General features: G+C 45.6%; 7 protein-coding genes, 2 long non-coding RNA genes and 1 other non-coding gene across 18 annotated transcripts; 3 read left to right on the top strand and 7 right to left on the bottom strand.

Moving 5' to 3' along the window:
• Positions 1-14,468: 14,468 nt before the first annotated feature.
• Positions 14,469-14,785, bottom strand: LOC136388753 (uncharacterized). Its single transcript, XR_010748215.1, has 2 exons — positions 14,748-14,785; positions 14,469-14,633 (listed from the first exon to the last, which is right to left on the bottom strand). It is a non-coding gene; the product is annotated as an uncharacterized lncRNA (long non-coding RNA).
• A 14,044-nt stretch (positions 14,786-28,829) lies between these two features.
• Positions 28,830-30,925, bottom strand: LOC136388752 (uncharacterized). 2 transcript variants are annotated; one of them, XR_010748213.1, is made up of 4 exons: positions 30,844-30,925; positions 30,684-30,746; positions 29,376-29,506; positions 28,830-28,924 (listed from the first exon to the last, which is right to left on the bottom strand). It is a non-coding gene; the product is annotated as an uncharacterized lncRNA (long non-coding RNA). The 2 variants fall into 2 exon arrangements; XR_010748214.1 differs by lacking the exon at positions 28,830-28,924 and adding an exon at positions 29,058-29,153.
• Positions 30,926-61,433: 30,508 nt separating this feature from the next.
• Positions 61,434-64,023, top strand: MYOD1 (myogenic differentiation 1). Its single transcript, XM_066360558.1, has 3 exons — positions 61,434-62,265; positions 62,736-62,814; positions 63,129-64,023. Exons 1-3 carry the CDS (start codon positions 61,636-61,638, stop codon positions 63,377-63,379), a joined length of 960 nt encoding a protein of 319 aa, XP_066216655.1. The 5' UTR covers positions 61,434-61,635; the 3' UTR covers positions 63,380-64,023.
• Positions 64,024-76,106: 12,083 nt separating this feature from the next.
• On the top strand, positions 76,107-120,967 carry KCNC1 (potassium voltage-gated channel subfamily C member 1). Its single transcript, XM_066365062.1, has 4 exons — positions 76,107-77,828; positions 109,888-110,821; positions 117,877-118,065; positions 120,069-120,967. The coding sequence occupies exons 1-4, from the start codon at positions 77,259-77,261 to the stop codon at positions 120,131-120,133; spliced, it is 1,758 nt and encodes a 585-aa protein (XP_066221159.1). The 5' UTR covers positions 76,107-77,258; the 3' UTR covers positions 120,134-120,967.
• A 5,563-nt stretch (positions 120,968-126,530) lies between these two features.
• SERGEF (secretion regulating guanine nucleotide exchange factor) lies at positions 126,531-350,561 on the bottom strand. 7 transcript variants are annotated; one of them, XR_010748958.1, is made up of 12 exons: positions 350,455-350,561; positions 346,031-346,166; positions 344,344-344,499; positions 342,254-342,348; positions 338,302-338,362; positions 332,983-333,096; positions 329,927-329,989; positions 324,218-324,376; positions 295,225-295,391; positions 207,663-207,699; positions 184,582-184,795; positions 180,762-183,323 (listed from the first exon to the last, which is right to left on the bottom strand). XR_010748958.1 is itself a non-coding variant. In XM_066364999.1 (11 exons), the coding sequence occupies exons 1-11, from the start codon at positions 350,512-350,514 to the stop codon at positions 126,557-126,559; spliced, it is 1,335 nt and encodes a 444-aa protein (XP_066221096.1). In that variant the 5' UTR covers positions 350,515-350,561; the 3' UTR covers positions 126,531-126,556. The 7 variants fall into 7 exon arrangements, 5 of the variants coding, with proteins under 5 accessions (XP_066221096.1, XP_066221105.1, XP_066221114.1 ...); XR_010748959.1 differs by lacking the exon at positions 180,762-183,323 and adding an exon at positions 183,412-183,503; XM_066364999.1 differs by lacking the exons at positions 180,762-183,323; positions 184,582-184,795 and adding an exon at positions 126,531-126,843.
• LOC136390342 (small nucleolar RNA SNORA73 family) lies at positions 330,653-330,857 on the top strand. The gene has a single exon (XR_010748745.1). It is a non-coding gene; the product is annotated as a small nucleolar RNA SNORA73 family (small nucleolar RNA).
• Positions 350,562-361,180: 10,619 nt separating the features above from the next.
• TPH1 (tryptophan hydroxylase 1) lies at positions 361,181-377,522 on the bottom strand. Its single transcript, XM_066360557.1, has 10 exons — positions 377,391-377,522; positions 374,861-375,044; positions 372,259-372,359; positions 371,032-371,099; positions 370,311-370,507; positions 367,802-367,937; positions 366,881-367,007; positions 365,152-365,247; positions 364,313-364,446; positions 361,181-362,512 (listed from the first exon to the last, which is right to left on the bottom strand). Exons 1-10 carry the CDS (start codon positions 377,505-377,507, stop codon positions 362,338-362,340), a joined length of 1,335 nt encoding a protein of 444 aa, XP_066216654.1. The 5' UTR covers positions 377,508-377,522; the 3' UTR covers positions 361,181-362,337.
• Positions 377,523-413,900: 36,378 nt separating this feature from the next.
• On the bottom strand, positions 413,901-443,079 carry SAAL1 (serum amyloid A like 1). 2 transcript variants are annotated; one of them, XM_066364976.1, is made up of 12 exons: positions 442,903-443,079; positions 441,887-442,000; positions 438,993-439,076; positions 434,487-434,566; positions 432,868-432,927; positions 432,618-432,733; positions 431,995-432,175; positions 429,564-429,646; positions 429,288-429,476; positions 420,367-420,560; positions 417,305-417,397; positions 413,901-416,255 (listed from the first exon to the last, which is right to left on the bottom strand). In XM_066364976.1, the coding sequence occupies exons 1-12, from the start codon at positions 443,047-443,049 to the stop codon at positions 416,163-416,165; spliced, it is 1,434 nt and encodes a 477-aa protein (XP_066221073.1). In that variant the 5' UTR covers positions 443,050-443,079; the 3' UTR covers positions 413,901-416,162. The 2 variants fall into 2 exon arrangements, with proteins under 2 accessions (XP_066221073.1, XP_066221083.1); XM_066364986.1 differs by having other exon boundaries at positions 429,288-429,471; positions 429,564-429,600.
• A 1,494-nt stretch (positions 443,080-444,573) lies between these two features.
• On the bottom strand, positions 444,574-450,324 carry LOC136392624 (serum amyloid A-2 protein-like). The gene is made up of 4 exons (XM_066364963.1): positions 450,281-450,324; positions 449,603-449,697; positions 445,169-445,307; positions 444,574-444,861 (listed from the first exon to the last, which is right to left on the bottom strand). The coding sequence occupies exons 2-4, from the start codon at positions 449,691-449,693 to the stop codon at positions 444,699-444,701; spliced, it is 393 nt and encodes a 130-aa protein (XP_066221060.1). The 5' UTR covers positions 449,694-449,697; positions 450,281-450,324; the 3' UTR covers positions 444,574-444,698.
• Positions 450,325-474,979: 24,655 nt separating this feature from the next.
• Positions 474,980-477,155, bottom strand: LOC136392619 (serum amyloid A-2 protein-like). The gene is made up of 4 exons (XM_066364950.1): positions 477,032-477,155; positions 476,635-476,729; positions 475,730-475,868; positions 474,980-475,283 (listed from the first exon to the last, which is right to left on the bottom strand). The coding sequence occupies exons 2-4, from the start codon at positions 476,723-476,725 to the stop codon at positions 475,118-475,120; spliced, it is 396 nt and encodes a 131-aa protein (XP_066221047.1). The 5' UTR covers positions 476,726-476,729; positions 477,032-477,155; the 3' UTR covers positions 474,980-475,117.
• Between the last annotated feature and the right edge of the window lie 8,712 nt (positions 477,156-485,867).

Raw genomic sequence — 485,867 nt, 5'->3', positions numbered from 1 at the left:
GTGCAGGGTCAGGAGGTGGGGGCCCATTCCCTTTCCTGGCTCTTTTGACCGTGAGAACCACAGGCACAGTAAAAAGTGGGGCTTTACTTCCAACACAGAGGCCTGCATATAGCTGCCCAGAAGGAATTCCCCAAAGCAAAAAGGGTGGCATCCTGGGCCCAGTCTCACCAGCATCTGTGAGGTCAGGCCCAGAGACTGAGGGGTGGGCTCAAAGACATTCAAGACCCCTGAACCCCAAGAGGGAGGGATGCCCTGGTATTCTGTTATGACATTGTGATTTTGGAAAGATTTGGAAGAGGATGCCCGTGCTTTCTCCTTACAGCCCCCACCCCTGTCCCCCAAAGCGGGCCCTCCGGGCAGGTGGGCTGGCTCCTGTGGGCGGTGAAGGGAGAGAATGACTTCCCTAGTGAGGGTCTGGCACAGCTCCTCTCACAGCGGGCGGACAGCCCACCCCTTCAGGGGCCTTAGGTGGTTTAATGGGTACCGTCAGCCTGCAAGGGCAGTTCCTGGCTTTGCAATGGCTATTTCTCCACGGGCATAGCAGACCTGCTGTCTGGAGGGGTTTCGGTATGGGTTTTGTGGTTCAGTCAATTCTTAGCTCACTGCTTCCTGGGTTCCTTTCGCAGGAGGGTATCAGTCTGTGGAAAATGAGGGCCCGGTGTGTGAGCAGCCTGAGTCTCTGAGCATCTGTCAGAGCCTTGTCTCTGAACCAGAGTATCACCCCTAAAACTAGGGCCAGGCCTGGCCCCACACTCTACTCTGCAGCCACACACACACATGCTGCCATGCCGCTTTGTGCTGCTGGGTCCAAAGAGCATGAACATGAGATTGTTCAGGCCCAGCACTGTCCTGCATATCTGCACGTGTGGTTGCCCTATGCCCCAAATGTTGGAGTTAAGGTTCTGTGCCAAGATGGTCCTCAGCTGTTCCTGTACCTGTATTCTGTTTATATATCCAATAAACCATGGGAAGACATCGGACCTTTGAGCATCTCTGAGCGTGTCAAGTTTGCTTTCAATCTGCAGGAGTTTCAACAGTAAAGATAAGATCCTATTTTGTGGTCCTGGAGGTCACCCTGACTTCTGTCCTATCCATACCTAACACCGTGCCCCACTCAGAACAGGCCCTTACTGGTACCTGCTGGTTGAGACTGAACTGATAGAGGACTGGCTCCTAGGGGACAGAGGATGGGGACATTGGGAGCTGGAGAGCTTGCACCCAGGGGATGGGCCTGAGGAATGGTCCCAGCTCTGTGGGGGCCAAGGGCAGATGCTTCTTACACAGGATGTGAAAGGGGCAGGCCCTGAGCATAGGTTTCATGTTGGCCTCTCAACGTTTCTGTATTTATTTCCCCATTGTCTTCGCATAGAGCTCAGCAAGTTTCGGCAGTCACTGTTGACTGTGCAAGGGTTAGAGAGATTCCAGGGACTGGGTTCATAGTGGCCTTTCAACTTTAAGAAACATTGGCACATCTAAGGGGCAAGTGGGAGAATGCTTTACAGCAGTTGTCTCTAACCCCCGGGGCCACGGACCGGTACCAGTCCGTGGGCCATTTGGTACCGGCCTGAAGAAAAAGAATAAATAACTTACATTATTTTTGTTTTATTTATATTTAAGTCTGAACGATGTTTTATTTTTAAAAAATGACCAGATTCCCTCTGTTACATCAGTCTAAGACTCACTCTTAACTCTTGTCCCAGTCACGTGATACATTTATCTGTCCCACCCTAAAGGCCGATCCATGAAAATATTTTCTGACATGGCCCAAAAAATGTTGGGGACCACTGTTTTATGGGGTTGTCCATGTGGGGAAAGGTAGGAGAGGGGAGGTCTGAGGAAGCACTGACCAATAAGAGGGGGACACTCCTAGGGCCAGAGTCAGTGCTTAGGGTGCAAGAGCTTCACCCTGACTGGAGGGGTGGAGCATCCCCTTTGAAGCTAATATTTGGAAGCCTTGGACTCCCTTCATGGTACATCTATCTGCTAACATGCACCCTGGGACTTTTCTTAATGAAAGAAGAGCTTTTCAGCTTCTTAAAATGCATATGTCTAAGTAAGCAATGGATCAAACAAGAAATTAGAGTGGAAACTAGACAATATTTTGATCTGTGTAATTATGAAATTAAGACACATTAAACTTGTGAGATGCAGTGAAAGCAGTACTTAGAAGGACATTTAGAGCCTTAAATGCATACTTCACACTTTATCTTTTCCCATCATTATGGCCAAAGATGGGGAGGGACAGGGCTTCCATGATTCTTCATCACATGATGATCAAAGGCTTGTAATCAGGCATCTTCTTGGCACACCTCAGTCACGTAAGTTATATTGCTATAGCTTTCAGGGAGAGTTTCAAACCCTGAGCTCAACAGAACATGACTTTAAACATACCTTTAAATAGAACAGATTTTTAAAATACTGATTCTATTATATATAGCAAGGTGTTCAGATTAAAACATAAGGTGATTTCTATAGACATTTCTGGAATGCCAGGGTTCCTGTGTATTCACCCCTTAACTCACAGCCCCTCTCATCTGTTTACATCTGGGGACAAGCAGACAGGGCTGCTCCTAGTCAGCCATTGTATAAACGGACAGAGGGCGTCAAATTGAGACAGCCTTGGACTCAGTGGTGGGATTCAGCCAGTTTGCTCTGGTTCGGCAGAACTGATACCTAATTTTTTGTTGGGTTTGACGAACCGGTTGATAAAATGGCACTTGTAATCAGTGTTCTCTCTAAGGTGGGCGACTGGGCAGCTGCCCAATGTGGGAATCACAAATTACATTCCTTACTCTTTTTTAATGTTTATCTGTGCAACAGTGTATTCTAAGCGCCCATTGTAATGTTCATTTCACCCATAGGTGAAAAAATTGCAAGTGAGGATGCCAATCAAGAAGCAATATGGAAATACCTTAACAGTTTTATTGTTTTTTGTCAGGTATTATTTAATATTTTTTCATTAATATTTAAAACTCTTATAATCTAGTTTTGTATATCTCTTTTACTGTTCTTATTTAAGTATTAAATGCATAAAATAATAAACTACCTTCAGTATATTGGGGTTTTTTTTATACTTAAAACGGTCATTAGGGCAGAGAATCAGTTGTTAAATTATTTGAATCCCACCACTGCTTGGCCTGAACATCTTTCTGCAGTCCCAGTTTGGAAAGGTGGCCTCAGGCTTTCAGATGCCTGTTCTTTGTATCCTATCTGCTGTCAATGACCCAACTTTGCTGACTTGGCCCTCCTTGGTTCCAGTTGGTACCAGTTTTCAGGCCACCTGCTCTACCCCCACCCTCTACTAACAGGTGGCTCTTGCTTTGATGGTCACACGCCAAAGGTGGAATCATGGAATCATGGTGTTCCTGGCCCACATCATCTTCACTCTAACCCAGGCACCCCCTCCTGCCTGCTTCTCCTGTAACCCAACCTCCCACCCCGACCCTTCGGCTTAAACTCTCAGTCCTGCTCCTCCATGTCCCTCTTGGGAAACCAATTCTTTTAGGCTAACACAGGAGAGGGTACAGATTTTGAACCTCAATCAACGGTACCCAACTGCCCTCAAAAAGCTAGAACCAATAATGCTGATATGAGTGTTTATGGATACAATTTGGAGATGTTGATTTACATTAAAAATACATATACTCTTGGCCCTGGCTGGTTGGCTCAGTGGTAGAGCATCGGCCTGGCGTGTCGAAGTCCTGGGTTCTATTCCCGGCCAGGGCACACAGGAGAGGCGCCCATCTGCTTCTCCACCCCCCTCCCCCTCTCCTTCCTCTCTGTCTCTCTCTTCCCCTCCCGCAGCCGAGGCTCCATTGGAGCAAAAGATGGCCCGGGCGCTGGGGATGGCTCCTTGGCCTCTGCCCCAGGTGCTAGAATGGCTCTGATTGCGGCAGAGCAACACCCTGGATGGGCAGAGCATTGCCCCCTGGTGGGCGTGCCGGGTGGATCCCGGTCGGGCGCATGCAGGAGTCTGTCTGACTGCCTCCCTGTTTCCAGCTTCAGAAAAATACAAAAAAAAAAAAAATACATATACTCTTTGACTAAGTCATCTTATTTCTAAGCAGATGGCATAGGCCAAACACTGGTCCACAAATATGTCCTCTAATATGTTAGTGTCAGGAACCTCTGAATATGTCACCTGACACGGTTAAAGTGACTTTGTGGATGTGAACAAGTTAAGGATCCTGGATTACCCAGAAGTGTCCAATGTAATCACAAGGGTCCTTGTGGGAGAGAGGCAGAAGGATCAGCGTCAGAGACAGGAGATGCGATAACAGAAGCTGAGGTTGGAGTGATACACTTTGAAGATGGAGGAAGGGACCAGTGGCCAGGGACTGGGTAGCCTCTAAAATCTAGAAAACGCAAGGAACCTGATTTTCCCTGGACCCTCTAGAAGGGCCACAGACCTGCAGGCACCCTGTTTTAACCTAATGAAACTGATTTAAGATTTCTGACCTCCGGAACTGTAAGAGAATAATTTTTTTGTTGTTTTAAAATACTAAGTTAGTGGTAATTTGTTACAGCAGCAATAGGAAACTAACACAGCATCTAAAGAAACAATTTATATATGTGCCAGCCAGGTTGTTTACTGCAGCATTGTTGTAATTTTTTTTAAAAAAAACTGAGAACAACATTAATTGTCTGTTAATAGGGAATGATTAAATAACCTGGGACAGCCATACCATAAACTATTATATAGCCCTTTTGTATATGGACATAGCAAATTCTCCTGGATATGTGACATGAAGAAAGGAAATTGTGGGTCAGTTCCCACAGAATGAACCACCTCTGCACCTGTGCGGGGCCACACACACACACACACACACACACACACACACACACACACCTATGTATGTCTCTTTCCCTTGAAGGGTTTTCAGGGCCATGGAGGGCCCTTCCTGGACGTTCGGGCTAGCTGGCTCAATGGCAGCACTGCTCCTGGAACAGTCTGTTTGGTCCCAAGGTTGTCACTGTGAACAGGGGGATGAAGTGACCTTCAGAATCACCTCAAGGCTCAAGGGGTACCTAGAGCACCTCCCCTAGCCCACTCTGTGTATGATTCCAGAGACCACACACTGGACAAGAAGACAGGTAAGAAATAGAAGCCCATGGTGGGGGGGTGAAGAGGGTGAAGGGGTCAAATACACAGATATACAGCGACAGAAGGAGACTAGACTTTGGGCGGTGAGCACACAATGCAACACACCCATGATGTATTAGAGAATTGTACACTTGTAACTTATATAATGTTATTAACCAATGTCACCCTAATAAATTTAATTTTTTTTAAAAGAAAAAACAGAAGCCCAAGGCCCAGCCACTCAGAGAGCTGGTATTGAGTTGGGCGGCTGCCCAGCCTGCAGCCCCCTGTGACGTATTTGCAAACACGAGGGGTTTTGAGCCCCAGAACCATCCCATTTTCCTTGCTTCAGGCTCAAGTTCCAGCCCCGATTTTCTGGGCTTAATCCTCTTCCTGTGGAAATCAATAAGGACATTGTGATGGGATGATTCACGTTCAAGGTCAGGCCGGAGCAAATTGGAGGCGACATGCTGATTTTACTACCCTTACTGAGCTAAGAGCCAATCCTGCTCGCGGACCCCTTAACCCTTTCCTCGCCACTCCTGTCAGCTTTGTCAGCACCTGCCCTGCTTCAGCCTCCTCCCCAAGCCCTAGGTTCCCATGGCCTGTTCACCCATGTGTGGACCTGCCTTTCACATCTCCTCAAAGAGTCTCATACTTGTCATGGTGGTTTGGAGAAGTCAGATGGCAATCACAGACAGAATCAAACAGAAACAACTTCAAGTGGAAGGTCAAATGCTACTTGTGTAGGTTCATTGGCCACATCTTGGCCCAGAGAAATCTCTCTCACAGAAGCAGAAAATTTTCCCCTTCCAACTCTCTTTTCAGAGTTCCAGGCCCCTCTTCCCTGATTTCCTGGGTCGTCTCATTTGGGGAAATGGAGGAAAAACGGGACCAAATCCCTTGTTTTGTTTTGTTTTTATGTATAGTCCAGTCAGATCTTTTCTGTGGTTCAAATATGATAGTTTATTTCTCCCTCTAGCAAAAGAAAGAAAGAAGAAAGAAAGGGAAGGAAAGAAGGAAGGAAGGAAGGAAGGAAGGAAGGAAGGAAGGAAGGAAGGAAGGAAGGAAGGAAGGAAAGAGGGAGGGAGGGAGGGAAGAAAGAAAGGAAAGAAGGAAGAAAGGAAGGAAAGAAGGAAGGAAGGGGGAGGGAGGGAGGGAGGGAGGAAAGAAGGAAAAAAGGAAGGAGAGAGAGAGAGAGAGAAGAAAAAAAAAAGGAAAGAAAAGAAAGACCAAAGTAAGTGTTCTTGAGTAGCTAAAACTTTGCATCTAAAATGATTCAGAAACCTTGACTCCTCTGTCTTGAGAGTCGCCATCATCAGCAAGAGCCTTCTGAGTCCACCATGCTCATCTGCATCAAGCTAGCCCTGGAAGGAGGGCAAGAAACATGCTTGGAGGTTTGGGGGTGCATGGCTGAAAGTGGCTTACTTTCTTCCACTCACTTTGTCCAGAACTCATGCACATGGCCACACCTAACTGCAAGAGAGGCTGGGAAATGTAGTCCAGCTGTGTGCCCAGGAAGAAGAAGAGATGGGTCTGGTGGACACAGTGTCTTCAATGGGGAAGTGGAGATAGTGCAGATAACTCTGAGGAGTTTAGTTGAAAAGGACAGAAGAAAGATAAGGCATGAGTCAAGGAAAGGTTTATTTGTTTGCTGGTTTGAGTAAGATAGTGACTTGACCATATATCCTGGAAGGAGCTAGTGGAGAGAGAAGAAAGGTTTTGCCGGGAGAGAGAGCCTGGGGATGGCACGAGGAAGGCCAGTGATGGATAAAGGCCCTGCTGGCTGGGCAGTCCCTGCCTTAGATCTTTATTCATCCCTATGTCCTCCATGTCTAACACAGGACACTGAAAAATGAGTAAGAACATACCTTTAAATATGAAAGTGAGGAGCCTGGGCAGCAAGAAGTTAAAGGGCATAGGGGTGGACAGTGCCAGGGAGCCAGGTGCCCTCCCACATACTGTGGTGGTGCCAGTTAATCCCCTGCAGCAGGCAGGAGGCCTGCACAGCTGTCTCTCTCACCCAGCCTTCTGCCCAGAGGTCCTGGCAGCCCAGGGAATTGGTGGGGTGGGGGTGGGGGAATAAGATGGGTAACAGCATGGGTAACTGGTTCAACCCCTGCACCCTTGGAGAGAGCTGAGCCATCCTCTGGGCTTGCCACTCAGCCCCCACCTCCCTGTGGGCCAGTGTCCCCCAGCCAGCTGGCCCCAAAGTCCATCCCTGCTCCTCCCACACAGTGTCTGTTTCTGCTTCTGCACCTTTGCCTCATCTGGAATGCCCTTTGCCTCCGTTTCCCTAGGCAGTCGCTGCCTAACCTTCACACCAGCCTTGATACCCACCTCACCACAAAACCTCAGTCCACAGGGCTCTTCTCTTCAGCCTCTAGCCACCCATGCCCCTAAATTCTGCTCGTCTGGGCATCACTTGCTGGCCTGTGCCTATGCTCTGCTCAGACAAGAGGGTGTAGGCCTGGCTCTCGCATTCATTCGCTCTTCACCCACGTCATTCACAGATGAGGAAGCTAAGGCCCCGAGAGGTTAAGTGGCTGTACAGCTGCAGAACGGAGGAGTCAGGACATGAGCCCCTGCATGTTTAACTCCGGAGCCCACACTCATACTTTCCTTGTCAACCAGGAGAGAGTATGAAGAGGATTAGTGGGGGCTCATTCTCCAAGACCCTCCTGGAAGTCAGAGGGGGCAGTGAAAAGGGGGTTCTGGTTTCTCTTCAGCCAAGATCCAGTTGGAGGACAGTGACAAATTCCAAGGTTCAGTCTTCTGTTGTGAAGAGGAGTGACAGGTTCTGCATCTCAGAGTTGGCATGAGGGTCAAGTGAGATCATGGATGGCAATGGGCTGGACAACTGCAGAGGCTGTGGCCATGTGTGAGGCTGCCCGGTTAAGCCAGGAGATCCCAGCCCAGCTGTGCCCAGGGCAGGAGAAAAGCAGGAGCAAAGACCCAACCCAGTCCTAGCCCACCCTTCTTCCAGGAGCCCTGGGCCTCACTGCTAAGCCTTTGCCTCTGCTGTGTCCCAGCCAACTGTGTATCCTGCTTCTGTTCTACCTGAACCGAATCAACATTTACAGATCGTTGGAGCTGAAGAAGAAGCAGGTTGCAGTGAAGAAGCCTGGATTACCAGGACAGCCTCTGTCTCTGAACAGCTGTATGATTTATCTTCTCCAAAGCTGTTTCCTTACCACTAAAATAGGAATGAGAAGCTGGCAAAGTGATCTTGACACTGTTTATAGATTAAGCTCCTAGCCTGTGGTAGGCATTTAATGAATGGAGCTATTATTACCACTATGGATAGAATCTTAAAGATCATCTTCTTTGAACTCCACATTTTCAGGAGTTCAAACTGATCCTAGAGAGAGAGTGACTCACCCAAGGTCTCCCTGCAAAATGAGCAATGGTGAGGGCAGCACCAGGCTCCAAACTGTGTTCCTTTCATTGTCTCCGCCAGGGAGGAGGAGGCTCAATCCAAGCGGAGCCCCTCCTGCTCTGACCTCACAGCCTCCACTGTCTGTAACACCCGCCCGCCCGCCCTTCCAAGACCTTTGTCTCCTTCTCAGACAGGATGCTCACCAGGTAGGACCCAAGCCTCTTGCTCTTGTGCTAGTTTCCCCAACAGTAACTATCTCAAGGCCGGATCCTCTGCAAGGTGTTCAGACCCCTCCAGGGACTGAATTCCTGGCACTTGGCTAAACTGGGTGACATTAACTCCCAGGATGGAGGGGAGAGAGAAGTAAGAGAAGGAAGGGTTAAAGGCTCGGCAGCTGGGAAGGGCAGACTGCAGATGGCCCAGCCCAGAACTGGGAGGCCTGGGCCATTCCATTCCTTTGCAGATCAGTTACACCCAGCTGTCTCCCTCCCCACCTCAGTGCCCCTCGGATTAGGCGGGAAAGGATCCCCGGCCTGCAGCCTGCACACGGCCCGTGGGGAACAGCGCCTGCAGCCCACGCCTCCACGACAGCTGCTGAGTGTCAGGCAGGAACATAGATCAGCAGGATCCTGGCAGAGGTGCCCCTAACCCAGGCCCTGCCCCCAACATGTGCAGGAGGGGCCCCCTGAGGAGAAAGGGGGTCTTTAAGGAATTTGGGAGGTACAGGGAAGGGACTTCTCCCAAAAATATCTCCTCTGCCCATATGTCACTATGCCTCACATTCCACCATTAGACATCTTAGAAACTTTCGGTCTTCCAAAGACGCCAATTAAAAATACACTCGCTGGTGTAGCTGGCATTCTTATACACTGCTTGATGGGAATGTCTTGGTAAAATTTATGAACTTTTTTTTTTGCAAAGTATATATGAAGTCCCTCAAAAATGTCTATTCCTTTGTCCAATAGTTTCACTGAGGACTTTAACTCAGAGAAGAGTTAACTTAAATAGTTTATAATATGGTGGTGGGTGGGGGTGGGGGGGATGCTGTGAGCTGTAGCTCCATGATCAAAAAGCTAATGTCATGAATATTCTTAAAATACTCAAAAAACTACATGAAATATATGGGAAAATATAACACTAGAATATATCTGTACCTATAATGAAAAGCATGGTACAGTTTCCTCAACAGGCCAGATTCATAAGATTCCTGGAAGCTACCCAGCCAATGGGAGGCTGCGTAGTGTACAGGTTAGACAGGCTGCCTGGTTCTAATCCTGGCTGCTTCACTCACTAGTCCAGTGGTTCTCAAACTTTTTGAAGTTGGGGGCGCATTTAAAATCCTACAAATAATTGTAGATGCACTATATACAAATTTCTGAGAAATATGTTATAATATATAAGTCAAATATTAAAGAAAAAATATAAAGTCCAAGCATGCTTTTATGGTAATTAAATGAAATAAATGCAACAAAATTAAATTTATTCTGACATAAAAAAACATTTTTATGTACATTTTTTGAGTTATGCTTTTTAGAATTCATAAAAAAGAGAGGTTAAAAAATAAAAAAAAAAACGACAAAAAAGTTATCTTTTTATATATATAGATACATTCTTAGTAAGATTTCATAAATTTGGCAGGTCCCGACACAAATATGTTAAGTTTTTTTATTCTTGTGTTTATGAGAAACATGAGCTTGATGTATCCTGGTGATTTCTTCAATGTTTGGGCATATATTTAAAAGGCAAACTCTCATTTGCTCATCAATACATTAAAGAATTCCTCTCTTTTTACTCTTAATTGTGTTGAGTGCAGAAAACCCCCACCATACATATCATCTTAACTTTACACCAAACAAAGGATAGAAGAAACTTGCCTCCAGTCTTTCCAGGGAACATGGGCAGTGGCATAACCGTAAACAATCTAGCACCACAGCTTACCAGCCTTTTGCAACCTAATCAGGCAAGTGAGGTGGGGGGTTGGGCAGACTGTCAGATTACAGCCAATTCCCCACACCTTTGTTCCCCAAAAATCTAAACTCCAAAAACCCTGTTGGTTTCTTGGTCCCCAACAGGCACATATTTCTCTGGAATACCATAGGGCGCACCTGGAAATCTTCTAGAGCACACCAGTGCACCCTGGCACACACTTTGAGAACCACTGCACTAGTGTGTGACCTTGGCAGGTACTGAACATCTCCAAACTTCAGTTTCCTCAACTGTAAAATTGGAACAGTAATCATAATACTTGTGAGAATTATACGAAGATTGGAAGAGACTAGGTGTAAGAAATGTCCTTGGGACCCCATCAGCAAAAGAACCAGTATCATCTCAGGAGTGAATGGTGATGGTACATCTCCCAGCCAACGGCTTATACAACGGCTGATGACCCCATACAGCACCAACCTGATTAAGGCTTTCATTATAATTAGTACCGGTCAATTAAAACTCACTCACTATTTGAAAATAATAACAGACAAACCCAAATGGTGTCTAAGCTGAGATGGCAGTGAAAATTTCCCTCAATGAAATACCATCAATTTAAGAAACAGGAAATACATGAGCAGCATTCTAATTAACATTCCCAGAATGATTCATGAAGATATTTAAGTATTCATAAAATAAGAGAATTATATGTAAAAGCACAAACAAAAACAAACAAAAAAAAGAGTTTTTAGGAGTTGAAAACACACATGACCTCACAACAGAGCACCCGGCAATCCCTATAATTGCAGACCTACCCAACAATTGTAAACAATTAGAAAGTTGAACAAAATACATAAAATATGTGTTTTTAGACATTGGCAGTGCAAAGCTGGGACCTCCAAGAGAAGGGAAACAAATGAAATGAGTCTTACTGGAAAACGTCTACTTTCTATCTGGAAGCACTTTCTGGAACAAGGCACAGAGAGGAAGGAGTCCCGGCAGAGCATGGGGGTCTCACTGAGCTGAAGAGACAGAGATCGAATTCAAGAGGTCTGACACAACTGGAATTTGTGGGCAGAGTACCAGAGTAGAAGGGGCTGTGTAGCGAAAGAGCTCTAGAAATCTGCATAGATGAAGTCTGTTGCTGAATATTGAAAAACACATGTGTAGGGTAGACATCCTGGGCAAAGAACTATTGGGTCATTGTGAACTGAGAATCTCCTGGAATTACACAGGTTCAAATTCTTACCAGCCAAAGTGAAGAGATGTCTTCACTTTGAACATCCAAGGCACTTAATTAATCCCCTAGAAAGGGTCACACCTTAAAAAATAGGACTAAACTAGACCTAGAGTAAATCTTACCCTAAACTTGGCCTAATTAAGCTTTGAAACAAGATCCCAACTGATCATGCTGATACACAAGTAACTGTAAGGTATAACAAAGTCGAAATAGTCTTTAGAAGAAAAAAATTCACTCAACAACATAATAATGTCCAAATTTCAATTAAAAAATTACTAGACATGCAAAGAAGCTGGAAAATATGATTCATAACAAGGAGAAAACTCAGTCAACAGAAAAAGAGAAATTATAAAGATGATGATATTAGCAGTCAAGACCTTTAAAATTCTCCCTGCTTCTATTCAATGTTGTACTGGAAGTTCTCCCCAGAGAAGTAAGGCAAGAAAAAAATAAAAGTATACATGTTGGAAAGGAAAATATAAAACAGTTTCTAGCCTGACCTGTGGTGGCGCAGTGGATAAAGCATTGACCTGGAATGCTGAGGTCGCCGGTTCAAAACCCTGGGCTTGCCTGGTCAAGGCACATAAAGGAGTTGATGCTTCCTGCTCCTCCCCCTGTTCTCTCTCTCTCTCCCTCTCTCTCTCTCTCTCTCTCTCCTCTCTCTCTAATAAAAATGAATAATAAAAAAAAAAAAACCAGTTTCTATTTGCCGATGACATAATTATCTCTGTGAAAAATCCCAAAGTATCAGCAAAGAAGTGATAGAACTAATAAGTGAGTTTATTTAGCAAGGTCATAGGATACAAGGTCAATATATTGCCAACAAAGAATTTGAAATTACAATTTAAAATAAGTTACAGTCTCAGCTAGGGCTATCAACAAAAATACAATAAATAACAGAAATTTATTTTCTCATAGTTTTAGATGTTAGGAAATCCAAGATCAAGGTGCAGGACAATTTGATTCTTAATTCTCCTGCATTGTCTATAATATTTTGTCATGGGCAACCAGTGAAGGTTGATGGAGAAGAGCCTGCAAGTTAGTATGAACCACACTCTTGCTTGCAGCAATTTGTTTTAAAAATTTACCTCATGCCTGACCTGTGGTGGTGCAGTGGGCCAAGTGTTGACCTGGAACGCTGAGGTTGCTGGTTTAAAACCCTGGGCTTTCCCGGTCAAGGCACATATGAGAGTTGATACTTCCTGCTCCTCCCCCTTCTCTCTCTCTCTCTCTCTCTCTCTTCTCTAAAATGAATAAACAAATAAGAAAAATAATTTTTAAAAAAGCCAAAAAAATTTACCTCATGAAATAAGTCAGGCAGAAAAGGACAATGTATAATTTACAAGCTCATATATCCAAAGAATGGACTGGTGATTTTGCCAGGGTTGTAAGGTGGGAATGAGTGAAGGGGGTCAAAAGATGCAAACTTTCAGTTATAAAATAAATAAATCATGGGTATGTCATGTACAGCATAGTAACTAGTGTTAATAATAGTGTTGCATATTTGAAAGTGGTTGAGAGTGTGGATCTTAAAAGTTCTCATCACAAAAAAAGCATTGTAACTGTTTGGTGAAGGATGTTAACTAGATGTGTTGTGGTGATTGTTTTACAGTATGTAAAAATATTGAGTCATTATATTGTACACCTGAAACTAATATAATGTTATGTGTCAGTTATATCTCAATTAAGAATAATAAAATCATTTTCTGTGTAAAAATTTTTTTTATTACCTCTATTCTTTTTATCTCTTTCTATGGCACCTAGATCTCTTCTCAGACTCTGCCACAGGTAAGCAAGTGCTCACATGTCTCTGCCTGAAGGCCCTGTCTTCCTTCAGATTCCAAACTGCTTGGTTCTCCTGAAACCTCCCCTCTCTGGTGACTTATTATTACCTACTGCTATATAATAAATTACCTCCCAGACAAAGCAGCTTAAAGCAATACATAATTGTTATCTCACAGTTTCCTTGCCTCAGGAATATGGAAGTGGCTTAATGGGTGGTTCTGGTTCAGGGTCCCTTATGAGGCTGCAGTCAAGCTGTCAGCCAGCCTATAGACATCTCAGGACTTGAATGGGGCTGAAGAATTTTATCAAAGCCCATACCTATTGTCAGCAGGCCCCAGTTCATGTTTGGTTGTTGGCCAGAGATGTCAGTTCCTTGCTAGATGAGCCTTTCCATAGGGCTGCTCACAACATGGCAGCTAGCTCTCTCCAGAGAAAGTGATGAGATGATAAGAGAGACAGAGAGAGAGAGAGAGAAAGATGAAAAAGCAGGAGGTGAAGGAGGAGGAAAACCAAGACAGAAAAGCATATTCTTTTATAACCTCATCTTGGACGTGATTATATATATCTCATCACTTTTGCTATATTCTATGTCTTACACAGACTGACCCTGGTACAATATGGGGCAGGGGCAATTACACACGGGTGTAAACACCAGGAAGCGGGGATCACTGGGGGCCATTGTGGAAGCTGGCTACCAGATGGGTTCAAGAAATACTAGGGCTTTGTAGTTTATACAGGATTTTTTGGTTGTTAGTGTGGGAACAATGAGCAGTGCTCTGTCCAGCGTCCTGTCAGAAGCCTTGAGTTTACCTGTATTTAAACAGACATCTTACGCTTTTCACCTCTTTGTCTTATTGCACTTTACGCTCTTTCTGGCACTGTTTTTCAGTTCACCGATTCTGTCTTCAGTGTTCCCTTCAGGTCTTCAATTATCTACCCCCCTTAATTAGGGTTTTATTTCCAAGAAAACATGACAGTTTTTTAAAAAAAATCTATTTGAATGTATTATATAAGATTATTTATGCATGCTCTTGAAACAAACCGTTCCCAAATCACAATGACTTATCACAATCAAGGTTTTATTTCTCATTTGTCCAACAATCTGAGCAGTCTGGTGCATGTTGGGTAACTCTCCTCAGAGTTTCTCTTCCAAGTGGTGAAACAAAGATCCAGGCTCCTGTCACCTTATGATGCCACCATCTTCATGTCTGGCTGCCAGGTCACTATGAAAGGAGAAGAGAAAGCATGAAAAACCACACATGAAGTTTTTCTCGGCCAGCCCTAGAAGTTGGCAAAACTTCTTTTTGCCAACTTCTCAGTGACCAGAACCCACTTACATGACTCCAACTGGACTGCCATAGAGGCTGGAGATGTATTATAGTTTTCTGGTGAGGACAGAAAGGGCATTGGTGAGCGTGTTTCACTCAGCCTCTGCCGTGTATTATTTTATGGATATGATACCCTCTCAAATTTCCCTGAATGTAGTAATCCAAATCACACATTCTTTTCTATTGCCATCATGAACTATGTTTTTCTGGAGCTGTCATTGCTCAGTGTAATGACTCTGTTTCAAGCTGTTGTATCAATCCAATCTAAATTGTTTTACACCCTCCAGAATATTCTTAGGATTTGTAGGTGATTGCTATCCCTTTTTCTGGCTGTCCAGGGCTACTGTGGTTTTGTTCTTAGTTTTTACATTTCCTCTGTTATTGCAATAATATTTTGGCAATAGGATGAACAAGAGGGAGTAACTTTTACAACACCCTAATGGTCTATAAGTAATCGCACGTGTTTGAGGTGCTTCAGAAACTTGTAATGATGCTTCCTTGCAATGAATCCAAGACTTCCTCAATCATGGGAGGTCGTGATAGATCTTAGATATTGGCTTAGATATTGATTTATTTTCTTAAATTTCAGCTCAGATCTCTAGCTCAGTGGTCATAAAACACATACTAGAAAGTGTGAACAATAAAGCTTTATCAGAATGGTCATAGAGCTTAGTTTAAACCTGGTATTTAGGTAAGAATTTCTCTGTTAAGCTGGGAGTAGAGAGGGAGTTAGGGGCTAGGCTGGGACCAGGTAAGGCTTGACTAGAGATCTTTGCCCAGTAGAGATTAGTTTAACCAAACCAATTAAAGCATTTCTCTTATAATTTGCATACAAAAACAAAAAAAATCTGTTAGTTTGGTGGTAAGAACAGAAAGTGGAAGGAAAAAAAATTGGTATGCAGTAGAGGCAACAGTAAGCAGTGCCATGAGTCAGCAGGTCATGAGTGAGTAGAACCATGAGTCAGCAGAAGCCAGGAGTCACCCGGCATGCTAGTCAACAGATTGTATGAATAATTGACATATGACAAAAGACATACAAACTGGGTATGTCTGTATGTGGCAGTGGTGGCTTGGAAAAAGCAATAAATTTGTGGTGCTGAAAAGAGGTCACTAGATAGTGAATACTTTAGGCTTTGAGGTAGTATGAAAGTTATTACATGGGTGTTTCTATAACCACTAAAATGTAACTATTTAATAATTTAAAAACCATGCTTAGCTTGTGGTCTATAAATAAACAAGTGGTTAACTGGGTTTGCCCCATGAGCTGTGGTTTAGTAACTACCATTGTTGGTCCAGGGATGGTCTTGCAACCCAAGGTTACCCAATTAGTCTCAAGAGAAAGACTTAATTCCACAGTTGGGGAGAGATTATTTTCACCTTTCCCATTAAACTGAATACAGGTGGGATCCCCTTTCTTCTGGCAACTATCTTATAACTAGGAAGCAACCGTCTTATGACAAGGAGTAGGGAAAGCTGAGAAACAGAAAGAACCTGAATCCTCAATGGTGTGGCTGAACTGCTGGATCAACCAGGCCTGAGCCCACTTTATCCAGACCCTCTTGTTATGTGAGTTAATACATGCTCTTATTGTCCGATTCTTTTTTGAGCTGGATTTTCTGTTACCTATCACCAAGCCCATCCTGCACCCATATAAGCAGTCTTCCATTAGTGAATGAATCTCTACTTCATGAAAACAGAAACAGACTCACATAGACAAGAACCTAGTAAGAGTGGGTTACTATTAACTTGCCTGTTAGCCTTAGCCACTTATCCTCCCTTCATTCTCCAGTGTTCTTACAAACTGGTTCTTGACTTGGACTCTGACCCACTCCTCATTTCTAATCTGTGGAACCCAGATCTGTCAGGACAACTCCGGTCCCCCTTGACTGTGAATCCAACTAGCCCCTAACTTATGACCAGTAAAATTTTTTGTCTATTGTGGGACCCCACACTAGGCAGACCCATAAGTAAGAGCCTCACTGCCAGGTTCTCGTGCCAACCCTGTGTGGTCGGTCACTCCCCTCTCTCGGGGCCTCTATGTACCATAATGGGTCTGAACTATAGGGCTCATGGTCTCTCCTAGCTCTGACATTTCATGATTCTTGGTCTCTGAAATACATCAAACTCTACCTATCTTGGTTAGCCCAATACCCATTTTACATTTGGAACACAGCATTCAGCATGGGTCTCCTGCTCTGTATGACACATGCGAAGGGAGGAAGATAGAAGACCAAGTTCCCAAGGCCCCTGGCTCATGACCCTGGAAGCTCCTGCTTTCAGGGAGCCAATAACAGGGAAGCCTTTGCTGGGACTCTCTTCCTGGCATCTGTCTCTCTGTCCCTCATCTCTAGAGACAGCCAGGGAAGGAGTAGAAGCACCAGGAAGTGGTTTTAAGGGATGTGGGACAAGGAGTGGAAGGACTGGGGTGATGGATGGACACTTGGTCTGAGATGGGAAGGAAAGAGTGCAGATTCTGAGGGGCCAGAACTGGTCACCCAAGAGATTTCTGTTGTCTTCCCCTTCCTTGGAAATTCTGTTGGCTATTTCCTTCTGCAGCCCCTTTCCACAAGCTACATCGACTCTCCCGGCCCCTCCTACTACACCTTGCTCTAATTTCCAAGCTTTCTCCAGCCCCAGCTGGGTTGGAAACCAAGGAAGGAAGAAGGCATATTTTTTTTGCCCTGTTTTGGAAAGGGGTGTAAAGAAAGGGTCGGTGGAAGAGAGAAAATAAGTGGAGGCTTTTGAAATGAAAGCTGGGCCAAGCTCATCAGAGATTAATGGAGGAAAAGCCCAGCTTGTCGGATAGGGTCCAGATGGCGGGCAGACTTGCGGAGGCCGCTGACAGATCCTGATGGTCCACAGCCTGCCTCCCACTTCTCATCCTCATCTTGGAGAAAAAGATGCAGGCCCACACCCCCTTGAGAAGCTTGGGGCTGCCCCAGGGCTGTCACAGACCAGGTGGGGTGTGCTAGCCCCTTACTAGCCACCTAGTGGCTCTTCATTACTACTGCCTGTAAACACTGGTGTGCACATGCCCACAGACACGCTCACACATAGAAAGGGGAAGAGAACAGACATTCAACCCAGGCCCTTTCTTCCAGGGGAAGCCTGACCCAGAGGAGAAAGGCCTCAAAGCACATTCTGATCTTGTTCACTAGCTAGAAATCTTGTTCACTAGCTAGAGTGTTGTGACCACCACCACAGCTCCAAACCCTCCCTCAGCTTCCCTGCATGCCCAGTCAAGGTTCTTTCTTTTTCCTTCTCTTTCTAGCCAACCTTCTCAAAAAGGTTGTCTCCACTTGCTGCCCTCTACTTCCTCACTCCTCAACTCCTTGCTGTGGAAACCATTCTGTCCCGATCACTGTTGCTAAATTTAATGGACACATCTTAGTCCTTAGCTGTCCAGACTTCTCAGTATTAGAAGATATATTCATAGCTGCTGCCTCTTGAGCCTCTCTCTCCTTCCCTCCTGAACACTGCACTCTCTGTCTCTTCCTACTGCTCCTCCTCTGCCTCCTTCACTGGTTTTCTTCTTTTGCCTCTCTATTGCCTTTCTTTCCTTAAAGGTAGAGGCTCCTCTCTGCACTGCCCTCAGTTCCCTTCTCTCAATAGACTCTCCCAGACATGTTTTGATCTTCTAAAGTCTTTACACACCAACTCTAGGCTGATGAGGTGCAAAGCAACATCACCAGCCCCAGTTTCTTGCTGAATCCCTGATTTATCCACCTATCTGCCTCCTACTAAACTCAACGTGGCCCAGACCACCATCCTTGTCTTCCCCAAACTTCTCCTCCGGGGTGTCCCAACTCAAGATAGGATACCATCATCCATGTCATTGCCATAGTCAGAAACCTGAAACTCATCACAACTTCCATTTCCTCTCGGCACATAGTTGGTTCTACCTCCTAAATAGCGCTGGGACTCTGCCTCTATCTTCAGGGACCTTAGGCTTCTAGGCCTTTTTCTCTCTCTCCTGAAAAGTTGAAAGCAGTTCCCATCTAATCATCCCACCTCCATTCTTGTCCTTCTCCAATCCATCTCTCAAAAATATCACCTGATAAACATTCCATTATTATCCTAGACACCGCTTACTCCACCCCCATTCATGGGATACAGCCAATATTGCTTACCCTGGCATTCAAGGTCTTTCATATTTGACCCTGGTCTTCTGTTCTGATTGATATCCTACCTCCCCTGCAGGTTGCCTTTTATGCCACTCCCATGCACCCTACAATTCAGCTACAAAGATGTATTGCCTCCCCTATTCTTTTGCTCACACTGCCTGAAATTGTTTTCCAGCTTATCATCTGGAAAACCCAGATATCATCTCCTCCAGCAAGTCTTCCCTTATTCCCCCAAGAAAAATGACTCTCTCTTATCTGGGCTCTCATGGTACCTTTCACATGACCCTAATGTAGCATTTACATTGGCTTTACTTCACCCCTTAGATTTCTGCTTCCTTGGATAAACTGTGAGTTCCTTGAAGGTAGAAAGAGTGTCTGAGTCATCTTCATATAGTCATTTCTGAGCCCAGGGCATAATAGGTGATCAAAATATTTGCTGTTTGGTTAAATGATTCTATATCAAGTGTTGTGGCTGTCTTCTTGAAACCAAGTCAACACTAGATTTCTCTGTGCTGAACCTAGGATCTTGAGGACCAATCTGGCTACCCCTAGATAGAGTGTATTTCCAAACTGGGTGTTTAAACTGTGGTGAGTGAGCATCTTTGTACATAGAGCTATTTATGTATTCTGGATTCTTACCCAGGGACAAATAAGAAAGAGGAGCAATGAGACTACTTGGTTCTTACCTGGAAAAGAATAGTTTCCAAGAGGAGGTTAAGCCTCCTCTTAGCTCCTCTGGGAATCTACCCTGGAACTTACCATAAATTAGGGCTTACAGGTGTCACATTTAATTCAGAAGTTACAAAATGTGAATGCTGAGGAGATTTGGGGACAAGATGGAATGATTCCACTCTACAGTGGCTGAGAATCTAAGTAAAGCTCAGGGAAGGGGAGCAGCTCATCTGAGATTGTCCAAGCATATAAACTACTGAGCCAAGCCTGAGAATCAAGGTTTTCTGACTGACACATCCTTGCTCTTGCTTCTGTATCCCATGCCTGCTTTGTACTTACAGATTCCCCAGGGGAAGGCTAGAGATGGTCTCTGGGAAAAAAAGAGGCTCTAGGAGAACAGAGCTTTAGATATAGGAAGCAATTGTCTCCCACTTGTAGGCAGACCTTTAGAACTTTTTCCATTCCTTTGTCTTACAAGGACATTAGTTTAGGAGCTTCTTCAGGAATATAGGAATGAGGGTGGGGGATTAAAGATGTAATGGAATCACCCTATTCTACTCATCATCATTCTTAAGTAACAGATAGTAATAACCACTATAAAATATACATTTAATTGTCTAAGTCTCTCAAGTACCATGTAACAATGGTAGTCTTATCTTCATTCTACACATATAAAAACAGGCTACACCAACTTGTTCAAAGTCAGTCAGCAAAGACTAAAATACAGATCTGTCACACTACAAAGCCTATAGAATTAACTCCAAAGACAGAAATTTCCCAACTCTCAGCCAGTCTCAGGCCAGTTCTCTGGTGAGCAGCTCTGGAAGGCAGGAGTCCTGAGTGCTGACCCTGGAGAATTGTTAGAGTTCAACTCTTACAATGAGTTGTTATGAAGAATAAAATATATATACATGTGAACATTCATAAATATGGACACCTAATTTATGACAAAGATGACATTGCAATGAGAAAATGGTTATATTTTCAATCAATGGTGCTAGGCCAATAGGATATCCAGAGAGAGAGAGAGAGAGAGAGAGAGAGAAGAAAGAAAAGGATGTTGACCCCTACCTCATACCATACACAGAAATAAATCCCATTTGGATTACAAATCTGAATGTGAAAGGAAAAACACAAAAGTTTTTCGAGTAAAATATAAAACATTTTTCTGGCTTTTGGGATAGAACATAAAAAGCACTAACCAAAAAGGAAAGATTTAAAAGTAAATTAGACCATATTAAGATTAAGAATGTCTTTTATCAAAAGATGCCATTAAGAAAGTAAAAAAGCAACATATCAAGAGAATGAGAAGACAAGTCCGAGACTGGGAGAAAATATTCACATAAGACTCATTTGATTAAAAAAGAAGAAAAAATTCCCCCAAATATACAAAGGACTCTTAAATCTCACAAAACAAGAAAACAAACAATTCAACTTAAAAATAGGCAAAGGATCTGAAAAGACACCTCACCAAAGAAGATATATGCATAGCAAATAAGCATATGAAAAAAGCCTTGACATAATATGCCATTAGGGAACAGCCAGGTAAAATAATAAGATACCACTACACACCTATTAGAATGCCCCAAATACAAAAGACAAACAATGCCAAATGCTGTTCAGGATGTGGAGCAACAAGAACTCATTCATTGCTGGTTAGAATGCAAAATGAAATGGCCACTTTGGTAGACAGTTTGGCAGTTTCTAACAAAACTAAACACATTCTTACCATACAATCCAGCAATTGCATTTCTTGGTATTTACCCAAAAGAGTTGAAAATGTATTAATATGTCCACACCAAAAAATTATACATGAACCTTTTAGGAACTTTATTCATTTGCCAAAACTTGGAAGCAACCAAGATGTTCATCAATAGGTGAATAGCTAAATAATTGTGATACATATAGACAATGGAATATTATTCAGTGCTAAAAAGAAATGAGCTATCAAGTCATGAAAAGACATGAAAGAAACTAAAAATGCATGTGACTAAGTGAAAGAGGCCAACCTGAAAAGGCCATATACATACTGTATGATATCTGAAAAAAGAATATATGAAGACATAAAAATATTAGTTGTTGTCAGGATAATGGGAAAGAGATGAATAAACAGAACACAGAGGAATTTTAGGACACTAAAATATTTCTAGGCCCTGGCCGGTTGGCTCAGCGGTAGAGCGTCGGCCTGGCGTGCGGGGGACCCGGGTTCAATTCCTGGCCAGGGCACATAAGGGAAGCACCCATTTGCTTCTCCACCCCCACCTCCTCCTTCCTCTCTGTCTCTCTCTTCCCCTCCCGCAGCCAAGGCTTCATTGGAGCAAGAATGGCCCGGGCGCTGGGGATGGCTCCTTGGCCTCTGCCCCAGACGCTAGAGTGGCTCTGGTCGCAACAGAGCGACGCCCCGGAGGGGCAGAGCATCGCCCCCTGGTGGGCAGAGCATCGCCCCTGGTGGGCGTGCTGGGTGGATCCCGGTCGGGCGCATGCGGGAGTCTGTCTGACTGTCTCTCCCCGTTTCCAGCTTCAGAAAAATACACACACACACACACACACACAAATATATATATTTCTATATGAAACCAAACTGATGGCTACATGTCATTTTACATTTGTCCAAACCCATAGAATGTAAAACACCAAGAGTGAGCCCTAGTATAAACTATGGGCTTTAGATGATAATTATGTGTCAATGTAAATTCATCAGTTGTGACAAATGCACACTTTGGTTCAGGATGCTGACAGCAGGGAGGCTGTGAATGTGTAGGAGTAGGTGTATGTAAGACTTCTTTGTATTTTTCACTCAATTTTGCACTGAACCCAATACTTCTTTTAAAAAAATAAAGTTGTTTTGTTTTAAAGGCAACACAGAATGGGAGACGATATTGCAATACATGCATCTGATAAAGCATTCAGACCTAAAGCCATAAGGTGGGGGAGAGGCAATGCAATAAAACAGAGGTCAAAAGACCCAAACAGGCACTTATCAAAAAACAACACCCAATTACCTAATAAATGTATGAAAAGGTGCTCTCAACCTCACTATTCTCCAGGGGAATGCAAACGAAGCCCACCACATGTATACCATTACATGGCTAAAATGAAAAAAACAGAAAATACCAAGAGTTGGTAAGGATGTGGACGCCAGGACTCTGTGAACTGCTCATGGAATATAAATTGTTAGAACCACTTTGGAAAATAGATTTTCACCATGTCTCAAAGATAAAAATATGCACACCCTAAAACCCAGCAATCCCACTCCTCAGCATAGACTCAACAAAAATGCTTACATATATTTACCCAAATATACTGCTCACAAAAATTAGGAGATATTTCAAAAATGAATATGAAGCGATAAAATATCCCCTAATTTTTGTGAGTGGTATATATACCAGAATGTCCATAACATATAAAAATTGAAACTACCTAAAGGTCTACCAGCAGTATAACAGGTAAATAAGGTATGAGATAGGCACACAATGGAATACAACAATGAGATAAACAAATTGCAACAGAAATAAAACTTATAAACATAACATTCAGTGAAAGAAGTCAGAAAAAACGTACATCGTATGGTACCATTTAGATAAAGTTCAAAATTAGGCAAAGCTTTTTGTGGTGATAGAACATTTCTGCATCCTGATTGTGGTGATGATTACATGAATCTATGTATGTGATAAAATTTCATGGAAATATACAGCAAGAAAAAGTACATATCTGGCGTGCAGAAATCCTGGGTTCGATTCCCGGCCAGGGCACACAGGAGAAGTGCCCATCTGCTTCTCCACCCCTCCCCCTCTCCTTCCTTTCTGTCTCTCTCTTCCCCTCCCGCAGCTGAGGCTCCATTGGAGCAAAGATGGCCCGGGCGCTGGGGATGGCTCCTTGGCCTCTGCCCCAGGCGCTGGAGTGGCTCTGGTCGCAACAGAGCGACGCCCCGGAGGGGTAGAGCATCGCCCCCTGGTGGGCAGAGCGTCGCCCCCTGGTGGGCGTGCCGGGTAGATCCCGGTCGGGCGCATGCGGGAATCTGTCTGTCTCTCCGCGTTTCCAGCTTCAGAAAAATACAAAAAAAAAAAAAAAAGAAAAAGAAAAAAGAAAAAGTACATGTAACAACTGATGAAAGCTGTATAAAACCTGTAAGCTAAGTTATTATGATTGTCCTGATGTCAATTTCCTGCTTTTGATAATGTACTATGGTAATATATCTCTGGGAAAAGCTGGGTAAAGGGTATGCAGAAATGGCGGTATTTTTGCAACTTTTTATGAGTCTCAAAATATTTTTTATTTTTTTATTTTATTCAATGAGAGGAGGGGAGGCAGAGAGACAGACTACTGCATGTGTCTTGATCCACCACCACCACCCCTTGTGCCCCAGCAAGCCCACTAGGAGGCAATGTCCTGCCCATCTGGGGCGTTGCTCCATTGCTTAGCAACTGAGCTTATCTTAGTGTCTGAGGCAGAAGCCATGGAGCCATCCTCAGTGTCTGGGACCAACTTGTTCCAACTGGGCCACGGCTGTGGGAGGAGAAGAGAGAAAGAAAGAGAGAAGCAAGAGGGGGAGGGGTAGAGAAGCAGATGGGTGCCTCTCCTGTGTGCCCTAACTGGGAATTGAACCTGAGACATCCACACACCGGGCCGACACTCTATCACTGAGCCAACCAGCCAGGGCCTTTTTATTTATTTATTTTTATTTTATTTTATTTGAGTCTCAAATTATTTAAAAATAAAATGTTTTTTTTAAAAAAAAACAGACAAAATTCATCTATGATGCTAGACATCAGGAGAGTAATTAACCTTGGGAGAGTCAGATGTGACTGGGAGGGGATACTAGGGGGCTTCCAGGATGCTGTGGTGGTTTGTTTCTCAATCTCGGGGTTGACCACACACATGTGTTCATTTTATGAAAATTTACCTAGCTATAAACTTATGTGCATTTTCTCTATGTACATCATTCCTTAAAAAAAAAAAAAGCAAGCAATGATATGCTGCTAGGAACCTGGCCGAGTGCCCAGCAAACTGTAAGCGCCCAGGAAGAGCGCTTCTCCACGTCTGGGGCTGTCTCCTCCCTTACTCGCCTGTCAGTTCTCTATTGTGTTGTCCCTACCACCCAGGTGAACACATTTCATAAAGCAGATGTCTTAGCCCATATGACTACAGGGTGGCGGTTCCAGGCAGATATTTGGTGAATATTAAGACCACTTGGCAGAAAATATAGACTCCAGTGTGAAGTTTGATGTGTCTCCTTGCCATCACTGAACACAATAAAAAGGTCTTATTGTCATTACTGGCACATAACTTTACTAATAGCCAATAATTTCATTAGTTTATTGGTTAAAACAAAAAATCCTGAAAAAAACCCTAAAAATGTTAAATAATCCTTGACAATATAACAATCAAACAATATCCTGTTGCTATGAAAAGCTGTATACAAATTACAAAGAGTCTATCTGATTTTGCAACACCTGAGGGTGCAGGGGTCCAGCTATTTGAGCCTTTTTAATAAGCCCTGCTACCCTCATGAGTGGTGCTGTCTCCTACATTTCCTAAAGGGTCTTGAATTGTTTTTAATTTGAAGAGAAAACATTTTGTCCAAGTCAAAATGATAGGACATATGCTACAGAAAAGCAGATAGTCGAGTTGTAATATTTCATAGTAACCATTCCAGCATATTCAGTCTCAATTTTTTGCCAGTTTGGCATTCAATGATTTTACATAAAGCAGCACTGATAATGCTTTTGAAGGGTCACATAAGAACTGCTTTTTCACCTTTGGTGTGTCTGCCACATAGAATTTTCCACCCATTTTTAATTTGAGTGTGTAAGCCATGCAAACAAAGCTAGTAGCTGTACTTCACCTCTGAAATCTTAGTCTTGATAGGCAGTTAGTGTATCAATTATAGGATGAAAAATGGAATTATAATCCTTTCCCCTAAAGAGTCTGCAGATCAGAGAACCATCAGATGCTCTGGAGCATATAACATAAATATGTTTTAAGTATTATCCTTTCAAACTAGAAAGTTTTAGTGAATGGGAAAGGTGGTTGAAAACAGTTGGTTTTAGCATAGCGTTTAGGACAATGCCACTGGCCACTGTATACTTTGGTAACTGGACTACAATTTATGCATTTACAATTCAGACATGCAGGAAAATACACTTTTTTGTTCTCTAGATATTTTTTATCCTGTTTTAAAGTCTAAATGAAACATAGGTTGGGGGAAAATTATACTCCAACTGTTCTAGTTAAAATGGCCTCTGAGTAAAGCCACTCTGTGGTACTACTCAGTTCTAAGAGAAGCTCTCTGCTCACCCCTTCCTCTCTGCTCGCTGAGCGCGAAGGAGCACCAGGAGGAAAACGGGCCTCTGGTCTGAGCCATATGGCTTCTGCTCATCTAGGGGAAAGGGGAGCTCAACCCACCTGATCTCTGGACACGAGCCTCTGTCCTCCCTCCTCCATGGTTGGGGAATCTGTTTCTATCTCGCAGTCAGCGTTGGCAGCACAATCACTTGGTGTTAGTTTGCTGGGGGATGGCCTTGTTAGTAGACTCCTGCTCCAGCACCTGACGCTCTGAGACTCAGCCAGAGCACTCACCCGAGCCCCCAGCTGTGGGCTACCTACCTGCAGCCTATTGTTATGGGAGTCCTTGTACCTCCACGTGATAAGGGGGTGGCAGGGGGCGGGGTGTCCCTGGTCCCCCACGCAGTGGCAATCTTTGGGAAGGCCTACTGATTGATTGTTAATTCTCAGCTGCCTTCTCCATTTGCCATAGTCATGTACATGCTTCTAGACTCTTCCATAGCACAAAAAGACTACTTCAGGATACCTGTCTAGACACATCTCACAGCATGAGGGCAGGGCTGAGAGAAAATGCAGCACAGCATGAATGCTTGCAGCATTTTGCTGAACCTGTTGGGGGCTGCGTTCCTATTGGGGCATCTCTTGTCTTCCCTCTCCAGTATCCCTGAGCTAAGGCAGCCACAGAACCCTGACCTTATTCCATCCTTTGCTTGCACCTGGAAAGCTCTCTGCTTCCCCATCCTTCTCTTCACATCACTTCCTCACCTGTCCCGCTCTGCCCACAATCTGAAGGCTGATGGGAGAAATGCTGTGAGGCACACACCCAAACCATTTAGAATAGAAAAATATATCAGGAGGTATTAAAATATACATGTCACCCCTGGCATATGATTTCTATATACTTTCAGCTAACAAACAGACAAGTCTCAAAGGTCCAGCAACTACTCATAGAAGTTTATCCATGCCAATGCTCACACAAACTTCCAGATTTTTCTAATAAAGGACAGGCAGTGACCAGTTTACATAGGGCCTCTCAATATATTGACCAAATATATGCAAATTATTTTTGTATACAAAAATTATCCAGGCACTGTATAGTCTAATCCTAAAATTTTAAGATAATAAATGCAGTGAAATATCCTTTGACAAAATAACGTCTGAATTTCAAAGCTGAATTTGAATATAGTAATTTCTTTTGCCTTTTTAAAAAATCCACTGATATGTTTATTTTTACGAGCACAATGTATTTTGCTCTTATAAATGCTTAACCAGTCAAAGACAAAGAGAACGGTTATTAAGTGTTATTGGGAAACTGGCAGAAAATTATATTAATAGAAGATGCACTTTAATATGCCTTAGCTCTTACCTCCTCTGTTGTCATAAGTGTGGTGCATCATGATACTGTAGTTGTGTGTTTGAATCCAGATCCTTTATCGTATATTTGAATCTTACTAAGTATGCATTCTTTTCTTTGCTAGTGTGTTTATGCTCATTTAAAAATGCTGTAGCATATTGCCACCTCTGACCCACATGGTGTCTCAGAGACACTGGTCTAACAGCAGCATTCTTCTAGCTCTTCCTGGACCTCTGACTCACACCGGAAGCCTCTGCCTGCACCTCATGAGGGACAAGTCCAGGCAGGACAAGACACTGAGGCTGTCCTCACGCAGGAAGTTAAGAGCTGCATCCATAAGATCACTGACCATCACCCGGGTCTGCACACTAGCTGATCTTGGACTGAATTCTTAGCCACTTGAGCAGAAGGCTGGGGCTTTCTTGTTCTGCAAGTTTCCTTCCTTCTAAACACACAATAGCAATAACTAGCATTTATTTAGAATTTATGATGTACCAAATACTTTACATTCATTATCTCATTTAATTCTTATAATGTCTTTGAGGTATACACTACTGATCTCTCTATTTTATAGCTGAGGAAAGTAAGGCTCAGAGAAGTTAAGTAGTCCATTGGAAATCACACAGCCAGCAAACAATAAAGCGGTAATTTGTACCCGTTTAACTCTAGGGCTCTTAGCTATTAAAATTGGGGCATACAAAAGTTAAAGAGCTTGTTCACAGTTATAAAGCTAATAAGTGGCTGGGGTGGGATTAAAATCCGGATCTCATTCAACTCCAAATCTTTGTTCTTCACCCTACTGGACAGAGAAGAAACATAAAGCAGAAGGTAGGTCGATGAGAGCAGCATAAATTTAGACGGCCATAGCAAGAATTAGCCTTTAAATAGAAATTGGTGAGAAGTGTGTGAGAGCCAAGCAGAGATTCATTTCAGCTGACTGGCTCCTGAGACTTACCAACCAGAGAACAAGATCTTTGGACATGGTGGACTTGACCAATGAGAGCTGCATATTGTGAGGGGGGAATAGCCAATAAGAAACAGCAAAAAAAGGGATTAGTTAGTAAAACTGGCCAACCAAGGCCTCCTCACAGTGAGGCTTACATCTCTGAGTTGGGAACTTGCTCCTTGGAGAGGTAATCTGACTTCCTAATGGCGAAAGGCCACTGTGGGCTCCGGCTGGCGCCAGGGTTCCAGGAAACAGGTCTGAGGCTGTTCCCGCACCCGTAGTCACTGCCAGCGCTCCTTTGCTCATAGATTAGCCATGAGGTCAACCATTTTAGTGACTCACCTCATGAAAATGAGATGGCAGTGTCAGGCCTTACTGTTTCTCTGTAAGCATTTAAATTGATTTTTTCAGCTGGATAAATTCCCCTTTGTTTTTATACAGAGGCTTAGGCTGTGGCTGGATATCAGCTCCAAAGATATACCAGGTAAAGGAGTCCCCTACACCACCCATGCAAGACCCATCCTCTGTGACTAATGAAACTGGCATTGAAACTGTGGCCGAGAGCCACTGCCTGAGACAGCCCCACTAGTGACAGCCTGGGGAAGCCAGCACCAAGGGCTGAGGGACATCAGTAACTAGAGACAGGGAAAGACCCATCCTAAAACACCCCCCACTGAGTGATGACCACTCCCATTGCCACATACGTCAAGAGATCACAGGTCTCTGCCAGCTCCCATAAACCACGTGATGCCTTTCTTTTCATCAGAAACTTCAGGAGCTCCAGGAATTTAAATGTGGAGAATGTCTAGGGAAGGAAAGGAGGTCCTGGTTGCTGCAGCATGGGGAGTTTGACTTTCTATCCTACTCTGTCCCCAGGGTCCCCGCCTGCACACCCATCATGCTGCTTCCAATTCACAGACCTCCAGGCACAGGCATACCATCTGGGTTTGGGTCCCTCTGAAAGCAGAGCCTGATGGAGGTGGTCTGCTCAGAAAGTGAACCCAAGAAGCAGAAGGGTGGACTCGAAAGAGCAACTCAAAGAAATAGGAAAAGCCAAAACGAGGGCGTGTTTTCTTGATGCATCGGTAGACATGGGGGGATCAAGTCTGCTGGGACCTCTGAGGGGTGCGCAGAAGGCCTCCCTGAAATATCCACATGACAGATGATAGCTGGAGCCTCTCCTCCGTCTCCCTCCCTCACTAATTGAACAGTGTTCCTGGGGCAGCTAACTCCCTGTGCTTCTAGGAAGCACTTACTGGCTGTGAGCAAGCTCCTGGGTTGGGGGCGAAACCCCGAATCAGAATTTGTAAAGATTCTGGTTTCCAGCTTAAAGTAGGACATTGAGAAGGAGTCTGAGCCCATGTAGAACCATCCACTGTGGCTGTGGCTGAAATGAGAAGAGGCTCCAGGAGCTTATGTTGTAGACACCACAGGCTACACACACTGACCGGAACCTTCCTGAACCACTTTATGAAGTCTCACCGAGAGCAACAGGGAAATAAATGCAAAAGGAACAAGAAACGTGAATGAGTTGACCTCACACCAACGGAAGTAGGTAGTACTCCACATTTCTCCCCAGAAAGCACTGGAGAAAAATGTACTGACTTCTGAATCCTACAAATTTGGGTTCAAATCCTGGCTCTGTCCCATAGAAAGTTAGTAGCTGTAGGCATGCCACCTGACTGCTCTAAGTCTCGGTTTCCTCAAGTGCATAACAGGGATAAAAATACGTACCTTATAAAATAGTTTTGCGCAAAGCCCTCAGGACACGGTAAGCCCTTTCTCAACAAAGGGCAGCTCTTACCAAAGGGCTGGCACACTCTCCACAGCCCCAGTCACCTCTGAGCTCCAGGCTGTCTCCGAGGGAAGGTGGCTATTTCACCTTGTCTAGATTAGAGCCGCCTGGCCCCCTGACACTTCGAAGGCCAACCCAGATAGCCTTATGGCCTCTGCTGTCCTCGCCCTCAGAACCTTAAAAGAATAACTTTTTTTTTTCTGCTAGAGATTTTGTTCACACCATTTTGGAGCCACGAAGGAAGCAGGTTTGAGTGAGATATGTGAAGTTCAGGTGGTAAAGAAAAATTGAACTATGTGGGAAAGATCAGTCTTTTGAGAGCTTTCCTGGCCTTTCCCTCAACCACTGAACACAAAAATACAGGATTTCTTTTATGAGTTGTACTGCTACATTGTCTGCATTTCCATACCTTTGGGCGAACATTGCAATAAGCAAACTCAGAGTCCAGAGGTAAGTGTCCCTATGTGTCAAGTCCAATCATCTGTGTTCCTCAGTTAGGCTAAAAGTGGTGCTATGTCTATAAAAGACATTTTAAAAAAAATTATTGCCCTTATTTCAATTATTCCCATATTTTCATCCCTGGGACTCCTCAAATTTTCAGCTTTAAATGACCTAAAATTTGACTTCTTTAATCTGGGTTAAAAGAATCATGTGCTTTAATTCAAAAACTTTCTTCCCCTGATCTGCTTGGCCTGGGGGGTCTGGGGTTGGACCTTGAGCCCCATTTCAGGTCCTACTTACCAGACAATAGGTCTGCAGAAGAACTTACCTAGGAAGAGCCAAGGAAAGAGCCCGGGCTGGGGGTGAAGAGATCAGAGTTCTAGAGCCATTTCTGCTGTGAACGGGCTGTGTGACCTTGGGCAGGTGCCCCACTCTCTGGGCCCCCATTTTCTGTTCTTTATGGTGAGGAGCTTGGGCAGGCTCCTTACCTTAAAGAATCAGTAGATGTGATCCTTGGGGGCTTAGGCAGAGGTCCCCGGATAGCTGGGATTTTCTGAGCCCCGCCATGGCGTCCCTGGCCTGGCTAGGGGCTCCCGCAGGGCGGGATCACATTGCCTCAGATTCCAGGACTCGCTGCGGCACAGACCCGGGATCGGGTGACAGAGCCATCCAGCCTGGACTAGCTCAACCTCTCGGCTACAGCCGCAACCATGGGGGCTGGAAAACCAGAGCTAATGCAAGCCAGCTGGAGGCTAGGACAAGATTGATGAAGGACAGGGAGAGGATTTGGCCAGGGGGTTGGTGGGGCTAGAGCATAATTAGTCCTGCCTGCTTCCCAGAGGCCCCCAAGCTGAGTAAACCTCATTAATTGGGAGCCCCCAAATGGGAATTCCTGTTCATGACCCAGAAAAGGAAGGGCTTGTTAGGAGTTAATTAGTAGTGAAAGTGCCAATCGGGAAAAGTGTTTAAACTATTAACCGGCTGAGCACCTGTTTACCTACAAATAACTGATATGTCAATTATCTAGCATCAAAGCTGTTCCTCTAAGATAGTGATTACTAACCTCAGGGGTCCTAAAGATCACCTAGGAACCTTGTTAAGCATCAGTCTCCAAAGCAGTGATCCTGATTGGTCAACCAAGGGTGAGAACTATTGCCCCAGTGCTATTCACTAGCCCAGGATTTCTTGGTCCAACTTCAGTGGCTACATATATCAACAAAGAAGAAGTGACACAGAACAAATATTACCGTTACTGCTCTTTCTATCATTTATTTAGCATTTACTATGCACCAAGAATAATACTTGGCTTTAGAATACATTGTCTCTTTTAACCCACATAATAGCCATTTGTATACAGAAGGTAAGTTAAGTCAATGAATTCAAAGAGGGGGAAAAACTAACTATAAATAATAGTAAGTGACAAAGATTATATTTGGTCCCAGATATTTTGACTCCAGAGCACAAATATTAACTTTTTTAATGATTCCCAAAGCCTTTCCTATCTTTTGGCTGGATAAGACTCTGTTAGGCTTTTAAGGATAGCCATAGTGCAATTAAAGATATCATCCATTACACAGATAGGAAAACCAAGTCCTCAAAATGAGACATTCATTGATTCAAAGAGACCAGATTTATGGCTTTCCATCTCCCATTAGACAGGGCTATCACCTGGAATTATGGACTACGAGGAAGGAGAGAGGCCAGTCTCCAATGCTAAATGTCAGCATGTGAACCCTTACATTCAAGATACAGAGTGACTCTGTTAGGGGTATTGGGTTGTTATCACAGTCACACCACTGACCCCAGTGTGACCTGGGACAAGGCACTACACTTCTTAAAGTCTCAGTTTCCCCATCTGTCAATTGGAAATGCTGCTATCTGGTTTGCCTCCTGCTTTGTAAGGAACAAATGAGGGGAGATGAATAGGAGTCAAGAGAATGTTGTAATGACATAAGGATTGCTCCAAATGATACGGGGCAACTTTGACTTCAGGGAGCCTCTCACACAATTGTGTGGCAACTTAGGGCTTGATAAGATAGCCCTTTAGGCCTTGGTCCCCAGAGCCAGTATACCCCTCGCTGGGCTTGCAGGGAGCTAAAGAAAACACTTCCTAATTTTCTTCAGAAAACTGGCAAGATGGTTGACCAGATGGCCCCCTTGGCCTCCATGTGTGGCTCCTCAATTTGACTTTATTGGTCAGGTAAACTTCGTAGCCCTATTCTTCAGACTACGGGCAGATTCTTCCAAAGCCAACGTCACCTAGGGGCCCCATCCTGATGCCCGCCTAGTTCCTTTCCAACCCTGGTGAAGGCATGAGCCTCCCCCGCCTCCTGCTTACTCCTCGGCCGCCAGCCCAGCAGCTGTTGCCTCAGATCAGTGTGGACCATCTAATCCCCTCTCCAGAGCCCTGGCCCCCTCCTCAGGCAGTAAATTAAGGAGGATGTAAGAACAGAGGGCACCAGCGTCAGCAGAGCGGCATCCCAAACATCCTCCCCCACCCCGTGCCTGAGTCATAGGGCCCAGAATCGGCCCCCTCTCTGCCTGGGGTGAGGGAGAAGGAGGCAGGGAGAGTCAGGCCTGTGAGACGAGGGAAGTGAGAACCCAGAGGAGGGAAACGGCAGGAGGCTTATAGAGAGGAACCAGGCCAGGCTCCTTGGGGTGTTTAACTCACTCACCTTCCCTGTCACTCTGTGTGAGACCCCAAATTCATATACCATAGTGATGAGGACATGGAGTCCAGACACCAGCTTCCAAGGCCCTAATCTCATCTCTTTCACGTGCCACATTCACCCCAACTGTCGTGTCTCCACCCCTGAAATGGACAGGGAACGGTCAGCTGACAAGAGTAGGAAACACCTCTCACTGCAGGACCCACCCGGATCCCTGTGTTGAGGGGCTGTGGTAGAAGTGGCATCCTTGACAGCTGTCTTCATCTCCTGCCCCTGAGAGCATAACCAACAGGACTGATCTTAAAATTCTATATGCTATGACTTAAAAACACCATCTAAGATTCCCCATGCATATAGTGTATTGAAGATCACACCAAGAGCTTCCTGATCTGCAACCACTCTACCAACAAACTGAAGATGGAGGAGGAGAGAGAAAGATGGCATCTATTGGTAAGACCTAGAAAGAAGAACAATGTAGGGATGCTACCCAGCTTTTCAGAGATGCCACCCGGGAGCGAGGGCTGGTGAATAATGCAGTGACTTCCAATGCAGAGCTCAGAGTACAGTGGCAAACCCCATGCACTTGTGATTTTAAGTCAGCAAAATCCATACCACCTTTTAAATTTCATAGAGACATAGTAAGATGCAACTCATCCTTCAGAAACAGTATGGAAATGTTTTTCATGTGCACAAAGAAAATGGGTCTGTTCAGAGGACAGGACAAAGAATCCTGTATGCCAAAAACATCAATGTTTTGCGTTTAAGTCTTGCGGAACACACCATTTGTAGGCTGATGACTATCAAATTTCTATCTTCAGCCCAGATCTCTCAGATAAACTCCAAATCCATATATCTCTCAGTCTGTGTGACGTCCAATAGACCTTTCAAACTTAGCCTATCCAAAAGTGAACTCCTGATATTCTCTCTCAGGTTTGCGTTACACACACCTTTCCCATCTTAGCTTATGGCAACTCCATCATTCACACGGCTCAGGCAAAAACCTGGTCACTATCTTTGATTCTTCTCTTTGTCTCGCCTCTCTACTCCCACATCCAATCTGGCATGAGATTCTATTGGCTCTACTTTCAAATACTATTTCAGAAAGCTAACTACCTCTTACTCCCTCCACTATTATCACTGTGAACCAAGCTACGACCATTTCTGACTTGGATGACTGCAACAGCCTTTGTACAGTCCTCCTATGTGTACCTTAGCCCCTGTCCCCTGCCCCAGCTACTCTCAGCAAAGAAGCTAGAAGGATCCTTTTAAAATGCAAGTTAGGTCTCATAACCCTTCTGCTCAAAACCCCTCAGTGAAGACTCCCTGTTTCCTCAAACTAAAAGCCAATGTCCTGGCAATGCCCACAAGGCTCAACATAATACTTGGTGCACATCTCCTGCCACTCTTCCTCCTCTGTCTCAGGCACACTGACCTCCTTGCTGTTTCTCAAGCCTGACAGGCATGCTCCTGCCTTAGAACTTCTGTTGTAAATTTTGCCTCTGCTTAGAATAGTCTTCCGCCAGATATTTACCTTCCTCATTCTTTTTTTTATTTTATTTTTTTTTAATTTTATTCATTTTAGAGAGGAGAGAGAAAGGGAGAGAGAGAGACAGAGAGGGAGAGAGAGAGGAGAGAGAGACAGAGAGAGAAGGTGGGGAGGAGCTAGAAGCATCAACTCCCATATGTGCCTTGACCAGGCAAGCCCAGGGTTTCGAACCGGCGACCTCAGCATTTCCAGGTCGACGCTTTATCCACTGCGCCACCACAAGTCAGGCTCACCATCCTCATTCTTCACCAACTTCAAGTCTTTGCTCAAATCTGTTTTTTAATAAGATCTTCCCAGATCATCCTTTAACTGAAATTGAAGTCTCTCCTCTAGCATCCTGATCTCCCTTACCCTGATCAACATTTCCTTTTTGTTTATACAACACTTACACCCTTAGAGTATGTAATTCAGTTATTCCCTATCTTTATGCTTATTGACTATCTCTCCCCACTAAACGGTAAGCCCCACAAAGTCTGTATTTTGTTCACTATTGTATCCTAATTGTCTAGAACTGAACTTAGCTCATTGATGAGTGAATGGATGAATCAGGGTGGTAAACAGGAAAGGAATATCCCCCCAAACTCTCCAGTTAGATACAGAAATTGAAGATGACATGTTTAGCTATGTTCTGCGACCGACCCAGAGATCTAATTAAGCAGTAATAAGTCTCCATCCACCTAGGTGTACTGCTACAAGGAAATTGTGGCTGAAAGTCAAATATGTTGTGGACTTTGAGGTGCCTTTAAGACAGCTGTACTTATGGCTGACCCAATAGAAACAGGCAAAACTGGAAGCAAATTTCTCCTGATGTTCATCAAGTTCACTCCATGCCTGTGATGATATTTGTGCCTTTATAATTGGGTACCTATCCTGGTCCTTGGTTTAGTACAGCCCTTTAACTTTAGATGTTTATCCTCCCACCCATGACAGTCCAGACCCACCTTATAAGCATATACCATTTATTGATTTCTTTGGCCTTTCAACTCAAATGGCTTATTTGATTACCAACTTTTGCCTCGTTTCCATTTTTGCCACTTGAGTGTGAGAAAGCGCCTGGATCAGTTTTCTATAGCTGTGTAACAAATTACCCCAAACTTAGCATCTTAAAACAATACCTACTCTACAGCAATTGTCATTAGGGAAATGCAGATTAAAAACACAATAAGATACCACTTTATACACACTAGGATGGCTTTAATTTCTAAAAGACATACACATAGAACAATTGTTGACATGGATGTGGAGAAATTAGAACCCTCATACATTGCTGGTGGAATGCAAATTGGCACAATCACTTCAGGAAACAGTCTGGTAGGTCTTCAAAAAGTTAGACATAGTTATCATCTGACCTAGCAACTATGTTCCTGGGTATAGACCCAAGAGAATTGAAAACTTAAGTCCACACAAAAACCTGTTTACATGTGTTCATAGCAGCTTCATTCATAATAGCCAAAAAACAGAAACTCAAATGTCTATCAATTGATAAATGGATAAATATAATGTGGTATATCCATACAATGGAATATTATTTAGCTATAAAAAGAAATGAAGTACAGATATATGCTACAACTTGGGTGAACCTTGAAAATATTACGCTAAGTAAAAGAAGCCCAGACACAAAAGGCCATGTATTGTATGATCCCATTTATATGGAATGTCCAGAATAGGTAAATCCATACATATAAAAAGTAGGTTCGTGGTTGTGAGGGGCTAGAGGAAGTGGGCAATGGGGAATGACTACTTAATAAATACAGGATTTGTTGGGAGTGAAGGGGGTGATGAAAATGTCCTAGAATTAGATAGTGATGATGGCTGCATAACTCTGTGAGCACATAACACAGTCATTGCCATAGATTTATCTGAAACCTATGCACTCTTATTGATCAATGACACCATTAGATTTAGTTTTCTAAATAAGGTTTTAAATGAGAGGAGGGGAGATAGTGAGACAGTCTCCCGCATGTGCTCTAACGAGGACCCACCATGCAACCCTTGTCTGGGACCCATGCTCAAATCAACTGAGTTATATTTAGCACCTGAGGCTGATGCACTTGAACCAACCAAGCTATCATCAGTGCGTGGGCTGATGCTTGAATCAGTCAAGCCACTGGTTGTGGGAGGGGAAGAGAGAGAAAAAGGGAAGAGGGAGGGGAAGAGAAGCAGATGGTTGCTTCTCATGTGTGCTCTGACTGGGAATCGAACCTGGGACGTCCATATGTCAAGCCGACGTTCTATCCACTGAGTCAACCGGCCAGGGCTTAAATAAAAATTTAAAAAATATTAAGAGACATTACATTGTACATTTTAAAAAGGCCCATTAATAAATTCATGATTCTGTAAACCAGAAGTCTGACTGGGCTTAGCTGGGTTCTAATCTCAAGGTCTCACAAACATGAAATCAAGGTGTCAGTAGGAAGGTGGCATGAGACTTATTCCAAGGACCTGCTTCCAAACTCATTCGATTTGTTGGCAGAATGCAGTCATTGTAATTATAGCTGGCTGTCTCTCAGCACCTTAAGGTCACCGGCCTTCCTTCTGGTATGGCCCCCCTAGATCTTCAAATTAGCAAATCAAATCAGTGCATTGAGTCCTTCTTAAGCTTCAGATTTCTCTGACTTCCTTTTCTGCCACCAACCTGCGAGAGTGTTTTGCTGTTAATAACTCATTGGATTTGATTAGACCCCCTCAGGTAATCGCCCCCTTTTACAGTAACTGTACCAAGTGTTTTTCAACTGCTAATCTGTGGACTGGCAATTGAAAAACACTGCTTATAACATACATAATACAATGAGGGGAGTCTTATCATATTCACATATTCCAGGGATTAAAGCATGGACTCTTGGGAGCCAGTCCTAGAAATTCTGCCACCACAGCACTTGCAGTGTCTTCTGATGATTGTTTTTCTTCTTTCAACAAATATCTACTGAGGGCACTGTACTAGGTGGAGTAGTACAGGGAGAAACCCAACGGCAAATGAGGTACGCAGCCTCTAAGATGACTCCCAATGATCTCTGCCTCCAGGTGTAATGTAATCTCTTCCCTCTGTGTGGGAATATCAGCAGAAGTAATGGGATGCCACTTCCAAAATTAGGTTATAAAAAGATGCAACTTTGTTTGGGGTACATTCTCTCTTGCTCTCTCTAGGTTCACTCACTCTGAGAGAAGCCAGCTGCCATGTTGTTGGCTGCCTCATGGAGAGACCCACATGGCAGGGAACTGAAGTCTCCAGCCAAGAGCCAGTGAAGACGTGAGGCCTGCCAACAGCCACATGAGTGAGCTGGACAAGGATCCTCCCTTAGTCACACTTCAAGATGACTGTAGCCCCAGCCAACACCTTGATTCCCGCCTATGAGAGATCCTGAGCTAAAGTCACCGCTAAGCTGCTCCTGGATTCTTGATCCACATAAACAATGGGATAATAAGGTTGTTGTTTTAAGCTGCTAAGTTTGGGGGAGATTTGTTATGCAGCAGTGAATAATTACAAGAGGAGGTTTATAATAGAGGTTGTAATACTTTATAATATATTTATAATAAGGAATATAAATAAAGAACATGCCCCCACATCGGAGGCAGGACACGTACCTACCTGAGGATGAACCAAAGCAAAGGCTTGGGAGAAGGGAGTCAGGAAGGAGAAGACCCATGTAGAATGAGACTTGGGAGAGTGCTAAAGGCAGAAAACAGGGTTTGTTCAGTTTTGTTCAGGGCAGGAAGCAGAACAAAGAAGGCTTCCTGTTGATACAGAGGATGGCAGAGAAGCAGGGAACTCCTCAGTTTTATCCTACAACTATTGTCTCCAGAGGTGGGCAGTGTGTCTCAGGCTACTTCATTCATTTCTCAGATGTTGCCCAGGACAGAATTAGGTCTGAATGGAGCAGAAGACAGAGACCCTGACAAGACTGTCCTAGAGCTCAGAGCTAAGCTAAGTACATACATTCTCTTCAGATCCCAAGAAATCCCACTCTGAGGGCCCTAGAGCATGTGAAGTAAGATTATTGAAGTGCTGTTGGTGGCCTTAGGAGATCTGGGGGATGGGAGGGGTCACAGTGTTAGAGGGGATAGGCACCGTCTTCCTTTTCAGAAAGAAGGAGGTGGACACTGAGACACACAGATCAGTGATCCTGACCTGGGAGAGAGTCCACAGCAGATTCTGAAGAGATGATATATGAACTCCAGGCCCAGCTTATGGTTAACTAAACAAGTCAGGTCTAACCTTGCTTACCTTTTTGGTTTTTTAAATGGCAAAGAATGCGCAATCAAAGCCTGGATTCAGGTAAAGTTGTGGAAAGGGCATATCCTGATTTCACCTGCCAATTGACAGCCTCTTATGGAAAATGGAATAGTAGTACTATGAGGGTAATTTATAACTATTTCAACAGTTATGGCCAGAAATGACTGATTAAAGGAAAATTCTCAACTAGGGTCTCCCCAGGAGCCTCTCAGCCCCCACTGGATAATAACATTAACAGTTAACATGTATTGTGGACTTATATTGTACATAGGAACTATTCTTTTTTTTTTTTTTTTTTTAATTTTTTATTATTCTTTCTTTTTTTATTTCCTTTTTTTATATTTTATTTTTTTTATTTATTCATTTTTAGAGAGGAGAGAGAGAGAGAGACAAAGAGGGAGAGAGAGAAGAGAGAGACAGAGAGAGAGAAAGGAGGAGGAGCTGGAAGCATCAACTCCCATATGTGCCTTGACCAGGCAAGCCCAGGATTTCAAACCAGCGACCTCAGCATTTCCAGGTCGATGCTTTATCCACTGCGCCACCACAGGTCAGGCATAGGAACTATTCTAAGAAATTTGGGTGGATTGTTTTATTTGATTCTCAAAACAATGAGAGAGATTTATTATAATCAGCTCCATTTAACCGATGAGGAACCTGAGGTACAAGGAAGTTGACAAGGTCACACAGTTAGGACATCAAAGAGTCAGGATTGGTCCTGTTGCCCAGACTATGCCTTTGTCTTCATTCTGTGGCCCTATTGTCCATAATCTCCCGCCTGGGAAGAAGCAACTTGGCTCAGTTTGCATGAGTATGAAGCAGGCTTTGATGTGCAGCACACATGCACGCAGCCCTGTATTATTAGTGCATGTGTCTGTGTATGTAGCGTGAACCTGCACATGTGTGATATTTGTGTTCCTGTGTGCTCTGAGCCAGCAAGTTGCTGGGAAAAGCTAAAGGAGAGGGGGCAGGGCACTGCAGCCCTCATCACGCAGTGCTCTGGGTGCTGGGAAGCAGCAGGAAGTTGGTCAGTGGGTCAGGCAGCTGGTCACCCGAGCAGGAGGGTGACAGGTGGGCAGGGGTGACCAGCCAGCTCCCACCTGCCGAGGCTGTCCATCAGCACCAATGCTGGTAGTGCCTGAGGCCAAGACCCCCAGCAGGAGAGTTCCAGAGGCATGCCATTCCAGGGAACACCCCAAGGCGGCAGAGATGCCCCCACCCTACTGCCTCACCCACACACAGAGTCAGCCCCAAGCCCTGGCCCAGATCTAAGCACCCAGATCCCACCCTGTCCTCCCTTACTCACCCCTTACACTAGAGGCTCAAATATGCCTTGGCTCGCTCAGATTCTGAAGACTAGGTGATGGAATGAGATGCAGTGGGGACACGTGGCCCAGTGGGAGCCCTCCCACACTCATCTGTCTTAAACATTCAGATGACTTGAAGTACATGACCTTGCTAATTTTGTGGGATAGGAAAAGGTAAAAGGGTCCTCAGAAGTCATCTATATCACACCTCTTGATTTTTCAGACAAGTGAAACTGAGATTCAGAGGCTCCAGGATTCCCACAATGGCCCTGGAATCCTTGGGGTCTAGCAAGTCAGAGGATTAGAACCCAAGTTTGGCTGCCCAGGGGGAAGGTGAGTTCTGCCCATAATATCATAAGCACGTAGCGGCTGTAAACATGTGTGACAGGGGAAGAGGGAACCCCTCTCTAAACTCGACAAATCCAGATAGGGGATGGGGTAGGTGAGGTCTGGCCTGCTGAGAAAGGCAGAGCCGGTAAATGAGGAGGCAGAAGCCCAAGTGATGATCCGGTAGAGGGGGTGAGCACACAACTGTCAGGTGGGTGGCTCTGGGGCAGGGCTGAGTACCGCAGGCCCTGTGGTGGCCTGGCTGGATGGGGGCGCAGCGCCAGCCTGCCTGAGGGCCCCGCGGAGGCTGGGAGTACAGGAGGCCCTGGGGGCGGGGCAGTAGGGTGCAGAGGGATACGGAGAAGTGGGAGCACAGGGCCGGTGGGTGGAGGAGGGCGGGGCCGGTTGTGCAGGTCTGGGGGAGGTGGGAGTGGGCGGAGTGTGGGGAGGGGCCCCGCGGTGGGCGCGTGGCAGGGGAGGGCGGTGGGCTGGGGCTGCGGTGCTGGGCGGCGCGTGGCCTGCAGCCCCCAGCTGTGGCGTCGCTCAGGCCCGGCTTAGCGGGCCAGGGCCGGGGATTAGGGGCAGTGGCCGCACCTGGTGGGACGGCCGCAGGGCTAATGCTGTGTGACCGCGCGGCCCCGCCCGACAACTGGCTCCCTCCCGCCTAGGAGGGCTGTGGGCTCGTTAGCCCTCGCTGGCGTGTGCACGGGTGTGTGCGGCCTCAGGCGGCGGGCGCACGTGTGCCACCGGGGCCCTGCGGCTGTCGCTGATCGCCCACGGCTGCGGCTGCGCAGGCCTGAGACGATTCCTGGAGTGAGGCTGCTGAGAGGCGGCAGCTTTAAGGTGCCTCACCCTGCATCGGGGCTTTGAGGGTCAAGCGTTGGCCACTTTATTGTGTGCCACTGTGAGCAGTTGTCACCTTGGGCTCTGGGTCTGCATATCTGGAGTTCTGACTGGGGGTGACTCTCTGAAATGGCAGCCCCTATTATCACCCTATTGTTGACTGTGTGTCGCTATCCAGGATCTTAACTCATGTGTGAGACCGAGTGTCTGGACACGACTATATGGGATGCCTCCATACTTCCAGTATGTGTTTAGGGAGTATCTGGAAGAACTCCCACCTTCTTTGGGGCTTGCTGCCTAGTTCCTTCTGCAGATAGAGCCTTTGGGGCACAAGCCCCTCTCTCTTCCCCAACAAACTGTCTACTTCCCAGCGAAAGTATCTCAGCCCTATACCCCACAGGGTCTCAACTCTCTGGTGCTGAGTGGAGACCACATTAAGGGAGTTCTGGTTCCTGCATTTTGCCTTTCCTAAACTCAGGCCTGACCCCTCAAGCTCATCCCCAACCTAGGCCTAACTCAGGGACCCCAGACTTGCGTTAAGGGACCCATTTTCTACCAAAATAATCAGATCTGGACAAAGCTTGTGTTAGAATTGGGAGATCTTATCTAATGCCATAGATAAGCCTCTGGGCCTTTGCACCTGCTGTTCACTCTGCCCAGGAGGAGGCCTCTTCTTTTTCTAGAGCTCAGGAGCCACCTCCACCAGGAAGCCTTCCCTGTAGTACCCCCACCCCACCCCACTCTTCCTTCTCCTTGCAGAATCTTGGCTCACACCAGGTGCTTCCTAAGAACAGAGGCAGGTCTGGACACATGATAAGTAGCAGGAGATGACCCGAGGTACTGGGCAGGTAGAGCCACGGATCCTTCCCCTGCCCACCAACAACTAGGAAAGTCTATTAGAGGCTTTGTTTCTGAGAGGCAATAGGGCCAGTCAAGCTCTGCCTTCACTCTCTCTTCCACGTAGACACATGTCCCATGGAGGCACCAAGTTGCCAGAAGCAGCCCTGCCCCCACACCAGGCTCCCCAGCAGTGAGGAACTGGGCTGAGCTGTCCTCACCCGCCCTCCTGGCCTCACCCTGGCCCTTCCCTGGCCCTGCCTGGGGATGCCAGGACGCACAGCAGGTGCCTGGACAGACTTGAGGCTGGAGAGAAGGGCTGGGTGCAGCAGACCAGCCTCTGGCCAAAATCAGAACTCACAGAGAGACAAGTTCCAAAATCTTCCCCTTCCTCATTCTCCCCGCCCCCTCCTTAGCACTGTTAATAACAACAGCTACCATTTACTGGGTGTTTACTGTCTGCCTTACACAGTGATGATGTACGTGCATTATCTACTTAATCCTAAATCAATCCTGAACAGTGGGTATTATTATCCCCATCTTTCTGATGAAGCAGTAGAAATTCAGAGAGGTTATATGCTCTGTTCAAGGTCACCTCGCTGGTCAGAGGTAGAGCCAGGTTCACACACAGATCTTTCCTTGCCCTGTGCCCCCCCACACACTCGTGCTGACCCCAGGTGCTGCTCTTCTCAACCTGAGTGGTGGTGACCAGTGTTACAATCTGCCTCCCATGTGAGAGTGGAAAATGTGAGATAGCAACAATGATCCTGTTCTCTTGATTGCCTCAATAATGGTATTGAGGAATGCCAGTGAAATGATGTTAATTTGACTGTTAGCATAGCAAGGGCTGGGGTTCAAATCCAAGATTTATTGTACTTCCTTTATGAGCTTGTATGCTACTCTGTCTCAGTTTCCTCATCTATAAAATGGGAAGGATGATCATACAGTGGTGTTAGGAGGTTGAGTTGACTTAGGGAAAGTTCCTGTGTATAGTGGATACCATATAAGTGTTAGATATTACTCTTATCAATTTCCCAATGGACTAGAACGGGCCCTGGCCTACTCTTTGTGTCATTCCCAGTACTTCACACAGGCCTCGCCTGTAGTGGATCATATTTTTTTTTTTTTTCATTTTTCTGAAGCTGGAAACAGGGAGAGACAGTCAGACAGACTCCCACATGCGCCCGACAGGGATCCACCCGGCACGCCCACCAGGGGGCGATGCTCTGCCCACCAGAGGGCGATGCTCTGCCCATCCTGGGCGTCGCCATGTTGTGACGAGAGCCACTCCAGCGCCTGAGGCAGAGCCCACAGAGCCATCCCCAGCGCCCGGGCCATCTTTGCTCCAATGGAGCCTTGGCTGCGGGAGGGGAAGAGAGAGACAGAGAGGAAAACGCTGTGGAGGGGTGGAGAAGCAAATGGGCGCTTCTCCTGTGTGCCCTGGCCGGGAATCGAACCCGGGTCCTCCACACGCTAGGCCGACGCTCTACTGCTGAGCCAACCGGCCAGGGCTGGATCATATTTTTTTCATCTATAAAAAGGTAGCTAAAAATATCCAATTTCTAAGATTAAAGGATGTCTTTAAAATGCCTGGTACAGGGCAGAGGCTGCCAGGGGTAGTGGCACTAGTGGGGTTGTAGATAGGATAATGGGGGCCAGGGTCAGCTTGGGCTCTTCTAGACACTCCATCTTTGGATCCAGGACAGAGGCTGTGACCAGTACCAACTTCCTCCCTACATCCCCTTCAGACCCCAATAGAGAGGGGATACAGAGTTCACTCAGACTGTGCCCTCCAACATCTGGAGAAACTCCCACATCAATGGCCAGCCTGGAGATAAGATGCCTCCTTCTCACCCCTCACCGGGCCTTCCCTAAGGAACTAGCAGCCCAGGGCTTTGGAGACAGAGACAGGTAAACAGGAAGGCACCCAGCAGGCCATTCCAGATCAGACTTCTTTAAGAGAAGAATCCTATCTTCAGTTAGATTCTTATATGAGACACTGATACAAAAAGCATACCATTTTGTTGTAAATTAATTGTGTTAGTTCAAATGTATAAACTCTTATTTCAAATAAAGAACACCACTGCTCTCCACCAGCTACAACAGAGCCTGGCATGTAGCAGGCACTCAATAAGTAACTTTTGAATGAATGGAGAATTAATTGGTAGGCAGAAAATGAGGTTATTTTGGTGAAACAAATATGTGAAATGACAGGAGAGGTTCTGTATGATAGTTAGAGAACCCTACTGGCCTGAAATTCTAATCCAGCCCTCGTGGAATCCCTGTAGCACTTCTGAATGGCCCAGGACTCCACAGAGCACTGTTTGAAAACAGTCTATTAAAGTCCTCTTTTTGGTGAATGAGGACACTAAGGCCAGAGGGTCAGTGGCAGAGTCGACTAGAGCCCAGGCTTCCTGACTGCCCATCTCAGGGCTCCTTCTTAGCTCCTGGACGTGATGCACTCTAGAGCCCTAGAGTGGGGTCTTTCCTGTCCATTTTACCATGCCTGGGACAGCCTGGGTGCCGGCGGCCCACCATCCTGCTCTATGCATTTCCCACCAACCTCTGCCCCAGGCTTGAGCCAGGCCAGAGCCAGGCCCTTCCCACTGACTCCAGTCTGGGCTCTGTTCCTAATGTGTGTCATCCGGGGAAGGAAGGCTCATTGCCCAAGACCCCTCTTGGAACCACTGGGCATTCCCAATAGGTGGCAGATTGGCAGAACCTGCCGAGTAGGTGAGGAGTAGGGAAGTAAGTATAGCCAGTGAGGGCCTGGGCAGGGGTAGCACTTAGGAGAACCCCAGATCAGGGGCCCCACAGCAGTTGGGGGGCATTTATGGGCCTTCCTATAAACTTCTGAGAGGGTAACTTTATCCTGCTTCTTTCGGCCAAGTATCCTCCTCCAGCAGCTGGTCACAAAGCTGGTTAATCTCCCAGAGTGCTCAGCTTAAAACCCGTGACTCACAGCACAGCCAGTGTGGGGGGAAGGGGCAGCCGCCTCCAAAACGTGGCGCCCACAGTCAGCTGTTCCGGGGGCCTTCTCAGGTTTCTCTAACTCAGGCCTGAGGGTTGGGGCCTTGTCTTCCCTCCTGTAGTCCTGCTCCTCATTGACCCCTAGATACAAGCTATGAGAGGTCAGGGCTCTGGGAGCAAGGCCAGTTTCAGGCCTTGGCTTTGGCCAAGACCTCACAGGCTGTGCCTAGGAATGACCAGCAGGTATTGGCCTTCAAAGGAAGGGAGAGATTTCAAGTGTAAATTTGGGAAGGGAGAGAGGACAGCCCTACCTATTGGAGGTTCCTCACCTGTGCAGACCTGGAAAAATTTCCTTCCAATCCTGACCCCCTCAACTGCAGGTCTGCTATTCCTTGTCAGCGTGTGACATGAGGAACAGGAGAATGACTAAAGCGGGCTTTCATAAAGTAACACAGTGTCCAATGGCCTCTGACTTGAAATGAGCAGAGTGAACAGTTTTTCCCTAAGGGAGAAAAACTGCTCACAAAAATGAGGGGATATTTCAAAACGAATATGAAGCAATAAAATATCCCCTCATTTTTATGAGCAGTATAGTTAAGAGTATTGGCCTTGGAGTTGGAGATACTTGAGTTCAAGTCCCAGATCTGCCACTTGCTAGCTGAATGGTTTTTCTCAGCCTCAGTTCCCTTGTCTGTGAAATGGAGAGCATAATGATACTAACTGTGGTGAGATGATGTGAGAATCAGATGAGATCCTGTTCTACCTACTGAGTAAGTAAGTGGGAGCTATGAATATTATTATTGTCATCATCATCAGCAGCAGCATCGTCATTATTGCTCAAAAGGCAGGAGAATCCATTTTCATTTGCCTGGGTCTGTCTGTGTAGTAGGAGGGAAGTTAATGGTTTGGAAGGCTTTCAGTGACTCCTCCCATTGGGAAGGATCTATTCAGATGAATACCACTCTGTGAATGATGGGCGAGTGTCTGCCAACCAGTGGCATCGCGCTTGTCAAGACCGAAGACCAAACCTGAGAAACAGCTATTCCCGCTGGCAGCTCCGCTAAGCAAAGCATAAATCATGTATTAACTTCTGCTGCTGTGGCTCTAGAAACTCTTGTTATCTACTCTATCCAAAAAGTCCCAGACACAGCCTCAGGTTTCTGGGGTTAAAAAGAACTAACCACTTTATAAGTTTCCATTATGGGCCAGGCCTATGTTAAACACGTACATCTGACCACATCTAACCTTCGCAGCAGTCCTCTGGGGTAAGCATACTATCACCCCAATGGGACAGACTAGTTATATGAATGGGCACTATACTTTATTCCTCCTAGTATCCATGTCCTTTGCCACGTGACTCTGTAGCTCTTCACATCAAGAGGTGTATTTCTCCACCCCTCAATTCTGAGTTTGATCATGTACCTTGGTGTGGCCCAAGGATAGCATACACGATTCAAGCAGAGGTTTGAAAAAGCACATGTGTGCTTCTGCCTGCACTTTTTCTCCATTGGCCTCCCCATGAAAACATGTGTAGGTTGGACTTCTTGATGATGAGAGACCTGTAGAAAAGAGCTGGTTGCCCTGGTCACCCCAGTCAAGCTGAGCCTGAAGCAGCCAGCAGCCCATCGGCCACCACGTGAGCCAGCTAAGGCCAGCATAGCTTCCCTGGTGAGTCCAGGAGAACGGCCCAATCCAGATGGCCAACTTGCAGACTCATAAACTAAATAATGCTTATTGTTTGAAGACACTGAGTTTTGGGGTGGATGATTACATAACAGTATCATGGTAATAGATAACAGATACACACCTTTTTTTTCAAAAAGTAGACTTTATTTTTAAGAGCAGTTTTAGATTCATAACAAAATTGAGCAAAATATACAGAGATTTCTCATATATCGCACACACACACAATCTCCCCCCACTATCAACATCCTGCACCAGATTGGTACTTTTGTCACAACCAATAAACCTACATTCACATCATCATTACGCAAAGCCTATAGTTCACCTTTGGTGTCACTCTTATTGTTGTACAATCTATCTATATGGACAAATGTATAATGACATGTATCCACCATTGTAGTATCATACAGAATACATAGTTTCACTGCCCTAAAAACCCTGTCCTCTGCCAGTTCATCTCTCCCTCCCCTGCACCCCTGGCTAACACTGGCCGTCTCACTGTCTCCAGAATGTCATAGAGTTGCAGCCTTTTCAGATTGGCTTCTTTCACTTGGCAATAAGCATTTAGGTTTCCTCCATGTCTTTTCATGGTTTGATGGCTCATTTCTTTTTAGCACTAAATAGTATTTCATTGCCTGGATAGACCACAGTTTATCCATTCACCCACTGAAGAACACCTTGATTGCTCTCAAGTTTTGGTATACCAGTTTTTAGATGAGGAAATTGAAGTGCAAAGTGGTTAAATAGTCTGTCCAAAAACACCCAGCCATAACTGGCAAGTCTGAGATTCAAATTTAGGTCTTTGTTCAGAAGTCATGAACTTTATATTCTTTTGTTGGGCTGTTCCTATGAGATTTATGCCCTTTTAGAACTCTCTGCTTTGCCTAGCCTCATCCTAGTTAGCACTAATTTCGTTCTGCCTTCTGGGATCTAGAAATATTTCCCCACTTGCCCTTCTATTTCGAACATTAGAGACTTAAAAGAAAAGACCAAGACATATTTAATTTTACACTTTTCAGAGCTGGACACCAAGTAAAAACACATGGTTTGTTGAAAGAATGCATGAGCGAGCTAAGCCAATGGGAAGCATTTGTAACAATAAAACTGCCGGTTCTATTCTGGCCCCTCCTCCTGAGAGCCATGAGAGGTGAGAGTTGCGAGAGCTGCCCTTGGGAAATATTTTAAGAGAATTATACCTGGAACCTACATATTTGCTGACAATTGCTTCCCATTAAGCCGCGTGTGTGTCTTCCATCCTCGAGTAGGATAAAAGAGAAGGCGATGGAAGAAGGAAGCAGGCAGGACAGACCCTTTCACTTTTCCACCCTTCTGTGGTCAGGGGTTATTAAATGCCAACGATAACTATTCTAGGAGTCTGTGTGTGTAAATTAATATCTCCATTTTTTTAGATGTGGAAACTGAGGCTCAGAGATTTAAGGGACTTGCCAAGATAACACAGTTGGTGGCAGATTCAGGAGTACAATCTAGGCAGTGTAACTCCCAGACCCCACAGGCTCACCCACACCACTTATACCTGCTTTCCTTCCTGTGGCTCTTACTTCTCATCTTCCCTAAAGGTGACTTCAGAACCTCTACTTCTGTCTCAGGAACACACCATCTGTTGGCCCGGAGAAGGGTCACTAACCTCTTGATTCTAGCTGCAAAATGAAGAAAGCAATTCTCACTTACCTAGCAGCAGTCAGCATAGTCCAACAATTTCTTGCCTCCTTTGTTTATGTTCACATAATTTCTTGGGCATATCTCAGCCACCACACTTACCAGGTGCATTATACATTTTTATTTCCCAGGCCCAGTTGCATAGTAGGTATTCATTAGGAGACAGGTTAGGCTGCTGTAACAACAAAGACACCTAGAACTTCAGTTTATTCATTTCTTACATAAAATTCCAGGGCTGTGGTCAAAGACTTGGTTGCCAGCCTAACAATACTGGGAAGCCAGGTTCTTTCTATCTTGTTGCTCTGCGATCTTCAATAAGAAACTTCAATTGCATAATCTAAGATGGTATATTAGTTTTTTGTTGCTACTGAAATATTACCATAAACATAGTGGTTTAAAACAATACATACTTATTATCTTACAATTTTATACTTATAGTAGACAGAAATGTGAAATGGGTCTTTCAAGGCTAAGATTAAGGTTTTAACAGAACAGTATTCCTTCTGAAGGCTTTAGAGAAGAATTCTTTTTTTAAGTTTTTTAGTTCTAGAAATTACCTACATTCCTTGGCTTGTGGACACATCACTTTGACCTCTGTTTCTGTTGTCATATTTTCTTTTCTGACTCTGACTTTACCTGCCTCCCTCTTTTCCTTTAAGGACTCATGAGATTACATTGGGCTCACCTAGATAATCCAGAATAATCTCTTCATCACAACCCTTAACTTAAATGCATCTGCAAAGTCCTTTATGCCATGTAAGGTAATAGATTCTGGAGATTAGGATGTGGATATCTTTGGTGGCCCATTATTCCATCATAGATGGATTCTTTAGCTCCTATCATTCACCCACATTCCATACAATAGAGGGGAAAAAGAAAGGAGACAAGAAGCCATAACGGCCTGACCATTATGGTGGTACAGTGGATAGAGTGTTGGACTGGGATGCAGAGAATCGAAGTTCGAAACCCTGAGGTCGCCAGCTTGAGTGCGGGCTCATCTGGTACCAGCTTGAGCCCAAGGTCACTGACTTAAGCAAGGAGTCATTCGGTCTGCTGTAGCCCCCCAATCAAAGCACATACGAGAAAGCAATTGATGAGCAACTAGGGTGCTGCAACGAAGAAAGGAGAATTATACCTTAAGAGAATTATTCCTGGAACCTACATATTTGCTGACAGTTGCTTCCCATTAAACCATGTGCGTGTCTTTCATCCTCGTGTAGTGATGGAAGAAAGAAGCAGGAAGAGGATGCTTCTTATCTCTCTCCCTTCCTGTCTGTCTGTCTGTCTCTCTCTCTCTCTGTCATACACAAAACAAGAAGCCATAATGAAGAAGTTGCATGCAAATCACTTTTATGCAGACCTCATTGCCCAGACCTTGCTCACATGGCCACAGATAGCTGTAAGAGAATCTGAAAAATGTAGTCTTCTATTAGGTGTCCATGTGTCAGGCTAAAAGTTATATCCATATGTAAAAATACATATTTTTTAAAAAATAAACCCCATGCCTGACCAGGCGGTGGCACAGTGGATAGAGTGTTGGACTGGGATGCGGAGGGCCCAGGTTCAAGACCCCGAGGTCGCCAGCTTGAGCACGGGCTCATCTGGCTTGAGCAAAAAAAGCTCACCAGCTTGGACCCAAGGTCCCTGGCTCAAGCAAGGTGTTACTCGGTCTGTTGAAGGCCCGCGGTCAAGGCACATATGAGAAAGCAATCAATGTACAACTAAGGTGTCGCAATGAAAAACTAATGATTGATGCTTCTCATCTCTCTCCATTCCTGTCTGTCTATCCCTCTCTCTGACTCTCTCTTTGTCTCTATAAAAAAAACCCCACAAAAAAAAACAAAACCCATGCATGCAATAAAAAATAAGCATGCAATAAAAAAACAGACAATATGAAACTCCACAGGACAAACATTCTAGCTTTTTAAAAAATAAATTGCAGAGAATACAAAAAGATATGGAGGAGGAACTTGTAGACTTAAAGAGACTGAGAAGACAGATTAACCATGACCGTGTATAAGTCCTATTTGGATCCCAATTTAGACAAACAAAGAAAAACATTGATGAGATCATTGAAAATTTGATTACAAATTGGATATTTGATGGTATAAGGAATTATTATTGATTTTTAAAAATATTTCAGCCACTAATGGTATTGTGCTAATGTAAAAAATAGTTTTTATCTCTTATAGATACATAAATATATATAAGTGAAATGATGTGACATCTGAAATTTGTTTCAAAATAATACCGGAGGGGAGGAAGTGGGCAGGATGTTAGCAGGTCAGGTTAGGACATGGGTGAATCGTTGCCAGAGCTGGTAACGGGGCTCATTGTGTAGTGTGTCTCTTCCAATGTTTGAAATTCTTCATAATGAAGAGTGACAAAGGGAGTTGGGCTGGAAAGGAACAAAGAGGCAGGGGAAGGACTGAACGGACTGGATGCAAATTTAATGGACCCAGGAAGTCCCCAAGACCAGGTATCTGTTCCTCTTCATCTCCCCTGCCTTTCCTTAGTTTTTGGGACAAGCACACTCTGAGCCCTCATCCTAAAATCGCTAAGGAGGGACAGTGAGACCCAAAACCCCTGCGCCACATGACGCAGAGGTCAAATGTCAGGGCAGAGGTAGACTTTCTTGACCACAGAGAAATCAATTCAGTGCCAGCCCCTGGGGACCCTGCATTTGCCTTGACTACCACACATGGGGGTGTCCCTGCTTCAAGGGCGTGAAGTGGGGACAAGTTTATCCTCATTTATTTGGAGAATTCTGGGCATAAAGGGGCCTTAAGAAGCTATCAGCTCCATTCTATCTCCAAGGTCTGGGCTTCATAGAGTTTGCTGGGTATGCAAAGCCAAGAAACCTATGTCTCTGTCCCAGAGCTAAGCATATGTGAGTCCTGGGCAAGTTGCTACAGATTCCTATACTGTACAATGGGAATAAATGTTGTCACTGGTGTTAAGATGGGGTGGACACTGGCCACTGAGATGTGGACTCTGCTGGGCCTGGCCTTCTCTGGGGAGCCTTGCACAGAACTGCCTCCTCGGGCCTCTTCCAGCCCCCTCCTGGCCCTGCCTGCACCAGACTCTCTGCGTCTGTCATCAGCCCGTGCTGTTCCCCCAGGGCCAGGCTTTGTTTGGGGGCGACTGGCAGGCTGCCCGTGTTCACAGCAGAGCCAGTGACGCCCGCTGCTGCAGACAATACTTCACAGGCTGCATGGTTACCTACACTCCCAGCCACCCCACACCCAACCATGGCCCCCAGTTCCAAGAAGTCCAGAGCCCAGAATAGCCAGACCAGGCCCCCTGTGACCCATCCCCACCCACCCACTGCTTACTCATAGCTTCCATCCACAGGGGTAGCAAGCAAGGCAAGAATAACCCCCAAGCTTGTACTGTACACCATGAGCCACACTCCATACAAGACACATGCCTTGGTATATTGAACCCTTACAGATCCAAGAGATAGGTGCTGGGACTAGTCACATTTATAGCTGCAAAGGGTGAGACTCAGAAAGGGGAAGTGACTTACCCAAGGTAAGTAAGGGGCAGAGCTAGCTTTGGGATCTGGATTGACCGGACCCCTCAGCCCAGAGGAGACACATGAGAACACAGCTCCAGGCACTGGTCTCTGTGTCAGGCAAGAGCAGTACCACATTCCTGGAAGCCAAGCTCACACAGGGCCTCAGAAAAGTTGTGCTGTATTTTCAAGAGAAGGCAAAGACTATGACATTCATGGTCCCTGCTGCCCACTGGGGTGGGGATCTCCAATGCCTTCCCAGAGCGACAGACAGGTTTCTGCACCTCATGCTCAGCCCCAGCCTCACTCGGGCTTCCGCTTCGCCCACCCCCAGCCTTGTGCTGGGCCCCGTGGATGGAATCAATGAACAGGACTCTGCCCTCCATATCAAGAAAGGAGGCCCAAGAGGGAGGCTAGGAGGCCAGGGAGAAGCAGGGACCCTGGCAAGACCTCTTCCTGAGTGTGAGTGGAGCCAGGAGTGCTATGCCCCCATCCTACGTGTGGAGGAAGTGAGACTCGGGGAGGGGCAAGGAAGTGCTCAGAGCATCGGACAGCAGCACCCAGCCAGCACAGTGGACGCCCTGGCCTTGGCTCCAGTCCGGGCTTTCCCCACTGTACTAATTTGCTGTCCTCCCCTGCAATCCCTCTTCATTCTACCTTCTGCCCTTGACTTGACTTGTCTTAATTAGTGGGCTTTCCCTCAGAAAGAACCCACTTACACCTCTGGGAGTCTGAGGGACCGCAGTGACCAAGGGAATGCCGGAGCAGTGTCAGCCACAGGGGGGTGTTCTGTGTGGCATGCAGTCATGCCTCTGGCCTTTGTTCCTGCTGTTCTCTAAGCCTGGAATGCCTTTTCCTGCAGTTCTCCCATTGACCACTCCTACCCATCCTTCTGGGCCCAAGAAGAAGGGGACCACTAGGTCCTCGTTGGGGAAGTCTTCTTGGAGATTCATAGGAGGATTGTTATTCCACTCCGGGCGCTCCCACGGGGTGTTCTGATGACTCATTTGTGGGTCTCCCTCTCCCCACTAGATGGAGCTCCCAGAGGCCAGAGACCCTGTCTGAAACATCCTCAGATCCTGCCGCAGCGCCTAGCTTGAGACCTGGGAACAGAGTGGGTGCTTATGAAATGTTCGAGGAATAGGATAGTAGGCCTGTTGGGGCACGTGGGCTGTAAATCGCTTTCCAAAACCAAGGGGAAAGTAGCAATCCAGGAGTGCTTTATGGAGGTGGCAGGACAGGATATGGAACGGAGTCAGAGGACAGGTGGCTCAGGCAGCCTGGATACTACGCATGAGGCCCTGTCCTTTGTCTCTCTGCCAGGAAGCCCCTGCCTTGGTGCCACTGGCCAGGGGAGCACAGGTTTAGGGGAGAGAATTAGGCCTCCCCAAGGCACACAACCTCCCCTTGGAAGAGTATGGCTGGGGCAGCTGCTGGGGGCAACAGCTGGTGTCTGTCCCTGGATCCCAACGGCTGTGTGTGCCTTAATCCCAGCTCCTTGGAGCCCCCCAGGCTGGCAGGTGGGCCGACTGGGCAGCATGGAGGCAGCGGTAGAGGGGTGGGGAGCCAAGGTCCCTCCCCGGGCCCCCACAGCTGCCCACGGGATCTTGCTACATGTGCTGTCCTCAGAGCCAGGCCCCCCATCTCAGCTCTCCCCTCAGCCCAGAGCTGCTCCTCCTTCAGTACTGACAAGGAGGCCTGACCTTCTCTAGGCAGGAAGATTCAGCTTAAAAAGTTTGAACTAGAAACCACAAAGAGAAGGATGCCATGGCCAATACGACCCCTTGGTGTTCTTTCAGGATGGAGTGGGGACAACCAGACACATAGGTGAAAGCAAGTGTTCACACTGAGACCAAGGGGTGGATGTCCCCGACCCAGGATATGAGCAGTGAGTGTGAGACACACGTGTGTTGTGGACAGGGGGTGTGAGGTTTGTTCCGTAGGTGAGGTGTACACAGCAGGTACCAGGTGGTTCTTACATTGGGCCTCAGCTTTCCCGGCCTCCGTCAAGCAGTCTGGCTCCTGCTAACTTCTGCACTGGCTTCCCAGTCCGGAGGCACCTGGAGGTAAGAGGCAAGTGAGGTGCACATGGCACGCGGGGCAGTCGGGGTGAGAAGCTGTGCGGGTTACGGGGGTTCCTCCGACGATGCCACGCTGACCTCAGGCGCCCCTCCCTGTGCACACAATGCAGCGTACACACGTTTCATGCGTAAGAAGCATCCCATCCTCACCTGACCATGTGGTCACAAGTCAGCCACGGGAGCCATCCGCAGCCCGCATCTCATGCCAGCCCCACCCCCTCACCCAGCCCAGGCAGCACCATTCAGGCCACACATTCCCAGGAGACCAGAGCCGTGCCTCTTTTGTTCCCCATAGGATCCCCTGCGCCTGGCAGAGGTGACTGTCCCATAGAAGGTGCTCAATATGTTCTTTCTGCCTGGAATACTCTTCCCCAGATGGGCACATGGCTCACCCCAAATCTCCTTTACTTCTGTGCTCAAATGCCACTTTGTCACCCTGACCACTCTAATTCTGCAGCCATCCCACCATAGCACCCTAATCCCACTCAGCCTGCTCTGCTTTTACTGTTTTCGCCATATCACATCTCATCTTCTGACGTATTTCACAATTTCCTCATCAGTGCACAACTTGTTTACTGTTGTGCTTTCGGTTGGAATGTCAGCTCCACAGGGCAGGCAGCTCTGCTTTGCTGTATTCCCAGCACCTGGCACAGAACATGAGCTGCACAAGTATTTGCTGAGTGAGTGAACCAATTAGAGTGGGTGACTGGAAGTGGGCGTGGGCCCCACAGCGCCCACAGGGCCACACTGCCCACACATCCGCCCCTGCTCACCAGGGCAGGAAGGAAGCATACCTGCTGGTGTTGTCTCCCTGTGCCCTCCCCCTCTGTGTGGGCCCCTCTTCTCCAACTCCCAGTTCATCCGCTAAACTCCCAGGCCCTGCTGATGTGTGGACGGCTGGAGAGGACCCCAAACTGGGAAGTATGGCCATCTAGGGAGACTCTCTGGGACCCTGGCCCTGAATCTGGGACCATGTCTGACTAACCCAGACTGGACCCCATGCAGGATCTATACCCATGTGGCAGGCAGTTTCGGGCTTCCCCAGGGATCCAAGTTGGCAGGGGACAGAGGGTTGTGCTCAGGGTGAATCCAGGAACAAGAAGGGAAAGCCTTGGGTCATGAGGGGGGCTGGGCTGTCCCATCCTTGGGTCAGTGAGGGGGGCTGGGCTGTCCCATCCTTGGGTCATGAGGGGGGCTGGGCTGTCCCATCTGGCCCACTCAGGTTTTCACCCTCCGGACCTGTGGCACCCCCATCTGGGGCCAGATACGCATCCTGTGCCAGGCCAAGGGGAGAGGCCACACATCCAGCCTGGCAGGGGCAGGGTGCCTGAAGACCAGGACAGGTGCGGGGTGGATTGGGTTTCCAGAGGCTATATATATGTATATAAAGGCTGCCCGGAGCTGGGGCTGGCCGCTCCCTGAGGGTGCAACACTGTGGGGCACAGCCAGGAACGCTCCGCATTCCTGTCCGGAGGCTGGCTCTCCATTTATAGCCCCAGGCAGGCAGGCCAAGGGAGCTGAGGAGGGGGACAGAACACTGGAGGAAGAAGAGGCCAGGGAGCCCTCCCTCCCCACCTGCCGCCAAAGGGGCTCTTCACTGTGGAGACCGGAAAACAAGGCCCAGGGTGAGGCGTGCACTTGCCCCAAATCACGTAGCCCACCAGTCTGCTCAGCCTTGAACTGGAGGAAGAGGGGCTGGGGGATGGCCCCTCCACAGGACCCTCAAGCTCTCCCAGAACAAGCCCAGCACCTGTGTCCCTGAGGGACACCCTTGACTAGACTCTGTGGTATAAAGGTTTGAACTCTTTCAACTTCCAAACTTGATGTTCTTTTCCCCCATGCCCCAACACAGCACTAGGACTAAAAGGCACCAGGTCCCAGGGCAGAAACACTTCTCTCTGCTCTTTCAGAGAGAACGGGATTGAGATGAGGCTGTTGGCAAACCTCTCCCCAAAGATGTGGTGGCACAACCAGAAGAGTGATGTAGGGCAGGCCCGGGTTCCCGTGCTGGAGAGGTCTGTAAGGGCATCAGGTCTAGAGATTCCCAACTCTTCAAGCAGCATAATAAGCCCTGTAGCAAACAAAATCCCCTGTGGTAGTCGCATATAAAAGTGGCATATACCACGAGGGTGTGTGTGCATTTTTTAAGAGTGCCTCCAATTACTGAAGAAGATATAACTACAAATCAAGTTTAAAACTATTAAAGCAGTTTAGATTTCTAAGCCACAACTGATAAAATATTAAATGTGTTTGGTAAGTTGGAACATTGCATTTATTTATTGCAAAGGCACCTTGATGACAGCCCTGAGGTGGTTTTTATGAATGCAAAACACAAAAAGCAAAGTTGTAGTCATTTAAGTCTCAGCATCCAATTTATTTCTGTGTTTTCTTTGCTTGAGAAAAGTCTAGATTTGTATGAATATGTAGTTTGAAGAGCTCACCCAGAAATCTCAGGGTACTCTTCAACTAAATAGTTTGATTCAGTCATTCATTTATCCAACAAATATCTATTGAGTGCCTACTACGTGTCAGGCATTTTGCTGAGGTCTAAGCAAGTAGGAAGAAATATTTTTATTCACATTCCTTATTGTGAGTGTTAGTCAAGTAAAAAGACTCAAGCTTTATAATAAGCATCAAATATCTCTTTGATACACTGTTATGATTTTACAGCAAGCCATGTATGATAGCTCAACCTCAAGAACCATACCCTGGGGCTGGGCCAATAGGCCTGAGTTTTGCCTGGAAACAAGTGTGACTAGACATGTATGTCTACCTGTGCATGCAACTGTCCAGTTTAGGAAAAAATACCACCATCCTAATAAATGATACATTTCAAGAAGTTAAATATACACATAGAGATTCAAAGGATCACCCATTTATTCATTTACTCAACATTGATCAAGTTCCTACTATGCGACAGCCCCTGTGTTGGTTTCTGGAAATGCCATAATGAACAAAATGTCCCTGCCTTCATGGAGCTACATCCATCAATCAATGAACTAATAAAGAAAATAATTAAGGAGTGGCTGTGTTAGGAAGGAAATGAGCAGGCTGATGTGACCCAGCTACCCTAGGTGGCAATGTCTGAGCTGAGACCTGATACAGGAAAAGCAGCCAATCCTGGGAAGGGCCCAAGGGAGGGTACAATAATGAGCAAGCACAAGGCTCTGAGGCAGGACCACGCTCAGAGTGTTGGAAAACTAGAAACGTGGTCAGGCCAGAACGGAGTGATCAAAGGGAACAGTGTCTCAGGTAGAACTGCAGAGATGGACTGAGGGCCACTCCTGCAGGGCCTTCTAGGCCAGGGTGAGAAGATGAGGTTTTATTCTAAGTGTAATGAAAAGCTGTTAGGGAGTTTGAAGCAGAAGAGGGATATAATCCCATTTATGGTTTTAAGGGGTTACTCAGGCTGCTGTGTAGTGAGCGGATACACTGGGGCAAGAGCGGAAGTAAGAAGAGCAGCAAGGAGGCTGTTGGGGTCGTCCACGCCAGCAGTGTGGCAGCTTAGTCCAGGACGGGGACACTGGAGATGGAGAGACTTGAGAGATGTCTCAGAGGTCAAGTGCAGAGGTCTTCCACATGCACAGATCTCTCCTCGGGAACTCCAGCCTCATAAACCCCTCTGACTACTTGACATCTCCACCTGGACATTGAATATGCATTTCAAATTTTGCTCAAACTTGGACTCTTAATCAGACACCCACAGACTTGCTCTTCCCCAGCTTCACTCTTCCAGGAGTCATCCTTAGCTCCTCTCCTCTCACTGCCCACATCCAATTCTGAATAAATTTTGCTGGCTCCATCTTCAAAATATATCTGGGACTCAGCCACTTGCACCATCAGCATAGCTGCCACCCACACCTCAGCCACCATTACTACTCACTTTGAACATCACGATGGTCTCCAGTTGGTCTCCCTGCTTCTGCCCTTGCTCTCTATAACCGACGTGCTCCTGTTAAAATCTAAGTCAGACCATAACATTCTTCTCTTCTGCTCAAGGCCTCCAGTGGCTTTCCAGAATACAAGTCCTTTGCTCCTTCTCTGGCCCCAGCTCCTACCACTCTCCCACTTGCTCACCCTTCTCTAGACATACCAACCTCCTTTCTGTACTTTAAATCTGCCAAACACAATCCTGCTCCAGGACCTTTGCACATGCTTTCCCCCCTCTGTCTGGCTCCAGATGTCTGCTTCTGCCCTCCTCCTCCACTTCATTCAGCTCTCTGCTCAAATGTAATCATCCCAGAGAGGCCTTGCCTGACCATTCCATATAATAAAATAATCTTCATTGCTTTGTTCCTTTGACTTATTTTATATTTCTTTATAGAATTTATAACCTCCTGACATCATATACTTCCTTGTTTAATAGTTTATTGTCTAAAGTACATAGAAGAAGACATAGGTACTAAACTCATGGACCTAGGTTTTAAAGAACATTTTATGAACTTGACTCCAATGGCAAGAGAAGTGAAGGCAAAGATAAATGAATGGCACTATATCAGAATAAAAAGTTTTTGCTCAGCAAGAGAAACTGATATCAAAATAAACAGACAGCCAACTAAATGGGAAATGTTATTTTCAAACAACAGCTCAGATAAGGGCCTAATATCCAAAATTTACAAAGAACTCATAAAACTCAACAACAAACAAACAAACAATCCAATAAAAAAATGGGAAGAGGACATGAACAGACACTTCTCCCAGGAAGAAATACAAATGGCCAACAGATATATGAAAAGATGTTCAGCTTCATTAGTTATTAGAGAAATGCAAATCAAAAGTACAATGAGATACCACCTCACCCCTGTTAGATTAGCTATTATCAACAAGACGGGTAACAGCAAATGTTGGAGAGGCTGCGGAGAAAAGGGAACTCTCATCCACTGTTGGTGGGACTGTAAAGTAGTACAACCATTATGGAGGAAAGTATGGTGGTTCCTCAAAAAACTGCAAATAGAACTACCTTATGACCCAGCAATCCCTCTACTGGGTATATACCCCAAAACCTCAGAAACATTGATACGTAAAGACACATGTAGCCCCATGTTCATTGCAGCACTGTTCACAGTGGCCAAGACATGGAAACAACCAAAAAGCCCTTCAATAGAAGATTGGATAAAGAAGATGTGGCACATATACACTATGGAATACTACTCAGCCATAAGAAATGATGACATCAGATCATTTACAGCAAAATAGTGGGATCTTGATAACATTATACGGAGTGAAATAAGTAAATCAGAAAAAAACAAGAACTACATGATTCCATACATTGGTGGAACATAAAAACGAGACTAAGAGACATGGACAAGAGTGTGGTGGTTACCAGGGGTGGGGGGAGGGAGGACGCAGGAAGGAGGGAGGGAGAGAGTTAGGGGGAGGGGGAGGGGCACAGAGAAAACTAGATAGAGGGTGACAGAGGACAATCTGACTATGGGCGAGGGGTATGCAACATAATTTAATGAAGAGATAACCTAGACATGTTTTCTTTGAATATATGTACCCTGATTTATTAATGTCATCCCATTAACATTAATAAAAATTTATTTTAAAAAAATAATAATTTATTGTCACCCTACTCTAAAATGTAATCACCATGAAAGTGGGGTCTTGATTTTGTTCATTGTTTTATCCCCATCACCCGGATGGACTAGTAGCCGGCACATATAGATGCTCCACAGTATGTTGAGTGAATAAATGAAGATGGTGTATGGGGTGAAGGGAGGCGAGCACTTCATAAAGGGGACCTTCATCACAGCTATAAGTGAAGTAGGCAAGGCTCTAAAAGAGCCCTCTAGGTTTGGTGGGCAGAGAGGGCTTCCCAGAGTCCAGAGAGCCAGTTAGGAAGTTAACTTCCAGAAGTTAGTGGGAAAGGCACAAAAATCACTCTTGTTTATATCTCTGGGCTCCAGGAGAAGAGACCCAAGGGAGTGTCTGATGGAAGGGAGAGCTCTAGCCAGAGTGCTGAGAGGAAGGTGTGGCTGCAGATTCAGGAAAAGGCTGAGAAGCCCTAGGGGGGTACGGGTAAAGGGCTTGTGAGGTAGCCAGAGAATCCGTGGTGGTTGGCTTCTCCTCCACCCAGCCTCTGCAGCGGACCTGCTGGAAAGAAATGCAGCTGTGGCCTCTGTGGGGGCTGAGTGCCAAGACTACATGGGTCCCTGTCAGGGCTCAGTGTCCCAGCCAACAGCTAGGAAGCCCACAGGGGGCACACAGTCCACTGGGTGCCAGCAACAGAAGCAAGCCCTCGAACTGAGGGCTTCCACATATTTTTGTCTCTAGATTTCACCACCATTGCCCCAATCTCTCCAAGAGATCGCTGTTATTATCCCCAAATTTACAAAGTGGGGAAACAGGCTCGGAAGGTGAGTGACTTCCACAAAATCAAACAGGAAACTGCGGGGTCTGGAATAGAACTCAGGTCATAGGTCCGCAAACTCCACTCTCAGAGACTCCACTCTGAAATGGGGTGCTCGAGCCTGAGTGTTCGAGGCCTTGACGCAATGGACTCTTCCGGCACTTTGCGCAAGGGGGAGGCACGACGTGAGCTGGTGGAGTTTTCTCTCCAGCCGAAGGGATACCTCTCCCTATAGCCGCTCTGGATACCCGGCTGCCAAAACGCGCGGGTTGAGATAAGTCTGCTTCCCTACCTCCAAGTAGGGGCAGGTCTGAGTTTGAAGAGATTGACTTGAAGCTTTAGCAGCAATCCTGGACTCCTGTATAGATGCAGCTGGGTTTCTAAACGTCCGGGGAAGATGAATAGGAACTAGTTTAGGGACAAGGCCGCCACGTCCAATGTGTCTCAGGTTGGCCCACTTAGACTCTCGGAGGCTTTCTCTCCTTGCGTGTTTCTCTGCCTCTGACTCTGGAGCTTTCTGCTCTCTGAATGTCTCTCAGCCTCTGGGTGTATCTCTCACACCTCTCTATCTCAGCTCTAGTGTCTCTCCCCATTCCTATGTGTTTCTCTTCAAATCTCTCCCGATCTGATTTCTAAGCCTCCCTGCTTCTGGCGCCCCCCTCCCTCAATCAGAGGACAGAGGGTCCCAAAATCAGCTGGGAGGTGAGTGCCCGCTGCCACCGTTTCCCGTGGACACAGGAAGAGTCTCGTGCTGGAGAGGTTTAGAAAGAGTGTGCCCGGGAGCCAAGTGCAGTTGCATTGAGTTGCCAGCTTCTGCCTCCCTTCCTGCCTAGGGAGGAGACGGAGCGCGCGCGCGCGGAGTGTGGAGAGGTAGGGGTGGCTCCCGTGGCCACCCTGGGGATCACAAGCTCCTCCCTGCCCCGTTCCTATTGGCCTCGGGCTCCCCCGCCTCCAGCAGCCCGCTCCCGCCCGGGGGGCCTGTAGGCTACTACGGATAAATAGCCCTCGGCGCCTGGCTTTAAGATAGGGGTGGAGAAGCCCCAAAGCCCTGCCGTCACTTTCCAGGGGGCCCGTCAGGCCCGACAGGACGGGACAGAGCAGGGTGGGGGAGCGTTTGGGCATACATTCAGACCCCCGGCATTTTGCTATCATACGGCTGGAGCTCCAGAGCGGCAGAAAGTTTCGGGCAACTCCTGCCGCTGGGGTTGGGCAAAGCCAGGACTGCGCCGCCCCCGGCCGGGATATGGAGCTGCTGTCGCCGCCGCTGCGCGACGTAGACTTGACGGGCCCCGACGGCTCTCTGTGCAACTTTGCCACAGCGGACGACTTCTACGATGATCCATGTTTCGACTCGCCAGACCTGCGCTTCTTCGAGGACCTAGACCCTCGCCTCGTGCACGTGGGTGCGCTCCTGAAGCCGGAGGAACACTCGCACTTCCCTGCGGCTGTGCACCCAGCCCCGGGCGCGCGCGAGGACGAGCATGTGCGTGCGCCTAGCGGACACCACCAGGCGGGCCGCTGTCTGCTGTGGGCTTGCAAGGCGTGCAAGCGCAAGACCACTAACGCCGACCGCCGCAAGGCCGCCACCATGCGCGAGCGGCGCCGCCTGAGCAAAGTCAACGAGGCCTTTGAGACGCTCAAGCGCTGTACGTCTAGTAATCCTAACCAGCGGCTGCCCAAGGTGGAGATCCTGCGCAACGCTATCCGCTATATCGAGGGTCTACAAGCGCTGCTACGCGACCAGGACGCCGCGCCGCCCGGAGCAGCTGCCGCCTTCTACGCGCCGGGCCCACTGTCCGCCAGCCGAGGCGGCGAGCACTACAGCGGCGACTCGGATGCGTCTAGCCCGCGCTCCAACTGCTCCGACGGCATGGTAAGGCTGGAACCCCGGGCTAGAGGAAACGTGAGACAACACTCGGGGGTATCTGGGAAGCATTTCCGAGGGCGGGGGACTTGCCCTCTGGGCCGCGGGTTGGACGGGGAACCTTCCCGGGAGTGGACCCCCCTGTACTGGGCAGCTGTCACTGGGGTGGCCGAGGGTTTCGGGAACTCACGGAATAGATACGATCCAACCGACGGGGAGCGCTATTAGAACACTGCTGCACCGTGATCTGCTTTTTCTCCACTTACCCCTACTTCCAAAGTTAAGATTTGTGCTCTTAGGTGGCAGTCCGTCCTCTATTTGGCATGACATGCTGCAGACAGCTCCTGTTCACCCTTACCCCACCCCCCACCATCAAGTAAGGCAGGAAACTCGTGGCTGAGACTTGGGGAGGTGGGGAGGGGACACAGAATGATGCTGCGGTCCCGCGGGCCTGAAGTAGTCGCCCTTGCCGTTTGCAGATGGACTACAGCGGCCCCCCGAGCGGTGCCAGGCGGCGGAATTGCTACGATGGCACCTACTTCAGCGAGGCGCCCAGCGGTGCGTATGCGCGCCTCCTTCCCGCGTTCCCCTTTGAGCTGTCCCGGCTTCCCTCAATCTAGGACCGCCCCCCGCACTCCCCGCCCCTCCCCCGCGCCCAGCACACACGTGCACATACACGCGTCCTGGAAGATGGTACAAGGAACGAAATGATAAGCGTGTAGCTCCCTCTCTTTTCGCCCCTCGCTCTCGCTGGATCGCACCGGACATGGGCATGTCCTCACTTTCCCGTCTGTCCCAAAGCACTGGGACCAGAAATAGGAGAGTTGTCCGAGACTCAACCTCTGCGTACTAACCTATCCCTCCCCGCGCAGAACCCAGGCCTGGGAAGAGTGCTGCAGTGTCGAGCCTCGACTGCCTGTCCAGCATCGTGGAGCGCATCTCCACGGAGAGCCCCGCCGCGCCCGCGCTTCTGCTGGCGGACGCGCCGCCGGAGTCGTCTCCGGGCTCGCACGAGGCTGCTGCCCCGAATGAGGGCGACCGCGGCACCCCCACTCCTATCCCCGATGCAGCCCCGCAGTGCCCAGTGGGCGCGAACCCCAACCCGATCTACCAGGTGCTCTGAGCGTGTGGGCGGCCATGTCAGAGGACACCGTTGTCCACCCGCCCAAGGGATGGTGCCCTAGGGTCCCCTCACGCCCAGAAAATTGAACTTAAGTGCCAATCTCTGCCCCCAAACGCGCTTTAAAAGCGACCCCTTACTAGGGAGGAGAAGCAAGAGAACTGGTGTGTTTTTGCCTCCCGGAACCACAAGGACACAGTCCTTTTTTCCACGCAGTACCCTTCCCTGAGACCCGCTGCGATGGCTGTTGGTGTTCCTCCACGGGCCAGAGCTGATCCTGGAGGGGCCTGGCCCTTTCTCTGTCTCATCCCTTTCCCCCATGGGAGGTGGGACCCGCACAGACCTAACCCAATCCCCAGTCCGGGTCTCCTTTCGCGAGTCCTGGAGACGTCCGCTTTTTCCCACCGCCAGCGCGCTGCGCTCTCGTCCTAAGTTCAACGAGTGTAACGGTAACCACCCCCACCTCCTGTTCAGGACCACTTTTTGTAATACTTTTGTAATCTATTCCTGTAAATAAGAGTTTGCTGGAGCAGGAGCCCCTAGGGCTATATTTATCTCTGAGGCATGGCGTGCGGTGCGCAAGGGACTTTGTACGTTTATACCAAACGAGGGCGAGCCGAGGGCGCTCGCTCGGGTGTTCGAAATAAAAAACGCTAATTTATACCGCTGTGGCTCTGGCTTTCCCTAGGGAGAGGAGAAGCATATTGACCCGAAGGAAAATCTGCAAGCTGGGTCAGCTGTTCAGGAACTGGCCCTGTAGGTGGCAAGGTGGAAGCCTGGGACCCGGAGAAGGGAGGGAGGGATACATGAATCTCCAATATGTGGGGACGTTCCTACGACCATGACGAATATCATCACACACAGATCAGTGGTTTTCATGTCAGATGCATGTTAGGATTATCTGAGTAGTTTATAAAGAGATCCATGCCCCCCCCCCCCCCAGAGATTCTGCTTTATCTATCTGCCCCCAGACACCCAGGGCCAGGTTTTGGTATTTTTCAAGAGCTCCCCAGCTGATTCCAAGTGCATTCAGGATTGAAAATCACACTTCTCCATACACAGAGTGAAGCCAGAAGGATCACTGGGAAATTGTGGTCCCAGGTGCCACTCAGATCATCATGGGTACAGAGGATGTGATAGGGTGCTCACAGCATCATGAGGAGTGTAAAGGGACGTGGTACTTATTGGCTCTTAGTGATAGGTTTATCCATAAGGTGACATCATTGAAGGCCAGGCAGGTACAGAGGCCTCTACTCAGCCAGTAAACTAGAACCTAGAGCATCTTGGCACTCTCAGATCCCATAAGACCCAGACCCTGCAAGGGAAGGGGCACATGCAAGCCTGCATCACCACCTGTGGCATGCATCACCACCTGTGGCATAGATGCTCTCATTAAGGTATAAACACTCGGAGGGCAGAGGAGGCACCACTGATTTAGCCAAGGTGGTGAGGAAGACTTCTTGGAAGAGGTGCCACATGAGCTGTGTCTTGAGAAACAAGACAAAACACTATAGTGCTCATAGATCCACACACAACCACAGGGGAGATCTCTCTCTCTCTCTCTCTCTCTCTATCTCTCTCTCTCTCTCTCTCTCTCTCACACACACACACACACACACACACACACACACACACACACACACACACACACACTGTGGCACTTCTGTCCTCTTATCCTCCTCTAGCAAAAGTCCTTCCCCCTGTACATGCCATTCCACTGTACCCTGACACACATACACTTGCCACCAAGACCTCAATGTTTCCTATCCTAATTCCACCCTCACAGACCCTCATTGCAAGACGCACCGCCAGCAGGAAGGGCCTGGTTATGTATTTTGGGATCTGATCTCTGCTTGAAGGAGAGCCTCTGCTCTCCCAACACAGGGTTGCTGAGGAGCCACCAGAGCTGCTCTGTTACTGACAATTCTTAGCGTTTCTTCTGGCTGCTTCCCAGATGTGCCATAGGCTTTCTTTCTTTATTTTTAATTTATTTTAGAGAGGAGAGAGAGACACAGAAGGGGGGGAGGAGCTGGAAGCATCAACTCCCATATGCATCTTGACCAGGCAAGCCCAGGGTTTCGAACCAGCGACCTCAGCATTTCAGGTTGATACTTTATTCACTGTGCCACCAGAGGTCAGGCACCATAGGGTTTCTTATACTCCTTTGAGACCACTTGGGACTCATTCATGAATTCATTCTTTTGGGAGATGGCAAGTCTTATGCTGGATGAAAATAGAGACCAATTGGCACAGTTCCTGCCCTCGGGAAACACCTAGACTCTTGGGAAAATTGTATCTTCTGGTAGCTGGTTACATTACCAAGAATTAAGTCCTATAATGGGTTTATATGTGGCAGAGGCCCACGGTAGGAACAGAGAGTATAGACAAGCAGGTCACTCCTAATAAGAATCTCAAAGGAGTTTGTCAAGAAAGACAAGTCAAGTGAGGCTTTTCCAAGCTGAGGAAACAATAAGTGCAAAGACCTGGAGATGACAGAAAGCAAACTGTGCCTTCATGGAACCAAACTCACAGCGAGGGACCAGAGGTGAGATGGGGGGAAAGCAGTCAGGGCCACGATGAACCTCATTTGGGCCTTATCCTGAAGGTAATGGGGAGCCATAGAAGAATAGAAACAGGGGAAGGATCCAAATAAATTTATATTTTAGAAAGGCCAGTCTGGTCTGGCAGAATGGATAGGATGGGAGACATGTCAGAAGGCCACCAGAGGACACATAACATTGTGTTAGAGGACACATAACATGGCCTGAACTGGGGCAGTGACTGGCGATTGGCGAGAAGGCACAGGAGTGGAGAGGGTTGTGCCAGATTAAGTGCAAGTGTTGAGGGTACAGTGGAGAACCTTGAAGGCACAGTCACAAAGCTAAAAACCCACCAGGGGAATAGCCATTATACCAAGAACCAGGTAGATAGATGCTATATTACAAATGCTGAGATGGGCTACAAGGAAAAGTAAAGGGTGTAATGAGAGAGAGTAATGGGGTGTGAGAAGGTAACCAGGTGAAAAGCAAAGAAGGCAGAGTTTCTGTACTGAGGGAGTCAATTACAAAAACAAAGAGGGCCCTCGTAGCCCATAGGGAGCCAGTGTGCAATTAGAAAAAGTGTCCCTCTTTCCCGAGGACACTGCTGTGCACAAGGGTTCGCGGCTCGGTGAGCCATGATGGAACTTCAGCCTTCACTCACCTGTGCACTCTGTTCCTACCGTGGGCCTCTGCCACATGTACATCCATTATAGCACTTAATTCTTGGTAATGTAACCAGCTGCTAACAGATATAATCTTCCCAAGTGTCTGGGTGCTTCCCTAGGACAGGACTACATCCACTGGTCCCTCTTTTCACCCAGCCAGGTGCACTTGTGCAGTGAACGACCTGCCTAACTGTTCACGTTGCTTTGTGCATGGAGGTCCTGAAGCAGTGAAGAAATAGGAACCAGGGTTGAGGCTCTGGTTCGCTTCTGAGTGGGCGGTCGTGCATGCAGGGACGGAGACCTCAGGAGTTGCAGCAGCAGATATAAGGACAGATTTAGTCCAGCATACTTCCAGATATAAGTGACAGAAACCCAAATTCAACCCAGCTTACACCCCACAGGGGTGTTGGAAGGACATGGGGAAGAGCACTATGTGCATCACAGCTTCCATGGCCTGCAGAGCGGGCACTGGGGCTCCTCCTGCTTGTCGGTCCACGCCCCTTCCTGCCTCTGCTTGGCTTTATTCTCGCCTACTTCATGTTGGTGTTCTCCAGCAACTCATGGGTTACCTGAGATCTTACCATTAAACTCCAGTTAGAATTCTAATTGAATCAGCTTAGGTCATGAGGCAGGAATCGAACCCAGGTAGAGGGGCTCCAGAGACCACACTTTTGGTTGTCTTGCTCTGTGGCATCTACAGGGGAAATTAGGAAAGTCAGGAGGAAGGAAAACAGCTGGAGATTGGATCACTGCATAAATGATGGGATTTGAGGTCCACCCTTGGTATATGTCCTTCACTTCCATCCCTGGTTGTGGTGGGGTACATCTAGCTGAACTCAACCCATTTGCAGTATAGTTAAAATGCCCCTTGTTCTTGGGGCCATTTTCACCTGGGCTGGATCTGAGAATAAACTGGGCCATGCTTTCCACAGAGATACATATGTATGTCTCTGCATGTGTGTGCTCATACAATAGCACACGTGTACTCAGAGCACAGCCCCAGAGGCAGATGTACCATGAAGTTTAAGCTTTAGGTCCTCTCCCTTGCATGACCCTTTTAAGGCCCTGGGAAAAGCCCTAGAAATATGTTTACATGGTCTTGCTGTTTTTTTAATTTAACAAGATAAATTATTTTAGCCAATTGGTTATGACCATTGTCTGTACTCTGATTTTTCCCCTTGTGTTGGGTGGCATGTATGGGCATGTTGCTGTCCTATACAAAGGTATACATTTCGTCTGGGTTTAGTGGAATATATCTTAAATGGTATATAAAAACAGAAGCAATAACAATGAACAATGAAATAAATGATTCTGACATTGACAAGACAATAGTACCTCAAAAATATATTTGAGTCATACCAAAAATCAATTTATTAAAAGAAAGAGATAACTTTTTAATAGAATTATTAAAAAGACTTGAATGTTTGATAATCAATCAATGAAGAAAAGTGAATTGTATGAACATATTGGAGAATGTGTTAAGTTTTTGCTGGTCTACCACAAAATTCTAACATCAAGAAAGACAACAAAAACATAATATGCCAGTATAACAAGACCTCAACATCAACACACATTTTAATGAACATTGTCAATTTTAAATCTTTTTAAAAATAATCAACACACACACACACACACACACACACACACACACACACACACACACAACCCTCAAAATACCTTGAACTCTTACAGATGAAAGAAACTCGATGGGAGTTTTCCCCAAATTTGACACCAGTCCTAAAATTGTACGTGCCATTCGCAATAGGGCGGTGAGTCTGAAATAAGCTTCCCTAAATTATCAAGGATACAAAACAAATTTCAATCAACCATGTTGAGGGAAAGACTGAATTATCTGAATTGTCTCTCAGTGCTCTGTATAGAAAATGATGTTATAAAACCATTGTCACATGAAGAGGCAATAAAGAGTATGCAGCCGACCAGGCACAGTGGAAGGGAGTGGGCAAGACTGGCAAGAAGAAAGCACAGGAGAGGACGGCAGAAGGATGCGGAGAGGATGAGGAAGATAAAGACACAAATGATGATGGTGCTGATGATGAAAAGTTGGTTCTAGCCTAGTTTTTTCTCATCAATAAAATACTTAGATCCTCTGCACACAACACATTACCATTAAAGAAAAGAAATTAAAATGTGAGGCTGTGTGATATTTGTTTTTATACCATACAGGGTTATTTTTGTATAGTTTTTTTTTTCAGACAACATTTAACACAGGTTTTAATTCACATAGAACTTTCCCGGTATCAGGGGAAAGTGAGTCCCAGATGATGTCAACGGCTACATAATTGCCGGGATCTAAGCCTGGCTGTGCGGTTGACCAGCTCTGAGAGCTGGGGAAAGTGGTTAACCCATCTGGATTGGGCTTTCTCTCTGTGGAATGGATTAGTGAGTTTAAAAGATATGTTCTGAAATTCTTTAGTAATTTACTCGAAGCATTTCAGAGAAATAAAAACATAATGAAGTAGATCTTTTACTGATAAGGGAATTGGAAGCATGACAAACTGAGGTTTTTCTCAGCATAAGCAAATAATTCATAACCTCCTGCTTTACTGATCCTTCTTTTACTTTTCTCGGTCTTTTATTGAGATATAATTCTTATACTATAAAACTAATCCTTTTAAAGTGTTCAATTCAGTGGTTTGTACTATATTCCCAACCTTGCGCAACCATCACTACCATCATTCCTGAACATTTCTATCACTCCCGTAAAACCCCTACCGATTAGCAGTCACTCTCCACCCTCCTCTTTGCCCCTGGCCCTTGGGAACCACTAATTTGTTTTCGTCTCTAAAGATGTGCTTATTCTGGCTTCTTTCACTTAATATAATGTGTTCAAGGTTCATCCATGTTGTGGTGTTTATCAGCACTTCATTCCTTTATACAGCTGACTAATATTCCATTGTATAGATATATCACTTTGTTTATCTAGTCACCAGTTGATAGATATTTAGGTTATTTCCATTTTTTTTTTTTAGCTGTTATAAATAATGCTGCTATGAACATTGACCTACAAGTTTTTGTGTAGACATAGGCTTTAAATTCTTTTGGGTATATACCTAAAAGTGAAATTGCTGGGTATTATTATAATTCTCTGTTTAAGTTTTTGAGGACCTGCCAAAGTTTTCCCCAAAGCAGCTGTACCATTTTACATTCCCATTAGCAATGTATGAGAATTCCAATTTCTGCATACCTTTGACAACACTGTTACTGTCTTTTTATTCTCGCTATCCTAGTGGGTGTGGAGTGGTATCTCATGTCATTTTGATTTGCATTTCCCTAATGATTAATGATGTTGAGCATTTTTTCCTGTGCTTATTGGCCATCTGTATACCTTCTTTGGAGAAATGGGTTTTTTTGTAATCCTTTTTCAATTTTGAAATTAGGATTTGTTTATTTATTGTTGAATTATAAGAGTTCCTTATATATTCTAGATACTATATCCTTACCAGATATATGATTAGCAAATATTTTTTCCCATTCTATGGGATGTCTTTTCACTGTTTTGATCATGTCCTTTGAAGAATTAAAGTTTGTTTTATGTATTATGGCAGTGGTCCCCAACCCCCGGGCTGCGGACCGGTACCGGTCCATGGGCCATTTGGTACTGGTCCGCAAAGAAAGAATAAATAACTTACATTATTTCCATTTTATTTATATTTAAGTCTGAATGATGTTTTATTTTTAAAAAAATGACCAGATTCCCTCTGTTACATCCGTCTAAGACTCACTCTTGACGCTTGTCTCGGTCACGTGATACATTTATCCTTCCCACCCTAAAGGCCAGTCCATGAAAATACTTTCTGACATTAAACCGATCCATGGCCCAAAAAAGGTTGGGGACCACTGTATTATGGTGAAGTGTAATATGTTCGTATTTTTCTTTTCTGACCTTGTGTTTTGGGCATCATATCTAAGAAACCATTACCTAATCCAAGTCCTTCTAAGAGTTTCATAGTTTTAGCTCTTACATTTAGATATTTGATCCATTTTTAGTTCATTTTTGTATATGGTATGACAAAGCTGTCCAACTTCATTCATTTGTACGGGGATACTCCCCACACTATTTATATTGAAAAACATTATTTCTCCCCATTGAATTGTGTTGACACCCTTGTCAAAAATTAACTAGCCATAAATATATTGGTTTATTTGTGGACTTTCAATTTTTATTCCATTGATCTCTGTGTCCATCCTTATGCCAAACACATAGTCTTGATGACTGTAGCTTTGTAGAAAGTTTTGAAATCAGGAAGTGTAGGTCCTTCAACTTTTTTTTCTTCAAGGCTGTTTTAGCTCTTCTGGATCCCCTGCATTTCACGACTGTATCTTTAAGTAGCCTGTCCTGGTAGTATTTTCAAGAACCACACACCTTGCCTGTCACAACATGGAGCTGTAAATTGGCATGGAGATTTAAAGCAGGTCCTTTTTGGTGCATAGAAAACCATAGTTATACGTGGGTATGATTTTTTTTTTTTTCATTTTCAGTCATTCTGATGCAGCCTTTATATAATAAATGTCGTTTTGTTCACTGAACATCATTCTGTAATTGCAAAAAAAAAAAGTTGCGACTGTTTTTGTTAGCATTATGAATGCTTCTGAGCAACTATAACTTATTTAAAAACATTATGTAGGTGTGTCAGGCAGTTATTAAAAATATTAAGCTAGTTTTCCTAGATTTTTCATGTTCATAATATTTGTCAGCTTTTTGAAATTTGTATCTGGCCCCTTTTCTAATTCTAAATAAAAATATTCACTTTTGTACACAACTTTCCATTCTTTTTCTTTTCTTTTTTTTTTTTAAAGACTGACTTCCAAATGTATAATCTTCAGGTCTCACAAACCTGGACCTGCCCCCGCACAGGACTGACCATATTTACCTGCAGACTGACTCACCGGTGCCCGCCAGGAGCACACACAGGAGAACCCACAAGACTCCTATCAAAGGAGTCAAAGAGGAAGGAAAACCCTTGAGATAGCCTCACATCTGCAGCTGCTTCTGGGAGAACTCAGTGGCCCTTACCCGATCCTCTGGGGACACCCTCGCAGAAATGCCCACGCCCATCTGCCCTCTCTACACAGCCGCACCCTTGACATCTTCATGTATCCTTCACCACAGTCATCATTATTTCCCATTCCTCCCCTCACTCCCACAGTCGGCAGCAAGAGGCACTGAGGCCCCATCTTCCCCCAAACCGAACAGGCAGGGCTGACGCTCTGCCGCCTGGGCCACGCTGACACTTTGAGGGCTGGATGTTGCTGAGAAATGGCAGGAGCCCATGGGGGTAAGAGCTGGTCACAAAGGGTTTGGAGGGATGGGCAATCCAACGGAAGGGGACCAGAGGAAGGAGAGGAAGTTCAGTGAGAGCCACTGTCTCATTTAATTCTCACAAAATATTATTTCCTTTATGCAGATGAGGAAACAGGAGCCTAGATATGAAAAGTGACTAGTTTACACAGCTAGTAAGCAACAAAATGATATTTGTAACCAAATATGTCTAGATCAGTGGTTCTCTCAACTGGAGGACATTTTAACCCCTAGAGGACGGTTGGCAGTGTCTGTAGAGCGCAACTGTTAGGACTGGGGAAGGGGTGCTACTGCCATCTAGTGGATAGAGGCCAGGAATGCTGCTAAACATCCTACAATGCACAGCACAGCCTCCATAACAAAGATCTGGCCCAAAATGCCACTAATGCAGTGATTGAGAAACCTTGGTCCAGCACTTCCCCAGAGTATTCTTCACCTTGGCCCCTTTCTTGACTCCCCTGATTTAAAAGACCTGGAATCCTGTTGCCTGGGGCTTCAGGAAGAAATCGCTCTACACCTACCCGTTCCCAGATTAGGTACCAGGGTCAGTGCTCAAGTCACAGATTCAGCTGCCAGTCATCAATTTCCCACTATGGCACCTTTAGGTTCATTCTCACCTGTCCATTAAAGGAAAGAGTTCCTATCTGGGAAGAAAATCCCTGTCAGTCCCACTGCTTACTACCACCCCAAAGCCTATTCTGTGTGCAGTTTAGGTTAGGTTCCATATGTGGCCACAAGATGGCACCCCAACCCATCAGGAATGCTAAAGCTGGGCCTGGGAGAGCAGCAAACAGGATGTGCCAATCTAGTCAAAGTCTTGGGGGCCAGCCTTGGGCCAGTTCCAGAGCCTAGCAGGACTAGATCCAAGGCCTGCAAGTGCCAGGTGTGAGACTATAGGCCAACCATGACTTCAGGACTTCTTCATCTTTTTCTAGTCCAGCCCCAGTTTGTCCTCTAAGCCAGTCCCACCACCGATCTTACTGGAGCCCAGCAACTCCTCCCCTCTAGTCTGAACATGAGAAATTCCAGAGCTGAGTGTTAAGGATATAGGGCTTATCATTATTCACATACAACAAAAAAGAAATCGAGGCACAGAGAGATTGAGCAATTTGCCCAAGGTCATAGGTAGTCGATGATGGAGCTGGGATTTGAACCCAGGCAATCTGGTTCTATGCTCCTAGCCACTGAACACCACCACCTCATTGGTAGTTCACTGCCCCCTGTCCCGCCTACTGATCCCAAAGACCTTGGCATTGGGACCACAAGCTTGCCTCTTGTAAGGGGGGCACTGCTCAAAAATGAAAAGGGGTGAGGTTCTCAGCTGGGCTGAGGGTCTGGTTCGCAGTTGTGAGAGAGAAGCTAAACTTCCATCAGCAATTCCTCCTCCCACCCCCACTTCTCTGGGGCCCTTTTCCTTCTTCTCCTGTGATGCCCTCTTGAATTTTCTGGGCTTTCTGCAAATGCCAGCCTTCTTATAGTGTGAAGAGGGAGTGAGAAAAGAGACTCTCATGTCCCTACTTAGGATAGAGAAGGTGGGGGCACTCTTTGAGGCCTGGGCTGGGAGGTGTCATCAAGGATGAAGGTGAGACTCCTAAAGTGGGACATGTGGGGTCCCCTCCCCCACCTGGGAGCTGTTGTCTCTGAGCCCTCTCTGCTTGCCTCACAGGGGATCTTAGGGTGTGATTGATACCCTTTGACACTCCCCTTCCCTCCAACCCTGGCCTGCCTCTTTTTCTAGCACATCCTCCAGGACCGGGCCTGCCCAGAGCTCCTAATCTGTCAACATTCCCATTACTGTCTCTCCTCCCTCTTCTCTCCACCATTTGGGACACAGTCAGCTCCCCCACTGTGACACACCAAGAGGTAGTAGCCAGAGGGGGCTTCACACTGACTCCCTGAGAGACCCGGGGTAAGTCCCTCCCCCTGACTTGCCCTCAGTTAGGGCTCCAGACGCCTAGGGCCTCTGATCTGACACTGGGATTCTAGGATCCCAGCCCCTCTCCTGGTCTTTCTCAATTCATCAAGCCTTTAATGAGGAGTTCCTGTGCTCTGGGCATGGTGGAAGGAAGCAAACAAGAAGCTTCCCTTGGGGAGCTGATAGTCACTTTTTGGAAATGAGATGAGCTACAGTAAAGGTTGGGGAGTCATACTTTGACCTCACATGGCCCTGCAGGAGAGGAAAGGGATGGATCCCTGGGCCCCTGTGGCTTGCAGAATCACAGAAGCCTTCCAGAGGGTGGAGAAGGGTGACATGTGGCTGGAAGGAAGGGAAGATTTAGGAAAACCTCATTCTTGTCTCTCCCCATTTGATTTCTCCCAGCCAGGTGTATGTCTGTGTCTCCATCTCTCTGTATCTATCTTTTCTTTTTCTTTCTGTGTGTCTGGAGTGTCCATTTCTCTACTTTCTCACCTCCTTAAACTAGGGCAGAGCTTTCTGAGAGCCTGGTCCAGGGTATCAGAATTTGGGCTGGGCTGAGCCACTCCGGATCAGGCCTCCTCTTGGTGAAAGGGAAGCTCAAAAGCACTCTCACCTTTGCATTATCCTGAGATTAGGGGGAAATATCTCCCAGTTAGGGGAATAACACAGATCAATCTCTGGAGGGAGACCTGGCCCCTCCAGCCTGGCCTCAGACTCCAGACCTCTCTTTAACTCTGCCAATCTCCACCCCTGTTTCTGCCCTAACTCTACCTCTCTCTATCTCCCCTCTTGTCCTTCTTTTCTGTCCCTCATCTCTTGCCCTGCCCCTGGCTTCTCTCCAACAGTCTCCACTCCTCTAAACCTTTTCCCCACCACACACAGGTTTCCCCTCAGGCTGGGCTGGGATTCCCCGGGCCAAGCGAAGAGAGATGCCTGAATTCAGCGGCACAACTTTGTCCTCAGGCCCACAACAGTGTCTGTGGGTCAGTGTCAAGGGACAGCTGTCTGCACAGTTAGCAAGTGCCAACAGGTAAATAAGAGCTTCGTGTCTTCTTAATTAAATCGCCCTTTGCCCAGGCAGCCTTGTGTTCGATTGAGCTGTGCTAAGATCAATAAGCCTCTTTCCCGGCAGAGCCACCTCTGGAGCTAAGCCTGCCCTTCCCAGCCCTGTCCAGGCACACCTGCCCACTTCCCCACCAGCCTGGGAGTCCCTTGAGGGCAGGGTCTCCTGTGCTCCTGTGCTCCTGTGCGGGGACAGTCTGGAAAAAGTAAAGAGTGATTGCAGAACTGAGTAAACTGAGGCACTGGCAGTAAACACAGTCCAGGAAGGCTTGGAGGCCCGTAATGCAACTCCCACCCCCAGGATCATTTCTGAAGCCGTAGGAATCATCACAGGCAGCTGCTCCCATCCAGCCCCAGACGCAGGATCAGCTTACCAACCAGGGCAGCTGAAGTCCTGCGGAGGGAGGAGGGGTTGTCCATGTTCGGGACCACCTTCTGACCTCTAAGGACAGAATACACTATTCATAAGGGGTTCCCACTTAAGGATTCAGGCTAGTGTGGAAGGATCGGTGAGCAGAATCAATAGGATAGAATGTGTGGCACTCATGGGAGACTAGGGTCAGCCTGGAGTTATGAAGGGCTCGGTGTCAATAAAGTGTCGAAAGGGGTTAATAAGCATCCAGAATTATTAAATTGTTAGTAGAGAGCTGAAAGGACAGCAAGTGTGTTATGTGTATGGGGTGGGGGTGGGGGAGACGTTATTTTGGGGTCTGTGCGAGAGGGTACCTTTGGAAGGATCGTGTGGGTTCCAGATTCCGTGGCAAGGGTCAGCATTAAAGGGTTGTTTGGAGCGGCCGATAGATACTGGTCCGGGTCAAGGTGTCTCTCACAGCGGTCGGGGCGTCTCGGTTCACTAAGACAGTCCCTATTTGGAAAGAGAGGGGCGGGTGCAGACGCCCTTCTCACTTCAGTCTGACCCAGGGACGCTGACCTAGAAGTCTCCCAGAGCCCTCGCCCATTGAGTGGCGCTCCCCGAGAGCGGAGCGTCGGCGGGTCTCCCAGGAGCTACAGGAGTCGTGTGGGGCGGGCGCCCCCAACGCTGAGGTTAAGGGAAGCCCGGCTGCACGCGGGGCTGGGAGGGGGGCGCGGAATCAGGGTTTTTTAGGACCCAGCGCGGCGCCTCCCTCCGGGGGCGAGTGCGGCTGCGCGCGCCGTGTGCCCGTGTCCGGAGAGCGGCGGGCTGGACGCGGACCGCGCGAGCGAGCAAGCGAGCAAGAGAGCCAAGCAGCAGCTCGGGCGGCAGTAGCGTCGCGGCGGCGGCCGCTCTGCGCCTCGCCTCCCCGGCCTCGCCTCGTCGCTTCTGGATCCGCCACCCCCGCCTCCCGGCCCGACCACCGCAGATCCTTTGCTTTGGCTGGCAGCGCGAACAGCCTGCCTGAAGCGGGGCGTTGAGCGCGGGGCGCAGAGGCAACGGAGCCAGTGCCCGTCGACCCCGCGGACCAAATCCAACCGGGAGAACCCCTGCCGGGCCCCACACAGCTCCACCACAGTCCAGGAGCTGTCCCTTCAGCACCGCAGCCGGAGCCGGAGTCTGAGTCCGAGCGCAGCCCAGCGGAACCCTAGCTTGAGCCGGAGCGCACGGAGCGCAGCGCTCCACCGCAGCAGCACCGAGCAGCGTTCCCGGTGCCCCTGCCCAGGGGCCCGCCATCTCCTCCAAGAGGCGGGGAGAAGGAGCGAGGAGGGCGGCGGGCGGGCAGGCGCGCCCGCCGCCGGGGAGAGCAGGCAGCCAGGCAAGGAAAGAGGAAGGGGGCTGGAGCCCGCCCTGCGCCCCGAGCTGCAGCCCGGCCACGCAGGGAGGAGGAAGGCAGCAGGCATCCATCTCCCCCACGCCGAGAGCGTGCTGCAGCGACCACTGCACAACAGAGCGCGAATTTCCCGGCCCCGTCTTCTCCCCTCCCCCTTCCGGGGGCTGGTCTCTGTGTCCGGCCCTTGGGAGCAGCTGACCTTACCTCCAAAAGCTTTGTGTCGATTTCTACATTTTCCCACTGGAATGGGGACGGGAGCCCGGCACCCCCACCCCCTTTTCCCTCCTCCCGGTGCTCGCCGCTGAGCGCCGTCCCCCCCACCCCTTCCTCCTTCCCTCTCTCCCGCCCTTCTTTCCTCCTCTGCCTCCTCCGCAGCCGGACTCGCTCCCTCCTACATCTGGCGCCTAGAGACCCTTGGGATCCCGCACACAGTCCCCTGGACCAGCACCCGACAGAAAGCGCCCTGAGAGACTGGGGTCTCTCTTGGGATTGCCAGAGCCACGGCCCTCTGTCCCCTCGACGGCTGGGGGAGGGGGGAGGAGGCTGCGCGCCCCCCTCCCCGTCGCCAACTCCCCCTGGCGGCAGCTCCCATGGGTGTCGCTGGGCCGCGCCATGTCTAAGGGGGCGCCGCGATGGGCCAAGGGGACGAGAGCGAGCGTATCGTGATCAACGTGGGCGGCACGCGCCACCAGACGTACCGCTCGACGCTGCGCACGCTGCCCGGCACGCGGCTCGCCTGGCTGGCGGAGCCCGACGCCCACAGCCATTTCGACTATGACCCGCGTGCCGACGAGTTCTTTTTCGACCGCCACCCGGGTGTCTTCGCGCACATTCTGAACTACTACCGCACGGGCAAGCTGCACTGCCCGGCCGACGTGTGCGGGCCGCTGTACGAAGAGGAACTGGCCTTCTGGGGCATCGACGAGACCGACGTGGAGCCCTGCTGCTGGATGACGTACCGCCAGCACCGGGACGCTGAGGAGGCGCTCGACAGCTTTGGGGGTGCACCCCTGGACAACAGCGCTGACGACGCGGACGCCGACGGTCCTGGAGACTCAGGCGACGGCGAGGACGAGCTGGAGATGACCAAGCGCCTGGCACTCAGCGACTCCCCAGACGGCCGGCCTGGAGGCTTCTGGCGCCGCTGGCAGCCGCGCATCTGGGCGCTTTTTGAGGACCCCTACTCATCCCGCTACGCTAGGGTAAGTGACAACTTCCCCATCAGAAGATGGGGCGGGGTGGACTCGAGAACCGGCACCTAGAGAATCAGAACGGTAAGGGGTGGTGTGTGTGTGTGTGTGTGTGTGTGTGTGTGTGTGTGTGTGTGTGTAAGAGGGCGGGGATTTTTTCGAGGGTGACTAGCTTTGTATATGTGTAAGGTCTGTGTTTGTATTTCCGGATTTAATATGTATGAGCGAGTATAAATGGGTGTGTTTGTGTGTATGAGTACATTGTGTGCATATTTATGTAAGTGTGGTGGTGTATATTTGGGTGAGTAAAGAATATAGTGAGAATGGGTGAACATGTTATATGTTTGAGTGTGCAGGAGTGTCTGTGCGTGCATGTTTGTATCTTTGCAGATGTACACTGTGCAGGGCTAACTCGCCCTTAGGATTTTGCCGTGGGGGAGGAAGCTGGGCACCCTTCCTCCCAGGTAAGGGCATCTGGAGCCAGCCAGGACCCACAGGCAAGGGCTTTAGGCCAGCTCTGCTGCTGGATGCAGACCTCCCTCCCCAGGGAGCAGCCTCAGGCCATTCTGAGGAGGTGGTCAAGGGGGAATCTTTATGGCTAATTGCTAGCTTGGTAGTTGGTGTAGGGTTGGCTGCGGTGGGGGAGGATATGATCCCTCTGAAACCTGCCCCTGGGAACAGAGCCTGTCCCTCCTTGTCAAAAGGGTAGGGTATTGGAGGGGGGCACTGGGCTTATGGCCCCCACCTGTCAACAGCAGAGAAGAAGATCTAAAGGGGAAACCTACAAGAAGGAGGTCTGTGAGAGGTGGGCGTGTCTTCATCCGGCACTCCCCTTTCCTGACAGCAGCTTGTTACATGGGAGGAAGGGCATCTTGCTGCTGACCTTGGCCCCTGCGGTGGCCTCTCTAGATCAGTTTCTTCATCTCTAAAATAGGAGAGGGAGGTCTGGTGAATTCTAAGGGGTTTTGCTACTTAATTAAGCCCCAAAGGGAGACACTGGTAGCAGCCAACTATCTTGGAAGAGATACCTCTTGTCTTTATTGGACTCTGTCCTCAGAGGCCTGAATGGAGCCTAAGACATGAAGGGGAGGGTCAGAGTTAGGAATTTAAAGCAGAGTCCCTCCTGCATCCACAGCCACCCCGAGCCCTTTACTGGGCAAACCTCTGCCCACTGTCCTTTATTGCGCCACATGCCTTGCCTCCTGCCCACCAGAACCAAGAGGGAAGGATGGGGCAGGAGAGAGGGCAGGAGTGTCTGCTCAGCTGCTGAGGATCAGGGTGAGAAGAGGACTTGTGGGCACTGAGGTGTCCACAGGCAGAAAGAAAAAAAAAAGCTGTGTTTAGGCACAGCCCTGGTAGGTTTGTTACTGAGATAAAACACTCAGCGTTTTTAGCATCTTCTAAGAGGGGGCAGTGGTTCAGAGTGTTGTACATTAAATATTAGAATAGATGTTTACGGATGGGGGTGCTTAACAGGGAGAGAGCCGAACTCTTTGTTTTGCCACTGAGGACCCTGTCCAAGGTCACCCAGGGAGCGAGAGGCTCAGCAGGACTAGAACCAGGTCTCCTGGGACCTCGTCCTCCTCAGAGTTGGCCACCTTGGGCCCAGGTTTAGGGCTCTGACCTGTGTCCCTGAGTTTCAGAATAGGCAGGGGTCATGTAGGGCATGTTCCAGCCTCCTCCCCTGGACGTTCCTAGGCTGTGGTGTGGCCTTCACCCAGTGCAGACAAATGGGCTGGCTAGTGTGGTTTGCAGTCTTGTTGGTGTACACAGCCTTACAGAAAAGTCCTGACTCTATCCAGTGCCATGGGAGAGCAGACTCGGAGGGAAAAGCGGGGCAGTAGAGGGGGTGGAGGTAAGTTAGAAGGTGTCCCCCCAGCCTGTCAGTGCTCCTTTCTTTTCCCATTAGCCTCACAGAGTTGTTCCAACTTCCTTGGGTGACAGATAAGGACACTGAGGCCACAGGAGGGAGGGACCTGCCCAAGGGCATACACAAGAACTGAGGGCAGAGCCTGGATTAGAACCCAGGCTCCCCGCCGCCCTCCAGCAGGCCTAGCTGCATTGCGCTGCCTCTCTGCAGCTCATCTGCGCAGAGACCAGCGGTCTGCCCGCCCTCCCCCCTCCCCCCTCCCCTCTTCCCCTCCGTCTTTGCTGCTGCTCCTGTCACCTTTGTTTACCCCTCCCCCTCAGGGGCCCCAAGCCTCCTCCAATTGGTGGATCAGGATTTACATTTTTATTTGCAGATTCTAGACCAGAATCCTGTATGTGTGTGACATTGTATACATGTGTGAAAGAATAACAGTATGTGTGGGAGAATCTGTGTCAGAGATATTCTGTGTGGCCGTGAGAGACTCTTCGTGTTATGAGAATAAATATACCGGTGAGACTCTGTGCTGGGGTGTGTGTGTGTGTGTGTGCACGCGTGTGGTGAGACTGACGGTGAGATTCTGTCTCTATCAGATTCTGTGTGAGTGTGAGAGACAGACCGTGTGTGTTTTGAGTGATGGACTTCATGTGTGAGGAGGAAACTGCAGGGAGGGGAGGGTGTATATAAGAGAAAGAGACTGTGTGTTAGAGAGATACTGTGTGTGTGCGTGTATGTGAGAGATTGAGGTGAGTGTGAATGCATTGATGTGTGTCAAATGTGTAACTGTATGTGAGACTGTATGGGGGAGCCCTGTGTGTGATACAGGCTATGTGTGAGAAACTGTGTGTTGGTGTGTGCTTGTGTGTGAGATGTGAGAGAGACCTGGTGTTGCCTGTTGAGGAAGATGAAACTCCGGACCAGCTTCCTGCCTGCTGCCTGGGTCTCCTGGGACTTCTGAGCTGCCTTAGTGAGCAGTTTTGCTCCTCATTTGCCATCCTCAATAGCAGGACTCTGTTGCTCCGGCCAGCTGTAGATGCGTGGATGAGGTGGTGAGGCCACCTCACCCAGGCCTCAGCCCTGGCTTTGGGAGATTGGGGCTACTTAGCTGGGGTAAGAGGTCCCACCTGGGCTCTTCGGGGCTGACAGTGCTGGTTGGAGCCCCTCTCTCCTGTGGTTTCCTGGGCACTCAGGCTGAGTGGGTGAGGGGTGGGAGCTGAGATGTGACAGGATGAGCCTGGATTGTATTCTGGGGTGACACACACAAGCCGAGGATGGGGATGACACTGTGTGTAAGGGCTGTGAAGGGGCTTCCTGGGGCCATGAGAGTAAGCACTATCTCAGAGGAGGTCATGCTGGGGCAGGCTTTGAGGAGCAAGTAGGAACTAGCCAGGCAGATGGCAAGGAACAGCAGTCCTGGCATGCTGCAGGAGTGTGGGAGCAGGCAGGACTGTGTTGGGTGGCCTGGGGTAAGCCCCGCCTTGAAGCCTCCTCTCCTCTCTTCCTTGGGGGCCAGTGCAGGTCTGGGGCCCTTGGCTTTTAGCTATGATTTGCATGTTGTCATGAGGAACATTGTTCTGTGTCAGGTCAGGGAACACTGGTGGTCCCTGGGCTAGAGAGCATTTTGTTTGTGTGTGTGTGTGTGTATTTTGACATCTGTCCCCCAGAGTCACTTGACTTTCTGAAACAAAGAAGTCCCAATTGTAGCCCTTCCTCCATCCACCCCACTGCCCACCTCTCCTCCAACTTTAGGTCTTTGTCGCCCTGCCTTATCCCCACCTCTCTGGGACCTGATGTGGTCCAGTGCCTCAGCTCCCTGGGAAGGAAGTTCACCTGCTAGTTGGGATAAAGAGCCCAGCCAGAGACTTCCGTTTTTCCCTTGGGTCCTAGCTGACACAGGCTTCTTGGGGCCTGAGCTTGACATGAGAGGAATTGGAGACAGAGCTGCTACCAGGGCCTTCCTAGGCAGCTTGCCCGCCTCACATTGGAACCCACATCTCCAGGCTAGGGCCCCAGTTTGACTCACGGTGACGTGGAGGAGGCCCGTGAGCACTGGCAGAGTGGCTGGGTATGTTTCTCTCCCAGCTGCCCCAAGTGCCCCCTCCGCTCAGTGTTCTTCTCTTTCCCATGATGCTTTGCAGGTGCCCTTGTGTCTTTGAATGTACCTCGACCCCCCCCCCCAGCTCCCCTTTTAGTAAAGATTGGCGCAAGCCCAGCATCTCCTAGTCAGAGTCTCAACCTCTTCACCTCCAAAATAAGCATAATAACAACCCCAGAGTGTTGATGGAAAGGTTAACTGAGGTAATATGTGGAGAGCCCCAAGTCACAGGGCCTGGCATGCAGTAAATGCTCAGTAAATGTCGGCTGCTGTTATTACTCCTATGGGTTGTATTAGCATTTTACTTCATGACTCTCTAGACTCCATCCTTTGCCCTCCGTTTCCACGTCCACCCTCCTGCTTCCAGCCAAGCCACCACTGCTTCGCTCAGGCCAACCTCCCCAACAGTTTCCTGGCTGCTCCCCCTCTCCTGTCCCTGTATCTCCAGTTCATTCTCCACTTGGCAACCACAGCAGTTTCTTCAACTCCCAAATCTGTCTGCTCCCCTCTTTGCCTGCTTAAAACCCTTCCGTGCTTCTCCAGTCCACACCTGTCTGCCCCTCCATATGGCTTGGCTCTCTCCATCACTCACTGAGCTCCAGCCACCCACCCTGGCCTCATTTCAGTGTCTTGCATGTGTCAGGTCTGTCTGCCTCAGGGCCTTTGCATATGCTGTTCCTCCTGGAGCACTCTTTCCTCCTGGTTTGCCCCTTTTCCTCCTTCACACCCTGCCTCAAACATCAGTTTCCTGGTGGTGCTTCCCCAGACTCCACAGGCTGGTCCAGGATTCAGAACCAGAGTCCTTCCCTTCAGAGGCACTCTCTGGTTTGTAATAAAATGTTCATTAGCAGCCTTGCTTGATTCAGGTTTGTCTCCCCCTCCAGACTCTCTCAGCTGCTTACATATGCAATATAATAGGCCCAGAGAGGAGTGCTTTGCCCAGGTCACATGTGAGCAGGTTATTTCGGGGGGCTGGTTCAGAAATCCTGGTCTCTAAGTCCCTGTCCAGTAGCCTGGGAACCCCCATCTACCTTAAGACACCTCAGGGAATGTTTAGAGTCTGGTGCTCTGGGGGGCAGGAGCTGGTACTCCCTAACTCTGGGCAGGAAGTCTGGCATCTGCCAGAAACTTTGTACGAGATTACCTCGAGCCTCCCAAAACAGGGAGGCAGGTTGTCTCAGTGGTGAGGGAGGGAGTCTGGTAGGGCTCATTTTAGGGCCTGTGGCCTGGCCAGGGATCTCAGGAACTTCCAAGACAGCTGAATATAGTGCTACAGCTATTCTGAGCAGTCCCATGACCAGTGTATTTGGTCTAGACCAAAAGGTCAGGGCCTCAAGCTGCTGCCTCCTGTTAGTCCCCAAGCCAGCCTGGCCACCACCCTGGCCTTAACTTCCCTCCCCTGGGTGCAGGCTCGGAGGAAAAGGGGCATCTAAGAAGTTCCAAGAACTGACGGCTGCCCAGTCCTTATTCCACAGGGGAACCAGTTGGGTGGGAGGTACCACCTTCCACATATACAGGACTATTGGAGGAGATGGTGCTTCCAGGCCACCTCTAGCCACTGTCCTCATCTAGTGGAGGAGAAACAGGCTCAGAGAGGGAAAGACACTTGCCCAAGACCACACAGGGAATCAGTGAGACTCAAACTCACACCCCAAGCGTCTTGGCCAGGGTCTAGCCGTTTGCATTTCTGTTGGCTCCCAGTTTCCAAAGAACACCAAATCCCACCAGTGCTCCTCTCTTACTACCCTCTTTATTTTCTGCCCTGAGGGAGGGTGAATAAACAGTTTCCTGCCCTCCCTCCTCTCTTCCCCGTTCCACCCTCCAGGCCCAGGACAGCTGGTGGAGATCACAGGTCAGTCCACCCAGACTGGCCCAAATCCTATTCTCGTCATCTCCCAAACAGGATTTTCCAGAACCCTCTTTCTTTCTTAAATCAAAATACTAACGGCAACTGTGTACTAAAGTACTTACTTTGTGTCAGAAGTCTTAAGGATTTGATTTACCTATTCTCAGTGAATTCTCACAAAACTCCCATGGAACTCTATCATTATTAGCATGCCAGTGTCACAGATGAGGCTGCTGAGACGCAGAGAACTTCGTGCCTTATCCAAGGTCACTTAGCTGACCGGTGGTAGAGCTGGCATTCAGACCTGTCTGCCTGACACTGGGCTCTGTTACTGCTCAGTACTGCCTCCTGGCGCTTCCAGGGAGGGTGGGGTCTGTGGCTTGCTGTGGCCCAGGCTTAGGTGTTCACCCGGTTCCCTTCCTCCCCCAACAAAGACTCTTTCCCAACAACTTATCTGGGGATCCTGCTCAGCCCCTGCTGGCCCCTGAACAATAAATGGCAAGTGAGGGATTGGCCTGGAGGGGCTCGGAGAATGCTCTGGCAGCCCCCGGAAGACGGTTTTCAGAAGGTGCCTCAATTGCCCCAGCTGCAGGCTCCATCTGGCCTGCAGGGAAATGGGAGGATCGCAAGCTATCCTGCATGAGGCGATGCATGGTAGGAATGCTGGCTCCTCTTCAGCTCGGCATTCGAGGCCGTCTGCTCGGGAGCCTGCCGTGTCTCCTGCCGTGTCTCCTGCTGCTCCCTTCTGCCAGGCTCCTCCCCGGCCTCCTTGTCTTCAGCCTCCGCTCCAGCCTCCAGGGCTTTGCTCATCTCTTCCCCTCCAGAGTACTCTCTACTTTTTGCTGAACACGAAAAACCACCCTTCAAGGTCCCTAATGCTTAGCCTGGCTGCTCCAGTCCTTGATGACATTTTTTTAAGAGCGAGGGGTCTGGGTTGGGCACAGAATCACCAGGCTTGCATGATTCTAGCTGGGTGTCCATGGATGGGCTGTGGAGACTTGTGGCTGGGGACAGGCAGGTCCTCAGGTTAGGGACTTGCCCCGATAAGTGGGGACCTGCCGGGTACAGAGACAAGGCTCCGGTTGCAGGTCACGCGACTGGGCCAGAGTACGATCTGTAGTCAGCCAATAAATTAACCGGGCTCCCTCAGGCAAGTTCCATTATCCCTTTAGCCTGCAGTTTCTCCACCTGTAAAATACAGAAGTCATTCTAAATGACCATCAAGTTTCTTCCCAGGTTCAACATCTCAGGAGTCAAGGGATTCTGGGCTTCGGCTTCCCAGAGGCATGATGGGAGCAAAGTTCATCCTGTCCTAGCTCTCCCTCCTCATCCTCGGCCCGGCTCTTCATTAGGGCACGTGTGAGCTCTTCTGGCAAGGGCGCTGATACCAAGTGGTAGCAGCCCCGGGCAGGGGGGGTCTGAAACCCTCCTACGTTCATTCAGGCTCTCTCAGCCTGCTCTTACACATTCAGTCAAGGCATAGTAATCACGCTCTGCTTGGGGTCTGTCCTGGCGCTGGGCCCTGTGTGCCGGCAGTGGCGTGGTAGATCTGCCCTGCGCCGGGCCCTGTGTGCCGGCAGTGGCGTGGTAGATCTGCCCTGCGCCGGGCCCTGTGTGCCGGCAGTGGCGTGGTAGATCTGCCCAGCCCTTCCACAGGCACAGACCTGGGGGTACGACCGCTTCAGGGTGTGCTTGCTCAGGCCCAGCGGTGGTACCTGTTGCCCTCTCTCCCAGGCCCTGCTCTTGGCTGCCTGCCCTCTGCGAGTTGCAGAAAGGTGCAGTCAGAGAGGAGATGCCGGGCCAGGCTGTAGGGGCTGGGTCAGGGAGGGCTGGCTCTGGGGGTGTAGGGGCGCGGTGAGGAGGGGAGCAGGGAGCGGCTGCTGTGCTGGGCGAGGCGGGGGTAGGAGGGTTTGCAATGGCTGCTGCAGGGGCGGTGGCTGGAGGACTCCCACCCATGGCTGACTCCCAGGTTACCTGGGAGGGTCAGGCTCCTGGGCTCTGTCTTTCAAGGATGTGATTCTTAGATCTTAGGGTCAGGTCAGGATGTTTCCACTCCCAGGGGATGCTAATGCTCAGAGAGGGAGGGTCTGCAGTGGGGGGAATGGGGGCTCTTGCTACTCAGTGTGGTCCTCTGACCAAAGGATCAACATCACCCTGGCAGTTGTTAGGAGAGTTTAGCCCTGCCCGCCCCCCACACCAACCTACTGATTCGGAATCTGCATTTTAACAAGAGTCCTAGATGAATCATACACACATTACATTCTGAGAAGTGCTGATGCAGGCAACAATTCTCAGTCGAGGGAAAGTGTCAGGATGCAGAGTGGCCGGGATGGGTGCGTTCAGGGTGGCAGTTTCACAGGTGATTCTGACCTTTCCTGGTGCTTAAGGCATTGGCATCAGGGTGATGGGCTTGGGGGTGAGGCCCCAGCTCAGTAACGCAGCTGTGTTCAGTTGCTCAGACCAAAACCTTTGCCATCATCCTGGACTCCTCCCTTTCTCTCACACCTCAGCAACCCTGTTGTCGTCACATTGAAAACCTACCCGGAACCCAACCAACCATGTCTCATCACCTTTACCGATACCTTCCTGGTAGAAGCCACATCTCTGTCCCCTGGATGGCTGCAGACTGTCCTCCCTGCTTCTGCCCTTGCCAGCACCTTCTCCACACTGCAGTCAGGGCCACCCTGGTAAAGTGCTAGTCAGACTGGGCCACCCTGCCCTGTCTCAGGGGAAGAGCCCGGGTCCTTACGAGGGTTAAAAGGAGCCCCTTATGGCTTCCACATGCACTCCTGCCCCTCCTGTCCCTCTGCCCCCGTCCACATGTGCTCCTGCCCCTCCTGTCCCTCTGCCCCCCGTCCACATGCGCTCCTGCCCCTCCTGTCCCTCTGCCCCCTCCGTCCACATGCACTCCTGCCCCTCCTGTCCCTCTGCCCCCCCCGTCCACATGCACTCCTGCCCCTCCTGTCCCTCTGTCCCATGTCCACATGCACTCCTGCCCCTCCTGTCCCTCTGCCCCCTGCCTCTCTCCTCTGTGCTCACTCTGGCCTCCTTGGTCTCCACCAGCACACTGCTTGTGCTCCTGCCCCTCCTGTCCCTCTGCCCCCGTCCACATGTGCTCCTGCCCCTCCTGTCCCTCTGCCCCCCCCGTCCACATGCGCTCCTGCCCCTCCTGTCCCTCTGCCCCCCATCCACATGCGCTCCTGCCCCTCCTGTCCCTCTGCCCCCCGTCCACATGCGCTCCTGCCCCTCCTGTCCCTCTGCCCCCCGTCCACATGCACTCCTGCCCCTCCTGTCCCTCTGCCCCCCGTCCACATGCACTCCTGCCCCTCCTGTCCCTCTGCCCCCTGTCCTCATGTGCTCCTGCCCCTCCTGTCCCTCTGCCCCCTGTCCACATGTGCTCCTGCCCCTCCTGTCCCTCTGCCCCCTGCCTCTCTCCTCTGTGCTCACTCTGGCCTCCTTGGTCTCCACCAGCACACTGCTTGTGCTTCTGCCCCGGGACCTGCGCTCCTGCGGGTCCTTCCACCGTGGACAGAGCACTTCCCCTCAGATTCCCCCTCCTCCTTCAGGTCAGCGCTCAGATGTCATTGTCTCCTCCTCTCCCACCCTGGCTTTCTTTCCTGTTTCCTCTTTGGCATTTGCTGCCGCCTAATCATATTGTACTTACTTGCCTCGTTCCTTGTCTGTTTCCCCCTCTAGAATGGAAGTTCCACGATGGCAGGGATTTTTGTCTCTTTTACCCATTGTTCTATGCTTAGAAACCTAGAACAGGGTCTGGCACATAGTGGGTGCCAAGCAAACACTGACTGAAAGAATGAGTAAAGAGACCACAGCGGAAGACGTAGGTCAGACATTGGCACAACACCTGTGAGCCTGTTACTAGTGGGCCCCCTCCTTCCTTGCCTCACCTGGAAACACAATTCCTCCATCCACAAGCCTGTAGCCACGAAGGAAGGCAGAGGCTGAGGCAGTCCTGGGAGTCCTGGGGTGCCCGAGTCAGGCATCTGTCACTGCACTGCCACTGCCCAGTGCCAGATGAGCCTTCAGTGCCGGCCCCTCCATCTCTCCAAACACCTCCTTCACGTGGCATCAGCCCAACCGCTACCAACAACAGCAGCTCAAGGCTAACAAACCATTGACTAAAACCAGGATGCACCAGCTCTGAGGATGGTGACACTGCAAGGACACTGAATCCCTAGGTCCACTTGGTCCAGCCTAACACCCAAGTCCAGTCCCTTAGGACTCTGTTTTTCCTGCTGACCAGCCAGGTCTTTCTCTACTCCCTTTCTCCTTCCCTGTCCACTTTCCTCCCCTCTCTTTCCCTCTCATTGACTCCTTTCCTGTATCAGCTGTGCTGGTGTAAAGTTCTAGGCACTAGTTATGGGCTTTCAACACAGATTCTATCCCTCGAAGGCCTAGCATACTTTTTGTCCCAAATCCCCATGCTTGGAGCCTTGGTTATGTCTTCAGTAGAAAATGAAAGTGCTTCTCGGCCAACCCCCACTTCCTGGCTACCTGACCTTGGCAAGATGACCTGGAGCCTTGTTCTCTCCCGAAAGCATGGCCTCTTTTTTTTTTTTTTTTCTGAAGCTGGAAACGGGGAGAGACAGTCAGACAGACTCCCGCATGCGCCCGACCTGGATCCACCCGGCACGCCCACCAGGGGCGATGCTCTGCCCCTCCAGGGCATCGCTCTGCTGCGACCAGAGCCACTCTAGCACCTGGGGCAGAGGCCAAGGAGCCATCCCCAGCGCCCGGGCCATCTTTGCTCCAATGGAGCCTTGGCTGCAGGAGGGGAAGAGAGAGACAGAGAGGAAGGAGGGGGTGGGGGTGGAGAAGCAAACGGCCGCTTCTCCTATGTGCCCTGGCCGGGAATCAAACCCGGGTCCCCCGCACGCCAGGCCGACGCTCTACCTCTGAGCCAACCGGCCAGGGCACCGAAAGCATGGCCTCTTGAGACAGGAAGCCGCTGAGCCAACCGGCCAGGGCACCAAAAGCATGGCCTCTTGAGACAGGAAGCCTGTGTTCGAATCCTAGCTTGATCACTTCCCAGCTGTGTGACCTTGGACAAGTTCCCTAACCTGTCTGTGCCTCGAGAGGGATATTAATAGTACCTGACTCATATAGAAGTCGTGAGGACCAAATGTCTTAAGCGCTTAACCTAGAACCCTGAACTTAGTAAGTAATTAATTACCATGGATTTTGTTATTGTCTTTTTATCAGCGCTTAGCTCTAAAAGATCCAAACAAACCCTCAGTTATTCCCTGTCTGCTTCCTTCTTTCGGCACTGACTCGCCCTTCAAATGCCTCTATAGGGGTCGCCTCACCTACGTTGGCCCTGAGGGCTCTTCCTTCCAGAGTGCCTGCCAGGGGGCTAGGTTTCAGCGGCGTCACCCTGGGAGGCAAGCCTGGATTCTGTCTTGGTTCTTTCCTAAACCTGCTGTGTGTCATGAGCAGGACATGGCCCTTCTGAACCTCAGTCTCCCCATCTGTTGTAATGGGCTACTCCTCTGTGCTCTGCTTCCCTGACCAGCTGTATTGGGAATAGAGAGATGAATGACGGAACTCCCACCTGTGGTGGAGAGAGAGGGAGGGCCGTTGTCATCAGGCTGAGGCCGGGAGCCAAGCACGGGGTCCTGCGATGCTGACGAGTGTGCCGGTGTAGTGAGGCCGGCAGACAGAGGCACGCACCACAACTCAGGGTTAAAATGCCTCCTCTTTACAGGGGACACCCAGGCACAGGGAGCAGTGGCAGCAGAGGCCAGACAGACCCGAGGAGCTGCTGGAGGCCAGGGGCTAGGGCCGGGGCCCCTCCTGGTGCCAGTGGGTGGTGCCCACCCTGGGGCTGGGCTGCCCTGCCACACTGACGCCAGGTTGGATGGGGACTAATATTAGCTGGGGCAGCCCCAGACAGCTGCACTCGGGGGATTGCAAGGCGCCAGCCTCATGGGGCCCAGGCTCAGATGCTGCGTTGGCTCTGGCCGTGGCAGCCAAAGGAAGCTTTTTCAAGCTTGTGCGGGGCGTTGGATGCCCCTTCCACCCTGGCATGACCCGGACCCTGCTGGCCTGGCAGCCTGGGCCTGGCAGCCTGGATCCTGCTTCACCCTGGCTCTGGCTCCAGCCCGGGAGCCCTTGGCCTATTGCCCGTGATGCTCCCTCACACTTTACCTTTTTCCTTCCTCGTCCCCGTCCACAGTGCAGGAAGGGACTATCCCCCCACCCCCGCTCTGCGCATAAAGACAGTCTGCGTAGGCACTGCTGCAGCCACTGCTCTAGAAGCTGGAAATCGAGCAAGGAACAGAATAGTCAAAACTACCTGCCCTCAACAAGCTTATATTCTGGTGCCAGGAGAATAAAAAGAAATAAATGGATACATGGAATATACAAGGTCTCAGAGGGAAAGGAGTGCTAGAGATGCATACGGAGGGAAGGGCCCAGGAAATACTGGAGGTGGCGCTTTACCTAGGCAGGGAGGGTGTCCCGGAGCAGGTGTTTCAGCAAAGACTTGAAGGAAATGAGGGAAGGAGATGTGACTTCTGGAGAACAGAGGGAAATGCGACATGCCCTGAGCAGACATGTGCCTGGCATTCAAGACACAGCAAGAAGCCAGTGTCAAGGTCAGGCTTCGAGAGCCAGGGGACAGGGGCAGGTCAGAGCAGAGCAGAGCTCCCCACACCCCCGGGGCTCCCCGCAGTGGGTCTGCCTCTGTGGGGCCTGCCCTTGGGCTCTGTGGGAGTGCGGGCACCGTGCTGTCCCTCCGCGCCCAGGGCCACAGGGGCCGCACAGTCCAGACCTCCAGGAAGCTGGGCCTCCCCGAGAGGGCCGGTGCCTCAGGGGACCTCTGTCATTTCCCTGAGGGCACCGTGCTGTCCCTCCCCTCCCAGGGCCACAGGGGTCGCACAGTCCAGACCTCCAGGAAGCTGGGCCTCCCCGAGAGGGCCCATGCTTCAGGGGACCTCTGTCATTTCCCTGAGGGCCAGCTGTGCCCAGGAGGAGATGGTGGGGCCACACATGGCTGCCGCCACACTAAGGGGAGAGCTGTTCCCTGAGGGTGACATAGAACTGGAGAGAAGTTGGTGAGGAAGCCGGAGGTGAGGGGCCCTTGCAGAGACAGCCCTGCCACAGTTTCCATTCACATAGCCCTCGGTGGCTGCCCACCTGGCTCTCAGCCCAGGTGTGCTGACAGAAGATGGGTAGCATCGTGGTGATAGGTCAGACTGGAGCCAAGCTGCCAAGTCCGAACCTGGCTCCACCGAGTATGAGCTGCGTGAGCCCCGCCAGCCCCAGCCGCCTCAGCTGTGCGGGGCGGTAACAGGAGGCTCCCCTTAGAGCGGGCGCTCTGAGGCCGAGGAACTAAGCCACAGGAAGCCCGTCAGCACGGTCCGTGACACAGCACAGGTGACCCAGGTGGGCACTGCTGTCACTCTCCCCATCTGGCACATGAGGCCCCTTTCTGTGATGCTCTGCAGACATTGGCCTCAGCCCCGGGAGATTCTGAACAGAAACCCAATGTCTACAAGAGGGTTGCTGTGACCGGGGAGACTTCAATGGTTCCCCGTAGAGTTTCCTTACCCCTGCAGGTGGTAGAGGGGGAGGTGTGACTCCCTTGGGTCTTGTCACCAGGGCAAGACTGTGAACATACTTTAGACCATAGTCTCCCACCAGGACCGGCATCTTACTGCTTAGAGATTAATGTTTTATGCTCAACCTCAGGGGTTCTCTGAGCAGCTGTGAGGAACACAGTCACTGCTGGGCCACCAGGAACCAGCCAGAGCCCTGGGCCAAGGGCCAGAGCCTGGGCTCTTAGATGCCCACATGGCTGTCATCTGTTAGCGGCTGGCCCCGGGCAGTGTGCTTTTCCCTGGGTTACCATGGTGCTCCTGACTTGTCCCCTGACCAGTTCACACACCTGGAGCATGGCCCTTCTCTTCCTGAGCCTTGATTTCTTCATCTATAAAGTATGCATAATAATGCCCCCTACCTCTAAGCAATGTGGGGAGGATCCACGAAGACCAGAGGCAGGAAGATAATTGTGAGGGAGAAAATATGGCTGGGCGCAGGAGGAGACCACCAGCTCAAGGGCAGGGGGAGTGTCGGGAGGGGACAGGTGGAGGTGAGAGCTGAGGCCTTGGACCCGGCTGGGCCTGGGTCTGCCCTCAGCCTCGGTGTGAACTGGGGCAAGTGTCGTCTGAGCCTGTCCCCTCGTGTGGGAAAGGGGGGTGAGTCTGAGCACGGTGCTCAGCACACAGGAGGCACTTCCTAAGGGTTAGCACTGGCCTCCTGAAGCACCGCTGTCACCCTGTCCTGGGCTCAGGCCCCCCGGGGAGCTGATACAGTGAGGCCCTGGCTGCGCCACCGAGATGGGGCGGCTGCTTCGGAGGCCTTGTCCAATGGCCCCACAGCCTCGGGGGCATGAACCACTGTCACCAATGATATATTTAGTGGCACAAAGGTCAGAGATGCCAGGAGCTGGCTTCCTCCTAGGCAGCAGGAATCTTGTCTCCTGAGGCCTGGCTGTCACCAAGCAGATATTTTTTCTCCCGTCTAGCAGTCAGGGATCTGAGTGAAAGCCCCGGAGTGAGGAATCACAGAGGTTTGCAGTGGTTGCTGAGACTTCCCATGTCTGTGGCCCTTCTCAAACCCTGTTGTGCTACCCCTGGAAATTCCACCAGCCCTGTCTTTCCAGATCCCCCGCCCTTGGCCTCCAGGCACCTCGGGCCAGGCCCCAGGATGCTCCAGCTCCCCTGCCTCTGGCCCCTGCTATTCTCCTCCCTCCCCTAAGAGTGCCCTTTCTCCCACCTCCGCGTACCTGAAACGGACCCACCAGCTCTGTTAGCCTTTTCTGGCTGGAGCCTTTCTTGATCCCACTCCTGAAGGGGCTGCTGTACCAGAGAACCCTTCCTGCCCTGATCCAGCTGACCTGTTGAGGTTACGTCTCCCTGACTCAGCTGCAGCCTCTTAGAGGACAAGGACCAACTTATGCAATGATAGTGCATGCCTGTTACATAACCAGCCAGTCTTTGCTGAAGCCCTAGGAGGTAGAAGGATTCGATAGTATCCCCATTTTATTGATGAAGGAAACAATTTCCCAGAGAGAGTAAATATATTTATACAAGAAAGCCTAGTTACTAACAGGTGGAAGAAGGATTACACCCCAGGTATTCTTTGGGAAATTAGGAAGGTCAGTACCAGTTTTCATTCCTGCTGTGGTTCCCTGGTCAAGAATGAGATAGATAAATGATGGACAGGTGGATGACAAAATGGATACAAAGATGGGTACGTGGATGAATGTGGATGAATGGATGGAGGGGAGGATGCATGAGTGGACACCCAGATGGGTGGGTAGCTTAGTGGATGGGTCAATAAATGGATGAAAGTAAGGATGGATGGGTAAACTTCTAGTTTCTTGACTTCAAGGCAGGGAAGGAAGTCCCACTTCTCATTAAATGAAAACATCCTAGAGAATGGGACTTGGCAGCTAAGGGCTCCAGGGCAGAGCGACCCAGCCCGTGTGTGGAGAAAGTGGGTTTGCCAGATGCAGGAGGGGGCGGTTGTGGACTGAGGGGTCTGGGAGCGGGGCAGGGACTGGGGCATTCCCAAAGGTTAAGAGCTCTGGTGGAGCACAACCAGGACAGGCTGGAAAGAAATTGTAGGCAGTGCCATGTGACAAGGGAGGCCTAGGGCTCAGGGTTTCCCAGGTTCCCTGAAGCCATTGGAGAGCAGATAGTGTGTGGGAGATTGGCCTCTGAACCCCAGGATGTGCTGAGCATATCTGAGGAGTGTGCCTTCCTGAGGCCCGGGGTGATCTGGCCCAGGTATACCAAGATCCACCATCTTCCACTGCTTTTTGCCGTCAGTCCCCAGGCTCTAGGTCTGAGCTCCAAAGCTTTCATTCTAATTGCCTAGCAAGGGCCAGTAAAGGGACTATGAATATAAGTGGCCAGTAGTTGAGCTTGGCAGGGCCTGGTGGCCTAGATGCTGCTAGCCTAGAGTAGATCCTTCCAGCTAGAGCTAAGGATCTCCATTTGCACAAGGCACAGTGCTGTGAGTGTCTGTGCTCAGACACAAAGCCCTGCGGTAGCGTCTCCAGCTCCAGGCTGCACCCTCCACTCACATACACTGGCCCCAGCAATCTCCCTGGGAAACCAGGTCCCAATGAGAGTGCCTGGTGTGCTGTTAACTGCTCATTACAGTCATGGCTGCAGCTAAGTATAGCTCCAGCACACACAAGACCAAGACAACCAGGGAAAGTCTTTCCATAAAAAAGGCCATATGCAAGCACACAAACATTCGCACACATGTGCGCCCCCTACTTGTGCACTCCAATGGCCTAGGACACTCATGGACCCATTCTTGCACCAACACAAAGTTTCATTCATTCACTCAGGCATCCATTCCATAAATGTGTGTTGAGGGACTAGGAGAGTGGTTCATAGCATTTGTTTTGGAGTCAGACAAAGCTGGGGTTCAAATTCTAAATCTGTCACCTCCCAGGTGTACGATCATGGGCAGCGTAACCTCTCCAAGCCTCAGTTTCCTTCTTTGTGAAATTGGGATGGTAACCACAGTATGAACTTCAGAGCTGGTCTGTGGGTAATGAGGTGGGTTATGTCTTAAGAGTGTTTAGGAATGAGTCCAGGTCAATATAATGTCAGAACAGTAGGTGTCTTTATCCTCATGGTTTTTCATCAATTCTTCGTGCGGCTCCTTAGTTGTTCATTGATTGCTTTCTCTTATGTGCCTTGACGAGGGGTTGGGGTGGGGGCTACAGCAGAGCAAGTGACCCCTTGCTCGAGCCAGCTACCTTGGGTTCAAGCTGACGAGCCTTGCTCAAACCAGATGAGCCCGCACTCAAGCCGGTGACCTCGGAGTTTTAAACCTGGGTCCTCTGCATCCCAGTCCGATGCTCTACTATCCACTGTGCCACTCACTGCCTGGTCAGGCCTTATCCTCATGATTGACACCTACTATGTACCTAGCTCTGTGCTGGGAGTTTTATTTAAAGTTGTTACTTCTGGAGGTGGTTTTGAAAAGTGGTACCTGGTGTGTAATAGGCACTCAGTAAAACACTTGGTGATTGAATCAGCAAATAATTGAGTGAAAGCTGCATCAATGGATGGCCGGTTGTCCTTGGAGCTCTCTTGTTTTGGGAGGACTCCACCTGCACTTGTCTCTTGTCCAGGCTGCCTCTGGTAGGATCTAGATGCTCTTGTGGGTAACACAGGGTCTTAGAAATAGGGTTGGAGCTCAAGGGTATTGGGGCGACCCCTCATTATGCAGCCCAGTGGGAGCAGGGAGTTTGGGGCTAGCACTAAGCAGGACTCTGTCTGCTGAGGAAGGGGCTGGGATTCACTCCAGTCTGGGTAGGAAATGAGCTTCAGGATTTGAAGGTGCTGTCACTGTGCCCAACCTTTGAATAGGCCGGCAGCTAAACTGTCTGGGCCATCTCCTCCCATTGCACCTCCTCAAAAAGAAAATGACATTTCCTGGTGCTTTTTTAAGCCCAGGCTGGCTGGGCCAGGCCTGGGTGTGGGGTGGGAGGGGGCAGGTGGTGCTGAAAGTCACACAGCCCAAGTCTCTCCTCACCTTGAGTGATCTCAAGACTCTGGGAATAGACATGGTCTCATCTCCTCGCCATGTGTCCCAGATTCCAGTTTTGATGCCCAGATTTGAGATTGCACACTCCAGTGCTGCTTGCAGGTTTTGAATTCCACGTTCTCATGCCAGCTTCTGCCCCCGAGGCAGTACTCAGGGTGTTGAACTTCATAACCATCACCTTTAGCTGGCAGCCTGCTGGGAGGGGAGGATACGTCTGTCCCTCTCTGAATAAGAGCCTTCGTGCCTGAGGCCACTGTCCTCAGTCATTCACGTCCATGGTGGTGGGGACTTGGGTCTTTGCTTATTGAGCGTGCCCATTGTCAGAGAGGAACACGACTCCGCCCACTGCCCATGTATGCATGAGTCTGCTGTCAGTGAGTGTACCCACTGCCAGTGTGGACATGGGCCTGCTCTCCATCTCTGTGCCCATTGCCAGTGTAACAAACAGTCTCTGTGGATACTGAGTTGATGAGACTGTAGCTGAATGACTCGGGAGTGCATCCGGGGCCAGGGTAGTCACTGACTCACGGGTAGAGGTTGTTATTTGCCAGTGTAGATGAAGACCTGAGGTGAGCCTGGTCAGTGCTGGTGTAAACGCAAGTCCCACGTCAGTGATTGTCACACTGCCCTATGTGGACAAGGGAGTGGGCACCAGGGGAGAGGTTCACTTCCTAATACAGATGAAGGGAGTAAACTTGGTATGTCCATTGCATAGATAGGACTGAGGCCAGCGGACACGGGACATGTGTCCATGACCTTCCCACAGGCAGGAAGCTGTGCTCTTGCTTAGCTGTGCTCATGGTCCCCAAGGAAGAGAGACTTCCCCCTACTAGTGTGCAGCGTGTGGCTAGGCCTGGCAGCCCTATTCCACAGGTCTAGCCACTCATGGACAGTAAATACAAAAATTTAGGCCCTGGCCAGTTGGCTCAGTGGTAGAGCGTCGACCTGGCGTGCAGGAGTCCTGGGTTCGATTCCCAGCCAGGGCACACAGGAGAAGTGCCCATCTGCTTCTCCACCCCTCCCCCTCTCCTTCCTCTCTGTCTCTCTCTTCCCCTCCCGCAGCCAAGGTTACACTGGAGCAAAGTTTGCCCGGGTGCTGAGGATGGCTCCTTGGCCTCTGCCTCAGGCGCTAGAATGGCTCTGGTTACAGCAGAGCGACGCCCCAGATGGGCAGAGCATCGCCCCCTGGTGGGCATGCCGGTGGATCCCGGTCGGGCCCCTGCGGGAGTCTGTCTCTCTGCCTCCCCGTTCCCAGCTTCAGAAAAATACAAAAAAAATAAATAAATAAAAAGAAAATTTAGTAAACTAGATGGTATAAAGATCCAACACTCATCCAACTGGGCACTAGAACGGGTAAATGTTGCTGTGTGTGTATTATACGTCAGTAAAGCTGGGTGAGGCTTGTGTTCAAAGACGGTATGTGTAATGGGGGGTGTAAGGGAAGGAAAACCAGATCGGTGGGTTGCTGGTTGAGATTTTAAATGGAGTGGTCAGAGTAGGCCAGGACTTTGATGAGCCGGTAAGGGAAACATGTTCTGGGCAGAGGGAACAGCCAGTGCAAGGACCCTGCGGCAGGCATGTGTCTGGCATATTTACGGAACGTGTTTGAGGAGGCAGGTGTGGTGGGAACAAACCAAGGGGACAGCGGCAGGAGAGGGGCTTGGAGGGGGGACGGAAGCCAGTTCACATGAGGACCTACAGGGCCTTGTGAGGACCTTGGGTTTTCCTCAGAGAGAAATGGTGAGCCTGTGCAGGTTTCGGGCAGAGAGTGACACAACCAGATTTACATTTTAAAAGGATTATCTGGCTGCTGTGTTGAAACTTGGCCTAAAGCATCGGGAGTATTGGAAGCCAAGAGACCGGTTAAGAGGCTCTTCCCATCATCTGTGGCAGGGGTTGGGAACCTTTTTGGCTGAGAGAGCCATGAACGCCACATATTTTAAAATGTAATTTTGTGAGAGCCATACAACGACCCGTGTATGTTACACATTATCCAATAAAAATTTGGTGTCGTCCCGGAGGACAGCTGTGATTGGCTCCAGCCACCCGCAACCATGAACATGAGCGGTAGGAAATGAATGGATTGTAATACATGAGAATGTTTTATATTTTTAACGTTATTATTATTTTTATTAAAGATTTGACTGTGAGCCAGATGCAGCCATCAAAAGAGCCGCATCTGGCTCGCGAGCCATAGGTTCCTGACCCCTGTTCTATAGGAAATGATGATGGCTGAGACTCGGTGGTAGCAGTGCTGGTGGAAAGTGCTCCGATTCTGGATTCATGTCCAGCTGAACCAACGAGACTTCTTTAGAGATTAAACATGCGGTATGACAGAAAGAGAACTGTCATGGATGACTCCATGGTGTTTGTTAAGGATGGAGTTTCTATCTCACGAGGTGAAGAAGGCTACCAGCGGTGGGGGTGGTGCAGGAGTTCCGTTGACATGTCAAATTGGTGAGAGAGCAATTAGACCTCCACCTGGAAACGCTAAGGACCGGGGTGCTGAAGCCCTGAGTTCAGGAGAAGGGCTCGGCTGCAGACAAACATTGGGAAATGTGTGATTAGTGGGATTGGAGTGGGTGATGGTGTTCAAGCCTTGGAACTGGGTGAACCGCTACAGTGACTGAGTGCAGGCAGAGAGAGGGCCGAGGACTGTGCTCGAGAGCACCCCAACAGAGGCTGGGGGGAGAGGTTGGCAAAGGACATCGAGAAGGAACAACCAGCAAGGTGGGAGGAAACGCAAAAGACTGTAGGGCCCTGGGAAGCGTGACAAAAAGAAGGGAGTGACCAGCTGTCTCAGCTGCTGCTGGTGACAAGGGACATGAGAACTGAGACTTGTTCCAGTTCTTTCTGCCTAGAATGCTCTTCCTTGTAGCCTTTTCCCTCGTTGATTCTTACCCGTCCTTCCGACCTCTGCACTTGTCGCTTCCTCCCGGGCTACTCGAACCCCAAGACTTGGTGTTAAAGACCCGTCAGATGCCTTGTGCATCCTCGAAGCCCCACGACCTCATGCAGGTACATATTTGCTTTAATAGTTTGATGAGTATCAGCCCCCTCTGCCAGGGGGCTGTTTTGCTCTCTCTGTATTCAGTGCCCTGCACAGGCCTAGGAGAAGGCATACATGTTTGTTGGGTAGAGAGCAGGTGGGCAGTCAACTAGGATCCTACCTGAGCTGTGCCCACTGCCCACCTTGAGCTGCCTCTCTTGGGGTCATCTTTTTATTCCCTTTCCCCCCAACCTACACACACATATATGTATCCACATGCATGCCCTGTTGGGAGTCAACCCCTGATGCAATGCTAAACACAAGAGGGCACTGGGGGAAATTCCCCAGTGGATTCCTAGTGGTGACACCATGAAGCTTGGAGTCTCATTTTCCTCATCTGCCAAATGGAGACAATTAGACAGTCCTGCTGATGGCCAAGTTTGTGTGTATGTGTGTGTGTGTTATTCATATAGGATTCAAAATGTGAAGATGTGCTATAAACTGCAGGCAGCTGTACCCAGTGTCATCATAAGGGGAAGTCTTCCTCCAGGGCTGCCTGGATGGATGGATGGATGGATGGATAGATGTGAAAGAGATTTTCAAACGGAAGCCCTGGAGCATAGTGATTTGGGAGTCAGAGCAACCTGGTTTGAAGTTCTGCCTATCACTTCTGAGCTATGTGGATGTTCTGTTTTTGCACTTCTTAATCACTCTGAACCTCAATTTTCTTTTTTTTTAAAAAAATATTTTATTCAGTTTAGAGAGAAGAGAGCAGAAAGAGAGAGAGAAGGGGGGAGGAGCAGGAAGCATCAACTCCCATATGTGCCTTGACCAGGCAAGCCCAGGGTCTTGAACCAGCAACCTCAGCACTCTAGGTCGACACCTTATTCACTGCGCCACCACAGGTCAGGCTAAACCTCAATTTTCTTGTCTGCAAAATGGAGGTAATGACACCTTAGAAAGGTTTTCAAAGATAAATGAGATCATATTTTTAACGGTGGCCACTATTTTTTGATAGCAGAGGACAGTGAAGCTCAATAAAGCCCCCAGTCCATCTAGCCATGCATAATGAGTGCTCAAAAGTAGGCTCTGCCCTGGCCGTGTAGCTCAGTTGGTTAGAAACACCAAGGTTGCAGGTTCAATTCATGGTCAGGGCACATACAAGAATCATACAACGAATGCCCAAATAAGTGGAACAACAAGTCAATTTCTCTCTCTCTCTCTTAAACAAACAAACAAATAAATTGGAAAAAAAAGAAAGGAAGAAAAGCAGGCTCTGAATCAGGACAGGGAGTGTGATGGAAGCCAGACGAGGCCTAGCCTGCAGGAGGGATGGCTCAGGGATGGGTCCTGGGGCCCACCTGTCACAGGGAAGAAGAGAAGCAGGTGTGTGTTCTGTTGACTCCAGAGGGCAGAACTGGGGTCACCAGGAGAAGGGGGCAGGGAGGTTGACTTAAACAGAAAATAAAAACATGTCTCCAGAGCTGTCCAAGGACAGAGTGAGAGGCCTTTAGGCGGTCCCCCTCGCTGGCGGTCACCAACAGAGACATCTGTCTCAGGGTTACCACAGAGGCCATTATTGAGCTGCCCGGGGGAGGCCTGTACATCCTGTATGGGATGCCTTCCTGTTCACTTGATGACCTGGGGATCTCAGTCATGTGTTTGTTATTCCAATCTGTGGCACAGAAAGGTTTGAGGCAGAAATAGAGAAGAAATAGCAATACCCAAGCCCAGCTATAAGATTAGTCCAGAGATGAGCACCAAATTTAGCTGAGCTCCCTGGCAGCCAAAGCAAAAGAGGAAATATGAAGGGGCCCATCACTCATCAGAGAAGTGCACCAGGAGCCACACAGAAGTCCAAGGCCTGAATGAGAAGAGCAATTTCCTGTGTGGAGTTTAAAACGGGAGAGGGTGGACTCCAAGGAGGGAGTGAGTATTGGCTCTTGACAAGACCTCTGGAGCCCTGACACCGGCCTCCCTGGCCTGGGGGACTGTCAGGACCCTCTGGGACAGCACAGCTCCGTTCTCCGGCACCCTGGGCCCACTTCCTCCCTGTGGCTAACGTTGAAACCAAGCTGGAGCTGCCAGGTCCAGTTCACAGGGCACAGCCAGGCACAGCGGTGCTCTGCTTGTTCTGCCCTGCTGCTTAGAGGGCCCCATGGGAGGCCTGGAGTGCAGGGTTTCTGAGAACCCCTGAGACCCTGGGCAAGATTCTTCACCTCTCTAAACCTCAGATTCCCAGTCTGAAAAGCAGTGATAACAATAGCACTTCCCTCACTGGCCTGGCGTGAGGTTTAAGTGAGACGGCACGTAGACAGCACGGGATGCCGGGCCTGCTCAAGCCCGGGAAGCTGCTGGTGTTAATCCTCCATCTTGTTACCGGAGTTAGGCTGCAAAGCCGGGAGCTCTGGCTCGCACCACACTCACTCTCTGTGTGACCTTGGGTGTCCTTTCCCACCCAGCCTGGTTTCCTCCCAGCCCCACGGCAGGGGCTCACAGGGGAAACCCTGTGGACGCAGAAATGTGAAGTCACCATTACCCTGCAGAGTGCGGCCCTCATGGCTGGGGGCCGCAGTGCTGGGTCTTAGACACGGCCTGGCCTTGGGCTGTGGCACCAGGAAACAGGCTCTGAGGGCCATGTCCTCCGCTCTCACAAGGCTGTCACTTTGCTCCTCGTCTGTTGTTAGCAAGTGGTAGCAGGAGCAGAATAAATTAGAGGAAAAAAACCTGAAATTAAACACATTTCTCCCTTTAGCTGTTGCTACTGGTCCTTGTGCTCCCAACGCCATAATTTGGGGGGGGAAACAAAAACGCTGTGTTTGGGTTTTTGTAGAGGGAAGCTTTGGCCCAACTCCTGGAGAACCAGTGTTCCAGGGAGCTGGCAGTGTTGGGGTTTCTCCTTGCCCCAGAACTCTGCCCTGGGTCTGGAGAAGCCCCAGACACTCCACCTGGTCCTCCAGGCCCCTCAGTAATATCTTCCTTCTTGGAGTTTGTTATTACTGTTGTCCCCATTTTAAGAAGAAAGGGACCGAGTCTCTGAGATGTTACTTGCCAGCAGTCATAAGCCAGTGGCAGACCTGGGATTTGAACTCGAGTCTCCGAGGGCAAGTCCAGGACTCTTCCCCCTCCACTATGCTGCCTGCTCCCCAGCCCCTAATGTTGTCTCAGTCTGATGAGGTTCGTTGTGCATCAGAGCCGCCGGGCCCTGGGTCTCATCTGGCCCCCTGCACCCCAAATACCAGGGTGGGCTGGCAGCATCAGAGCCACTGAGAATGTGAATTAAAGGTAACTTTCTGGTCCCACCCACCACCGCTGAGCTCCAGTCTTTGGGTGAGCCCCAGGAATCTGCATTTGTATCTCTACTACCGTCCTCTCCATCACAAAGGCCTCTGCCCCCCGCCTCCTCAGGTTCCACCGCACTCCTCCGGGGAGGGCTTGTCACTCCCCGCTTTCCCTTCCGCCCTCCCCGGGAGACAGCCCTCCCCTTGTCCTCCAGGACCAGGGCTGGCCCCATTGGGCAGTACGGTCCCCGCGCTCAGCCAGGCCTGTGCAGGAGCGCACTGGACTCAGGCGCACTCGGACCACATGGACTGCGCAGGGACGGGAGGTGCCGTCTGAAGGACAGTCGTGCTGTTCTGTGATGGGGGCACGTATGCCCCCCAGCCCCAGGTGCCTCCCAGCTCTGTGGTTCCCGCTCCTCCGTCTGCGCCCCTCGGATCCTAAGCGCTCCATTCTGGTGGGAAAAGACCCAGGTGGGAGAGCCCACTGAGCGTCAGAGTGGGAGGTTCATGCGGGGACTGAAACAATGTGTTGGAATACTTACTTTGTATGTATTGTTACATTTGGTCATCACAACTACCCAGGGGGCACGGAATCTTATCCCACCGCCTCCCTATTGAGGAATGAAGGCTCAGAAAGGGGCAGTGACTCGTCCGAGGTCACCAGTCAAGCCAGGCCCCAGACCCAGGTTGATCTGACCTCAAGGTCCTGCCATTCCTGCTCCAGCTGCTGCCGCCTCGGACACGAGGGATTCAATCTGGGATCTAGAAGGCAGGTGGGGCCTAGAGAGCGAAGAGGCCTGGGGGCGGGGGGCATTTTAAGCAAAGACGAAAGCCCCATGCTAGAGCCCCATACTGATGTTTCAGGAGAACCCGCTTCTCATCTCTGCTCCACTTGGGAGCCCAGCGACCTTGAGAGCCCAGCGACCTTGGGAGCCCAGCGACCTTGAGAGCCCAGCGACCTTGAGAGCCCAGCGACCTTGGAAGCCCAGCGACCTTGGGAGCCCAGCGACCTTGGGTGGACGCACCCCTCCTTTTTCCCTCTTCTACCGCAAGGGGCGGCTTTTGGATCAAAAACCTCTGAGGGCCTTCTCTCTCTCTCAGTGTTCTGAGTTTCCAGTGGCCAGGTGTTCTCAAGTCCAAGGTGCCACCAATTTAAGGCATGCTGTGAGTTTAACAGCATGTTGGGAAAACAGGAGAAATACTATTTTAAGAATGTGTTCATTTTATGAAATATTTTCATTTCCAAAATGTGCATCTTGGAATGAAAGCAATGTAGGAACCACTGCCACCTCAGAAGTGGCCAGCTGTTGGAGCAGCCCTTTCTGGACGCAGCCTAGGTCCAGGGTCATGAGAAGGAATTCATGAACTCAGTGAAGTGGGTTCTTACCTCTGGGGGCGTCTGGGCTGCCTGAGCCCGGGGCACTGCCTTCTCTGCCTTGGCTCCCTACTGCCTGCACTGGTCCGAGGACTGGGAGTGTTCGTGCGTGGGACGAGGGGATTCTGATCTGCGCACAGCGCTGCCTGCCTATGGCTTTCCCCTGGGCTGGCTCAGCGACCTTTTCCCCATTCCCACCCTGTTTGTCCTCTTTCTGTCAGTCAAGCACAGTCCCAGGGAAGGAGGCGCAACCCTCGGCTACCGTGTGAGTGGTCATCTCTCGCATAGAAAGGGGTCAAGGCCCTGGGCTGGGTCTCAACTCAGAGAACACATGTCTAGAGTACCAAACCAGACCCTGATTCCACTAGGAGATGGTGCATACATGTGCGCACACACAACACACCATACATGTCCTTACACACATCATACATGTCCTTATACCCACATCACACCGTACATGTCCTTACACACACATCACACCCATTCATGTCCTTATAAACACACACACACACACACATTTCTGCCACCTGCATGAAATATACACATTGCAATCTGTGACCATTTACACAAGCCAAGTGCACGTCTGGGGTCAGGTCACATAAGCAGGTGACATAGCTTCACCATGTGCACATCTACCCCACATTGACACACTGCCTGCCCCTTCCCACCCGCACTCTCCCCAGCACAGACTTCCCCAGACCGGTGCCCGCACGCCACGTTCCCCGCACACACTCCCACCCTCCCTGGAGCACCATGGGGAGCTCCCGCCACCCGCTGCTCCCTGCGCTGGGTGCCAAGGAGGGAGGGTGTGAGAGAAGCAAGGGGGCCAGAACCTGGACATGCGGATGGAGTGCTCAGGACCCAGCCCGGCTTCTGGGAGTTGATGGTAGAGGCGTTTACTGATGGACCAGAAGAAGGACTGGACCCCGAAGGGCTCCTTTCCCCCTCCTCCCTTCCTTGCAGCCTATAGCCAGCCTTGCACGCTGAGGGCACAGCCAGCCCAAGGAAGTGCGGACGAGTCTAATTCAGTTTCCAAACTCAACTCAACTGACAATTTATTTAGGCCAATTGGCCATCCTGCCTGCTCTGCATCACTGACTCCACATGGATTGACTCAAACACTATACACCCCCACTGGGCAGATTTAATTAGACAGAAAAACTGACCTGAAGCCTCCGGGGGCCCGGAGCCTGGACACCGGCCAAGGCTCCCCTGATTAGCTCCACTGCCTGAAACCTTGCCAAGTCTCAAACTCCTCAGAAAGGCCCAAGGCCAGCCCTCACTTCACCAGTGTTGACACCGAGGCCCAGAGAGGGGACGGAACTTGCCAAAGTCACACAGCGAGTGTGCGGCCAGACCGGAATGTTGGTCCCTGAGCCACATCACAACTGTCGCCTTGTTCCTGGAACACCAAAGTGCAAGAACACAGATCCCCACGGTGAACCCCTGAATAGTTCAGAAAAGCAGGTACAATTTTCTAAAGATGACTGTGGTATAAATAATTTATAAATGAAAGTCATAGCACATACTGGTCATTTTAATAGATAGTAAATTGCCTTTCTGATTTATGGTTTCATGGGTGGGGTTATAATAAAAATAACTTGGTGATTTATAAAACATTTTCTTAAGTCAACAGATCGTTAGTATGTTTGTCTGACTTTACAGCCAACAGCCTCATCGCCCTGGTTACTATAGAAATGGGATGCCTTGCTCTGTTGCCATGGCTACCACTTTCTAGAACACAATTGGTGGGTCTCTCATGGTTTGTGATTTGGTTCTGAAAAAAAAAAAAAGGCCAGAAACTACCAGCTTGGGTTTATGTTGCATTATCAGGAGATCTTGTCTATTGTCTTGAAATTTCACAGGGTGGTCACTGATGTGACCAGGCTGGGTGGTAGTTACCCCGGGGCTGCCAGGCAAGCTCCCTCTGTGCCCAGCCACCAGCTAGCCGCCCCACAGGGACCAGCCTCACAGCTGGCCCGGATCCTGGCTGTGGGGGCACAGATGCTGCAGGGGTGGGTTGGGGAAAGGAGAGACAGGGTCTGGTGGGTGGCAGGAAGTCAGGAGACCTGTTGATGATGGGCAGGCCCTAGGGACGGGGAGTCCGGGAGCTGGCACCATCTGAGCGGGGAGGCAGGCTGAGGGCACGGAGGAAAACTGAGGAGGCAGAGGCGGCAAGGTGAGCTGGAGAGACAGACACTGAGTCAGTCGTACCCCGCGGGGGTGAAGCGGGCAGAGCAGGGGCCAGCTGCGCACCAATGCCTGGGGTCTGTGGTGCTCGCAGTGGGTGCGCCGTGTGGTGACCACTTCTGCATCATCCGTGTGCTCTGCGCACACATGCGTGAGTGCTGTGTGGGGGCTGCAGGGTGTGTGCCGCGGTGCAGCACCTGGGTGTGGAGGGCCAGTGTGCGGAGTATGTTTCAGTATGCTCCGTGGGCCCCTGTGGTCTCTGAGTACAGTAGTGGGACACTGTGCTGTCGGTGTGGCCATGTGCACAGTGTATGTGCTTAAGTAATGGGTGAGGTGTGTGCTCTGGGTAGTTGTGGTCTCTGAGTGACTGTTCTGTGTCCTCCGGGTGACTGGTGATTGGGAGGCAGACAGCTCACACAGGGTGCAGCCCCTGCCCTTGCCTGAACCCGTACAGGGAGTGACAGCCAGGCAGAGGTGCTCTCCCTGCCGGGCTCAGCTAACCCCAGACGCTCCCGTCCCCGTACACTGCCCCCTCCCTCTGGCTGAGTTTCCTGAGTAAGCTGAGGTCATTGCTCAAGTCAAGGAAGTGGGCCAGGTGGAGATGCATCCAAAGCTGTTGTGGCCATTGATTCCCTGAGCAAGGTGTGGCCACACCCCTGCTCCTGGGGCTGCTGCAGCTCCAGGCACTACCAAGTCCTGGGCAAAGAGGCCCAAGAACTATGCAGGCATGGCTGGGCTCCAGCCAGTGGATCCAGACATCCCAGCTCTTTCCCCCACTGGGGCTGGGCATAGCCTCTGGTAGTCTGGGTTGTGAGTGCCAAGCTCTGAGGTGAATCATTCAGATATGATCAGGCTCAGCTCCCCAGCACACAAGGCTGTGTTTCCAGCCCCAGGAGCGGGGGCCACTCCAGTGGTGAAAGAGCTTAGGCTCTGAAGCTAGATAGATTTGGGCACAGGTCTGCTTCATCACTAGCTTTCAGCCCTTGGTTTAGTCCTTGAACCTCTCTGCACCTGGGTTTCCTTTTCAGCTCAAGGGGTACAGCCACCTCTCTGACTAGGTGGTACGAGGATTAAAGGGACAGACTAGGTCCTTAGCTCGGGTAGCTTCCTCCTTTCTCCTTCCGGTGCTCAGCTTCCGGGGGCGGGACAGAGGGAGCCGGGGACTCAGCTGGACGGGCACTCTTGCTTGGTTGTGCACTCTTGCCCACCTGCTAGTCTCTAGGCTTAGGAGAATGGGGCGGCCTGAGCAAGCTGGGGGCTCCTACCTCCACAGCCCTCCTAATGGCCACTTGGACCGAATGTTGCTGGGGCTCTCCCGGTGACAGAGGACCAGGCTGCTGACAGCAGAGACCAGAGGAAGGCACCAGGGAGCCTAGGCAGGGCAGGAGGTCTGGCTTCCACCTCTCCGGCTTCCCCGGGGAAGAAGTCCTAGTGCCTGGCTCGAGGCCTGGCCGCTGCTATCCACCCTGCCCCACTCCGCCCCCACCCTTCTGGCTCTGGGGCCGAGAGGAAAGAATCTAAACAAGATCTCCATCGATGGCTGAGAACCAAGGGTTATTTTCTATCCTAATTTTCATAAGACCTGACCTCATTTTGCCCATTAAGACCTGTCCTGTGAGAGGAACAAGTGGGATGAAGGCTCCAGGGGCCTGTGGGGACACTGCGAGTGAGAACGCTCTGGGACCTCAGTGCCAAGTCTGGGCTGTTCCCACGAGCCTCCCCGAGCGCTAATGAGCCAGAGCTGCAGATAAGCTTGCTGTCTCCCAGGGGGTGAACTTAAAGGCTCCTTGGGGGGGGGGGGGGGTCCTTCATTTGCTGCCTCGTAAGAGCCTCGGCTGCCAAGAGGAACCTGGAGAAGGGGTCCAGGAGAAGGGCTACTTAGTGGGGTGCGGGAGCATGTTGGGTTTTCCCAGAGAAAGACTGGCAGAAACACTCTGATGGAAGGAACAACAGGTATGAAGAATGAAGATGCAGAGAGGTGGAGGCACAGAGGTGGGGTCAGAAATGGCAGTGTTACATGAAGCGAGACAGCGAGGCCAGGGCACAGAGAGTCTCATGCCCCAGGCTGAGAAGTTAGGGTTTCTCTCTGTGGGCTTCATGGTCCGTCCAGGGACCTGCAGAGCTGCGATTCCAGCTGATTGCTCCCTCTGGTTTGAAGACTAGGCTGGTGGCCATGACTGAAGCTTAAAATCTGTCAGCTTTGATGGTGGTAGCCGTGTTGAGAGAGAGTCACATGTAAGCAGAGGGGACAGAGGAGGGCAGATGTGGGACACATTAGGAGGGTGACACCACGGTTGATGGGGCAGCAAGGACAGGTGCCTCCTACCTTCTGCCATTGCTCAGGATCTGGAGCCCAGAAGTGCAGTGGGCCCTGCCTCTTGACATCCCTCTGTCCCCAAGGCTAGGGGTGGGGAATGGCTGGGGACATGACCTATCCATGGGGAGTGTGGGTTCTGAATGCCAAACTCCAAGATTGGGCCTTCCAGATAGAATCTGGGGCCAAATACCCAGTGGACAGGGATGTTTTGGCTTTAAGAGCTTTGGTGACTCCGGTGATGGAAAGTGCTAGATGCGCTCGGGTCAGCAGTGGCAGTCTCTTTCAGTTTGCTTTCCTGGTCTACCTCTGTGGCGACCCAGGTGGGCACTATCTGGACCCTTGTAGAGCTGTTTCTGGAGTTGGAAGACCTGGTTTAAGTTCCTACCCTGCCCCCCCCCCCTTGTCCAAAGCTCACCCACTTCACAGAGCTCTGGGGGCTCACTTTCTTAGTCCACTACATTGTACTCACCTCTGTGTGTCCCGTTCCCTCAGCTGGGCAGGGAGCTCCCTGAGGGCTGAGGCCTTATTCCCCTCTGCTAGGCATCACCTGGTGCTTGATGAGGAAGGACAGGAAGAAGAGATGGATGGATGGATGGATGGATGGATGGATGGAAGGAAGGAAGGGAGGGAGGGAGAGAAAAGGATGAAAGGATGCATGAATGAAAGGGAAGGAGAGAGAGGATAGAGGAAGGAAGGATGACGGGATGGAAGGGAGGGGAGAAGGAAGGAAAGGTGGATGATAGATGGATGATGAATGGATGAAAGAAAGGAGGGCTAGGTGGCTGGAAGGAAGGATGCAGAGGGATCAGTACTGATAGTAGTCTAGGATAAAGTTTATAAAATTGCTCAGTGCTCTAAAGCCTACAGGACTATCAGTGCACCACAGTGCTTGCCTTGGGCAGATCTCTTCCTGTTTCCGGGCCTCAGGCTCCCCCATCTGCAGCGTGTAGTGTCTTGGACCAGAAAATCCCTAAAGGCCGTTCTTAGGTTGACATTCTGAAATTGCTGACTTTGTCCTTCCCCCAGCCCAGAATGTGGCTTAGAAGGTCCACATAGTTCTTGGTTTCTAGATCCCTTCCAAGATGGGTGCCAGGTCCCAAAGGGGGCTGCTCTGGGAGTCCAGTGCTACCCACCACCCCCAACCAAGTCAGCGGGCACCAGTGCAAACTAAAGAAATAGCTAGAAGCAGCATGGCTGCCCTTTGCTGAAGGTACAGGGTGAGACATGGCACTCCTACAGTTATCTGAGGGCAGGTCTGTAGACCAACGGGGCCACTATTCCAGACTGGAGCCCAGAGCTGCCTCCAGGAAGATGGCCCTGTTCCAGCCACGGTCTGTCTTGGCCAAGTTGAGAGAAGGAAGGTCCAGAGGGAAGGGCAGCAGCTGGAACGTGCAGGCCGGAATGACACGCGTGGCCCCTGGAGGAGAGCTGACGGGCCAGGGCTCCATCCACCTGCAATGCCAAAGGAGGCCGTGGTGTGTCCGAGTTCCGGGGGCACCTGACAAGAGGCTGTAAGAAGAGACCTTGTCTGGAATTCAGTCTGAGCGGGAGGGTCTGAAGCTCAGACAGCTGCTTGACTCGCTTTCCTTGGGTTCCCATGTCTGCTGGGGGCGCGGGAAGTCCGAGGTCACAGGGGGTCACCAAACCAAAGCAGAGGGTCTCCTGTACCTTTTACTAGGGGGCTGAGGGCCAGAGCAGGTGGTCATTCTGGCCATTCCCCTATGGGGTCTGAGAGAAGCAGGTTCCCACATAGGATTGGAAAGCGCCAGCACCCCAACAGCTTCGTCCTCCCTCCTACCCACACCCAGAGCAGGAAGGAAGGAAGGAAGTTGGGAGAAGCGACCCGATTCCACCGGAGCTGCCCTCTCATTGGGCGCTTTGCCAACTTCAGTTGACTTGGCAAGCTAGGTTACTTTTATTTGTAGTCAGGTTGGCTAAATGCTTTAATCAGGACCCGCCAAACCACAGTGGCTTAACACAATAGAAGTGTATTTCCCACCCAAGCAATAGTTCAATGAGAGTATTTAGTGGTCTTTCTTTGCAGGGACCCAGGCTCCTTCCTTCCGGTAGCCCTGCTGACCTCCAGGGCTTCAGCATTTGCCTGGCAGTGCGGAGAAGAAAGAGCATGAAGACTGAGCAGGGAGGTTTTAGGAGCCAGAGCTGACATAACGCACACCCCTTCCGTACACGGTCCACGGGCCTGAACCCAGCCCGTGACCTCACCTAGCCCAAGGGAGGCTGGGGAATGAAGTCTAGCTGCCCATCCAGGAGGAGCAGAAACATGTGTGTGTGAACACCAAGCAATCTCTGCCACAGCCCCTTAACTCCTGAGCTCCCTGACCCTGTGCTCTGAGGAGGGGAAGGTGGCCTGTCAGCGTGGCCCATGTCGGGAGGGTCACTGTGCAGGTGTCTTCCCCTGGCCTGGCTTCAGACTGGACCCAACCCAGAGGCCCCCGAGGCTTCTCCGCTCGGGGTGGGAGGGCCTCCCCTCTGACACTCTGTGTTTCTCCCCACAGTATGTGGCCTTCGCCTCCCTCTTCTTCATCCTGGTCTCCATCACCACCTTCTGCCTGGAGACCCACGAGCGCTTCAACCCCATCGTGAACAAGACAGAGATCGAGAACATCCGGAACGGCACGCAGGTGCGCTACTACCGGGAGGCGGAGACGGAGGCCTTCCTCACCTACATCGAGGGCGTCTGCGTGGTCTGGTTCACCTTCGAGTTCCTCATGCGGGTCATCTTCTGCCCCAACAAGGTCGAATTCATCAAGAACTCTCTCAACATCATTGACTTCGTGGCCATCCTCCCCTTCTACCTGGAGGTGGGTCTCAGCGGCCTGTCCTCCAAGGCCGCCAAGGACGTGCTGGGCTTCCTGCGCGTCGTCCGCTTCGTGCGCATCCTGCGCATCTTCAAGCTGACCCGCCATTTCGTGGGCCTGCGGGTCCTGGGCCACACTCTCCGCGCCAGCACCAACGAGTTCTTACTGCTGATCATCTTCCTGGCCCTGGGCGTCCTGATCTTCGCCACCATGATCTACTATGCGGAGAGGATAGGGGCCCAGCCCAATGACCCCAGCGCCAGCGAGCACACCCACTTTAAGAACATACCCATTGGCTTCTGGTGGGCTGTGGTCACCATGACGACGCTGGGCTACGGAGACATGTACCCGCAGACGTGGTCCGGGATGTTGGTGGGAGCACTGTGTGCGCTGGCCGGCGTGCTGACCATCGCCATGCCTGTGCCCGTCATCGTGAACAATTTCGGGATGTATTACTCCTTAGCTATGGCTAAGCAGAAACTACCAAAGAAAAAAAAGAAGCATATTCCACGGCCACCACAGCTGGGATCTCCCAATTATTGTAAATCTGTCGTAAACTCTCCACACCACAGTACTCAGAGTGACACATGCCCGCTGGCCCAGGAAGAGATTTTAGAAATTAACAGAGCAGGTAGGAAACCTCTTAGAGGCATGTCGATCTGACCTTTCACCTCTGCCCCCCTGTAGCGATGATTCCAGATTCAGTCAGACTGCTTCCTTAGTTCCGTGGGCGACCCGGGACACCCCGCACTCAATCTCGAGGTGTCAAGCCCGGGGGCCCAGGGAGATGCTGGGCGGCAGCCACGTTCGCGAGGCGAGAGCCAGCTAGAGGAACCTCACTGGCGGCCCTGGGGCAGGAGGTTGACGTGCTGGTCTCATGAGGTTCTGAAGAGACGACACGGCCCTCGAGGTTGCTGAGGACTCTCTCTTAGCAGGAGCCCGGGAAGCTGCCGCTTGGTGGGCAGGAGTCCAGCGTGAGTCTCTGACTCAGGCCACTGACCCGGTGTCCGGGCAGGGCAGGGGCGGGTGTGATTTGGAAACGGCAGACAGCTTCATGATTCGGTCTTGACGCGGCCCCTTCGGCTGTGCAGGCGGCACAAAGGGTGCATGGGATCTGGCAGGAGGGTCCCTGCAAAGGCAGTGGCAAGGATTCTCACCCCCAACAGAGCCTGTCTCCATAGCTGAGTAGAATTTGTGCTCTGATCCCGGCTGCCTAGCTCCAGGCGTGTCCTCGGAGCTGCCTCTAGCCCTCCATAACAAGCTTACTCCCCATAGCATGCCGAACCAACTCATCTTCTACCACCACTCTAGAGTTTAGCGTTTATCTTTAGAACCTGTTGGAGTGACTCTAGCTTTCACGTTGTCTGTTTGGGTTGATGGTTGAGTGGGATTTTCCAATGACCTTCTGATGGAAGTGGCTGGTGAGCGAAGGATTAGAGGGGGCCACCACCCCGGGCAGCTTAGACGGAAGCGCTCCAGACCAGCAACCACCTCCCACCGAGGGTTCTCTCCACTTCCGGCGGTAGGGACTGCAGCAGCAATACACGACACCCCAACCAGTGTACAACCACTTCCCCATGAATTCGGTGGGGGGAGGGGCGGGGGAGGGGGACATGAAACAATACTAGTCACCGTGGGATATATTCTAATATTCCATGGCTAGTGGTTCGTTATGGGACTATCTCAGTTTTATGAGAATCTGCACATAGCACATAAAGTTGATCACGGGGCTCTGGTCCGAAGATATAAAGCCCATAGTCTACCTCTACCCATGGAATACCATCGACTTATTCTGTGGACACAGGAATTTCAAGAGAATGGATGACCCAGAGAAGAATGCAGCACTGCACTAGGAAGGAGCATGGGGTGAGGGAGGCTGAGTGAGTGGTAGCGTTTAGTCTGTGGACATCTAGGGTCCAAGTCTGGCAGGGGCTGCAGGCTTGCTCAGCCCTAGGCGAGCGAGTTTCCCCAGACGGGGTGGCCTCCCCCAGCGTAGGATGGATTGTGTCTCCCTGCTGATGCGCTCTCTGCCCACCCCCACCCCGCTCCAGATCTGGCTTCATCCCACAGCCATGCTGTCCAGAACAGTACCCCCAAGGCCCACTTCTCTGCCTGTGGGGGTTCTCCAGCCCCTTCTCCTGGCCCCATGCCCTCCCCCATCCTGGGATTCCTATAAACACCTGAGAGGAACTTGATTAATGTCCTGGGCTGGGCCAGAGGGGGGCAAGGGTCTCAGAAACTGGAATAGGGAGCTTGAGGTGGGGCTGGGCTCCCCTGGCCAAGGCATGGCTGCTGCTGAGGTCAGGCCTCGGCTGGTGGTAGCTCCTGCCCCACCTCTCTGCTCTGGGTTGGCTAGCTGTTTGACCTCAGGAGCCACCATCACAGCAAGGACAGTTCCTGGGGCTCAGGGGAGGTCTGGGTTGGCCTAACCCCAGCTCTGCTCAAAGCCCCGCAGGACGAGCTGAGCCTGAGTGGCATCACCATGGTGCTTGGCCCTGCCCTTACATCCTCCCCATCATTGTGTCTTTCAGGTTTAGTGCCCCAAGCATGGGTGCCCCAGGCCAGCCTGTCTAGGATCCCCAGTTCACTCTGGTCAAACACAGATTGCCTGCACCCTAGACAATGCCAGTGTTTTCCATGTGCTAAGAGCGTGCACACACATGCGTGCACACACGCAGAGTGCAGATGCATGTGTTCTGACATGCACACCAGCTAGTCCCAGAGACATAAGCCCTCTTCCCATGCTGCAGCAGACCTATAGAGCCCATGCGCTCCTACTGGATCCCCTGGGTCCCACGGCCACGGCAGCCCTGCTTGTGGGAGCCCCCTGACCCTGGACCCAGGTCTCAAGAACCCAGAGCTCTGGCACAAAGTCTCTGATGGCTGAGAAGGTATTCTGGGCCCGGCTCAGCTCTCCTCTGAAGCCCAGATACCAGGTTCCTTGTCCTGCCTTTCCCCCTCCCGTCTCCACCGTCAGCCTCCACTCCCCTCTCAAGAACTCACTGCCCTGCTGGTGCTGCTTTAATGTCCAGACCTGTCCACCTTGGCTCCGAGGTCCCCTTTGAGCTTCGTCCCTCACCAGAACACACCTTCTTCCAAAAACTGGTGTGTGAGGCCCTCCTTAACTGTCACTAAGAGTGGTGTGGTCCTTAGGGTGTATCCCCCCACATCTCTGCCTCCCCAAGTCCCTTCCCATTTGCCTCCTCTTCTGCTTATAGCTTTGTACCTAGATGGGCCTGGGGCCGGGGATGCACTTGTGAGTGAGTTGGGGAAGGCCAGAGGGAGGAAAGAGGAATGTGGGTGGAGACCTAGCCTTGCAGGAATGGAAGGAGGTGAGATCCAGCCTCTCTCCACCCCCGAGGGCAGGCAGCAGCCTCAGTGGAACCCGGGGCTCTCCGGTTCCTCTTTAGAACCTGGTTGGGCCCAGTACATGACACCCCAGCATGGTAGGCTTCGAAGGCCCCTCGCCACCAGAGTGGGACACAGCCAGTCCTCCGTGGGGGCCTGCACCACCCTTCTCTCCCCTCTACTCTGGTCTCTCCCGAAGCCTCGGTCCGTGTGTCTGTGAGGAATGATCTGGTCTTTTCCTCTGTACTGTGGCTGGCATGGCCTCAGTGTTCGGGGGGTTTATCATAGGGGGTGTTGTAGGACCTCTAGGTCGATGTGAGGAGGGTACCCTGCATCACTGGAGCTGCCTCTCCCAGAAAGGGGTTCCCTCCCTACTCTGTCCACTTGGTCTGGAGAGCTTGGAGTGCTCCCTTTGTTCTGCCATGTCCATTCATGTGTGTCTTGTCCATTTCTGCTCCTGTGATGTGGGTCAGTCCTCTGTGGTGCCACGTCCAGGGCTATGGGGTCCCACATGGATGAGCAGGGGGCTGGCATGGGGCAAGGGGTGGGAAGGATGGTGGCCAGACCCCTTTTCCTGCCCTCAGACATGCAGAGCAGCAGTGAGGCCCCAGAGAAGGCCCTGCCTGGGCCCCCTGGGTCAGCTGGGGTGGGGTGAGAGGTTCTTCCCTGAGCAGCCAGTCCAAGGTGCCCCTCCTCCTGGCCCCGCCTTTCCCTGCTTGGCTGCAGAGAGGGCCCGAGGGTGCTAGCCCCGGGGGGGGGGGGCGGGGAGAGTGACGACCTGGGGCAGAGGTGACCAGGCGGGGTGTGGGCGGGGCCCCTCCACACGAGCCGACCAAATTCCTGCCCAGACACAGGGCCAGGGTGGGCAGCGGGGGTTGTGGGGGGTCTGTGTGGCCCCCAGGCAGGCTGAGGGGGGAGGAAGTATCAGAGCAACCATACGGCTCTGAGGGCCAAGCCTGCTGTTCTTTTCTGTGTTGTTCATATTCTCTCTTTTTCTCTCTCTCCACTAATCATGTTTCTCTCTCTTTCTCTCCTCGTTTTGTTGCATGACTTGTGCTGGTTCTCGTGACTGTACTCTGCTCGTGTCTCTCACAGACTGTCCCGTTAGCCTGGGACTTTTTCCTTGAGCCCCCGGCTGGGCAGACCCCTGGGAGCTAAACCCAAGGCAATGCCCAGCACCCCCACCCCGCCCCAGCCCCGTGTGCGCCCCCGGCGCCCGCTGCTGGTCTGAACAGTAAGTACATTGGTGGTGCCTGGAGACCAGGGCGGAAAGGCCGGCCGCGCAGGCCGAGGGCCCTGACAGCGGGTTCTCCTTGCTCCAAAGTTTAAAAAAAATGACCCCCTCGCCGATGCTCATCTCTCTCAGCCCATTTCAAAGCCTGGAAACCATCTCCGTGAGCCGCTGCCCATGCTGCCATTTCATCATCGCCAGCCCGCAGGTCGAGTGGGGCCGAGAGGCCCTGGGCCGGGGAGGCAGGGCGCCCGCCTCCTGGGGAGCAGTGGGGCCCAGGCTCCTGGGGGCCATCGCCTCCACAGGAGGGGGAGGGCAGAAGGGTAGACAGTCTTGGGTGAGCTAACCCCGTGGCCTTTCTCATAGGGGGTTCCCCAGGTTTAGAGAGTGGGCCCCTCCTTCATTTCTCTCTCCTTCGGCCACGCCTCCCTCTGCAGTTGGAGAGGGAGCATGCTCCCAGTTTCTGACAGCACCCCAAACTGCAGAGTAACCAGCAGCCCAGGGAGGCTGGCTCCTTCACAGAGCACAACCAAACCTCTCCCGATTAGCCCCTCCTCAGAGCCACGGATAAGAGAAGCAGGAGGCCCAGCTGTGTCCTGGGGGTCCCCTCAGGGAAGGAAGGGTGCACAGCTCACATCCACCCAGAGATCCCCAATGGTCCCCGCCCCCCGCTCCCTTCCCCTGCAGTGACAACCAGCCCAACTCTGGACCCTTTAGAGGCTGTGGGAGGCGGGTGCTCCAGGGGCATGGCACTAGGGACAGATCCATTGGCCGAGGACTCAGCACTCAGAGCCAGAGGAGGGGTCCCAGGCCCCACCATCCGTCTGTGACCCACCCTGGGCAAGAACGCTAGGCTGTAGATATCTCCACTGACAGACGATGGCCAACAGAGAGACAGCAGGCCCTGGCGCCCCTCCCAGATGGAGACGCTGCCCAGTAGGACTTATGTATTCCCCTTGAAAATTTATGCAGGGTGCTGTGGGCTCTGACTCCTTCCACACCCTCACCCACATCCTCCTCCCTGACACTTCCCTCCCCTCTCTCTAGCCACCCTCCTTCCTCAGCCCAGAGACCACTGGGAGGGAAGCCAGGGGCCAGCCAGAGTGGGAGGCGGCCTGGGCTTGTCTGTGCGCACAGGTGTGTGCCCACAGACACGCCCCAAGTGCTAGGCAGCTCCCAGACCCTGAGAGGCCCCAGCCCCAGTTTTGTGGTGTCAGAGTTACCTTGGTAACTGGCCTTTCTGGCTCAGAGTAAATTGGGGAGTGAAGCCCCTGGGATTTGTCAAGAAACGCACTGTACGTGAAATGCTTTGCCATCTTGTATGACAGATTTTTTTTTTTAAGTTCCAAAATTATGATGGGATTTTTTTTGGATTTGCTTTATGAATAAACCTGATTGGTCCATTTCTCTTTTGACTGACTGCCTCTTTGTAGTGACATGATGTGCACACTGGCTGGGATCCCGCCTGCGGGCACGCTGAGCCTGTGCCCGCGGAGAAGGATCACCTCTGTGAACAAGGTCACGGAGGAGGGTCAGATCGGGAGGAGACTGTCTCCAGCCTTTTTCCCCTTTAGTCTCTGGGAGAGCCTCCCCTCCTGCGGCCCCACTGTGTTGGTGTCCTTCCCTGGGCACTCTCACCCTAGCTGAAGTCTCTGAGAAGGCCAAGGTGCCCACGGTGGGGACTGAGTTGGCTCCACCATGGGCAGGATGGTTCTGCTGAGAGCAGCGAATGTGGGGCAGGCTCAGTCCCCAAGAGCGCTGGGTAGAGGCAGAGGCCAGACAGCGCGCCCTCTGCCAGCTCCAGGGGCCTCTATGGCACTGCTCCTGGACTTGGGAGGGGTGAGCAACCTGCTCTGGCCCCACGTTGCCCCCCCACCCCCGCCAGGTGCTCCCAGACCTCCTCCCAGGTTCCTTCTCAGGCTTCCACAGAGGCCAAGACTTGTCTTCCCCACCTGACTCCATCAGCCGCTGTTGTCGTTACATCCATTCGCTCTGCTTTTCTGGGGATGCTGCTGAGAGGAGACACGAATGGCCCCTCCCGAGTCATGGCCGGCTGCCTCATGCAAACATCCCTGCTGTGCCTGTGCAAGCTGACAGGCCTGCTTGGTGCAGAGCGGGGTGGGAGTCACTGGCTTGATCTGTGTGCGGGTCAGAGTGGACTGAATGACCAGCATAAGTTTGTGTGGAGGATGGAGTAAACTGCGTGGTCAGATTGGGTCTGCATGGGGGACAGAGGAGCTCTGTGGCCATGCCTAGTCTGTATGGAGACTGGGCCCACGGATCATAGAGGGTCTGCATGGGGGACAGAGGAGGCTCTGTGGCCATGCCTAGTCTGTATGGAGACTGGGCCCACGGATCATAGAGGGTCTGCATGGGGGACAGAGGAGACTATGTGGCCATGCCTAGTCTGTATGGAGACTGGGCCCACGGATCATAGAGGGTCTGCATGGGGGACAGAGGAGACTGTGTGACTGGGCCAGGTCTGCATGGGGAGGGGGCAGGGCATACAGAGTGACCAGACTAGCCAGGTATGGGGGGGGGCGGGCAGGCTGTGTGACCAGGTCGGGTGTGTGTGGTGGACAGCGTGAAGTGAGGGATCAGGTGGGACTGGATCCCCCCACTTGGAATGGGGAGAGGGGCAGATTGGCGGATGGGGTCTGCATGGGGCTAGGGAAGCCTGCGCTGGATAGGATGGGAGGCGGCGGGCTCTGGTCAGCAGGATGGGGGTCAGAAAAGGCTGTCTCTGGACTGGAGTGTTCCTGCGTGTTTGTCTGTCTTTCCCCTGAGCTCTGTGTCCACATCCACACCATCCTGTCTCATCGGCCCAGCCCTGGGTGCTGGGCCAGCCCGCAGCACCGCGCTTGCTGGGCCCGCCAGCTCATCTTTTTGCAAACTTTGAGCAAACCCAGGAGCCCCTCCTCCGAGCGCTGTGGGCAGCACGCTGGCTGCCTGAACGATCCGGACCCCCAGCCTCGTGTCTCCCTCCACGGCCCCTCTCTTTTCCATCCTCAGGGACGGGCTGCCCTTTGCCAATGCCCCACCTCCGGCCTGTCCCCCCCACTAAACAGTTTTCAGTGTCTCAATAGCTTCTGCTTATATGTTTGAAGATTCCAAACTGAATGGGGAGGTGGCGAAGGCCGCGCTGGCGAACGAAGACTGCCCCCACATAGACCAGGCCCTCACTCCCGATGAGGGCCTGCCCTTTACGCGCTCGGGCACCCGCGAGAGATACGGACCCTGCTTCCTCTTATCAACCGGGGAGTACGCGTGCGCGCCTGGTGGAGGAGTGAGAAAGGGTATGTAGAGGAGGCGGGGCACTGCGTTGGCCGGGCGCCTCACGCTCCTGCAGAGGGGTGGGCGGGGCGGCGGGCGAGGGGCGCTGAGGGGCAGGCAGGCATACCGATGGGGGGCAGGGAGCAGAAGGAACCCCCTGGGTCGGCCCCTCGAGATCTGAGTCCCCCTCTCCTCAGTGGAATGTCAGGCGGGCAGAGAGAACCTGAGGTCCAGGCAGCTGTGGGTTGGTAGTAAGAGTTAGTACCTAAGGGCCCAGGGACAAGCTGGCTGACTTAACTGTGACCCTAACCACAGAGCCATCCCCAGGGGTGCAGGATGAGCCTCGACTTCTCCCGGCTGCTCTGGCAGAAGCCAGGTCAGACCCAGCAGGCAAAGTGATCTTTCCATCCAGTTGTTGAGGAGGGCAATGGGGCGGGCCAGGCATGCCAGGGCCCTGTGGGCTTAGCCACTCAAGGTCCGTGTTCTGGAAGAGGCGTCCTTTGAAGAGAATCCATAGACCCTGGGAAAGGGAAGAGCCGTGAAGAGAGAGGTGCTTTGGGCTGTGGGGATGAGGCCAGTGTCCCTGCAGAAGTAAGGTGTGTGCCACTCAGAATATCGCTAGTGACAGAGAGTTTGCCAAGAGAAGGTTAAGCAGGACTCTGCAGCCCCTTCCACCCCCAGTGCCCGTTAGCCAGGTTCCAGGTGTGGTCAGTGCCCCCTTGTGGTTGGTGAAAGCTGAGCCCTGTGGTGGCCTCTGCTCGAGGACTCCTTCTACCAGACCTTAGCCAGACACCATTGGGGAAGAGGCTTCCACTAGAGCTTGACTGAGCATGAGCAGGGTTGAGGCTTGAGGCAGCAGCCCAGAGCACCCTAGCTCCAGGCTCCGGGTATTGGCCCAGGGCTCAGAAGGTGAAGCCAGCTATCCTCAGCACAGCAGACTGGCCGGGCAGCTCGTGCATGTCACATGCTCACAGGGGATGCATGCTGACCGGAGTGAGCAGGTTGGGCTATAGCAATAGTTGGCTTTTTAGAGCAACAGCTGGTGTACCCTGTGGCCATTCACAACTGCTCCAGTATTTGAAGTGGTTCAATAACACACAAGAGAAGGCAGAGTTCCAAATGAAGGGCAGACCTAGAAGCGGAGAAGCAGCTTGCGCTGGGACGGGAGATGTCCTTTGGGCACTGGTGCTCGGTGTGCCCCCCGACCCGGGCTGGTCCCTGCTTCCTTGCCCTACCTGGAGGTCCCTGGGACCCCAGCACGGCATAGCACTCCCTGCATGGTGCTGCATGGCAGAGGGCTGCCGGCCTCGGTGAGGGCGGGGGTGGGCGTGCAGGCCTCCTCCTGGGCACCCTCCGTGGATAGGCCTAATGCAACGGGCTTTTCCCCCCAGAGGCTCTGGAATGCCAGGCACAGGGGCAGTCCAGGGGAGTAAGGGGGAAGCAGGCAGACCGTTCCCTGTGGCTGTGCTCTGTCTGGTAAGGTCTTGGAGGGTGCCTGCCTCTTTCATCTTGGGTGTTGGCCTAGAAGAACAGAAAGGAAAGGAGAGTCTCTTTACTGTGCTTCCAGAAGCCCAGGGAGCATGGGACAGAGGAAACCCTCTCCCTGTAGCTGCCCTGTGGCAGCCCCTGTCCACAGGTGGTACCCACTCCCCAGCCCCACAGAGGCAGGGGTGCCAGAGTCTTTGGGGGGCACCAGGGTGACGTGCCCCCACCCACCTCCACCCGGCCTCGCTCTTGCAGAGTCATGACAGCCCCCGAGGACTTGCTTTTCTCAGGAGAATTCCAGGCCATAAGCCATGTGCAGAGTAGGAGAGGAGTTAGGGACTCCCCCGGTTCCCCCAGGTGGGAGAGAGAGGCGTGCTGGGCCGGCTCACTGCATGGGAAAGAAGCCAGCTGGGGCAGAACCTGCCTGCCTCTGCATGCGGCTGTTCTGTCTCTCCTCCTCCTTCCTTAAAAACTAAGTACCAAGCGGGATGGGGAAGCCGAGGAGAGACGCTCAAGTGTTAATTGTATTCTTTACATACAGATCTTTGCAAAGAAAGCCCTGTCATTGCTAAGTATATGCCGACAGAGGCTGTGAGAGTGACTTGACCAGGCGGCTTGGCCCAGGACACTGGTGGCTATTAAGCATCTGGGTGGACCTGCAGCCCCTCCTCACCCTCGGACAGAGTAAATTCACGCCATGCAGGTTTGCCGGACGAGTCCGAGGGGCCCAGGCATTGTACTAGGACGGACGTAGCTTTTTCTACGGCCAAATGGTAACCGACCGTAGAGGATTTCTTTTCCTTCTTTTCATTTTTTAAAATATTTTCTTTTATTTGGGGAGGGGGGTGGAGGGGTTCCTTAGCATGACTTGCATGAAGTTAAACAGAAAACCCAGCAAACCAAACCCACCCCCCCCCCCTGCAACTGTATGATGACCCCAAACAACCACAACAACGAAAAGGAAAAAGCAGAAGTCCTCTACTTTCTTTCAAAGCTCTTTACTTTTACACACGTGGGAGCCAGACTGGAAGGCATTCGGTTAAAGCCTGTACATTTCCGGGGGAGGAGCCGGCATGGGGATGGGGCGGGGACAGGAACGGACTGCTTCCCGTTTTTGTACACGAGATCGAGAGGAAAGGTTCCCGAAAGGGCAGTTGGTCAGTCATCGGTCATATTGACCTCACCTTCATAATTCATCCCTCACATGGAAACCAAGAACTTTGCTCCAAACAGAATTGCGGAAACTCCCACTGCCGCCTTCTTCCCTCTCTGTTTGGCATGCTTGTGACCCAGCGGACGTCGCCCCAAGACCCCTGACAGCGGCTAGTCTAGGTTGAGTCTATCATCTTTTTTTTGGTGTGTAGAGCCAGCGTGACCAACTTTCACGACAAATTGTTCATAGCCAATAATCGACTCCGTATGGATTTTCCATGTGTTTCTTTAGAGCACCAAAAGATCAGGACCACGGGAGGGGTGGCCCTCCCCCACCTTTACTAAAGGCACAACCTGGCATTGTATGCAATTTAGTACTTCAGAGTAAAAACTGCATGCCCAATGTTATGCAAAGCGATTCTAGCATGAAATAAATTTTGTACCATGGTTTCTGTATAGTCTAAAGCAGATTTGTTTTCCTGAAGCAATCGGAGGTTTGCAGAGACACACGTCTGCATCTCGAATAAATATAGTATTTTTCCAAAAGAAACAGAGGACAGTAGCTTGGCTTTGGTCTGATTCTAAAATTAGTGGCAGGGGGTAGCGGGTGGGGAAGGATGATATATTTGAAAAACACATGCTTGAGTTGAAAAAAAAAAATGCAACATCTCGAGCGTTCCCTGCAGCTCGCAACATTTCCTGGAAAGAGAGCAATGCTGCTTTAGCTCAACACCCTCCCCGCCCTGGGCCCCGGCCCTCAATAATAAAAAAACTGACTTTTGAGATGAAACACGGATCTGCTTTTTTATTGCCTCAGTCACTGTTGCAGTTTGGTTCTGGGCCTCTGGTCAGGCCCTAAGGAAGAAGCTGTTCTCCAGCCAGCACCCAGTAGATCCCGTCAGCTGGAGGGAGGCAGCTCTCAGGGAGGACCGGGCATGCAAGGGCCTGCCTAAGACAAGCACACCCTCTAGGGCAGAGGTAGTCGACCTTTTTATACCTACCGCCCACTTCTGTATCTCTGTTAGTAGTAAAATTTTCTAACCGCCCACTGGTTCCACAGTAATGGTGATTTATAAAGTAGAGAAGTAACTTTACTTTATAAAATGTATAAAGCAGAGTTACAGCAAGGTAAGCATATAATAATAATTACTTACCAAGTACTTTATGTCGGATTTTTGCTAAGTTTGACAGAATAAATCTTTCTAAAACAACTTACTATAGTTAAATCTATCTTTTTATTTATACTTTGGTTGCTCCACTACCGCCCACCATGAAAGCTGGAACACCCACTAGTGGGCGGGAGGGGCCAGGTTGACTACCACTGCTCTAGGGGTTCACCAACACGGCAACTTCTCTATTGAGTCATGGTCATATTCATGACTCCCTGGATCTGGCCCTGTCAGAGCTCCGCCCCTCCCTTCCCAGGCACACCATGGTCACCTCCCTCCTAGGGCCATTCTTGAGTCTGATGGAGCCAGAGGCAGGAGTCTAACTGACAGTTCTGGGTGCCTAGCCAACTGCACTCTTGCTGGGCCCGGTCTGGAGAACCTTATCGCATACCCCTCCCTCAGCCTGGAGGTATCATGGAAGGGGCCAAGCCCTCTCCTAGGGATCTTGATTTGCATGAATGATTCATTCAGTTTTGGATGGGGGTAGAGTGAGGGATTGGGGTTCCAATTCTTTTTCTAGCCATTAGAGAATTCAGGAACGTTCTGATGGAAAAGTTCCTAACTGTCGTGGTAGTCAACATCTGAGTATTTTACAGAAAAGAAACAGAGGCCCACAGAAGGGAGTGATCTGCCCAGGGCCACAAACAAGGAGGTATCAGTCTCCCCTTGATTTCAGTTCCCTTGACGCTGCCCAGGCTGGCCTGGGCCAATGATCAGAAGCGGGAGCCCTCTTTTCATCTAACAGTTTTGCATCCCTTTTAAGCAGTTGCCTCAACTTGGTGTCCTGTGAGGCCTGGGAACCAAGGGGTGGGGGGCAGCAGGTTAGTGAGTATGGTAAGGCCTCTTCCCAGGGCCCCGACAGCCAGAGGGCTGCCAGATCTATGTGACCGCCATCCGTGAGCATCAGGATGTAGAAGCCAAGCAGCTTGGGCTGCTGCGGGGCAAGTAACGCGCCCTCTACCTGGGCTCCGCTCTGGAGGACGCGCCCCTGGTGGATTGAAGTGGGACTCAACACAGCCATTTGGAATATGGGTTTTCTGGGACATAGGAGCTCACAGGGGAAGGAGGTTAACATACACTGAGCATCTGCTATGTGTGGGGCATCTTAGAAAAGTGGCCTAATGAGAGTCCACAATAACCCAACATACCCGTTGTAGAGGCAAGAGAAAAAGGCCCCAAAGTAACTGACCCACAGCCACATAGCCAGTGAATGATGAAGCCAAGATTTTAAACCCAGGTGGCTGGCCTGACTCCAGAGCTTGGGTTAGCTGTCCCAGGGCCTTCCTGGAGCGGGAGGTGGAACTGCTGGGAACACTAGAGTCGCTAGTTCCCGAATCCCGGGACCCTCAGGACCTGGCCCCCGCCCCTCTTCATGAAATGCCATGGGCGTGACTCAGGGGCCACTTCACATGCTGCCCTGAGCTTCCGTGCACACATCTGACCACTCCACTCTCCTGCTTAAACACCCTGTTGCCCTACGACTGGTGTTAAATCTGAAATTGGCTACCAAAGCCTCTCCTCTCCCAGCTCTCATTCCCTCTGTGCTCCAGCCACTCGGAAAGTCCGAACCTGTAGCAGGGACACAGGTACCCTAGGACCTGGGACTCCCTCCCTCTGCCCTCTTCCCCCATCATTTCCCAACTAACGTGCCAACAACTCCCAGTTTCGATGTGTCCCTCAGTGACTTCCCTCGGAAGTGGTGGGTGTCCGAGGCCTTGTGGAAGGCTTTACCCTGAGCTCCAGGCCTGGACCCACCGTTCCCAAGCACAGCCTCCTGTAGTTCTGTTCTGATGGGCTAGTGGGACCAAACGTGGTAGGTGTGTCAAGATGGGTACCTGCCATCAGGAGGGACAGCGTGTGTGGCAGCTTAGGCGTTGAACATCCCACTAACAGTCGGCACGTGGTGGACCATCAACCATCCCTCTGGGACGAGGCCCAAGACCTGTGAGCGCACAGCGGGTCCCACAGGAGGAGGGTGAGGGCCAAGTGACTCCGTCTATCAGAAAAAGAGTACTTTTTAAAAATGATGGGCTATTTTCTCAAGTTGGCGTTCGGGGTTCCTTAGCCAAGCAGTCAGTGGCTGTCCGATGGTTACGCTCTCCACAGCACAGTCATCAAATCTTCGTAAGAGATCAAAGGAGAGGAGGGGTGGGGGAGAGAGGCTCAGAGAGCCCACTATCTGAACCTCCCCACTCCATGGGGACCTGAAGGTGCCGTGACAAGTTCACTCACTGACATTCACTGGGCACGTCCTGTGTAGCAGGACCCTTCCTTGGAGAAAGGGCTCCAGAATCGACCCAGACCCGGTCCTTGCTCTCGAAGAGCCCAGGGTCTGTTAGGAACGATGAGCTTGGACATCGACAATCTGGGAGACACCGTCAAGAGCCTCCCCCACCCCCAGCTGTCAATCATTCATCAGGTCCAGCCCATGAACTACCTTAAACTAGGGAGCCTGTCTGCTGTTGTCGGGAAGGGCAAAATGGAAGAACTCGAGGGGATGAGACAGTCTGGGGTGACTTCTACTGCCAAGAGCCATTCATTCTTCCATGTGTGGGTTACCTGTGGCCTGCATGCCCCCAAGGAGGGTCTGACTCAGCTTCTGAGCAAGGGGCTGAGGCTTAGGTCGGAAGCACTACCTGACCCTGTTTCAGGCTGGACAGGAGCCTTGGGACACTTCTCCCTTGTGGCCACAAGGCCTCGGAAGAGGCGTTCGGGCTCAGCCTCAGAGGACTTGGGACTGGGCTTCTCCCAGCAGGTGCTGAAAGAGGCAGGAGGGGACTCGGCACCGCCGTGCAGCAAGAGAGTGTGGTGGCCCCTTGCCCATGGAGCCCCGTCTAGGAGGGACAGGCCTGAGCACTGTCCCAGGTGGGCTGCTCTCTGGCCTGTATGTCTGACACAGGCCACCCAGCCTGTGGGTGATGGCCATTAATGGTGGGCCTGCCCCAGTATGGGTCATCTCTGGGCCACTGATCACTTCATTTGTGAGGGCTCAGTCACCCTGGCAAGACCAGCTCAGAGTGCACAGAGATGTCCTCCCTCCCATCCCAGAAGTGCCCGGGGCTGCACTGGCCTCACTGGCTCTAAGAAGTGGGGGACCAAGGACTTTGCCAGCCAGGGCAGAATTGTTCCAGGGTACCGTATTGGCAGCAGGACTCCATTCAAGGCCAGCCGATGGCTGTGGGTAGTCTCTAGGCGAATCCTCACTTTCCTGAGCTCCTCCTTGCCTGCCCTCTTGCCTGGGCTCTGGATGGGTCACCTCCCAATCAGGACCGGGGTCAGGAATAAAGCGTCTGGTCTTGAGATGGTGCCTTTCCCCTTTTAGGCTTCCGTTCTCCCACATGAACAAGGAAAATACTGGATGAAATCAGTGGTTTTGAACATTTCTCAAGGATACCTTGTCACGTGAAATCTTACATGAAGTCTAATATATATAATACAGATTAAAAAAAGCTGCTGTGAATCAGGTGGAGGGTGGGGACCAGGCTCTGTCCGCATGGCCTTGCTTTGCCCGCAGCCCACCGGGTGTCACTGAGCTATCAGGAGACTTCTAGGGCTCTAATGAATGCAGTTTGAGGTCATGAGGCTAGAAGGTCAGTACAGGTCCTCCTGCTTTGATGTTCAGGGGTTTGTAACTTCCTAAAGCCGTTGGAGCCTAGCCCGCACAGAGCCGAACCCTCCCCTGAGCCACAAAGGGAAGGTAGTATGGGATGGGCGCAGACCTGGCTGGCCAGCTAGGTCCACTGCCACTTAACTGCTCCAGGGAAAACGGCTTTCTGAAACCCTCTGGCCAAAGGCCTGCTTCCAGTCACACCGGAGAGAACGGAACTGGGTGCCCAGAGTCATAGCTGCCACCAGGAAGCCCGAGGCCCAGGGTCTGGCCTGCTCCCCGTTTGGCTTGAGGGCCCTCTTTCTGCAGAGGCGAGGGCCTGGGGGCAGCTGGGAGGGGAGGCGGGTCTTGTCTGCTATCCTGCAGACTCCCCTTCCCAGGCTGTGGCCTGTCCCTCACCTGAAACTACACCGCTTGGCAATTATAGTCACTCAGACCAGCTCCAGAGCCTGCCTGGCTCAGACAAAGATGTCAATCTTCTGAGAGGTTCAGGATGGTGAGTTCTAGATTAAAGACCCCTTTGAACCAGGGGTCTCCTCTGCTGGGTCTTCCCAGAAGCTTTGTCTCTTCCTCCACCTACTCATCTCTACTTCCAGCCACCTCCACTCCAGAGCTTCCTCCTCTGGTCCTCGTAACCAGGACAAGAACTCCTTCCTGTCCAGGGATCCAGCTCCTTGATCAGGGGACCATGAACCAAAAAGCTACATGCTCTGGGCCCCAAGAACAAAACCCAGGAGAGGCAGGCACATGGCTGCTCTAAGCATGACCTACGAGTTCTTGTTCTTGCTGAATCAAATGCTGCTGGACCAGAATGACCACTGGTGATAGCCCGGGGCTCCTGTCCCCACCAGGCAGGGACAGCCTAGAGCTTTCCTGCTGCTTCCCATTCCCTTTGGGGAGGCCCGAACCCTCATTCGCACCTGCTGGCTGGAAAGCTGTCCATCTCCTCCAGCCCAGACTCCAGGCAGGCCTCCCCCTCCCACAGCACTCCGGCTGGGGGTTGGCCCAGCCTCAGTGCCTCCTGGCGAACCCCACAGCCCGACCAAACAATTCTCCAGGAACACGTCGAGTGAGAAAAGCCACTTTATTAAAGGGTCTCTATCAAAGCCCCCCATTTCTGCACCTGTCAGCTTGGCTTTGGGTTGACGTCATCTTTCCTTCCAGTCTCTCTCTGTCCACGGCTTCCTGAGACTTGGCGTCCCCGTGGGCATCTGGGGAGGGGCAGGCTGGCAGCTGGCAGAGGGCCAGGGAGTGGCCCGCCCCACAGCCCACAAGGAGTCCCGAGGACGACTGCAGAGCCTGCACCGGCTTCGGGGCCCAGACGGTGGCTTCGCTGCCATCCCCGCACATGCCGTGCTCGTTCCAGCCCCACGAGTAGCAGGCCCCACCTGTGACGAGAGAGAAGACTGCTGTGGGAACGGTCAGGGTTTGAATAAGGGCGCTGAGACACTCACCCTGGGGGCACAGGCTCATCATAAACCCTAATGGACTTATGAAGAAACCAAAGCTCAGCGACCCCTGGTGAAGTGCTCACTGGCCCTGCTTCTGCCCCTGCCCACCCGTGTCTGCTCTTGGTCCAGTGTTTCCCACTCCCACCAGCCCACGCCTGCTTTCCCCCGTGGCCCTTCCTCAGTGTCACCCCCCCAACATCTGAGCTAAGACCTGAAACCCCATCTCCAAAAATATCTCAGATCCTTCCACGTCTGCCCATCTCCACCGCCATTAAATCGCTCTTGACGCCATTTTCTCTAACTGGGGCTGCTCAGCATCCACCTGGCTCTTCAGAGAGCATCAAGGGGACCTCTGAGACTGCAGATCTCATCATGTCACTAGCTGAACCCTTCGAGGACTTCCCACAACACGTAGAGACCTTCGCGTGGCCTGTGACTACCCTGCTGGTCGTCCCTTGCACGACTCGACCCCCATCCTCTGCATTCCAGAGCTCGCCTTCTTCCAGGTCCTTTCAGATGCCCTGCAGGGCCTTCCTTTCTCTCGAAGTCCCTGCGTTAGTGGCCTCCAGACCTCCTCCTCATCCTCTGGCTTCCGGCTGAAACGTTGCTCAGAAGCCAGGTTCCCCAGCCGCCAATCCCACTCTGATTCCTGTTGCCCTTGAACTTGGCCAGCACAGGCAGAGGAGAGACGACCGAGCTGCTGTGTTTGTTCACTATTCCTTCCTCACTAGACCACAGCTTGACAGTGAAGGCAGGAACGGCTATGTTCTTGTTACCTCCGTGCCTCTAGTGGTGCCTGGTACACAGCTGGTGCTCAGTAAGGGTTTGCTGAGTAAAAAAGACTGAATGAACTCAGGGCCAAGCCGCAAGAAGCATCAAAGCCAGCATCCAACAGCAGGTCTGACAGACATCCTGTCACGTCCCCCCATCACCCCCTCTGGCCACTGCGCCCCGTCCTGCAACTGCGCCTCTTTCTAGGTTTTGGACTCCTTCCGAGGGTCTATATGCATTCACATTTTTCTGTAGCTGTTTAAATTTTTTCTAGATATAAAAGTAATACATCTTTATGGCAAAAAGGAAAAATAATGGGAGATACGGATGAATGTGAAGCAGACGTCCTGAATTTTGCCCACTACTACACATATTTTAGATATCTCCTTCAAACTTTAATTTTTTTAATTTGTAAATATTTGTGTATATTTTATCCTGTTTTTACCCCTTAACATTATAACACGAACATTTCTTCATGCAATTGCAAATTATTTGAAAAGTAAATTAAAAATAATTTGAGATTTTGTAATAGCTCAATAGGCACAAAGGTACGAAAAATAATTTAAAAGAAAGACACACTATCCCCATCCAGATTTAGAATATTAGTTCACATTGTGCCCTATTTGCTTCAACCCTTCCTTAGAAAAATCAATCAAGCCGGCATATAATATTTGCATGCTTATTTAATATTTTCTACATATATATCCTTAAATACTATGTAATATTTTTAGTTTGTTTTAAAGATGTACATAAATAGTATCATTCAAATATGTAACATTTTTACTACTTGCTCTTTACTCAGCATTCTTTTTAAATTTATCTGAGCTGACAGTTACTGATCTAGTTCATTTATTTTCATTGTGTATAGTATCCAATTATGTATAAATCACATTTAACTTATCCTTATCCCTTTCCTTATCCATTTCCAGTTCTTTAATAATAATTGTGCTATTTTATCAGACAATAGAATATATAATACAAAATATCATAGTCCAACAATACTACTAATAGCAATTATGTATAAATAGCACTGCAATGAACATCCTTAAACACGTCTCCTTGTACAAACTGGTGTTTGTGCAGGGTCGATTCTACAAATGAGTGTAGTGGAATTACATGTGAATTTACTAGGTATGACCAAATAGCTTCCCACAGAGACTGCAGTCATGCATAGTCCCACTGGCAATGCATACAAATTTGTTTCCCTCTATCTCTGCCTTTAGAGTCTTGCTATTCTGGTAAGTATATTTAATTCATGTGTGTTTCCCTGACTACTAGTGAGATGAGCATCACTTTACGCTCATTAGCCCGATGTCGACTCTTCTACAAATGATCTATATCCATTTTTTGCCTGGTTTGCTCTTTGGTTGTTTGCCTTTTTCTGGTTGATTTGCAAGTTTTCTTTGTGTATCTTTTGTTTATACAATTCTTTGTTATTAAATGTATTGCAAGTGTCTTCTCTCAGAAGTCTGTAGTATGTCTGCTCACTTTGTTTATGGTGTCTTTTGTTGTACAGATTTAAAATGACTGCCTAACTGTCCATTATGGAGATTAAACAATTTCATTAACCTGTATCCTACTGTGAGATAAGTAGGTGGTTTTTTCCATTATTTTTGTACAACATTCTCATGAACATCTTTATGCATGAATCTTTGTCTATCTCGCTAATTATTTTCTCAAATTAGATTCTTAGAATAGGAATTCCTGGCCCAAGGATATGAACATTTTCAGGATTCCTGAGTACTGTTTTGAATACTGCCAGAACACTCTTCAGAAAGGCCACTTGCTATACCCAGAGCCATCTGTGAGAGTCTGTTTCACTCCAGCAGGGCTGCATTTATTAGTTATTACAGTGTTTAAGAATCTTTTCTAATTTGAAAACAAAAATGATATCTCATTCTTTTGATTTGTATTTTTTTTAATTTAATTTTATTTATTCATTTTAGAGAGGAGAGAGAGAGGGAGAGAGAGAGAGAGAGAGAGAGAGGAGAGAGAGACAGGGGGGAGGAGCTGGAAGCATCAACTCCCATATGTGCCTTGACCAGGCAAGCCCAGGGTTTCGAACCGGTGACCTCAGCATTTCCAGGTCGACACTTTATCCACTGTGCCACCACAGGTCAGGCTGATTTGTATTTTTTGATGACCACTGAAATTGAAAATTCTTACATTTCTCAGATATAAATATTTGTATTTTCTCTTCTGTGTGTTGTCTGCCTTTTATCCTTTTTCTATGTAGTATAGAATAGTTTAAGTGTGCAGACCCAAGAGCCAGATGGCTTGGGTTCAAATCCCAGCTCCTCCATTTATTAGCTGAGTAAACTTGGGCAAGATACTTAGCCTCTCTGTGCCTCAGTTTCCTAATCTTTTAAATGGGGATAATAATAGTACTTTTATCATAAAATAGCTTACGAGGATTAAATGAGTATGTATAAAATACTTAGAATGGTGCCTGGCACATGGTCCTACAGAAATATTTGCTATTGTTGTTGTCATTGATCAACAGCCTTGTTTTAAATATTTTTAAGAATATTAATTCTGTCACTGTCATATCTGGCATAAATATTTTTTCTCAGTATGAGTTAAAATTTTGTTTTGGGTCTTTGATATAAAACATAAGCTTTATGGTTCTAAGTATTAAAATTTATTGTTCTTTTATAATTTCTTCCATTGCTTGTAAGAATTGAATGCCTATCCCAAACTAGATCAGAAAATATCCTTTTTGAGGTGTCAATGACTTAGATATTTTACTCTTTACCTTTCACATCTTATCCCTGTTCAACTGAGGGAGGCCAGCAGGCCCAGGATTCCCCTTCCCTGGCTTTTCCTGAAGGGGAAGGCAATGCTTGGCCACAAGCTTGGGTTTGGGGGAGCACAGATGTCTGCCTGGTGGGCCCTGAGTGAGGAAATGCACTCAGAGAGGATGCATCTCCTACAGAGAAGCAGGAGTCTCAGCCAGACTGATCCGAGGCACGAGGTGAGCGAGTGCAGGAGGTCTGCTGCCCTCAGACCTAGCCCGGCACCTGGTGCGGGCTCTGTGCCCAGCCCTGGTGAGCGGCACCAGCTGACAGTCAGCAGGAAGGGGGGCGGGAGGAAGGCAGCACTGACCTACCAGCAGGACTCGGCACAGTGGCAGCTGGCAGGTCCCTCTCCTCCTGCCAAAGGAAACAGGCTCCGAGGGGGCCGCGCTCTGGGCCGGGGGAGTCGCGGCCTTGCGCCAGCGTCGAGAGGCCTGGCAGCGCCCCAGAAATATTTTCCTCCAATTCTTCCACGGAAGCTCACTATCTCATTTAATTCTAACAGCCCTGTAAGGCACTGCACTTCACAGATTATTCTCATTTTACAGATGATGAAACTGAGGCCTAGAACCGAGGCAGTAAGGCTGCAGAACCCGTCTGAACTTCACACGTTACGTATCAGGGCTTGCTAAAACGAACCGATAAAGGTTTTAGTCTTGAGGGCCACATCTGGTTTCTGTCACATGTGCATCTTTATTAAAACCCTTTAAAAATCATAAGCTCACAAGGCCATTTGAAACAGGCCACAGGTCAGATGTGGCCAGTGGGTCATACCTTGCCGGGCCCTAGTATGTATATAAAACTATTTACTATGGGCTGCGCTATGCTGTTCCATATCAACACAGTGCTGTGTGATAATGGTACCAAGGTCCCCGCTCAATTCAGAGGGTTGCCGGGAGGACTGCATGAGCATAAACATAGAGCTATAGAGATATCAACTGTCCCAGCACAGCACCTGACACATAGTGACAGCCCACGCCCACCTGAGGCAGACCGTGGGGAGAGGAGGGACAGGCAAGGAGGGGCGAATGGCGGAGAGGAGAGGAGGGGCGCCAGCAGATGGGAAAGCGCAGGGAGCAAGGACAAGGCATCTGAGGGTCCTGAACACTTCAAAGGAAGCTGGAGAGTGAGAGCCTGGCTACTCCCTGACCAGAAGGGCTCGCAGCAGGACATCTTCTAAATGCTGAGCTCCCCCAGCATCTAAGCATAGGCTCCCCCTCCAGCCTCACTTAGGGCCACCTTTTCAGGGCACAGTGAACATGCTACCATGGACTCGGCAACATGCCACCCTGTGGGCTGTTCTTGCATAGAAGGGAGAGGAAGGTAAGCTTCTCCCTAAGCTAACTGGAAGGCAGACACCCGGTTTTCAAAGCAGACACCTGGCGTTACAGCGGGCTCTGCACTGCGCTGGCACGTGCTGGGCTCTCGAAGCACTGAGATCCCATCAGATGAATCCAGTCTGCTTTCCTGGCCCCAGAGCACACAGCTGAGCCTTGGGTGGAGAGTCTGGAGGTACAGAGGGATTTCCTAGCCTCATGAGCTCGGGCCCCTGCTCACAGATTTGCCTGGCCAGGATGTGACGAGGGGTGGAGCTCACGGCCCACCGCACTTGCGTCAGCCTAAGAGCCCTGCAGGCAGCGGAACCTAGGCCCTGGCAGGGCCCTGGCACAGGCCAGGCGATACTCAAATCTGTTCAGGCCTGTGGCACCTGCCCGAGCTTCTTGGCAACCTGGGTCCGCACAGGGCCTTATGGTGCTAGGACTACAGCCCAACATTAGGGAAAGAGCATTTCTGCCGAAGGGCCTTGCCAAGGAGGGGCAAACACCTGAGCATGTGCAGCAGCGCCTCCTGATTGTCCCTGAACCACGGAAGGAAGACTTTCCAACCTCTGCGATGCAAGCTGGCAGGTTCTGCAGTAGCTCCTGGTACCCTGCCTTCACACACAGATGGCATGTACCCTTTGTCCCTCCCTTCCTCTTGTCACTGGGAATGTGGATGTGATCGCTGGAGCTCTGGCTGCCACCTCATACCATGGGGATGGCGCTGCAACCTAGGGATGGCGCTTCTCAGGCCCATATAAGTGTAACCTTAACTCCTACAACAACCCTCTGAGGTGCTATTATCTCCATTTTACAGATGAGGTAACTAGGCTCAAGGAAGTGAAATAACTTGTCCATGGCCGCCTGCCGTTCTAGTCAGGACTAGAACTCAGGACTCCCAAGTCTCGGGTTCCTTCACTAGTTCCAAACCATGTGAAAACAGTAATGCAATCACTGAACACCTAGTGTGTGCCAGCCCCTGTGATAAGTACTTTGAGTATTAATTCACTGAATCCCCGAAACAAGCCTACGAGGTACAGTCTAACATTCCCGCCATTTTCCAGAGAGGTGGTGAGAACTGCACAAGGCAACACGGCCAGGAAGACGCAGAGCTGGTCCTAAACCCAGGCAGTCTGGCTCCAGGACCTCTTCTGTTAATACACTGTCCTCTGTAGAAAAACCCTGCTTCCCGAGTAACTAAGAAAAGGTAACAGCCCACCTGTGTGGGAACCAGATCAGTGATGGAAGGCCCATAGCTGGTGACAGATGCACTCTGCAGAGGAGCAGAAACCTACCGAGCCCTGTGAGCATCAGACTGCAGTCGGGAAGCTGCAGAGGGCCCCGCCCCTCCAGCATCGGTGAGGGTGGGGAGAAGAGGCCCGGGGCCTGTGGGGTGGAAGAGTCAGGCAGCTAATGGTTCACCCTGTCCCCTGCCATGGAACTCACAAAGACCTAGAACTCTTTTGTGGAGAGAGAGGAGGGGTGAGGTTTGAGCACCTCACGGAGAGGAAGGCTCTGGATTCAGGAAGCTGGTAAATGTCATTGTGGACACAGCTGACCTTGGAGCCTGGCAAATTGAGGGAAAATTCTAAGTGTCCAGCCACCTAAGCTCATGGGGAACCCACCCTTTTGGCAGTAGTTGGTAGGATGGTCCCTAGGATTCTGCTGTGAGCAAGGAATAGTGAGTAAGAACCCAGAATTCAGGCTCCTGAAGTGTTCTGGGTCTGGGTGGCAGACAGAGAGGTTCAGGCCCTCACCCTTACTTGCCTGGACAACAGACCAGACCCCACCACTTAGGGTGAGGCAGCTGGCCTGGATGAGGGAAATCAGGCTGCAGCAGTGTGGTCCAGGTCCTCCCATGGGCGATTTCCTGTCTCCCCACCATTGATGAGCCCAGAGCACAGCTGAATCTGGCCACGTCTCTCCCCCACATCGCCTCACGCTGGAACACCTACAGAGGGCTTTCCATCTGGTCTCTCTCTGCTGCCTCCATTGCCCCCATGGTCTATATTCCACACGGAGCCTGAGTGATCCTGTTAAAACCTAAGTCAGACATGACTCTGCTCTGCTCAGAATCCTTTTACTCCCATAACCCACAGCTGGTCGGTCTCCTGCTTCCTCCCTGACCTCATGTCCTAGCACATTCCACTTTGCTGTCATCACCAAAGCTACACTGACTTCCTGTTCCTCAAACAATACTCACCTCAGGACCTTTGCACTCACTGTTCCTGCTATCTGAAATGCACTTGCCCTTAAAATCCACAGGGTCACTCCCTCAGGCCATTCAGATGTCATCCTATCTGAGAGGCCTTCCCTGACAATGCCATATGAAATAGGGATCTACACACCTCCCCATCTCTATCTCCTCACCTGTTTTAGTTCTTCATATTTTTTACTGTTTGTTTATTAGCTATCTCTCCTGACCAGAACACCAGTTTTTTGAGAGCAGGGACTCTGTTTTACTTGCTATTGTATCCTAGCACCTGAAATAGTGCTGGACATATGTTAATACTCAATAAATACCTGTCGTGCAAATGAACAAATGAATGAAGGAATGAATGAGTGGCGAGTGAGAGAATGAAGCTGCCTTATTCTCTCCAAAACAGCCAAAAGACTGTTTGAGGATGTGGGTGTGGACGCCACAGGGCGGGCAATTCCGCTCCCGGTCAGGAGCAATGCTGCAATGCTGGAAGGAGGCCCGGAGAGCAGCAGCCGCCCCGCCCCTGGAGGTTCTGCGCCCCCTGCTGGCGAAAGCCGGCCTACAGTGGGTGGAGCCTGGGGCCTTGATCCTGGGAACTTGTGTGGTGGTCCGGGTGGGTGTGAACGGGCGTGTGAGAGAGAAGGAAAGTAGAGGCCAAGAGCTGAGGAGGACAGACACCCACGTCCTCAGGTGGCTCCCGCAGACCCCACAGAGGAATGGCCTTAGTTCGGGTGGTAAATAAAAATGTGCTGCATTTCTGGGTTTGCCCTCACAGGTCTTATTCTGAGGCTGCAAGGCAGGGACTGTTCTAGAACCTCTTTTAAAACCACATCACTCAAAAAGTTGTTCAGGTCTTTTCATCAATCTCTATCTGTTTACATAAGAGGACACTGAGGCCCAGCGTGGGCAATGTTGTGCCCAAGGTCCCCATCTGTACACCTTCCCACTCCTCTCCATCTCCCCCCGCACCAAGGCAGGCCGCATTTTCTATGAGTAGTGCAGCCCAGTGAGGGCAGTGTTTGGATCCACACTGTATAGATGAGAAAACTGAGCCGGGGAGAGGTTCAGACACAGCCACGCCCACGCTGGGAGAGGCACAGGCCAGCCCTCCCCACCCAGACAGGAGGTGCAGGGGCTGCTGGGGCTGCGTCTCCTCAGCCACCTGCAGAGAGCGCGTGCTACGGCACCTCGGCTCCACTGGGTGACTATTCTTAGACCTGGAGCTAAGGATGATGGATTTAGAACTTACGAGGTGGAAACATGTTGGCCTGTTTTATAAACAACTGAAATCCTCCCCACAGACTGTCTTTCTGAAATCTGTGTTCCCCGTGAGAACTGCTGGATTTTGGGGCTTCTTGGCCACATTAGGAGAGGGAGAAGAAAGGCAACTAACCCTCTCAAGGGCCTATTATTACCATGTATGGTGCTAAGGACTGTTGCATGACCCTTCCCATTTAGCCGAGCAGCCCTGGTTAGAAAGTATTGATCACACTGAGAGAATGAAGAAACAGAGGCTGGGAGAGAGCCAGAAATGAGCACAGCCGATGCGAGCTTCCCGAACGAGGCTGCGACGAGCCGGCCGCGTGGGGGTCTGGGGCCGCCAGCAGAGGTCTGGCCGCCGGCCGCGTGGGGGTCTGGGGCCGCCAGCAGAGGTCTGGCCGCCGGCCGCGTGGGGGTCTGGGGCCGCCAGCAGAGGTCTGGCCCCTGGGACGGAGCAGCAAGGCCACAGCATGGCCCCTGGGAGTGTGTTCCCTTTCAGTGTTTACAGACAGCGCTCCTACCCTCTAATATTTCTTCACTGCAGGTGACATTATCCTCCCTCTGTATGACCTGGTGCCCTGTCCCCCATGGGCAGCCGGGGTTTACCCTCTCAGTAGGTTGCAGGTAGTCACCATCTCTCTGTAAGTGTCCTCAGAGCTCCCGAGCCCATGCAGAGGCACACCTTGCCCCAGAAGCTGCCTCTATCTGTTTAGACCAGGGGCCCCCAAACTGCGGCCCCCTGAGGCCATTTACCCGGCCCCCGCTGCACTTCCAGAAGGGGCACCTCTTTCACTGGTGGTCAGTGAGAGGAGCACAGGATGCGGGCGCACACTGGAGTACTGTATGTGGCAGTGCCACAAAGTGCAGCGTCGCTCACGTACAGTACTACTTCCCGTGACGTGGGACGCACGCCTCATGGCTCTGGAAACGCGTCATATCACTTGTTACGGCTAGCAATGACAAATATGAAACCAGGCATTGACCATCTCATTAGCCAAAAGCAGGCTCATAGTTCCCATTGAAATCCTGGTCAGTTTGTTGATTTAAATTTACTTGTTCTTTATTTTAAATATTGTATTTGTTCCCATTTTGGTTTTTTACTTTAAAATAAGGTATGTGCAGCATGCATAGGGATTTGTTCATAGTTTTTTTTATAGTCCAGCCCTCCAACGGTCTGAGGGACAGTGAACTGGCCCCCTGTGTAAACAGTCTGGGGACCCCTGGCTTAGACGGAGGTCACATGAACTGCAGTGAAGTCCGAGTCTGAGCGCACAGGCATGTCTCTCCGCAACTGTTTCTGTGCGAGCTGCTACACTCTGTCTCCCCTGGCCTGGCCTGCACGCTGGTGTTTGGACCTGGCTGGAACTTTCCATGGTCTCCATTAAATATCATCTTATTAAACACACACAGAAATCTCAGAGGGCACCAGCAGAGGGGCAGGGGCACAGAAGTGGCTCTGGGGCCAGGAGCATCTGGCCTGCTGCCATTCCTAGAGTCTGGTCACCAACACTGTCCTCCCCAGGCCTGCTGGGGAGTCCTCAGGGTGGGCGGGAGCTAGAGTCAGAGCAATAGTGGGCACAGGGGTAGGAAGGTCTGTTCTGGAGCCCAGCGGTGGGACCACAAGAATCCACATGCAGATCAGAAGAGCAGGGTTCTAGAGTTTCCTTGGAAGCCACTGATGACACAAACCTGAGAAGGAATCTCCCCAGGGTTTCCAAACACTTAAATCTCTAGAGTGTCTACTCTGTTGAGGCACTCAGTTCAGTTCAGTCCACTTGGTGTCCTCCCCTCTAGTCACACTGACCACTCTGCTGTTCCTCCACTGGTCAGTCACGCTTCTGGCTTTGGCCTTTGTGCTGGCTGTTCCCTTGGCTTGGAGCTCTCCCCCAGGAATCCACACGGCTCTCTCTCTTTCATCCGGGTCTTAGTTTAGTACCCGGCTCTCAGAGAGCGTTCCCTGTTCACTGAACCCCAGCCTCCCACCCCCCACACTGCTGTATCTTCCTCCCGAGCATGGAACCCCTCATCACATACTTACTCGTCTGACCATCTCCCCACTAGAATGAAAAACTCCATGAGAACAATTTCATTTTGTTCAACTGCTATATCCCCTACACTTAGAACAAGTTTAGGAACAAAAAGGGGTGCTCAATAAATGTCTGTTTTAAGAATGAATACGTGTCACTTGTCCCAGGAGGCGCTTATTCCCTTGAGAGGATGCCAAGTCAAAGGGCAGGGCCAGCGTCCACAGCGGTCAGCAACCCAAGGAGCCGTGTGGAGGGACATCCGGGCAGCCTGCGCTGAAGGCATCTGCAATTTGGAGGGAGCCCGCAGCCTCAGTCCGCGACAGCAGACAGGAGAGCCAGAGGCTGGGCTGACGCCACTTCAGTTCTAGGCCGACCCTGCTTGGCAGCCTGGTCAGAGGAAAGTGGGGGGCCACAACTCAGCATGTGGTCTCCGGCAAGTCACCGCCCTCCCAGGGCCTCCATTTCTGCACCCATAGCCAAAGGCACCAGCTTTGCTGATCTCCAAGGGCAATTCCAGGACTGATGGTTAATGTTTCAGGACAATGGAGTCCTCTCCTACATACTGGGCTGTCTGCCATTCCACAGCACGTCCGACCCCGCTGGGGCTGCAGCCTTGCTGAGCCCGAGGTGGCTCGAGGAGACGCCGTTTGCTGACAGCAACGCCCCGTCCCTGTCCCCAGTCCCTGCCCTGAAGTGTCAGACTTTCCAGAGCTCCATTACAAACCTGAGGCAGGAAGATCAGGGAGCAAGCACATCTGGAGAGAGGGGGCTCACTTAAGAGCTGTGCGCTGGTAGGTGATGGTTTGTGACCGAAATCAAGGCACTCTGACTCAAAGCCCTGTGCTCCTTAGCTCACTGGGCTCGGATCTTAGGGAGAACTACAGCCCTAAAGTGCCGCTTCTTCAGTGGAAAGACCATCAGAGTTGGAGTCAGGAGAGGGGCCCGGGCTCCCGGGCAGCACCCAGCACTGAGTCTCAGTGTCCCCCTCCACAGTGTGGGGCTGTCACTCCTGACAGTCCCAGGGCTACAGCGAGGCTCACGTGAGAGTGAATGGAAACCTTTTGTACATTAGAAAGCTCTACATTAATTAGCAGTAATACCACACATACTGCCCAAAGTTCAGAAGAAATCTACTCCATCCACCTTTCAAGAAACCCACAGCCCTGGGAAGTACAAGTCCTGGGCCATAAGGCAGCTGGGTCCGAGACCTGAATGGGCAGGTCACTCTCCTGTGCAGGCTGAACTCCACAGGACAGACACTGGGCCTGGCCTGGCTCCAGCCCTATGGAGACCAAATGGCACCAAAGCTGAAACGTTCGACAGGCGTGCAGAACCCATCAATGCGAACAGTTCTTTATTCCAACCATTCGCACATTCATCCCACTACAAGCGTCCTTTTAATACCAACTCCAGATAAAGTACTACTTGAGTGCCTCATGTGTACAAGGAAAGAGGATGACGGAGGGGCAAGGATGAGTAAGATGATCCCCATTTTTAAGGAATTACCAATTTCTTAAGAGCTAACATTTCCTAAGCTCTTACCACACACCAGGAGCTGTCCTGCTTTACACCCGTACCTCATCTCACACCCGAACCCCCACTGGGGTGGGAATGTCCAGGATCCCTACTGCACCCGTGAAGAAGCCAGGGCTCAGGCTCACCTGAAAACAGGTGGAGCTAGACCGTGAACCAAGGTCAGTCTGTCTCCAGATCCTAAGTTCTTAACGGCTATGTTCTATGTATGGCCTCTGTGTTGTGTGGCCTTAGGCCAGGACCTTCCTCTCTGGGTCTCTATTTCCCTACGAAACGTGGAGATTCAGTGATTCCAACAGGTACAAACAACCATGAGCTGAAACAGAAAGCGAGAAATGCCCGCCTGAAGCGGGTGCTGAGTGGGAGGCGTGGTGATCAGTTCCCCTCCCTCTGGTGGGGAGGGCTTAGGACAGCACTGAGGCAGCACAAGGCCAAGGCCAGGCTTTTGCCATGCATGGCTCCACGCAGCACATTTCACAGAAACACAGCCACCTGACCTGTGGCGGCGCAGTGGAAAGTGCATCGACCTGGAATGCTGAGGTTGCCGGTTTGAAATCCTGGGCTTGCCTGGTCAAGGCACATACAGGAAGCAACTGTAAGTTGATGCTTCCTGTTTCTCCCCATTCTTTCTCTCTCTCTCTAAAAATCAATAAATAAAATCTTTAAAAATAAAAAAGAAGAAGAAACATGGCCGACACCTGTGCAGCTCTGCCAATGTCTTTTCTCCCACCAAACAAACTGCCCCCATCCACACAGCACCCCCCAGGTGGGCCTGTGCTCCTCCCGCTCCCCTGCTCTTCCTCAGCTCCTCTCACTGGTCTCCAGGAAGTCTGTTCTGATCCTGTAGTTCTCTCCAGCCAACTGTAACGGAACAGCTCTAACAGCCACTTAAATACCATCGCATCAAGGTGCCCTCTTGTCAGTGGGGCGGCACTTCCCTTTGATGTCCTGGCGCTAGGTGCATAGCTCCCTGTCTTCACAATTCGCTCTGTCCCTAATGGAGAGGGCGCAGTGGCCCTTCCCCAGCTGAATTTCTCACAGCAGCAGATGCCAGTAAGGTTGCCTGGAGAGTCTGGAATTGCCACATTGCCATGGTAACGGCAGACCAAGGTTCGGGTGTTTTATCCCTGATGAGCTGGCCTGGCAGTGCCATGCCAGGCTGCTGGTGGAATTGTCCCCGATAAACCAAAAAAAAACAAAATCCATTAATGGACAAGACACTGCTCCATGGTGCAGAGGTTCAGCTCCTGCAAACACACTCGCAGCCACTCGCTCAGCCCTCTGGCCAAGGAGGCCAGGCCCTGGCCCTCGGCACTGTGGCTCGCTCGGGGGTAATAGGGTTTGTAACTGGCTCAGCCAACAAAGCAGGCCCTCCCCCACTCCAGCCCCCAAACTACCACTTCTCTTGTTTGATGCCACCAACCAGGGCTCTGCCGACGTGGACCCTGGCAATTAGCACAGCACCCGTGTTTGTTGGGGAATTAAGAGCCACTGATTAGCCTAATTCCACACCATTTATAGGCAGTGAGTGTCAGCCTGAGATTGGCTTTTCCAAACAGTGGCCCAGAGGGTGGCGTGATCATGGCTTGAATTTGAAATGGAAGCAAGGGCCTGGTGAGGCAGACTGAGCCGGAGGGGTGGCAGGACTCGCCCTGGTCCTGGCGTCTGGCAGCCTTTGCCTCCCCTAGTCCTGCCCACTTCAGGGAACTGAAGGCCAGAAGAAGGTGTGTCCACATTGAGAACATGCCTATTTCCAAGTCAACAGCGACCAGAGAGGGAGCCCCTTCCCTCTGACAGCCTCCCACAGCACCCGTGGGAGTGCCTAGCTAGTGCGCCATAAACTGGGACCTTTGGGGCTGGGGGCCTCAGTCAGTCTCTAGCTGGCTGGGCAAGACCCTGACACTCTGCCTAGACTCTCTTGCTATCCCTCCACTTACGGGCCTAAGCCTTCTATCTGTCCCCCAAGTTGATGTCTGGCTGGAGCCCCTTAAGGTTTAAATGCCCCATAATAATTGCATTATGATTCCTTCTGTCAGACCCCTCACCCTCCTGCTAAAGGATCCCAAATGGGCCCTCCAAGATATTAGCATTCCCAGGATCATTCGGGCCCCTATTCCTTGGATCACTGACCCTCATTTGGACCCAGCGGGAGTCAACTCCACGGCTAGAATGGTCCTCCTGGGTTTCTACCCTCTCCTGCCAGTTTGCTTGGATGCAGCAAACATGACCACGTGGAGTTAGCTAACTTATCATGTGCCCACAGATGCTAGGGAACTTCCAGATAGCTCCAGGGACATCCTCAGACATGGAGGCCTGGCTGGAAGGCCTTAATGACTAAGCTGGCTTGAAAAGGAGCTGAACCTGGTCTTTCTAGCCACTCACAAAACAGTTATCGAGTTTTACTTGGTAGCTGACATCAGGGATACAGAGTGAGCCATTCATCGCATCTGACATCAAGAAATATATAATCTAGGTGATGAGTAGAGACTTCCCAGTGAAGAAAAAACTGTGGAAGAGGCGAGGAAGGGCACTCCAAGGAGGAAGAAGAGTGTGAACAAAGGCCTTGCCAGGGAGGAGATGGGGCCTGTAGAGCTCATGGTGGTCATTCACTCTGGCAGAAGAGGAAGTGCAAAAGGCAGAAGGAAATAAATCTGAGATGATAGATACAGGCCATATCACTGCAGACGGCTCAGGAAATATAATCCTCAAAATGCCTAACTAAAGATTTTGGACTTTACTCAGCAGCACTGGAAGACACGCAGGCTTTCGGGGAAGGAAGCAGCGTCAGAGCTGTGCTTCAGAAGCAAAATCTGGACAGTGACAATTATCCTCACTGTCGTGTTGTCATCACGATAACCTTCATGGGGCTCCTAGACTATGCTGGGCACTTTTCTAAACTTCAGACTGAACCCGAGGAGGGACTACAGGAAGATCTGCCTGGACGCAGAGGCAGAGGCCAGGAGAAAGAGGACGAGCCAAGCCTGCGCTGTCTCACAGGTGACGGATGCAGCAGAGAGACGTCTGGAGAGAACGCGAGGAGGCGGGACCAAGACGACTTGGCATGGGTGAAGCTGTGGGTACAACGGGGTGGAGGAGCCAGGCGGCCTTGCCCAGAAGACTGGCAGGATGGAGGTCACGTATAGGTCTAGGACGAGCAATGGTTTGATGCATAAGCCTGGTAGATGAATCTAGAATCCAATCCTAAGGACACAGTCAAATATTCCTCTTGCTGCCCTGAGTTGGGAAAAACATTTGGGGAGGAACAGGCAATAGAAAAAGGCAGCTCTCCCAGGAAGACTTCCTCTTCCGCACTCTGCACTGACTTACTGACAAAGAACCTGCTGGCCGGGGTGAGAAGGAGAAGACCTGGAGGGGGGTGGCCTCTGCCAGCTCTGACATTTGTGCCTTGTTGGAGGTCTTTCTGCCATGATATGCATCATACTGGGACCCCAGAAAGGAAAAAAAAACCCCTGGGTTTAATCTGCCTCATTCCTGCAGGTACCACTGGTCCGTCACCCCTGGGGATAAGGGCCATCAGATGGAAGGCAAGAACTGCCTCCTCTGAGACGGTCTCATCCCTCGTGAGCCACATGAACCCTCTGCTCTAGTCAGAAGGGCTTCCCACCCTGCTCCACCCCCACCCGTGCCCCACGGCCTCTGCCTATGCCCACGCACCCTGCCCCCAGCCAGGCCCTGCTCCACCCCCACCCATGCCCCACGGCCTCTGCCTATGCCCACGCACCCTGCCCCCAGCCAGGCCCTGCTCCACCCCCACCCGTGCCCCACGGCCTCTGCCTATGCCCACGCACCCTGCCCCCAGCCAGGCCCTGCTCCACCCCCACCCGTGCCCCACGGCCTCTGCCTATGCCCACGCACCCTGCCCCCAGCCAGGCCCTGCTCCACCCTCACCCGTGCCCCACGGCCTCTGCCTATGCCCACGCACCCTGCCCCCAGCCAGGCCCTGCTCCACCCTCACCCGTGCCCCACGGCCTCTGCCTATGCCCACGCACCCTGCCCCCAGCCAGGCCCTGCTCCACCCTCACCCGTGCCCCACGGCCTCTGCCTATGCCCACGCACCCTGCCCCCAGCCAGGCCCTGCTCCACCCTCACCCGTGCCCCACGGCCTCTGCCTATGCCCACGCACCCTGCCCCCAGCCAGGCCCTGCTCCACCCTCACCCGTGCCCCACGGCCTCTGCCTATGCCCACCCACCCTGCCCCCAGCCAGGCCCTGCTCCACCCCCACCCGTGCCCCACGGCCTCTGCCTATGCCCACGCACCCTGCCCCCAGCCAGGCCCTGCTCCACCCCCACCCGTGCCCCACGGCCTCTGCCTATGCCCACCCACCCTGCCCCCAGCCAGGCCCTGCTCCACCCTCACCCGTGCCCCACGGCCTCTGCCTATGCCCACGCACCCTGCCCCCAGCCAGGCCCTGCTCCACCCCCACCCGTGCCCCACGGCCTCTGCCTATGCCCACGCACCCTGCCCCCAGCCAGGCCCTGCTCCACCCCCACCCGTGCCCCACGGCCTCTGCCTATGCCCACGCACCCTGCCCCCAGCCAGGCCCTGCTCCACCCCCACCCGTGCCCCACGGCCTCTGCCTATGCCCACCCACCCTGCCCCCAGCCAGGAAGGCCGTCAGCCATCTCTCTTGGGCCAGTCCAGATCCTTTAAGGCTCAGCTCCAGTCCTCAGGCTGAGTTCTTTCTTCTTCAGGAAACCTCAAACTTTGTCCTAAGGCCTTCCACTGGTTGAATGAGCCCACCAAAAATGATTGTACATGTTAATCCCATCTAAAAAATACCTTTGTGGCAACATTTTCACTTGTGTTTGATCAAATAACCGGTAACCATAGGAGCTAGCCAAGGTGACGTGAAGTTAACCATCACACCATGAAAGGTTTAGGGTTCTCAGCAAAGTCATCTCCTTCCCTCTCTCCTGCCCTCCCTCCTTTTCCAGGTCATTGCTGTGGGCAGAGAAGCTTCACTCAGTGACATTTCTGCTGTTAGGATCTGAGCGGTGGTGCCTGTGTATCCCTCTGAAAACTCTACAACAATAACTCCTTCACTGAACAGCAATTTCAGAGCAGGAAAGGCAGGAAAGATCATTCATTGGGCCGACCCTCTCAAGTCTACATAAGAAGAAACTGGGGCCCAGAGAAGGGAAGAACTTGCCCAAGACAGAAGAATGACTGTGACTGGAACCCACGTCCGTAGATTCCCTGGGCAACTCCCGTGACCTTATAGCTCGGCTTTGCTCTGCCTGCCCGTGCCATGGACTGAGACTGCCCACGGGGACCGCGCCTCCTGTGTCTCTATACCCTGTGCCTAGCGCAGAGCCCCGGACTGCAGGTAGCTCAAGGAATAGACTCCTCGGTAGCCAACGGCTCGGGAAGACAACAGGTCCTGAGGAAAAGCAGGACACAGGTGCAGCAAGGCAAGAAAAACCGCTCCTTCCAGCAATTCTCTGTTCTGGGGCGTAAGCCAAGCCCAGCCACTGGAGTGGGGGTGGGGAAAGAGGATGCTCTCAAAGGGACTTTACATCCAAAGGAGATTCCCACACTCAACGCCAATGTCCTGTCCCAGAGCTTCCTGGGACAGCAACTTGGAGAGACTGGCAGGAGGGGGTCATGCTGAGGTCAGCCTCCAGCAGAGGGACATTGCTGATGGTGGCAGCAGCAGCTGAGGGAAGAGTTTTCTTTTTAAGTTAAAGCTTCAGATTTTTAGAGCAAAAGGAACCCTTCACAATCACCTAATCTCCTGAATTTTTCAAAAAGGGAAACTGAGATCTTGAGTAACTAAAGAGACTTGATCAGGTCAGACAGCACATCGGGGTCACAGCTAGGACACAGTTCTGGGTCTCTAGAGACCCCACCCAGAGCTCTCTGCGGGAACCTTTCTCAAATTGGGTCCTATCTGGGTGTGGAGGGCAGGCCCCTCTGGGTCGCATAGCCACCAAGTTCTACACTGTTTCTTCAAGTGTCAAAATGCAGTGACTGACAGGCTGGTGATGCAGCTTTAAAGAAAAGCACTGGGTCTGACTAAGGCCTCAGTGAAGAAGTCGCTTGCTGAGATGACACAGCTAGAAACAGGTGGAGCCAAAACTCAAGCACAGATTTATCTGGTTCCAAAGTCCTTCATTTTTGCATTGGCTCAGGTGGCCATGCAGTTGCCTCTATGCTCGGTACGGAGGAAGAAAAGCAGCCAGACAGACATCCTGACCATCAGGGAAAGGCTTTATCAGACAGAGGAGTCCTGGGTGAGCCCTTGCTGTGCCCCAGGCCCCGAGCCGGGTGCCGGAGAAACAAAGAGGAGATGAGATCCAGGAGCGCAGATTCCAAATGAGCAGTTAGTTGCAAAGGCAGGTGGAGAAACAGACTCAGCCCTTTAAGTCCCGCAGTGAGAATGAGCGTGAGGAACACACAAGACAGGGGCAGTGCGATGTGATACCTTGCAGGGTCCTGCCTGCGGACGGTGTGTCCCAGCCATGGCGTCTTTGGACTCACAGAGCACAGTACAATGCCTGACACATGAAGGCACTTGCTGTAGAGTTGCTGAGTCAAAGCAGGAAAAAGGAAACTTCTGTCCCAAAGGGAATCGAGACGCAGCGCTAGTGCCTGCAGGGGAAGGGTCTGTCCTCCAAGCGGAGCCCTGTGCCCCCTCCGTCTGGACAAGGAGCAGGAGGCAGCTGTGGGTCCAGAAATGCTGACACAGAGAGGGACAGAGCTTCCAGCCCCATCGACTTCTCCATGGCAACAAGCTGACAGAAAACTGCAGAGGAGACTGAGAACCCCGTTTTTAAATAAAGATGCAAAACACTCTCAGTCTTAAAATCACATGCAAAGCAAGAGCTCCTGCCCCTGAGCCCCTTAGGAGAGGAGACACAATCCCTAGAAAGGCACCTCCTTCTGCGCTGCCATTCCCCTGCCGAGAGCCTGTGTGCCCCTCCTACTGTCTGCTCTTCTGAGAGCTGCCAGGCAGACTCCCTCTTGCTTTGCAGTATGCACTTCAGGGCATCGCATCAAGCCTGACAAGCGAGGGAAAGGCCCCACCGGGGCTGGGACCAGCCAGGTCCTACAGCAAACAGGCTGTGGCGCGGGCTCCCTGTCGCACCATGGCAGAGGCCGCCTCCTCCTCCGTGTCCTGGTGGTCAGATCCCACTGCATCCTCCAGGCTCAGCTGTGTTTGCCTTCCTCTCCCTGGGATGACTTAATCGCACACACCTTCCACCATCAAACCAAAGCCCTCTGTTTACAGTTCAAATACAGAACCTCTCATTATATGTCTGCTTACAGAGGTAGATGGTCTACTTTGCATTATACTCTTGCTTACTTATTCTGCCCCCCAATAGGGAACCTGTGATAAAGCCTCAACAAATGTTTTCGGGCCTGAGTCAATAGCACGAGAAAACATTTTAATTTGAGTAGCTGGAGACCAACCCGCCTTCAGCATACACCGACTCTGTTCCCTCCCGGCCTTGGGCAGTGTCACCCGTCTCCTACGCTGCCGCCCTTCCCACTGGACCACGCACTCGCTGTCCGCCAGCTCCCAGCTGTGCTCTCTCACAGTTTTCCAGAGATCACCACATTCAAAAGAGCACCCCAAGTGAGGCTCCGGCTTCCATCCTGGCTTCGTCACCTCCTGTTTCTGCGAGCTTAGGTTAGTCATTTACTCTCTTTGAACCTTGTCTGCAAAATGGGGACAGTCCACTCCCATTCCTACATCCCGGCCACCTCACGAGGCCAGTGCAAGGAACAGAGAGCAGGAACCATGACGATGCTCTGAAAGCCGGAAGGTGGTGCCTGCGCAAGGGTGAGGTGAGTTCTGTTTCCGGGATCCTTTGAGATCATAGACGTAGCTGGGACCTTAATTCATGAGTGACTCGCCCATGATCACATGGGGAGAGCGTGGCTGAGGGTCAGGTCTTATAATTTCTTGGCCAAAGCTCTTTTCCCAGCCTTGCTACCTTAGCAATCCCATCTAGACATTCTTCAACTTTGGCAAAAGCAACTCCATAATCCATTAAAATGAGAGGTGCTTTGCATCACCTTTGTAGTATAAATCTCTCAAACGGGATGGAGTCCAGCTCTCTGCTTCCAGGCAGAATGCCACCTGAAACATTCCAGGCAGGAAGTTAATTCTTCCTCCCCCATCAAGCCTTTCCTTCCAGCGCTCAGTCACTGCTAATTCACCTGTGCCAGAAAGGTCACACTGGCGTGTCTTCTCATCTAACCTCAGAAACAAAAATAATAAACACGACACTGTGAATATTAGTGGAGGAATCAGGAATGACCTGGACAGGACACAGAGGGAAATGAGAATGGCTTGGAGTGCCGACTTTAACGGGAAGCCACTCTGGGTCCTCTATCTAGGGCTTGCCTTAGGCAATAGGGACACCGATTCCCTGGGGTGCAAAGTCAGCAGAAATAGACCTCAATGATAGCAGGGATACACAGGCACCACCGGTCAGATCCTAACAGCAGAAATGTCACTGAGTGAAGCTTCTCTGCCCACAGCAATGACCTGGAAAAGGAGGGAGGGCAGGAGAGAGGGAAGGAAAGGACTTTGTTGAGAACCCTAAACCTTTCATGGTGTGATGGTTCATTTCACGTCACCTTGGCTAGCTCCTATGGTTACCGGTTATTTGATCAAACACAAGTGTAGATGTTGCCACAAAGGTATTTTTTAAATGGGATTAACATGTACAATCATTTTTGGTGGGCCTCATTCAACCAGTGGAAGGCCTTAGGACAAAGTTTGAGGTTTCCTGAAGAAGAAAGAACTCAGCCTGCAGGCCGCAACACAGAAGCGCCACCTGAGTTTTCAGCTTTGGAGTTCAGGACTGCAGCTTGATCAACGCAACTCTTCGCCGAACCTCCAGCCTGCTCGACTGCTCAAGGGATTTTGGACTTTCCAGGCCCTATACTCATGGGAGACAGTTCTTAAAGATTACTCTCTATAGACAGAGAGATAAACAGATCCTATCGGCTGTTTCTCTGCAGAATTCTGACTGATATGTGTGGGGCTCAGTGTTTTCACCTAACTTACCCCATACATTCCTCCAAAGGACCCTGAGAGGCAGGTTTTGCTATTCTGACGTCTGTTTACAGACGAGGAGGCCAGAGAAGCTTGGAGAGTCAAGTCAGGGTACAAGGGAGACCTAAGGGCCCACACTTGGCCAGTTTCAGCACCGTGTATAAGGAAGCAGACCAGGGACTGAAGAACGCTGGGACTAGAATTCCTGGCCAGAGCAGCGAGTTGCTGATTCCTCTAAGCTCTCCTTCTCATGGGGATGCAGTTAATGCCAACAGGAACCAGAGTCTGAACAAATTTGCCCATTCAAGCATCACGACCTGCTTTTGTCCAACACCCTCTTTAGGCTCTCCGGTCTTCCCTGGGATCGGGATCTGCACGGAGGATTTGGGTCTGCACCAATACTTCAGGGTCTCCTCATGTCTAAACCCGAGCCTCCGTGTCAGCAGAGGACGAGGGTCTGTCAGTCCCTGAGTGGTCTTGCTCCTGAAGGCGAATCCAGGCTGGAGACCGCTTGCACTTGGCTCCCACCAGGAAGTGGGAAGATGAGGCTCTCTGCTCCAATAAGGGGCACTGAAGGGGCTGCTTCCTCTGGGGCGGGGGACTGAGCAGGCTGCCCTCACTCTGCCCTTTCACACCCCCAAGGTTTCTTACCACCAGCCTCTCCTGGGGAAGGGAGCACTCTTGCCCTGAAGAGCAGATGAAGCCTCCTTCCTCAGTTCCCATTAGCGCAGCTGAGACGGGGCGGGATTTGTAGGAGGAAGTTTACTAAATGCGAGGGGGCACCGGCAAGGAAATAATCACAGCAATCCAAACACATCCGCAGGCGGCAGGGGCTGCCAACATGAGGTTTCTGACTCTTTAATAACTCCCCTCTCTCGCTCCACAGGGCTGGGATGTACATCTGCAGCAGCCTTTGCTCAACTTCCTGTCATGTGAATGTCTAGCAGTTTCCACTGGGTCGCTGCCTTGCGTACAGCCACGCTAAGGCATGGCCTCCCAGAGCAGCACTGCCCAACATGTGGAGGCACACATGAAAAATGATCATGTGTGACACATTGGGTAAACAGAGAGTGAACGGGCCGTCCAAGGACCGAAGCCGGTGAGCCCAAAGCAGCTTGGAAAGATAAAGCACTTTGTCCGAGGTCACACGGTGAAAGACAGACTGGGAGCTGGCTCTTCATCTTTTTCTCTTCTGCCTCCAGGGCAAGCACCACAAGGTGTTCACCTCTGCATTTCCGGTGCCTCACTAACGGCAGTGCTCAGAAATGTCAGAGGGATAAATGACGAATCCTGGAGAACCTTTCCCTACACATGCCCGGGTCCTCCAGCTTGCAGGAGAGTCTGGCCCGAGACCTCCCCAACTGCAAGCAAGCAGAGAGCCCACCCACACATCAGAGAAGGTGCTGGCAAAACTCAGATTGCAAAGCATGGTCCACTTCTCCTTTAAGTGCTATTTCTCTTACTTAGCAGGTATCCCTGCACTGACCTGGGCTCCAAGCCCCTCTCTCCTCATCACCAGCCCTCCATCTCAAACTTCCTGTCCACCTCTCAGCCTGGTTCCCCAGGAACATACAATAATACCTGGTAAAGCTAGGCATGGTCTTCCCCTGGCCATCTGTGTTTTAAACCAAAGGTGAGACACCTTGAAAACTTTGGTTGGTCCGGAGGTCAAAGGAGGAGAAGAATCCATTCCAAGTCAGACAACTCCAGGTTTCCAGTCCTGGTTCTGCTATTCCTTTTTGAATGACCTTGGGTAAATCAATTATTTTTCTGACCTTAGTGTCCTTAGTGGGAAAAGATAATAAAACCTGCCTCATAGGGTATAAGACCTTTCTATAAAGGTCTTACAATTTTGCATTATGTGATGGGTTGAATGGTCACCTCCAAAAGATATGTCACAAGAAGACTGTCCTGGGTTATCTGTGTAGGCCCTAAGTGCCATCACAAATGTCATTTTAAGAGAAAGGTAGGGGGCACTTGGCACACAGGAGGAGGTATTGTGACCCACGGAGGCAGAGACTGAAGTGATGTGGTCACAAGTCAAGGAACGCCAACAGCCACAGGAGCTGGAAGAAGCAAAGGGTGAATTGTCCACTAGAGCCTTTGCCCTGACATGAGCTCGTCCTGGACCATCCAGGTGAGCCCTGGACCAAATCATCAGTGTCCCGTAGGAGACAGACAGGAAGAAGCAGAGACACGAGGAGAAAGCAATGCTGAGACAGAGGCAGAGATGATGTTTTGCTGCCTCAAGGCAAGGAATACCTGGAACCCCCAGAAGACAGAGGAGGCTAGGAAAGACTGTCCCCTGAGCGTGGCCCTGTTGACACCTTGATTTCAGACGTCTGCTGTAAGCCACTCAGACTGTGGGACTTCATCACTGAAGCCCTAGGACACTTACACGCCCTGTCTCCCTAATTTATTACATATCGCCCCTCATCTCCTGCTTTATGCTCGAGCCATACAAACCACATGAACAAGAATGTAAGCTTACTAGGTCACTATCATAACCCTAATGATTAGCATGGTATCAGATCTGTGGCAGATGGTCAATACATTTTTTTTTTTTAAATAAATGAATGAATTGTGGTTCTCAGAGGGCAGCAGGCGCCTGTGACTTACCTCTACATCCTCAGCACCCAAAGTCCAGGGCACGGGGCTCTATATCCGCGGAACTTCCTCCTCCTCCCACCTATCCCAGCACTGAGGGGCAACTCTCTGAAGAAAAGCAGCAAATCTTCTCATCTTAGAGCCCAGAGATAAGCTTCCAGGGTCCAAACAGTCCAGGAGCCATGTTTGCAAACTCTCTCTAAACAGAGCCTTAGAGAGAACCTGTGACTGCACAGTCGTGAGGATGGCCTTGTTTAATTAAACAGAGACTCAAGTCACCAGCGTCTGGCTCAGGCGGGGCCTCTGGGGCCTGAGCAGGCAGCACTTCATCGTTAGGAGAAAAGGAGATGACAAACTCTTTCCTGAAAGAACCCAGCCGGCAGTCAGAATCACTGAATGTGGATAAATAAAACTATTATTTCCAAATACATATCCCAGGCAGCACTGCCTGCATCCCTGGTATCACAGGCAATACTAAATTTAGAACTGGCAGTTTGAGTCATATGCTGATTCCTGAAGAGAAAAATGAAATTCAAGGGGGAAAAAAATCAGGTGACATATAAAAATAAAAATGCAACCTTGGTCCCTGGGAGCAAGCTGTCAAGAGAGATGAGGAAGAAATCCCCTGCACAGAACTGTGCCTGTGAAGGGACTGACAAGGGGTGGGGGCAGGGCCTGCTGTACCACAGCCCCCTCGGGGGGGACCTCTGGAGCACATCCCCGTGTGGGGCTGCAGAGCAGGGGGCAGGGCCTGCTGTACCACAGCCCCCCGGAGGGGGGACCCCTGGAGCGCCTCCCCGTGTGGGGCTGCAGAGCAGGGGGCGGGGCCTGCTGTACCACAGCCCCCCGGAGGGGGGACCCCTGGAGCGCCTTCCCGTGTGGGGCTGCAGAGCAGGGGGCGGGGCCTGCTGTACCACAGCCCCCCGGAGGGGGGACCCCTGGAGTGCCTCCCCGTGTGGGGCTGCAGAGCAGGGGGCGGGGCCTGCTGTACCACAGCCCCCCGGAGGGGGGACCCCTGGAGTGCCTCCCCGTGTGGGGCTGCAGAGCAGGGGGCGGGGCCTGCTGTACCACAGCCCCCCGGAGGGGGGACCTCTGGAGCGCCTCCCCATGTGGTGCTGCAGAGCAGGGGGCGGGGCCTGCTGTACCACAGCCCCCCGGAGGGGGGACCCCTGGAGCGCCTCCCCGTGTGGGGCTGCAGAGCAGGGGGCGGGGCCTGCTGTACCACAGCCCCCCGGAGGGGGGACCTCTGGAGCGCCTCCCCATGTGGTGCTGCAGAGCAGGGGGCAGCTGCATGCTGTGTAGTCATGTGGGCGCACTGTTTCCACAGGGCTGTCATACACAGTCCCCATCCCACCTGTGAGGAACAGAGCTTAGACAAGTGAAGTGACCTAGCCAAGTCACACAGTCAGTGAGCAGGAGAGCAAGAATTTATTTTAATAAACTTTAAAAAAAGGGGAGATGACGTCAGAGTAATGGCAGGGTAGGAAGCGATACCGATAAATCTCCCCCAAAACTCAACAAGATCTTCAACCAGAAACAGAAAAACCTATCCTTGGAGCCTCCAGATGTTTCGCAATACACCCGAAGGTATGATCGAGCGAAAAATTGGCTAAATATATAACCAAACCCCAAAGGAAATAGGGAGTAAGAAATGCTCCGCCTTCCTCACTAACCTAAACAGGGCGGCTTTCACTGGAAACTGAGAATACAGAAACTAAGGCGGGCAAAGGGGGTGAATAGATCCAGGCCGCAGCACAAACGGCCAAACCAGGCTGTGGCACGGAGATCCAAGCTGAGGAAAAACTGTTCCTGTGGCAACCCGGGCAATACAGCTAACACTTGCGCCAAACCCAAAGAAAGACAAGCAGGGCAGCCATTTTACCCGATCTCCTGGTCGGCGCGCGCAGATAGTGGGCGAGAGATTCCTTCCAAAGCCCCGGGAGTGTGCGCCCGTGTTGTCCCACAGAGAGGCAGAGTCAGAGGCATTTGTGTGGGCTAAAAGTGGAATCTCCGGGCTGCCCCAGCGCCCTGGGGGAGCTGCGCACGGGGAGGGAGCGAGAACTAATTCCAACACTGGAACTTTTCTGTGTGGGAGGGGGTTTCACTCAGAGGGTAAGGCCGCTGGTCTGATATCCTGGTCTGCGCGTGCAGATAGTGAGCGAGAGATTCCTCCGAGTGCCTCGGCAGTGCCCGCCCGTGTTATCCCACAGAGGGGCAGAGTCAGGGGCCTTTGTGTGGGCCAAAAGCGGAATCTCGGGCCGCCCCAGCGCCCTGAAGGAGCCGCGCACGGGAAGGGAGCGAGAACTAATTCCAACACTGGAACTTTTCTGTGCGGGAGGGGGTTCCACTCAGAGGGTGAGGCGGCTGGACTGATATCCTGGTCGGCGCGCAAGGAGAGTGGGCAAGAGACTCCTCCCAGCACCTCAGGAGTGGGAGCCTGTGTTATCCCACAGAGGGGCAGAGTCAGGGGCCTTTGTGTGGGCCGAAAGCGGAATCTCAGGCCGCCCCAGTGCCTTGAAAAAGCCGCACACGGGGACGGGACGGAGCGAGAGCCAATTCCAACACTGGAACTTTTCAGCGCGGGCGGGGGGTTTCACTCAGAGGGTGAGACTTCTGGCCTGACATCCTGGTCTGCGCACGCAGATAGTGAGCGAGAGTTTCCTCCAAGCACCCCGGGAGTGGGTGCCCGCCCGTGTTACCGGACAGAGTGGCAGAGCCAGAGGTCTTTGAGTGGGTGGAAGCCCCGCCTGATTATGCTAGCAGCTCTGACTGAGCCTTACCCAGAGCCCTGTGCTGAGTGGGAATAGAGTGGGGAGTTGCCAGCTCTTTGAGCTTCTTACTATCCAGGCAGAGGCAGCAGCAACCCCATAGCTGGATTATCAGAATACTAATTGAGGAAGGAAAGACTAGGAGAGAGGCTCCAGGAACACGGACTCTCTCACTGTCGGAGCCTATAAATGCTAATGAGCCTCGACTGCCTACGTGACTAAAGCACAATACATGACATCGCCATAGAGACTTATCAACTGCAAACCTCTACCTGAGCATGCCAAAGGGGCCGAACCCGGGGTACAGAGTCACCGACCAGGAAGAGGGAGAGAAAAGAAAAAGCAAGAACATAACCTCTCAAAATCAAGAATAATCTGCAGACTTTATAACCTATCCCATTTTATTATATTTGTTTGTTTGTTTCTCTTATCTTCATCCTTGATTTTTTTTTTCCTCCTCCAATTTGGTCGTTTAACTCTCTGCCGGTCTTACTCTCTCCTCTCCTTGAACTACACTACCCATAAGTGTTACATCTCCCATTATCTTTTCTTTCCTCTTCCTTTATCTCTATGAAGGTTGCACTCCAAAACCCTTAACTCTCTCTCTCTCTCTCTCCTCTTTTTTCTTTTTTCTTCTTTTAGTGGTTCCCTCTTTTTTCTCTCTCTCTCTCTCTTTCTTTTCTCCCTCTATATTAGTTTCTTCCTTTCTCCTTTACATCTCCTCTCATTCAAACCTCAATAGCGAACAAATTATCTTATCTGGGACTCAAACTTATGTTTGTGGCATTTTGGGGGGATTTTACTTCATCTTTTTAACTCACTAGCAGTGCTCCCATCCCTGGCTCTCCATTTTATCAAGCTCTTGTTCCACTAAATACAATAGTAATTTTTTAATTTGTCCCCCCATTTTCCTGTTTCCCTCTTATTCCTCTCATCATAACTCTTAGTCAACCAACACCTAAACGCAAATCATTTTATTCTTGATCCAAATTTTTTCCTTATTTGCTTTTTGTGGGTCCATATCCCCCCCCTTTTTATTTATTTATTTTTTGCCCCTTTATTACTTTTCCCCAATTCAGGCCCTCCATTACAGGCATTGTTTGTTCTATTTAATACAATATAATTCACAGTTCACCACAAGATTTTCTCAAGAAAGAGGGGAGAGGAGAAGAGAGGAAAAAAGGAGGGGGGGAATAATTTCCTTTTTCTTTAAATTTTTATTTTATTTTATTTTTCTTTATTTCATTATTAATTTAAAAAAACACAACTTTTTTGGATTTTTTATTTTTTTTAACTTTTTATTCTTTATTAAATCTCATTAATACTATCAACAAAACCACCCTCAGATGCCATTAAGGAAGAGAAAATCGAATATCATGGATACAAAAGAAAGAGAGGTAACACAGATAGATGAGGAAAAATCTATGGAGAAAAAATTTAATATATTGGAAACCTTGGAGCTAAATGACAGCGAATTCAAGATAGAAATCCTAAAAATACTCAGAGATATACAAGAAAACACAGAAAGGCAATTTAGGGAGCTCAGAAAACAACTCAATGAACACAAAGAATATATTTCCAAGGAAATTGAAACTATAAAAACAAATCAAAAAGAGATGAAAAACTCAATTCACAAGCTGAAAAATGAGGTAACAAGCTTAGCTAATAGAACAGGCCAGATAGAAGAGAAGATTAGTGAAATAGAAGACAAGCAACTTGAGGCACAATAGAGAGAAGAAAGAGACTCAAAAATTTTAAAAAATGAGATAGCCCTATAAGAATTATCTGACTCCATCAAAAAGAATAACATAAGAATAATAGGTATATCAGAGGGAGAAGAGAGAGAAAATGGAATGGAGAACATACTCAAACAAATAATAGATGAGAACTTCCCAAGCCTGTGGAAAGAACTAAAGCCTCAAATTCATGAAGCAAACAGAACTCCGAGTTTTCTTAACCCCAACAAACCTACTCCAAGGCACATCATAATGAAATTGGCACAAACCAACGGCAAAGAAAAAATTCTCAAGGCAGCCAGGGAAAAGAAGAATACAACATATAAAGGAAGGCCCATTAGATTATCATCAGATTTCTCAGCAGAAACTCTACAAGCTAGAAGAGAGTGGACCCTAATATTTAAAGTCCTGAAAGAGAGGAACTTTCAGCCACAAATACTATACCCATCAAAGCTATCCTTCAAATATGAAGGAGAAATAAAAACATTCACAGATACAGAAAAGATGAGAGAATTTATCATCAGAAAACCCCCACTCCAGGAATTATTAAAGGGGGTTCTCCAATCAGATACAAAGAACAACAACAAAAAAAAATAATAAAGCCACAAGTAAAAGCTCCAAGAAGAACACAGTAATACCAAATTTAAACTGTGACAACAACAAAAAGAAAGGGGGGGAGAGGATGGAGATTAACAGTAGCAAAGGATGATGGAGTGCAAAAGTACTCACAAAATAGTGCGCTACAATGAACAGGGTAGGAACCCTTTTCATTACTTAAATGTAACCACCATTGAAAAAACCACCACAGAAGCACATGAGATAAAAAAGATAGCAACAGAGGAAAGATGTATGAAATACAACCAAATAAAAACAAAAGATAGAAAAACGAAAGAGAAGGATCAAACAAGACACAAAGCTGACAGAAAGCAATCTATAAAATGGCAATAGGGAATTCACAAGTGTCAATAATTACACTAAATGTAAACGGATTAAACTCACCAATAAAAAGACACAGAGTAGCAGAATGGATTAAAAAAGAAAATCCAACTGTATGCTGCCTACAGGAAACTCATCTAAGTAACAAGGATAAAAACAAATTCAAAGTGAAAGGCTGGAAAACAATACTCCAAGCAAATAACATCCAAAAAAAAGCAGGCGTAGCAATACTCATATCTGATAATGCTGACTACAAGACAACAAAAGTACTCAGAGACAAAAATGGCCATTTCATAATGGCTAAGGGGACACTGAATCAAGAAGACATAACAATTCTTAATATATATGCACCAAACCAAGGAGCACCAAAATATATAAGACAGCTACTTATTGACCTTAAAACAAAAACTGACAAAAATACAATCATACTTGGAGACCTCAATACACTGCTGATGGCTCTAGATCGGTCATCCAAACAGAGAATCAACAAAGATATAGTTGCCTTAAACTAAACACTAGAGCACCTGGATATGATAGACATCTACAGGACATTTCATCCCAAAGTGACTGAGTATATATTTTTCTCCAGTGTACATGGATCATTCTCAAGAACTGACCATATGTTGGGCCACAAAAACAACATCAGCAAATTCAGAAAAATCAAAGTTGTACCAAGCATATTTTCTGACCATAAAGCCTTGAAACTAGAATTCAACTGCAAAAAAGAGGAAAAAAATCCCACAAAAATGTGGAAACTAAACAACATACTTTTAAAAAATGAATGGGTCAAAGAAGAAATAAGTGCAGAGATCAAAAGATATATACAGACTAATGAAAATGACAATACGACATATCAGAATCTATGGGATGCAGCAAAAGCAGTGATAAGAGGGAAGTTCATATCACTTCAGGCATATATGAACAAACAAGAGAGAGCCCAAGTGAACCACTTAACTTCACACCTTAAGGAACTAGAAAAAGAAGAACAAAGACAACCCAAAACCAGCCGAAGAAAGGAGATAATAAAAATCAGAGCAGAAATAAATGAAATAGAGAACAGAAAAACAATAGAAAAAATTAATAGAACAAGGAGCTGGTTCTTTGAAAAGATCAACAAAATTGACAAACCTTTGGCAAGACTTGCCAAGGAAAAAAGAGAAAGAACTCATATAAACAAAATCCAAAATGAAAGAGAAGAAATCACCACGGACACCGTAGATATACAAAGAATTATTGTAGAATACTATGAAAAACTTTATGCCACTAAATTCAACAACCTAGAAGAAATGGATAAATTCCTAAAATACAACCTTCCTAGACTGAGTCAAGAAGAAGCAGAAAACCTAAACAGACCTATTAGTAGAGAAGAAATAGAAAAAACCATGCAAAACCTCCCCAAAAATAAAAGTCCAGGCCCTGATGGCTATACCAGCAAATTTTATCAAACATTCAAAGAAGACTTAGTTCCTATTCTACTGAAAGTCTTCCAAAAAATTGAAGAAGAAGCAATACTACCAAACACATTTTATGAGGCCAACATAACCCTCATACCAAAACCTGGCAAGGATGGCACAAAAAAAGAAAACTACAGACCAATAGCTCTAATGAATACAGATGCTAAAATACTAAACAAAATACTGGCAAATCAAATACAACAACATATTAAAAAAATAATACATCATGATCAAGTGGGATTCATCCCAGAATCTCAAGGATGGTTCAACATACGTAAAACGGTTAACGTAATACACCATATCAACAAAACAAAGAACAAAAACCACATGATCTTATCAATAGATGCAGAAAAGGCTTTCGATAAAATACAACACAATTTTATGTTTAAGACTCTCAACAAAATGGGTATAGAAGGAAAATATCTCAACATGATAAAGGCCATATATGATAAACCATCAGCTAACATCATATTAAGTGGCACTAAACTGAAGGCTTTCCCCCTTAAATCAGGAACAAGACAGGGTTGTCCACTCTCTCCACTCTTATTTAATGTGGTACTAGAGGTTCTAGCCAGAGCAATCAGACAAGACAAAGAAATAAAAGGCATACATATCGGAAAAGAAGAAGTAAAGGTATCACTTTTTGCAGATGATATGATCCTATACATTGAAAACCCCAAAGAATCCACAAAAAGACTACTAGAAACAATAAGCCAATACAGTAAGGTCGCACAATACAAAATTAACATACAGAAGTCAATAGCCTTTCTATATGCCAACAATGAAACAACTGAGAACGAACTCAAAAGAATAATCCCCTTCACAATTGCAACAAAAAAAATAAAATACTTAGGAATAAATATAACAAAGAATGTAAAGGACTTATATAATGAAAACTATAAACCATTGTTAAGAGAAATCGAAAAAGATATAATGAGATGGAAGAATATTCCTTGTTCTTGGTTAGAAAGAATAAATATAATCAAGATGGCCATATTACCCAAAGCAATATACAAATTTAATGCAATTCCCATCAAAATTCCAATGACATTTTTTAAAGAAATAGAGCAAAAAATCATCAAATTTATATGGAACTATAAAAAACCCCGAATAGCCAAAGCAATCCTAAAGAAAAAGAATGAAGCTGGGGGCATTACAATACCTGACTTCAAACTATATTATAGGGCCACGACAATCAAAACAGCATGGTATTGGCAGAAAAATAGACACTCAGACCAATGGAACAGAATAGAAAGTCCAGAAATAAAACCACATATATATAGTCAAATAATTTTTGATAAAGGGGCCAACAACACACAATGGAGAAAAGAAAGCCTCTTCAATAAATGGTGCTGGGAAAACTGGAAAGCCACATGCAAAAGAATGAAACTGGACTACAGTTTGTCCCCCTGTACTAAAATTAACTCAAAATGGATCAAAGATCTAAACATAAGACCTGAAACAATAAAGTACATAGAAGAAGACATAGGTACTAAACTCATGGACCTGGGTTTTAAAGAGCATTTTATGAATTTGACTCCAATGGCAAGAGAAGTGAAGGCAAAAATTAATGAATGGGACTACATCAGACTAAGAAGTTTTTGCTCAGCAAGAGAAACTGATAACAAAATAAACAGAAAGCCAACTAAATGGGAAATGATATTTTCAAACAACAGCTCAGATAAGGGCCTAATATCCAAAATATACAAAGAACTCATAAAACTCAACAACAAACAAACAATCCAATAAAAAAATGGGAAGAGGACATGAACAGACACTTCTCCCAGGAAGAAGTACAAATGGCCAACAGATATATGAAAAGAAGCTCATCTTCTTTAGTTATTAGAGAAATGCAAATCAAAACTGCAATGAGATACCACCTCACACCTGTTAGATTAGCTATTATTAACAAGACAAGTAAAAGCAAATGTTGGAGAGGCTGTGGAGAAAAAGGAACCCTCATACACTGTTGGTGGGAATGTAAAGTAGTACAACCATTATGGAAGAAAGTATGGTGGTTCCTCAAAAAACTGAAAATAGAACTACCTTATGACCCAGCAATCCCTCTAGTGGGTATATACCCCAAAAACTCAGAAACATTGATACGTAAAGACATATGCAGCCCCATGTTCATTGCAGCATTGTTCACAGTGGCCAGGACATGGAAACAACCAAAAAGCCCGTCAATAGATGACTGGATAAAGAAGATGTGGCACATATACACTATGGAATACTACTCAGCCATAAGATATGATGACATCGGATCATTTACAACAAAATGGTGTGATCTTGATAACATGATACGAAGCGAAATAAGTAAATCAGAAAAAACCAGGAACTGCATTATTCCATACGTAGGTGGGACATAAAAGTGAAACTAAGAGACATTGATAAGAGTGTGGTGGTTATGGGGGGAGGGGGGAAAGGGAGAGGAAAAGGGGGAGGGGGGAGGGGCACAAAGAAAACTAGATAGAAGATGACAGAGGACAATCTGACTTTGGGTGATGGGTATGCAACATAATTGAAAGACAAGATAACCTGGACTTGTCATCTTTGAATATATGTATCCTAATTTATTGATGTCACCCCATTAAAAAAATAAAATTATAAAAAAAAAAAAGTTAAACGTATTGCCTAACCTGTGGTGGCACAATGGATAAAGTATCAACCTGGAGTACTGAGGTCACCGGTTCAAAACCCTGGGCGTGCTTGGTTAAGGCACATACAAGAAGCAACTACGGGTTGATGCTTCCTTCTCCTCCCTCCACCCCCCTCTAAAATCACTAAATAAAATCTTAAAAAATATTAAATTAATTGGGATGGCAATGATTAATAAGATTACGTAGGTTTCAGGCATGTAATTCTGTAATATATCATCTGTATATTGCATTGTGTGCCCACCTCCCAAAGTCAAATCTTCTCCCATCACCATGTATTTGACCCCCTTACTAGCCTCCACCCCTACTTCCCTCTGGGAACCACCATACTGTTGTCTGTGTCTATGAGGTTTTGTTTGTTTTTCTTGTTTGTTCATTTGTTGCTTTCACTTTTATATCCCGCATATGAGTAAAATCATATGGCTCTTAACTTTTTCCTGATATTTTAATTTTAGAATAGATTTACAGAAAAGTTGAAAAAATAGTATAGTTCCCAAATCCCCCTCCCCCAGTCCCCCCTATTGTTCACTATGGCATATCTGTCACAACTAAGGAAGTGCCTCCCAGGAGCACGTTACTAACTAAAGGCCACAGTCTGTTTAGATCTGACTGTCCCAGATGTTCTCTTCCTGCTGCAGGGTGCCCTCCGGGACACCACAGCACACTTACTTATCACATCTCTGTAGGCACCTCTGGTCTGTTACAATTCCTCCAACCTTCCTTGTTTTTGATGACTGTGACAGTGTTGAGAGTATTGGTCAGGTATTTTGTAGAATCCCTCCCACCCCAATTTGGGTTTTTCTGATGTTTTACTCATGGTTAGAGTGGGATTATCTGTTAGGGGGAAGAAGACCACAGAGGTGAAATGCCCTTCTCATCAGGTCATATCAAAGATACATACTATCAACACAGTTTATCACTGATGATATTAACCTTGATCATGTGGCCAAGGTAAAGTTTGCCACCTTTCTTCACTGTAGAGTTTTTTTCCTTCTACACCCCCTCCCGCTCCCTAATCTTCGGAGTCACTAGACAGAGCCTACACTCAGGAGATGAGAAGTTAGGTTCCAGCTCCTTAAGGGGGGGATATCTTATAATTTATTTGGAGTTCTTCTGTATGGGGAGCAGGGATTTAAATCCTGGACTATCTGATCATGCATTCTAAAATATGCCCTCATTTTTCTCTCTCGTTGCATCCTATTTTTTTTATCTTGACAGTATTTCTCACAATTTACAATCATATATTTATCTGTTTTATGTATTCATCAATTTATTGGCACCTGTCTGCTGCTCCCCCTTCTTCCAGGTTAGTAAACATCATGAGGTCAGGGACTAAGACAGCTTTGTTCACTATTACATCCTTCAGGGCAAGCTGAATGCCTGGCACTAGATAGATACCCAATAAATACTCGAGAAATCCTGGTAGTGCAGCAATAGGAGGGTGTCACCCTGCCCTTGAGAAGAAAGGCAGGGACATATATTAAGAACTTTGTATTACAGAAAATTTCAAACATACACAAAAGCAGCACCCTATATTGTCTAGGGTGCTTCTGGGAGGAAGAGTTTGGGTGGGCCTGCAAGGATGGGTAGGATATTAAGGTGCCAAAGGGCTTAGGGTGTAGTTTCCAGGGTAGAGGGGACAGGAAGGCAGAGAGTGCAGGCATATTCAGGAAACAGGGCTGAGCAAAGGGACAGGTGGACAGGGAAAGAGAAGGTTGGGAAGGTGGCTAAGAGCACACTGAGCAGTGCACCCCACCCTGCCCTCAGCCGAGGAGGGGCTCGGACTATTCTGCAGACAAGATTATTTCCTGTGATGTCTTGCTCTCCTGACTGGTGGTGGCTCACAGGCTCTGAGAAGTAGGTCTGATTTTGTGAGTCAGAAGCTCACTTCCCGTTTCCTCATTCCCCAAAGTGCTCAGACTAATGGTTACTACTCAAAGTCTATTCTTCCCAATTTTATTCAAGGCAGCCATGTGGACAGCTAAAGACTGCCCAGTGTTCACTATGGTTAGGTGTAGCTAGGCTCTGGCTAATGAGTTGTATGTAAGTGAACACTTCTGGGTGCCACTTCAGGGAACATGCCTAAAAAGAGTCCCTTGTCCTCTCTCCCTTCCACCTGCTTCATACCTGAATATGGATGTGACAGCTAGAACTCTAGCGGCCATCTTGGACCATGAGCAAACCTTGGAAGATGAAAGCCTACGCTAATAAGAATAATGAACTAGAGAAACAGAATAATCAGGGTCCTTGCTATCCACAGAGCTACTATGCCAGCCCTGACTTCTCACAGATAAGTCTGTTAGTCTCCTTGAGCTGGCCGTAACAAAATGCCACAAACTGGGTGGCTTAAGGAAGAGAGATTTAGCCTGACCAGGCGGTGGTGCAGTGGATAGAGCATCATTCTGGGACATAGAGGATCCAGGTTCAAAACCCCGAGGTCGCTGGCTTGAGCGTGGACTCAAGGGGTCACTCGGTCTGCTGTGGCCCCCCACTCAAGGCACATATGAGAAAGCAATCAATGAACAACTAAGGTGCCACAACAAAGAATTGCTGCTTCTTATCTCTTTCCCTTCCTGTCTGTCTGTCCCTCTCTCTGTCTCTGTCATGCGTGTGTGTGCGCGCGCGCGCGTGCGAGCGCGCGCACACACACACACACACACACACAGAAGAGAGATTTATTTTTTCACCGTTCTGGAGGCTAGAAGTTCAATATCAAAATGCCATCAGGATTGGTTCCTGTAGGACCTCTCTTCCCGGCTTGCAGATGGCCTTTCTGTGCCCACACAAAGGGAGAGTGATTGCTGGTGTTTCTTCCTCTTCTATAGAAACACCTATTAGATTGAGACTCTATCTTTATGACCTCAGTTAACCTTTGTTATCTCATTATAGGTCCTATCTCCAAATTGAGGAGTTGGGGAATGGGGGGAGAAGGGCTTTAAACTATGAATTTTGGGCAGACACAATTCAGTCCACAACAGTGAGAAAAAATTGACTTTTGGTTAAGCCATTATTACTACTGGTGTCTGTAACTAGCCTGGGCACAAGATTCCTTATGGACAGACCTCCAAAGTCTAAGCAACATCTTCAAAAACTTCCACCTTGATGACCATGTAAGCTAAAAGCCCAAAGGAAAATACCAAAAATGTCACCCTTTAAGTAATTCTGAATGTTGGTTCATTAAATCTTTCACTTATTCAACTGATAAACATTTATTCAGCACCTACCACATGCCATATACTGGGCTATCTGGGGACACCATGATAAACAAACATGGTCCCTGACCTCTAGGCACTTATAATCTTTATTGATTTACTTACTCTAAGTGCATCTCTTTCTTAAAAGCATTCCAATAATATAGCAAGTGAAATAGAAATGGAAATTCAAAACCATGGACAGGAGGACTATCTGAACCTGCTAGCCCTGGGAATTTCTATACATGTTGTATGTAATACAGAATTCAAGTTGGCTTTGTGCCTCCTGGAAGCCATGACAAAGAGCAAAAAAGAGTGACTTGGTCCTATTTTCTGAAAGGAGAATGCATCCTAATTATGCATGGAAGTCAAATGTAAGCATTTTCTTTTCTGAAAAAACACTATTCAACACTTCAGAGTGCCATGAATATCCTGGAAACCACCATTTTCTGACCAAACTCCAATGACTGCTCTAAATTCCATGCCCAACTCATTAGCTCTGAGATAGTCATTCAGTAAAGCCAGGGAGTTCCCTGGTTTGTCCACACGGTTTTCGTTTCTCACTCCAGAGTGAGAGCTTACTGCAGACCATGAGTGATTGCTTCAGGATGGCACAGAGAATAGGGCCTGGTAAATCCAGAAAGCTCTGAAGCTTGGATGTTAGGTGCACGGTTTTAAGAAGAAGAAATAGCAAGAAGACAGGATCCCAGAGAAAGGCCAGGGTAGATGGAAAAATGAAACACTGAGCAGGAAGTCATTATGTTCCATTCTTGGTCTATCACAGCAAGTAGCATCTTAGGAGAGAAAGAATATGCATTTAAATGCCAGCTCTGCCACTCTGCTACTGACTAGCTCTGTCATTTTGGGGGTGTTGACAGCCCAAAGCATTAGTTTCCTCATGTAAAATTTAGATGATATTTACCTATTATGAGGATTAAATGCCAAAACATTATACACAGTATCTCCACCACAGTGCAGTAACAGTAACAACAGCCTACATATTTGTGCCAGGCACTGTATTACACACTTGACGTAAATTATCTCGTTCCTCTCCACCAGAAGGTAGATGCTACTGAAAAATTTAAAAACTGTCGGTTTCTCCCCAGAGCTATGCCAAGCCACACCCTTGGATATTTTTGGAAGGAACGGAACAGTCCTCGGAAGGCTCGTTGCAGATCTGTCCCTTGCAAAGCAGCTGGACTGACAACCATTCTGTAACCATCTGCAATCCCCAAAGTTTGCTGCAGCGGACAGGGACCTTTATCTCTTGGGAATCCCCTCTGAGAGTCTGCAGAACTCAAAGAAAACCCTCCTAAGAGGCCCTTTCCAACGCCCATTTTGGGTGGGAAGACAGACACTGAACCTGGAGGGTGTTATTCAGAAGAGTGACCAGGCTGGCAGGAAGGCGTGGGGTATGCGGAGTTACTGTTTAATGGGTACAGAGTTTCTATGTGGGAAGATGAAAAAGTTCTGGAGATGGATGGTGGTGATGGTGGCACAACCATACTTAATGCCACTGAACTGTACATTTAAAATGGTTCAAATGATAAGTTACATGTATTTTACCACAACAGGAATAGGAATAGTAGTAGCAATGAGAATAATAGAGTAACCAGGATGGTAAGGTGTCTAAACACCGTTTATGATGGAGAATACCTGACAGAACTCAGGCATGCTGCAGGCAAAAGGTTTGAAAGCTTCTGGCTTTCAAAATAACGATAATATTACCCACTAGTTATCAAGCACATCATAAATGCTGGCACTTTTTTGAGGGGTGGGGGGCTCACCTTTATGCTCCAGTATGTCTCTATAAGGCATTTCTTGCTTAGAGGAATCAAGTGACCAGTCCAGGACCACACAGCTAGAAAGTGGCGGAGAAGAGATTTGAACCTAACTGGTTTCAACAGACTATGCCCTTCTATAGCACGCTGCCTCTCATTCAGATATTGAGTAGATATCTGGATTTTAAAATGCTGAAGATTTCTTTTAATCTTAAGATTCTATTATTCTGTATTGGGTGTAGAGGATAGGAGAGTCAGACGTCCATCTTCTTGAAGGCCCCCTGTACTGCCAGCGCATAGAGGTAAACCCGAGCCTCCTGAATATGTGCCCTGCACTCCAGAGGTAACCATTCCGGTAAGAGGACACTGGAAGACCTTTGAGGGTAGAACCAGAGGCAACACCAGGTCAATACTGCCAGGGGACTGCATCAGGGCCCATGGATCACTGGGTCCCATGGATCACTAGGTCCCTGATCTGGGAAGAATGCCATCAGCCAACAGAGAACGCACGGCAAGTGCCAAGTACAGCAAGAGCCACTGGAAGCATTTCTCCCCATGGTGTAGCCACCATATCCCAGAAGAGAAATTTTGAGGAGGAAACAGAGGAAGGATTCGAGCCAGGTGAGAGGGTTCTGAAGGCTACAGCCTCTGTTCAAATCCCATTCTTGGTGGTGTTGGTACGAGCGGGCTTGTAATCACTTTGAAACCAGAGCACAATCTCGTGACTGCGTTGGGTGTCCTCAGAAGTCCCTGGGCACCCCCTTCTCTTTGTCAGTAACTGCCCTCCTGTCACTGAATCTTGCTCTCTGTGTAAAACGGATTTGGGAAATTGTGCTCAGGTCTAAGGTAGTACCACAAGCACCCAGATAACAAAAGTATATATAATGGCAGAGAGGAGGGATGAGTGATAGAGAAACAGGTTTTTTGTGATGTTGATCAGAGACCCCTGGACACTGACTCTGCTTCTTCTCCACCGAACAAAATGTAGACTTGCTGATTCTGAGTTTACAATGCTGCAAACATTCTTTTAAAAGAAAACGTAGAAATAGCTGTAAGTTCTTCAAGAACAATGAGCTAAACACTGAGTACAAAAGACCAGTGATGCAGCAAGCAGCGGCTGTTTCCTGGATGTGGTCGGACCTACTCTGCACGGACAGAGTCACCAACAGCGGCATGCTCCATTCCTGAACCAGGGCCCAAAGCAGACACTGTAGAGATACCCTGTACCTACTCCCGTCCTGCCCGGCCTCTGCTCCCAGTGTGAACCTGTACCCTGGAGTTAAGTCAGGAATGCAATATAGTCTGACACATGGTGTGCGTGTGTGCATGTGTGTGTGTCTTCCCACTGATACACAGACTCTCAATGCACTTCCTTCACTCCTTCAAGAATTTCTTGTTTAACCGATCCCATCGTACTCAGCTGTAAGTTGGGACCCATTAATACCAGCTACATGAGCCTCCCTGTCCTGGCAGTTGGAGCTGCTCCCTAACGGACCCTTGGAATACTGAGCAGAGCACAGCTAACCAGCCCCGCCACGTGGGGCCCGCTGCAGTCTGCTGGGCTCCACTTGACACTGCGCTTGGCTGTCACCTGCTCCTTCTGAGTGGAGGATCCAGCCCTTATAAATAATACATTTTGTCATTGTGATTCTTCATTCAAGCTATTTTTTTCCTCTTTGGGAAAAACCACTTTTACTCTATGAGACAGAGTTGCTCATAAATCAAGAGGAGCTCCAAGTGACCAAAGCCTGAATTCCTGACTTCAGAAGGAGTGGGTAGCCACCAAACTCGATTAGTCAGGGAAGACGCTGGCCTCATACAGAAAGAGAATCTTACTTCAAGCATGAAAAAAAAATGTTTACAACGTTTGATTTCCTTGACCTCTGACCCAGGAACTCCTATTATCAGACTTATAAATACCACCTTCAACCCCTGCGTTCCTAAGAGTCCCTATGGGTCGATTATACTCAGTACAATGCTGAGGGTCTCTCTCATCTATAAAATGGAGACAAGTTTACCTGTATGCAGATTTGTCCAAGCACCTGGCATGAAGTCAAAACTCAGTATGTGAGCTCCCCTTGAACTCTCCTTGATGCCCTGCAGCTTCCAAGAATATGCATTTGTGCCTTGAAGAAGTCATTCTCCCCCCTCTCCTCTCTGACCAGGAGCCACTGAAAAAGTATTCTTTAATTAATATGGCATAAAGAAGCCCATATGTACAGTGGACAGAACACTAAACTTGGAATTGGATAGACCAGGGCTTGAATCCTGGCTCTGCTACTTGTTATGGGATCTTGGGCAAGTTCTTTAATCTCTCTGGACTTCGGTGTCCTAAACAAAAAATAGGGATAAAACACTAACTTCATAGTCTCTTTCAAACTTTAATGTGCATAGAAATTTCTGGGGAATCTTGTTAAAACACAGATTGTGATTCAGCAGGTCTCAGGTGGGCCTGGCGTTCTTCATTTCTAATCAGCAATGGCCAACACCAAGGCCCTGTTTGTGGAACACTTTTTGCGTAGAAAGGACTTGCATGGTGAGGGCACTTTGTAATTTGTGAAGGGCTCTGTCAGGGTAAGGTCTGAGTCATTAACCACTGCTCTTCTACCTTCAACACAAAGACAATCATTCTACAATTCAACTTAGATTCTGTACCAATCCTTGACTCTTTGTAGGTAAGCAAATGGTGATTATTTACCTAGTGAAACAGCAAGGACGGGGCAACCATCTGCCACCAATCCTCTGCCCCACAACAAAGCACAGCACCCCTGTCAGCAGGCTGGTGTCAGATATACAAACAAACAAATCTCCAACAGACCTTAGAACCACTTCAGATAAAACCTTTGAGGGTAACAATGTAACCCTCCCCCTCAAAAGCACTGTTTTAAACCCAAATGTTTATGACTAAACCTAAGCACTAACAGAGTAAAGGCAGGTTTTGGAAGGGTGAAGGAAGAAGCCAGGAACACTGGGTCTCTGAGACTGCTTTGATAGGGGAGGAGGGGGGGAACCGAAGAGAGAACTCGATGCAACGAAAGACGGAAGCCAGGGGTACGGGCTGTGAAGGGGGCTTTCCTTCTTGAGACAACCGTCCTTGTGCTCAAGAGGCACACGAGGGTCACCTCCTTGGTGCCACCTCCCCTGATGGCTGGCTCCTACTCTTCCTGCCGAAGCACTGATCCCCATCCTCGAGCTGGTGCTCATCACAGCGGATGAACGTTTATTTCCACATTGATCTCCAACCCTTGGGGTCAGGGACCTGGTCTTACCCATCTCTGTATTCTTAGCCTGGCACGGAGCCCTGGCACATACAGGCACTCAGTGAATGACGCTGACTGAATCCAGGAGGAGGGAGGACACTGAAGAGAAAGCTTTAATGGCCCCGCCTCAGGGCTCATCTTCCCTGGAGGTCTCCATTCACATACTCACGTGCTTGGTCAACATGCTCCAAGTGTGAGCACTCAGACCTTTGACCAGCTCTCAGAGTCTTGCAACCTCAGAAATTTTCACACATTCGTGACCCCAAGACCGTAAATATATAATTATATACACTGCTCACAAAAATTAGGGGGTATTTTATTGCTTCATATTCATTTTGAAATATCCCCTAATTTTGTAAGCAGTATATATTTAGTTTTATAAATATATGTAAAACTTTTAACATTTTTTCAAAATGCTCTATTTTCACTATAAACTGCATATATAACTGCCCCATTTTCAAACAAGGAAACTGAGGACCAGACCAAAAAAAAAAATCAAGTGATCTTAGGCAGTCTCAAATTTTAGGTATATAAGAAAAAAAATTGATTCTTGTTAAAAATATAGTTTCCTGGCCCCCACCCCAGAGATTCTGATTCTGTGGAGTGAGATGGAGCCCAGGGACCCCCATGTTAGTGTGCCCCAGGCTCCGCAACGGATCTACAGACCTGAGGCCAGGCGGCTGGACGACCAGTGGGCAGCCCAGCGCCCTCCGCAGGCCAGGCGCCTGGCCTGTTAGGGAGCTCGGTATCTGCTGGAGGTCGTCTCAGGGCTTTGGTTCCAAACCTAGAGTCATGGGATGGGAGGCAAGTCACACAGACAGCACCTTCCCAGGGCCTGGCAGGAAACCTAAAACCAGAGACACTCAGATGATGGTGGTAGTTCCAATACCCAATGCGTGACACCAGGAAGCCAGAGTAGTGACTGGAAAATGGATCACATTTCTGAAGACTTAAGACCTGGAAGCCCAGGTTCTGGAAAAGGACCAGGCCCTCTAGGCAAGAGGGAGAGAGAGAGAGAGAGAGAGAGAGAGAGAGAGGGGGGGGGAGGGACTCAATTTAGTGAAGAAGAACTGCAAGTGAAGAAGTACCAGTAGACTTCTCCCTCTCGTCCGCCTTCACGTCCACGTCCCACTGACTTCACCTTTGTGGTCCCACCAGCCCCTTCCCCCTCACCCACTGCTGAGGCCCTGATTAAAGACTTCAGGGGTTATCTTTCACCCAAACTTGATTGACTGATTGATTTTAGAGAGACCAAGAAAGGGAGAGAGAAACATCGATTTGTTGCTCCACTTATTTATGCATTCACTGGTTGACTTTTGTTAAACCAATATAAACAAATTACCTACGCTTGATCTTAGCCAAAAGGCTGAGACATGATCACTGGTTGATTCTTGTATGTGCAGTGACTGGGGATCAAGCCTGCAAGCTTGGCATATAGGGATGATGCTCTAATCAACTGAGCTACCTGGCCAGCACTCACCCAAACTTTATATAAAAGCCTCCCAAGGCTCTGCCTGTCTTTTGCCTCTCCTTTCCCTCCCATTAGCAACTGTCCCTTCATCTACTTACATTAGAAAGCCTCATTAATCTTCCCAGAGCATAGATCACGTCACCGAGTGTAAAAGACCACTGTATTTGAAGCCAGAAGATCTGGTTCTGATTCTGGCCCTGGCTACAACTCCATCGTTAACTGGTTGTCTGTCCTTAGGTTAGTAGCTCGCCCTTCTGGGATTCAGTCTTCATATGTGAGATGGAACACTGGACTGGGTCACCTCCGAAGTTCTTGCTAACCCCAGGATTCTAGGCACATTCCTACTTAAACACTATTAGTGATATCTTACTCTCTAGAGAATTAAATATATAATTGTCTTACCCTGGAACATCTAAGGAGGCCAGCCGGGATCTGGCCCGACTATGAACTGAATGCTTGTGTCCCCACCCCCCCCAAATTCATATGCTGAAGCTCTAATCCCAATGTGATGGTATGTAGAGATGGGCCTTTGGGAGGTGATCAGATGATGAAGGTGGGGCCTTCATGATGGGATTAGTGCCCCAATAAGAGACAGGAAAGCAAGCTTGCTTCCTCTCTCTCTGCTGTCCACCAGGAGCTGACACAGTGAAAAGATGGCCATCTGTGAACCAGAAGGAGGGTTCTCACCAAGAACCAACCATGCTGGCACCCTGATCTCAAACTTCCAGGCTCCGGAACCATGAGAAATAAATGTGTGGTGTTTAAGCCACCCAGTCTATGGTATCTAGTTAGAGCAGCTTGAACTAAGGCCCAAAATATACTTGAGCATTATTCCCTCTGTGTTCCTTTGTTAAAGTCAAACTGAAGTATTCCCAGTTCCTGAAACATGCCAGGAGCTTTTTGCTTCCTCAATGCTTTTGTCATTATTTTATTTAGCAGACCTAGTATTATACTACATACACTCCAATGTGTATGATTCCTACATTCGTCGAGGTCCAAATCACAAGGTTCTTTTAGGTCTTTCCTTTATGACCGGAGCCTAAAAGTCAACTTTTCCTCTGACTGCTAGTACTTCTTGTGTCCCCTCTCACAGCTGATATTAGTCTTCCCTGGGCCTGGCTCCCTGAGGACAGGGTCTGTGTGAGTCTCCTACCCACTTGAAGAGGGCCCTGCACTAAGAAGGGTTTGACAAGTAATTGTTAGATAAATGTCAGAAGCAGATGCTCCCATTTCAGTTAGATGCTGGATTTCAGTGGCAGCCAAGGCAGAAAGGGTCACATGGGCAAATAGTTCCCAGTCTTACAAAAGAAAGAATACAAATTACTATTCCAGTGAACATTTTTCTTAATCAACTGCAAGGATGTGAGCCATAAAAAGGAACCACTGATCTTGGCAGTGCAGTGTACCCATTACTCAGAAAGGCTGTTAGCCAAATGCCTGGAGGGTTTCCCTGCCAACAACAGCTTGGGCTGAGGAGCTCAACTTGGTGGCTGCAGGCAGAGCGGGAGCTCTAGGTACATCCACAGAGCACACCCTCACGGACACGCTGGTTCAGTGAATTAATTCTAAGCTCTACACAATGTGGTAAGAGGCAGACTTCTTGCCTGTATGATGTATTTGAAGGGGTTTCTCCTCTGACTTCCCCTAGCCCTGGATCTGGCCTACCCCAGCTTATTCTCTGTCAAGCTGGGGTCACAGTCAAGTGCGTCTGTTTTGCCCCCTGACGAGGCCACCAGTTCCTGCCTGGCAGGATCTCGTGCATCTTGCATCTTGTTCATCTTCCTATCTCCCACATGCCCAGCACAAACCCTGCTCATAGCAGATGTCAATACATGTTCTCTGCATGGATACTTAAATTTAGATCACACTGATTCAAATCCCGATTCAAATCCCTCGTCGGAAAGACAAGATTTAATTCATTCCTTCCCTACAAAAAGGACAATCTTGCTGTTTAAAATAAACTAATACATTTTCTTCACAACTCAGAGACAGACGCAGTCTCTGTTTTTAGAAGGCATGCCTGAGATGCTGTGCAGCAAAGCTTGATTGTGATAGTTTATCCTGATTAAACCCGAGGCAGATCAGTGCTCTGAATGTTAACTCGGCTTGTTCGGAACCATCCTAGTCATCATCCTAGAATTCTAGGACAGCAGAATGTGAGGGGCCTTAGAGGCCAATGAGGTTGTTATATAGCTATGAGAACTAAGACTCAAGAGCCAGGATTAGCTCTTTTAATTTCTGTTCTTTAGTCAACGAACAACACCAAGCACACACTATGTGCCAAGTTCTCTGCAGGGTGCCAGGGGTATGAAACTAGCAGAGACAATCACAACCATCATTGAGGTCTCGGACTAATGGTCACCTCCTGATTCCTTGGCACAGGACATTTTACTTCCTTCAAAGGAGCTAGATGGCCTTCAAAAGAGCTTTCTGGGAAAAGGACCAGCATCTGCTGGACAAGGCAGCCTTGCATTTGCTGGAGCCCTGCACTTCCCTACAGGTCAGGGGCATCCATTCCAGGGCTAGTGGACTGAAATGCCTGGAAAGGCTGGTACTTTATGCCTCAGCACTGCGCCCTTGGAAGCCATACAACCATGGCTGCCATCAGAAATATGTTCCCTTAAACTAGGTTGTTACTCCTCCCTCCAGCCTAGCAGCCGTCTCTCTTCAGCAGCAGGAACCCTGGGTTCTCTCCTACTGTCCTCTGCCGTTTCTTACACAGTGTAGGCAATTTAGAGTTGTGGCTGATGAGACAACTGTGAAAGGTAGCTTCGGGTCTCAGAACACTTCTCTCTTTAAACCCATCCACAGACTCATCTTCTGGGAACGGCAAACAGGCCTCACGCTCCACCAACTCCGGTCTGCCTGGAAGTGACTGCCTGGAGCGCTACACTGAGAACAGCTCTGAGGCCGCCCAGACGCACTGGGAAATGAGGATGTGATTGATCTGCAGTCTACGGGGCAGTTATTTGCTTTCCATCAACTAGACCCGGGCTTTAAGACCTCTCTTGGTTCCTGATGCCTAAAGGATTAATTCGGCACGCTCAATGTGCCCTATAATACTCTTCACAGTGTAGTCAACAACTCAACACAGCCTGTACCTCCCACCATGCACTCTATAATCCAGCCACACCGAGGTGTTCTTGAATACACCACTCCCTTTTAGGATTCTGGGTCTTTGCAAATGCTCTTCCCATTTTCAGCAATGCTCTCTCTCTCTTAATCTCCCCCCCCCTTTTTTTTTTTTTACTTACTGATTTTTGAGAGAGAGAGAGAGGAAGGAGGCAGGAGAGAGGGAAAGAGTGAGAAACAATGATTTGTTGTTCTACTTATTTATGCATTCATTGGTTAATTCTTACATGTGCCCTGACCGGGGATTGAAGGCGCAATTTTGGAATATCAGAATAATGCTCTAACCGAGCTACCTGGCCAGGGCCTACCCACTTTTGATGCCTGGTTTCTCTGTGAAGCCATCCCTCACTTCCCCTATGAAAAGTCCCTTGTCTCTCCGAGTTCCCGTATCTCCTTGTCTGTCCCTCTGCCATTCTACTGACTCACTGAGATTCATCTATATATTTACATTTCTACCTCCCCTAAGAAATGGAAGGTCCTAAAGAGCAGAGCCTGTCTTATCCACCACCAGCAGAACAGCCACAAATAAGGCACTTGCTATAGGACTGCGGAGTGACTGAACTATGAAAACCTCTCCCCCCTTTCACTTCTCCCAGCTGTCTGTTAAAGAAATGCAAAAACTAACCTCTATCTCTAGTCTCTTAAACTTGCAGAGGCACATCCTGGCATAGATATCACTTTGATCTACACTAATTGGGTACTGAGTAGACTGAGCAGAATAAATTTTCATTTAATCCTTCATCAAGACCTGCTGTCCTAACTTCAACATAATCACAAATTTATCTGCTTCTGTCTCCACTGTCATAACCCAGCCCAGGCCACGGTCAACTCTCCTGGGCTATTATAACAGCCTCCTAGCTGGTATTTCTATGGCCTCGTTCACATTCTACAATCCATTCTCCACTTAGCTGTTTCCGTTTTCCTTAAGATCCCATCACTTCCTTGCTTAAAACCCTTCAGTGGCTTCCCACTGATTCTAGAAAAAAAAAAATCCAAACTCCTCTGTGGCTTCCAGGGCCCAACATGACCTAGCTCCTGCTTGTCGCTGCCCTTGTCACCTCTCCCTCTGGCACGCCATGTCCCAGCCACCCAGATTCTTACATGATATCCATTTCACTCCTTGAATGGCCAAGCCCTTTCCACCGCTGGGTCTTGTTCTCATTGCTCCCTCTGCCTGGAACGCTTGTGCCTCAGCTTTTCATTGGAGATCTCAGTTCAAAATGTCACCTCCTCGAGCCCTGTCCTGACCATCCTATCCAAAGTGCACAGACATCTCCCAGTCACTCTCTACCCCAGAGCCCTGTTTATTTCTTTCATGGCACTTAAAATCTAAAATTACCTTGCTGACTTACTTGTTTATGTCTTTACTATCTATGTCTCCCAGTAGAATGTGAGCTCCATGAAAGACAGACCTGTCCTTCACGGCCATGGCCAGTGTCTAATGCGGGGTCTGGCTTAGAATAGGTGCTAAATATTTATTCAAAGCTGAATGAATAAATTTCTGAAGATCCCTAAAGACAGGGCTCCTATTTTTTCCCATGGCCTCTTGCACACTCTTCTTGAACTTTAAATAATAAGCTGCAGAACATGACACTGGAAGTCAGGAGACTGGGTTCCAGGTCACTCCCATGTGTGGGCCTCATGAAGCAATGGAATAACCTCAAAGACCCAGGCAAGATGCCAAAATTAGGAAAGAAACCTGTATTTGCCTTAGAAAAAGGGGGAGAGCCCTGTGGCTGAAGGGTAGGCTTTAGCGGCCCAGAACATAGTCCTGGAACAAACGTCAGGGGTGTGACACGGCATGCCAGGGAAGGATGGTGTTTCCTGAACTGGCGCAACACTAAGCAGGCGGTCACTGACGCGGGGCAGGTCAGAGCCTTGAAGCAGCCCCCCGGGGGAAGGGGAGGGAATGTGATGGAGAGGACTCAGCACGACCTCCACGTCCAAATGTATTACATGCGATGCAGCGGAGACCACTGGAGTGGAGATCAGAAGGGGGACGAGGGAGGGAAGGGGCTCTGACCGAGCACCTCCACCACCACAGAGTCTGCTCTGCAGTTCAGCCACATCCCCTCCCGCAGTCAGTCCTCACAACCACCCTCCCGCGGGGGGAGTGATGGTCTCATTGAGAAACTTAGGCTCAGACCACCTACTTTAGCTCTCTGAATTTCAGCATGCTTATCTGTAAACAGATAAATAATATAAGAGGCCATGGCCGGTTGGCTCAGTGGTAGAGCGTCGTCCTGGCGTGCAGGAGTCCCGGGTTCGATTCCCAGCCAGGGCACACAGGAGAAGTGCCCATCTGCTTCTCCACCCCTCCCCCTCTCCTTCCTCTCTGTCTCTCTCTTCCCCTCCTGCAGCCGAGGCTCCACTGGAGCAAAGATGGCCCGGGCACTGAGGATGGCTCTGTGGCCTCTGCCTCAGGTGCTAGGATGGCTCTGGATGCAACAGAGCGACGCCCCAGAGGGGCAGAGCATCGCCCCTGGTGGATGTGCCTGGTGGATCCCGGTTGGGCGCATGCGGGAGTCTGTCTGACTGTCTCCCCGTTTCCAGCTTCAGAAAAATGCAAAAAAATAAAAAATAAAAAAATAAAAAAATAAATAATATAAAAAATAAAGTAAAAATAAAAATAAAATGGATAAATAAAACCTGTCTCACAGGTCTAGTGTGAGAATGTAAGAAGACAGTGTAGGGTGCTTTGTAAATGCTACTGTTATTAAGAACCACTTATAATATTAATAACTAGTTTGTGCAAGGTCACACAGCTCATGAATGTCATAGGTGAGATGCAAATGCTGGGTGGTGTTTTCACTATGTCAGGCTGCCCCTTGTAAGACCAAGATTTAAAACATAATTCTGCCAATAACTAGCCGCATGACTCAGACAAACTGCTGCACCTTCCAAGAGCCATGCTCTCTTACTCTGAATAAAGGGGCCAAGAATTCTACCCTACAGAGCCCGCAGAAATACTAGAGAAGAAAATAACCAGTGAACACAAATGCACATTGTGTGCAAGGATGGGAACTATGATAACTGTGATGGGCACACTGAACAAGGACAAGTGTCTTCAGGCTGTCATGATCCAAGTGTGCTAGGTGGTGACATATGAAGCCAAAGCCACACATGGGGTGTCAAGGAGTTTGCAGGCAGCAAATGGCTTTGAGTTTACAGGGACTACACTAGCTCCATCCAATGGCTAGTCTTCTGTATCTTGCTAATGCTCCCCTGGAAAATTATAAGTGTAAACTTCCTTAGACACCATCAAAACATATTTCAAGAGTTTAACACATTTGGAAAATAATTCCACATAAAAATCAGCTTTAGGAACGAGCTGGCACGAGAAAGGGACATAGCCCGAATTCTAACAGGGTCAGATTGCAAGCGGCTCGCCACCCTCGGCACCTGAAAGGGTTTCTCAGCAATGGGGACCGAGTTCTTTCGGGAAACTTAAGCCGGGTGGGCTAACTGCTTGCTGAGCGGGTGTGTCCTCAGGCAGAAACAGGACATGGTGTCCCAGCCACCCCAGGCTGCCAGCGAGCTGACACATGCCCTGCACTCGTGCCCAGAGAGCAATGGATGTTCTCCCGGAGCAGAGCATGCGGACTCAGCCGTGCGCACACACCGCAGGGCCGACAGCTGATCAGAGGCACCACAGGCGTCTCCCCTTCTTACATCCTGAGCTGCTGGCTGCGAGGCTCAACTCACTTGACCCGCATACACAAAACGCCGTGAGATATTTCTGTACCTGGTTTTGCAGACTGACGGGAGGAGGTTCAGACAGCGATTCGCCCAGTCATACTGTTAGAAGAGGTGGAGCTGGAATTTAGCCGAGGTCCTTCTGACTTCAAGGACACTTCAAATCCTTGAGAGACTTGCCTAAGCAGACTTACTTTTCAGGATAAAGAAGAAAACCAAGAATCAGAGAATCCCAGGGGGGCAATTCTCAGTCCACCATCCCCCTGCCCCCAGGAAGGGGTCTCTCTCTTCCACCTGACAAATGGTCACCCACACAGTTGCTCCTGCAGGAACACCTTCCCTAACAGGGACTCACCATCTGTTTCAGCTGTAAGTTCTTTGCTCCACAGACATAGGGAATGTCAGCTTCCCATGAGCACCAAAATTCACATAGTTTTTCCCCTTTCTCTCTGCATTGCAGGTTAAATATACCAGAGGATCTGTAAAAGAATACTATGCTCCTTATCATGATGGTAACCACTGGCCTGAACTCATGTGGCTTGTGTGTGTTTAGACTTTCACAAGGCAAACATGTCCTTAAGGCACATATCTATCCCACCTGGGCACGCAAAGGTCCTGTCACGTGGGCCAGTGGTGGATGAGTCACTCCTCTGCCCACGGGGCACGCTCCTCAGCCATCACACAGGAGGACACAGTCCTGCTCTGCCACTTCTCTCACCCTCCCCTGCACACAGAGATGCACCCAGACAACAAACCAAACATCTGGCACAGGCTCAGGGTTGGGGGATGGGACATAGGTACTAAGACTGCCCAACTGAGCCACATTCAAAGTCAAGAAGCATCATTATTACTGATTCTTTACAGTCTAGGAAGACTTCATAAGAACAGACTCAGAGACAGACCTGGGAATCTCAGCTGCAGAGGGAGCCACTGAAAAACCAACTGTGAACTCAAGAACGTGCCCTCTTGATAAAGTCAGCAGTCAGCACCCTGGAGATTTAGCATTCCGAGAAAGGGCAGCTTGATTTATGATCATAAGGACAGCAATGCCGGGTGGGCTCTGAAAACATCACTTCCCAAAGAACCAGGGGTCCTTTCTGACTTGGCACTATGCCTGCCAGATTGTCAATATATACTAACAGCAAATATTGTGTGTGTGTGTGTGTGTGTGTGTGTGTGTGTGTGTATGTATGACAGAGACAGAGAGACAGAGAGAGGGACAAACAGACAGGAAGGGAGAGAGATGAAATGCATCAATTCTTCGTTGTGGCACCTTAGTTGTTCATTGATTGCTTTCTCTTATGTGCTTTGATCGGGGGGGGGGCTACAGCAAACCAAGTGACCGCTTGCTCAAGCCAGCGACCTTGGGTTCAGGCTGGTGAGCTGTGCTCAAACCAGATGAGCCCAGGCTCAAGCCAGTGACCTTGTGGGTTTTCTTGGGGTTTCGAACCTGGGTCCTCTGCGTCCCAGCCCAACGCTCTATCCACTGTGCCACTGCCTGGTCAGGCAATATAGCAAATATTTTAGTCAACAAATGACTAAGGAAACAAATGGAAGAACACATATCAAAGACAAATATCTCACTCACAGATTTGGAAAAAAGCATTCAAACATGCATCAATATTGGAAATATTTCCTCTAAAGAAGCAGACTCTCTCCCCAGACTGTTCACACCCCTCCTTAGGCTGAATTTTCTCATGGCATCCTTTTCAGAATATTCCGGTGAGGAAACAAAATCACAAAGGGTGGGAAGCAAACCATGAGTCCTCAGATCAACTGGATCACACCAGCCTGACCCCCAGAGAGGCTGAACCAAGCCGGAATGCCCAGAGGGATCCCAAGGCCTCCGTCCTGCTATCAGGAGCCCTGGCCATGGGCCATCTGCACTTGGACATCTGCAAAGCACCTCAAATGCATCGTGTTCAAATTTAGGTCAAGACATTTCTACCCAAACCTGGTAGTCTTCCACCTTTTCTCCTTCTTTTTTTTCTTTTAGCTTAGAATGGCAAGGCCATGATCCACTTCCACATCCAGAAACCTGGAGGTTGTCCTTCCTACTTTCTCCTTCCTCATAGCTCTCTTTAACCATTGGGTGCTGCCAATTTTATCTCCTAATATCTCAACGCGCCTCTTCCTTCTCAACCTTGCTGCCATTGCACTAACCCTATCCAGTAATATTTCTTACTGGCATGAATGCAAAAGCTTCCTCTCAACTGGCTTCCCCACGATCACTCCTGCACCCTGCAGCCCATTCTCAAGACAGCTGTCAATACGCTCTCTTGTAAATATCAAATTGGTGATATCACTCTCCACACATACAACACACATACATCAGCCTTTGCTCCAAGTCCTCCAATGGTCCCCATGCTCTTAGAAGAAAGAGAAACAAAAGTCCTTAACAAGGCCTACAAGGCCCTGACCCCTCTCTTCCTCCTGCCTCACCTCACACTCTTCCCCACTCTCTGCACTCAGGTCATACTGACCCTCTCCAGTCTCTGAAAGCACTCAGCTGCCACCCACCTTAGGGGCCATGCTGGCCCAAGTACCGAGACAGCCCTTCCCCAGCGTCATCCACTCCCTTACCTAACTGGCTCCTAACGATCCTTGAGAGCTCGGCTCAGATGGCACCTCCTAAGCAAAGCTATCTCCAACCACCTGCAGTAGATCAGAACCCCTATCGCGGGACCTCATGGCAACTTGTCCCCTTCTTTCATAGCACTTATTCTAATTTGGAATTTTACATTTATTGCAACTATTTTAAAGTGCCAGACTCTCCCAAGAGACTGTAAGCTACTTAAAGGCAGGGATCATGTGTCATGTTGGTTTTGTCATTTTATTCAGGTCTGACACACAGTAGGTAGTCAATAAAAATCCACTGAATGAATACATAAAATGGAGCTCTTTTCTGAGTTTATTGCAACCGATCACACCGGGTCCTTTTCTAACAGCATTCCCGAGCTGCTCTCGAGTTTTCCTCGGTACTTGGGACTGTGGATGTTTTGTCATCTCTCCTCATCCCGCTCTAGGGGTTATCTTCTGCAGAGGAAAAGATCATGGCACTGTCATCACGGTTACCACAGTAACATTTACGGAGGACTTACCATGTGTTAGACGCTGTCAAGAACCACACGTGTGGTATTCACTTAGTCCTCACAGTGCTCTGAGGTCTACCTTATGCAACCCTATTTCGCTGAGGAAAAACTGAGACTCAGAGAGGTTTTTCTCAAACTTGGCGGGGCCAGGTTTTGAATCTCGGGCTAACTCTAAAGTCTGTAGTCTGAATTACAACCTGCTGCCCCGTGAAACGGGGCCAATAACACCTTCTCATCGTGATGTCATAAAGATTCCAGCACAGTTGGCATTTGGTAAAGGGTGGCTATTATTCCTCTTGTGGTGCTGGAGGCATGTGGGGAGGGATAACATTTACATTTTACCCAGAAGAGAGCTAATCAGACTGCCCTTCTGGGGCTGAAACAGCTGGATTTGGTTTGAAAAAGAGACTTTTATGAAAAGCAGCATGCTGCGGCCGTTCCAACACAGAGTGTAGGAGAGGGGAGGTGACATACTAACAAACCAACCCAAAGATCTCTGGCCCTGGGAATTAGCCATTCTGAATGAACGTGGGGTTCCCTTCGCAAACCCGGACACCAGGCGTGCAACAGTTCCTTGAATTCCTTTCGCTACTCCTAATTTCTACCTCCCTGCAACAGAGTCACAGAGAGGGCACACTGCATTTGGATTCCAAGCCTGAATTCTGATGTGCCCAGGCTGAGCAAACTGGATCCACCAAGGTGCCTGGGCCTCCGTCAGAGCCTTGGGGTCCGGGGAAGCCAGCAGATGACAAAGACCAGGTGTCACCTCTGTAGCTGGTCTGGGGTTGATCCAGTCTTCTGATCGCCCCTCCTTTTCCTGCCAGTCCCCTTAGGCCACGGAAAGAAGAAGAGTAGCTAAAGCATCTGAGTTCCTACTGCATGTCAAGCTCATTTATATACACATGTTCATGTAGTAAATTAATCCTCACAGCAATCTTGAGTAACATGTGTTACTATCTTGACTTTATAATCAAGGAAACTGCAGTTTAAAGAGATTAAATGACTTGGGATAAATCACTTCACAGCAAGAGGTGAAACTGAGACTCAAATCCAGTTTTATTAGGTTGCAAAGTCTGTTTTTCTTTCGTTTGTCACACCAGAAGACTTACAATGACTGAGTCTACAGGAAAAGCTATGGAAATCACCTGGATGTGTGGGAGTGAAGCCACGAAAGCCCATTCCTGCCCCGCGCTCCCTCTGCTTACTGAGCACTGCTCCTGCGTCAGGCACTGCGCTGGGTGCCAGGTACAGAGGTGGACAAGCTGTGACCCCTGCTCCTGGGAGGTTCCCAGTCCAGTGACGGGAGCTTTCTTGGGAAAACAGGGCAGGAGCAAATCAGGACACCAAGCAAGAGCGAGAAGGCAAAGGGTTCTAAAACAGCTGAAGCAAGGGATTCTTAAGACAGCTACTCAAAACCTGGCTGCATCACCTGGAATCACCTGCAGGATTGTTAGAACCAAAAACATCCAGGCATTCAATTCTGAGGTTCCACAGATATGCAACAGGGCCCGGGAATCTGTACATTTAACAATTATCCAAGTGACTGAACAGAACTGGTTACAGGCCAGGAGAACAAAACCACCACCAGTGCGCTCCCGCCCCTTTGCAGGCAGGACAGCAGAGGGACAGGCAGGGCGCAGGAACGAGCCCAAGGGCACACGGAGCCAGCGCTTCAGACTCGGGTTTCCAGCTCACTGCCAAATGACCTGCAGTCCTCTTCAAAAATTCAGAATGATTTACTTTGAAGCATTATAGGTACACATGATATATCTTACGTACATGGATTAGGTAGTTTTTTTTAAGAACAATGTTATGTCCCTACTAGAAAATTATTATTATTTTTTTTTTACCAAGGTACAGTGTAGAAAATAACAAAGATCAATTCAGGAGACTGAAATTATATCTGAAGACATAGGATGGACAGAGGTCTCCATGAGAGAAGATTCTGACCCACTCCTACCCCTGACCACCTCCATCCTCAGGGATCACCAAAGAGCAGAAACTTTTTTCACTAGTCAGGGACGGTGCTTCGAGGTCCTGGTTCCAGCACTGGGGTGGAGTGACGGGCTCTGGCAGCTGGCTACAGCCTTGCCATACCCACAGCATCTTCCTCCACCTAGACGGAGACATTCTGGTCCCTGCAAAAGTGAGGGGCCTCCTGCTGCTGACTTCTGTGCAGGAAGCTCACTCCCCTTGTCTCACTAGAACGGCTGAAACGTCCTCTGTTCCTTTCAGCTTTAGATTCTTCCCACTGGCGAGGTGCTGGAGACAGGTGAAGGCCGGATGTGCACAGGGGCTCTGAGGCTTGAGGGGAAGCAGGCCCTTCTGCAGGGTCTCCTGTGAGCTCCCCGAGCAGCAACCCATCGGCCACCTCCACCGGGTCCTCTTCCTGGGTCACTGCGGTGTGCCTGCCTCTGCTTGTCCGAGACTCAGAGCAAACTCTTCGCATCCCGCCTCACCTTCTTCCTGTCCATCTTTCTGGTAGAAGCGGCTAAGTGAATTGCAGTTCTCTTTGCCTTCTAAGGCTCAGGGGCCAGGGCTGCTCCTTCCCCTTCCAGTCGCAGGCCGCAGGCTGAGAAGGGAGCCCAGGAGCAGTGGCTGGAGAGGTGGGGAGGGGGGACTCAGGAAAGCTCCGTGGAGAAGCTGAGCGGGGAACGGATCCAAGGAGGGGCTGGGCAGCAAGGCTGAGGGAGGGCAGCTGCACGAGGCCTGGAGGGGAGACTCGGGCTTCGGAAACCAGCCTCCCTCCTGGCTCTGTCCCTGGACTCCTGGGCAAGTCACGGCCTTCTGTTAGCCTCATTTCCCCATCTGTAAGTGAAAAAAACTGAACTAACTAGCTTGTGTCCATGGTTCCCATCCAGATTCTGAAATTTGAAATTTTCATTTTTATTCTCTTTGGCATTGGGTACAAATGACTAAGATTGACACTGTGACTCAATAATAAATGTTTATAATCCAGAATCATAGATTCTGAAATCTTAGAGCTAGAAGAGAGTGATGAAACCAGTTCTGTCTTTCCTACCTATTTGATAATAAGGAGATAAAGGCCCTGAGAAGGCCTGTGAGTTCTGTGAGTGCAGGAACTTCTTATTCTCTACTGCACGCCTGACACATTTTCAAAAATGTTTGTTGAATGAATGGTCTCCCTTCAAGGTCATGCAGCCTGGGGGCAGGGGCTGCCTTACTTAGACGAAGGGAGCAAGATAAGGCCAAAGCCTCAGGCTGCTTCTGGCCCCTGCAGATATGGTGCTGGAGAGCCGTAACAGAGCCAGGAACAACTGCTCCAGGCTGGTGGTGCCAGCGGCGGCCGGGCCACAAAGTGGGCTTCTGCTGCAGCCCTCCGTGCTGCGCATAATGAATCACGTGATATCAATTACAGCATTCAGTTAACAAGCTCGTGTCTGCCTGTGCATTGCCAATGAGTGCCCTGCAATTTGCCACGGATCTGCAGTTAATATGTGGCTGAACAAGTGGGCAGAGGATTTCAAACATTCCAAGCCCAGGGAAATCAGGTGGTTAGTTTGTTTTTGGCAACTACTGGCCTCAATGATCGGGCAGCAGTATGTAGGGATGTACTTATCCTCTCTGCAGAGCAGGTCTGTGTCCTGGGTACACTATCCTGTCCTGGAAGGAACAGGCTGTCGGACTCAGATAAGACCAGCTGGAGAAAGCCATCACTGTACAATTTTCTGTGAAGTACTGGAAAACATAGGGCAGGGATAGAATGGTAATTAAAAAGTCTCACCTCCCGCAGTTTGATGGATGGGTCATTTGGTCATCAGCTCTGAAATTTCACACAGGATTCAAAATCTGGCTGCACTAAACATGAACTGTGTGGTCTTTGAGGAAGTCTCTTTCTCTGTGACTTGATTTCCATATCTACAAAATGGGGATAATAATACCTACTGTGCAGGGGAATTTGCAAGGATTAAGTGACAGAATGCAGCTCAAACCCAGAATAGCAGCTGGCATGTAGTGGATGCACAATACATGGACCTCCTACCATGTTCAAGATATTTTCTGAAGGGATTCTCATCCCTTAATGAAGACTGGGGCCAGGACCCTAGGCAAACCCAGAGCAGAGCCTCCGTGTCTCAGATGTGTGTGTTTCCCCTTCAGTGGTTCCACAGTGACGATTACACCTGCATTCATGAGCGGATGTCAGATCTGCCTCTTCACCTCCACCAGGCTGCCAAGAGAAGAGAAGTGAGCAAGCCTCCCAGTGCGAGGGGAGGCTGCTCATTCCTCCAGCAGCACCGCTGCAGCCCCTGACCTACTTTCTTACTAAAAATAGCCCCTCTTAGGTCACTGCTGCAAATTGAATTCCGCTGCTTCCCTGCACCCGGTAAGCAGGTGGGTGGGCATCAGAACACATTCAGTGAGCAGGAGCCTCTGCTTATGTGGCGCATGGCTGGCCAATAAGCAAGCATGCGCAGAGGGCAGAGGGCTCCTGCGCCCACCCCACCAGGCCCTTTGCACAGCGCAGAGCTGCCCTGGCCCTGTGGGGATGCCTTGGGGTGGGGAGCAGGGGAGAAGCCGCAGGGAGGGAGATTCTCATTCCTGGGCTCTGAAGTCTGCTAGAACTGAATTCAAATGAGCACCATGCACTCTTGTTATTTAAACTTGAGCAAGACAACTTTTCTTTGTCTCAGTTTCCTGATCTGTAAAATGGAGATAATAAAACTGACCTTCAGGTTTTGTACAGGGAAAATATGTTGTGTGTAAAGCAGTCCTCGGCATGGAATACGTGCTCAGTAGTGAGGCTAATGCAGTTACTTTCTATTGTTGGTTACTCCACCATGCCCTCTTGCTGATGCCTCTCACAGCTGGGGCAGCCAGGGATAAGGAGACCATTCCCAGAACTAGAAAGATTTTAAGCTGAAAGCGCCCTAGAGTGACTAAGGTCAAGGGTTCCCACACACGGCTAAGCAATACAAGAACCAAGATGGTCTGTTACCAATACTGATTCCAGGGTCTTGCCTTGGGGATTAGGAATCAGGAAGTCTTCTCTGACGTGGGAATCTTCACTTCAATAAGCTCTCCATGTGATTCATATGCACTGCCAGGACTGAGAACCTCTTAGTCCAATCACCTCCCAACAGATGACGAGCATCCTTCTAGGAAGTCAGCGAAATTAACCCTGGACTGGAAGGGTAGTAGGTGTTCACCCGCTGGACAAGGAAGGAAAGGGCATTTCAGGAGGAATAAACAGGACATACAAAAGCATACTCACACTTGTCAGAATGGCGCTCATTAACAAATCAACACACAATAGGTGCTGGTGAAGGTGTGGAGAAAAGGGAACCCTCCTGCACTGCTGGTGGGAATGCAGAGTGGTGCAACCACTGTAAAAAACAGTATGGAGTTTCTTCAAAAAATTAAAAATGGAACTGCCTTTTGACCCAGCCATCCCACTTTTAGGAATATATCCTAAGAATACCAAATCACTGATTCAAAAGGAGAAATGCATCCCCATGTTTACTGCAGCATTGTTTACAATAGCCAAGATCTGGAGACAGCCCAAGTGTCAGTGGATGAGTGGATTAAAAAGCTGTGGTACATGTATACAGTGGAATAGTACACTGCCATGAAAAAGAAGGAAATCTTACCTTTTGCAATGGCATGGATGGAATTGGAGACTATTATGCTAAGTGAAATAAGCCAGGCAGAGAAAGACAAATATCATATGACCTCACTTATATGTGGATTCTAATGATCAAAGTGAACTGAGGAATGAAAGAAGTAGAGGTAGATGCAGGGTCACAGGAAGCAGAGGGACAGCTGTCAGAGGGAAGGGGGATGAGGGGATGGGATCAGAGAAGCTGAAGGGATTAGTGAAATTCTATATACATAACACAGAGATACAGATAACAGGACAGCGAATCCCAAAGGGAAGGGAGGAGGGGGGCACTGGGGGACAAGAGGGTGGGGGTGAGGGAGTTACATGAGTGAGACACTTGAATTCATGTTGACACAATAAATTAAAATTAATAAAAAAGATTTTTAAAAAAGCACATGGGGAGAAAGGCGTTTGTTAGGAAAAGGTTCTACGGTCATCACAGTGAGGTCACCATCTATGGTAAATAGTGGTGGCACAGGGCTAGCTTGTGGGAGCCAGATCATGATAAACATCTTTAACCATAAAGTTTTTCTAAAGATCTTTCCACAGGAAACAGTTCCAGAATATGAATTAATAAATGAAAGTGAAAGGCTCTTGATAGAGTTCCAAAGGATTTTTGTAAAAGTGACCAACTGTTGTTACAAATGAAAGGGTAAGGCCCCGCGAGGCTGCATGTCCTGTCCCAGGCACTGCTGAATGGGGTGGGACCCAGGGCACCGTCTGAGTCTCCGATCGGGCCGGTGCTCCTTCTGTACATCACACCGCCTTCCAACAGGCCAAGGCTAGACCTCTGCAGCCAGGTCTCTGATCACTTCTTTTTTTCTTTCCTTTTTATTTTTTTAATGTTTATTTGTTTATTTATTTATTTTAGAGAGAGGAAGGGAGAAAGCAGGGGAGAGACAGGAATATCTGTTCCTGTGTGTGCCCTGACTAGGGACTGAACCAGCAACCTTTGCACTTTGGGACGACGCTCTAACCAACCGCACAATCTGGCCAGGGCTGATCACTTCTAACTTAGGATTTTAGGTCAGCAATGTACATGGGTAGGCGATGAGAATAGTGTGTGTATGCTTACATGTACATGTGAAGCTCTACATATGAGCCTATCTTCCTAACTTTATCATGCATGCTCCCCTACCAATGACAATTTCTGTTCTGTCAACCCTAGCATATGTTACACTGTCTTACCTCCACACCTCTGATCCTACATAAAATGTCTCCTGTTCTCCTAGTCAAAGTCCATGCTTATTTTTTATTTTATTTTATTTTTTTCATGCCTATTTTTTAAAAAGAAAGATCTACATAATCCAAAAAGCATTTCCAGACTATGAGCATTTACTATCAATAACATACACATGTGATACTTATTTGTTTTGCAGCATCCTTGTATAAGTGTAAAATTATTTAAGCTTACCTGCAGAATAAAAGTTTGATTTAGGCCTCTGTTATTAAAAAGAAACAAAACACTCCCCTACTACCACCCTCCTAAAGCTAATGGAATAGATCTACTTCAGAAAGGCACTTCTAGAGCTCGAGTCTGATGGGCTCAACACAGGCTGTTCAAACCTGCTGCACCTTGCATAGCACGGTAGCAAACATTTTGGGAGACTGGAAAGAGCCCTGGACTGGGAGACAGTAAGTTTCCACGTGCTGAGGACCTACTCTGACCAGGCACAATGCCAGTTGCTTTATATATATGACTTAGAATAATATTAAAATAACCCCAGCAAGGGAAATATTATTCTCTCCATTTTATTGATGCGGTATGTTGTGATCTGAGAGACTGAGTCACTTGCTCAGAATCAACACCATTAGTGAGTGTCAAAACCAGGATTTAGCCTGACCAGGTGGTGGCGCAGTGGATAAAGCGTCGGACTGGGATGCAGAGGACCCAGGTTTGAGACCACGAGGTCGCCAGCTTGAGCGCAGGCTCATCTGGCTTGAGCAAAGCTTGGACCCAAGGTCGCTGGCTTGAGCAAGGGGTTACTCGGTCTGCTGTAGCCCCACGGTCAAGGCACATATGAGAAAGCAATCAATGAACAACTAAGGTGTCGCAACGAAAAACTAATGATTGATGTTTCTCATCTCTCTCTGTTCCTGTCTGTCTGTCCCTGTCTATCCCTCTCTCTGACTCTGTAAAAAAACAAACAAACAAACAAAAAAACACCAGGATTTAAACCCAGGCATGTCTGACTCAAAAACCAATTTTTTCTGCTTTACTACACTGTCTCAAAACTGAAACTGTTCTACTTCAGGCACATCATGAGAAGGCAGGGTTCTTTGGAAGAGACGATAATGCTGGGAAATATAGAAGACAGCAGGAAAAGAGGAAGACCAAGTATAAGATGGACTGACTCCATAGAAGAAGCCAAAGGCATCAGTCTACAGGAGCTGAGCAGGGCTACTGAGGACAGGACATCGCTCAGTCATAGGGTCGCCAGGAGTCGCTGACTCAACAGCATGTAACACACACACACACTGGCTCAGCAAATGTCATTTCAGTTCTAACTCTGCTATTACCAAGCTATATGATCCCCAAGGAGGCTCTCTTAGTCCTAGCCTTCTCAACCGAAAGTAGGGATAATTCTCTCTCCATCCTGTCCCTCACTCCTCCCTGCCCACACACAAGCTATTGCCATGATTAAATGATACAATGAGTGTAAGAGATCCAGATGGACATACTGATTATTATTAGAGTCCTGAACATCACAACTGGTCATTCTGATGATGACTAGAGACCCTGCCAAGATCCCCTGTCACTTCAGAAGAATTTAATTACACTCATTAGACAGCCTCTTCTAGCAACAGAAAGTGAATGCCTGCAATGCATTTCATAATAATCCTCAAAGAGATCTGAAACAAAGAGGTTAATACTCAGAGAAAAATGCATTAACCAAATGCTGCATTACCAGAGCACTCGGGGGAATCATGGTTTCCCAGGACATTTTACTGGGCCATCATTTATATGTGTGTATTAGTACATAATGCACAACATCAGCCTGTTTCTAGAAACAAAATTTAGCAGAAGGGAGGCTGGGCTCAGACTTCACCCCCAAGGGGTCAGAGAGAAACCGGTTTGGGGCATTTTTCCAGTTTTCCAGAGGCTTCTGGTGAAATGTCAGGAGACCTGGCCTGTAGTTCAGATTCTGCTGCTTACTGGCTGAACAACCTTGGGCAAGCTCCTTGACCACTCAGTCTCAGTTTCCTTTCACATAAAACACTCAGCATCTATATGTGGGTGCCAGGAGGGGCGCCGGCACTGTGGGGCCCTGTGGGTATGTAAGTATCCTGAGAACAGAGTGGGAACCCAGGACCTGATACAAAATAATTACCGCTTTTCTCCCCTAAGGTATGGAGTCAGCCACACTGTGAACACGAGCAGGGGTGATGCATGAGAGTCCTCCCAAGTTTCAGGCGATGGAGGTTTGAAGGCCAGTGTAACAGTGAGAAACCTTGCTGAAGACTAGAGCAAAACACTTGTGTTCAAGCATTATCACAGATTTCCTTAAGCTGATGGCGCCCAAGGAGACTGCTGGCTACTAATGGGGGAAATGACGTGGCTGTGAAGGCAGGAGCACGCGCCTTCAGAGAAGCTGGACGGGCCCCTCCGCGCCGCCAGCCCGACCCTCCTCTGCTTACACAGAAAGGATAAAGGGCCACTGGAGGAAGACACCACTGTTTTAAACCTTAGGTTGGATTGAACTAAAAATAAAACTGTGATTCAAATGCCTATTACTGAGTCGTCTGCTTTTGCCTTTTCAAACCAGATTGTCTCAGCCCTCATCAAATCCACATCCCCAGGTGCTCGTTCCCACAACTCAGAGACACCAGGAAGAAGTACTGAGAGTTTAATGAGCACTCGGTACCATGCTGGGCCCTTTACACCTGTGATCTCATCTGTGCTGTACAACAACCCTGCCAGATATGATCGCTCCCATTTTACAGATGAGGAAACTAAGGCCCAGTTGGATGACATTACATGTCAAAGGTCACTCAGCTAGTAAGTGGCAATGCTGAGAACAGAACCCAGGTGCATCTAACTCCAGGCTCTCTTAAATGCATGTTACCACATTTCCCAGTATGAAGCTGAGCTTCATTTTAGGCTTAGTGAGTGATGAGAGCAGCGCTGCTGTCCACTTTACCTCCCGGCTCTGGGAGGCACTCAGCAAAGCAGCCATCTAGTGATTCACTCCTGTGACTGGCAAGACTTCTCTCAGTTATAGCTTCAGCAGCTGCTAGATCTGCTACACCACCCCACCCCCTCCAGCTGGCTCAGGGAGGCGGATTTATTTATATACGAATTTCAGTGCCCTCAAGGCATAATAATCAGAGACTTTCTGGTGGCAAAAATGCCATAAATCATAATAAAGGACAAGAGGAGTCAGGGTTGGGAAGATAACAGGAGAGAGGATGTTCTGAAAAGCACAACAGTAGGTACAGGTGCAATAGAGGAACTCCCAATGTTAACAGAAACAGTTCCCTAGCAGTTTCTGCATCTGATTCTCATAACACCCCAGGTAGATGTTAGTATCTCCATTTTATAGATGATGAAAGTGTGATTCTGAAAAGTTCAGGTCCCAGGTCCAAGGTCTAACAGACTGGATTAGAGCCTGAGTCTCCCAATTCTCATCCAGTGCTTCACCCAACCCAGCCAGTCCTAAAAGTTGTGAAGAGACAAAACTGTGGGACCTGCAGAGAAGGCACCTGTCGTTCTGCCGCCCTGCATGACAGGACCGGGGCGGGCAAAGCGGCCGTGTCAGGGAGGTGGGCAAAGCGGCCGTGCCAGGGAGGTGGGCAAAGTGGCCGTGCCAGGGAGGCCGCCAAGTGCGGAGCCTCAGGCTCGAGAACCTGAACACTTCTCCTGATCCCACCTTGGATACCTGCTAACTGTGTGACCCTGGGCAAGTCACTGAATCTCTCTGCCTTGACTTCCTCCCTTATAAAAGGTGGCTAGCCTGACCTGTGGTGGCACAATGGGATAAAGCCGTCGACCTGGAACACTGAGGTTGCCGGTTCGAAACCTTGGGCTTGCCTGGTCAAGGCACATATGGGAGTTGATGCTTCCTGCTCCCCCCCCCCTTCTCTCTCTCTCCCCTCTCTCTAAAAATCAAGAAATAAAATATTTTAAAAAAATAATAAAAAAAAATAAAATAAAAGGTGGCTAATAGTAGTATCTACCTTAATAGTCGGCATGACAGTTACACAGAAAGAAAGGAGCCGTGCAAACCCGTGCCTGACACCAGGGCACACACTAGGTGTCCCTGGCTGTCACTGTTTCATCATTCTCATTGCGAAGACGGACCCCCAGCACTCTGTTGAGTACACAGGAGGTGCTCACACAAGAGGTGCTCAGTGAAGGCTCACGCCCTCTCCTTCCTCATGCTCCCGAACCTCCCAGGGCACAACCCCCCCCCCCCATTAGCTGCAACCCTGTGGAAAGGAGGTCTTGGCCTGGAAGTTGGGAGAGCAGAGGGTGCTCCTTGCCAGGCAGCCTGACCGGGCTGGCCTTGTTTTCTGGGACAGAGAGCTGCTGCACCGAGTCATTCAGTAGACCTCATGCTATGTGCTTTCAGGCCACTCCCCAGAAACCAGTTACTCCACCCTGGATTTTCCTCTGGGAGGCAGGGCCTTTGCACTGTAGAGGCTCCTCCCAAGGCCCTAACCCTCACAATGACTTCCTAATACATAGGGAGAAAGTTTTGCAAAATGAGAAGGTCCCTGCACAAGCCGGCTAGGAAAGCGGTCTCTGCCCTGGGCCAAATCACTGCCACAGCAGAAATGATCAGACAAGTCATACTGATGTGCCACTTTGAAAGGCACCGAATGCCACACCCTACACCAAGGCCACTTCGCGGAAACACTCTCCACAGATACAAAAAAAGGCATGGTAAGTAGATCAACCTCACTAACCTCTACTAAAACAACATCCTGATCTTTCCGAAGAGCTGAAAGTCTTCATTCCCATCTCCTACTTCTATTTAGATGGCCCACAGGCATCTCACGCTCATTTACATTCAAAAAGAAATTCATCACCTGCCTTAGGCCTGCTCCTTCCACTCTAGTATTTCTTCTCAGGCAGTGAGGATACATCTACTGTCTACTGAGTGGAATACTGGGTACCATCCTGGTCCTGGCCACTCTTCCCTTCTCCACCCTGCTCACACTGTTAATCCCAAAGAGCTGAGTCGCTCTTCCAAATCTCTTCTTACTCTCCATCTCAGTTGCCACTACTTAATTCCGGTCCTCATCACACCCCTCCCTGAAGGCAATGCTCTGCTGTCACTACCTGTCCCTCTGTTTCCAGACTGTCTCTCCTTCCACTTGGCCTGTCTGTCCCAGAATGATTTTCTTAAATAAGGTGACTAATTGTCCTCCTTTAGGGAGGACAGTCCTTCTTTTGTAAAAAGTGTCCCTCCCTCAAAAAGTGTCCTTCCACATGTCCTCCTTTTTGATATTGGAAGACTAATATGTAAATGTTTGTATTCGATGGATGCAGAGTCGATCCATTGCGTGGGATGTGACATATTTGTATTTGACATGACAGTTTGTCAAGGATCACTACAATGTGGCGAGACGCGATTCTGAAACGCATGCACTCCACATGGTAAACCTTGAGAGAGCATGCGATATACCGAGCGCGCAAATGGCTTTGTGTACTTCTTACTGAAACATGACACAGCACATGACATTGTAGATTCATGATTATTTCTTTCTCAGTGAATATTCAATCATAAACAGATAAGCACAATTCACGTTTTATTAATTCATTATCTATTTAATAATTTCCAAATACGTATAATTTTATTTACAAGTATTTTCCTGAAATTTGGGTTTTAAAGTGGAAATCTAACCTCAAATCATATCTATTAATAACACATTTTGATTAAATAGTTGCATAAAACAGATGTTTTTTAATTAGAAAATGATAAATACACCTGAATATCACTCCACATTAGTGGTTTTGTTTGATATTTAGTTTTACTAAATGAGTACTTTTTTCATACAATTATTATTAAAAATTAATAGGCATGTAAGCATAATTACAAGATAAAATATTACAAATGTTTTTATTATGCATCTATCATATTATTGTATATTACTGTTGCAATGAATAAAATGTTTCTTTTATTTATGATATTATTTTATTCAATTATTTTTGTCCTTTTCATTGTAAAAAAGTTGGCCACCTTATCTTAAAATACAAGCTGAACCTTGTGATGGTCATTTTCCATGCCAATTTGTACCCAGTTAGTCAATTAAACACTAATCTCAATGTTGCTATGAAGGCATTTACAGATGTGATTGACAACTCTAATCAGTTGACTTTATTTATTTATTTACTTATTTATAACTAAATACTTATTTTATTGATTTTAGAAGAGGAAGGGATACAGCGAGAAGGAGACAGGAAACACTGGTTTGTTCCTGTGTATACCCTGACCAGGGATCGAACCAGCAACCTCTGTGCTTTGGGACAATGCTCTAACCCAGTGGTCCCCAACCTTTTTTGGGCCACGGACCAGTTTAATGTCAGAAAATATTTTCACAGACCGGCCTTTAGGGTGGGACGGATAAATGTATCATGTGACTGAGACAAGCGTCAAGAGTGAGTCTTAGACGGATGTAACAGAGGGAATCTGGTCATTTAAAAAAAATAAAACATCGTTCAGACTTAAGTATAAATAAAACAGAAATAATGTAAGTTATTTATTCTTTCTCTGTAGACTGGTACCAAATGGCCCATGGACCAGTACCGGTCCGTGGCCCAGGAGTTGGGGACCACTGCTCTAACCAACTGAGCTATTCCAGTCAGGGCTCTGCTCTGTTGACTTTTGTAAAGGAGATTATTCTAGATCAGTGGTAGTCAACCCAGTCCCTACTGCCCACTAGTGGGCGTTCCAGCTTTCATGATGGGTGGTAGCAGAGCAACCAAAGTATACATATAAATAAAAAGATAGATTTAACTATCGTAAGTTGTTTTAGAAAGATTTATTCTGCCAAACTTAGCAAAAATCCGACATAAAGTACTTGGTAAGTAATTATTATTATATGCTTTAACTTGTTGTAACTCTGCTTTATAAATTTTATAAAGTAAAGTTACTTCCCTACTTTATAAAGCACCATTACTGTGGAACCGGCAGGCGGTTAGAAAATTTTACTACTAACAGAGATACAAAAGTGGGCGGTAGGTGTAAAAAGGTTGACTACCCCTGTTCTAGATAGTGTGGGTGGATCTGATCTAATTAGTTGAAAGGCCTTAAGAAGAGAATGAGAGTTTTTCTGAGGAAAAAGTTCCTGCCAACAGACTGTAGTGTGAGCTGGCCTTTCCTAAAGATTTGCCCCATGGGTTTCAGACTTGCCCGGGCAGCCTCAATAGTTGTTGTAAAGCCAGTAGCCATGGCCACCATCACAGCCGCCTGGCCAGTGCAGGTTCATATTAGATTCAAACAGACGGTAATGAAACAACAGAGCCAAAAACTGGTGAGCCATCACCTTTAATCCTAGCTTGCACCCGGCGGGCAAGAAATACACACAGTGGGAAAACACTTCCCTTTCCATTCAGGGCTCTCAAAGCCACTGACTTACTTATCCGAGTTTCCTAGAATCAAAGGTTTCTACCTCACCAGCCTTATTCACCTCTGTTTCCCATCTCCTCTCTGCACAAACTCTACACAAACTGGCTTCTCCTTCAGCACTCCACCATCTTGGCTGGTTCTCCTGGCCTCCTCCATGTGGCCTTTCTCTGATTTCTTACAGCATGGGCTCCTCCTAGAACATAATCACTCTTCCCTGGAACAACGTGATCTCTCTTCCTTTTTGAAACCTTTTGGCACGAAAGCCCTCACCCAACACACATTAATATAATCACGCCTATCCCAAGCAAGAAGGGCAACTAATATTATCATCTGGGCAACAGGCTTCCACGTGGGCAGTGCCATCTTTAACAAAGTAAGCATACTATATTTTATCTGCGGAACAGTTGTGTAAGCTGAGTCTTTGCATTAAATCTCTCAATATATGTCTCCTACTGAGTCTGTTTCTCTGGTTGAACTTGGGATGATCTACTCTGCCTCTGAAACAAAATGACTATTTTGATAGAAACTATTAGACTGGTAAAAATTGGTAGCTGGGTCACTCCAAGTTTCGGCAAGGATGTAGGGCTACAGAATCTTCACGTACTAGTGTCCTGTAGCAGACATTAAGCTAGGTTCTTCACATATACTATCTCATTTAATTGTCATAACAACTCTGAGTAGTCCATTCTCTTTCTCTACACAGGAACACTGAGACTCAGAGAGGTTGTACTTCACTCAAAGTAACAGCTAGAAAATGGCAGAGCTGAGATTTAAAACCTAGTCAGGTTTCTTTTATGGACTTAGTGTCCCCCCAAAATCACATCAAATTTATCTGAGAATTATAATAAAACAATATTAAACCTATGATACTCTATCTTGCTTTTTAAATAAAAATTTTCTTTTATAACCATGTTAACACTTTTTTTATATCAAAAAGTCTGGATAAAACAAGGTCAGGCTGTGGCCCTTAATAGAGGGAAAAGGTGGGATACACCTGGAAAGCCAACAAAAACCATCTAGCGCAGTCTCCAATGTGTAAGACAGAACCCAAAACAGAAAGAAAAAAAGTTGAAGAAACAGAAAGAGGGTAAAGAGCAAAAGAAAACATTTTTAAAACTCTACAATAATATTCATTGAAAAATGGCAGATGATAAGGCAATCTAGTTTTTAAAGGATTAAAAAATAAGAAGTCCTTGGAAATTAAAAATGATAGCCAAAGTAATAATTCCATTAGAAAGGCTGGAATCCCTGGCCGGTTGGCTCAGTGGTAGAGCGTTGGCCTGGCGTGCAGGGGTCCCAGGTTCGATTCCTGGCCAGGGCACACAGGAGAAGCGCCCATCTGCTTCTCCACCCCTCCCCCTCTCCTTCCTCTCTGTCTCTCTCTTCCCCTCCCGCAGCTGAGGCTCCATTGGAACAAAGATGGCCCCGGCACTGGGGATGGCTCCTTGGCCTCTGCCCCAGGCGCTAGAGTGGCTCTGGTCGCAACAGAGCGACGCCCCGGAGGGGCAGAGCATCGCCCCCTGGTGGGCAGAGTGTCGCCCCCTGGTGGGCGTGCCAGGTGGATCCCGGTCGGGCGCATGCGGGAGTCTGTCTGACTGTCTCTCCCCGTTTCTAGCTTCAGAAAAATACAAAAAAAAAAAAAAAAAAGAGAGAAAGGCTGGAAGACCAAGTATAAGAAATTTCCCCAAAAATGATAAAAAAAAAAAAAAAAAGTAAAACCATGTCCAAGAGAAAAGGAAGCTGAAGAAATTAGATGGTAAGTCCAGGAGATTCAATATACTTCTAATATTACCCCAGAAAGAGAAAAATAAGAAAAAAATTATCAAAGAAGTATTTTTAAAAAATCCAGAACTGGCAGAGCGTCACAAAATTTCAAAACACTAATGATAAAGAGAAGTTCTTAAAAGTTTCAAAGAGGGAAAAGAACCTGTTCACAAAAGAAAAGGAATCAGAAAACGGTAGACTTCTCCAGAGTAACAACATAATCCAGAGAACAAAGGAAAAATGCCTCCAATCAAAGGAAAAGGATTTCCAACCTAAATCTTACACACAGCTAAACTATCAATCAAGTGTGAAAAGAGAGTAAATATATTTTCAGAAATTCAAGGAATCAAAAAATGTATCCCCAACTAACTGTCGTCAGGAAGCTACTGGAACAGGTGCTCCATCCAAATGAAAGATAAACCAGAAAACGAGGAAGATAGGGAGCAGATGAACCCGGTGAAGAGAAATCACAGGGACGGCCGTTCAAGCTCGGGGAAGGCTAAACACTCTGCTCCAACACACAGCAACCAGGCAGTATGTGAGGGCAGGGGCCAGCTCCCCCGTCCTCTCAGCCCCTCCCCAAGGCCCAGCTTCATGCCGGGAACAATGGGAGAATGTTTTCATCAATATATGCCTGGGTCTGGAGCTGGACACTAACTATCTGGGAGGGGCGCCCCCTAGCACCTAAGGCTGCGCTGACTTCTGTACTGAACCACTGGCCATAGCGAATTCTGGATCGGGTCGGCGACCTGGTGCTGAGTGAAGGTGCAGTGCTGGTGGTGCATCCTGGGCAAGGAACCGGGGTCCCCCACGTACCCATGGCCTGCTGAACCCTGCTAACGTTGCCCGGTTTAGCCTAATTTCCCGCTATTCTTGGTATCATTCCTGGCATGTAGTAAGCTTTCAATAGTTAAACAAATCTCTGGAATCTTAAAATAAAAAAATAGAAGAGCAAGAGAGATGACAAAGAGGGGCATATGGGAAGCAAGAAGAAACACCAGAAAGCACTGAAATGAGTCAGAGCCAGAACTGGCGAGCACCTACTCTGTGCCAGTAGCTTCTCCATGAACCACACAATGCATTCCAATGACAAGCACGTACAGAAGGTATTATTATCTCAGTCCTTAGAGACGAGAAACTCACAGGCTCAGAGAGGGTCACACTGATAGTAAGCAGCAGAGCTGGACCTGGTACCCATGACTTCCTAACTCTAAGCCTCAGTGCCTTAGACCATATTATGCTGCTTGAGGCATCACACAACCTTTCTGAGAGTCCCTTCTCTTTTGTACAATAGGACTGTACTTTCCCTGAGAACTTCAGACTTACTGTGAGAAGGAGATGGGTGAGTAGAAGTGCCTTGTGCACTGCGAAGCAGTGTGCACACATAAGAGGCTACTGACATATGCAACCTGCCACACGAGGGCTACACTGCGGAGCTTCAGGACCAAGCGTAGCCCCTGGGCTGCCATGGGAAGAGGGAGGAACTGGCCAGGGCTGGGCTTGTAGTTGCAACTAGGACAGGGCGGGGTCTAGGGCAAGGAAACTGGTGGGGATTCTGGAGCCACAGTGCCTAGTCAGAATTAGACATCCAGATGCTGAGGACCAAAGGTTAGAAGCACCTTTCTTGCCTCAAACTGAAAAGCACAAACTTAATAAATATCTTACAAAGCCATAAGATCAATCCACTGCCATTCCTCCCAGATTCCTCTGTTGAACAGCCACTAGCTTCTGAAAGCAGATCAGATCAAGTTGTTCCTCTGCTTTAAAACCTTGCTTGGTCCCTGTTACCCTGCGGATGAAGTTCCAGCTCCTTAGCCTGGCATTCGAGGCCTCCGTGATATGGTCCTATACACCCCGTACCTTGTCTCCCACTGCGCACTGCTCTCCCAGCCCCTTCTGCCCCACCGATTTGCCATTCCCTCTCTAGGCTTTTGCTCATGTTGATATTGCCTGGAATGCCTTTCTATTCCTGCTACTCATCTTTTAAGACCCACATCAAGCATCATCTCTTCTGAGAAGGATTCTCTAACCCTATGTTAGGGTGAAGACATGAGTTTATGGATGAACAAAACAGTCTCAGAAAGTGTCAGAGCTGGTGAAGACCTCAATGGTTGCCTTATACAATTCTAATTATATCCAAAAAGGAAAGGAGACACAGAGAAGGACAGTGGCCTGCCCAAGGTGAAAGGCTGCTAGTCTTGTGCTCAAGTCCCTTGGCCCAGGGCTCTTTCTGCAACATGGTACAGTCACAATGAATGAATAAATCCATGAATGGCCAAACGGGGAAAGGGAATGCTGCTGAAGCCCTGCACAGAGCACACTTTAGAACACTCACAGCTGTTCTGCACTTAACGGCTTGAGGTGCACCCAGGAGGAATGGGATTCCACAGAGAAAAGCAGCAACAGGGGCAGAAGCCACAGAGGAAGTGGTATTCAGAGGCACTGCGCAAGCTGAGGCTGGTGGGTACAAAGGGGCAACACTGTGTATCTAGGGGAGTTACCGTGGTGCCACCCAGGCTCACGGGCCTGACTGCACAGTCACAGTCACAGCTGTCCCCTGCTGCACATGGCCTCCTAGGGGCTATGCTGTGAGGGGAGACTGGGAGACATGTACTACCACTGATAGCTCTGCTGTTGGTTTTTCTAGTCTTCCAAAGTCACAGTGCACTGCGGGCTCAGTTAATGCTGCTTTATGCTACTTAAACCAAAGCCTGACCTCTGCAGGAAGGTAAATATGATGCAGACCGCAGAGTCAGCACATATTAGTTTGAATCCTGGGATCCACCTTTTTGAGTCTCCATTTTCCCATCATGAAAATGGGACAATTATCTACACACTTCCGACCTTGCATGTGATAGCTAACGCAATGACACAGGCGAAGTGCTCAGACTGGGGACAGCACGGCTTCACCCCATCGCTGTCAGTTCTCTTTCATTCTGTATAAAGGCATTATTTTTAAAGCCTTTTGTCTTCTGTATTTGTCACTTCTGCAGTGTCTTGTTAAGTAAGCCACAACAGCTCCATACTGACTACACAATAAAATCAGTGTCCCTCAGCATGCCATTGGGGACAGGGCCCCAGATGACCCTCAGCTGTCACGCTGGCCGACCATTTGTCCCTCAACCCCGTGTCACACTGTGAAGCCTTCCCTCCCTCTGCTCGCAGTGCTCCCTCAGCACAAGGTCGGTCCTCTTCACCCCTCCTGCCCTCAGGGGCCGCCTCTTTCATGAGGATTTGCAAAATTAATTAGTCCTTCCTCTTCCCTCTTTCTCCTAATTCTTATCACTCTCTGCTTTGTATTCATTCATTATTTACTAAGTGCATGTTATGAGCCAAGTTTAATTCATAGCTCTCTTTCCCATGAACTGTTGGCCCCATGAGGTAACAATGGTTCCTGCATGCCTCCACAGCCTCCGGAAGGCTACATTATCAGCTGCCAGCATGCTAACGGGAGGCAATGAGAAAAACATCGTAAGACTCATGCAGTGTTTTACAAACGTGTAGGGCACCTACTGCCTGCAGGGCAAGTGTAGACAGTTATGGTCTATTAAGATGTGTATAGTCTGTGGATGTGAGGACAGGCTTGAGTGGTGCAGCCGACTTTAGAAACATTGCTCAGATGGGAATCCTAAGGCCCAGAGAGAGAGAAGCTGCCCGGGATCACACACTCAGCAGAACGACCTGAATCAGTAAGACTGAAAATACCTGGCGAGGAAATGGCACAATTTGGAACTCTCATATTGCTGGTGGGAGTAGAAACTGGAACACTACTTCTGAAAACTACTGAGCAGTACCTACTAATGCTAACTAATGCTATACTCGTGACCCAGAAATCCTACTCTTAGTTACGCACCCAAGAGAAATTAGTGTATATGTGCACCAAAAGGCATGTATAAGAATGTTCATAGTAAATTTATTCACAATCCTAAAGTGGAAGCAAACCAAGTGTCCATCAACAGCTAAATGGATACACTGCGGTATATACTCAAACAGTGGACTATGACTGATCAATAAAAATATGTCAAAACTCATCAAACTGAACCTTTAAGATTTGTGATTTCACTGTACATATGTATTGTACTTCAATTTAAAAAGTAAAACAAACAAATCACCCTAAGTAGTGTGTCACCTACCAGACTGTCAAAAATCCAAAAGTTTCTTAACATCTTCCATTAGGGAGACATCAGAAATAGGCACTCATACATCGCAGGTAGGAGTGAAAAATAGTATAATTCCTATGGAAGCCAATTTGCAGTTATCTTGCAAAATAAATACACTTAGTCTTTGATACAATAACTTCACTTCTAGGGACTGATGCTTTAACTACACTCTCCCACACATGAAATAAAATATACATGAGGTTATTCACTACATCATTACTTGTAATAGCAAAAGACTGAAAATGACCTAAATGTCCATAGACGGGGCACTGGTTAAATAAATCATGGCACATGGGTACACTGTGTGAACTATAATAATGAACTAGGAGGGCTTTTCACTGACATGGAAATATTTCCCAAATAAACTACTGAAAGAGAACACCAGACAAAAAAAGTGTGTACAGTATACTACCATTTATGTAAAGGGGGGAAATAAATATTTTGAATTCACTTATATAGACAAAAAAAATCTAGAAGGAGACAGAGGAAACTAATACTAGGCATATGGTAGAGGGTTTGGGGCCACTGGGCAGATGAGGGATACAGAAGGAAGGAGGCTTTACATTCCAAATCATTCTATGCTTTTTAAGTTTTAAATCATGTACATGTATTAATTATTTTTAAAACTATATAAGTAGGCCCTGACCAGTTGACTCAGTGGTAGAGCATCAGCCCAGTGTGTGTATGTCCCAGGTTTGATTCCTGGTCAGGGCACACAGGAGAAGCACCCATCTGCTTCTCCATCTCTCCCCCTCTCCCTTCTCTCTCTCTCTCTCCCTCTCTCTCTCTCTCTCTCTCTCACTCTTGCAACCATGGCTCAGTTGGAGCAAGTTGGTCCCAGGCACTGAGGGTGGCTCCATGACTTTGTCTCAGGTGCTAAAATAGCTCAGTTGCCAAGCAATGGAGCAACGGCCCCAGATGGGCAGAGCATCATCCTATAGGGGGCGTGCCAGGTAGATCCTGGTCAGGGTGTATGCGGGAGTCTGTCTCTCTGCCTCTCCAGTTGTCACTTCAGGAAAAAAAAAATTATATAAGTAAATTACCTTTTAAAAAGAAGTAAAGGACAATGGGGGTGGGAAGAATCCTAAAAGGGATGGTTTTCCAAAACAATGACATCGATTTCACAATTTTATCTGGTTATGCAGAGCACTGCTTAATCTGATGCAGAAGAAATTTAGGCTGGACATATAGAAGAACTTGCCAACATGAAGGGGAACTAAACATTGAAGTGAACAAATGAAATAATGTTATCTGGTGGCCTTCAAAGCAGGCCAGATGTCATGGTGTGCAAGAAGGCAGCACTGGGTAGTAGACCCCCAGCTCTGATGTTAGAGGACCGGGTCAAGACCTGACACGCAGAGTCCTCCTGACCACCCTATGACCGGGACAGGGCAACAGCCCGGCCTAAGCTTCCGCTTCCCTTGTTTCTGTGGTCAACAATAGTGCCAACTCACCAAGCTGCTATGCAGATTAAATGAATAATAGATTTTGTCCAGGGCCTGGCCGGTTGGCTCAGTGGTAGAGCGTCAGCCTGGCGTGCGGGGGACCCGGGTTCGATTCCCGGCCAGGGCACATAGGAGAGGCGCCCATTTGCTTCTCCACCCCACCCCCCCTTCCTCTCTGTCTCTCTCTTCCCTTCCCGCAGCCAAGGCTCCATTGGAGCAAAGATGGCCCGGGCGCTGGGGATGGCTCCTTGGCCTCTGCCCCAGGCGCTAGAGTGGCTCTGGTCGTGGCGGAGTGACGCCCCCTGGTGGGCAGAGCGTCGCCCCTGGTGGGCGTGCCGGGTGGATCCCTGTCGGGCGCATGCGGGAGTCTGTCTGACTGTCTCTCCCCGTTTCCAGCTTCAGGAAAATACAAAAAAAAAAAAAATAGATTTTGTCCATCACACTGTGCACAGGACCACACAGGTTTGTACTTACATCTAAGCTCTCTACAATATTGTGAGGAAGTAAGTATTGCCTCTCAGAGGAACACTCATTGTCCAAAAGAAGAGTTCTATTAAATTCACACATGAACCTGTGTAATGGGTTTCAGGCCAAGATCAGACTTTCTGCCACACATATTACAAAGATAAAAAGGTTCAATAATTGGAACTCATCAGTGAAATGAAAAAAAAAAAATCCTTGCATAGATTATTGCTCCAATTTGATAAAAGAACTGGCTTTGCTTGGAGGAAGAGGAGGCACCATATTTTCCTGCCAAATATCTCACTCTTTAACAATGTCTGTTGGGTGAGCCTCCAGGAAAAGGCACCAATAAAATCATTTCCAAGGTCTGTGTGGAGCGGGGAGAGAGGAAATGCAGTCAGCTCTTTTTTCTCTGCAGGAAGGGAAGGCTGAACAACTGCACATCGGGAGAGAAGGCAAACAAATTGCCCATTCAAGCCAAAATAAGCTGCTCCTGGGAAAAGCAAAACAGCTGGAGTCAATTCAGCCAGACACGGAGGTGAGGACCCCAAAGACAGGACTGGGCCTGGGGAGCCAGCCTCTGGCAGGCAGGGAGCTTCTGAGCAAGTGGTGGCCACTTGCCCTCATCTCACCTCTGCTGACCTCAGTCTATGCCCAAGAATAGGAGCCAGCCAGCTTTTTCAGATATGGAGACAAATCCTGGGTGGAAAGAAAGAGAGAAAGCAAGCAAACTAGTGGACCTGCCAATAAAACGAGCACCTGCCAGGCACCTGTGATGTGGCAGGCACTGGGCAGGCTCTGGGCAGGCACTGGGCAGGCACTGGGCAGGCTCTGAGCAGGCTCTGGGCAGGCACTGGGCAGGCTCTGAGTGGGCTCTGAGCAGGCTCTGAGCAGGCTCTGGGCAGGCACTGGGCAGGCTCTGAGCAGGCTCTGGGCAGGCACTGGGCAGGCTCTGAGTGGGCTCTGGGCAGGCACTGGGCAGGCTCTGAGCGGGCTCTGAGCAGGCTCTGAGCGGGCTCTGGGCAGGCACTGGGCAGGCTCTGAGTGGGCTCTGGGCAGGCACTGGGCAGGCTCTGAGCAGGCTCTGGGCAGGCACTGGGCAGGCTCTGGGCAGGCTCTGGGCAGGCACTGGGCAAGGCTCTGAGCAGGCTCTGGGCAGGCACTGGGCAGGCTCTGGGCAGGCACTGGGCAGGCACTGGGCAGGCTCTGAGTGGGCTCTGAGCAGGCTCTGAGCAGGCTCTGGGCAGGCACTGGGCAGGCACTGGGCAGGCTCTGGGCAGGCTCTGGGCAGGCACTGGGCAGGCTCTGAGCAGACTCTGGGCAGGCACTGGGCAGGCACTGGGCAGGCTCTGGGCAGGCTCTGGGCAGGCACTGGGCAGGCTCTGAGCAGGCTCTGGGCAGGCACTGGGCAGGCACTGGGCAGGCTCTGGGCAGGCACTGGGCAGGCACTGGGCAGGCTCTGGGCTGGCACTGGGCAGGCACTGGGCAGGCTCTGGGCAGGCACTGGGCAGGCACTGGGCAGGCTCTGGGCAGGCACTGGGCAGGCACTGGGCAGGCTCTGGGCTGGCACTGGGCAGGCACTGGGCAGGCTCTGAGTGGGCTCTGAGCAGGCCCTGAGCGCCACCTAACATACCTGCATCACTTGAGAAACAACTTTTAGGGGTGGGTACTGTGATGGTGATTTTACAGATGAGGAACCAGGCTCAGTGAGGAGGGGTGACTGTACAAGGCACATAGCTAGAGAGTGGCCAGACTGGCCATGGCCAGTGACTTCAGCTCTCTCCTCCCTGCTTGTCACTTGAGTTTGCCTCTGCCCAGCTCCTGCAGTTCCTTTGTCTAAAGCAAAAACTCACCATTCTTTCTAGCCACGGGGGTGTCTGGTGGCAAACACAGAACACACCGAGATGCTTCATTGGAAAACTAAGGAAAGAACCAAAACAAATGGGAAAAAAAGCAGCCTAGAAGCAAAGGAGGTGGCAGAGTAGAGGTGTTTTGATCCTGCCCCTAAGAAGCCTGAAAATGTGGCTGCTGTGGAGCTTGCCTCAGGCGGGACAGCAGGTCCTGAGTCCCTGTCTGTGACAGTGGAGAGCCGAATCCTTACCTGGGACAGAGCAGGGCCAGCAGTGTTTTCAGGGCTGTGGGGATTTCTAGACCCCCTAGACTGGAGTCCCCAAGCTCCAGTATGAAAATCCATTCTGCCCTGGACCCTGACTTTCTGGTGGGGGGAAGACACTTCCCTCTTTAGCATCTGAGATTCTCACCCTGAGTCTCAGACCTTATTACAGCCATCATACAGTTACTTCCTTCCTTGAGGTCTTAATAAATAATACTAACATCTGCTAACATTTACTGAGCCCTTACTTTGGTGCCAGGAAGTTAGCACTTTACACAACAACCCCATGAGGTCAATAATATATTACAGAAGAGGCGATCAAGACACAAGGAGGTGGCCCTGGCCGCCGGTTGGTTCAGTGGTAGAGCATCAGCCTGGCGTGTGCAAGTCCCGGGTTCGATTCCCGGTCAGGATACACAAAAGCACCCATCTGCTTCTCCACCCTTCCCCCTCTCCTCTCTCTCTCTCTCTCTCTCTCTCTTCCCCTCCCGCAGCCAAGGCTCCACTGAAGCAAAGTTGGCCCAGGCGCTGAGGATGGCTCTATGGTCTCCACCTCAGGCTCTTAGAATGGCTCCAGCTGCAACAGAGCAACACCCCAGATGGGCAGAGCATCGCCTCCTGCATGCTGGATGGATCCTGATCGGGCACATGCAGGAGTCTGTCTGACTGCCTCCCTGCTTCTAATTTCAGAAAAATACTAAATAAATAAATAAGAAAATAAATAAAAAGAAAAAAAGACACAGGGAGGTTAGGCCACTTAGACAAGCTTACACAGCTCACAATGGAGGAGCCAGAATTTGAACGCAGTGCCTGTGCTCTTTTTCAGTACCATCCGTAATGCCTCAGGCCTGAGGATCTGATAGAGCTAAAAAGCAATCTTGGAAGTCAGGCACACAGCTCAACCATTTATTGCTACTCATCCCTGGCCAACCTGGTTCATCCATCTAATCTCTGAGTCTCAGTTGTCTCCTCCATAATACACTTTGTGGAGTTGTAGTCATTCTAAGACTGAGTAGGTTCTTAATTACGTCCTTTATCCATCTCTACTTCACCTCCCCTTCCAAGTCTGATTGTCTATTGCACATTCATTAGACATGAAAACTGCTTCTACCCTTGAGCAAGGTTCGGCTTCTTCATATTCTGTTCTAGTTTATTCTGTAACTATTTTGTGCCTATACTGTGTGCAACCCACCACCAGGCACTGTGGGGCTGGATCTCCGGGAATGAGAAGGGAGGTAGGGAACTCCATCTAAAGTGGGCAGTGGCTGAAGGGCAGAGGGGAGGAGCTGGCTGTGGGAACCAGGCTCTAAACTGGTAGGAACTCTCCTCCTCCAGCTCATCTCCCCCTGGCTGGCCTCCTGCCAGGACCAACAGGCTCTTCTTGTCACTTTCCAGTGCACAGCCTGCGCCCTGCTGGGCACCCATCAATGGACCCATCCCTCCCCTGGTGGGGAGCCTTTGCTCCCAGGTCGCACGCAGGCATGTAGACATGCCCAGAGCCCTGTGACTGGGCCCACCTTCCCTGACCCTGGAACCATCCATTCAGCCAGACCTGAGGCACTGGGGACAAAACAGAAATTAACAGGTGCGCCTCGCCAGTATACCCTGCTCTCCAGTCTCTGATGTTCTCCTCACTTGGGTAACGCGGAGAACATTATCATTTCTCTCTTCCCACTAAGAATTACTTCACGAGAATAGTCACACTAACACGGGAGTCTCCCCTCTCTCCACCCTGACCAAGAGAAATGACAAACAGAATTATAAATATATATGTATATAAGCATGAATTCTTATGCACCCCTTATTTACTAGGTTATTTCACATACATTATCTCACCTCACTGTCACAACAATCCTGCGAGGAGGAATTACCGTTACACAGAAAAGCGGGAAGCACTGGAAGCCCACACAGATGGAGCGGTGTAGACAGGCTGTCTGCCTGCAGCCTATGCTCTTTCTACAGCCCCAGGCTGTTGTCAGCTCAGCCTGCCGCCCTGCTAGCTCTGGCCCCTCCTGTGTCTGGATTTTGTCCTTTCACATATTTAGAGCCCCTGCAATCTTCTTGTTTTGTGGTTCCAACGGAGGCCAACCTCCCCCACCCCAGTGACAGCAGCAGCAGCGGCAGCAACATCTTAGGCACCACCTCTGATTCTGTGATTAGCTTGCCTTAATTACACCCAGGCGGGAGCAGTTCCGGGAGGGCTGCAAAGCATGCAGATTATGCTGTTCCATTTTCTGGCTCTTCTCTGACTCCAGCCCCTTCCCTCCCCGCCCCCTCTGCTGGCTGGCAGCCTGCCTCCTCTGCTGTCCTTGGTTCTGCCTCCTTGCACATCACGTTCAGGCCTGCAAAGGAGCGCTTCAAACTGCTGCCACCTGGGCAGCTGCGCCAGTCCAGCTCAATTCAGAAAAGAGTGCTCAAGTCTCTGCTGAGTGCCAGCCACTGCTCTGGGTGCCACAAATAGGCAGGAAGCAAAAGGGAAACACATGGGCCTTGCCCTTCAGAAGCTCAGAGTCAGAGGCTGGGGGAGAGAAGCAGACAGGAACAGAAATCGCCGGTGCAGGGTGGGCGGTGAGGGGCTTGTCACAGAGTCCTAAAACATCAGAGCAGGAAGGAACCTTGGTTTCCTGTTTTAACTCCTCCATCTTATAGAAGGGGAACAAGAGCCCACAGGAGGGCAATTATATAAATAAATGATGTAATGACAACCAGCACTTCTAAAACACTTACTAGGAGCTAAGTACTGTTCCACGTGCTTTCCATGGGCCTACCTTCTGAGGTAAGCACTATTGACTTCCCCCTTTTAAAGGTGAAAAAAATGATGCATTGAGGGGTTAAGCACCTTGTCCAACTTCACACAGCTAATACGTGGCAACCTGTATTGAACTCAGGCAGTCGGCCTGCACACTGTTGTCTGTGTACTGTGAGATGGAGAGCTTCTACTCACGGAAGTAATAAGAAGTCTTCATGAAGGAATTACTTATAGGCCTGATTATCAAAACAATGAACCCTAGTTATCCCAGAATCAACTAAGAGGAAACTTTAATTAATCAGAGGCTTCAACTGAGAGTTCCCAAGCACCACAAAATATAAGGCAATGAGTGAACAGAGCCCAATATTTCCAAAAAAAGAGCCAAACAAGAGGAACAAACTTGGAGGTAGAGATTTATTCAAGGAAGAAGCAGCAGCTCAGTCCTCTTCCTCTTTTATGTCTGGCTTTCTACACACTGCCCCCAACTGGTAAGGTCTTCAATAACCTCAAGTGCCACTTCTTGATGTAGGGGGACTAGCTCAGGCACCTTAAAAAGATGCTCAATGAGGCCCTGGCTGGTTGGCTCAATGGTAGAGCATCGGCCTAGCGTGCAGTAGTCCCGGGTTCGATTCCTGGCCAGGGCACACAGGAGAAGCACCCATCTGCTTCTCCACTCCTCCCCCTCTCCTTCCTCTCTGCCTCTCTCTTCCCCTCCCGCAGCCAAGGCTCCATTGGAGCAAAGTTGGCCCAGGCACTGAGGATGGCTCCATGGCCTCTGCCTCAAGTGCTAGAATGGCTCTGGTTGTAACAGAGCGACGCCCCAGATGAGCAGAGCATTGCCCCCTGGTGGGCATGCCGGGTGGATCCCGATTGGGTGCATGTGGGAGTCTGACTGCCTCCCCGTTTCCAACTTCAGAAAAATACAAAAAAATATAAATAAATAAATAATTTAAAAGAAGATGCTCAATGAGGTAGACTGAAATTTTTAGAAAAGGAGGTTCTAGTCAAGCCTTGGTCAACCAAAGACTTCCATTTCCCAGAACTTCTACACACACACACAGCACTCTGGCCTTTGGTTAACCAAGACTCTTCTCCAATTTCACCACATGAGTTTCAGAATAAACAGTTACCAGTATACTAGATACTTACCAATCACTGCAAGATTATGTTCTGAGCCACACGAGACCTGTAAAAAGAAAAGTTATATTAGAGAAAGAAAATATATAGATATTTCAGCCCATATATTTTATGATCACAGTTATTTTTAAATAATACTAACATCTATTTTGGCAAATTTTAGGAAGTAGAAAAGGGCACCATCTATAAAAATTGACTATAATTTCAACATACTCATAACTACAAAAAAGTGATTTTAAAAAAATCTAATGAAATACACCAAGATGTTAATGTATTTGTTTTAAGGCAGTAAGACCATGAGTGATCTATAAAAATCCTTTCTTTTTTTCATTTTTCAAATGTTCTATAATGAGCATGTGTTGCTATAAAAATGGAAATATAAGACAATACAAATGACAATTTTTGGAAATTTAACTAAAGAGACCACCACTTTGATGTGGACTGATAAAATGAGCAGAGAATTTGGTGGAACAGACTTGTCTAAGGACAGATGTTTGACTTTCTCATCTGTTCACTCTCCCTTTCACCATCCAGTCACACAAACATTTGTAGTTCTCTGAACACAACGTAATCGCTCACACCTCTGGGCCTTTGCACATGCTATTCCTCTACTTGGAATGACCTCTTCTCAACAGTCCACCTAGAAAACTTCTACTCATCCTTCAAATCTCAAAGCGTCCACTGACATTCCTTTGCAGTTGCTTTTAATCTAGGCAGACTCAATGAAAGTACTCCTTTCATTGTACAACTTATATTGCAGTAATTATCTTGTGGCCTTTTACATTTTTCCCTGTCTCCTCACTAGACTGAATGTGTCTTGAGAATAGGACTAAGTCTCATTCACCTCAGAATTACAGAGTTGGATTGTACAAGGTCAGGGACTCAGCTAACATCTTCTAAGCAAGAGAATGAATGAAAGAATAAAATATAAAAGAATAAATACATAATACAAAAAAGACTATCATGTGGGTGTCTGAATCCAGTGTCCACCCAGCAAGAGGCCCTTCCTGCCTTTCTGGGCCTGCATATTCCAACTGTTACCCGGACAAAGTGATTGGGAGTATAGAAGCAGAAACATTTCTTCAGGTACTAATTAAAAAGAACGCAAGGCTCCGGAGAAGCCCCTGTGACCTTTTTCAGAATGCTCACTCTAGCTCCCGGCAAGAGGAGGTCTTCAGGTTCTCACGGAATGTCAATGTGGGAAGGACCCAGGAGATCTAGTCTGATCTTTCTACATAATAAAGAGAAAACTGAGGCTTGGGAAGAGGAAAGAACTTGCCTTGGGTGCCTGAACAAATGGGTGTCGAAACTAAGACTAGGACCACTCTGATTCTCACACAAGCTCCTTTCCTGATGCTACAACTTCTAACTCTTTCCTAGTGAAAACCACTTGGAAGTGAAATTTAAAGGAAATCAGCATAGGTCCCTGTCAGTAACAGGTTCAAAAGGCATTTGAGCACTGAAGGCCAAATGACACATTGACAGGTGAGAAGGGGTAGTGGAGCTTCTCAGGCTTTTTTTCCTTATCAAAGTTGTGCTTCCCAGGTCCCAGCTTCTACAGGGAGGACAGCTATCCACACTTAGGTGCACTCCATGACAGTGTCTGGCAAAGAAGCACCTGTATATTTTATACCAGTAAAGATTCCAGATTGCCTAGTCTCCGAGATCCTTTGAGGCAGGCTCTATATGTAATTTATCTGGGAGGGTCACAGCATGAGTCACCCAAGGTCATAATCATAGCACAAGTTCATTATGTGCTTCCTGGTTACACTGAGGCTGGTTCTCTAGGTTATGTCATAGGAAGATGTTTAGATTGAAGACCGGGGAAAAAAAACACTTAAATATCCAATATTTGGGGAATGCTTATAAATTCTAATAGAAACATCAGATGGACTAGTTTACAGACTTGGAAAATGATGCTTACCATAAAGGAAAATACTCATGATATTCTGTGAACTGAAAAATTGCCTAAAAACTATAATACGTAATATAATTTCAACTTTATAATAAAACATGAATAAAAGAACAAAAAAAATGTTGACAGTAATTGCCTCTGGACTAGGGATGAGATAAGCAATACAAGTATGGTTTTTCCTTTTGCTTTTTCAATGTTTTTCAATTTTATACACTATTCTTCAAATCACAAAATAATCTATTAAGTATAAGAAAAATAAATTCAATGAAGTTTCTACCACAGGAAAAAAAAAATAACCCCCAAATCTGATCATGTTTTGAAGTAGTGGGGGAGGGTTGAAGGAAATATAACTAAATTATAAGCGCCGCTTCTATTCTCTGTTTTTCAGATATTCTTCACTGGTGGTGGTGGCAGTCATGGTGATGATGGCAGCAGTAAAGGCAGAAATTGAAGCCACTGTGGCTGAGGCCTCATATGTACCAGGTGTCATGCCAAAGCACCTTATAAATATTATTACATCTTAATCATCACAACAATCTTTTTCAGGTAGATTTGACTTTGCTCATTTTAGAGATAAAACTCTGAGCTCATACATATTAAATAACTTTCACAGCCAGTGAAGTGGACGTTATCAGAACTAAAACCCAGGTCTGCATGATCTCCAAGGTCCTGTTCTGTAGTGCAAGACCATGTTACCTTTGCTTTTAAAAAACAGTTACTTCATCTCACAAAATGCAGACAGAGAAAGGGCCTGCCTCTGGCTGCCAGGGTTCAACCTGAGGCTGTGGACTGCAGAGCTGACCAATCTTGAGGACCAGCAGCTTCCAGAACAAGCCACTGACTAATGCCAGTATCAGGCAGCAAGTGCTGCTCTGAACTAATGAGCAAGACAGTGATGCATGGATTTTGTCAAGACAATGGAGAGCTTGAAGCTCAGAGCTCCCTACTGCTTCTTGCTGTCTGTGCATTGGCACAGAGGTTAGGAGACAACACCACAGGCCACAAAACCCCAGTGCTACACTCCTTCAGCAGGACTGTATCAATGACCATTTATTTCATATTGCTCCTGCCAGCATCCACCCACTGCGCAGCTACGGGCGGCTTTCTAGAAGACTGCTAATACGGCAGTGTGTCCGGCAGAAAGAGATTCCGAGCCATGAAGCCTGGTGAGTCCTCAGGCCTCTGCTTCCTGCTCTAACACCTTTGGCCAGATATTTAACCTCTCAGGTCTCAGTGTTCTCAAGTGTAAAAAAGTACATAATAGTATCCGTCCCATCTGCCTCACAGAACTCCTGGAGGACAAGAGAGACAAGTTATCCCCTCACAGCCATGCATCTCACTCTTCTCACATAAAACTCTGACCACCCCATGGCCCTCTGCAGAACCCTTCACAGGCTCCTAGCATTGGGGGGGGGCAGGTAGAGTTTAAACTATACAGTGCGGCTCACAAAGCCCTATTTACCTCTCTGATCTCATTTCCACCCTCTGCTACCCATGAACCCTCGACCCCAAATAATACATTCCCTTGGTTCCATTCATACTACATTACATTTTCCCTAAGAACATGTAAGTGACCTCGGGCTTCTGTGCATGCCATTCCCCTTGACTGGAATCTCCTTTCTCCTACTGTCTACCTAGCTGAATCTTTTAAGATCGCTCAAATAGCACCTCCTTGTACAGCTTGGCCTGGCTGCTTGAGGCACAGCCAGCTGCCGCACCCTGGCTACTCCCGCAGCATCATGCACATGGCCCTTATCACTCATGAACTGTGCATGAGTTAGCCACCCATCTCTCAGCCACCCAGCAAGGTGTCTGCCCAGCAGCGTCTCTGCCACAAGTGCAGGGCATGACGGGGGCGGGGCGTAGATATAAAGTGGCCCAGAGAAGTTAGCTGATCCCAAACAACTCTTAGTAGTGATGTGTCCACTCAGCCTAACTGGAGGCAGGCACCGAGATGCACAGTGAGGGCAGGAAGGGAACGGTACTAGGAGACTAAGACAGAGATGACAGGGGCATCAAAAGCACACTAGACTGTTCCAGGAACTGGAGCCCAGCACAGCACAGTAAACCAGCCACTGAAGTCAGTCCTGGGAGACAGAGTCCCACTGTAGAAAAAGCAGGTTCCAGCTGGCTGGCTGGGGCCTTCAGGAGAAGGGGGCACACTTACTCCAGGGTGTGGGGTGGGACTAGGCGGCTGTGGGGAGCTGTCCTGACTCAGTGCTGTTCAAATGCTAGAGGGATCTTCTTTTTCCTGACATTTCAGCAGGAGGAGGCAGAGCCACAGGAAACAACTTGCAACCACCCAGCAACCACAGAAACAGGCCCTCCCAGCAACACTCCTTCCAGGCTAGGCTCCATCAGTTCCTAGGAGGGGAGTTGCTCAGGGATGTCCTGCAAGCTGGACCCCATTACCTGTAGCTGGATAGGGATGAGCAGGGGCCAGGTCCGACTGGTGGTAGACACCCCGTGAATATATGCTGAATGTTTAATGAGTTAAATGAATGAACAACTAAATGAGCAAAAATTAGATTAACATGGAAATATTTGCCAAATGTTCACGATGAGCACTTCAGTTCTCAGTGGTACATGTGTACAATTTCTAAAGGCAGCTGACTGGCCCTTTTGAGTGCTTTGTGGTCAGGCACCTGGCTAACTGCTTTGCCTGATTAATCTCAATTAAACATATACCAAACCTAAGAGAGGGATTCTTTTGTTATTACAACTTTACAAACTAGGCAATTGGGGTTCAGAGAGGTAAGGTAGATTGCCCAGTGTCTTACAGCTAATGAAGGTGCTCAACTCTGTGATCATCCCGATTCAATCTTTCTGTCCTCCCAACTGTTTTAACTTCTTGTTTGCAGATAGGATGGAAATAAACTGCTCACTCAGTTCTTTCCATCCACGAACCCAGTGTCAATTACCAGGGATGTGCATGAAGAGAGCCCTGGATTATAAAACACACGGCATCATCTGGGGCTAGAGGAGCACTCTGAACAGATGAAACAGCTGCTCCAGGGCTTTTTCTTGAGGGAAAAGGCTATAAAACGGCAACAAAGCTTTGTCCCCTGCCCTCCCTGTGGAAGCTATCACATCGCGGGGACCTCCACCAGATTTTTCAACTTGGAGCCCAGGGGAATTAAGGAAGGGGAAAACAGAGAGAGAAGGGGTACAAACAGGACTCAAGGGAAGAAGCACTGAGATGCCAAGAAGAGGAAGCGGGGCCCAGGGACCACCCTCATCTTCTGTTGAACAGCTAGTGACAACCCAGGGACCACCTAGGGATGTGCCCTGGGGCCTGCGGGGTCTGCTGATTGGTTCCTGCCGGTGCCAATGGGCCTAGCACCCGCCGATGCTATGGCAACCAGGAGCAAGTGCGGAGGCATGTGACACCCCCTCTCCCTCCCGGTGCGGGCAGGGTAGGGGGGGGCAGCCATTCCGGAGGACACGGCGGAGGGATTCCAAGCCTTTGCTCCCGCCTCACTGAGAGCGCTAGGCAGGCACAGCCCCCAGAAGGGAGCAGCTGAGAGCAGCTCCAGAATGGCAGCCTCCCTTAGGGTTAACAGGGAAGGGAACAGGCGCCTCCGTGCAGCCTTTGCTAGAACTCCGCCGAAACCCAGTGTGTAGAGCTCTAAGAGACGAGTGGAATTTCCAAACCTGTTAGAAAAGCAGGGCTGGGAGGCTGGGCATGTTTCGCAGACAAAATGCAATCCTGTCAGCCAATGGAGTTTTACCCCTGGCTCAGATATAGCCCCAGGTGGAGCCCATGGCAACAGTGGAGAGGCAGCCTAGCTGCTTGCTCCTAGAAGCACCTCACCCTAGAATGATACCTTTAACGCCCTAAGTGAGGGCTTGAATTTGTTACTGAACCTAGAAGCCTAAGTGTGCCTGGCCCATAGTCCTTGCTCTGCTCTTCTAACTGCCGACCACATACGTAAATATGAGCCTCCAGGCCCAGTGGCCCAATCTGTCTTCCACCTCAAAGTCCTGGGTGAAGAACCCATTCTCCTGTAAAGCTGATTCCTTTTTTCAAAGCACATTATATGCCTTAGAAAATGAGGATTCAACTCAAATAGAGAGGTTGGGGGTGGGGAGAAAGAGAGCGAAAATTTGGTAGGTGCCTGTGCCAGCCATGTGACATCATAGAATTTCACTTTACCCACACAGCCTCACACCCCCAGCCACAGAGAAGTAGGTGCCCATCTCCCTACTCAACAGGTCAGCAAACATCTGTCCCAAAGTGGGTTAATGCCTAGATTGGCCACAGCCTGTGAAGTGATTAATGTGAAAATTCTGCCAGAAAAAGGTTGTAGGGAGTGAGTCCCCTAGTCTAGCTGGCAGCTAGCGCAGTAGCTAGAAGAAATAGACACAAGAAAGGTTAATATAAGAAGGAGCTACAGGCAAAAGAGTCCGAAGCAGCAGGAACACTCAAAGTAGAGAGGAATAGCTAAGCTACTAGACTGTGAGAGTTCTGGGGGTTCAGAAGGTCTAGATGTCTCAGCTGTCCTGTATAAATGACCATACAGTCGCTACTTTACGAGGCATTTACTTCACCTGTTTCCTTACTTATGCCCATCCTACAATACTCAAGTAACTCAACAGTATAGGATCTCTGATCCTTGCAGACTAAAAGCGCCTGACACTGCAATGCATTTGGATTTCAGTAAAAGCAAACCATTACGTGACTTATACCCTTGAGAATAGGATGGAACTCTGTGAGCTGAACAACCAAACTCAAAGACAAGCAGTTAATAGATTCAGACCAGTCAAACATACTATATAGTATGCTTCTCAAAAAAATGTAATGGCTGCACTAATAGACAAGAAAGGATGAATTTTAAAAAAAGACTGCCAATATGAAGTGCTGGTAAAAATGTGGAATAGATGGAATGCTACATAGCTGGCAGGAATATTAATTCAACAACTGCTTTGAAAAACTATCAGTATCTACTAACGCTATATATATGCGCATGTCAGGAGACTCAAGAACCCAAAATAAATTATTACTTCCATCAAAAGACATGTACAAGAATGTGCATAGCAACTTTATTTATAATAAATAAAAACAAAATCACTTGCCTGACCAGGCAGTGGCGCAGTGGATAGAGCATCAGACTGGGATGCAGAGGACCCAGGTTTGAGGCCCCAAGGTCACTGGCGTGAGCCCAAAAGTCACTGGCTTCAACTCCAAGGTTGCTGGCTCAAGCCCAAGGTTACTGGCTTGAGCAAAGGGTCACTCACTCTGCTGTAACCCCCTGGTCAAGGCACTTATGAGAAAGCAATCAATGAACAACTAAGGAGACTAAGGAGCTGCAACAAAGAACTGATGCTTCTCATCTCTCTCCCTTCCTGTCTGTCCCTATCTGTCCCTCTCTCTGTCTCTCTCTCTCTGTCTCTGCTACAAAAAACAAACAAACAAAAACACCAAATATTCATCATCAGTAGAACAGACAAAGGGTGGTAGGAAAAAACCAACTACTATTCACAACATGGCTAAAACATCAAAAATAACAGTAAACAGAAGAAACCAGGCAGAGAGTAAATATTGTATGCCTCTACTTACATGAAGCTCAAAAATAGGTAATACATTTTAAATAAATGACATAACTGATGTGAAGGGCCAAAAGGAATCAATTCTGGTAACTTTTAAACATAGTGCGTGGACTAAAAACTTCTGTTTAAAAACAAAAAGACCTGCAAAAGTATTTAGTATGTTTTACAGGAATGAGCAAATGAGAAAATATATTAATATTGTTGGCAGCAGAGTTTTCACTGTGGATGAAGGAAACACAAATATGAGGGATGGCAGAAAGGAGCCCTATGGACACCGGATCAGAATTAGAGGGATCAGTATAAACTCAATTTTACACACACACACACACTCTGACTTAAACCAACACAAAACTGCCTAGAAAAAATAATACCCCAGAAGCAATGAGTTCACTTGGTGCATGGATCTTGGCTTTTAAATGCTATTCAACTAAGAGGAATCAGAGCTCCTTGGAGAAATGGCTGGGTCTAGGGTTGGGATAGAGAGAGAAAAAGTTGAGCCTGAAACATCTATTTGTGCCTAGAAATAAGGAAGCGATCAGGGATATGTCAAAAGAATACAGGAACCAGCTTAAAGGGTCTCCCACTTGCTAATCAGAAAGAATTTGAGCATCAAAATGAATACTGACAGTAGTAGATTATAACTCAATAAATAAAACAAAAATTCATGAGCACACACTGAATAATGCATAGATTGGCCACAGCCTGTGAAGTGATAGGGAAACAGGAAAAGCTCTTCCTTATAGTATGATGTCAAGAATAAAAAATGTAAAAGAAAAAATTAGATAAGAAAATAATTTTGTAATAGTAACCATTTATTCAGGGAAGAATCATTAACGGCTAGTAGAACTACTGGACAAAAGTCTGAAGAGAAAAGAGATATTTTTATAATCTCAAAGTATCTCTTTAGAAATTACTCCTTATTTACAAAGGAGAAATGGTGACTTTAATAGCAGCAATTTTCAACTGTTGTACCACAATAATTTTTAAACATGCAATATCTGACTATGTAGTCAAGGGCACTGACCTCTTTTCTCTCAGATTGTGAAATTAAAAAAAAAAATGACAACAGCCAACACAACTATAGCTGTTCGGTGTGAATGAGTCAAAACTAGACCTATTTTATTTTTGTCAGATTGGCAAAAAATGTATTTTTTGACGTGCCTCAGAATTTTAGTAATAAGTTCATGCGTGCCATGAGATAAAAAAAAGGTTGAGAATTGTTGCTATAAAGAAAGGAAAGGAGGCAACATCATCGTACCCAAGTGATCGAAATTAGCATCACTAATAATGGGATAAAGTGACATCAAGTGCCTCTTCATGCTATACATTAAAGACACATCACTTATTTAGTACTCCTGCCAAAAGTCTAAGTGAAATCTAATCACGACAAAAAATCAGATAAAACCAAATTGAGGGCCATTATACAAAACAACTACAAAACAATTGTCCTGTACTCTTAAAAATGTCAATGTCATAAAAGATTTAAAAAGCTATTCCAGATGAAAGGAAGCAAAAAGACATGACAACTAAATGCAATATATGATCCTGGACTGGCACTTGGATCAAAGTTAAAAACATCCGTAAAAGGCATCATAGCAACAACCGAGAAATATGCAGATGCTCTGTAGATTAAATAGCAGTAGTCTATCAATTGTAAGTTTTCAGGAAAATGAGAGAGGACACAAATGTGCCAAAATGTTAATATATGTTGTGCCTGGGTGAAGGATTTGGGCAGTTTTTTATATTATTCTTGTAACTTTTCCATACATTCGAAGTTATTTCAAAGTAAGCTTAAACATTTAAACAAGCACAGTAACTAACCCGAGGCGAGAGTGTAGAACAGCGGCTATCTCTGCACTGTTGGTGGGAATACTGGAGAACAGGCATGAGGGAGGCTTGCTGGGTGCCTGATTGGGGCGATCACACAGCTGTAGACAAATGTAAAATTCACTGAGTCTAGTCCAAAGTCTGACATTTGCTAAGTCATCTGACCTTGAGCATGAGGCTTGTACTTTCTTTTCTGAGCTTTCATTGTAAAAGGGGGTAACACTTGCCTCACGGCATTGTGAAGAGTCAATGAGATCCAGTATACCAAGAAGCCCACCCCAGCTCCTAATACTTAGAAGGAGTTCAATGTTACTTCTGTCTCCCTTGATATCCCAACTTTTTTTTTTAATATTAAAAGGCCTCTGAAAAATATGCCTTCCTATGCGATCAATACCAAGGTAATTTTCATGGTTGTGATTTTAAATGTTATACCTCTCTTCATATAGGCTCTCCTGTAACAAGGCTATTTCTGATTTCAGCAGCCTTCTCAGCTGCCCAGCTCTGTGCAAGGCCCTGGGGTAAGTGTGCATATGTCTGTGTATATGCTCAGCTCACATGCAATGCAATGAGTGCAGCTAAGCAGGCAGGGATGGATGGGTGGCTCAGCCTTGAGGTCAGAAGGCTGAACATAATCTCAGAATATTAAAACTTATGGGCTACACGGGGTAATCTTTCACTCAAACCAATGTTTCTTCAGCAAGAAATACTCAGGCTCACAGAGAACTAATGTCTCCGCAGCCTGCGCCACTCGGAGAGTATCAGAGAAGCGGTGAGTCTTCGTTCTGGCTGTAGCTCTCGCTTGGCCTCTGCGACAGCTCCCTTGGTGTCCCTCTCCCTCCCAGCCTCTCCCTGATCTGCCAGAATAGTCTTCCTAAAGCACATGTGGATTATTTTGTTTCCTGTTGGCCAAGACCAAATTCTTTTGCTTCGTATTGAAGGTCCGCCATGGTCTGGACCTAGTGAGGTTCTCTAGCCTCTTTCCCCAGGAGAATTAATTATCCATCGATACCTGTATGCCAGCCTCACAGACCCCGTGCATGGCATCCCACCATGCCACGCTCACGACACCTGCATGCCAGCCTCACACGCCCCGTGCACGGCATCCCACCGTGCCACGCTCACCACACCTGCATGCCAGCCTCACAGGTCCCGTGCATGGCATCCCACCGTGCCACGCTCACCACACCTGTATGCCAGCCTCACAGACCCTGTGCACGGCATCCCACCATGCCACGCTCACCACACCTGCATGCCAGCCTCACACGCCCCGTGCACGGCATCCCACCATGCCATACTCATCACGCCTGCACGCCAGCCTCACAAGCCCCGTGCACGGCATCCCACCATGCCACGCTCACCACACCTGCATGCCAGCCTCACACGCCCCGTGCACGGCATCCCACCAGGCCATACTCATCACGCCTGGCTCATGCTGTCCCCTCAGTTCAGGGTAACCTTCACCACTCATCTTGGGAAGGAAGGAGAGAGGAGAAGGAAAAGAATTGCTAACATTTATTAACTACTAAATCCCATTCTAGCACTTTATGTGAATTAACTCATTATATCTTCATTTGATAGATTAACTGAGGAATAGAGTGGTTAAATACCTTGACTAAAAGCGCATAGCTAATAAGTGGTCAGGCTACTTCAGAAGTAATTGCTCCCTCCTGTGGGTCCTGCTATAGAAATAGCATTTATTCCACTTATAAAGTGGTTCACATGTCTGTCTCTTCCTAGATTATATCAATAACTCTCATAAGCACAAAGACTGCATCTCATTAATCTCCTTCCTCAGTGCATTGTACAGAGCCCTGCACATAGTAGGTCCTGACCAGATATTTGTTGAGTTGAAGTCACTCATCTGTGTCCCTCACACAGCTCTTGGCTCAAAGTCTACCAAGAAATACTACATGAATGACACTGGATTTATCTGTAAGTCTCCTTAGCTCCTTTCCAGGGTCTCATAAATGCTTTGAGCTCTGTAAGTAATGGTTGAAGATGATCCTTCAGATGTTCGGAATTTGAGTCAGTGGATAAAGAGAATAAAGACATGACAGGTAGTTCCCGCAAGGTCTGAGAAAAAGCCGCTAGGTGATGCTCCAGAATGGGAAGTTAGAAATTGGACCTCCAGTGTGTGGAAGGAGACGGCACAGCCCCCTTCTATCTCAATTCTACCACCAACATCAGTAACAATCAAAACTATCCAACAGACTGATTCTGAGCCATTTGCTTACAAAGCTCAAGAATTTTTGCCTTTGCTGCAGCGAAAAGTGTGGCTGGGCCATCACCAGGCATGAGGTAGGAGCACCTGAGCTCGGCCTCTGACCAAGAGGTCCTCTGATATTCTGAAGCCCCTCACACTAAGGATCACTTTTGCTTTTCGTGATTAGAACAAAACAAAACAAAACTGAGCCTGACCAGGTGGTGGCGCAGTGGATAGCGCATTGAACTGGGACACGGAGGACCTAGATTCGAAGCCCCGAGTTCGCTGGCTTGAGCACAGGTTCATCCAGCTTGAGCATGGGGTTGATGACTTGAGTGTGGGATCACAGACATGACCCCATGGTTGCTGGCTTAGGCCAAGGTCCCAGGCTTGAGCAAGGGGTCACTTGCTCTGCTGTAGCCTCCCACCCCATCAAGGCACATGAGAAAGCAATCAGTGAACAACTAAGGTGCCATAACAAAGAATTGATGCTTCTCATCTCTCCTCCTTCCTGTCTATCTGTCCCTACCTGTCCCTCTCTCTGACTCTCTGTCTTTGTCAAAAAAAAAAAAGAAGAAAAGAGTGCCAGATCCCAAAGCTTTATTCTTTCAAGGATTAAAAAGTCAAGAATGCAGAGAAGATATGACAAATAGATCAAAGCTTATCATAACATGTGCAGTGTAGCAATGAGCACAGCACTGAGATGCCTGTATCTGCTACAGCTTGACCTCTGAGCCATGCTCCCGCCTGAGCACAGCCACACCAGTCAGCAGTCTCGTGAGTGCTCTGTCCTGTCCCCAGAGGCGGCACAGCCACACCAGTCAGCAGTCTCGTGAGTGCTGTGTCCTGTCCCCAGAGGCAGCTTCCTAGAATCCCAATGCTTCCGTTCAGGTCCTAGCTGAGTGACTCAGAAACTTTTTTGGTTCAAAATAAGGTTATAGATTATCATGTTCTGTTCTGGGCTACACACATGAAATAAATTTTAAATAAAGCTTATTCTCTTATTCAGATTATAAAAGTTATATATAGTTATTGCAAAACAGTATAATAAGGAAAATAAAAAACACCTATCATCCCACCACCCACATTGTATAATATATTTTCTTCCAATTTTTTCCCTATCAGTATTTTTCTGCGTGTAAATAAATTCTATATAATTTCAGAAACATAGTTCACGCTATACATGGGTCACGCTATATATTCCATTTTATATCATGACAGGTAACATAATGTTATGTTTCCTATGTCATAACCTGTATTAAAAATGTAATTTTTAGCATATGCTTTATATTATCTTAGGAATATGCCCTAATTTCAGTATTTCCTTACTGCTGAATATCTAGGTTGCTTTCACAATTTTGCCATTATAAATTCCATTGTAATGAACACTTTTTAAAAAATATTTTCCTACATCTCTAATTATATCATTTCCAAAGTAGAATTATTAAATAAAAGACTATGAACCTCTTTAAGGCACTTGTACAATTCAGGCAGCACACTTTATTCAGGTCACTGATGAAACAGATCACATCCAGAAGAAAAAGAACAAAACTGAAATAATAATACTAGTTAACATATATAGGGTTGTAAGGCCAATAGTCACGGCCATTCACATGCAGGTTCCCATTAGATTCGGGCATATGGTAAAGAAATAGTGGAGCCAAAAAATGGTGGGCCATTCCTTTATTCAAGACTTGAACCAGCGGGCAAGCAAAACACAGGGAAAACATTTCCCTCTTTGTTCAGTCAGAGATCACAAAGCCACTGACACATTATCCAGTTCCACAAGGAGAATCTTTTCCAGTTCCTCCTAGAATCAAAGGCCTCACCAGTTCCAAAGCCCTTCACCTCTGGTTCCCCATCTGCCAACATGGCTTCTTACTCTGCAAAACTGGCTTCTCTCTCTTTCCCTGCCATCTTGGCTTCTTTCTCCTCAGCACTCTGTCTTCTCTCTGCTCTCACTTTGCAAAAATGGCTTCTTACTCTCCTTCTCCTTCTCCTTCTTCTTCCTTTTAAAACCTCTCCTCCAGCAAACATTAGCAAAACAATGGCCCTTCCCAAGCAGGAAGGTAATTTGCAATTTCACAGATCACATATGGGGCTCTGCCCTGCACCATTTTTAACAATAAAAGTGAGCAAACTCAAAAGATACAAATTTTACAAATTCATTTGCCCAGCAAGGGTGTATGTAATGAGACGAGGAAGTGTTTAAAGAGTTCTGCATGCATTGGTTCATCTAATCTGTGAATTAATCCTATAAAGTATACATACACAAATAAGGAAACCAAGATTCAAAGAAGTTAACTTGTCCTGTATCACAATCTGCAGGTGGCACAGACGAATTAAAATCCAGTTATGTATGATCCCATGAAAAATAGAGGGAAAACAAGAGTATTTTCAATCTAAAGAGAAAACTTGGACGGCACAAGTGGCACAGGAAGAAGAGGAATCAAGTTGCAGAATGAAATGGCATAAGGTTTGATGGACAGACATGCTTAACATGTCAAAGTTCAGTGTAATAACAGAAAGGCCATTCTAAAAATGGAAGGATTGAACAAAAAAGGAGAGGAAAAAGAAAAAAACTCATGGATAAAGACAACAGTGTAGTGAATGACAGGGGGAGGGGAGGTGGGGGAGGAGAGGTGGGGGAGGGGAGGTGGGGAGGGGAGGTGGGGGAGGAGAGGTGGGGGAGGAGAGGTGGGGGAGGGGAGGTGGGGGAGGAGAGGTGGGGGAAGAGGTGGGGGAAGAGGTGGGGGAGGAGAGGTGGGGGAGGGGAGGTGGGGGAGGAGAGGTAGGGGAGGAGAGGTGGGGGAAGAGGTGGGGGAGAAGAGGTAGGGGAAGAGGTGGGGGAGGGGAGGTGGGGGAGGAGAGGTAGGGGAGGGGAGGTGGGGGAGGAGAGGTGGGGGAAGAGGTGGGGGAGGAGAGGTGGGGGGGAGGTGGGAGAGGGGAGGTGGGGGAAGAGGTGGGGGAGGGGAGGTAGGGGAGGAGAGGTAGGGGAAGAGGTGGGGGAGGAGAGGTGGGGGAAGAGGTGGGGGAAGAGGTGGGGGAGGGGAGGTAGGGGAGAAGAGGTGAGGGAGGGGAGGTGGGGGAGGGGAGGTGGGAGAGGAGAGGTAGAGGAGAAGAGGTGGGGGCAGAGGTGGGAGGAGAGGTGGGAGAGAGGAAGTGGGGGAGGAGAAGTGAGGAAGGAGGTAGGGGAGGGGAGGTGGGGAAGGGGAGGTGGGAGAGAGGAAGTGGGGAGGAGAAGAGGTAGGGAGGAGGGGGGAGGGGGGAGGCAGGGAGGAGGTGGGGGAAGGGAGGGGGGGAGAAGTGGGGGAGGGGAGTAGGAGAAGAGGCAGGGAAGGTGAGGTAGGGGGAGGGAGGGAGGTGGAGGAAGGAATAGGAGGGCAAATGGTGATGGACATAGGACTTGACTTGGGGCAGTGAACACACTACAGAGTACAGATGATGTGTTGTGGAACTGTGCACCTGAAACCTGTATAATTTTGTTCATCAGTGTCACCCCAATAAATTAAATTTAAAAAATAAAAATGAAAGTTTACCAAAAATGTAAATAAGGCCTGTCTCCAGGTAGACCTAATCTAATTACTCTAGGAACATTTTCTTCTTAGTGAGTAGGGAAGATACAGAAGCAGACTCCTCCTCCATGTGCCCTGAGTGGGACTCATCCGGCAACCTCCATCTGGGGCTGATGCTCTGCCCATCTTGGGCCAAGCTCGCGACCAAGGTATTTTTAGCACCTAAGGTGGAGGCTCCACAGAGCCATCCTCAGCACCCGAGGCCAACATGCTCAGATCAATCAAGCCATGGCTGCAGGAGAGGAAGAGAGAGAAAGAGAGAGAGAGAGAAGGGGGAAGGGGAAGGGGTGAGAAGCAGATGGTCACCTCTCCTGTATACCCCGACCGGGAGTTGAACTTGGGACTTCCACATGCCGAGATGACACTCTACCACTGAGCCAACCAGCCAGGGCCCTGGGAACTTTTTTAAAGCAGAGCATTTTTTCTGGCTTCTGGCAGAAAAATTCAGATAGATTCAAAGCACAAGAAGAATCTGAGGGACCACTGCAGGCTTTGAAGATGAAGGGGCCATGTTCAAGGACTGGAGAGTATCGTCAAATTTCTGAGCACAACCTTGAGCCAACCACCAGCAAAAAAATGGCACATCAGTCCTATAATCACCAGGAACTGAAACACACCAACAAGCTAAATGAGCTTAGAAGCAGATTCTTCTTTAGAGTCTCTGGATCAGAATCCAGCCCAGCTTGATTCTGGCTTTGTGAATCTAAGCAGAAAACCCAGCTGAGCCCACTCAGACTTTTGAGCTGTAGAACTATGAGCCAATAAAAAATGTTCTAAGGCTTTAAGCCACTAAATTTGTGCTAATTTATGTAGCAAGAGAAAACTAATACATGCTGCTTAAAACACATAGGGATATCAATTTTCTGTACTAAAAGACTGTGGGCCTTTATTTACATTTCTAACAATGTTGTTTTATAATTTTAAAGAACATGTTCGTCTTGAATGTTCAATAAAAGCAATGTGATCAAAAAAAGAAAGAAAAAAAAAAACTAATACAATGGGCAAACATACTGTGGTACACATATAATGAAATACTACTCATCGATAAAAAAGGAGCAATCTACTGATATGTATAACATAGGCAAATCTCAAAAACTGTGTGCTGAATGAAAGAAGCCAGACATAAAAAAGTACATACTGTATGATACCATTAACATGAAACTCGGGGAAAAACAAATCTGATTTTTATTGATAAAAAACAGAAAGACAAATCTAGTTTTATAACAATAGAAAGCCTGGGGTTGGGGTAGTTGGGTTGATGGGTCCCATCCCTTTCCTATCTGACTTTGATGCCTCTACCTGTACTCTCAGCCCAGCACTGGAACTGGGGGGAGGGGGGCACACAAAACACAACATTGCACATTTATTTCTCTCCCTGCCACTCTAACAAGACTGAGGCCCCAATAGCCCCCAATGTGGGTAAACAGTATTAAAAGCACACTCTGTCAATCCTTAAAACACACATTCTAAAGGGGAGTAACCAAGTCTTCAAAAAGCTATGCTACAGGTAAGTTTCTCTTTTCAAGTTCTTTTTAATGTTATGTCCCATTTATAGGGGGACATACCAAGGAGTATCCACAATAATTTAATACATTTTTTTTTTTTTGCAAGAGACAGAAAGAGGGACAGACAGGGATAGGCAAGCGGGAAGGGAAAGAGACAAGAAGCATGAATTCTTTGTTGCAGTTCCTTAGTTGTTCATTGATTGCTTTCTCATATGTGCCTTGACTGGGGAGCTACAGCAGAGTAAGTGACCCCTTGCTCAAGCCAGTGACTTTGGGCTCAAGCCAGTGACCTTGGGCTTCAAGCCAGTGACCTTGGGCTCAAGCCAGAGACCATGGGGTCATGTCTATAATCCCATGCTCAAGCCAGTGACCCCGCGCTCAAGCCGGTGAGCCTGTGCTCAGGCTAGTGACCTCGGGTTTTAAACCTGGGTCCTCTGTGTCCCAGGCCAACACTCTATCCACTGCATCACCACCTGGTCAGACAATTTAATACTTTTTTTAAGTAGTATTTAAAATCAGTGGCAACCCGCAATGGTAACTGAGGAAGTCAGGAATCTGGCCCTGCTTTCAAAACAGAGGTCAAATATTTTTCAATAAATCTCTTGTTCTAGCAGTTCTAATGTGAAACTGTAAACACTGTGGAGGGCTGCTTGGCAGGGGCAGAGAGCACGAGCTTTGCAATCACAGACTGTCGGGAAGCTACAGCCAAAGTCCAGGGTGAAAGTAGGTTTAACTTCTGGTTCTGTCACCTATTAGTATTGTTAACATGGCCAAGTCGGTAAATCTTTCTAAACCTCAATTTCCTCAGCTCCGTAGCTGGGATTATACAAATAACTTCGCAGGACTATCATGAGGATTGAGTTCAATGATCTACATTTAGCACCTTGGACAAAGTAGACACATACATATTAGTTCACCTGCCCCTTTGGCCACTGGAGTTCTGATAGTCCTGAGAAACAAAAGGGGAAGGGAGGAATTATTGGGAGGTAGAGGAGGAATCATTTTCTCCCCAGACCTCTTTTATCTTTCATTTTTTAAGAACTAGGAGAAAAAAACACTCTTCCAAAGTTCATTTCTAAATCTGATTCTTTCTAAACATGTGAGCACTGATAATTTTATGGGCAAACAAAACATTTTATATTCATCAATTAAAAATAATTTTAGACCTCTACAGGGCACGTTGAAAGCATTATATATATATTCATATTAATCAAAATGTTGGTGTTATCAAGGTGGGGGAAATGAGGACGAAAGAGACTTCGCTTGGGGCAAAGGGCACATAATGCAGTGTGCAGATAATGTTTTATTGAGCTGCACACCTGAACCAGTACCCCAATAAATTCAATAAAAGCCTGACTGGTGGTGATGCAGTGGACAGAGTGTCAACCTGGAATGCTGAGATCCAAGGTTCAAATACCAAGGTCACCTGCTTGAGCACAGGCTCATTGACTTGAGCGCAGGCTCTCCAACTTGAGTGTGGGACTATCAACATGATCCCAAAGTCACTGGATTGAAGCCCAAGATCACTGGCTTGAGTCCCAGGTCTCTGGCTTGAGCAAGCAAGCGGTCATTGACTCAGCTTGAGCTCCTCCATCAAGGCACGTGAGAAACAATCGATGAACAACTAAAATGAGGTAATTATGAGTTGATGCTCCTTACTCTCTCTTCTCCCTCCCCCTCTCTCTCTCCCTTCATGTCCCTATCCCTCAAAATAATAAAAATGAAATAAAATAAATAAATCCAAGCAATAAATTTTTTTAAATGTTGGTGCTATCCTAAAAAATGGCATTTTCCCCTTTTATAATATCAGAATTTCTATCAGTAATAAGACAATCCAAAACTTATTGAGTGCTATGTGCCAAGTACAATACTAAGAGTCTCTATCCTGTATACACACAAAACATCAACCTCAGTATTGATAGCACCTAGAGTATATTTTTAAATCCCACCATTCTTTCTAAGAGTCTACCTACTTAGACAGCTAAAATCATCCCAACTTTCCCATTTGATATGTACTAACATCTTCAACTGCATTTATTATTAAACCAAAATGTACCATGTATTCTCTAATAACCTTTACAGTTTGTTGAGCCAATATCAGCGACTCTACCTGGATGGACTGGCAATGCAACCTACTTCTGACAATTCTAAGTGTTTATCAACCCAACATTATACAGACATGAATAACTGTTGTGGTTATGTTGACTATAACCACCAGGTGTTTGTCCAATGTATACCAGGTATACATACATGTATGAGGGCACATGCTGGGGAGACTAGTCAGGAAATAACAAGTAGCATGGACCATACATCAGAAATTCAAAAATAAATACAGTCCACTGGAGGGCTTCATTCAGCTGGATAGTAAACGGCAGCCAAAAGTTTGCCTAACAAAGAGGAAGGACAGAGGGAATCAGAAATGGTGACGGCAGTAGTGGTGAAGAGCATTGAGCACAGATGTGAAACAGGAATTCACTACCACCTACAATTCCATCTGTACAAGACAGAATGAACCATCAGAAGGGTTGTCCCTGCTCACCCTCCTCCTCTTTCTGTTTGTGCCACCATCACCATTCTCACAGTCACTGCGGACTGAGTCCTCCACTTACTCTCCAAGTCCAGCCAATCACCAAGGCCTGTGCCTCCCTGGCTCTGTTCTCATGTTGTACCTCTTCTCCATCCCCATTGTCATGTGCTATTTCAGGCTCTCAGAACATCTGTACTGGACAACTATAATAGCTTCTAATTATTTCCCCTCTCTGCTGTTTCCCCTTCTCTCCAATTAGTTGGGTGCCTAAGGTAATCTTTTAAAAAAATTTTAATTGAGTTTACTGAGGTGGCATTGGTTAACAAAATCATATAGATTTCAAGTGTACAATTCAACAAGATATCATCCTAAATCTCCTGACTAGCAACTCTCTTTCTCAAAATGTAATAATGGTTCCCCTGTGCCTACAGAACAGACCATGAATCCTTTAGCCAGACACTGAAGTCCATCTATAAAGAGGTTACCGCTCACACTGGCAAGCCTACATCCCCACTATATCTTCCCCCACAAGAACCCTGAGTGTTCAACCAAGGTGGACCATTCACTGAATGGTCCTCTGTGCCTGTCTATGGCAGGCCCTCTTTTTCTGTCCTGGTCTCCCAGTTCCTTCTGTCAAAATATTACCCATCTTTCACACTCAGTGGAAATCTATGTTCTCCATGAAGTCTTCCCTAATCCTCCAGCTAGAAGAAACTTCACCATCCTCAGAATTTCTACAGCTCTGTATCTATAGTTCTCAGGACAATGGGTAGTCCTGAGACTTCCATGACAGCTGTTTACTTGTTTCCCACCCTCCTGCCAGCCCAGAGCCTTTTTATTCCTCCCCACCACTCTACCTCTGGCACAGCACACAGAAGGAAACGTGCTTTCTTCTCTGGGCCTCAGTTTCCACATCTCTAGATCTATAATATAAGCATAACTCACAAGAATATCAAGAGGATCAAATAAGATAATATATACAAATAATCACACCCAGTAGGTAGTCACCAAATCCAAAACTCCATTCTTTCCTTTCACAGAGCAGAGGATTTACTGAATAAATAAAACCTTGCATGTTTTATAGTTTGCAAAGAAATATTATTATATTTTTTTCACTGAAGGATAGAGGGAACATAGAATCACTAAATATATAGAAGACACGAGTAGCCCAGTCTGACTGGAGTAAACAACTCACACTGGGGATGGAGGGATAGATTATGGAAGAGCTGGAATGTTTCATCTGAGAGCTTCATGGAGTTTTACATTAGAAAGTGCGTGGAGTTTAGCAATCATCAGTCTACGTCAGGGGTCCCCAAACTTTTTACACAGGGGGCCAGTTCACTGTCCCTCTGACCGTTGGAGGGACAGACTATAAAAAAAACTATGAACAAATCCCTATGCACACTGCACATATCTTATTTTAAAGTAAAAAAACAAAATGAGAACAAATACAATATTTAAAATAAAGAACAAGTAAACTTAAATCAACAAACTGACCAGTATTTCAATGGGAACTATGCTCCTCTCACTGACCACCAATGAAAGAGGTGCCCCTTCCGGAAGTGCAGTGGGGGCCGGATAAATGGCCTCAGGGGGCCACATGCGGCCCGCGGGCCATAGTTTGGGGACCCCTGGTCTACGTGATGGACGAAGGCTGGCCCAGCAGTTTGCTAAAAGGCTGCTGCAATGGTTGGTCTACACAGTGGTTCGTGCTGCAGGGCACAAACACCTGGCTGGGGCGGGGCAAGTGGCAGCCACAAGGGAGGAGACAGGAACGGTTGGATTTGTGAGATATGTCCAATGGGAAAAATGACAGGGTTAGTGAGAGCTGACAGACTAAACGACTGCATCACAGAGGACTCCAAACCTGGGCAATTAGGATTCAGAAGAAGCCCCGGGAGAACTGAGCAACAGCCGGGAGGTGGCGCAGGCATGGTGGAGCAGCACATGTAAGAAGAGCACAAGTTTACTCTTTTAGTTTGAGGGGAAGGGAACACGGGCAGAAATGAACTAGTGCTCGGTGGTCCTGGGGGACTGAGAAACCCCTTAGGAACAAACAAAAACATCCTTCCATCATGAGGGCCCACAAGGATTCACTGAACAAGAAGAGTCGCGTAGGACGAAGTGTCCCACACGCTGACCCCATGCTCTCTGAGGAACAAGGCGACAGGGGATGCCTGCATATTCATCAGACATCACCTGTGTGGGAGGTCACTTCTAGGCTGTCTTTCCTTCTTTACACTGACAAGGCATGAGACTGCAAAACAGGATCCCAAGTTGTTTCATTTGCAAAGAGAAATTCAGAGTTGGTACCTTCCTCAAACAAAGAACTAGTTTATACAGAGAGGATAAAGTATAACTACAGACTAAAATCTATTTTGGCATTAGTGTCCAAAATTTATGAGCTGGGTGATCTTGGGTTAGTCACTTAAACTCTCTGAGTCTTGGCTATTTTATTTGTTAAGTGTAATAACTATATCTCATGTACCAGAAAGAACCAGATGTCAAGAGGTCTCCTAATATAAGATCTGCAACTCAGTACTTAATCTTAGTCCTGCAGGTCAGACCCCGCCCGCTCAGGACCCCTGGACTGGGGCTCACGGCAGAAGCCTACATGGTGTGGAGATGCTGAGAAACCCGGCAGAGCACAGGTTGAGAGCAGGGACAGAAATTTCAACTGTCAGGACTCAGTCACAAGAAGATACAGCTAGAATATTAAAATTGGCCCAGGGACAGAAGATAATTAATCTTCAAGGCAATAAAAATATTTAATTCATTCATCTGAGCAAAATGACAAGAGAGAAGATAGATATTTGCTTTTCCCCCCTCTGTTCTGACAAGGTTGCTCCGGATGGATCGTAGAATGTTTAATGAACATTTAATACAAGCGCCTGAGATACAAACAAGTAAATGATGAGGGCCTGGGAAGCAAGCAGAGGAAGCTGACACTGTGAAGGCTGCAAGCAGGGCAGCCATGTCCACAGCAGAGCTTTGGGAACAGAGGCTAATTTGTAGTCATTCCGGTGACAACGAAATAAGATGGGGTGGGTATAAGGGCAACTGCAGGGGTGAAATCCCAGGATCTGATCATTGAGTAGATAGACACGAAAGGAAGGAAGAGGCACACAGAAGCTCCTTGAGCTTCTGCTCCAGCATCAGAATCAGGGAGTCACCAAAGTAGGCAAGAGGACAGCCACGGAGAGAGTAGGAAATGGGGATCTCCATGTCCTGTGGGTGGTGAAGGACAAGACAGCAGCCATCAGCAGTGAACACTACAATCCCCACTTCACCTCAGCCTTGCAGGCCTCAAAGGCATGACCACACACACCAGAGCGGTCAGCCCACCTCTGCTCTATGTCCAAAACAGAGGGGCGGGTGTCTACAGCCAGGGGTTCAGGGAAGTGTTCAGGGGCTGGCAGAGTAGCAAAGTAGAGGGAAGAGGAGAAAATGTAAGAAGCCCACTGCATAAGACCCTATGCTGGTTTTGTGTCTCATATACTTTCTTCCCTACAAGGGGCTAATGGAGGCTCCAAGAAACAAAGGCATTTCCAAGGCTGCCAACGAGAGCATGGGCATGGGCTGAACCGGCAGAACAGAGGGGGAAGCCCTCGAGGACAAGAGCCTGGGCTCTCCCAGCTGCCCTTGGCAATAGCTAACATGAGTGTTGAGGCCTAAGAACCACCCTTAAGAAGCCATGACCACAGAGCTGTGGCTGGGGTGCAGAAGTTCAGGAAAGACTAGGCAGAGGGTCGCCGCCAGGCCCAGCTGAGCCCGACGGGCAGTCCACTGTGACTGCAGTCCTGCTTTTTGCTTCCCTCTATGTAAGCCTGCAAGGGAGACAGAGGACTCTTGGGAAACCTCATACAACCTCTCCTCAGCTTCTCTCTGTCTGTTCCAATCACTTCTATGAACTGTTCAGGTGATGTTCACTCTAGTGACAAGTCCTAGTATGACCCCAAAATGAGAATATATAGAAATTTCCATGACTGTGTCAGCCTCTGGGGGAAAACCTGCCTAAGTATGAAGAAGCATTTCTTCTTTCCTTCCCTCCCTTCCCCTTTTCCATTTCTTTCCTTTAGCAAATACCAACACATACAAGCCCTACTAATTTACAAATAAATATATCCTTGCAGACTAGGGAAGTTAGAGGCATTTAAAATTACCTGCTCTGACACAAGATAAAATAAAGTAAAATAAAAGAAACCTCTGCTTTGAGGACTGGCTCTGTTCTGGCCATCTGACTACCAGGACCATCAAAGCCTGGTTTTCAGCCTGGAAAGTCTGACAATTATTCCAATGGCCTTGTTCTTCTGTTCACCTCACTTAGCTCGAGCCAGAGCCCATTTGACATTTGAATTGTAAACTGTCTCACAAAATACATTGGCCTTAAAGTTGGTTTGAAAGATCCTGTGCAAACGGTTCACTTGATTAGCAAACTTCTGTACATTTATCAGAAAGTGGGTATATATTTCTGTGATTTAATTATATCATCAGTACTTGGCCTAAAGACAGAATTCCTTGAATTGAGACAATCCAAAAGACCCAGGGAAGCCTGACCTGAGTTGGTGCAGTGGGTAAAGCGTCAACCTGGAACACTGAGGTCACCGATTCGAAACCCCGGGCTTGCCAGGTCAAGGCACATATGGGGGTTGATGCTTTCTGCTCCTTCCTCCCTTCTCTTTCTCTGTCTGTCTCTCTCTCTCTCTGCCCCTCTCTCTAAAAATGAATAAATAAAATCTAAAAAAAAAAAAAAAAAAAAAAGATTAAGCCTTTCCACCTGACCAGGCGGTGGCGCAATAGATAGAGTGTTGGACTGGGATGCGGAAGGACCCAGGTTCGAGATCCCGAAGTCACCAGCTTGAGCGCGGGTTCATCTGGTTTGAGCAAAAAGCTCACCAGCTTGGACCCAAGGTCTCTGGTTACTCGGTCTGCTGAAGGCCCGCGGTCAAGACACATATGAGAAAGCAATCAATGAACAACTAAGGTGTCAAAACGAAGAACTGATGATTGATGCTTCTCATCTCTCTCCATTCCTGTCTGTCTGCCCCTATCTGTCCTTCTCTCTGACTCTCTCTCTGTCCCTGTAAAAAAAAAAAAAAACAACAAAAAAAAACCCAGGGAAAATTACCAAGAAGACTTTTATTCCCATCCTCTAATTACTCCTCAAAAAAGAGATGCTGTACAGAACTAAAATGGTCTAACAGAAATATCTTTAAAGCAAATTTCAGTAAATCAAGTATTTTTTATTGAAAACAATTTTTAATTGAAAGAAGCCCATTTTCTCACAGAATAGCAGAAAAGGACAATGGCCTGGGTTCCTCCACACTCAACTTTTCTGACTTCGAGAATTTAAGCCCTTGCTCTGACTCAAGACCCACTCCTACCCAGCATTCTTGGGGAGGCCCAGCCTCCTGATAAGTCAGGCCTGGCCCAGCCAGCATGGCCCGAGGGAGGAAAGGATACCATTGTCCAGCAGGGATTGGAGTAACTTAGGAATACAGCGCCAGCAGGACCCAGGTTTCCTCCCTAATGAGTGATTTACAAGCAGAGACCCCTGGGCTTCTCTGAGTTCACATGGCAGGAGTCAGAAAGGATATGCAGGCGTGAAATCCAGATGGAGGGAGTGGTGTTCTCAGACACATTAGAAATGAGGACACGTGCATGACTGGTTATAGGAGCACTGGGCTGGCCTATGTTCCAGCCCCTCCCTCTCTGCGCCTTTGTTTGCCCAGCTATAACAGAAGGAGCAGATAAACAGATCCTGAGGGTCCCAGTCAGCTTTGAGGTGCTCGATTCCAGCCCCAGATGACCAGGTAGGTCTCTAACCTCCACACAGCAGTCCAGAGACCAGCATGGACAGGCCACCAGTGTCTTCTTATTTCTTCCTGTCTTCACCCAATTACTTGCTCAAAGCCTAACTCAAATGTTGCTGCCTTCAAAAAGGTTCCCCAGACCGTCTGGCATAACCACTCAGCCCTCCCTCAAAGCCCCGGACTTGCCTTGGTGCTCAGTGACACTTTCAGAGATGGATGGAATATGATCTGGGGGAATGATGGGGGCACTTGCAAGTGAGGCAGATGGGAACATTACAAACTTTTCCACATCACTGTGTACATAGCGCTCTCACACCCAGATCAGCCCCGACAAACCCAGCTTTGGAAAGCCAAAAGACTTGCTTCATAGTTTAGACCACCAGTGGCTCATAAGATTCTACCTAAACCAAGCCAGCTATTCTATTGAGAAAAAGCAATCCTGAGCTGCCAGTTATAAAAGCTTTGTGATCTATAGAGAAACAAAAGGCAAAATGGCCACAGGAACAATTACCTGCAAAGGAAACAGTGGGCAGGGGGCTGCAGCAGAGAGGCTAGGGGCGGAGTGCTCAAGGCTCAGGCTCTGGGAGACAGCGCCATGCTGTGGCCACCTGCCACCTCTGCGCCGCTGTGCACCTTCCGCAGCGGCTGCAGGTACCGGAGGCCTGCTTCCTGACCCAGTTTTCTTCCCAATCTCTATTTAGCTGTTCGCTAGTGATGCTCCTGGCATGCCAATCAGATACTGCAGTTTGCCACAACAAATTCATAGTTCCTAGTAAATTCAGTGGAAAAGTACTGTGTCAAACTGCCTAATTAAACTGATGTAATTTCCACAGCCACAGACTTTTATCAAATATGAAGAAAAAACCACTCAGGGAAAAAAGGAGGAAATCATGTCTTTGGGATCTTATGAAATTGACTGTGGTTGCAATGCATTTGAAGAATGATTCCATTCAGTGTCCTTGGAACCAATCTGTCCAAGCCTTGGGTCTTGAGTGAGAGCTTGAATGCTGCTGGAAAGAGCACTAGACTGCAAGTGGGAGGGCTCCTTTATAGACCCTTACTCCCTCTGTGACCTTGGACAAGCTCTCTCCAGCCCTGGGGAGAGGGGAACTAGCAAATTCAACTGTCACTGAAACAGCCTGTTAGTTGCTTATTCTTCAGACTGTCAAACTGTCAAACTTTGGGAGAAAAAAAAAAATCAAGCACTTTCATGAGGCTAATGAAACAAGAACTGAACTAGAAGACCACTTTCTGGTCCCGGTTCTGCTACTAGTTACCTTGTGACCTTGGGTTAATCATACTACCCCTCGAGACTTCAGAGACCTCATCTGCAAAGTGAGGATGGTAACCTAGATGAACTCTAAGGTCCTCTTTGATGTTAACATTCCATTGTGTTCCTAACAGATTAAGCCAGCCAGGAGAGGGCAGCTCAGAATGTCACCAACCTGAAGCATTCCATTCTGCCCACGCTAGGCTGCGTCGTCACTGGGTGGGAATTAGTTACATGTTCTTTCCCGCTGTGTTTAAAGACCTTCTATTCTAAAAATACAAGAGGATACTTGTCTCTTCCTCCTTTAGAAGTAACTCCGCAAATAAGGTCACCTCTTATCTCACTCCTCCCCAGGTACCACTCTTGGAAGCAGATGGCACTCTCCATGCAGAGGGGGAGTGAGGGTTACCTAGAGGGAAACTTGAGTGACACCTCTTGGTTGACCTGAGATGCCACTCAGGTTTCCAAATGCAAACTGAAAGAATGCCCTAGAGGTTGATCAGACAGATGATCGAGGTAGGGTAGGCCAAAAGGGCCTTGCAGGGAGAGTGGGGTAGGAGAAGGGGGATGGGTACGCAGCCAATCAGGAATGAAACATCAGGTTTCTCTTTGGACAGCAAACAGGGACTGCAGGTAGGAGAAGGCAAGGCAGACCAATGTAAGGGTGAGACGAAACAGCATGCCTCCTCATAATTGTGTGGACAGTCAGCTACTAGCCTTAGAAATTTTACCTCCCTTATACTCTGAAACAATTTACTCCTCTCCCTTATGACCATCATAACCTTAGTTCAAGTTCTCATCAACTCAGGCCTTAATCGCTGCCACAATCTTCAGACTCACCTCTTACCTCTCTTTCTTTCTAACACCATAATGACCTTCCTAAAATGCTCTTCTAAACAAGCCACTCCTCTACATAAGATCTTTCTACAACCCTTCATCACCTTCAGAACAAAGTAAGAGCTCTTCGCAGCCTGGTTGCAGATGACCTCTCCCGCCTCACCCGTCACCACCCTTACAATCTCTGTTCCAGTCAGGCTGAAGTGTTTGCAGTTCCCTCAACGCTGAGCTTTGGGTCTTCACAGAGTAGTTCTTTCTGCCCTCCCCACAGCTTCTCCAGCCGCCACCACCAGTCACACTAAGCCAACCTCAACTTATCCTTTGGGATTCAGTTCAGACACTACGTCTCTGAGAGACTTCTCTGACTCCTCAGATCTAGATCACATGTCCCTCCACCTATGGTCCCACACACATCTTTCGTTTGTGCCTTCACAACCATCACCATATTGAATTGATTCTTTGATCTCTTCAACCATGTTTTAACATCTTGAAACCCCCAGTGCCTAAGTAAAGTGCTTCACAATGGCATTCAAAAAGTGGTTGATAAATAAATGAGTAAGTAAGTAAATGCAGGAAACAAGCCTACCTCAAAGGAGGTGAAACCTCCGTCTATCAAAGAAGCAAGAACTAGAAGAAATATGAGACAGGTTAGGAGAAACAAAGTGAAGGGGCAAATTAGGGTCTAAGGTTCAGACCAAGGATAAACCTTACGGCTGGAAAAAGAAAGGCAGAGACCAGTGGGCACCTAGCTAAGGGAGGTAGAGGTAACTGCACTGTCAGCATGGGAAGCCATGGAAGAACCTTAGGGTCTGAGAGAAATAAATTTCTTCCTGCTGGAATCTATGGAACTCTCCCAAGATTAAAAAGATATAGAAGCAGCAGAGAAAGTAATAAATGGCTTAGCTTGAAATCATAAAAAAAAGTCTGGGGTAAAGCTAGGACAAAGCAAGACAGATCACAGAGAAGCTACTAGTAGGAAGAGCCAGGAGAGAGAGCGGAAAGAGAACGGGGTTTGGAGTCAGGAGGCTCCACCACTTCTCAGGTCTATGACCTTGGGCAAACCATGCCCTTTTTCTCTAGGAATCTTAGATTCTTCACTGGTAAAATGAGAACATAATATCCATTTCATAGAACTGTTTAAAACAGGGGTCCCCAAACTACGGTCGGCCGAATGCAGCCCCCTGAGGCCATTTATCCGGCCCCGCCGCACTTCCGGAAGGGGCACCTCTTTCATTGGTGGTCAGTGCAAGGAGCACAGGATGCAACCACATCCTGTGCTCCTAGAGTACTGTATGCGGCGGCGCTCACGTACAGTACTACTTCTGGTGACGCGGGACGCACACATCACGGCTCCGGAAACGCGTCATATCATTTGTTATGGCTAGCAGTGACAAATATGGAACTGGACATTGACCATCTCATTAGCCAAAAGCAGGCCCATAGTTCTCATTGAAATACTGGTCAGTTTGTAGATTTAAATTTACTTGTTCTTTATTTTAAATATTGTATTTGTTCTCATTTTGTTTTTTTACTTTAAAATAAGATGTGACCTGACCAGGTGGTGGTGCAGTGGATAGAGCATCGGACTGGGATGCAGAAGGACCCAGGTTTGAGACCCCGAGGTCACCAGCTTGAGCGCAGGCTCATCTGGTTTGAGCAAAACTCACCAGCTTGGACCCAAGGTCACTGGCTTGAGCAGGGGGTTACTCGGTCTGCTGAAGCCCCACGGCCAAGGCACATATGAGAAAGCAATCAATGAACAACTAAAGTGTCACAACAAAGGATTAATGCTTCTCATCTCTCTCCCTTCCTGTCTGTCCCTATCTGTCCCTCTCTCTGACTCTGACTCTATCTCTATCTCTGTAAATAGAAATAAGAAAAAAAGTACTAAAATAAGATATGTGCAGTGTGCATAGGGATTTGTTCATAGTTGTTTTTTTTTATAGTCCGGCCCTCCAACAGTCTGAGGGACAGTGAACTGGCCCCTGTGTAAAAAGTTTGGGGACCTCTGGTTTAAAGGAACACTTGAAACATACTCTACTTTATAAATAAAGAGAACAATGTAACTGGCATCTGTTCTTATGAATGTTGATCTGAAAGCCTCTTTGGTCCCAGGCATCTAGTGCCTATAAGTTGTTCCAGATTTCTTATGAAGTGAAGAAATGCACATTGATAAATGAATGTCCTCCAACATATGACGAACCTGATATGTTACCATTTCCTGTAGGAGATGCTGCTGGAAAGGGCAATGCTTAATACAAAAGAATGGCACTAAGAGTGATAACCTTGTAAGCCAGATCAGGGCCCAGCGGGGATGGCAAAGAATAATGTGTTATTTTGAGTAACTGTCACGGTATGGATGTCTTATTGATGACATGGCTGAGGTATCATTACACTATTAGACTTAGACTCATATAGAGGACAAGCCAGAACCATGTCGGAATGGTGATTATCCTAGGTGTGTCCTTCAAATTGGAAAAAGGAAATGTGCATGAAGAGGAATAGAAGCCAGGTCCTTTGGTCTTGGACACAAAAATGTCATGATGCCCAAGATGATCTCTCAGGAAATAAGTTTTCAGACTGGACCTCCACATAGGCAAGAGGCTGCAGCTAGAAGACTGAGGGCCGGGCCGGGCCGGGCCAGCGCCGGGGGAGCGGCACCAGGGGCCGTGCATGTCCACTTCTCCTCCCCTTGGCGTCGTTCCCGACTGCTCCCTCACTGTCCCTCAGACCAGTCCTCTTAACGGTGCCAACCTGCCTCTGCTGTGCTCAGCGGCTTGTGTCTAAACTTGGGCCAACATGCTAGAGGAGGCCTATAGACCCAAAAGGGAAGGTGAGATCAGAGGGACAGAATTGGGGCCACATGTCACCTATGACACTTTGGAAATTTTCCCTCCATGGCTAAATGTTGTAAGTCAGGGGTCCCAAAACTTTTTACACAGGGGGCCAGTTCACTGTCCCTCAGACCGTTGGAGGGCCAGACTATAAAAAAAACTATGAACAAATCCCTATGCACACTGCACATATCTTATTTTAAAGTAAGAAAACAAAATGGGAACAAATACAATATTTAAAAGAAAGAACAAGTAAATTTAAATCAACAAACTGACCAGTATTTCAATGGGAACTATGCTCCTCTCACTGACCACCAATGAGAGAGGTGTCCCTTCCGGAAGTGCAGCGGGGGCCGGATAAATGGCCTCAGGGGGCCGCATGCGGCCCGCGGGCCGTAGTTTGGGGACCCCTGTTGTAAGTTCTCGGTTTGTTTTAGTAATGAGCTAACTGATGGAAATTTGTATTATTGCATGAGGTCTCCATAGTACCATATGAATAGTAAACCGAGCATTCATTCGTTCCACTTTTACTGAGTACCTGCTGTACGTCCAACATAGACAAAGGGGACACACACAAAAATTCAAAAATAGCATGTGCCCTCAGATGTCCAATGGAGATGGAGAGGAAAGATCCGTACACATGAAGCCACTTAAAAACAAAACAAAAACCTAGCTGTGAATCAGTACCAAATATGCTAGTATAAAATACTAGTGTAAAAAAAAACACCAATGTAGAGGAGGTGGGGGGAAGCCAGGAGGGCCTTGTGGGGTCAGGTGGGTGAAGATTTCACAGAGTACATAGAAACTAAGCTGAACCTTAAAGAAAAAGTAATATTTGGATTAAAGTTGGGGAAGGAGACTAGTGCCTCGAGATTATGCCAGCATCCATTCATTCATTCAATAAACATTTAGAGAACACCTCCCATGTGCCAGACACTGTGAACCTGAGATGAATAAGAAACAACAAACTCTGACAGAGCCTAACGTGCGGCAGTACTTTTGGAAGTACTTTACCTAAATTAACTCACTTAATCCAAAAAAATACCTTATACAGTAAGTAACTATTATTATTGTCATTTTACAGATCAGGAAAATGAGGCACAGAGAAGTTAAGTAAGTTGACTAGTGTTAGAGCCAGGATTCATTCAGACCTAGGTTGTCTAGATCTGAGCAGTCTTTCTCCCTCATCCCTTCCCTCTTTCCTTCCTTTTTTTCCCACAGTTTTATTGAGATATAACTGACATGTTCATACTTAATGAGTACAATTTGATAGGTTCTGACATATATATAAACCCAGTAAAGCCTTTACCACGATCATGATAGCGAACATTCCCTCATACTGCATGGGCAGTTTAACAATGACTCGGTGACAGGAACAGGGAGGTCAGATAGACAGGTAGCAGGGAACTAGTTTGGGATTTAAATAAAGACAAGTTTAGTTTTCAGAGATGATGAGTTAGACTTTATATTCAGCAACTATCCAGAAACAGGTAACTGGAGAGGGGTTTGGCCACTTGACGTGAAAACACTGATTTCAGAACCTCCAGTAAAGATAAAAGTAAGATTCCACCTGAGGAAAGAGCCCCGAGGGGCAGAGCAGGGCTGTGGAGTGGGTCTGGAGCACACAGCACAGAGGGCAGGGAGACAGTGGGAGAGATGGGGGAGATGTGAAAACACAGAGACACACACCATCTATGAAAACCAGCAAAGAAGAAAGCTTCCAGAAAGTAAGAGGCTACGAAGAGTCAAGGACAATGAAAGCCCTGCAGATAGCATTTCAGAGTTCCGGGGGGAAAAGTCAGAAATAATCTAGGCTAACTTTTATCTGAAAAGATAAAGGGAATCTGAATATAGTTATAGTCTAGTTCAGGTGTGGCCAACAGTTTTTGCCCCTGGGCCAGATTAGAAAGAAAAACTTTTTCATGGGCTGGACGAAATATTAAAATTAAAAAATGTTAAATACAAAAAAGATTCGTTTAAGTAAACAAAATTTTATTATGTAATTTGCTTATGAATAAATGTAAGTGAGTGAAAAAATTTTAATATACAATATTTTAATAAAAATATTTTTTAATAAAAATATAATTACATACTGTATAAATATCCAAACCGTATTGCAATCAATCGAAACAATGTTTAATTAATAGAATGAGCTTGAAGGGGTTATACCGCAAATAAAACAATTATTTTGTTTTACAAACAGCCTGGATACGTTTTCAGTTATCAACTGCAGCTATTGTCTATGCCTCAAAGCCATTTGATTCAGCACACTTGACCACAAAAATAACGAATTGTTTGACCTTGGGTGCGCACTGGCAAACTCCGCCTAAAAGAATGTGGGTTTCACATCGCCGCTAAACATCAAACAGTTCATATCGAGTACAGAGCAGTACAAAAGTTGTAAATCTTTATAATAAAATTTTTTAAAAAAATAAAGAAGTATCGCAAATCCATTCAACCAATTATTGGAAGTTAACCCTAGATTAGTCACATGCAGAATTCTTTTCCACATATCACTATCTTCTTAAATATCTCGATTTCCAGTAATCAAGGATGCTTCCACTTCTGAGTAGCTGAGATTTTAAAGTAGCAGAGAATATTAAAAATTTAATTGTGGGTCGCATAAACTCATTACATGGCCGGATCCGGCCCACGGGCCATATGTTGGCCGTGCCTGGTCTAGTTAACAGTAGGTACTGTACCAATGTCAATTTCCTAGTTTTGACAATGACATGCAGATGTTCCTCAATTTCCAATGGAGTTACAACCCATCGTAAGTTGAAAATATCATGAGCTGAAAATGCCATTAATACACCCAACTTAACGAACACCATAGTTTAGCCTGGCCTGCCTTAAATATAAATATATCCGCAACACTTATGTCAGCCTACAGTTGGACAAAATCATCTCGCGGCCACTGTCTGGCATCACAAGAGAGTACCATACCACGTCATTAGCCCAGGAAAAGATCAAAATTCAAACTTCGAAGTATGATTCCTATTGAATGAGAATGCTCTCACATCCTTTTAAAGTTGAAAAACTGTAAGTCGAACCATCGGAAGTCGGTGACTATAAAACTACATAAGATTCCACCATTGGGGAAAGCTAGGGGAAGGCCACACAGAATTCTCTGTACTGGTTTTACAACTTCCTGTTAGTCTATTATTATTTCAAGGAAAAAAAGTTTTTCAAAACAGGAACGCTTTACAGATGTCAGGCATTGTACTGGACATTTTTAAAATAAATGATCACTTTAACCTTCAAATAACCCTACTAATAAGTAAGCATTACTATTGCCATTGGACAGCTGACAAAAGTGAGATGCACAATAAAGGACGTGCCCAGCTACCCACCCAGTTAATGAAGCAGCTATGACGCTAACTTCAACAACATACATAAATCCCATCTAAAGCAGCCATGACAAGTGGCCTCTTGGCTTCGGCAGCAAAAAGTCCCAGCCTTTGCGCTTTATATCTCCATCTCTTCAGCTACATAACCCCATCCTAGCCTCAGCTTTCTCATCAGGAAAATGGATCAGCAACTGCTGTCCTAATTAATTGACAGGATTGTTGTGAGATCCCAATGAGATAAAGGGTGTGAAAGCTCCCTGCAAACTGTAAAGTCTGTGCAGGTCTGAGGGACTGACATTCTGAAACTGTGAATAAGGTCAGCCCTGGCAAAACAGAGGGAAGGAAAAAATATCTGCACTAGCAACTCCTGCTGGCCTGTCCTTTTGGGTAGTATATGACCCTGGGGATGCACCAGCTACCAGCAGCATCTGGCCAAGGGCAGCCAGTCCTCTCTGCACAAGCCTGTATCAGCAAACTACACCCAATCACTGTCCTCCCCCACCAACTGCACCACCCCCAGCCCCACGCACATATGGTGTCCTCACCTACCTACGCAGATGTCCTGTGCCCCCAGAAGCTTCAGCTCTTTGTAGAGGAGCATTCTGCTAGGAGGCTACTGGAAACATACCCCCTGGCCCATGGCTCCCAGCAGTTGCTCAAGCCTCATTATTGAAGGCAGGCTGTCCTCAGTATACCCAGAGCTGTAGAAATGAGCAGCTCTAGGTACTGATAGAGCTGACCTCTACCAGTCATACCCCATGGTGTCCATGGTGCTGAAGTTAGCCAGAGGTGAAACAGAGGCACACACTGTTGTATTAAAGCAACAGAAACCTCTGTCTCAAAGGTAGCTTGGTGTGGTACTGGGTTTCACTGATAGACATGGTTCTCTAGATAAAATGGCCTATTATCTCAGGAAGGGACCAAGTTGCATTATCGGTTCATCATGCATAGGACACAACTAGACTAGGGATGCCAGAGCAGGCTGACTCCCCTGGCTTGACCAAATGGCACGGATCACTGCAACCCCCGTTTCCACCAAAAGCCCTCAAAGGAGACCCAGAGCTGGAGAGTAGGCTACCTGCAGTCTGGCTCTATCTCAGCCCTTCTCTCTCACACCACTGATGCAGCCGTAAACTAGGCCCATGGTATGGGGACCACGCACCGCCTCCTCACTGCTCTTCCTGTTTCCAAGCCAGTCTTCAAGGGCAGCCAGGGAGAGCTCTGATCACATCGTTTCTGTTTAAATATCAGTCACAAATCTCACTGACTGCAAAACTGAATGAAACCCAAATCCCATGGCCTAGCATTCAAAGATCATTTCAAACTGTCCCCAGTCAACCTTTGTAATGTTGCTTCAATTATTCCTCTGCGTGTTCTTTAGGTTCCAACCAAAATTAACTATGTCTGATCCCTGAACTCAGCCTGTGATCCATGTCTCTGTGCTTCGATTATGCTGTGTACTCCAACCGAATGCTTCCTTCTTACCCCCCAAATCCTGATTTTCAAGCCAGCTCAAATCCCACCTCCTCCATGAAGCTTTCCCTGGTTATTCTAGTTAACATCATTTTAAGCTACCCATTATCATGATTTGAGGAGCTCAAAATTACTGATGTCCAAGCATCACCCAGAGATTCTGACTTAATAAGGGGACAGTTAATTTTTCTTTTTAAAGTTCCTAAGGTGTTTCTAATGTGCACCACATTTAGAAACCACTGTCCTGGTTAGAAGTGACCTCTCCCTTCACTGAGTTCCCATAGTACTTTATCTAAATATCTTTTTATGACATACAATTTCTAGCTTCTTTTACAGGTATTTTATTTTCAAAAGGTTTAACTGAGTGTTTATATTGTGTCAGGCACTATTCTAGATACTGGAATCTAGCAGTGATCAAACCAAAGACCTTGCTCTCATGAAGTTTAAATTCTTCTTTTTTATTCCTTTCTTAATTTCACTTTTCTATTCCAGTTTACTTTCAATATTGTTTTGTACTGGTTATAGGTGTACAGCATAGTGGTTGGACAATCATATACTTTACAAAGTATTCCCTCCAATATTTCCAGTACCTACCTGGCAGCATACACAGTTATCACAATATCATTGACTATATTCCCTATGCTGCACTTTACAACCTCCTAACTATTTTGTAACTACTAATCCGGACTTGTTAATCCCTTCTCCTCTTTCACCCAGTCCCCCAAGCCCCCACCCCTCTGGCAACCATCAGTCTGTTCTCTGTGTCTATGAGTTGCTTCAATTTTGTTTGTTCATTTATTTTGTTCTTTAGATTCCACATATAAATGAAATCATATGGTATTTGTCTTTCTCTGGTTTATTTCACTAAGCATAAAACCCTCTAAAGTCTATTCATGATGTCAAAAGTGGTTAAGATTTCATTCTTGGCTCTGGCCAGTTGGCTCAGTAGATAGAATGTTGGCCCGGTGTGTGGACGTCCCTGGTCAGGGCACACATGAGAAGTGACCATCTGCTTCTCTTCCCCTCCCTCTGCCCCTTCTCTCTCTCTTCCCCTCTCTCAGCCAGTGGCTGGACTGGTTCAAGCATCAGTCTCGGGTGCTGAGTATAGCTCAGCTGATTCAGGCATCGGCCCCAGATGAGACTGACAGGTGGATCCTCATCGGGGCTCATGCGAGAGTCTATCTATCTCTCCTCCTCTCACTTAAATATATATATTTATATATATATTCTTTACTATGGCTGAGTAATACTGCATTGTATGTATATACCACCATTTCTTTATCTACTTGTCTAGTGATGGGCACTTGGGTTGCTTCTAATCTTGGCTATTGTGAATAATGCTGCAATGAATTATAGGGGTGCACATATTCTTTTGAATTAGTGTTTTGGAATTCTTCAGGTAAATTCTCAGAAATTAAATTTCTGGGTCACAAGGCAGTTCCATTTTTAAGTTTTTGAGAAACCTGCATACTTTTTCATTGTGGCTGTACCAACCTGCATTCCCACCAACACTGCATGAGGGTTCCCTTTTCTCCACATCCTTTCCTGTCATTTGTGGATGTATTGATGAGCGCCATTCTGACAGGTGTGAGGTGATATCTCATTGTGGTTTCAATTTGCATCTCTCTGACAAGTAGTGATGTTGAGTATCTTTTCATATGTCTATTGGCCATCTGCACGTCCTTTTTAGAGAAGTGTCTACTCAGGTCCTCGGCCTATTTTTTAATTGGATTGTTTGGGGGGTTTTGGTGTTGAGTAGTGCAAGTTCTTTATAAATTTTGGATATTAACTCCTTATCAGATGTATCACTGGCAAATATGTTCTCCCATTCAGTGGGTTGTCCTTTTGTTTGGTTGATGGTTTCCTTTGCTGCCTGAGGAGCTGTATCAGGAAAAAAACATTGCTAAGAGAAATGTCAGAGATTTGACTGTCTGTTTCCTTCTAGGAGTTTTATAATTTCAAGTCTTACATTTAAGTTTTTATCCATTTTCAGTTTATTCTTGTATGTGGTGTAAGAAGGTGGTCTAGTTTTCTTCCTTTCCTTTCCTTTCCTTCCTTCCTTCCTTCCTTCCTTCCTTCCTTCCTTCCTTCCTTCCTTCCTTCCTTCCTTCCTTCCTTCTTTCCTTCCTTCCTTCCTTCTTCCCTCGCTCCCTTTTGTCCTTTTTTTTTTATTTTGCATGTAGCTGTCCAATTTTCCCAGCACCATTTATTGAGTAGGCAGACAACCTTTATCCCATTGTATGTTCTTGCCTCATGGAGCTTATATTCTGATGACAAAAGAAAGAGTGTGAACAGAGGCATGTAGGTGTAAAAGAGGTCGTGTCATAGAACTGCAAGTGACCCCTTGGTTGAAGTAAAAGGTTCACTTAACTTGGATGTGAAAGATGAAACCAGAAAGACGTCTACACTGAGTGGGAGAGAGTCTAAACACCAGGTCGGGAGACAGGAACTCTGCTTGGTACATACATAGAGAGCTGTTTCACATTCTTCTCATATTACATAATAAATCATGGAACTCCAAGTCCTTTTTGAAAAAAGTTTGAGTAAAAAAACATTTCTGAATTAGTATTGTAATTATTTTCAAGTCTGCATTTTCCATTAAACTCAATTCAACTGACTTTGAACATTAGTAGATGCTCAAAAGATGTTGAGTGTATGAACAAAGAAATAAGTACACTAAGTATGCTAACGAGCAGCTCTGAGGGGTGATAAGCAGGAGAGAGGTGGCTCAATATTGCATCAAGGTGTAGACAGGAAGGGGTAAGGGGAGAGATGGTGATGGAGAGACTGGCAGCAGATCTAATGGTTAGGAGGCTATTGTGATCAGACCGGTGAGAAGCCAACAACTAGATTAAAGACAATGGGAGTGGAGAGAAAAGAGCAGAAGAGGACCTAGCAAGGGATTGACAATAGGGGCAAAGAGAAGGAAAGTATCAAAGTCTCAATGAAATGTGAAGCCTGGGTAGGCAGGAGTGACGAGGCCACCAGAAAACCGGGAAGTTGAATAGAAGAGCAAGGTGCTATACAGATAGCACTTCATTTAATCCTCGCAACCCTGGGGGTATTATCACCATTATCTCCCTGACTTCAACTTCTCTGACTGTCGTCCAAGCTTCCACTCTGCTTGAGCCACACTGGCTGCCTCACTGTTTCTCAAACATGCCAGGCCTTAGTCCTGGGTCCCTCTTCACCAGACACCTGCACAGTCAAGGCCTCACCACTCCACCTCTCTGCTCAAATGTAACCATCTCAACGAGGCCTATTAAAAACTGCAGCCCACACTTATCCCAGCTCCCCTCCAGAATTCCCCAAGTCCCTTACCTGCTCTCTATTTTTTATTCTTTTGATTGTACTTATTACCTTCTAACATAAGCTATAATTTTCTCATTTATTATGTCTACGACTTAATGTCTGTCTTCCCTCATTAAAAAGTAAATTCAGAAGATAGCTTGGTTGATTCGAGCATCAGCCCCAGACAGGGGTTGCCGGGTGGATCCCGGTTGGGGGCCTGTCTATCTCCCCTCCTCTCACTTAAAAAAAAAAAGTAAACTCCACGAGAACAAGGATTTCTATTTTCCAAATGCCTTGAAGAGCAGCTGGCACATAACAGGTCCTCAATCAGTAATTGTTCGATGAATTGTCTCCATCTTACAGATGAGAAAACAGACTCAATGAAGTAACACAACTTTCCCTAAATAACACAGCAGTTACTCAATCTGCTCAATTCCACCTTCCACTTTGCTAGGCTCTCTTGCTTTAGACAGGCCAACTTTGAGAGGACAGTAGCCCCTCTGGGAGGAAATGGCAGTAGGCAGAGCCCAAGGCCAGCATGCTCACCAACGGTGGCGTGGGCCTGGCTGGGGCAAGGCCAAGGGTGCGGGTCCTGAATTGCCAAGAGCATCAGCCTCAGAAACAAGCACTCTGACCGCAGCCTCGCCAGAGAACCGATGGTTTCATATTCCAAGTGCAGATTGGGAGAATCAGGCCAGCTTCTCCAGCAAAGCAGCTCTTAATTTTTCCAGCTGTCTAAATTGTCAAATTAAAAACTCTCTTCAAGGGAACGTATTTAACAAAGAGACATGTGCTATTTCCCTTTTTACCACCCAGCCAGTGGGTCTGCCATTGGTTTGCCACCCCGGTCCCTTTGCATACTCTGCACGCACAGGCTCATTTTACAGCAGTACATTAGCGCACTGGAGCTGCTCAAAATAAACGGGGCTGGAAAAGTGTAATTATTTCCAGCAAAAGAGTTGGTTCTGCATTTTGACAGTCATCTGATATATTACTGTACTCAAAGCTAAACTGTGAAACTGCAAAAATAAAAGAAAGCACTTTTTTAAGATTCAAAAGTTCTCATTATTAAATTATAAAGCAGGTCATTTAGGATGAGTCAATCCAAAACCAGAAGGGTAACAATGAACGATTGCAGGAAGCTTGACTGCTTTGTGTCACCTCTACCACCCATGATCCACGGCCATCGTGAGTCAAATGCGGTAGCACACCTAGCCCCGTGCCTGGGTCATAGGAGGTCCTCAATAAACGTCCATTTCCATCCTCAACTGTTACTGTTAATGTCCCAACAGCAGAATTTACAGACTAGCTCAGTTTGTCCATTTGGTCATAATTCCGTCATCCCCAAAGAGCTCTCAGTCCACCAGGGAAAGGCAAGTCCACAGGTAACTCCCACCGGGGATGAGAGCTAGGAAAGGAGGCATGAAGGGCTGTAGGGGTGCAGAGCCAGACCTGAGCTGAGCTGGGAAGGGGAACAGGGGTCAACAGAGTGCAGGGAAGGGTAAGGAGGGTGGGGAGGTCTGCAAGCCAGAAAGAGCACCTGGTTTGGGGAAACTGCAACCAGGACCAACCTAGAATGACCAATGCAGGGCGAACAGATGTACTCACACCTGCAATGGCCATTCTGCGTTGAAGTGACAAAATGCACTGGCTCCCTCAGCACAATGGGAGTGGCTGCATATCTCCTGTAGCCCATGCTCCCCACTCCAAATTCCTGGAGTTAAGGTGGTCTCTGGCCCCAGCCACTGAGCCCGCTGTGCTTGCTTTCAAAGGTGACAGGAGAGATCTCTCATGGAAAGAGGACTTGACGAAATCTAAGCTACCCAGTGCCGGTGTCCAAACGTGCTGAATCAGCTGCACTTCAGGAAACAGAGCGTCCTTGGGAGACGGGCATATCACTTCCATACAGAAAACCGCTCCTATTCACGAAGGACAAACTGAGAAACGTTTAAAGTTGGCCTTCAATTATTGAACGAGCCCAAATGATCTCTGGCAGGAAGACGGATCACACGCACTCAGAGAGGGCTCCAGCAGGCCAGCCTAGATTGTGTGGGGGTTATTCATCAAGGCACCAGCAGCCAGGGCGAGAGAGAGAGGGCTCTCTTGGAGATTGCAGAGTCACATGGTTTCTCTGAGCTTTTGGAGAACCCTAGGAAGAAGAAACAGTCATGCCCAAAGCAGGGCAGAGCACATGGTAAGAACCTGACTCTTCAGAAAACCAGGTTTTCCTTAGCTATTAGAGCCCATGCCGGCAAAGATCTCATTAACAATTTTTCACTCCTTAGTTGGCATTTTCACACTGACCAGTTTCGGGCTTCCTGTGTGGTGGGTAGGCAGTTATTCAACTGTCTCCGCTGGGGGTATGTTTCCATCCCCAGGGACCAGCAGCAAGCTGAGGGGAAGCTCTGGACCAGAGCGTGCTGCAAAGCCTGACCTCCTGTTTACTAGCAGCATGACTTTCAGCCTCAGTTTCCCCAACTATATAGGTAGATTCATGGGACTGTTGTGAAAATCAAGTAACACACATTATTAAGTAATAATAATGTAGCACAAGAGGGCCTCTTATGTTTTTGTTCCCTGCTACCCTCTACTCCTTTTATGTCCCACAAAAATTAGACTGTTTTCCTGTCTGGGCACTGGGTTCACCTTTTAAAATTTTAAATCAAAACAGTTATCCTTTGGGGCCTTTGCTTAGTGTGACATTAACTTCCCCTGGGGTTTACTCTAATAGGAAGAAACCTGGGTAATGGTCTCAGGGCCAGCCCTGTCACATCCCACCTCATTCTGACCTCGAGAGTCCACTCTACCTGATTATACCTCTGATTACGCTGCTCCCTCCCGACTTACCGTGAGGTCGACCTGCCTCACCTGCCTTGCCACCTCCTTCTTTCTCCCTCACAGCTGGTTGCTGTCGGTTAGTCCAGCATGCCACCGCCCCAGAATCACCCTCCAGGCCTCACTAGGCTTCCGCCCCTCCCCTGGACTGGGCTCCTGGCTCCTGCGCCTGGGAGAGCAGGGCCCACGTCTCAGTGCTCTCTCTCCTGCAGGCACCACAGAAGCCAGCACGCGGCAGAAGCTGGCCGGAGCTGTGGGGTGAGAGGGACACCGTGCCAGAGGGCCCAATCCTGGGACATGTTCTTAGAAGTTCTGTCTTGAGGCCAAGAAAAAATTTCCTAGGATGGAAGCACTCCAGGAAGCCTCGGCAATGACAAATGAGCTGAGCACAGGCAATCTCCAAGACTCCAGGGACACCAAATGCCTCACACTCTCCGGCACGGTCCCCACACACGTGGAGCAGTTTATGTGAATGGGCCCAGACAGGATGCAGACGGTACAGACCCCAGATCCAATGAGAAGAAGTGCTAGAGAGGGACTGATGAGTATACAGAGGGTGAGAGAATGGAACAAATGGTAACCGAGCCTGGCCTGTGGTGGCGCAGAGGGTAAAGCGTCGACCTAGAATGCTGACGTGGAATCCTGGTCACAGGGGTAAACAACTTAACTCAGTGCTGGGTGCTGAGGATGCGGATGTGGGGGTGTGCGCCCAGAACCTTCATCACTGGACTCAGCGTCCTGGACTGACACTGACTTACTTGTCACCTACTAGACCGCAAGCCTCTTAAGGGAAGAGACTCTGTCATACTAAATGTTATATCTACAGCATAGTGACGAGCACAAACCCAGCCAGGTCTACCAATTACTAGCTGTGTGACCTTGACAAGCCACTCAAACTCACTAAGCCTCAATTTCCTAGTGCGTAGAGAGAAGATGATAGTCTCTACACCCAAGGAGGAAGAAATTAGCCCAATGCCTGACTTAGAGTCAGTACTCAACAACAGTTAGGTGGTAGTAGTAGTAGTATAAAGCAGACATCAAGCAAAAGCTTGATGAACTGGGAATAAGAGAGAGTGATTAGCTTTCAAACAAAAAATAACAAAATTATGCAATAAAAAATATAGCAGGAATATATCTGAATTACTGTAAGAGCAGAAAGGAGAGAAAGCACCTAATTTTGCCTGAGCATACATAGAAAATTTCACAGAGGGGGTAGATAATACTTGGTTTAAAATCTAAAGAACTAAAATATGGTCCAAGGAATGGCATGTGCAAAGGTCCAGTGGCAGGACAGTCTCTAGTGTGTTCAGGATTTGCATGTCTCGCTACAAGTGATGGAAGGAGTATGCAAAGGAGCGGTGGTGACACACAAGTGGAAGCAATCAGTCTTAGAGCCAACAATTCCCTGAGTGCTCTGCCAAGGAGACAGTGAAGAGCCATTGTAGGTTCTGAGCAGAAAATGAATGGCACAATCACTCTGGTTCAAGACTGGAGGTAACACAAGGCAATGATTTGAGTTGGGGGTGGGGGGGCAGAGATGGGGTAAAGAGGGAGAAATGGGCCAGCTCAAGGAGCCAGGTAGAAGCTAAGTCTCAGGAAAACTTCAGCTGGCCCTTGGTACACCCCAAGATCATAAAAAGAATGGGTCTCGTGACAAAGCTTCCATTCCTGGCATTTGTTCTTCCTCAAAATATGCAAACACCCTTAAAACACTTTAAATCACCCCCAAAAAAGGTATGGGTCTATGAGTTAGATAAATGACCTTCCCTCCACATTTGCTGCCTTACAATTTGTGCAACAACAGAGGAGCATGAATATGGAAAATTCCAGCTGAAAGCTTTGACCGGAGTGAGCAGGCTCAGAGGTCAGTCACCACTGACGATGGGGCAAAACCACCTACAACAGGCCTGGGATCAAGGCCAGCACTTTTCCACTCACACGCAAACCTGGGGCCCAAGTTTCAGCGACAAAACCTTTTAGGTGTACTTTTTTTTTTTAATGTCATGTATAGGAATTCAAGGTCCTCCAAGTACTTCAGAGAAATGGCTGTATCTCATCTTGTTAGTTCTTAAAGAAAGAACAATAATCTCTTTGCCTTACATGTCTGGGCATCAACAAAAAAGATACAGTGACTCACCAAGTCTCTAGGGTCCCAAAAGTCAGTTACTCTGTCTGTCAAAAACACATACTATCACTCCCCCATACCCCCCACTCACCTCTCTCTGACTCTCTCTTTCTCTCTACAATAAGAATATATCACTGTCCTGAGAAAAGAGCTGCATCCTTGGCCTTGAGGGGGTGGGGGCAAGGGTGGGGATGGAGGAAGGGCGGGTTCCAGGTTCAAGGCCATACATGACCATTCCTGCTAAACAAAAATGGTTGCCTTTGCTGCTTCCTACCTTGGTTTCAAACTAATTAGACAGAGCTAATGAGTAGGCAGCAATGGTGCTTGGTTCAGCTGTTGCAGACCCAAGTGTTTTTACTTATTAAAAATAAAGACACCCAAGGGCTCAATTTGATAAAAATGTATATATAGAGAGGCACATTTCCTTTTGGAAAAAAAAAAAATCTTTTGAATTGAAAAACATATCTGTTTAATAAGTACCAAAAATCAAATGAGCAATAGCAACGTCCCTGGTAACACCTGTGTGCATTTTAAGAAGTGTCTTCAAAGAACATTAGAGAGACATTCAGAAGACCTGAATTCTAGTGTCAGCTCTGCCATTTCCCAGCCATATGATCTTGGATAACATATGTAACACCCTGATCCTCGGCTGCCTCAGTATCACATGGGCATAATTCTCGGCCTGTCTCACAGAGTCTGGGGGAAAGAATGTAATTGGAAGTGTTTTGCAAACTATAAAGCACTCTGTCAACACCTACTCAGTCACCAAATATTTGCTGAGGGCCTATTATGTGCCAGGCATTGTCCCCTTCAACCATTACCATCATTACCAACACTGAACCTCTTCAGCTCAATCATGGGTGTCAACTTCAAATGCAGCCTGGTCTTATGGTCTCAAGCCACCCACCCGTTCATCAGCTTTATCTCCACTGAAGCATTAGTCACTTGGCTCCATCAGGATATACTTAATGACAGCTCAGCTCTGGCAGAGGCCCGGGACATGTTAGCACAAATGATGATGGGAACAGTGGCTTCCTGCCATGTCTGCTACCTCAAAGGGCCTGAACCTGAGAAACTTCCAGAACCTTCCTCTCCATAACCATAGAATAGGATGATTCTGCCTGACCAGGCAGTGGCACAGTGGAAGAGCATCATCCTGGAACATAAAGGACCCAGGTTCAAAACCCTCAGGCCACTGGCTTGAGTATGTGCTCACCTGCTTGAGCGCAGGCTCATCTGGCTTGAGAACGGGCTCATCGGGATTGAGCACAGGGTCGCCTGTTTGAGCGTGGGATCATAGATATGATCCCATGGTCGCTGGCTTAAGCAAGGGGTCACTGACTCAGCTGGAGCCCGTAGGTCAAGGCACATATGAGAAAGCAATCAATGAAGAACTAAGGTGCTGCAACGACATCGATGCTTCTCATCTTGCTCCTTTCCTGTCTGTCTGTTCCTGTTTGTCCCTCTCTGTCTCTCTCTTGCTTTAAAAAAAAAAAAAAAAAGATGGTTCTTACAACCAGGGCCAAGACAGATGAGCAGATGTTAAGTCTGCATAACTGAGTCCTTCTGGTATCAGACTGCCTAGCCCCTTGTCCTCACCAGGTGACCTTTTGCAGGCTCAGCTCCAGCCTCAGCCTCACCCTGACCAGTCGGTCCTGCCCTCAGTTGGGAAAGGTTTAAAGCTTCTGAGGTTAGCAGCTCAGAACAAGCTCAGTGTGCTACCATTGCTGCCCTGACCTTGTTCTTTGTTTGCCATCACTGAGTACCTGCCTTATTCCCTGCTTTGCGCCAGAGGTCCAGCAAGTATAGCCCCGAGTTATTTCCTCTCTGAATCCCCATCTAGTGAACCATTCCACCAAGACCAGAGTCCTGCCTTCCTAATACTCTAAGTCTGTCTTGATGAAAGATCTACCCAGGAGCTTCCTGACACCAGAGCTCCAAGGAATTCATCTCCACACCCCCCAGTGTGCAGCTCAGTATCTGGCATGTTGTAGGCACAGAATACATATTTATAGAATGCAAAGCTTGCCTACTTGCCTAGACAACTGCAAAATGTCTGCCCTGGGGACCCCTCCCCATTCCTAGGACCTCCTTGATGCCACGTGCTCTGCTCTGTACTGTTCCCACAACTCCAGGCTCCGGGCGTGGTCTCTGGGTCAAACCTACTTACCCCATTCCCAGTATGTTCCTTTTGTCATTTCATGCATTCTAAGAGCCAAAGTGCTAAGCAAGTTTTGAAGTCTGGTGGCAGACTCAGTGTCCCAAATCCACCTTTCTCTCCTAGAACCCGAGAGGCTGAAGACTCAGTTTGGGCCATCTGTTCCTTCTAGCACCAGTAGAAAGGACAAGTCTGTTCAACAAGAACGGCTGAACACCGATAGTGGTGAGAAGTGGGGCTCTGTTTAAGATGCCGAGGTTGACAAAGAAAATGTCTCCCTATAACCTGAGAAAGAAGAGTCTGGGTGGGTCTAGACTACAACATGTCAGACTTAAACCTGACAATAGGAAACCTTATTTCTACTACTTTATTTCCATTTCTTTCTGGATCAGCAGATGAAAAGTATATGTAACACCAAGAGAAAGCGATGACCTAGAATGCAGTCCTGCTCTCTTCCACTAATTGGCTGTGTGACCTCAGGCAAGTCACTCTCCTTGCCTGGGTCCCTTTCTCCTCCATCGTTAGGCACAGGCTTAGATTTAGTGATCCACTTCAAAGGGCCTTTCTATGCCTGACATCTGGCAATTTTTTTGCTGCTCAAAGTGTGGTTCTCAGACCACAGCAGAAATGCAGAGCAGACATACTGAGTCCAACATACAGAATCCAAATTTGCATTTGAACAAGATCCCTAAGTGACTAGCATGCACACTGAAGTCTGAGAAACACTGTTCTACAGCCCCTCAGAAAGACCCAGGCCAACCTAAAGCATGACACCTTCTGCAAGAAGCTGGAAGAAGAATGAGTCTGTCACAGGACCTGACGGAATGGGATTAGAAGCAGCTGGCCGGTAGTAAGGGCCGGGGAGAAATACTGCAAGATCCTTCTAAACTCAGCTGCGATCCATAAAATATCTCTGAAATGCTGAGAGCCTCTAAATTTGAAGTCTTTAGATAAAACGACTTAAAAATACTAATTATGCATGGAAGTCTAAGCATGAACCAAGCAGTAGTGAACATAGAGTGCCTTCTATGCTGGCACGCTGCCAGCAGGCACTGACCAGAGCTCTCTAATCAGCAGAGAGGTCACCTCTGAAATCACGACACTTCTCCCAGCCCCACCTGTCTCCTGACTGGCCCTGGCCGGCCCAGACTTCAGTCTCACCTGGCGTCCCACAGACAAGAGCACACTGAAAGGAATGCTGCCTGGACCCACACGGCAGGGCAGAGGTGGGAGATGGCCACAACCAGAGGCAGACTAAGGTCGGCTGAGGCCCCGGGTGCAGAAGAAAATATTGGGCCCTTAAAAAGAAGAGAGAGACAGGGAATATAAAAATACATGTTAACTAACTGCCTGACCTGTGGTGGTGCAGTGGGATAGAGTGTCGACCTGGAATACTGAGGTTGCCGGTTCGAAACCTTGGGCTTGCCTGGTCAAGGCACATATGGGAGTTGATGCTTCCTGTTCCTCCCCTTTCTCTCTCACTCTCTCTCTCTCCCCCCCTCTCTAAAAATCAATAAATTAAAAATAAAAAATAAATACATGTTAACTATATTCTTCAATAAATAAAAAATATTATGTACTATTAATGTTAAAATTGCACATATGGAACCAAACGTCGTGTCATTAGAAAAAAGTGTAAAGTTGGGATTTTGCAGGGCTCTTCAGAAGTCGGAGCCCAGGACACGCGCCCGGTGCACCCACTGTTAAATCCACCTCTGGCCACAACCTCTGAGGTCAGTGACCCACAGAGTCAGAAATGGAAGAAGAGAAACACAGACCAGAGCAGCACGGATTCAACAAACCTTGCCCTTGCTTCCAAATCCATGGAGAACACCAGCTTGCGGTTTGGTGACCATCCAGCTGAGAAAGTCTCCTTCAGCCTGTAAGACTTTCAGACAAGCAGAAACCATGTGCTGGATTCTAGTGCTGGCTCTACACTGATGTGCTTGTGTCCCTGGGAGGCAGCCTCCCGCTCTTCCCCCTCCCCTCCAGATGAAGAGTCACTACTTCTCTGATTTGGGATTCACTGTAGACTTATTCATCTTTGTTTGCAAAGCCGATCACCCACTCTGCAAGGGCTGTATCTCAATTGCCTGTTTCCCTAGCAATGGAGGGGACAGGAAGAGGGAGGGAGAAAGGATGGGAGAGGAAGCTTCGACTTGATGATTTTGCAGGGAAGGTTGAAAAGGAAGTCCTTTCTTGAGACACTCTCAATGTCAAGTGCCCATTTTTCATCCCCAACGCACTGTGAAAAAAATAACTTACAACCCTCAGAGCACAGATCCGAAACTCCTCACTGCACTCACCAAAGGCTCCTCTTCCGCTTTATGGTTCCAGGATCACACAATAATGAAACATATCCTCAGGATTTCTGACCACTTGATTTCCCCAACCAACTCTGATAGAAATCTCAGATCTGACCATAAAATTCTCTGTAAGCCATTAGCTACAGTCTCCTAAAATCAACCTTCAAGACTTCCAAACCTTACACAGAACCTAAAGGAGCAAGTCAACAGGATTCCTGATTACCTCCTGATTACCCTGCTTAGGCAATCCTACTATTACTACGGCAGGGGCCATGGGCAACATTACTCTGAGTACTTACTAAGTGGACGATAGCCAACCCCAGTCCTCTCATAGGGAGGGATGAGGGCTTGCCTTTGTGAGTCCTCATTGAGAGCTGACTCCTGGTGGACCTCTAAGATTCACCTTCTCCTAGGATGCCTTCTCTGACATCACTGTCGGCTGATGTACCTATCCCAACACTCCCGCCCTCATCTTACATGCCATCTGTCTCACCCATGCTGTAAGCTTTGTGAGGACAGTACTGCAAAACCTGTCTCTGTACATACAGAGACAGGTATACATGTATGATAGCCTACACACAGGAGTTATTCAACTGATTTGTTCTACGAGTGAACAAATGAATGGATCAACCAAGGAAAAATAAACAAGAACCAAAGGTCATTTATTGTTTTATCTGTGTCAGTCAACACTGCCCTTCAAACTCATCATGAGTTAGGCCTACACCTTAGTCCCAACACTAAAACAGAAAGAGAAGACCCAGGAAGTTAAGTCTAGAAAAAATTGGGATTTAACTGGCTAGGAATGTTTTCTGGACCAAGGGATACTAACAAGTAGGCTCTTCTCACCTACTTCAGGTTCTGCAATGTTGTACTGCTCTTACCAAAATTGTTAGGTCGGAAATTTATTCTTTAGAAACTGGATACTGTTTATATTTTAGTTATTAAGTGCAATGTGAAAGTACCCAGCACATATTCATTGTTTAAATTAACATCTGTTGAACCTCAATCTATTGAATTCTATTTCTCTGTGTCATATGCTAAGAATTTGCAAACAGCAGAGTTACAGAACCACTCCGGGCCACCCACTTTTGTGAATATAAAAGCACTTAAGTAAGGCAGGCTAACTTTGGTGGAATAGCCTCTATTTTTCATCCACTTACATAACTCTGCATTGTCAAAGTGCACCAATAACTGGTGCTGTCATCTCTCATGCCCCCAAGAAAAACCTCCTTTGGGGCTCTTTCTACATTTATTTTCAATTGCCAGATCCCCAGAGGAAAAAATCAAATCACTGACGCTATTTCAAACTTCATGCTCAAGGCAGCCACTAAGAGGATAATAGGGCAGCTCAGCTTTTGCTCTCTTTGAGACAGGAAGACACCCCATGGCTGTAAAGGAAAGGCAGGACACGTATGAGGACATTCAAACTATAGCAAGGAAATCCAAAACAACAGAAAGATAAGAGGAGCTAGAGGATAAAGCTGTTTGGAATTAGGAGTCATTCCAAAGTAACTTATTATATTATTATGTAAGAAACAAAATGAGCTTTCAGAATTGCCATTCATTTATTGTTTCATCCATTCAGGTGTTCATTCAACAAATAGTCACTGGGTACCCATTATATGCCAGGCACTGTGCTAGGCAGGCAGGAAGAATAAGAAGGATTCTAGTAAGTAGCAGAACATCAGTCCACAGCGGCTATGTTCCTGCCAGACTAGCCTTCCTTCTAGTCTTTGTCCTTTCATCCACAGCGTAAGTCCCCGCTTAAATATTTCTTCCTCCAGGTCTTGCCTGATTTGCACCCTCACCCCACTCTAGATTAGATTAAGCTTGCCTATTATATACTCCCATAGTATCTACTTTTTAAGGCTCTATACATCCATCATTACTTTGTCTTCTCTAATAGAAGGTAAGCTCCACGTGGGCAGGGCCTGCCTCTCTAGATACTAGCATAATGGTTAGAATATAGTAGGACTCAAATATTTACTGAGCAAATGAGTGAACTGGGGCTTATGGGTTAACTACAAACCCTGAAATGTGCAGTGGGAAAAGTGTGGGATTTGGAGCTCTATGGACTCAAACTTGAACCCCAGCTTCACCACTACCTAGATATGTCACCTTAAGCAAGTCCCATGATCTCTCTGGGCCTCAGTTTCCACATCTGTACATTAAAATAATACTTAAAAATGTGAAAATTGAATAAAATGATATAAATGGTACAAAATAGATTCTCAATTTACCACCCCCTCCCAAATCTTCTAAGTGAAGAAATAACTGATGACAGCAAGGCACAGCCCCAGCCCTATAGGAACTTACCAACTTATCAAGACAGGAATCAGGTGTAGGGTAGCAAGACAGAAACAGGGGCAGCTAAGGTCAGGGGTAGGGCCCTGATGACATCTTACTGGCTCCCAGGCTCTAAACTTGAGTTTCTTCAATCTGCCTGACCAAGGTGCCACGCTGGACCCAGGACCAAGCCTGCAGTTGGAGATGAAATGGCTACAGCAATGGAAGAAGACGGTAGAGACTGAGCCCATTCCTCATGCCAGAAAATGGCCTCAGAAGCATACAGACAAAAGCATACATCTCCTCCCCAACTATGCTGTGCGAAGGTAAATAAAGGAAACCCAAAGGTCTACAAGTTGGCCACAGTCATTGAGGAAAACCGGTGAGAGGAAAGGTGGGGCAGTATAGGTCTAGACTCAGAGGACAAGGCTCAAGGTGGCTAACTTTGCCGCCTGTTAAACGTGTGCTTTGGGGGCAAGTCTTTCCCTTATCTAGGGCTCATTTCACCATCTGCAAACGGAAGGAACTGGATGAGGACGATGACTAAGGGCCCTTATAAAGCACTAAAGATGAATGTTAACCGGCTACAATCAGTGGGCAGAGGGAGACTCTTCAATCACACACACCAGCGATCTGACAATCAGCTGCGCTCTCAATTACACAGCAGACGAAATGGTCAGGAGGAAGAGCTAATACAGTATTTCCTGATCCTGTTTAGTCTCCCGATTCATCACTGCACCTGTTCCTTCTGCATTTGCAATTTGCTAGATAATATCATCACAGGCACTCCCCTAAATGGCTACCATTTATCACTTGCTTGGGTATATCAGGTCGTCTTTTTTTAAGACTAACAAGAGTAATCAATAAAGACTAATCAATAAAATTGCCAAACAAAATGTATCCAGAAAATGATTCCCTTTTCTTTGTTTCTATTAGTAACAGCAATAGCTTTAATTAATGAATTGCTGACCTGCACTGACAATCAGAAACTACTAGAAGGAACATGGGGACAAATACATAATGCCTAGTTCAGAAATAAGTGATTCCACAGAGAGTACTGTAGCCCATTCACAACCCAGAGCCTTTTCCTATGGAAACAATACTATAAATAATACTCAATGTCCGGAGCCTGCTGCCTTGCAACAAAATCCACCCTCACCCCCAAACACATACCCAACTACCCTTTAACGTATCCTAGCCAGTCTGCAAAGGGCTGGAAAAGCAGAGTGATAAAACGCAATTTCTGTCCTTAACTTCTGAGGCTAGTGGTCCCAGCTGTGTAAGAAAAAGTGGCATTCTAGAACCAGTCCATACACCAGAAAAAGGCCTCTACAAGCACGTAGGCCAAATGAACTGCAAAACACTGCCCAAATCCACACCACAGGAGCCGCATAATCCTGGGGCAGCAGTTTTCTTTTTTCTTCTTCTTTTTTTTTTTCCTGAAGCTGGAAACAGGGAGGCAGTCAGACAGACACCCGCATGCGCCCGACCAGTATCCACCCGGCACGCCCATCAGGGGGCGATGCTCTTTCCATCTGGGGTGTTGCTCTGTTGCGACCAGAGCCACTCTAGCGCCTGAGGCAGAGGCCAAGGAGCCATCCCCAGCACCCGGGCCATCTTTGCTCCAATGGAGCCTTGGCTTCAGGAGGGGAAGAGAGAGACAGAGAGGAAGGAGAGGGGGAGGGGTGGAGAAGCAGATGGACGCTTCTCCTGTGTGCCCTGGCCGGGGAATTGAACCCGGGGCTGGGCCGACGCTCGACCACTGAGCCAACCGGCCAGGGCCAGCAGTTTTCAAAGTGTGGTCCCAGGCCGTGTTAGAGACCAGATTCTCAGGCTCTGCCCCATGCCTACTGATCAGAAACTCCTGGGCTGGGGCCTAGCCATCTCTGTTTTAACAAACCTTCCAGGTGATTCTTTTTTTTTTTTTAATTGATTGATTAGAGAGAGAGAGACATGGATTTGTTGTTCTACTTATTTATACATTCATTGGTTGATTCTCCTGAGTGCTCTGACTGGGGATCAAAGCTGCAACCTTGACGTATTAGGACGATGCTCTAACCAACTGAGCTACTGCGTCGAGGCCCCTCCAGGCAACTCTGATGTGTGCTTAAGTTTGTGAGTCACTACCTCAGAGCATCCCAGCTGCTGCATATCTGAAGTAAAAATGGTAGAAAACTAAATCGTCCAATAAACCTAAAAGAAAAACAGGAAAAAGGGGGGGAAAAATAGGTTTACATTATCTTACATGTTTGGTATTTTGGAAAAGGCAGGTTTATTAGAGGAGGAAGAGACAGAAATACTGGTTCTGGCGCAAAAGGAAATGTCTGCGCATATGGGGGAGCGTCTGAAGCCTAAGGCCCCAGGCCTTTTCCTGTGTGGTGCTTCGTTTCCAAATATAGGCCTTTCTGTCTCTTCAGCTCAGAGCTCACCACTTCAGAGGGTGTTCCCACACATTCGTAGCAGGGCTCTCAGACTCAGCAAGCACAATTAAGGTCTCTTTAAAAAAAATTTTTTTGACTCATAAATAGGAAGATGGAAAGTAAAACAGGAAGGAGCAATAAATGTTGTCAGGTCACTAACTTTAAAAATAATGGGAGAATTAAAAATAAGAGGGAGAAAGAAATATGTGAACACATATGAGAGTGAAACTGTTTAAAGTAGGATGTGCAAAGCTGAATAGCAAAAGAACGAAGAGAGTAGGATAACCAGAGCAAGAGAATAGGGTTGAAGGAATATTGAGACAGTCCTAGGCCTCTACCACCAGGGGGCAGAATCAGCCCAGCACAGCTTAGTTACAATCCAAAAGCTTTGGTATCGACTTGTCCTTGCTTGTTTTGTTATTGTTTTTGTAGCTGCAGAACAATTTCAAGTTGGATGGCTGAGTGTAGGGAGAGCATACTGAGAACGCTATTGTTTCCATGCATGTTAACTCAGTCAGTGACTTTAATTAAGGAATATCATTCTGTTTTTACAACGTAGGAACAACTATGTAATTAAAAAGTCCCCTTTGTGATAAAGGCTATACTGAGATATAGATAAATAGTGTACTACAACTAAATTTTTTTTTTTTTTTTTTGTATTTTTCTGAAGCTGGAAATGGGGAGAGACAGTCAGACAGACTCCCGCATGCACCCGACCGGGATCCACCCGGCATGCCCACCAGGGGTGACGCTCTGCCCACCAGGGAGCGACGCTCTGCCCACCAGGGAGCGATGCTCTGCCCCTCTGGGGCGTCACTCTGCTGTGACCAGAGCCACTCTAGCACCTGGGGCAGAGGCCAAGGAGCCATACCCAGCGCCAGGGCCATCTTTGCTCCAATGGAGCCTTGGCTGCGGGAGAGGAAGAGAGAGACAGAGAGGAAGGGCGGGGGGGTGGAGAAGCAAATGGGCGCTTCTCCTATGTGCCCTGGCTGGGAATCAAACCCGGGTCCCCCGCACGCCAGGCTGACGCTCTACCGCTAAGCCAACCGGCCAGGGCCTACAACTAAATTTTTAAGGTTATACATTTAATTTTAAAATACCTATTTTCCTGGAATAAGGCCCAATATCAAGTTAGGTCTAATGTTATGGTCCAAATAAAATTTTCCTCCGGCACACCAGAAAATGTTAAATGCTGAGGAAGACAGTAAAAATGAAAAGTCAGTTGTACCGTAAAGCAAATTTCCTGGAGAGATGATTTGGGGTCCTACAGGTCACAAAGGAAAAGACACACATGGTTAATCAGAAATCCATCTAAAGATAGTTCATTTCCCTCATTTCTCATTTTTAATGGAAGCTTAAACAATTCTCTGGGCTTGAAAGGTTGCAAATTTAATAATGTTGTTTCAATTCACCACTAGTTCCCATTGATTTTCTCTCATTTGAATCTGTATTGATTGATTAATGTTATCTTGTGACACTGAAATGGCAAACTGAGGAAGAAAATGATATGTACTGAGTCGCCTCCTTGAGGAAGAGCACTAGACTGGGAGTCCAGAGACCTGGGTTCGAGTCCCTGCTCAGCCACCACCAGCTATCACCTGGGAAAGGCATTTCATCCTCTGGCCGTCAGCTTCCTCATATATAAAATGACACAATTCACCAAATTGTTACAATTAACAGAAGAGAAAATAAGTTTTTATGAAATAGTACCTAGATTTCCCTAAATTCAAATCAAACAAGTAAACAGCCCCTCTACTGAAGAATAAACCTTTTTTTTTTTTTTGTATTTTTCTGAAGTGAGAAGTGGGGAGGCAGAGAAACAGACTCCTATATGCACCCAACTGGGATCCACCCAGCAAGCCCACCTGGGGGCGATGCTCTGCCCATCTCAGGCATTGCTCATTTGCAACTGGAGCCATTCTAGTGCCTGAGGCAGAGGCCATAGAGCCATCCTCAACGCCCTGGCCAACTTTTTGCTCCAATGGAGCCTTGGCTATGGAAGCGGAAGAGAGAGATAGAGAGGAAGGAGAGGGAGAAGGGTGGAGAAGCAGATGGGTGCTTCTCCTGTGTGTCCTGGCTGGGAATTGAACCTGGGACTTCCACTTGCTGGGCCGATGCTCTACCACTGAGCCAACCGGCCAGGGCAGAACAAACTACTTTTCAGAGCTCTTAAAATTAGGCAAAGGAAAATATGCTGCTTTAAGGTAAACAGGGAGGAGAACTGGAAAATAGTTCTCTGTGTTGTTGGATCCTTAAATTTTGGTATAATAAAAATAAGTATCTTTGGAAAATTTGAGTGAATACTCCCAAATGAGGTTAGGGTTACCATTCAGTTGGAGCAATCAATAACAGCCATCAATTATAAGTAAGAATAAAAATAAGGCAAATAATACAATTAGTAAATAAGTAACAATACAAGGATAAACTCAATTTTACATACTCACAACTGTAAACCTACTTTTGCCCATTCCTGTATCTTATAGATTTGGGGTAGGAAATGATTTCTTAAAATGGTAGCGAAAATTCTAACTACAAAAAAAGACTGTTACATTTGACAGCAAAATTAAAAATTTTTGTTCATAAAAAACTGCCATAAAGTAAAAAACACCCAGTAAATGAAAGAACATTTTCTTGACAAAGAATTAGTATCTAGAATATATATATAATTCTTCTCCAAAACTCAATAGAAAAGTGGACAGAAGATAAACTGATATATCACAGAAGAGAAACCTGAAATGGCTCAAGAGTATGAAAATGACCAACCTCACTAGTAACCAGACAACTGCAAATAAAAAACCACCAAAATAAAATACCATTTCATCCACCAGTGAGTAAAAAATTAAAACATCTGAAAATACCACATTTTGTAAACAACTTACAATACCTAAAGATGCAGCAATTCCACTCCAAGACATATACCTTGAAGAATTACTTGTTTTTGTGCACCATGCCTTATATAAGACTTTTCATATCAGCAATGTCTGTATTCATGAAAACCAGAAATAACTCATACACCTATGAGGTGGAGAATTAACTAATAAGTTTTGGTGTAATTATACCATGGAATACTAGAGCACAGAGATTCTACAGCCCCGTGATGGGTATATCCCATGGGCTACTGTACCCATGTAATACGGGACTATGTCCCAAGTGATCCTGCATTCCTGAGTGTGTCTTAAAGCCCCAACTCCGAGCCCCCTGGATCCTATATCTGACCCCATTCTCCCTTGATCCATCACGACAGCAGCTACCCTTCACTGCTTTTCCAATTCATTCCTGACGTGTAACCTTACTTATGATTTATCTTTTAGGTAATGATAGCTGATATTTTTACCTTCTTTTGCCCACACCTGTATTCTCCAATATTGTCTTATAAAGTTGTATGATTTGAACTCACATCTTAATTTTTGTCATATTTTAGAAATGAATCCAATTATATATTTTCAATGTGAAAAAAAATAACAGCCATCAACAAGTGGCTCTGCTTTTCCTATGACAGCCACAGGAAAGTGTCCATGAAAGGTGGTACCTACATGCTTATCCTCCTCTGAAACATACAGTTCCAAAACACTCGTGAAATTAACAAGATTCCAGTGATTTTTCAGAATAAATTGAATAATAAAAAATACTTGGTTTTTTTTTAAGTGTTGAGATCCTCAAATGAAAGGTATAGTCTGGGTACAGATACACTCCTATTATCCAGGAAAGATTAGAAATCAAGTGAGTCTTTAGAAAGAAAGGAGTCTATAGACAATTTACTCTGCATGTTTCTTTAGCTGCTATATTAATAAAAGGTAACATAATATATGCTAAATATGTACTTAATAAAACAAGAGCTATCATTCTATTAGTGGATACTCAAATTCAAACAAGTCAAACCATCCCTCAAACAATTCAGATCACAGAGCTAGACAAATATTAGCTTAGCTTGCCTCCCAGCTGGTAGCCCGGACAGACTTTAATCCAGTTACTGATATAGGAGAAAAGATACTGCCTGTCATTTACCTTCAATTCACTGTCCTATTGAACCCACGTATCTCACAGCTCTCCTCCAGGGGAGACACATGGCTTACATATTAGTTCTACTATTAACTAACAATGGTTCACTTCAACATGAGGAGACTAGCAGTGGGACCGTGACTGGGACAATGTTCATATAAGAACTTCACAAAGACCCTTCATTCTCTGGTAATTCCAAAACCACAGGTCTCTGGGTCCCAAGCTACATGACATTTGTAGCCAAGAAAGATTTTAAAAGGACCTAGAGACCAAGATTCTTGAGTAACCTCAAACAAATGAGTATCTAATAAAAATCACATAACCAAATAATTTTATCTGATTTTATTTTTGTAAAAAAATAAACTATTTGTTGAAAGAAAACTTCACCTACAACTCCACCACCACCTAACGCCATATCTTTTTTTCATGACTCAACATTCCCTACAAATCCATATCTGAGTACAAAGTGAATTTTCCTCCGAGATATGAATCAGTTTCCATTTCTCACAGTCTAGAAAAAGGGTTTTCAAACTGTGTCCTGTGGAACCCTAGTGTTCCCTGGATGAACCTCAGAGGTCGTCAGAAGGACGGTGAGCGCCCCCCCCCCAGCAGGCAGCCGCAATTCTAGTCTTATTTCTAATTCAATCAGAACAGTGCTATTTTTATTTATTTTAGATTTTGAGACTCTGCATAAAATTGTATTTGAGAAAAAGAAAAATATTTCTATTACTATTGAGCATTTAAAAATTAAAAATGCATAGAATTATGAAGTTTTAGAGCTAGAAAGAACCTTAGAGATCCCAAGCTTTTATTATATAGAGGCTAACAGGAGGCCAAGGAGAAGAGAGGCTTGCCCAAGCTCACACGCGCAATCATGGACTAGAATTACATCCCAGGTCTCTCTCCATCCCCAACTTGAGCATCCTAATTCAGGAACTATTCATTCACTCTTTCAATAAATATTTATCAAGTGCTATATACTATGTAACAGGCACTGACTTAACCACTGAAAAGTTAAAAGGGACAAAAAAACAAACAAACCCTGCCCTCATGGCACTTACACTTTAGTAGAGGAAGGCAGATAATAAACACAACGAATGAGTCAAGGAGATAGTATATCGGAAAATAAAGCAAAAAGGGGTGGGGACACCAGAGTGTGGGGGATAGAGGTTGCAATAGGTAAATTTCCTCAAAGATCAACACCATACCTAATAAAAATATGTGCATATGTATTGTAATGTTCATTAATTCAGGTTCATTAATGTTCATTAATTCAGAAGAGAAAATATAATGGTTTAAGTCTATCTGGTTTTTTAAGGGTATACAAAGCAAATAAGTATAATACAATAAGCAGGGTTTTAAAATTCTTTGGTAAAATGTTAACCAGTACTTCAGAAGCACACAGGAGCAAGACAGTAATTGTTGCACTTGGCTCTAGAGGAAGCCAAGAAGGTAGAAAAAAGAACAAAAGTTTTAAGTGAGGATATCTGGCAGCCGGGCTCATTCTGCTGTGTGGCACTGGATAGGATGATTAAGTTCTCTGAGCCTCAGTTTCCTTATCTGTAAAATAACAGGGCCATAAAAAATACTCTTTAAAGTCCCATGCTATTATTCAAGTACCAATGCCCTCTAATGTGCCAAAGCCATTATATATTTTAGTAGTCATAGCAGCACTGTGTGAAATCAAAGTAACTCTAATAACACATTACATTTATAGACTTTTTCATAGCTTTTGATGTGTTTTCCCATGCATTATTCTCATCTGATAAGTGATAAAACTACATTTTTTTATTTTCTAATAAGGAAGACTGGCCCCTCAATCAATCTAGGATAACATAAGACTCCCTGCTCTGCAGACCCTACACTCTGGTTGGGGTGTGGCTCTGGCCAAGGACAGGCCCCTCACAGAGACTCAAAGAATTAGGGGGAGCTATTGAATAGGGCTGAGGATGGCAAGAACATGTGGGGTGCCTTTCAATTCCCTGTAGCATTTGAGGGGTAAAGGGAGTTTCAAATGAGATACTTCAGACACTCAGGCATCTGTCACTATACCAGTGATGAGCATAGCAATCAAGGACCAAAATACAAATATCAGTCATTCTTGCCATATTAGATAGGTGTCAAGAGCCTTTAAAACATCTATATATCGGCCCTGGATGGTTGGATCAGTGGATAGAGCATCAGCCCAGTGTGCAGATGTCCTGAGTTCGATCCCCAGTAAGGGCACACCTAAGAAGCAACCATCTGCTTCTCTCCTCCTCCCTCTTCCCTTCTCTCTCTCTTACTCTCCCGCAGCTGAGAGCTAAATTGGTCCAAGCATCAGCCCTGGCCACTGAAGATGGCTCAGTTGATTTGAGCATCGGCCCCAAGATGGGGGTTGCCTGGTGGATCCCAGTTGTGGCGCATGTAAGAGTCTATCTCCCCTCCTCTTACTTAAAAAAATTTTTTAAAGACTATAGACTTTGATCCAGAAATCCTACTTCTAGAAATTCTTCCTGAGAAAATAATCAAATTTGACCAAAACTTTAGGTACAAAGGTGTTAATCACAGCATAATTTTTAGTAGCAAAAAACTTAGAAACCTAAATTTCCAAAAACTATCATAAATTGTGGCATATACAAATATGTAATGAAATATTATTTTTAATGTTAAATAGTTATTTTAAAGAATATTCAATAATATGGGGGAAATGTTCCCAATATAAGCACAGGTAGATAATCAGATATAAAGCAAGCATACTTTATATAATATCTCAGGCTTTTAAAAAAAATACATGTAGGAAAAAAAGTATTAGAATATTACAAGTGGCCTGACCAGGCAGTGGCACAGTGGATAGAGCATTGACCTGGGATACTGAGGACCCAGGTTCAAAACCCCAAGGTTACCAACTTAACTGCAGGCTCATCCGGCTTGTGCACAGGGTCGTTGGCTTGAGCCCAAGGTTGCTGGCTTGAACAAGGGGTCACTGGCTCGGCTAGAGCCCCCCACCCCGTCAAGGCACATATGAGAAAGCAATTTATGAACTAAGGTGCTGCAAGGAAGAATTGATGCTTCTCATCTCTCTCTCTCTCCCTTCCTGTTTGTCTGTGCCTGTGTGTGTGTGTCTCTCTCTCTTGCTACAAAAAATAAAAGAATGTTACAGGTGGTTTTCTCTGGGTTGTGAAATTATGAATGATTTTATTGTTCTCTAATTCTATAATGAGCATGCACTATTTTAATAACCAGAAATTAAAATTTATTTTTAAAAATTCCTGTCTTACCTGTCTTCTAGAGTAGTGATAAAAATTAATATAGAGGTTGAGCTTTCTAACAAGAAATGGCATCCCCAAGGAAGAGGGTTCAAGTAGCACCGAGTGACTGCATGGCCCCTACTAGGTCAGACTTTAAAAACCTGGGATTCTAGAGGCCTCTGTGAAGCCCCTCCACCCACAGGATGTGTCCTGCATTGTTGGCAAGGCACAGTCCGCCCGCCCTTCCTGCCTAGTCCGTTCCCTAATGAGCAGTGGTATGCTCTATGAGTGGTAATACAAGCCGTCAGTGGCCAAGAAAGAGAACCTCTAGGGACCAACCCTAGCAGACAATGGCTACTGTGCCCTTATCACCTTCCAACACCCCAGTGGTAAAAGCCCTTCTGTCCAGCAAACTCACTGCTAGGCCCTCTGCTACCAGGACACAGTGCTCACGGGTAACTTCCCTGCAGACCTACCTAGTCCTAAGGCTGTTTTGTTTGTCCCATCATTTATCTGGCTCACCGAGCATTTTAAAAGACAAAACACCTGAGTAGGGATTTGGCTTGGTCACATAACTTACACCTATGTCCCTGCCTGCACTGGCGCTTGTGATAGAGGGGAAAACTGAGACTCAAGGGACAGTGACTTGGTAAAGGCCACACCAGAAGTTATTGGCAAACTGGGTCTCTAAGCTGGGCATCCTGAATTCCAGTGCAGTGTATTACACTGCAGAATCCCTGCTCTCAGAGACTCTAGACCCCAGACTCTCTCACCTCTTTGCTCAGAGTCACAGGAGACTCAGTTATTTAATTGTTAGTGACCAAAACATGGGGAAATAAGAAGTTCATACTTGGGACTCAGAAGTAATTGACAGTGGGCAAACAGGAAAAGACAGGACGTGCTAGGAATGAGGGACTGAGGGAACAGAAGAGCCACAGCTTCCTCAGGATGGGTTAGAAAACCAAGTTTAAAAAAAAAAAAGAATAGCATCTTGCCTGACCAGGCAGTGGCGCAGTGGACAGAGCTTCAGACTGGGATGCGGAGGACTCAGGTTCAAAACCCCAAGGTCACACTGGCTTGAGTGCAGGCGCATCCAGCTTGAACGCGGGCTCACCAGCTTGAGCGCGAGGTTGCTGGCTTGAGTGTGGGATCATAGACATGACCCCATGGTCGCTGGCTTGAGCCCAAGGACACTAACTTGAGCAAGAGGTCACTCCCTTTGCTAGTCAAGGCACAAATGAGAAAGCAATCAATGAACAACTAAGAAAACTAAGGAGTTGCAACGAAGAATTGATGCTTCTTATCTCTCTCACTTCCTGCCTGTCTGTCCCTCTCTCTGGCGCTCTCTCTCTCTCTCTCTCTCTCTCTCTCTCTCTCTCACACACACACACACACACACACACACACAGAGTGAATAGCATCTTAAAGCTAAGTAGATCCATGAACAAAATTGTAATCACCCATACTGCTCACCAGAGGAGACAGGCAGGGATGCTCATAGGGATCAGAGAAGGCCAAACTGATAGAACAAAAGTGTTAGGGAAAGATCACCCATTTCTGCCTTGGTGTGCTGGTCATCCTTAGCTTGGCTGTAGCCTTGCTTGCATCAGACAGTGAACTGTGTGGGACAGAGCATAACAAATATGATAAACTCTGAGGAAAGCAACGTCACAGTCTGCACACCCGCTTTAAGACAGTGATTCTATTACTGGGGGAAGGGGCAGAAATCTGGTGATGTGCTGTATTTTCCCTACCAGTCCATATTTTTACATTCTCAGAAAACAAATGAGAAAAGAGTAGAGGGTAGGGCAGGGACAGGGGGAAGAAAGAGTGGCAGGACAAACTGAATGAAAGATTAGGGTAGAGGAAAGAAGTTAAGAGTAGAAAAGCATACTTCCAGTGACGTCACGGAAATGGCGCCGTGAGCAGCGCGTCCGACAGATCTCCCCAAAACCACAACAAATTTATCAACTAGAAACAGGAAAATTTCTCTTCGGAGCAAACTGAAAGCAAAAGGACTGTTATCACTCGAATCTGAGAGACGAGGGTGTGGAGGAAGCTACCTCAGGGGCGTTCATTCAAGCCGCGAGAAAGTGCACCGGTGTGCTATCAACAAGACCACCCGCAGATGCCAATAAGAAAGAGGAAATCGAATATTATGGATACAAAAGAAAGAGAGGTAACACAAATAGATGTGGAAAAATCTATGGAGAAAAGACTTAACATATTGGAAGCCTTGGAGCTAAATGACAGAGAATTTAAAATAGAAATCTTAAAAATACTCAGAGATATACAAGAAAACACGGAAAGGCAATATAGGGAGATCAGAAAACAACTCAATGAACACAAAGAATATATTACCAAGGAAATTGAAACTATAAAAACAAATCAAACAGAAATGAAAAACTCAATTCACGAGCTGAAAAACGAGGTAACAAGCTTAGCTAGCAGAACAACCCAGATTGAAGATAGGATTAGTGAAATAGAAGACAAACAACTTGAGGCACAACAGAGAGAAGAAGAAAGAGACTCAAAAATAATAAAAAACGAGAAAGCCCTACAGGAATTATCTGACTCCATCAGAAAGAATAACATAAGAATAATAGGTATATCAGAGGGAGAAGAGAAAGAAAATGGAATGGAGAATATACTCAAACAAATAATAGACGAGAACTTCCCAAGCCTGTGGAAAGAACTAAAGCCTCAAGTTCAAGAAGCAAACAGAACACCGAGTTTTCTTAACCCCAACAAACCCACTCCAAGGCACATCATAATAAAGATGACACAAACCAGTGACAAAGAAAAAATTCTCAAGGCAGCCAGGGAAAAGAAGAGTACAACATATAAAGGAAGGCCTATTAGATTATCATCAGATTTCTCAGCAGAAACTCTACAAGCTAGAAGAGAGTGGACCCCAATATTTAAGGCCCTGAAAGAGAGGAACTTTCAGCCAAGAATACTATACCCATCAAAGCTATCCTTCAAGTATGAAGGAGATATAAAAACATTCACAAATACAGAAAAGATGAGAGAATTTATCACGAGAAAGCCCCCACTCCAGGAAATACTAAAGGGGGTTTTCCAACCAGATTCAAAGAACAAAAGAAAACAACACCACAAGTAACAGCTCCACCAAGAACACAATAAAACCAAACTTAAACTGTGACAACAAAGGAAAAAAAAAGGGGGGGAGAGAATGGAGATTAACAGTAGCAAAGGATGATGAAGTGCAGAAATACTTATAAGATAGGGTACTACAATGAATATGGTAGGTACCCTTTTCATTACTTAATGGTAACCACCCTTGAAAAAAACCACCACAAAAACACATGACTTAAAAAAGGTAGCAACAGAGGAAAGAAGTATGGAACACAAACAAACAGAAACAAATGATAGAAAAACAAAAGAGAAGAATCAAACTAGATACAAAACTAACAGAAAGCAATTTATAAAATGGCAGTAGGGAACCCACAAGTATCAATAATTACACTAAATGTAAATGGATTAAACTTACCAATAAAAAGACACAGAGTAGCAGAATGGATTAAAAAAGAAAATCCAACTATATGCTGCCTACAAGAAACACATCTAAGCAACAAGGATAAAAACAAATTCAAAGTGAAAGGCTGGAAAACAATACTCCAAGCAAACAACACCCCAAAAAAAGCAGGTGTAGCAATACTCATATCTGATAATGCTGACTACAAGACAGAAAAAGTACTCAGAGACAAAAATGGTCACTTCATAATGATTAAGGGGACACTGAATCAAGAAGACATAACAATCCTTAATATATATGCACCAAACCAAGGAGCACCAAAATATATAAGACAGCTACTTATTGACCTTAAAACAAAAACTAACAAAAATACAATCATACTTGGAGACCTCAATACTCCGCTGACGGCTCTAGATCGGTCATCCAAACAGAGAATCAATAAAGATATAGTGGCCTTGAACGAAATACTAGAACACCTGGATATGATAGACATCTATAGGACACTTCATCCCAAAGCGACAGAGTATACATTTTTCTCTAGTGTACATGGAACATTCTCAAGAATTGACCATATGTTGGGCCACAAAGACAATATCAGCAAATTTAGAAAAATTGAAATTGTACCAAGCATATTTTCTGATCATAAAGCCTTGAAACTAGAATTCAACTGCAAAAAAGAGGGGGAAAAACCCACAAAAATGTGGAAACTAAACAACATACTTCTAAAAAATGAATGGGTCAAAGAAGAAATAAGCGCAGAGATCAAAAGATACATACAGACAAATGAAAATGAAAATACGACATATCAGAATCTCTGGGATGCAGCAAAAGCAGTAATAAGAGGAAAGTTCATATCACTTCAGGCCTATATGAACAAACAAGAGAGAGCCGAAGTAAACCACTTAACTTCACACCTTAAGGAACTAGAAAAAGAAGAACAAAGACAACCCAAAACCAGCCGAAGAAAGGAGATAATAAAAATCAGAGCAGAAATAAATGAAATAGAGAACAGAAAAACTATAGAAAAAATCAATAAAACAAGGAGCTGGTTCTTTGAAAAGGTCAACAAAATTGACAAACCCTTGGCAAGACTCACCAAGGAAAAAAGGCACAGGACTCAAATAAATAAAATCCAAAATGAAAGAGGAGAGATCACCACAGACATCATAGATATACAAAGAATTATTGTAGAATACTATGAAAAATTATATGCCACCAAATACAACAATCTAGAAGAAATGGATAAATTCCTAGAACAATACAACCTTCCTAGACTGAGTCATGAAGAAGCAGAAAGCCTAAACAGACCAATCAGCAGGGAGGAAATAGAAAAAACTATTAAAAACCTCCCCACAAATAAAAGTCCAGGCCCAGACGGTTATACTAGTGAATTCTATCAAACATTCAAAGAAGACTTGGTTCCTATTCTACTCAAAGTCTTCCAAAAAATTGAAGAAGAAGCAATACTTCCAAACACATTTTATGAGGCCAACATAACCCTCATACCAAAACCTGGCAAGGATGGCACAAAGAAAGAAAACTACAGACCAATATCTCTAATGAATACAGATGCTAAAATTCTAAACAAAATACTGGCAAACCGAATACAACAACATATTAAAAAAATAATACATCATGATCAAGTGGGATTCATCCCAGAATCTCAAGGATGGTTCAACATACGCAAAACGGTTAACGTAATACACCATATCAACAAAACAAAGAACAAAAACCACATGATCTTATCAATAGATGCAGAAAAGGCTTTTGATAAAATACAACACAATTTTATGTTTAAGACTCTCAACAAAATGGGTATAGAAGGAAAATATCTCAACATGATAAAGGCCATATATGATAAACCATCAGCTAACATCATATTAAATGGCACTAAACTGAAGGCTTTCCCCCTTAAATCAGGAACAAGACAGGGTTGTCCACTCTCTCCACTCTTATTTAACGTGGTGCTAGAAGTTCTGGCCAGAGCAATCAGACAAGACAAAGAAATAAAAGGCATCCATATTGGAAAAGAAGAAGTAAAGGTATCACTTTTTGCTGATGATATGATCCTATACATCGAAAACCCGAAGGACTCCACAAAAAGATTATTAGAAACAATAAACCAATACAGTAAGGTCGCAGGATACAAAATTAACATACAGAAGTCCATAGCCTTTCTCTATGCCAACAATGAAATATTAGAAAACGAACTCAAAAAAATAATCCCCTTCACGATTGCAACAAAAAAAATAAAATACCTAGGAATAAACATAACAAAGAATGTAAAGGACCTATATAATGAAAATTACAAAGCATTGTTAAGGGAAATCGAAAAAGATACAATGAGATGGAAAAATATTCCTTGTTCTTGGATAGGAAGAATAAATATAATCAAAATGGCCATATTACCCAAAGCAATATACAAATTTAATGCAATTCCCATCAAAATTCCTATGAGATTTTTTAAAGAAATGGAACAAAAAATCATCAGATTTATATGGAACTATAAAAAACCCCGAATAGCCAAAACAATCCTAAGGAAAAAGAATGAAGCTGGGGGCATTACAATACCTGACTTTAAACTATATTATAGGGCCACAATAATCAAAACAGCATGGTATTGGCAGAAAAATAGACACTCAGACCAATGGAACAGAATAGAAAGCCCAGAAATAAAACCACATATATATGGTCAAATAATCTTTGATAAAGGGGCCAACAACACACAATGGAGAAAAGAAAGCCTCTTCAACAAATGGTGTTGGGAAAACTGGAAAGCCACATGCAAAAGAATGAAACTCGACTACAGCCTGTCCCCGTGTACTAAAATTAATTCAAAATGGATCAAAGACCTAAATATAAGACCTGAAACAATAAAGTACATAGAAGAAGACATAGGTACTAAACTCATGGACCTGGGTTTTAAAGAACATTTTCTGAACTTGACTCCAATGGCAAGAGAAGTGAAGGCAAAGATAAATGAATGGGACTACATCAGAATAAAAAGTTTTTGCTCAGCAAGAGAAACTGATATAAAAATAAACAGACAGCCAACTAAATGGGAAATGATATTTTCAAACAACAGCTCAGATAAGGGCCTAATTTCCAAAATTTACAAAGAACTCATAAAACTCAACAACAAACAAACAAACAATCCAATAAAAAAATGGGAAGAAGACATGAATAGACACTTCTCCCAGGAAGAGATACAAATGGCCAACAGATATATGAAAAAATGCTCAGCTTCATTAGTTATTAGGGAAATGCAAATCAAAACTACAATGAGATACCACCTCACACCTGTTAGATTAGCTATGATCAACAAGACGGGTAATAGCAAATGTTGGAGAGGCTGTGGAGAAAAAGGAACCCTCATTCACTGTTGGTGGGACTGTAAGGTAGTACAACCATTATGGAGGAAAGTATGGTGGTTCCTCAAAAAACTGCAAATAGAACTACCTTATGACCCAGCAATCCCTCTACTGGGTATATACCCCCAAAACTCAGAAACATTGATACGTGAAGACACATGTAGCCCCATGTTCATTGCAGCACTGTTCACAGTGGCCAAGACATGGAAACAACCAAAAAGCCCTTCAATAGAAGACTGGATAAAGAAGATGTGGCACATATACACTATGGAATACTACTCAGCCATAAGAAACGATGACATCAGATCATTTACAGCAAAATGGTGGGATCTTGATAACATTATAAGGAGTGAAATAAGTAAATCAGAAAAAAACAAGAACTACATGATTCCATACATTGGTGGAACATAAAAATGAGACTAAGAGACATGGACAAGAGTGTGGTGGTTACCAGGGGTGGGGGGAGGGAGGACAGGGGGAGAGTTAGGGGGAGGGGGAGGGGCACAGAGAACTAGATAGAGGGTGGCGAAGGACAATCTGACTTTGGGCGAGGGGTATGCAACATAATTTAATGACAAAATAACCTAGACATGTTTTCTTTGAATATATGTACCCTGATTTATTAATGTCATCCCATTACCATTAATAAAAATTTATTTAAAAAAAAAAAAAAAAAAAAAAAAAGAAAAGCATACTTCCACAGTAAACAAGTTAGATGATGAGCCAGGGAAATGAGAGGTTTTATTTCTAACTAACTTAAAAAGGAAGGTGGACTTCACTATTCTGATTTCTAACTGCTTCCTTCCCTAGCCCGCTGGTCTCCAAGGTAATGAGGTGTCAAGGTGGACCAGGCAACAGCCCTGAGTGTGGACATGAAACCCACCTCAGCCCTGCCTCTTGCACTGGAACACTCTGAACTGCCCTGAGTCTTCTCAGCTGGGAGGGCTGCTAACAACAGTGAATAATTTGGGCATTTCACTGCAGAGAAGTTGAGGCGCTACCTCGCTGCATGAATACAGTGTGCTACTGGCTTCCTCTGGATCTCTGGGTGTGCCAAGGCATCACAAGCAGTGTGACTCTCCAGAGACAGGGCAGCCTGGGGGAAGGGTAGGAGAGTCAGTGAGCCAGCACGGAGGTGGCACTCACCACGTGGGTGGCAGGCCCAGCTCTGCCACTGACCTGCTGAGAGTTGCAGAGTACCCATCTATAAAATAGAGATGATGATGCGCAATGAGTTTAATACTACTGGTTTTAATTTCACCTGTTAAAATTTCATATATATGGAATCATGCAGTGCATACTCTTCGGTGTAAGACATCTTTCACTCAGAATAATGTTTTTGAGATTTCATCCACGTTGTCGGGTGTATCCCTTTACTCCTTAGGAATCATATAAGTATACTGCAGTTTTTTATCCATCCTCCATAGATAGGTACTTGGGCTGTTTCCTGTTTGGGGTCACTATGAATAAAAATTCTATTTTCTATCTTTATGATATGAATTAGACTATTCTAGGCACCTCATGTAAGTGGGATCATACAGTATTTGTCTTTCTGACTGGCTTATTTCACTCAGCATAATGTCCTCAAGGTTCATCCGCACTGTGACATGTGTCAGAATTTCCTTCCTTCTTGGGCTGAATAATAGTCCACTGCATGTGATGGACACTTGGGGTGCTTACACCTTTTTGGTTACTGTGAATAACATCTCTGTGAATATCCTTCAAAATCCTGCTTTCAATTCTTTGAATACATATCCAAAAGTGGAATCAGTGGATCATATACTTCTACTTTTACTATTTTAGGAACCACCATACCGTGTAAAATGGCGGCACCATTTTATATTTCCACCAACAGTGCATAAGGGTTCCAAAATCTCTGTAGCCTAGCCAACAATTTTTTGGTGTATATATAAATATATATACATATATATATATATTACAACTATATATAAATATGTATATAAAAATAAATAAATACACACACACACCATCCTAACAGATGTAAGGTGTAGTCTCCTGTGGTTTTAATTTGCATTTCCCTAATTAGTGATGTTGAGCACCTTTTCATATGCTTATTGTCCATTTGTGTATTATCTTTGGAGATATGTCTATTCAAGTCCTTTGCCCATTTTTAAAATTAAGTTATTTGTATTTTTGTTATTGACATACTATAGTTTTTTTGAGAGAGAGGGAGAGAGACAGAGAGAGGGACAGATAGGAACAGACAGACAGGAAGGGAGAGATGAGAAGTATCAATTCTTTGTTGCAGCACTTTAATTGTTCATTGATCGCTTTCTCATATGTGCCTTGACTGGAGGGTTCCAGTCAAGCCAGTGACCCCTTGCTCAAGCCAGAGACCTTGGGTTCAAACCAGTGACCTTGGGCTTCAAGCCAGCAACCTTTGGGCTCAAGCCAGCAACCAATGGGGTCATGTCTATGATCCCATGCTCAAGCCAGCAATCCCACAGCTCAAGCTGGTGAGCCCACGCTCAAGCAGGATGAACCATGCTCAAGCTGGCGACCTTGGGGTTTTGAACCTGGGTCCTCTGCATCTCAGGCTGATGCTCTATCCACTGCACCACCACCTGATCAGGCTGACATACTATAGTTTTATAGCAAATCTTGAAGTCAGATAAAATGAATTCTCCAACTTTACTCTTCTCTAAGATTGCTTTAAATATTCAAGGTCTTCCACATTTCCATATAAACATTAGAATCGGTCTGTCCATCTTTATCCCTAAGTTTACTCGTGGGATTTTGATTGAGATTACTTCAAATCTACAAATCACTTTGAGGAGAACTAACAACAACACTGAGTCTTCCAATCCATGAATGTGATATATCTCTCCATTTATTTAGGTCTTTAACTTCTCACAGCAATATTTTGTAATTTTAGGTACAGATCTTTCACATTTCTTGTTAAGTTTATACCTAAATATTTTTGGCTTTTTTATGTAATTGGAAAAAAAACTGGTTTTTAAAGATCTTCCAATTCTTTGCAGCTGCTATATAAAAAATATAATTGATTTCTGAGTTTTGGCTTTGTACTCTGTAAATTCACTTCTTGATTGTAATGGTTATTCTGTGGATTCCTTAAGCTTTCCTTTGTTGTTGTGGCTCAGTGGTAGAGAGTCGCCCCGGTGTGTGGATGTCGCCCCTGGGTTCGATTTGCAGTCAGTGCACACAGGAGAGGTGACCATCTACTTCTCCTATCCTTCTCTCTCTCTCTCTCTCTATCTCTATCTTTCTCTTTCTCTCTCTTCCCCTCCCACAGCCATGGCTCCATTGGCTTGAGTGAGCTGGCCTCGGGAGCTGAGGATGGCTCTGTGGCCTCCACCTCAGGCGCTAAAAAAAATGGCTCTGTTGCTGAACAACAGAGCAATGGCTCCAGATGGGCAAAGCATTGCCCCCTAGTGGGCTTGCCAAGTGGATCCCAGTCAGGGCGCATGTGGGAGTCTGTCAGTTTGTCTCTCTGTCTCCTTCTCACTTAAAAAAAAAAAAAAAAGATTTCCTTTGTCAATAATCATGTTATCTATGAATCAACAGATTTACGTATTCCTTGATTTTTAAGGCTTTTACTGCTTTTTCTTACTTTATAGCTCTGGCTAGAACCTCCATCCAATTTCAAGGTAAGAGAAGACACACTTGTTTTATTCTGATGTTAGGAAGAACACAATTTTTCAGCATTAATTATGATATTTGCTTTTTATAAATGCTGTTAATTAAACTGCAGAAGTTCCCTTCTATTTCAAATTTGCCAAGAGTTTTATCACAAATGGATATTACATTTTTTCCAGCTTTGAGGTATAACTGACAGATAAAAACTGTATATATTTAAGATATACAATATAATTAGTATACATATAAATTGTGATTACCATAATCAAGCTAATTGACACATCTATCACCTCTCATAGTTATTATTTGTGTGTATGTGTGTGTGTGTAATAAGAACACTTAAGATCTATTCTCTCAGCAAATTTCAAGTATACAGAACTATTAACTATAGTAACCATACTGCATATTATTTCCAGGCTTATTCATTTCACATAACTGAGCCTTTGTGTCCTTTGTCCCACATCTCCCCATGTCCTCCACACCCCAGCCACTGGCAACCACCATTCTCATCTCTGCTTTTATGTATATTTTTTCAATATTTTAGATTCCACATATAATGAGCTCATGCAGTATTTGTCTTTTTGTATTTGGCTTATTTCACTTAGCATAATGTCCGCCAGGTTTTATCCATGTTGTCATAAATGGCAACACTTCCTTCTTAAGTGTGTGTGTGTGTGTGTGTGTGTGTGTGTGTGTGTGTGTGTGTACGTGTGTGTGTGTGTGTGTGTGATATGTTTTCTTTTTTTTTTAAGATTTTATTTACTGATTTTACAGAGAAAAGAGAGAAAGGCAGTGGAGGGAGAAGTATCAACTCATGGTTGCTGCACTTTAGTTTCATTGATTGGTCATCGTATGTGCCTTGACCAGGCAAGCCCAGGGTTTTGAACTGGCAACCTCAGCATTCCAGATCGACACTTTATCCACTGCGCCAACACAGGCCAGGCTGTATCACATTTCCTTTATCCATTCATCCATTGATGGGCATTTAGGTTGCGTCCATATCTTGGCAACTATGAATATTGTTGCAACAAGCATGGAGGGGCAAATATCTCTGAGAAATGTTGATTTTATTTCCTTTGGATGTTTGTTGAATCATATGGACTTTCTGTGTTTTTTTAAGTTTATGTATTGATTTTAGAGAAAGAAGAGAGAAAGAGAGAAACATCAACTTGTTGTTTCACTTATTTATGCATTCATTGGTTGGTTCGTGTATGTGCCCTAACCACAGATTGAACCAGCAACCTTGACACATCAGGATGATGATGCTCTAACCCACTGAGCTATCTGGTCAGGGCCCTCTGTTTTTATTTTTATTTTTAACTTTTTCAGGAATCTCCATTTTGTTTTCCATAATGTCTGTACCAGTTACAGTCCCATAAACAGTGTAAAGGGTTCTGCTCTTTCCAGACTCTCATCAACACTTATCTTTTTGTCTTTTTGATAACAGTCATCCTAGCAGGCATGAGGTGGTACTCACTGTGTGTCTGTCAGTGTTTTTACTGGACCTGTTGAAATAATTATGTGGTTTTCTTCCTATATTCTGTTAATATGGCGAATTGCTTTCATTGTTTTTTAAATGTTAAAGCAAGATTTGATTCCTGGAATAACACAGCTTGGTTATGATGTACTGGCATATTTGATTTGGTAATATGTTGTTTAAAATTTCAGTGTCTATGTTTGTTAGGGATACTAGTCTATAATTTTTGTTTTTTGTAATGTCTTTGTTGGGTTTTGGTATAAGAACTATGCTGACTTCATAAAATGAGTTGGAAAGTCCCCTCCTCCGTTTTCTGAAAGATTCTGCATAAAAATCATGCTTTTTTCCCTTAAATATTTGATAAAATTTACCAGTTATACCATGTTGGCCTAGAGGATTCTTTGTAAAAAAAAAAAATTATTAATAAATTGATTTCTTTAATAGACATATTATATTCAGATGTTTAATTTCATCTTATGTCAGTTTTGGTAAATTGTCTTTTTTTCAAAGAATCATATATTTTGTTTAAGTTGCTATATTTATTGGCACAAAGTTGTTCATAATATTTCATTAGTATCTTTTAATATCTGTAGACTCTGTATTGGCACATCTACTTTCATTGCTGATACTGATATTTTGTGATCTCTTTTCTTCTTCTTGATCAGTCCAGTTAGGATTTATTAATTTTATTGATATATTCAAAGAATTGCTCTTGGCTTTATTATTTCTATCTATTTTTGTCTGTTTTCTATTTCATTCATTTCTAATCTTACCTTTATTATTTCTTTCTTTGTACTTATTTTGGGTTTAACTTTATTTTTCCAGCTTCTAAAAATGTTACTGTAAGTCACTAAGTATAGTCCTTCCTTCTTTTTTTTTTAATTTTTATTTATTTATTCATTTTAGAGAGGAGAAGGAGAGACAGAGAGGAGAGACAGAAAGAGAGAAGGGGGGAGGAGCTGGAAGCATCAACTCCCATATGTGCCTTCACCAGGCAAGCCCAGGGTTTCAAACCGGTGACCTCAGCATTTCCAGGTCTACGCTTTATCCACTGAGCCACCACAGGTCAGGCTTCTTTTTTAATATATGTACTTAAAGACATAAATTTCCCTCAAAGGACTGCTTTAGCTGTAGTCCACAAATGTTGATTTTCATTATTGTTCAATTTAAAAATAATCTTTTTATTTTGAAATAAATTCAAAGTTAAAGTTGCAAGAACTACACAAAGAGTTCCTATTGATCCTTCACTCACAATAAATATTAACTATCTTTTTTCTATAGTCCCTCCCCTCTCTTTCTCCATTTTTTAAAACTATTTCTGAGCAAATTACCAAACTGATGCCTCTCAAACATTAGTGTGTTTATCCCCAAACCCAACAACACGCTCTATGTAACAACAATTTGACCATCAAAATAAAAAAGTTAACACTGTAACTACCAACGAAACTTCAGACTTCCTTTAGGTTTCATCAATTGTTCCAGTATGTCCTTTACAACAAAAGAATCCAGTACACACTGTACATTTCACTGAGTTGCCACGTTTCTTTAGGTTCCTTCGATCTAGATTCTAAATTTTTCCTCAGTCTCTCCTTGCCTATTGGGACCTTGACACTTGTGAAGAATGGGCCTGCTTTCAGTCAGTCTCCAGATTCTTCAGGTAATTGATTTTTCACATTTTGTCTGAGTTTGAGTCATTTTCTACGGGAGAGTTGACCTGAAAGAACTACTCCACCATTACAGAAATTGAAATGGGATTTCAATTCCCTTCTGATCAGGGATCCTACATGAAAACCTTCTTCTCTCTGTTTGACTAGCATAACAGTTCTCACTATAACAAAACAAAAACTGCAGTCTCATAGCACTTCATATAATTCTCCCAAATACCTACATTATTATAATTAAGATAATGCCCATATAGTATTTTAAAAAATCAAATAGTACAGAAAGGTATAAAAAAAAAGTCCCTTGGCTGACCTGTGATGGTGCAGTGGATAAAGCATCAACCTGGAATGCTGAGGTCACTGGTTGCTAACCCTGGGAGCCCATTCAAGGCACATAAGAGGAGCAACTATAATTAATGCTTCCCACCCTTTCCCTACCCTCTGCCATTTTCTTTATCCTCTATCTAAAAAAAAACAACAAACAATAAAATATTTTTTTTAAATAATAATTTAAAATATAGAAGTCACCCACCTAACATTAAAAGAATTATCTATAATAAGCAAAGTCTCCCCATTCTATGCTTGGCACACCAATGATAGAAAAACTAAAAGAAAGTCTGACTGGGAATCAGAAGACCTAAGTTTCCAATCCTGGTTCTGGTCCAACAAATTATTCATGCATAAAGTACTTACTCAGCTCCTAGAAGTATACTTAATTCCTCTGTGCCTCAGTTTCCTTATCTAAGGAATAATGCTATAATATATGTTTGAGCATGTTGAAAGTTGAAAACATAATACAAATATAATAACCTGTCAAGTATTAGATCTGTGGAAATCAACATGGAAATCATATGCCTTAGTTGGAATACAGAAGACAAAGATGAGATGGGAATAAAAAAACCCACACTCTATTTGCCCACACTATCTCATACAGCAGCTACTAGCCACATGTGGCTATTTATATTTTAAACAATTAAAATAAAATTTAAAATTCAGCTCCTGTCACACTAGCCACATTTCAAGTGCTCTGTAGCCACATGTGGTTATCAGCTACCATACTAGATTGATACAGCCCATTTCCACCATTATAGGAAGTTCTACTAGATAATACTGATAGACTTTAGCCTATGAACAGTCTCAACTGCCCATATTAATGTTGTTGGTATGGAATTAATACATAGCAGCCAGCCTGACACTACAAAACAAAAATAAAATATCTCAAAGCTAAAAAGAAATCATCCCCCAGATAGGTAAGTGTTCTAGCCCAGCCAAAATGGTACTGGCCTTGGAGCTTTGGAAAAACCCTTGAAAGTGCTCCTCTTTATGTGGATTAGGAAGCTCAGGCCCAAGGAAGAAGAGCTTCTGGCCCCAAGTCCCACAGAGAATTAGCATTAGAGTTCAAAATGGAAACCTGGTATTTCATAGCATAGGCTGTGCAGCAGGATTTGGGTTTTAATCACAACTCTGTCACTTACTAGCCAATGTGGCCTTGGAAAAGTTACCACCCCTGAGCCTCACTCATCTCATCTGAAAATAGGAATAATAACCTGAATTCTGCTGGGTTGTCATGAGGATTAATGAGATTATGTCTAGAAAGTGCTTAGCCAAGAACCAGGCACCCCACCAGGATAGCTACCTGCTGTCATTATTAGCTAGCACATTGCTCTTCCACTATACAACAAACTTTGATCAGGGAGGCTGCAGCCACCAGATGCATCACCATCGTGTAGTAAAAAGAAGAAACAGGGAAATGATGCAGCTTGGCAAAATGTGCCAGGGGAGAAAAATGATAAAGGCATTGCACAGCAGTGACTAGTGAGCTGTTCCCACAAGTTCCTGGGTAGTAGCAGAAATTTCACCTTGAGGGGTGCAAAGGAAAAGGCACCCTTTGCATACCTCTGTGCTCTTACCCTCTTAGCCTTAAATAGGCGACTAAGCAATGAAACACCACAGGCAGAGAAGGATGCCTGTATTCTATGACCCCCATGCTGAGACACTGGAGCCAGCATTCTGTTCTTGTTCTTCTCCCTCCAAACTCATATATCCCAACTCTGTTAGCCACCAATGCAGCTATCCCACGGCAGACCTCGCCAAGCCTGCTTCAGAGTGGGTGGAGCTCCAGTCCCCTGCTATGTGACCTAGCCCCTCGCCCCCTCTCCAATAGGGTATGAGGTATTTTTTAAATCCCAAAATACAGTACCCACTCTGCAACACCATATGCTCTCTTCTGGAAGACCACCACACATGCGGCGATGAGATGTTAAAGTCAAATCAAACAGTAACAGGTGACTCAGACTCTAAAAGAGGAGAGGTTTCCATTCAATTCCATAGAAATTCCAACCATCTGCTTTCTGAAAATAACTGTGACATGTCCTAAAGGTACATCCACAACCAAGCTGTAGTACCTATCCTCAAGTAGCTTATACCTGAAATGGCAACTGGAGTTGTCCAAAAAAGATTGAACTGGGAAAATCTGAGCCTTGTAAGGTGGCACAAGTTGGATGTGCAAGTAAGGGGGTCTGGGGCTGTGACGCTCAGAAACTCATCCTTGCTGCTACACTGTTAGTCTGTATCCTCTAGTCCACAGCACTGCCACTGTTAGCTCTGCCATTTCCTAGCTGTGTCATTAGACAAGTTACTTCCCCAAGTTTTGGTTTCCTCATCTACAAAATGGTGATAAAATAGTACACTGCTTCACAGGACTATGCTAAGAACTGAAAGTAATGTTCACACAGTGTAAGCATAGTATGTAGTATACAGTCAATGGTCAGCAAATAAGAGCTATTGTTATTATCTTTAAACAACCCAATTGTTCCCAATCAAGTCCTTCTTAACTGCCAACCTCAGTGCTCAAACTCATGTCTGTGCACTCTTTCCCCAGGTTACTGCTTCAGAAGGAACCAGCCCTTTCTATATAGATCCTTCAGAAGCCTAACAAAGCTTATCTTCTCTACTACCAAAGAAGTCTCCCTAGCCTTCAAACTTCAGCTCCTCTAAAAAGATCTCCTAGAGACTCAAGAGACCTGGCCAACAACACTTGCCAACACTGCTTCTCGAACTCTCTGTTCACAAGTCCTCAGCTCTTACCTGTCAGAGATTTATACTATCAATCACATCCCATTTAGAAAGCTGGAGGACTCTGTGTCCTCCCTGTTGTCACATTCCAAGTCCAAAGCTTGAATATGTCTTGGGTACTTTGGTAAGTATAATGAATAAAGAGGAACACAAAAATCATAAAGATGATTTATATCTAACTCCAGCTCTCTAACTGACAATTTCCAAAGAGCTACAAGACCTGAAAACCCATAGGTTGAATGTGACAAAGAAATCTACTAACATAACTTATATTTGGTTATTGCTTCATAGTTTATGAAGTGCTTTCACCTCCATAACATCATTGTGACAACCACTTGGAGAGGAAGGCCTAATAAGTATTATTATATATGACAGATGCGAAATCTGAGGCTTCAAGAAGCCAAGCTGTTTGTCCAAGAATCAAGCCACAATGTAAAGTGTTTTGAATCTTCCAAGTCCTTCTCCTATTTGTTGCTCCTTCAGGCAGACTCTATACTCAAATAATGTGCATGTGCCAGGCTATTAATAAAAAATCCTACTCTAAAGGACCACATGGAAATAAAACCACAGAGAAGATACTCAAGAATGACTGACTAAATTATCTTTCTGAAGTGAGCAACTTTCCTCACTCAATCCTGGGAATGCTGACTACAATGACACATGCATTTCGTTCAGCAGCCATGAGCAACCGTCCCCAGCCAGCTGTGTCTCCTGAAGTGACACATGGGAAGGTCTTCAGGGAGCTCCTGTGAGTGGGCTCCCATCACGCCCACTGCTTTCCTTTCTCCTAAAGCTCCTGGCCTCTCTGGAACGCCAGAAGCTTCACAATGAATTGCCATGGCAGCTGCTCTTTTTGCAAGAACATCTCTGCTTCCTTCCATTTCTGCTACCACAGCCAGTCTCCAATCTGGATGCTACCAGGCACCCCGCAAAAAGCACTCCCTTCCAAACAGCAACCTGCAGTGGTCCCACAGAGAAAACCGCTGCGTCACAGAAGAGAGTTATGCAATCACACAAACACTAATTTCTTCCAGTCGTAATTCGGTGGTCCCTCTACCAACTGGCCTGGGGTCCTGTGGTTCTGAAAGCTACAGCCCAACAAAATGGCCTGGTTCTGCTTCCTGAGCAGTAACAAGAGCAACATTTTCTCTTTAGCTGCCTCAAGGGGTGCCTGCCAGGCAAGGCCTCAGTGGCTCAGAACATTGCAGGCCAAAAAAAGGCTAGAACTGGATGGGAATTACGTTTGAGGAAGAGGGATGACTACGGACTGGCTCGTAAGACAGCCATCTCCTACAAGGTACCCAATAGGGCCTGGTCTGATTCAGGCCAATGCCAATATCAAAAAGAGCCTCTGGGCAGGGAGTTCTGAGCAGCAACAACCCTCAGAATCAAGCAGATTTGTTCGACTGGGGAATCAGCCATTCAGAACAAGGTCTGAAACAGTGACCGGAGGTCCAGGACACAGAGTCCAGTCCCCAGCAATGCGATTGGCAAAATCCACACTTTGCTCAGGGTAGGGTTCCTGTGCAAGTGGAAATGGCAGAGAGGTCCAGCTGTCTGGATGGCGCCAATATGGGAGGGAGATGATGTTTAAGAAAGGCAAAAGGGAGGCCAGGGTTCATCATAGCCAAAAAGCAAGGCCTCCCAACAAGGTCCAGATCTGGACTCTCAAAAGGGCTCAGGGAGAAGGAAGGAAGAGGGGAGGTGGAGACAGGCTTCAAGGACAAAGACTCAGCAGAGACAAGGAAGGTGGGTAATGACAGCAAGCCAAGAAAAACTCAACAGAGAGAAAGAAGGGTAGGTTTTGTCAGGCTGAATGGTAGGAACAGAGATGAATATGACATCATCCTTGCTATCCACTGAGGGACAGGTACTAATTGTCCAAGGAGCTAAAGGCGAAGGGAAGCAAAATACCCAGCAGTATCAAAAAACATGATTTCCCTCGTTTGGTACGGATGACTGCACGGTGTAAGAGACCGTACAGCATGAGGCTGGATATCCTGACGGGGGAGGGATCAAGGAAGACTTTCTTGTGACAAGCTAGAGATTTTGGACCTCATCCTGGATGAGAAACCATTAAAAAGTAAGGGCATACGTTCAACCCTATAGCAATTATTGCTGAGCACCCACTGTGTGCTGGGCACTGTCAAGGTGATGGGATTCAGAGGTGAACAGGCCAGCAACAATCCTGGAACTTACTCTCCTAGCTCCATGCTTTGCGCACTGGCTGTGGGGATTGTGGGCTGTGTGTTTCACCTCTCCCTTGAGGGTAGAACCTGTGCCTTATTCTCCACTATATCCTGAAGGCTCAGCTAAGTTTCTTTCATGTAGCAGGTTTCCAACAGTGTTTCCTGTGGGAATGAATGTTGTCTGTATTTCCTAAGAATCTTTAAAAAAAAGAGCATAGCATGATCAGATTTATATTTTAGTGTATCATTTTGGCAGCTGAGCGGGGCAGCTGGGATGAGGCCCTAGAGACAGGGAGTTTCAACAAAGGGGCTGTCACTGTAATTACACAAGAGATAGGGGTCCCAGTCAGAGGAACAGAGGTAGAGATTGAGGCAGTTTTAGTTCCCCAGCCAAGGGATTCAGGCACAACACTCAGCCTTCACAAACCTTGTGTTTCTCATCAAACCACTGCAGCCTCTTTGAAACCTCATGATTACTGTCCCCTCTAAACCTCTGCACGATTTACTTTCACCCTAGAACAGCCAGTTTTCAAGGTCAAATGCAACCAAAGACAGTTGGGCAGCTCCCGGCTGACCCTGGGCGTGGCCCGGGCAGTCATAAAGTCATAATGCTGTAGAATGATGGTGACACATGAGGTCACTGGGACTTTAAATCAGTGCTGATGACTTTCCTCTGCTGCTGAGAGGAAGCAAGCCAGGAGCATCCTTGCTGTCAGTGCTGGCGGCTACCTCGACAGGAAGGCACGCCCCCTGGTGCTGTGTGGAGTTAGGCTACAGGTTACCAAGCATCTGGCCTCCACTATTTACAATGGTTCTGATTCTAAGAGGTGTTTACCACAAGATCCAATATGATTCTGTGTAGCTCTTAAGATACCAAGTGATTAAGACAGAAGAGCAGCTCTGGCCCACACTTAAATCCTGTATCAAAAGCACAGAGTGGCTCATATTCTATGAACCCAATTATAACTCTTTTGCTCAGTGTTTTAGAGTTTACAAAATCTATTATTTATCTTACTTGCATCTTATTTGCAGAACACTGTGGGCAAGGTAAAGCAGATATTATTATTCCCACTTAGTAGATGAGAACTTTAGGGCTTAGAGAGGTTTTCACTGGCCCAAAGTCATGTGGATTGTAGGTGACAGAGCAGAAAATCCAACCCCAGTCTACATTCAAGACTCCGGCCATCAGAGCTCCAACTCCGGCAAGCACTGTGGTTTACCACAATCGTGAGTTAACTTCACTGTCTCCGTCCTCGCTGAGGCTATTCCTTTCCTCCTGCTTTTCCTCATAAGAGACTGACTAGACTGAGTCTGGAGAGGGCTACCAGGTCTCCACCAGACCCAACCACCACCTAGTGATGGCCAAAGCCAGAGCCCAGGCCCACATTCTAATCAGAATTGTTCAGAGAGGACGTGGTTAGTGTAGCGGGCCAGCAATAAGAGAAATGAGGGTTCTGACAGCCAGGGACAAGTCTGTGTTCGATACTATGTGCCATTGAGCTCTGACAGCTTTCTGTGAACTTCGGTTTCCTCACCGCTAGAATGATGGAGGCAACATCTGCCCTAGCCACCACTCAGGTCAGAGCCAACAGCACTTTCTTCCATTCCAGGCAATTACCAGACTGCACTGGATGCACCCACTACAGAGTAAAGCAAACGAGTCCCCCCCTGGAGGCCTCCCCACTCTAAACTCATCACGCCAGCAGACTATGTGGCTTTCAACCTAACCAGGAAGACAGAAATCACCTAACAGGAGCTCTCACACTTTTTCCAACATACTTCTACTGATTACTTTGTACCATGCTTGTCCTAATCAAGATAAATGAGACAGTATCTCTCTCCAAAGACCTCAAAGTTTGATTTAGAGATGGACATATTAGTAATCACTATATTACCAATACTGTATTACAGTAGTGAGCAGCAACTTGATCATTTTTGTGTGAATTCTTGGCATCTTGCACTGTGTGTGGACCGCAGCACTATGCAGTAAACATTTATTGAATAAATAAATAAAACTAAGATATGATGACAAAACATACACACTTCAATGAAAGCATTTCTCTTCTTCAGTGCAGGCTTCTCTCCCCACATATCCTAGTTTCCCTTCACTCCTGTGCTACAAGAAAAGAGGTCCTTCCAACTCCTCAGAACTAACCCATTCAATGACTTCAGCCCCCCCCCCCCCATCTCCTGGGGGCCTTGCTCCAGCTAGCCCTGCTCCCTTTTGCATCTTTGCTCAAGCTTTCTCTCTCTTTCTCTCTCGGATCCTTTCTTGCAGCTTCTGACACACTCCAGTGCCCGCCAGCTTACAGAACTAACTTGAACCAGGCTCTCCTTTCAAGTTCCTGAGTTTGTTCTCATCCTCCTTTGACTACAAATCTCCTGAAAGGGTCGTTCACACTGCAGCCTGTATTCCCACCTCCCTTTCATTCCCTTGTCCCTGCTTCAGCTGCCACCTCAGCCTCTCTCAGAAGGGACAACACTCCACTCATCACCAAACCCCAGGGTCTGTTCGCAGTCTCCAACCCCCCGATCTCCCCGGTGAAATCTCCTCGGCTTCTAAGACACTGGCAGTTTCTGGCTGGCTTGCTCCCTCCTTGTCAATACTCAGTCTCTGGCTGCTCTTCCTCTGCTTTCCTCTTGATGCAAGTTCTTGCCAAGATTCCCCTGTTACTTTACATTAGCTCCCTGGAGAACTAATTTAATGTCAACGCTTCCAATTCAGGAAGCATTTCCAGTCACCACCTCCCGCCCCCACCACCCCCCACCCTAACCCTGCAGCATCTAAGAGAACCAGAGGGCCTGAAAATATAAGAAGTCCCCAAGGGCACAGGGAAGGGATGGTATCAACACATTTTCATTGTCAGACTCTCTTTTACAGCCTTTGTCACACTCTGCTTGTCCTGCCATAAACTTATGTGAGCCCTGCCGCTAGGTCGCGAGCCCCTAACACAGGAATACTCCACTCTCCTCTGCTTTCCCTGTTCGGCTCAGGCAGTGCTCAGACAGACAGGCAAACATAAGCACCTGCTGAATAATGGAAAAACCAAAGATGAAAATGCGTGAAAGTGCTTGGTAAATCATGAAGTGCTCAAGGACAGACTATAAAAGCCTCATCATCAGCAAATTTTGTAAGAAATGCCGGAGCACATTACAGGGTCTGTTCCCTGGCTCTGCAGGACAGTTGATGCCCAAATGCCTGAAAACTCAGAAATGCCTGCTCCCAAACGGACCTGGGATTGAGAAGGACAGACTGTGGGGAGGGAGAAGAGGAGCAGAAGAGGGCCACAGACCTCCAAAACATTTCTTTCATTCACCATTCATTTATTCAGTTAGGAAACATCCACTAAGCACCTACGAGGTGCTGGGAATTATTCTAGACACTGGGAACACAGCCTCAAGCAACATAGACAGGCTCTCGCCCTCCTGGGTCTTGTACTTCCGTGAGAGGAGATGATAAATATAAATAAATGAGAAAATAGCAGGCGGTAAATAGTGCTTCTGCATTGCAGCCTTCTACCATCTCTTTCAAACAGCACAGCCCTGTCTGCTGGCTCTTCCCTCTTCTGGGCATTCACACAGACAAATCCAGCCCACTGCTTTGAGGGTTGTTTTGGGTTACTTTTCCTGTTAGGTCAGCAGCTACAGCACTGACATGTTAGCTTTTTAAATCTCCAACGAAACAGTCTTTGGGTGCACACTGCTGCCCCATTGGGGGCAGCCTCGGACAGGTTTCGGCTGCCGGGCCCTTGGGCTCGGAGACCTCCCACTTTTCTAACAACAGCGGTGATGCCACAGGCTACTTACCAGAGAGGAAGTGCTTTTTCAGGCTGTGTTCAATTCTGTCTGAGCCCTCCGGACTCAGCTGATTGCTGGTGGTAGATTTCTGTGTTATTTAGGGCACTGAAGTCCCACAGTCTTGACACAAACTTAAAATTAGAAATGCATTACACAGAGAAAAGAAGGAAGGTCGTTCAGGAAAGGCAGCCTTCGGAAGGAGCGGCAGGACAAAGACGCTCTGGAAACTTCCAGGTTTATTAATGGGTTTTACACAGCATTCAAGTGGTATTCTCCTTCAGAAATAACACTGTGGAAAGCGTAGGGGCCTGGCTCAAACCCCGGCTAACACAGCTGAGTGAGTGACTCTGCAAACTAAAAATAGTCTCTTTTCCACTCATTCTGACAGATTTCACTTAGACCCTGTGCACAGGTTGATCCTCCAACAGTTTTAGTCCTGCAGAAAAATGAGGGCTGGTGGCATCTGGGCTTGACAGTGACCCACTCCCTGCTTCAACTCTTGTTTATTTCCGCATTTCCTGCTCCAATGGCTGCGTGTGTGCTCACTGAGCCCCCTCACTGGGATTTGGTGCTCCTCAACCAAACAAGGGCAGAATGTAAACCAGCATCGTGACTTGGGCCATGGCTGCAGGCTGGGCTCAGAGCACAGCCCTCAGAAACTGAGCATCAGGCTGCTTGCCTTGGGTCTTCTCCTAATTCCTAGCCATTCCATTCTGGCCTATTTCACAGCATTGCATTGGATCAAACAAGATCACATATGTGAACTTATCTTTCTTCCTTTGACAGCAGTCCTCGCAGAGGGATGGATGGCAGGGAGGGGCACACTGGACAGGCAGCCAGACGGCAGAGCCAGGCTGGACCGCTGGAACGAGCAGGGCCCCGACCGTGCCAGGAGTGAAAACAGGTTCAGATTCGTGGGTTTAGGTCGTGTCCCCTCTGCCTGGAATGTCCTTCTACCTTTTTTAAACTCCCACTCACTTTTAAAAAACCAGTTCAAACAGTAGTTCTTTTTGGTAGTGTCTTCAAAATAAATCATCCCATCTTCACGGCTCCCTTGGTCTAACACACGCCCAGCAGCACTTTCCACTCTGTACAGCAGGGGTCGGGAAACTTTTTGGCTGAGAGAGCCATGAACGCCACATATTTTAAAATGTAATTCTGTGAGAGCCATACCATGACCCATGTACATTATGCATTATCCAATAAAAATTTGGTGTTGTCCTGGAGGAGAGCTGTGATTGGCTCCAGCCACCCGCAACCATGAACATGAGCAGTAGGAAATGAATGGATTGTAATATATGAGAATGTTTTATATTTTTAACGTTATTTTTTTTTATTATTAAAGATTTGTCTGCAAGCCAGATGCAGCCATCAAAAGAGCCACATCTGGCTCACGAGCCATAGATTCTCGACCCCTGTTATACAGGAAGGATTTATACATATTTATGTACCTGGAGGTTCTTGCTGGGAAAAGACATGTGTTCTTTACCTTAGTGTCCACCTCCCCACCCACCGTCACTGTGTGGCCAACATGGGTGAGGAGAGGGGCAACAGCACACACAGAACCTGCAGGGGGTGGCGGGCGGGGAAGCCAGGAAGGGAGTGTCACCAAGGCCTGCCAGCCCCTGGCAATAAGGGCAGAGACACAGAGATGGGAGTCAAAACCAAGCTGCAAGTCCTGGGTGAACCAGCTGGGAGCATCATACTAAGTCCCAATGTCCTAAACTGGACCAGGAGGCCCTGGGGCCAAGGAACTAGGCTGGAGAGCAGAGCTAGGGCGAAGAGGCAAGCAAAGCTCAGGAGGCACTGCAGCCTGGAACTTCTAGACTGGTCAGCATTCCCAAACGTTAACATTAGTTAACACGCCAAAGTTGAGCCAACAGCCAGGGGTTAAGTGAGCTTGTCTATGACACTGAGAAACTCCAGGGGCGAGAGTCATTACAAATTAAATAAAATTTATATAAATTAAGAGTCACAGATGGAAGGGACTCTTAGATCTACAAAAAAACACTAGGAATCACCTGGTCTAACATCCCCAACCTACCTATGAAGGAACTAAGGGTGCGGGGGAAAAGGGTGTAAAACAAGGCCTAGAATCCAGATGTTCTGACCCTGCCCCTCCAAGGCTATTCACTTCAGTCAAGCAGGTGCCCTGAGAAGCTAACGCACAGGTGCCCGGCTCTCTGCTCCAGAACCTTGGGGAAGCCCCAACGTGCTCACTGAGTGAGCACAGACACTTCTGCCTTTGGGCAGAATTTAGAGCCAATATCACACAAGAAGTGTGCAGGCAGCAGCCCCACTTAGGGCCTGGGAAGCACAGAGCTGCTGTGGTGCATGTTTGCTCTCAAGGGGCAGAAAACCCGCCACACACACTGTGCGCTACCATGCAGGTTAGCCCCCACCTCCGCGCTACCCCCGGAATTTCCCGAGAGTGGCCAGAGAAGCCCAGGGTCTGCGCAAGAGGCTGACGGTGCATGAAACAGTCTTCACCACTGCAAGGACACTAAAGTGAGGTCCGTCAGGTCTACAGTCTCAGAGTCTTTCTCAGGCCAGAGATGAGGCACAGCTCAGAAGAAAAAAAGTTGAGACTCTTGGAATCAGAAACCCTGAATCTCAGACTTCCAGAACTTTCATCCAGATGAGGATACACATGCAAAAGGACATATGCAATTTTACTTCATCTACACAGAAAACAGGTGAGCTTCAAGTCCAAGTCTCCGCCATTGTTTACCTACAGTGTGAGTCCGGGCCAGTGACTTCCCATTCTGAGCCTTTGTCTGCTTATTCATAAAGCAGTGATTCTAAGCTGTGCCCAGCTTCATTTACTGTGAAGATGAAATCACATGTATAAAGCAGTTAGCACACTGCCTGGCCCATAACAACCACCAGGTAACATTGTGTTTATTTGCTTTCTTTTGTTCACAGGAAGGAATGCTTGTACCACAGTCCAGCTCCATCTGCCTGTGTTGTGCTTTCCCCCACTGTCTAGCTGTGTCCCTCTGGACCTTTCTGGGCAGACATCCTACCTGCGGCCCCACCCAGACAGCTCACGCCGCCCTCAGCTTATCCCTTGGACATAAAGGTCATTGCTAAACTATAAGCCACACTCAGGTCCTTTAAGATTAGGAATCAACTTAGTTCAAGGCTGCTCCTGTCTGCCCAGGTGTCCCTGCACCTCCCTGGCCAAGCCTCTGCCAGGGTAACACCTAGTCTTATCTAAGGTGGATCAGGCTTGGTAGGGCATCTAGGCTGACAATTACTCCTGTTTACAGCTGCCCACATGGGTTGACTCTGGGCCTCAGGCTAATAATATATATGTTACAGGTCAGACCTGAACATCAACAGTGAATTCCAAGCCTGACTTAACCCAGAATCTGACCCTGCATTGAGACCAGCAAGTATACACATGAGCACCCCAAAGACTGGAGCAGAGACGGAGGGGAACACTAAACGAAGCTGCCACAGACAGCCCCACTGAGAAGCTAAATAAAAGTCACATCAAGGTCAGGTTCTTAGGCTATGTTACACTGTTCGTGTCTGTTACAGTGTTGCATATCATGGCCCACCGCAGGACATTAAAAGGTTTCAAAGAGGAAAAGAGAAAGGACCCAACAATAACTGAGTTCCTGCCACATGCCAAGAACTTTGCAAGTAATCCTCATTAATGACCTTCTGTGGTAGGTATTATTATCCTCATCTCGTCAATAAAACCAGAGACTCAAAAAAATCCATGAAGCCTCTGTGCCTCTGTTCTGCTCCCTGACCACAAAGTCTCAGAGAAAGAGTCTCCAGCCTTATATCCCAAATCTCAGCACCTAAACTCACAAAGCAGCCAAAACCGGCCTGAATACTACACTCCCTCATTCACTGCTGGGGGAAGCAACTTAATCCAGAGAAATATATGAAAGTCATAAAGATGCGCATGGCCTTTGCCCCTGCAATTTTATCCCCAAGATTGTACCCGCAAGAAACAATGCAGTGCCTTGGTCAGCAAACTGCGGCTTGCGAGCCACATGCGGCTCCTTGAGTGTGGCTCTTCCACAAAATACCATGTGCGGGCGCTACCTCGATAAGAAATATTCCTACCTATATAGTTTAAGTTTAAAAAAAATGGCTCTCAAAACAAATTTCAATTGTTGTACTGTTGATATTTGGCTCTGTTGACTCATGAGTTTGCCGACTACTGCGTAGGGTATTCATTGCAGAGCCCACTATAGTGCCCAAAAAAAGTAAATGATCTCAATTGTCCAACATTCAAAGAATGATTTGAAAAATCCCAGAACCTTCCAATCATGGAATAGCCATTTCAAATGATCTTAGAGACCGAGAAAAACACAGCAAAGCATTTGTGATCAAATAAATGAAGACAATACAAAACACTATAAATAATTTTATAAAGGATGTACATGTGCACTCACAAAAAGAAATGTAGGTGTATTAGGGTGGTAAGATTATGGACCATATTATCATTATTATTATTATTATTATTAGCATGTCCAAATTGTCTGTGTGGTGGTGTGTAGTGCTTTTTCAATTAAAGAAAAAGAGAGACAGACAGAAGGACTCGACACAGCACTGAGGAAAGGCCCAGGAGAGCCAGGGTTGGGATGTGAGGCAGAAAGGAGAGCCGGCCTACATACCCGGAAGGAGGAGGCCAGGCGAGCCCTGGGGGAATGGAAGCCCTCCAGGTATGGAGAGGGTTGTAATTAGTCTGATGCTAATTACAGAAGTCTCACCAGCTTATTAATTTTTCTGACAGACTCTGAATGAAGACTGAATCCTTTGTCAAGCCAGCTTGGGTTCAGAGGCACATTTCCTGTGTGGCCATCCTCATTCTTCTCAAAAACCAAACCTTTTCCTTTTTTTTTTAAGGACAACAGTAAAGTAAAATTTAGTAACAGAAGCACACACCCTGGAGAAATTAAGACTCCTGCCTTTAATGTAGAAATTCAAGACATTTCAGAGAACTACAGGGGCTTGAAGAAGCAAATGAACTACAATGTTTTCTACACGGGGAAATATAAACAGCAATGCAACAACACTGAGCTCAGTGACAAAGGCCCCCAGCCAGGTTCCACCCCTCTTCCTGATACTCCTGCACATTCACCCCCAGACACCCCACGCTGCAGCAGTCCCCCTAAAACTTTCTTCACGTTCCTTCCCCTGTAACTGTTACAGCTGTGCGCCCCCCTGAAAGTCCTCTTCTCCTACAGATGCTTGCTCACAGCTGACCCATCTTCCAAGGCAGAGTTCAAAGCCATGTCCTCCTCAAAGCCTAATCCAATCCCTCTACCCTGAATTCACTTCTCACTCCTGAAGTGGGCCCAGAGTTCCTGGAACCTCTCTGGAGGATTTACACACAGTCTGCCTTGCAGTATCTGGCTAACTGCCTTTCTACCATATTAAACCACAAGCACCTTGAGGCAAGGACCCATTCAGAGTCTATGTGGAACGGACCATAATGTCTGGAATACCTGCACACAGTAGGCCCTCAGTAATCACCTCCCTGAAAGACAAGGAAAAGAGATGCATTGCATCTTTGGAAGTCACTTCCTACCTCAGTTGCTCCTGTTAAACAGTGTAGAGATGAAGGCATGCTCTTCTGTGGTCTCGAGCAGGAGAGGGGTGAACCCTGCTTCTCCGGTTTCCAGCCTTCATGGGACTCCACCTTCCTCCCTAGTTGACCGTAGTCTGCTCGGCCCCAGGTAAACACCTTGCCGGTTTCTAAAAACAAACATTGTTTGAGTAAGGCTACACTCCACAACTCTCCTGGGCAGGCACTGAATTATAAGAGAAAGCGTGAACGTTTATTTTTAGTACCAACTACTAGGGTACCAGGAGCCTTCCTATCTACCTGTAAAGAAAGCTCGAGTATTCATATTTTACAGGGGTAGGAAACTGAGGTTCAGAGAGATGAAATAACTTGCTCAAGATCAAATTAAGTGGTGAGCACGAGAGCTGGATTCCTACAGAGGCTGATCAAGCCCATGAGCCTGCATTTCACAGACACAAACGTGACTCAGAGAACCCTGCCCTGTTTTACGGCCTCCTTGCACATTGCCCAGATGTTCGTTCTCGGCTCTCTTCTCTCTCTTGCCCAACCCAGGGGTCCCCTCGGCCACCTTGACGTTTCCAGGCTCCTGACCTGCCCTGTGTCACAATCTCTTAGGGCTTCACTCTGAGCTCAATTAACGGCCAGTTTCATGTGTTTTCCTGCTATGAAACATAAGAGAACCTTTCAGAGTCTATGCGCTTACTCAAAGGAGCAATTTTAACAGTTCCAAGGCAAGTGTCTGCGTGCTAGAGAAGGGAGTGAGAGAAGGAAAAAAAGACAAAATCACTCAGAGCCAGGAAAGCATTCAGTTCCCCAGATGCACCACCTGGGAAGCTGGCCAGTGCTGAAGATGATGAAGAAAATGAAGTTTGGAAAAGAGAAATGGCCTTTCTTCTCCCAGATAAGAGAAAATTCACCAAATTCATTCAGTTGTACCAAGTGCTGCATTTGTTATTTCAACAGAAATGCAAAATCCGATGAGGCATAGATTATTAACAGATTCTCTGCAATAAATATGCATAACCATGTGCGCTGTATAAAATCTTTATACATGTTTATTTTAACAAAGAAAAACTTTGCTTAAGCGACAAAACACCAAGTAATACATATTAAATTCTAGACAAATCTACTACGTACTCTGTGCTTAGTATCAAAGCTTCATCTGGCCCCACACTCAACATATGGCTTATGATGTCAGCTACAAAACAACCCCAGACTCACAGGGGCAATGTCAGAATGCTGCAGGGATAGAGGGCCCCACAGGGATACAGTTCTTAGGATCGGTCTGGTCCCGGACAACAACATAGACACCAAGAAGTTCTCAGGAACCTGACTGCTAAGCTTCTTCAAAAAGGGAGCCAAAGCCCTGGCCGGCTGGCTCAGAAGTAGAGCGTCAGCCTGGCGTGTGGAAGTCCCGGGTTCGATTCCCAGCCACGGCACATAGGAGAAGCGCCCATTTGCTTCTCCACCCCCTCCTCCTTCCTCTATGTCTCTCTCTTCCCCTCCCGCAGCCAAGGCTCCATTGGAACAAAGATGGCCCAGGCGCTGGGGATGGCTCCTTGGCCTCTGCCCCAGGCACTAGAGTGGCTCTGGTCGCAGCAGAGCGACGCCCCGGAGGGGCAGAGCATCGCCCTCTGGTGGGCAGAGCGTCGCCCCTGGCCGGGTGGATCCCGGTCGGGCGCATGCGGGAGTCTGTCTGACTGTCTCTCCCCATTTCCAGCTTCAGAAAAATACAAAAAAAAAAAGGGAGCCAAAGTGGGAAGCCCGTGGGGTAGCAGGTATACTACAGGAACAGGGAGTAGATACATTAGATAGGCTACCTCACATATGCTGTTCCTTTTGCCATGGATGACCTTCCCTTACATTACCCATCTGATAAACAATAGCTCAACCTTTACAGTTTATTTCATGTGCCACCAGTTCTGTGAAAACTTCCTTGATTCAGTTTTCCACAGCAAGGGCGACACCCACCGTCCCATGTGCTATCTCTATTATTATACTCATCAACCACTATGTTCCCATTTAACAGCTGATATAATTAAGGCTCAGAGAAGTGACCAGTCCAAGGCCACACAGCTAAGCCACATCTCTGTCTTTGAGGCCATGGTACCTCTCTACATTGGTTATTCATACTGGTCCACATCACTGGGTAACCACTCAACACTCTTCCTTTGTTTCTACAGGATTAGACCAAAAAAAAAAAAACAAAAAAAAACAACTATGGGCCCAAGACCCAAAAACTGGCACACTGTCCCTCTACCTGAGCTGACTGAGAGTTACCACCAGATTGACAGAGCAGGGAGATTCCAAAGCAGCCAGAGGAGGAGACTATCATCTCTAAAGTGACCCTCACATTCTTCTGCTGGGTAAAACTGGAAAGTGGCTATCTGCAACTCTACAGAAGAACTATGTTATCACAAATTCCACAAAGAATCCTTTCTTATCAAGTCAAACATCTCAGAACCTTCTCTGCTATTGATTATTGATGTCCAAGACAGGCAAGACTGCCAGGACACGGTGCCACCATCTCCAATAGCAATTCAACCATTCCACTTACATAGCACTTTTCACCTTCAAAGTACTTTACAAAGATTACTAATTAATCCTTATGGTCCCTGGGGAGGCCATAGACATTTTATTAGAGACAAGCCCGGAAACCAGGCCGACTCGATGTCCAGCTCTTGGTCTCCAACCTGTTTGTTCAGGCAGGTAGGCGCACCCCTGAAGCTCTTTCCCCATGAAATGCACATGCATCAGAAAGCTCACAGAGGCAGAGAAGATGCTTTTATTTTTATTTTTAAACAGATATTTGTTGACTGCCTCTTAGGTGCTGGCACATTCACAGACATACTCTCAATCTTCATAATAATTCTGTGATATATAGATTATTTTTTAAAAAGATTTCATTTAGGCCCTGGCCGGTTGGCTCAGTGGTAGAGCGTCGGCCTAGTGTGCAGGAGTCCCGGGTTCGATTCCCGGCCAGGGCACACAGGAGAAGCGCCCATCTGCTTCTCCACCCCTCTACCTCTCCTTCCTCTCTGTCTCTCTCTTCCTCTCCCACAGCCGAGGCTCCATTGGAGCAAAGTTGGCCCGGGCGCTGAGGATGGCTCCGTGGCCTCTGCCTCAGGCGCTAGAATGGCTCTGGTTGCAACAGAGCAACGCCCCAGATGGGCAGAGCATCGCCCCCTGGTGGGCGTGCCGGGTGGATCCCGGTCGGGCGCATGCGGGAGTCTGTCTGACTGCCTCCCTGTTTCCAATTTCATAAAAATACAAAGAAAAAAAAAAGATTTCATTTATTCATTTAAAGAGGAGGGAGAGAGAAAGGGGGGGGGGGTATAGGAGCAGGAAGCATCAACTCCCACATGTGCCTTGACCAGGCAAGCCCAGGATTTTGAACCGGCAACCTCAGTGTTCCAGGTCAACACCTTATCCACTGCACCACCACAGGCCAGGCCAAATATATAGATTATTAAGCTTATTTTACAAAGGAGGTTACATGACCCAGTCAAGTCAAAACAACCAGCAAGAGGTGGCATCTAGAGTTAACCCTGTGCCTCTCGACTCCAGGACCAATGGCATCGCCAGTGACTACGCAGCTGCCATCACGAACTAACCAACCATTCGTGGAGTTTGAGAGGGACCCAGATTAAACGGATGTGTTCTGTGTACCACCCAGTTCTCCCTACTGCCCAGGAGGACATGCAGAACTCAGGACTACAAGCACTACAATACAGGCATTAAACACAAGGAGTATGATTTTAGGTCACCTGGAGTCAAAGAAAATAATCCACACACAGAAGATGTTCATTACTGCACTGCAGATAAACGTCTACCTCAAGCTGAAGCACACCATCAAATCTAAGAAGATTCAGATCACAAATATAACAAATGGGTCCTTTCCTTAGAGTAAAGAATTCTATATTGCTACAATAAAATAGAGATACATTAATGTCATTCAAAAAGTTTAGGTATGTGTCTCCAGATAAATGACAAACAGCTCAAAGTAAAGTCGGCAAGAAAAACCTAATTTAGAGGCATGTCAGACTTAACAGGAAATGTACACGGCAGAAAATCGCAACTCCAAGTAGAAAACAGCAGAGGCCGTACGAGTAGTATCGACAGTGCATGTCCAGGGGGCTTCAAGGAGCTGGAATGATCCTGCGTGCTTGATGGGCCAAGTGGCATTTAAGGTGAACTTCTGGATAGGAAAAAGAGAAACTTAGAGAGAATCTTTAGGAACGGGAAGAGGGGGTGAGCAAGGATGGAAATCAACAGGCACAAATGGGGCAGGTGGAGAGAGAGACGGTCATAAGGAAGGGGGACTGGGAGGGGACCCAGGACAGCCAGGCTGGGCCAGCCACAGGGAAATGCCAGGCTTGGGGTTGGATCTCACCTTCCAGACCAGGCACCCCCAAACTTGCGCTCCCCTATCAGTGTGATATTTTTAACATACTCCCAATATATGTATATTTGTTTATTAAAATATGCACATACGGCCTGATGGTGGTAGCATAGCAGATAGAGCGTTGGCCTGGGATGCAGAGGACCCAGGTTCAAAACCCCAAGGTCACCAGTTTGAGCGCGAGCTCATCTGACTTGAGCATAGGCTCACCAGCTTGTATGTGGGGTCGCTGGCTTGAGCATGGGGTCATAGACATGACCTCATGGTTGCTAGCTTGAGACTTGTTTGGAGGTTCTAGCAGGGGAGCGCAGCTACTCGTATACCCTTGACCGAAGAACGGTCCTCTCCTCTAGCGGGGAAGGTCGTCCTCTTCGACCGAGCGCGCAGCTTCGGGAGGGACGCACATGGAGCGGTGAGGGAGGAAGGGGACACCCGCCTAGCCAGCCAGATCAGCCGAATCAACCCTGGCGATCAATGGGGTGACAGATGTCGCAGCCAGATCGCCCTCACATCCATGGTTGCTAGCTTGAAGCTCAAAAGTTGCTGGCTTGAAGCCCAAGGTCACTGGCTTGAACCTAAGGTGGCTAGCTTGAGCGAGGGGCTCAGCTGGAGCCCCCCAGTCAAGGCATATATGAGAAAGCAAACAATGAACAAGTAAGGTGGTGCAACAAAGAATTGGTGCTGCTCATCTCTTTCCCTTCCTGTCTGTCTGTCCCCATCTGTCCCTTTCTCTGTCTCTCTCGCTAAAATAAATAAATAAATAAATAAATAAATAAATAAACAAACAAACTACGCATTTATTTTCATATATTTATAAATGTACCCTTATTCAAAAATATACAGTAGAAAACATACTCAAAAAGTAGAAAACTTAAAAGAATGAGGGAAAAAAAACATAGAAAAGTCAATTTTCTCTTCCTACACCCTGGCAATTGGTCTTGCATGCTCACTTTAGGGACTACTGCTAGACAGACAGACCATGGGGAGACTGAAGACTTTTGAGTAGGGGTGGGGCCGATGAAGGAATGTTTCAGAATGTACACATGGCAAAGGACTGGAGGGCTCCAGTAATAATAACTTCATAGCTAACACCTCCACAGCACCTACTGTGTGCCAGGCACTATTCTCAGCATTCTCTATACAGTAAGTATCCTGACTGGAGGGCTCCAGTAATAATAACTTCATAGCTAACACCTCCACAGCACCTACTGTGTGCCAGGCACTATTCTCAGCATTCTCTATACAGTAAGTATCCTGACTGGAGGGCTCCAGTAATAATAACTTCATAGCTAACACCTCCACAGCACCTACTGTGTGCCAGGCACTATTCTCAGCATTCTCCATATAGTAAGTATCCTGTTTATCCTTCCCAATAACCCCGTGAGACAGGTACTCTTACCTGCCCCTTCTTATGGACAGGAAACAAGGCACCTACTATGTTCCCTGGGCTAGTAAGTGAAAAGGGAAGGGAAGAAGGCAAGCCCATCCCCTACAATAACACAGTCTTGTAGCAGAGCTGAAAGGAGGGTTGGAATCACATGGTGTGGAAGAAGTAAAAATTTGCAAGGGTTGGCACCCAGTTACACGTGAAAGAAAGGGAACGGGAAGAGACAACACTCTTGAGACGTGAGGGTGTTCAGCTTAGTGTGCAGGCAGTGGTGCCATTAAAAGAAACAGACAAAGGGGCAGAGATGCTAGACCAGGGTTCCCAGCAATGAGAAGCATGAAATGTTATTTCATTACCAAATGACTGAATTCTTCTGGACCTTTGGCAAACATCTTTTCAAACAGTCAACATAAATAAAGAAGTAAATGAGAAGAAAATCAACTAGGTGCAAAGCCCCGGGGGACAGAGACAGTACTCTGAGGTGAAAGGATACTCGGAGGGTGGGTGGATGCTGAGTATTCAGGGGGACAGCTTCCTTTACTGTCCAGCCCCCTCGGGGGTGCCTGGTGGTAAAGGCTGGCGAGAAGGCCCTGCTGCAGGCACCGCGAAAATCTGAGCTCTTCAGTGAAGAAGGATTTCTATGCTGTCCCAGCCAAAGGGGTCCCGAAGGTGGCATGGCCATAGATTCAGCATAAGGAATACAGTCAAGAACACTGTAAGAACTACGTATGCTGCCAGGTGCGTACCTGAATCATAGGGGTGATCTCTTTGTAAATGATATAATTAATTGTGTAACCACTATGCTGTACACCTGAAACTAATATAAAATAATACTGAATGTCAGCTGTAATTGAAGAACAAAACTTAAAAAAACAGAAACAAACAAACAAAAAGATAGATTACAGTGTAATATAAAGATTAATCCACATTTTCTTAACAGAATTTGACCCAAAAGGGGACAGGATGGCATTGAAGATATCAAAATGGAGTCAGGAAATGGAGGTGAGTCAGGCAGAGAAGATGCCAAACAACCTCTTCTGTCCCTCTAGCTCATGTTCTAGGATGCCACAGGCCTCTTGGAGTATACACACACGAGGAGGAAGCTGCTCTCTAACTATGAGCTCGCTGTAATTCATCTGCTTATGAATACCAGCTACTCTCAAAGGTTATTCATTCTAAGTCCTTAGAGAAGCAATTTTCAACTGGTAGGCTGCAACGATTTTTAAAACATGCACTACCTGACTACATAGGGGCACTGGCTGCTTTTCCCTTAGCTTGTCAAATAAAAAATTACAACAGCCAACACCAACAATAGCCATCCAGTATGAATTAATCAAAATTATACCTCTTTTTTTTGTCAGATCAGCAAAAAAATGTAATATATTTTTTGGTGTGCTGCAGACTTTTAATAATTAGTTTATGTGTGCCATTAGATGGAAAAGGTTGAAAATCACTGTCTTAGAGTATAAGAACCTTATTTCTGTAGCTCATTCTTCCTCTGCCACATGGACAGAAATTTCATAAAAATGTACTTGGTGATAATAAGCTAGGACTGGTCAGATACAGAACTAACTCCCTGAGTCACCCAGCCTGTCCTCCCGTGTCGGGACAAGCAGAGGGAAGGAAGAGAGCTCAGAGCACAGCACTGGGAGCACCCTCACCGGGCTGCTCTTCCACGAGGCTCTTTAGTGCCTCCGTCCCAGGCTGTCTCCACAGGCCCTGACCCAGCCCACCTAGTCAACTGCCATCACTCTTCAACTCTGCAAAGCACTCCCAGATCAGAGTCCTCGACTTGGGAGCATTACCGTCGGTTTATAAATCAGGAGTGTCTGATCCCTGTGTCTCCCCCTCCACAGAGTCAGCTCTATGATAACAGGGACCCTCTGCTTTTGCTCATTCCTCTATCCAAGAATAATGCCCGCCACAAAGTAGCTGCTCACTAAATATTTGTTTCCTGAATGAACAATGAATCTACCGCTTCTTCTCATCCCTGCTGGACTATATCATTCGCTGGCTCCATCTTGAGCACATTACCCCACATCTGTAAAATGGGAACAGTAACATCGACCTTGTCAGATTGTTGCAAGAATACTTTTGCATACATAAAATACACAGTGGGTGACACATAAGAGTCGATGTTAGCCACTGTTACTACTATTCTCCCAGACTGAACCCCACAGTCTTATTACCAAGGATTTCTACAGTTTCACCAACAGTTTCCATCAATTTGTCAAATATTCTCAGCCAACTGCCATCTACCAATGCCTCAGGGTCAGTGCCTCTACTGATAATCCAAGAAAGGGAAGCGCACTAAAGGCTCTGTCATGAAATTTCGGGTTTCAGCTAAGATTCAAGCATTCAAGCACAGTGTCCGGCACATGACAGGCCTCTGTAGTACTGCATGATACAAAGGAATTAGAGCTGGGAGAAGAGAAGAAAGCGGAAGAGGAGAGCAGACACAAAGAGAGCTGAAGGCGGTGAGCCAGAAGAGGGAGGAAGCTTTCGCCTAAGACTTGGGTCCTAACCCCGTCTCTTCTGGGCAACATGACCTCGAGCAGGTCCCTTCTCCTCTAGGGGCCTAGATTTCCCCATCCATAAAATAAGAGGACTGGAATAGATGACCCCTGAGACATCTTCTTGATCTAAATTTTAATACATGATGTCTAAAACTCTTCAGTCAAAATGAACAGTGTATAATTCAACGTTACTGGCGCCTTTGGAAAATTTAGTCTTACCATGTCCTAAAACAAAGTGTCTACTCTAAAATTAAAGACCACTCACACAGTTCATAACCTAAATAAAAAACTAGGACTTGACTGCACAACCTGGAATTTTCAAAAATTAATACAGGAATGAAATTTCCAAACACGGGCTGCCCACCTAAGAAGGGGAGAAGCAGCAGCCGCCTGCAAAAGGGGTGCACAAGGGGTGCGGGGCGCGGGAGGGGCAATCCACGTACTGAGAGCTGATGCTAACACTCTACTGAGGCACTGCCTTTAAGTTATATAAGTTAATCAGCCCTTATTGATTGGTGTGAGCCCCATTTTACAGGAAAACAAATCACAGAGTAAATGACTTTGCTCAAGGTCACAAAGCTAGTAAGTGGCAAAGCTGCAATAATAACGATAACACTAATAGCTGATATTTTGAGAGCACATATTTCATGCTAAACTCTTTACAGGGCTTGTTCTATTTAGTTCACAAAAACACCCCATGAGGATGAATTACTACAATCCTCAAATTACAGGTGAGGAAACTAAAGCACAAGAAAGGTAAGTCTTGAGCTCAGAGTCCACAGCTGTCCGTGGCAGAGCTCAGATGGAACCCAGCAGCCTGGCACCAGCGTCACTGCCCTGCAGAGGACACACCACTTTTCACTGGGTCACAATGCCTTTTCAAAAGTGAATATTCCCAAGGGCTTGCTGATCTTAGTCGGTGTCACAGGGATGCATATACAGGCTAGGCACAGAGAGCCCGCCCGATAATGACAGAGTGCGCTTCATTCACCCTTGGCTTTCAGGGCAAAGATCAGAGCCCCAAAACATACCAGGCATTCCACAGATGCTCCATTTTCACCACTGACTTTTATTAGCTGTCTAAACAGGGCACCAGTGATAGAAGTCAAGACAGACCTCCTTGTGGAGCCCCCAGACTAGCTGTAGGACTATCTATATATACCACACAAGGTTAGGGCTTCCCAGAAAAAAGGACTGCTTTCTTCTCCCAAACCGGGTGAGAACATCTCAGGAAGCCCCAGTCCCAGTTTGCTTAGTAGCTCCTTTGCCTTCCACACAGTCCCTCCCTCCAAATACCTATGTTCTTCAATGCGGAATGGCTGTTTCTTTGCCAAGGACATACTCCACTTCTTCCCTCCCGGGCCTTAGTCATCCTGTGAGCCAGCCCGCAATGCCGGCCAGCCTGTAGTGCTGGTGGGCTTGCTTGTTCCACCTACTGAGCTCCTTCTCACCCTTCAGGGCCTGACTCAAATGCCACTGCGTCCCTAAAGCATCCATCATCCCCTTGTCAGAATAAGCCGTCCCTTCCTTTAGAAGCCACTGGCATGGTTCTTGTATCTCTGTTCCAACAACTGTTCTATGCCACCAAATATAAGATTATTTGACATGTCTTATGTTGTCCTCTATGTTAGGACAAGGTTCTCCAGAGATACAGAACCAACAGGATATATATGTAGAGAGATCTACTAGGAACTGACTCACACGATTATAGGGTCTGGCAAGCTGAAAATCTAAGAGCCAATGTCTCAGTGCAAAGGCTCCCAAACAGGAAGAGCTGACGCTCTACTTGGAAAGTCAGGGAATCCTCTCTTGCTCAGGAAGGGTCAGCCTTTTGTTCTATTTAGGTCTGCAGTTGATTGGATGAGGCCCACCCACATTAGGGAGGGCAATCTGCTTTACTCCGTCTACCATGTAAATGTGAATCTCATCCAAAACACCCTCACAGAAACACTCGGAATAATGTTTACCAAATATCTCTACATCCTGTCGCCCAGTCAAGTTGACACATAAAATTAACCATTACATGCACTAAAGCAGTGGTTCTCAACCTGTGGGTTGCGACCCCGGCGGGGGTCGAATGACCAAAACACAGGGGTCGCCTAAAGCCATGGCAACCCACAGGTTGAGAACTGCTGCACTAAAGAGTGAAGAACATTGATCCTTTCTCTCTGCATCCTCACAGCATGTAATACAGGGCCTGGCCCAGAACAGGTGCTCAGCGTTTGCTAGAAGAAAAAGGAGCTGTAGGCATTGCTCTTACCATGCCACCGAGGACATCAGAGGCCATCCCATCCAACTCCCCAAAGAGAAAACAAACTGAGGAAAATAAATAACTTCCAGGCCCTGGCTGGTTGGCTCAGTGGTAGAGAGTCAGCCCGGCATGTGGATGCCCCAGGCAGGCTCAATTCCCGGTCAGAGCACAGAGGAGAAGCGCCCATCTGCTTCTCCTCCCCTCCCCCTTCCTCTCTCTCTCTCCCTCTCTCTCTCTCTCTCTCTCTATCTATCTATCTATCTCACTTTCTCTCTCTTTCCCTCCCACAGCCATAGCTCAATTGGTTTGTCATCCCCAGGCGCTGAGGATGACTCCGTGGAGCCTCCGCCTCAGGCACTACAAACAGCTCATCTGTGAGCACAGCCCCAGATGGGCAGAGCATCGGCCTCAGACAGGGGCTGCCAGGTGCGTTAGTGGTATAGTGATAAGCAAAGCTGCCTTCCAGGAGTTGCCAGGTGGATCCCAGTCAGGGCACATGCAGGAGTCTGTCCCTCTATCTCTCCCTCCTCTAACTTGGAAAAGAAGAAAAAAAAATAATAACTTTTCCAAGTCACACAGACTACTTAGAAGCAAAGCTGGGCATTCACAATATTCAACAGATCATTACTAAGCAGTTTCACTAAACCAGGTGCTGTCCCAGATGCTAGGGCCACTGCAATGAACAACACAGAAAAACCTCCTTCCTTCACAGAACTTATATTCTAGTGCAGGGAAGACAGACAATGGACAAAAAACACAGAACAAATGCCCTGGCCAATGACTTTGAGAGTTGTAGTGACATATAAAGAAGGGAAAAGAGAAAGGTACAGCTGGGGACGGAGGTGGAAGCCCAGGACCAGCACCCAGCTCCCCAGTTCCTGTCCTCACTTTCCTCTATAGCAGGGGTCCCCAAACTACGGCCCGCGGGCCGCATGCGGCCCCCTAAGGCCATTTATCCGGCCCCCGCCGCACTTCCAGAAGGAGCACTTCTTTCATTGGTGGTCAGTGAGAGGAGCATAGTTTCCATTGAAATATTGGTCAGTTTGTTGATTTAAATTTACCTGTTCTTTATTTTAAATATTGTATTTGTTCTCGTTTTGTTTTTTTACTTTAAAATAAGATATGTGCAGTATGCATAGGGATTTGTTCATAGTTTTTTTTATAGTCCGGCCCTCCAACAGTCTGAGGGACAGTGAACTGGCCCCCTGTGTAAAAAGTTTGGGGACCCCTGCTCTATAGCCTACGATCTTTCTCAAGGAAAGAATCTTACATTTAAGAGACCTCAGCCAACTTTACCTCTCAGGACTGTGATGGCAAGGGAGACAATAAACAGGAATGCACTTTGCAACCTCTAACTAGACGTGCTAGAAATATGACTGTCACTCTTTCTCTAAAGTCAATTTGCAAAGAGCCACCATGAGAGCCTGGACCGCGAGCCCCGCTCTGGGGGCGCTGCTCTGGCTCAGTGCGGGCTCCCCGCTCCTCCCAGGGCCCAGCCACACCGCCGGCTGCCGCCGCGCCTAGCAGCCACGTAGCACCAGAGAAAAATCCCTGATGGAGGCCAGTGCTTCTGCAGATGTTTCCCAAGTCATTTCACATTCAAACTCCAAAGCTTCTTTGCACACTTTTAGATTCTTATTAATAACATTTTAAAATGTAGATTGCTGCCTAATCTTAGCTGCGTAATTAAAAAAATAATCTTCCTTCTCTCCCTCCCAGCAAGAAAGGAAACTATACCCCAGGGCTCTGCAGCTAAGAGTCATGCCCTGCAGAAAAGCTAGTAGGAGGCTCAAGGAGGGAAAGGAGAGTGGGGGGAGTTGGAGCCAAAAAGCAAGTCTAATTCCTTGATTTTAGATCAAATGGAAACGAGGCTGAAGGAAGGAAATGATTTGCCCAAGTACACACAATTATTTTGGCAAAGCCGGAACCAGAATCCCAGTTTCCTGCTTCCCAGTAGACTGTCTACTGCAGGGGTCTCAAACTCAACTCAGCATGTGGGCCGCAGAGCAAGATCACAGCCATTCGGCGGGCCGCACTAGGTCTACAAAAGGCAACTGTTACGCAACACTTTTCAGTGTCACAAATCGACCAGAAACTGTAGTTCGCATCACAACTGCTGTTAACTAAGCTAATATCTAGCTAGGATGCTAGAGAAATGAAAAATACAAGTAGGCCCCTAGGCTTACTTAATTTTATCCAAAATATTTTGAACTTCGTGGATTAGTCTGCGGGCCGCACAAAATTGTTCGGCGGGCCGCAAGTTTGAGACCCCTGGTCTACTGCCTCGTGGGGAAAGGAAAGGAGGAAGACAGACTGGAAGTTCTTGGGGAATAGGAATCTTACCTACGTGATTCTCCTTACGCAGTGAGTACCATTCACCTGGAGAAAAAGCCATTGGTTTCAGACGTTCAAGGGGATTACAGGAACAAGGCTTTAAGTTCTTTGTATTCAAGTTAGACTCACAGGCTGTCACAGCAAGAAGGGACTTCTGGACACTCTAACTCAACTGTCTGTTTCTAGATGGGAAAAGTGAGGCCCAGTAAGTAAAGTGACGTATTTACCCCAGGTGGCAAGACTAGATCCCACGTTGCCCTGCCTCCTAGTATATCCTGTCCATAGCTTCCTAGCAGAATGCCAGTCAAGCTCTCAAAGTTTACCGAAGACATCCTCGGCTCCTAGGCCAGGAAGAGCAGAGACAGGTGAGGTCTACGGTCTACATGGTCCCTCGCTGCCTGCCTCCCTGCAATGGCTTCTTCGTGGAAGGCCCAAGGGTTCAGTGATGGAAATACACACATATGTGCTCCCAGCCCCTCGGGTTCTCCTCTCCCTACCTAGGACTGCCGTCCCTAACCCGGACTTCAGTTACTGTCCATTGCAAAAGATCATCAGCAGTTTCTATCTTGTGAAGTTACAAAAAAAGAACTTAAAAAAAAGAAGAAATAAGAAAAAAAAAGACCAAACACTGCACCCAGCTGTTGGTGAGGCTGCCTTTTCTACTGATGATGATGACTCACAACGCCCGAGCTGGGGGCAGGAGCTGGGAATGAGACTCAGCAAGGGAGAGCCGCAGTTCGTAAGCACGCCTGGGCCTGCAGAAGAATGCTTGAGTTCCTTCGGTAAAACCTCAGTACCTGGCTGTCTGAACACAGCGTCCCTGCAGACCACCAAGAGGCCCGCAGGAGCAGAGACAAACTGTAAATAAACTAGGGCCAGCCATCCTGCAAACCCCACCATGATATTGAAGCTGTTATGTTAGCAAGCCAAGAAATACCCCCCACCCAGAAATACTATTTGTATCCTCAGTTTCCAAAGAGATACTGGTGTTTGGTTAACGGGAGGCCCAGATTAAGATCTTCAAGCAGTGGACACAAAGACTAAGGTTGCCCCCAATCTTTTGGTGCAAACAATTCACCCAAGGGCAAGGAGGGGAGGGAGCCTATCCTGGGATGTTAGTTCACGGTCAACCAGCAACAATGTTTTGGGACATGACTTTGGATGGTGCCTCCCAAATTTCTTCTAATCCCATCCTTGGACACTCTGCCAAGTTCGTCCTGAGAGTTGGGTACAAAAGACCTACGGGGGAGCCCTGGCCAGTTTGTTCAGTGGATACAATGTTGGCCCAGCATGCAGACATCCCAGGTCCAATCCCTGGTCAGGGCCCACATGAGAGGCAAACATCTGCTTCTCTCTCCCTCCCTCCCTCTCCCTCTTCTCTCTCTCTTCCTCTCTCTCACAGCCAGTGCCTCTAGTGTTCAAGTGTCAGCCTTAGGCACTGAGGACAGCTCCGTTGATTTGAGCATTGGCCCCAGACAGGGATTGCAGGGTGGATCCGGCAGTTGGGGCACATGTGGGAGTCTGTCTCTCTACTTCCCTCCTCTCACTTAAAAAAAAAAAAGACCTACTGGAGACCCAGTAGAGCTGCGCTCAGGAATAGGGGAGCATTTTCCCACGCCCACATGGCAGGACACTTAAGGGAGAGAAATGAGCAGCAGCACAAGTTCAAGAACCCATGGAAGTGACAATGTGCACTGCACTGTCAATGGTTTGGGGGTTTGCCACTTGTATCAAGCAGCAGCAACAACAAGCATAGGTTGAGAAGGCCCCTAATAACCATTATGATCAAGCACTCTCCAGGAGAAGGAATAACATCAGGAGTCTGGGAGTCCCAGTAATTTCAATATAAGGGACCGGGAGAGGCTTGGGATCAAAGTCCACTATGACAGCTGGTGGCCATGTGGCAAGCACTGAGGTTATACTCAAACTGCTTCTCTGGAGGTGCATGGCCCTGTGGTGTGAAGGGCCAGCAGTCCAGATCCGAGGTGGGACAGCCTGTCTTTGCTTCCACATCTGCCAATGCCCTCCCACTCTGCTCTCTGCTCCCATCTGTCCCTCAGGCCCTGGAAGGAGCATCCTTTACCAGCTCCCCACCTCTGTAAAAATCTAACACAGTTGAAGACTACCTCTCACGGCCTTCACCTTTAGTCACACCAGACACAGTAATGACAAAAGCCACCGTGCCTTCCTTGGAGAGGCTGACTTCTCCTCAGCCAGGGACTGGGAAAGGCATCTGCTACACGGAATATTTCCTTTCATAGGATCAGCTCCAACCAAATCAGCAGAGCACTGTTACTATGGACCATCTGCCAGGACCCGGAAACAGCCCTGTTACATAAAGGGGCTGGTGTAATGAAATTTATTAAACTGGATCCTTCCTCTAGACAACACCATTGAAGTCTCTCTTAGGAGGTGCCATGTGGCGCGGTAGAGGGGGCCTGGGCAGGGACCCACGGGGCCCGACTCCTCCTGGCTCTGCAGCTGTTAGCTGCAGGACCATCTCCCCAAGCTTCTGTTTTCTCAAATTTCAAATGAGGACAGAATGGTCCTTTCCATCATTTTAATTCCATGACTTTGCACTGTTTTCACCAAAGTGGCAAAGAAAGAAAGTTTATTTTGGTATTAATTTTGGACTGTAGGGTTAATTTTCTTTAAAAAAAAAAAAAAAGAAAGAAAGAAAGAGAAAAAGAAAGAAGAAAAAGAAAAACCAGTGCCTTCATATTGGTGGGTGTGGGCTTAAGGAGAGAAGTGGTGCCCGGCACCACGCCGCCTGCCTGGCAGGAGGAAGTGACCCAAGGAGAAACCGGAAGTTCGAACCTTCTGTGGGCCCAGGCAAGAGAGGCCCCAGCAAGGCTGCAACGACCTTGCTGAGGGGCAGTATTATCAGTGCCCTCTGCCTGTGCACACAGTAATTCCCAGTTTACAAAGTGCTTTCACATCCAGGCTTTTACTGGAGACTCAAAACACCCTTGAAGGCAATGTTCACAAGGCAACATTGTTGACCTCCACTTCACATTGAGCAAAGTCAGACTCAAAAACCAAATAGGGCGAACCCATGTCTCTGACTGCTCTGCAGTCTCCTCACATGTGAAACGGGAGTGAGCCGTACTCAGCACACTGTGTAATGATCAAACAGGTGACTTTGGAAAGCCCTGGAGAAATGCCTGGCATGTAGTGCATCCTTTTTTTTTTTTCCCCTAACCACCCACTGGTTCCACAGTAATGGTTATTTATTTATTTATTTATTTATTTATTTATTTATTTATTTATTTCAGAGACAGAGAGAGGGACAGACAGACAGGAAAGGAGAGATGAGAAGCATCAATCATTAGTTTTTCATTGCGCATTGCAACACCTTAGTTGTTCATTGATTGCTTTCTCATATGTGCCTTGACCGCGGGCCTTCAGCAGACCGAGTAACCCCTTGCTCCAGCCAGCGACCTTGGGTCCAAGCTGGTGAACTTTGCTCAAACCAGATGAGCCTGCGCTCAAGGTGGCAACCTCGGGGTCTCGAACCTGGGTCCTCCGCATCGCAGTCTGATGCTCTATCCACTGCGCCACCGCCTGGTCAGGCTGTAGTGCATCCTTGATCAACATGATAACCTTCTCCACACACCCCCACCTCCTCAGGGAGGAATGCTTCAAGACGGAAGGCAACATGGTGGCTTCTTAGGTGACCTTCCATGTGGCCTGAGACAACTGCCCAGAAGGCAGACCAATGAGCTAGAGAACTCGAGTCCTTACTGACCTCATGGATTCTAATAATAACCCCAGCTCATAAAGGATGGGGTTTCCCCCAAGAATCCAGAGTACTTCAAAATCAGCCAGAGATGAGAACTGACGCAAAAAAAAGAGCAAGCAGGAGGACTCCAAAGGAGAGCCTCAGAGGGCCCCGCCCCCAGGCAGGGCCTCTCCCTCCCTGTTCCTGGATGCCACCGCCCCTCCCCCACAGAAACCTTCGCTGCTCCTCTGTCACTCACGGAATAAAACCTGAATAAGGACTGGTGCCTGTTCTACGTGAATGTTTGCAGTCCCTTTTCATTCTATCTGGCCCCATGTTGAGCAAACTGCACCGGCGTATGCTTCCCACTTGTATGCCTTCGTCTACGGTATTCCCTATTCGTCTGTTAAATAGTGAAGGAATGAAGGAAGAAATGTGTGAATGAGTGAATAACGTACGTCCCTGTGAGGCAGACAAATTTAGGGATCATGATTCTCATTTAACAGATGAGGATGTGCCGGCCCAGAGAGGCTAAATGACTTGCCCTCGATCACACAGCTAGCAAGTAGCCAAATTAGCACTTGAACCGGGTTCTTCAGGACAACTTTGGCCACATCAGCTTCCTCCTGAGGTAAAAAGCCACTCCCATATTAGGAAAAAGCTGATCCAAGATTCCTCAAAATGGGCCACTTTCATCTTGGCACACACTCAAGAGCACTGTAAGGCACTGGCTGTCACTATAATTATTGAGAGTTCCCGTGAGACGGGCAAAATCCCCCGGGAAAGGGCAAGCATGGTGCCATCTGTCAGGAACCTAAAAATGATGGCAAAATCACAGGCTGATCACTTAAAGCTCACCATCAGAGAGCTCCTGGAACAAACCAATCCAACCAGGAGAGAGGAAGAGGGCTCCTTAAATGGAAACTGAGCCAGGGACCTCCGAGCCCTTGCCAGACCCTCTGGGGAGCATGCAGCATGCCTGGCGCCCCACCCACTGTGGACAGATGTGGAAGTTGAGGACCCACAGCAAGGCCTTGCAGACACAGAGGGGCAAAGCTGGCCTCCAAGCCCTGGGGCGCCAGGCCTGCTGTCAGCCTCAGGGAGCCGAGGCTCGATCCCACGCTTCTCCAAGAAGGTGGGAAGTGGGCAGGGCCGCAGGCTGGGTCTCCTAAGCACAGCCACTTTTCCACGTGCAAAAGTTAAAGCCATTCCAAGGAACTAGCCCCACTGAGCTTCTGCTCTGTGCCTGGGGAGAGGCAGGGGCACAACAGACCAGGCTCCTGATCCCGTGGGGCTTGCCTTCGGTGAGGAGAGAGGAATGACAAATAGGTAAACAATGACAACACTATAGTTTCAGGCAGTGAAAACAGAGTGATAGATAAAGCAGGGGAGAGTAGAGAGTGGTGGGGACAGACTGGCAGTGGCTATTTCCAATAGGAAGGGCCTCTGTGAGATGTGACAGTCAGGCCGAGAGTGACAGGGGTGTGGCAGTAGCTTGTGGGGGTCAGAGATGAGCACTCTTGGCAAAGGGGACTGCTAGAGGAAAGGTGCGTGACCTCTTCCAGACACAAACCCTACCTCTCGGGCTATGAGGAGTTCGGAAGTGGCAGCACCTGACAGAGCACCCAAAACAAGGCACGTGCTAGGCAAAGACTGCTTCCCTGCCCTACTCTGACCCCCTTGGAAAATTTTTAAACAATTTTTGTTCAACCAATTGTGCTAACTCATGTCTTATTGCAGTGTGCCTCTGACAAGGCTCTGGGCATGCCCATCTGCTGGGTCTGGGGGCTGTGAGATGACCCTGGCGAGGGTTCCATCACAGCACAGCCTGATGGAAGGGCCTCGGCCTAGAGGAGAACGGGGCAGACACAGGGCAGCAGAAAAAAAACAGTGAACGTGCCCTTCCTGCAGGTAGGAGAGTGGAAATCATTAGGACCAGATGCATGAAGAAATCAGGATCAAGGCAGAGAGTTAATGCCTGTCCCCTTCCCTTCTTACATCTGGCCCACTGGCGTAGGGCCCAGGCCCTTGTCTCCTGACTCTCTGGTGGGGCAGCCAGCTAGAGGCCAAACCAATCTCAGTTCTTCTCACAAGCATGGAGACAAATGGGTTTCAACTCATGGTGAGACCTTAGGTAGCCCCGTTCTGTCTCTGGGCCTGAGTTCTCCCATCCATAAAAAGAAAGGAAGGCCTGCATGACCCCTGGGGGTCCTTTCAGCTCTGACCTTGCTCATTCTGACTGAATGCTCGCCCTACCCTCCTCACCCCCGAGGCTGTCTGCCTGCCCACTGCTGCCATCTGGTGGCCCTCCCGGCCAGCTGCACTTGACTTGGGCTAGACCCCTGACAAGCACCCTTATTTGAAGGCACCCATTTCTAAGAGTGAATCTGATTCTGATTCTGCTTGACACCTACTGCACTTCTTTGGACCACAAATCGATGGGTATTCACTGCCAAACACAAAAACCAAAAATAACACAGAACTTTATCTCTCTAGCAGAGATGACATACTGCAGCTGAGAGTCTGAAATCCCTACCCAAAGACAGGAGGTGACCTGCCCAAGGTCACACAGCTGCCTGGCTCCTGGACCAGCTCACAATTCGACTTTACCACACTGCTTAGGGCTGATGGGCACCCTTGAAACCAAAAATAAAGTCAGCGCAGGGCCAAGGAAACAAAGCTTTTGAAATTGGGGAAACAAACTGTCAGAATTCCTTGCAAACTTCAATAAATGGTAAGACAGGGCATGTGAACATGTGAGCAATGCTTGCAGAAATTCACTGGAAATAACAAACTGGAGGTGCCCACGGTACTTCCTAATCTTGGAGGGCCTCAATCACAAGGACACCTGCAGGAGGCCGTCCATAAACCAGCCTCCCAGCCACACTGCAGTGTGGACCCTAAGCCAGCAGGCCACCAGAGGACAAGAAAGGCACACCGGGTCGCAGCATGTGTCTGCATGTGCTTCCCCCACCACATGAGTTCCTCAGGGTAAAGTTACAGCTTTTCTTCTCTACCTCCAACCTCTCAGACCCTGGCCAGAGCAGCTGACCAAGGTCATAAAGGTACATACAGGCAGATCCCATAGATTGTTAAGCAATCAGAGTAACTGTCCAGCCTTTGTGGACTCAACTGGCCACATTCTCAGCTCTGCAACCTCCTTCTGACCCCTATAGTGACGACTCTGAAAAAACATACTGTAGGTCACTTGCCTTTTCTGGCCTCTATTATGTCACATCAGCTGCATAATGAGGCTCTACTGGGTGATCTTCAAAGTCCTTTTAATTCAAAAATCCTAGAATCTGAAACTAAATCAAGGCAAATCAAGGCTACTACTCTTCACCGCCAGAGCAGATGTGAGGAAGGAGGAAATAATCAAACAATACTTCCCTCTAGTGGTTTAATGCTGTCAATACACATTCTCAGCTCTGAGCTTTACCACTCAACTCCATTGAATCCCACCCTGAACTCTGAACAGAAAACAGCTTGCCCAGGCACAAAGGAGCGGGAGAGAAAGCAAAAGCGCCGTGCTCCAGGAGCCAATCAGGCCTCTGAGCAGGTTCCAGGCCAGTGGAGAAATTCTCCATTTTTAGAAACAAGTACACCTTGGAGCTCAAAGATATACTCAAAGGACCTTCTCTGACCTCCAACTCCTCCCTTCAGATGAGGAAACCAAGGCTCAGGGATGTTCAAAGGGACTTGCCTGAGGTCACAAAGCTGACTCACAACTGAGCCAAAAATAGATCCCTACCTTCCTGCCTCCTTCTACAGTCTCTTGCCTCTTTTCCATGCGACCTCCCAACCGAGGCCTCCGGAAGTGATCTGTCAAGGACTTAGACACCGGAATGGTTGGCAAAGTGGCTGCTAGCCCTGCACGAAGGGGCGAGACATTTTATCCATTAATTTTAACATTTATGGGGCGATATAATCAAGCTGAAAATTACATATCAGCATAGAAAATAGAAAAGGAAATAAAATTCATTCATAAACCAATCAGAGATGATATTCCGGCATATATCTTTCTAGTCTTTTCTATGCTAACATCCTTTTAAAAAAGAAGTTATAGTGTAGTAAGTTATTGTAATCTCTTTTCATTTACTATATCAAGAGCATATTCCTCTGTCATTAAATGTCCTTCAAAACATTCTAGTTAATAGCTATGTATTCCCACACAGGGTTATACTGTAGTTTATTTAACCTACCCCCTACAGTTTCATGTTTCTATGTATCTGCTTTTGTTATTATGTATTAGGCTATAATTAATAGCAATATTCTTACTATTCTAACATCCATGATTATTTTCTTAGGCCAGCCTTTTTTTTTTTTATAGGGAAGAATTTCAGAACTGGAATGGCCCTTAGAAATAATTACATCCACAGCTTTCTACTGCCCGAACAGGAAAAAGGAAACCAGAGAGTTCTGTGTCTTGCCAGAGGACAAAAAGACAGCAACAGAAGAACCAAGTCCCAAACCCTCCACTGTTCAAATGTGGCCTTCCCGAAGGACTTCACACCCTTCATGATCACTCTCACCCACAACTGACTTCTCCTTCCTCTGAAACCCTTGTACTTTCCATGTCTGGGCCACTCCTCACATTATTTTTTATCCTTCTACTAAATACTTCCTTTGTTCACCTAACTGCAAGCTTCCTGAAGGTAGTTCTGGGTTCTATATCCCCTGTGTTCCGTAGCACAATGCTATCCACGTGTAGGCAAACAGTCCACACACACCTGCAGAAGGATCAAGGGTAACCTTCTGCATTGCTTGGGAAAGTCACTGGCAAAAGCTGGAAGAGAGATGCTCCTTTGAACAGTAAAAGAAGTTCACTTAAAGAGTTAGAGCACTCTGAAACACACAACTAGGAATCAGACAGGCGGGCTGGACAAAAGACCAAGTACAAGTTTTTAGCTCTGCCCATCTATGTGAACCAGGGCAATGCAGCTAACCAATTAGGGCCTTGTCTGTGAAACAAAAATAACACCCACCTTGCCTATTTCATGAAAAAAATGGGTGTGAAAGCACTTCATAGTGATAAAGTAGTCCATGAGAACTATGCTTGCTATGGTATGATCATAAATAAAACTGCAGCAGCTTCTGTGAATCCCAGATGGCCTCCCGCCCCTCGTTCCCAGGGCACCATCTCCTGGTTTCTCCCTACACACAAACCCGTGAAGGGAATCTATGGCTACACATCTCAGGTAAGAATCAGTGTTCTCTGGAAGCGGAACTTCGCGTACAGAAGGAGGGACGATTCTTCCTGCTTCAGGTCCTGAGTGTGATTAGTTAAGTCATCCTTTCTTCCTGGTCCTCTCTAGAGAGAACGTGACAGGTGACTAGAGCACTGGCCCGAGGGCCATGAGCCTGTTTTCTTCCCTAGCTCTTCCCTCACTCCCTGTGCCTCCCCCTCTTCAGTCTTCAGTTTCCCCATTTCTGAACTGAAGAGTCAGGCCAGTTGCGCTCCAAGTGCTTATCCATTGCTGACAATCTAAGGATTCTAGGATAAAAACTAATGACTTTAATACTAATAAGCAAAACTACCCATTTCAAAATAGTCCTCTGGGCTTGGTTTGACTTTCAACTATTGGATGTTCAAAGTTCTAAAGCACACATATCATGAATTCCAAAGTACCTGCTGTCATTAGAGCCCCCCAAGGTTAGAATCTCCCTGAGCTCGGCTGAGGTTTTTCCCTGATACGTGGTCACAAAGAAGATGGGGTAATATCCACTGTCACCCTATTGTGAAAAGGATCTTGGCCCCCAAACAGAAAATCATCATTAGGTGTATTTATACACTCGGTTAAGTGTGAGTCAATGGCTAAATTAGTGAAATTAGATTTCACTAATGCTTCGATATCAAATAGGTACAATAAAAATTTCCTGATCTGTGATACTTGGAGAAATGAAAGTGGTCCATTTTGTATATGTTATGCAATTTCCCACATTAGAGAAAAAGAATAAAAAATACGTTAACTAACAATATAACCAAGGGCCAGGAGGACAGCAATAAAAGGGGGATAAATTTACTGAAAAGCAGAACTGGATTTCTAGCTTAAATGCTGCCATAAAGTAATGTTCTCTCCTCTTCGTTTCAGTCTTTCCGTTTTGCAAAGTGAGGAAGTTTCTTCTCCCATCTCTGATTCTCTAAAACTTCTAAGATTCTAGGACTTTCTTAGGTGACACTGAAGAAACCAAAGAATGTCAATTACTCTGCATTTGTACTTTTTCAATCCATAGCCTTTGTGAGACCACAAGACTACTTTGGGATACTGTATGGCTCAGGGAAAGCTTCCAGCATCCCGAACAAGAAGACACGGGGCATCTGACCTCCAAAGGGCTCCAGTTTCAAAGGGCAGAGGAAGCTAATGTGTACTGAACCGACATATGAGCCCAGTCTGTGCTGGATGCTGGAAGCATCTCGTTTAGTTCTCAGACAAGGTCAACAATACTTCTCCATTTTCCTAATGAAAAAAATAAGCTTAGAGAAGTTTTTCATTTGTCTGACATTTATTGAGTACCTACCTTGCATGTACCAAATATTTTGCTCAGCACTGAGAATACAGTGCTGAGCAAAATAAATGGGGCCCCGCCCTGGCCAGAGAGCTGTTAGTTAGAGCATCGTCCAATGTACCAGGGTTGTGGGTTCGATCCCTGGCTGGGGCATATTATACATTCAGGTTTCGAACAACAAGTCGATGTTTCTCTCTCTCCATTCTTCTCTTTCTAAAATTAAAATAAAAAATGTGGCCCCTACTCTCACGGAGCTTACAATCTAGTGGGAGGGGGAATTGGTCATAGAATGCTACAAAAATAAAAACAGCACAAAGGAGAGGTGGTAGTGCTTTGAGAACAGATAAAAGGGAAAAGGGATCAATCAGGTATGTCAAGGAATGTCCTCCCTGCGGAGGTGATGACTAAGCTGAAATCTGAAAATAAAGGACGTAACTAAGTCAGAAGAAGGAGTACAGGGTAAGTGTGCCAAAGAGAGGGACAGCAGGTGTAAAGGTACTACAGTGGATGCATTCAAGGTAGCAACGAAAGGCCAGGGCGGAGATCAGTTTGAGATCAGGAGCCAGAATGGTAAGAAATGGAGCTGGAGAGCCAGCAGGGGGCAGACCACAGAGGTCTTGTGGGACCACCAAGGATGACATTTTTATCATAAGAGCAATGGGAAGCCACTGGACTGTGACACAATGGTCTTTCAAAGATCTTCCAACTGGGGAATAGAGAACACACTGGAGGGGAGAGGAAGTGAGTATGGGAAGATGAGGACACCAGTCAGAGGCTACTGCAGGATCCAGGCAGGAGGTAACAGTGGCCTGAACTCTCTCTCCATCTGTTGGAGAGAGGTGATGTCACCATGGCCACACAGCTGAGATTCAAACCTGGGCCTGTCTGACTTCAAAGCCCATGTTTCTCTCCACCTTTCCATTCATTCATTCATTCATTCATTCAGCAATTAGTTACTAATCATCGACTAAGTGCCAGGTACTAAGGATACAGTCATGAATAGAACAGACACTGCTCTCATGGAATTAACATTACACAAATAAGAATACAAACAGATGTTTACAATTACAAATTGGGATGAGTACCATGAAGGAACAGTGTGATCCAAAATTTTAACTTTATAGGAAAATTACCTATAAGGCTACAGAGCTCTTCCAAACTATTGATAATATGTAAGAACCACTTGCTGGCTGCATGCAAGTGAAAGGCTTTAGGAAACTGCCTGTCAGAGTTGGAACAGGAGCATCACATCCCTGGACAGCTCTTGAGCCCTCAGGGGAGAAGCTGGTATCTAAATCTCTGCACACACTTTGTTGAAATAGAAGTCTTTGGGCCCTGGCCAGTGGCTCAGTGGATGGCGTGTCAGCTCAGTGTATGGACATCCTGGGTTCAATCCCCAGTCAGGGCACACAGGAGAAGTGACCATCTGCTTCTCTCCACCTCTCTCTTTCCCTTCTCTCCCTCTTCCCCTCCCATAGCCAGTGGCTCAATTGGTTTGAGCATCAGCCCGGGCACCGAGAACAGCTCTGTTGGTCCAAGGGCATCAGCCTCAGGCACTAAAAATAGCTTGGTACTCGAGCATCAGCCTCAGACAGAGTTGCCAGGTGGATCCTGGTCAGGGCATATGCAAGAGTCTGTCTCACTATCTCCCCTCCTCTCACAAAAAAGAAAAGAGAAAAATGAAAAAAGAAAGAAACAAATAGAAGTCTTTCTAAAAGCAACTGCTAACTCCTTAATGTACTCACAAATCCCAACCTCAGGTACCTCTCGCTAATGTATCTACACAGCATTTTACAATTAGGGGAGATCTTTCACACAGATTAATTCATTCAAACCTCACTGTAGCCCTATGAGGTGCAGGAAGGCTTTTAATACCTTGCTTGAGAGATGAGGAAATGGAAGCCTAGACAGGTTAAGTCATTTAACCAAAGTCACCAAACTAAGAAGGTACCCAGATGTGCCATCCAGTGCTCACTAGACGCACCTCGGGCCAGGAAATCATGAATCTCAGAGTAAGATGGCAGCAAGTCACTGAGCCTGGATAAAGTCACCCAGGAGTCCCATGAAGTTCCTGAGAACAATAATCAGGGACATCAAGCAGCTCGGGAAAGGTTTCTAGAATGCAGCTCCCCCCCAGCCCGAGACACAGGCACCCTTGCCAACTCTCCCAGATTAGAACAGGTTCACCTGGACTCTTTCCAAGCGCCTCTGACTAACAGAGAAAAGTATTTTTCCATCGCAAACACCGCAGGCAGAGACCAGACTCCTGAAGGGGGATGGCATAGACAGCATCCCAGGTTCCTGTACAGACAAACTGTAAAGTTATCCTGATACCACGGGAACCGCCCAGCTAAGCACCTACCCCCGGGGATGTCAGTCTCGGGCAGTGTTTCTTGATCTTGGCACAACTAACATTTGGGGCTGGGTATTTCATTGTCATGGGGGTGGGGAGCTGCCCTTGCTTGAAGGATGTTTAGCAGCATCCCTAGCCTCTATCAACTGGATGTCAGTAGCACCCCTACAATGTCTCCAGACATTGCAGATGTCCCCTGTGGGACAAACTCGCCTGTGGGTGAGAATCACTGATCTAGAGCCCATGATGGAGAAGGGGAAAGGCAGAGTCCATTCACTTTCTCTCATCCTAAACTCTCCCACCCCATCCCCTCTTACTGGACAGGTACATGGTCACTCTGCATAAACTCTTCTTTAATCAATAGCGCATAAGTAATGCCTTCCCAAAGGAGACTGGGAGCAGCCTCCGTGCTAGTGTGGCCTGCAGGTAGGTCCAGAGAACAATGCACCACTGGAGCTTGTGAAAACAACTAGAGTCAAATAACTCCTTGTTCCGCTAATGAGCTGCTTCTGACCCTGTGAGCAAAGCTTGTTCCCATTAACACGAGCAGCTGAGTCTGATTAAACTGGAAGCCCTGGGTGTTTCTTCTCAATGACACGGGGCCTGGGCAAAGGCTCCCACTGCTTCCAGATGGAGCGCCACACAACACTGGTAAATCAAACAGCAGCAGGCTTCCAGTTACCCGAAAGGCCCCACAACAACCAGCACACGCAAACATCCCAACTTTCAACCGTTTCGGACTTAGGAGAAAGGGGAACGTGACAAAGTACATAAACAAGCGATCTGAACTAACACGCTAATTAAACAGCTGAAACATTACCAAAAAATCACGCTCTCAAGTGGAGGTGGAGACCTGAAGCTGAGCTCCGGAGCAGCTGGGGTGACTCAGACAGTGTCACATACGTGGGTTCCAACCTCCCACCCCACAGGTCGGGCTGTTGGCCCAGAAGGGGAAACCAGCATCAGTTAGAATGCTTCAGAGCTAGAATCAAAGAAGTGGCATCTCTATATCTTCCACTAGTCACTGCCTAACTGGTTAAAGGGTTTACTGACAGACTCAACTAAACTCACTACCACTTGGTAGTAAGTGTATTTCACTGCACTGCAATTCTTTGAGGACAGACAAACCACGAAACGCCTACTTGTTAACACCCAATTACTCATATGGCTGCTAGTTTCTATGCTACTTCTGCACGATATACTTAGCTCTATTGTTGCATGTCTCATACTGCAATGTTCTGAAATTTCATAACAGATCTGATCTGTCTCCCCTAGTGGACAGTTGGCTACTTGAGTGCAAGGTTTACATCTAGTACAAGGCATGGTATGTACACAGATCCTCGCCATCAGTATGATGGATGTCAACTGGATGGATGATGAGAAAGTTTTCCATCTCTATATTCTTAGACTTAAGCCTGTCTATACACTCTAGTGGCAGGGCATGGCCCATGTCTTCACTCCTCTGTTTCTCCAAGGCTTATAAGGATATTGGTCAATAAGTTCCCAATAAACAATGACTGATTTGATTAGACTCTTGAATCCAAAGAGACAAACTGAAGCCTCTGTTCAAGAAACGGTGAGTCGGCCCTGGCCGGTTGGCTCAGCGGTAGAGCGTGGGCCTGGCGTGCAGGGGACCGGGGTTCGATTCCCGGCCAGGGCACATAGGAGGAGCGCCCATTTGCTTCTCCACCCTCCCCCCTTCCTCTCTGTCTCTCTCTTCCCCTCCCGCAGCCAAGGCTCCATTGGAGCAAAGATGGCCCGGGCGCTGGGGATGGCTCCTTGGTCTCTGCCCCAGGCGCTAGAGTGGCTCTGGTCTCGGCAGAGCGACGCCCCAGAGGGGCAGAGCATCGCCTCCTGGGGGGCAGAGCGTCACCCCTGGTGGGCATGCCGGGTGGATCGTTGGGCGCATGCGGGAGTCTGTCTGTCTCTCCCTGTTTCCAGCTTCAGAAAAATACAAAAAAATAAATAAATAAAAGAAACGGTGAGTCCAAGGAAAGAGGTCCTAGGTCTTAGGTGTCTACCCTGCTTCATTAGCATTTGAATGTGTTTTGTCTCCTTTAACTAGATACAGTTTGATGCAGGAACTGAATACATTTTCTACCAGGCAGCAGAGATACAGACATGACCAAGACTAACATGGCACCTTCCCTCAGAGCACTCATCATCTAAAGGAAAAGACAGATATTAACAATTATACAAATGAGCAGCTACTATGATCAGTGAGTGTTTTTAAGAAAAACTCGTGTATGTATTGTCAATCTTTAAGCAGTCTGAACCTTGTTGAGGAAAGTCACAATTTCCCTCCAAATAAATAACACTTTCTTTAGAGCATCCTTTGAAGTTTATTATACAGAAAGTTTGTTATACACCTTTTGTCATAAAGACCTTTGCTCCAAATGACTGTATACTTTTTTAAAAAGCCAATTAAGATCATCATAGCTATGAATTCTCATAAGCCTATGTCTGTGTGACTTACCAAGGACAACTGAAGATGACCTGAAAACTACAAAGCCAAAAGGTACTAGAATAACAGTCACCAGATATTTGGGAGTCTAGAGAGCCATACATAGCCACTAAGCAGGCCAAGAGCAGGCAAGGGGGCTCCTGAGAGAACCCCTCAAGTTCAGAAGGCCTGGACATGATAACAGATCCTGAGAATTACAAATTACGTGTGTGGGAACCTCTGTGTAAGTCAGCAGGAGCTCCAGGAAGGCGGAGGAAGAAGCAAGGCCTCCAACACAAACCCCAAGAACAAAGTCAGGAATGTGAACACCAAGAAGGAGAACTGCCCCGAGGAAAGGCTGAGAAATAAGTGAAGAACAAGAGAAGATAAAAATGCCAAAAGCTGGATGGCACGGCATGAGAAGATAACATCTGAGGGAACATATGAGATGTCTGAATCAATGTACATAGTTTGCTAGAGTTAACAAAAATTTAAAGCAAAATATCATGCCATGATTCAAAATATTGTGCCTACCTCAATCATGAAATACAGTGATTGGCAAAGCAGTTTTACAGTTGTGAGTACATGAAACACAGAGTTTATTCTTATACTATTATTTATTCGTTATTGCATTTTCCATACAAACAACTGTAAACATACTTTTGGCCACTCCGGTATTTAAGGTAACAGTTTCCGCGGCCTTTAATTTAGTCTCAGGTGGATATGCAAACAGTCCTCTCTTCAGCGACGCCAAGGCAGACTCCCCAACAACCTGAACGAATTTTTGGGTGATGCTTGCTGCAATGGATTCCTTCTCAAAACCCCATGGACTCTTAGGGCCAGAAGGTAATAACCTAACCCGGCCTCTCCCTTTTGGGTGCCAACCTGTGACCCAGAGAGAAAAGCCACATATCTGGTTGACTGCAGATCCAGATCCCAGGTCCTCCCCTCCCCAATCCTAAAAGCTTTTCATCAGTAAAAGCCAACCTACTTAATCCTGAGCATTCATAGCTGTTTAGACAGCTGCCTCCGCACCCCCCCAGATGCTCTTACCAACCACAATTTCTCTGCTGCTCTCTTACCTGTCTGAGCGACCAGGTGTGTCCACCCACTCCAGACAGCAGCGACCTTCTCATTCTGAAAGCAATGCGCTTCCATTTTCTGGGGCGCGGGGAGGAACGCAGCCTGGGAAGCCAGTTGCCCATGCTTGTTGCTTCCCCAGACATACAGCTCTCCTGCATCTTACACATGCATAAGGGGAACAAAACAGGAAAAGGAACATCAGTCCCAAAAGATGGAAAAGGACACAAGTCCGAAAAAAAAGATCGTGAAAAGAAGCTGAATCGATTTATGCTTGTGAGAAGAGCAAAGCAAGATATAAAATTCATATATAGCAAAATATAAGATTTTTTAAAATTTTACATATAGGAAACAAGGCCAAATATTCTTCTTAGTAGTTTGTCAAGGAATAGGAATGTGGGTTTATTTTTCCATTAATGTATTCAACAAACATTTATTCAACATCTACCATGTGAATGATATGTTTCTCTATATTACATAGATTTTAAAATACATGCTTGTATTATCTTTTGTTAGGGAAAAATATACTAGCTTTTTAAAATAACAGGTTAAAATCTGATTTAAGCTTAAACTTTTGTTTTAATTTTTTTTTCTGCAGTTCATATTCCATGTTGATTAGTTACAGTTGTACATTATAGCGGTTAGACATTTATACAACTTACTGAGTGACCCCCCGAGAAGTCTAGTGCCCATCTGGCACCATATACAGTTTTTACAGTATTACTGACTACACTCCCTATACTGTACTTTAAAGCCAAATGACTGGTTCTGTAACTGCCAATTTGTGCTTCTTAACCCCTTCAACTTCTTCACCCCTCCCCCATCTGGCAACCATCAGTCTGTTCTCCATATCTATGAGTCTGTTTCTTTTTTTTTTTTTTTTTTTTTTTTCAGAGACAGAGAGAGAGTCAGAGAGAGGGATAGACAGGGACAGACAGACAGGAAAGGAGAGATGAGAAGCATCAATCATTAGTTTTTCGTTGCACATTGCAACACCCCAGTTGTTCATTGATTGCTCTCCCACATGTGCCCTGACCGCGGGCCTTCAGCAGACCGAGTAACCCCTTGCTCCAGCCAGCGACCCCGGGTCCAAGCTGGTGAGCTCTGCTCAAACCAGATGAGCCCGTGCTCAAGGTGGCGACCTCAAACCTGGGTCCTCCGCATCGCAGTCTGATGCTCTATCCACTGCGCCACCGCCTGGTCAGGTGAGTCTGTTTCTTTTTTATTGTTTTTTAGATTCCACATATAACTGAAATAATATGGTATTTGTCTTTGTCTGACTTATTTCACTATTAAAGTTAAACTTTTCTTTTTCTTTTGGCGACAGAGACAGAGAGAGTCAGAGAGAGGGATAGATAGGAACAGACAGACAAGAAGGGAGAGAGATGAAAAGCATCAATTCTTCATTGTGGCACCTTAATTGTTCATTGATTGCTTTCTCATATATGCCTTGACGGGGGGGGGGGAGGGGGCTACAGCAGACTGAGTGACCCCTTGCTTGAGCCAGTGACCTTGGGCTCAAGCTGATGAGCTTTGCTCAAGCCAGATGAGCTGAAGCTGGTGACCTTGGGGTCTCAAACCTGGGTCCTCCGTGTCCCAGTCCCACACTCTATTCATTGCGCCACTGCCTGGTCAGGCAAGGTTAAACTTTTTTTTTTTTTTTTTTCATTTTTAGAGAGGAGAGAGAAAGGAAGAGAGAGAGAGACAGAGAGGAAGAAAGAAGAGAGAGAGAGACAGAGAGGGAGAAGGGGGAGGAGTTGGAAGCATCAACTCCCATATGTGCCTTGACCAGGCAAGCCCAGGGTTTCGAACTGGCGACCTCAGCATTTCCAGGTCGATGCTTTATCCATTGCACTAAACTTTTTATTTTTTTTTATTTATTTTTTTTATTTTTATTTTTTTGTATTTTTCTGAAGCTGGAAACGTGGAGAGACAGTCAGACTCCCGCATGTGCCCGACCGGGATCCACCCGCACGCCCACCAGGGGGCGACGCTCTGCCCACCAGGGGGCGATGCTCTGCCCATCCAGGGCGTCGCTCTGTCGAGACCAGAGCCACTCTAGCACCTGAGGCAGAGGCCACAGAGCCATCCCCAGCGCCAGGGCCATCTTTGCTCCAATGGAGCCTTGGCTGCAGGAGGGGAAGAGAGAGACAGAGAGGAAGGAGAGGGGGAGGGGTGGAGAAGCAGATGGGCGCTTCTCCTGTGTGCCCTGGCTGGGAATCGAACCCAGGACTTCTGCACGCCAGGCCAACGCTCTACCACTGAGCCAACCGGCCAGGGCCTGCGCTAAACTTTTTAAATGTTAAGATTTCACTACATGCCCTGTCCAGCAGACATTATAATACTACCACATCACGTCTGTATGGCGTTAGCTCACTTGAACCTCACAGTAATCCTGTGATATAAGCAGCGATACAACTGATTGGCATTGTGATTTAATAGGAAAAGAGCACATTCAGAGTCAAGTGACTGGCTTCTTCTATTCCTGAATCTACTAACTAGCTATTGACCTCGGACAATAACTTCCTCTCTAAGCCTTAGTTTCACCAGCTGAAAATTGAAGGATGGTATAGAAGGGCAAACAGTATAACTGATGACAATGGTATGAGACTGGTGGGCAACTGTGGCAAATCAGAGGGCACATGCTTTTCTAAAAGGCATTCAGGTCCAAAAAAATTTAACTGGAAACCAAACAAAATGGGGCCACGGGCTACAACTGGGCCTGTGAATCAATAATTTGTGACTCCTTCGATGATCTCTAAGGGCTTTTCCAACCCTAATATTCTAAAGTTCTATAAGGTTCTTCACATGTGGCTACCGAACACTTGAAATGTAGCTAGTCCAAATTGAAATGTGTTATAAGACAAAAAAGCACAAGAGATTGCAAAGAATTACTGCAAAAATAAATAAAGTATAGCTCAGTAATTTTCATAATGATCATACACACTGATATAACATTTTAGGTATGTGGGGTTAAGTAAAATGTATTATTAAAATTACTTCACCTGTTTCTTTTTACTTTTCAAAATGTGTTTCACATTATATTTCTACTAGACAGCACTCTTCTAGAAAATAAATCAATCAAGGCTCGGAGCTATTAAATGACTTTCAAGATCACATGGCTAATAAGGAGTCAAACAGGACAAGAAGCCAGGCCTTCTACTTCCACTGTATCTTGTGACCTCTCAATAAAGATTTACAGTGCTGCCTGCCCTGCAGTAGTCCAGTATATTCTCAAAGACTAAGCAAAAGCCAAACAATATCATTGAAGGGCATTAGACCAAATTTCAGGGTTCACATTCCAGATCTACTGCTTTATCACTCTGACAGAATGAGGGAGTGTAAATATATGGAGCTTTTTGTCACCCAGGTGACCTTGCAGCATTAACATACTGCAGTTCTATGGTATATTTCATGTGACTTCCCTAGACTTCACCAGGGTGTGCAAAATATGAGTATTCCTGACAAGAAAGCAGAGGAGACCCTCAGCAAAGTCTCAACCCATTAAATGGCCTGGTTAACTACCAAGAGCCTAGGTCTGTAAAAAGCTTCTATTTACCCTAGTAAGTCTAAACCATCTTTTCACAAACACAGACTGCCTTCCACATTCGGATCATTATTACACTGTTGCAAAATTAAATTCTGCTGCAATGCCAAATAGTTAAGTAATCAACAACTCTAGAAAAAAGATCTAAAAAGCACTGAACAAAACCCAGTGTGTTAACAACTTGAAGTGGACAAGGGAAGAGGTATGTGAATGTTGACAACTCTTAACTGACATTAAAAATATCGAAAAACAATTCACTTTGTGAATATACTAAAAATTATTAGATTGTATAATTTAAAAGGGTGAATTTTATGCCTGACCAGGCAGCAGTGGCGCAGTGCACAGAGCGTAGAACTGGGACACAGAGGACCCAAGTTTGAAACCCTGAGGTCGCCGGCTTGAGCACAGCACATTCAGCATGAGCATGGCCTCACCGGCTTAAGTGCAGGGTCGCTGGCTTGAGTGTGGGATCATAGACATGACCTCATGGTCACTGGCTTGAGCCCAAAGGTCGCTGGCTTGAAGCCCACGGTTGCTGGCTTGAGCCCAAGGTCACTGGCTTCAGCAAGGGGTCACTTGCTCTTCTGTAGCCCCCCAGTCAAGGTACATATGTGAAAGCCATCAGTAAACAACTAAGGTGCCACAACGAAGAACTGATGCTTCTCATCTCTCTCCCTTCCTATCTGTCTGTCTCTATCTGTCCCTCTCTCTGACTCTTTCTGTCTCTGTCACAAAAAAGGATGATTTTATGTATGAACTACATCTCAAAAACTAAAAATTCAAAATGTTTTAAAAACATCAAAATAAAAGTGCTCCACATAATAAGTCACTTTACTAATTACAGAAAATCTCCAGGTTTATATAATGCCAGCCATTTCAACTTAATTAAACAGAAAAGAATGCCTTCCCCAACCCTCCCTATCACTCACTAGTCTTTTCCAGCCCTGAGGCCTCCAGTCATTCCTCTGAAAGTGACATTCATTTCAACACAACTCTTTCAACATATGTGTATAAATCTACCTAATATGAGATATAGTCTAAAAGTAGAGATATCTTTTGTTGGCTGTTTTAAATTCATTAAGTAATAAATTATATGTAGTTCAGAGTTTGTAAAGTATTTAAACTCTTACATTATGTCTCTGTACTCTGGAAACAATTAACAGCTTCTCAGTTGCTCAGTTGGACTACATTGCAAGTTTGATGTTAAAGAAATTAATGTGAACTCATTTACATATACTACATACACACCTTATTTTCCACATAAAACACTATGCATTTAAGTAATTTCCCTTTGCTTAACATAATGCATTTAACTCTGTGTGACAAGTTTTAACCAAAATAAATTTCTCAGAGCTATATTCTCCAGTCTACCAGCAGGGGGCAGGGCAATCTGGGCTGTGGAAGAGATAATCTTAACTTCCAAGAAAATAAATATTATACTGTCACTGGAAAGTGTATCCTGTATTGACTGGATGTATCAAATGTATGAATGGATGTATAGCTAGCTAAACAGTTATCCTATGAGAGAGAAAAAAGGTTAAAGAAATAGATCAAAAATGTAAAATAGAGAAGTAAAAAAAAAACAAAAAAGTTTAGAAAAACTACATTTAGATAGCTATATGGATACATAGACTAGATAAAAAGATATAAAGATGAAATAACAATAAAAATAGATACATATAATTAAATAAAAGAGTATGCAGAGAAAGAGCAAACAGGGAAATAAATGAATTAGAAAGGTTACTTTCAGATCAAACAGGGAAGAGACAGCTAGAGAGCTTGTTTTATTAGACACTTAAATAGATTAGATATGTTATATATAAATTTACTGTTCGTTATATGATTTGACATTCACAATTACCCTGAGAAGAAGATATTCTTGCCCCTATTGTACAGTTAAGAACACTAAATCAAAGAAAGTAAACCCATGTGAGTGTTTTACAGGTATTGTCATATTTAGTTCTCAGAACTACCCACTAAGTATTTTATAGACAAGGAAATGGCATCAGGAGGGTAAACTGACTTGCCTAAGGTCACACAGGTGGTGACATCAGAATTCTGACTCCCAAGTCTGTGACTTCCCTCTGAATCCCAAAATCACCATTTGAGGAAGAAACAGAGAGAACTGTGGATGGAATGTTAAACTGAAAGAGCTGATGCCTACCTGTCAAAGAAGCTGAGTGATCCGAGCCAGCAACAACACGCACTGCTTTAGAATTCTCAAGGCCTACAAAAAGAAAAGAAACAATTCTTTTGAAATTACATTAATAACAGAACAAAGGGACAGAGAAGGACCCAGGCAGCACCAGCGGGGCCTGGGAGAATCTCTCAGCCAGTGCAGGCAGGTCTGAGGCAGCAGCACTGGCCAGAAGATGGCTAACGTGGTAGGGAGACTGGTTAGATACCAGGGGTTTGAACAAAGAAGTAAATATACTGAGGATAAAGAGCCAGATTCTGTCAGAGAGAAAAGGAAAGGTACAGATTTAATGGTGAAAGGCTAGCATTGACTATGATACTGGATTGCAACTGGAGAAATCAGTGTAGACTCATGGTTTCTAATAGAGATGATAAAGAGATACAGGTGTACATATGTATAAATATGTATATTTCCTCACTCTGTCCACTGAGGAGGGCTAGAAAAACAGCATCTCATATACTCCGCTGCTATCACATGCAGGCACTAAAATACGCACCCAGGCTTCATAACAACACACAGGATTTGGCCTGCCTTCCATCCCCAAACTCAACATTTTCCTCCCTTAATTACACTGCCTTTACTGACAAGGTATATCCCAATCAACTCTGCTATGGTCACCTGGTCAGCCATCTGTAACTCGTTTCTCTGACACTTCTGCTCAATTAACTAGCGCCTTAATAAAATGCCCCTCATTCAATGTGGATACCCCCAAGAGGTCACTCTCCCCGGGGCTCTGTCCAGGTGGCATAGGGGACATAGGCTCTGCCCTGTGAGATACAGTCCCTTTCCATAACGTCGGAGAGAAAGCCGGGCCTTGAGTCTGTGCCTGCATATTCCTACAGCTTCTCAGAGTCCTGCGGACAGTGACCCAGGAGACACACCATGCAGGAAAACAGCTAGTAAAAACAAAAAATAAATAAATAACATAAAGCAAATAAATGCTAAAAGAAAGGAAAGAAGGGAAGAAGGGAGGAAGGGAGGAAGGGAGGAAGGGAGGAAGGGAGGAAGGAAGGAAGGGAGGAAGGGAGGAAGGAAGGAAGGAAGGAAGGAAGGAAGGAAGGAAGGAAGGAAGGAAGGAAGGAAGGAAGGAAGGAAGGAAGGAAGGAAGGAAGGAAGGAAGGAAGGAAGGAAGGAAGGAAGGAAGGAAGGAAGGAAGGAAGGAAGGAAGGAAGGAAGGAAGGAAGGAAGGAAGGAAGGAAGGAAGGAAGGAAGGAAGGAAGGAAGGAAGGAAGGAAGGAAGGAAGGAAGGAAGGAAGGAAGGAAGGAAGGAAGGAAGGAAGGAAGGAAGGCCTGAACCTTAAAGTATCCTGTGGATGAGAAAGGAACAAAGCAGACATCTCCAGCACAGGGCCAGAGAGGAAGCACTGGGCCTCTAGTGGCCAAGTGAGGAGGGACGTGCATGTTTCCAGCTCCAGAACCCACGGCAGCGAGGTAAGATGGGAGAATGAAATATGAAGGACTCTGAAGGCAGAAAGTTGATAATTATCCTAATGTCTCATCAGAAAATTCCCCCAACTCAACTCGGAATCTATCCTGTGCCCTGAGGAGATCTCAAATACGCTGTTTAAATCAAATCAAATAAAAGCATTTCAAATTCCTTCCAGTTACAGTTCTGTGCTAAAATATGACGGTTCATGCCCTTAAAAAAACTCAGACTCTTTGATGTGTGGGAAAATGTATAAATAACTCATGATAATACAATAGATACTGTGCTAGCCACACGTGAGAAAATGCAGCAGAGGGGAGAAGAGGGAAGAGTCTTGACTCATAAAGCTATACCTGAGCTAGGCCTTAAACATTATCAGCTTTTCCCCAGGCTACAGGACAGAAAAGGCAGAGAGTTTGCTCAAAGACTCAGAGGAATGAGAAAGTAGCACACGCCCGGGGAGCAGTGAGTACCTTGTGAGGCAGGAAAGTACATTTGGGCAGTCTGAGTCCATGCTATGAATGTTTTCAATGCCCTGTGAAGTGGACTGTCTGACCAGCATCCAGTGCCCCTTCTCATCCTCTACGAGTGCCCTCCCCAACTCAACCCATGGGCTTCAGGGCAGCTACCCTCGGCCCCAGAGGCCGGGGAGAGCCTAGAGGACTTAGGGAAGCCAGGATGAGCCCCACCTCCTGTCCATCACTCCCACTGCGGCTCACTCTTCCCTTTCTCTACCCTCTTCCCGCCACCCTCAACAGCCCTCCTCTGTTCTGGGCTACAGGAGAGTAGTCAAAGGTTTCCTGTGAAGGTTTCATTACAGCCAGCCATAAGCAAGCTGGGTAACAAAGTAAAAGAGCGGGAGAGGAAGTCATGGAGACCCAATGCCAGATACAGAGCCAGAAAGGCCCACAGAGTGAGTGTAAGTGTAGAGCAGAGGTCGGGGGGAGAGGGAGAGAGAAAGAATGAAAATGGGTCCTGGCATGGGACGGAGACAAAGACAAGGTTCTCAGAGGACTGACCAACAAAAACTCCTCGTGTGCCCTGGTAGAGATTTCCCCCGGGGAACAGTCCTGGCCTCCCGCTCTACATCCTCACTCCCTCCTGCTTCCCTCTGGGAGGAGGAACGGGCATGTGAGGCACAGTCCCCCCGGGCCTTCCCCTTCGGAGGTGCCCCCCTGCAGAGAGGGGCCTCCTCCTGTGTTCTTAGCAGTGCAGTCAGTTTAGTGGGCCAACTCTACGCAGCTGCTCTAGTGCCTGGTAGGTAAATCCAGTCTGGGATTCAGAATTTAGGGGTTCACTACTGCTACACAAAGACCTAAGTCATGTCTTCCAACCTAGCTTTTAACAGTTCTAGAGCTACTGTTTTGAGTTCCACATACCTGACTTACATCTGTGTCTCAATGGGTTCCAAACTATGGCCACGAAGAGAGATGCTTTTACTGGACCCACAAAAGACTAAGAGAACAAGCAACGGAGAGAGTTAGGACACAGAGACCAATAGCAAAAGCAAAACTCCATTTACCCATTTTCTGCCTGCCTATGTCTCTACTTCTTGACAAAGAATCAATATAGGACTCAGAAGAAATAAGGGCCTTACCTGTCACTCTGCTTGGTTCCTTTGCTGTCAAAAACGGTGGGAGGGTCTGCCCAGGGCACGACCGCTGTCCAGATGATGCCAAGCCAGTTCCCCACTGGAACACTACGCCACTTGCTTCCCAAAGGAGCACAAGAAGAAAAGAAACAATGATTATTTGGATAAGCCCAGACTGCTCTTTGAACCTCACTGCTATGGGAGAGTCCCAGTTCATTCTCAATTAACAGATGTATTATGGAGAAGCTTATTGCTGGTCACAGGGATTACCACCAAGCCAGTCACAAATCCAATCTTCAGAGCAATCTAAACCATCCAAAATTCCAACATAGTAAAACTCCCTCCAAAAAATTCTGGGACACTCCTCCAGGATCAAATTATTGATGACACCTTGTTCATGACTGACCTAGAAAGACCACTCAGACTCCAGACTGAGCAGGAGAGAACCTTGAAGATTATCAAGTCCATTCCTTCCATTTACTAGATGAGAAAACTGAGACCCTGAAGAAAGGATGTGATTTGTCCAAGGTCATACAAGGAGCTAGTAGCAGAGAAAATGCTTGATAGATCTCAGTTCTCCTGACACCTAATATGGTGCCCTCTCTACTACACCAAGATGAATTCAAAGATCTTCAGCAAATAAATTTATGACTGCAAGATAGCTTCTTTTTTTTTTTTTTTGTATTTTTCTGAAGCTGGAAACGGGGAGAGACAGTCAGACAGACTCCCGCATGCACCCGACCAGGATCCACCCGGCACGCCCACCAGGGGCGATGCTCTGCCCACCAGGGGGCGATGCTCTGCCCCTCCGGGGCGTCGCTCTGCCGCGACCAGAGCCACTCTAGCACCTGGGGCAGAGGCCAAGGAGCCATCCCCAGCGCCCGGGCCATCTTTGCTCCCATGGAGCCTTGGCTGCGGGAGGGGAAGAGAGAGAGAGGAAGGAGGGGGTGAGGGTGGAGAAGCAAATGGGCGCTTCTCCTATGTGTCCTGGCCGGGAATCGAACCCGGGTCCCCCGCACGCCAGGCCGACGCTCTACCACTGAGCCAACTGGCCAGGGCCAAGATAGCTTCTTAACAGCCGCTATTTCAGTGGAATAGCCTTTTATTTCCATGTCCACTGAATTTAATTCATGTACTCATGTTCTGCATCTCATACAAAATGCATAAGTGAAATTGTATCCACTTGGCCTACAGTCAGATGTGTGTAACTAGGATCCATCACCCAACAGTATCGGTAAGGTTCTGTTCCTCTGGAAATGTCCTATAACCAGGGGTCCTTCAGGCTGCAAACAGACAACCCTGCTCTGTGAAATATAAGTGATGACAACCAAACACAATGAAGCAAAACACAGAGTTGTAATAAAACAAAACTTAACATGTCTTTAACAAATAAATTGCAAGGGGGGGAATGAAAGAGAAAAAAAGGCACTTATAGACTCAAAGTGATTTGAGATATCTGATAAAGGATTAAGATTCAGAACATATAAAGAACTCCTACAACTTAACACAAAAACAAACAACCTGAATTAAAAATAAGCAAAGGACTTGAACAGACATGTGTATATTTAAAAATATACACATGGAAAATAAGCACATGAAAAGATACTCAAAATCATTAATCAGCAGGGAAATGCAAATCAAAAACATAATGACACATCCACATCACACCCATAGGGATGTTTATTGTTTAAAACAAAAACAGAAAATAGGTGTTGGCAAGGATGTGAATAAATCTGGGAACCCTTGTACAATGGTGGTGGGAAAGTATATGATTGTCTAACCACTATACTGTACACCTGAAAATAATACACAATAATACTGTATGTATACTGTAATTGAAAATTAAATTTTTTAAAAAATCAAATGATTCAGCTATTATGGAAAACAATATGGCAGTTCCTCAAAATTTAAAAATAGAATTACTATATGATCGGGCAATTTTATTTCTGGGGATACGTCCTAAAAAACTGAACACAGGATCTTGAAGTGATATTTGTACACCCAGGTTCACAGCAGCATTATTCACAACAGCTAGAATGTGAAAGCAAATTAAGTGCCCAACAGAGGAATGGAAAAGCAAAATGTGGTATACACAGTGAAATTATTCAGCCCTAAAAAGGAAGGAAATTCCGACATGGATACAAGGATAAACCTTGAGGATATTATGCTAAGTGAAATAAGCCACAGAAAGACAAATACTGCACGATTCCATTCATACAAAGTACCTATAGGAGCAGTCAAAATCACAGGGACAGACAGTACAATGGTGGTTGCCAGGGCTGGGGGAGAGGAAAGTGGGGAGTTACAGGTTAGTGGATATTGCTCCAGTTTTGCAACATGAAAAACAGTGGTGAGAGTCACACAATAATGTACTTAAAACTGCTCAACTGTACACTTAAAAAATAATGAAGATGATAAATTTTACTGTGTATTTTGTCACAATAAAAAAATTTTAAGGCAGAAACAGCATTTAAAAAAGAGACGAGATATATATCAACCAATTACAATGTAAAGACCTAATTCAGATCTTGAGCCAAACAAACTGTAACAAAAAATTTTGTGACAATCAGGGAAATGTAAACACTGACTGCATATAATTTGATGAAATTACAGAATTACCATTAATTTCTGCAGGTATGATGATGGTATTTTGTTAATGTTTTCAGAAAGAGTCCTTATCTTAGAAATCCATGTAGAAATATTTGCAAAAAAGAATGGTGATGGGGAGGACTGGAAATTAATTTAATGAAACACATAGTGGCAATTGTGCTGCTTTGTAACTGGACAGAAATGTACACATAAGGTTAGCAATTACAAAGTTGGTAGGAAAGGGGGAAATAAACCCATGATAGGCAATTCTCCAACCTGCTAATTTATAAGAGGATCTGCTACTTGTAAAAGTGGTAATTACTACCATACAACTCAGCAATCACACTCCTGGGCATTTATCCCATAGAAATAAAAATTTATGTTCACATAAAAAGTTGTTCACAAATGTTTCAAGCTTTATTCTTAATAGCGAAAAACTGCAAACAACCAGATGTTCTTCAGTGGGTGACTGGATAAGTAACCTGTCGTTGTTATGGACTGAATTATGTCCTCCGAAAATTCATGTTGAAGCCCTAACATGCAACGTGACTGACTGTATGTGGAGACAGGGCTTATAAGGAGGCAATAAAAGTTAAATGGGTCATAAAAGTGAGGTCTTAATGTGACAGAACTTAAAAGAAGAGGAGAGACACCTCTGGTATAAACAGGAAATGTGTGTATAAAGGAACGGCCAAGCAAGGGCACGGCAAGAAGGCCGCCCTCTCCAAACCAGGAGGAAAGGCCTCACCAGAAAGCAATTCTCCCAGCACGTGGGTCTTGCACTTTTAGCCCAATGGTTTTCTATAATCATTGGGTCTATAATCTTCATAGAACATCAGGGTGATTAACTCTTTCACAGACTGGCACAAAATTTCTGGCAGACAGGCTGAAAAGCACTGTTCTGGCCCCCATAGCTGTGAGAAACGCATGTCTGTTGTTTGAGCCGTCCAGTCTGGGGTGTTCTGTTACGGCTGCCTAAGTGAAGACGGTGGTGCCTCTATACCATGGAATACCTTTCAACAGTAAAATGAACCACACTATCGATACTCAAATTTGCTTTTTTTTCAATACGGAAAATGTTTTAAAGATTTTATTTATTGATTTTACAGAGGGGGTGAGTGGAACAAGAAGTAGTTGCTTCGTTTTAGTTGTTCATTGCTTGCTTGCCTTAACCGGGCAAGCCCAGGGTTTCGAACTGGGGACCTCAGCATTCCAGGTCAATGCTCTATCCACTGCTCCACCACAGGTCAGGCAATATTCAAAATTTGGATGAATCTCCAAGGAATCATGTTGAGCAAAAAAGTCCAACCCCAAAGGATGCATATACTCTATTATACCATTTATATAACATTCTGGAAATGACAATATTATGAACATGGAGAACAAAAGAGCGGTTGTCAGGAGCTAAGAGAGGGGTGGGGGCAGGTGGGAAGTGAGTGTGGCGATAAAGGGTGACAAGGGGCTCTCTGTGGTGATGGAACTGTTCTATATCTGGACAGTACCAAGTTGTGCTGCGGCACTACAGTTACACAAGATGATACTATTGGGAGAAACTGAGAAAAGCATCTATCTCAAAATAAAACGTTAAATTTTTCTTTTAAGGTCAATCAACACTAAGCCCCAGGCCACCATCAGCACCGTGCAGCACAGACTCTTCCTCGCCTCCTCTCCGCTCCCCACTCCACAACTAGACTCACCACATGCTTGGGCCTCAGCTGCCACAGCTGCTCAGGGCTGTCCACAGCCCGGGAGTGGGAGCAGAAAATGGGCAATGAAGAGAGAAAAGGGTCATTGCTCTTCCACCTGCCACCGTTCCTCCCTACTCACCACCTTCAACCTCACGTACACGGTCAGCCCCACACCCACTGCCCTCTCACAGTCCAGGAGACAAGCTCACCCGAAGCTTTTCAGTTAATAAACATTAAAATCCCACTCATGCAGTCACAGCAGAGAGCAGGCCTTAAAATCCAAACCATCCTAGACTCCGATCCCAGCTCTACCTTTTACTAGTGTACTCCCTGTGCATGCTGAGACGAGCACTTTAGCCTCTCTGGGCCTCAGTTTCTTCATACATAAAAATTCAACTCAGGCCCTGACAAGTTGGCTCAGTGGTAGAGCGCCAGCCTGGCATGTGGAAGTCCCAGGTTCAATTCCGGGCCAGGGCACACAGGAGAAGCACTCATCTGCTTCTCCACCCTTCCCCTTCTCCTTTCTCTCTGTCTCTCTCTTCCCCTCCCGCAGCCAAGGCTCCATTAGAGCAAAGTTGGCCCAGGCACTGAGGATGGCTCCATGGCCTCTGCCTCAGGTACTAGAATGGCTCCAGTTGCAATGGAGCAACGCCCCAGATGGGCAGAGCATCGCCCCTTAATGGGCATTTAGGGTGGCTCCTGGTCGGATGCATGTAGGAGTCTTTCTCTCTGCCTCCCTGCTTCTCACTTCAGAAAAAAAAAAAAATTCAACTAACATCACTGCATGATTGTGAGGAATAAATGAGCTCTTTATTAAATCAAGAGAGCCTAACCCCATGTCTAGAACATAATAAAGAGCCTGAAAACTTCATTTCCTTCCTCCCTACCTGCTAAAGGCTTTGCCAGATAACTTTGGCCTTATGTCGCCTTCTTTTAGTCAGAAGTGTGGCAGAGAAGGACACTGAATTACTTCTTAAAGTTCATTTTTTCTAAAGCTCTGCTTCTTCTTCTTATACACCTATTTGGAAAACAAAAGCAAAATGATCACCTGTAGCAGCTAACGCGTGCCTCAGTCCAGCAGCAACACTAACAACCTTCTCTCTCAGGAGCTGTCAAAACAGAGAAAAGGACTGAGATCACAGAATCATCCATCTACAAAATGTTCTATAATTGATGCCCAAATGTGATGCAGCATGACATTAGTGGGTCTGATGGTTTAGAGCCCCCAACCAACATTTTCAACCATAAATACCTGCATATGCATCCCTAAAAGACAAAAATCTTTTCAAAATACCATATCACAATGTCTCTCAGAGAGGGGGAGACCTTCAAGTTCATCCAGTCCAGGGGGTGGCATATGTTTTACATAATGGGCCAGATAGTAAATACTTTAGATTTCGCAGGCCACATGGTTTCTGTCACACTACTCTACTGCTATTCTAATATAAAAGCTGCATAGACAATACATAAATGAATGGGCATGACTGTGTTCCAATAAAACTTTATTTAGAAAGAGTTCTACAGTGGTACCTTGAGATTCGAGTTTAATTTGTTCTGTAACCAAGCATGTAAGTCAGTCAACTCATATATCAAACAAACTTCTCCCATTTAAAATAACTGAAATAGATTTAATCCGTTCCAGCCCTGTGAAACATCCCCAAACCATCCTAAATTATAAAAAAAAGACATGTTTTTAATTAAGAAACACACATGTATACTTTACCAATGCATAACAAAATATATGAAATAAAAGAAAAAAGTGTTATTTAGTACTGTATTCTTACCTTGGAGACAGACGAGTGTGGCTAACAGAGGTGAATGGTGGAGGAGGAGGGAGGGAGGAAGGGATGCAGGCACTGTAGATACATAAACTAAAATTGTACTTTCTTAACACTAAATGTAAACTAAAACTGTATTTTCTTTACTTTAAACAAAACTAAAACTGCACTTTCTTTACTTAAAATTAAACCACAAAAACTTAATTGTAAAAAAATGCACTTTCTTAACTTTAAACTTAACCTAAGCTTAACATTACGTATTTTTCATTTAATCATCACTTGTTTTTGTGTTCTTGGCTGCACTTTCAGCACTTACACTTGCAGGATTTTTGAATAAAAATCTATCCAAAGAGGTTTGCTTTTTTCTGCCTTTTAAAATGTTATGGAAATGTGACAAACAAGTGTCATTAAAAAGTGCTAAAGCATGACCAGTTGAAACTTTTTCTGGGTGTTTCTTTTCAATGAAACTTGAAAGCTTCTCCCACATTGCCAACATGTCATTTAATTTCACTTGTAGAAATCACTTCCTCCGACTCGACCACCTCCTTACTACTAATCTCTTGCAGAAGCTCCATATGTTGCATCATCTGTAGCTCCTTCAACTCCTTAGTTGAGAGTTCCTCCTCATGTTCCTCAACAAGCTCATTTACATCACCTTCATTTACTTCCAGACCCATCAACTTTTCAAGGGATAAAATCTCCTCCAATGCTTCTACCTCGGTCTCAGACTTTGGTTCAAATCCTTCAAAGTCCCTGTCTGCAACGTCAGGCCATAACTTTTTCCATGCCAAGTTCAAGGTTCTTCTTGTAACCTCTTTCCATGCCAAGTCAATAATGCGTAAACATATCACGATGTTATAGTGATCTTTCCAAAACTCTCAAAGGGTTAGAATTGTATTCTCAGTCACCTCAAAACAGCGGTGGAACAAGTGTTTTGTGTAAAGCTTTTTAAAGTTGGAAATGACCTGCTGATCCATAGGTTGCAAGATTGAAGTCATGTTGGGTGGGAGGTAGAGGACATTCACGAATTTGAACTCATTGAGAATGTCATCTTCAAGACCAGGTGGGTGGGCTGGAGCATTATCAAGGATTATGCTTTCATCGGGAGTTTATTTTCTTGAACATATTTCTTCACTGCAGGACCAAAGACAAGATTTACCCATTCAATAAAAAACTGCCCCGTAACCCATGCCCTAGCATTGGTGCGCCATATAACCTGCACTTTTTCTTTAAGAATCTTGTGAGTCTTAAAGGCTCAAGGATTTTCAGAATGATACACTAGCAGTGGCTTTATTTTACAGTCACCGCTAGCATTTGCACACAATGCAAGGGTCAGACGGTCCTTCATGGATTTATGGCCTGGCAGCTTCTTCTCCTCTGTGGTGATGAAAGTCCTCCAGAGCATTTTTTTCCAAAACAATCCTGTTTCGTCATGGTCAAACACTTGTTGGGGGATGTAGCCTTCCTTTGCAATAAGCGCAGCAAAACATGCGATGTACTCCTCAGCTGCCTTAACGTCAGCACTCGCAGTCTCACCATGCCTCTCCACTGAGTGGATGCCAGATCTCTTCTTGAAATTTTCAAACCAGCCGTGACTTGCCTTAAATGTATCTTCTGCTGCCTCTTTCGAGGTTGATGGTTCTTTCTTCTTCAAGTTGCCGAAAATAATACATGCCTTTTCGCATATTACAGTCTCCGTCACTGTATCTCCTGCCAGCTCTTTCTCTTTCACCCACACCAGCAGAAGCTTCTCCATTTCTTCATGGATATTTGTCCTTAATTGGGACAGAACTGTAGTTCCTTTCGCTGGATTTGCGCTTTTGATGGCATCTTTTTGTATAAGGATGGTACAAATTGTAGATGTACTGTGGTCAATCAGCCTTGCCAGTTCAATCACTCGTACACCACACTCATGTTTTTCTATTATTTCTTGCTTTGCTTCTATCAACATCATTCTCTTCTTCTTCTCACCACTGTCCTTTACACTTACTTTCTTTGGCCTCATGATAGCACACAAAAAAAGTTAGTAAAAAATGCAAAAATGATGCAAGAAAGAGTACAGCACACAAGATTCGACTTGATTCTGTGGGTAACATGTGAGAAAGAACAAGATGCTGGTGTTGTGCCGCTGATACTGGATCCGTGCACCAACACACCAACTAGCGGCAGCTTTCCGAATCATGAATCGTATCTCGAAATTTCTCTTGGATCTCGAACAAAAATACGGACAAAGTCGCAGCTTGTATCTTAAAAATTCGTATGTTGGTCTGCTCATATCTCAAGGTACCACTATACTAAAAACCACTAAATTGCCCTGGCTGGCTGGCTCAGTGCTAGAGCGTCGGCCTGGCGTGCAGGAGTCCTGGGTTCAATTCCCGGCCAGGGCACACAGGAGAGGCACTCATCTGCTTCTCCACCCCTCCCCCTCTCCTTCCTCTCTGTCTCTCTCTTCCCCTCCCACAGCCAAGGCTCCATTGGAGCAGAGTTTGCCCAGGCGCTGAGGCTGGTTCTGTGGCCTCTGCCTCAGGCACTGGAATGGCTCTGGATGCAGCAGAGCAACGCCCCAGATGGGCAGAACATCACCCCCTGGTGGGCATGCCGGGTGGATCCCGGTAGGGCGCATGCGGGAGTCTGTCTGACTGCCTCCCCATTTCTGGCTTCGGGGAAAAAACAAAACAAAAAAAACCCACTAAATTATATATTTTTAAAGAGTAAATTTTATGGTAGGAGAATTACATCTCAATAAAGTTGTTATGAATCTCACCTGTTTCTCTTTACTTTTTTAAATGGTGCTACTAGCAATTTTTAAATTACATATGTGGCTCCTATTATATTTCTATTAGACAAGACTGGCTTTTACCATTTGCCTAGCTTAGTGTCTTTAGGTAAGTCACTTCCATCTGAACCTATTTCTAACACGTTTTCTATTATTACTAATTTTAGAATTGTAAAAAATCATTAATGTCTCTATAAGATATATTACCTTTATTGTTTTATTTCACAAAAAGTTGTAATGTGTATGAGGACTAACAGAGGTTCTTTTCACTCACAACCCTCTTCCCCTCAACCTAATTTTTCCTAGAAAAACCTAAGTTTTTCAACTTAACTTCTAACTATTGACTGAGTGCTCAGGAACCCAGCCGGTCTGGGGAGGAATAACTGTAATACCCTGGAAACTCTTTAACAGGACATGAGCAAAATGAGTGTTAGGAGCGTCCTTACCTCAATGGCCTGGGGAACCACACATCTCCGAGGCCCATGAGGAACTCCTAATTGGCCATAAAAGTTGGATCCACATGATAGAACTTGACCATTTTCTGCAAAAGACAAATATTTAAATCACAATCTAAGTAGTGAGATAGCTGTGACTAACGGGTAAACGCTGAAGGAGCAAAGGGAATGAGACGAGGGAAGGAGGGCCCTGTGCTTCGGCACATTTAAACCACGTTCCCTGCTTCCACTGTTTCTCTACGCAGACTGTCCATTACCTAAGTCCTGACAGATTAGCTGTGCAGAACACTCAGCCCAGTGCTGATTGTGGGGATAAGCAGATACTTACTCTCCACTTTTTCTGTTTCCACGTAACACAATTAGCATTTCAAGCCTTCCTCCTTGCCCTTCCCATACTCACCACTTTCTAGTGGAGAAGGGGTAACCTAACCAACTGGTGGGTTTGGGAGAAGGAACAGGACACACGTGGCATGACACTTTCCCCTCAGGCACTCCGGGCTGACACATAGTAAGGGTTTCCACTATGGGGAAGGCCTAGAGCAGGGGTCCCCAAACTACGGCCCGTGGGCCACATGCGGCCCCCTGAGGCCATTTATCCGGCCCCCGCTGCACTTCCGGAAGGGGCACCTCTTTCATTGGTGGTCAATGAAAGGAGCACATTGACCATCTCATTAGCCAAAAGCAGGCCCATAGTTCCCATTGAAATACTGGTCAGTTTCTTGATTTAAATTTACTTGTTTTTTATTTTAAATATTGTATTTGTTCCCGTTTTGTTTTTTTACTTTAAAATAAGATATGTGCAGTGTGCATAGGGATTTGTTCATAGTTTTTTTTATAGTCCGGCCCTCCAACGGTCTGAGGGACAGTGAACTGGCCCCCTGTGTAAAAAGTTTGGGGACCCCTGGCCTAGAGTTTGGGGGATAAGTTTGGATGAGAGAAGTGTTAGCAGAACCACTTGGCCTGATGATTAACACTGCTTCCAACTTAGCCTTTATCTCAGTAAAAAGCCAATAGTTTGATCTCCACCTGTCTGACTGCTCTACACCTTTCTAACAATTGGTTCCGAATATAAACAGGAAACAGAGTATTATCTACTGACTCCCTACAACCCCAACAAAGGCCCACAATGAGCACTTCATAAGTGATAGCTATTATTTAGATTCTAATAATCACTACCAATTCAACATACATTACAGAACCCATCTGCAATGAGAGATGGTAACACTTTAGCAGGGTTTCAAAGACGGGACAGGAGTTACCCAGATAGACAAGAGAGGGACTGTTCCAGGCAAAGAATGACACGTACTAGTTGGAATGACAAGAAAGAAAAGTATGAGAGTGAGGAGAATAAGAGCCAAGGCAACAGCAGAAATAGATGGGGAACCATAATTTACGGTCATGTGCTAAAAAAGCTGGGGATATAAGCTATAGATGTGAGAATCCACAAGGGTTTGAGGCAGGGCTGTGGGGTGGGAGAGGTTACATAGTCAGAAGAAGCCCTTGCCAGACGACCATGACAAAGAGAGACTTCAGTCAGAAATTACAGATGGTCCTTTGAATCCAGAATGGTAAGCTAGATCGAGCAAAACTATTTCCAGGGGGAAGTCAGCTGAACTGATTCCCAAGAGCATTACAGTGGTCCCTGGGTATCTGTAGAGGATCGGTTCCAGGAACCCCTGAGGATACCAAAATCCAAGGATACTCAAGTCTCTTATATAAAATAGAGTGAAACAATGTATACAGTGGGCCCTCCATGTTCACAAATTCCCAACCACGAGTTGAAAATATTGTATGTAGTACTGTTTCTGATCAACAGTTGTTGAATCCACAGATGAGAAACCTGTGGATACTGAAGGCCAGTTAGCCCAGCCACAGAGCTACCAAGAACTGGAACAAGAAATGGACATGAAAGATAATTCAGTTCATTCTCCAGTCTCTTGCAAGAGTTTTCGAGCTCTAAGTTTTACTGTTTAAACTCGCCTTGCAAAAGACACCTGGCAACTTTCCTTGACAATCACAGAGAACATTTGTGTGTGTTTTTAAACACAGAGAGGCTTTCATTTACCTAGGAGTGAACTCACCTGTAAGAATAATGGTGAAGTCCCAGCCACAGGCCACCTGTTGGATGGGACAGCCAAGGAGGGATTTGCAGGGTGTAAAATACAGAACATCCTCTGTGTGACCAAGCCCCAACTGCCCATCTCTGTTTAGACCACAAACAAAAAGGCTTCCTCCATCTGCAAAATACAAAGGCTTTGAAGATAGTGTGCACAGGAGAAATTACAACTGCCCAAGCAAGCAAAATGATTTAGCTATTTATTTGGAGTTATACACCCAATAACCTTTTCCCACTCACATTAATAATCTGTGTATGCCAATGTGCACTGAACCAAACGACAGTGAGCCAAGGGGTTCAAATATAATATCTAAATGGAAACTCCAAGGGCTACAGTAGTGGCCAATCAATCACCAAAATGAGCATCTACTGTAACAATGAAGCCAACATCTATTCTGCACCTAGAATGTGCCAGGTATTGCTCGAAGAGGTTTCCGTGCGGGGCCAACTTATCCTTTAGGCAGTGCCAAAGGCCCACAATACTTTTAGAGGCCCACAAAAATGTTTCAATTTCAAACTCTTTTAAAATAAGAAATATGAATGTAATAATAATGAATATATACTACTAATTCTAGCCTGGATTATGTTAATCTTTTTATCAAGGCAGTTATAAAATATAATTTTAGTATTTATTTATGGAGAAAGGTGTTCAGAAAGCAAAAGTGCCAAGGACTCATAAAAGTCATAATGCAGCCATTAACTCACTGATTCTTCTTAGCCACCATTATTATCCCCACCTAACACAGAAGAAACTGACACAGAGGAATTAAGTAATTCACCCAAGGCTATACAGCTGATAAATAAGAGACCCAGAACTTGAACCCAGGCAGTTTGATCTCAGAGTTCATGTTGTTAGTCAGAAACTTTATGCCCTCTTTCACAATATTGTAGCACTTGCAATACTTATTAAGTCCTAGCCTAACTACTATACGGGAAACTACGGAAAATTCAAAGTTCTTGCTCTTATGGAATAGTCAACCTAATTGTAAACTTCTAACTCACATGTGAAATTTAAATAGCAATACATGGTATAAAATGTGATATATTGTGCAACTCTGCCACTAATATGTCTTGTAACCTTAAGCAATCAGTATTCCCCTCTGAGCCTCATTTGTATAATGAGATGGGGGTTGGGGGGGGTAAGGAGGTGGGAGCATTGGGAGAGCCTAGAACAGGGGTCAGGAACCTTTTTGGCTGAGAGAGCCATGAACGCCACATATTTTAAAATGTAATTCCGTGAGAGTCATACAATGATTCATGTACAATAAGCATTATCCAATAAAAATTAGGTGTTGTCCCAGAGGACAGCTGTGATTGGCTCCAGCCACTCACAACCATGAACATGAGTGGTAGGAAATGAATGGATTGTAATACATGAGAATGTTTTATATTTTTAACGTTATTATTATTTTTATTAAAGATTTGTCTGTGAGCCAGATGCAGCCATCAAGAGCCACATCTGGCTCGCGAGCCATAGGTTCCCGACCCCTGGCCTAGAAGATCTCTGCAGTCCCTTTAGCTCTGACAATTTGGATTCTCTGATGATAACTTTAAAACAAAATACACAAGGCTGAAAGATGGCAATATGGCACCCTAAGGGGAAGTGTCTAAATAAGAAAATGAGAGGCTATCTACTCTTGAAGAAAAGTTACCTGTGACAACAGCAGAGTGTCCCCCTCCTCCTGTGATCCTCCGGACACACACAGGTTTACAGAAGTCGTTCAGTTGTTGGGGCAAGAGTACATCTTCCCTATGGCCAAGGCCAAGTTGCCCATAGCTATTTGCACCCTAGGGATAAAACAAACCAAAGATGAAAGAAGCATGGGAACCCCAACTGCCAATGTTTATTTACCTGGCCCTGTCTTTATCACCCAGACAACATCTCAGAGCCTATATACAAATGAGATTCCATAAGATCATTCTTTTTTTTTTCCTTAAATGAGAAGCAAGAAGGCAGAGAGACTCCCGTATGCGCCTGACTGGGATTCACCCAGCAAGCCCACTAGGGGGCGATGCTCTGCCCATCTGGGGCCATTGCTCCATTGCAACTGGAGCCATTTTAGCACCTGAGGCAAGACCATGGAGTCATCTTCAGTGCCCGAGTCAACTTGCTCCAAAGGAGCCTTGGCTGCAGGAGGGGAAGAGAGAGACAGAGAAAAGGGAGAGGGGGAAGGGTGAAGAAGCAGATGGGCGCTTCTCCTATGTGCCCTGACCCAGAATCAAACGTGGGACATCCACATGCCAGGCCAATGTTCTACCACTGAGCTAACCGGCTAGGGCCTCCATAAGATCATTCTTAAGAGGCTGTTATGTGCAACCCATACTTAGACAGTAGCCCAGAACACCACACTTTCCATATGAGAGGAGCCCTTAGCATCCACAGTTTATCCAATGATATTCCTCACCTTCCCCCTTCATGCCCTAAGCCCCATATGCTGCTTTTGGGGACAATATGGGAGTTCCTTCTGATAAAAGCTAATTACCTGAGGTGGCTAAGAAATAATGAGGGGAAATGGGAACAAAGTGGTTGGGAAATATGCTAGTAGTTCTTGTCCCTTCTCTCCACACCTTACTGGAAAAACTGGCAATGGCAATGACTTTCTGTAAGCAAAGTTAGTCAAGGATGTTGTACCCTCAAGCAGGGCACATCATTGTTATCTCATCTGTAAGTAAATAGGTTGGCAATGATCTCTAAGGGCCTTTCCAAGTACTGTACTATGTTTTATGACTCTAAGATTCACAAGGTGAGATCCCCGTAAGGAAACAGGTTTTCTTTGGGGGGGCAATATGTTGATCATTAATATACAATAAAGGTCCATAATCCCTAATTGGAAACCCTTGCAGCCAGATATATTTCAGACTCAGAATTTTACAGACTTTAGAAAAGTAACATGGTATATAAATCATGTACACTTCTGTAAGGTCTGAGAGTAGCACCTCATAAGCAAAACAGTATTATTCTGGGAAGTAAACAGTACACAGTCACAGTAAGTGGGCAAAGACTATAAGCAGCCTATGATGTCAGGTCAGTCTGGGGTGTTCAAAGCTTTTTGACTTCAAAACTGAGAATAAATAAGGGATTGTGGACCTGCAGGGGGAATCTAAGATTTCAGAAATCTTTATAATTTCTCTAAATATCTTCTTCTGGCTAAAATTCTTCATAAAAATGAGTAATAAAACTGGTTTTTAAAACACCTTGAAAAAAAAAGTAATTTTAAAAGCCTAACCGTGGTGGCACAGTGGATAAAGTGTCAACCTGGAACACTGAGTTCGCCGGTTTGAAACCCTGGGCTTGCAGGGTCAAGGCACATATGGGAGTTGATGCTTCCTGCTCTTCTACACTCTCTCTCTCACCTCTTTCTTTTTCTCTCTCCTCTAAAAATAAATAAATAAAAATCTTTTAAAATTTTTTTTAATTAAAAAATAAAACACCAGAATAGGGAAAAGTGATTTAAAACAACTACAAAAAATACATACACACTAATTCTTGCCCCTGTGGTCTCTTCCACAGTCATTTGGGCTGCAAGGATTCTATGCTGTCAAAGCAAGCCATAGCAGGAACACAGGTCTCAGAGGCCCTGTGCTAGGCATCTACTTTTAATGTCTCATAACAACAGAAGAGATGGGCATTGTCACTCTCATTGTACAGATGAAGAAGCTAAGACTCAGAGAGGTTAAGTAACTTTCAGGTAGCTGGGTGGACAAGTCAGATATATACTCCTTTCATTATACCATACTTTGTCACTAAGAACTAAGGGAAACAAAAAATAACAATAATTATATATTGCGAACCAGCCCTGAGCTTACATGGCAAGAGGTTGACTACATGATCCTATCTAAAAAAACCACCCCATCACTTTTTCTGCTTCATTTTTTTTTCATAGTACTCCCTGACATGACATTATATATGTTTACCCTATTTCCTGTCTACCTCCTAAAAAGTAAACTCCATAAGGGCTGGAACTTTGTTTTGCTCACCAGCCTGCATCTGAAACTATGCCATCCCAGGAAAGGCATTCATATATTTTATAGTCAATGGATGTAAGACCTGTTGAGTCCCTACCTAGAGAAGATCAAATGAAAAGCTTGCACAGTGTGAAGTGGCGAGCATATGCACAGGATTTCTCCATCAGCCCTGAGACCTCACAGCTGTCCCATTACCAGGGTTACAGGAAGTTGAACAGAAAGTCAGACACCGCCATTATGGAATTCAATTATGATATCAATTTTTGCAATGCAACAATAGACCATAAATCCATGATAAAGCAAAACAAAAGGAAATTTCAATACAACCTATTACAGCTCTATTTGCCTCCCTTCCTTATAAACACTGTACATACCACACACACAACTCCAAGGAGGTAAATACTCTTGTTATGGACTGAATTCATTTGTTGAAACTACCCTTCAGTATTTCAGAACGTGACTGCACTTTAAGACAGAGCCTTTAAAAAGGTACCTAAAGTTAAATGAGGTCACAATGATGTGGCTTACTCCAATTTGACTGGTGTCTTTGTAAGAAGAAACACAGGGATGCTCTCGCACAGAGAAAAATCCGTCTGAGGGCACAATAAGAACGCTGCCATCTCTAAGCAAAAGAGAGAGACCTCAGAAGAAATTAATTTTCTGCTGACACCTTGATCTTGGACCTACGACCTCCAGAACTGTAAGGAAATAAATTTCCATTGTTTAGATCCCCAATCTGTGGCATTTTGTTTTGGCAGCCCTAGCAAACTAACACTCCCATGTCATAGATAAGGCGTTGGAAGAACAGCCCATCGGGTCTCTACATACAGTTAGGTTCAACAATCTTTTTGTTTCAGTACAGATAAGGCCACATCTGAAAGGCTTTTTCTGTCAGATGTTTCCTCTGTCCACAGAGACCCCAGTCTCTAGCCTGGGAAAAGCCAGAGACACCACTCATCCCAGGAACACATTCAATCCCCAGCTCCACCACCAGCTCAAGCACCACCTCAAAGATAGTCACACAGCCAGACTACCTCAAGCCACACCACACTCTCCCTTCTGCCAGTCTGCAGCCTTACATTCAACAAATGTTTCCTTGTACTGATAATTATCATTTTTTAATTAGTGAACATATACTGGTTTTAACAGCAATATAGGTTATCTCCCCACCCTACCCCCTACCCTAACGCTAGAGCTATCTTTCACTGTGCTTTTCCAAAAAAAACTGCACATAGCTCACACACAACAGGTACTCATTCAGTCATCAGTCAACACATATTCACTGAGCACCTTACCATGTGCCAAGTACCATGAACAAGACAGGCACAGTACCCACCGATATGATGCTTACATGCTAGCCAAGGAAACTGACACTGACAAATTACACATTTCGTTACAACTGGGATATGTGTTATGAAGAGCTAAGACACAACGTCTGCTTGTTTCCGTGCATCTGGTCGGGTACCTGCCACACGCAGCTGTACTGAGACCCTCCTCCTCCCTGCCAGCCACGACACAAAAAGATGACCCTGTCACTCAGGGCTCCTGTCAAACCAATACCAACGCGGACTCCCAATACCCCAATACAGGCAAGACCCGGCCACAGCAGAATAGCAGCAACTCTGCAGGTCTCTGGCTCGTGCACCGCCAAACACCGCAGGCCTCTCATCAAAGGATGCTCCTGCCAGACTGGGGTGGGTCTGGGAAAAGGCCCCATCCTCCGGGCAATGGGAGGGTACAGAGCACAGGTGACCCACAGGGCTCTGAGAATGGGATGATCCTCTCTCTTCGGAGCCATCCACGCTGTCTTTCCCGGAGCTCTCGCGGAACCAGACGCTCTGCCCTGGAGGCAGGTTCTTCCCACAAAGCCGCAGCCCCTCCGATCCGCACGCCACCAGCCAGCAGGCCCCCTATTTCAATCCGGGAAGACCTTCCCTCCTTCCTGCTCCTCTTCCGCCCCCAGTCCAGCATCCTCCAACCCGGAGCCAGAGCCGGGATCCGACCTCCACCGCCCACCCAGAACCGCCCACGCGAAGGCTGGCTGCTCCCAGCATCTGCGCGCCCCTCAGTGCCAGCCGCCCCGGCGCGGGGGCGGAATCACGCCACGTACCCAGGCGAAGAGCCTGACCCGAGCAGGGGTAGCTTCCGAGTTGCGGGGCTTGTGCTCCATGCGTGAAAGCTCCACGGAGGCTTCCGGGAGGGGCCTGCGAGGAGGGCGGGGCCGGAGAGGGGCGGGGCCGGAAAAGAGGCCGGGCTGGCGCGAGGGAGAAGCCAACTCTGAGGGCGGGGTCGCCGTGCCGCGCCCTCGCGCCACCACGAATCAAGAGCCGGCGAGAGCCCAGCGGTCGCTTCCGGGACCGCCTCGACTCCAAGGGCTCCGCCCCGCCGCGCGCGAGATAAGCGTGTCCGCTCCCGGCCTTCTGATTTGCGGGTTATCTCTGCTCTTTGCCTTTATTTTTAGTAGTAATCCTGTGCAAGTGCACGACGTTCTTATCTCCTGTCGTGTCTCATCACGACAACCCAGAGGGGCTCACAAGACTTCATTATTTGATTGGGAAGAGATTGAGGCTGAGAAGGAGTGGAAAGGGTCCTCCTGCCCCCGGGTCTTAGGCCGAGCTGCGGTTGGGCCTGCTTTGGTGTGCCTTTGCAAAATCTGAGGGAGTTTGTTGGTAGATGATAGTGCTGTATATCGTTGATGTGGGCCTCAGCGCCTGGCACCGGGAGGGAACTTACACTGAGGAGGCTAGTCCTCATGGATTCCTGCTGGGCAGCCTTCTGATTCTCAGTTCTCCAAGCATGGCCCTGCCCTGATTCTGGTCACCAATACTGGATAATTTTCGCCCAACATAGATTTTCATATAAAATGGCTTTTATCAGATACCCTCATACACTTTGGGTTCGAGCCAAATAAGCACAATTCACCTGAAGGAAAATGTGGCAATGCTTATTAGGAATACTAGCTGTACCCGGTCAGACATTGCTGTGACTCAGTCTGGTTAAATGGAAAAGAAAGAAAAGACAAAGCACAAGTTTCTATTATGTTTAATTTCACAATGCTTGTGGGTATACAATATTTTTTGTTATTCCACTGTCTGTGCAAATGTAGAGATTGTCTGGTTTGCCGAGTCTAGAACACACAACATATAATTGTCCATGTGAGAAGCAATCCGTGTCTAGATCTATACTGCACAATTCTAAAGATTGGCCCTGAGCTTTGTTGATGGTGATTGCAAACGCCAATCAAATTGGGAACTGCAATCTCTTAAATTGAAATGGCATATCCATTGAAATCATAGGAATGCGAGGAATGAGGACATCTTCACCTTTGAAAGGTCCTGTCAAGATTGTTGCTTCTATGACGTTGCTCATTAATTTTTATAGCACGCAGACCCAAACACTTCATGTTTTACCATGAAATCCATCAGCGATTTCAGCTTCTGTCTGAAACACGTGCTGTGATGTCATGCCTATCCTCCAGCAATTGGCCAGGAAGTAAGAGCTGTTGTATATCGTCCCAAGCTGGATTGCATGTGAATGTAATGAATAGGTCTGGACACCCGTAGTGACGAACATACACAATTGCATCTTGAGCATACTCCTGCATATGACGTGGACTGCCTGTATATGAAGATGGCAAAATTGTTAGTCTTCCAACCTTAGTTGTATTATCATCATTTAGAACTGCATCTCGCAAATGAACGTATTCTTCAGAGCAAAGCTTGGTCTGATTCAAATGGATGAATATCAAACATTCTGTTTCGACTTTTGTATACATATCTATGATGTATTGGTGAAACAATTGACGGCATTTCAAAATGTGATTGTCTTCATTCTCTCAAATCAATCAGTATGAATAATAGTTCATTGCACTGCATTTCATATTTGTTTCTTCACCACTGACTGGATTTATCATCTTAACGTTGAAGTGATATCCATCGGCACCATCCTAAAAATGATTGGATATTTATTGCAGGGCATCGAAGCAACAATGAGTTTCTGCAAGTTTTGTCAATTGATTGTTTCTCTGATGAAGAAAAATATCTCTAGGTTGGAATTGATCTCCGACTATAACAATTGCCACTTCATCTATAGTTGGAGCATTGAATCTTTGCACATGTTCTCCAGCAGCCATTTTGTCAGCATGAATAACAATCTTTTTTTTTTTTTTTTTTTTTTTTTTTTTTTTTGTATTTTTCTTAAGTTGGAAACGGGGACGCAGTCAGACAGACTCCTGCATGCGCCCGACTGGGATCCACCTGGCATGCCCACCAGGGGGCGATGTTCTACCCATCTGGGGCGTCACTCTGCCGCAATCAGAGCCATTCTAGTGCCTGAGGCAGAGGCCACAGAGCCATCCCCAGCGCCCGGGCAAACTTTGCTCCAATGGAGCCTCGGCTGTGGGAGGGGAAGAGAGAGACAGAGAGGAAGGAGAGGGGGAGGGGTGGAGAAGCAGATGGGCGCTTCTCCTGTGTGCCCTGGCCAGGAATTGAACCCGGGACTCCCGCACGCCAGGCCAACACTCTACCACTGAGCCAACCGGCCAGGGCTGAATAACAATCTTGTATGTATCAGATGGCATCATGTCAATTGCTATTTTGAACAAACGCACTAAATTGTTTTTTTGTGAGGAAGCTCTTGCAGTTGGGGAACATGGACCTTTTTATGCTGGTAGAAATTCTGCAGCATGCAACCAATTCATCATTGCCATCACCGATGAAATACATTCATAGGAATTTATGTTGACCATCTGGGAACGGAAGCAGGGAGCCAACTTTATGATAAATTTGTCCTTTCATTTTGAAAGTTGGCATGAATTGAGCTGTTACAATTTCTGCGCCAAACAACGTCATTTGGAAGAATGAGTTCTATTTCCTGATGTTAGATAGAAAATGCTTTGATTCGGCAGTATGTCTGGCAAGCAAAGTTTTTAATGGCTCTGGCGGTTCTCCAAGTTGAGGCAGTTTAATTTTTCCGGTGGAGCAACACACTCTTTTCATTTCTCCATTAAATTTCAGAGCCTTGCAATAAGGACACACTTGAATCATAGTGTCAATGAAAACATACCGGCTCTAACTATAATCATCAGCTGGGTTGTACCGGAATGCAAGGCGATTGTAATCGCATGATTGCTGAGCACGGAGATTGTTTGATGCTGATCTGCTGTTTCTCGTTGACATCTTTCAGCCATTCTCAGTTTGTCGCGTTCATTCTGTTGAGAACAAAGCAGATCTGAAGCTGCAGAACACGATCGCCGCGCTCACAACCGTGCATCCTCAAGTCTGGCTGCACGTAAATGGATCGTGAATTGGAAACATTGAAATGGAATCATAAAATATTTAGTATAGCGTGTGTTGCTTTTATGTCCAACAGATGGCGCTGTTTTTCAAAAAAAGCATGTTTTTACCTGTCACAGGTGTGATATCTATATCTAGAAAATAGTAGGTATATAAAAAAGAGTGTGTATTTGAATACAACATTGTTTCAAAATTTCAAAGTAATCGGTGAAGAACTTTCAGAGATTTAAGATTTTGAACAAATGAACATTTACATTTATATTTATATAGATGAAGATAAGTACTTACCCAGTAATTCTACATCTGTTAATTCATCACAAGAAATTAATCAGAGCTGTGCACAAAGATTTAAACTGCAAGTTATTCATTATAGGTTTACATATAATAGGAAAAAAAACTTACAAAAAAAAAAAAAAGTACCTGACCTGTGGTCCTGTGGTGGCACAGTGGCTAAAGCTTACAACTGGAATGTTGAGGTCACAGGTTCAAAACCCTGGCTTGCCTGGTCAAGGCACATACCAGAAGCAATTATTTATTGAAGCTTCTTGCTTGCTCCTCCCCCCACCTCAGCCTTTCTTTTTCTCTTTCTCTCTTTCTTCTCTCTCTAAAATGAATAAATACCCCCCCTCCAAAATAAAAGAAAACTTACTACCTGGAAGTCCAAAAATAATTGATTGATTATGGCATAGCCACGTGGTAGACTACTAGGTTGACATTTTAAAATGTTTTAAAATATATTAAGTATGGGAAATATTTATATTGTGAAAGTATTATACCAGTTTTCTACATACACACACACACACACACACACACACACACACACACACACACACACAGGATGGTGAGTCCCAGGTGATTTTTTGGGTACATAACCCACATTTTTCAAGCCACACATTACTTTGGGGGTACAAATGGAGTCATGTTAAGGATAATAGTTCATATTCACTAGTTCTTGACCCCTCTGATAATACAAACCTCCAGTACTCATCACCCTTTATGCTTGGGAGCCCTGGAAAGTGTTTGGGGTGAGCTCTTAACACCACCCTTTCCTGTTCTCTCACACCACTCCTCCTCATTGTTTCTGCCTGTAAGACCACTTGAGGGCAGCACCTCACCCTAACTTTTCCAGCCTGTGGTTATGCTAAGAAAAATACAAGCTTGAGAGAGGCAGAGCAGCTCTTTCTCCCTGGGGGCCCTTGATGTGCAAAAACTATACCAAGTTTGCTGCTTGTTTTATAAGATTGGCCTTTTTTGTTTGATAATTCCTTTCAAGCATGTGTAATACGATGTAAAAATGGGACCCTTCCTGTCTCAGTTTTGGCTGAGACCCCCCAAGGTTGTAAATGCCAATTACTCCTACATTATAAAGTGAGGTACAAGACCACCAAAGCATAACTTGTGAAAGAGGTGTCTAGAAACAGTGTATGACATCTAGGCTATGAAAGAAGTTGGAGAGATTGAGGAGGAATTCTGATAGGACATGTGGTAATAGTTGTCAATGGGTGTGGATGAGTCCACACCCATCTCATGTCTAAAGAAAGGCATGCTGCAGCAAGGGTACTTAGAGAGCTCAGTATGTATCCCTCCAGGATGGGACCCAAACAGGCTGCTGTACAATTTGTGCTGAGAAATCCAAGGGCTTATGGTCACATAACTGCTCCAACAGATGAGCAAAGTGACACTGATGCCTTGGAGAGGACTTTCATGCCCAGTTCTACATGTGAAAGAATGTCTGAGTATCTGCCATGTGAGTATTTACCAAGTATGAACAATTTAGCCCAGGAATAATCTTAGACCCCATCCAAGGGAGTTCTGGATAGCTGGAGTGACACCCCAAGAGAGTTGACCACTGGATTCTTAGAGGTTTGAGGGAGATGAATTCAACAGCCTGGTCAAAGAGGTACATTTACTGACATCAAGAGGTCCTAAGAAATAGGAAGGTGGAAAGGTCTTCAAAAACACTCACAGAAAACGAATCAGCACTAAATACTAACCAAGTACAGAAAGCACTGATGCCAACTCACAACAGTATCAGACCAAAAAAAGTTTCCACTCCTTACCTCTCCTTTCCACCACCACTACCAAACCCTGAAGAAGCCAGAGGCATCCTACTGAGTGGGAAGGAGGAGCAATAAATAATAACAATAATAAACTTTAAGTTCAGTGCTCTTCTTCTCTAGAACTGAGAAAGGAAAGGGTGTGCTTAGTTTTATCTAAGTTTAATATTTTGAACTTTTACATAAGACTGGACTTTTAAAATGCTGGAGGGAGGGAGAGAGAGAGAGAGAGAGAGAGAGAAAGAGAGAGAGATTGATTAGAAGCTAAGGACTGAGAGCAAACAGAAAATTCAAGGCCAGAACCTGAGATTTCATCCAAAGGGGCCAGGAGGAACTACTCACAGAGCCAGTTTTAATAGTGGGTCTGGAAGAATAAAATTGTTTCCTTATTTCATCCCTTGAATGTACATGCATCATTACTTTAGCTAACTTAGTTATATTATTATGTTATATCCCTCCCAGTACAATTTCTTGGGAGTGTTGAGATGTTGCAACTATTTCAACTACGTACATGCCACTGACTAGCCCTTCCCATTAGCAGCCTGATTGAGTTGCAGTTCTTGAATGGGGCTAGCTTTAGGTTATTTGATGGTATCACTTTCAGGTGCCTTGTCTCCCCATAAGAGGAAAATATAAACTATTTGGAGCCATACAGACTATATCTCTGCACCACTCAGCATAGGAAATTTTCCCCCTAGATTATCTTATTTCCATATTACTGTTATAATAAGTATTGTTAAGATTGTAATTATTTTGTAGATGAGAAAACTTAGTTTCAAAGAAGTTAAGTAATTTACTCCAAGGTCAGATTTCTGCCTTTGATAAAGGCAGATTGTCTAGCTGCAGACCAATTCTCTCATCAAAACAACTTGAAAAGCTGGAGAAATTTTTTTTTTTAATCTGTTTCAAGACATTGGAGAACTATCAAAGCAGCCAGAACTTAAAAGGCCAATATCTGGAAGCTGAGAGGTTGTATTTGGCACTTCTTTTTTGCTTGAAACATTTTGCTAATTAGCAAGCAGTGACTTACAGGCTAAGAAACTGGGCTGAAAGTAGCTGAGAAGCTGAAAAACTGAACAGTACTTGAGTAATTCTATGGAGGTGGGGCAGTGAGAGTGAAGAAGGAAACAAAACTAGGAGTCCAAGCTTCCCAAGGAGATGCCCTGGGACAAACCTGTAGCTTTCCTTTGGAATTGCTAACGGGCTGCATCCTAAGAGTAGAGGCAAACTGGAAATACACCAGCCTTCACAAAGACTGAAGCTCGGGTTCAAAGTGGCTTAATCCCTAATTAGACTAAGAAGATCTTTCAATGCCATTATATACCTACTGCCTGCTGGAAGTAAAAGTTAATTCCCTCCAGAGTAAAATGAAATCATCCAGAAACTATGGAGAATTTCCGATTAAGAGAGTGATTATATTCATTATTCTTGACATATGAATATGGATAATACATTTCTTTTCAAAAAGTTCTCTCACAACAGAATTCCTGCAATAATCCAGTGCAGTAGATTTAGCTTATTTTACAGATAAGAATCATGAGATTGAGACTTTACTGAGAATTCCAAAAAATGGTTACTAGATTCCAAATGTGTTTTGCTTCCCTTATCTCATATATTCATAGGCTCTTTAAGAAGTATAAGGATGTGCTAGATTTCTGAAACTAATACAATTGCTAATATACTTAAATCAGTTTTTAACGATTTGACAAAAAAATAAATGCTTGCTGAGAACATGAATTTTGTGTCCATTTATTATCCAGTCAAATAAGAATCTTGCAAATCATAAACATTACATAGTAAAACAAGACTAGAGTGAAACAGACTGCAGTGTCTTGATATATTTCCTAGAAATTAATATATGAACTCTTAATATATGAACTCTTATTATTATTTTGGGTTTTTTTTTTCTTTTTTCAATTTGGAAGCCAACTTAAAAAATCAACTAATTCTGTCTGAATTATGACTATGTTGGTGAGTCATTTCTACTGTACATTTTCAAATAACAAAATAAGCAGATTAAGAAATGTAGGTATTCTGATGACCAGCTTTTGGAGCTTTCTTCAAAACACCAGTACAATATATACAATAGGTCTGAGTAAGAACTGTGAACCACTGCTGTTCCTACACATGGCCGCAGCCTGACACCTCACAGTAACTGGGGCCTACTGTTCCCTGCCCATGGCCCTTTCAACCGCAAGCAACACTGCGGAGAAAAGAAAAAAGAAAAAGAACTATGAACCAAACTTTTAATTCAGTTTAATCCCAGACGCTTTGAAGATATATATTTCAAATGCATGAAAATTCTAAGACTCTCAGGACTCCTGATTTACCAAATATCACAAACCCAGAGGTTAGAAGAACTGAAATCAATCCTTAAATATTTCCATTATTCTGAAATTGTGAATTACAATGGTTGTGCCTTTGAATATTTATTTTCGTGTGCTTTAGTCATAAAGTGATTTTAAATACCATCATTTTTTTGTTACAAAGTTTTATTTTATAATTGAGACATGCCTGTACAGAAAACAACAAAACATTTTACTAACGCACATACAAAGAGAAGACATTCGTGTCATACATTAGAATGGTGATCTTTGGGGGCAGTGAAAATGGATGACAAAATGGAATTAACAGAATTAGAGAGGGACATTGCATGGCCTGCAGGAGAATGGCTGGAGATGGAATGCTGCCTGACACAGTCTTTGGTGAGGACATTGGAACGCGAAGTCCTGTGGGGCAGAACGCCGCCCTGGCAAGCACTGAGATTGTTTAATGGAAGCTTCTGAACCCTCTAGCCATTTCCTGCATACCTGAAAGGTTTTAGTTATTCATCCTTCTCAGCACCTGAGCCTATGCTCTGCTAATTTGCTTGCTGATTAAAGAAACAAATAAATACAATGAGGCTACACAGATCTGGGCTCTCAGTCCTAGAGGCTGGGAGTCCCCTGTACCCGTCTTTTCTTCTTTTCTTTTTTTTTCTTTTCTTTTTCTAGAGAGAGAGGAGAGAGAGTGAGAGAGAGAGAGAGAGAGAGAGAGAGAGAGAGAAGGGAGAGGAACAGAAAGCATCAACTCCCATATGTGCCTTGACCAGGCAAGCCCAAGGTTTCGAACCGGCAACCTCAGTGTTCCAGGTCGATGCTTTATCCCACTGCGCCACCACAGGTCAGGCCCCATCTTTTCTTTATGTTGTGTTTTGTGTGTTTTTCCTTAAGTCCTGCAGCGCCTTCCTCTTGTGCACACCCATTGCCGAGCTGGTCTCAGCAATAGACTGATAATAACAATATGCCATGAACTGAGTATGATCAAATCTGTCCTATGAACTTGAAATTTAAAAAAAAAGTAGTGGTTTTCAACTTGGGCAGCAGGGTAAAGTTTAGAGAAATTTAAAAAGAGCACACATTTCAGCCCCATTTCAGACAAACCACATCAGAAACTCCATTCTTGGAGCCCAAGTTTGTGCATTAAAAAAGTTCCTGTATTAACTTCATCATCTATAAATGTCTAGAAATCCACATTGGTATAAATTGATTGAAAAAATAAACAAGGGAGAAAAAAATAAATCTTCCTTCTATTAGGATTCCAAATAACTTTTGTAGATACTCCCTTTCCAGAAGGTTTTGGGGGGACTAGTCAGGTATCTCGTACCATGTGGCTCATTTTGATATCTTCTCTGGTTATACTGGGGTTATAGGTTTTGGGGAGGTGGCCCCAGGAGTGAAGTAGCATTCTCATCACATTGCATCAAGGGTATCGCTAGCAATAGACTTATTACTGGTTATGGTAACCTCTATCACTTAGTTTAGGTAGTGTTTGCCAGCTTTCTTCACTATAAAGTAACTTTCCTCCTTTTCTCATATTTTATTCTTTAGAAACAAATGGCTAAATTCAGCCCACAATCAGGAGGGAAAGAGAGATCAAGCTCCACCTTCTGGAAAGAGAGTACCTACAAAAAAATTAAATACCATCATTATAAAATTCAGTGATTCTTCACCATGATCAGAGTTGTATGAAAATTACTAGATGCAGTATGCATAATTTGCTGCTATTTGCCATCCATCATAGTTTGCCTACAACAGAGTTCCTTGCAACCAAATACACTAACTATAAGCTAATTAATATTTTAAATAATTTTGGATTAGCTGATTTAGATCTATTTACTATCAAAATTACCTTTAACATTTAATTGGCTATTAAAATTTGTAAGTAATGTAAAAATATAAAATAGCATGAATTACTTTTCCCAATTCTATTTCTTAGTATAACATAAAATTAAAGGAATTTTTAAGAAGATATTTATAATTTCCTTTGAGCTCTAAAAAGGATGAAAAGATCAAGAGCGTCCTGGCCCAGTTGCTCAGTGGCTAAAGCATCATCCCAGAGCACTGAGGTCATAGGTTCAATCCCCGGTCAGGGCACATAGGAGAAGCAACCAATGAGTGCACAACTGAATGGAACAATTAAGTAGAACAAGTTGATGCTTTACTCTTTCTCTCTCCTTTCCTTTCTCTCTCTCAAATCAATGGAAGAAGTTTTTTTTAAAATGATGTGGTCTGTTGAATATAAAATATGTCAAATGATATATAATTTGACTATTAATGTGAAAAAATAAAAACATGGTTTCTTAAGAATGGAAAATTGGCTGAAAATATGACCCTTAATATACCATCAATAGAGACACTAAGTTAATAAGTTCTGATAACCCACTACCATAGGACCAGCCAATATGCCATCAATAGAAATGAGATCACTGGGAGAAGAAGCTGAGGGGTGTAATATTCGGTGAGTCTGAGTTTCTTCTTGGTCCTGTTGAGTTTGAGAGACATGACAGGGCTGCCACATTGCACAACCCCATTCCATTCTGTGAATGATGCCACAAAAAGTTGTACAACATTGGCCTAGTTTATGGGACATCTAAATGGAAATATCCAGCAGACAGCTAGAATTAAGAGGCAAAAACTCAAGAAAGATGTCAGTGTTAGAAAACAAATATGAAAATCATACAAAATAAGAACTGAAGTCATGGATGTGGAAGAGATAGCAGAGAGGAGGGCCAGAGACAGACAGTCGAGGACAGCCTTCATTGGGGGGTGGGGGGAGAGGAAAGGAACAAATTAAAAGATACAGCATGTATCTGGGAGTCCAGCTTCATCTATTTATAGCATCCATTTATACTCCTACTACAGAGCTGACACCACATAAAAAACAGCCCATGCATTATTACAGTGTTGTTTCCAAAATGCTCTTCCTGACCTTTCCTACATTCCATTTTCTCCATGTTTCCTCACCCTCTACCCTCATGACTTGCTTTCCTATTTATGGTCTCACCTTATACTTTGGTTCTTTTTTTTTTTTTTTTAACAGAGACAGAGAGAGGGACAGACAGGGACAGACAGACAGGAACGAAGAGATGAGAAGCATCAATCATCAGTTTTTCGTTGCGACACCTTAGTTGTTCATTGATTTCTTTCTCATATGTGCCTTGACCGCAGGCCTTCAGCAGACTGAGTAACCCCTTGCTCGAGCCAGTGACCTTGGGTCCAAGCTGGTGAGCTTTTTGCTCTAACCAGATGAGCCTGTGCTCAAGCAGGCGACCTTGGGGTCTCGAACCTGGATCCTCCACATCCCAGTTCAATGCTCTATCCACTGCGCCACCGCCTGGTCAGGCTCTCACCTTATACTTTAGAAATAAAGTGCTCAGCATTGCTTTTCCAACTTTAACTTCATGCTTCTTTCATCTGTCTCTGTTGGAACTCCCCCCTTGATAATACTGTCCCCTGTTAACCTAAAGACAAACCATCACAATACTTGGGGCTACATGTCTCAGCACGGGGTCTTGAAAATGGTACCCCTGCCAAGTTCCCTTGGCCCCATGAGGGGGACAGATAATCTAAAATGAAACCAGCATCCTACAATGCCACAGAAAAGGAAAGTTTTAAGGAGCATTGTTACTTGGGAAGGGGCTCCCCAGTGCCTACAAAGTAAAGTCCCAAATTCTTAGGCTGGTCTTAAGGTTATACCCCGATCAACCTTTCCAGACATAGTCAGTCCTGTTTCCCCTAAGACACTACACATGAAGCTTGACTGCTCGCTCTGTACCAGCTCTGCTTCAGGTGCAAAGACCTTGGTACTTTTGGTCATGCTAGCAGCTGGTCTCCTAATAAATTGAGGTGTGTGAACGGGACCAACCTGGGCACAAATTCAGTGATAAGTAAGATACTGTAGAGATAAAAGGATTTAGGTAACAATATAGACCAGCTCCCTAATACCTACGAAGATATTTTAAGTAATCATAAAGGTCATTTTACTTAAGAAGGACTGAGAAAAACAGAATCAGGCTGGGACTAGATAAATCCATTGGATTAAACAACATCTCTATTAAAAGCAAAACAAAACAGGTAGTCAGTGAATTTTGTATGGTACGTGCATCATATTTCACTAAAACTGTTACAAAAAAAAAATGGGTGGTGGCTAGAGTATCCAGGTATAAATTTTTAAAGACTAATGAGCCATTAAGAACGAGAGTAGAAAATATTGTTTGGTAGTTGTCCCTCCAGGACCAAGTCTTCAACAAGAAGAGCAAGAGTCGGCCCACAGGCCTCTGAATTGATGGTTGGGTGCTCTCAGGATTAGAACTGGCAGCTCTCAGACGCTCAGCTTCCAGCTGACCTTGGCAAGGGCATCACTGACAACATCAAGATCATGCCGCAGCTCACTCATGGCGCTGGTTATGCTCTTGGTATCTTTCAAGATCTGAATGCTCCGTGTATACGGATTATACTTCACTCCAAATGGGCGCTTAATTGTTTTGGTAAATTCTCTGTTTAAGAAAACAGATACAAGGCGATCAATATTTAGGGGGGAAATGGTGAAAACTAAGTAACAGCATATCTATTACCATCACTAGGCAAAAGACAAATCTAGGTGATCATGCAACCAACCGGACCTACCTCCCTACACCGCATGTGCAGAGGCACCCTGGCGTGCCAGGCAGATAGCAAACCTAAAGTCGTCACAGACACCTCTGCCCCTGCGTTACCAGGGGAAACCCTGTGGATGGCTTTATTAACAATTTTTTACCATAGTAGCTTTATTGGTAGACAATGACAACACTGGCCACATAGTAACAGACCCCTGCATTGTGATTTACACCACACATACACACAATCACACACACGCACGCACACCCCAAAACTGGCCAAGAACAGTCCTGCTTCCTGCACACATACATTCTTTCTACTTAGAATGTTTTCCTCTAGCCTTCTCTAAAAAGGTCAAATTCTTCAGGCATGAAAGTTCTGCCTTTTTTTATCAAGCCAACCTCTGAACCCCTCCTTTGGCACTCCCAAGAACAATCGTGTTCAGGACTCCTGTGGTTAATCACACAGCTGAGGACAATTATACACAAGCAGGGGATGAAGTCCAGCTTGTAATCCACCAGGACTATCTGACGGAGACCCCTCTTCTAGTTGAGCAAATGTGCCTTATGTGTTAGAGGAAGCCCTTCTGATACTGCTATTTGGTTCTGTTCATGACTTAAATCCCCAACTAAAAGAAAACCCTGGAAGTCAAGGAGCATGTCTTCAATCCCTATCTATCTCCATTGTCACAATATGATCTCATGAACTCTTCCACTAAATATTGTTTGTTGATTCTGCCTCTATAGTTCTTTCCTTCCTACAACCTCTTAGTTCAGGCTTTTATTTGTACTTGAAGTACTGCAAGAATCTAAGTAGTTTCTATGCCTGCATTCGCCTCCTTTCTTAACAACACACTTAGCTAATTAATAGTTTAAAGCATAGCCTAACCGGTGGTGGCACAGTGGAGTAATAGTCGGCCGGGACACTGAGGGCCCGGTTGAAAACCCTAAGGTCGCCAGCTAGAGCACAGGCTGATCAGCTTGAGCACGGGCTTGCCAGCTTGAGTGCAGGGTTGCTGGCTTGAAGCCCAAGGTTGGTGGCTTGAGCAAGGGGTCACTAGCTCTGCTTGAGCCCCCTGGTCAAGGTACATATGAGAAGCAATCAATAGAAACTAAAGTGAAGCAACTATGAGTTGATACTTCTCATCCCCACACCCCTTCCTGTCTCTCTCTAAAATAAATAAATAAATAGTTAAAGCATAGCTTTGATGTCATCCCACATTTCTTACATTTTCCCACCACCTGACCTTTTCTTATGCTGTACCTTAGCCTATAATTTAACATATCTAAATCCTATCTATCCTTCAAGTCCTTTCTCAAATGCCATTAGCTTTCCCTGCTCCACCAGCTGGAATAAATGGCTCCTGAATAAAACCAAGAACAGTGTTTCATATGTATCCCCTCTAAGGCTTTCTATGTTGTTGTATAGTATTTTGTATACAGTTTTTTTCCCTATTAGATTATAAACTCTATGATTGAAAGAAATGGGAAGAAAACAATTTCTTCATGTATCTGACTCATAATTTACAACTATCATTTTAAACAACACACTAAATATTTCTTGTGAAGGGGAAATTTGTTACAGGCTGAAGGCACCTAGTAGGTTTCTAATTATCCAGTTGCTTACTTCTGGGAGTTGTTGCCATTACTGGACCTATGTTTTACAAAGGAAAATTAAGGCATGGGGAAGAGATACTTTACCTCATCTTCTCCTTTGCATCTTCAAAGCTTTCAGATACAAAGTAGACATCCTGAAAAGTTGTGATGAGACATTCCTCTTTGCAGGTAATCTTGGGGTCAAAGGGCTTTACTTTGGCGTGTCCAGAAAGTACATGCTAGAAGATGAAAAGTTCATGAGCCAAAGAATATTATCTTTTTTTCATATATCACATTCTACATGCAACTGTCAGAATCAGCACACCTCTGAATGTATGACTAATGCCATGGCCCCAACCTATAATTCCACACTAAATTCCCACAGCTTGATTTAACCTGCAATATTACTCAGTAAAACAAATGGCTTTCCTCAAGATCATCTCCACCATTCTAACACTATTCTGCATGTAAGAGGCACCCAAGGACATTCATTTATTTCTGTATATGGCACATACTGTCTACCTGCACTATTTATCCCCATGTATGACCGGTACCCACCAGGCTTCTTGATAGGCAAGACATTGCCTTGAATTTGTGCCATACATATCCATCACTCAACAAGCCTAAGTTTATTCTCTTATTGGCTAAATAATAAATCTCAAAAAAATCCCTAAAACTTACAGAAGTTATTGCTAACACACCAAAAATGGTGAGGAAACAGCAAGACATTTTTAAGCAAAAGCTTTAAAATACTTTTTTAAAAAAAGATACATACCACATATTCCTACATATATATTTGGGAAACAGAAAACAATGTCTCTTATATAATATTTACTGCCCCTCTAAGTATTTTCCATAGTAAGCACTTGTTCAAATCCACAAACTATTTCAGGTCATATAAGTGACATTAGGTGACAAATGTCACAAAGGTTCACAACTCTTACTTTGAGTTCACTGATAGAAGACAGTAAGCCGGCACCAAAGACTCTGAGTTGCCCATCTTGTTTACAGAGGCCGAACTCCACAGTGAAAAAGTAGCACTGCAAAAGGACATCAGTATCACCTTCACACCCTGAATGGCTCAATTTAAACACATCACAACTCTTCATCGTGACCCAAAGTATCCTGGAATAGAGTCCCTATCCCTTAGACTATCCCAAACTGGCCTCAGTCTAAACCAACACTTCTCAAACTTTTGTTCACAGGACCCTTATACACTCTTCAAAATTACTGAGGACCCCACAGACTTTTTGTGTATGTGGGTTATAGCTAGCTATACTTATTATATTAAAAATTAAAACTGAGAAAGTCTTGAAATGTTTACTAATTTTAAAATATAAGAAACCATTTAATAGTAACATAAAAAAAAACATTTTAATGAAAAGTGCCTCTACTGTATAAAACAAAAAAGATTAAAAAAATAGCATTGTTTTACATTGTTGCAAATCTTTTAAAAATCTGGTTAGATATTATTTAATATCTGGCTGGAAAACAGATGGATTCTTACAGCTGCCTCTGTATTTAACCTGTTGCAATATGTTGTTTTGGTTAAAATATAGGAATATAGATATTCATTTGCTTATTATCTATATCCCACATTGGAATATAAACTCTATGAAGACAGGAATTTTTATCTGCTTTTTTCAGTGTTATGCTTAGAAGAGTACCTGTCACTTAACAGGTTATCAATTATTAATAGTAATAATAATGGCTAATATATATGGCTAAAGTATGTGAAGAAAATTCAGCCTCACACAGATAAGCAGTTGGAAGATGGTTAAATATTTTAATAGCCTTTTCAGATCATTATGGATATTTTTCTTTGGCACTACATCAAAACTCAGAAGGTGGCTGTTTCTTAAAGTTCAGCTGCAATGTGGAATCAGAAACCATATCAGTGAACTCTGTGTTACATTAAAATCCACTTTGCACTGTGAATGGAGCGTTCACTATGCGTGGTTGTGAAAGAGTTTCAGGGACCCCGAACCACAGTTTGAGAAGCGCTGTTCTAACCATCGAGCCTATTTCACACTGCTTCCCCACCCTCTCACACTCTGCTCCAGATTCCTGTCATTTCCCCAGACACACCAGGAACCTCCTGGTCTTTCCCTGTGTGCCCTCATCCCAAGATGCTCTTCCTTCCTTTCTTGGCACATGAAAACATTACTCATCCTCCCTGGGCTAGTTCAGATGCTCCTCTTCCGTGCAGCCTTCCCCAAGCAGTTCTTTTCTCTTCCACAGAACTCTGCCTGACCATTCTATTGCCTTCACCTCGTCCTAAGATAACCGTCTCCTGGAGTCGTGTATAAGTTCCTGGAAGGCAGGAATCACGCCTTCCTCATCTTTGTGTTTGCAGCACGATGTCTTGTATCTAGTGCCCACAAGTATTTTTAGCATTATTTTGGGGGAACCTATCATTTTTACTGGAAAAAGATTATAAACTATTAACATTATCTATCTAGTGTTTCTCTGCCCTTTTAAAGCTCCGGTCTCTTTTTGATAAACCTTAAAATTTTACATTCTCCTTTAATACTATCTAAATTATTTAAACTAAATATGAGCCAAGACACATTTTCTAATGGTCATCTTGAATATGCGCTTTTAAACTATGCAAACACCCACACCCCGCCCCAGTTAGGGAAGACCGCTCTACGGTTGTCTCCAGATGTGTACCGTTGCCAGTTTTTGAACAGCCTCCTCTGAAGCGCCAAGGGAGGCCAGGCCAATCTCTTGGGAGAATTGTGCAAAACTAGGTTCCGCCAAAAGGGGCACGTGACCTAAGAGTTCATGGCAGGTGTCTCTGAAAAGGAGGTACAAGTCTGTCACACTGTGAAGCTTAACATAAATGTATTCATCAATCGTTCAATCAAATGAAAGTCAGATCTTACTTTTACTGAAGTTAATCAAGTGGTATTACTTTGGAAAAGGATTACAAAGGGCACTAACCAAATAAAGAAAGCAGTTTTGGTTCAAAACCTTGGCCACTCCACACACATACAAGTGCCTAGAGACATGCTCCCCCACCCCAAATCAGGTTACTGCTCAAATGTCACCTTCCCTGCAAGGCCTTCCCTTACCACCCTTTTCAAAACAGCAATACCTCAAACATGCACGTGAGTGCACCCCCACATACACACACACAATGAGGCAAAAGTAGGTTTACAGTTGTGAGTACACAAGAGTTTATTCTTGTATTATTCTTTATTATATTATTTTCCATATAAACAATTGTAAACCTACTTTTGCCACACCTTGTATATATTTACCTGTTTATTATCTGCACACACACACACCACACTGGAATAGAAGCTCTGTGGAGGCAGAAATTTCTGTTGAATTTTTCAGTGTTTATATGTTCATATACCCTCTATAGTTAGAACAGCACCGGTCCCCTAACAGATTGACAAATGATTATGATAATAAGAATAAGAATAGCAGCTAACATACTTAAGAGCATGAAGCATGTATTAGGTGCCAGGTACCATTCTGAAGTTATCCATGTGCTAATGTATTTAACCTTCACAAGAATCCCATGAGGTGGGAACCACTATTACAAAAAGCTGTTTGATGAATGAATTATGAAGACGTACTTACGGCTCTGGGGTATAGAGGGGATCTGAACTGTGTCTCACATACTGTGTGCAGTGAAATACTCGAAAGGCTAAGCCTGATAAGAAATCCCTTGGTGATAAGTAACCAGCCACAGGACGGATGGAAAAGCCTGTGCACTCTGCAAAGCAAGGGAGAAAACTCAGAGAAACTCTTCCCCGAAACAGACTGCGTGCTGCAGCATCTTAACTCCTCCTAGTGGCACCAAGCTACACTTTGAGAGAGGACGTGAAAACTAAAATGCATCCTGTGTGTACTATGAGTAAGTAATAATTACTAAGCATTTTCCATGGCCAGGCAATGAATTACAAATTTTACATTCACATCTCCTTTCATGCTCACAATATAAGTTCAAACTTATTCTTCTCATAACAACTATAAAACTGAGGCTCAGGGACTCAATAATGTGCCCAAGGTCACACAGTGGATGAAACAAGTAAGACGAGAACCAGGTCTCCTTATTCTAAACCATGGTGTCTCCCTAAAGGGTTTAGAATATCCCCTAAACAGAATCTATTCATTTAGATCAGAATTTATTTTCAAATCTATGCCATTTTTTTTTTAGCCAGTACTACCTCCTATAAAGTAGATTCTTTATTTTATCGATATAAGATGGCAGTCTTCCATGTCCCCAACGGCCAAGACTGCATGCCCACGTCAACGTATCGGCCAGGAGGCAGCCGTGGCTCAGGGAACTATCAGCTCCAATTCTGCCCTTCATTTTAAATTCTCACACTCTTGTATTCCAGTTACACCCAGTTACTGTGCACCTGGATTCTCTCACTCGGACAGGCAGACTGCATGGTCCAGCTGAGCTTTCCACAATGATGGAAATGCCCTGTCTCTAGACTGCCCTGCAGTGTGGCCGCTGGCCATACGTGACTATTGAGTACCTAAAGTGTGGCTAGTGTGACTGGGGCACTAACATTTTTATTTAAATCAATTTCAATTAAACAATCATATGTATGTAGTGGCCACATTTTTGACAGGGCAGGTAGCCTCTTACGACTGATGTTTTGTTTGAAATGTATTGTAATTTCGAATTCTCTCTTTGACACTGTCCCTTGAAACACTTTTGGCAATATGTCTGCAGCCATCTCAGGCTCCGGATCCCATGTGAAAAGCGTTCAGTTTTGCATTCATAACAAAATATTTCTTCCAAATCTCATAAAAATTTCACTGATGACAACTTCTGTAGCACATGCTTGTTTGTCTTTGCAGTCTCGTGAGATCATATGCATTGTTCTGTCATCCATAATCAGTACTGTTTTTAGCCCTAGCTAGTGTTTGTGGAACCACTTACACGAGTTCTTCCCTTGTAAAAACTATATTGTCCTTTCCTGTTTAGTTCTTTTGTGTATATAGAATGAGGAGTGAGAATTATAGTGTAGAATAAATATGCAGATTTTTACAACAACTGATGGTAAAAATTCAAAGATAATAATTACAGACCATGACGAAAATAAACTAAACTCATTTTGAGTCAAAAACATCATTTCTCTTTTTTCTCTATATTTCTAATCTACTGAGATCAAAAGGGATATTTTTTTTCTTACACAATGGAGACCCTGGAGATCACTGATCATTTTATTTCCTATACTAGCTAAAATAAATACATAAATAAATAGGACTGGACCAAACAAATATGAGGTTCTAAAAAGAACAAAATTGTCCTTACCCTTTATTTATTTAAGCCTCTACTAGCGTGTCTTCTTCTGTGGGAAAATGATAGACTCTTAATGTGTAAAGGGTCTACCGATCATCTACTTCAACCTTCCCAAGGAGCTTGACTCTCCCGACCCACATCCCTGACAAGCGGGTGTGCAGTTCATGAATCAATACCCCCTTGGATGGGGAACTAACCATCTTGTGAGCCTGTTCCATTTCCATTTCAAGCCAAAAGCTTGCAGCTTCTCCTCAACAGTTCTTTACTTAAGGGCCATGCAGTCATTCCTCTATTACGTTAGGTGACCTTCAAATATTTAAATAAAGCTATAATGTCCCTTAAATCTCCAGGTTAAACACCTTAAGAGTCCTTCAGATTTTATTTATCTGATACATTTTCCAATCCCCTTGCAATTCTGCTCACTTTCTTCTATACTTGTTCCTGGTTATGACTTTTCCTCCTCAAATGTGATACCCAATACAGGCTCCAATACTCCAGCACAGAGTACAGGAAATTCTGATCTACCATACCAATGGACTTTATTAGTCTTTTAAAAATCCCATCATAAGCCTGGCCGGTGGTGGCGCAGTGGATAGAGTGTCAACCTGAATTGCTGAGATCACTTGTTTGAAACCCTGAGTTTGCCCAGTCAACACACATACAACAAGCAACCAATGTACCACTGAAGTGAAGCAACTATAAGTTGATACTTCTTGTTCCCCTGCCCTCTCCACTGTATGTAAAATCAATAAATAAAACCTTTTTAAAAAAATCTGTCATAATCCACAGAGTTCAACATTCCCCTCAAAAAAATTAATTAACTATTACCTTTTAAAAAGTTTGAAACATCTTCCAATTGTGGGATATTATCTTCCCGATATCCACAATATTTAGAAAGCAAAGGTAAGTTTTTGAGATACTCTCTGCAGGCGTGGGTTGGATAAAGTTTGTTGAGCTCTCGGAACACAGTTCCCCAGGTCTTAATCTCCTCTTCAGTGAACTCTACCTTAGGAATGGGGTCTCCCCTAGTGAGAAAAAGGGAAGTTACTTTGAATTAGCATTTAGTAAAATAGCACTTATTCCCTATTTGCTAAATGAGCATAATTTACTCTCTTCATTGATTTTATTATTTTAAAGTTGGAAAAGTTATTTTTTTTTTTTTCATTTTTCCGAAGCTGGAAACGGGGAGGCAGTCAGACAGACTCCCGCATGCACCCGACCGGGATCCACCCGGCATGCCCACCAGGGGGTGATGCTCTGCCCATTTGGGGCATCACTCTGTTGCATCCAGAGCCATCCTAGCGCCTGAGGCAGAGGCCACAGAGCCATCCCCAGCGCCCAGGCCAACTCCGCTCCAATGCAGCCTTGGCTGCGGGAGGGGAAGAGAGAGACAGAGAGGAAGGAGAGGGGAAGGGTGGAGAAGCAGATGGGCACTTCTCCTGTGTGCCCTGGCCAGGAATCGAACCCAGGACTCCTGCACGCCCGGCCGACGCTCTACTGCTGAGCCAACTGGCCAGGGCCGGAAAAGTTACTTTTATAATACACTTACTGTTTATAGTTCATAGCCAAGTCTGCAAAATACTTTCGTCTTTTACGGTAGACATTGTCTTTGAAGCCCTGATAATTAAAGAAAAGGTTTTAAATATTCATACTAAAGTGTACTTGACAAATGATATCTGGGAAACATTTTTATTATTGCCTGAACTATTATACTAAAGAGCGACATAATTGTTATTTTGAGCAAGCATTGTTTAGAGATTTATGATCATTTTAATTTTAAAGTCAATGCTACATGACAGCTTTATACTATAGGGAATACAAAGATAAAAGATACAAAAACACTATAGTGGCTACAAAAATAAAATAGGTTGAATAATAAACATGCCACCTTAGTTAAATACAGGTTCTTTTCTAAAGATAATTTTTTTTCTTAATTACTCAACTGATCTCTTTAGCTAGAAGCATTTAATCTCTTGTGTATATCTTATAGCAATTAGTCCATGCCACTTAGCACACTTTCCACATTTTAATCTCATATGTGTTTATTTGTATGTGTGCTTTATCTTTTCAACTGGATTGTAAGCTCTCTGGCAGGTATAGAAATTTATAAATTCCAATAGTTACTCAATAAATATTATAACATAATTGGATGGATCGGCTGGGGGCTGTTTAAGGCAGTATACACTCACATTCACAGAGCTGATACATGATAGAAGCTAGATTGAAGCCCTGGTCTATGCAACTTCACACTGCACTCTCTACTCTCCTCCCCTCCTAGAGCTCCATCAGCAATCCTAATATTCTGGATTTCCTAAAAGCCCCAATTCGTGCCTGCACTGTATCTCAAAAAAATTCTCAAGGAAACAACTTCATAGATCATCAACTTCGTAATAACCCAATTATGCCAGGCTGCATGGGTGATTAGTCTTAGTCCATCCTAACTTTACACCCCTTCCCAATAACCTGTGTGCACTGGAATAAAAGCTGACTGAAGATACTGTCTTTGTTTTAGTATAACTCTTAGAATAGCTCTTAATAATAGGAATGTCAGGCACTGAACAGTTGGTTTGGAGCTAACAAAGTTAGATGGTCTTCAGGCAGTTAGCCTCAATTCTATCAACATGGAAGTCTGTCTACTAAACTTTCTGAAATCCAAATGAAAACAAGATCCTATTTAGCCTAGAATAAGCACTTTCTCCAAAAAATGAAAACATTACCCTTAATTTTTAGTTTTCTTTACATTATTTTCATAAAAATATGTATTAAAAATATTTACAGGATGGTCTGCATCCAGTTCGGACCCATACATCAGAACTCTGTTGGCACAATGGTCCAGGTCAGAAATCTTCTTTGGAAACCAAGGAACATTTTCCATACCTGAAAAATACAAAAACCACTAACAGGTGAGGAGATGATCTTCAACAAAGCAATAAGGAAGAAGAAATTAAGAAAATCATGAATGCATTTAGATGAAATTTTTAACTTTAGCTTGTATATTGAGGCAACATTTATACAAGCAAACTTCTCCATTTCTAATAAGTAAATCTTATTCAAATTTTTTTAGCTTCAATTTATAAGCCTTGAAATCCTAAGTGTTGGAGAAATGCTAAACTTTGCTAATAAACTAAAAGTTCCAAAACAATGGGTTTTTTTTAGCTCTGGCCAGGCAGCTCAGTTGGTTACCGTGTCATCCCCATGCCAAGTTTGTGGGGTCAAGCCCTTGTGGGGGCCCATACAAGAATTCACCAATGAATGAATAAATAAGTGGAACAACAAGTTGATGTTTCCCTCTCTCTCTCTCTCTCTCTCTCTCTCTCTCTCTCTCTCTCCTTTCCTCTCTCTCTCTCTAAATAAATAAATAAAAATTTTAAAAATTTAAAGCTACATATTAAACCATTCTAAAAGAACAGAATAGGTATGTACAATTTCATAGACCAAGGTGCAACTTCAATAAGAAATGTGAATGTTTATTTTTGTTGATGAAAAATATCTTAGAAATCATTTATGCCTTTTCCACTTCGATCTCCTCATCATCCCCCAGACTCAACCCCCCATAAGATGCTGGGTTTTGCAAATGCTGTTCTTCTGCCTGAAACACCTATCCCACTCCCTCGTCTTCTTCCAGACATCCTACTGTTTTCTTGAGAATATATAAATATTCCTGAGAATATATATGGGCCTCCCTCAAGGCCCATATCAAAGGAGACTTCCCTGTGCCTGTCAGTGGAGCTAACTCTTTGTCATCCAGGTTCCCCTGACACTATGTTTCTAATTGTCTAAAAACTTTCTCTATGTTTTAGTATAATATATGTGTAATATATCTGTCTTACAGAAAAAAATGGGAACAACTCTAGGGTAGGGAACTATATATTTTTGCATTCCCATTTCTTAGTAGAAACATCTGACACAAGTTGGTATTGCCTAAAGATCAATTGAACCACTAAGCCTCTATAAAACTCTAAATTTTATAGAGATGGTAATCAAAATCCAGAAGGGTAAAGTAATTTACCAAGGTAACGCATCCTTCCCCAATAGAAGAGAAAGGACTAGAACTCATCCTTCTTACTTCAGTCTAATGTTCTTTCTTTCTAACAGACCCTGAAGCGATATTCAAGAGATTCAACAACAAATACAACAGGGGCACCAATCGTATCACTTGAAATAGACACAAGCAGAGTCCCAGGCTCCTGTTCTTCCAGGTGTTAGCCCTGGAGCTGTCTGTGGCAGGCTTGGAACTCCGGGGGGTGGGGGTGGAGGGAGATCTGGGCACACAGGCTGTGGGCATGGTAGGAAGCACCCAAAGGACTCAGGCAAGCAGCTCCCTGCCAGCCAAAAATGAAAGTATATCAATATTCTAATAATTTATAAAGCCATACAAATATATAACAGATGAGTATCAGCCCTGATTACACCCCAGATATTGTGACATAATCTGAAGCAATTATTTTAAATTGAGCATCATATACAAAGTGTGGCTCAATTATTCATTTGTCTTCTGCCCCAAGTAAAACTGCAGGATTTTTTCACAACAGAAGATCTGAGCCTGTATCTTTGCTATCTGAGCATCCGAAACCTTAGAAGGTTTTACTGCTGTTTCATTTGCTTTTGGTGGAAGTAGAGACAGAGAAGAAAGTTGTACATAGTGTACTTCACGTCACAGTTGCCAGCAAATGTCAATGCTCTCAATGCATTCATTTAATATCTGCTCAATTCTAAGCCCTGTGAGAGTCACTAAGCACCCAGGGGACTGTGAATTGGTGGTTTGTGAAACCACAAAATGCTTGATGATTTAGAAACTGAGATAACTTAGTATATTTCTAACTCTTCTGAATTTTTTTGCAGACTCAAGTTTTCCTTTTCACTTCTCTCACACTTGATAAAATATTGCTGTATAATTTTTATTTAGAATTTTGAGCAACTCTATTTTGTGTTCCCTTCACTACCAGACTGTAAGCAATTTGAAGAACAGTATTTTATTTTTACTTTCATCCTTCAAGATAAATATAAGATAAGATAGGAAGTGAGTGAAAAAGGTGACAGGATTAAGAAGTAGTTACATTGGTCGTTACATAATAGTAGTTAAATTGGTAGTTACATAATAGTCACAGGGATGTAAGTAAAATACAGCATAAAAAATATAGTCCATAATATCGTAATATTTATGTATGGTGCCGGGTAGGTACTTGGAAATACTGGAGGAAACACTTTGTAAAGTATATGATTGTCTCACCACTATGCTATACACCTGAGGCTAATACAAAATATTGAATGTCAACTGTAATTAAAAAATAAAATTTTAAAAAAGAAAGAAAAATCACACAATTTAAAAAAGGATGGAAGATAATCTTCTATGCAATATTTTCGGTTTTCAAACTTACCATCCTCCTTCATGGTTAAATTATCAGGTGGATTCACAGAGAGAACATTAGTATTAGACTTCAACAGATGAAAAATATCACTTAATTGTTCTCTGTTGATATCACAGTCAACAAAGATCTCAAATTCCGAGTTTCTTCTCTTCGATTTTCGGGACTCAATATGTAAGAGGTTCACATGCTTCTCCTGTGTAAAGCAGAGGGTCAAGCTCGCACATGGCTGCCTCAAATGGTAACAGTCTCTGAGCAAAGTACCTTCATAACAACTAAAAATCAATTTCACACTTGTCATAATAGCCAAAGGGAGAAAAGGCTGCTTTTAGTGCTGCCAATAGCCAAATATTCCCCTGAATATTAGACAATTTTTGAAAGTTTGAAAAATTTATCACATTCTACCAAAACCAATAAAGTAACACCCACTGGAAATCCATATAGTGCCAGAATTGATTGGCTTTCAATAGAATATACCAAGTCTCATAGGTAAAAAGCTCTTGAAATTTTTCACCAAAAAGAATCAGATTTCAAAACGTGATGCTAATGTTACTCCTTCAGAAAAGTTTCCATTGCAAAATTGCATGCAGTAAAATTAGATGAACAGCTTGAACAGAGTACTTACTACCTCAAATTTGTTAAGCTACAAACTTAGTAACCAGCTAAAATCAGATTGCTCGTGGGTTTCTCCCTGCTGCCTGAGCTGTGGGAGCTGAATGTGCAAATCTGTCCGGGAGGGGTCTTCTCTTACCAGTTCGAGTAGCTGAGGGACAGAGCTGGTGACAGAATGATGAAACATAAGAACCAGTCACCCAACAGTTTTTCACCTAAAAAATGAGAAGGCTGGAGTAGATGATCTCCAATGCCAACCTCTTCGATCTAAATTAACTTACTGAACATCTGTGTAACCAAGAAAGGGCAGTGAAGCATACATGAAGGGTAAAACGCACAAGGAATTTATAATCTAATTGTCCAAGACTGAGAGAAAATACAAGGGGTGAGTGTTTGAGTGCAGAAAATGCTTGGCAGAGGGAAAAATTATGATACCATGGGGTAGAGAGAGCAGAAGGTTCCACGAGCCGAGAGTAGCTGGAAAAGTCTTGAAGGATAGGTTAGAATAGGAAAGCAGAGGGAAGAGGGAGGGTTCCAAACAGGAGAACTGAATGAGCAATGGTAGGCATGAGATGGGAATCATCGGGAATATGAACCAAAAAGAAGGAGTGAATGTTAGGGATGTTGGGAAACTGAAATAGACAGGGTTTATCCTGGAACATGAAATCTATCATGGAATCAACGGAAGAAAGCCAGTTCAATGCCTTCATAGTACCTGGTGCTTCCCTTTCAGGTCACTTTACACACATGTAATTAATTGCTTCCTGTCATGATTTGTTTAGTGTCTCTGGTCCCCCCTAGATTATACACATGGTGAGGGCAGACTCTCTTCTTTGGTCAGCTCCACCTCCTTACTATCTAGCAGGGCACTTGGCACATAGTAAATACTCAATAAATACTCATGGTCTGCCTCACTGACCCTATTTCCTTAAGACAGATTTATAAAAGTGGAATTACTGGGTCAAAAAAACGTGAACATTTTTGCCCGACAGGTGGTGGCGCAATGGACAGAGTACTGAGCTGGGATGCTGAGGTCTGAGGTTAAAAACCCCAAGGTCGCCAGCTTGAGTGTGGGCTCATCAGCTTGAACGCAGGCTCACCAGCTTGAGCACAGGATCATCAACATGATGCCGGGGTCACTGGCTTGAAGCCCAAGGTCACTGGCTTAAGCCCCCCCAGGTCAAGGCACGAATAAGAGGCATTCAATGAGCAGCTAAGGTGATGCAACTACAAGTTGATGCTTCTCATATTTCTCTCTTCCTTCCTGTCTCTCAACCTCTCTCTCTCTCAAAAAAAAAAAATGTGAACATTCTAAGGTTCATAATATATATTACCAGATTGTTTCCCTACATATTACACTGATTTACTCTCCCACCAAATGTGTACAGTACTTAAGTGTCAAATGCATTGAAGCTTTGACTACAGGGAACAGTATAATTGTCAAGATATTTGCTATTCTGCTATATAAAAATATCATTAACTACATTATTAATACAGCATTAATATCATTAAATTTTTAAAAAATTATTTTTTAAATTTATTCATTTTTTTTAGAGAGGAGAGACAGAGAAAGAAACAGAGAGAGAGAGAAGGGGGGAGGAGCAGGAAGCATCAACTCCCATATGTGCCTTGACCAGGCAAGCCCAGAATATCATTAAATTTTTAATATTTTTAAATTAAAATTTGCTTCTCCAAAAACTATTAAGCAAATCTTTCTTCCTCATTTCTTTAATAGCTATTTATATCTCCTCTTCTGTGAACTGTTCTTATCCCTTGCTCATTTATTAGAATTGAGCAACAATTTAGAGATTTAAATGCTTAAGAAATTTCTGTAGTCCATCTCTGAAGAACTTACAATATTCCATATTTTAAATATAATTTTAGAGACTCACTTTAGAGAGTTTTGTGTAGAAATACAAAGAGTGCTTACCTGGAAAATTTTCAGTGCTTTCATAAGGCCTCCAATTTCATTCTTTAAGGAAAAAATAAGAGTTACTCTTCCTCTTTCCAAAGAATGGTCTTTGTTTTCCTTATTGTCTTCAATCATTATGAATTTGGTGTAGTTCTCTAAAAATCAAGTATGAAAATACAGGGAAAGGTCTAAAAATATGCATTGTAGACAATATTTGATAATTTTTGAAACTGAGACATTTGATAATATTAATGAAGCATTAGTTTCCTAACCTGTAAAACATGGATACGTTTATATGCTTTGCAAGATTATAACGAGGCCAAAATAAAACAAAACATTGTCAGATAATAGTGCCTCGAATGTAATAAGCATACAATATATGTTAGTAGTTTCCTTTTATTTTTTTCCCAATTCAATCTTTCTGTTGGGCATGACTCAAGCCTACTGGCTGCTTGCAGTCTTCCTCTATGGAAGCTACCTCCTCTCCCCTCTACAATTTTAGCACTTTATTATACTGGGTCTTCAATGGCTTTCCCAGATGTTTTATTCATACATGCCTTGTCTTCTAACAAGCAGCAAGCTCCTTCATAACAGGAACAAGGCCTTCTATTTCTTTTGTAAATTCACGAGCCTGGCAGCTGTGGACACATATGGACTAGAAAGTTAACTGGTAGCTGAGAGACGTCTGATTCCATATCAGTATGGAATCCTTTCTACTCTTCCTGTGGAATCCCCTCCCCTGGTTGGCAAACTGCGGCTCGCGAGCCACACGCGGTTCTTTGGCCCCTTGAGTGTGGCTCTTCCACAAAATACCACGTGCGGGCCCTACCTCGATAAGGAGTGTACCTACCTATATAGTTTAAGTTTAAGAAATTTGGCTCTCAAAAGAAATTTCAATCGTTGAACTGTTGATATTTGGCTCTGTTGACTAAAGAGTTTGCCTACCACTGCCCTAGGCCATGGGCCCTGAAGCCTTTTTAGTATTAGCCTACAAGAGCTATATAATTGTAAATCCCACTGTAGGGTGTGTGTGTGAGTGTGTGTGTGTGTGTGTGTGTGTGAGTGTGTGTGTGTGTTGGGAGAGGTGAGACATTTGTGGGAGATAGAAACAGGACACAGTAACTTTGGATTGGTGACTTTCAATTGAGAAATAACACACTTGAGAAATAAGATTTGGATTAATAAGTGAAAATAGCATATTTAGAATTTATTCTTATTACTTTCATTTGGTTGTTAATTTTTCCTAATTACCCAGTTTAATGTTGTAGTTTCCATGGAATTAACCTTTAACAACTGAACTTGACGTAACTGATTCCACGGGCTCTCACTCATTGATCCAAGCCTGTGGCACACTCAGAGCAGGCGTAGTGGTGATGGTGTGTACTTGAAGCAAGATACACTGTGTTTCAACGCCCAGCTCAAACTTCACTTACTCATTGAAGCCTTCCCTGACTTCCCCAAGTCAACTCCCTTTAGTGTGGGTTATCACTGCACCATGTACCTTCCATTTATAACAACAGCCACAGGTAGCTCTATTTCAGTGAGTATTTGCTTGTGTGTTCCTCCAACTAGACTGTGAGCTCCTTGCTGGCAGAGATCACCATTGTATCTCCTGCACCTAGCACAGTCCCTGAACATAAGAGGCACTGGCTACATGTCATTAAATGAATAAAGGAATAAGAAATATCTTAAAGATACAGTCCCCACCATAAGGGAACTGAAAGCCTTGTAGGGAGAAAATGACAGTGAAGGAAGATAAGGACACAGGCATACAGATGGCATACTTATGGCAGTAAATGGGTTATTTTGGTATATATTCAGAGGTGTTTCCAGAAGAAGATGTGTTTGAAATGGATCTTTTGGCCCTGGCCGGTTGGCTCAGCGGTAGAGCATCAGCCTGGCGTGCGGGGGTCCCGGGTTTGATTCCCGGCCAGGGCACATAGGAGAAGCGCTCATTTGCTTCTCCACCCCTCCCCTCCTTCCTCTCTGTCTCTCTCTTCCCCTCCTACAGCCAAGGCTCCATTGGAGCAAGGATGGCCCAGGCGCTGGGGATGGCTCCTTGGCCTCTGCCCCAGGTGCTGGAGTGGCTCTGGTCGTGGCAGAGCGACGCCCCGGAGGGGCAGAGCATCGCCCCCTGGTGGGCGGAGCTTCGCCCCTCGTGGCCGTGCCGGGTGGATCCCAGTCGGGTGCATGCAGGAGTCTGTCTGTCTCTCCCCATTTCCAGCTTCAGAAAAAAAATACAAATAAATAAATAAATAAATAAATAAAAATACAAAAAAAATTAAATGAAATGGATCTTTTTATATATATATAAAGACAGAGAGAGAGTCAGAGAGAAGGATAGATAGGGACAGACAGGAATGGAGAGAGATGAAAAGCACCAATCATCATTTTTTTGTTGTGACACCTTAGTTGTTCATTGATTGCTTTTTCATATGTGCCTTGACCGCGGGCCTTCAGCAGATCGAGTAACCCCTTGCTCGAGCCAGAGACCTTGGGTCCAAGCTGGTGAGCTTTGCTCAAACCAGATAAGCCCGCACTCAAGCTGGCGACCTTGGGGTCTCGAACCTGGGTCCTCCGCATCCCAGTCTGATGCTCTATCCACTGCGCCACTGCCTGGTCAGGCTGAAATGGATCTTAAAGAAAAAAAGGAGAAAGAGTAGATGGGAAGGTTAAAGAAAAAGATGAGGATGTGACCAACCAATACAGAGTGGTGAGAAATAATTTAGGCTAAGGTCAGTGGGGCCAGATTCCTTAAAAGGCTCTGCGCAACCTGACCAGGTTTTGGCACAGTGGATAGAGCGTCAGACTGGGACGCGGAGGACCCAGGTTCAAAACCCGAGGTCACCGGCTTGATCACAGGCTGACCAGCTTGAGTGTGGAGTCGCTGGTTTGAGCATGGGATCATAGACATGACCTCAAAGTTGCTGGCTTGAGCAAAGGGTCACTCACTTTGTTGTAGCCCCCCCATCAAGGCACATATGAGAAAGCAATCAATGAACAACTAACAAGACTAAGGAGCCACAATGAAGAATTGATGCTTCTCATCTCTCTCCCTTCCTGCCTGTCTGTCCCTCTCTCTATGTCACACACACACACACACACACATACACACACACACACACACACACAAAAGGCTCTGCTCAGCTAATGCAAGGCAGCTTGAACTTAATTTTCTATGCCCATCCAAATACCCATCTAAGGACCATGGCTTGTCTAATTGGAGGCTAAAAGGGAATTTTAAGGACAAGGTTGTTTTCTTAAGCTAAAATCTTGGATTTGACATGCTTCTCTATAGGATGATGCAAAATGAGGGGCTTGATGTATTTCTGTCCTTCTGACCAGAGAACCCTCATAAGTTTTCTCTTTCTTCTACAAAGCTTTTTAAAATCCTTATTGTAAAACATTTTGGGGCCTCTTACAAAAGGAGGCCCTAAGAGACCCATCTGGCTTGACATTCAATCTTATGGTCATAAACAATAGCCAGCTACTAAATTTGCCAATGAAATACGATTTTCTGGTCCAGAATTCAGTTTTTATGATACCTTTGGAACTTAGTTTAACAAATATTTATCATTTATGTACAAAGTTGAAGGACTTCTATATCTCATATAAGTTCAGAGAGTATGGAGATAAGAAAGAAAGAAATTTCCCACTCTACGAGGGCAGGCTCCATCCATTCTCAGCAATCCAAGAGGTGAGTAAGGGAATTGACATTTGTCAAATGTCAATAAATATCATGCACAAATATTATCCCCTCTAACTCATAAAATCTTGAGGGGAAGGGATAAGAATTAAACCTATTTTATAAATAAGAAAATTGAAGCATAGAGAAATTAAGCTTTTCACAGTCCCACAGCTAGAGAATATGAGAACATACATTTAAAACTGTGCCCCTGAACATGTGAATGTTAACATATTAATCTGGTTTCACTGGGACTACCATAAACATGTTCAGAAACACAGAAGGTTGGACAAAATTCATGGCATCTAGCCAAGAGCTGTTTTGTCAGAAGATGAACTGGATATCTACTTTAGCATCTTCTCAACCACCTATTTACACTGCAAAACAGTGTAAGTAAATACCTAAAACATGAAGTCAGAATCAGATCTAATCACTGGTCTGATTTTTGTCAGTATGATCTTGGGCAGGGGTCCCCAAACTATGGCCTGCGGGCCACATGCGGCCCCCTGAGGCCATTTATCCGGCCCCCACTGCACTTCTGGAAGGGGCACCTGTTTCATTGGTGGTCAGTGAGAGGAGCATAGTTCCCATTGAAATATTGGTCAATTTGTTGATTTAAATTTACTTGTTCTTTATTTTAAATATTGTATTTGTTCCCGTTTTGTTTTTTTTACTTTAAAATAAGATATGTGCAGTGTGCATAGGAATTTGTTCATAGTTTTTTTTATAGTCCAGCCCTCTAACGGTCTGAGGGACAGTGAAATGGCCCCCTGTGTAAAAAGTTTGGGGACCCCTGATCTTGGGCATGGCTACTTAACTTTCTAATATAGCAAGGTTCATTGTCAGTTGACTATGCCAATCGAAACAACCTCTGTGTCAATGCTTTAAAACCAAATGACAAGTTAAATTTAATAATACTGTAGATTTTTCTGTGATTCAAATTATTACTAACGGTAAAATAAATGAGAGTTCAAGTAATTCACATTCACATGTATAAAGTACATAGTCAGTGTTATGGCAGTAAAGATGAAAAACTAGACAATTTGCCTCTCAATAATTCACAGACTTATGCATGTGGTAGGGGGTGAAAAGGACTTTCCAATAACTACAAATTATAAGAAAAAAATGGGACTCTGAAATCCCAGCTATGATATCTGAAGAGCATGACCACCCTGTGACCAATATCTTATGAGATTCTAAAGGTGACTGAAAGTGGCTTCTGGCCCATCCATAATCTCTCATCAAAAAGGATTTATGGATAAGAAACAAGAAATCCAAATAGAGATTTTCAGCTCCAACAGGATTGACCATTTCTTAACGTAAACTTAAGTATACACAGGAAATTTTGAAGTAGTGTTCAGAGGCTAAAAATTCAGAGGTGATCTCAGATATTCATTTTCAAAATGTTTTTAGAGATGTGAAAACTTTGGAAACATTTCTTGTCTAGCTATCACTAAAAAACCATGGACTTTTTTTTTTTTTCCACACAGAGGATGAGTGACTTTGTTTTATAGCATGCAGATGCAAACAATAGAGAGAGATAAAATAACAGAGCAAATTGCTAGTACTATATCTACAGTATCTACAAATCCATCTAGGCAAACTATAATTCCTATGTGCATTAATTTCCTTATTTGCGAAGTTGAAAGGATAATTAGCACCAATATAAAGGTTATAAAAAGGATTAAATATATATAAAATATATTAAATCCCTCAGAACAGCTGCTGACCTAAGTACTCAACTAATATTAAAGTGTAAATCCCAAATTTCACAATCTTAAAAGAAAGAGAGAGAGAGAGAGAAAGTGTTAAATGTAATGAAATTGACATTTTAAATAACTCTAAGACTTTCTCTTACCCATGGTACATTTCTTATAGCAGCAAGCACATGGAACAGTTGTTTTATAAAATGAAAGTATTCTTTGTCTTAAGGTGATTTTCAGTTTCATTGGTTTATTATGAAACCCCAAAACTGTCTCCTAAGTTCACCTGGTAGAAGCCATGGTAAGAGGGTACTAACAATCACAGCTGATCTAAGTCGTCCCTTTGGGGTTCATATTTTCTTTTCTTTCCCTGGTTCTAGAGTGTATCTAGTTTTGCCACCAGCATCTCTTTAGAGAATGGGGGCAAGGAGTTGAAGGATAATTGAATATTTATAATATGCAAAGAATTTTATACTGAGATTTGGAAATATTCCTATCCCTCTTGTTTTAGTCAATATAAAAATGAAGTTCTCAAAAGTAATTATTTTTGCTACAAAGAAGAAAAACATCGTCACCCTTCTCCCACTGCCACCTCTAAAATAAGCTTACAGAGCTTTGATCTTTACTAAGATTTGGCCATAACTGCCTGGTTGACAGAGCTTATGAGGCATAAGTTTTTCTTTACTTGACTCAACCACTCTCTTTTTTTTTATAAATAAATTTTTATTAATGTTAATGGGGTGACATCAATAAATCAGGGTACATATATTCAAAGAAATCATGTCCAGGTTATCTTGTCATTCAATTATGTTGCATACCCATCACCCAAAGTCAGATTGTCCTCCGTCACCCTCTATCTAGTTTTCTTTGTGCCCCTCCCCCTTCCCCTCTCCCTCCTCCCCTCCCACACCCCCTCTCCCCCCTACCCTTCACCCCCGGTAACCACCACACTCTTGTCCATGTCTCTTAGTCTCGTTTTTATGTCCCACCAATGTATGGAATCATGTAGTTCTTGTTTTTTTCTGACTTACTTATTTCACTCCGTATAATGTTATCAAGATCCCACCATTTTGGACTCAACCACTCTCAATTGCCCTCAGAGCATCTACATTTTCCCTTGTCACTTTTCCACCCTTCAACTTACTTGCCCACTCCTACCCCTTCATGTTAAGACCCACAGTACTAGTCTGATAAGATAAAGTGCTATAAAGTGTCCAATGGGTCACACCTGTTTGAATCTACATCTCATGAAGAAATATATATATATTTCAATAAGCCAATGCCAACTGGTATTTCCCCATTTCCTGTGAGAGGTAAGGAGTCCTTCTCCTACTGCGTTTCCTGGCTTGACTAAAGATGCACTGGTGTGCAGGATATATCACTGGAAATAAGGAAGACATACTGAGAAGGAGGTTAGAAGATCAACAGCCCCATGGTATTGTAGAGGTGAAGATGTATATACATTGACTAATTCTTCTCTCCCCTTTGCTGAATTAACACCAAGTGTAATTTAAATTTATTTGATCTAGGAAGTGCAGAGTACTATCAAATTAAAGTATTTTGAAAGCAAGGGTGCTGCTTGAAGACAGAACCAAAAGCTGTGAGGAGGACTTGTGTGGAAGGAGAGAATTCTCTAGAGAATCTTGATTTTTTTTTTTTTCTAAACAAGGGTGAAAGGAAGATGGAATACAAGAGAAAACACTGACCCTGAAAAACTTCGACCCAGAAAATAAAGGCACTGGCAAAGGAAACGGAAATAGAAGACACATCCCTACTTGAAAATAATCTAATATGATACTAATACATGTACCAATGAACTCCAGTGGTAAAATTCATAGACCACAGACCACAGCTTCACAAAACATTTATAGTTACTTTAAGCTGTGCTCATGTTTACTTTTAAATCAAAGAAGTAAATTCTGTCTTCTTTGAGAATTGACAGACACAAACTTTGGGTCAGAACATTCAACTCTAGTCTTTTCCCCCGAAGTCAACTAGAGTTGGGGAGTTAACTTTAAACCTCTGAAAACCAAATGGTCAGAGCCAAGGTTAAGCTTACCTGGACTACTAACTGGATCTGAACTACCAGACCCTATATGCCTCTTTGTCACTTGTAACCCACCCCATCCTGTGTTGGGATGGACGTGTGATGCTAAGAGGTTTTGCATCTGAGACTCCCTTTTTGGGAGGATTGTCTCGGGGAGGGTTTCCTTTATAGGAAGAGAAGGAAAACAAGATGTTGCCATTTGAGGGAGAGGAAGGGAAGGAAAAATGGTCTGTTTCTGCTAACATAGAGGAGTCACACAAATGTGGGTTCGATTCTGAACCTCAGTTTCCTCAGATGTAAAACGCAAGAGTTACGGACTTGACAGTGAGATGAGGGTAAGGAACCTGTTTCTGGCACAAAAAAAGACCCTCAAAAATAGTGCCTTTTCTCCCCAAAGTGGGTAGGAGGAAAGAATAGTGACCACTAGAGCAAAAGTCCTACTTCCCAGACCCAGCTCCATGGCCATTTACCTCCCCGGAGGGTAATCGTGCCTCCCTAACCCATGCCGTCCCAGCGTCCCTAAATCCGCGACAGCGGTACCTGCTCCCGCCCGCATGGGGTCACCCTACTCACCTGCTGCGCGGCCAGCAGTAAACTGGGTGAGTTCGGTGGCGGCACTGCCCGCCTTTTATAGAAGCGGGCATCGGAGCAGGCCAATGGGCGTCCGAGGCAGTCAAGCAGTGCCCAATGAGAAGAAGGGAATTCGCCTGCGGGCGGGTAGAGGCGCATGGGCAGGGTCCTGGTGGTCCGCTCCAGCCTGCGGCGAGATTCGCACACGTTAGACTTCACGTGTTTCTGACTGGTGTTTCTATTAAGCTTGAGGCCATCCTAAATTACAGGTCTAATATCCAGAATTGGAAATTTCCTCCAAACCAAGATAACATCTGTTATCAGCAGAATGACTTCTTCTAGACTTGTACTGTTTCTCAGATTGGCAACTAAAGCAGGAACCGCCCTCCCCTTTTCTCTCTGTCCTACCTCCCTCATCATTCTTTTGGTTGGCTTCCCTCGTTCCTTGAGGCATAACAATCGTTGAACTTTTTGAAAGGGAAGCACTCAGTATCCTTCCAATTAAATATATTTTAAGGCTGCAAGCAGATGAGCACACTATATTAGCAGAAAGTCATGTTATATGCTATATGAACAACATGGCCCAGCAACCAATTTGGACTAGATCATTTATTACTTGAGTGCTCAGTCCATTAGATCCTGCCCCCGAAGGGCTTTATATGCAATACATTATCTTGTAGGTCATTTTTTTCTTCAATTTTTTAAAAGTCAAGTTTGTTTATGTATAACTTACAGTAAGATTCACCCTTTTGAGATGAGCTTCACCCATTTTGTTACTATTGTATCAGTAATTTGTTCCTTTTCATTGCTGAGTATGGATGTACTTTAAAATGCAGGACAATTACAGTTTTTGCATGCATATTTTCTTTTATCTGAAAAATAATTCTAATAAGGTGAACACTATCCTTATTTTACATCCTTATTTTATTTGCCTTTCCAGCTTCTACAGAAACAGACACAGAGAAACTCTATGACCCTCTTTTGGGAGGGGCTAGTAAGTACACTCAAGAATCAAGCAAAAACATTCTGACTTTTAATCTGGAGTTCTTACTGCAATACCATGAAAAATACTGGCCAAAAGAGACCTTTCAGAACAAAGCTAAGGTCAAAGATGGCTTTCCTAAACTTGGGTCTATGGCAGGGCTTGAGCCACCTCAGTTAAAGAAGAAAGATGGGGCCAAGTCATTCAGTGGGTCCATCACCAAGGACACCAGAATAGTTTAGGCAATGACCCTGGGGTGGAGAGGCCTGAGTAGTTGAAGGTCACCCAAAAGGACTGAGAAAAGCAGAAACCCTCTCTGATCTTCTCTGAACACATCTAGACTTCACAACCCTGGGGAATCCAGGTGTCTGGATTTCCCCAGTTCTCCAACAGAATTCTAAGATGGCTCTGACCTTTCTCAAAATATCTCCAGCATTGTGCCTGGAATTCCACCAATTAAGAATTTCAATGGGCTCAATTATACAATTTAAAAATTCACATACTTTGAGAAGGTTCAGAGAAAGGACTGTCAGTTGGAGAAAAAAATATATATATATGATATTTGCCTAATTAGAAGTGTTTAATTGACTTCCCCATTGCTGCTGTAACAACTTAACACAAATGTACTGTTTGAAAACCACACAAATTTATTATCTTATAGTTCTAGAGGTCAGAATTCTAAAATGGGGTCACTAATCTAAAATCAAGTGGTCAGAGGGACTGTGTTCCTTTTAGAAACTTTAGGGAAGAATCTGTTCTCTTGCCTTTTCCAGCTTCTAGAGGCCACCCGCATGCTCATGACCCTTTGCCCATCCTCAACGCAAGCAATATAGCATCCTTGAATCTGCCTCTGACTCTCCTGCTTCTTCCATCACATGTAAGGACCTTTGTGATTACTTTGTGCCTAACAGATAATCCAGGATAAGCTCCTCATCTCAAAATCCTTAATTACATCTGCAAAGTGCCTTTTGCCAAGTAAGATGACATATTCACAGATTCCAGAGATTAGGACATGGACTTCTTTGTACCAAAATTAGAAGCTCTGGGTGATATCCAGATGGGAAATGACCTTTCTCCTTATGTTTGTTTTATCATCTTGACCTGTGGAATCTATAGCAAAGGAGTTTTCTGAACCTGAGATATGGTTTTTGGGATATTAAAAGTGCTGATTCCGCCTAATCAGGTGGTGGCACAGTGGATAGAGCGTCGGACTGGGATGCAGAAGACCGAGGTTCAAGATCCCAAGGTCTCCAGCTTGAGCGTGGGCTCATCTGGCATGAGCAAAAAAAAGCTCACCAGCCTGGACCCAAGGTCGCTGGCTCGAGCAAGGGGTTACTCGGTCTGCTGAAGGCCCGCGGTCAAGGCACATATGAGAAAGCACTCAGTGAACAACTAAGGTGTCTCAATGAAAAATTGGTGATTGATGCTTCTCATCTCTCTCCATTCCTGTCTGTCTGTCCCTATCTATCCCTCTCTCTGACTCTCTCTCTCTGTCCCTGTAAAAAAAAAAAAAAAAAAAAAAAAAAGAGTGCTGGTTCCATGCATGATAAAGAAGGATTCCTCACTGCACTCCAGGGATCGTCAGCAGAACTTATTTCAGAGGAGACACATCCTGATCTCCAGTTTTTCTTGCTAAACTGGTTTTGTGGTACCTTTATATTGGTCCTTCCTGATCTTCTTTGCCAGCTCCTCCTTTTTTTCCCCTCCAAATATTCAGGGTTCCCCTGGGCAAGGACCTAGTCCCTCTTCTCTTCTCAGTCTATACTGTTTTCCTTGTTAATGCCACCCCCTCTCCTATGTTAACAATCCAAAATGTACATTTCAAGCCCAAACCTCCCTTCTAAACTTCATACCTTTATATCCAATGACTTATTTTATGTCTTTTCTTCCATGACACATTGGCTTCTTAACATATTCAAAAGTGAACTTGGAAACTAACAAGTGTTGTACATTGCTGGTAGAAATGTAAAATAGGTCAGCCACTGTGGAAAACAGTTTGGCAGTTCTTCAAAAAGTTTAACAGAGAATTACCATATGACCTAGCAATTGCACTACTCCTAGGTATATATTCAAAAGAACTAAAAACAGGTACTCAGACAAGATCTTATACACAAATGTTCACAGCAGCAACAATCACAATAGTTGAAAGTGGAAACAGTCTAAATGTCCAGCAATAGATAAATGAATGAACAAGCTGCTATCTGCATACAAGGAAATACTATTCAGCTGGCCAAGTGGTGGCACAGTGGATAGAGTGTCAGACTTGGATGCAGAGGACCCAGGTTCGAAACACCAAGCTCGCCAGCTTGAGTGCGGGCTCATCTGGTTTGACCAAGGTGCTGGCTTGAGAAAGGGGTCACTTGGTCTGCTGTAGCCCCCTGGTCAAGGCACATATGAGAAAGCAATCAATGAACTAAGGTGCCGCAATGAAGAATGGATGCTTCTCATCTCTCTCCCTTCCTGTCTGTCTGTCTCTATCTGTCCCTCTCTCTGTCTCTGTCACAAAAAAAGAGAAAATACTATTCAGCCATAATAAAGAATGAAGTATTCATTCATGCTACAACTTAGATGAACCTGAAAAACATTATGCAACATGAAAGAATAATATTGGCCAAAGAATAATACAAGACACAAAGATTGCATGTTGTATGGTTCAATTTATATATCAATATATCCAAAATAAGTAAATCCATAGAGACAGATGCAGTGTGTTGGTTGCTAAGGGCCGGGTGGTAGTAGAGGTAGTGGGAGAATGAGGAGTAACTGCTTAGTAGGTACAGGGTGTTATTCAGGAATGATAGAAATATTTTGGAGCTAGATAGAGGCAGTGGTTCTACACCCCTGTGAACGTACTAAATGTCATTGAATTGTTCACATGAAAATGGTCAATTTTATGTAATGTAAATTTTACTTCAATATAAAAAGAAAGCCTGATCTCCCTGCCCTCCAAGCCCTCCTACCTTCCTACATATATGCTTGTCTCTTACTTTCTTCATTCCACAGGTTAGCAAATTTAGTCTCTTCTACCTCCAATATATACTTGAGTTCATCCACTCCTCCCCATCTCCTCTGCTGCTATGATGTCCAATCCACCGTCACTGCATCTTGGAAATACTACAATTATCTCCTCACTGGTTTCCTATTCCCACTCCAGCCCCTCCTCTTATCCAGTCTCATTTTTAAAATATGCTCAAAATTATTGTGTGGAGTCTACACAATTTTTGCCACACTTTAAAAATGCAAACATGATCACATCACTATTCAGATTAAACCTATAAGGTGGCTTCCCATTATTCACAGGATGAAGTTTAGAAACCTTTTCGTGACCTGTGAGGGCCCCATATCTGGCCGCTATGCACCTCTCTGGCTGGTTACCCTATCACTCCCCCCTTCTTCACTGCACTCTGTCCACTGCTGTTCTGGTTGTCTAATTGAAGCTCCTTCCCACCTCAAGACCTCCCCACATGCTTAGACCTGAGGATCTACTCTCACACACCCCGTCTGCCTCTTCACCTGACTGGCTTTTCCCATCCTTCAGGTGCTCACTTGAGTCAATTCCTAAGCCCTGGCTGGATAGCTCAGTTGGTTAGGGCATCATCCTGAAGCATAAACGTTGCTGGTTCAATGCCCGATAAGGGCACATACAGGAACAGATCAATGTTCCTCTCTTTCTCTCTTCCTCCCTCTAAAATCAATGAAAAAAAAAAAAAAAGAGTCAATTCCTTCCCAGGAGTAAAACTCTCTAAATTAGGTGGCCCATGTTGGGCAGATAAAATGTATTATGCTCACTTTGTTAAAGATGGCGCTGCCCACGTGGAGGCCATTGCCCAGGTGATATTAATGTGTGTCTCTGTGGGCTGTGGGCAGGCAGAATCCTTGTAGCCTGAGGCTTGGTTTTAGGATTAAGCCTTTCCCACCCATTTTGATGTGGGGTGGTACAATCTCATCATGCCCCAGATAAGTGACTTTGTATTAGAAACTTCCCTATTTTGTATATTAGATTAAAGGTTATGAATCTACAGTATAAAATGAGGGCAGAACGGGAGCTTGCTGGGATAATAATGTTGGTTCCTGGGATTATTAGCATTAGAGGAGAGAGCAGAGCAGAAAACAGAGAGAGGCCATTTGGAGGAGGCCAGGAGAAGCAGTCAAGATGGCGGAGTGTTGAGTGAGAGGCCAGTTTGTGCAGAGTTTGTGTGGGGAGAAGGAAGGAGATGGGGAACAGAGGTGAATAAGTCTGGTGAGCTAGAAACCTTTGATTCTAGGAAACTCGGATAAGTCAGTAGCTTTGTGAGCACTGAATGTGAGTGGGTTTTGGAGCCCAATGTGTGTTTTTACTTGCCCGCCGGGTGCAAGCTAGGATTAAAGATGATGGCCCACCAGCTTTTGGCTCCATTGTTTCTTTACCGACTATCTGAATCCAATGCAAACCTGCATGGGCCAGGCTACTGTGATGGTGGCTGTGGCTCTGGCTTTACATTTGGCGTTATCAGCAGGATTCGATACAGATCGGCAAGGAGCCACTACCACCTTTGAGCAGTGGAGTAGAGGACTGGCTGCTGTTATGGTTCCCCATGGCTGTTCTTTTGGGGACCATAGGCTGGCTGACTTTTACAGCCATGTGTGAGGAAACCGAGAGCTCTGTGGAAGAGGCTGCCTGGGACCTGCAAACCGAGCAGTGGAAGGAGCTGGAGCAAATGCGGGAGAAAGAGATGCCAACCCTGGAGCTGGAGGAAGCGCTGGAGAAGGAGGCCGACCAGGTTTGCGAGATTTGCCTGAAAATGGAGCAACTGCTGGAGGAGGATTCACAGGTTCGTGAGTTGCAGATTGCCCTGGACGTTGTGGAGAGCCAGCAGTGGCAGGAGGCCAGGGCTGAAGCCAAGGCCAGGTCTGGAGCTGCAAAGTCTGAGGAGCAGAAGGCTGTGGCAGCCCAGGGCTCAAGATCGGCAATAGGAGCTGGTGTTTTCAGTTCCTCTTTGGAGGATGAGGAGAATCGAGCTGGAGTTGTAATCTGCAGTCTCCAGAAGATGAGAGCCCAGCTGGAAGGAGCACCTACTATGGCCTTGGTAGGTCTGCGATTTGGGGACATAGGGCTGGACATGCTCGCCGGAGCAGAGATGGAAATGCTGACTGCCATTGCCACATGCTCCTCTTTGGGACAGTGTAAGACCTGCCAGGATGGCAGGGATGAGGGGGGTGACTGAGGTCTCATGTGCATGGACTGATTTCCTGGACTATGACCAGAGTGGGCACTGGCTCCTTTGTTGGATGGACTTACGGATTTTGGACAATGTGAAATACCCTGATGGGGGTGGGGGTGGCTTTTGCTGGAAGCACTCCCTTGCCCCGGGAAACTTTTCCCATGGCTAGAAAGAAGGCCGAGGACATTTTTTTTCATTTTATTTGTATTTTAGTATTTTTCTGAAGCTGGAAACGGGGAGAGACAGTCAGACAGACTCCCGCATGCGCCCGACCAGGATCCACCCGGCATGCCCACCAGGGGGCGACGCTCTGCCCCTCTAGGGCGTCGCTCTGTTGCGACCAGAGCCACTCTAGTGCCTGGGGCAGAGGCCAAGGAGCCATCCCCAGCGCCCGAGCCATCTTTGCTCCAATGGAGCCTTGCTGCGGGAGGGGAAGAGAGAGACAGAGAGGAAGGAGAGGGGGAGGGGTGGAGAAGCAGATGGGCGCTTCTCCTGTGTGCCCTGGCCAGGAATCGAACCCGGGACTTCTGCACGCCAGGCCGACGCTCTACCACTGAGCCAACTGGCCAGGGCCAGGCCGAGGACATTTTGCGCTTTGGGCTAAGTGCTCAGAGACTTGCTCAAAAGTGAAGCATACCTTTGTGATTGTTGAAACTGTATGATTTGTGCTGTTGTAACTTGTGTAATGTGTTAATTTCCTTGCACAGGGATGCCGGTGATGTAGATTGTGGGTAGTAAAGTGAGCATAGGGGTGGATTGTTAGGCAGATAAAATGTATTATGCTCACTTTGTTAAAGATGGCGCTGCCCACGTGGAGGCCATTGCCCAGGTGATATTAATGTGTGTCTCTATGGGCTGTGGGCAGGCAGGATCCTTGTAGCCTGGGGCTTGGTTTTAGGATTAAGCCTTTCCCACCCATTTTGATGTGGGGTGGTACAATCCCATCATGCCCCAGATAAGTGACTTTGTATTAGAAACTTCCCTATTTTGTATATTGGATTAAAGGTTATGAATCTACAGTATAAAATGAGGGCAGAACGGGAGCTTGCTCTCTTGGTTCCTGAGATTAATATTAGAGGAGAGAGCAGAGAGGAGAGCAGAGAAAGGCCATGTGGAGGAGGCCAGGAGAAGCAGCCAAGATGGCGGAGTGTTGAGTGAGAAGCCAGTTTGTGCAGGGAGAAGGAAGGAGATGGGGAGCAGAGGGGAATAAGTCTGGTGAGCTAGAAACCTTTGATTCTAGGGAACTCGGATAAGTCAGTAGGAAAACTTGAGTAAAGATGGTGTCACAAAAGCCAAGAGGAGAAAGTTTTAAGAAGATTCTAATATACAAATAATTTTTTGTAGTGCTTTGTGATCACTGAATGTGAGTGGGTTTTGGAGCCCCGTGTGTTTTTTTTTAACTTGCCCGCCGGGTGTAAGCTAGGATTAAAGATGGTGGCCCATCAGATTTTGGCTCTGTGGTTTCTTTACCGACTGTCCGAATCCAATGCTAACCTGCATGAGCCAGGCGGCTGTGATGGTGGCCGTGGCTACTGGCTTTACAGTGGCCCACCTGCCCCTTTCGCACAACCTGCCCTTTTGCTTTACTTATAGCAACTGTTATTGTTATTGTACAGTTGTTTGTGTGACTCTGTTTACTTGCATCTGCTACAGGGAAAGATTATGTATGTCTTTTCTCTATTTTTTTTTTCTGTAAAATCTCCATTGGCTACCTCAGTGCCTGACAAATAGTAGTTTCTCAAGAAATATTTGTTCAATTAATAATAATGGAATGGTACAACTATGTGCCAATATGTGTGCATATATGCATTTGGTAGAACTGGTTTCCAGATATGGTATCCTGCCAGCTTGCCTTCCAAAAAGAATATACCAACTTATATTCCTACTCTCAAGAATATAAAACATCATCTTAATTTTAACCAGTAGTGGATATTGTTATTAATATTAATTTTTGACCATCTGAATAGCAAAAAGAAGTATCTACTTTTAATTAGCATGTTTGTAATTATTAGTAGAACTGAGCATCCTTTAAGACATTTGTTCACATGTGAATTTCTTATGTCACTGCTTATTTTTCAATCAGGTTATTTTTCTTATTAATAAGTAGGAGCTCTGTAGATATTGTGGATATTAACTAACTGTTATATGCATTGCTGTCACCTAAGCCTCTTATTTGTCTTTTAACCTCAGATAAGATGTCTTGTACCTTACAACATTTTTGTTTTTAAAGTCCAATCAATCTTTTATGATGGAGTTTAATGGGCCCCTTAAATCACACCCTTCTGCCTCCTCCCATTTCTAAGGTGCACAGGTGGAGATTAGTTGTGGTGGTGGGCGTGGGGGCCAAGAGTAAGAGTGAAAGCAAGGAGATTGGCTGAAAGGCTATTGAAGGCGTCCAGCTGAGACACAATGATGGATATGGGTAGGGTAGAGAGGAAGAGAATGAAGGACCACCAGAGCATATGCTTTGGAGATGCAGTTAATAGGGTCAGTTGATGGCAGAGGTGGAAAGGGAAAGTGGGTTTCAAGGATGATCCCTAAGCTTTTTACTGGACAATTGAATAGACCGATTAATCTTCATAAAGATGAAGACAGGAGTGGATGAGGAGAACTAGGTCTTGGCTGGCTCTCATTAATTTTGAGATGCTTCTTAGCTATCTGAATAAGGATGTCATGCAGGCATTAAGAAATCGAACTCCAAATTTCAGAACAAGATCATAGGCAGAGATATACATTTAGAAGTCACTGGTATAATGATGACATATAAAAACAACCAGGTCTGGATAAAATATTCTGGGGAGAAAAAATGTATCAAGAGACAAGAAAGAGATCCAGTTTTTGGGCCCTGGGATATGCCAAGTTTCAGGGGTTAAGAAGAGGAGAAAGAGGACCCAGTAAAGGAAGCTGAAGCTTTACACGAAGGAGAGAGAAAACTTGAGTAAAGATGGTGTCACAAAAGCCAAGAGGAGAAAGTTTTAAGAAGATTCTAATATACAGATAATTTTTTGTAGAATTGTGCGCCTGAAACCTGTATAATTGTATTATTCCCCCTACTTCTGTTAATAGAACTCTGGTTTTCCTCTGGGGACTCACTGCTGACTCCCAGTCTCCAACCATTGCTTTGGTGGACTTGATTCTTCTCCCTCCCCTCCCAGTTCTAGAGTAGTCACATGACCCTAGGCAGCTGATTAGAGGATTAAAAGCCTGTCGCCATATTAATTGGTTCAGTGATGGTTACATGACCTAATTTGAACCAATGATAATCTGGCCAAAGGTTTGATTACAATTTAGAAAAAGAGAACTTCTCTAATCTTTAACCTTGGAGGATGAAAGCCAGCAGCTAATGGAAGTCAACCAGCAGAGAAGAACACTACTGAAAGATAAAGAGAAACTAGGACCTAATGACATTGAACATCTGGAATCCACCATACCAGAAACTTGATCCTTTTTAAAAAATTAAACCAAAGGGTTCTGGTCCATAAATTTCTGTTTCTTCTATTGCATGATTTTTTCATTTTCTTGAAGTAAATCCTTGAATAATACTTTTTCTGAAAGATTACGTGAGTATTCTTACTTCCAAAATACTCATGAACAAAAGTGTCTCAATTCTAGAACCTTGCTGTCTTTGTCATTTCATGTGTCTCTTTGGGACAATAACAAGTAAAATATAGCAATTCAAATTATGGCAGTTCAATGTTCATGTAATATAAATATAGGAAAGAAAGCATTTTAGGTAAGAAAATGGGCTTCACACTCAGACAAATTTCAGTTCAAATTCTCATTCTTCCACTTATCTGTGTGATCATGACAAATTTCTTAACCTCTCTGAACCTTTCTTCACCTAGAAAACCAAGATGATATTACTGCCCTTGTGAGACTGGTAAATTCCCTGGAGCAGGTCTAGCATACAGGAAGCACTCAGTAACTGGAAGTTTCCTTCCTCTCCCTTTTCTTGTGACTCTTCCATAAAGTAGAATAACACCAAAGACAGGAACATTGATCTTTTTTTTTTTTTTTTTCAGAGACAAAGAGAGAGTTAGAGAGAGGGATAGACAGGGACAGACAGACAGGAATGGAGGGATGAGAAGCATCAATCATTAGTTTTTCGTTGCGCGTTGCGACACCTTAGTTGTTTATTGATTACTTTCTCATATGTGCCTTGACTGTGGGGCTACAGCAGACCGAGTAACCCCTTGCTTGAGCCAACGACCTTGGGTCCAAGCTGGTGAGCTTTGCTCAAACCAGTTGAACTCATGCTCAAGCTGGCGACCTCGGGGTCTCAAACCTGGGTCGTCCACATCCCAGTCTGACGCTCTATCCACTGTGCCACCGCCTGGTCAGGTGGAACATTTATCTTAATACATGTTTTAACCCCAAATCCTTGATGATAAATATCTCATCAAAGTTTGAAAAGTAACGCTAGCATTTATGATCTTCACAATTATTTCTAAAAAGCTGTAGTTAGTCCCAAGATGTTATACTTCTAAGATAGCAAAAGATGTTAAATTTTTAGTGTTATTAAGTAATATATGAAGTGTGGGTGTATATTATATAGAAAGTATGAAGAAAACTTTTCTTTTTTGTACAGTAAGACTAAAGCAAAGTGTAGGCTGGCCACACACTATGCACATGTCAGGAAGAACCATTCTCTGCAGTTATTCTGAGGCCTATCTAGGGATTTTATTTTCATACCATGTTAAACACAAATTCAGTATCTAAAATGCATACTTTCTAATTGCCTTGTGACTGGAAACTTAGGTAAAAGAAATAATTGGTTTGGATATCACAATGTGATTTATACATGTAATTAAGAAAAAATCCTGTGCTGGTCAGATGGCTCAGTTGGTTTAGAGCATAGTCCTGATACATAAAGGTTGCCAGTTTGATTTCTGGTCAGGGCACATACAGAAACAGATCAATGTTTCTTTCTCTCTCTCTCGCTTCCTCTCTCTAAAGCCAATAAAAAATTAAAAAAGGAAAAGAAAAAAAATCCTTCCATGGGTGAAAAACAGGCCCAAAGTAAAAGTTGTGCTTAACATTCTTCAGCAGTAAGATGTCTGTGCATGTGGCAAACTGTTTTTCCTCTTCAACTTATGTTGTGGTCCACATTTTATAAAGCACCTTTATTGATACTGTTTACTTCGGTCCTTAAAGTAACTGAGATTCAGAATGGTTCGGTGACTTGTCCAATCCTTGTAAATGGCATAAAAAGAACTTGAAACAAGATGGTCTCTCTCTCAGCTCTGTGCTGTTTTACTCATCATACTACCCTTTTGAGGAAACTTGGTTTGAACTCCAGGTGAATGAATATGTGTTTAGTTTTAGTTGTTTTTTTTTTCTTTTTCATTTAATTATATGGGATCTCTCGAACAAGCTACAACCACCCTCCAGAAACGACAAGCACAGTGGAATGCTCCCTGAGCTTACCTGTCTATGGCATGGTAGTTATTTGTTTCCTTGTTTTCCTTCTTTACTATAAACCCCTGGAGGGTAAGAACTGTGCTATTCACCTCCATAGCTCAGACCCCAGCGCAAAGCCTGTTACAGAGAAGGTGCTTAATAAGTATTCAGTACATTTGCTGAGAAAGAATGAATGAATACAAAGCTGAGCAAGTCTGCATGAGAAATGAAATACACCATAATAAAACAAAATGCTCTCTGTAATCCTTAATCAGAAAGATCAAAGTTCCATTTATGTATCTGAGTATGAAACAGGCTGTTTTTATAAGATCTCAGATGTTAGAGGTCATATGGAATTCTACCCATGTTCAAATGGAACATAATTTGATGAGACAAAGGGATGAAGGAGAGAGATCAGGCCAGGATGTAATCTCTTGAGTCCTCAAGATCCAAATCTAAATCTCCTTCCAAAAGCACAGTAATCTTTACACCAGGGATCCCCAAACTTTTTACACTGGGGGCCAGTTCACTGTCACTCAGACAGTTGGAGGGCCGGACTATAAAAAAAACTATGAACAAATCCCTATGCACACTGCACATATCTTATTTTAAAGTAAAAAAACAAAACGGGAACAAATACAATATTTAAAATAAAGAACAAGTAAATTTAAATCAACAAACTGACCAGTATTTCAATGGGAACTATGCTCCTCTCACTGACCACCAATGAAAGAGGTGCTCCTTCCAGAAGTGTGGCGGGGGCCGGATAAATGGCCTCAGGGGACCGCATGCGGCCCGCGGGCCATAGTTTGGGGACCCCTGCTTTACACCATGATGCCTTCAGTGAGCACTCATCTCTGATAACACCTGGATGTGTATGTGAAGAATTATGCACAAGTCTGTTTGCACACAGCCTTGTGCAAATTTCACTCCAAGTCTGCTCCAATTCTCAATACACTTTAAAAAGTTACAATTGGAAACCCTGTTTATCATTTGAGCATTTTAAAATTATTTTTTTATTTATTCATTTTAGAAAAGAGAGAGAGAGAGAGAGAGAGAGAAGGGAGGGAGGAGCAGGAAGCATCAACTCCCATATGTGCCTTGACCAGGCAAGCCCAGGGTTTTGAAACGGCGACCTCAGCATTCCAGGTCATTTGAACATTTTTGCTTTAACATGTTACTCCAAGAAATGTTGGCTGTGGTCATTTTGGGTATGTTGAGCAGAATAGCCCAATTAGTATCAGTCATGACAAAGCCTTCCATTTGCTGTGCATTATTGCTTGCCTAAAGTCAGACAGTAAGTGACAGATGGGGACCAGAATTCAAGACCTGGCTTATCCCAAGGAATTTTCAACTCAATATACCATGAAATTTCAAAAGAAAATGGGTTAAGGAATCCAAATGATTTCTTTTTTAATTTTTATTTATTGATTTTTGAGACAGAGAAAGGGAGATAAACATCAATTTGTTGTTTTACTTATTTATGCATTCATTGGTTGATTCTTGTATGTGCCCTGACAGGGCATTGAACCTACAACCTTGGTACTGTATATCAAGACGAGGCTCTAGCCAACTGAACTATCTCTCTAGGGTGATTTATCTCTTTTTTAATTTTTTGAGGTTTTTAGATTTCCTTTTACTTTGGGTTCTAAGTTATATGTAAACTTCCTAATCCATTATTAAGAGATAATTATTGGGCTGATGAACACACAATACAATATATACATAATGTACTACAGATTGTATACCTGAAACCTATATAATTTTAATAACCAATATCATCCCAATAAATTTAATAACAGTTTTAAAATTTATTATTTATTTAGAAATTAAATTTAATGGGGTGACATTGGTTAATAAGAATACATAGGTTTCAAGTAAACATCTCTATAACATCTGAACTATTGATTGCGTTGTGTGCCCATCACCCAAAGTCAAATCATTTTCTGTCACCATATATTTATCCCTCTATATGCCCCTTCCCTGTACCCCAATTTTTTAAAATGAGATAATTATGAAAGCACCCAACACCATGTGGGAGAGACAAGATATTCTAGATCCAGGGAACATGATTTATATAAAAGATAGAGAATTTTGTTCTTTGGAATTGTTCAATACAGCATTCCCGCTCAGGCTCATGAAGTAAACAGTGTGAGAAAAGGCCACTATCTATGGAAATACAGAGTTCTGAATCATTAGGAAGTGCTGGCTGTTCAGATTTTGAGTAAGAGGAAGACCTACAGCATGAGACACAGTTTTGTTGGGGGAAACAAACCCTGTTGCTTGGGCACACCTAACTTCCCCCAGTGTTTGCTGTCTTAGTGTTTGTTCTGCGCTGTTTGAAGAGGCATTATCATCCTTCTCATTCAATGCAACTTGTTATTTCTGCTACAAGTCAAACAGCATTTGTTGAGGCTGCAGAAAGCAAAGCCAGTACCATTTGTCTAATTAATGATCTCTGAAGCTTTTATGAAAGGGCATCACTAAGTCTACATCAGGGAAAATGAGCAAACTTGATGACTAACTTCCCTTCTCTTCTGTATCTCCAACTGAGCTCAAGGTAGGCAGAAAGCTTTCAGAGTAATTAGGAAGATTCTGAAAGAGTCTAAATGTGATCACCTGGAATGGTCAAGGGAAGAAAATACACCGGGAGACAATAAATGTCATTCCTGGAATTCCAAATAGACAGAAAAGACTGTTCTTTCATCTTCAGGAAAATCCGACCTATATGGCATTAATACCCTGAACCCCATCCCAGAAGAGGTGAGTTGGAGGTATCTTTTCTTAGGTGCCAGATATTAGAAGACTCTATTGGGTGCATTGTGGCAGAAATTAATCAAGAGAAAGCCCTAGCCTTTCCTAACAGAGAAGCAGCCATGCCCTTAATCTGCCTTTAGTCATCCATGGGGGCTTGGGTTTATGTATTATGTAACTTTTTCCTTAGAGGGCAACAAAGTCACTGAAAATCAGATGTGTAAATAGCCTGGATGTGACCTGCTAAGCAGGCATTTGCTACATGGGAGGAGCCAAGGAAGCCTCAGGGAACCGAGGAATTTAGCAAGTTCCAAGTCATTTTTTTTTTTAGATTTTGTTTATTCATTTTTTTTTAATAATTTTATTTTTTTAATGGGGTGACATCAATAAATCAGGATACATATATTCAAAGATAACAAGTCCAGGTTATCTTGTCATTCAATTATGTTGCATACCCACCACCCAAAGTCAGATTGTCCTCTGTCACCTTCTATCTTGTTTTCTTTGTGCCCCTCCCCACCCCCTTTCCCTCTCCCATTCCCCCCTCCCTCCCGTAACCACCACACTCTTATCAATGTCTCTTAGTTTCACTTTTATGTCCCACCTACATATGGAATAATGCAGTTCCTGGTTTTTTCTGATTTACTTATTTCGCTTCGTATCATGTTATCAAGATCCCACCATTTTGCTGTAAATGTTCCGATGTCATCATTTCTTATGGCTGAGTAGTATTCCATAGTGTATATGTGCCACATCTTCTTTATCCAGTCATCTATTGATGGGCTTTTTGGTTGTTTCCATGTCCTGGCCACTGTGAACAATGCTTCAATAAACATGGGGCTGCATGTGTCTTTATGTATCAATGTTTCTGAGTTTTGGGGATATATACCCAGTAGAGGGATTGCTGGGTCATAAGGTAGTTCTATTTTCAGTTTTTTGAGGAACCACCATACTTTCTTCCATAATGGTTGTACTACTTTACATTCCCACCAACAGTGTATGAGGGTTCCTTTTTCTCCACAGCCTCTCCAACATTTGCTATTACCTGTCTTGCTAATAATAGCTAATCGAACAGGTGTGAGGTGGTATCTCATTGCCATTTTGATTTGCATTTCTCTAATAGCTAAAGAAGATGAGCATCTTTTCATATATCTGTTGGCCATTTGTATTTCTTCCTTGGAGAAGTGTCTATTCATATCCTCTTCCCATTTTTTTATTGGATTGTTTGTTTGTGTGTTGTTGAGTTTTATGAGTTCTTTGTATATTTTGGATATTAGGCCCTTATCTGAGCTGTTGTTTATTCATTTTAGAGAGAGGAGAGAGAGAGAGAAGGTGGGGAGGAGCAGGAAGCATCAGCTCCCCTATGTGCCTTGACTGGGCAAGCCCAGGGTTTTGAACCAGCAACCTCAGTGTTCCAGATTGATGCTCCATCCACTGCGCCACCACAGGTCAGGCCGAGTCATTTCAAAACATTGCAACACAAACAAGTGGAGGCATATAGCGTGCTCATGGTTAGAAAGAATAAACATCATTAAAATGTCTATTATTACCCAAAGCAATTTATAAATTCAATGCAATACCATTTAAAATACCAATAACATACTTCAAAGATATAGAACACATATTCCAAAAATTTATATGGAACCAAAAAAGAACACGAATAGCCTCAGCAATCTTGAAAAAGAAGAATAAAGTGGGAGGTATCACACTTCCTGATATCAAGTTATACTACAAGGCCATTGTACTCAAAACAGCTTGGTACTGGCATAAGAACAGGCATATAGATCAATGGAACAGAACAGAGAACCCAGAAATAAACCCACATCTATATGGACAACTGATATTTGACAAAGGAGGTAAGAGCATACAGTGGAGTAAAGACTGTCTCTTTAACAAATGGTGTTGGGAAAACTGGACAGCTACCTGCAAAAAAATGAAACTAGACCACCAATTTACACCATTCATAAAAATAAACTCAAAATGGATAAAAGACTTAAATGTAAATCGTGAAACTATAAGTATTCTAGAAGAAAACTTAGGCAGTAAGCTCATCGACATCTATTGCAGCAATATCTTTGTTGAATTATCTCCACAGGCAAATGAAATAAAAGACAGGATAAACAAATGGGACTATATCAAACTAAAAAGCTTTTGCACAGCTAAAGACAATATGAACAGAATAAAAAGACAAACCACACAATGGGAGAACATATTCAACAATACATCTGATAAGGGATTAATAACCAAAATTTATAAAGAACTTGTAAAACTCAACACCAGGAAGACAAACAATCCAATCAAAAAAATGGGCACAAGAAATGAATAGACACTTCTCCAAAGAGGACATACAGATGGCCAATAGACAAATGAAAAAATGTTCAACATCACTAATCATTAGAGAAATGCAAATTAAAACCACAATGAGATACCACCTCACCCCAGTCAGAATGGCGCTCATTGACAAAACAACACACGATAGGTGCTGGCGAGGATGTGGAGAAAAGGGAATCCTCCTGCACTGCTGGTGGGAATGCAGACTGGTGCAGCCACTGTGGAAAACAGTATGGAGATTCCTCAAGAAATTAGAAATGGAACTGCCCTTTGACCCAGCCATGCCACTTATAGGAATATATCCCAAGGGCACCATATCACCAACTAAAAAAAAGAAATGCATCCCCATGTTTATGGCAGCATTGTTCACAATAGTGAAGATCTGGAAACAGCCCAAGTGTCTGTCAGTGGACGAGCAGATTAAAAAGCTGTGCTACATATATACAATGGAGTACTATGGGGCCATGAAAAAGAAGGAAATATTACCTTTTGCAACAATATAGAGGGACCTGGAAACTATTATGTTGAGTGAAGTAAGCCAGGCAGAGAAAGAAAAATATCATATGACCTCATTCATTTGAGGAATCCAAGGAATAAAGAGAACTGAGGAACGGAATTGAGACAGAGGAGGGATCAAAGGGACCAGAGGAAAAGAGGACAGAGGGAAAGGGGATGATAGGATGGGATAAACCTGAAGGGAAGGGGGAAGGGCGCTGTATGGAGGGGGGCAAGGGAGATGTTGAGGGAAAAGGGGGGAGGGGGGAGGCATTCAGGGTGACCCTAGAATCTATGTAAACACAATTAATTAAATTTTAAAAATGCAAAAAAAAAAAACCCCACAAAACATTGCGGAGAGCCTAGGAGAGACTCTCAGCAGCTCCTGCACCGTGAGTGGCTCCATTCTCTCCTCTTCAGGTGTGTTCGTGCCCACCCCTTTGAAAGACATGGAGACACATTCCCAGGTGTGCACCTGGCCCACATGTGCAGCAGAAATGGTTACTGTTTGCCTCTGTAATAAAATCATTGAATAAATTTTGTAGAGCTTTAAATCAGCCTCATAAGCATCACCCGGCAACTCCTCTCAGAATGGCGGGGGCGGGGCGGGGGCACAGAACTCCCGGGACACTCGAGGATCAGCATGTCTCTTTTATTATTTTATTTTTATTTTTTAATTTTTTTTTATTGGAGATAGAGAAAGAGAAGGAGAGAGCGAGAGGGAGAGGGAGAGAGAAGAGGGGAGGAGCAGGAAGCATCAACTCCCATATGTGCCTTGACTAGGCAAGCCCAGGGTTTTGAACCGGCGACCTCAGCATTCCAGGTTGACACTTTATCCACTGCGCCACCACAGGTCAGGCAGCATGTCTCTTGTAAAAGCTTTGCACTGGAAATACTATGAAGTGATAAACTTAGTGCTGACCATAAAATCCAATCATTATGCAGAATGCAATAAAACTACAGTAGCCTGCAGCTTGTAGCGACCAATTCTTCCACTCCAAAGTGGAGTTCATTCTGAAAGCATTGCAAAAATCACTCTTACGGTCAGGGGCCAGAAAAAGAGGGACAAGACCACAGAAAGTGGCATGTGCTGCTTGTAATGACTTAGCTTTCATGTGGTGGTAGCCATGAGAGGACTGCTAACTGGCATCTTTCAGCCAGATTACACTTTCTTTTTTCATTTTTGAGAGGGAAGGAGAGAGAGAGAGAGAGAGAGAGAGAGAGAGAGAGAGAGAGAGATGAGGGGGAGGAACAGGAAGCACCAACTCCCATATGTGCCTTGTCCAGGCAAACCGGGGTTTTGAACCAGTGACCTCAGCATTCCAGGTTGAAGCTTTATCCACTGTGCCACCACAGGTTAGGCCCAGGTTATTCTGAAAAAAGCTCAGGCCCACGTTACACTTCTGAAAAAATTTCATGCTGTCCAAGATCCCATTGATTTGGACTAAGACCATCTCAAGGATAAAGTCAGATTCAAGTTTTGTGGCACCTGAAGCTTGCTCAATTCAGGGGTCCCGTTCAGAAAATAATACAAAATATCAAAGTCAAAAGTGCTAGTCACTTCCTAGGGTCTTAGAAGGGGCCCCAGCAAACGAGAGTCCCCTAATCCAGTGGTTCCCAAATTTTGCTGTATATTATAAGAATTTGGGAAGCTTAAAGAATCATGATGCCCGCCCTGGCCGGTTGGCTCAGCGGTAGAGCGTCGGCCTGGCGTGCAGGGGACCCGGGCTCGATTCCCGGCCAGGGCACATAGGAGAAGCGCCCATTTGCTTCTCCACCCCCACCCCCCTCCTTCCTCTCTGTCTCTCTCTTCCCCTCCCGCAGCCAAGGCTCCATTGGAGCAAAGATGGCCCGGGCGCTGGGGATGGCTCCTTGACCTCTGCCCCAGGTGCTAGAGTGGCTCTGGTCTTGGCAGAGCGATGCCCCGGAGGGGCAGAGCATCGCCCCCTGGTGGGCAGAGCATCGGCCCCTGGTGGACATGCCGGGTGGATCCCGGTCGGGCGCATGCGGGAGTCTGTCTGTCTCTCCCCATTTCCAGCTTCAGAAAAGTCCAAAAAAAAAAAAAAAAAAAAAAGAATCATGATGCCCAATTTGTAACGCATACCATTTAAATCGGACTGTCCGGAGGTGAAATCCAGGCAGCAGTTCTTTTGAAAGATTCCTAGCCTAACCTGTGGTGGTGCAGTGGATAAAATGTCAACCTGGAACGCTGAGGTTGCCAGTTCAAAACCCTGGCTTGCCTGGTCAAGGCACATATGGGAGTTGATGCTTTCTGCTCCCCCCTCTTCTCTCTCTCTCAAATGAACAAATAGTATCAAAAAAAGAGAAAAGGTTCCTAGGTGATTTTTATGTGCATCAGAGTTTGGAAACCACTGCTTTAAGCCTCATTAGCTTCCTATCAGTCTGTTTCTAGACAGGGAACATAATTTTCATTCATCTAACATTTATGGAACAATTGCCATATTCCCAGCACTGCATCCCAGCAGTAGCACTGTGCCTGACACATAGCTGGCGATCATTAAATGCCGGTTGACTATAAATGAACACTAGTTAGGCAGTCTCTCCCATTTCACATTGGCGACTGGGTGTAGACTAAATTTGGAATTCTTCCGTTTATACTTTCCCCTAGATGTGTCAGCTTTTGCATGGACACTGGGTTTAACCCCAAGATGAAGATGCTTCATGGCTCTACCGTACATACACATTAGGTGGTCTCCATGGATTCTGGATATAAAATCAGCCAGCCAGTGAGCCTCCCAAAATGTCAGAAGCACTTTTTTCATCTATTGTTCTCTTGGTTGTCTTGGAAATGAATCTATGTGGAAGAATACTGAGTATATCTGCCTACAGAAATTCTAAAAGAAGTCTGTGAGTATTCTAACTTGCCAGGGTCCAGCCCCGGGGGGTAATCCAGGGGTCCCACAGGAAGAGACAGCGTCAGTACTAAACGAGTGAGAGCCGAATTCTTTAGCATTCACTGCCAGGCATCTCTGCCAATGGCTAGTATAGCTTTATTTTTATACACTAAGTTATAATCACATGGAATGCAGAATACATTGAAGTTATAATTACATGGTATGTGGAATATATTGATTTATTTTTGCCTTAATATGAGTAAATATTCCAGAAAAGGGATAGTACATTTCTTTAAGCTACGAATCAAGTGGTATACAATAATTGAGCAGCAGCAACAGTATTGGCACAAACTTCTAAAAAAAAACTCTATTGATTCTATCTCACTTAGCAACCTGTTGTCTAGTAAAAATTGTATTTGTCTACTATTTTCATCTACTAGTTAAGTTCTATTTTTCCCAGGATGTTTCACTACCTGAAGGCTAGGTATGTGAGAGGAATGGAAAGTTTTTCTATTTTTCTATAAGGTGAAAAGGCTAGGGGGGGGGGGTAAAGCAATAGAATGGGTAAAGACTGAAAGGTGCTTTTATATTTAATCTGTTTCCTACCTATTCTTAAGTCACAATCTATATTTCCTTACTATGATTTTTAGAAGGGAGCATTCCTATAGATCTAGGCCCTTTCGGGGGATATCATAGCCAGCCCCCTAGGTCCATAGGCCTAAGCAAAGATGTTTAAAGGCTTTTCTGTGGAATTCGCACCCTCTCTCATTTCCAGAGAAATTACTGTAAATCTGCAGGGAAAGTATGGAACTATTGTCCCTGTGCCATAAATGATAGCACACACACCCCAGAGAAAAGGGGAGGAAGAAAATCCAATTGAATCCAAGAAGTTAAAAGGGGGAAGTTTCACTGCGCCTCTTCTTCTTTGCTGTGACTGTCAATCAGCAGCTGTTGTCCTTTCTTGCTGTGACTGTCAATCAGCAGTTGTTGTCCTTTCTCGCTGTGACTATGTCAATCAGCAGCTGTTGTTCGGCTTCCGACACTATAACTTATCTCCATAACTTTGGCGACTCCATCTCCTTGTACTCTTTCCTCATGTTACAGGGTTTCACAATGCAACTCACAGTTACCAAATGTGGGAAAAAAGGTTAGCAGCTTCACTTTGCCACCACAACAAATCAGGTATTTCTATATTTGTAGCAGGAAAATTAATAAACCAAGACCCAATTCAGTTTAAATTTCTTCTGGTCCAATAATTTATTATTTTTAATTGAATTGTATTGGTGTAACACTGCTTAATAATATATACAAGTTTCAGGTGCCCAATTCTTCGACACATCTCTGTACACAGAATTGCATGATCCGCCCCCAAGTCAAGTCTTCATCCATCACCATTTATCCCGCCTCTACCCTCCTCCGCCTCCCCCCAACCCTGGGCCCTCACCACATTGTTGTCCGTGTCCATAAGTTATTCTGCTCCAAGAATTTAAATAGACCCTTCAAGAGTTGCAGTCTTTAATTTGGCAGTGGCACAGTGGATAGAACGTCGGACTGGGATGCCGAGGACCCAGGTTCGAAACCCCAAGGTCACTAGCTTGAGCGCAGGCTCATCTGGTTTGAGCAAGGCTCACTAGCTTGAGCATAAGGTTGCTAGCTTGACAAAGAGGTCACTCCGTCTGCTGCAGCCCCCCGATCAAGGCACATACGAGAAAGCAATCAATGAACAACTAAGGTGCCGCAACAAAAAATTGATGCTTCTCATCCCTCTCCCTTCCTGTCTGTCCCTATCTGTTCCTCTCTCTGTCACAAAAATAAATAAATAAAGGTTCAGTGTCTAATAGCTTCCTCTTAAGAGAGTATCACAGTGCACAGAGAAGAGGTGTAGCTGAGACTTCATGGTGGATTTAAAGAGGATTATGTTCTTTCAAACTCTGGCCTCTTAGCTTCCAGATTGCTGGTTGCTTCCTCAAGGTTTGAGGCTGTGTCCCACAGCTAACGTAAATTCAGATTTGTTTCTGCTGGCTTGGGGCAGGCCCCAGTGCTCTGAATGACGAGGCCTTATCTCAGCACCGATGAACAAACCCTTGAGTATCTTACAAACACATTGTTCCTCCAGCCTCCTGGCCCACGGCCTCCCTGCCCGTAGACTCCGCGGTGGCATCACCGTGCCCTGCTGCAGCAGGCCTGTTTGCATGTCCAGTACTATCAATTAAGCACTGACATTACACAGGATATTCAGACAGCCTGGAAAAGCTAAAACTCAGTCTCCTCCCTCTGCAGGTGAGAAATGGCCAAGCCTAGACTGGAATGGGAGCAACTGGAGAGGTGATTTCCTTACGAGGACCCACAAGAAAAGTGAGGGCAAGCGTTTATCTGATGTCTTTAATTGTCATGGGTGTGGGCAACAGTGGAAGGATGCCTACTGTTGGGCCTGAATATAAAATGCACAGAGACAGGCACCCACCAAAGGATCAGAACCGCAAAACTCCAACTAGCATGTAACTTGGAGAAGTGAAAAGTACCTCACTTCAGAGGAAGGGGACGTGGACCTTGAAGTTAAGAAACTGATGGAATCAACAGCTATTAACTAGCTTCTATTTTCCGCCTATCTTGAAAGGTCACCTTCTGAATCTCACTTAGTGAGCACAGTACTTAATACATGGCAAATCCAACAAATGACAACATACTGTGGCATGAATGATGAGGTGTTTGTCTACAATTCAGTTTCTCTCCTACTAGTTCAGTAAATTTCAACAAAGCACTTACTGATCACATATTCGAAATTTATCTGATTGAACATATGACAAGAGACCCGTGTTCTAGTAACATATTCCAGTTCTGCCAGAGACTAAATCCTCTGCCCAATGAAATCCTCCAAGGCTCAATAGCAACGTTACAAAGATCAACACTAGTATGTAGGGTGAGAACTCGTCAAGAGTGATGGTAGGGGCTTCAAAAGAAGCTCAAATTTCAGAGACAGAAAAGAAAGAACAGATTTTAACCAAAGATAAGTATTTCCTGAATTCCAGGATGTGGCAAATCAAACTCATGGCAGCTCCTCTGTAGTAGTAGACACATAAAAATCAGCAGACTAATCCAATTCGTCTGGTCACCATAGTACCAGCTACAAAATCCCTTTTCTGTTCCCTCTGTACTTATTTCTAGGACTGGATACTCATGAAAACCTTCAGGTACATACTGGATCCACTTCCGTGTGTTTCCGTTCTGTTTCGAAGTGTTTAGGCAGCAGGCCTGTACCATCTTCCCTTGCCGATGCCCTCCCCACCATCCAACTGCTTTCTTTTATCCAGAATCGCAAAAGAATAAAAACATCTCAGCTCCCTCTGGCAACAAACCCTCAATCTCTTTCTCATCACTTCTCCAGATGAGAGACTTGGAGGGGAGACAAGAAAAATAATTTTTTTTTCAATTAATTTCCATTTCTTTCAAGTCTGAGTAAACTCTGAGCACACAGCAACCAGGATGATGTGATTAAGGAAACTATTACTCTCCCCATCAAAGGAGAGCCCGCTCATGTCTACGGAGCAGCTGGCACGTTCCTCTGAAGGGCTTCTGCAGCGTGACCCTCCGGGTTTCCTTCGGGGCCACACTGCTCAGGGTTCAACCTGAGCTGGAATCAACAGCTATTAACTAGCTCCTATTTTCCTCCTTTCTTGAACTGTCACCTTCTGAATCCCACTGAGTGAGCAGTGCTTAACACATGGCAAATCCAACAAATTACAACATACAACAAACTGTAGAAACTTCTAAAAGATAAAATAATCCTTGAAGCTCTGTGAGTTGTTCTGGAAAACTGTGTTTTTCTATAATTGCTCTAAAGAAAATAGCCAACCCACATTAAACCATGATCAAATAGGATGAGAGAGAAAAACCGATGATTTGTAGATGACTTAAGGCTCAACTAAAGAGGTAAAATTTGGATCTTTAAACACAGAGATCACTTGATGTGGGCAACAAGCAAAAGGATGTATTTAGAGCAGGAAGTCTCAAAATTGCTTTAAATACTGAATACTATATCATAAAAATTGAAATAACTACTAGGAGTTATTCAGGACAAACAGGACAGTTGCCTGATTTGTCCAAACCTGAAACAGACATAAAGAGAAATTAGAAAATTCTATTTAGGAAATTTGTTCCAGGGCCCACATAATAGCATATTTTTTTCTACCAGTGATGAGAGTAGACTTTTTGGTGATGGGGAAGTTAAAGGATTTAATTTTCCTCCTTCAGAGAAGCGCTTGCTGACTGGCCAAGTGACTGCTTGCTCCTGGGTACAGGGAAGAAAAGTCCAACATCAGTTGCATTTTGAAGAAAGCACACTCACTCATGGGTTTACAAATGTCACTAGCCTCCCCAAATACAGTCCCAAAGGAAGAGTGAATTGCCACGGGGTCAACAGCCATCATTCAAAGAAAAACTATATGCTCTTAAGTTAACTGACTTATCATAAAGCAGTGTGTACACATTCTCTTAAACTGTATGCTCAATATACATCACCTACCCACCCATCCTGCTTTCAACATACACTGCTTCCTAGAAGCAAGCTCATACTTCAGGAAGTCAAACTCCTCCAGAACAGAGAAAGCCTCTTCACCCTTTCTTCCCACAACCCCATTGTTGGAGTCTCCAAACCCACAGGGTCTAATGAAGCAGGAAGGCATCAGTTCTGTGAAGGGACTGTTTCCCAAAACTTTCAATTTCTAATGTAATCATATAAACCCTGAATTGTAAGGAGAAAGACTCATAAAAGGAATTATAAGCAGATGCCATGATGTCAAAGGAAAAACAGCTAGAGTTTAATAAGCAGTCCTCTTTTATTATAATAAAGCTTGACGTCATTGTTTTTTATTTCCAACACTAAAACACAAAGCCATGTGCTATACTGTGAACCATTATGAAAAGGATATGTGGACCTCATTGAGTATTTTAATATCCTCTTATTGACAATAGATAGAAGATCTGAACAAAGACTGGAAACAGGAAATGATTTTAGTGATTTCATTACAGTAATAGAGAAGCACTTCCAATGACAGGAATTGACAGATGGTCTGGTAAGGCTTCACTTCTAACCAGCCTGTAAGTCAACAAGCTCAATATTGATATGAGCTCAGTACATAATTAACAAGGTGTCCTAGTGAGTAGAAAAGTTTTTATAAATATATGCCATAGCCTTGGCAGTGGAACACAGAAAGCTGGTGTTTAAAAGTTAATTTAAAACCATTTTATAAGGAAAGGCATATATTTAGAGGCAGTAAGAGGTATACAATAAGACTAGTTAAAGAGCTCTAATGTTCTAATATTTGCAATGAAGTATCATGATGGTACATCCTCCCTCAGTTTATCTGTAGTGAAAAATAAACATGGTTATAGAATTTTCAGATTTTTGAGACTTTTCAGAACTGTAAACCGACTTTTGCCCCATCCTGAATTTGGAAATCATAAAGTGCAATGCATCCAGCTTTGTTCTTTTTGTTCAAATTGCTTTGGCTATTTGGAGTCCTTTATGGTTCCTTATGAATTTTAGAATTGTTTCTTTCTATTTCTGTAAAAAAAAATGCCATTAGGATTTTTAAAGGAATTGTACTGAATGTGTAGATTATTTTGGGTAATATGAATATTTTAATAACATTAATTCTTCCAATTCATTCTGAATCTTCATTTCCCCATCTGAAAAATGGTAACAATCACCTTATGATACTATTGCAGAATTAAGTAAGATAATGTGTATAATGATCTTTAAGAGTTCCTGGCACACAGTAAACCCTCAATAAATGGTGGCCATTTCTACCAGGCCTTTAAGCCTGATGTCTACTATACCATTCTGAGTCCACAGATAAATTTTACATCACATTCATCTTAATTTCAGCTTTAGCTGACTCTATTAGGGGTATGCACTTAGCCCACTGTAGCCAATTCACAGGCTGGTCAGAGACCTACACTGCCTGGTGAATGCTCTCCCTTCCAGGTCGGATTTCAGAGTGGCATGGCCCTTTCCCAAAATTTTGTTTCCTGCCAGGGCCCTAAGGCATGGAAAATTCAAAGTAAAATGGGAATGACCTAATCCATAATGCTGCCAAATCAAGTAAGTCTTGCAGGCATGGACTTCCAGGGAAAATACAGCTGTTACAAAGGACAGCCACATGCACATAATAATTATAGTACAAGGAGTAGCCTAATAGTCCTAACTCTTTGGCTTTGAAACTTGGAACCACAGAGGCTGTTTAGCCTTTATATTACAGATGTTCCCTGAGTTTTACAGAATTAGATTTACACAAATTTGACTTTATGCATATTACCTAAAGTACATCATAATTTTTCTGCAATGCAGACTTTGCTTTCTATATAGAGATGCAGAGTCGGCAGGTTGATGAACACAAACCATGACCTGAGAGTGGAAGGCTGGCAGCATCTACCACAAGTGTCCTGCTTTCGGACTTAACTGGTTTCCTTTGGCTGCTGCGTTAGGTCTGGCCTGGCCCTCAGGACTACATTGGCCCAGGCCCTGGTAGGTTTGATTAGCCTAATGAATAAACACTGGACAGAGGTGATCTCTAATAATTTGTCCATTTCTAAAATTCTGTGATCCTGCTTATCTCACTTAGTCTCCTCTACCCATAAAATACAACATTAAAGACCACCAATAAGAACTTTTGTTAGTAAAACTATCCCACTATGGTGCTAAAATATTTATGACATCAGATCCAAACTGGATAGTAGTCACCAACATTTCTCATGACAAAGTCTCCCTGTTGAGTCGGCTAAAACATGCAAGTAAAGAAATACTTTTTATACAATTGGTTATATACTAATGATAATCTTTTCTACCAAGGATTTGTGTTGATTTCAACTGTGTTAAATTACATAGTATTTAATACTAATCCAGTAATTTGAGTTTTACTAAGACATAAAGGAATAAGCATCATTCATAATTCAATTCAGACTTAAAATTATATGTATGATTTACTTGCTTTTGAAAAACATTAAGAGGGCCCTGGCTGGTTGACCCAGTGGTAGAGTGTCGGTCCAGCATGTGGATGTCCCAGGTTCAATTTCCAGTCAGGGCACAAAGGAGAAATGACCATCTGCTTCTCCAACCCTCCCTCTTCTTTCTCTCTCTCTCTCTCCCCCTCCCGCAGCCATGGCTCAAATGGTTTGAGCAAAGTTGGCCCCAGGTGCTGAGGATGGCACCATAGCCTCACCTCAGGTGCTAAAATAGCTTGGTTGCCAAGCAATGGAGCAGTAGCCCCAAATGGGCAGGACATTGCCAATAAGGGGCTTGACGGGTGGATCCCCGTCGGGGCGCATGCAGGAGGGGTCTGTCTCTTTGCCTCCCTACCTCTAAATTAAAAAAAAAAAAAATTACAGGAAACCTCAAACATATACACAAAACAGAGAGTATAGTATAATAAATCCCCATGTAATCATCATCCAGCTTCAGCAATTCCAGTTCAAAGCCACTTTTATTTCATCCACTTCCTTCACCCACTTCTCTGCCCTCATCCCAGACTATTCTGAAGCAAATCCAAACTATCATACCATTTCACTATAAATATATGACTTTTAAATAATGGTTCTTGCTGTTAGATCTCACACAATAAGAGGAAAAATACTGGTATGTACTAATTCGAGATGTGTGCTTATCTATTTTCTCTTTCTTAAAATTTCCGCCAAGAGTAGAGAGGAGACTGGGGTTGCAAAATGGTAAAAGATAACGTATGCTAAGTAGAATACACAGTTCAGTTCTAGATTAATGTGGGCCTATTTCTTCAAAATATAGGCTACTGATGAGTTTTTTAAAAATAACAGTTAAAACAGGCAAGAGAATCTATAACCTCAATAGATCATTCCTTCAATTTACTCAAATCCACAGCTACCTCTCAGACACAGCTTTCCTAGAGCCCAGCCCTGCAGAATACAAAATGGTTCAACATTTTATACATTTAAGATTTCTGAACCCGTAAGTTGTATCTTAATTGTCTACAATTGGTTTCTGCATACACCTCATCAAAGCAAGTATTCTACATATGCTGAGAGGTGGCTTTTAAACTATGTTCTACTTACTGGCCGAAGTTATTCGGGGTAATTAAATCAAAGCCAAGGCAATGAAAAATGTTCAAGACAGAATGGAAAAGTCTTTTGATGTACAAAGTTGGATTATCCAAGAAAACAATGGACTTCAGAGGATAAACTATCTTAAAACAAAGAGGGCAGAAGAAAACATGTCTTCTGTATTGTCTCCAGTGGTTTAGGTACTTCAAAAATAGAAGGACATATTTAACAAACGCTAACTCATGTTCCTCTTGTAATTTCTTCCCTCCTCTGCAAACCACGTGTCTCAATTTCACTTGCATATAAGATTCTAAATTTCATATTTATACGTTGGGAGAAAGCACCATTTCAAACTATTACTCTATTGAGGCAGGCTCTTAATTTTTTTGGTGAATTCTTTAGCTTGTTTAGCAATAAACAATGTTTTAACATTACTCATTTTTTTAAAAATGATTTATTATAATTTATAGATTTACAAAGTTTTCAAACACATCAAAATACTATGAAAATAACTTCCCATAATGCATTTTCTCCTTCTGTAACTTACCCACTTTGAATGGCCATTTTCCCCTCAGATACCCAAGGTTTTTTTTTAAAAGGTGTTCTTGGGAAAACAAAAAAGTGAAATTAACATGCACTGAGGTAACTATGACTAACAACTTGGAGTATTATGTTTATGGGGCTATTTGCATCTTAACCTTAAACTTCAAGAGCTAATAAGAGTGGTATTTTGGGCACCAGCTAACAGGCATGAGTAATTTCATCACTGCCTTTGAAATTTCATGTTAAACAGAGTCACGTTCAGCCTATGGATAAGGTTACCACTGAACACAACCAAATACACATAACCCAAACCTACCAATTACAATTTAATCAGTAAGACTTTAATTTTATGGTTCAAGTCTTTTCAGCAGGTACACTTACAACAATAAAACTATCTCCAAACTGAAAATTATATATCTCTTATCAACAACAGTTTTCCTGTATTTTATTAGCAAAAGTCACTCACAAAAAGAATACAAACTATGACACAAGACAATGCTTTAACTAAAAAGATTTTGCAATAAGCTGGAAAGAGGTTGTACCAGGACAGAGGTTTAAAAAGCTGGCTTTGTTATTCATAACTAATACTATAAACTATTAAAAATTCCACTTTCAGTAACTGAAATAATGAAAACTGTATGTTTCCATTAAGTGTTCCTGGTTGAGACTCTGAATATATTTTATTAAGCAACATTATAAAGAATAACAAAAGTATGAGGGGAAAATCATATATATAGCACAGTTTGTAAAATACAGAAGTTATGAAATGCCCAGTCTTAGTTTTAAAAATCTGAATTTGTCCCTGGCCGGTTGGTTCAGTGGATAAGAGTGTTGGATCAGCATGTGGATGTCCCGGGTTCAATTCCCGGTCAGGGCACCCATGAGAAGTGACTATCTGCTTCTCTTCCCCTCCCTCTGCCCTTTCTCTCTCTCTTCCCCTCTCACAGCCAGTGGCTCGAATGGTTCAAGTGTCAGCCCCAGGTGCTGAGGATAGCTCAGTTGATTCAAGCATTGGGCCCAGACAGGGATTGCCAGGTGGCTCCTGGTCAGAGTGTATGTGGGAGTCTGTCTCTCTCTAACTCCCCTCCTCTCACTTAAAAAAAAAAATCTGAATTCACTCAAATCATTTTCTGAAATTCAATCACTTGAATTATGATGAAAATACAAAAGTTGGCTAATGAACTTTTATCAAGATGTTAGCATTTATATCTTTATATGTACAACACTGAAAAAAATTGAGCTGTAACAAAGCTAAATAACTGTTTTGAGTTACTAACTAGTGTGGAATCAACATAATTGTCACAAAATGGCAAAGATATGTGTACATATTGTGGCAAACTACAGACTGGCTGTTGAAAAGCCATTCACATCTCCCTTCTTTCTTGCCTTTTCCCGAAGCTAGAAAGAAAAAAGGTATTTGATTTCAAATACCTGCAGTTAGAAATGCCAGGCAACACAGTTCTGGGCAGGGAGGTCTGTCCTTCCCAAATAAAAAGGTAAAGACTTGCTAGGAGAAAGCCTCCTGGCCTTTCTCCTTTTCCTCCCTGAGTGTGGATGGAAGGGGCAGAGATGGCAGAGGCCCTTTAACCACAAGACAATAAGCATGAATACAAAGGTCTACATGGCAGAACACCTGGATGTGAAAGGAACTAGGGGCCCTGAGCCACCCTATCAGGACTGGACTACCCACCTCTGGACTTCTTATTGAATAAGACACATAAAAGTATTGGATTAGCTATTATGGTATGGTTTTCCATAAGTGCAGCTGGATATGCTTATAGTGGATACAAATATAAAATTCTCACATAGAAATCAAATTAAGAGTTATGAAAAAAAGTTCTCACCAACCCTTCAAATATTCTAAAAAAAGAACCTCAATGAAAAGCTTGTATTTTTGTTTTCTTTACCTGAAGACATATATCACATAACCAATACAAAACAAGGGGAGGGGTGTCTGATGGTGGTGAAACTGAAGATTCCAATACTAAATAAAGGTGAGATGAAGCTGGGGGAGGAGAAGGGCATGAGTGTAACACCAGACAATTATGACCTTATATATATAGGCTTTATCTAATACACCCTATATGTCGATTTCAACTGTCAGTTAAAAAAATAAAATTTATTTTTTGGGCAGAGGAAATTATAATTCAGTTTTTAAGTCTGAACCTTTAAACTTGGGAAGCTTTCTTCTAGGTCACCAGCAATGGTCTTATCAACTTTATAAAGGATTTTAAGAAAGTCTTCCACCTGTGAGTCAAAGAAAAGAACCAAATAAGTTCAAGTACAGGAGAAGGTGACTAACGATGTATATTATTGGGGGCTCTCCCGGGCGCACCCCCACGCCTTTCTTCCCTCTCAGGCATGCATCTTTACTTTTCTCTCCTAAACTCCAAGCGCTCCCATGAGACTTGCAACCAGGGGCAACAGGCAGCAGCAGCTAGTCCCAGGTTACCCCCCGAAATCCTCTTCATGGCCCCCTTTCCCTGACTGTTCAGTGAGCAGACAGCAGCCCTGCCGTGGCTCATTTCTTTCCCACAACATGTTCAGGGAGTCAAACCAGCCCTGTCTATGCTCTCTCCTGTTCCTTCTTCTACCCTAAGCCCTTCCTTTGTTTCACTGTCCCCAGCTTTAATAAATGTACTCTCAAAATAAAAACTTTAAAAAGATACTGATTATTGACTATAAAAAATGCTCTAATCTGGTTTCTATATAGTCTAGCAGAAAAGAAATGATGATATATTCCCCGGTGACAACAGCAGCACTTCCTGGACTGTCCTCGGAAATGGTAAGGAGTGACTACCCATTACCGTTTTGTTTTGCTCTTAAACTAGTATGTATCCTCCCACTAACTTCCCTTTAGGGTCCATTCACGAAGTTTTATTTCCACCCTCCTTCCTGCCACAGCCCCTCACTCCCACATTCCATACTTCACTTGCCTAAAAAAAGTTCCTATCTTGAAATTGCCTCAAAATGATAGCAAATGTGATATAATTCGAAGAACCAGAAAAACCTACTGGCCATACCAATCTAAGAACCTTATTTTTTATTAATATATATGCTGTCCACCTTACAACAGAGAGGAGTACTATAAATTCAGTGTTGACTCCTTTCTCTTGAAGTCTGAACTGCTCCTCAGGCTAGTCCCAGGAATTATCCAGCAGTTATCTATCTGGCAAGGGTGTGAATTATATGCACAAATCTTTTTGAACAATGGCTTTGAAGAACAAGCATCTGTTTTAAAACGTTTTATCTAGTAACCCTCTGACCCTCATCCACCGATACCCATGCACACTCACCACAGGGCTATAGAAAGGAAGAAGGTTCTGGAATGCACAGGAACACTTCTGCTTGCTCAGCTGGCCCTCTTTCAGTCCTTTAGCAACAGTCTCCTAAAACAAAACAAAAAGATCCAAGGAAAGGAGTATTTCTAAAGCTATAGCTGGTGAATAAATACAAATCCGTATAGTCCTAGTGAACCTATAGACACTTCAAATGCCCCACACCTCACCTGGCATCACTCCTCCTGTGTAGCCCAAACGTGTGCTCCATCGCAGTCCTTACCTTACTAAAGGGCACCACTACCCCCATCCACCCTGCTACACAAACCAAAAACTTAGGATACAGCCAAGACTTTTCTTCCTCCTCTGCTGCTGACCCCTTCCCCTAAGTGTTTAATTCTATTAAATCTCTCATCTCACCCCTCCTCTCCACCCACACTTCCATTGTTTAAGCTCCCATTTTTCTAATCATTCTTGAAGATTACAGCCACAAGAGTCTGCTTGGTCTCTGGGCCTCCAGCCTCAACTCTCTAATCTTCTCTCTTATTTTTGGAGTAATCTTTCTCAACAGATGTATCACCTTTAATGCTTAAAAAAATCTTTAGTTGCTCCTCAGTTTCCTTAAGATTAAGCTCAAACTCTAGTAAGTATGACATATAAGAATTTTCATGTCACATTCCTGCTTTAGTCTCAGCCCACATTCCTCCTATATGCCTATCACTTTGCCTAACCAGGTGGGTTGTGCAGGGGTAGAGCATCAGACTAGGATGCTGAGGACCCAGGTTTAAAATCCAGAGGTTGCCAGCTTGAGTGTGGGCTCATCTGGCTTGAATGTAGGCTCACCAGCTTGAGCACAGGGTTGTTGGCTTGAGCATGGGATCATAGATATGACTCCATAGTGGCTTGAGTTCAAGGTTGCTGACTAGAGCAAGGGGTCACTGGCTCAGCTGCAACCCCCCAGTCAAGGCACATATAGAAAGTAATCAATGAACAACTAAGGTGCGCAACAATAAGTTGATGCTTCTCATCTCTCTCCCTTCCTGTCTGTCTGTCCCTGTCTGCCCCCCCACACACACTTAATAAGAAAAAGTGTATATATTAAGGAATATCGTCCTGGCCAGATAGCTCTATTGGTTAGAGTATCGTCCCAATACACCAAGGTTGCAGGTTCAACCCCCTGTCGGAGCACATATAAGAATCAACCAATGAATGCATAAGTAAGTGGAACAACAAATCAGTGTTTCTCTCTCTCTCTTTCTAAATCAATAAATTAAAAAAAATTTTTTTAAGTTAAGAAACATCTATGTCCCTCACTCCCAAAAACACAAAAGCAACAGCAAATAATGGGAAAAATATTTGCAATGAATACGCAGAAAATACAGTATTACCCAAGGAATTCCATACAAATAATCAAATGGTTCTATTTATAAAGCAGTAGACACAGCCAATATACAAATATATGAAAATATATTCAAACTCACCAATAATAAATAATGCCAATCAAAATAAATCACAATTTAACCACCTCTTGGATTTTACTTGATATAAACTTATAATACCCAATAATAAGGATCAAATGAAATCAACATTTTCACAAATCAAAAGCCTTTTGGAAATATGTAGCCATAATGTCTCAGTCATATTCACGTTTATTATGTCAAACCTGGGAATCCAACTTCTGAAAACCCATGCTAAGGTAATAATCCCAATCTGGAAAAGGGAAGTAGTGTCGCAGGAAGCAATCCAACAGAGGATAGACACTCAAATAACTCAATCAATAAAGGAAGGAGAATTTATTAAGCCAGTGGAGCACGTGGGGCTTGTAGCTCTAAAACACGGGCTCCCCGAAATTGATTTCCTTACAGGTTATATACCTTTACAGTATCTAAGCAATGTGCATGTGATTTCTTTGTTTAAGGTTTCCCAGGACTCAAGGAGAGGGGAGGGAGTTTCGGTGGGGTGAACAAGGGGGAAGGGGTTCCGAGATCACTGGCCATAGTTACATACAGATGCTGCTATTCTTGTTTTGTATTGTAACTATGGGATATAGATAAGTTATCACTGGCTGACTCGGTTACCCCAGCTGGCTCCTTTCCCTCATATTCTTTTCATTTCTTCCTTCTCAGGGAAGAGGGGGCCTGCCTCTCCTTCCACAGTAGGACAACTCACCAAAACAACAAATCAGCAGAATAACAGAAAGTTGTTTTAAGAAATAGTATTCTTGAAAAAGAGTTAGTGAATGTGAATATGTATTTAGTAATTATCATATTTCCCCATGTATAAGACACACCAGTCCCCCCACCCCCAAAAATTTAAGGTCTAAAAACTGGATGCGTCTTATAAAGTGGGTGTGGCATTTCAAATGCCATCAATAGAACTGAGGACAAGGCAATATATGAAGACAGTGATTTGTCGTGAGACACAGATAAGGACAAGGTAATGGATGGGAGTTTTGACAGTTATGAGGGGTTGTATGACTTTTATGATGAATAAAACTTGAGTTCAATAACTTTATGTAATACATTTTTTTTCAAATTTTGGGCCCCAAAATTAAGGTGTGTCTTATACCTGGGAGAGTCTTATACATGGGGAAATACAATATATTCATACATATTTTTCTCTAAAATATTTGGACACAAAGAATATGCTCAAAGAAATAATATGCTAACAATCTTGAACATATTTAGAAAGATTATTCCTTAAAACAAGTTTACAATCAATTTTAAAAACTGATATTTTGGCATATTAGGTATTAAACAGGCTCTCAATAAAAATCTTTCAGTGAATTGATCTAGAGTCAGGAAAAGTAGTATTTACAATGTAATGTAAAGTGAAAGCTAGCTACATGGACAGGTTATAAACATGTGAAAATACATACCTATATAAAAATATACCAAACCACATCAGTTGCTGGTTTAAGACTATAAGATTATGATTTTTTTTTCTAGTTCCCCAAACTTATGTAATATAATTATACTACTTTTGCATTAAAAAAATAACAGTAATGATAAAGTTGGGAGCATTAAGAAATCCATATTTTCTTTTGCTGAAGAAAATAAGAAGTAAGACTTCTTTCTTACCTTTGTTAATACTTGAAAAATATTAGAAAGAAATTCACAGGAAATATCCCTTAAGATTTTCAAGTGGAAATCATCTTGGGTTAAATCAGAATTTTTAGTTTCGTCTGTGTTAGACTCAGCTGAGTTCTCTGGTTTCTTCTGACAATGTTCCATATTTTGTAAGACACGAATTAGGCTGTCGATGAGAGGAAGATCTATACAAATAAATCGAGAGGCATGAGATTAGCCAGTTAAATTTGTTTATTCATTCATCATTCATTCTTTAAAAACACCTGCTAGTGCTAGAAATGGTATTTTAGACACTGCAGATATAGTGGTAAACAAGATGACCAATGTCGGGAGCCGATCCACTAGTGCTGGCTAACAAGGTCACAGCAGAAGAAGATCCACAACTGCTGGTTGACAAAGTCACAGCAGAAGAAGACCAATGGCTGCTGGTTAATAAAGTCACCGCAGTGAAGACTAACAGCTGCGGGTTGACAAAGTCACCGCGGAGGAGAGGCACAACGATACTTCCCCCTTTTGACCTTTTTGAATTAATCTGGCCTTATATCCCCCCTTTTCTGGGTGTGTGCTATCATTTATGGCACAGGGATAATAGTACCGTGCTTTCCCTGTAGATTCATAGTAATTTCTTTGGAAATGAGACAGAGGGTGTGAGTTCCACAGAAAAGCCTGTAAGCCCCTTGAACTGGGCTCATAGACATAAGAGGCTGGCTATGATATCCCTCATAAAGGGTTAAGTTGGTAGGAGAACTTCTTTTTATTAATCATGTTAGAAAGAATAGATTGTGACTTATGAATAGGTAGGAAACAGTAACTATACACAGAGCACCTTTCAGCCTTCACTTAATTCATCACTTTTCCTCCTTAGCCTTTTCATGTAGTAGAGTAAAGAAACTTTCCATTCTTCTTGCATACCTGACCTGCAGGTGGTGGAACACTCTGAGAAAAGTAAAGTTAGAACTTAACTAGTGTATGAATATAGTAATAAATAAAATTTGATTAGACAATAGCATCATAGGTAAGGTAGAGTTGTTATTCAGTACTGACTTTTTAGAAGTCTGTACCAACATTGTTATTGCTGTTCAAGTGATTGTATAACTGTACTTTGAATGACTTACCACCTGATTTATAGATGTAAGCATAGTGATACAAAAACAATGATTGATCAATGTATTCTGAATACCATGTGATTGTAACTTAGTGTGTGTGCATAAAAAGAAAGCTAGACCAGCATTTGGCAGAGATGCCTGGCAGTAAATGCTAACTGGAGAATAAAGAGAAAGAAAAGAATTCGGCTCTCTCACTCGATTCGTGCCGACGCTGTCTCTTCCTGTGGGACCCCTGGATCCTTCCCCCCGGGGCTGGACCCCGGCAGACCAAGACCTCAGCCTTCAAGAGATGTTTTTATACTCTCAAATAAGCAAATGAATAAAGCAGGTCATTTCAGATTTTGGTAAATTCCATTAAGAAAATTAAAGGGGAATATAATAAAGTAGCTGACAAAGGAGACTATCTGAAGAGGTGACTGAGTTGAGAACTAAAGAATAAGAATCAAGGCCAGGGAAACATTTCAGAAAGAGGGAACAAGTGTAAAAGCCCCAAGCAGGACATGTCATGTAAGGTCTGAAGAACAAAAAGAACAGTGTGACTTAAGCTGAGTGACAAGGAGGGCACAAGATGAGTTTAGAAAGGTGGGCAAGAATCCTATCAAGTAGGGCCTTGGAGGCCATAGTAAGAAAAAAATTTGAATTTCAAACAAACTTTTATAAAACTCTTAAACAAAACTTTAAAATGTCATGTTTTTATTAAGTTAAAAAATATACCCTGGCCCGTCTGCTCAGTGGATAGAACATCAGCCCAGTGTGTGGATATCTTCAGTTCAACCCCGTCAAGGCACACAGAAGAAATGATCATCTGCTTCTCTCTCTGCCTCTTCTATCCCTCTTTCCCTCCCGCAGCCAGGGTTCAATTGGTTCAAGCATCAGGGTGCTGAGCATGGCTTGGTTGATGGGAGTGTTAACCTCAGGCACTAAAAAATAGCTCCATTGATTCAAGCATAGCCCCAGACAGGGGTTGCTGAATGGATCCCAATCAGGGTGCATACAGGAGTCTGTATCACTATCTCCCCTCCTCTCAGTTAAAAAAAAAAAAAAGACTATAATTTTACTATTCTTTCTTTTTATATTTAAGTGAGAGGAGGGGAGAATAGAGAGACCCCACATGTGCCTCCAACTGGGATCCACTAGCAACTGCCATCTGGGGCCAATGGTCCAACCAACCAAGTGATCCTAAGTGCCCAGGCCGATGCTTGAACCATTTGAACCACTGGCTGCAAGAGGGGAGGAGAGAGAGATGGGGGATAGAGACAGGAAGAAAAGCAGATGGTTGCTTCTCCTGTGTGCCCTGACTGGGAATGAACCCAGGACTTCTGAATGCCAGGCTGACACTCTATTCACTGAGCAAACTGTCCAGGATTAGTATAATTTCTTAAAAGCAGAACCATCATTTTAATTATCCTGTAATAAAAAAAATGAACATAAAATTAAATTAAGCTCAGCCTCTAAATACATGTTATAGCATGACTATGCTAAAATATGTCTCAACTCTGCATCAATCAGTGATTTTTAACTTGGATTTCTGCTTAATAATTACAAAACAGGAAAAAAGTTTGCTATTGCACTGAATCAAGTATATTGATTTCTTTTTTAAATCCAACTTCATTTCCAAAGTTAGGTCTTTTATAGTGCATGAAAATAACATTTTTAAAAAGTTAGCAACCAGGAAAATCTTATCCTTTATCTCTCAACTCAAAGTCCCTCTCCAGAGCACCTCCCGCCTGGCTGCTTCATCACAGTCCCCTTGGAGTCACACCCACTCTTGTACTTGTGTCATCACCAACTCTTGACTCTAACACCTGATTCTTCACTCCATGATTTCCCTCCTCAATCACTTACACTATACAGCCTCTCTTCTCTCTTTCTCACCCCCAGTCATAACTCGGCAAAGCCCCTATTCAAGGCCTATGACAGGATGAGGAAATGGGTGTTCATAAATGGCTTAAAGTTAAAGGAGTATCTTCACACTTTCTCATCCAATCATAAAAAAGCATACATGAAGTTCTGGGGAGAAGGGGGGACGATAAAGAACACCTTGTCCATGCCTCATCTGTAGTGATACAGAGGATAAAGTGTCGACCTGGAATGCTGAGGTCGCTGCTTCGAAACCCTGGGCTTGCCTGGTCAAGGTACATGTGGGAGTTGATGCTTCCTGCTCCTGCCCCCTTCTCTCCCTCTCTCTCCTTTCTATAAATGAATTTTTAAAAATATATAAAAAAAATAAAGAACATCTTGTCCAATAACATCGAGAAAGATGTGTTCCTAGTATAAAAACTCTGTATGATATTTAACATAAAACGCATATATACAAGAAGGTTAGGACCACCAATGGGCTCAAAATCAACAGTTCCCTTCTGCTCCATTCAGAAATCACCACAAAGAAACAAAAAGAATGGGTAACAAAAACTTGGATAATAGTAGGAGCCAGCTGAACCCCAAACACAAGGTAGCTGACAACAGTGTAAAATGCAGTGTAGATCAAGCAGGGTGCAGGAAGGAAAGAAAGGAGAATGAGGCTGCAGATCTCAGAAAGAGCCAGGAAAGTCCACTTCTCTAAGATGACGCACATACTCTGAAGTGTAAATCCAGAATCCCTTGTTTGCAAGCAGGAACAGAGTATATGGTATGTGCAAGATGGCAACTGGTTTTCCCTGGGATCCTGAGGAGCTGAGGAATAGGGGTCAAGGAGTAATTCCACAGACAAGCTATGTTGCAGGATGCAAATGGCAAGGGAAGAATGAAACTTTACTGTAGCTACTTCCCACCTGGAAAAAAAAGAGCTAGAAGGTTCACACACCAACTGCTGTTAACCTGGAACACAGCCGTAGCTCCTCCCCTACATGAACTTCCTGCAGAAAGCTAGTCCAAGAAAAACTCAGTTCATTCAAAGATAAGTAAACAAAAAGAATGAGAATAAGAGCAACAGAAATATACTAAGAAGAAAACCAGGAAAAACAAAAACGAAAAAAATACTCACCTAAAAATGTTGACATGAAGCTTATGAATGTTGAGATATACAGCCATGATTATTTTTTTTAGCGAGAGAGTCAGAAAGAGAGAAGCATCAACTCATAGTTGTGTCACTTTAGTTGTTCATTCATTGCTTCTCATAAGGGCTCCAGCTGAGCTAGTACCCCTTGCTCAAGCCAGAGACGTTGGGCTCAAGCCAGCGACCATGGTATCATGATGATGATCCCACATTTAAGCTGGGGACCTGCCACTCAAGCTGACAAGCCCATGCTCAAGCCAGATGAGACCACGCTCAAGCCCAATGAGTCCGCGCTCAAGCCGGTGACCTTGAGCTTTTGAACCTGGAACCTCAGTGTCCCGGGTCGATGCTCTACCCACTGCACCACCATCAGTCAGGCATGTAGCAATGATATTTAAGACAGCACATAACCAAGTACAACGCAGGAGCTCAGACTGAGAAATCAAAGACCACAGGACAGGAAACCTGAGATGGTAGACCTCAAAGTTAAAAGAACTCAAAGCCACCAGAGAAAGGAGGGCAAAACTGGCAGCAGCACGGAGAACAGGTGCTGTGGAAGCACAAGGATGGATATGGAGGTCAGGGAGGTAAAAGGAATGAAAAGAAAGTTTGGCTGGTTTTTTTAATGAATATCTATGAGGTCAGGAAAGGAGATCCCACATAAATAAAATTATAATCCTAGAAGAAGAAACACAATATAAAGAAACAAAACAGGCATCGAAAATGGTAATTCAGAAACATCAATCCTCCCCAATTTAAATCTGTAATTTAAAAGCACCAAGAAAAATTAAAAAGAAATAGTCAATAAAAACACATCTTTTAAAGTAACTAGATTTTAAGAATTTTAAAAAGAGGGGAATCTGTTATAATTATAAAGATAACTACTAGACCAAAAATACAAACCTTCCAAAATGTTAGAACTACACACAAAAACAAAGCAAATAAATCATATGCCAAGACATTTAAATGTAATATACATAATGGAAAATATGACAGCATTCAGATCAAACATAACTACAATAATAATACATCTATATGAGTTTATTTATTCTATTAAAAAGAAATCAACACACGTAAAACAAAGTCTTTAGAAAGGTTAAATAAAAAATAGGCAAAGAGGCCCTGGCTGGTTGGCTTAGTGGTAGAGCGTCGGCCTGGCGTGCAGGAGTCCCGGGTTCGATTCCCAGCCAGGGCACACAGGAGAAGCACCCATCTGCTTCTCCACCCCTCCCCCTCTCCTTCCTCTCTGTCTCTCTCTTCCCCTCCCGCAGCCAAGGCTCCACTGGAGCAAAGTTTGCCCGGGTGCTGAGGATGGCTCTGTGGCCTCTGCCTCAGGCACTAGAATGGCTCTGATTGCGGCAGAGCGATGCCCCAAGATGGGCAGAGCACTGCCCCCCGGTGGGCATGCCGAGTGGATCCCGGTCAGGCGCATGTGGGAGTCTGTCTGACTGCCTCCCCGTTTCCAGCTTCGGAGAAATACAAAAAAAAAAAAAAAAAAAGATAGGCAAAGAGAACAGTAGCAAATGCAAACACCGTTTCCAGCTTCGGAGAAATACAAAAAAAAAAAAAAAAAAAAAAAGATAGGCAAAGAGAACAGTAGCAAATGCAAACAAAAGGAAAACAAGGGTTCGATCTTTATAGCTGATATAACATGATCCAAGACCAAAAAAAAAAGCATTAAAAAGGACAAGGCAGGCAATTTATAATGTCTATATTCCATATAATATCACATCACTCACTAAGCAAACTACAAATGACAAAGAGAAAAAAGACAAACATGTTAGTAGCAGTTAGAGATAATAACTTCCCTCTCATTTCATAATCAAGTCAAAAGAAGTAACCAAGGTTACAGAAGGCCTCAGCTCTATATTCATAAACTGCCTACTCAACCCTCCACCTGGACATCTAGCAGACACCTCAAACTTACTATGCTTAAAATAAGTCTTTCCTATTTCAGTAAATGGCAACTCTCTCGGACAAAAATGTCAGACATATCTTGATTTTTTTCTTCCTACCCTCTTGTCTTGTCAGCAAATCCTGCTGGCACTGCCTAAAAATGATCAGAATCTATTTTTTCCCACCACCACCACTGTTACCACCTTAACCCAAGTTATTTCATCTCTTGTCTCAAGGTCACAGCAGCCTCCAAACTAGTCTCCCTTGTGTATTCTTGCATCCCTACATGTCTTATCAACACAGCCGCCAGAGGAAGCCTATTAAAGTCAGCTTATGTCTATCTATCCCCTGCTTAAAACCCTCACAAGTCCCTACCTCATTCAGAGTGAAAGGTAAAATCGGGTTCTCCACACTGTAGTCTGTTTCCTCTCTGGTCCCATGAACTACCTTCTTCCCCATGTGAACCCACCCAGCCACAAAGACCTCACTGCCTTCCTCACACACAGGCACACAGGCACACTTCTTGTTCAGGGCCTCTTCCCTGCTGCACCCTCTGTCTGGAAGGCTTTTCTCCCCAAGTATTCACATCACTTATTTCATTATTTCCCTCAGGTCTGTACCCAATGTCACCCTCTCAGTGAGGTAACTTATCCATAAACATAGAAAAGACACTTGAAATTATTCAACACTTATGTCTTTTTTAAAAAAAATCTTAATTAAATGTAATATGTTAATATCTCCTTAAGTGACAAAACATAAATATCTTAAGCCCAAAACAGTATCATGATTAATGTTGAAACTAGACTCATTCCCAATAAAGTCAGGGAGAAGGTAAGTGTGTTTTCCACCACCATTATCACTGAACACCCATTAAGATAAGAGAAAGAAATCAGAGGCAAAAGTGATAAAACCTATCTGACCTACACCCAAAGCAGTATCAGATAAAGCCCAAGACTTCCACTGGAACAACTATTACAAACAAGAGATGTCAGTAACATCACTGGATGCAAAATAAATATACAGAAATTAACAGCTTTCATATAGTCTAACAATAATCAATGGAAGAAAAAGGGCATCATAGACAATGGCAATCCAAAAGATAAAATATTTAGAAGTAAACATAATAAGAAATATGAAAGATCTGTATGAACAAAGTCGCAAAACATTAACAAGGGACACAAAATAAGACTGGAACAAGTGGAAAGCACATGTTCTTGGATACTCTATAAATTTAACATAATCCCAATAAAAATATCAGGAAAGTTTTTGGGTTTTATTTTTGGAAGCTCTCAATCTAATTCAGTGAGAAACAAAAATAACAGTAAAAAACTCAGAAAAAGTAGAATAAAGGGGAACTAGTCTTCTAGGTATCAAAACATAAAGCCTTAATAATTAAAACACTGGGCCCTGGCCGGTTGGCTCAGTGGTAGAGTGTCGGCCTGGCGTGCAGAAGTCCTGGGTTCGATTCCCGGCCAGGGCACACAGGAGAAGCACCCATCTGCTTCTCCACCCCTCCCCCTCTCCTTCCTCTCTGTCTCTCTCTTCCCCTCCCGCAGCGAGGCTCCATTGGAGCAAAGATGGCCCGGGCGCTGGGGATGGCTCCTTGGCCTCTGCCCCAGGCGCTAAAATGGCTCTGGTCGCAATAGAGCGTATATCCGGAGGGGCGGAGCATCGCCCCCTGGTGGGCGTGCCGGGTGGATCCTGGTCGGGCACATGCGGGAGTCTGTCTGACTGTCTCTCCCCTTTCTAGCTTCAGAAAAATACAAAAAAAAAATAAAAAAAAATTAAAACACTTATACATGAATATAGCAATGGAACTGAATAAAATATACAGGGATATTCAAAACATAGTAATCAAGAAATTTCAAGTCAATGTGAATAAACTGGTTCTTCCACTAAATGATGTTGAGGTAACTGGCTAGCCATCTGGAAAAAAGCTGAACCCATACCTCACATGTAACACCAGAATCCTAGATAGATAATGGATTTAATTGTAGTCATAAAAATCATTCTATGAAAGACCATTACTTTATATAAAAAAATATTCATTTAATATATTTTTTAAAGATTTTATTTATTGATTTGAGACACAGAGAGAAAGGCAGGAGGGAGGGTGGTTGGTGAGGAGTAGGAAGCATCAACTTATTGCTTCTGGTATATGCCCTGACTGGGCAAGCCCAGGGTTTCAAAGCAGCGACCTCAGCATTCCAGGTTGACACTTCATCCACTGTGCCACCACAGGTCAGGCTCATTTTATATTTCTAAATGAAAAAAAAGTTGCCTAAGGGATCCTGGCCAGGTAGGATGATTAGAGCATCATCCCAATGCATCAAAGTTCTGAGATTGATTCCTGGTCAGAGCACATAAAGAAACAACCAATGAATGCCTAAGTGAGTGGAACAACAGGTCAATGTTTCACTCTCCTTCCTCTTCCCCTCTCTCTAAAAATACAAACAAACAAACAAAAAAAAAAACGCTGTCTAAAATGCAGGACTTAAAACTATATATAACCTGACATATGGTAGCACAGTAGACAGGGCATCAACCTGGAATGCTGAAGTCACAGGTTCAAAACCCAGGTCTGCCTAGTTTTGACATGAGAAGCAACTACTATGAGTTGACACTTCCCACTCCTTTCCCCTTTCTCTTCTCTCTTTCTCCACTCTCTAAAATTAATAAATAAAATTAAATTTAAAAAAACTATATATACATGTGAATGTATAGTAAGTATCTCTAAATGGCAGGAATACAAGTACTCTTTTTCTTTTCATAAATGTCGCATTTTTTTTACTGCAAATGTAATCAGGAGAATAAAAATAAAAAATAGGAGAAAGAAACAAAATGAACAACACAAAGCTGGGCTTTAAAATGTGACAGACTAGAATTTAAATCAGTGAACTCAAAATGATACTTGCCTTTTTCTATCTTGAGATACTCCTGTTCAACCTGTGAGGCATAGATGGCAGAAAGTACTGAGAACACGGAGGCCAGCACTGTTTTCTGTTCCTGAAGTATGATGGGTGGGTCATCAGCCTGGCAGAATTCATGGCAGACCAGGTCAAAAAGTAAATTCCAAGTGTCTTTTCCAGTATCAGGACACTGTACTTAATAAAATGATAAAGGAAGTAGTATTTTAAAAACAGAAAACAATCAAATGAGTAAATATAGTGCTTCCTCATATAACAACTTACCAATTGCTTGAATTCCATCATCCACTGTGGTAAGCAGCTGTAAGATATGCATGTAAACATCAAGTCCTTCCAGATTTTCAGAACTAAATACAAAAAACCAAAATCATTGTACCAACAGCTTTACTGGCTATAGGACTGCATTCATTCATTCATTCATTCATTCATTCAGCAAATACTCATCACTCTGTACTAGTCATTGCCCAAGGTGTTAAGAAAAAAGAGAACAGGACAAAGTCTCTCTGCTCACCAGAGCTTACACTCTAACAGAGAAATCAGTCAAAAACAAACAAGTATTCTGTATTCTAATCAACACAAACAAGAAAAGAAAAAGTCTTTTTTACTTCATCCCATTAAAGCAACAATGCAGAAACCTGCTAGATGATACTTTATCATTCTGGGTTACTTGAATTATCAGGACAAAAAAAGTGACAGACTTTCATAGAATGAATGATTCACTGCACCAAGCATTGACAATAATGAAGTTCTTAAAATTTCACAGGATAATCTTAGTTCCCTAGTTCAGAATACTAAAACCATGTTAAATAAAATTTTTGTGTTCAATAGTCTGGATTCCCAGAAACTCACAATCTTAGTTCTTCAATCAAACAATCATGTAAGAAAAAATACTAAACTATTAAAAGATGGTTCAAATATTTAGTACCTACTATTTTCAGATACTATGTTAGGGGCCGGGGAAAGAGAGATGTATAAGACATTGTTCCTACCTTCATTAGGTTTATAATCTAAACGAGAAAACGATAATTAAGGGCTAATAACAAAGTGTTAAGATCGTAATGCTAGAAGATGTCCAAGGTATTAAAGGAACACACAGTGAGCAGACTTCATTTAGTTTGGAGAGTCAGGAAAAGTATCTTAAGAGAAATGTTATTTATGCAGAAAGAAATGTTTGAGGTACAGGAGACATAGTATGCAAAGGCCTTGAGAGTTTAGTTTCGTTAAAGAAATGAGGGAAATTTCTTATGGTTGAAACTCAGAGTACAAAGAATAAGGATGGAGAAGCTCTGTGCAGGATCATATAAGTCATGTCTTTATTTTATTTAACATTTTGTATTGATTTTAGAGAGAGACAAGAAATATAGACCTGTTTCTGTATGTGCCCTGACCACCAGGGATCAAACCAGCAACCTCTGTGCTTCAGGATGAAGCTCTAGCTATCTGGCCAGGGCAAACCATGTTTTTAACCCTCTGAGTAGTACGAATGTTCATGTACATCCTCGTGCCTCCTGACCATCCAGAGTACGATCATACATGTGTAAGGCAGCATTAAAAAAAGGCAAATGTATGTTCTTCTTGTTTCCATAAATTGGTTATCAAACAAACATGATTTTAAGTCAATAAAACTGGAACTGGAACTAATTTCATTTTTGGAAAAAAAAACTCACTCCCGGGGGTCAGTGAGCATGAGAAAAACTCACTACTCAAAGGGTTAAAAAACCTTATCCTAAGATAGGCAATTAAAGAGTCTGAAACCTGAAAGTGAGATGATCACTGTGTGCTCTAGTCTAGGCTTGGAAGGAGCAAGCCTTGAAGCAGGGAACTCGGGTAAGAACGCTGCAGTCATCCAGGTGAGAGTCAGTAACCTGACGGTGGCACGGACGGGATGGGAGCCACAAACAGTCAGGAACAAGGCGTGGAGGCTGACTGGCCACGGGAAAGAGTGGGATGGGGAAGTCAACAACAGCTTCCACATTCCTTCCGTTACCCAAACGGGATAATGATTTTATCATTTACTGAGATGGAGAACACTGAAGAAGGTTTAGGGGAAACATGATGAAGTTAATCCTCACTTGTATAAAGGGCATAAATTAATGGGCTTTAATATGGGTTACTGAGCGCTAAGAATGCACAACTGACCATTACACAAATCAATTCATAAATTAATTTTCTAGTCACTAACAATAAAATTTCAATAACCTACAAAATCTAGTAATCACTTTTATTAAGATATCAGAGCCCAAAAGTCAGTCACGTATCCAAGACTTAGCACAAGCGCGCGCGCGCGCGCGCACACACACACACACACACACACACACACACACAAGAAGCAAGAAAACAAATATCTGACATTAGCTGAAGTTGTTAAATGTTCAATGAAAAATAAAGCATAAGAAAATCCTATCTATTTGGTTTAAGTTACACAAAATTACACAAGATTTTAAGACACTAATGATAATTAATGCTAACAATAGCCTACAGCTAAGTCATATTAGAACAGGTACTTTGTAACCATCAATGATTCTTGCACGGACCAAATATTCTGTCACCACAAATATTAGTAGTGAATCAAACCTGACCGCGATCAGCTGTGTGCTATTCAACCGGTCAAAAGGAAATTAAGATGACTTATATCTACGGATACTTCTAGAAACTGGATTTTCCCAGAACATTTTGTACGAAAGAGCTCACCTACCGTACTTGCTTGGCAGCCTCAAGCACACAGGGCACAATTCGAAACACTCGCTGCTCTTCAGAATCTTCCTGGGGTTGGTCTAGAGGCTGAACAGCCCCATTTCTAATCCATTCCAACATTAGCTTCTCATCCAAATCAAAGAGCTTGTCCACAACCTCCCCCACCTTCACCAGCAGGTCAACTGCAGAGAACAAAACATACTAAAATGAGAAACAAAATTTTAAATGTAGTAATGTTAATCAAAATTCCTAAAGCTATATATTTATTCCAAGAAAGCTAATCTTGCCAAGGCATTATTTATTCCAAGAGAAATAAGTTTGCCTCCTTTGCTTGGGAGTTTAAGAAGAAAATTTAAATTTTTAAAGTAATTTTTTTTCAATTACAGCTGACATACAATAATTAGTTTTAGGTGTACAATACAGAAATTAGACATTTATAAATCTTACAAAGTGATCACACTGCTAAATCTAGCACCCACTGACATGATACAAGAAATTTTTTATCTTGAAATACTTTCTCACCTTACTCTTAGCCTTTAGGTGACATCCACAAATAATTACCTGGTTTCCTAACAATAAAATATAATCAAAACATTTTTTTTTCTAGATTACATGGTGACTTACCATTTGTTGAACTTGACATGATGAAGCAAATGCTATCATAAATAGCTGGATGTTCCTGGATTCTTTCAACCCAGACACTGGCCACTTCTGTCTGAGAAAGGCATGTAAGCAGCAACCTACATGATAAATGTGAGCTTGATATCTATCTTCCAAAAACAGTAAAGAAAATTCAAGAATAAAGAATTAACTCTATTTTCCTAGTCTCCCTTCTGGGTGAGTACATAAAATTCATAAAAAGAGGAAAACATACCTGCTTGTTTCCAGCAGAGTAGGGGGGTCTGAATCATACAAACAGTGCAATAATACCTGGCTACAAAAACAAAATAGTTAAACCAATATGCATCCATTCCCTCATTTTAAAGATCAAAGTAGAGTTCTCATTTAATTTTTTAAACATTTTGATTGTGAAGTAAAGCATATATATGTAAAAGCCAGTAATATAGATCTACACTAAATGATTAACTATAAAGCAAACACTAATAATTCCAAGAAACAGGACAGTGCTGCATCTCACAGCCCGTGAGCCCCTTCCAAATCCCAATTTGTTCCCACGGAGAAATGACTACCCTGACTTTCCAGCAATCATTTATTTACTTAACTCTATAGTTTTATTATTTATTTTGGTTTTGAACTTTAAATGAAAATAAATTATATTCCATGTATTTGTTTTGTTTAGTTCTTTTGACATGTGTTTAAGATCTACCCATGTTGTTTCTGCAATTGTTGTTCTTTCTCTGCTGCACAACATCCCACTGTACAAATATAAGAGTGTATTCTTCTAGCCTACTACTGATGGACACGAGGGTGATTCCAATTTGGGGCTATTCCAAGCAATGCTCCTACAGTACCTTCTGTATGAGTATCCTGATATATGTGTGCATGGTTTCTCTTGCTATGTACATGCTAATGGCATTGCTGATTTATACCTATCTTCCCACTTGACTAGGTAATGCCCAACTGTTCCAAAGTGGTTGAACAAATTCATAACCCATCAATGTAAACTATTCCATAATAATTTTAAGATAAGTACTTATTGAATTTATAAAACAGGTCTCAGATTTTTTATAGGGACCAATAGAGACCAAACACAGTCCTGAGTCATTTACTCCATGAATAGTTACAAATTACTGAGGAGTAAATACCTAGTATTTCTGAGTCTCCCCACACCTAGAAGAGGTAATCCACCACCTGTTATACTATTTGAATCCTGTGATAAAACCCTACAGCACCAACTGACAATAACCACCCAAGACAGTTTTCTTAAACTATTGTGGGCACAAATTTCTTTGAGATTCTAATTAACAACCATAAACCCTTTGCCTAGAATATAAATTCACTCACAAAATTTAGCATACAATTCCAGGGTGCTCTCAAATCTCTTAACCACCAGAAATTCCACTATTAAAAAACCCTTTGCCCCAAATTTTCCTGCATGGAGAAGACAACTAGGCTCCAAGTAGAAGTACAAAAGCCTTTGAATCAGAGGCAACTCTGTATTTTCTACTCTCTCGGCAGGTCCCACACCCAGTCTAAGTCCGAGTTCCCAGGGCAACTGCTTTAGACTCTAGTCAGGTGCTCCATCTCTAAGCTCTGCCTCACTGGTTCTTATCCTATCTGCTTTACCACCTACTGACAATTTAGGCCCCTTTGCTATGGACTGAAATTTTGACTCGTCCATGCGTACACGAAAGCTCCTAACTACCATCAACACACAATGAAGTTCCTGAAGAGTGAGCATCAGAACAAAGGAAGAACTACATTCATAATATTTTTCCTATCTCCCCTGTGTATCAGGAGTTCCTCAGGGATATAAAATATATATAAACCTATTTCTTAAAAAATATATAATTATTATATAACAAAACTTACCCAAGATTTTTATTACCGCTGATGGACACACATATCTCCTGGAAACAGGCCATATTACCTAAAATTCCCACACAGATTTCCTGTCAAATCAAATTTCACAGGTCACAATGGCTCTGTGCTGAAAGACATATACAGGAATAAACACTTGAAGAAACACTTTCACTGAGCCATAGGAAACAGAACGGCAGACAGCATATAGAAGGATACTGCCTGCACCCTCATCTTGACAATCTCAGTGTCTGGTAAGGGATGAAAGGCATGAGAAAACGAAAGATCAAAGGCAGGCACAAGTCCCGGGAGAAGAAACTTATGGATAAACTGGGTCTTAAATGATTGGAAGGATTTAGATATGCAAATAAGGAAGGCATTCAAACGAGGGGCAAAGTACCAGGAAAGGCAAAAAGGGAATACTGTACATGCTGATAAAATGGTCAGTAAAGAAAGCATCCTGGCTGCTGCACCAAGCGAGAGCCAGCGTGAGATAGACACAGCAGGTAAAAGGAGCAGGATTAAGGCCCTAAATGCCATGAAGAGTTTAGATTTAATTTAGGAGGTTATGCGGGGCCATGAAGGTCCTCATGGAGGGGACAACATACTGCAACGATCTTGTATAAAGATCACTCTGGCGGCAAAATGCATAGTGCACAATAGTGAAGGAACTTTAAAAGAAGTTAATAACCTTAGTAGTAACCCTTAATATTTATTTTGCACTTACTATGCTCAGGCACTACTCTAAGCGCTTTCCATGTATCATTTTTTATCATTTATGAAGTAGGTACTATGATTATCCCCATTCTCAGATGAGGAAACTAAAGCACAGAGAAGTTAAGCAATTTGCCCGACGTCCCCAACTAGGAGAACAGCAGAGCTCCAGGGCCCAGGCATCTGACCACTATACCACACTGTATCTCAGTGGTCACGGTGCAAGATGAGGGTGGTGACGGCAGGCAAGGAATGGGATAAAGCTGGCTGAAAAAGACTCCAGGTGAAAGCAAAACAATGTGATGGGGGTAAAGGGGGAAAGCAGTTAAACATGGCTCCTAGGTTTCAAATTGCTTCATTTCTTTAGTAGGAGGTATTGGTCCCATTGACAGAAAAATTGGAAAAGAAAGCATAGGAAAAGACACCATGAGTTCAGCTAGGGTTGAGTCTCCAAGCTTGCTAGAACACAGGAATTACTTATAGAGCATGTTAAAAATATACAGATTTTTGAATCCCATCTCAGAACTATTCAATCAGAATCTCCAGGGCAGGGCCTGGGAAGCTAGTGTTTACCAAGCACACCATGTGATTTTTATGATCAAATATGTATGATAATCACTGAGTTAAGATATACAGAATTTTGCCAGACCAGGCGGTGGCGCAGTGGATAGAGCGTCAGACTGGAATGCCGAGAACCCAGGTTCGAGACCCCGAGGTCGCCAGCTTGAGTGCGGGCTCATCTGGTTTGAGCAAAGCTCACCAGCTTGGACCCAAGGTCACTGGCTCAAGCAAGGGGTTACTCGGTCTGCTGAAGGCCCGCGGTCAAGGCACATATGAGAAAGCAATCAACGAACAACTAAGGTGTCACAATGCGCAACGAAAAACTAATGATTGATGCTTCTCACCTCTCCGTTCCTGTCTGTCTGTCCCTGTTTATCCCTCTCTCTGTCTAAGTAAAAAAAAAAAAAAAAAAAAGATATGCAGAATTTCAGTTTGGAAAATGCAGCATGCAAGTATAGAGCGAGTGCCTGAAAACTGTTGGAGATATGGCCCAGACATCAGAAGGGAGGCCACAGCTTTGATCCCATGAGTACAGATTTGCAACTGAATGGTATAAAGAGTAGATGAGCTCACTAAATAAATTAGTATTGAAAAACAAGAAATGTGGGTCTACACCTTAGGAGTCTACACTCAACATGCATCAAGAAAAAAAAAATCCAATAAAAGTGACAGGGAAGTGACTGAAGAGGTCATAGACCAGGAGGGTAGGTGGTACCAAAGCTACAGGAGTTGAGTTTAAATGAAATGTGGGTGATCAAGCTTTGATAAAAGGTGAGCAGAAGGTTGGGGCAGAAAGGAAACGTATACAGTTCCCTTACAAACAAAAAGGGAATAACTGAACTTCCAATCAAAGATCAAGTTTCTCAGGCTTGGGCTGCTCACTGGAATGAATACCTGGGAGACTCGAAAGGCTGTCTGGAGCCTCCCACGTAGAGACTCTGTTTTAACCGATCTGATATGGCCTGACTCGGGACTTTTAAAAGTTCCCGATGGCAAGGTTTCTCAATGTGGGTCCTGGCCCAGAGCACTAACATCACTTGGGAACATGTTTGAAATCCTCAATCCTACCCCAAAACTACTGGATCAGCAATTCTAGGGGTGCGCCCAGTAGTGGGTGATCCTGGGACATGCTGAAGTTTGAGAGTCTATGCATGTCCTGGGTGATTCCAATGTGTAGTCAAGGGTAAGAATCACTGCTACAGACAGGCCAGAGCTTACAGACATACAGCATGATACGACTAATTCCTAAAAGTTGCCACTTCTGACATAAGTTTATTTTCTTTAAGTACTAATCATGAATCAATATATTTAAGTTAGAAAAATCATATAACTGTCAAATATATTAATATAATGACCCAAAGAAAAAGTGGTTTAGCGGTTCATCAGGTCCCGATTCAGAAGGAGCTCTGTACTAATAAAATTTTTTTTTTTTTTGTGGCAGAGAGAATCAGAGAGAGGGACAGACAGACAGACAGGAAGGGAGAGAGATGAGAAGCATCAATCATTAGCTTTTCGTTGCGACAACTTAGTTGTTCATTGATTGCTTTCTCATATGTACCTTGACCGTGGGGCTACAGCAGACTGAGTAACCCCTTGCTCAAAGCAGAGACCTTGGGTCCAAGCTGGTGAGCTTTGCTCAAACCAGATAAGCCCGCGCTCAAGCTGGCAACCTCGGGGTCTCGAACCTGGGTCCTCCTAGTCCGACGCTCTATCCACTGCGCCACCACCTGGTCAGGCCTAAATAAAATTTAATTCAACATTCAATTTGTAAAAACATGCTATAGAATTCTCCACTTCGTAACTTCAGAGAGAGACAGTACAGTACAATGGTTATACTGAAAGACAGTCTAGGCTCAAACTCCAGCTCTATTCTTTTCTAGTTGTAAAACCTTAGACAAATTTCTTAAGCTGAGACCTCGTTCTTTTATTTATTTATAAAGTATAGATTAATACTTACCTCTCAGAGTAATAAAACTAAATACTCATTTAATAGCAGCTATTCATAATTATAATTATTTAATAGATACTTATTAGTCATCTACAACATGCATAACACATAGCAACCTAAATGGCACTAAAGCACAATTATTACACAGAACACAGATAAAGCATAAATAAGAAACATAGATAATTACTTGAGGAGTTTATTATGAACAATGGCCACTGAGAGCTTACTTATTTGGAAGGCCTGGAAGAAAAGTACCACCTTGGATAGTAGAGATGAGCACTGAGAGGGATGGAAGGTATACAAAGGGAGGCTCAGAGATGGTGATGATCATAGGTGCTGATGAGATGAGAAGGAGACAGGCCTTGCTACATTAGAAGGCCATCTGGAGGGTAGATTTTATGTAAGAAAGATAAATTAGATTCAGACTACGGACGGTGTTAAGTAAAAGGCAGAGTTTAGAATTAAAGTTTTAAGCAATGGACGGTTTTGTTGTTTTTGTTTTTAGCAAGAAAGAGAGACAGAGAGGTAGAGACAGACAAGAAGGGAGAGAGATGAGAAGCATCAATTCTTCACTGCAGTATAGTTGTTCACTGATGGTTTTCTCATATGTGCCTTGACCAGAGGGCTCCAGCCGAGCCAGTCACGCCTTCCTCAAGCCAGCGACTCTGCGCTCAAGCTGGTGAGCCTGCACTCAAGCCAGCAACCTTGGGGTTTCAAATCTAGGTCCTCTGCATCCCAGGTTGATGCTCTATTCACTGCACCACCGCCTGATCAGGCAGCAATGGAGGATTTTATGAATAAAAAAGAGCAATAAACAGAAATGGGAGATTCAGGCACTCACTGTTCCCTATTCTACCACATATTAGTGTTATAACTAGCATCAGTTATGCTCACTTAAAAGTATTAATCTCCCTGGTCCAGCCCAAACCTATAATTCTGGGACTAATAATTTTAAATAGCATATTACATAGTGCCTGGTAATGTTCAATAAGCATTTTCAGACTGATTTGTAGCCAGTTAGGAAAATTGAAGTGAGAAAAATGAAAGACTATCCAGCATTATCTGCTGTTATTGCTCCAAGGAGAAAGCTATAAAAATGTACATACTGGGAGGGGTACAAAGAAAACTAGATAGAAGGTGACGGAGGACAATCTCTCTTTGGGTGATGGGTATGCAACAGAACTGAATGACAAGATAACCTGGACATGTTTTCTTTGAATATATGTACCCTGATTTATTGATATCACCCCATTAAAATAAAAATTTATTTATTAAAAAAAAATGTACATACTTACTCTTAATCGAGGACATTTGGATTTGGCCAATACTCCCATAAATATGTCAGGTGCATTAAATTCTTGGAGAAATAAAGCCACATCCTAAAAATAAAAATAATTATTTTGGATGTTGAATATTCCTCTTTAAACCCATAACTTAGGCAACCGTAAGGCACAAAGAGAAAAAGTTAGGAATTGTATCAATAAATAAATGTAATGTTAGAAAATCTTGGCAATTTCTGGTCCCAAGGCAATGGAACAATTCCATAAATAAATCTAGAATAATTGTGATATTCCAGGGAGTTCTCCCCTTTTTTCCGCCGTGAATATTAGCATTAATAATCTTTCTATCCACCAGGAATTAAATTATCCAAACACACTTCCTGATTGCCAGCTATCATGCTGGGAGCTGGGAATAAGGAAAAAGTAAAACTCTTAATTCCGCTCTTCTAAGAGCTTAACACATAATAGGGGAACTAGGTGAAAACTCCTATTAGGTTACACCCAAAATCAGATCTTGTGCCTTCAGAATCCTCAAATCCTCAACAGAAATTAATTTTGATCACAGTGTAACTGCAGCAGCTTCACACTTGGTTCCCAGGGCCTTGCCCAGTCCACAGCACCTAACAGGACACACCACCCAGGTAAAGAAACCTGGAATGGACATGTGACCCAATCTTGGTAGAAATGTGGGCCCCAAAACTAAATCAGTTTGCTGAAATTAGGGAAAACCTAAGTAAATAAAAAGATATAACCTGTTTATGGGTCAAGAGACTCATTACTGTTAATTTTTCAATCCTTCCCTTACATGATCCATAAATTCAACTCAGGATTTTTGTAGAAACTGACAAGTTGATTCTAAAATTGATATGGAAATAAAAAGGACCTATAACAACCAAAACAACTTTGACAAAGAACAAAGTTGGAGGATTAACACTACCTGATTTCAAGATTTATTATAAACTTATAGTCATTAAAATAGTGAGAGATTGGAGTAAAAATAGACAAATGGATCAATGGAACAGAAAGAGTCTGAAAACAGATTTACACGTGTATGTATACAGATAATTTTTTTTTTTTTTTTGTATTTTTCTGAAGCTGGAAACGGGGAGAGACAGTCAGACAGACTCCCGCATGCGCCCGACCGGGATCCACCCGGCACGCCCACCAGGGGCGACGCTCTGCCCACCAGGGGGCAATGCTCTGCCCCTCCAGGGCGTCGCTCTGCCGCGACCAGAGCCACTCTAGCGCCTGGGGCAGAGGCCAAGGAGCCATCCCCAGCGCCCGGGCCATCTTTGCTCCAATGGAGCCTTGGCTGCGGGAGGGGAAGAGAGAGACAGAGAGGAAGAAGGGGGAGGGGGTGGAGAAGCAAATGGGCGCTTCTCCTATGTGCCCTGGCCGGGAATCGAACCTGGGTCCCCCGCACGCCAGGCCGACGCTCTACCGCTGAGCCAACCGGCCAGGGCTTACAGATAACTAATTTTTAACAAAAGTGCACAGGCAACTCCATGGAGAAAGGACAGTCCTTTCAACAAAGAAGCTAAAACAACTGTATGTCCATATGGAGTGACCTTCCATTCATATCTTGCATCACACTCAGAAATGAACTCAAAATGGATTATAGATATATAAGTAAAACCTAAGATTATAAAACTCCTAGGAAAAAAAATCATAAATACAATTAAAAATGGGCAAAAGATTAGAATAGGCACTACACTAAAAAAGGTAACACTGCAAATAAGCACATGCAAATACACTCGTTATTAGTAATTAAGGAAATCAAGTCATGATTATAACAAGAATCACTACACACTTATTAGAATGGCTAAAATGAAAAAAGACTGATCATACCAAATTGGTGACAAAGAATAAATGGAACTGGAGGCCCTGGCCAGTTGGCTCAGTGGTAGAGTGTTGGCCCGGCGTATGGAAGTCCTGGGTTCGATTCCCAATCAGAGCACACAGGAGAAGTAACCATCTGCTTCTCCACTCTTCCCCCTTCTCTCTTTCTCTCTCTTCACCTCCCACAGTCATGGCTCGACTGGTTCAAGCTCATTGGCCCCAGGCACTGAGGATGGCTCTGTGGAGCCTCTGCCTCAGGTGCTAAAAATAGCTTGGTTGTAAACATGGCCCCAGATGGAGGTTGCCAGGTGGATCCTGGTCAGGGCACATGTGGAAGTCTGTCTCTATATCTGCACTCCTCTCACTTGGAAAAAAAACCCAAAAAAATGGCTGAAGATAACAAATAGCTGTTCAAAAATTTTAAGACAGAAGAATACAATTAAATATGTGTTTTAGGAAAAAGAGAACTTGGGTAGCAATGTGGAAGAGAGAGGAAAATGAAAGAGGCTAAAAGAGAATTTTAATCAGTAATCTATTGTAAAGTCCAAGTAATAATATGAGAACTTATGTGAGTCAACCTCTTTAACCTCTTCTCTTACCTGTAAATAAGGATACTACCTATATCACAAGGTGACTGTGAAGAACAAATGGAATATACATGAAAACGCTTTTGAGCTACAGAACACAATACAAATGTTAAAATTCATTACAGCAATTATATACATGTAATTCCTTCTTGTCCCTTTCCTCTAATTTAATCGTAGTACATCAATGGTTTCCTAATGTGTACTGTGCTCTCAAATAGGAGGTCAGTGTTCTCCTCAGGTAGGTAGGTATCAGAACCTTCCTGGGCTACAACAGTTCTGGCATTAAACTATATATTAAGCACAAATCTAAAAGACAAAAGTGTAGCATTTATACCTCCTGGGACCTCATTCCCTATACTGCATATAGGACTGATTATAGACACTAAAGTCTTTTCCCAGAGATTTAAGGTTCAAGCCTTTAAGAAAAAATCCATTCATCACCTCCTTACCCAAGTCTTTTCATTTTCATTTCCTTCCCCATACCTCATCCATTGACATATCCCATACTCTGCAGATTTCATTCTCCATTTCTTCATCAAGCTCCGTCTGCTGCTCCTCATCATCTGAGCTGGATTTGGTGTTTTCAGGGCTAACAATCTTCAAAAACAAAAAAGGGGAAAAGAGAGGAATAAAAGCTGTCTAGCCTGACCAGGCGGTGGTGCAGTGGATAGAGCGTCGGACTGGGATGCGGAGGACCCAGGTTTGAAACCCCAAGGTCGCTGGCTTGAGCATGGGGTCATTCAGTCTGCTGCAGCCCCCTCACCCCCCCCCAAGGCACATATGAGAAAGCAATCAATGAACAACTAAGGTGCCTCAACAAAGAACTGATGTTTCTCATCTCTCTCCCTTCCTGTCTATCCCTATCTGTTCCTCTGTCTCTGACACACACACACACACACACACACACACACACACACACACACAGCTGTCTATAGTACTCCTCAAGTAATATTATCCCATAAATTATTTAGAAGCCACAAAGATACTACCCTCAAAGTGTTTTCTCTTGAAAAAACTTTGTTTTAAAATAACAGTATCAGGCCCTGGCCAGTTGGCTCAGTGGTAGAGCATTGACCTGGTGTGTGGATGTTCCAGTTTGATTCCTGGCCAAGGCACATAGGAGAAGCGCCCATCTGCTTCTCCACCCCTCCCCCTCTCCTTCCCCTCTGTCTCTCTCCTCCCCTCCTGCAGTCAAGGCTTCCCTGGAGCAAAGTTGGCCCAGGCGCTGAGGACCATCTATCTTTGGAAATTTTGCAAAAGTAAAATATCTTCATTGCCAGCGCTCCGGCATCTCTGTCATTACCCCTCCTTCTGTGTTGAGGCCCCGGGCGCGGCCCCGCCAGCTTCGGGGTCCCGGGAAGCCGCCAGGACGCGAGGCGAGGCCTGGCCGTGCGTGCCGTGGGAGGGGTCGCTGTGGGGACTGCGGCGCTGCCCGAGGCGGGGCCCGAGCCCGGGCTGGGGGGAGGCCAGGAGGAGCCCACGCGAGCACGAATCCACACCTGGATGAGCCCGCTGAGAACGCCGAAGAGCCAGTGCTTGCTGTACACCGTGCTCCCTATGCAGTCTCCGCCAGCCACCTGCTCCTCGTCCTCGTCCCCGTCCCGTGGCGGCGGAGGCGGCGGCGGCGGCGATGGGTTACGGTCCATGGTTTGGCGGGTGCGGACGTGAAGGAGCCGCGCCGGAAGCCGCCGGAAGAGGCGAGAGGCCTTCTGGCGCCAGAGGGCCCGGCGCTGCTCTCGCCACAGCGCCCCCTGCTGCCCAGAGCCCTGACTGCCTGAGTGCCCACCCAATAATTCCCATCAAGCATAACAACCTCAGTGACTCCAAAACCCCTTCTACAAGGACGCAGGCATGGTTATATTCATAATTGTTTTTGGTCACTCACACCGAACCATATATTTCATCAACCCACATACTCTGTGTTGGACTGTATAGGACATGGTCCTTTTGCCATATAACCTCTGCTTCTGCACCTGTGAGTCACCACGGTAGGCGGTGACAGCATACCTATTGGCCATTCCTACTCCAGGATGGCGATCAATAAATTAATTATCCTAGGAAGTAACTGCAAACCACATAAATATGTCCCACGAAATGCAAATCAATTCTATTCCCAACTCAACTTCTCCTTAGTTAGATCCCTAAAATGCCTGTGACTCCCCCAGTGGCCACTCGACAGGTGGAGAAATGTGATGGTGGGGTGTTGGAATGAACAGAATGTGAGGCATTAACTGCTTGAAGTTAAAATATTTTACTTATTTACATTTCACAAAGATGTTCAATCATATAAACACTTTTTTAGAGTCCCGCCCAGGGCCCTGAAATGGTTGCATGTAAGTGAGGGGCCCTTGAAGCTTAAGCTTTGTCAGCTTCACAGTAAATCTGACTCTGCTACATGCATGTCTGATAGGACATTCCAAAAGTCATGCAGGATGCAGGATGATTGTTTGCAGCACTGTACTGTAAATTGAAAGATTTAGTGGATGGTCCATTAACTAAATGCCTCCATAATCGTGCCAACTAAAAATGTCCCTAGAGACATCCAAAAGCTGGGGTGGGAATGGAGCTGGGTGCAATGCTGTCTTTGTTAAGAACTGAGGTCTAGAGCTCTCTCTGTCCCCAGGACTGACAAGTTTGGGGAGGAGCTATATATAAGCCATTCTCTAAGGAAATGGCTACTTATATCTTTCTACAGTTGCCTTGACACAAGGACATAATTGCCTCCAAATTGTTTTTTTCTCAGCTCCTTTTTATCTCTGGTCCCCCATATAGATTGACCCCCCCATAGACTTGTGATGATCAACTGGGGTGGTACATGGAATGCATTTGTTGAAAGAACGACTAAGTGAACTGATATATGCAAAAGTGTTTTATAATCTCTAAACTTCAAAACAAATGTGAATTATAGCAAATGGTTAAGGATGGTGGCTCTAGCGTCAAACCAGCAAAGTGATTTGAATATATATTTTAATTATTTCTGCCCAAGTTTCCTCAGCCTTAAAATTCAAGGATCCCATGTCCTATATGTCACTGAAATTATGTCTCCCACACCAAACATATGGGCACAGTCTCAGACATCACGTGGATATTAATCCATCACCCTGTGGTATCAAACAGGCAGTCTTCACACCAAGGAAAATACAAACAATATTCAACAAATTCAATCTCTTAATCATTTATTAGACATCTATTAGATACCCTCTGTCAGCATCCGGGGATGTAGAACTCAATGACTGGGTGTCGCTGCCCTCAGGGGCTCACAGCCCGGAATTCTGAGAGAGCAGAGTGAAGGAGCTCAGTACTTGCTGGGCAGGCCACGAGGTCTGTAGATATTGGGGTCCCCGCCACTCCGACCATGTCTGTTGGCTTCCTGATCAGCCCTCGAATCCTCCACTCCATGGCCACTGTTTCCATACTTGAAACGGTCTGTGACTCTCTGAGAAAGCTCTCTGCCATCGCTTGAATGGAGGAGGGCAGATAGAAGGTGAATCAGGGACTGATGAGAAACTGTCCCACCCTCCCAACCCTCCTCTTTCCAGGGCTTAAAGACTCTAAGAGGAGCCAGAAAAGAGGGGCTAAACACTCACCCAGCCTGGGTACACCCACCCAGCTCTGGGGTGACCTCTCCCACTGGGAGAACAGCACTCACAGGGGATGGTAAGAATCACCCATTCCACCATTCTTGCTCTGGCTCTATTAGACCCCACACTGGTCATAGATAGGAAGGGTGAGTAAGAGGAAGAGGGACCACAGGAGCCCTGTTACCTGATCACTCTAGCAGCCCAGGCGCCCCCTGGTCCCCTCTGTGCAGCATCATAGTTCCCCCGAGCGTGGAAGTATTTGTCTGAATTTTTGTAATTGGCTTCTTTCATGTCAGAATAGGCTCTCCACATATCTTTAGCCCCTGGGAAGGAAGAAAAATGGGAAATGGAGATAGTCACATCTTGGCAAAATAGAGGAATAAAAACTTTTTCCTCCCACTGATTCCAAGATTTCAGCCATCAAAAAGACCTCGGATGACATCGGATCACTTACAACAAAATGGTGGGATCTTGATAACACTATACGGAGTGAAATAAGTAAATCAGAAAAAAACAAGAACTGCATGATTCCATACATTGGTGGGACATAAAAACGAGACTAAAAGACATGGACAAGAGAGTGGTGGTTGGGGGGGCAGGGGGAGGGAAGGAGTGAGAGGGGAAGGGGGAAGGGGAAGGGCACAAAGAAAACTAGATAGAAAGTGACAGAGGACAATCTGACTTTGGGTGATGGGTATGCAACAGAATTGAATGACAAGATAACCTGGACATGTTTTCTTTGAATATATGTACCCTGATTTATTGATGTCACCCCATTAAAATTAATAAAAATTTATTTATAAAAAAAAACATTGCAGATTCATTCCCTGTCAGGGTACATAAAAGAATCAACCAATAAATGCATAAATAAATGGAAAAAAAAAAAGACCTCGGAGACTATCTTGTCATGAAATAAATATTTCTTTACTTTGCATTTTTTTAGGTTGATGTTATGAAAATCATTCTTCATGCAAATTTTATTCTGTTTGACTCCATTCTAAGTTCTGTTGCTACCTTGCTTTTGGCCATGTGGTGCATGTAAAGAAGAAGTAAGGTGGTCTTTAAGGGATGTTCAGCTGTACAAGGAACCTCCACCTGGAAAGATGCAGGGAGCCCCCTGACTGTGCTGTGAGAGCCAGATGATTCTGAGGGAGGTTCAGAAGCACAGTGCTCCCAACCTAGTTGATGGTAGACATTCATCCTTAGGGGCAAAGTGAGGACAACTTGTTCTGAGTACATGTGAGTGTCTGGGCACATTTAGCACCTGGGCAACTGTCAGAGTTCAGTCAGCAGGTGATTAAAGTGAGTTCCCAGAGAGACTGTAAAGAAATGGGATAATAGATATGGAACAAGGACAATTGACCCACAAGCTCTAAAGTCCAGTGTCCTCCCAATGAGATGGAGGAGTAGTGCCTTGCTCAGATTGGTTATGCAGAAGAAAATACTGTGTGATGTCAAGAACACTATAGGTGGATGATGTGCTATATCACCTTACTTCTCTGATCCTTAGGTTGAGGGGGTCAAAGGAAGAAAAAGATGAAGTAAGATGAGCAGGGAGTCATAAACAGAATGAATTTGATCAAACTAAAATTAAATGACAAAAATTTTAATAATTTATGAGAAAAAGAGAAAAATATAATGTAGAATTATGATCATGGTTCATATAATTACTCCTGATCTTCATTTTATATATATCATTTTTGTGTAGTGGAATAATCCATTGCATGACCTTGGATGGGAACATAGCCAACAAGAAAAGAATGTTTTGCCAAGAGAATTGTTTTGTGATTCGAAGGTGAGTCACTGAAACAAATGTATATGACCGAAAGCGGTTGCTAGACTCTCTTCTCAGTAAAACCTTCTCATAAGATTTTACTGCTCTCTTCAAGGCTATTCCTTGAGATAAAAGAAAGGAATGTTTTGGGAACCATAGAAGCAATAGCAGTTAATGCCTTTTGATATTGTATTGTCACTAAGCTATCATGCAGATGTATTCCATGTATTCTTAATTAAAGGTTATGCTTGATGCTATGCGAATTTCTAAGTAAACAAACTTTTTGAAATCTTGTGAATAAAAATAGGACACAGTGCGAACTCGGTGCCATTTGCCTGAGCGAGCAGTGGTCCTTTGCTAGTTCATGAATATTTCGTCTGCTGATCTTTCTCTGCGTCCCCACCTCACAACAACATTTCTGGCATAAGAAAAGAGTCTTGTTCAGAGTTACAACAGTCTCACTGTACTTATCCACTCTGAGTTACTGATTTAAATAGATCCTTGTAGTCCGAATTTACCTAACAAGTACAGTATTTCCAAAATGTGTGGCATATTTTCTCATCTAAGAGCAGCAAATCAAAGAGAGTGGTTCTCAACCTTTAGCATGCACAAAATCAACAGGATGCTTGATAAGGGCCAGATGTTATGCTCAGCCCAGAAATTGTGACTCCGTGGACCCAGTTATTTGCATTTCACAAAGCACCCCAAACCTCATATGATTCTCATGCAAGTGGGCCTTGAACAACTCTTTAAAAAACATTAGCCTAAGAAATGAAAAGAAATTTTTAGCTGGGTCTATGAGAATTTAGATAGAATTAACAGCAAACTCTTAAGACAATTACTCAGAGACTATCACAGAGGGAAAAAAGTGAAATAATTTACCTTATCACAGAACATAAATGCAAAATAGTTCTGTAAAACAAACAATTTTTCGCCTATTAACTATGGCTAGAGAGCTATATATCTCTTACTGTTGTTTTCCTAGCTAGGTCTCAACCTCAACAGAACTATCGTCGTGCCTTTTATTGTAGGGAGAGGATCTCTAGAGAGGTGCCTTTCGAAGGCACTCTGCTCAGATTAAGAGCACAATGTGTGCTCACAAGTTCCTCACTCTTCCATGTGCAGTCTTGTCTGGGTGGCAGTCTAGTACCGTGGTTAATGGGGCAAGGCCTGGGGATCTCAACAACATAGACTAATCCTGCTGTGCTTGAGGGCTTTGTTAGGCATCTCAATCTCTCTGTGTCTCACTTTCTCTAAGAAAGTGGGTACCTACTTCAAAAGACTAAAGGAGCCCTGGCCGGTTGGCTCAGTGGTAGAGCGTCAGCCTGGCGTGCAGGGGTCCCGGGTTCGATTCCCGGCCAGGGCACACAGGAGAAGCGCCCACTTGCTTCTCCACCCCTCCCCCTCTCCTTCCTCTCTGTCTCTCTCTTCCCCTCCCGCAGCGAGGCTCCATTGGAGCAGAGATGGCCCGGGCGCTGGGGATGGCTCCTTGGCCTCTGCCCCAGGTGCTAGAGTGGCTCTGGTCGCAACAGAGCGACGCCCCGGAGGGGCAGAGCATCGCCCCCTGGTGGGCAGAGCTTCGCCCCTGGTGGGCGTGCCGGGTGGATCCCGGTCGGGCACATGCGGGAGTCTGTCTGACTGTCTCTCTCCGTTTCCAGCTTCGGAAAAATACAAAAACAAAACAAAACAAAAACAAACAAACAAACAAAAAAGACTAAAGGATTAAAACCTGAGGATGAAAACGAACTTATTTGTACATGAAAAGCCTTTAGAACAGTGCCTAGTACATATTAAAAGCTCCCTTAATCTTAGTTGTAATAACCTAGTGGTTGGTAAGTGTAAATTCTCCCCACACGTTTCATACAGCCACTTTAAGTCTGAGACAAAGAAATGAGTTGTCGCTAATTGCCATTAGGGGGCAGTAGAGCGCAACTTTTAATTAAGGAGGCATCTCTGAACTCTAGATCTCTTCATCACTTCTGCTGAAAGTTGAGGCCTGACCTGACCAGTGGTGGCGCAGTGGATAGAGCGTTGGACTGGGACACGAAAGACCCGACCCAGGTTTGAGACCCCGAGGTCTCCAGTTTGAGCGCAGGCTCATCTGGTTTGAGCAAGGCTTACCAGCTTGAGCCCAAGGCCGCTGGCTCGAACAAGGACTCACTCGGTCTGCTGTAGCCGCCCACCCACTCCCCACCCCCATCAAGGCACATATGAGACAGCAATCAATGAACAACTAAGGTGCCTCAACAATGCTTCTCATCTCTCTCTCTCTCTTACTATCTGTCCCTCTGTCACAAAAAAAGAAAGAAAGAAAGTTGAGGCCTGAACCATATGTGCCCTCCAGCCTGGGGATCCCCATAAAAGAGTACAAAGTTGTTCAGAAAATCTTAGGGAACACCCACTATGAAAACAGTGGTCTCTTTCTACCCACTTGCAAGCTTTCCTTGTGGGACTGTGCCATCTGCTAAAGTAGGGATCAGGAACCTTTTTGGCTGAGAGAGCCATGAATGCCACATATTTTAAAATGTAATTCTATGAGAGCTATACAATGACCCATGTACCTTATGCATTATCCAATAAAAATTTGTTGTCCCGGAGGACAGCTGTGATTGGCTCCAGCCACTCGCAACCATGAACATGAGCGGTAGGAAATGAATGGATTGTAATACATGAGAATGTTTTATATTTTAACGTTATTATTATTTTTTATTAAAGATTTGTCTGTGAGCCAGATGCAGCCATCAAAAGAGCCATATCTGGCTCGCAAGCCATAGGTTCCCGACCCCTGTGAAACCCGGGTGAAGTTTGATACAGTCTCCTTAAAACCCAAGCTTTGATCCTTACCTTGACCAGCTTGCTTGAGGAACGTTCCCCATCCTTGGCTGCTGACGCCCAGGATTAGAGAGCATAAAATGATGATCGTGGAGAGCTTCATCCTGCTGCAGAGAGTCAGGCACACACAACCAAGCATGAAACAGTTTGTGTCTATTCTTTTGTAATGTCAACCTATCCTAGCATTCCAATAATAAATTTCACTCAGTCTTATATTTCTGTATCAATATCAGTATCTAACCATCCATCTCTGCAGATGGATAGACTATTTCAGAGAATCTGGATTTCCATTTCCATCTGTCTCATTAAAATCAGAGTGGTTTCCTGTATGGGAGCGTGCAAAGGACTGTTGTATAAACCAGTTTCCAGTTCAATCATTTCGTCTCAGCCCTGAAACCTGACTGAACAGGAAATGTCTGGAAAATATTTGAAAATTTTGTGACCGCGATATTCTCTCCTACGAGATGAGTTCAACAACCCCTAAATATGGTAGGATGCCTGCTCTGCCATCACCACCTCACACAGAAGAAGCACATGACAAAATCTCTACCCCAGACGTCTCCACATCCCTGAGTTCTAACTGTCAGAAGAGTGGACTCAGAAAAGACGCAGAGAGCCGATGCGGCAGCACAATGCTGGCGGCGCTAGAGGACCTCCAGAGGAAGAGCATTGGAAAGTTCTACTCCTCACCTTGGCCCTTGGGTCCTGCAGACACTTCTGGTGAAGCTGAGCTGCCTGTGCCATCTACCTGGGAGAAATGCTCCATGCTATATATACTGACATTTTGCTAATGGGACAAATGGGAGGAGAGGTTTGAGGCAAAACACTGCAGTTTGGGAAATTCCTCTTGATCAGAACACAGCTTCCAAAACATGATGGTTATTTTTCACACATTTAAGTTTCCCAAGTTGCACAACCTAGCAGTTTTCAGGGATGTAGCAAGTTGGGATTTTCTGCCCGGTTTCACCATTGGTGGGGAAGGTTTAATTTCCCTACACAATAACATACTGACACTTGCTGTGAAGGGTAGTCAACATCAGAAAGAAATTTGATTGAAGAATGTGAGAATACAGGGGAAGGGAACAGTAGAATGGGCTCCATTGCAAAGGACAGCTTAAGGTGAAGGGGAACTCAGGTACAAGAGTAAGAAAGGAAAGGCAGACGACCCCCCAAAATAAATCTTCCAGCACTCATGTGGGGTGGACTCAGAACCAGAATTGGGAGTCCTTCTGGCCTGACCTTTGGGGGCACAGGGGATAAAGCGTAGATCTGAAGTGCTGTGGTCGCTGGTTTGAAACCCCAGTCTTGCCTGGTCAAGGCACATGTGAAAGTTGATGCTTCCTGCTCCCCCCCCCCTTCTCTCCCTCTCTCTCTCCCTTTTTTTTCTAAAATGAATAAAGTCTTGAAAGAAAGAAAGAAAGAAAGAAAGAAAGAAAGAAAGAAAGAAAGAAAGAAAGAAAGAAAGAAAGAAAGAAAGAAAAGGGAGCCCTCCAGAGTCAAGTGTGTTCATGATCAGTTGCTATTGAAGGTCATAATGGCAGGTTATTTGGAAGATGCTGCAATCCAGTAATGTACTATAATATAGAAATGTGCTACAATGTTGTGCAGACATGATACCATTAAAATGATCAGGGAATGGCCCACTAGCTGCTAAATTATCAGAATAAGAGAAGCAGGTAGGATGCAGAGAAAGCTGGGATGCAGCGTAAGAATGATGGAAGGGTGCAATGTTAGAGAACGGCAGGGCAGTTTCAGCCAGGCAGGGCTTTCCTATGGGAGCTTAGTAAATAATCTTGGGAAGAAATGTCATGCAGTTGCTATCTTTCAGATGGAGTCCATAGTCCGCTCTCCTGCACCATCCTGCCCCTTCATCCAAAAGGTAAAATTTAAAAGCAATTTAATTTCTCTAGAAAAGAAAGGGTGATGGGTGTGTAATGTGGTACAGGTGATAGTGGAAAGAGCTGGACCTTCTTACACTAACCGAAAGCCAGGGGAAAGCAGTCAGAGAGTCAGACTCAGCCCAGGGAGTACTAGGGAGAATTTGCCTGGAGTGCTTGCCAAGAGAAGAACAATGCGGGTAGTAACCTGGAGATACTAGGGAAGCATCTCCAAGCAAATCGTGGAAGCTTGAGAGCTGAGATGTGGAAGATGGTAAATAACAGCCAGGAAAGAGAAGGACTTGTGCCCCTCTAATAACCAGGAGAAAAAAAGAGAAGGAAGCACTTCCAACTTGTTACGCAGATAAAGGACTTCTGACTAGGACATCAGAAAGGAGTGGTGACCCAGGATGAAGCAAACCAGGCCAGGATCACACTAGTGTTTGGGATTCCTGGGTGAGATTTGAGGCTGCCCAAATTAGGAGTGATTCCTCTTTCTGGAACTGGGTCATATTTGATTCTGGTTGGTACAGTGAGATGAATGTTGTGGGGCAGGTAACTGTCAAGGACTTCCCTGTGTCTTTGGTTCTTATCCAAAGCAATGCTAAGCGGCATTTGGACCGCCCCGCACAAGTTCCATTCCTGGGAAAGGCAGGGCCCTGAGGTCTGGTAGTCCAGGTGCCTGGGCTGCCTTGGCTCACGTGGTCCTAGAAGTGGACATGGCAGAGAAAGGGGGCAGTTGTCAACCCTGCTCAGCCATTGGTCGTGAGCGTGCTTGGGGGACTGCTCCACAGAGGAGGGCATGTGACGTCCACACCTTGGGGGACTGCTCCACAGAGGAAGGCATGTGACATCCACACCTTAGGGGACTGCTCCACAGAGGAGGGCATGTGACGTCCACACCTTGGGGGACTGCTCCACAGAGGAGGGCATGTGACGTCCACACCTTGGGGGACTGCTCCACAGAGGAAGGCATGTGACATCCACACCTTGGGGGACTGCTCCACAGAGGAGGGCATGTGACGTCCACACCTTGGGGGACTGCTCCACAGAGGAGGGCATGCGAGGGACTGCTCCACAGAGGAGGGCATGTGACGTCCACACCTTGGGGGACTGCTCCACAGAGGAGGGCATGTGACGTCCACACCTTGGGGGACTGCTCCACAGAGGAGGGTGTGTGACGTCCACACCTTGGGGGACTGCTCCACAGAGGAGGGCGTGCGATGTCCACACCTTGGGGGACTGCTCCACAGAGGAGGGTGTGTGACGTCCACACCCTCGTTCTCCTACTTTCCTCAGGGCAGAAATGGTGGGCCAGTGATCACGTTCTCTTGTAATTCTTTGACTACCTTTGGGGCTATTCAGTGCTGGAAATTCACTCCCCATTTTCTTAAGTCTTCTTCCTCATTCTCTTCTTTGACAGAATCAGCAGAGAGAAAGCAAGTGCAATTTCTAGACAATGAGAAGAGCTAACTCCTCACAGGGACTCTGACAAGCATTGCAAGTCCTCTTCCTTTGTCACTTACTGTGGTCTGTCTTCTTGGGAGGGACATGCAGTTCAAAACAGTCAGCTATTTTCACTTATTTATGCTGTAAAATAAAGCCAACTTGTCATGGAGATACAGAATCTCCAGCCCTTAAAGTGATGTCTCAAGAGACTCTTCTGAGTCCCTGTGTCCTGGTTTTCAGAGAGAATCTCAGAGTCTATTGTCTCAGCCTAACTGTTAATAGTGACATCCCTTTTCACTCTCAGAAGTGACCTTGTTTGCATAGTGAATTAGGTATTACCCTTAGTCTAATAGCCATGTGTGACCAGGCTGTTGAGAGGTCTAAGAGTTTTCCATTTTTCTGATACAATTGATTGAAGTGAAAATGTAGACCATCACCAAGGCTAGTAAGAGTCAGAAAACCAAATGAAAAAATTTTAAATCCCCACAAGATACCATGACCATGAATGGCACCTAGGGCTTAAATCCCAGAATCGGGGAAAGGAGGACAAATGGTGAGCAGTTTTATAAATATAAAATGAGGAAATAATGGTGCCAACCTTACAGGGTTGTTGTCAGGATGACATGATTAACACTGAAAGGGCCTGGATCTGTTCTGAGCATATGTAATATGTAGAGAGCCACTGCATCTCAATGCGTCCGGCCTACGTGCAGCTGAGAGCAGAGGAAGGGCCCTGCTCGGCCTTGAGTGACCTGACAACGCAAGATGGCTCACTAAAAGCTTGAAGGATGTTCGTGGCATTGACACCAAAAGCAGGGCAGCAAGCACACAGTGCTGCCGCAGGCTCAGGATGTCCTGATGTGCTTGTAGGACAGAGCGTCAAGTAGTTTTAGATTTGAGGTCATTGCCTCCACCCCCCAGCACAATACCCTCTTGTTTAAGCACATAAAATAAACAGGTTTTCCAGGATCAGTGTCATTGTGTCTTCATCAGAGCACAATGTCCCACTTGGCCCAAACTATGTCTCTGTGTTTCCTTCATCCTCCATCGCCCCCACTCAGGTCTTCACTTCCCCACGCTGGTCGCGGCACTCAATGACTTAACAAATTTCAAGGCTCCTGGTTTAACCAAGAAAATTCATCATTTGCTGTAGGTGGAGCGCAGAGCGCATTCCTAGCAGCTGTGGCTGATGCAATGCTGTGAGAACACTCCAGCTCCCAGAACCCTCCTGGGCATACCCAGGAAGGAAGCTCGCCCGCTATAAGTAAGTGACTTAGAGTCAACCACGCAGCTCCCTGATTTTTTCAGCCATTGGCTATGAAGGACATGCTGTAACACCCTATAGGCTGAACCCATGTATATAAGCTAGCTTACTTCCTGAATAAAGTGGATCTGCGCCACTGAACCTGGTCCCCGGGGTTGGGTCTCTGCGTCTCCGTCGTCCTCACCCCTGGCAGGACTTGTCCACAGTTTGCACTTTGCAGGAGACAGAAAATTGATAAATTATTTTCAAGGCAACACATTAATAAGTAAAATTACCTATCAGAATTACACTTTTAAAGATAAAGTTTTTGTTTTACAAGACATAGCAACAACCTTTGAAATCTGGGTGTCTCTCAAGATTCCTTTGTTAGAAATAACTGTGTCAACAATAGAGCTTTTTGAGACTGGAGACTATCTGCATTTCTTGCAGCTATAAGAGAAGAGGAACCACCTGCACCTCAACCTTGGCAGGACTTTTCTCAGCAGCAGTTAGAAAATCCTGTGGTTTTTCTTAAACTAATCCCCGAAATTCCACTAAATAGTGCCAAAGAGAGACAGGTTTTAGATGCTTAAAACTTACCCCAAGGAAAAGAAGTGTCCAAAAAAGGATTATAAAAAGACAGACTATTTATCTAAAGCCCCCAATTTAGTTAAAGATAATGAGATAAGATATATGACACCATAGAAACACTTTGTGCCCGTCTCTGGCTGCAGGCTCCTCCCAGCCTCCCCCCAAAAGGTAACCCCCATCCTAATCTTTGTGTTTATCATTCCCTTGCTTTAAAAAAAAAATCACATGTGTGTCCACAAACAATATACTGTCTAGAATTTTGCCTATTTTTTTTTAAATGTATTTATTGATTTGAGAGAGAGAGGAAGGGAGAGAGAGACCGACAGAAATGCTGCTCTGTTCCTGTATATGCCCTGACTGTGGGTCGAACCCAGGCCTTTGCATGTTGGGACGATACTCTAACCCACTGAGATATTCCACCAGGGCTTTGCCTGTTTTTGAACATTCTATAAACAGATTTCTATTGAATGGATTCACTGGTCACTTGCTTGTTTTGATCAATGACATGTTTTTAGATAGAGGCATACTGATGTCTGTTGTGGTTGTTCTTCCATTTTCAGTTCTGAATGGTATTCCCAAGCATGACGGCATCACAGCTTATTTCACTATTTGGTATATTTCTTTTTTTCATTACAAACAGTCTTGCTTTTAATGATCACCGACACATGTCCTGATGCAAGAGTTTCTATGAGCATAGACCCAGGCTTAATTGAATCTGACTGTGGTAAACTTGGTTGATAATGCTGAGTTATTTTTCCAAAACAGTTGTACTAATTTATGTTCCCACAAGCAATGGGCGAGTAGCCCTCGTGCTCCATATTTTGAGACATACTCCAGACTTTTCAATAAAGAAATTTAATAAACCTCATTTCAATGATCATGTATATAATTCTAGCTATAGTAGTTGTCAAATTTGTGAAGTTGTTTTTTTTTTAATCTGTACCATTTGGTATGTTATGAAATCTTAATCAGAAACACACTACAGGCAACTTTTCTATTTCATGGGTGCCTAATGTGCATTAGATACTATACTAAGGGCTTTTTATATGCTGTTTAAATGAGATAACCAATCCATGGGATAGTTACTATTATATAACTGAGCCCTAGAAAAAGGACAGTTTCCCCAAAGTCATACAACCAATGCTGGAGCTGGTGTTCAGACCCAAGTCTGACTGGATATAAGTTCTATACACTTTTTAATCCATGTTGGTGTAGGAAAGAAAATGTTAGAACAGAGCAAAGAAGTCAGTTGGCTGGCAAGGCTTAGCTTCAAACACCACAACTGTGGTAATAATTACTCAGATCATCTCTGTTTCAGAAATGAAACAAAAGGACCAGATGGCTCTGCAGAACCAGAACTATAGAAAGTCATACACATCTGAAAAATAACCAGAAAAGTTGTTATGAATAGTTTGTATTTTAAAGTTACAGTACAATGTTTGTTAAAGAAGAAAACTGAAAATTCAGAAAGCATTAAGAAAACAAACATCACAACAATTGATATTTGACAAGGGTGGTAATAGCATACAATGGAGTAAAAGACAGGTTTTTTTTTAACAAATAGTGTTGGGAAAATTGGACAGCTACCTGCAAAAAAAATGAAACTAGACTACCAACTTACACCATTCACAAAAATAAACTTAAAATGGATAAAAGACTTAAATGTAAGTCATGAAACCATAAGCATCCTAGAGGAAAACATAGGCAATAAGCTCTCCAACATCACTCGCAGCAATATATTTGCTGATTTATCTCACGGGCAAGTGAAATAAAAGACAGGATAAACAAATGGGACTACATCAAACTAAAAAGCTTTTGCACAGCTAAAGACAATATGACCAAAATAAAAAGACAAGCCACACAATGGGAGAACATATTTCACAACACGTTTGATAAGGGATCAATAACCAAAATTTATAAAGAACTTGTAAAACTCAACACCAGAAAGATAAACAGTCCAATCAAAAAATGAGCAAAAGAAATGAATAGACACTTCTCCAAAGAGGACCTATAGATGGCCAATAAGCATATGAAAAAATGCTCAACATCACTAATCATTAGAGAAATGAAAATTAAAACCACAATGAGATATCACCTCACACCAGTCAGAATGGCGCTCATCAACAAAACAACACAGAATAAGTGCTGGCGAGGATGTGGAGAAAAGGGAACCCTCCTGCACTGCTGGTGGGAATGCAGACTGGTGCAGCCACTGTGGAAAACAGTATGGAACCTGACCAGGCAGTGGCGCAGTGGATAGAACGTAGAACAGGGATGCAGAGAACCCAGGTTCGAGACCCCGAGGTCGCCAGCTTGAGCACAGGCTCATCTGGTTTGAGCAAAGCTCACCAACTTTGACCCAAGGTCACTGGTTTGAGCAAGGGGTTACTCGGTCTGCCGAAGACCCACAGTCAAGGCACATATGAGAAAGCAATCAATGAACAACTAAGGAGCCGCAATGAAAAACTGATGATTGATGCTTCTCATCTCTCTCTGTTCCTGTCTGTCTGTCCCTATCTATCCCTCTCTCTGACTCCCTGTCTGTTTCTGTAAAACACAACAACAACAACAACAAAACAAGTATGGAGATTCCTCAAAAAATTAAAAATCAAACTGCCTTTTGACCCAGCCATCCCACTTTTGGGAATATATCCCAAGAACACCACATCAACAAGTCAAAAGGAGAAATGCACCCCCATGTATATGGCAGCATTGTTTACAATAACCAAGATCTGGAAACAGCCCAAGTGCCCGTCAGAGGACAAGTGGATTAAAAGCAGTGGTACACATAGAGTACACAATGGAATAGTATGGGGCCATGAAAAAGAAGCAAATATTATTTTTTTGCGACAACATGGATAGACCTGGAAACTAGTATGTTAAGTGAAATAAGCCAGGCAGAGAAAGAAAAATATCATTTGACCTCACTCATCTGAGGAATCCGATGAACAATATGAACTGAGAAGCGGAATAGAGACAGAGGCGGGATCAAAGGATCCAGAAGGAAAGTGGACAGAAGGAAGGGGGATGATCGGCTGAAAAGATAGGATGAGAGCAGAAAAGCAAATGCTGGAGGGAAGGGGAGAGGATGTTACAGGGAGGGGGGCAGGGGGATGTACTAGGGAACACGGGGGAGAGGAGGATGTATTCGGGAGGACACTAGGATCTATGTAAACACAATAAATCAATAAAAAAAGATTCAAAGACAGATAATTAATGAACTATACTGATAATAAAATAAAAATTAAACAAACAAACAAACAAACATCACCTCAACTCCTCCATCCCAGGTGAAAGTACTCATGATATAAAATTTTGTGATATAATAACAATAGCTATTATTACACTTGGTGTATTAACTTGGGTCTTGTCTTGACACTTCTCTCTCCTCATAACTCATATTAATCACTCCAAGGTGTGTTTTACTGCCAAATATGTATCTCTTATTTATCAACTTTCTTTGACTCCACCACCATCACTCTGTCCTAGCCACTTGCCTAGACTACTGTAACAACTTCGTAATTGGACATTTGGAGTTCATTCTTACCCACCCTGTTCCATTTTCCTTACAGAAGCGTAAAATGACTCTTTTAAACAAAAATTGTGTAATGTGACACCCTCCTTGAAACCCCTTACATTGTACTCAGAATCAAATCCAGATTCTTAAGCTTGGGCCTTAAGGACTGGCCATATCATCTCATTCTCACTACTCACTACAGCAGGTCCTCAAATAACATCATCATTTCATTATGAGGTTGATGAGATGTTATAGGAACTTAACTCTTGTTTGTATCCGTGAGCCCATGGTAAAATTTGTTGTCATATACATCTGTTCAATAACGTACCAGAACCCATCAACACGTTAAGTAAAGACTTACTGTACTGTCTTTGTGAACTATAGTCTTTTTAAAATAGTTCTTTGGATTGAAGTTCTTTCCTGTACCCAGTTGCCCTCCATGTTTCCTTTTTCAAAAATGCAGGCTCCTTCATGCTCCATTCCTGATGCTCGCACCTCAAGTCTGTGCATATGTAGCCAGAAGCACATACCGTCTGTCTAAGTTTGTCTCATCTTCCCTCTCTCTGCTTAAATGTCACTTCTTCAGAGCCCTTCTCAGATCCTTTCAAAAAACTTGCCATTCTCTCTAATATTTCCTAGATCTTTTTCTTTATAGCACTTAGTGCAATTTATAAGTATAGCTTTATGTGTTTTTCTAGGATCTATCTCCTTTCCGGTAAACCCCTCAAGAGTTCCTCACTGCATACCCGGTGCCCAGCATAGAATGAATACACCCTGGGTAATTAGTGAGGAAGCCCATAAAAGAACATTGAATCTAATTCTGTGACTTCTTCAACAGATGGTCAGAGAATAACTTTGTTAGGGTAATGAGATTATGTTCTCTAATATTTGTACATTTTGCTATTAAATGTTTTCACAAAAAGATTCTGACTGTCTCCTGTATGCAGGCAGAGTGCCAAGAGCAGTCCGAGCCAGCACTTCTATGTTCTGTGTGTTTGTGTAGGTTGGATCCCTGAGACTACGGAGGAGTGGAAGCTTCTCCTACATCTGGTACAGAACAAGAGCGCAAAGCCAGCGACCCAGAAGTCACCAACAGGGAACTTCAGTGACGGGCCTTCACCTGTCAATGTAGAGAATGTGGCACTGCTATTAGCTAAGGCCATGGGTCCAGATCGGGCCTGGTCGCTGCTACAGGAATGTGGTTTGACCCTTGAGCTGTCAGAGAGGTTTGCCAGAACCTGCGACATCCTGAGGATCGCTGAGAAAAGGCAGAGGTAATACCTGTCTGTCATGCCCTCTCCAGGGGGAACTGGGGAATGTGGAACCCCAAGATTTACAGAGGTGGATAAGACTAAAGAGATCATCTATCCCCAGCCCCTCAAACAGATAAGGGGATATAGGATCATTGTTGATGAAGGTGATTAAGGGAAGAGGCTAAGGTAATATTTATTTCACAATTCTGACCAAGACACTATTCGGATTAATGTGAATAAATACCCAAATCTGAGGTATACTCAGTTTTTTAAGAATGATACTGGCACCGGATACCTAATTGTCTCAATCAGGAACTTTTGTTTTTAATTATGGTAAAATACAAATAACAAAATTAACCATCTTAATTATATTTAAGTGTTTGGTTTAGTAGTGTGAAGTCAATTACCAGAACTTTTTCTTCTTGTGAAACTGAAACTCTGTATTCATTAAATAACTCCTCATTTCCCCCTCCACCCAGTCACCATTCTACTTTCTGTGTCTATGATTTCACTCCTTTAAGTACCTCAAATTCAAGGAATCACACAGTAGTTGCCTTTTTCTGACTGGCTTATTTCACTTAGTGTGATGTCCGCAAGCGTCATCCGTGTTGTAGCATGTGTCAGAATTCCCTTCCTTTTTTAAGGCTGAGTAACATTCTCTAATATGTGTACACCACCTTTTGTTTATCCATTCATTTGTCAGTGGACACTTGGGTAGCTTCCACCTCTTGTCGGTTGTGAATGTTGTTGCTATGAACATGGTTGTACATATACCTCTTTGAGATCCTGCTTTCCATTCTTTTGGGTATAAACCCAGAAGTACAATTTCTACATCATATGGTAATTCTATTTATAATTTTTTAGTACTTCCATAATGTTTTCCATAGAGACTATACCATGTTATATTCCCACCAACAGTGCATAAGTGTTCCAATTTCTCAACATCCTTACCAATAACAGTTATTTTCTGGGTTTTTTATTGTAGCCATCCTAGTGTGCATGAGGTAATGTCATTTTGCAGTTCTTATTTGCAGGTTCCTAATGATTAGTGATGTTGAGCAGCTTTTTATATTCTTATTTGCAATTTAAATATCATATTCGGCAAAATACCATAATGAGTGGTAGGGCTTGAGAGCTCCCCTTAGAAGCCCTCCCAAATCCAATTTACAGGGATTTCTATTTATTAATCTTTACACTCTCACATGTTATTGATATGATGTAACCAGATTGGATGAGGAGATTGAACAAAAAAAGAGTCTTCACAAGGTTTCTTAAAACTTTGGGAAGTGTGGAAAACCTAAAGATTCTGGTCATCAATGTGTGGCGTGTGTGTGTGTGTGTGTGTGTGTGTGTGTGTGTGTGTGTGTGTGTTTGTCTTGTGCACGTAATGTTTCCCCATGCCAACCAATAGCTAATATGAACTGCATATCCTACAATTCCACCCACTTCTGAGACTGTATACCAGGAGAGAGCATCAGCTTCCACAGAACAAGGGTTCAGTGCTGCAAGGCTGATCTTTACTTTAGATGCCAATCACTAGTCCATGTTGTTAACTGTGCTTCTGACTAACTGGCTTTAAATCATCTGTTCCTATGACCTATTCCTTGGTCTTGACTAATTTCCTGGAGCAGCTCATACAACTGAGAAAAACATTTTATTTACCAGATTATCAATTTATTATAAAAGGGTATTAAAAAGAAACAACAGGCCCCAAATGGAATCATTTTTGCTAAGCCCCACCAAGACTTAATACCTTACCTAAGCAGAGGTGGATTTAACGGCAGGTGCACTGGACACATTCCCTGGGCCCCGACTTCTGAAGGGCCCCGCAAAACCTCAACTTTACACTCTTTTCTAATGACACCAGTTTGGTTTCATATGTGTAATTTTAACATTAATAGTACATAATATTTTTTATTTACTTAAAAATATGGTTAACATGGTTTTTTTTCCCCTGTCTCTCTCTTTTTTTAAGGGGCCTAATATCTTCTTCTGTGCCTGGGGCTTCAACCGACCTTAATCCGCCTCTGTACCTAACTACAGTTTCAGCCTCTACCAGGAGTATAATTTTAAAACAATCAATCTGGAATCTCCTGGCCAACATTGGTGAGATAATCTGTCTAAAGAAGCCCTTGCTGCTCTTACTCTCAAAGAAAAGTGCCCTTGCCTGAAACATTCCTTTCTTTTCTTTTCCTAATAACTTTTTTTTTTCTGAAGCTGGAAACGGGGAGGCAGTCAGACAGACACTCGCATGCGCCTGACCGGGATCCACCCAGCATGCCCACCAGGGGGCAATGCTCTGCCCATCCGGGGCGTCGCTCTGTTGCGACCAGAGCCATTCTAGTGCCTGAGGCAGAGGCCATGGAGCTATCCTCAGTGCCCGGGCCATCTTTTGCTCCAATGGAGCCTTGGCTGCGGGAGGGGAAGAGAGAGACAGAGAGGAAGAAGAGGGGGAGGGGTGGAGAAGCAGATGGGCGCCTCTCCTGTGTGCCCTGGCCGGGAATTGAACCGGGACTTCCGCATACCAGGCCGATGCTCTACCACTGAGCCAACCGTCCAGGGCCTAATAACTTTTTTACCTTCCCAGTTTCTGCCTATAAAACCTTCCATTTTGTAAAACTTCTCGAAGCATCTTTCCACTTGCTAGATGGAATGCTACCTGGTTCGTGAATTACTCAAAATAAAGCTAATGAGATCTTCAAATTTATTCAATATAACTTTTTAAAGTATTTTTTATTTATCAAGTTTTAAAGAAAGGAGGGGGGAGGAGCAGGAAGCATCAACTCATAGTTGCTTCTCCTTTACGCCTTGACAGGGCATAAAGCCTGAGGTTTCTAACCAGTGACCTCAGCATTCCAGGTCGTTGTTCTATCCACTGCACCCCTACAGGTCAGGCCAATATAATATACAGTGGTACCTTGATACATGAGCACTTTAATCACGAGCAATTTGAAAGATGACCAGTTACTCGCAGGATTTTTTGTTTTAATTCATGAGCAGATATTTGAGTCACAGGCTTCTACCACCCTCCACTAGATGGCCTGCCAAACGTTCTGAAAGGGAGGAAGAAACAAACTTCCATGTAAGGTTTTTGTTGAAAGGGCCTCTAAGTGAAAGTGAGGAAAGTGTGGCAGAAAAGCCAAAAGTCAGTGAAGAAAATGATGATTATTGGACAAATGAGTATGTAAAATTTGTATTTTCTGAGTTTGCTCACTTTTATTGTTAAAAATGGTGCTGGGAGCTGTCTGTGAAATGGCTAATTACTTTCCTGCTTGAGAAGGGCCATTGTTAAGCTAATGTTGATGGAGGAGGGGTTGTTGTGACAAAATGTTTTGAAAAGAGCAGAGAAGGAGAAGGGAAAGGAGAAGGAAGCCATACAATGATGATTAAGCAAAGGAAAAAAATGGCAATTAAGTTTAGTGATAAAGTTACATATTATACATAGTGTGTAAGTTAAATTTTGCAATTACATGTAGCTTTAAGTGTGTAGAGAGTAAGTTATGTTAAGCAATAGTGCACGAAATGAAATCCTCCTCTGCCAGTCTCCTCCCCATCCACCAGCATCTTCGCCTGACCTTGAAGGTAAATATAGTTTCTAAACCAGTTTATTTCTTTACATTCTCTATTATTATGTATATATATATACATGTATTCATTACATATATATGTAACAAATTACATATATATATCATATATGTAATTTGTTACATATAGTGCCTGTGACAGCTATATGGCTGATATATATATATATCTGTATTTGTTATTTATAAAGTACATTTTCTTATTTAAAAGCATATAAAACAAAAAAAAAATTGTGTGGTGTTTGGTAGCATAATAAAACAAAAAAATTTCTCTGGTTTTTGGCGGCCAGAACAGATTAATTGCATTCCCATTAATTTAAATGGGGGAATTCAATTTGACACACGAGCAAATTGAATCACGAGCTCGGCCATGAAACAAATTAAATCCATGTGTCAAGGTACCACTGCAATTTGTTTTAAACAGGTTGTAACTCAGGAACAGCCAGGTGCAGGTATAGGAAAAAACCCAGAAGCTTCCATGTCCTCTTTACTCCTCTCAAGGAACCTCCGTATGTTCACCAAACCGGAAGTTTTCTGAACCCAGTCCTATTACATTTTAATGAAGACTTCATCACACAGGCATGATGGATTAAATCATTAGTCATTAGTGACTGAAAGTTTCAACCTTCAAATCACAGAGTTGGTTCCCCTGGCAACCAGCTCCTATCCACAGGTGCCTTCCAAAACTCACCTCACTGACATGACACCTTTATCTCTCTCACTAGTTTGAACATTCCAAGGGCTTTAGCATCTCTGACAGAAACCTGACAAAGACCAAATATATATGTTTTAAAAACCACAATATCACACCTTCCCATGAGCTGGAATTGGGTCGTATAGATTATGCAGAATGAGAGTGTACTAAGGTAAAGAGTGACAGCCCACCCTTCACTGTAATTTTTTGTCATCACACAATGACTGTCCAAAACACAGCCCAGTGGAAATCTAGAAAGCCTGACTGGGCACAGTTGCACAATCATTTCCCAACAGATGTTTCTAGGCCATGTTACCATAATCCTCACTTACCAGAAGGGTACAGAGAGAAATTTCTAGCACTAAAAAAATATATCACAACGTCTGAATTTATTTCCCAAAGCAAAAAAAAAAAAAGTCTTTCAGTTAAACATTTAAATTTCAACAGTCTACTTGGATATTAGGCAGTGTTTTTAAATACTTACACTTTTTTTCCAGACTTTTCTGCTGTTTTAACTGAGCTGCAGGCTAGCGTAGTGGTGTAGAGCTTGAGTTCTGAGGCTGATTGTCAGGCTTTATTATCTGCTCTTTTTTTTTTTCTTTTTTTAAATTATTATTTATTTATTTATTCATTTTAGAAAGGAGAGAAAGAGGGAGAGAGAGAGGAGAGAGACAGAGAGAGAAGGGGGGAGGAGCAGGAAGCATCAACTCCCATATGTGCCTTGACCAGGCAAGCCCAGGGTTTCGAACCGGTGATCTCAGCATTTCCAGGTCAATGCTTTATCCACTGCGCCACTACAAGTCAGGCTATCTGCTCTTTTTCTATATGACCTTGAGAAAGTTACTTCTTTCTCTAAATTTTAGTTTCCTCATTGATGAAGTGGGTATAACAGCAGCACTCACTCAAGGTAGTTTGAAGATCACATAAGATAATAAATGTGAAACATGCAGCACATAGAGAGATATAAGAGCTACCTAATAGTGACAATTAAATGAGACCCAACAGTAGTGCATAGTGCCTGTGACAAGCTATATGGCTGATAAATGTTAGCTGTTCTTTGGAAAGTTTAGAATATCATCATTTCACTCAGTAGTGATCAGACCCATGTAAATTGTTTTATGTGATTTGGAGAAAGTAGGAAGCCCACAATTGAAGTCAATAACTTACTCGCTTGTATTACATCTGTCAGTGCCATGGTCAAGGCTCAAAACCTTGTAGTCATCCTTGCCTCTTCCTCTTTTCAACCCTCACTGCTGTTAAAGACAAATCCACAAGCCATGTCACAGCAGTAAGTAAAACATCATGCCAACCAAGAATCACAGGAGCTGTAGAGTGGTAGCCAACAGTGACAAAAGTGCCTTAGTTTTGTTTTTGTTATTTTACTATATCTCTTAATTAAGCTGAGAGTCTGATCATAAAAGGGTAATTGCTAAAGAGAAAATGGCAGACTCAAAATGGCATCATTCATGTTAAAAGTACATGGTGCCAAACCTAGATTTCATATCTGATCAAATTCCACTTTCAGCCTCTTCCAGAAACATAACTAGTCTGGAATTTTCTGCCATCACTTAAAAGATAACCTGTCACTATGGTGCCTCTCCATCCCCTTTACAAAGAAGAGGCAGTCTGCATGATAAAAATACTTTCTGGCCTTGGCCAGTTGTCTCAATGGTAGAGTATTGGCCCTGTATGTGGATGTTTTGGGTTCGATTCCCAGTCAGAACACAGAGGAGAAGCGCCTATCTGCTTCTCTGCCCTTCCCGTCCCCTTCTCCTCCCTTCTTGGCAACCATGGCTCGATTAGATCAAGTTGGCCCCAGGTGCTGAAGATAGCTCCATGTCCTCAGGCACTAAAGAAATGGCTCCCATTGCAACTGAGCAAGGGCCCAAGATGAGCAGAGAATCGCCCCTAGTGGGCTTCCCAAGTGCATCCTGGTGGGGCACATGCAGGAGTTTGTTTCTGCCTATCGTCCTCTCAATAAATTAAATAAATAAATAAATAAATAAACAAACAAACAAACCTAAAAAAATTTTCTTCCTGATCTATTCCGATAAAAAGGATGTCCTGGTCCTCTTGCTCTGTTGAATGTTGTTTTGTAATACTGCCATTTACTAAGTAGATTCTCTGAATTCAATGTGGTGTTTTCCAGTCATCATTTTTTTCCATTCTCTATTTCCACTGCCTATATTCCCATTACTTCTTGCCTAAACAGCCAAAGCAGTCTTAAGACCTTTCTTCTCTTCTAAACTCTGCCTTCCCACTACCACCTCCCAGTCTCAGCACATGAAACTGTAAGCACCCTTAGGTACCACCCAGTCAGCTGATTCACAAACCTACACATCAGAATTTCCAGGAGCTTCTTGAAAATACACAGGCCAGGAATATACCCAGACCTGCTACTTGTACGACTAGGAACTAATTTATTCTCCAACTGTCCTCCCACCCCCACATTGTTCCTAGATGTAGAGCTCTCATTTAGACGTAATCCAAGGCCCCTGAGGAAGACTCCCTGTCTTGGTCTCTGGGAAGTCAACTGGAGATCCGGCAGAATCCCTGTCCTCTTGAGGCACAGCCTTGATCAGGCCTTTTCCCAAGCAGAAGCTTTGGTAGCTCCTCCCGCCTGTTTCAGAATAAAGCTCAGATCCTTGAGCTTGGTTTCTAAGGCCCTCTGTGACCTGTCTCCAAATTCACTTTCTCAGTCTCAGAGCCTAAATTAGCTTCTCATCTTGAGTTCTCTGCTTCTCTGGTCCTGCCTGACCTGTGTTGGTGCAGTGGATAAAGCATCGACCTGGAATGCTGAGGTCGCTAGTTCGAAAGCCCGGACTTGCCCGGTCAAGGCACATGTGAGAAGCAACTACTAAAAGTTGATGCTTCCTGTTTCTAAGGTCCTCTCCACAGGAGTCCCTCTGGTTGTGCCCTGCTCAATCTTGACATGCCTTTTGCCCCAGTGCCCACCTGCAGAAATTCTACCAGCGTCTGTCCCTTCAGGTTCAGCACATCAAAGACTTTAAAATTGTAAAATACCGATAACAAAAAAAAAAGTTACCATCTTAACCTTTCTGTAACAGAACAAGGGGCTGAAATCTCTCAGAGTGAGATCTCAGTCACAAGAGGCTTCTCCCCCACCTTCATTTAGGAGAATCTGGATTCAGTGAACTTCCTGGATAACATGGACCCTTAGCAAGGAGCAGCTGTGCTGAGATGACAAGCCTGAAGTTTCCAAGCGCCCTGGTCTGAGGATCAAATACAGAACCCAGGGGAGGCCCGAAAAATCCCCACTCGGCAGTTCTTCCAGAGGGCAAGGGCAAACACCCACTGGCACAGCTCTGCCCTAAACACAGAGAGCGTCTCCCAGATTGTGGTTTCCGTTTGGCCAGGTGATCCCTCATTCCAGATGGACGGCTCTGGTTAATCTGAATATTCAGTTATGTAACATTCCACTAGGGACTGAGGCGTATTTCTACCTGATACTAGTAGGAGACCCTGGCTTTGGTGACATCGTCTCAGTGCTCTTAAGCCCCTGGCTGTGCAGCTCACGCAGCGCCCTGAGCTTCTCTGAGCCCTGTGCTTGGATTAGTGCTCTGCTTTCACCTTTGGGAATTTTTAATAATTTCTGAGCAAAGGAACCGTGTTTTACTTTGCACTGGTGCCCACACGTGCTGGAGCTGTCCTGGCTGCCACAGTCCTGAGGTGGAGGCTGAGCTGTCGCACTTTGACAGGATCCAGGGGGCAGAAGCTTCCTGTCTCTTGACCACCTGTGAGCAGCAAGGTTCAGTCTGAAGTCTGACAAGCAGAAACTTGGAAGGAGCCTGTAAGTCAGTGCGGAGCCCAGGCCCCTGGCTGGGGGATTACTTGCCCAAAACGATTAGGTGAAACATTCATTTCTGTATTTCTTAAGCTTCTGAAATTTTTACAGTAATTTAGCTTTTATTAACAAAAAGCAATGACATAGAACAGTTACATATCTGTTCTGGTCTCAGTTTATTTAGACTTTAATAACTTTGGAGAAATGGCCCCGGCCGTGTGGCTCAGTGGACAGAACGTTGTCCTGGTGCACCAAGGTCATGAGCCCAGTCACTGCTCAGGCTCGTAGGAGAAGCAACGTATGAATGGGACCAACAACTAAAGGGACCACCTAAGTGGAACAAGTTCTAGTTTCTCTTTCTTGTTTCCTCTCCTTCTCTCTCTCTCTCAAATCAATGGGGAAAAACAAATATTAAGGAGAAAAGTCTCTATGTGATTTGTGCTTGGGCAATGGGCTCCGCTGGGTCAAGCACCAGTTCCGGGTCTCTGCTGCCCTTCTCCCGTGCTAGTGGGTGCTGCCTGCAATGGCCTTTACGGTCTGGGCACTGGTGATTGAGTTTGGAATAAAAGGAGAAGACACTCAGCCTTCCAGCCCCGACCAGGCAGGGCAGCCGGGGCTACAAGAGCTCAGCTGTGAGGTTTGGGGCCAAACCCCAAACCCGAGTTAACAGAAAGCTGCTGGTCACTGTTATCAGGACTTGATCTCATTGGCCATATTGCAGCTCCTATGGTCCTTAAATTCCCTGACCATAATGGCCATTATGGTACCTTAATTTTACTCCAGCTTCCAACAAACTTTTTCTTTTTTGATAATAAAACTAAGTTATATTCAGAAAAATTTTATGTGGTGAATAGCAAGATAAAATCTTGCTGTTAGGAATGCCACCGTGTACCTAGTTCTTTGACAGCCCCATTGCATTTCCAGGGCCTTAGAGAACACTGCTCCAGGTCACGTGCCTCTGGGTGGCTCTATCTGTGTGGGATCCCAACGTTCCTGGCTGGTTGCCTTCACAAATCCATGGCATTTGCATTTCTCTATCCTTCCCCATTGCCTCCACCTCTCTCCTCTCCTGGCTAACCAGTGTAATTTCCTCTTCTTTCTTTTATCCTCAGCCTCAGATTCCATCGGTTCCTTCATTTCTGAGTGAGTTGACTGTGTCCACACCTTGGGGAGGCTTGTGTTTTCCACATGCTTTAGAAAAGCACAGGGTGTGGTGTATCGGAGAAAGTTTAAGCATCCTTCAAACTCTACAGGTCCTCATCTTTCTCCAGCCACTGCTACAGTGGTGAGTTCCACGTGGGCTTTGGAGTTTTCATGCAGGTGGAGCCTGGAAGCACCTTGTTATGAGTCCACTCTATGACCTTGTACATCATGCCCCAGGGCAACTCACTGGGCACTCACATGTGCACAGACACAAAATGCAAGAAAGTGAACATTCGAGGGCTCACCCACGACCATGCAGAGGGAGCCGGTTGGTAGGTGCTTCTATCTGCCTCCTGGGCAGTGCGGAGACACTTTGTACTCGGTTCCTCAGCAGGTCCCAGGGGGATGAGCTCCAGCTCTGAGACTGTCACTCACGGCCAGCTCTATAAGCCGTCCTCACCTTGGACTTGCTCTTGCCCTGTGTTACCTCCAGTCTCTCACTCCTGCTCCCTGGGACACTTTCCAAATAAAATATTTGAGCACCTGGACTGAGAACCACTGGGTGGGAGGGCGTAGTGAAATGGGAAGATTCTTACATTTTTTGGAGGCTTCATACCTAGACTTACCTGTTATCCAGGATCAAGGGTCCATAAAGTAAGAAACAGTACTTACCCAGCCATCACTGTGGCATGGGTTTTCTCTCCCCCAACACAAATGCTTCCTTCTGCTCCAGCACTCTGATGTCTGCAGATCCCCACAGTCGAGCACCCTGACCTTCCCCATAATGATGAACTTAGTTAATGAGTTAATGTAGAACACACTGATAGATCCTCAATCTCTAATCTCTTGGCAACCCTCCAACTATACCCTGAGTACAGAGGAAAGTGACATGTACCCACTGACCCGATAGTGAGAGACCCAAAGGGCCTGGGACATGAAGGAGTTAACACACTTAATCATCCACGCAACCTGAAGCTCAAAGAGTGTCCAGCAACTGACACTACCTACTGTTTTGATCCTTCTTAAGACTATAAACTTCTTTTGAGCCTTCTTAAGACCATAAACTGAAGGAAAGAGAGAAATAAGTGTCCTATTTGTATAGTGAGGTGAATATAAAAGAAAATTGACACCAGCTTCTGTCCTCGCTTTCCCCTGTCCTGGCTCTGTCCTGTCCAGGCATTTTCCTCTCAGGATGGTGTATCAAGCTCTTCCTGGATCTACCTTGGTGGTGATGGGCTCCCTGGCATGTCTGAAAGGCCAGACTGGGTAGGGTGGGACTCAGGGCACCGTCTGAGTGAGGTGGATAACATGACAAGGAGCTGTGACTAGGCTCTGACCAGGCTGGGGCCTTCTATGTGTCCACACGAATAAACTCCTCTCCTCAGAACAGCGCTGTGTCTTGTGGTCCATCAACTAGTTTGAAAAAAAATAAAACAACAATGCATTCTTTAAATTATATCTTTTTAAAATAGTAACGGAATATTGTATCTGAAAAATAAAGTCATTATCAAAATCTCAAAAAAATGGGTTATATCTCATACTAAACATAGTAGAGTTACTTTTTTCATAAGGAGTTTATAATAATATGCTTTAGAAATTCTCTATGTATAAGATAAACAACAGACTCTTTTATTGCCTTATCACTCTACTACTAAGCAGAATTTTTAAATGCCATTCTACATAATATGACTATTAGCTAAACGCCTGCATAGTATTCCATTTTGTGTCAATGGCACACAGTATTTAATGACTATCTTCTCCCTTTACCCCTGGACTTTAATCTATTATTTCCAAAAAAAATTTTGCTCATAGAATTTTTAAATTGAGATATACTCACATAGGGAAAACTTCATCCTTGACAAGTATACAATTTAGTGTTGCTTATTATAGTCACGACGTGGTGCAGCCATGACTTCTATGTCGTTCTCATCATCATCTTCCCTAAAGGAAACCCATGCTCTTTAGCAGTCACTCCCCACGTCTCCTCCTTTCGGCCCCTAGGCAACCACTAATTATATTTATTTTTCTTTTCTCTTTCTTTCCTTCTCTCTTTATTTCTTTTTTTTTTTTTTGAAAGAGAGAGAAAGAGAGAGAGGAAGCGAGAGAGATGAAAAGCGTGAACTTGTTGCATCACTTTACTTGTTCATTGACTGCCTCTCATAAGTGCCCTACTGGAAAGCTCCAGAGAAGCCAGTGATCCCTTGCAAGTCAGTGATATTTGGGCTTAAGTCAGTGGCTTTGGGTTTCAAGCCAGCAACCTTTGGGGTTAAGCCAGGACTAATGGGCCATGTCTATGATCCAAAACTCATCGGTGACCTTCCACGCTCAAGCAGGTGAGTCTGCCCTCAATTCAGATGAGCCTGTGCTCAAGACTGTGACCTTGAGTTTTCGCGCCTGCGACCTCGTTGTCCCAGGCTGATGCTCTATCCACTGCACCACCATTGGTCAGGAAATTTAGCATGATGTTTTTAAGATTCCTCCATGTTATAGCACATATCAGTACTTCATTTCTCTTATGGCTGAATAATAAATAGTCTACTGTATAAATATATCACTTTTGTTTAAACACCCACAAATTAAAAATATTTGAGCTGCTTCCACTATTTGGTTATTTTGAATAATGCTGTTATAAATATTGCTGTACATATTTTTATGTGAATATGGTAGCATCTCTTTTGGGTACATGCAGAAGGGCAAAACAGCTGGCTCATGGTAACTTCATGAATAAGTTTTGGGAAACTGCCACTATTTCCCAAAGAGGCTGTACCATTTTACATCCCCACCCACAATGTATAAGCTTTCCAATTTCTACACATTCTCGCCAACACTTGTCATTGTCTCTTTTATCATCCGCATTCTAAAGGGTGTGAGGTAGTTTTCGTTGTGGTTTTGGTTTGCATTTCCTTAATGATTGATGATGATGTTGTTTTTATGTGCTTATTGATGATTCCTGTCTTTGAAGACATACTTGTCTAAATCTTTTGCTCAGATTCTTTCCCCAGCCACTCTTGTCATTGCCCAATGGGCTTATGAACAAAATGACCATAGTATCGAGGCTGAGGTTGGTTATATATCAGTTCAGCTACATGGACTTCCACTTGCCAAGGCCAAGGTTGCCACAGCCACCACTAAGGGCCCAATCTACCAGCATCAGAGACCAACACTGAGTCCCTGATATGGCACCATTCCCTGGGGTGATCGCTAAACAACCTACTGATAGGCTTGGGTAACTTCCATCATGGAAGGGACAACACTTTTTCTTACAGGAATAGACACTGACTGGAATACAGACTTGCCTTCTCTGCATGTGATGCTTCTACCAGTCTATGGATATACAGAATACCTTACCGACAATCACAGAATACCACAGAATATTACTTCTGATGAAGAATATCACTATAGCCTCACCAGTGTTAGTACAGTGGATGGAGTTTTAAGCTGGGATTCTGAGGGCCTGGGTTCAAAATCCTGAGGTTGCTGACTTGAGCACGGGTTTATATGGCTTGAGTATGGCTTCACAGACATGATCCCATGGTCACTGGCTTGAGCCCAAATGTCACTGAATTAAAAACCAAGGTAGCTCCCTTGGTCCAAGGTTTCTAGCTTGAGAAAGGGGTCACTGGCTTGGATGAAGCCCCCCCTGGTCAAGGCACATATGAGAAAGCAATCATTAAACAACTAAATTGAAGGAACAAGTTGATGCTTTACACCTCTCTCCCTTTCAGTCTGTCAGTTCTTCTCTCTCTCTCTCTTTCACACACACATATTTAAAAAATGTTATTGTACAGCAAATGAAGTATGGCAATGGGCCTCGCTCATGGAATTCATGGGTTTAACCATGTTTCCTATTAACCTGAAGTAGCTTGCTGGGTAGAATGGTAGGATAATCTTTTGAAGACTCAGCTACAATGCTAGCTTGATGGCAACAACTTTTAGGGAGAGGGCATGCACCCCAGAATGTGGTATTTATATTCTAAATTAGCATCACGTCCAATATATGGTACTGTTGCTCCCATAACCAAAATAGACAGGTTCGAGATTCAAGACAAGGGAGTGGCAGTGACTTCTCTCACTGTTAACTCTGCTGATCAACTGGAAAAATTTGTTTTCCATGCCTGTGAATTGTGGTTCTGCCAATCTAGAAGACTTATGTCCAAAAGGAGGAATCACCCAAGGGAAAGGAGTTTCCACCTGTGGACAACAGGTTCAGCCCATGCCTGAGGAGTTCCAGCCTGCCTGTGACCTTCCCAGATCAACTGCATGAAAGCAGGCCTTCCCTGCCGACTTTGGACCTAGCCAGTCCCACCATTGCAGAAACCAATTCCTGGTAAGAAACTTCAATAGAAATCTATATCACCTATCTATATCTATATCAATATCTATATCATCTATATTATGTTTAAGATTCTCTTTCTCCTGGAACAACTTCTATTACCAAATCTGTACCAGTCAGAGTTCAACCAGAGAAAGGGAAACAAGAGAACATGTATGTCTATGTTAGGGGATTTATTGTGGGAATTGCCTTATTCAGGAATGGGGGCTGGCTGAGCAAGTGTGAAGTCCATAACATGGGCAGCCAGGAACAGGAGGATGTGAACACACTGAAAATTCACAGCCAGGCCTGACGCTTCTTGTCCCGGAACAGCAAGATCCAAAGAAATGAGAGCGGGATTGCAGATTCAATGACTATTTGCAGTCCAGCAAAGGGAAGAATTAAGCTTTCTTCTCAAGGCCTTCCAACTAAGTCAGTCCCACCTGACATAGTCATCCATTTGATTAACTTAAAGACAGTTTATTGGGACTGTAATCACACCTGCTGAATCCCATCCTAGCAATATCCGAATTAGGGTTTGAATTATTGCAGGAAGATGTGTGTATACAACAAAAGGCCGCTTTCTCTCCTCATCCTGCAGTTCTGCAGAGAGAACACATGTTGGGTCCACTCTCACATGACTCCGTAGGAGGAAACCATGTGCACTGTAGTTCAGCCTCTACAAGTTGACACATCTGAAAGGCATTGCTGAGATTCATAATATTTATTCCTATGATAAGGCTTGCAAAGAAAGCATTGCTAGACAAAATAATTATTCTGCGATATAGTGAATTTCTGTCAGTGTAGATGGTATTTTAGTATAGATTTTGGTATTGATATGTATATTCATCTTCAAGCCATGATAATAATATTCTCTAAAACAAAACCTACAGCAAATATCCCCACTCTCCACAATCCCAAGCACTTCTTTCAGGTCTGACATCCTCTGAAGAATGCTTATCTTCCTATTGTACTGATTCATTCAACAAGTGTTTGCTGAGCATCTATAATATGGCAGGTGACTGGTCAGGTACTCGGGATATAAGAATGACATAAACAAGACAGACATGCTTCAGCCCTTTGTGAGGAGACCTGAGGACAGCAATGTACAACAATCCAAGCAAGAAAAACAAAGCAAATAACAGAAAAAGTAAACGAAGAAGTGAACAAAGTCATTCTAACCTTGATAGTTTTCAGAAGAAAAGAACAGCCATGTTACCACGACAGTGGTCAGAGAGGCCTCTCAGAAGGGGGAGCTCAAGTGAGGGGTCAGGAAAGGAAGTGAGCAGCCACCGAGGAGCAGGTGGAAAGAGTGTTCTGGGTGGAGGGAACATCCTGTTCAAATGCACTATGGAAGTTAGTTCAACTACTTAATCTCGATGTTGTCACTGCGACTACATACCTTGACATGTCCTGTGCCTGGATCTTTGCATAAGACAAAGAGCTAATGCAATGGATACTGCCTGGAGGCATTCCTTAGATGGCACAGAAAATTACTGGTTAATAATTGGATTAGTATGTGCTGCTGAGAAAAGAACCGAAGAAAAGGCAGCAGTTGCTAGAGCAGGATCCTCCTACCCAGTCTTCCCGTGGCTGCGTGCCCTTCCCCCAGACAGCAACCACTGAGGAGCAACACTAACAGAACGAGGTCCTGGGGCCTAGAAGGTGACAGTACACAAGAAACTAGGTGTGAGGGAGTCTGGACACAGGAGGTCACGGAGCACAGGTATAACCCGAGGCACCAGAAGAGGAGCAGGTCTGATTAGGGGGAAAGTTGTTGCACAGTGACTGTCTTGTATGTCACTGAGAATGTGTCTCCCACACCAAACACACAGGCAGTCTCAGACGTCACGTGGCTATTAATCCATCACCCTGTGGTATCAAACAGGCAGTCTTCACACCAAGGAATTACAAACAATATTCAACCAATTCAATCTCTTAATCATTTATTAGATAGCTATTAGATGCCATCTATCAGCATCAGGGATGTAGAACTCAATGGCTGGGTGTCGCTGCCCTCAGGGGCTCACAGCCCCAAATCCTGAGAGCAGAGTGAAGGAACTCAGTACTTGTCGGGCAGGCCAGGAGGTCGGTAGATATTGGGGTCCCCGCCACTCCGGCCCCATCTGTTGGCTTCCTGGTCAGCCATTGAGTCAGCCACTCCGTGACCACTGTCTCCATGTCTAAAAAGGTCTGCGGCTCGCCCATAAATATTCTCTCTGATATCGCTAGAATGAAGAAGGACAGGTAGGAGATGAATGAGGGGCTGATGAAAAACTGTCCCACCCCCCCGCAACCTTTCTCTTTCCAGCAATTAATGACTCTTAAAGGAGCCAGGAAAAAGGAGCTAAACACTCACCCAGCTGGGCACATCACCCAGCTCTGGGGTCACCACCCACATACTGGGTGGACAGCACCCACAGGCGAGGGTGGGAATCAGTCCTTGTCCCTCATTTCTCTTTTTGGGGACAGAACCAAACATCTTTACCAGTCTTACTCTGGCTCTGTAGGCAGCCCAAGCCCCACGCTGGTGTGGAAGGATGGAGAAGGTGGGCATAGAACATGAGCAGGAGCCCACAGCCCCTGTAGGTCCTTCTCTAGGGTTTATGCCCTCCTGATGCCCAAAGTCAGCCAGGCTCTGCACAACGCCCTGCACCCCCAGGAGCCCTGTTACCTGATCACTTCCGCAGCCCAGACGCCCCCGGGTCCCCTCTGTGCAGCATCATAGTTCCCCCGGGCGTGGAAGTATTTGTCTGAATTTTTATAATTGGCTTCTCTCATGTCAGAGAAGGCTCTCCACATGTCTTTAGCCCCTGGGAAGCAAAGGACATGGCAAGGAGACATCAGGTGAAATACCAGAAAACTGTGACACTCTTAGAGAGGAATCAAGAATGAAAAATCTGCCACTGACTCAATTTCAGCCTCTGGTCGCAACACCCTGGATACCAGAGGTTGAGAACATTCCTCAAGTCTAGTCCTCACTGAGTCATTTAGGTGGGGACACAGCTGTGCTGTACCATGTTGTCTGACTCCTGAGACACTATCTATGGGTTCCTCCTCACTTAGGCCTCCGTGACATATATTTACAGAAGAGAACAGAGGTGTCAATACACAATAGGAGTTGTCAACATTAGCAATCTTGAAAATTGGAGCAGTGATTCTTTGTTGTTCTGGGCCTTCCTGAGTACTCAGGATGTTCACCAGAATGCCTGCGTCTCTGCCCGCCAGGTGTGAGCAGCATGTTCCTCCAGCGTGACAACCAAAATTGCCTCACACATTGCCACATGTTTGTGAGGCACAAAACTGCCCATTAATAAGAACCTGTTTTAGGATGAAGCTACACCTGTTAGTGTCTGAAAACTTCGTGAGCAAGGTGGTGAGAGGGAGAGCAGATTCAGAGAAAGGTGCCGACACACAGCACTTCCGCCTGACGCCTAAGAAATGTGGTCCTGCAGACAGAACGCACCTGCACATTCTCCTACATCAAGCGACATCCCTGACCCAGTAGAACAGCCCCAAAGGAGCTCAGGGTGAACCATGAATGCCACCCCCCCATCCCACTCCCGCCAGTGACTTTACCGTCATAAGCCTGTCCCATGAATGTAAACCAGCCCTGGCTGCTGACTCCCAGGACCAAGGAGCAGAACACGAGGCCTGTGAAGAGCTTCATGGTGCTGGAATGAAGGGAGAGAGTCAGGGAAACACGGGAAAGAATCCTTGGGGATTCGTGTGTCAGAGAGAGCCTGGTTGTGCATCTGGGAAACCTCACTCAGAACCACGGCCCGCAATTCTGAACCCATCGTCTCTGAGCCCAAGACTGTCTATGATGTCACCAAGGTGGCATTGGTGGAGAAAGAGTGCAGTCAGGACCAAACTGGTCCTCCTATAGCAGCCTGTAATTAATCATAAAGCACTAACTGCACTCCGCCAGCCCTGACCTTGTACAGGGAAAATTCAACACAGTATGATACTTTACCATGAATTCACAAGCTTGCTGGGAAAGACAGAACAGAGTAAGCTTTGGGAAGCAACCACTCTTGGAGTAGTTCCTCACCTGATTTCCAGTGGAGTAGAGCTACCGTCCCTGCCTGCTGGGGACCGGTGACTGCTATTTATGTATACTGAGCCCTCCCTGCCGGGGACATGGGGGAGGGGGAGAAAAAGCAGACTTGGACCTGGGCAAAGTCCCTGCAGGTCATTTCTCCTAGAAGTGTAGAAAGGAACACTTACTGGACACCAGTGTCTGTTTTTGTCCACAGGTCATTTCCCCGTTGTGCAACTCTGAGGAAACAAGGCAGACTTGCTCTGCCTTGGCAGCCACGGGGCAGGAGGCCGGCCCTGCTGTCTGAGTGAAGGGGACGAGGCAGGTCCACCTGGGCTGTGGAGGGAAAGGGTGTGGGCCCATGACGGGACACCTAGGCTGCTGGAAGGTGTGCAGTGAGAGGACTCTCCTCCAGCCAGCACCTTGCTTTACTGGTCATCTCCTCAGGATGGTCCTTGCTGGGCCAGATGGCAGATGGTCAGAAATAAAACCCCTTTGAGTTCATGGCTAAAGCCCTTGAGCTCCTAAACTGACCCATCCAATCTCATGGGTGCCCTGCAAGGCTGCTTCCCCTCTCTGTCTGCATATGCTCGGCTCTCAGCTCCAAGGCACAGGCTACAAGGCACAGACAGGCCTGCTCCGCTGTCAGCCCTGAAGCAGTGCCTTATCTAAGCCGGCTCCTTTATTTCTTTCTGGAACTCTGCATAATTATAGATGGTTACTAGACTTCTCATGGTGATCATGTTATAAGGTATATCTACATAAAATCATTATGTTGTACACCTGAAACTAATATGATATTGTATGCTGATTATAATTAAAATAATTTTAAATTAAAAATAAAAATATCCTGGCCTCTTCGTTGGACGTGGGCACTCAAGTGGAGGGGACTCTGCTTCCCAATTCTGGACATACCTCTGAATGGGAGTAGGTGTTTAGGTGCCAGGAACTGCGGGACCCAGGGCAGGCTGCTACTTAATAGCCCACAACGGGGTATTGAGTCCTTTCAGTCAGTTACTTTACAAGCAGCCAATGGAAGAAGAGCACATCGACCCTCCCTTGTCCCGCACAACTAAGGAAAGAATTCTCCCCTGTATAGATGCCTTTCGTGCTCCAGGGCTGAGACAGACTCCCTTAAGCCAGAGTTCAAGAAAGTCTGTATATGCAAACTTTGTTACTTCTTTACCAAACACTACCCAAGCTCACACTTTGCTTAGATTCCTCATTAATGGGGACCAAAACCTATACTATTGTGACCTGTCAGAGCTTCACAAATGTATTGTTTTTTACTCAACAAAAAGCTGGCTGGTTTGATCATTTATCTCAACCTCACTTATGATCTCCCATGTCCGCACGTGAAATTAGTTTTACTCCTCTTAATCTGGTCTCATGCCAATTTTATTATGAGTTTGGCCATAAGGCAGTGGTCCCCAACCTTTTTTGGGCCACAGACCGGTTTAATGTCAGAAAATGTTTTCACGGACCGGCCTTTAAGGTGGGACGAATAAATGTATCGCGTGACTGAGACAAGCATCAAGAGTGAGTCTAGAATGGATGTAATGGAGGGAATCTGGTCATTTTTAAAAAATAAACATCATTCAGACTTAAATATAAATAAAACGGAAATAATGTAAGTTATTTATTCTTTCTCTAAGGACCGATACCAAATGGCCAATGGACCGGTACCAGTCCACGACCCGGGGGTTGGGGACCACTGCCATAAGGATCAAGAGGGGAAGGGGGGAATTTTCCACTCCACAATAGAAATAAAGGATAAACTCTAATAACCCTATAAAAGCACAGAGGATGGGAATATCTGTTATGGGAAAATGGCACCCCAACTGGAAAAGTGCACGGATCCCAATCAGGGGTATAATGGGGTAAAGCCTTTTGTCTCCTGTGTCTTCCTGTCGGTGGGGACACGGGATGTCACTGTCCTTTGCAACTGTGTGTTGAAAATATCAGCAGTTTTCTGCTCAGGGAGATGAAGTCTATATGTATATAACCCCCCCCACACACACACACATATATATATAGCGCCTCTAACTATCAAAAAATATATACTGTGTGTCTCATCCTGACTGAAAACATTCCAGAAAGAGAATTCTGGAGATTGTAGTTCATCCTAAACAAACTGACTTTGTTCTATTTGTCTAAAGACAGATGGAAGAGAAAGACCGAATGCCTGAAACCCAATGAAGTTCATATCTTACTTATTTCCTTTGCTGGATTTTTTTGAACTACTAGCATGTATATACTCTTTTTGACTCTCAACTCCCTGGCTGTTTACTCAATTATTACCTTAATACTTGACATTTTTTGAGGTACAGGGTCTCAAACTCTCAAACTCTTGATTTAAATGAGAAATCCGGAGAATGAGAGAAGAAATATATACCAAGATTTCCTTTTGACTTGACAAAAATTTTTTATACTGTGTTGTTTATTCCATTTGGGAATAGAAGATGTTAATTACATCCATTATAACATTATTACCTGGGCAACAAATCAGTTAAGACAAACAGGCTGCATTCTTTTTTGAGATTAAAAGTACAGAAAATGCAAACAATTTCTGAAGTTCATTTGCCTTATAAGACTATTAAAAACAACAACAACAAGTTCTTCCAAGAACCAATTTTCATTTAAATGAATTAAAATTAACAACAGAAACCATGTTTCTGCACTATTGTGTATAGTGGGCGCTCATTCGGGACTTTATTCATTCCATAAGTACTTGCTGAGCTCTCCTATGTGCTGGAATGTCTCCAGCCTCATGATGTTGAAGTTGTAGTGATCAATCAATAAGTATGTAACACAAAAATAGTGATATCCATCATTATCTAAATCAAATCCATTCCTGACAATAATTTTGGTAACAATTGTTTTTAGGGAGTAAGGGTAGCAAATTTATGATAATCAATTATTTTCATAAATATTATCAGAACCACTGAAACACCTATTTAACAATATATTAAGGATATCTCTACAATATAAAACAATTAAAACTCCAATTACTAGGAGTTCATTTAATCATTAATGAGCCCATAGGTCTGTGTTCTGTGTGTAATCCACAATAATACTCGGGAAAGTTAGACAAGAATTCTATGTTCTTTTTACTCTGCAACAAATATTTTTTTTAATTTAGTGACAGGTGGGGAGGCAGAGACAGACTTCCTTTTGCTCCCCAACTAGGATCTACCCAGTAAGCCCATTATGGGGCAATGCTCTGCCCATCTGGGGCCCTTGCTCCATTGCAACAGAAACCATCTTTCTAGCACCTGAGGCAGAGGCCATGGAGCCATCTTTAGCACCCAGGGCCAACTCACTCTAATAGAGACATGGTTGCTGGAGATGTGGAGAAGAAAGAGAGAGAAAGAGAAAAAGAGAGAGAGAAAGAAAGAGGTAAACGAGAGGTTGAGAGGTGAAAAAGCAGATGGGCACTTCTCCTGTGTGCCTTGACCAGTAATCAAACCCAGGACATCTACACACCAGGCCATGCTCTACCACTGAGCTAACAGGCCAGGGCCAACAAATATGTAGTATAATATTTAAAAATCAAGAAAATTATTGAAATAATGCATACAACTAATCCTTCCATGATAAAATATATAGGATGGTGACAGGATAAGTGAAAAAGTACATATCTAAGATTTGTCTGTGTCCAAATTCAAGGAACTGGGTGACAGTCTTTTCTACTTGGCACTGGAAACTCTATATACAGATGGCTGTAAACACTGGTCTGAAGTATAGATGATACAATATTTATTTATTTTTTTAGTGAGTGAGAGAGAGAGATAGGAACATACTGGAACAGAGAGGAATGAGAAGCATCAACTCACAGTTGTGGCAACTTAGTTGTTCATTGATTGCTTTCTCATATGTGCCTTGACTAGGGGTGCAGAGGATCTAGCTAAGCCAATGACTCCTTGCTCAAGCTATCAACCTCGCTCAAGCCAGTGACCTTTGCACTCAGGCCAGCAACCATGGGGTCATGTCTACAATCCAATGCTCAATCCGGAGACCTTGGTCCTCAGTGTCCCAGGTTCACGCTCTATCCACTGTACCTCCATCTGGTCAGTCTAAATGATACAATTATTGAAACACACATGTAAAATAGATATGGTGTGTTGTTTTACTTTCTATCACCCAAGTCTGGGTAATGTGAGACTGTGTTTGAATTAACTTTTTTTTAGTTCAAGTCAGAAACTCAGAGTGGAGGTTTCCAAAGCTCTATTATTAGTGGAAATCCTCTTTATATAACAAGGCTTCACCTGTGTATCAGATAATCAAATCAGTTCCTAAAATTAAGAAAAAAAGGAGAATTAAAAGCAGATATACATCTTATCTATATGTTAAGCATAAATTAAAAGAATTTATAAAATGGTCACCTTTCTTAAAGAATAAATGCAGAGTGTGAGTTAACCTTTTAAATGCCTATTAATATTTTATATATATAATATTAATGTCTTAATCACTCATTAGCAACAGGCGTCACTGTTGTCTGCATAGTCTAAACCTAAGGATTGCCTTAGGTGCTGATTGGACAGGTCACCCCCAGTAACAGGAGAGATGGCAGAGTATATGGGAGTAAATGCATGTAAATCAGCAGATTCAGTGGTGGGAGTCCATGGAAGTTTATTTCTGACCACTTCTATTTTTCCATGAAGTTGGAAGCAAAGTCCTCAACTGAGAGAAGGATGAAAGAGAAAGACGGTAGAAATTCCAGGAGAGGAGTGGATAATGGGCATCTAGGAGAATGGCAAAATAAATTAACTTGGGAAGCGTAACAGGATTGTAAGGCAGCTTAAAGATCATGAATTTACAGTGAGTCTAGTCACTGTGGTTGTGTAGTTTTATCTGACCACATTCAGCTGCCAAAGGGCAGCCCTGAAATAAGTAGGAAATGGGATATCACCACTCAGTAAATACTTGTTGAAGTATCACGTCAATAAATACACGCGCAGATCTATGGGGAACTCATCTAAAGATGCGGGAGAGTCATAGGGTATAAGCAGAGAGTTAACAAAAGCTAGTGGCAGATAAACGCGAGCATAACACACTCCAAGGTCCAAGGGCCCACAGAACCTCTGGGGACAGAGCTGCCCAGAGTGTAGTAGGATCAGGTATTTCTCTCATAAAGGAAGGGGAGAGAATGAAGGAGGTGTATTTTAAGATAGACGATAGACAACAGAGGGAAAAAAGGAACACTAGTCTTTTACCTGTCAGGATGCATCCTAATCTGCCTGTTTGCGTTTCTGAGTTTGGCCCTATTGTGCGCAGACCCAGGGCTAGGAACCTTGTCTGGCATATTTACAGACAATCTGCTGTGTCTCTAAGCACAGCATCTCACCAATAACAGGCTCTCGTCATTTTTATTGATCAAATGAATCAATGAGTGAATGAGGAGGAGAAGTAATCTGCATAGATTGAAAGAAGTAGTGTGAAGGTGGTGTTTGGAAATTAAGAAAATGAAAAAGCTTTGAAACATGATGCGTGCTGTGTAACATTCATCATTTAGAGGTGAACAGATAAACATGAACATTGTTTATATGCAGTAAAATCCCAGCTGACTCGAAATGGTTGAACTTACTGTCAAAAAATATGTATCCAGAAAGCCAGCATCCTCGCACCTACCGTTATCATACTGTTATTATGCATCATCATCTGGATTATTGTGATGAATCCTTGGTGGCTTCCCTGTGACCCTCCTTGCCCCCAATTAGTCTCTTCTCAATATATCAACCAGATGTGAAAACACAAGACAGACCATGTCACTCTCTGCTCAAAACCCTCTCAGTTTTGCCCATCGCGGAAGTGAAGGCCCTAACAATGGCTTACAAGACTACTCTTTCTCACTCACTCCTCATAGCCTACTCTCTCCCCTCGCTCCTTTTCCTCCAGTCACACTGCTCTCCTCCCTGTTCTTCAAACCCCTGACACATCTCACCCCAGGGGCTTGGATTAGCTATTCCTTTTATCTGGAACACCCTTTCCCCAGGTACTGGCATATTGGAACTTTAAGGGAGCAAGATGTTACATATTAGGATGCTGGGAGTTTCAACGATATAATTACCGTATTTTTCGCTCCATAAGACGCACCTAGGGTTTTAAGGAGAAAAAAAATAATAATAATCCGAACCAAATGGTGTGTTAAAATATTTAATAAAATATTCCACAATAATATTTCAACAATGTAAACTCAGCAGCAATATTAACAATCATTAGCACTGTTATTAACAAATGAGAAGAGACTTTAATATTTAAATACACTTGCAGTTGTCTGGGAACCCCAGAAACTCATCCTGGCTATTGTCAGAATTTAAGAAGCTCAGTTGCTCACAATCACTGGTATCACTTTGTTCACTATTTTCATAAATGATACCATCTTCAGTGCCATCTTAAAGCATTGCTAATGTCACACTTTTTGAATGACCGTAACACGATTGCATTCTTCACTGACTGCCTTGATGTTTTAACATATTCACAAACTTGAGTGGTAGTGGGTCTTTTCATTCATCCAGTTGGTGTCAGATCATGATTACCAGCAGCCATCTATTTGTTCCACTCTTCTCACATAAAGACCTTAAACGGTTTGTTGATGGAAACGTTGAGAGGTTGCAACTGGCTAGTAAGACCCCCAGGAATTACGGTTAGATGAGTCTTCACTTCTTTAAAGTTCTTTTTTGTGTGTGGTTTTGCTACTATATGCTCTAAACTGGTCAAGCACTACCAGGGCAGATTTTTCAGAAGCCCTCTAGGATGTTTGGACCAAACTTTTTCAATCCACACTCTCATTCCATTTTCATCCATCATCCTTTCTCATGAACCCTCCTGCTGCTGAACTAGGGAAAGTCCAGTTATTTTTTACTCTAATGTCACTCCATAGGCAAACTACCTGGATTACAGCTGGAATAAACTAAAGGAGATGAGCATCATAGCCTGCTCCATCAGCCGCTGCTTTGCCTGTGCTCCTATTGGCCTCCCAGCTCACTGCACATGCCTTACACCCTTAATCCCTCCCCTATCTGCCAGCTGTTGGATTCAGGAAGGTGTGCTGTATAATGTTAGATTCAGGAAGGTGTGCTGTGACTGCCAGAATGTAATTATTGAAGAAGTAGAAACAGGGAGGTGCTGATAGGGCCCCTGTGAAACTGAGAACAAAGAAGATCAGCACAAAGGAGGACAAACGTTTGCATTCCATTGGTCAGAGACTCTTATCAGAAGTTTATGTTTGAAATTCACCACTAAGCTAAACCCAGCCCCTGTTGCTATGCAGTGTGAAAACCCTTTAGTGAATAGGTAACTGCCACATCTGCTTCTGTAGAATGCTTGCTTACTTAGGATATATAAGGACCTAGCTGTAAGCGCCAGGCGCGAGTCTCGTTTGCAGCTCCTTGTGAGCACGGTGTCTCTGGACATCTTGGGAGTTTGCCCCTGCGCAGGTTAAACTTAGCCAATAAAGTACGATTTAAACTCCTGAAAGTCTCCGACGATTGTTCTTGTACCCGGTGGATGCAACACCAGCCAGCCAGCCAATGAAACGCTATTAGGTTGGCAACAAGTGACATCAGCAATTCACACAGAGCTCCTGCAGGTGCAGCGCAGCCCTCCATTGCTGCAGCACACCTCTCACATCTGCCCTCGATGATGCTAGATCAATGCGTCATCACAACCTTGCTTTCCTTCCCTGCTGCACTGAATACAACTGTGGCAACCGGAACCAGGAGATCACTCAGCAGATGCAGGTTCTGCAAACTGCTAAGAAAAATGAACATTTACTTCATAAGACACACAGGCATTTTCCCCTCCACTATTGGGGGGGAAGAAAGTGTGTCTTATGTAGTGAAAAATACAATACTATATGTTGGAATTAATATATTGGAATAAGGGCTGTGAATGAAGTGTGGAAATTTTCCATGAAGGTTGGAGAGGAGTGGGAGATATAACAACAAATAGAGTGGAGAGCTGTTTTATACCAAAACATTACTAATCAGATTGTCTAAAACAGAAGCATCTTGTGGGTGTTTTAAGAATGCAAATTCCTGGGCCAGAACCTTGAAAATCCTGATTCAGCAAGTTTGGAGTTGACTTTAGGAATACCTGTGCTTGAAAATCTCCCTGTGGTGGAAATCATTTGCACAGATAACACTGGTGAAGCTGGAGAGAGGGCAGTAAAGAATTTGACAGGGACCTAGGAGACAAAGCTCTAAAAGCATTGGGGGTAAAGACAGCAGAAATGGCAGTGGGGGATAAAAAGATGAAGACTCTCTTTCCCATTCTCTTGTTCAGGAATGGCAGGAGGCATACCCCGTGGGAGAAGACCACAGTAAGTGGAATCAACAGGAGAAAAGCAAGGTTCAGTTTCTGTAACAGGGGAAGGAAATAGGCCAAGTTACAGGAGAGTATTTACCCCAGAGTCTTCTCACCCAGAGCTCTTTGAAAGGCAGTAGTGGAAGATCAGGTAGAGTGTAGAGAGGGTGGAGTCTGACCCAGAGAGAAAGTCATTTATGTGAAGTGAAGCAGGGACAGGATAGCAGTTACAGGAAGCAGTGATTTAGCATCCTGGTTCATGACAGCAAGCTGAGATTCCATATTGCTTTGGGGCTGAGTGTGGGAGGCCGTGTTCTGGAAGGCTGATACTTACCAGCTGGTAGGACTACCTCCCCAAAGCCCCAAAGGACGGTTATATGACCAGTAGAGATGCCTTTCTGATGTCCTCCCAAAGTTTCCACAGTCTACTCTTAATAGAAGTTCCAGAGAGAATGGAGGGACA

This window comes from Saccopteryx leptura, chromosome 1, assembly GCF_036850995.1.
Source record: "Saccopteryx leptura isolate mSacLep1 chromosome 1, mSacLep1_pri_phased_curated, whole genome shotgun sequence".
Lineage (NCBI taxonomy): Eukaryota > Metazoa > Chordata > Mammalia > Chiroptera > Emballonuridae > Saccopteryx > Saccopteryx leptura.
The sequence above is the reverse complement of the archived record's forward strand: the minus strand, read 5'-3'. Positions and strand labels throughout refer to the sequence as shown.

Excerpts from the sequence above, each read along its gene's own strand:
- TPH1 (XM_066360557.1), bottom strand. The coding sequence starts at position 377,507 with ATGATTGAAGACAATAAGGAAAACAAAGACCATTCTTTGGAAAGAGGA. Across the intron at positions 367,008-367,801 it reads CCCCTCTATACCCCAGAGCC|AGACACCTGCCATGAACTCT; the intron begins GTAAGTACGTCT and ends CCTCCTTTTCAG. Across the intron at positions 365,248-366,880 it reads CTGTTCAAAAACTGGCAACG|TGCTACTTTTTCACTGTGGA; the intron begins GTACACATCTGG and ends GTCCTTTTGCAG.
- SAAL1 (XM_066364976.1), bottom strand. The coding sequence starts at position 443,049 with ATGGACCGTAACCCATCGCCGCCGCCGCCGCCTCCGCCGCCACGGGAC. Across the intron at positions 432,176-432,617 it reads CATGTCAAGTTCAACAAATG|TTGACCTGCTGGTGAAGGTG; the intron begins GTAAGTCACCAT and ends TGTTCTCTGCAG. Across the intron at positions 420,561-429,287 it reads GTATCTCAAGATAGAAAAAG|ATCTTCCTCTCATCGACAGC; the intron begins GCAAGTATCATT and ends TTATTTGTATAG.
- LOC136392624 (XM_066364963.1), bottom strand. The coding sequence starts at position 449,693 with ATGAAGCTCTCCACGATCATCATTTTATGCTCTCTAATCCTGGGCGTC. Across the intron at positions 445,308-449,602 it reads CCTCAAGCAAGCTGGTCAAG|GGGCTAAAGATATGTGGAGA; the intron begins GTAAGGATCAAA and ends CTTCCTTCCCAG. Across the intron at positions 444,862-445,168 it reads TGGGCTGCTAGAGTGATCAG|CGATGGCAGAGAGCTTTCTC; the intron begins GTAACAGGGCTC and ends CCTCCATTCAAG.
- KCNC1 (XM_066365062.1), top strand. The coding sequence starts at position 77,259 with ATGGGCCAAGGGGACGAGAGCGAGCGTATCGTGATCAACGTGGGCGGC. Across the intron at positions 110,822-117,876 it reads TTTAGAAATTAACAGAGCAG|ATTCCAAACTGAATGGGGAG; the intron begins GTAGGAAACCTC and ends ATATGTTTGAAG. Across the intron at positions 118,066-120,068 it reads TGGTGGAGGAGTGAGAAAGG|ATCTTTGCAAAGAAAGCCCT; the intron begins GTATGTAGAGGA and ends CTTTACATACAG.
- LOC136392619 (XM_066364950.1), bottom strand. The coding sequence starts at position 476,725 with ATGAAGCTCTTCACAGGCCTCGTGTTCTGCTCCTTGGTCCTGGGAGTC. Across the intron at positions 475,869-476,634 it reads CATGGGACAGGCTTATGACG|GGGCTAAAGACATGTGGAGA; the intron begins GTAAAGTCACTG and ends TTTGCTTCCCAG. Across the intron at positions 475,284-475,729 it reads TGGGCTGCGGAAGTGATCAG|CGATATCAGAGAGAATATTT; the intron begins GTAACAGGGCTC and ends TCTTCATTCTAG.
- SERGEF (XM_066364999.1), bottom strand. The coding sequence starts at position 350,514 with ATGGAGCACAAGCCCCGCAACTCGGAAGCTACCCCTGCTCGGGTCAGG. Across the intron at positions 346,167-350,454 it reads GGGTCAGGCTCTTCGCCTGG|GGTGCAAATAGCTATGGGCA; the intron begins GTACGTGGCGTG and ends TTTTATCCCTAG. Across the intron at positions 333,097-338,301 it reads GCACGCGTTAGCTGCTACAG|CAAGTGGCGTAGTGTTCCAG; the intron begins GTGATCATTTTG and ends TCCTTTGGGAAG.
- MYOD1 (XM_066360558.1), top strand. The coding sequence starts at position 61,636 with ATGGAGCTGCTGTCGCCGCCGCTGCGCGACGTAGACTTGACGGGCCCC. Across the intron at positions 62,266-62,735 it reads CCAACTGCTCCGACGGCATG|ATGGACTACAGCGGCCCCCC; the intron begins GTAAGGCTGGAA and ends TGCCGTTTGCAG. Across the intron at positions 62,815-63,128 it reads CTTCAGCGAGGCGCCCAGCG|AACCCAGGCCTGGGAAGAGT; the intron begins GTGCGTATGCGC and ends CTCCCCGCGCAG.